Source organism: Cryphonectria parasitica, assembly GCF_011745365.1.
Source record: "Cryphonectria parasitica EP155 unplaced genomic scaffold M406scaffold_6, whole genome shotgun sequence".
NCBI classification, from domain to species: domain Eukaryota; kingdom Fungi; phylum Ascomycota; class Sordariomycetes; order Diaporthales; family Cryphonectriaceae; genus Cryphonectria; species Cryphonectria parasitica.
This window is the reverse complement of record NW_024468914.1, coordinates 3,340,992-3,872,947: the sequence shown is the minus strand read 5'-3', so window position 1 is coordinate 3,872,947 and position 531,956 is coordinate 3,340,992. Positions and strand designations below refer to the sequence as shown.

The window sequence follows — 531,956 nt, the reverse complement described above, 5'->3', positions numbered from 1 at the left end:
ATTACCTAATCGTTGATGGCTGTCCGACGTTGGGTCGTGACACCTGGTCCCTTGTTGCCGGGGTTTGTTTCGTGACCTGCATGTTGGATGAGTCATAACACCTTTCTTTAAGCTTATTGAGTTCATTGTTCATAAGAGATTCTGATAGATTGCTAAATCGTTTAACTTAGCTTAACTCTTCTGTTGCTTGAGAAGCATTCTCGATATTATTCAGATATTTGTACTAATAACTAAGAGAATACTATCTCTTATTCATATCCCTAGTTATAGTATTTAGTATAAGCAATAAGGAATAATAAAGAGTATTATTGCTAAGCTCTTCTTCTAATGCTTGAATACTCTATTCAATAATATCAAAGCAGTTCAAATCATTGCTACTTGTAGTTATACTAAGCATATACTCTCGCTCTGCTATCGCTATCTGCCTGTAGCATCTAGATTTCTGAAAGAACTATTCTGAATCTTTCTTACTCAAGAGATATATTAAGCAGTTATTATTATAGCAGAATGTTCAGCTAAAACTTTTATAATCAATAGAGTTCGATATTTGCTTTAAGAGAATGTTTTTGCTTAGTTAATTAGATTTCTATTGCTAAGCAATATTCATCTAGCATTCTTTCTAAACTGATTGCTATTTATTCTTTCGAGATTAATAGCAATTGTATGCTATATATTCCTATTTATTGCAGTTGTAGCAAGTAATACTGCTTCTTTTGCTATACTGCTTATTAGCTGCATTGAGTTCTATAGAATTAGCATATATAGTGCTGCTCTGAGCTGTATTTGTAATGAGCACTGCAGCAATCCGGAGATTCCAAAGTATACAAAGGGGATTTATGCTAACAAGAGCGGTATCAAAGTGCTAAGTCCTTGAATACGGAACCGTACAAGTCTCAGTAAGTGATGCAAGTGTTCACTGCCTTTGGAGCTATCAGAGTAGAGAGTAGTCTGATACTTAGATTGACAACTGAAGAGCTATGTACTGAATCTATCTAATGGTAATGAATGTGTTCTTATATATCCAGCTCTTCAGTGTGGACCGCAAGAGTCGGTGGTTGGTTGTTACGGTTCACTGCCTGGACCGTGAGGACCGATTGTCGACTGCTCCGGTCCCTTTCTGATTGGCCACAACCCGTAATCCTATCCCTAGGTTATGTAATCCTTGCCGGTTGTCCGTTGTTGAATCATGACACCTGGTTCTTGTTACTTGTGACCTGTTTCGTGACCTGCATGTTGGATGGGTCATAACAGTATTGCTATATTAACTGCTATTTTTGTATTAGAGTTTCTTGCTTGTATTAGCTGAAAATCTCTAAGTCTAGCTTTCTCCTTTCTTAAACTTCTCTATTCATTGTTCATACAAACAGTTATTAATGCGGATTGCTTGATTGGAGAATGTTATAAAATTCTCTAGCTAATCCTGCTTAGAGATTTCGTTCTTAATATTATTCTTGAATCCCTTATAATAATGCTTTATGAGATTCTTATCTTCCCACGAGAGTCTTGCTGATGCTTCAAGTGATTGCGCAGAGAAGGCTTATATCAGATAAGAGCATCTTTTTCAAAATGAGTTCCTGCAAGAATAACTTTCTCAGATTTCATAGTAAACTAGATTGCATAATACAAGAAGTACGCTCTGCAGTAAGTAAGAAATCCATATAGTATTTTCTGATTGCTATTATATATAGCAAGCTTATTCATCTTGTATACTTTCTCAGCATTACTAGTAACTGCAGAAGTAAACTGTGCCTGCTAAGCCTGTTGAGCTAGCTGAGTCTGTTGATTAGCGATGGTGGCGCTCTGAGCCTGCTGTTGATTGCGCAGGTTCTGGATGCGCTGGATGAGCTGGTATATCTGGTTGACCAGTTCTTTCTGAGTAGGAGCGCACGAGGACGAAGGAGTTCCTTGAGGAGCTATCGTATTCCGTATTGCTCAAGGGGATAATACTGAACCATTCTTGAACAAGAGTTGTCAAAATGTAATGAGTACTGCAGCAATCCGAAGATTCCTAAGTATACAAGGGGTTTTTTGCTAACAAGAGCAGTGCTAAGTACAAGCCTTGAATATAGAAACACAACTGTAGTAACTATGCAAGTGTTTACTGCTTTTGAAGCTATCAGAATAAGAGAGTAATCTGATATTTAGATTGATAACTGAAGAGCTATGTACTGAATCTATCTAATGGCAATGAACGAGTCCTTATATATCCATCTCTTCAGTCCTGACTATCCCGACTATGTTCCGATTCCTTATAGTCATTTTTCCAAATATGTTAACTATGTTCATAGTCAACATAGTCGCGCTAGCAATCCTAACCCGGATTACGTAATCCTGCTTGGTATTCGATGTTGGATCGTGACACCTGGTCCCTTGGTTGGTGGGGCCTATCCTGTGACCTGCATGTTGGATGGGTCATAACAATGAGTTATAACACTGAGGCTCACTGCTGCTCACTGAGGCTCGGTGAGCACTGGTGAGCTCTTCTGATTAGTTAGCCTGTATCAATCCTAATCCTAGATTACCTAATCTTGGTTGAGCGTATCCATTCTTTAAACTGTAACTGTCGATTCCTTGTTAGCGGAGCCTGTTCTGTAACCTGCATGTCGGATGGGTTATAACACTAGCGCCGAAAATTCTCTTACTTAAAAAAACTATTCTCTATCTTAAGAATACTTTAACTTTAGAATAGGATTGAAAAAGAGGTCTGAAGATGTGAATACAGTTAAGCTGGAAGGATATAGTAAAGCTGGAATATTTAATAGCCATACTTATCTCTCTAGGCGCTCTTAATCCAGCTGGTTTAAGGAGCGCACGGGCCACTGCGTGTGAGTCGGCTAAGTGGGTCGTGTGAGCCGGTGTGAGAGTCGACAGCCCGCTTTTGCTGACTACGGACGCCACAGCTGTGTGAGTACGGACTCCCCAAAGACTTTCATATGTTAAGGAGTCAGCGGCCCGCTTTTGCTGACTACGGATGCCATGGTTGTGTGAGTACGGGCTCCCTCAAGACTTTCATATGTTAAGGCCGAAACCTCGGGATTCATTAGCTCCGCAGGGAAAGCGGCGGCGGCGGCGGCGGCGGCGGCGGTTGGTCCCAGCGCTATAATTCAACCCTGGGCAGTTATGGCTGAACCCTAGGTGGAAGGATGCAACCTGATTGGATAGGTAGGCGTGGCTTGTGCGCTGACAGGGGTTGGTCACGGGAGTGGAGCTGAGTAGAGCTAGGGTATGGGCGGGGCAGGCAGGCTAGGCGAGGAATACCAAACCGATGCTTAGTGGAGGGGGCTGCGTTGGACGCGGCTGCCCGGCAGCTCAGGGCACCTAGGAGAGGAGAAAAATATATGAGACTGGTCGCTGGATGGCAGCGGGTCCGCTGGTGTCTTTTTTTTCTCCCGATTCCGGTGAGCGGCGGCGGGGAGACGGCAGGGGAGCGCCACGGCCGCCTGTTATTGCCCAGCCCTGGCCCCCCGCCTGCTAGCCCCCTGGCTGGGCCTAGCTCGAGCCCGAATGCTGGCCGAGTAAGATCTTAAAGCTAAATTTTATTCAAAGAGAATATTATTTACAGAAAGAATAGAAATAATCCGAAAGAACAAGCATAATCGCTTAGCTTAACTCTTTATTCTTCATCTTTTGATTTCCCAATTTTCTGTTTTTTAATGAATTCTACTTCTTGTTTGCAGAATAATCCGTGCTTTTTTGTATAGAGTTTCAAGGAATTCTATCATGAGTTCATTGTTGATTTAGAGATAGGAATCTCTATGAATGATATAAACGATTCGATTGGCCCGCTTCTCTTATCCGCTTGGTCAGATAATGAATTCCCTCAATCAGAAGGTTGAAATTTGAGAGACAGTCAAGAATCCCCCTGTGGTGTGTGGCTTTATCATCTCCTGTACATCTGATGCCACGTGTTGCAGATTTCCTCGCGCCAACCGGAGCCGTACTCACTCTCCCAGATCCCCGCAACCTCCCTCATGGCCTCCTCGCTCACGTCTCTCCAGCTCTCCTCCCCCTGGGTCCCCTGGGTCTCGCTGTTGTGCCTCCCAAGGGTTGTGATATCGAAGCAGTGACCCGCCCAGGCGCCCCTCGTAATCCCTCCCTTGTAGCTCATATTGGCTGATGACGATGTAGACCAGCAGATGTGCGACATGATGATCTCGCCAAAGCCCAAAACATCCATGTTGGGCCCGTGGATGTATTCCGGCTTGAGCGCAACAGCGTCCCCGCGGATGAACTCTCTTGTCGTCAAGTTTCGAAGGATCCAGTGCTCGTCCTGGGGCAGGTAGTCTGACTTTCGTATGATAAGTGCTGACCGCGTGGATGATGAAAATGCTGGATCCTTGTGGCTGTTTCGCTCTCTGCAGTCAAAGTAGATCCGTGTTGACTCGGAGTGTAGATCGACTTTCTTTTGTATGCGAGAAACGCTGGGCGATGTAAAGTGATGCAGTGTGAATGGGACGGCAGGATATGCAATCTCGTCCGGATCGTCGTCGTCCCACGGGATGTCGATGGTCTTGCTGCCGAGTTCCTCTCGCTCTTGTGCTGAGAAGAGTCCAGGAGGGAAGTCGCCTGGCATCACGTCTTCTCCTACACAGACGATATTCTCGCCTGCCCACTGCCCCAGGAAGGAAGCATAATAGTCGTGTATGTACTCTTGACTGACCGCCCAGAAGTATCGACTGGTTAGACCGAGGCACACGACATCTTCGACAGACGCAAGATGAGTAAAAATAAGGTGGTGTACCTCGGTCGGAAGAGTAGAGAATTTGATGGGTTGGCCAGTCTCCATCGTGGTGGTGGTGGTGGTGGTGGTGTTACCTTGCGTTTTTGCTCGCTTGTGTTGTTGTGGTGACCCAAAAAGCACCTCGGCCTCACATTTCCGCTTCACATGCTTGTTTGCTGCGCTGTCCTGGACCAAGTCGGTGCAAGTTGTTGTGTTGTTGCTCTGGGGCAGGGGAGTAACTGGCTTGTTGGGAATACAAGGCTTTGGTGGCCGAACAGGCACAGCAAGAAGGTCCACGAGTACGCTGGCTGACCCGTCGAAGAGCATCTCGCCGAGCTTGCCTCCCCACGACAGAGACAGCTTCGCCCGGGGCGCCACGAGATTAAATGTCTGTCCCATTTTTTCAGTCCCCTCTAGAGAGATAATCGCTTGAAGAAAGTGCTGTTGAAGACGCGCACCATTAGTGTGTGTCTGTCTGATGGAGTCAGTGTGAGTGGTTGGTTGGCCTTGGGAATTGTGGTTCATGTGTGTGGAGTTGAGAGGGGGTACAGAAAGTTGGTGGGGGGGGACAGAAACTCGGGGCGGGGTATAAAAAGTTCATAGGTAGGGGGGACAGAAAAGTAGGGTCATGTGACTGTTGGTCAGATAACTAGATAAGAGACTGATAGGATAAGCTCTGATAAGCTCAGATAAGCATATGCTGAGTGTGTGCAGTGCTGCTCATTACCCGTGGGCGCTAGGGCTAGCGCCCACGGGTAGGGCTAGCGCCCACGGGTACAATTTTCCAAAACATTCCAGTCAAGTGTCTGCATCTCAGGGTCAGACACGTCGGCATTGGTGCTAATAGACAACCGCAGTTTGCATCAATCAAACGGAGATATACAAATGAGGACAAGCCTGACCGGCGCCCATAACCGATTGGCCTCCATTTCCAGCTCTGCCGTCCTCACAGTCCCATATTCGTAACGAGAGCTTGCCTGAGCGGTTTTCAAACCTGCCGCCGCTCTCAACGAGCATGAGCAAACCTGGCTGCCCAAGAGGGCTTCCACCTCCATGTCTTCTTGATCCACCACCTCTCCACCCTACAACAAACGCACACGCACGGAGGCTGCACCAGGTGCCGGTTCAGCCGCCGTACCTCGTCCTGCAGGGCGTCCTGCCGCTCCTTGACCTCCTCCCTCCTGCGCCGTCTCGGCTCATCTTCCTCCTCCTCCTCCTCCTCAAGTGCTGCTCCTCTCCTCGCATAGTAGGCAGTGATGATGTTTCCCGCGCCGGATCTGCACCCGATCTTGTTACCACCGTCAACCTTTATGCTGTGCAGCATAGTTCTTTCTATATATTGGCTGGTTTGGTATTAGTCTATGATCTTATCATCATCTGTAGCTCTGGGTATGCAGATTAATGAAAACAGAGAACTCACAGCCAAGGCGCCCCGCGGATCGAGAGCACAAGCTTGGGGATCGCGACAAGTAATCTCGGGTGGGAAGGAGGAGGAGAGGAGGGCACTGCTGATAGGCGCCGGCGCAGGGGTGGTGGTCTCCTCCTCTCCATCCTGCGGCTGCGACATCTGATCGCCGGACGCCTGCGAGCCGGGCACGGGAGCTTGAGGAGGGTGTCCGTCGATGGCTAGGGGGATGATCTCGGCGCCTCCGACCTCCTCTGGAGCCAATAAAGCCGATGGACAGGTACTCTGCAGCCAATCCTGAAGGAAAAGGCGCTTGTCCGCGGGCTGCTGACCACGACCAGGGTTCCCAAAGACCCGCTGCTTAAGAGGCTTCGGCTCTGACCGCGACGCCCTGCCTGGCTGCTGGCGTGCCTTGGGTCGTTGAGAGCGCGGGTTGTGTTTGGGTGACGCAGGGGGGTGGGGTGACGCCCTGCTCGGCTGCGCAGTGGGCGATGGAGTCGGCAGTGGCGGTTGTGGCGGCCGTACACGATGGTGTTTGGTGGCAGGTAGGAGGGAGTCGGAGATGTCGTCTTCACGGGCCCGCTTGCGAGGCTTCGATTCTGATCGCGGTGACGCTCGGGCAGTGGGCGAAGCTGGGAGCCAAGGTTCCAGCTCTTGGCGTCTAATGGTGGCAGGTAGGAGGGATTCGTCTTGAGATGCGCTCACCAGCGGGGCTTTATCGGGGTTTGACGACTCGGCATCGCAGCCCATGACGGGTGAAAAAGTGAGGAGTAGTAGAGACATGGTATTGATTGATTGATTAATTGATAGAATAAAGCTGATGGTGAACCAGAACTAGGGCGCTGTCGCCCTCGAGAAAAGGAACGAACAGCTGCCGAAGCAATGGGCAAGGGCTCGTGCAACCCAAGCGTGCCTGTACAGATGAGGACAGCAAACTAAGGCCACACGGGCACAAGAACAGGGTGAAAACCCTGTCTTAGACCTGTCCAAGGGGTTCAAAATCGAAAAGAAGAGAAAAGGATGCTTGATTGTTGCCTATAGCTAAGGAATTCGAAAAGTGGGTGGTATACTTTATATGTATGAGGACCCTTGACCCACTGCACTCCATGTCCTACGGACTACCACTCTGGCCACCACAACAATAGTGTTATTAAAAAGTAGAATATTTATATGTAAATAGGTAGGGAAGAGGGTGCTCATAAGGGGGGGGTGCCCACAAGGGGGTGCTTTGACTTATTCTGTATTATAGCGCAATAAACTATGGACGTTTGGTTCACGCGATCTACGGTGTGTGATATATCCGAAGATCCCTAAGTAACTCAAAGGTTTATGCTAACAAGAGCGGTGCCAAGTACAGGCCTTCAGTGCGGAAACGTAACTGAAGTATTAGGTGCAAGTGTTCACTGCAGGCTCTGCGTCTTCGCCCTCGAACACATTGCCTGCGCCACCTCGTCCGCTGTGCTGAGTACCCTGGCTCTCGCAGCACGCTACAATAGCTTGAGACTCGTTTTCGGATGTCCATAGGAGAGCTGATAGAAACCTTACGCACAAATCATACACGCCTATTAGTACGAGAGACTTGGGGCTAGAACGTGCCTATCGTCCACAGCAAGTGTAGTTTCCGTAGCAGCATCCCCGGCCCGCTAGACAAGAATGAGAGAATCAAAAATCAAATAAGAACTAACTAAAGCTACAAACGGCAATTCTAAAATGAAAAAGAGAGACCAAAAAGGGTTATATCGTATCTTTTCTGTCATATTATATGTTTGTTCTTGGACAGACTTAACTATACACGATATGAGAGGCGGTGATCAGTCTTTTTCCATAATACTCTAGTTTAGTAGTAGTCCTTGGCGACGCTATCACAAGGGGCTGGGGGAGGAGGAGGGAGAGGCCAACACGGGTCCCTTCAGCCAGATAGAACTATTCCTTAATGCCCACCCCTCCCCACTAGGAAATTCCCTTTCCCAGCACACAGGCTTATCTACGACTCATCTAGATAGCTCGTAGCATCTCCGTTCTTAGATCTCCTAGGTCCCAATTCCTCGTGCTCCCCCCCCCCCCCCCAAAGTTCCTTTCTTTCCCCGGCACCGGCAGGCTTACTGTGGATGTGTTGGATGTAAGCCACTATTCAGGCCGCTCCGGCCATTCCTCGGCCAGGCCGGCCACGCCGTGCCGCCCTCCGGCCGCCTTGAGGATTGACTGATTCAGATATCCCTCAAGGCGAGTCAGGCCCTCAGGGCCTAGTTGAGGATAAAAGAGGGCATATACGACCCTCGTCAGTACATAGAATAGAAGGGACAAGCTTCAATAAACGTTCGTTATTCAACAGTTCTAGCGAGGTAAGCACAAGATAAGAGCGGGGTTAGCAACCAGCCACCGCATTCAAGTCCCCTGTACGCTATGCATTAGGAAGTACAATAGCATTAATCTTCAGGTGAGTCGTCGAGTTCCCCTTCTTTCTGATCCAGTTCTTGGACAATATGGTACAGCGCGATGGCTTCGTCGTCGTCTCATTTCGCAATGCTGACGCCAGACAACCAGCCGGCGCAGAAATGCCTTGCAGTCCTCGTCGACAAGCAGCTCCTGGAACCCGATCAGGTCATCTCCTCTGCCAGCCGTGCTGCTGCGCTCATGCATTAGCTTATCCTCTCGTTTGAGAGACTTGGTGCAACTAGAAGTAAGAGCTGGACGGTGGAAAGCTGGCGCCAGGTATCGACCTGCCTGTCTGCCCGCTCCGCTCACGCCGCCTCAAGGGGCGCATCTTGTGCGAGACCTCGATCCACCCGCAGTCCGGCGCTCTGATGCTGCAGAATCTTTCTGAAGACGAGATTATTGTTTACCTTGTCAGCGATGAGCGCTCTGATATTAAGCTGCAGTATCAGGAAATGCATGTTCTTCATATGCTTGTCAACTACTTCCGTATTGGCTCTCTGTACTTCAAGCTCGAGTTCTGCGTCAAGGATGAGAGCATGTATGAAGCTCAATGCGATAAGCATATATTGAAGTAAAATCCGGACTGGAACCCGCCGCCCTCGCTCGACCCCCTGCTGAGGTCTTCACAGACAACTCGAGAACAATCTAATCATCCACCGCGTGATTGGCCAGGGCGCTTTTGGTCAGGTCAAGGTCGCGGTGGACAGGCTAACTGGACGCGTAGTAGCCTGCAAGACAATTCAGGGCAACAAGCCCAGAGAAATCGCGCTTATGGAGAATGAGCTTGCTATTGCCCAAGGCATACCTGCCAGAGCTGCAGGCCTGATGCGCTTGCTCCGCTCGTGGTGCGATCATAACCAGTCCGTGCTATGCTTCCAAGCCGAGACGGAGCGCATGCATCTCCTCATGCCGTATACGCCCTTCACCTTTCGGACTGCACCCTGGCGCGATATGACCATAGTCACAAGGCTGGCCCTCTTCAGCCAGGTGCTCGAGGGGCTTCACAACCTGCACGCCATGAACATTATGCACCGGGACATCAGCCCGGCCAACTTGCTCATCTTCTGGCCCCGTATCTCTCCTCCTTCGGCTGTAATTTCTGACTACAGCAAGGTCAAGAGGGGTTATTCTGATGATATAAAGGAGGAAGGGACCTGTACCAACCCCTCCGAACTCACCCCCCTCTCGCTTTCCCTGTCCTCACACACCCTCCTCATTATTTGAGCCTTTCGTATCTTATCTGTATTGTTCTTTGAGCCCAGCCATCTCTTACACAACGAGGATGGCGCCTGGTTGCTAGTAGGGGGAGTTGCATGCGGTGGCATGATGGGGTGCCAGATCTCGCGCTCCGCGTCCCACAGATAATAAGGCTGCGCCCATGGTTCATCGAGTTTCCATGGGATGAGCTCCGGTGACTTCTGGACCACAGCCTGCTGAATGGCTTTCTGAACTAGCGCATCCATGCTCGCCATCGTATCCTACAAGAAGCTCTGTCGAATTAGTGTCAGGCCACGGAAGACTGAAAAGAGCAGGAAGAAAGAATCAGACGGAGATGGCGGGACGGGATTGCTATATTATGGGCCAATCGCACGCCATTTGTAACACATACCTTACACACGGGGCGGGGTATGCACATTTGGTTGGTAGCTTTGTTGCCCCTCTTGTCAATTAATGGCTGCACTGGCTTCGATTACTGTTCAGCTTTGTGTGGCTTTGTCTGCTAGGCCCGAGAGTCATGTAGATTTGAGCATTAATTCAAAAACGGAGCCCCCGGTAAAATGTCCTGCTCTCCCAACCTGGTTCTTGGAGTGTTTTCGCGGTGGGTAGCAGGCCGAGGTAGAAACTGTGCAGTGAGGAGGCTACTGCAAAAGCAAGTGGTATAAACATCGGCCCCCTCCCCCCTTCCCTACCCCGCTCAAAAACAAAGAGAAAAAGAAATTGAGAAAGATGAGGTTGGCTCAAGGTTTGCTCAAGTACATGTATTGTACCTGGTAACCCCGCCAAGCGATGCAGTCAGCAGGTATCCAACTGCTTCCAAGCTGTTCGAGCTTTATAACAGATTCGAGTTCGGTATTCCTCAAGACGCATAATTACGACGCATCATTGTTAACAGAGCAACCCAAGAATTTTTAACAGAAATAGTCATGGTTCGCACCATTTCCAGTCCCGAAGGGCATTGGTTGCAGTGTCAACCCGAATTCTCCTGATTAGTTAGTTCTAGCTTGACGAACCTCCGTATGAAGATCGGCTGTGTCGCCTCATAGAGAATTCCGATTCTCGGCCCAATCCGGGCAGCTACTAAGCCAGATTCTTACTAACCGAGCGCGGCAGACGACATGAACCATATCAATTCAAAGCTATTCTGTCTCTACCTGCTTTGGATACATATGGTCTTCATGCTCTAATGATTAAGTACTTCTGTTGAATTAACCGGAGTAACGTTGCACTAATTGGGTTGATACTCCCTCCGGTAGTTGCGCCACGTCCAGCGAACCCGGCCACTTATCGTGACAGTATCGCGACGATTTCGACCGTCTCTATATCAAGTCCAACGGACTGGCATTTGTTTTTCCTGGGTGAGTGCAGCGGGCATTACGTTATACTATTTCCTCACAAAAATAACTGATCTCTTCCCACTTCTATTTATGGAATCTAGCTGGTACTATTGAGAAGCGAGTGGCGTGTGATATAGTCGCTTGGTAGATTATGCCAACGCCTCTGCAGAGAGACTACGACCTAAACTCTCGGACTTGACATTTACATGGGTGTTCACATGGATGCCGCCTTCAAAAATTCTGTCTGTAGAATCGCCATCGCCCATATCTCCCCGTGTTGACATAATCGTGACATTGTAGTCGTGGGTTCTGCGACGGTTCCTACTCATTTCGAAGGCGTCGTTGGCGCCGTGGCCACTCACCGGTATGGAGCCAGGCTTGGAAGGTCCTTTGGACGAATGCGCGTACGAAGAAAAATCGGTTCTTCCTGTCCAGAATCGGCTGCTGAGGGCGGGGCGCACTGAATTATCCATTGGTTAGCATGAAGCGGTACCGAGACCGCATTCAGACACAGCGAAAAACTTTCCATGGTACATACATATAGGAGCTTGTCCAACGAACACGGCGATGAAGTCTTCCCTGCAAGACCAGATCGCTGCCGTAGCGCCGTTCTTTTCCTGTTAACGGAGATTTTGAGTCAGGACCATTCCATACGATAAATGCTCATCCTCAAAAAGATGTCAACTCACAACCAACACTTCTGTGACTCTCAAAATAGCCGCGACCATGACGAAAATGCCGCTAGAAAATAGTAGAACTAGCATTATTTTGCGCGGGAGCGTTGTCTTCGCCGGTAGGACAACCGGAGCGGGTATTGCCATTATACATAGATCCGATACAACGTTCATGATAAGAGTCGGTAGCATGTACAGCGTCGCTTGGGGCTCGCATAGTGCTGTTGGATGATTCCTCACATCAGTTATGCATGTCGCAAAACAATCAGGGAGTCACGAAATCAAAGAGCTGTCATGCACTCACCTCCCTCATCCTCGTAAAAAACCCACATCCGACTATATGGACGGCAGTTTCCAAACAATATGCCAATGGTGATGATGAAGGTAACTCCTACCAGACACATCACTGGAAAAATGAACTTTTCAACCCAAAGACCTGTTGAGTCTGCTTAGCTTCGCACCGATTGAGAAGGCAGAAATATATGAGCTGAGGTACAATACCCTTTACAACCCGCCGGAAGAAGAACAGCATGTTGATCTTGAGTGACCAGACAAAGACGACATATGTCGCTACACCAGCGCAAAACCATTTGGTCACCTTGATATAGGGCTCAGCCTCCTCGGCTGACATCTCCTGCCTTTGAGCAAGCGTGAGAGTGTGTAGGTCGGCATGACGATCACATACGTCGGCTGCGTAAGTCATAATAGTATAGACGACCTGTAGTAGTCAGTTAGTCGGGATCATAGAGGCTGATGGGATGCTCCAAAGCGTAGTCATACCCACGAGAAGCAGACCAAATAATCGTCCGGTTCGAAACCACGGAAGCCTACCATTCTCCATCGGCAAAGACTCCGCAGGAAGATTAGGGCCGACGAGACGCCGTACAGAGCCCAAGTTTCAACAAGAGGCTCGCTGTATGCCATGGTCGGTGTCGCGAATAGCGAAACGCGGAATCGCTCTGAGTGTCGCTAGTTGCAAAATGTGATTATCAACGAAGACTGTAGGTTTTGTGGCTTAAAATCAGGCTCTTCGTGTCGATTAAATCCCGAGCTGATGCACCTGATCGCATGAATCACTTGTTTTCTCGCCTACCTAATCAAGTTCTGCGAGTCACAGTGGAAGAGAAACCCCTGTTTGGGCATCGAAATCAGCAGGATGCCACTTAGATCCTCTGCATCCTTAGCGTAGCTGTCTGCTTATGTACTATTATGTACTGTTCAGGGGGATAGCATGGAACACAATCCTGTTCCACCATGAGAGACTACATGGGTCAGATGAAGCAATCATCCAAGTAATTCTCGAATGATGTTTAGCGTCGATAGAGACGTAGTAACCGGTGAGAAACAACCGGTGGAAGAGGCAATGATCTGATCTGATACAAATCCTTCGAAGACTAGCCTAACCATTGGCTAGCCCTCATTCACTCCCGGAGTCTCGTGTAAGCGAGTAATAATGCAGCATGTTCTGCAACCTCAAAAAGACAGGGTATGGCGTGATTGCGTCAACAGGAGTACGTTGCTGAGTCCCTTGAGCATTCTGGCCCCGAGATAATTTATAATTTGAGTTTGTGCCCAGCGTTGGGTTTCTCGGTGCCGTAATGAAAGTCCACGCCCCGAAATTACATTGATACGTCCGAGGAGTCTCCAGGCATATGTCGCATACGGGTACACATCGGCATCACCACCATATCATACGATCTTGGGAGGCATAAGCCTGAGTCTCCTCGCATCATTGATCGTGACTTCATGCGAAGGCTCAAGAAGGTACACGAGGTAATCTGTGCACGCGTACGGACTTGTAAGGCTTGTACTTGTGATATAGATTAGCTAGCTAGACCAGCGAAGATAGCCAGACGGTGGGTTAGAGTGACTATTCAGAGCTATCATAGCAATCACGAACATGCTAATCAACATGTGGTTGTTCAAGATGCTACAAATAGCACGCACAGTAATATTACTGCGACAAAGTCTGAATGCAATAAAGTAACGTGCTTCCCCGGTTTGAGTGCAATAACCATGCGGGAAGCTTCCTGGGAGATGCCCGAGGAGACCTTTGCTCGCCTCATTAGTACGCAACATGTTCTTTTTGTGGAAGTGATTGCTTACAGCAGATACTACCCCAGCTAGGACCTAATGTTGGAATCAAGCATAAGCTCGCATGTAATCTCATCCGTCCCATGTCCCCAGTGAGTGTTTCTGACACCTCTCGAATCCATCCAATAACAGATACCCAGCATAGATAGCAAATGGTTCACTTGCCTCGGATCCTTCACTTCAAACTCGGCGCTATTGACAGCCTATAATTGTTCCTTCAGCAACGTAGTAGGTCCAGATGCACGCGACTCCAACCGCATTTGGGCGAGCATCGGTTCGCTTAATAACCGAATGTAGCGCTGACAGTTGGTACCCATGTATTCCCAAAAGCGCCAACTCTCGCATATACATAGCCGGGGAGGCGCGCTGTAGCATCCATTCCAGGGACATCTCACTCATGTGTTGATATTGAAGCTGTCGCAGCAATTGTGAGATAGCTCACTGTGGCCTTTTGACATCCTCGCACATACGAGAGCACCAACGGTCCTTCCTACCCACCATGGCCTACAAGCTTGACTTCAAGGTACGTAGCTTTTTGTTTCGGGAATTTTCGCGTAGGACTCGTCATCACACCTGCATTCCTCTAACAGCTCATACCATGTTCAGGCGCCCTACCTTAACGTGATCAACAATGAGCTCACGTCTACAGCGCAAAGGCGCCACGGCGTGGACCCCTCCACAGAGGAGGCTTTGCCCGAGGTCCCTGTGTCCGGCAAGGCCGAGCTCGATCGTGCAGTAGCCGCTGCAAAGACTGCTTATCCTGCATGGCGGTCGCTTTCCTGGGATGAGCGAGGATCGTATCTGCTCAAGCTAGCAGATGCGATTGAAGCCAATCACGACGACTTTCGTGATCTCGATATTGCTGAGACTGGCAAGCCTTTCCAGCATGCTAACTTCGAGATGGTTCTGGTTCTTGCGCATTTGCGTGGTACAGAATCTCTGCGTATCCCGGACGATGTTGTGGAGGATACTCCTGAGAAGACTATGCTAGTTAGGTATAGGCCTCTGGGTGTTGGCGCTGCTATCGTACCGTGGAACTGGCCACTATTGCTAGGTCTTGGTAAGATTGGCCCGGCGGTATTGGCTGGCAATACGTGAGTCAATCCGTCCCACAGCATTATTCCTATCGCATTTTCAGCCTATCAAGAAAGGATCTATGAGATCGCTTTTGATCTAAGCTTGTTCCTTTCGAAGCATATATCTTTGCTAACAAGAAGATGTAAAGCATTATCGTAAAGCCAAGCCCATACGCTCCTTATAGTCTTCTCAGAATAGGCGAGCTTGCAGCCAAGATCTTTCCACCTGGTATTATCCAGGTATTAAGTGGTGATGAGAGTCTTGGTCCGCTGTTTACCGAACATCCAGGAATTGCTAAAGTCAGTTTCACTGGCAGTATTGCAACGGGCAGGAAGGTCGCTGAAGCATGTGGCCGTACACTGAAGAGAGTAACATTGGAATTGGGCGGAAACGATGCAGCTGTTATTTGCGAGGACGCCGACCTTGCCAGAACTGTGCCTGGAGTAGGTTCTTTGTCTTTCCCTACTGTTGCTTCGTGGCTAATAGTTTCCTACAGGTCTCCTTCCTGGCCTTTCTCTGTGCAGGCCAGATTTGCATGAACATCAAACGAGTCTACGTGCATGATAAGATTTATGATGCATTCCTGGCTGCTATGGTTACTTTCATTCGTGATAACATGCCATATGGCCCTGCTGCTGATCCGAAGACGATAATCGGACCTCTCCAGGTATGTGATTATGAGCGAGTTCATTCCTCGTTCATGAACCGAAGCCTAGGCTGCAGAGCTGAGACTCTGCTGCACAAAAGAGATTACTAACATAGACCTTGAGTAGAACTCTGTACAATATGAGAAGGTTAAGAAATTCTTTGCGGAAGCTGAAACGCAAAAGTGGACGATCGCTCTCGGAGGTCTTGAGGAAGAGGCAAAGATCAAGTCCAAGGGTCTATTACTCCCACCAACGCTCATTGATAATCCTAGCGATGATTCGCGCATCGTGGTAGAAGAGCCCTTTGGTCCTATCCTCCCTGTGATGCGCTGGACAGATGAAAAAGAAGTTATCAGCCGTGTCAATGCTGTCGAGGCAGGACTTGGTGCTTCAGTCTGGAGTAGCAATATCGAGAAAGCTACTGAGATTGCTGATGCTCTGGAGGCTGGCAGCGTCTGGATTAACAATCATTTCCAGGTGTCACCAAATATGCCTTTCGGCGGACACAAAGCCAGCGGTATTGGTATGGACTGGGGTGTCGTCGGCCTGAAGGGCTGGTGCAATCCGCAGGGATTTTGGACCTTCAAGAAATAAACAGCACAAGTGATTTTAGAAGCCACTGGTCAAGATAGATCTCAGACGGGTTTGGAAGATATAGCAGTCATTTTGATACGAAGTTGCCCAAAGTCTTTCCAACTGTCAAGATCACCTAGTGATCGTCCCACTTCCCAGACACTGGATCTACACCGTCCACTTCTTCATTGATCTCGAGGCAAGAACTTGCATGACTAGACCCAATGCTCCACCAAAGGCATCACCACCAAAATTGCCCAGTCCTGCATAGCTCATGGCAAAACTACGTACTTCATCCGGCTCTCCAGCCCGACGAAAATCCTCTGCGATTTTATAATTCGTATTGGTCACACCTCCACCAACACAGGCTCCCACCAAGAACATCCACACTACCCAAACTCCGTAATAGGTCAGAAAAGGATGCCATAGCTGCACAATGCCGACAACAGCCAAAGCCAGCTGTGTCAGAGCCCAAGCCCATATCATAGGCATAGGACGGGCTGCAGAAAGTGTGCTAAATATGAATTGAGCACTTCCGTACGAGAAGACTGTTGGTACAAGAGGATAGGTCAGAAACGCTCGGGGTTGATCAATGGGCGCCACGATGAGCTACTTACAAACGATTTCGAATTGCAGGTCTGTGTTCGGTCTCGCCCGGAACCTCTCGAGAGTCTGTAATGTTGTCGATGATCCAAAAAGATTTACGACAGCACTTGTTGTACATACGAAAAGGGGAAATACGTATTTCGGCGTTAGCTCTTTGAATAGCAGTCCCACTCGTGTCCTCTTTGGACCAAACCCGGGTCTCTGAGGCTCCGAGGCGGTATCTAGGCCGTCCTGGACGATATTCGCCGCTGGAACAGCACGTTCTGCAACAGCCTCGACATCGGACACGCGACTAGCGAGTGTGGCCTCACCTACCCCAGTCATTGGACTGCTGCTGGCCGACTCTACTTTTCCCACCGTACCCAATCTCGAGCGTTCAGCCTCGGACCGACCGCATTTGTCGAAGAGGCCCCACCACACGAACGGGATAAGTCCCCCCGTAAACAGAAACAGGAGCAATGCCTTGCGCCAATTCTGGTCGAAAGCGCTCGCAAGGCCGATGAACACGCCCGGCCCCAGGATGATAGAGAAGCTGCTCCCTACGCTGAGAGCAAGCACGGCCTCGGGCTCGAAGAAGGCGGCCACGGCCATGTACGTGTTTGACCCGAAGGCATAAACGAAGCCTGCCAGAACAGTCCCAACGACTGGGCCTGCCTTGTTGAAATGGGATGAGTCCGAGATAGGCTGCGGCAAAGTACATAAGAGGTAGGAGAGCAGCGATGCCAAGGTGCAGATGATCATGCACACGTTATAAGGTATGTAACGAGCGTACATAGGCGTAGTAAAGGAGGCTAGGGCGGCAGAGAGATCGAGGCAGATGCCATAGACTCCGGTCACGCCGGCGAACATTTGGTTGGCCGCTGTCGTGATTACCATTGTAGGCAGGCCAATCTGATATTGAGAGGCTCGCCGTCAGATTGATTCTTTTTTTTTTTTTTTAAAGGTGGACGGCGACCCGTAGAAACTTAACGGTAGTTGGTGGGGATTTCTACTCACGAGCAGTCCCATGGTGAAAAAAGCTATTGTGACTTTGTTCAAACGAAGCCTATTGAGCGTTCTTGGGCCACCGCCCTCGCCTGATGCATGGACAATCGTCTTCCTCTTGTTGCCCATGATATCTTCCATCGAGGATCCTTCAGAATTAACATGTGTTTGGATTTTATTTGTGTGCTTCATCTCCATGATTGCTCTCCGCTGACGCCTACCGTCTGTAGCTTTGCTAGCGGCGTTTTATATCAGACTCAACGCCTGCTTCCAAGTTGAGAATGAAGAGAAAAGGGATAAAAAAGAAAGGTAGGAAAAGGAACCTTTGCTCTAGCCGCATCCCTTACAAGAGGAGCTTTTGCTCTTTCTTTGCCGAGCTACAGATACGCCGGGCAACGGTCGATCTCCACAAAAGGACCCCAGTTCATACATTGACTTTGACGTGGACTAAAAATTCCTTTGTACATAGTACTTTGCAAACTGCGGTGCCCCACTCGTGAGACAAATTTTGTTGCTTCTCCTTGGGCCCCACAGAGCGTTTCCTCCAACCGCGTACAGGGGTAGCACAGCACGAACAATCGCAATAAGGCCGTTCATGCGATCATTACTCCGTGCTCATTCCGGGAACACATACGCAACCTTACAATACTTCATACTTATCGCTTCGAATAGTAGTGCACATCTTGACATGGACGAACGGATTATGTGAATACTCTGTGGCTCGTTCTATCAGGCTTTATTACCTTGTCACAGTGCGTAAGTAGTTTACAACATCTATCTCTCAGTTCCACAAGCCAGCTACAGCATGCAAGTACGCACGAACGCGACGGAGATGTCCCACGAATGGAAGCGCAGGAAGGATTGCTCGGAACAATTCACAATTGGTATTGTGCTCACATTAAACAGGGCAAAATGCTAGAAATGGACAGTTGGGTGCGCAGCGTAAGGGGTTGCAATGCAGTCTGGGGCTGGACCGAGGAATCAGACGATGGGGGCCAGAAGAGTGTTGTACTACATCGTTAGGGGTGCAACGTAACGATGACAATACAAGTAGCGGTCAGATTGCGAGAGACGAGATGATTGGAGCTAGAACTGTTACGCATTCTCGAGTTCTCATTGCATCGGAAATTGGGTGCTACAGGATTCAGATACTTTCTTGCCCCATCCAAATGACAATTCATATTAGCACTAACGATCCGCCCAAAGTATAGCATCGAAGATTGAAAAAGACTCGTGTACTGTAGTGCGAGGTTGAGAGAGCAAGAAGCTGGTAAATTTACTATTTTTTTATATTTTAATTTAGCAGCATCTTGTCATATTCAGTATTTGCATCTAGATTTAGTATCTCTTGTCGCACAAGGAATCTATTTGGGATGGCTGTTGTTAATATAAAGCTCAGACATTTGAAGAAACGTCAAAATTGCTTAGCTCGTGAGACCGCTTGTTCGTCGTCTCTGTGTGCCGCTGTCGATCAACCCCTTTCCGGGACCTTGACACGTCCGGATATGATTGAAGTACTTGTTGTCATCTTCTTGTTTGGGTTCGGACTACCCCTTTGCGACATGGGGGTAAAGAATCAAGTGATCACTCGAGAAAAACTGACCGACGACCGTACAATGAGCCTACCCGCCCCCACGGGGAACATACAGTACGCATACATTTGAATACATACTATATCCGACTGCAGTGCGGCGTCTCATCATTGGCTCCTTCAGGATAGAAACGGAAATAACAGCCGCTATGATGCAAGGAGATCGGTCTGTCAGCCGTTCCTGGGAACTGGGGCGATGATTTACTAACTACCTTCAGATACTCGGCTGATACTGATAAAAGTATCAGCCGAGCTGCATTGCTACTCAAGGACGTACTGAAATTACGTACTGTGTGGTAAAACGTTCTTCGGCCCCTAAAGCTAAGCATGTTCAGAGTTACAGGAGCGTGCATAGTAATTAGCGAGCATCGGCGACGCGCGTTCGCCTTGTTCGTGATTGAATCCTCTCCATGCGGTGCATGGACACGCAAAGCACAATGGCGCTGCTAGCGTCAGATTGAATATATACAGAATGGCATCTCTTCTGAACGAGCACCGCAGCCGAGGTTGTGTGAATAGCAGTCTATCACCTAACTCGTGATACATGCAGTCTTCTTGCCAAGCAAGCATGAACATCCGTTAGCAATTGCGTCACTCTTCCTTTCAAGAAGCAAAACTTCCACTGTGACGCCGAACCGCTGCACGAAGCTTATCCTTTGAGATGCAGTGATTTTCGTTTGCGACTGACACTCCGTCATCTTGATCCTGGCGGGAAAGGTTGCTGTCCAAATATATCTCTGATACTTGTTTAGGAAACTCAAGCCGTCGACCCTGTATGCGCAGTACAAGGTCCGGAGCCCGCGCATAGAGATACGTCAAGGGCAGTTCTATTCTGAGGACTTCGTTAAGTGTGTACATTGATCGTCTCCAGCAAGCCGCAACGGCTCAGAGCACAGTGCGAGACGTTGCCCGTACCATGCTGAAAAGTCGTGAGTGGGAAGTGTGATACTGATGTGATCCTTCGGGCATGCTTGTGCATAAGCAGTAGTTTCGAGGGAAGAATCGTGCAATGCGCAAGGCTCCTCACATGTATGGCTAACGCTTACATTGTACGAGGTAGAGGCCTGGGTTATTGTGGGAATAAAGGCTCATTGCGGAACAGGCGGCCAACCTGTCACAACATTCCTTTGCTCACCGCATTTAATATGAAGGAATCTATACTTGTATTGGAAGCGACAGTCTCTATCAAGGTTACATTTGGAAATACAAATCACGAGCTGGTGATGGATTAGGTGAATAATTCGCCTGCCGGACTTGGTATGATATGTTCGGTCACGTTGAAAGATCCTTTATCTATATGAGCAGAGACTTGTCCGGCTGCGGCCCTAACATACAGCATGCCTTGGGTCTCGGTATCTCTCCTCAGTTGCCCTGAGCTCTCTTCAACCGATACTCACTCTTGTCAAGCGCATGCATTCTTCTACTTGTTGATACCATGGCACCCTCCTTCTTCAATCTTCCCGCGGTCTTGGACGCCAATCATGCTAACGGCTCGCATGTAGAGCGAGTGCTTGGCCCCCGGCAGAATCATGTTCTTCATACACATTGGAGAACTCTGGACGATCAGAGCATGTCCTCTTCTGCTCTCATGGACGCCTTTGCCAACGATATCCCGCTTGTGAGACAGCGAGGCTTCCTCACTCCAGAGGAGTGCGAGAAGATGCTTGACATTGTCAAGACGCACAAGATTGTAGGACTACACAGTAAACCCTGATAGTACGCTCAACATTAAGAGTCCATAGGGCAATTACGATCTCGGCAACGTTTGGCCTCGCGTTGGTTATGTAGGAATAGCCCAATATGATCACACGAACAGTGGGTCTACTCTTTTACTTTGCAAGGCGACACGAGTCATCTGTCCAACCCCAACTTCCTCGCTCGTCTTGTGTTGAGGCAGGACATTCAAATATGCTGACATTGTTGATGCTATAGACAAAGATGACTATTTTAGTGGCATCAAGGAAGCGGAATCTCTCCAGGTCCGTTGGAAAGAAGAGGCTGGTATTGACATTATGCAACGAGTGGCCGATAGCCTGGGTAAAACCACCGGCATGCCAGTCCGCCGGGCGAAGGAAGGAGAAAGAGAGTATTTTGCTGGTGTTCTCCGAGCCCTGGACACCGGTATTCAAATTCATTCTGACTTCGCACCCTATGTAAGGTCTCCACCTCAAACTCTCAGCAAGAGAAAAAGAAAATCACACGTGACGCGGAAGAAGACCAGATTGACAGTTATTTTTATGGGCAGGAAGGCGCAGGTTGGGAGATTGGGCGTGTCGCAGCTCAGCTCTCGTGGAACATCCTGCTGAACAAAGTTCCAGGAGGCGATACGTTCATCTACGACAGAGAGTGGCAAGCCCCTGAGGACGACATGGCATGGCGGAAGGAGTTTCCCAAGTATGCTTATGATCCGAAGGTTGTCGAAGGCCGTGCAATCAAGGTAATGAGTGCTGTAGCTGGTGACTTGACGTTTTTCAACCCAAGGTAAATAGCCGGACATCATGGAGACCCTTCCAGAATTCTCAGGTCAACAATTACTGACAATGATGTTTCTCTTTGGTAGGAATTTTCACGAGGTCCGACCATGTGACGTGTCCAAAGAGGCTCCGACACCTATGCGATTCACCGTAAGTTCATTTGTAGGGTATCTACCTGCTTCGGGATGCGAACCCCCTACACTTGTACTCTGGTCGTGATAGACTAGTCGATGAGTTCTGGTTATCAAAGGATCATGTACACAGTTCTGGGTTGTGATGCGTGCGTGGAGACTAGCACGCTGATAATACTTCATATGTGCATAAACGAAATGTTCAAATTGTCAATTCTCTTCTATACTAGATGTTCAGCCCTTCAAGCTTTGTCTTCCCTTTGCCTGCGTCACTAACCCAGTTACACCACATACTATGCCGGGTAGTGCACATGGCGTCTCGAGACAGAGTAGAGGACGGTCAATATATGGAACACAGGGTGCAAGATCATTATGGGCGCAGTGAACCCAGCCTTCCCGGGAGATATATATCATGTGTGAGTCCGACCGTCTACGCAGCTACATAGGCCACAGTATTTGCCGTGGTATTGATCATCAGTCGCCTGCAGCCATTATGCAACCCACTGAATATTTTCTAGTCTTTCATGTTGTTAATTACCGATTAAGCTGAGCGATAGAGCGCTGCATGCATTTCATCGGCGAAAAGCTTGAGAAGGCCGCAAAACTCATGACCGGATAAGACTGGACACCTCCGGTAAAGCCACCAAACCATTCATCAAGGGCCGTCGTAATTTTGATAGGAACTTACTAAACTAATGCTTACTCACAGCATGACGGCTGGCAATGGCTGATCGAGGAATTAGATGCCAGTCTAATACTTGCTGGACGAGCTTTTCCCGGAGCAAGGAGGGCACCAGTTGCTTATCATGATGTCTAGCTGCTGACGACAAGCTACACGATATTGTATGTGCTATTGACCCAATATTCAGCTCAGATCCATCTTTAGGATACACCGAAATTCTGCGTTACAGGGCCACCAAGGCACCGTATAGAGGCACGGGCGGTGCGTAGACATTTGAGAGTATCAGCAAATTAAGGCTGCTTGACTCTGTGACTCATGGGTCCTTGAGACTTTCGCCCATGGGGCCGCTGATGCTTGCACGGACGGTAAGAAACCCCTGTTGATGGTGTTGGAGCGGGGTGGTTAGCCGTAGACAAAGCCGCTTGATCACAGACACTCTGAGTCCAAGTCATGCAACCGGACGGCATCGACCTTGAGGGGTGCGGAATCAAGGCAGACCAGAATGCAGTGCTGACAGTGCTAATGGAAGCAGTAAATAGTAAATAGTTGCATTCGCTACTTGGAAATAATTTGCTTGTTCAAGACTCGCACTTCGCGCTGCTCTTGTCAGCATCAACCCTTCGGATCACTACTGTGCTCATCACACAATATTATACCAACGAACACTTGCATGCAGACTCCAGTTTACATTTTCGTGTCCAAAGCTTATACTTAGCATTGCTCTTATTTCAGGGTAGGCTCTATCAGTAGTTTAGGATCTTCGGATTACTGAAGCGCTTATTATTCTCACTCTTACCCGCTGCGGACTCCCCGCTTATCTGAAGAACAATATATGGAATCGATTTTATGAGGAATCATGCACCAAAATATACGAATGGTACCCATACATGAGGGTTTTCCGGATAGCGCACTTTCAAAAGCATTACAGCATGTCTCAAAGCCTCAGCAACTCTCCAATCATTTCCTAAGCCTTCTCCGAACGATGCTCGTGCTTCTTCTGATTCAGTCTTTTCCTCGTCCGAGTCATCTTCTGTCCCCGTACTCAATAGCTTTGAGTAAAAAGCCTCAGCTAAAGAGACACATATATCGTCGTCCACTGTCCATAACGAACCAATTACTCCTGAAAACCCAGTCATCTGAAAAGCGCTGGCCAGGTGCAGTCCCTCATCACCGAGCCCCTGCGCTTTAACCTCTGCTGTTGAGCACGCCGACAAGAAGGCGATACGAGGGCCACCATTACCTTTCTCTCCTCTGTCAGACTGTGCCGCCACCACCTTGGCCAAGCGAGCGACTGTGAGTCGATCCACGACCGGGTTGCCTCTTGCACTACCTTGTTCATTGTTCGTTTTACCGCTTTCTGCTTCTTGTCGCTGTAATAAGAGGTGACTGCGAGACGGGTCATTCGAGTCTGAATAGCCGTGGCAGGCGAAGTGGGCCACAACAGAGCTGGCAATGTGAGCGAGCACTTTGTCGGCACTGGGCTGTGGTAATGGTAACACGCGAAGAGATGCTTGCCTCCGCGAGGACGGGTCAGCATTGCTTGCGGTAGCGCGTGCAGCGGCGGCGGTGACAACCGTCTCAATCACTTTGCCCTCACGCTCGGCCCCCTCCAGGGGCTTGCGGCCCGGGGTCGTCGCCATAGTGACCACCAGTATAGTATTGTCACGTGAGGTGTTCTTGTTACCTCTTACACCAACGCTTTCATCATCTGCCACACTCTCTCTGTGATTACTATTCCTCCTGGCCCTTTCCCGAGCGTAGCCCAAGGCTTTCACTGTCGGGGTATAGGATGATATTACACTGTCAAGGGCGCTCTCGCTGGCATTGCCTGCGGCATGGAACGGGAATCGACCGGCTATTCCAGCTCCTATCCACCAAACTCTCTTGGGGCTGTTGTCCCCTGGAAGCGAAGCAAGTCCCATGCCTACCAATCCACTCAGAACGGGTTTCACACAGTGCTCCCAGAGCCAAGTCAGCTGGTCAGATTCTGCGTCCTCGTCGTCCGAATCATCGCTTGGGATATCCCGATCCTTAAAGCCTCCCCGACGGCCGATCTTGTACCGTTGGAACTGGTTCCGTATAGAGAAAGGTGCTGTCGCTGGGGAGAGGGTAGGTAGCGGAATAGATTTTACACCATCGTGTGCGATGATGATAGCGTCCGAGCCCATATCAGTAACATTAACAATGACGATAGGTCCGTTGATGGCGTGGCTTCTTATCTCCTCGATGCTTGGGCCCCGAAGAAACCGACTATAACCCGGAACAGTGTCACGAATGTCATCGATACAAGCTTCGATCGCATAGACGGCCTCCCTTCGTTGTTTGAGAAGTCGCTCCCTTTCTGCATCATCCCAGCCGTCGAACGGCATGGAGGCCTGCGTCCTTAAGGTCCGGTACTGCTGGGCTAAGACTTTGGCGGTGCTTTCGAGGGATGATAAATCATCAAGATTGTCGATCGTATAGCCGAGGATCAGCCCCCGGCCCAGCTCCAACAGCTCAACCGCTTTTTCCACCTCTCCTGCCTTTAGAAGAATGGTACAGGCATCCGAAGCGATACCAGCCGTCTGTGTCACGGCATATTGTTGGTCTTGTCGAGAAGCGTAGCGGGTGCAAATACGCGGCATGAGCTTGACTGCTGCCTCGGCAACCATTGTAGCTTGAGCCCAGTCCTCGCGGAGGCTCAGGAGATGAATCGCCATGCGCATGGCCTCGAACCTCGTCGTCGCTAGGCCAAACGGCTGTTCGGTGGCCCGGAGATAGCACTGGAGCGCTTCACTGAGACTGGCATCTTGATCGATTGGCTCAGCACATTGTAACAGGCTGTTGGCAAGGCGAATAAGGAAGACCGCTCTATCAGGGTGATTCACGGGCGTCGAGTTGACTACCTCTCTTGCAAGCTTAATAGCCCGCTCGTTGTCGCATCCCTGCTTCTTATCTCTGTGGTATCGATGGTCGAGCAGAACCCCCAAAGTGCTAACGCAATTTACCCGACCTCGTGTGGCTTCCGGAGTGCAGCAAATCGAGTTCTCAGCTAGCCGGATAGCCTCGTCAAGGCTCTCGGAGCACTTCTCTCGACGGAAGTTCTCTTCCAGCCTGTTAATGAAGTTATTCACATATATGTTGTAGTTTTTGTCACTCCTTGGCACATTGTGTACCACACGCCTCCCAATCCTAATCGAGGTCTTGAGGTCATCCGTGTCTCCTAGCCGCAGGTATCGCCTGCCGTGCTTGCTGCCCAGGTTGTTTAATCGACTTGTGAGATTCATGTGATTTTCCGGGGTGAGATCAACAGCTTCTTGAGCAATGCGGACTGCCTCATTAATGTAATGCACCTCCCCGGTATGCTCAAATAGTCTCTGGAGCGTGTTAGCCAGATTGATGAGGCTGCTAGCACTTTCCGGGCGGTTTTGAGGCTCCAGAGCCATTGCAGCTTGTGCCTGCCGGATTGACTGTTCCAGGATATTCTGGTTGCCAGTTCGTGAGTATTCAAGTTCCAGGATGCCTGCGAGGTTGTTCAGATAGCTAGCACGGTCTGGGCTTTCTTCCGGGACGAGAGAGATCGCTTCTCGGAGGAGGCCGACCGCCTTCTCCAAGTCACTTGCATCACTTCCTGTTCGGCTCCACTTATCGACCGTCTGTCTACCTAGCCTATCGAGCAGGCTAGCACGCTGTGTGTGACTGGTAGGAATGACTTCCACCGCTTTTTGTGTGCTCTCGATTGCTTCGGAGAGGTCTTGCGGGTCCCACCGCTCTCGGTACCGGTTCGCTAGCAGGTCTCCCATCTCGCCCATGCAAATAGCCCACTCCACGCTGCCAGCTTTGTGGTGGCTGATTGCCGTCCGCCAGGCTTCGATACTTTTGTCGAGATCTTGCCTAGTGCCGGTGCTTCGGTGTTGTTGTTCGAAGCAGATGGCGAGTTGCTTCCAGGCTGTTGGAAGTTCTACATCCCCTTGTGACAAGATCCTAATCACCTCTGTTGTTTCCCGTATACCCTCCTCCAGGTCTTCAGGTGCATCGGATTTCTTGTATGACTCCAGAATTAGTCTTGAAAGAAGGATGGAGTGCCGAGCTTGCTTCTGCCCCCTAGCTGAAGCTAAACTTGACAATTCCCGAGCAGTGCTGATGGCGGTTTTCAGGTCCTCCTCGTCAGAATCTGCTTGGTAGCGAAGCTCCAGCACACTGGCTAGATGTTCCAATCGGTCTACTCGCATGACATGGCCAGGCGGTGTCGTTTGAGTACTTGTCTGAGCACTTCGTACAGCAGCGTTTAGGTCCTCTGGATCGCCAGATTTCTCGAATCGATACTTCAGACCTATACCTAGACTGTCCAGCCACCCCGGTCGATCTGCATGGTCTGTTGAGGTCAGGCTAACGGCTCTTTGAAGAGATCCGATGGCCTTTTCTAGAGCAATAGTTTCATGTGCACGCGTATAGCGCCGTAACAACAGGAGTCCTAGGTTGTTCAGCCTACCCGCGAGTTGTAGATGTGTATCCGCGGGTGTCAGTTCAACGGCCTGTTCTGCAGCCGCTACCGCTTCTTTTAAATCCTCGTCTTTGTCCGTACGCTCGATCCACATGTTGAGCTTGCTAGCGAGGTTGGTCATATACGCAGGTCGATCTGAATGATTCTCCGGGGTGATGGCGACGACCTCACGGGCTAGTCTGATAGCTTCTTCGAGATATCCGAGTCGGGTAGTGTGCTTGTAGAGAAGGGTGAGCTTATTTGATAAGCCATTGAGAGTGGCTGCTCTGGCCGTGGGTTCGTCCCCGCAGAGTCTGACCGCGTCTCGGGATGCTGTTATGGACCTCTCCAGTAGAGGCTGCTCCGTCGTTTGCATGAAATGGAGCTCCAGGGCGTTTCCCAATGTGTCAAGGAACTGCGCTCGAGCCGGGTCATCTTCAGCAGTAAGTTCGACAGCCTGCTGGGCAACTCGGACTGCCTCTTCGGCGAAAAAGACTTGGCCGGAATTGCGACAATGGCTCTGGCAGAACACGGACAGATTGCTCAACAGACCAGGTCGCAAAGGATGCCCCACTGGTATCACGTTTGCCGCAAAGCTTCCGCTGGCAAGGGCTTGATTGAGATGACCCGGATTTCCAGTGCTCTCGAACAGCTCATACTGTGTTTCGGCGTCAAAAGCTGCCGCTTCTGCAACCTGCGAGGGATCCATGCTCGGTGAGGTGTCTAGTTCGAGGAAACTGAGCCAAACGCGACTTTTGCAACCCCGGGGCCAGGTTGATCTTGACTTTCATCGAACTCTCAAAAAGTAGTTTTCAGTAGGTGAGCAAGGTGGGAAAGTGGGCAAAGCCCTATTATATGCAGTAAGCACTAAATTGAGGCTTGCTAGTGCTTATAGATGAGGTATCTAGTGGGTTGAATAGCTGTCCAAGTCCATCAAGTACGTCACTTTTATGCATTGGCTTGTTGTCTCATCGAATTGTACCAACTGCAGCTTGTAAAAGGCAGAACCCTGATGAAACCCAGAATGCTCCGATTAGGATAGCAAGGCTCTTCAAAATAGAAAGACTAAGCTGTCCACACTTTCTTTACGACTACTTATGTCTCATCTTGGTGAGTAGGTCGCAGAAGGAACTGTAGAGGGAACATGGCGTAGCGGATTGCATCGTCGTCGCTAGCCGTGGCGATGCGGCTTCCACCGCTCCATATCTGATATATCAACGTCTCAAGGCTTGACGAGCGCCCCCTTTTTACTTCCTTTGCGGGCTTGGGGCTTCTTAAGTGACTTAGATCCACCGGAGAACTGGTAAGGATGAAGAGGAGATTTTCTTGCACTGCCTGCGTTCGTGGCAGGTCTTTGGGCCACCACACCTTCTTGCCTCGAACCCTTCCTTCTCTATTTGTACCAATGCATTCAAAGCGACCAGGCGGAAGCTCAAGTCCATCTGGGCTAGAGCCAGAGAGAATTCCGATCCTTCCTGCAACGTTGACATCGAATACCCATACATACAAACATTCCACGCCGGTGTTTGCAAGGCTGATGTAGACGCGGTCGCCCTCGGTCACATAACCGTCCCCGTCATCTCCAATAATTCTTTCTGGTTCGCCTCTCTCATTTACGGTTCCAAATTCTATTTCGATCGAATGCTCAAGAGTTTCATGGGCTACTGGATCCTGCAGCGAGAGTAGATGTTGAGCTCGGGCGAGATGTCCTACGGCCTCAAGGCAGCGAGAGTCGCGCTCTGATGTCGATTGGTTGCTGTGGGGTAATATTGAGACGAGTTTGACACCTCCTTTGGCATACAAGGCGAGGACTTGGGAATCCCATCCAAATTCGGCGAGAACCGGACCTTGGTACCCAATCTCCGCGGGTCGGACGAATCTCGATTTTTTTAAAGCTGAATCCAACCATGCAAGGTCGGGAGGGATTCTGACTGGCCATCTGGGGAGGCCGCTTTGGCTGAGAACAGCTAGAGCTCCATCGTCGGGGAACTCATACACCTCACACCCTTCCAGCGGCAAAAGCTCAACGATGGCCTGGAAGGCCGAGACTTGGGTTACCGAGGCTTCTGCAACAGGGGTTTTGTGTCTTCCGCTATCCTCGAGATGTACGATTGTGTAGATGTCGTGTTCGTAAACGCGCGACACATAACCGGCTTGAATAGCCACTTCGCCCGTCTTGGTGTCTTTCTGAAGGCGAAACTCCCCGTCCCCATAAGGGCGCGTCTGCAGGGAGAAATGTAGCCGGTCACCTGGGCCCTCCACCCGTGGGTGCTGCCGCGGGAACTGTATGTTCACCGCTTCGGCGACACGCAGCATGATGGCTCCCCACGTCGTCATGATGCCGTTGCTTTCAGAGAGCACGCGTTCAAGCGCCTCCGTCATGGCGCCGCACCAGTCTCCGTGGGAATTCTGGTATTCCCAGGCTGTCTCGTTGGGCGCGGCTGCGGCGATCCGCACTAGGAATGGATTATCGTCGGTGTGGGTGTCCTGCTGCAGGTCTTGTCGCTGCCGCAGCTGTTCATGCTTCAGGATGTCGTCAAATCTGTACAAAGGGATCGCTCTAGAGACTGCTGTGTCCCCAAGAGCCGGATCGCGAGCCATTCGACCCGCATAACAGCAGTCTAGAATGATTGTCACGTTATGAGTCTTCTCGGTCAGCCTCCACAGCAGAAGTGACAGCTCGAGGCCGAGGATGCCTCCGAACTCGCCGCCTGGGGCCTCGTCAAAGTCCATAGGAACTATAAATTGGTATCGCCATGGTCTCGAAACGGCCACTTCTGCAATGCTCTTCCCATGTTTGTCTTTGACGGACTCTACCATGCCTCCATGGCCGGAATAGTAGATCACGATGGTATCTTCGGAGCTGGCGCTGTCGATGAGCACTTGCAATGCGCGCAGAATTCCCTTTCGTGTTGCATCCTCTTTTTCGCAACGAGTTACTTCGAAATCGAGACCATCGAGTAACTTCCCCATCTTTTCAATGTCGTTTGGGGGGCCTTTCAGTCGTCCGTAGGGGCTACAGATAACAAGACCCCGCTTGATAGGCATGATTTTGACTTCTAGAGGAGGTAAAGGAAGTGGCTAATGTCGGATACTTGACTGATAGATAGGATATTGGAGACAACCCTTCGGCTTTCAAGAACGATAGAGGCATGGGGCCTTTGAAATGAATTTGTAGATTCCTTGGCATGATTTCGCAAGTCGAGAACCAAAGCACGCATAAGCACCCCATGACCTTCTTATTACATAAGATTCATGCCCGCATCCTATATACTACTACCCATAATTCTTTCAGTTAGCTTCTAAGGCTTGGATCTTGTAATTGTGCCCAGAGGGGGAAACTCCAAAGTTGGAGTGATCCAAACAACCTGGTTGCGCTACACTTTGAGTGAGATGAACGCCACACTGACATCATGAGCTGACATCAACGACAGATCTTATTGGTTAAATATGACGTATCGAGCAACAGTTACCATTTACACCATTCAGAGGAGGAGGGAGGAGCGGGGAGCAGCTGAAGTCCACGCATATCAGTTAGAACACATGAGCAGAAAGGGCTACGTGGAAACGTTCACAGCGATGATATGTTTCCTCCGCCTCATCTTTCACCAGCTAATCCAACGCTCTTTATATCATTGTTTCGATACTCTGCAGCTACGAGACATTTACTTGAAAATTATTCCAGCAACTTATTGTATCAACATGGAAAATGTCAGCTCCAGTATAGCGGGACACCATGCCCTGTTAATTGGAATCAATGCATACTCAGGCCAGCCGTTGAGAGGATGTGTTGGAGACGTGAAAGACATGAGAGACCACCTTCAGGAACTCTCCTTCCCCGTCTCTATACGGATGCTCACAGCCACGCCCCCTAGCCCGCCAGACTCCCAAAGCCTCATAGAGGATAGGCGGGTCTGGCCTACATATCTCAACGTTAAAAAATGTATGCAGGACATTGAATCTATAGCGGTACCCGGCGATTTTGTCCTGATCTACTATTCCGGTCATGGTGTGCGGCTGTGGCCATCCACCCAGGTTGGTCACATGTATACTGGCGACATGGCACTTGTAGTGCTTGACGGCGACAGCGGGGACCAGGCACGCTATCTTCGAGGCCTAGAGCTGTCTTGTTGGTTAAAGAAAATGGTGGATAGGGGGTTACTGGTTACCGTCATTCTGGACTGCTGCTTCTCCGGGGCCATCTCTCGAGCTGATGACACCCCGGATACTACTATCCGGGAGTTGCCGTACGATGTATTCGTGGACGAAACCTACCCTATCGACCCAGATGCGGCCGCCTTGGCAGATACTCTTACTGGTGCATACTCTCGCGAGGCCTCGATGCTTCCCAACTGGATTATCAACCCCCGTGGATACACGTTGCTCGCTGCTTGCGGGCCACATGAGTTTGCTAGAGAAGCCCTGGTCAGCAGTGGTCTATATCGTGGAGCGCTGTCTTACTGGCTGTTGTATAGCCTCAGAAGGCCAGGTGCTTCAGACCGATCGCAGCAGGACACATACCACCACATCTGCTCTCAATTTCGAATGAATAACTCGCCACAGTCCCCCATTTTGTATGGAAATAAGGCCTTCCGATTTTTCAACTCGCCTGTGTCGAGTGCGGATCTTACAGCCCCGGTTCAGCTCCTCTACGACGCTCGCTCCCAACTTATTCTGGAAAACGGTCGCGCGCACGGCGTCTGTGAAGGCGACCTCTACCGTGCCTCCCCCCTTCATAAAGGAAAACCCCAGCTTGCTAGTGAGCCAACTCAGAGTGGGGCCACTGTACGCGTTGCCAAGGTCGGGGAGCTCACATCAGCGCTTGAAGTGGTGGATCCGGTAAGGAGCCAAACCCACGTGCGGACCGGATGGATAGCCACGCCGCTGAAGCGCCTAGGCCTTCAACGATATATAGTGCTATTATCTTATGGGCCCAAGCATTCCGAGGAGTGGAAACAAGCGCTGGCGCAACGGCCATCTCTCAACGTCCTCTGTCAAGACCCGGGCGATATTTCTTTTGCCTTCCGTGTCATTGTGAATGAGGGGCGTTTTTACGAGGTCCGCGATGGCACTGGTGCGGAGCTCACATCCGTGCCCAGCATTCCCGTGACAGGTAATCTGGCTGATATTGACGCGGTTCTTGATATGATCGAGCATCTAGCGAGTGTCAAACACATCTTGGACATAGTCAGCCTTCCTGAAGGCCTCTATCGATCTCGCTGGAAGATTCAACTCATCAGTCCTTCAAATGAAGCGATCGAACCGGACAAGTCGATCGAAGTGCGAGATGGAGATAAACTCATTCTCAAGTTTGAAAACTTGGACGCCAAATGTCTCTACCTCTATGTCTACAACGTCGGATCCAAATGGGGTGTCCAGAATATCATCAACGCAACCTGTGAGCCCATTCCGGCTGAGGATCAACGGAAAGGCTACTATGGCAAGACGAGAAGAATTATTAAAATGCAATTAAGTCCCGACGTCCGGGAAAAGAGGGGGCAAGAACTCGATATCCTGAAAGTTTTTATTACCTCTCGTCAAACATCCTTCGCGTCAATAGAATCAACACCTCTGAACGCTACGACTAAGGCGGATAGCTCGACGGGCGTTTCAGTGACCGACGCAGGCGAAAATCGCCTGGATCGTTTGGACTGGCTCGCGATGAATTTTCATATCCGAGTATGTCCCAAATAAATTCTCAAGCTCTGCTTGTGAGATTGCTGAGCCACGCGTTCTGTTAACGCCGTGAAGTATTGGATACGTATCCAAATCGAGGAGTTTTTCTTATCAAAACTTTGAATTCTTTGGTCGAGTTTTCTGTAATGATGTCGCATTAATTGGTTTGCACTTCTCTCATCCCAAATATCTCAAGAACCACCTCATGCAATGCAACCCCAAAATCAGCATAATAATTACTGCTAACGTTGTGATAGCAAGGGTGCGTAACTTCGGGACATGGAATCATTACATGTGTGTCCAGTGGTCTGCATAATAAAATATAAGGATACAACACCCTTCACTTTTCTTTTCGGGGTACGTAGCAACAATGGACATCTTCTCTTCTCTTTCCGACTTTGCGGCCTCTGAACAAGTCTATCACAGGGGTTTCATCCTGCTCTTAGAATACGACATTTTCGTGATTAGAATGTATTTATGACGGGCGCTGGCTAGCCTGCCATATAGCTTGACATGTGCAGTAATCATATGCGATAGCTAAAAGGAGTGACCACTCCCAGCTGACTGGAAATGGCTGTGGCCTATATAGCTGCGTAGAACGGTCGGACTCACACAAATCATGTCCCGACTGAGGTTCATGCAGAAGAAGCCTTCTCTGCTCATTAGTCCACAGTCCACAAGAGCATCATAGTTCTCACTCTGCCAAAGAGCCAGCAGCACAAGAATCAGTTAGGTACAGGCAAGTAAATTTAGCAAATCTTGAGTTGCCCGAGCAACCAAAAGCTGTCGCACTACTGATCGTCACCTCCATTGTCTTTTGTTGACTTCCCACTCTTACGGTGATTGCATCGACTGTTTTTATGACTACTCTTTTTACCGAGGGTTCCGCAGGAGTTGAAATGTTGCGGTAAAGCCAGAATTTCTGCGTCACAGCATTCACATTTCCACCCATAACTGCAATTTCTTAAGCCATTGCTCTTCCCTGCTCTTCTGAATGAGACCTGGGAGAAAAACCCCGCATCCTCATCTGACCTCCTCGTCACTTCCTTCTGCCAAGATAGAAGAGCTCTAAGACCCCGATGACACAATCTGCTTGCTTACTTTCTCTAGGTCAATACCCCTGTCCTCGAAATCATTCGGAACTTGCTACCTTGGTCAATTATACTGGAGGACACTCCGTTGTAGCAGGCTTTTTCGTAATATTTCGCACACGTCTGAGGTCATCCCGCTGCTGTTTTCCCTCCGCCGTCTGGAGACCTGGTATCAGCTAGTATTGAGGAAGCATGCCATACAGTGTAGACGTGCTGTTCCCGGATGATAGCCAACTGGCAGCTGTGAGCGTCAGAACATCGCTTGGCTATTATTCAACATCACTATTGAGTATTTGCGCCTGGCATATTTTCAAGAGATAAAGACACGCAATCCGAATCGTTATAAGTGGCCGAAGAAGGTAATATAGTAGCAATGGCATTGTGTCGCGTAAGTCGCTGTTTGGATAGAAGCGAGCACCGTAACTATAGATGGGTAAGAAGATGATTCTTATTAGTGTCTATAAAGCAAATGTCAAATTGTGCAGAGAGCTTTTTACGGTTCGGCTAATCCACTTTCACAAAAATGCTGATCTGCAAGTGCAACACCATGATCCAATATCGGCTCCGTGAGCAGATAATGTGCGAGGGCCGTGCACGGCCCCGCCAGCCAGCCAACAGCCAGGCCTGTTCATAGCCTCGAATAACTCGGCCTCGTGGCCTTTCTTCTTTTCTCTTTGATGCTCAGCGCACAGCAATATGAGGCTTTTGCCCTCGCATGTATACACGATTATACATACTTAGAATTCCTTTGCTAAGCAATTCCGAAGTTCTGCATTTGATAGTTCTGTTCTTTTCCTTTTCTCCCCCTCTCTTTTGAAAAAGAAAAACAGGGAAAAAAAACCACCTTTGATGGCTTGCTTTAGTTAGCTACTGAGAAATACAATCTAGCGCTCATCTAAGTGTTCATTTGATATATACTTGGATTACTTTAGGAGTAGTGAATACTTCTATTATACTCAGAGATTGTGTATTATTCAAAGCCTGTACTTACCACTGGCAATAGTATATATATGTTAGTCATACTTTGTTTTTTTTTCAAGTTACCATAGTGCTTATTATAAGACTTTACAATACATCAATAAATCTACTAAACTTATAGTCATTCTCCTCAAGATAAAGCTTAGCACACAATCGATTGGCATTTTAAGACTTCACGGCGACTTATTAAACTTGGTTCGTAGTGGGTATATTAAACGAATATCTTAATATTTACAGAGTGTTCGCCAATTTATGTACGGCACATCCTTCCGTCTTCGCTGACAGTCCAGGCCTCACTTCCAACGCCCTTGAGGATGTAGAATAGAGATTCAGGATCCCACTTGTTCTTGATGGCCAAGAGCGCATCGTAGTTGCTACCGAAGAATGTCTCCTGCCAATCTGGCTGATTGAAGTCGGCTTCGTTGACATAAGCGCCACTGTCCGGAGTCACGGCTGTCAGCTGTGGTACGAATTCATCCGTCATCTGCTTCTGTGCTGCCAGCATTGCTGGCCATGCGGCAGCCGATGAGTTCCACGGGGTTGTCAGCTGCAAATGAACCGTGGTGTTGCGCCAAGCTGGGTTTGCGGAGTTGTAGGCACCCTCGGGACCAACGTATGATGCCGAGCTACCAACAGCCAACACTCCGTTCGCAGTCAGATTCTGGAGAACCGTCTGGAGGCCGTCGTTGTTGTCCTCGATGACACTGCGGGGTATCATGCGGCTGCCGAACTGATAATCCTCAACAGCCACATTACCATATGGCAGTGGCCCCATGTATGCATTGTAATGGTCGAGGTAAGACAGTTCTGTGTAAGCGACAGATGCTGGAATGCCTAGCTCAGCCAGCTTGGCAGTAAATGGTGCCAAGACAGTGTTCTCGACATAGTCTGCAGTAGAATTGTAGACTGTAATTGGGTTGATGGCGAACACGGCATCGCTGACATAGTAGACAACCATTGCACCCTGGTCTGTCATGTTCGGTAGAAGGGCGTGGAAGGCGGACACAGCTTCGTTGAAGTTGTCCTGCGTCGTGTAGGCGGCGGCCATCTCGAGGCTGGCGCCACCAACGGTCGCTTCTGGGTATGTCCGAACGGTCATAGACAGAACAACTCCGTAAGTGCCGCCGCCGCCACCGCTCAGGGCCCAATACAAGTCACTGTTATTGGTGCGCGAGGCTGTGACAAGCTCGCCAGCAGCGGTGACCACTTCGAACTCAAGAGTCTGGTCGGCACCAAGTCCAAATGAGGTGCTGAGAGCAGAATGCCCGCCGCCCTGTGTGTAGCCTCCCGCTATTCCAACGGTAGGACATTCGCCCGTGACGACCACTTTGTCTTGGGCGTCCGCGGCCTCTAGGATTTCGTAGCCAAGCACACCAGCTCCCACCTGGACAGCAGGGCCGGTGTAGTACTCATCAGTCCAGTCCGTAAAGCTGATGGTTTTCAGATTGTGAGTCCAAATGGCTAGAGCACCGGCACCGGTGGACCGGCCAAGGAAGCTGTGAACGTCTTGTTAGTTTTGACTTCCAAGAAGAAGAAAAAAGGTCTCTGCACTTACTCATGACCGGTGTTACGGACAAGGACACGGATGTTGTTGGTCTGAGCAAAGGTCAAGGCTTCGGCGACTTGGGCTGCAGAGGACACGTTGACGGCATATGAAACATAATTGCCCAAGACACAGGGCCGGGATTGAGCAGTGAAAGGATCGCAGCTCTGGTTTGCAAAGTATGCCTGCATGACCGACGAAGTCGACGGGAAACTGCATTGTCATTACTGTCAGCAACTTCCTCTCGGGCTTGCAGTTAGGCAGAGATGGGCCTTCTTTCTTACTGGGTCTCTGGAAGTGTCCAAGCATTCTGCAGTTCCTCACAGGCGGCCGCATCATAGTTGGGATCATGGCAAGGCGAGCCAATGGGAACCGTGGCAATAAGGGCTCCACCCAGAGACGCATTGAAAGCACTCCAGGTAGAATCGGACGGCCAACAAGCATCACCAGGCAAGCATCGGCACTGTGCGGATACTGCCGCCGACGCAACGGATTGCAGCCCGAATGCCAAGATGGCGACAACCGATAGGAGCCTCATGACTGTTCCCGATAAGTTCTGGTGAGTATGTCTGGATGCCACAATGAGACTGAGCTTGAAGGAAACTTCCATCTGTCGGCCATCACTTGAATTATATTCTCTTTTTAGATGCTATGGTCAAGCACAATATCACCCTGCAGACGCCGAGCTATAGGGAGAGAAAGGGGACCAGAACGGAGATAGTCCATTACTACCGGAAATGGGTTTCTCGTCTCGGCTCGTCGTCCGTCGCGGCATGATGGTACTCGGCCTTTTCTAGCCCTTGGTATTTTGTTAGTAATCTCGTTCAGGGCAAAGATTTATGCTTGCACAGGGATAGCAGTAGTCATCCACTATCCTCGGCCTGTATAAGGAATCTGCGCCCTCACGTGCCGCACTCGCACGTGCAATTTGCCACACTGTCTATCTTGGGCTTTAAGCCTAAGGTGGTAAAGTGTCCACCGTTCGTCGCGACGCACAAACGCCAATTGTTGCATCGAATTGGATCTGATACACTTTTGGGCTTACTGTACCAGAGAACGAGTGTACACAGCGAGTACATATACGGAAGGTCGCCAACAAAGTTGAAGATAAAGTTCTGGCGCACGGCTATATCCCTCCTCTACTAACGGCGATAGTACGGGACAGAAATATGGTTCTCTCCACCTCTGATGGACAGCCGAGCGGAGGAACCTGGGGTATGGGTTTTAAAACAAAATTAAAAATGCGAACCCCCATAATTGCACGGCCTAGACGGCCACCCAATATTGACTACTATGTATAGTATGACACTAGTTTGTGAGGAGACCCGGGCCTTGCGACGCTCGTTTAAAATCTTGAACTATGAACAACCCTAGAATAGAGAACCCGACTGGTTACCATCGGATAATAGCAGACCATGATATACATACTTAAGGCTTGGGTGTTTTAGTCCACTGCTACCCAATGAAAACAGTTACCGTGGAAATGCTGTCTCGACTATCTGAGGAAGGCAACATGGCCGACTCTATCGCTTTGTTGATCCAGACAAAGATCTTGGCTCAAGTATAACTTCAGAATTTAGGCCCGCTCTTTATTTTCTTTGGGGAGTTCGTCGGCACCTCGGCTCCGGAGGTCACGGGGGAAGCGGACCGAAGAAACGTGGCTGGCTCTGGAGATAAAGGCCAAGTCCTAGGCGTCTAGCATGGCCGCATCGCTGATACCGCATCCGCATCCGACTTGCTTCACTAGGGTGTTCGTGCCACAATGCACGGGCTCGCAGTTCCTCACTACGTAATATCAGATGTGGAGACTAGGGGTTTTGCTACATAGACTATGGCAGCTGCAGGATGTCGTCTTGCATCAGAGCCATGGTCCCAACTCTGCTAAAGATGAAACGAGGTTGGCGGAAAGATCACGAGCAAGTCTGTTCGGGACCGTACTGTGATTCTCGTGAACGCTCACAGGTTGAATGGTACAAAAAGTGGCGCTTAGCCCACTCTTTTGGTCGCTTGACAGCTCCGCAGAAGCGAGGCTATCCAGGCAAATAAGACAAGCGACCACCTTGCCAGGTCCGCGACGCCAGGCCGCACAGGCACTCGTACACGGCAACATTCCAGGCACTGCTGTCCACAGAGTCTATTAGCAAGACAAACAGAGCAAGCAGTGCTGGCGATCGTCAGGCGCTCTTCACCATGAGGACTTCATTATGGATTTCGACATTAACGGTTGCAGCTGCGCTGCTTCCGAGAGCAATTGCTCAAAGCTCAGCATCATCTGCATTGGCTTTGTTGCCCTCCTGTGCAGTAGGTTCAGTCCAGAAAGTACACTCCGCAATATCCAGAGCATGGCTAAAGCAGCGTTCCACTAGGTCTCATGTCTTGTGTCGGCAATAGAACAGTCACCATGCTCTATTACCAACCAAACTTGCGTTTGCACAAATGCGCCTCTGCAGGCGGACGTAACAGTGTGCGTTACGCAGAACTGTACGGTCAAAGAATCCTTGGGTATGGTGCCCCGACTCGCCCTCAGCTGTGTCACGGCCTCTTGCTAATTGCAGGCCGGAATTTAGTCACCAAGAACGCAACGAATACAGCATGCGGTGTGCCGATACGAGACAGGTCCCAGACCTACAATATCACCTCCATCACACTAGGTGTCATATCAGGCTTCCTCATCCTCCTGCGCCTGGGCTTCAAGCTTTTGGTTACAACAACTGGCCTGACACTGGATGACTGGTTCATCCTTCTTACTATCCTCAGCGGGGTGCCCAGCTCGGTGATAGTCAGTTATGGCACGGTGCCAAATGGCCTGGGACGGGACGTCTGGACTCTAACACCGACAAAGATTACTAATTTTGGACTTTTCTTCCATACCATGGCCGTTCTATACTTCGCACAGGTCATGCTGCTCAAGTTGTCACTGCTATTCTTCTATCTTCGCATCTTTCCTGAGAGGAAGGTTCGTCACTTGCTTTTGGGCACTGCCGCCTTCAACACCCTCGTTGGAATCGTGTTCATCTTCCTCGCCATCTTCCAATGCCATCCGATCAGCTACTTTTGGACAAAATGGGACGGCGAGCATACTGGTACCTGTATGGACATCAATGCAATAGGTTGGGCCAATGCAATTATCAGCATTGCCTTGGATCTATGTATGCTAGCGATCCCGATGTGGCAAGTCAAGAACCTCCATTTGAACTGGAAGAAGAAGATCGGTGTCGGCATCATGTTCGCAACTGGAGCCTTGTAAGTTCAGATGATTTACCCCACCCCGCTCCCAGATGGTATACAACGTGCTCATTCCGTGGTACCAACCTCCATTATAGCGTTACGGTTGTGAGCGTTATCCGTTTGAGCTCTCTGGTCACGTTTGCCAAGTCAGACAACCCGACCTGGGACAATTACGATGTCTCGATTTGGTCGAGCGTCGAAATTAACGTTGGCATCATCTGTGCTTGTATGCCGACCCTACGTCTCCTCCTTGTCCGTGTCTTCCCCGTCTTCGGGTCGACAAGATCTGGAGGGGCATACTACAACTATAGTGGAAACGGCAGTAAAAGCAACCCCAAATCCAAGATGCGCAGTACCAGTCGGGTGGTCGGCGATTCCAGCGTGGTTACAGCCGACGGTAGGGGAGCTCTGTATAAAAATGAGCACGCAGATCACTTCCGCGAAGCCGATTCAAGCCAAGTCGAACTGAGAGATGTTAGCTTCAGGCCTCAGACAACGTCAGATAATGTTAGCAAAGCATCGACTTGATAGGATAGACTGCATTCTCATTCAATTTAGCCGTTCCGTAATTACCTTTTCACAAATCAAGTAGTCAGCAATAATAATTTTGTCAAGATATCCGCTAGACGTCCAAATCGTGCCTGTCAATCTACGGCAAAAGGTACCAGGTCTTCAATGCTTTTGCGGGGTAGCATACAACCTTTGGCTCGCCGACATACTTCTATTAGCCTTGCATTCACTTCTCTCTCAACATTAAGGGCACTGGAGCAACGGCTCCGATTACGTGCCAGCAGCAACGAACTGAATCCGATGTGTGATGTATACGATTGTGAATGTTCCTTGTCCATGAACTTCTACTTCTCCTCCTAGCCCGCTTCCTGTATTTGTTGTTCAAGATAGACTTGTCTCACATTTGCTTTGCCTATACAATGCTCAAAATTGCGGAAGACTCTATAATCACACTGCGATATCTATGGGAAGCTGTGGGAGTCTACTCGAAGTAACGCGTCCTTCCTTGAGCACCGCTAGTATGCCGCCGGAGCCTATGCTGTCAAGTACGCCGATGTTGTCCAGAGGGTTTGATTTCAATATAATGAGATCCGCATAATAGTCAGCTGAAATCTCCCCGACTCGGTCTTCCAAGCCCATCATCCGGGCCGGGTTAATGGTAGCGCTCCGAAGAATGCTTAGATTTGACTGAACCTGCGACCGGATCGTGAATTCGTTGTTTTGAAACGGCTGCATCGAAGCCATAAGATCGGTGCCAAAGCAAATAGTAAGTCCCGCCTTTTCGGCCACCTCAAGCGAGTTAAGGCCGGATTGCATGACCCGGATGTTTTTCTCCATCAGATCTTTGGTGATCCATTGGTCGTATGGCGATCTCATCAATGTATGGTAGGTCGCCAGAGTGGGGGTGAAGAATACCTTCAAAGTGGTCCCTCGGTTAGTAACTCGATGCTTTTGAAAATGAGCTGCTGCTATACCCAAGTCAAGGCAAAGTCTCACATCTTTGCTGGCCATGTACTCGGCCGTCTCCTGGTCGAGGAAGTTGCCGTGTTCAATACCACGAACACCATGCTCCACCGCGTGCCGCATAGCGCGGTTGGAATATGCGTGTGCTGTTACGTAGGTATCGAAGGATGCAGCAGTTCGCACTATGGCTGAAAGTTCCTCGGGCAGGAATTGGGCATGCGCCAAGTTGTTCAGCCTGCTTGAGACTCCGCCACCAGCCATGATCTTGACGAAATCTGCCCCCTTGCGGAGTTCATCGCGGACTGCAGTCATACACTCGGCAGTTCCGTCGCAGAGCCTGCTGATTCCGGACTTGTGACCGGCGCAGCACCGTGTCGTCGGGTCGTCATCCTCGTGGGCGGCTCGTTGATCTCCGTGCCCCCCAGTCTGCGACAGTGCGTGACCTGCGATGACCAGACGCGGACCAACGATGAGCCACTCAGCAATAGCGTCCTTCAGTGCGCCATCCGCGCCTCCGCAGTCCCTGACAGTGGTGAAACCCCTAGCCAGCATCTCTTTCACAACGTATGTCGTTCGGAAGTTGTTCATAGACTGCGATATGTTTTTGTATGTATTCTTAAGGCCTTGCTCACCAGGTGTCGCTGTAACATGCACATGTGCATCGATCAGTCCAGGACAGAGGAAAAGTCCTTGCAAGTCCACCACCACAACATCATTCCCGTCGTCGACATCTGTCGTGACGTTGCTCACTGAACGAATACGGCCCTTGGAGAGCACGACTGTGGCATTCTCGACGATGTTTCCCTTCACTGGGTTGACGAGATTGACATTGATGAACTTGTAATTGGTTTGTTGGGGCAAAAGCCAGGGCTTGTCGATGTTTACCGGAGACGATTCTGGCGCTCTCGCAGTTCTCATCTTGAAAGACTGGTTGTGACGTGAACAGTATGTGAGTGAAATTCTGCTCCTTGCACTCGCAGCACCATAATGAAGGTAGTTGCGACCTCCATGGAAAGAACAAGAAAGAAAAAAAATAGCTAGGAGCCTTATCGGATGAGCATCGCGCAGAGAGCAAAAGCTCGGGTACGTGCACCCGATATTCCGACAAGCCCTCAGAGCACGCCCGATAGGTGTCTTAAATCGACATTATTCAATCCTAGCCAGATAAGAGAGACTTATCACCGCGATAGCCGAGCGAAGACCCCAACAAATAAACCATTTCCATGAAGCGCTATGCATCGTAGCGAATATTTCCCAGATATTTGTTCTGTCTCATTCCTGCATCTGACCTGCAAGTCTCGCATATGATTCACAGGAGAGTCACTGCAATTGAAGACAATTTTTCCTTTGGTTTTTGCTAAGAAAACGAACATGGAGAAGGAGATCATTACGTCGAAAGATGCTTCCGCAATGGCCAACGAGAGCGAGAGCCTCAGTGATTTTGCAGTCGGACAGTCCGACTTGATCGCCGAGAAGGCGGTTCTTCGGAAGATCGACCGCGTTGTGCTCCCATTGATGTGTCTTGTATACTTCTTTCAGTATCTTGACAAGCAGGCCGTCGGCTACGCCGCGGTCTTTGACCTGGCAAAGGACCTCCAGATGAGCAGCGACGAGTATTCCTGGGCCGTGAGCATCTTCTACCTCGGACAACTGACCTCTGAGTATCTTTTTATCTACCTCATGAGCCGTTTCCCCATTTCACGAATGGTTGGATACATGATGTAAGTTTTATGTCCAGCTTTCTCTCGACATCCCTAGAGTAATGGGCTCGACAGAACGATGCTAACTGGGGACGTGTCATTAAAGCATTATATGGGGTATTGTTGCTGGTTGTCTCGCAGCGCCAAAGGATTTTGCTGGCTTCGCTGCCGTTCGCTTCATACTTGGAGCCTGCGAAGGAGCGGTTTCTCCAGCGTTCGTTATGATCACAGCGCAATGGTACAAGAAGTCGGAACACCCCATCAGAATAGCGTATGTTCTAGGATTTTGGCTCGCACTACATGTCAATCTCACGATTCAGACATTTCAAAATTAACAGATGATTCTTTGTAGGGCATGGGTAAGCTGCAACGGCGGCGCATCTATTGTTGGGGCGCTGATCATGTACGGCGTCGGACTCGCAGACAATGTCGCTATTGCCAACTGGAGGGTCATGTTTCTCATCTGCGGAGGTGCCACCGCCCTTTGTGGAATGCTCTTTGTGCTTTTCATGCCCCAGGGGCCTGAGACTGCGTGGTTTCTTACCGAAACCGAGAGGAAAATTGCCTGTCAGCGCCTTTTGGATGACGGCGGTGTTGCCACGGAGGACAAGCCCAAGTTTCAAAAGTCGCAGGTCCTGGAGGCTCTGACAGACCCATTCTGCTGGGCTGCCGTTCTCATCGGCTTCTTGGGCACATTTGCATCCCCTGTCCTCAAGTTTGCTTCTCTCGTCATCAGCGGCTTCGGATGGTCTCCTTTCAACACGATGCTTGTCGGACTACCCTCAGGTTTCCTGCAGATCCTCTTCATCTGGGTTACTGTTTTGGGAATTCGTGTCACCAAAATCCCTCGGTGCTACTGGGGAGTTGCTCTCACCGTGCTCCCCCTTATCGGCAACATAGGCATCTATCTTATTCCAGCAAGCAACAAGTGGGGAGTTGTGGCCTTCACCTGGCTCGCTACTGTCATCTCCCCAGTCTTGGTGGTTAGTCTGAGCCTGATGGCTTCCAACATAAAGGGAACCACAAAGAAGTCGGCTGTTAGCAATTCTTACTTCAGTATGTCCTTTCCTCTCCGAATTCTTCATTCCCCCTTGAGACACAACCCGAGGAGTTAGGATCCTCCTCCAAACGCAGTCCCCTGGCGTACTCTCTCATTGTTGCATCTGCTGACAAGAACCAAAATAGTCGCGTATGGCGCTGCTGCTGTCGCCGCACCCCAGCTTTGGCAAACAGCCGACGCCCCCCGATATAGGAAAGGTCTCACGGCAGATGTGATTTGTCTCTCCTGCATTATTGTTGTTTTCCTAGTCTACCGGATTCTTGTACTCAGGGAGAACAAGCGCCGTGATGAGCTGGAGGAAAGTGGTGCCAACAGTGGATCTGAGACTGATGGGACCGCAGACCAGACGGACAGGCAGGATAGAGCACTTCGGTATGTTGGGTGAGAGCAGGGAGCTTTGTGACACGTGGAGGTTGGTAGGCACCTGGGTATTTGTTGGCATTGTAAAATATTCGAACAAAGTGTTTCAACAATACGGCCTAGCCTCTCTCCTTTTGCATTTATCTGCCCACGAAGCCCCATATTTGGTTGCTTGTTTGGTTATAATCGTGTATGTCTCATATAAAGTTCTGATGTCCGTCGTCCAAACTATGGAGAAAGTGGTCGTGAGAATGTGCCGCTTTGTAACATGATGCACCTCATCCGGGTCACGACAGTCTTTCCATGCTTTCACTGAAATCCAATGTTCAGTACATACAACATATGTAGGGTCATGAATGATCTAATGAAACACTCATAGCAAATTACAGTTGCCCAATATCGGCATATCAGGTGCTGCAGTTAGATCTCTGCTAAAGATATTGAAGTCTGGGTTTTCGAGGACCCAAAACGATGGCAAATCAAACATGCCCGATGCATGGCTTCGTTCATCAACCAGAGTCGGTGGATTAGTAGCGTCTTCGTTGTTCACGCTGGGCTGAATCACCAAGACCATGTTAGCGACCTGCTCTCTGATAAAATGAATAATCTTCAGTCTCTTACCATGTCTTCAGAAGAACGAATAGAGTTGACAGTGGATTTTGCTAAGATGCCATGCGGAGATTGTGCGACCCATGCCTTCCATGCCTTCCTTCCCTTTTCGAGCCTTGCTTCTTCGCTAGTTGCCACAACCTCGCTGCCATCTTCTGAGTTACTGATATCATTCTGTAAGCTACGTAAGATGTGTGTCAAAGCGCCGGCGGCGAGTTGGCTGCCCTCGGCGAGGTCCAAAAGAACCAGTACTCCCTGCCGAATCGACTCCTTGATTATATCTAACGAGAACCAGTTGAGGTTCTTAGCAATCAATATGACGTATACAGCAGCGGTACAGTAGAGGGAGTCATGAAAAGAGAACCGACAGAGCTGGGATCTGGCCCTGAGCGAAAACATTATGCGTATCGTTGCCACAGCCGACTTGACGCAGGTCTGCGCCTGTTGCCGAACGAACCCAGAGATTGCATCATTGAGGATCCATGAATGGTTCGCCGCAGCCGCGTAATTGAGGCAAGATCTCGTCAACAGGATCGTGGCCTGCTCGTACGCTAGGGACACATGCGCTACAGAGCGAGAGATTGTATCTTCAGGGCTGGTTCTCAGACGTGGCGGTAGGTTCTTCCGAGACTGTTCCACCTCATCTTGAAGCTGTCGGAACGCCCTTGGGCTCATTATCGTGCCCTCTCCAGATGCCGGCGTGCAATAGACGATGTTGACAATCTTCCCCATCAAATGGCAGAGTTTAATCATGGCGATGAGGCCGTCATTTGTTGGTGATCTTCCGGTTAAATGTCCCCATTCAGGAATGTCCACTGGAAGAGGAGCATCGATCTCGGCATCATTGATTGCCAAAGGACGACCCATTTCCACTGAAAACATACGTTCCGCGACGTAGACAGACCACCAGAGCCTGTTTCGAAGTTCTCGAACGTGCGGGTGCAGAGATTCGGTCCCAAAGGATCGATGCATGCCCATGTTCACTGCCATCCTGAGTGCGAGCCCAAGAAGGTTGTAGCCAGCATCCCTGCTCTTGGCGCTGGGAAGAAATATGCCTTGAAGGACGCACACTTGTACACTTGTCATGGATGATGAGACAATGACGTCGGGAAGCAATTTGCGCGAGATTTCGTAGAAATGCCAGCCTGGAGACTGCGACGGCTTTGGAACGTTCAGCCGCGAGAAGTCGAGAGCTGGCATGCCGGGACTCGCCGAAGCGAACGGCGGTAACTGATCCTCAGTATCCCTTCGACCCGCGTCCGCGTTAGGTATTGCGACTTCGGCAAATTGGCTGCCAATGGCAAACACCATGAACATGAGGCAAATGAACTCGCTGGAACGCTTCGAGTCAGATGCCTTCAGCAGGTCAAACTCATTCGTGCCATCGTATAGGGCGGTCAGCTTTCGCGAGAATATCTCAGGGTGGATGTAAAATTGGTTTGCCTGGGCAGACCGAAAAAAGGTTGCCACCAGGAAGTCGACCACATCTCGGGGTGGTAAAGCAGCAAGCACCGCAGTCTTCAGGTCGGGGGAACACTGTATTGCAGGCCATTGGTGGAGTAGAGAATTCTCATGACACTCCTACTTCCGTTCAAAAGTTAGAACGGCCTATACTTAGGTGGCCACTCAGAAGTGTTTTCCTTTATTTCTTCAATCAAAGAGCGTGTAGTTGACTTGCCTCTGATTCGCCAGCTTCCATGGTTTCGGTTCCATCATTACCACCACTCTCGGTGTGGGCTTGCCCCTCTGTCACGAGTTGTCGGGCGGATTTGAAAAAGGTCCACGAAGAAAAGCGACCTTCGAAATCTAAAAACAGCATTCGCGCATTTTATGAGCATGGAAGAAAGCTAGGGACCATGTGGATGCAGACTTCTAGAGCGTCAACGTACGAGTCTTGCCCTGATTGATTACAGTGATTGTCGCCGTAGGCATCGGGGTTCTACCTAGAGCATCGTGTCGGCCAAGGTCCACCAGTCCGTCACCAACGTCGGGCTGAGAACTGGTGCTCAAGTATAGCGGTTGATGCCTCGTTTCTTCGGGAGTCACACATTCTGGATGAGCTGGACTAGTCGGGCCATAGTTCCGCAGCGCATTCAAATCATCTGTTCGTACATCGGGGTGGAGCTTGGCAAAAATACTCTCCAAGAGACGCAGCTTTTCTGCACTATGTTGCTGCGCTTGCTGGACACTGTTGATTCGATCCGATTCAGAGTTCATGTCGGGCGATATTTTGCTACTGGCATAAAGACATTGCCTCTGATTGCCTGAGCATCTGCTGCAAGGGCTTCGTCCATCACACCTGAGTTTGTCACGACGGCAAGGCTCGCAACTATCGGACCTCGGATGAGGGAATCAGCCAAGGCTGGTGCCTCCAAACAAGTGAGGGTTGAATCGCACTCACGCTTTCTTCGCTCTCTTCCGCTGATCGAGTGGCACAGTGGGTCTTTTACGGCGTCCAGATCTTGCTACCGTGTGCTTCTCATCATAAGCCGTCCCGGGCCCGGTGCTGGGCGGCTCACAAGAGTCTTCGGTACCAAGGGACGAGGCCATGTTTGGCTGCGACGGAAGACGCGTCCCAGTGATCACCTTGACGGCGTCGACAGTCGCATGAACCGTATGCGGAACGTGTATGGTAGACAAACTGAACGGATGAAACCCAAGCATGATAAGCAAGGGTTGAGACTTGGTCGGGTGCATGTACCCGACTTTTATTCATGCATATCAGAGAGGTGGGGTCCGATAACGGGATGACAAGACTAGCCTAAGATTGGACGCGTGAAGAAATCGCAGAAATGCTGATGCCGATATTACATATACGTTACCTAAATCAGAGTCGCCTTGAGTAAGGAGATAAGGCAACTTTTATGACAAGCGTCCTCGCATCCGAGCCGAGGATTTTGTGACACCGGAGGTACACACAACGGAACAATGGCACGACTATCCATCCGTCAGGCGCAATCTATAATCATTTGACATTTAAGAGACAATGTGACAACGAGGCAATCTTCCTACTAGACTCGGACCTTCTATAACTCATACAAGATATTCTCGTGCTTAATCGCGCCAATAAAGCCATCCCGAGCTTCACCATGGCGTCCTCATCTACTACCCTAAAGCCAGAGAAGACAATAATTGGGAGCTCTCTGGAGATCCCGCGGATGATCAATGGCCTCTGGCAATTAGCGGGTGGGCATGATGAAAAGGTGGACATCGCGGCTGCGGCCGACGCCATGAATCCATTGTAAGTGAAGCATATGATTCACTGGGCTGGCGCTTTGAGCATATTAAATAACGATGGAACATAGAATTGACGCTGGACTGAGTGCGTTCGATATGGCGGATCACTATGGTGATGCAGAATTAGTTATTGGCCAACATCATGCACACGGGTCCCCAGGCCAGGTCACAGCATTCACAAAATGGTGTCCTGCCGAGAATGGCATCAAGACTTTTGAGCATGCAGAGGCGGCCGTGGATCTTGCGCTGACGAGAATGGGCCAAACAAGCATAGCCCTTATGCAATATCATATCTGGGACTATACAGACGATACCTATCTTCACAATCTCGGTCATCTTCGCAGACTGCAGCACCAGGGCAAGATTGGCCACCTGGGGCTCACCAACACAGACGCGGCACATCTCGAGCTCTTGCTACACTCGGGTTACCAGATTGCCACAAATCAAGTATCATGCTCAGTCATTGACCGGCGCGTCGTCAGAGGGAGACTGTCATCAGTCTGTGCAGAGAACAATGTCGGCATTCTTGCGTACGGCACACTACTTGGCGGCTACCTCTCCGAGAAGTGGGTCGGCGCTCCAGAACCGCAAGATATGGAGGCTCTCAACTGGAGTCTACGGAAGTACCTCCGCTTCATTCACGCCGCAGGAGGCTGGCTCCCCTTCCAGCGCGTCCTCCAAAGCCTGGCCACTGTTGCCTCCAAGCACGGTGTGCCTATCGCCGCAGTCGCAACGCGCTGGGTGCTAGACATTCCCGTCGTCAGCGCCGTCATCGTAGGCTGCCGGTTGACCGCAGGTTCCGGCAAGTATACAGAGGCCAACCTAGCGGCATTTTCATTTTCCTTCGATGATGAGGATGTGGCTTTGATCTCAACGGCCCAGGAGGGCTTGTCAGACATTCCCGGCGATTGTGGAGACGAATACAGACGACCTCCATTCCTTACTGCGGCTGGGGACCTGACAGACCACATCAAAGAGACGGACACAATGCGCGCTGTCACGGAGGCTATATCACAAGGGAAGCGAGTTGAGCATTGGTCCGCGAGCAAATGGGAGCCTATCGCAGTAGGTACAGACGGAGAGCCCAGAGGAACTTGAAAACGCATGATGTTGACGTGAACACCCAACAGGGCTACTCCCGAGCCATGAGAGTAGGTGATACAATCCGGGTGTCCGGAACAACCGCCAACTTGCCTCCCACACTAGAAAACGCCGTTCCTTTAGGTGTTCTTGGAGGAAGTTGTGCGCGCTGCCAGACAGTAGCAGCACTCGATATCATTGAAAGGTCTGTCAAGAAGCTGGGTGGGAAGATGACAGATGTGGTCCGCACAAGAGTCATGGTGCGCAGAGAGGAATTGTGTGAGCCTGTCAGCCTCGCACACGGCTGGGTTTTCCAGTCCTGCCTCGGCATTCGGCCTGCCAATACGCTTGTCACAGCCGGAATAATCGGCGACGATTTCCTCGTTGAGATTGAGGCAGAGGCAGTGGTAGGTATTGGCCAAGAGAAAGGCGTCTTAGTTGTATGATGGTAAAAAAAAAATTAAAAAAAGAAGAAGACAGGAAAAGAGGCCGCCGAATTAGCGTGCAATGGAATAAGCATTGAATCAATCCAGAGAGTTCTGGAGCGTGTACAAAATTCATGTAACAACGAATTGGTTCCAGAAACCATGGTCTTCAGAAGCCCAAGATTTAACTGCTAAAGCATTGTCAGCAAATTAATATGATTAGTCTTCCACAACTCAGAGCTGCCATATTGCAGAGCATTTACTCGAAGTTTGCTGGCACGGGCGTTATCTTTACCCACAGTTTTGTATTTTATATCGTCATTGGGCTGGGGCCCGAAGATCTCAGGCCCTATGTGTTTAGGGATCGGCAACCTGACCAGCAATCACTGCGCCATGAGAACGGTCAGGGTTGAGTTTTGATAGACCGCTCCTATCCGCGTGGCTTCATACCGCCAATCTTCGTCGTTGTCAGAATCTTGAATCATGCAGAGACAGTCAATCCATACATATTTGAACCCTACTTGCCGCAGGATGTGAACAACATCCCGGAACATTATGGGCAGCGCAGAGAGGGCTATCCCCGTGCTAAGCCTTTCGTGCAAGTTATGTTGGAGCAGGCTGATCTGGCTTGTCTCTTCGCTCCAGCGATGACTCAGTGTTGCATACTGTTATGACGGCGGCACATTGTCGACTAAAGAGATTGTCTGGCTGTTGGAGTTGCCAATGGACAGGAGCCTTGTAGGGATGAATTCGGGGTCGGTAACGCCGCATACCTGCGTGTGATGAGCGAGACAGCGCTGCAGGCAGACATTTGCCAGGGCAATGGCATCCCCGTTGGTGGCCCTGCAATGGTCCCTAGCCTTGAGGGCCGGGTACCTCTGTTCGCACTCCTCTGCCATCAGCATTTGGCTGCTTTCACTTGGGGAATAAAATAGTTCGAACTTGACATGACGTTTTGCTATTTCGGGATACCTGGGAGGCTGGAAGTTTTGATGTTCCACAGCGGAAAAAGGCACGTGGAGTGATGGCTCCTGGGCATCTTGGGTATGTACGTTGATAGAATGGTATCCGTAAAAACAGCCATCACCAGTAGCCTGAGCGAGGAGTTCCAAGATCGCTGCGCAGCTAAGACAGCTCGGAGGAGATGAGGTGTCAAGATGCCAACAGCCATCTGTGAGCCTCTGAGGAAGAGTGTCACCGCCGCTCTCACCTCGCTCAAACATACAGACTTTACATCTGGGCTTGGAAGGCCGGCGCCGTAGTTTTCCCTTGTAGCGCTTCAGCGTTCGAGACAACCTGTTGTCCGGCGCAGGATCAGGTGCAGTTGGAGCCTCCGACATTATTTGCTTGGGAGAGATGTAGCGTAGTGACGACTCCCTGGGGGCAGAAGCGACAGATGACGCGTCCACTCCAGATCGAATTCAGGGTCCGGTCTGCTGGTCCAAACTGTTAGCAATAGCACTAGCGTCATGCTGGTGAGAGTGATAGCATGAGACTTGTAATCTGCTCTCCAGCCGCCGCTATTGTAAGAGGCGGTCTGCGCCTGCAAGCTCTGTGAGAGAGGCAGGAGGAATGGTTTCCATGAAGAGAGAAAAGGGAACGCAAGAATAACGAGAGGGAAAAAAAAATGCTAGGGACATCACCTGAAGATAATCCTGTCGGTATGCAACGAAGAGTCGTGGTTGAGAGGGTTGGAAGCTTGAAATTAGTCTTGTTATGGATGGTGGATGGCATGCGTTGGAGAACCCAGAATATGCTGGCAATCCTCCCTATATCTAGCGTGAGGTATATTTGTTTTATTGAAGTACGCATTAGAAGTGGATTGCGGAGTCTAGAGCCTCCAGCCAGTATTGAGCGCGAGGGCTAGTATTGCTCTCATCTAGCAGGCGGCGGCAACACTCGTTCCAACAACAGAAGACAGTTTGTGTCAACATTCCTTAATTGTGTCGAAGTCGGAGCGGGGCTTTTCAAGCTGACAGCATTGGTAGGCTACAGTATTGTAGGCCAGCTCAAAGCAGCCTATCACATTAAGCAGATGGTTGGAGAGCAGCGGGACGAGTTACCAAGCAAGAAGCTTTCTGCTAGCATGGCTGTCCTCGGGACATGCCTCGAATAAGTCATGACCTTCATATGGCTTTAAGGTTGTCATTCCTTTTCAAATTTTTTCTTCGTCTTCGGATAGACAGTAATGAGAAGATACTTTGCCCCTTCTTTGTTTTCTTTCCAGTTTACACCCTCTAGACCGATCTAGACCAGCATTTGAGGTTCAGGTTCGAGACACAGACTGGTCTATACAATTTGATACGCAGTGCTCAACAGAGTTAGTTTTCATCGGTTCCATGAAGCTAGGGCTTCTATTGTTCGGGGGCTATGTGCGCTAAAGCTATACGGCGGCAATGTGGGATGGTGTGCTCATCCACAGCCGGTCTCGTTTCTCGATATACATCTTCGGTACTGACGTGTCCAACAGCTGGCGAGTACTGTGATCGTCCGACTTGGAGGTCCAGAAAAGGCTCTTTGCCCAGAAATCAAGAAGATCTGGGACAGCAAGGCGCGGAGTTGCCCAGGTGTTGGCAACAGCCTCATAATGCTCCGCTGAGGTGCCCATGCTTACTGGAGCGAATTTGGAGTCGGCCACCTCGAGCTTCGGGGAACAGCACAGGTTGCCGGCGTCGAGAGCGTCCTCCTTCTGCAGCTCGCCGGCCTTGATCGGGGCCAGCTTGTCGGCAGAGACCTGAGGTGGCGGCGGGGTCAACACTAGGTCAGACCTAAGTTTTATTGTGTTGTTGCCCCCTTCGGTCAGCACCGTCATATTGTTCCCAGACACTGCAGGATCTTTTGATGAATCGTCTAGAAGAAAGGAAAAAAAAAAATAGGTTAGTAAACGTAGGACGGTCTCCACATTGGACCGCAGCTTACACTTATCCCAATATCCTTTGGGCATAGCCTTTGTCGTAGACACCACATTCCAGGCAACCTTTTCGTACGCAGGGTCTAGGTTGCCATCAGATCCTCGGAAGCTCTTCTTGAACACCCTGACATGAAGCTCAGACGAGATGGGGTCGGCGCGTTTCATGGGCTTCGCGAAAAGTGGCGTCTCGTTGATGACCTGCACGATCCGGCCGTCGACGAAGAGAGAGCTGATAGGAAATGAGCACCCGACGGAAAAGGTGAAGAGGCCACTGAGGACGTTCCACCGCTTCTCTCTCTGGTCTTCCTTGGGCTGCTCCTCCTTGTCGGCCGCTTCAGATATCGAGGCGGGGGCGAGCAGGCCCGAGGTCGCGTTGAAGTTGATGCTGCGCTGCGCTGCGGACCTTTGGCGCCAGAGCCCCTGTTGCCCGACCCCAAGACGAGGTCGTAGAACTGCTGCAGGGACTTGAGCTACTCGGGGATCTGGGAGGTGTTGCCAAAGGCAATGTCAAAGGCAAGGACCCAGAATTCGACGCGGGCCCTGCCGCCAAATGGCTGGCCCCCGAGGCATATCTGGGCGCCGAGCTGCGCGTTGATGTTGGTCGACACCCAAAAGGCCTCGATGGTATAGTTGACGCCGACGGTGATGCCGCCACTGACGCTGTAGCGATCCGAGTCGATGTTCAGCAGGGCCCTGAAGAGGATCTTCTTGGTCATTTCCCCCTCCAAGAGGGCCGACAAGTCGAGACTCCCAACCTGAGCCTCAAGCCATAGCATCAGTCTCGGGAGTAGGTCACCACTATTGAGGCTCATGTCAAGGGTGACGAGGTTTTTTCGTATACGCAAGACGACAGAAACAGGCACATCTCCCTGACTAGACGACGCAGGTGCAGCCGCCTCGGAGCCGGGGAGACGCAAGGAGCAGTCAAGAACGAGATCGGTCTGCACATCCCTGAGCACACTCTGGCCTCTACTGGTGACCACCCAGTGACATTCGCTCTTGGAAACCACCTTCACCCCTTTGACGCTCATCCAGGGGACGCGCGAAGCCAGAAACTTGGTCATTGTTGCCGTGCTCTCTGCGTCGCCGAGATACTGGAGTCTCTGAACGGTCCGATAGCTCCGCTCCGGGTCAAACCAGACGGCATTTCTACTGCCTGGCTGGACATCGAGCGTTAGACGGATATCTAGGAGCTGCATCAGCTCTGCGTCCTGAACATCCACAGGCAGGGTAGACAGAGACACGAGATCAGCCAACCGCACAGGACCGGTGTCGCACTTTGGATCCAGGGCGAGAACCAACACTTTCTGGGGACAGACCAAACCGCCCATCTCCTTGCTGATCGTAGAAAGGCTGCTGGAGTCAAACATGTGTCCGATGTGCTCGGTGCAGAACTCGAGTCCGTTGGAGAGCTTCAGCCCGAGGTTGGCGATCTTGTTGGTGGCGCTCGGCGCGAGCTTCAGAGACGTGGCACCGATGGAGGCGCTCAGCCAGCCGTACAGCTCGTCCGTCTTGTCAAACTCGTAGTACTTCTGCGTCTCGCGGGCCGCGACGACCACGGGCTTCTCAGCCAGGTCCAAGCGCGTGTTGTGAAGCGAGCCGACAAACACGTCGGCGTCGCCGGGACTCAGGATCGAAGGCATACCCACGACGCCGCCTTGCAGTTTGAGAAGGGTCGAGGCAATGCAGACTTCCCGCTGGACCGCGGAAAATGTGGACGTGTCGATGGACTTGGCCTCTCGCGAGGCAGCCAGCCGGTCCTACATGGACGGATCTGGGTACACCCAGCGCGGCTCGCGGGGACTGACCAGGCGGGGATTATTTTCGGCCGGGATCTCGAGGGCATCGGCAGGCGGCTCAAGGAGTGTCTCGAGGTTGTAGAAGACGTTGCTGTGGTCGAAGCGTGTCTGGGCGAGGGTGGTCTCGCGCTCCCGGCTCCAGCTCGGAAACTGGCTGAACATGGCTTGATCTGGCGGCGAGGGAGCACTCAGAGCTGACACAGAGGCCGAGTTCACGGCTAATTGGAGGGAGCGGATTGTTGCCACAGACCTGTCTCCAGCGGCGGTCTGGTAGGTCTGTACGTTGTGGCTCCCGAGGTACTTTATGCTCACAGCACCGTCCGAGGCGGCCCTGGGTGGCATCCCGAGACTCGACGCAGATGTACTCGACCATGCCCTTTGCGACCACAGGGTCAAGAGATTACCCGTAGACGGCAGCACCAGCGGCTGGGTAGGACTGTACTGTGATAGGAAGGAGATATCTCAGACCATCGGCTCTCGCACTGATGGATGATCCAGTCCCTGGACTCGTGCTCCGTGCGGGGCCTGGTCTTGTCCTCGCCCCATAGGCAGTACTCTTCGTACACGTTGAGCAGGCCCGGCTGTCCGAGGGCCTCCTGACGCTTGTTCACACGGTAATAGAACTCGTCTAGCTTTCTAAACAAGACGCTGTCCTCTCCGCCAGGGCGGACAAAAGTGTCGAATGAGAGCTGGCCCGTTCCCGAAAAGTCGACATAGCTACAAGCCCCCGTCGGACCGGCCTGCCTGATAAAGTAATAAGGATATTAAGTGGCATAAACTGGCTTGGATGTGGCAACATCTGGTCGCTGGGACATCAAGAGGGTGTGCAGGAGTAGGATGAGCTCCCAGCCTGAAAACCAGCGCCGTCAGTCAGTCTTTCAGACAGCCAGTCATTCAGCGCACTCTGCCACCAGGCCCATCTTTGCTTCTTTTTTTCTTCTTCTTTTTGGGGGGTCTACGACTCACGAGGGTTATTGTATTTGCTCCCATTGAACATGACCAGGCTCTGCAGGCCCAGGATATTCACGGTGTCTGCAACCGAGACTGGGCTCCCGCTGCGTCCGCCAATCTTCATCGACGTGACGGAGAGGACCTCAACGTCGGCGCTTGGAGGAGCAGCCGTGACCAAGTCGACTAGGCCGTTCTGTACCACATCTTCGGCATGACCACCGCCGTAGTAGGAGATGCAGGCTGGTTTGCTGTTCCACATAACCAGGAGCGCGAGAGACGGGTCCGCTTCTGGGCTTACAGAGGTCTCGGATCCCATGACAATATCGCCAGCCACGACAACGTACAGCCCCGGCATATTAGCACCTGGCGGATTCCTTGCCAGCAGGTCATAAGGAGAGGGCGCCGGACGGGCGAGAAAGTCGATCGGCAGGGTTCCGCTGGCGAGCAAGTCACGGCCAAGCAGCTCTCTCTTGTTGCAGACGAAGTTGCAGAAGCCACTGACAAATGCCGGCTGGCTTGCCCTTGGGCGCAGCATTGCGTAGGTCAGGCGGTTCCCTGGCGTCTGCAGCTTCATTTCAGGCACATGCGAAGGGGGCGCACACGGCGCGTACAGAACAGACAGCGGTTTATTCTGCTTGTCGTACTTGAGCCAGCTCACCCGAAAGCTGTCCGACTGCTGGCCCTCCTGAATCTTGGCCCCGATCTCAGCATTGAGCATTTCGAAGAGGCCACCGTAGTAGTCCGAATGCCAGACGGAGAGGACTATGGCATCAAATTGCAGGGTAGCGCAGCCATAACGAGCGGCGACGGACGCGAAGCTGCTGGCGAGAACTTGGCTGCCAAACTGTGACGCTTTCGCTGGGCCGGTGTCGACGAGGACGGCCTTGATGATGGTCTTGTTGGCCGTTGGTGCCGACTACCTCCCTGATCAAGAGGTGGACGGTGCACTCGCCGTCGCCGACGTTGAGATGGATCGAGTCTATGCCATAAGACTCGCCCATGGTTACTCTGGTCTTGGAAAGGTGAATAGACAGACAGTACAACAGAAAAAGGAAGAAGAAACTTGAATCGAGCGGCGAAAACTAAACACAACTTGCAATCAATTCCTTCCAGTTCACGGATCTCGTTGGGTTAAACCTCTCTGTTGATCCAGAAAAGGGTACGCAAACCAACCGAATACGTGAAGGCTGCCCATGCGAATCAGAAATACTACAGGGTTGCTCTTGGTCAACATTGTTCTGTTTCAAGCGGGAACAGATATCGAGGTCTCTCGAGGTGGACAATTGTGGAAAACGATAACATCCAGGTCTGGCGTATCAGCAATCCTAGACCCGATCCAGACGACTTAGCTCTGGGTGATGCTCCAAAACGGAAACACAAGGGGTACGAGATTCTCTTTGATAAACCCACACCGTGGCATGGGGTTTAGCTGCTCCACAAACTCGCCGCCCGCTAATGTGCCCAAGGCCAGCTGAACAATGATCTTCGATATACTATTTAAACGGCATCGTACGACATGTACTATAGTGGCGAACCCCTGCACTGTTGAGCTTGATTACCTATGCTATCCTGGTGACTCGTGGTCTTTTTACGTGTGGGTGTGAAAGACAGCAAAAGTGAGAGGGGAAAAAAGAAGGAAAAAAGAAAGAGAGAGAGAGACACACAGAGAGAGGGAGAGAAAAGAGGAGCTTGGCGTTCAGAGATCTATCTCCCTCGAGAGCTCAAGTTCGAAACACGGACGCCACAATCCGTTTGCTGCCGATTCGCTTTCTCCTCAAAACGCTGCCCAGTTCAAACACCACACCCAACATGTCACAAGCCCCCGTGTCGACCCTCACTCCAGGGGCGCAAGCTGGCCCCTGCCAGGCGGTCTTCCAGGCGCTGGGACAGCCAGGACTCGAGGGTTCGTCCCTCATGGGCGTTCCCGTCAGGCATCTCGCTGCCAATCAGGCTCGCCCACAGCTGAGCACAGGAGAGGAGCAGATATTCTCCTACTTTCGACCCACGCTCGAAGGTGGAGACTACATCGTGTCAACCACCCAGACCATCTCCGCCAGAGACAGCACGGCGATTCTGAAGCAAGAAGAGCAGGAGTTCACTGTGGCCACGCCACGGTTCCGCCTCCCCGACGGCGCCGTCAAGTCAGTGTTTCCGCCGCCGGGCTACACCGCGGCCGTCGAAACCCTGCCGCACATTGTGTTCAGCGATCCATACCTGCCCTGGGAGCGCCAGGCGACCGCAACGAAGCAGACGACGACGAGCAGGGTCCCATGGATGGCCGTCTTGGCTTTCACGGAGGACGAGCTTCTCCTGCCTCAGGACCAGCGGACAGGAGACACCAGCATCTTTAAGAACATATCCTCCCAAGAGTCTTGGGAGCAAGATGCAAGCCTGTCTGTAGCGATCCAACCATCAATCCTTTCCAAGGTGACCAGCTGCAGAACTCCCATCTCGAGCATAGACGGCATCGCCGATACCGACGTCGACAAGGTCAACGCCATCTTCATCCGGTCAAGACTCTTTAACGAGCTTTTCCGCAACAGCACCGCCTCGGCCGGCACGCAGAAGCACCCAGACGTGTCCCGATACGCGTTCCTCTCCCACGTGCGCCGTTTCGACACAACCGGAATGGCAGAGTCAGGGTCCTCCCGTGAAGCCTACTACAGCATCGTCTTGTCACACAGGGTCGGATCGCTGGCCAGTGACGGCACACCAGTGCCCGTACACGTCCACCTCATCTCCCTTGACGGCATCGAGTCCATGGCCTGGCCAGTGCCGGAATCCACCCGCCATGTGGCCGTCGCATCCTTGTACAGTTGGACGTACATGTGCGGTCGCGAGGGCGCCTTTGACGTGAAACAGACGATGCGTGTGCTAGCAGACAGTCTTGGGCCGCTCAGGGCGCCGCTGCCAGACTTAAGTACCCTTGTTGACACCCCAGAGAGGCAGACCATCGTGGACAGGGTCAGGGACGGCTACGTCCTCGGAAGATGCCGCGTGCAGACGGGCGAAACCACGGCGACTTTCTACCGGGGCGTGTTGACACCAAACCAAGTCCAGCACCCCATCTCACCAACATGGAGTCTTCATTCGGACAGCGGCATGGATCTGCAGATCCTGGATGGCAAGCTCGGCATGCTCGACATCACGTACTCGGCCTCGTGGCAGCTGGGGAGGAACACAGCCATCGCCGACCAGGCCTTCTGCCGGGCCATGACCAGTCTACGGCGCCAGATCCACGTCATGGCCATGAACAGGGCCAAGGCCGTCCTGATGCGCGCGCATGGCACGTGCCAGACCCGGGACGACGCGTTGAGGGCTGCCCCGGCCATCGTTCAGGAGCTTGGAAAGCTGCAGAGCACGGAGACCGACCGGCTCCCGTCGAACGGGAATCTCGATATGCTTGACTGGTGGATGTCCAAACCCAAAGAGCCTGTCAACCTGTCACTTGACAACCGTACCCTGGCCGCGCAGTACGATCAGCAGGCCCAAGCAGCGGCGGAGGAGTTCGGGCGCAGTGCCAACGAGGACGACGACGTGTACATCTACAACGAGCTGAATCAGGCGGCAAACCCCGAGTGGTCCGTCGTGCTCGGCTGGGTCCTTGACAAGATGTACCTGTCCAGCATTCCGAGCCAGTACCTGGTGACCGACCCGTCGCATCTGCCCGCCGAGAGTCTGCGCTTCTTCCACATCGACGCCAACTGGGTCGACGCCTTCCTGGATGGCGCCCTCAGCATCGGGAATCACCTCGAGAACCGCTTCGACAGCGTGCGCACTGCCATCAAGCGCCTCGTCAACAACTACCTTCGAACTCCGCTGCCGTCCACGGGCAGGCCGCCCCCAATCCCGACTTACGGGTTTCTCCTGCGCTCTAACCTCATCAGCCACTTCCCAGATCTGCGCGTCGAGGCAGAGTACGACCCTCTGAGAACAGACTCGATTGTTTCCTCGATTCTCCGACAGGCTAGCGTGGCCGATGGGGTTCTCTTGTGTCTCCTGGACGTGTCGCCGCACGGCGGCCAGCCCAGTTGTTCGCGACTGACCAGCCTCAAATTCACCCAGCCTCCTCACCAGCAATCTTTCACCGTTGGTGACCGGCTTGATGAAGATGAGCTTTGGACGTCGTATAGGAGAATATACACGACATTTGACGGATCATCAGATAAGTCGGATCTCTTGTGCAGAGATGAGGTCCTCAAGAGGAACGCGCCTCCGAACAAGGTCGAACCGCCCATCTTCGACTGGGGCCAAGACAACTCGGTGCGGTGCCTGCAATTCCCAGCCTTCTCCGACAAGCTCCTGCGCAACCTGCAGAAATACATGCCCAGAGATGAAGAGGGGACCTTTCGCGCCGACGCTGCCACCTCGGCTATGGTCGGGCTGCAGCTGACGAAGCGCATCTGTGAGCTAGAAGTCACCGCCGCCGCCACCACCGCCTTGTTCTCCTCGTCCACCTCCTCTGTCTCTGCCGGCCCCAGGGCTCTCTGGATACCGAGAAAGCCCGATTCCCTGATGTAGCCCAAGACTGTGGTCACCAACAGCGCCCAGCTGGGTGGTCCGCCCGTGGTACCCCTTGTGACCCCGGAAGAACGACAGCATACATGCGGCTCGGTCTGGTCCAGCAATTCGACACACGTCGGTGCCGCGCGCGGACCTTCGTACAACCTGAGCTCCTTCGTCGACAGCATCATCGACCCGGTTGCCACACTTGCAGAGGCTGTGTCAGACACCTTCAACTCGCCCATCCTGGCCACCGCCCCGGCACTGTCGTAGCCCGTCCGACTCCCCAAATACTCCATTCAGGTCTTCCCCGTCGGCAAGCCTTTCAACCCCGATAAGGACGCCCTTTTCATCCCCGTCGGCCGGCGCCAGGATCTCGTCTTCTCCATCACCTTAGACAATCCCTCCACGGCCACGCCTGGCACCATTGTCGACGAGATGCGCATAGTACTACCCATGGATAAGCCAGACTCGGCTGCTGGCAGGACGCACTGATGCGCGACTACCACGGGCCTGGAGCGGTCATGTTGAGCAACCTACGCTTCAATGTCATCTCAGCCGTGGCTGTTGATTACAGTTACATGCTCTTGAGGCTGATCCCCCGCACAACGGCGCAGAGGGTTGCATACGATTTGAGCAGGCCCTCGAGGCCAGCTTTGTGCTCAACCTGGGGGATGTCAATGACTACCCTGGCGTGAAGAGAGGTTGCTGGACATGACGCTGGTCGGGCGCCTTAGGGATTATGCATACAAGGAACTGCCACTGGTGCCAAGGACGTACAAAGCGCTGTTGAAACAGCCGCTTCCTGAACAGGAAATCAAGCAGTGACCTTTCCTTTCCTTTTCTTTTCTTTTTCCTTTCCTTCCTTTCCTTCCTTTCCTTCCCTTTTTTTTTTTTTTTCCTTTCTTCCTTCTCTTCTCAAGCTACCTTTAACATCGCAGTTCTGTGTATCTCTCATACTTTAGACATCTAGCAACTTACAAATCCGTTGTGTTGTATATGTGTCAAAACTAAAACTCACAAGGCATTATGTTAACACTCAGCCACCCTCTCCATACTATTGATGTAAATTGTCTCATGTCTGGAGCGTTTCTCAAATTACGTAAAATCTGTTCGATACAACCTTTCGCTCGTTAGTAGGACCGTGAATGAGCCGCACTTTCACTTCTTTTCCTAGCTTCGAATCGCGTACGCGGTCTAAGGACAGACCATCGGTGGCTAATAGACTAATCTAAATGTGTCTGATAACAGGTGTGCCGGCAATCACTCGAGTCCCTCGGATGCCCAGCTGCAGGCAACTGTTCTGCTTACGAACCATAGCTTGGCCTAGGAGGGCATGGCTGTAGTGGCTCATATCTACCATGACCAACTTCTTACATACACTGGCCACCGCATCTTTGTGAGCAATCCAATCCGAATTAATTGGGAGACAGGCATGAGTGAATGGCCGGAGCTGGACGGGGCTCGCAATGATGCCTAAATGACGACCGAATGATGAATAAAATTATTGAGCGTGAATGCAGGAACCAAAGACCTGGTACTTATTATTGAAAATTCGGCTATTCACATGATCATATAACAGAAAGGACTTAGAAGAGTAGCTGAAAATGATGTTTGAGGAGGCTTGGAATGCTATGTCTCAGATTTCTTCGAGATAATTGCCATGACCTTCATATTTGCCTCGCCGGTGTATCAATACATGGCTTGAGTAGGACTTGTAAATGATTGTTAATGAAATGAATCTAAGTACTCTTGGTGCGTTTCACTATACTGAAGTCTTGAGGTATTTTTGCATCGTTGTACATCTTGAGATCTGACTCTACTGTAGTGGCGGAATATTGCAATGGCTCCTAGGGTTATATACTCAGCAATAGCCAAAAGGCGTCGGTTGGGGATGTGGGTGGACCGCCCCGGGGGGGGGGGGGTTGCCTCCAGTAGCAAAATCACGAATTGATTGGCGGAGTTCCAGCCGGGTCGGTTCTTTATCACTTGAAAAGAACAACAGAGAATGCCTGGGCTACCTGTCGATTCGGCAGGTCGAGAATGGAGAGGCGCACGGTACTGCTGGCTTGTGATGAAACAAGGCGCTTGAAGGTGAGGTCAGGCGTTGCATTAGAGCGATATTTTTTCCAAAACATGCCGATGAATAAGGCTCATTAACTCGTGCTGTATAGACTCTTACGTTACAGAAGCAGGTAATAGTTTTCCAGAGCCACCTCCGCTATAGTAAGCTCTATTGCTTCCTCAGACGCGTTGCTAGACTCATCATGCGGCCGTATAGAATTCAGTCGCTCTCAGGGTTTGCAATGTTACCGTAGGGCACACCATGGATAATTAAAGGTTACATTACCTCCGAGATGAGAGATCTCATGAATCAACGGACCCCTATCTTATTATTCTACCTTGAGAATCTCAGTCAGTTCGACGAGCTCCCCATCCGGTCCTCTAAGATAGCAGACTCTTTGGCCTCCTCCCTCTGGTGCTTCCTGAGGAACTGTAAAGATACCACTATAAATCTGAAATCCTTCGCTCTTTACACTTTCCACGATCTGATCCAAACCCTGAATCATGAGATTGATATGGAGAGATCCTATATCCCAGCTCCTAGCGTGCGGCGTACGACTCTTCTGTTCTTCAGCAACATCGGGCGGTAGTTCGTACTCTATGAGCTCCAGAGTGGATACGCGGCCAGGGTCGCTGCCTTTCAGTTGGATCCAGACAACACGCATACTTGTGCCGAGCGGGGCTCCCGTCATCGTATGAACTGGGTCGCTGGGAGTGGTGCTCCCGGGAACATCTTGCTGCCAGATGATCTGGAAGCCGAGGATATCCTTCCAGAAGCGCAAGCTTTTGGCCACTGTGATAATTGTCAGTACATAATCTCTCAGTGGCCAGGGGAGACTATTGCAATCCGGCGAGAATGGTTAAGCCAGAGCAAAGTCCAGCTGAAGTAACGCAAGGGCGCGCGGGACGTCGCATCGCGTCTTACTGGAGCGGACCGTCATTCCCGTGTGGCCATGGCCAATGATGTGAAAGGCAGGATTGGTAGCCATAGTCTGCTCGATCATGTATTGGTCTTGCAGCAACAGTTGTATAACGAGTTAGTACGGTCTGCCAGTGGAAAATGAGAATAGTGTGGGCAGAGTAATTGTCAGAGTCTTTATACCTTAGATATTAGCAGCCGGTGAATCAAGGATCCGCAACCTGCAAGGTTCCTTTTTCACACGAGCTGCTGCGGGCCATTCGGAAGGCCGGCATCTGGATTCCAGTCCCATGCTACTGTGGTACTTATGCACCATTGCATTAGTACTCGGTACTTTATTCTTCTTCTTCTCTTCCTCCGGCCAGATTCCAATGGACTCCCAAAGCCGAGAAGGATGTGGTGCGTGCGTGTGGTCTTTTCTAAATATACTATATCAATATAAAAAGCCCTCCTGTTGTCAGTTTCCTCCTGCATACATGCGAAATAAGAGTGTTCTCGACTCAGAACATAGTCACAACGTCGAACTTTTCTTTGGACTCTTTGTAATGGCGTGCTGCATGGCCAGTGGCCACTCACCAGATTCGCAGTCGAAGGCTTCAAGCTTGGACCCAGATTGCTCCTTGAGGCGTAATCGGTGGCTCCAATTCGCAGGTCGATTGAAGAACAGCTCACCTCTTCCACCGATAGCCATATAGCTGTCATATTGACACTTCCACCGGAGTAGATATTTGTCATCCGAAATGCTTCCTGTTGCTAGTCTTGGTGATGATCTTGGATAATGCGGAGCGCGTCGAATCATACTTAGTCAATGCCGAGATAGCTAGTGGTGATGGGTTTGCTTCCTGGAGAGTCTTGGTCAGCTGCACTGGAGTATGTTGGTAAATATCATGCAGGTTCTCTTCCGTGAGGGAGAGGATTTTCTCTTTTCCAAGAAGTGGCTCTGTGTTGCTTATCGGGCGATCTAGTCATATAATTCGTCTCGAGGGCAGAACTGAACGGTTGTGTCGCTTACCGTGACCAGTCTGGTTGATACTACCCCCAAAGCTGCTATCTGGCAGTGCGCATGGTGAATATTGCAGTGATCGAACCAGGATTTGCAGAAAGAGAGAATGTCTTGGATCCTTCTATGGTTTTGCTTTCCATACGATACAACAAACAGAGCATAAGAATGATATCATTCAGCTCGGGGATAATGCACAGCATACATAATCATGTAAGCGGGAAGCACATCTTTTTCTCGGTTCTCATAGCTGCCAGAGCTTTCATTGCTTCCTGCTCTCACGCTACACATTTTACAGCTGTGAACATGAAGAGTCAAAATGACCGCACAATCTCAATTCCATGAAAGTGGAGAATTGGGCAGCCAACATCCTATTATCTTCATCTTCAAAGTGTCGGCCCCCAAGCAGATAGGAGAACCCTTGCAAAAGGAGCCTATCTTTACCGCTCAAGAAGACTGCAAACCGAGTGTAGGAATCCTCCATCTTGTAGTCATCTTTCTGTCGTATCTATCTCATAGTGTTATTCATCGCCTGGCTGACAAAATCGAACTCGCTGATGTGAGGTGACTCTCGAATAACAATCATAGGAGCGTTGAATCGGGACGCAGTGAAGATGCACTAGTCTCCATCCTTGACTGAAGCAGAGAGAATTACCGTGAAACGCTTCGTGTTGTCCAGGTGTCTCAAGGCGTTCTTACAATAATTCCGAGGCTGGACTATCTTGGCTGTGTCATACCCCTCGAAATACCAGTGTGCATTCGTAAATCTGAGTCGCAGTCCATTGATATCCTTGGTTCGTTCGTTTGACGTTGGGGCCATGTGCCGTGGTGATTCGGCTGATAGCAGATTCCTGCATTGTTCGAGTGCTTTTAACGAATCCAAGATTCTGGGGAGTTGCTGCGGCGATCCCTTGCCAACAGGTGTACAGTTCGAAAAGGTCTGCGACTTCCTCCAGCAGGGAGCTGGGGACCAGCAATTTCATTTTTTCCATTATGTCAAGCATCTCCACGGCTATCTCGAAATTGTCCTTGTTATAATCAGGCTTGATGGGTATGTGTTGCTCCTAACGGACAAGCGCTAGAATCCCGAAGCATTTGTCTCTTACGTCTCGACATTGTAGTTTAGCTGTTCTGACGTAGTCGAAGAGATCATATAAACCTGCCCTCGCTTCGCCTGACGATACACTTATGCTCAAGAGCTTTTCGTGTGTTCTCAAGTTGTTACGTGACTCTGTCGAACGTTCAATCTGACAAGACAGTCTGTCGAGCTGGACCTGTAACTTTTCGCGAAGACGTTGTGGCGTTGTGATCCAAGACTGAATCTGCTTCATTAATATTGAGTGCTTAAGCATCGCATCACATTTCGCAGCATCCTCAGCATGGACCAGGAGACGGGCTAGCTGTTTCAGTAGATGGATCGAGACGGAATCACCTCCGCAACAGATGGTAACTCGTTTCCCTAAATATAGCTCCTGGAAGATCCAGAGCCGTTGGAAATAAGGCCGGCCCATGAGGGTTATAACCGGATCACAATAGCTCCGCTCGGTCGCTACAATTTTCTGACGAATCTTTGACAAAAGGCTTGCGTGTTTCCAAGGAATTCTCCTTAAACCTCGTGACTCTGTACGTAGCGCCGCATGTCTCAATCCATCTGAAATGGAGTCGGCCCATTTCAAAATACCACCCTCACGCTATTTGAATGGGACATGCTCTTTGCTGCCGATGAAATGAGAAAGCTCCTCGCTACGTCCGGCCAGGTAACCAGCTCTATCCGGATTGGTGATGAGACCTGGCTTTCATGGGCTGTGTCCCGGGAAAACCTGAAGAGCCTAATATCCTCAACTGCATTGTCGAGAGCGGTGTTGTTGTATTGGTCGGGGGTAGATCTGCTGTGGTTGTCTTCCATATTGTTTGAAGAAACAGACATAGTCTAGTCAAACACGGCGTGTGGAGGAATTATGCATGCTGCAAGTAATCAGGTGACGACATGGAGAAATCTGAGAGAGCACGAGGTTAATGTACTAGACTCTGAGCAGACAGAGTGGATTGGACAGGCAACTTCTCAACGCAGAAGAAGAAGCTGAAAAAAGAACGCTCGGCTGGGCTACTCACAGACTCCCTCCCCGTCTTGGTAAGTCATGCTGCCACTGAGTTGCTTTTTGGACGGACAAATAGCATGCCAGTTCCTAGGTCGTACCGTGATTGCGGGGTAGCTGAGGTCATATATGCGGCTGGATACCCTGTCACGTGCCAGTGCAACTGGACACTCATGATCCTGAATTCCTTGTCAAGTCTGCCTACGCGAAGATTGCCTGAGCCTCAGTGTCCATTGATCGAGGGGGGATTGAGCGCTTTCCATTTGCCCCAGGCCCATTTATAAGCCCAGCCCGACTGTGTCACTCGGCCCTACGTCGGACGTGATAGTATGTATACTAACTGTGGGCCTGCATGCTGCGTGGTGCTTTTGTAACGACCCACACACACGCATAATGTAGCTAAATCCTACCATGTAGTACATGCCAACACCACTGCAGCTGTTGCGACCTTATAACCGCTAAAGTGTTTAACTCCCTCCCGCAGCATTTTGCAGGTTCTAGTCTGCACCGCAGATCAAAACTTCAACTCGAGGTCAAACTCTGAACGGTATTTGAAGACAGGTGCTCCCCTCGAGCTTTGAGACTGTGCAAAATAAAATCACAATTCTATTGCTCTACTTTGGCATTTTACAACTATTCGGTTGATCATACTACACACATGTCATGGCACCACAGACCTGGTTTATTACTGGCTGCTCCAGCGGGTTTGGCGCAGAGTTCGTGCATCAGCTCCGAGCGCTTGGTGATAACGTTATTGCCAGCGGACGAGATGCCAAGACGAAGCTCGCACACCTCAAAGATACCGGTGCCAGTATTCTCGACCTGGATGTAACATCTTCTGAGGATGTTATTGCCTCGAAACTGGCGGAAGCTTGGGAAATCTATCCTGGAGGTATCGATGTCGTCATCAACAATGCTGGATACATTTTGAGTGCGCCATTTGAAGAACTCACGTATGTTCTTACTTTGTTTCTATCTTTGTACTCCCTTACTGTATGGTTAGACGCTCATTTCCGTATAGGCAAAAGGACTTGGAGGTAGTCTTCAATACTAATTTCCACGGACCGCTGAATATAACCCGCGCGTTGTTACCAAAGATGCGGGCTAAAGGAAAAGGGACTCTTCTTTTCATGAGCTCTCAAGCAGGATGGCAGTAAGTTCAGTTCAAGCTAGTTCTGACTATTCTTCAGCGAATGGTATGGTTCGACATGGTCACAAGAGGCCTGAAGTCCTTGTACCTATTCGCAATACCAGACACGAGAAGATGTTCTGACGAGTGGTTAGTGCTGATCCCAGCGCAACGGGATATTGCGCAACAAAATTTGCCCTTGAAGGTTCGAATCTGCCATTCTATATACGCTCAATACTATTGATTATAGTCTGACCAAGCTTTCCACAGGAGCTGTAGAGTGTCTCTCCAAGGAACTCGCAATTTTTGCGCCGGGCCTGAAGGTACTGCTTATCGAGCCTGGCTACTTCAGAACTCGTGCCTTCAGCAACATAAGCCACATTGACCCACGCATTGATGATTATGCCGAATTCAACCTTGGTGTCAAAGCATTTGAGCAAAGTCTTGTGGGAAATGAGCCAGGCGACTCTACGAAGGCTGTCCAACGAATGATCGAAATTGTTAAGGGTACTGGCATGGCTACTGGGAAACAGATTCCTCTGAGAATTCCACTTGGAAGCGATGGTTGGTCAAGAATCAAAGCTGTGTGTGAAGAAACACTAAAGATATGTGAAGATTGGGAGGATGTAGCCAAGAGCACTGATGCTAAATAACCAGGAATGATCAGAGAGACGAATAGCTGCGTGACCGAAATGTATTCTTTTTTCCTCGATTTGTTGTCAGATGAAGCCCAATGCTGATTGCAGGGGTATGGCTGGACTACTTCACTGGTTCCCAAGTCTTGGGGACTGATGACTATGGAGCCAGATTAACCAACATATGTGCGTGATCTAGCTATGCAAGGATCGCGAAGAAAAAGGATGAATTGGAAGTATTGGCGGTGTATCAATGAATATTTGATAGCATTTGGCGTGGCGTCTAAAGCTACTTTGGTGTCAAGAACCAGACCGACCGCCGATAAAATTTCCCTCAAGGCCAATCGGCGAAACCTTCAGAACCCAGCGGCGGTACATACAAGCTTCATGCGCTATCAAGCGTTCGCTGGGTACACTCATGGTACTTTACCCGCGGCGTGTGTTAAGTATCGGATGTTCACTCCCAGGGATTGTCACAATCCACCAGCATTCCCTGCGAATCCTTCCAATGAAACGCAGCCAACTCGTGTGCTGCGCTGCTCTCTATTGGCTCCCAAATGTTGCAGACTACACTCGGAACGGGGGGCAACAATGGTTTTCAGCACGAATAGCCACCATGTGTACTATGGTACACGCCCGGTGTTCATCATATGCAGTTGGTGATCCTCGGCTCATGTATAGCAGCTCAATTTCTAAAATCAAGCAGCATTCAGCTTGGAGGTTCTCGGCATAAAGAGCGATATGTTTTGTACTGTATACGAAGCCCAGCACCAGAAACTGCCGCTTAGTCTCGATTTATCCTAGAAAGAAATATGGACTCCCCAACGGACCTATCACACGGCCCTTTCCAATCGATTTATCGTGGGTGGCTGGAGCATGTGGATGCAAGCTTAACTATACTAAAAGCTTATAATCTCCTATCCGACTCCTGCATCGCGGCAGTTATACAAGTCTAAGCTACTTTTCCAAACCCAACCAGACTTTGCTGATTTTATACTCACACTTCCTCGAGACATCTGCACGACTATAACGTTGTTTAATAATGCCGGCAGGCAGCTCGTCACGCCCGTTGGGCAATCTCGAAGTCTTTTTTCCAAAAGCTTGCTGACCTCGGAGCACCTCTTCAACTGGAGCATTGGGCTGTCCATATAGCCTTCAGCTTGCAGTTCACAGAGCACGGAACTCACGTTTCAGCCTTCGACCCCGTACCTTACCTTCAAACTGCTTGGAAAGCAGTTCGACATCAATACCCAGCTATCGGCTCGGTCATCAGAGCCCCTGATCACTTGGAAGGGGAATCCGATGCTCCTACACGAGGACTTCTGACTATTCCTGTCTGTGATATCGATGCCTGGAACAAAGAAACATTCTTCGTACATCTGAACGAGGTCGATGCAGATGCTTTGTTCTGTGGTCTTCGGCCGGCTCCAACAGCCACCTGTCATTGTCTCCCAAAGTCGTCCGAGATCCTCATTCGCTCCTCGCATTGGCGTCTTGATGGTGTTGGGATAGCTAAGCTTGGCCATGTCTTTTTGGACTTTTTAGCTGAGGCACTATCAGAGAGCTTTAAAGATGATCTTCCTGCATCTACTACGAAGTTGCCTTCCTCTATCCAGTCGCTTCCACCAAGTGTTGAGGAGATAGCCCGCATTTGGAGTGAGAAACAGAGCAAGATAAGAGGACATTCTATGGAAGAAAGCAGAGCCCAATCCCACCATCTCGAGAGTGGAGCGAACGCTCTGGTCGGCGAGTTTCTCCGTGGTGTGCCGAGTATTGGCTTGCCTACCCGAGCCGATTCCATCGACGAAGTCCCAGGTCCTAGCGCACGCGTCTCAACTCAACTGAGTGTGCCAATTACGACAAGGATTATGGAAGCCCAACCATCTAAGAACCTCAGTTTCATGGGCGCAGTTCACGCGGCTATTGTGCGAGTCACTGCAAGTTTTCCTCAGCACCCCCTCTCCAAGTCTTACGCAGCATTCTTCCCAGTGGACTTGCGGCATTCCATAACTTCTTCGGGAGCTGCTTCCGAAGATCAGCTGATGTTTGGGCTGTACTAGCGCTTGATACGACCCTAGATTCCAGCTAGCTGTCGATGAGGAACCGAGTCCTGTCGTTACACCTGTACATGGTCGTCCACCCTATGGCGCCATGGAGTTTCAATGAATGCGTCGGCGGTCACAATGGTCTTGCGGTTCAGATCGCCCTGGCTGATCTGAGCTTCCCCAATATAGATCATGCCAGTGCCTCCGAGCGGGATTGGGCGGCCTTGCGGGTCAAGGATATAGTACGAACAGTTACGGAGCGGATATTTGGTCGGCAGGCTCATGAGTCCAAGTTCCGAAATAGCGTCATACTAATCTATGGTTTCCCCGACCGACATCTCAACATCGACCGAATCGGACAGCGTCTCGGTGAGCTCTGTTACTCAAGACACAATAGACTGATCACACCAGGTGTCTTCCTGTTTGGATGCATCCGGGTTCGGTACGTCAAGCAGAGGCGATGCAGCTCTCCGGGGCCATACATATCGATCTCGTAAACTGGAGGATGGGCGGGCGAAGGGTGAGTGAGTATATATATATATATGCGCGCGCGTGTGTGTGTGTGTGTCTGTGTGTGGAAATGAAGTAATATAATAATGAGCAGTGCTTCGTCTTTCTCCCATAATCAGCCGGGCCTCAGAGTGTATCATATTATATAAAGCTATGACAGAGCCACATTTGGCGTTTGACATTCATCCAACATGGCCACGAATTTTTGTTGTTTTAAAAGCCAGAACCACTCCTCATCAAGTAAGTCCCCCCCTATTTTAGCATTCAAACTAAATGTCCTCGAGGAGTCATCGATTTCATTTGGGTTTGCAAATAGAACATCCAAAACCAGTGCTCATTGAGTGTGTCCGTCTTGCTTAGCGTTCAGGCCAAATAGCTTCAGAGATCGCTATGATGCGCCATAGTGTCGTATTCTTCAATGTATCACAAAGATCAGAGCTGCTAAGATCGCACTAGACTTTTCGTGCAGACATATATAAATCCCTTGGACTATCTTACTCTACTGCCTTATTTCTGGTCAGGGTCGCCCATTGCCTCTATCGGGAACACCTCGTTTTACAACCAATACCTCCTACTCGGCCATTTCAATTAGTCCATTCATCTAGCCCTCCAAGAACTTCCCAAACTACCTCCATCATGCGCTACTTCAAGAACCTCATTGTTATGGCCATGGTGGCTTTCGCTGAGTGAGTTTCATTACTGCACCCCTTCAAATATTGTCACTCGACTGTTATAAATGCGTGCTGCGGCAGAGTGATCGGGCCATCTCCACAAGTGCTGTCCCAACATCCCTCTATGACTTCTTGTACAATTTCAAACCCTCTTCATTACCTCTGTTGCAAGAACATAGCACTCTTTGAACAAATACATGCCTTGGGACGGGGCCACTAACGCCAGACAGATGGGGCGCTGGACATCCGACTGTCCACACTAATTTAACCGTCGTTGATTCGACACACTCCGCCGATCCGCGCGTTACTCCTATGGACGATGAAGTAGCCCGTCATCAAGCCCTCGGACAACGGCACCCGGATTGGAACATCAAGCTGATCGATGCCATAGAGAGTAAGTCTTCCCCAGACTAACCTCATTTACTGAGGCATAGAAGTCAAGTTCTTCGTGCTCTCTTCTTCCTAGTGTCTGCATCCGAACATGTCTGGGAACCCTGATGAGCAAACTAGCAGCAGGGCGTGAGATCTCTAAGTAAAGAAAGTAGGATGCTTACACTGGACCTATAGTGTTCGGCGGCTGGCCTGAGGCCAACAAGTTCTGCCATCGCAAATGGAATGGGTGGGCCGGCATCCACCTTGAATCGACAACTCTTAAGGAGTACTGCAAGACCAAACGTGTCATGATGGATTGGCTTGACAAGCACCTCATCCGCATTTGCGTGCTCAAGCAGGTACAGAAGACGCATGAGCCCAACGTCGCTCCTCGTATGAAGAAGTGGTTGCTGGAGGTGTGCGACTTGAATAACTATTAAAAGAGGTAGATGCTTATCAAGTTACATGAAGTATGCCGAGCTTATAAGCTACTTATTTTATATACTTGGCAGCCATTATTCCCTGGCGGCCGAGTGTACAAGTGCAATCCCATGTTGGAGTCCGGGATCGTCGCAGAGGACGAGACATTTGCGGGCATCAGTACTGTAATTAGTGATGATTCACAAGTGAGGTAATAAGATGTGAGATGCTCCCGAGCAATTTATTCGCAGGTTGCTAGTTCTTTCGAAAGGTGTACGAATTTGCTGCCACTTCCCCCGTTTCTCATAGTCTACTCCTCTGTTCGTCAGTATTTATGTAGTCCTCACTCTTGGGGAACATGGCAATTGTATTATCCATAGCGATTGGCCGCCCTGCGCCCCTTCCGATCCCCTGCTCCAAATTTCCATACGTTGAAGCCAAAGTCTTGACCCCGGGTGTCGACGAGGTGGACGATGCCGTTGGGGTTGCCGCTGGCGCCGGCGCCGGCGATAACCAGGCCTCGGTGCGGACCTGACAGCGTCCATTGTTGGATAAGTGGCCAGACTTTGGCAAGCCGCTTTCTCCCTCAACCTTTATCTGTTTGGAGGGAAGTCCAGAAATAATGAGGATGCTGGTCGCGAGTTCCATGATTGAAGAAAGTATTCATACTTTCTTTTGGTGCCAACCCCCTCCCCCCATTTACATGGATGACTTGAGGCCCCACCAAACAGTGTATGCTTCATTCCTTGTGGTGCGTGCAGGCCGCAAGAACGACCTGTTCAGCACTGCGTCATCAAAAATTTTATACATCCCAGAATCAGCAGAGACTCAGGTATCTGGGGCTCTAAGCGTACTTAATTGGGCACGCATGCGCGGGATGCGTGGATAAATACTCAGTGGCAAGAATGCAGACTCATTGATCCTCCGGGACCATCGATAATTTGGCTGAGGCATTCTCATCTTCTGTTAGAGGTAGTCTGAAGAGATCTCCTGGTCAGCAGCATTCCAGGTCAGATATTGTTAGCAGTCTTGATAGGGTGTGCTTAACCCATGTGTTCGGTAATTCTCCGCAAGACAAAAGGAGTCGTATGCGAGCTTGGTTCTATTTGGAATACGGTCCAGTTAGTCGAAGTAGTCTGCGCTCGGTGAAGAAAATCACTCACATTGTCTCCTGTTGTACAAGTTTCTGCACACTGCTTTTTCGCCACGAAATGAATCGAGACAGCAGAACACCGTTTGAGTCCCAGCAAGCAATGTATCTCTGCCAATTCAGCTTTCGGCCCTGAGAATCCGTGAGGACGGGTTCTGAAATTTGGCAAGCCTGTAATGGAGATAAAGCAACCAATCCTGCGAACGGCATGAAATTGCTAGCCCCGTTCGATACTATGTGTGGACTCTTCGGCGACCACGAAGCCGTGACAATGGCGTAAATACCTGAACAGAGTGATGTCAGCACCTGGTAACAAGTGGGTCGGTCAAAAACAAAAAAAAAAAAAAAAAAAAAAAAAGAAGAAGAAGAAAAGAGAGAGAAAGAGAGGGAGATCATACTGAATTGGTTACGCACCGGAAAGACGCGTGCATTCTTCAAATACATCTGGGTCGTGCTGGCACTAGACCAAACTCAGGTCTACTATAGCACGTCAGTTACTTCGCAAAGGCATGATCAAGAGGGGGGGATGGTTCAGGTGGAGCAGACACGTGTTGGGGCGAGCAACGTACCGGAAATGGTTGACATACATTTGAAGTCGTTGAGAGCAGCAATAAGACCCCAGACTTGTGCAATGACTTCTTGAGAGGTGCACAATTTGAGGCACAGGGGCTGTGCGTGCACAATTGTTCCCGGAGCAAAATCTGAGTGCTAGCGCACGGAGAAGAACCTGATACACTTGGAAGTGTAAAGATTCGCTGAAATGGTCAAGACTGGAGGTTGACGCCGAGAAAAGTTGAAGGAGCACGGCTGGAGAAGCGGGTTGGACCTCGGAGGTGAGCTCGCTTGAGGTAAACCTGTTGCACCGCGGTGATTGAGCCGTAGGGCTTGGAGCTTAACCTGACCTCAAGAGGGACTGGACTGGTTGCGACTTTGTGTTTGCACCATGAATGAGCTGGCGCAAGGACTCAAGTATACATTTACTTGAGAATGGCTGGACTGGTCGCGACTGTGCGTTTGCACCATGACTGAGTTGGCGCAAGAACTCAAGTATGCATTTACTTGAGACGGACTGGACTGGTCGTTTGGCGCTGTAGTGTGAAGTGCAAAAGCGCGAGGCATGCATGTGCTGGAGATGGGACCGGACCGAAACGAGGTTCGTGTTTGCTGTAATGTTTGTTTGTACAAACATACTGCAACAATGGAGCAAGGACGCTCATTAAAGTGAGCGTTGTTGGACTCAAGCATTGCGTGGCTGGGCTGAACTGCAGATATGAAGGTATGTCTTGATTGGAACATGCTTCGGACCTGAGCAGTTGGGAAACTCCAGACGGAGCTGAAACCTCTGGGCTGGAGTGTGTGGCCGCCATGCAGCTGCATACGCAACGGTGGAGATCGTGGCGATGATGGTGAAGGTCATTGCGACGATGGTGAGATAGTGGCTCTTGAAGGCTTCTCGCGTGGCCTAGTCGATGATGACTGTCCGTCTGGAGAAGCTGCGATCACTCCGGCAGTGATCTTCGAGAGCCACTTTGTGGACGTTATAAAGCTGAATTTGCGTGGCCAAAAATGCTTCGCAAACAACTGCGCAATCTGATGGGCCGTAAGGACCAACGGTGATGATGTGTGGCAGTGACATGGTGAAGATGATGAACTTGTGTTGGCCTCCAGGGACAAGAATTGTGTCGTAGCCAATGATGACACCAGACTTGGCCTGTCTGAAGGTTCAAGATGTGCTGGATCAAAAACCCCTGGCGATGTGCAGCAGGTGTGATGAAGACCATATGGTAGACTGATGGTTGATGAAACTGGACTGATGGATGACTTATCCGAAAGATTGGTGGACTCGAGCAATTGGTGGACTCAAGATATGCTGGCTGTACTAGCGAGCTGGCTGTACTGATGAGCTGGCTGTGCTGATGGAGGCTGCTTGCTTGAATCGGTGAGCAGAGCGGCCTCGAAAGTTGTGGTGAAGTCAGGTGTCAGCAGGATTGCTGGACTCGAGTGATTGGATGACTCGAGGTATGCTGGATGGATGTGCTGGCTGTAATGGATACAGCTTGACCCAATGTGTAGTGGACTTGACGATGTGATAGAGTCAGTTGTCCATAGACTCGAGCAGTTGGGGGACTCAAGGTGTGCTGGTTGTAAGAGCTGGCTGTGATGAGAGATGCAGCTTGCTCCAAATTGGTGTAGTGGACGTGATGACGATGGTGGAGTCAGTTGTCCATAGACTCGAGCAATTGGGAGACTCGAGGAGTGCTGGATAGATGAGCTGGCTGCGATGATAGATGTAGCTTGCTCGAACTGATGTGACAGACTGGACAGCTGTGATGAAGTCCAGCCCGACTGGCACATGGATGGTGAATCTCTTCGACATGGTGTGAGTCAAGCCGAATTGATTGGTGATTGGATATGATGGCGGTTCAACCATTCTGGATGATGGCGGTTCGACCATGTTGGATGATGGTGATTGAGCAAGGTTCAGTGATGTATCAGATGACCGTAGCTCGTTGCCATTTTGCTTCTGACTTGGCATCTGTGTGCTGTCCATGATTGACGACGGGCGGTGCCTATGCACACAGAAGTTCCCGGAAGGCACCCACGCGGAGGTGCAGAAAGCGTTGCCTTCCTCCCTTTCCGGGGCTTTGGTACATGAGCCCCAGCAGCCGTCATGTACCGCTCGCGGAAAAGGGAGAGACGTTCAAAGCCCGCCTCAGGCCGTGCGAATGCCCTTAGAGCTCCTAGCCTGTGCCAGAGGACGTAGGAGATAAGGGGAGAGGGATTTCAGGTGGGGATGCTGTGGGCTCCGGAGATGTTGGGAGAGGTGGTGGAGGGGAGGTCCAAAGAGATGCGGGCGGTGGAGCCGGCAGACGTCCAGCAGCAGTCACCGAGCTCGTCAGTTGCCCCTCTTCCTGGTGTTGGTCCAGCGGTGCAACAACAGTAGGCCGCGATCCAGCAGCACGCGACCCCGGATCGGCTCTGACCTCCTCAACCCAACGCCAAAACTCGTCGTTCATTTCGAAATCGCTGATACCACGGGAAACACCGTAACCGACGCACCTGGGCGACTGCCTCCACGGCAGTAAGCAATCCCAGCCTCCAAAGACCTGGTAGAGGTTGCGACGGACCGAGAGGTCCCAAGGATTACGGCCTTCGTGGTACCGTGCGTAAACGAATTCGTCTGTCGGAACGAGCTGAATGGCGAACCATAACCGGCCGCCTAGTCCCGCGGCGTTTTGTCGAAGTTGGTTCATCTCCGGGATCGTGCGGTTCCTCATCGCCAAGTTGTGGATTTTCATGTGCATGTTGTGCCAGCCGAGCCACAGCACGACAGCAACTGCCAGGAGCGTTGTCGGCCCATGCAATGAAAAATCCAATTGTCGTGTCATTGACCACCCAGCGACGGAACACGAGAACACGATGATTGAGTCCAGGAACAGGAAGACCATGCTGAGAAGGTACGGCTTAATAGTGTCCAGGTACACGTTCACCCGTAGCCAACCGCAGAAATGATCGTACACCGCGAGGTGCACGTCTGGTCGTCTTCGAGGATCCTTTCGGCACTTCTTTCCGAGGTGAGAACAGTGGTACACGCGGTCTGCAAGCGGACGTTCCCCATCAACGCAGCCCTCGTTGGAATGGACGTACTTGCAGAACCGTGGTCGTCCAGAGCGGTCCCTTGGATTTCCGGAAAGGTAGCCCATAGCGCAGTGAACATCCGATTGCATCGTCTGTCGCTTCCCCAGGACTCTCGTCGATGGTCGTCGGGAGCCTACGACCGCACAACACCACGAGATGAGCCATTCGAGCCGAAGGAAACCTCCAACGACCCAAAGGAACACCGCAGCGTATGCGGCCGCAGGGCGGAAAAGCCCGAGGCCAAGGTCGATCGTCCCCGTCAACCACAGAGTCTGGTCTGCAAGCAAATGTCAGTCAAGGAAAACTGGGAAAGACAGGGTGAAAAGCTCTGGACAACGGAGACGAAAGTTTGGGAATTGAGAGTAAAAGCTTTTGGACCAAACTTGAGGGAGGCAACATGTCGTCGGCACTCAGAGGACATTCTGCAAGGAACGGGGAAGAAGAAAAGGGTCTTCGTACACGCAAACTCGTAGTAGACGGAGTAGGTCGACACGAGGAGGTAGGAGAGGAGACCCAGCACGACCAGCCAATTAGAATCCATCCCTACCAAAAGACTCGTGCTTGTCGATTGAAATCCCTCAAGCTTGTCGTGTAAACAAATATTGAATAAGAATTTTCAGCGAATGATGCTTAATCGTTCGAATCGTGATACTTGTTATAAAATGACTATTCGGCACTGAAGAAAGAAAAAGAAGAAGAGGGAGAAAAGCCAAGCACGGGAGCGCAATGTTTTTATGAGGAACAACACAAGCACAGCTTGGCAAAAACACTGGAAGGAGGAAGGAGAGAACGACAACACACAGCAGGTGTAGGGAAGGTAGGTACGTCAAGTGAAGGAAAGGGCGATACACCTTGATAGAACACAAAAATAGCACGATCGCGTCAAACTGGAACTCTAGTGACGTCGCACGGGAAGAACGACTACCAAAGCAATGGGAAAGAGCACTCACGACCCAGGCGTGCCTGTGAAAACAACGGCAGAAAATTCAGGCTACAAATACACAAGAACGAGGCGAAAAGCCTCCCTTATACCTGCCCGGAGGGTTTAAGACTAAGGAAAGAAGGGAACGAGTCTTGTGGTTCGCTGTCTATCTTGAGAAAGAGGGTACCCTTATAGTTGTATGAGGACCCAGGACCAACTTCACTCTATGTCCCAACACGCCACTGGCCACAACAATAACATGCAATTTTCTCGTAGCTGCAGTGCTGATTAAAACGTTGTGCACCATTTTGAGTGCTTCTGAAAAGGCACAGGCCACTGTCACCAGTCTTAGGGAGGATAACCGTGAGCTTAGGCGCAGACATGGTCTGAACTGTGGCACGATCCCGATAACGCAGGTACTTTCAAGGCCATTGACACCTGTGCTTTCCGCCTTCGTTTTGATAAAGAGGCATCGGCGAGTGCGGCCCAGCGTCATATGCAGTTTCCCCAGAATGGCCAAGACCACCCAGTTTCCACTCGGTGCACATGTGGTAGGATAAGCTCGTCTAGCTCACAATGACTGTAAATAGCCTTTCGGCAGGTATCTCCGGGCACACGAAGCTGGACGCAATGACTGTGCATTCACTGCAGCATCACATGGTAAAACTCATCTCCTCAAAATTGGGAGAAGAAGTGACAGCCGCCGCGGTGCGTCCGGAATCAGTGGCAGGTCGTATCTGCCAGCTTAGTTGGGATATCAATTCCCGCATCATACAGCGTATCAAATAGATTCAATCTTGTGAAGTAAGTATGCTACGGGCCGTTGGATCACTGCTACATATTCGTCGAGGGCTCGGGTTCTTATCCTCTTCGAGATATACAAATTCCACCCGAACAACTGCCTTACTTGACGATGCTTGTATCGGTATGTTTTGTCCGATGTCTGAACATCTGATCGACAAGATGCAATGTCGGAAACACACCAAGGACAGACAATAGATGGCCTTGTAAGTGTGGCATTATATTTTGCTGGATTAATGGTTCCCAACTTTACATTTCTTGTCTCGAGCTACCACTTAAACATCGTGAGACTACTTGTGGAACACCAAATTAGGTGTGTATAATACAGAATAGTTCCAAAACAGTGATTCCTAACAAAATCCAAACTTGCTAATGTGCGTTGGTCACGAAGCTTGGATCTGACAACTTCATGAGGATGAGCGAGAACTCAATACCCATCTTTGGATCCTTTTACAATCGGACTAAACATGACGTAAAGACTTTATGATCTTTTCAGCCCCAAAACCCGACCAGGGTTACAATATAACAAGCACGGCTGTGCTGGTGAGAAGCTAGGTGCTCAAAAAGCAGATCCATGGAGCATGGAATCCTCCCGTTAGCCGTTTTGAGGAACGCGGGCAGTATGGTATAAGCCATACGGCATAATCCAGTGAAACTTCGAACGACCAACATCAACACAGGCATAAAGGTGTCAGTAGTGGAAATGTGCGAGGGCTGTGCACGGCCCGCCAGCCAGCCAACAGCCAGGCCTGTTGATAGCCTCGGACAGTTCAGTTTCGTGGCTTTCTTCTTCAGCGCATCACAATATGAGCTTTTTTACCTTCGTATAGGTTATGAATCCTTTCGCTTGCTCCCTAATAAATAAGCTACATCTACAGCGAGTTCCTGCTTCGGTAGGGACAACCTAGCCCCACTGAGGAACAGCTTCGTCCGAACTACCATTTGGCCCTACACAGACAAGGCAAGTCTTTAACAATGGCCACACAGACAAGGAAAAGTCTTTCACAGAAAACCACAGACAAGGAAAAGTTCGTTGCCAAAAACCTTCTCTACATCCAGTTCGGCTTCCCAAGTTCGATTCCAGAGCTTGATCATATCTAGAGTAGAGAGGAGGGGGGGGGGGGGGGGTGAGTCCGACCGTCTACACAGCTATATAGGCCATAGTCCCTTCCAGGCAGCTGGGAGTGGTCACTCGTTTTAGCTGTCGCATTATACGTCTACCGCCTAGTTGTACTGACGACTATTGTAAAGGAATAGGACCGTATGTGTACAACATCCGGTCCGGGCGGAAACCCGGTATCCCAGACAGAATGAACCGCTGATGGGATCGAAACCGATCTCGACGTGAATTCGACCTGGATTCGTAAGCTGATAAGCTGCTTCGGAGTGCTCGCCGTACCATGTGACCAAATCCGCGATCATTCTTTTCGTTCTTCATTGTAGCCCTATCATATCCTAACAACATGCCCCATTTTATTCCTTTCCTTGAGCAGATCAGACTGGCCTATCACCAGACTCGAGTGTTTGCGGTGTGGACCAGATGTGTGCGTCGCGCTGTCTACCTTTCTTCTCTACGTTCCACGCAAATAAAGCGTTGGCTGGCACAGCGAGGGCCAGTATAGCGAGGACGAGAATGATAGTCGCCGCCATGGCCAGGAGCACAATCAGGCTGAACTCCCAAGTGGCGCTCATGTAGGCGGCGCGCTGATCGTTGTCGCCCTCAGCCACACTGACGCCGACTTGCAAAGCTCCCAACGTGACAGACAGCCACGCGAACACGGCGAGAAGCCATTTGAAGTTGGTCTCGACAAGACCCAGGTAGTCGCTGTGCTCTACTTGATACCCGCGTACGGCGCTCAGACTTGACGAGGAGCGCTCCATCCCGCCACTGAATAGTACCACCAGCCGGGCGATCATGTTGACCCGGTTCAGGCGAAGCTCGCCAAAGCGCCAGCGTCGAGGCAGTTGGCCAAGCCGAGCCTCGGCGGCACAAGCCACGCGTCGTGCAAAGCGCGTCCAGGCGGCATAAGTGACGTCTTTGGGAACAAGGCCAGCTTCCTTAGCGATGTCCAGATCAATCTGGTAGACAATGAGCTTCGTATACGAGAACAAGAGGCCCAATGCTGCCATTCCATTCAGCTGCCGTTGACCATCTGTCGTTTGTTCCATCGTCTGCTGCATCCGGTGATCCTTATCCCGCAATAGCTCAGGGGCGCAGAAGTATTTCTTGAAACTATGATAGTGCAAGAGAGCTTCATGGAGTGGGGCGAGATAGATCATCCTGGGACGCCATACAAGATGCAGTCGTGCATCGACGACAGGTACTATTGACCTCTCGCGTGCTTTTTGCTGGTGCAGAGGTCGGACACCGTTCCTGAGCCCAGCCACCCAAAGATACGGCTCGAGAAAGTCAAGATCTGGCGTAAGAAGGAGATGCGCAAAGAACGCATGCGGGTCTGACTGCGGATCAACAAATTCAAACGAAGACCCTGGCCGACTGATCTGGTATCGTGCTGGCAATAAGGCAGACGTGGTTACCAACGCCTCATTCTCGTTGAATGGCGGATCCTGTAATTGATGGTTGGGATTCATTTTTTACTTTTCAATGGCGAGACTTGGAAGGGAAAAGGAAGAAAAAGAAGCGTGTTTACCGTTAGTCCACAGTTGCCGCCAGCCATTTGCGTCTCGATACTCGGCTTGGAGAAAAGGGGCTCAGTTCGGATGATTTGCTCCGTCACTCGAAAGAGGGTCTTATTAGAGGAGGACGTGGCTCGCACTCGCGCTCTCTATACTCGGAAACAAAACAAGGTCTTCAGGTCTGAGGGTTGCGGGTTGTGGGTGAAACATAAGAAAACACTACATTTGTAGTACTTGGCGAAATTGAAATCTCTCCGTGTTTATTCGGTCTCTTTTTTTTCTGACGAACATTCACGATTGGCTTGTTAGCAACTCTTAAGCGAGTTTGCAAAATGGTTTAGTCGAATCCAAGCGTCGTGCCTTATCAGCTGCTGAACTCACCGGGTCGTCGGGAGGTTGCCTGAATATTATGAGGAGGCAACAAGTAAGAGGTTACTTACGTACTTAGCTAGCGTCTCTTTTTCTTTCCCAAAAATAAATATGCGGTACCTCAGCTCGGAGCCTGCTGCTTATTTGTGGTTGGCTAGCGGTTTTTTTGGTTCGGATTCTGAACGCCTCGTCTGAGCCGAGCTGGGCAATAAGGATAAAAACTTCAACGAAGGAGCCGAGTTAAGCGCCTCCTAATTTGATGTTCCGGCAGGGGCTACAACGGTTCGCTTATTTCTTATTCAGGCTTCTATATAAGTTTAATTTTACAGCTGTTTGCCCCTGTGAGAGCTGAAGCTGTGTTGTAGAGTTCTCCAATACTACATAAAGGAAGTGCCTCAAGAATTTCTTGTCCCTCTTCAGATCATCACGTCCAAGGGATTTCGAGTCTTTTCTTTTTACTCCTTACTCCATCGTCCGTTTTCATCCGTCATGGGCATCAACATTGGCTTTGTGATAGTCCCGGTCATGATCGTCATCGGGATATTCCTCTCCATTTTCCTCCGATTTACAAGCCAGGGCAGAAATCTTCGGAAACGGCATGACGAATGGAACACTAAACTCAATCTTCGGTTCAACTATCGGTACCGCAAATTGTACAAAAAAAGAGAGCGAGCGCTCCTTGAAGAGGTGGAGAAGCGCGAAAATGAGGAGAAGGAGACGAGTAACGGTGTGCAGGTCTGGTTCTCACGGTACATTAGCCACGGTCAGCTCAAGCATTGGGTCCTGATCATCAACGGTGTGAAATATGAGCTGCGAAGAGACGACGCCGCCAATACGTACATCCACAGCGTCAACCGACATCCCAGTTGGAACTCTGTCAAAATCAAGCGCGACGCAGCCCTTGCGGAGAAGCAGATTCCGGATGTTGACGGCTTTTACATCTGCCTCATTGGCTGGACGCGCCTGTCCGATACCGAGCTGGAAAGGCAATGCCGGACGGTGATGCAGAATTTCCCACCCTACAATATGATTTGGAACAACTGCCAGGACTTTTTGAAGCAATTCGCGGATCTTATTATTAGCACCAAAGCCAGCGACTGGGTGTGGTTCCGAGAGAATACCAAGACTGCGTACCAGTCCAGCCAGGAGCTACCGAAAGCCCCTGAAGCCCTTATTCAAGCGCAATTGAACCTTCAACAACACCATGGTCACCATGCCCTGAGTCACCAAACTCAACAACAACTTATCAATCAGTTACAGATTCAAACTATGATGCAAGCAAATATTGCAACCAACTCACTGGCAGGCTCGAACGGTGGGTGGGCGCCTGGCGCCACTCCAGGAATACAATGCTAAAAGAGACAGAGGAAGAAAAGAACAACCAGAAATGTGTCAGAAATACCGAAGGAATTTGTATAGCGAGGGAAGAAAAGGGAAATCCTGCGTTCAGTAGTCTTCTTTCAATAGGACAATAAGCTGAGTGCCTTGGAAGCGGCTCACACCCTCTTACCTGACTTGTGTGCCCTTTGAGCTTTTTGACCTCGCAATTCAGTCTAGCCTCTTCTCGTAACGCTATGAAAGGCGCTCAGAAAGAACACTCCGTCGTTTTACTAAGCTGTTGGCAAAGGTAGCCATGTTTTAGTAGCATATGTAAGTCTAGATTACTAGTAGTGCCAGTCTGCGCCCGTGTATGCACATCCTTCTCAATATTGACTGATCACCCGCGACAAAGCAGTATCAACCTGTGAAGCAAAGCGAAGCGGATGTGAACTCACAAGTCAGACCATCCTAGTGCTTCCCCATAGACAGGCCAGCGTCAGCATGCAGCACAAAACAATAGCTGAACCTCAACTCCATCAAAAATCGTCACCGCCCTATCTGCGCTATTAGCTTGCACTTCGGGACTTCGCAGGACCACATGTAGATCGGACATATCATCTACCGCTTCTGGAATTGTACTGTATCACTTATTTTTCTTTCTCTTTCACTCATTTCTGTATTCAAGTACTGATATCGAGTTTCTGCACCTTGTGGCAACTTGCGTAGATTGTGCCGCCTTTACCGACTGCTACGTAGGCCCCACTCAAGCAATATGTTGTTAGATGAGTTTGAGACAAAATGGTTCAGGTGCATGTAGATCTCATCCTGTTTTCGAGGGCTCAGGAGTTTATCAGATTCACATGTAAATAGTATTATGCATATCCCCGCAGATCTTCGTCAATAATTGCTGATTGTAGCAGTGGATATAAGGGCTGGTGAGCAAGTTCGCATGTTGCAATTCATAGTTCCCAGCTGACTGTGGAGCTTTGTGAAAATATGATGAACTTTTTCGACATGCTGCATGGTTCTTTCGAAAGCTAAGAACTCGTCCTTTCCGAAGCTACCTCGTTCACTTCGATTAATCCATTTCTATAAAATTCGGGTTTCTCACTTCATGAACTCTTACTTTCTCATACCTTGCAAACTCTTAGATTATTACTTCATTGGCATTTCACGCTATCCAACTTTCTCTAAACCTAGTACTTTCTAGCCAGTTCCCACGTTTCCTGGAAATAATGTCAGATTCTTATGCTGAGGTCATGGCTCGTGATGAGAAGGAGGTAGCAAGGCATGAAAACATCTTGTATTCCCTATTACTCATCGTTTCAAACAGCATCTGATAATGGTCTGTTTTAGGCTCAATGACCAATTTGCCGCCTATACTTCGTATTTCTCTCCCAGATTACAATGGGCAACTCTACTTGCCTAAGAAACAGACGCATCAGCTGATAATATTTATAGGAACATCGGGTACCTCGTACATCCTTCTATTACTGCCACTCTTCCCTCCAAGCCACATATTGCAGACATAGCTACCGGCACCGGCCGTTTCCTACAGTGTGCCCAGGAGCTATATCCACAGGCTAATCTGGACGGCTATGACATATCTCCCGCCCTTTTCCCCAAACAGATCTCGACCACTATCTCTCTGAGACTGCTAGATGTGAAGCAGCCAATTCCCGAGGAACTTCACAACCAGTACGATCTCGTTCATCTCAGACTTCTGTTAGCGGCTATGGATGGAAGCGAATGGGGCACCGTCGTTCGCAATGTCGTTCAGATGCTCAAACCTGGAGGCTGGCTACAGTGGGACGAGGGCGATTACACCTCCTTGAAGTATTACCGAGGCCTTGAGGACTCCAAGGTTGCAACAGCAAGGAAGATCGAAGGAATGGTCAAGGGCACCCTTCTGGGGGAGCGTATGAAGCACGGTTGGAATACGCTACCGGAGCACATGACGGCAGCTGGTCTCGAGCCGGTCATCTCCGACATCGTCAGTTCGGATAGAATGCCGGAGACTCGGCATGCCATGTCAGCTGCCACAACGAAAGCACTCATAAACTTCGCACATATTACTAACGCTCGCGGGAGCCCTGGATCGTTGGCTGACGAAGAAGTCGACGAATTGGAAACGAGGGTGTTCGAGGAGTTTGAATCGGGGTGCTACGTCAGATTCGATATATATGTGGCGGCCGGTCGTAAGCCTTTGTAGAAGAGAGCTCGAGCTTCTTTACATCTTCAAGGTAGAAGGATTGTGGTCTGGTCTATTTCCTTTGTCGAGCTGTCACCTGATTATGAGTTCTCTTAGTCTTCCTTATTATAGTTGATTTAGTTTGTGCTGTGCAACTTTATGCGAATACTAAAAGGTGGCCATCCCAGCCAGTACCTACTGGAAATGATGTGATCTATGTGGATAAATAGTTAGAGAAGATTCGCACAAACTTCCTTGAAATAGAATACGGTGGCTTTGAGTAAAGAGATAGCAAATGATGTTCCATGGAGTCTAATAGTTCATATTCACAAGATAGTGTTCAAATGCTTGCGACGTCACGCATTATAGGTGCTATAGATAGGCGATCACATGGACTGTTGCACTGGCGTCTACTGGCAGGCCAATAATGGCTTGATAATCCTGTAACATTTTGTCGTGACGGAAGCGCTATCTCTGGCACTCGACGCTGAAATGTGCGCATTTCCTAAAAGGTTCCACGATATACGGGAGACTTTCCATTTGAAGGTTCCAATAACGGAACCTAAGCATGTCTGGACGCGTCGGATAAGGCGATACAAGTTCCCTGAAACTTCGAATTGTTGCAACGTGGCGAGAGATGTTGAGCTTACCTAGCCACCAGATACTGGGTCCGGGAGGCATGCATGCGCCGCTTCTGCAGTCTTTGATAGACCTTTTCCAAAATGAGGCTCATTGTGAGAGCTACGCTCTTCCTGACCAGCTCATTGCACCAGAAGTGAACGAGAGACGTAAATGAGAGACGTGAGGGCAGTAGACCTGACCGCACCGGCCAGAGCAGGGCTTTTGGTAGCCGGATTGAAAATGTGCAGAGATATCTCGGTCTTTCACTGACAAGATTCTCAATGGTGGCGTCGAATACACAGCAGCTTACATATCTTACCCCACCATCTTCTGCTAAGTGCCTAACCCATTAACATCGTTAGCGAAGTCAGTCCATCGTTGGCTCGGAATCTCAGGGCCATTGCGAAATGTCCGGATAGTTAGCCAGCCAACAGTTACAGTACAACCGGCTTGAACCGGGGTTTAGAAAGCTCCGGGCAAAGGGGTGTCAATGCGTGGCTTCAGGGGGTATTTGATCGAGAATGTTATATCCGCCATGGATGGCTCCAGGGTCATGAGATGTTGCGCGGCGCTGAAGTATTATTACAAGGAGAACCCCATGCCATATGCAAGGTTCAACAAACACGTAGACAAGGGAGAATGGTCCCTGTTCAGCGAATCCTCTCATGAACGCTTGATGATTAAGCTTGTTGGAAACGGCAAAACAGCTGCGCCGCACACCCTCGAACCACAGCATGTGTTTATACGCGAAAGTTGTACCTTTTGGTGTTAGCACGCGATCCTACCCGGCTGTCATTCACCCGAGGTTACCATACATATTATAAAAGGTTTAGTTCTGGTACCCTCCTGGCCCAAAGAATCCAATACGGGGCGTGTGGGGGAGTCCAATGTGGATCTGGGGAAAATAAATCCGGGGAAACCGGAGCCAACGTACAGAATAAAAGTGGACGGGGATCGCATCTGCTCGTGACCAAGAAGTTCGCCCTCCTTCCTGGACGGCTGTCTTCAATACACATCGACACTGTCACGCGATTTGCGCCACGAATATGGCCGATCTCAGTGTTCAGGCCGGCACAGACGGCCACAATGCCCTCGACGAGAAGCCCGAGCAAGAGGGCATCGAGCGCGCCCTCACCACAGGCGAGGATGATGCAGGCAATATGAAAGGTGACCGCCATGTCATGCGAGCCAGGGCCGATGACTTGGGCATTTGGGAGACTGTTAAACGGTATAGGCTCGTGACACTTGTCGGAATGATTGCAGCCTTCGCGGCCACCCTGGATGGATACCGTGAGTCTACTTTCGTATGGGGAGATTCAATCAAGCATCTCTCGCACTGGACTCTTGCACAGTCCCGCATAAGCGTACCTTGCGGCTGATCATGAAGCAACGAACAGAGATCAATCTGAATGCCGGCATCGTATCGAACAAAGGTTTTATCAAACAGATGGCGTCTCCAGGAACGACAATCATTGCTGGTCAATACATCTCGGCATGGGGAGGCATCCAGTCCGCCGGCCAGACCATAGGCCAAATCGTGCGTCCCCGTTCTAAGTCTTGACTCGGACACTTTTCCAGACACGGTACTAATAAATACCTGCATGGTCCACACATGAGCAGGTTCTGCAATACGCCACTGATTCTCTGGGGCGCAAAGCCGCCCTTTATATTCTCTGGGTCTTCCTGGCAGGAGTAAGTTTCCTGAGAATTAGCTGTGCCATGACTTCTCGTTTCGAACACATCCACTGACTGCAATCGTGGCCAGAGCATCTTTGCAGAGACGTTCGCGACCCAGTGGGATCATTGGCTGGTTGCGAAACTCTTTTCCGGTGCCGGCGTGGGCATGTTACAGTCCACAATGCCGCTATATTTGTGCGAGCTCGCTCCAACTCAGCTAAGAGGTTTCCTCATCAATGCCTATAGCTTGTAAGTTTATATTCAATTGTCTGAATCTGCCCCGGTAAGTGCGAGATGACACTTGCTGATCTGTTTTGTTATATAGCTGGTTCGTTATCGGCCAGCTCTCCGCATCTATTGGACTAAATGTCATGAACACACATGATCCGTACGAGTTTCGGAAGCCGATTTATACTCAGGTATGCCTTGCATGATATTCATGCGCCAGCTTCAGGGCGAGAATTAGCAGAATATCAAATCCAGACTAAACAAAGAAAACTAATCTAGTGGGCGTTTATCGGAGGCATGCTGGTCATCTTCCTTTTACTTCCTGAGTCTCCTTGGTGGCTAGTCAGCAAAGGCAAGACGGACAGGGCCTCTAAGACCCTTCTGCAATACAACGGCCACGTGCCTGGCTATGACGTGCAGGAAGTTATTGTATGGTCTTGCCTGGTTGCTACTTATGACGTGGATCAGTTCTAACTCTGTGGGATAGGGTGTCATGACGTCCACGATAGAGGAGGAGCGTCAACTTGCAAAAGTCCAAAAGGAAGATGGACCATGGGCTATCTTCCAAGGGCGCAACCTAATCCGCTTCGTCATTGCGGGTTGGCCGAAGATAACTCAACAATTTGTGGGTCTCAGTGTCTTCAACACGTATTCAACATATTTTTGTCAGTATTTTCCATGTTATTTTCCCCGTCCTATCCATTTGCAGCCACTGACTCTCGCTTTTGTTCCCACGGATTAGTCCAGGATGCCGGGAACAAGAATCCTTTCTTGGTGACCGTCATCTTGTCTTGCGTCCAATTGCTGTCCATGATCGGCACGTCTACATTGACAGACTCGTTTGGCCGCCGTCCACTGACTGTCTATCCTTACGCCCTCACTTCCGTCTCATTGCTATGCCTCGGCATCGTGGGTTGCTTTGACTACACCACCAAGGCGCTCAGCTCCCTGCTGGTGAGTAACGTTGCCCAGTCCTTGGGCTACGACATTCTTTGTGCAGTCGCAAGCTTTCCCACACTATCCTCCCCTATCTCTAGAGGCGGTCGACTCGTGTGGACCCAGACATAAAGCGAGCACCAGCTTATATTGACCGTCTCCGTTCAATAACGCAGATCTTTTTCGCATGTCTGGCCACTTTCTCCACGACCGGAGCCTCCGCGATCGGCTATGCATACGCGACCGAAATCCCTCAGCAGCGCCTTCGTGCACGAACGGCCGGCTGGTCCTTGGCCGCTTCCAATGCCATCGCCACCATGTTCAGCTTCTGCACCCCCCTCATGATCAACGGGCCCGTCACCAAGTGGGGTCCCAAGACGGGCTTCTTCTTCGCTGCGACGGGTGGCATAGCTACGGTGATCTCCTGGTTCATCCTGCCTGAGGTGGCCCGTCGAACCCCTGCCGAGATTGACGAAATGTGTGTTATTTCCACCCCCATTTTCTTCAATGCTGTTGCTCAAATCCCTCCTTCATGCTGGCGCCATTTCCTTTTGTATTAGCAGCCCCTTATTTGCGTTACCGATGATTGACAATACTTGCGCTCTCTATAGGTTCGAGAAGAGGGTTAACTTCCGGAAATTTGATCGATATGTCTGTGATGTCCAGATCTATGCAGACGAGCAGCACAGAAAGGATGAGCAGGAACACACATAAAGGGTTGTCGGAGGTCTCAAATTTTGCAGTCCCAGAATCTTGAACAAGACAACAGACCTCTTAGGCCTTGAGGATCAGGTCTTTTGAATGACTGAATTTGTTCATGTCGACCCGAGACTTCTAGACTAAATATTTGTGGCACTAGATGAACATTGAAGATCCCAACTGAAAGCAGTAATCACAGTGGTTTATTATTACATCTTTTGTTAATTATTATGTCATATACAGTATCTTTCAAAGACTACCAATTTCCATTCACGGAGCTATTGGAAACTGGTGTTGGAGATCCCATTATATCAGTGCGAGCTGCTACAACTGCAAGGTTGCTGCTTATGTAATTGGTGCAGCTGCTGGGGTTGCCAACACAACAAACAGCAAGGACAAAACCCAAACTCTCCACAAAAACACTACTCGTCTCTTCTTCTCGAACTGCCACCAGCTGTGCACGTTCCTCTCCACGTTTGATTCGCGAGCACAGCATTTCGGAAACCATGGCGCAAACTGACGCAGGTGTCGTCATCCGGGAGTTGCATCAGGACCTGGCGCGGAAATATCGACTGCACGGTCCCACGATTGAGACGCTATGGAGAGGCTTTACCAGAGCGCAGAGGACCAAAGCCATCAAAGAGGGAGCAGCGGAGGGTGTTGTGCTCAAGAATCGTATGGATCCCTCGATGGGCGAAGTCTACAAGCTGCTTCCAGAGTGGAATCTACGAGATGTCACCGAGTCGAGCGACTTCCTCCCCAATCTCCTTCGCTACCGTGCGACGACAAAGTTGATGGAGCAATATAGCGAACATCATCTTATGAATCCAGGAGGCGACCTTGGCTTTATCACGACCATGATGCAGACAAGAAATCTCCGACACGTGGACGAGCGTCGCCTGAACGATAGCTTCACCGTATTTCTCGACGACGACGATCACTATGGAAAATCTTTCACCATCTCAGAAGGGGTGGATCGCAGCCAGGCACTTGGCGGCTTTAGTCCTGCGATACAAGGGGGACTCTGCGTTCCACAGTCCACTGCGGAGCTCATCTTCATGAGACAGAGTGGCCTCCTCCAGGCGCTCAACATCATCATAGAGGACATTTTGGACATTGGATCTAAAACTAGAGCCAAGAAGAAGCAAACTTCCAAAGATGTCGATACGGCGCCGGCGCCGGCCATGAGTCAGTTGTCTATCCAGGCCCAACCAACGAAACGCTCCCTCACCGAACTTCTCGAGGTTGCCAAGGACCAGAAAGCTTTGTCTGACGAGCACCTCTACCTCCTGACTGTGGAGCCGGTTGTGCTCGCGCACGCCGTGAACATCACCTTCTTCAGCCGCCCCGAGCTCGTCGCTGATGAGAAGGGCCGGTCGCTGCCTGTTCATACGGATCGCTTTATCAGCCCTGCCTTCTTCGATGTCATCCATGGGGCCGTTCAAGATGCTGCGATCTGGAATTATCTTCATCGCCTGCTCGAGCTTCTCGAAGAAGCGGCAGCCGACAAAGTCCGCCGAGCCATCATTCTCCAGGAGATCTCCAACGCTGGCCATCTCCAATACGACCGAACGCAGTCTCTCCTCAAGCGTCAGGTTCAGACCGGCACTGGCAAGAGATACTTCAAGAGAGTCTCAAATGTATATGACAAGGGCAATGCACGAGTTGCCATGAAAATCAAACCGGAAGAGTTAACGCGAGCCGATCCCCAGCTGCACTACCTTTTGCGTCTCTGCCAAGCCGATACCACTGCTGCGACAGCCGTGGAATGGATGGAGAAGCTAGGCAGCTTGCACATGTCGCATCCAGACGAGCGCGAGAAGCTCGCGGAGCGGGAATTCAACGCCCTCTGGGACCATACTGCCATCGTCGCTTTCATGCAGGACCTGGCGCTTGCCATTTCCATGCCACCTCGCTCCCGCAAGACGGGTCAAGTCTTTGTAGCACGATACAACGACCTGGAGACCGAGCTTAACAATACGAAGAGCGAGATCGACCTCACACAGTTTGTGGTGCCAATTGACAACTTGGAAGAGCCTGGTGTGGCACCCAATGCGCTGAGAGCCCTAGAAGAGGCCATCATCGACAAGAAGGGAACCAAATTGGGCTTCATGTATCAGGATTTGATAGATGACTGCATTGCCGACCTCGAGAAGCAGTACCAGAAGATACAGACAAAAGTCGAGCAGAAGAAGGAGCACCCTCAGTACCCTGTAGAGGATCCTCAGGTGCGCACGGAGCAGCGGAGACAGAAAGAGAAAACTCGGCCCAGCCATTCATCGGTCTTCGAACTCGTGCGCCCAACAAAAAGCCAAGAGCAGAAGGACACAAACACTTTACAGCAGCGGCAGACATTTGTGGTGAAGAAAACTACGGCAGAGGTCTTCACGACGCTGTTCGACAAGTCGGAGTCCCGGAGGCCCGTCAGCTGGGTCGCGTTCGAAGCAGCCTTGGCCGATCTAGGCTTCTCCGTCGTTCCTAAGTTCGGCTCCGTCTATACCTTTGTCCCACCCGAGACTATGGCCCTGAATAAGTCTCTGACGCTGCACCGACCGCACAAGTCAAACATCGAGGGGTGGCTGGTGCCGATTTTCGCCCGTCGGCTGCACAGATTGTATGGGTGGGGAAAGGATACCTTTCAAGTCGAGTGATGCTGGTTGGCAAAGCATATATGGGGCGGTTTGGTATCGACCTGCAATCTTCTGTGTATTCAAGACCTTTTGCCCTCGAAGCCATGATATGTAAGGCGCGATGGCCGTATCTGGAGGTTTCGAAATCCCTCAGCTGACTCCGTAGATTACTAATGAGCCAGGCTAAGTTGGCTTTGCACCATGCCGCTTTGATGTGAATGAAGCAACATCAGTCTTACTACACATACGCTGGGCTAGAGACTAAGGCTGAAACACCTGTTCTTGCTGCTTTGTACGGAGATTGTATCGCTTGAGCGGGGAACAGTGCAAGTCATGTCAAGGAACATAATCACGACCCAGCAGAGAAGGTTTGCGGTCTTAAAGCGAGCCGCCATCATAGGTTCGATCACAAAGAGCTACATCTTTCTGTATATATATACATCACAATGCAAAGTATTGTCGTTGCTACCCCTTTGTTCATAGCCACTGTTGCCGCGGCTCTCAGCCCTTCCAACTTGGCCGAGAGAAACATTGTCCCTGACTACGACGCAGACATGGACGTTGCTCATCATGAGGACTGCTGGAATCTCTGAGTAGCCCAGCTACGCATCACGGACATCAGCGACAACCAAGGCGAGAGCACCTTCACCTGCTCCAACACCAGCTATTCCGACATCCTCATCTGGAAAGACAAGTAGCAAGGGTGCCTCTGGAACGACAGGCCCGTCTCCGCCGTGACGAACTCCAAGGACCAGATGTTCAGGGAGATGTCTGCCAAGTACGAGCATAGCGACTACATTGTCTGCGATGGGATACTCGCACGAGCCATTGGGTACCAGACTGATCATTAAAAACTGGTCAAGTGTGGTTTCGAATTTAGATTTGGCCGGACGTTTCATATAGGATAGACTTGTGGCATGGAAGACGATTCGAGGCATCGATATTTTCGAGGCCGGCCACGGAACTGAAGGTGATGCGATTGGATTGGCCTAATCTTACTCTCTCTTTACGGTTCATTACAATATCACTCAATGCGACTCACTTCTGTTGTCCCAACATAGTACAAGTGCAGCAGGGGATTCCAAATAAGCATAATTAATGCTTCAAATGTGTCATATAGAGTGTCCACATACGCTGGCTATGAGAGCCACCTACATGACCTGAAAGTTAGGGAACTAGGTGGGTCTACAGAGACGGACCTCGGCAGGATTACAAACTCCATTTAGATCATTTGATTCACGAAAGTGTTATGAAAAGTCCCTATCCAACACTACTGACAGAATTGTTGCTGGCCAGACAGGGGTCAGAAGCATCGGCGTGTAGCCTGGATGACAGCTGACTACATGAAGTATAAGTGGGGGACTGCTGGAGCGGGAGAGGCTGATAACAACGATATAGTTGCTTTACCCTCTAGTCCCAATCTCCTACCTGGCTCCAGCCTGGCGAGCCTGTGTTCTCACCATTTACAGATGACACAGACCCACTAGCGGTCCAAATGAAGCTCCAGTTGGGATCATAAGTAGCTGTCGTGTTGATACCCAGGGTGAGCCACGCAAACAACCCATCAGAGACGTTTGCGCCCAAGTACTCGTACTCGGCCACGCTCTGTGTGGTAGTATTCTCGCTCTCGGTGATAAAAACGCCGTCATCAACGTTCAGAGTCTTAGCTATAGTGTTGGTAACGTACGGGTACGTACTCTCGATCTCGTCAATCAGGTCTTGATCCCAGAAAATCTGGCCAACGTCTATATGTAGGGAGAAGGTCTCAAGGTTAGTTGCTTGAAAGGTTCCCGAGCCAATGTAGAGATGCATTTCTCCCAACTCACGGTCATAGGTGCCACCAGTCAAGGTGTCGTTTGCCAACAGAGTAGCATTGAAATGCACAGCCACGTGCACATGATTTGCCCGCCCTGCGTAGTGTCCAGGGAAGAGCGTTTGGAAAGTCACCACCCCGTCCTCATCTGTGGCCTGCAGACCTCTCAGGAAAGTGGAATTGGCGTTGGACGTATCGTTCCCATTTCCGTTGCCTTCTTCAACGATTCCGCTGTACACACCTGTACTATTGCAATTCCAGATGTCCAAGTACTCTCCCATGATGGGCTCACATGTTGCGACATCAATGAGCTGGATCTCGAAGTACACTGGCACCCCCGCCTCTGCCTCGAGAATATCGGACCGCACGAGCTCTCCTGGGATGTAATACGGTCCTGTCTCGCCCTCGGGGTTGAGCGCGCAGCTGTAGTTCGCAAAGACCGTGGTCTCGGGTGTGGCCGGTGTATATCCTGCATCGGACAGGTGCGACGTATCATTGACGATGTCTGGGTTCTCGCCCCACGTGATGATCTCGCGCTTAGCTTTGGCCGTGGATGGGTCAATGGATCGCTTGCGCCGCTGCTCTGCCACCGCCAAGTGGCGACGGGCAATGTTGCGCGACAAGACGCCGCGCCGTGAGAGTTTGTCGGCGCATGACCCAAGATCACGGCGGACGGAACCCTTGAAAGCGCCCAGGGCAGTGTTTGGCTGGCGCGAGTATGGCTCGCCTGGGTGAGCTGTGGCGCTACCAGCGAGGAAGACAAGAGCCGCCGTGAACAGGGGTGAGAAGTGCATTTCGTTCGCGATTGGGACCGATTTTCCTTCAATAAATGGTTTCAATGTCAGAGCTTGTGGAGCCGGCATAGAGATCAAGCAGGCTGTAAACCATGGGCCACCTGGAAGCTTTATAGAATCTGCGCTTGCTTTCTTTGCGCACGCGTAGTCAACATCTCAGGTTCACCATGCAGGTTGCCTGACTGTGATATCACTGTGCTGCTATGGACGCAGAATTGGCTTCCGACTGCCTGAATGGCGATCCCCAATCTCTTCGTACATCTGTCGTAGATCTTTCTGTAACTACTGCAACGTCGGTGAATCGTCATCATGTGCCGCGCAATCAATACAACCCTGTGATTTTGGGGGCATAAAATGATGTGAACTTCAGGTACTCCTCACGAGATGCAGAAGGCCTTCTTGCTGGGTATCATAATTTATCAGCTACTTCTATGCACTCGACCGTGGTGTGATTGGAGCGAGTAGGTGTGGGCCAGACTTCCCCTATAGGAGCCCGTGGAAGCCGAGAGCACGGCATATGAGCAACGTGTTACATCTCGGACCTTTCAATACGGCCGTGGGTAATTGCATAATGTATAAAGCATGTCTTGTGTAGAAGCAGTGACGTTCTTCAATTCTTGTACATACTGGCCCTCCGCAGAACAATGTTTGCAGATTTTGTCAGATTTCAGCTTGGTAGTCATACGAAATGATGTCTGAATAAGCACGGAATCCTGAATCTCTTTCCACCTCCTGTTACAAAGAGTGAACTGTTTACAACGCTCATCCCTCCGTCACTCTCAAGAGAAAAAGGGAGTATTTTTTATAATAATGTATGAAGCATAAGAGGGATCAAAACTTTGAATTACTTCTCGTGTCCCTCCTTCTGATTGGACACCACCAAATGTCATACAACTACCAGGCCGATAGCAGTGCTAGGTCCCGTCCTGCCGAGCGGGCAGAGGTATGCCGGAGGGCTGGAGCGGGGGTTCAAGGAGAAGGAATGGGTGGCCGACGACGAGTGGTGGGATACGAGAGGTGCCGCCACAGGAGGAGTAGCAGAGGAGCGATGGCGGGAAATAAGAATCTGACCGTCGGCCATGAGGCGCGTGCCCTCGCGGAACGGTGATGATGTTGCCGCTGTCGAGTGAGCCTTGCTAGCAACGCCGCTGGCGTCAGCTGCCAGAAGTGTTTGTGTTGCGTACAGCCCTTGTTTAAACTTTTGGATGACCTTTTCGTTTGCTTTCTTAGTCATAAAGACAAGTTTGACCTGGGTCATGTGTCGAACATATGTCAAGAAATTACAAGACTGTGCTGAGATCGAGGGGAAAGTACTTACAAGGCCAGCGGGTAATGAGCAATTGGCCAAGGCTGACAGGATATTTGTTGTGCATGGCTGTGGACATATGAGCGAAATATCACAGAGCACAAGTACCAAAAGAGACTCAAATATGTCGGGCGAGCGCCAAGCGCTTTGCATTTGTTTTGAAAGTATATGTAATGATACTTCAATGCCCGCGTTCATCCTCCAAAAAGAACAAAAAAGAAAAGAATAGGATAAAAATATAAAAACCAAAACTACTCCTCTCCGCCCCGCTCCTCCTTGGACACGACCCGGCGCCGAGGCACCGGGGCGTCCAGTTGCCGGCCAGCGCCGTGTCTGGACTCCGAGGGGGGGACGGCCTCGGAAGGAGGGGTGTAATATCGAGAGGAGGAGGAAGAGGAGGAGGAGATTATGGTGGCGGCGGCGGGGCCAGAGCCGGCGCCCGCAGGCGAGGAGGCGGCGGAGGCGGCGGCGGGGGAGGAGGCGGCCGGGGAGGCTTGGGTGCCAGTGGCAGGGCCGGAGGAGGAGGGCCCCTGGGGGCGGGAAGAGGGGATGCCCTGGGCGGGCCGGGAGAGAGAGGGAGAGGGACGGCGAGGCCGGTCCTCCAGAGGCCGGCCTGCCTCCGGGTCGTTGGCCGGGCGACTGCCACCACCATCGTCGTCGTCGCCGTCGCCGTCGTCGTCATCGTCATCTTCTTCTTCTTCTTTTTCTTCTTCTTCTTCTTCGTCGTCTTTTCTCTGTCCGTGTATATGTTAGCCTAAGATTGACTGAAGGAGAAGTTGACGCTGTGGGTATCTCACGAACTGTGTGTGTGTGTGTGCGCGTGGGTGTGTGTGAGGGGGGAGGAGGAGAGAATTAGAGAGAGATGGTATGAAGTTTTGTTCAATGTTTACTTCTGTCTGATTTCGGCGTGGCATTTTAAATAGCTCGATTACAGGTCTGCCTAGGTGACTTGCAACTTCCTTTTGCACGTTGAAGCTTTTCAGACGGCAGGTGCTCCTCGATAGGCAAGGTGTGAAGGAGCGATGAACAGCAAGTTCTGTGTGGGTGCGCAGGAGACAGTAGTTGCTGGTCGGGAGTGACGCCTTCCGTCTTGCGTTTTGATGATTTAATTTCTACTGTCAGACGGAAGGCGTGATATACACATCATCAAAGGGCAATGGCATGACGCGGAATGGGAAAATATTGTAAGGCGCTCTTTCTGACCGAGTTCCAAAGGAAGGGCAGGAAGCAGGATGGTTTGTGTTTCCATACCATTGATAGTACATGATATTTAGAATGTACCTGCAGGTTGTAAACAATAAGGACTGAATTGAGCTGCCCATCAACACATGCTGTTCTGCTTTCGAGCACTATATGGGAAACGTTTCTCGGCAGATACACCCCACGCCAAGAAAAGAAAGAAAAAAACATTGTATCAAGAGTACCAGGACGCAATACTCGCTTTTTGACTGTGGTGAAGCACCCACCACATGATCAGATGTCCTTAAACGGCTCCAAAAATTTTACTCGACCGGGTTCCAGTACTTCTTCCTCCCGCAAAACTTCCTCCTCGCATTCTATCCATTCAAGCAGAATAGAAATTCCCTGGGCAACGGCGATATCAACCACATTCTTTACCCACGCCTCAGTTTCGAGGTCTGTCGCGCGTGGGTTCTTTTCGATGAATTTCGCAGTGCCCTTGCAGGCAATAGCCCCTACGTAGCGAAGGGCTTTAAAATAGTAATGCGGCAGGACGAGTCTGGGCTCTCTGCAAGTGATTGGCCGAGCATTCGGGTTATCATATAAAGGCGGGGGATCGTTCAGGTCTTTCTGAACGGTATTGCTGATCGACGCAGAATGTGTTTGATGTTCTTGAGGCTGTACCACTTCGTGAGAAGCAGGTTTCTTGGCGATACGCTGCAGCCAAGCTCGGATATGCTGCTGCATTTTGTCAAAAGAACAGTATTGGAAGTTAACGAAGTTCGAATTAGAGGTGGGGAAAATCAGAGAGAGACAAAGAGGAGGTCAGGGAGACACACTGAAATGTCCCGGAAAGTTCTCTACTTATAGAAACGGGACAATTCGTGCAGATGTAGAAGCTCGTGTGCAAGCTAAATATACGTAGTCTTTGCCTAGTGCGCTCGATAGAAGCCACGAAGGTGGGCAAAGTAGTCACCTGTCACCTTTCACAGCGCCTATCAACAGGCATTTCATTGGCCATTTCCGACAGAGGGCACCGGAATCAATATTAGATAGTGTTATAATAGCCCTCTGATCTGCCCCCTTTTGAGTGACGGAGGAGCAAGAATTGACCCAAAAAAGACCGAGTAAGAGACGGTGCGAGACCCCCATCTCCCTTAGTGCAGATGCTCGCCCACAGCTAGCCCTTCATGGTCAATGTCGTAAAATCTATGTCGGACTATGACGAAAGAGTCGTTAGCCATAGCGAGAGAAAAAAAGTTAGTCACGTGGGAAACTTAACAATAAAGTCACCGCTCTTCTGGTGTATTCGGTACCGTGAGTCGAGAAGATCCAGTTGTCATCTGTCTCTATGTTCGGGTGGTATCTTCATAATTGTACAAGGGCCGATAGGGGCTCAATGGAGTAGACCCTAGGACTATGGTGTATTCTCTCAGCGAGGGTTGCCCATGAGAACCGGTGACAGATAGCGACCACATAATCTCAGTATATTATAAGCTCAAGTATTAAGAAAAGTCATTTTTGTACCTGACACACGTATTGAGGACACTGCGGAAGTTGTTCTTGTGGGGGCCGGAGCGAGGCCAAATACCTTCTTATATCTGCCTAAAGAACTCGGTCATAGTGGAAATATCATGGCTGTTGTCCTCAATCACATGCTGCTGCTTCAAAATTTGCGGTCTGCGCTGCTCAGGTTTTGATGACAAGTTAGCCACGGCAGTAAGTGACTTTTGGCGACAGCAACGACAAGTTCCATACAGTGCCAGCCAAAATCTCATATGATGACTAAAATCAGGTGCTCCACGGATATTACTGGTTTGAATGACAGGGAAGAAGGGATTTTTAGTATCAAGCATTGGGACAAGTCCGTGTTGCAATTGTTTGAGACAATCGTATTGGAAAGAGACTTCACTCAATTAGACTCAAGGTAATGTCCTTTTTCTTCAAATTATGTATCAACTGGCAACCCGGTTTAAACAAGAGAAAACATTCTGCAAAGTTTTACACGAGTGGCAATTCTTTAACTAAGAAGGTGAATGGGCAACCTGGCTTGAATTCGAAAGAAAAGGGTTCTAAAGCCACTGAAACATTCGCAGGCCCTAGTTCATGGTCTTGAGCTGCCGAGCACCCTGGACCGGGACACCGTAGTTTCGGCGATCCTTGGTGAAAAACTCAACCTTGATGGAAATATCCGAAGCATCGTCGTTCAGAGATCCGGCTTTGGTCAGTGTGGTGCCGGCCATAGCCTCAGGTTGGGAGTAGAGACTTGTGCCACAGTCTGGTAAAGATGATACATGTTAGCTCCAAGTTTCGCCTTCGCGGGAAGCATTGTTGTCTCTCTACTTACCACCACAAAAGAAATGAGGGTGATTCAATCCAGAACCACCCTTTCTGACAAATTTCTTGGGGACTCCCTTGGTGATCTTGAAGTCCGTAGTCGAAACGGCCACGTTAGAGCTGTAGCCACCGCCGCCCCAACGTTGGCAGTCGAGGCAATAGCACAGCGCAGTTACCGCTGGCTCAACTATAGTACGTACCACCGTTAGTACATGTCCTGGACACACTGCACCAAGGTAAAGGACAACTATTAAGTCCACGACGTACCGAAATGTTCAAAGCCAATTTTTCCGCACAGACAATCCCCAGAAGGCATATTGATTCGTGAATGAGGTACGTTTAGGGTTTGGATGTTTTGGTCTTCGGAGACTGAAGACAGCAACTAGATCCTTGGGTGTCTTTCTGTGGCCAGTTCTGTCCTGTCACTTCATGAACCTCGGCAGCTCGAAAAGAGAAACGGGCAGAGTATTAATGCAAAGAAGTCAACCCATACCTGAGGGAGGTCTCGTCTCAGGCTACGTTCATCCCTCTTTGTAGTGGTGATGACAGTAGTGACTTGGTTCGTGAATATGATCTCGCGGCAAACCTGTCCGAATGGATTGGCACCTAGCTTATAGACTGGAGACGAACCAGATCTGTATTGCTCCCCACTTTCTGCTGGACGTAAAGACCGCAATATTAGAAAACTTTACAAGCGGTGACCTTCTCCACTAGAAGCAGTGTATAGTAAATGTTTCCTTAACAGTTGTTTTTCTCTTTCCAAAACCTTATTTTTTCCCAAGTTCCAGTCATGTACTCAAGTATTTACAACTGAGCTGGCCCGCGAACCGAGTCTGTCGGAACCGAAGTCAGGTCTAACAGCTCGCGCATAATGGCAATATCCCCGTCTTGTTTCGCAGCGTCAACATCCTTACCGCGCAAGACTTCTAGGAGCTGTAGTCGAGTGAGGGACATGGACAGGTCAGCCCGGCTCCCAGAGCCCTCTCGACCCTTTGATGCCACCGAGGGGCGTATGAGACGGGGGGTCAAGACACCGTTGCTCATGATCAACCTCCACCTCTCGTCTACATCGGTGACATCGAACTCGATGTTGAACGACTTGCACGCAGCCCTCTCTCCATCTACCTGAACCGACAAGATCTCGAACCACTGCCCGACGCTGAGCTGTGGGCCCAACGTGCTCTTGCCTCCAGCCACCATGCCGGTATCTTTCCCGGTCCTGAGTACCTGGGCACCGGTCAGGTAGAAATTGCGCCAGACAGCGTTCTCTGCACCGAAGCCTAGATTCTCATAAGCCGTCGCTAGAAGAGTTCTGGATCTGAGGTTCTCGGGATATGCAGCAACGGCATGAGCAACAAATGTCGCGGCAAAGCGATTGTCTCCCCGGGCAATGAACTGTTCAGCCTTGTCGCATAGAGCGTCAACTCCTCCCATGCACTCTACATATCTCTGGCCTTCTTCGGCGGGGGGATACTGCCATAGATGTGCGGGATTCCCGTCAAACCAGGTCATGTACTTTTGATAAATTCCCTACAAAAATGTGTTAATGGGCTTTACTGGAGTGTACGAGGCCTTTCTCGTCAATGTCATGGGACCCAACTTACCTTGACATTATGGCTCACTGATCCGTAGTACCCTTGACAGTGCCAAGCAGATGAGATGGCCGGAGGCATACGTATCCGCTCGGCAATCTCAACTCCCGTCAAGCCTGATAATGCGAAACAGAGTCAGCCAAGAGATACAGTGGGAGTTATGGTAACCTAAATGAAAGGCGAACGAACCGAGATTCATCATGCGCACAGTCTGGTCATGTAGGTACCCATACATATCTCTCTGCTCAGACAGTCGAGTGATGAGTTCCTTGTTTCCCCAGGTCGGCCAGTTGTGGCTTCCAAAGACAACATCGCAGTCACCGCAGAAAAGCATGATCGCCTCGTCGAGGTAGGTAGACCATGCCTTCGCGTCTCTGACTTGTGCACCTCGAAGAGTTACCTTGACGCGCGGAACAGAAACCCTGTTAGCCGATAACATGTCGCCTAGTTACAATATAAAGGCCGGTGGGCGTATGAATACAACTTACAATGTTGTGCATGCAGTTGGTAGCTGTTTCTGGCACGCATAACGCCTTGAAGTCTGGAAAGTAGAAGTTGATTTCTGCCGGAGCTTCCGTTCCTGGGACCATCTGAAAGACAATGCGGACGCCATCTATGACATGCTCCTCCCCAGTCTTCTGGATCAAGATGTTGGGTGGTATGAGCGATGTGGAACCCGTGCTGGACCCCATCCCCAAGCCAACGCCGATCTGGCCCTTGGGGCCGCGAGGGAGAGCATTCCCGTACATGAATGCGCCACGTCGACGCATTGCTGGACCAGCAAGGACGCTCTCGCTCACGATAGCCTCCAAGAACCCTTCCGGCGCAATGATGGGCACCTTTGTATCCTCGAGAACAACGCCTCGGGCTCCCATGTAGTGGTCACCGTGGGAATGAGAGTAGATCATGCCAGTGATAGGCCTCCCCTTGCCACGATGGCTTTGGTAAAGACCCAGCGCAGCAGCAGCACACTCACACGAGATTAGAGGATCGATGATGATGATCCCTTCCTTGCCCTCAACGATGGTGATGTTGGAGAGATCTAGGGCGCGCACCTGGTAAATGCCTGGAGCAACCTCGAACAGCCCTTGCTTCGTGTTGAGTTGGGCCTGTCTCCATAGCTTGGGGTTGGCTGTTGGTGGACACTCATTCTCAACAAAGGCGTACTCATCGATATCCCACACCTTTTTACCCTCGCTGGTCGTGATCAGGCCCGGTTTCAGTGCCGCTATGAAGCCTCTGGTGGCCTCCTCGAAATCCCGCTTGTCTTCATAGGATGGTTCGTACGCCATGTTGATCTCAATGGGGTTTATCTTTGCGTCGAGCTCGTCGGACGGAGACCTGGGGACCTGACTGCACTCTAAGTGAGGCAGAGGTTTTCGAGATAGCGAGCGATTCGTATCCTTAAACTGCTTTGCCTTGATGGAAGACTTATGGGTGGGCCCAAGATGTGTGTCCACTTCTGGATAGTGCTGTTCTTTCGCTGATGGCACTTATTCGGTAGAAGGCCTCGGCACTGTGAATTACTCGACTCGTCTCGACGCAATGGATATCCAATGCTGTCAAGGGACGCGCTTGTCGAGGAATTTAACGCGGTCCAGTGATTTCAGACAAGGGCAACGATATGAATTCTGGACTGCGTCTTCTTCAGGAAGCTCTCTTCAAATTCATGCTCGGCGTCCGATCTCGTCGATTTTGCTTTAAAGAACTATGCGGCCGTTAGCAGGCTTTCGGCTGTACAGAATAAGGTAGCCGAGCCCGCGGAAGGATTGAAATATTCTGGACATATATTGTCGAAATGTGTAATGTACCTTTCAAGGTCCCATACGGTCAGGCGACCAGAGAAACAGTTAATTCTCCACAGCGGAGCAGCTATATCGACACGTTTGTTCTGGAGCAGAAAATTGATTAGCGTCCTGGCCAGAATCTTTTTTTTTTTTACCCTAACCGAGACTTTGGTCATCCGGTTACAACCTCCCAAACCGCAATCGAGCTTGAACGACGGGGTGAGGACAAACAAGATTTCACCTGATTCTGGTTTTGACATGAGAGCGGCGTGTGTATATATGTACATATATCTGTGTGAGTATGGGTTTTGCAGATGTGTTGGTCGCCTGAGCGGTATGAGATCGATAACATATAAACAATACTATAGCGATTGCGTGATGCCGATAATTATGCCGTGATGCCGGAAGCTACCCATCGCGCAATGCCGCAGCCGGGTTGTGCAATGTCAACAAATTCGATCGAAGGAGTACAGAAACAGTACACACATAGATTTAGGAGTCGATATCGATGGAGAAAAAAAAATACTTTAGAGCCATCTGAACCCAGGCCTATTGTCGCGAAGGTGTCGCGCGAGCTGTAATGGCGTCTCTTTGCTATGTTATTGTTCCCAAGCCGGTTTCTATTAATATCTACTTACAAGAATGGAAACATAGATAATGGCACAGGAAGCAAGAGAGAAAGTTAGTACCCAAATAAGGAAGTACTCAGTATCTAATGAAAAGGAAGAGATGGTGCAGAGGTTAACAGAACGAATGAAAGGTATAGTTCTAAATGATTACGGGTCTTCGGTGACCAATGAGTTGATATTGGGTGCAGCAGCGTATTACATTTCAACATGCTTTGAAATAGTTTCGTTACTGAATGATTACGATAGCTCGTAATTATGGTAGTAGTTTTACGTGCCATTCGTGATAGTCATACCTGGCGTCGCAAGAGTGAACTTCATTAAAAGCGGTGTCTTGACCATGCTATGCCCTCAAGTCTCAGAGTATTCATGTGCGATACTTGCACGATACACTTCCAGTACAATTTCGTCTTCACTAGCTCGAATCATCAAGAATTTTATCCTGAAGCGGGTGGGAGGCTCTGTTACATTTACAGGACCATCAATGTTGAAGGGTACTAATATTATCATTGATGACTACTTAAGCAAGTGAGTAGGGAGCTGACTTGTATGCTATCAACTAATATCTCAGGACTATAGCAAAGAGAAAGACCACGCACACCAGGTGTCTATTGGATCGGCTAATACTGAGACCGCCTTCCCTCACCTCGTCACGAACTTTGAGGTCCATCCGTCAGGGGAACATATCGCACAGCAAACATTTTCCTTTTCTCGACCTTGCCGCTCTCGTCCTTATCTACCCTCCAAATATGCTGTTCCCCGCCCGAGTCGTCGTCATTCACGGGGATGAACATCCTGCCCGGCGCCCTGAGCTGCTCGACCAGCTCGGGGTGCATCGTGACCGCCGAGGCACCGACATGGATGACATCCCATCCCTCACCGCGCCCCTCCTCGCCGGCGGGTTCGACCCATCCCTTGCGCCCATCGCCCACGCGGAGCTTGACCTGTCCGGCGTCAAGGAATTGGCGGCCCTCGGCGCTCTTGCGCATGTTGGCCTCGGCCAGGTCCTGCAGCTGAGGGATATGCTCCAATCCCACTACCGTGCCCTGCGGCCCGACAAGCTCGGCGAAGATGTGGGTCAGGTAGCCGCTGCCGGAGCCAATGTCCAACACGCGTGGGGCCGGGTTGCGGTCTGATGGTACGAGGTAGGGCAGCAGGTCCTCGACGGCAGTCACATGCATGTGCGGTGCGCTGATGGTGGCCCCGTGGCCGATACTCTGGGGACGATCCGCATATGGTGCTGTGGGTGCGTAGTGCCCGCGGTCAACCTGGTTTATTTGCGATCATCAGCAGCAAGGAAACAAATAGGAAGAAGAGAGAAAAAAAAAAGACAGGGACAGAAGGGTCTGTCGGGGTTGCCATGGGATGCATCTCTCTCTACCTTCCGAAAAGCATCTTTGACTCGCTCATCAGTGATGAGCCCATGGTGACACAGCTGTTGAACCATGTTCTCATTCGAGCTGCCGCTGCTTAACCACGCCATCGTGTTAATCCCTTTGGTCCCACTAGTGTTGTGTGTACGTTGGCCAAACGATGCCTGGTTCAGCGGTGTTGGGATGGAGCTGAGGAGCCGCCTCAAGTGTTGTCCCTTTATGAGTGGCGCCACGTTGGCAGATAGGAGGGGGAAGGATGAACAGGTGGGCGAGCACAGGTTGAGAGCCAGTCAAGTCGACGAGGGAGGCAAGAGAGGGGAAAGCCGTCAAGCTGATCCACCTGGATATAAGAATGGTGCCAATCTGGTGTTCAAGGCTTGGGTTTATCGTAAATATGGTGTGTATTGCAGAAGAAAAAAAGAGAGCTTCGCAAAGACTTGTTGGGCACGTCGTCAGAATCAGAGTAAGTAGTCCAAGAAGCCTCAGCATTGAAGCTGTAGCACTGATCCGATGAGGGGGAAGGGAGGGAGCTTTTGGGGTCACGACGTCAACGGCAGGGGCGGGACACGATGTGGCCCACTTTAAATCTCTACGATGCGGGATGGCCCGGTGCCACTCCATAAAGGGTCGGTCGTTGATGTCTCTTCCTCGTGCCTCTCTGCCTGCCTCTCAACCAAGGTCAATCCACAACCAAGATCATTTGCCGGTGTCATGGTCGAATTCAACCTCATGTGTCCTAGAAAGTGCTGATGACAGAAAGAACCGGTCAGGGGGTCTCGTGGGGGTCAAGGACGAGGAAGTAAAGGAAAAAGTCTCCGTGTTTGACAAGACTAGGCGTCGTTTACGAGTCAAGATACACATTTGTGGCTTCGATAGTGCGCAACGTTGATGAGGAGGAGTCGGACATAGTGATTCAATTGCTAATATAGACTCCCTGCAAGCTCGAGTGCGAGGCGTTAGATCCATGCCATGCCAGCTCGAGGCTGCAAGTTAACCCTCGTGATATACGTAATGATTCAGACCCAAGGAGAAATCGAAAGTCGCAAAGAAGGCTCCGGTGCCATGCTGGAGGACGCATATAAGCGTCATTGCCATTTCCTTCTCCCCGCTTGCTGCCTCATGCGTCTCTATCTCCGTCGCCCCATGCCTCTTCTCGAAACCTCCCCACCAGTCCTGAACATTAATTCCCATAGCGTCGACTTCCTGGCCATCTGGACGGCTCAGGGCTTAAGTTGGTGCCCTTGTGGTCGCCCCTCGGGATGCTGGGTATCATGCACCACCAGGGTTGCCCGTGTTTGAGCTTTCTTTGGACGCGTGCGCTCCAAGAAGGATAATAGAAAGTGAACAACTAGTCAAACACGCTCCTCCCTCACACAACTGTCTCGACGTTCTCGCCCTCCGCGATGATTGGTATGCCCAAGCCTCGGTCCGGGCTTTGCAACACAAGCTGCTCGTGCCGCCTGGCCTTGAGATAATCGCTGACGGACCTGATCAAGATGAACCAGCCGACAATCATCAGAATGTACGCAACCCACTCGGAACTCGCGACGTCTGACAAGCCGCCACTACCACTTCCGTCCCCGCCGTTGCCGCCTTGGACGGAGCCAGGGTCGAAATCATGGCTATTTGGATCTGCAGGCGCTGCGTATCCATCGCCACCGGGCATGCCGTCGCCCATACCGCCGCTGTCGCCGGATGAACCCTTCATGTAGAAGCCATACTGAATCAGTGTGATTCCAAGACCGGCACGGGATCCGTTCTTGGCAGCGTGGGTGGAGTGGAGCAGGTAGGTGAGCAGGAAGCCGACTAGCTGGAAGGACATGGAAATCATGCCGTTCCAGATAAAGGAAAAGACGGAGCCGACGGGCATGCCGTCGATGTAAACATCGTCTGGTCCGCCGAGGCCAGGCGCGAGGATAGTGGTCTCCCAATACGGAGGGGCTGCGTCCGCAGCGGCTTGTTCGTAGGACTATTTGACACAAAACCGTTGAGACATGTCAGCAAATAGCAATAGACTGGACAGGGGAAAGAAAGGGGAAAACAAGAACACACCGGAGGCTGTTCCTCCTTCTCACTACTGCCTCTCTCGGGTTTAGCGGTCAGATTGGAAAAGACACCATCGCTTTGGATCCCGCTGCCGAAGACCCTATTCGAATTTGCTGCTGCTGCTGCTGCTGCCGCCGCCGCCGAGGGATGAGCAGTCGAGCCCGTGAGCTGTGAGGGCGGTGTGCTCGCTCCAGAACCACCAGTGGACGACGTTTGTGGCGATCTGGTCATGCTGCCGCTGGCCAGCTGCACGGGATCGGAATTCTGCCTGACAAGTCGTTGTCTATCATCGGGCTCGTCATCCGAATCGGAATCGTCGGCATCGAATGCGTCGGCAAGGGTCGGGTCCTGGACCTGTCTGTTCCTGTTGGTCGGGGAGGAGGCTCTGGAGTGAAAGGAGGGTGGCGGCGAGTGTGTCGCTCGTGATGTTGGTTGGGCCGAGGAGACATGGTCATCCTCATCGTGGGCATTTACCTGTGTGATGGTAATCGAAATCATGTCAGTAAATGTCCCCCTTGTCTCTATACATCCTGCCTATTGATAGGTTTGATGCTGTTTATCGTTGTCGCTGTGATCGTAGGAGTGCTTTTCTTACCCTTTCGTATCGCCCCGACATCTTGCCGGTCGATTAAATGGGGCTTGGGGGGAAAGGCTGCTGTAAGAAAGAAGAGAGAATGAAGAGAGATGTCGATGTCGATGATACGGTCGGAAAACTATCACTTCGGATGTTTGTGCGTTGACGGTTTGTGTCGGGTGCTCCGCTTCTCCTGGCTTGAGTATGCGTCTGGCTTCGTGTCGCTGCAACGGTTACACAGAATCAGGGAGGCGGTGGCGCGTGCGCAAGGCAGAGGATCGAGGGAACAAAAAGAAAGAAGGATAGAAGAGGCCGAACCCGCGAGAAAAGGAGAAGAGCAATCACAACAAAGAAGGAGAAAGAAAAAAAAAAAGGAGAGAGAAGACGTAAACGGTAAAGAATGCAGGAGATGTCGTCGATCGTCGGTTAGATAACTCTCGTTTGGGGGTGAAGAAGGGGAGGGGGTGTCGGAACGCAATTGTTTGTGCTGGTAGTTGGAAGAAGAAGTAAAGTTGAGTCGTCAGCCTAGGGAACGGTAGGAATGAAGGATGGGGAAGAGGGAAAACAGAGTTCCCTTACTCCCGCCGGCTCGGCACAGGGGTCACTACGGCATGTTGGCCCTTTTCCGTGCTCAGGTTTCAAGGTCAGTTAGGCAAGTACTGTGTCACTACACACCAGGGTCAGCCTGCTTTTGCTGTCTTGGGGGGGTGACGACGCACGGTGTCAGCAGATAGATCAGGGGGCTTTGGTGCTTGCCCAGGTGGCTCTCCAGGGGCTCTTCTTAGCGCCGTGTACCGCTGTAGCAGGGCAGGCAGGGTAGTGCACTATCTATGTACAGTCATACTGCAGGGTATCATCCTCCCCCCCCCCCCCAGGCACACCAATAACCCCCCCTCTCCAAGACGCCCCCCGTTCAGGACTGGCACCGACTTGCTGACCAACCAGAGAAGGAGGCGGAAGCCGACTATTTCCACCATCTTCCATAACAGTAGTCCTGCAGCACACTGCAACGCAGCATTGCGATAGTCAAGTCAGTGAAAACAAAGACGAGAAAAAGAGTAAGACTCCTCCTTCTTGTTGGGTCCCTGGAGCAGGAGGAAATTGCGCAGGGGCCCAGCCAAATTCATGCTCGGCTGTCTGCACTGCCACATTTCCCGATCCATTACCCCTGCAAATTAGGCTTGGCTGATAAATCCTTGGCTCCATTACTGCATACAAACATAGCAGCACTATGGTAGTACGTACTGCGCAGTATTGTCCAGGACTACCTGTTAGGAGTTGAAGCACGGGCCAGTCAACGGGAACCGCCGCATCTCGACGTCACCATATTCTGCCCTGTCTATTTTTTTTCTGCCCTCAAATTTTCATTATCGGGAAAAGGACCGCAGCATCCGAGTCCAACCTCAACCTCGTACCTTATGGAGGAGATATAATATATTTCTCTTTTGCTCTCTACTGATCGCCCACCAAGAGTCACCATGGCTTCTAGAGAGGTAGGCAATTCCTGCCTGTTCCGGCCCAGTGCAAAGGGCAGAAAGATAGAATCACTATACTGACGCGACGCGCGAAAAAAAACAAAAAGGCCCTCCGCAGGACTGCCCTCACAGCCCTTGCCACCTGGCCCAAGGACCCCCTCCGACCGACTGCCCAGCTCGGCGAAGTCCTCTCCGCCCGGCTGAACGCCACCCCTCCCCAATTTCCCGGCCGTCCTTCCGCTACCGACGCGAGCTCTCATGACCAGCAGCAGGTCTATGCCATCATGTCCCTGGTCACCAACAAATACAGCAAGAAGTATGCGCTGGACCCGGACAGGAGCATGACTGGGGGGATGATGACGCCCAGGAGCAACCCCGGGTATTATGGGGAGCTGATGAAGGATCTGGAGGAGATTCCCACCAGGACATGGCTGCAGAGAGTCGGCATCCGGCTGAAGGGTATGATCAGGTTCTCGTGATCAGCTGTGACGGATGAGAACGCACAAATCAGACCGCCGCCAATAGATACCGATGACAACCGGGAACACGTCCGAACGCAACTGGCGCCGCTGCTCGAGTCACTGCATGGACTGCTACGATCCACCACATCTCGTGGTCGCAACGAACAAAACACCTTGAAAAGGCTCCCAAAAAGCCCTGAAGTAGAGTTGGGCAACCAGATATGCAGCCATCTGCTCCCTTTTCCGATTCCTCTTCTCTCAGTACAAAGAGGAAGAAGAAAGAATCAGAACAGGATAGCCTCCTGAGATCTTCTGGGGAAGATGGAAGGATTGATGTCTTGCGATAGACCCAGGTCCCTGTCTTTCTCTCTTGGTTTCTCCCCCAAGAGGCTGTCAGTCATGCCATCTTGGCTCCCGTCAAAGACGAGTGTTCCTTTGCGGATGAGGCTGCAGGGTCGAGTAGGTGTGTTCCATGAAGCAGCACTGCGGGTGGCGTGATCTCGGCAACGGAACTGGTACGGTTCGGTAGAAGACAACCCATTTTCTTGCGTGGTATGCGGTGATATTCTTCAGCTGTTACAGATGCATGCTATTACGTGTGGGGTTTGTACTGTACAATACTACCTCGGAAATGTATATCATCATGCTCGTCCGAGATCAGGCCGGTCTTCTTGGCGCATTGTGCAATCCGTGCTTTCCTTTAGGACCCGAGTACCACAGCTGCAATGTGACCACTACTCATCTTGGTCCACTTTATATCATGATGGTCCCTGCTTCATCCACCCCTGTCGGCATCAAATATATTTTCTCTCGGGATCAATCCGATCAAAACCCTCCATGCACTTCTCGTACATGGTAAACACGATTGCGCCACTCATAACCAGGCGCACCAGCCTGGGTGCGACCCCGCTCCAGAAGGTCAACACACCCTCCTCTCGGAAGATCAACCCGGCACACCTCACGCTGTTCCCGTACATCTGTCTCGCCTCGATGCTCTGCATCCGGGTCTTGATCGTGTCTAGTGGCTGCGTCACCAGGACCGTCACCAGCCCGGCCATGGCTCCTATGCCGAATGTCGCAGGAGTGGAGAGCTTCTCGCCTGGCGTCACGTAGGACTGTGCGGCCTGCTTGAAGAAGTTGTAACTGCCGAACCGTACTGCCGAGTTGGCGGCCTGGCGTGCGGTGGTGGGCACGAATCCAGCAAAGAAGCCGGCAATGCCGCGCTCGCGGTAGATTATGGGCACGGCGTGGAGGAAGCCGCGCATCCTCGGCTGGGCGCGCTTGCGGTCATCAATGCTAGGAAACAGAAGCGGGCGAGGAATAAGTACCATGCCGTAAATGTTGACACTCTGCAGTGTATGAAGCAAGAACCTACAGTTGTGTCTTGATGGATTCCGTGGGAGTCACTGCGAGCAGAGATTCTGTCACGCCGGCTGCGAATCCTGCAAGTGCGGCGCGGGGGCCGGTGACTTTCCCCTCGGCGTCGGCGAGAAGACTCTTATACTGGTCGAAAGCAACAAATCCTGTCAAGGAAAAGCACAATAGTCAGTGTCTGGAGATTTCCAAGGAAAAGGAAAAAGCCAGGACATGCAGGGCCAGGGCGGGAGAGAAGAATAGGCCATACGTATGCCAGCCTTAGCCGAGTTGCCAATGATCAGCGTCGTACATCCTGCATACCACTGCTTTCCGAATGGCGGCCATGGGAGCTTCTGGCCGTCCGGTAGCCGGCGGTTCAGCTGTGTTCTTGTTTTCGCAACTACCCAAGAAAACCCCCTTTCTTAGTCTCAATCCATCTGACTGCCGTACGTTTCTCTGACACGCCCCACTATCGCGTCGTAGTGGAGGCAATCATGCCAGCACGACGAGTTGATCACATGTCCACTCCATGCTGCCTTTGTGGGGATGTGAAACGGAGAGGTAAAAGGCCAGGAGGGAAGGGGAGTCGGGAGAACGGGGAGCAGCCAATAGTTTAGACGTACATTCGGCAGGATACGTGATTGCTAGAATTCGTCGTCAGCAGACCTAATCAAACAATACCCAGGGTAGGCAATGAGAGCTAGACTTACCAATCTCAATACCGCCCGCCAAGCTCCCCGCCAGGACCGACCGCAAAGGACTCGGGGGCGACAGCTTGTTCTCTTGCGCCGGCGTCACTGCAGCTGCAGGCGACGTGGTGGTAGCCATTGCTGGCGCCTAAAATCCACAATCTGCGGTCGGGATGAAGAGGAAATTGACCGGAGGATGTTGCAGCGCGAGGCGCGTCGAGCTGTCGTCGAGTTTGCGGTGCTGCTTTGTCTGGAATGAAGAAGAAGAAGGCGGACAGGAAAGGGAAAAAAGTTGCGTCGAGAGTTTGAACCCTGCGTCATCTGTGCAACCGATCGCGGGGCCCCCTGGCCAATCCTCAACCTTGCGACGCTACAGCCGAAGTCGGTGCCGAGGTCGTTTATTGTATTTACCTGCATCATTCGAGAGACGTCGCATCAGCAGACAAAATGGTACGAGGTCGAAAATATCTTGATCCACATATATTCTCTTCGATCAATCCTATCTTATGTATCCCTATTGTCGATAATATATTAATCGCCATGCGAGAACAGGTGCCGTGATGGTCTCCCAGGCATGCCCGCCGCCAAATCACGATGACCACCCAGAAGAAGACAAATGTTTCCAAGCCCTACAAAGACTTCCCAATCCACCCAAACCAAACCAAACTCCATATGCTAAGTCAAAAGAAATTTCAAACACACGCCTATTTTGCCGTGTCCGTATCTATGTGCTGTGGGAGACGTTGGCTGATATGATCGTCTTTCGTAGAGGCCACCATGGGCGAGAAAAGGGGGGAGGGGAGCGTTTATCCGAGAAAAGAACCAAAACGCCTGACCGGCCGGCCTTCCTTGGTGTGTCAAATGACATCTTTTGTTATTTTCCTCTCTTTCTCTCTCTTTCTCTCTCTCTCTCTCTCTCTCTCTCTCTTTTTTACCCCCATGCCTTTTCTGTGTCCAAACTTTTCCCACCCGAGATGCTGAGGCCTCAGCAAATAATGGTAATCCGAACGACGCGAGATCGATAAGAAGTTGAGTGGGTTAGAAAAGCGAATTATACAACTATCTGGCCCACCCATTCTATCAGAGACCCACGTCATTTTGCATTCTGCAGAAATGCCATGTGAATGCCCTTGATTGTGCCAAGAAGAAGCGTCTTGTGAGGACCAGGCAGCAGGCCACAAAATGGCCGAGAATAGCCAATAGGTCAGCCATGTCGCAGATATCCGACCATCATTGGAAAGTCAAGCCGCGCCGTCATGTTCGTCAGGTTCGTCAGACAGCTCTTCTGCTGAGTCGGTGAAGGCGTTGACAAAGACAGACTGGCGATGTATACACAAGGGCAAAGTAGACCAACGGAGGGTCTCTGATCGGATCACTGTCGGTCAGCGGGTTTCCACAGCAGCAGATCCCTTGCTGCCGGATGAGGCCTTGCCAGTAACATTGGTGTAGCTCCAGTTAGAGCCAACGCCAAAGCCTCCTGACTGTCGAAGTCTGCTTTTCTCCCGCTGTGCCGCCTCATCGTCGTCTTCCATGCTGAACACGAAGCTTGGATCTTCCTCGTCGATTGGAGTCGTGAACCGTCCGTTGGCGTTGGACCCGATCGAACCGCTGCTGATATGTCGCTCCAGGGCGCGGTTCCTCTCGGTCTCTTTAGAACCGATCGCTCCCAGGCCTGAGGCCATCATACCTGCCGACCTGGTATTGGCGGCACTCGGGTGTAAGTGCGGACTCGTGCCCAGACTGCTGTCGTCATTCAGCCTTATCCGCTGAATCTGCTGCGTCAGCGCGGAGAGTGATTCTGTGCCACTGCCAGTCCTGCTCCCGGCCAGGCTGGGCCTGCTGCTCGAACCATTCTGTCCAACGAGGTCGATCCCTGAGGCCAGACTCGAGTTGCGCAGCGGGCTGCCCACGTGTCCGAATGCGCTCGTGCCCTTTAGGCTCCTGCCCAGCGCACCCGGACCAGACGACTGCTCCTCCTTCTGCCGCTCGAATAGCGTGTTCCACCGACTAGGGCTGCCGGCGCCGAAAGGACTGCCGTACTTGGTGCTACTCTCGCCCGATGCGCTCTGCTCATTTCCGTCCGGCACCCGCACGCTACCCCTTCTCGCCTTCTCCGCCGGCGTGAGCAGGTCGTTGGCCAGTTCGCCCGGGACATAGTCCTCCTCGAGGAACAGGAAGTTGTCGTCCCAGTCCCTGTCCACCTTGGGCGCGCTGGAGCTCAGCAGCCTCGGCTTGGCGTACCTGCTGCTGCTGCTGTGCATCACGCGCCGGGTGTAGACCTCCTCGCCGATGGGCTGTTGGGGCGGACTACTGCCCATGTTCTCGGCATCACCTCCCAGCTGTGACGGAGACAGGTGTTCATTGGAGCCAAAGGCTGAGGTGTGCAGCATCTTGAGGGTCTCGGAGGTCCTCGAGTCCTTGGCATTGCTCAGCGACGGGGACGGGGATTCGATGCCGAACTTATTAGGGACGGAGGCGGGCCAAGGTCCGTACCGGGCTGCATGGGAGATGCCGTTGGAGTCGAAGGAGGCCGGAAGGGGTGCATCGAGCACGGACAGTCCCTTGACGGCTGAGACGGGCGACAGGCCGAAGCCACCACGGTTTGTCTCTTCCGCGCCGCCATGGGGTGAGCCATAGGGCGAGGTCGGGCCGCTGTACTGCGTGTCGATGGTGGGCAGGCCGCCGTCCATGCTTGGCTGCCTGCCCAGCCCGTGGTTATATCGGTCATCGGTTGCATTCGCGTAGGACGTGTACGGCGGAACAGCCTCGGCGCGCATGAAAGAGTTGGTCAGGGCAGAATTAGAGGAGTGTCCATACGCAAGGGGGTTCAGTCGGTTCCCGAAGTTGATGGGCGTGACGGTCACGCCATTCTTGCCATAGTTGATGCGTCGGCCGTCGGGCAGGACGTGAATGTTGGCGCACTTGGGACCGAATTTGCAGTTGCCCTATATAGAGGTGGTCCGTCAGTGCCTGATTGTGAAGCTGTTCATATAGACTAGATGTAGACGCCGTGCCGCTGTTGTGCAAGGCAACACACGAAACGCCTCTTCAAGGTCGTGAGGGGTGGGGGATGTGGGGGGTTGGGGGTTTTCTTTGTGCGGGTTACAGCCACAACCGCTCTCCGTCAGCCAGCCAAGCGGTTGTGGTATCACCGGAAGAGCGAGAGGCCAAGGTAAGCAAGCGGTAGCATGTGGTACCTACCTTTGCAAAGTATTTGCAGACGGTCTCGGCTGCCGCCCCGATATCGTGACTAAAAGGACAGGCTGACCCGGCCTGACATGCGCCCTGACGGAAGAATTTGCAGGGTACATGTGCGGTGTCTGTACAAAGTCGTGCGAGTCAGCGCTAGGCCTTGTAAACCATAGAGGTTGAAACGACATGCTGCGTCAGAGAAGGGAGGAAAAGGAGTAGAAGCTGGGAGGAAACAGGTCCTGCAGGTCAAGGCAAGACACAAAACAGGTGGGTTGGCAGGATCATCAGGTGAATTAAAGGGTGCATGGGCTGGTTGGTGGGAATGTGAGAGGAGGATACGCCAGCAAGGCGGGGTATCTGCCGAGCCAGTACTCGATGACATCCATATCTCGGTGTACTGGAGGGGCGAAGACGCAAGATGTCAAGGCGGCAGAGAGATACAGAGAACGGGTGACATTCTCGTTCGAGGGCAGGGCAGTTGATGCGAATATATTTCGAGGTGGTTGGGTGGATCGACACTCACTCGGAGGGCTTCTTGGGCCGTCGAACCTGGCGCCAGGGGGCGCAGGTGCAGTATTTCCAGGCGCAGACCCAGCTGCGACCGCATTGGACGAGGCCATTGCTGTGTTCGTGATCGACCCTTTTGAGCCTCCTCCTCCGTTACCGTTGGCGTTGCTGATGCTGTTCCCGCTGAGTGTAGTGTTGTTGCCGTAGCCTACCGCGCGCGGGCTGTTGTTGGAGACGACGCTGGCACCGTTCGTCTTGGTACGGCTCAATGGTTGCTGCTGCTGCTGCTGTTGTTGCTGGTGGTGTTGCTGGCGGTACTCGGAGAGGTTTTGCGCCGCCGGGCACCCGCCTTAGCTTGTGGGGAGGGAGGGGAGGGTGGGGGAGGGATTGCGAGTACGAACTCGAGCTGGCGAGCGAGTTCAGGCTGGGGTTCGAATGGTTCGTATGTGTGTAGGAGGACGGTGTGCTGTAGCCGTGGTGGGTATTGATGGCCTGCACAGCGTTGAGGTGAAGAGACCGCGGGGCGTTGTCGGCGGAAGAAAGAGGTGAAGGTTTTAATTGCTGCGGGTGCTGGTGTTGGTGCTGGTGCTGGTGCGGGTGAACGGTCAGAGGCGAGGGGTGCCCCGCGCTGGACAGCATGGTTGGGGGTCCTATCCTCGCTCACTCACTCACTCTCCCCTTAGGCCTTTTGGAGGGGCCTATGGGGGGAGGGAGGGGGGAAGGGGGGGTGGTCTGCTAATGATTTCCCCTCTGCAGGGCCCTAAGTCGGTGGGAGGCGGCAGGGCTCTAGGGCCTGGGGTGTGCTAGGCGGTGAGGCGGATCGGATTGCAGGAGCGCCAAAATGAGGGGTCGATAGGCTGCTGATAAGGCCTGTAACTTGCTGTAGGAAGGGGTATCCTCCCCCCAATCTCTTTTGAATGCGATAGCCGCCGTTGACGACGGGATTTCTCGAAAGGTGCTGAAACAAGGTAGGAATGAAAATGAAGTTACAACCCCAGCAAGAAGGAAAGCAACAACAAGAAGAAGAAAATGAATGAGGATGAAGAGGAGGAAGAGGAGGAGAAGTAGGCAAAGGCAACCAAGAGAGAAAATATTCTCGATTCTCAGCAGAATGTAAGATCCGACGATAACCTCGCCTTCAAATTAAGCCCGAAAGTCGACGACGCAATGCAAGCACCGCTCCGAGGGTTTTCGTTATCGGTGGGTGGGGTTGAGTATTTCCGTCGTTTATTTCCTCAATGTTTTCTGTCCCTCGTTCCCTTCCCTTTCGTCTTTATTATTCTTCCTTTGTTTTGTTTTTTTTCTTTGGTTTTTGTTCAGTTACCACTTCCGTCTCTTTTCTTTTGTCAAATGAGTTGGTGTGCTGATCTTGCTGCTGCGGCAGAAGGAGGAGGAGGAGGACTCGAGTCAAGCAGTGATCAATCTCAAGCGTTCTCCAGAATGGTATCCGTGTGTCTGCCTTGTTCTTCTCTTCCTTGCTGAGCAAATGATGCTGTTGTGTCTTGTCCGGTAGATTGGATCCACACGATTGGTTGTTTTGGGGGTTCCTTCAATTTCTCTTCGCTCCCTACTTCGGAGAGACTTTGAGAGACCTGCGACTGCCTCTCGTCTCAACAACGTCAAGCCAATCTAGATCTCTTTCTCTTCTCTCCACCTTCAGGATGATGCCCACTGCTTTGTGTGCTCGGACCACGCAACAGGAAGTTGCCGACAGGCTGGATCGGCCCCGGTGGATACTAAGGAATCCGGCAGGGGTGGGGTGAGTGTCCGTGTGTCTAGGATGTGTGATAAAGTAGGATGGATTTGGGTCCAGAACGGTTCAGGGAGAGGTATGTGTGCTGGAGGATGCACAGCTGCCGCCGAGAACCTGCCAATGAGGCCCCTTCTTGTGTATGCGTGACGGGACGAGGCGAGACTTGCTTGAGTCTGAGATCCGACTACCGATCAGGTCAGGTTCGAGAGGGCAAAGAAACATGAGGAGTGTGAGAGTGTCTAAGCCGCTGCACAAGGAGGCAGAGGAGCAGCAGAAAGAGGAGAGGGAGGGAAGCGGTGAATGGAGAAGATATCAAAAAAGAAGTGTAAGTGGAATATAGATATAAATGTGGTGGGCAAGCAGGCGAGTAGGCAACCAGTCAGTCTTATTATTGCTACTATGGCACGTGCGGTAAAACGCGGATACTTCGTAGACCAGACCAGGGAGCGCAGTTCCCATCTCTGACCAATCGAAGAAGGAAGAGAAACAGAGAGAGTGAAAGAGTGAGAGAAGAGTGAGAGATGGGAGGCTTTAGAGGGGGGCCCAATCACGCATGTATGTATTTAGGTACCGCATTGGTATGGGATGGCATTAACAAGAGGAGGGACAGAAGGGGGGGGGGGGGCAATAGAGAAAGGGGACCTTGGAACTCGATGTTACTCGATGTTACTCAAGCAGGAGGGGGAGGACGCTGGGCAGCAATTAATCACATTGTCCATGTACCTAAAGTACCAGACATGTCCTCTCTTCTTTTTCCTTAGTTCTTCCCTTTTTTTTCTCTTTTTCTTCCATCCTCTCCAGCCGACTCATCGCCTGTTTTACCTTTTGCCTTGTTTCCACAGGGGAGAGGCTGAGGACGAGTCTGCCTTGAGCATAGCAGCATGCAATGTATTGCTGCCCAGCTCCAACTCGTGCGCCTGGAGAGACGTGGGGCGACGAGAAGGGGGGCCAGGGGTGGAGGGGGCCGTTGCTGTTCCTCCATTCATCATCCTACATCTCATTCCCTCTTCTTTCAACAAGCCACACGATCGCGGCAGGCATAATTAAGCTCAGCACACAACAGTAACGAGGCAGTGTTGCCAAAATATTACACTCGGGCAGACGACATGCGCTTGACTCGACGGCGTGACAGCCCCCGGCGATACTTACTTATACATGTTACTTGTGTAAGAAACACGAAACCTGGGGGTTCCTGGCTGTCAGTGTGAGATGAGGTACATCAAAAGCACACATAGATACATGGGGACCAATCTAACATGGGGGACAACCTAGCATGGGGACGCATGTGGGGGTCTCGGATGGCAAGTGTCTCGTGGCTTGTCGATGGTGTCTCTCCCGGGCGGCTGATGACTCTGGCCTGCGGTCACAACGTGTGGCCTGTCGAGTACAGAAGTACAGTACAGTACAATACAGTGAGAAGACACCGCAGATATGGTCGTCAGGTCTGAAGAAGAGGAAAAGGAAAGGTGTGGGTCGTGATCGTAAACTCTCTCGTACCTGGGGAGGGTGTCGAGACATGCCCGCTGGACGCTTGGAAGTTGTGGCAGTGATTGTAGGCAGAAAGTTGGATGGCTGGTTTAATTGGAACCATTATCTTCTTTCCTTTTTTTTTCCCTCTTCTCTTCTTTTCTTTCTTTTTTTCTCGGTTCGTACCAAGTGACCTCGGGAGTCCTACACAGCCTCTTCGAACCCATTGTCAATTTGTGAGGAATAATAAAGACAAAAAAAAAAACAATATTGACGCGTGGCCATTCGTCACATCCGTAGGACTTACACAACATGCCTTCGAATAACAAATCACAAGCTACCTGCACGCGCATTCCCCTTAGCAAGCCTTGTGAAGGCTCGACGAGGCGGCGACATCTGAGCAGTCAGCTACCCAGCCAACCAGCCAGAAACTAACAGTTGCCAAATGGACCCCTCGTCTCCACGAGGCCAAGCCCCCGTTGGGCGTGGTGGACCTGGATGGGGTCGGGCCCGCCTGCAATGGCTCAACGTGAGGGCTTACGCCTCAGTGACCCTGAACCCAGTCCATTCCTCAATCTCAAAGACCCGCTAGATTAAGTATAGCAGGTTGATGATGCCATTATCGACGGTACCCCGCGCAAGCGGTGAACGATTTCGTGTGAATCTGCCAGAAGCACGAGAGACATGCTTGTGCTGTTCATAAAATTTTACACTTCAACCAGAACCAAATGCAGGATCATCGGTTGTCAGAGTGCGTGTGTGTTTTTTTTTCCATGGCCAGCAAGCCCTGAGCTGTATTTGCTCAGGTGTAGGGCGCCCTTGATGAATCACCAGCCGAGACTGGTGCAGTATTTAGAACATGTATTGGAGAGAAATCCGTCCTGGGTCCCTCCACCACGACGGGGAAACAAGAGCTGCATCTTCGACCCAGCTGCACAGGCCCGGTCCCTCTAGGGGCCACTCCCGAGGTTCGGCCGGTTGTTCTACCGGCGGGTGTGGAGGAGGGGTTCTTGATATGAGCTTGGACATTTGCTCTCCAGCTAAGTGCTGCGATCTTCATCACGACCATTGCCCTATCAGGAGCGCTGCATGGTCTATCACTGTATTACATGGTCCTGGTTCTGCAATCCAGGTCAACGACCATAAATTTGGGGGAGGGGGTGGGGAAGCAATAGCTGCCTTCGGAACCAGAGATGCCATGCAGGTTCAATCTATGGCCTGATCGAAACGAAGATGAGACGCGACCAGGCAGAATAGAATTTGTTTTTCGCCCCAGCCAGTTACACGTCCCGTTTTCACGCAAGTGGTCTTGATGCAGGACTCGACCGGGGGCACATCGTTCTCTCGGCATATGTCCTCGGACAAAAAGAGCCCGTACTTAGGATCGACCTCTCGGCGCAGGTTAAAAACCTCGGGTTGCCCCCAAGGGCAGTGAGACCGCAGGCTGCATGCTGCCCTCCAACTCAACAGGGTGCTTACCGTTGCATTGTCAAGTCGGCGCATGCTCGCAAAACCAACCGCAGCCCCGAGACACACAGGGTCGGTACCGTACCCACTCGGCTGGACACACCCGCCATACATAGTACCCTTCTAGGCAAGATTGTTCGGTTCTCTGGCTGCTGCTATGTACCATGTATGTCATGCGGGAATGCGTCGTTGTGGGTGCAGACGATCAGATGCAGAAATGGGGTCTTCGAGGTCATACGTACTATGCTACCTTGGGAGACAGACAGAACGCACAAGCTGTCTTCGCTTACAAGCACACACACACACAGAAAGAGAGACACACACACAGAAACGTGGCGGCCTCAAATCCGGATCCGAGATGGTTTCCGGTCCGGAACCTTACTTCCTCCAAGGAACTACAAGGTAAAATGTATGGGTCATTCCCACACGCAGACACACCATTCACACGCGCCACATACACACTCACACATACTCTCACACACTCACACACCCACACACGCACTCACTCCCACACCCATAACTGCTTACCTAGCTACCTACCTACCTACCTACATACATACATGCATGCATACATACATACACACCACCTGCTCAGGGAGAAGTAGGGCACGCTCCAGGGTCACTGGACCAGTGAGCGTCGAGGAACAGTCCAGTGTGAAGAAGACTTCAGGCAGTGCTTTTCGCTAATCACCGCAACCCTCCCCCCCCCCCCCTTCTCCTTATTCTGGCTGCCCTCCACTACCGGTATTTGCCTCATACCGGCTCGAAGAGGAAAAGGGGGACTTGCTGTGGCAGAGCAAAAGGGGCCCGCGGGGGGTCATGAGCTACAGTCACGGGAAGGATGATCCGAGATGGTGTGGTGGCTGCTGAGTCTGGTGTCGATATCTGGAATGTCGATGCCGTCCTGTGTATCCGTGTGTGTAGCAAAAGCAGCACGCCATGACCGTGATGGGGCCTTGTCTTACACGAGCTGTAAAGGTGGCTGGGCCGCGCGCTCCTCCTCCCTCTCTCGTCTTTGTGGGCGATGGCCCACAATCCAGCCTGACCAGACCGAGAAACTGATTGTCTCGTCACACGATTTGCCCCGATCTGGGCATTGCAGAGTCCCATGCTCGCTGACAATCGGATCTCTTACAAGAAAAGAAAGAAAAGAAGAAGACATAGAAGGAATCGTCCCATGGCTCTTGTTTCTTCCCTTGATAGGCTATAGGAGGTGCCATAAGCAACTTGGCTTGTCAGCCACAGTGTAAGCCGTGTCATCAAGTCTGGACCCGCCACAGGGTCTCTCTCTATCTATTCACGGCCGTCTCGAGACATACTACTCCTTGCCCAGGTGATCTCTGTACCACGCTACCTTTTCCGCTACCGATCCCACTAACTATTACGCCTATCGCGGCGGCACTCCCGTCTCTGCAGCACTCGAAGTGGCCGCCGTTCCAGCCGTTCTCCTGCACAACCTCGGGAATCTATGGCTCATGTTGCAAGCGGGTGCAATAAATATTCCGAATCGGATCCCAGAGTGTGAGACCTCGCTTGTTGGCCTTGATCGTTATCATCCCGCCCTCGTCCTCGCGAATCTTGCGGGCAGCAAGACATGCATAACTACCCATGGTTGCATAGGTTTACATAGTACTATGCAGAAAGAACTTGGTCAGCAGCGCGGTACTACTACATATTACTGTAGCAGCAATGGAACTGGGATGGGGGGAAGGAGGGCAAAAAAAGAAAAAAGAAAGAGAGAAGAAGAAAAGAAGGGATAGGAAACGGCTCGTGGCGCTGGAGGTGCTGTTCCGGGGTGGGCTGCCACGCTTACAGTGACTAAGGGGTACTCCTATGTACCATGGCAGGGACTTGATGGTACTACAGAGATCCGCTGCCAACTTTAAAGCCAGTGCAGTCGATGCGAGCCGTCCGTGCGACGACATCACTCTCTCTCTCTAGCCTCAAGCCTGAGGCCCCATGAGGCCTTATATTAGTCGCGGCTTGCGCGTTTGTACAAAACTACAGTCCCACGCTGGAATGCTGACGGTATTTCTGTACCACCGCCCCTCTTCCCGTGCTGCTCAAGGTTGGTTTTCTGGGGTGGGATGTCTTCCTTTTTTCCTTCCATTTATCTACTTTTGAGATCATGGATCTTTTCTTTTTCGGCAATGACACATTCAAGACAAAAGGGGCCTCCTGACTGGACACTGAAGCGCCTCTACCCGCAGCCCACAGAGCAACATCGCTCCGCATTCCGGGGGCCCTGTTGGAGCGGAGATCATCACAACTTATACCCTGCACACACTTCTCGCAGAGGAGAGAGAGACCGTTGGGGTTACATCGACAAATGGGGGGTGATGTCAAGGGGCTAATTTGTCCTTAGAGCGTGCGCATGGCGGAGACTTATACTCTACCGTACCGGAGTACTTCCGTGCATGCTGCACACCCATCAAGATAACGGGCCGGCCTGATTGGTATCCGCCCTTCTTGCAGCCTCTCCCGTCCGTCGTCAGTTGGGTTGAGAACTTCAACCTTTTGGACTTTATACATATTATCATGCCCATAGTAACAATAATCCACAGAAAGAGAGAGAGAGGGGGGGAGGGAGGGAGGGAGAGAGAGCGAGAGTATGAAGATGGAGAGGGCTGTTAGGCCCCAAGACTAATGTTGCTTCGCTAAAGCATGTATTTCTCAGCGCCGTACCGTTGTTGGCTCACGTTTTTTTGGGCCCGGATATTTCATGCACCTCCTTTCGGCATCGACAAGATCACTGTGCTGATCACCAGATCATCCCCGCTATACCCTGTGTGGCCGATCAGGTCATGACCGCTTGAGTCTGGAACCCTGGATGCAGACAAGGTGTGGGTGGGTGGAGGTGGGATGTCCAGAGGCGAGCTGGATCGCTCGGGGTTGTGTTTTGTCAGGTCAGCCTCCAAGCACACCCCTATGCACTCTCCCTCATGCACACCACCTATCCAAGACAAGAATGCCACACACCCCATCTGGCGGCCACTCGTCGCTAGCAGGAAAAGAAGAACAAAAGTCAAGGAAAGTAAACAAGCTGAGCACACCCCTCCATTGAACATTCTGGACCCTCATCCTCCCGTCTGCCACCCTGTCATTATTCCTTGTAGATGATCGTCGTCCTCTTCTCCTTCTGGTCCACTCAGGTCACACAATCCATCCTTCCACCCAAAAAGAGAATCCACTCTCTCATTCACACCACCTTCTCCAGACTCGAACTGCCTTTGTACCTTCAGGTAGCCCTGGTCTTCTTTTCTCTCTCTCTCTCTCTCTCTCTTTCGGATGAGGAAAACCCGTCTTCATATGATTGTGGTTATCATCTAGTCGCTTTCCTCATGGTGTACTAATTATGTAGAGAGGGAGCCAGGGGCTCATCGTCGTCACTTTGTCGCCACCTGTGCGGACCAGGTGTCTTCCGTATCACCCTGCACACTCTCTGGTGGCATCAGAGCGTTGTGGCACGTCGAAAGCAGCTCAACCTCCTTGTATGCTCAGATGGAACGGTGCCATCCCTTCGTCACCTTCATCTCTAACGTACTATACACATAGCAGGATAGTGACGGTGGCGGCTTTCTGCACTTCTTGTTGGCCCGTGGCTAAGCCAGGCTTCCGTTCTGAGTATAAGCCGTCACTGCGCCCTCGTATGGGTCTCCCCTGTCACTTGCAGCACGTCTGTCTGCGCACTGATTCGATCATACTTGCGACATGTAGTAGATGCCTCTGCCCGACCCGCGCCTCGTCAACTTATTGTACAATCAAGTCCAGGTCAGGCTATGGGTTGTTTTCACGCCACCTCGCTAATCGCGTCTCCGAGCCTATCATCCGCTACGATCGGCGTCAACAAAGCCACAAACTCCCCCTTCTAGACCATGTACATCGCGTCGTAGACTTATCAGACCGGTTATGTGCCCCACTTTTTCTTCCTTTGAATCTTCATACGTAACCAGCTGCCATACTTGTATATTTCTACTTGACCGAGGACTTGAGGCAAAGTGGTGACCTCTCTAGGCCTCACGTTCACGAGCATGCCCCGTCTCTTTGCCTCCCACTTTTTTTCCCCTGGACATTGTTCATAGTCTCTCCCAACTGCGACGAGTGAGAACTCACCATTCCAACCATATTGGGGAAAGGATCTAGTGAAGAGGATATCTCGTGTCATCGACGTCAACACTACAGCCTCATGACCAGGTTGCTTGGATCACCATACTAGCCCACCTTATTCCTCATAAGGCGAGCTGAGCCTGAACCCGCGGGGAAGAGAGGTATTGATGTACTACTATACATATAGTATGTACCCCTCTGAATGGTTCCAAGCCCAGCCAAGGGTTGCACCTGTGGGTGTCGACCGCTCAGGTGGTGGACGCCTCTCTTGAAGCCTCCAGACCCGACCTTGCCATCACCACCGCCCAGAGTTCACCCCACAGGTTATCCGTCATGATCGGCATGACATCTATCTATGTTCCCTTCCAAGCCGCTGATCCATGGCGGCTACGACCCGCTCATGCTGTTCAAGGATCTCCGGAGCGAGTGAACAGCCATGTCTCGGTTGAGCACCACTCAGCATAATTTCAAGGTATGACTGATGCGGGCGACAGATTTGCATAAACCTCTCAAGCGCTCTTCTCTTTGTTGATATCCAGCCAAGTCTCGTTCAGTGCAGTGAATATTGTCAGAAGCAAGCAAAGATAAGAAGATGAGTGCAAAGCAACGTTCACAATAGACGAACTTCAAGTGGTTATCTCTGAGTGAGGGAGCGCTCAGACGATGTACCTTCCTCTAGCCTTCCTGACTGCCCATCCCCTACCGTCGTTCATAGGTCTCATGACCTTTTCCCCTGCAGTCTGACGCGCAGTATGCATCCGATACCGCCTGGTATCCAGGTGACTATCATGATGTAACCTTGATTCCATGAACAGGCACACATCCCCGAGTCTCTTTTTAAAATACACGGTGTCCAAACTTCACAGCCCGGACGCCCATCATTTTGAAGCTTGACCGCGTCTGATCCATGCTGTGCGACTCTCTGATGGCCAAGTCGTTTCGAAACCTAGTGCGCCTCGCGACTCTCGCCTATTCGTCCAAGATTATCCCGTGCGGAAGCAAGCCTGTTTATGCAAGCACCCGTAGACCTCGTCTGGCACTTCAAGTATATACGGCTCAGTACGTGTATCACGACAAATCTCCTTCATATATACTCTGTTTTGCTCTCCTCTTATTTGGTCGTATACGAAACGCCAGCCAGAAATGAAGTTCTCGTCTACTCCCCTTGTGTGTTCGTTCTCCTTTATTGTTTTAAAAAGACCTATTTTTGGTTTAGTTTCCGGTGATCATGATTCGATTGCTCCAGCTTTTATGTGGACGACTTGCCTGAGAAGAACCCTGACGATCCTGATCAGCATTATCAATAGACGTACTGTGTGCCGAGCTGGTCACTCAGCTTCTTCTGCACACCCTCAAGTCACCAACGGACCCACACGACCTTGGCAGATAGATGACCACGGGGTCGCCACAGTGCCCCATTACCAGTCCCAGTATACGAATGATGACTCGTCATTTTTGCTGGACTCGGGTAACGATGAACGACACGAGCAGTACTGCAACGATCTTGAAATCACGTGGATTTAAAGTGGTATATCGTGAGGCGCTGGAGCCGGAATTCCGGTGTTCATCAGGTTTTCGGTGTAAGACATCCAGAATGAGAACGGTCCAGCGGTGGTCACTGGTTCAAGTTGAAGGCGTTGGGCAAGTTTTGTTCGGACCGAAAAGCAATCTACTAGACGATGACAGAGAGCCTTGCATACTCGAATACAAAGTGCTTCATCGACGGGGCAACAGCATCTCAACATGGCGTTGTTGATTGTCAGGAGTTTTGTCATTTACACATATATTTAGGGGCGTTACATTAATAAGCATGGGCATCTAAAGTACGAGTGGCCGTGGATCTTGCCCGAATAGAACTCGAAATGAGTCTCTCAGCCGATGTCACAGGTCACTCAACATCTAGAAATACATCGCAAAGTTCAAGGTGAAGAGAGGATCATTGTAGAAATTGCAGTGCTCAACAGAATCAAGAGGGCACGACTCTGTGGAATTCAAAGCACTGTTGACGAGATCGTTTTTGAAGACTCTGCTGTCCGGTGAGTGGACCAAAGACTAATTTGAAGCCTGCAATGGCAGAAACCCCTGCTGATCGTCGACTGTTTGCTTTAGATTCTGAAGTGATACAGGCATGATTATTGCGGCTGATCTCTTTATAAATGAAGTGCTCGATGAAGGATAAGAGCTTATATACAGCTTGCACGACTGACACAGTATCTACCTTAACTATATAAATGTCCTAGACCCGGACAGAACCATTCACAATAGATTGTAACGCTTTACTGGATGGGAATAAGGAGTGCTTTAGTCTCATAGCAACAGACTTGTTGAATGATGACTGTGATCCTATGCACAACCACCGCCGTATGATTTCACCTCATCCCGACTGAGGACAGTCCGTGGCTGAGTGCTCGCCGCCGATGTCGAAAGACTCATGATGCATAAGCAAACGCATTATTGCTTAAAGGGATTAATAAACTCGGTTTGAATAGGTAAAAACCCAGACTCGAAACTTATGGCTTGCAAGGGCTGATTTGTGCCATCCCAACAGCAGAAAAGCTACGAATTAAATAATTGCCTCAGTACACGCCACACTCTCTCGGTCTTCTCTTCTTATTTGTTCTCTTTTGCTTGTAAGAGATTTCCAAGGTATAAAGGTTTAAACTCTCAAAGCTTTACATGCCAATACTCCTTAGACTCATGCGCAGTGCCTAATAATCATGGGACCGAGACATATGCTAGGGCTCCAGGGCATGAAGGAAATTTGCAACTAGCAAAACAAGCTTAAATGAGCGTAAATAAGCGCAAATGGATCTCAAAGCAAGCCAGTGGGGCGAGCTAGGCTCTGGCGGTTAAGTCAACGACTTTGCTGGGCCCCTCAGGGGGTCGTCCACTAACGCCAGAGACGTTTGAGCCCCTGAAGCCTTGCTCGCTTCATGCAACACGGAGAATCTCACAATACTTGCTTGGCGCGACAAAGAGATTAACAAGACCTCTACAGACTGCTGCATGAGTAAAAGGCTTCAACTTCGCCGCTGAAAAGAAACATTGTTGCGATCATCAGAAACCAGATGATTGACAGATCTGCCAATTGGTTCAATCATCAGGTTACCGGCTCAACCCGCAGGTTCTTGGGATGAACGCGTATTGCTTCCTTGTTTCTCGTACAAGGAGAGCCTTTCGGCAGGTGAAACGCCTGCGCAGACGACATTGGAGCAATATTCAATAGCCCTAGGTTTGATCGTCAACATCCTTGGGCAAGGTGCATGCTCTGACTTAGCCTCGCCTCCATGACGAGATGCCAAATGGACTGTTAGGAGGTGCTTTTGAAGTATTGTCGAGACGTGAGTAAATAGTATTTATATGGGAGTGGCGCCTACAATTCCCCTTCGGATAGGAACATTTGGCTACAGAGAAACATATCGCATCTCATCACATTCCTTTCTTCAAAGTTACTTCTCATTCGTTTTGCGCAGGTCGTATTCCGTTTTCTTTTAATATTTATATACATCACCGAATTCGGGCTCTTTTTTTATAATCCACAAACGCAGCACGTTGCAAATCTGGCAATATGAAGCTCACGGCGATCCTCTTTCTTGTTGCCAGCGTGTCAGCCATGACCTTAGATAGCAGGAAAAACCACGGCGGTGGCCACAAGGCAGCTGCCGCTGCCGCCAGCACCACCGCCGCCGCCGCCGCCGCCTCGGCGAGTACAACAGCCGATGCAGCAGTCCAGGCAGGCTCAACTACCACGGTCTTCAAGGAGGTCAATGGCGTTCCTGGTAACGAGTGTCTGACCTTCCGGAACAATGGTGAGCAGCAGCAACTTCAACGACTTTGAATGGGGCCGAGAGTTAATAAAAGTGATTTCACAGGGGAGATTGTTGATGCCGCCTGCGTGGACGACTCTGCCGATCGACAGATGACTCCATCCACTTTGAATGGACAGAATGTCCTGCTTGTCCAGAGGACGTTCACTGCAGACTTCCGCCCTGACCTGGTCGACAAGCAGGCTTGCGTGGGCTTCAACGGCACCACGTTCCTGGCTGAGGATTGCGCCTCGACCGACATTCCATTTGTCAGCTTTCAGAACGACCAGATGGTCTCTAGTGATGGTGCTTGCCAAAGTGGGCACGATGATCTTGCGCAGATCACTGTTGACCCGACTGGGGCAAACTGTGCGACGTTCACAACGACTAATGTAACGCCAGCGACGTCTTGAACGGGGTTGATGATTATCTTCTGAGATGAAAGCTTGCTAGAGAATTAATTCTGAGGATGAAAGTCATCTTTGAAATAGTCCAAACCCTCCCCTCTGTGTGCAACATATGTCTGCCAGATGTGCATGAACTTTTGAGTATGTGATACGAAATTAGCTAGGATAATTCCAATGCTTCGAAAGAGTACTCAACGATGGCTCTTGATATTTCGAGAAGTCCGGCAATTGATAGAGGCCCGGATAGCAAAAAGAACATGCATAGTAACACGTGCTCCTCGATTAGAGCAAAAATCAAATGTACACAAAAATCCAACACTATAGACATTCCAAAGCGCGTAGAAAGCCCAGGAAACTTCCTCGAAGGATGATCGGAGAGTGAATAGGTCACAGCTTAGACTGAGACGAGGTGTGTGCCGCCCAGCTCTCCATCACGCTGTTCTTGCTACTGGCTAGCCTCTCTTTTGTTACCTGGAATATCCTTGGGATGCCCGTGCTCTTGAAATCTGTGTTCTCGACCGCCATTTTCGCAATGCCTTTGGCTGACAAGAACACCTGTGGCATGCCATGGCCTGTAAAGCCGGCAACGACAAACTGATTGGACCGACCGGGCAGCTCACCAATGAAAGGGCAGCCATCTGACGAGTATCCCATGACTGGTAGAGTGTCAGCTTTAGTAAATCTCAAACGCAGTGTAATCAAGTCAAAATGCAGAAGATACTCACTTCCTGTCCAGACGCTCTCGGTGTATGCGCCCGAGTTCTCCCATCCCCTGAAGTGCTTCTGCATATACCCATCAAAGTAGTGGTGTGCATTGCCGTTAGTGATCAGCTTGTCGTCCTGAACGTTGTTGTACCAACTATCCAGATCCTTGTAGTACTTGGACCTTGCACCGCCGACGATGATGCTCCCATCCAGCCTGGGAATCATGTATTCGTACTCTGTGGATGACCAGCGCATCATGTAACTGTGAGGGAGCAAGGGTGCTGGCTTTTTGTCTTCTGGGACCACGATGCGGCTGCAGATTCCCCTGGACGGTACGATCTTGTCGTCGAACTCGGGCAGAATGGATGATGTATATCCGTTGGTGGCGTATATAATCTTCCTGGCCCTGATGCATCCTCTCTCCTTTGTATTCAAGGAGTAATATCCCTCACTATCAGCAGCGTCTGAAACACTAATGACAGGAGTGTGCGTCTGCAGGTTCACGCCAGCGTCCACAGCCTTTTGGAGGAGCGCCATGATGAGCTTGTAGGGCCACAAGTGACCTGCCGAATAGCTCAGACAAGCTTTTGCCCCCTTCACATCGGAAAGCTGTTCCGCCTTGGCGGGGTCGCCCTCGTAGAAGACGTCCCTCATGACATCGACGCCCGCTTTCCGGAGCAGCTCCACGCCGGCCTTCATCTGCTGGTGGATAGCGTCATTCATGAGGGTGTCAACCGCTCGGGTGAGCACAAAGTCGCACTCAATCTGCTCCTCCTCGATGGCCGTCTTGACCGCCTTCAGCGTCTCGGCCTCGAAAGCGGCACACTCGGCCGCGATCTCGACGCCATGACTCACGGCCAGGGACGACGGCCTGTTGTACGGATCAGGTTTTAGGTGGCCACCTGTATTGTAACCATCAGTCGGCGGGTTTTGTTTTTCATCATTGGAACATGTCACATATTGACGGCGGCTTCACATACCATTTCGACCTGTGGCTCCAGAGCAGGCCTCTCGCGCCTCCAAAATCACAATGGACGGCGGCGAGGTGCCCTGCTCTTTGCAGTGTCGCAAGATGTGATAGACAACTGAAGCACCGGCGTAACCTGCTCCCACGATAGCGATGTCGGTCGTGGGCGGAAGCTCAGGGGTGCTCCTGTGGTTATCGAGCGGATGGAGCTCGGTCCTCCAGAAGGGCAGGGTCGAGTTCGGTACCGGAAGCGCAGAGGGTGCCATGTTGCAGATCGCGGGGGCTGGTGGTGTCTTAGCTAAGCGTGTTCAGGTACTTCATAGGTAATGACAGGTGCCTTGGACGGTGTGGATGTCTCTTATTTCGAAGAGTGGAAGGTCTAGAGGCATAATCAGTCTGAAGGGGGAAAACGAAGTGGTGGATCCCTCGACCCTGCGCCCGATGCCGGGGCTTATCAGAAATGGGCAGATTTCGTTATTAGAAAAGAGGCAGACATAATTATCCGGTCTAAGTGCACAAGCTCCAAATTGCCGGACCGGTTAGAATTGTAGCTAATGTTGTTCAGGAAATATCTCAAACATTGATGGCATGTGAGAAGACTGAAGGTTGAGAACTGCGAGGGTAAAGTCGGGTATAACCCAATCCTTGGCCACGAGTCATCGTATTATTTGAACTGATTATCCAGTCAATTACCACCTAACAGCCGGCATTGAAAGGGTCACTTCTTCGTTCTTCACAATTTTAGACACGAGCACTAGAACGCCTATGGAAGAATGCTGCGAATTGCCCGTCAACGAGACTAGGAGGATTCGAGTAATATTTATAGCTGTAAATATATACTCCTGCATAATAGGTGTAGATCGACTACTGAGTGGCAGCTATAATCCCATCTGCCATTTCAGGTAGAGTCGAGGCAACCACGTCCATCTCTCCATACACTTCAGGCAGAGGTTCGGCCTCCAAAATTGTGGAATAAGCGCCGTGAAACCTGGTAGGAAAGGATTAGCTGTGATGAGTCCTTGTTCACAAACTCCGTCTGCCCTTCTCATCGACTCCTAGGTTCAAACGAAGAAGAGGAAAAGACATACCCAATGGTCTTGGCTGTCGAGACGTCCCACATGTGCGCAGCAGCAAACCATGGCGTCTTGCCGTCCTTGGTCAGCCTCTCCAACAACGGCTTGTACGCACTCGGCACCGGCTTCGCGACGCCCTCGGTGTCGCAGCTCAGCAGGTTCTCAGCCGGCATGTCGACGCCCGCCAGCTTGAAGTATCCCCCCACGCGCGCGATGTCGCCGGCCGTGAAGCACCACACCGTGAACCCCGCATCACGCAGCTTCTGCACACATTCCTTGGCCCCCGGCCGGAGGTAGAGCTTCTTCCACTCTGCCACGAGCCACGCCACGTCTTCGTCTGTGGCGAGCTCTCTTGGTTTTGCCACACCTGCGTACAGGAGCATGCGGTAGAACAGCGCGCCGAACAGCTCAAAGAAGGGCTTATACCGACCAGACAGAGATAGGTATGTGTATTCTCTCTCTGTGGCCTCGATCCAGCACATGCCCAACAGGTTAGACTTGATTCCGTTGGCCTTGAGCTTGTCGCCCAGCCTTTCGTCGAGGGCCTCGAAGAGCCGGTCATAGGCCACCAGTGTGCCCACGACATCAAAGACGACGTCCTTGGTAGCCGGAATGCTCATGATGAACCTCCTGGGAAAGGGTGTGGGGGCGAGGATGATGATGGTAATAATCAAACTGTGTGAGTAAAGATTTGAATAGGTCGCGGCCAAAAGCTGGTTTGTCCTTCACCTTTGCAAATTGGACCTTGCTTGCTGCATGGGATTGTTTAAAAGAGTGACGATCTCCTACCAGCTCTTTGGCGTATCCTGGACCACAGCACGGCCATCGGAAGCGGACCGATCAATCCCACTGTAGAGGCTCATGGCCCGGCACTCAGCGACCCTGGAGCCGGGGAAGAACCCAGCGGGCCACTTTTTAACCCCGGATATGAATGTACCAAAGTATGTATAGTAGAGTACCATGGTATGGCAGTAACTCAGGCTTGACTCAGGACGGCACACCGGCTAGTTCTCTTCCCTAAAGAGAGTATGCACCGAGCCGGTTCCACATTCGCACTTGATAGTGAGTCAAGCAGATGATTGATGATAAGGCATCCCCCCGTCGCCTTGCGAGGCGAGGGCTTGGCTGCTATCAAACCACACATACCGGCCCGAGGTGTCTCCATCAAACTCAGTCTTGGGTTGGGCTATGGTTTTGATCTCAAGGCTGGCATATCTCCATTGTAGTTATCAGGGAGGATGATCGCAGAGACAGGCGGAGATCAAGTATACGAAGCAACATGAGCTTCAATCTATCCTGATTACCACCTCAGTGATTACTTGTGGCTTATCTCGCTCTGTCTCTCTCTCACCCTCGACACGCAGCATTGCCTTGTGCGTTGGGCTTGGCTGGCTCTGTCTTGACGAGCCCGAAGCAGAGATAAAGTTCGTCGTTGCCATGGCACATGTATAATGTTCAATCCTCCCCGGATTGCTGCTATTCTGCCAAGGAAACATTCCCATCACCAGCCAAATTCCTGGTTTTCGGCCCCGACCCGGATGGTGACCTTTGCCATCCCTTTCACCTCTTCTTTTTGGTTGTTCATCAAAGGAACACGGTTTGAACATGGCATCTGAGAAGACCTCCTCCCACGAGGACAAGCTCGGAAATGTCACAGACATCGAGCTCGGCAACACCTCCAGCCGCGAGGGCGCCACGACGGTGGTCGACGTGCCCGCTAGCAATGGCGTCGACACGGCCGGGTACGCGCGCAAGCTCACCAAGCGACAGATTATGTTCATGACGTTTGGGGCTGGCATTGGCACTGGTCTCTGGGTCGGCACGGGTACAGCTCTGGCGGCTGCTGGCCCAGGAGGAATTGCGGTCGCCTACACGTTCCAGGCATTCATCGTATGGGTCCTGTACATGTCCATCGGCGAGATGGCGACCTATCGGCCCGTCCATGGTGGCTTCATCCGCATGGCCAGCGAATACGTCGACCCTGCCCTGGGCTTCGCAGAGGGCGTTAACTTCTGGTTCCAGTGGGTGATGATCATCCCGGCCGAGCTGACTGCCGCCGTCAGCGTTCTCAAGTACTGGGACGGCTGGCAAAAGATTCCCCTGGCCGGCTACATCACGATCTTTCTCGCCATCACTGCTATTCCCAACGTCTTCCCCGTTCGGATGTATGGACATATTGAGTATGGCATGAGCTGGTTCAAGATCCTCGCCATCTTTGTCGTCATCGCATACATGTTCATTATGACGTCCGGCGGCGTCGCTGCCACCAACGGACCCATTGAGTTCAGTTACTGGAAGAACCCTGGCGCCTTCACCAACATGAAAGGTCTGTCCAAGGCCTTTGTCCAGGCAGGGTTCAGCTTCGGCTCTGCACAGCACATCGCTATCATCGCCGGAGAGGCTATCAAGCCGCGCAAGACCATCAAGTCGGTCGTCATGCCCATCTTCTGGCGCATCTTCCTCTTCTTCATTCTGAACATATGGCTGGTGGGCATGTGTGTCCCTTATGACAACAGCGACCTTGTCAACGGCTCGGGCACGATCGGGAGCCCCTTTGTCATTGCTTTGAAGCTGGGAAAGCAGTACTGGCTGGCGGATACTATCAACGGCTTCATCTTCCTCACTGTCATCAGCTGCTGTATCACAAGCTTTTACATCTCTAGCCGGTCGCTGACGGCTCTGGCGGATATCTCACTGATCCATCCCATCTTTGGGAAGAAAGATAGCTGGGGCCGCCCGTGGCTGTCTCTCATCATCAGCGGTGGTCTAGGCGGAGGACTTGCGTATCTGAACGTGAACTCGACCGCCATTGTCGTATATGACTGGTTCTCGTCTCTTGTGAGCATTGATTCAGGATGAACTCGACAACAAACACACTCTGACCTGGCGGACTGTGAGCTAATAACGATCTTTCTCTGCAGGTCTCGATTGCCACTTTCATGGGCTGGTTATGCATGCTTACCACCCACATTGGATTCCGCCGCGCTCTTAAAGCCCAGGATATTGATCCCAAGACACTGCCATTCCAAGCCCCGTTGGCTCCTTACCTGCAATACGTCGCAATCTTGTGCGTACTCTTCATCATGGGCTGCGAGTTCTACCTCGCGCTGTTTGCAGATGGGACACCCACCGCCAAGGGCTTCTTCTCCGTCTACTTGGCGTGCCCACTCTTCCTTTTCGACTTTTTAGTGTACAAGGTAAGCTGCCTCCTTCTCGATACCAGAATACAATGACATGAGCAACGTGCTGATACGAAAAATGAACAGCTCTGGTATAAAACCAAGTTCGTCAAGCCAGCAGAAGTTGACTTCACTGAGGCGTACGCATTCGATGCGGAGGACAGGGCAGAGGCGGAGGCGGAAGCCAGTGCTGCCAGTGGTAAGAGCGAAAAGCCAAAGCGGAAGTGCGATCCTGTTCAAATCGTCAAGAATATTGTCCTAGGCTGAGTCTTCACACGTGGGTTTGACGAGAGAAGCATAGGTGTAGAAATTTCCAATGCATTAAACTCGATGTGGACAATAATGGTAACGAGGTCCATGACGTCCATGTTCGTTGAATCCAGAAACACGACTAAGAAAAGCCTCCCCAGCCTTTTAAACGCCACTTGAAGCAAACTGGAAGCTCTGTCGTCAAGTGAGGCTAGGCCAGCCATCTAATGCTTCAAGCTCAGGAAACCCGCCAAAAAATCCAAGTTCGTCCAGCTGCTCCACCTCCATACCCATTCCGGTGGGATCGACCATGTTCAGCCACCTTGCGGATTCAGGACTATGCTCTGCCATACCGGCTATTGGAGGCTGCCATGCCGAGCGCTCTACTGCTCCCCCTCCAAAGGCCGTGTGCGCCGTGTAGTGAGACATCAACCTGGGATCGGAGAAGGACAGCGATGGGTTGGGCATCCTTTGAGACCCTTCTTCTCGGGGGTCTTCGCCTGGAGCGGGCCAAAGGGAAGCCCATTCCCGAAAACGCTCGTAGCCACTCTTGCTCGCAGGAGTCTCCTCGATGACCTCGTTTGTCTCTACTGGGGGCTCCTGTTGTTCTTCGCTCTCGGTGACATCCTGCGCCTGTTGCATCTCGTGCAGTCTCCTGACGGCGATTTCCAATGCCTCGATGACACTGGTCTCGGACTGCGTGGAGACATTTCCGGCTGCCATGCCTCGGATCAGTGACATGCCGGTCTCTATAGCCTCCTTCAGTGCAGGGGTCTGGGGCCCGTTAACGCTTTGTGCAAGCATGACAAGTAGTGCGGCACGACAAGAGCTGAACTCGGTATAGCTCGACCTAGCCAGGCCTGTGGTCTCATGCAGGGTGCGGAGCAGGTTGATGACATTTATGGCAGCTTCGACGGCCCGTGCGACGAGCGCTGCCCGGTTCCGAGGCCGCTCGGTTTCGGGTGCTTTGTCAAACGACGTGGAGTCCCTCGTATCTGGTCGTCGAGTGTTGCCCGGTGAAGACACGGAAACTGGAGAGGTACCGCTTGTGTGTGCAAAGATAAACGGTCGACCGACAAAGATGTCATTGAGATGGAGGCAAAGTCGTAAGTGCACGTTGGAACGATAGAGGGGAGATGAGGGAGATGAGTCCCGAACCTCTGCCGGGAGGCTTGCCCACCAGGCTCGAAGGCTTTGACATATGTCGACGATGCGTTCAAAGTATGTTGGCTGCAAGTTCTTGGGACACCTTCGCAGGAGGGTTCTTTATTTTAACCTCGTTAGTCACGGTCGAGCATCTGATGCAACGTTGATACGACTTACATTGCGTTCGCGGCGTCGCCCAGCCGTAGTGTCATGTCTATGAGAGCAGACATGTTTCTGAAATTTGAGACTTCGTCATGTTGCCTGAACCCGGTCAAATCCTTGGGCAGCTCAGCGTCCACTTCTGTCGGTGCAATAGAGACAGGCCGGCCGTGAAGCACGCTCACTCGCCTGTGAGATTTGTCAATATCTCTCATTGGGAGTCCAGAGAGAGAGAAAGAAATTTTCTCACCTTTCGACGGTATATGCCGTCCACCAGAGACGATTCCTCATTTCGACGGTCCATGCATCCAGGTCTGTCCCAGCATACCTCCTGTGCATGCCATTCTGGATCGCCATCTTGATGCTCAGCCCCAGATAGGTATAAGCCAGCCCGTGGGTGTCGAGAGGAAGGGCGTAATGCGCCAGCAACAGGAATGCTTGCACACTTTCCATGGAAGCGATGGTGATGATGTCGGGGATCAGCTTCGATGCCATGTGGTAGAAGGTCACGCCGACATCTGAGTCCGCACCGCTGGGAAGGGTTGGTGTATTCGTCTTGGTGGTGGCACTGCCCGCATCGTTCAAAGGACTTGCTGCCATGTGTGCGAATTGGGTGCCAATGGCAAGCACCATGAGTACCGAGCAAACCCATGCTGAGTCCTCGCTGGTGACATGACCTGGCGCCTCATAGACAAACTCTAATTTCTTCTGCACCCACGATTCCTCGGCGTAGAAGCAATTGACCTGTGCGAACTGGAAATAAATCTGCACGAGAAAACTGGAGACTGCACGGGGGGGCAGGCAGCCCAGCACGCTCTGGACCAGCGTCTTTGGCGACTGGAGCTGTGTGGCTCTCCAGTACTCGAGAATCCTCATGTTCGCTCTACCTCGGGGCGGCATCATTCGGCCAGGAGGTGGTGCCATGGATCCTGGGGTACTCCGTAGTTCTTTCTTGGTGGTCGGAACGGCGACGTCCGAGTCCATACATTGACTGAGCCTACGCCTCAATCTTTGTGAGAAATTCCAGTGCGAAAATTCTCCCGAGTAATCTATTGATCGCTTAGTCAATCTCTCCTCATCTGCACTATCAGGAAGTGCAGGTGTGTGTGTGCGGTGTGGTTTGCTTACGGGCCGTGCTCTGGGACAGCGTCTTGACAGTGAAGTTCTCATCTTCCAGGGTCAAGTCGTCAAGGTCCTCCACACCGCCTCTGGCACTGCTCACATCGCTTCCCGTGCCTGACCTCTGGCTGGCTTTCTCTGCCATGCGGCGGAGGTTGTTCAGATCCATGGGTATATCCCCGAGCAGATGCTGAACGAGACGCTCCAGACACTTGATCCTCTCTTCTGATCGGGCTTCTGACCTGGCACTGCCTACGGTGACCAGGGCAGCACCATCACGATCGACGTTGCCCAACGTCCCTGGCTGGGCTGACGGGCGCCCCTTTGTCGAGGATGCAGTGGACTTGGCGACGCTGCTCTGCCCAGAGCCACCAGTGGGGGCGAAACAGCAATCTCGCCCCGAACGCTGACATCGCGCACAGGGTTGGAGCCCATCGCACTTCTCCTTCAATCGTCGACATCGTTGGCACGCCTTTGCTGAGCGGACCCTCGCATCGTCAGCAACTCGGCGCCGCTTCGGTTGCGGGGCTACAGCGGCTATCCCATCCGAGGCGTCATGTCGCTGTCGCTGTCGCTGTTCTCCTCCTTCTTCTTCCGCCGCTGGTGACAGCCGCTTGGCGTCAGAGACCGTGATGGAAGCCATTTGCCCAGTTGAGAGACGGTGACTGCTCGAGGCGTCGTCGTGGTAGGGGCGGAGGATCTCCCTCGTCGTGCCGAGTTGGTCAACATTACTCCATCCACTGTGCTACTACCCTACCTTACTCGGAGCTTATCACCCAACAAACCCACACGGCCCACGGCCCAGGGCGCAGATAAGCAGACACCAGCCTCTGTGGATCTAACAGTTGAGTTTCGGGGTCCCCCCTCGTGGCTAGTGGATCGGCAGTAAGGGCGTAGTAGAGGTGGGCCTGCCTCGAAACCCCGGAAGCCAAAATCCAACGCCTGTGAACGAGTCTTGGCTTGAAAAGCATTAGCGATGTGCGATGAGGTATTGGGAATGCCAACGTCTCTGGGTGAGCTTGCACTGCAGCTGACAAGATGAGGCTGAATTTGAGGACGTGTTTCTGAAGACAGATGTTACGTTGTACCAATGCAGGAACCTCGATGCTACTTTCTATCTGGTAATTCACTCATAATTGCAGCAAATATTGAGGTACGTACCTCGGTAGGCCAAGTTGGGATAAGCCGATATCGGATACGATCGATTGGTTGCTATTCTTACGTCATCCCTGCACCCGTTCTCTAACCTCACATAAAGGAAAGTGCCATCATGAATGGTAAGGCTATCTAGGTTTATGTGCCATCGTACTGCAAAGTGTTACGGAGAACATTCAAATAGGTTGTTTACATGCCACCAACGTCCACCAAGCTTTGACTCGAGGAGGAACAATTCAATCTTTTGATTCGATATGGCATCAAATACATATACACTGGCCAGCCGCGTCAAGGTGAATTTTCGCCCAACACGTCACAATCATGGAAGGAGACTTGATTGCCCTGTTTTCATCTGAACCCGCACACTGACGCCCGTACCCAAACCCAGCTGGCCACCGGTCAGACCATGCCACAGATCCAACTTGGACTATACATGATGAGTGGCAGAGAAGCCACGCAATCTGTTCGATGGGCGCTGGCTGCTGGATACAGGGGCTTTGATTGCGCGCAAATGTATCACAACGAGCGAGAGGCGGGGAAAGCCATTCTTGACTTCCTCGCCAGCGACGAGAACACACACGGCCTGACGCGCGAGGACATCCACTACACCACGAAGCTTGCCAGCTGTAGCACTAGCTACGATGCCGTTAGGCGGAGCATCAAGAAGTCTGTGGATGTGTGCGGGCTGGGCTATGTTGACTTGATGTTGCTACACAGCCCATACGGAGGCAATGAGGCGCGGCTGACGAGTTGGAAGGCCCTGGAGGATGCTGTTGAGGCCGGCGAGGTCAAGATGGCTGGCGTCAGCAACTTTGGAAGCAGACATGTGAGTGCCTGGACAATGTCAGATGCTAGAAGGGAAGCAAGCGATCTACCTTGTTCGTGTGACACTGACAGCATGACATACTTGCATAGATTGAAGAATTAATGGCTGCCCACCCCACGGTTCATCCTGTGGTGAACCAAATCGAGGTCCATCCATTCAATACCCAGACTCGTATCCGAGAGACCTGCTCGAAACACAACATCGTCATTGAGGCTTATGCACCATTGGCTAGAGCGATGCGCATGAGGCACCCCAAAATCCTCGAGCTGGCCAAGCAGTACACATGTACTCCAGCTCAGCTTTTCGTTCGGTAAGCAAAATCTTTTGAGTATGCCATCGCTGGTGCGCCAAGCTGACCTGCAAAGGTGGTCTCTACAACACGACATGATCACGCTTCCTAAGAGCTCCAAGAAAGCCCGTCTCATCGAGAATGTGAAGGTCAATGAATTCGAGATCTCGGAGGCAGACATGTCACTAATGGACAGTCTGGATGAGGGTCTCGTCACTGATTGGTGAGTTGCATTGCATCTGCCCTTTTGTGGTTTCCCTTCACTAATTAACATATTCCCATGCTTAGGGATCCAACGGATGCTCCTTGATTGGCTGGATGAAAAGCGAGTAATATGGGATGACGATTTGAACAAGAGACTTCATCCTCGAACGCTCTTGCCACTGCCTTCGTCTATTAAGATTGACTTGGTACGCAGCCTAAGATGTGGTCTTCTTCCCTTTGAAGAACACGTTCAGCGCCCCCATCAGCCCTTGCATCCCTTTTCCTTCACTTCCCTGTGCCATGCCGCCTCGGATCCAACCAGGCAACTTGCCACGAATCCTCTCTGTACTGAAACGCCGGTCCACCAACACAATAGCTGCGTAGTCCCCCTTGTGCCGAATTGCCCGACCGATACTCTGGTTCACAGCACGCATGCAGGAATTCTCATAAAAGTCTCTCGAGACCTGCTTCGCCTGCGCCATGGCCTGCTGCTTTTTGATGTCTGGGTTCTGGCTTGTAAGTCGTCTGACGGTATCGGACTCCAGGTACTCAATGCGTGCCTTCCATTCTGGCGAGTTGATGTTCGGGTACGGGAGGCCAACGATCACCACGCAACGGCCGAGTCGATCGGAGAAGTTGATGCCTTCACTCATCTTACCCCCCACAACACTCAGAAGGAGAGCCCCGCGCGTGGTGGACTTCGTGTCTGTCCGGTCATCGCCGCTGCCGAGGATGGCGCGGCTGTAGGCCTCGAGGACCTCATTGCTTGAAGCACCCTTGCTGTCCCGAAAGACGGCTTTTCGAGTCTGAAGGCGATCCCAGATACTGTTCCCACTCCTGGCAGAATCGGCAACCTGCCAGGTCGCAATGACTTCATCGAGATAGCCATAGCTGGGGAAGAAGACCACAACGCCGTCCGGCACGATGGAGCACATGTTCAACAAGGCCTGGCCTAGTTTCGCGATCATGGCCTTATCGCTTCTTTTCTGGAAGCTGAACTCGAATAGATCACTCGCGTCGGTTGTGTTTGGTTTCATGGAGGCAAGCGTCCAGACGCACAGGTTCGAAGGCGGAATGACGTGACCACAGCTGAGAGTTGTGATTGATTCTGGTGATAGGTATGGGAAGAGATGGGTCTTGTAGTCCTCGAAAGGCGACATAGTTCCACCCGCCAAGATGACGGCCCGTGCGGACTTCGCAATGGAAGAGAAGGCGTGGACGGGCGAGAGTAGAAGGTAAGAGAGCTTGACATCGTTTGAGATTGATGCGGTGGCCGCGACTTTCTCAAAGAATATTCTGCCCTCGTCTGAAGGGTTTGTAAGGGCGATAATGAAGGCGACCAGACTGTGTAGTACAGGGCTTGATGGCGACGCCTTCCCTTCTCCAGTATCGGTATTCGATTCTTCCACGTGGCTCGCATAGCTCTCGACCTTGAATGCAAGTTTCGATTCCTGGATGTATTTGATCAACTTATACATGTTAATTTGATCGACACCTTTGCCCTTCATCAGCGCGTTGGATTCAACAATTCCGTGCTCAGTCTGCAGATAGTTAGCATGTTTGCGAAAAATTGAAAGGGTGGTGGTTCGCAGGGTTCGTACGCTTGCGCTCAGACATGCCGTCAACCACTCGGCCAGACCATCGATGACCTTCACGACCTGTGCCACCATGATTCTATTTTCTCCCTTCAATTTCTTGCCGAATCTCTTGTAGTAGACACCCAGCATCTGTCTGGCCCTCTTCAGATCGTTCAGCCGTATTTCAGCAGCATGCACGCTGGCCACCGCATCCATGATATTATGAGCCTCGTCCACAATCACAATATTGCCCTCCAGCTTGATTCCCAATGCTTCGCGTGCGCTATCCTGCAAGAGTAAAGGGTACGGAAGAGTGACTATTTCGGCTGCGGGAATTGCCGTGCGTGATGCATAGTATGGGCAGACCTGGTGTTTCTTGCCCAGCTGGCACAGGTCCTCGATGTCAGGAAGGGTTGCTAATGCTTCGTCACGAAATTGGTGAAACTCGGCAAGGTTGTCTGCACTTGGGCCAAACGGACATCTGGTCTCGGATTTGGGTTTTTGGAGCTCACTGCATCTGTCGTTGATGGCTGAGAGTGAGGCCAGCTTGGACACAGCTGGGTTGATACAAAGCTTCTGACGCGATGATAATGGAATCTGCTTGACGGGCTCCTGGCCGGCCGGGCCACTGTTAGAATTCTTGTCGCCGAGTTCCTCACTTATAGAAGGCTGGAAATGTGGACGTCGCAGCTCCGCAATGAACTGGGTCAGTTGTGAATGCGTTCTTGAGGCGTAGTAGATCTTGTCTTCCTGTCAGCCATCACTTCTCATCGTCCGCTATGTCACGGCTGACTCACTTTGATTTCATCGTCTGGCGGCTCCTCCTCGTTTGCATCCGCGCTGATGCTACCCACTCCCACCTTCTGGAGTATAGCCCTCGTCTCTTTGCTAAGGCTCGAGAGTGGATCTTGGTCATCCAGGCCACCATCCTGCGCGTTCGCTTCCCAGTCGTCAAGGAGAAATTCAGCCTCCTCCTCTTCCTCTGCTGGTCTTGCCTTTGAACTGGAGCCTTGAAGGCGGCGTCTCTTGCTACTCCTCTCTTCCATTTGCTTCTCCCTCTGACGTATCATTTCAAGTCGTTCCTCGCGCTCCTCCCATTTTCTCATTAGCTCGTCCTTCTTCCGCTTCAGCATTTGTTCAATGATCCAATCAGGCTCGCCTTCTGCCTCTTTAGCGTCGATCTGCAACGACGCAGCAAATTGTCTTTGCTTGAAATTCCGTAGCCACGTCATTGATGCACAGATGAGGGACAGCGATTTGCCTGTGCCTGTTGGGCTTTCGAGGATGCCTACTTGGCCAGAACCTCGTTCAAGAGTTTCATATGCTGCTTTCATGAACTCGAGCTGGACGTCGTAGGGAGAGAAAGGATGATGGAAATCAATGTCATAGTGACTCAAAGTTTGATCGTCCAAGGGGCCCATGTTTGCTGTTGGTCGACATTGGCACGCCTGCTGTTGGTTGATGAGAGACCTGCTTGATATCAAATGAAAGGAATGGTGGTGTCTGGTTTGGGCGTAGATGGTACTGACACGAAGGAGCTCTGACTGACGTTGGTCTCGAGTTTGGTTGGAGTCCCCTGCCGCTGCACCAGCCAATCCCGAGTTTTGCGTTTAAGAACCCTAACCCCGACAACATCACCTATCACTTAGACAACCAGTGCTTAGGAATTGATGCCCTTTTCACTTGCATATCAACAGAATTGATGATATTTTCATTACTTGTATATGCTTGCATTAGCTAATTTATCATTTTAATCTCTAAGCTGAAATTATATGAACCTACAGAAGCTGAATAGAGGGAAACTGGTAGATTATCAAACAGCCCTGAAAATGATGTCATAAATAACCAAGTCTCTCGCTGATATTTTTTCATCATCCCCAGGTGTTTTCATGCCTGTGCCCCTTTCCTCTCACAAAATGCTCAGACCTGAAATGCCACATGCTGCTTGCCTAAGTAGGTATTAGGCTGATATGCTCTCTTTGTCTCTGGCACTGAGGTTTCATAGCTTAAGAAATACACCTTGCGCACCTCGTCATTGGACAACATGTTCCCCGCTACAGTGTTATAAAAGTTTCACATAATGCATTTTGTGTCCTGCATATATTTCTTTCAATAGCACTCCATCATGCTTTATATCAGCTATGCAGCTATGCAGCACGCAGTATCAGCCAGGAGATCAATAGAGAGGAATGGAATCCAGAGTGCTGGATACCTAGAAGGCTTCTGTTCTGTCTGAGTCTGCTCACGCTCCGTGTCACATCCACCAAATCCTTCTTCTTTCTAAATACAAACATAGATATTGTTAGGTAATTCCCATGAATTTATATTGTTTGGAAATCTGCTGTGTTCTGTCCATTTCCAGTGATCAATGCTATGGGTTTCTTGGCCATTGTCTATTGTGTCTTCCAATTCACACAATTCACATGCATTCCAAACTACATAACAGAAACTTATCTGTTGAAAATTATCCTTCCTACACGTCCAACTCCAACCAAACAGACCTGAGAACCTCGTCAAAATTCGCGCTGCGGACCTCATCAACATTTCGTTCTCCAAATCACCTAATCGCTGATATCCCAAGTGGGTACATCTCGTACTATCAACCTTGATACATATAATACTAATCAATATGTAGCGACGACATCACGAGTCACCAAATGATGAAAATGGACCTAAGGTACGCTTGTAACCGTCGTCGTCGATATTTTGCCATCCAGTTTCCACGCGTAGCTAATACAAGTGATTTTAGTAATAGGAGCATAGCCAAGACTCACCATCTCCATGAGATCTCTCCTGAAGGCTGGGCATACCTTGTCCAACGCGGTCAGGTTGACAACCGCTACACACCCATCAGCCAGGGATATCGTGTCATAGACGAGGTGGCGGATATGCCCGTTGGCAATATACCCACCCGCTGGGCTATTTCCACCAGCGAGGTCGCCAGGAACGATATTTCCTCTAGCGAGGATGAGGCGCGTCCCCAGGGTAAGGTCAAGGGCAAGACAAAGGAGTCTCCTAAGCGCAGAGCTCCGAGACCTGCATTGCCGATGGCCTCATCCTCAAATGCTCGAGAGGTTCGCAAAATTTGGACCGCAGAAGAGGAGCGTCTTCTTGTGCGGCTTCGCTGCGAGGGTCTTCCCTACCATGTCATCGCCCAGGTCAGTTCTTCCATGGCACTCTACATAACACATAACATAATGTCTGGACTAAAATGCCATTGATAGAAGCACCTCAAGCGGAAGCTCAAGGCCTGCCAGCTCAAGTTCGCGAAGCTGAAGACTGTTTCGCCCCACAAGCAATTGTGGGAGCAGGCCAAAGCGAAGCGGTTTGAGTTTGGGAATCAAATCGACGGCGAGTACGAGGACGAGGACGACCAAGAGGAGTGCGAGTACGACTCTGGTTACGGCAACGGAGAGGATAGCGACGATGGCGGCGTTGGTGGCTGCTCGTCGCACAGCGGACAAGGCCGGGATGGCCAGGATGGTGCACAGGCTGCCTTGGTCCGTTGAAGCAGAGAAGTGCGAGCGGGATGCTGTCCTCGCTCGTGACTATAGCAAATGAGGCAGCCATTTCTGTATCTATACTGGCGGTCTGCGTCGAAGGATAGAAGAGACGACGCACGGCAGGCTGACCTTTGCAAGATACTGTGAGGTTCCTCTGCAGTGGGTGGAGGCGGGTTTCTTTCCCCCTAGGCAGCCTCAAGCTTTTGGGGAGAATATTTAGAACTTTAAATAATGTTCTCATTTAGGTGCATCTACTGCTGAGTATCTTCTCCAGCTAATATTAGGGCAGTGGAATCGAAGCGATGGACCCCCGGCGAGCAGTGACGGAAAGAGAACGGCAGAGTTGAAGTTCATGTTGAAAGTTTTCATGTGGTATATGTGGTATCATCTAAGCAGGTGCAAAATCTTTTTTTCCATCCGTCTTAACAAACGCTTGAGACAAAACAAAATATGGGAGGAGCTATGAAAGCAAATCCACAAATGCAAAAAGACAAAAAGACACATCTCGGCTCTTTCAAGACAATAAATCACCATAAACCGTCATCGAAGAAGGTAACGCTCCTCCCTATTCCTGTCCCCATCCCTACCAATGCCCCCATCTCGCCTCCCAGTGATCGGCTTCTGCTCGTGCTCGTGCTCGTGCTTCCCTATCCAGACGCCTTCTCTCTTCCCTCGCCTCCCGTTCCCGTTCGAGTTCACGTTCTTGCTCGAGCTCGAGAAACTCTGCGGCTCGGAGTTGCTCCGCCCTGCGCCGGGCTTCTTGTTCGTGCAACAACCTCGCAGCTTCTTCCCTGATCTGCCGCTGACGCTCAGCCTGTTGTTCCTCTCTCGCCCGGCGCTCCCTTGCTTGTAGCTCTCGGGCCACACGGTTCGCCTCTCGTCTTTCAAACTCCCTCAGTTCATGCTCCAACTCGGCCTCACGAACGCCAGCCGCATGTTCGACCCTGTCCGCAGCATGCCTTTGCACAAGCTCAGTATAGTGTTCGAGGCACTGCCGGATGCGATCCCGTCCGCCCAGGCGAGAGTTCTTGCACCTGATCTCACAGCATCCGTGGTTGCGGCAGAAGGCATTCTTGTGCATTGCTTCGTGCCTGCATCCCTCAGTGCGACAGCAGTGCTGGGTACAATAGCTCGTGCCCTCTTGCCTGATGTCGTTGCAGGAGCCATGTGTACAACCGTGGTCCTCGCAGTATCCGCCAGCTGTCTTGGCTGCAGCAGTGCATCTAGAAACGGCGCATTCATGGATCAAGCAGAACTGGGCCGCGCGGTTGTCGATGTCGCCAATGACTTGCCGGCAGCCCGACTGGATACACGTGTGGTTCCGGCAGTAGTAGGAGTGCGCATCCTTTTCGCGGGTGCACCTCTCGAGGCTGCACTTGTGGTCAAGGCAGAAGTTGTATCCACGTTGGGCCAAGTTGTTACACCCGTGATTCCTCCGTGCGCAAGGTATATGCATCTGGCAGTATGCTTTGCCTCGCATGACTGGGTGAGGACAGTTGGCCACGATGGTGCAGGAGTGAATTTGACAGAGGAGGCCTGGGCGTCGCAGGTTGGGATAGTTGGGACATCCTGGAAATCGACATGTGAGATGGGCCTGGCACATGTCGGTGTTGGCAAAGCGTGGGTTTGTGCATCGGACACAGCGGTGGAGGCGGCAAAGCCAAGGGAAAGGTTGTTTTTCCTGCCGTGGGGCTAGCTGTGTGCATCCGTGGGCTCTGCACTTCCCGTGGAAGGCACAGTATCTGTTGTGTGGGTTTCGATGGTTGATACAGAAGGGATGGTGTTGGTTCCTCGGGGCCATGCAGGTGTGGTTCTGGCAATACATGGAGTATATCTTCTTGTCGGAGACTGTTTCGTGCACGCTCTTCTCCCCACAGTCTGGAGCCTTGCAGCGCCTGCTGCCCCTGTCGGCAGCCATTGTCTTGGTACGCTCTGGTAGCCTGGTAATAATTGTGTGGGAAACTGTGTATGTTGACCTGGCCCACTGCGAAGCGGTGATAGGTTTCGTCAAGTTAGGGGCTATGATGAATGGTTGTAAAGCCTGGGGAGGGTTGGGGTAGTAATGAGATGATAGGCGGAGACGTGCTTTCTGTCACTCTATGCTTGAGGCTTGTGTTGATTCTTGGAGATGTCTTGCAGGATAACAAGGTAGAGTGATTCGTGGAAGGAGAGAGGATGAGAGAAACAGTGTGTTGTAACAGTGGGGGGGTGCAGTAAATGCGGGTCTTCTTGGACTTATATTGCGTCGAAAGATGCATATTTATCTGAACAACTGTCTACTCTTCTGCCTAGAACTAGTAGGACAATATGAGAGAGAGCGCACTGTCGTCACGAGAGGGTGTGTTACAGCTTGGGAGGGAGCCCTCCATGCTAAGTGCTCATACTACTGCAAGGGGACGGGGACGCAAGGTACGGACGGTACCATCGTAGGCTGGGGGCTGCGGTGGAAACCGTTGGGTTACCAATTTGCCCACACACACATATACACACACTCACACACACTGCAAGTAAGTTGAAAAAGTCGCCTATGGGACTACCATAGGACTCTCAGCCGTAGTGCTTACAGCGGCGCTTAGCCACAGTCCTGCAGCCTGTATTGGCCCACTTTTGGGTGCGCTTGGCCTCGGACGGGCTGTGTCGCGTTTAATCTGTACCATACTGTAGGAAACATTGCCCATAGATTGAGGTCTATAGAAAGTGGCTGTGTGTTACAGTATTGCTTTCTATAGAAGATGATGATGAGTCTGCTGGCCGGCCAAGCATCAGGAGGACCACCACCCCCAAAGGACAAACACTCACGCCAAGCACTTGCTCCGGTTTTTCCCAGTCGGAGGGCGGAAAAGCATGGAGATAAGACTCCTAGACACGAGTTTAGGACGTTAAAGTGCAAAAAAAGATGACAGGTCTGGCTTGCATATACATCATCGCCATGAAACGCCGACGGTGTGGCTGTGATTTCCACCCGTCGTTAACCTTTGTGGTTGTGTCCATGCCGGATGACGGGGAGTTGAGGACTGGCCAGACCACCCAGCAGCGCCTTTTCTCAACTTTGGACTTGTGTAGTCATCTAGGGTGGCCTGACCAGGGGACCTGCATGACTGGATCAAAAAGTGTAAGGGTGTGGTAATCGTGCTGAAGATGACTCTTTCTGAAGATAAGTAAATGTACTGAATAGTGTCTGCCATTGCTGCACGTGCCTCAGTGGTCCACTCAAGCACAAGGCAGCACTTGGCACTGGGCACTATTGGTTCTTGCATGAGGTGGAGTTACACAACAGTCAGTGACCGGGGGGGCCAGAAGAGGGTATGTAATGGTCGCTCAATCGGACGCGCAACAGCGCAAGAAAAGGCTGGCGCGGCTTTGTGTGTCTCAAGAGGCCCTCGTGAATGATTTTTACAGAACGCAATCGAAAGCAGCAATCTAAGAGTCGTCTACCATGACGACCTGAATCTAAGACAATGGAGGCATCCTGCGTGTGGGGGCTGAGGAATAACGATGACAGCTCACCGGGCTGCTGGGACCCTGATCAGCTGGATAAGTGTCATCGTCGATAAGAAGTGCTATAGTTTGAATGAGAAGCCCGTTCTGTTGTGTGTATTCTTGGGGAAGGGTGGGAGGGGGTGGAAAGAGGGTTGGAAGGCGGTCGGGGAAGGACGAGGGAGAGGCTGAGCTTCTCAAGGTCAGGTCTATTGAGGGGGGGCAGCTTGCTCGGTCAGCGAGTCCTGGCCGCCTGTATTCTGAGGCTCTTAGCTAACAGTCTATATCAATCCCTCGCCTAGACAGAAAGATGATGCCACTTCACACGACGAATTCTAATCTGGGAGATCTCAGTCATTGAGTGAATATTCGTCCATGTAGAACTCATCTTCTGGCGCCGAGTTCACCCGTCTAGTTGCGCTGAGGGACCGTCAAGAAGGCATCCAATTATCATGATAAGGCTTGGTTGTTAGCAAGTGTTGCATTTCATTGTCGCGGCCTGCAGCGAATCCTACGCGATATTCACAGCCCGCCCCACACCCCCCCTTCCCGAGGCCTAAAGGGTTTTATGCCCCAGGCCCAAACTTCCGCTCACCTCACTAGGCGCTGCCACCCATCGCGTGAGCCACTCTACTCCAAGCTTTCCTACATTTGTTGCTGCACGATATCGTCATGATTGGAATCTCTGTCACTATGTAGTCCGTCTCGTGGCACTTCACATTGAGCAAACAAGACCGAAAGCCGAAGCTGGTCAGCTGGCGTGTTCCAGCACTCCGTACTAAGGTCGCCAAGTGTGACCATCCTCTCCATTCATGTTCGCAACGCACAAGCGCAACGCCACAATAACACTGGTTTTTTTGGTTTTTTTTGTTGAGACGACTTCGTGTCACTCCTTCTGCGAACAACGGTCGGGCTTCGAATCTGACACACGTGCACCGACTGGATCCAGTTTGCCGAGTAATATGCCGCGAGGCACATCATGTGTTCAAGTTCATGGACGTTTATTATGTGCAAGGCAGATTCTGTACAGTCGGGAACAGTCGAAAATGAGGACGAACTAGAACAATTCCTAATCAATGGAGTATCGAAAGACGCGTGTTCTTACGTTCCCATTGCGGTGACAGCATATACGAGCAATACTCTGACCACCACCCCCTTCCCCCACACCAAGACAACGCCAACGGGGTCCTGTTATGACTCTCCCCCCATATCCAATCTTCTTTTTGGGCGGCCTCACATTATGGCCTGCAGCAGATGCGATTTGAGCAACTGTTAGATTGATTATTGTCTCTCATAGTCACCGCTGCGTCGGCGTTCAGTCAAGTTTTCATGGACTACAGCCCATGGAGCCTTGTTGCGTAAATCGGATTTCTAATATATTCGGGGCCCCGGCTCCCTCCATGAAGGAATATCGAGCGCCCTTGCAGAATTTTTCAGTCATAGGTAAGCAAAACTCTGCTTAGCCAGGTCAACACAAGGCTGGACACCATTAGCCAGTCTTTACCCTGTAATACAACTGCAGTCGGGAGCTCAATCTTAGGCATTCTAGCGCGCATCCTCGTCTGAGAACTTCTGAAAATGTCCACCCAAGGGGCAATAGTAACACTCCAAAACAATGATAGAGACAATTTGGTGCCAAGGAGCCATGGTCATTCATCCGCACCACCGAATCCATGGACTGTGGACGTTTGCATGTGCTCCAGCTGAGATAGGGCGAATCGTGGACAGGCCGTTCAGCGTGGCGTTTCGACTGGTGATAAGCATGCGAAATCTTTCGTTCATCTGAAAGCAATTTGACCATCTGTGGCCGAAGTTATTTGGAAATGCTCAAGTAAAGATAATGGCCTTGCATCTCTTCTCCAGGTGATACTGGGCCGGTTCAATGTTAGGCATGTCAAAAGGGCTGGTAGAGATCAAAGAACGAGCAACAGTACCGGTGCCGATACGCAACAACAATATTAAGCACAATACTATGCGATATCTCCGAAGTACAGTTATTGGACGGAATGCCTTCCTTCGACTTCACCAAAGTCCAAAATCAACTCAAATAATACAGCATCATGGTCATGTCGCTGAGTTCTGTAGCAAGCATCATAGATATAAATATTCAGGTCGTTCCCCATTTGGTATTCTGTCTGTCCTCCTCATCAGCATCACAAACCTCACAAACACTCTACAGAAACATCTTCTTAAGCTTCACGCTTCAAACCAACCATCAAAATGCCTTCCAACACTCAGACCTCCAACTCCTCCATGGGAGTCAACGGCTACTCCTACTGCGTTGTCATGTAAAGGGGCTCCCAACGGATGCCTCTTTGCAGTTGCAAGCGGAAGAGTTCTACAATACACCACATGGTTGGTAGTCCGACGATACCAGCCATCGCTAGCCACTTCGCCACGTAACAACACGCAAGAGCCTACCGAACTTGCCTCGAAGAAACCCCAGGCTTGCCTTGTGACAGCCGCGCAACCACCTCTCATCGAGCAGCAAGATCACCAATAATGACTTCGATTCTTTCATTTACCTGCCGCCTTTCTCATTAACCCTGCGGTGACGACCGGATGCGAACGGACTGCGGCGGATTTGCGATGTTGTAATCTATTGGCCATGTTTTCGGAATTCACACATGAGTGTGAAGAACGAGAGCAACGTTGATGGGAATTTTAAAGGAGGGAACGGTTTCATTAGACATTATCTGCTAGACCTTGCCTAAAATGTGATTCAGTCATCCTCCAGCTCTGATACGCCTCAAATTCTCGTTCCTTTGGGCATGTATCTGTGGGGAAATATATAGGTACAGCCAGTTCTGAGAGACTGGCGATCGCTTTTTTCCCCGACAGTATCTTCCCAATATGCATGTGGTGTTTTAACAGCTTGTCGCCACCTGAACTATTCTTTACTGTTTTAATTCAGTTTCCATGATCAGGTTTCATGCGTGAGAGTCTATTACATGTCTCTGAAGGTATTTCTTCAGAAGATGGTGCCTTAGTGAGTGCTGTTATGCAACTCTTTTCCTGTAAATATTTCTGTTAATGAACCCATAGACTGGTTCATATCTGCTATCCAAGTTGTTTTTGCTTCCTGCCTAGAATGCACTCATATGCAAATGGGATTTGCCAGACCATGACCAGCATTTATTCTACTACCTCCCAGCTCTGGTATTGTCTCGGTTGCTGCCCTCTTCCGAGTTGCTGTCACTGTCATTGTCGCCGTGATTTTCGCCATCAAAGAAAAACGTGACTCGGGGTCTTGACCCATTGGTCGCCGTCTGGCTTCGCCCTCGGAATGAGTTGGAGGAATGGGAAGATGAGTGGTCATGGAAGCCGAGGGTGGGCGAGTCTTCTCTGGGTGTCCCTTCTCTATTATTCTCTTCATACAAATCCGAGTCTGGCTCTGGCGTCTCGGCATGCGTCCCTCGGGTCCTGTGATTATAAGTGTCAATGATTCAGACTCACGGGTCACTGGGGGCTGATTTCAGCGTTCCACACAAGTCAAGCGGAATCAAGCGGCTTGACAAGCGAAGTTGACGGTTTGGCGATGGTCTTCAAGACAAGTAAGCGGCCTTTTTGACCAAGCGGCTTGCAAGCGAACAAGCGAATTGCCTCAGTCCTATTGTGGGTCCTTATAGGCTCAGTTGAAGCTATCGCGGCCTACTCTGGATGCAACCTTGCTGGGGTTTTTGGTGTTTTGGCCTAGGCTTTTGCCCTGGCCCTTGGCTATTCAGCCTATATATCCGTATTAAGTCTTTTCCTCCGCTGGCAAGCAAGCTCTTCTGTATCTCTTCTACCCTTGTACTTAGCATCCTTGCATTTACTTTCTTACGTCTCGCATCTGGGTGTCCTCGCGTTTATCTATCATCGCTTTCCTTTCACTATCATAGCTAATAGCAATGCTTTCAACCAGCTTAGCTACGCGAGATATACCTCTATCCAGAAGCAGATCGATGCTCACAATGCCACAGCATAGTTCTCTCTTAGTACCCTCAAAGATCTCCCACGCATTAAGGTTCCAGAACGATCCCATGCCTTTGTCCCAGCTCGCTGGATGCCAACATCATCAGCCAAGAGGAAGCGCTACGGATCTGATATCTAGCATTTCAGCGAGAAGCTCTTCGAGATCATCGTACAGGCTAACAGCACATGCAAAGTTGCAGCAGATTGGTGGTTCTGTTGCTTCTACAATCAAAATAATCGACAGACCTTATATACCACGCGTAACAGTATCTCGACAAGCACATCAGCAGCTCTAAAGCATCTCGAAGGTCGCGATAACGAGGGCTATAACCTTAGCAAGCTGAAAGAGCTTGTTGCAGAGGCAGAGAAAGAAGAGGTTAGCCCAGAGAAGCTTGGCTAGCAAAAGCAGCGAAGAATAAACCATTGTAGCCTTTTCAACAACAGCAGTCTATATACAGCGCCTAATGCCTTAAAAGATACTGCTAATGCTCCAACTCGTACAGTTGTTAGTCTTGCGAAGAAGACTATAACAGAGCTGATTGCTTATTGCGATATACCTCTTTCAACTCTCGAGGCGCCTCAGTTCCGCCAGCTATTGATGGTCTGGAATAGCACCCTGACGGAGCACTTTTTCTCTCGAAGTGATAGCACAGTAATAAGATGGCTGTTTGAGGCATTTCACGAGAACCTAGCTAGTCTTCAGCTCCAGCTCCAGCGCAAGGCTATCTCGAAGATTCATCTATCTGCTGATCTCTGAACCTTGCCTAATCACAAAGGCATTCTAGCAGTGGTTGCACATTTTGTTGATAGCAATGCAAAGCTGCGAAATCGCCTTATAGCAGTGAGGATGATCAACAGCCAGCATACTAGCGAGAATCTCCAGTAGCATCTCCATCAGGTTATTATGGCTTTTCAGCTTGAGGAGCAGCTTGGCTGGCTTACTTTTGATAACAACAGCACGAATGACAAGGCAACAAGGCTTCTTTTTTGCAAGATGTACAGCTTCAATCATCGTGAAGCTGAGAAGCTGCGGATTGAACAGCGATGCTGCTGCTGGGGCCATATTATTAACCTTATTATCAAAAGCTTCCTCTCTGATAACGCTAAACAGATACTCGAGGCTGAAGACAGCGATGCTGATGAGGTAAGTCGAGCTGTTTTGTATCTTTCTGGCTTATTGCTAATATTTAAGCAGGAACTCGAGCAACAGAGGAATCAGTAGGATCAGTAGCAGCGAGAAGGACCTATACGCTGCACTCATCTTATTGTAGTCTTCCTCAAGGCAAGTATACAGCGGGTCCAGAACTTCGAGAAGATTATTCAGAACTCTTTGTTTTCTCCAGAGAACCAAGATCTCGAGAATACTATAGCCTTTTTAGCAGAGGCCCTTCCTCAGCTAACAGCACAAGACCTCACAATGCCACCACTACTGCTTCCTACAGACTCTACAGATGAGCAAACTGGCAATATATCTACCTTGCAGCCAGTAGTAGCTCAGAAGATGCGATGGAACTTAACAGAGGCTGAGATATTGCGGCTGCTGAGACTGAAAAGATCTATTGATTTCTGGGTTAAAGAGCAAGTTTGAAGCGGTGCTAAAATACAACCTTTGAGTGAGCAGGACTGGCGAGTGCTTGAGGCAACTCGAGATCTTTTGCAGCCATTCCTATGGCATACAAAACATCACGAGGGGAACGCTGTAGCTGTTCATAATGTTCTCAGTTCTTTGTGGGATCTCGAGAAGCATTTGCAGTCCTTTCAGGAGAGATTTGGAGGCAGAAAAACGTATACTGAAGAAGAAATCCTTGAGGAGATTATTGTCTCGCTAAATGCAGAGAAACCAGCCCTTCAGCAGCCCTCATCGCGATATCAGGCCTCTTCAAGACCTTCCTCTCGGCCCTCGCCTCGACCCTCCCCTCGACCCTCCTCTCGACTTTACTCTCGGCCCTCCTCTCAGCGTTCCTCTTGGCCCTCCCCTCGATCCTCCCCTCGATCCTCCCCTCGCCGTCGAGCTTTACAGTCTTCAGATATATTTCCTAGCATTCCAGTACGGGAATGGCCAGATGTTGGTTCTCAATAAGAGGCTGAGATATACTCTGAGGAATGTGGGCTTGAAGGTGCTGAGTTTCTGAGAGAATCAGTAGCCTATGCATTAGCAATTCTCAAGCAATATAAGAGCAAGCTTTGCGAATACTCTATATATTTTGCTGCTGCTGTTTTGCATCCGAAATATCGCCTGGTTGGTATTCGTACAGCAGCGCCAGCTATTGCTGATAATGTTGAACAAGAGTTTAAGGCTTTTTATGAGAAATATTGGGCATATAAAGATCCAGCCTTATCATTAGCATCAATACCCAGCTTGCAGAAAGATCAAGAACATAACAAGCCAAAGAAGCAGTGAAGGACCGCCTTCAGAGCACAACCAAGGCCAAAGCATCAACAGCTACAGTCAGAGCTGGAGAAATATCTTCAGCTAGAAGAGGACGACGAGGACGATGATGGTTTTGAGCCCCTCATCTGGTGGGCAGCGCATAAGGCCGAGTTTCCAGCCCTCTCACAGATGGCCTTCGACATCCTATCTATCCCTGCAATGTCGTCCGAATGCGAGAGAGTCTTCAGCCAAGGGAAGCTTATGATGTCCTCGCAGAGGAGGAGAATGAAGAGCAGCACTCTCGAGCTCCTTTTGTGCCTCAAGGACTAGCTGAAAAATGGAACGCTGGCAGGACTAGCAGCAGAGATGAGGAGGAAAGGCATTGCCTAGCAGCTTTTTGCCAAAAAAAGGCATTCGAGGGGGTCAGAAATGTTTCTTTCAGCACTTGAGCGAGGGACCTCGCGCGGATCAGAGCGTAACAAGGAAAACTATCATCATATGCCTCTGTACCGGTTGAACTACGTGCGTAGCTCATTTGTTACTCTCACCACCTTTCGTTTCGTATATCTATCGTACATTCCTAATCCGGTATAGTGACCAAGTTACCAAGCGAATCAAGCGGCCAGGTACTAGAAGACAAGCAAGCGGCCAAAATAGTTAGCAAGTCAAGTGGAGGGCTACCGCTTGCCTTGACTTGACTTGTGTGGAACGCTGGCTGATTTAGCCCATTATCCTTTTTCTTCTTCTTCTCTTACCAGGCTTCAATATCCTCTGTCCTCTGATCAAACTCTTCAGGAACCGTGCGCGTAGGCTCGACGCCAGTCGTTTGTGGCTCGTGGCCCCTGAACCCGGGTATATTGCCCGTGCCACCATTGGTGTTGCCATTGGTATGGTGGTTGTTCGCTGCTCCATCACGGGTGCCACCATACGCAATACTTGCGGTGCTCATCCACGGGTTTGAGCCGAATGGACGCATACCATCGGCACTGTAGGGCGCAAAAGAAACCGTAGCGTCCTGACGCCGGAGTGGTGGCATTTGGTACGGCTCTTGACGAGTATGTCTTCGACGTCCTTGGTCCACGCCTTCAGGGACCTCCTCCGGTGGAACGTTGTTGGGAATCCTGGGCAATGCCGCAGTTCGGGGGTCGAATGCGGTGTGCGATTCTGTATGCACTGCCTCCTCCGTTTGTTCCTCCTCGTTAGAGTCGTCGCTCCTACTGATGTATTCCACACTGTCTGAGCTTGAAGAGTTGCTCGAAGAGGTGCCCAGTCGACGACTCGGATCTTCACCAGGGCCTTCACCATCCATTGCAGAGTTCGCTTTCAGTTCTCGGGTGTACGAGACGCAAACTCCGAGAAATGGCGTATTGTGGTGATACTTTTGATATTGCCACTGGTTTCAAAGCTGGTAGGTTCCGCCAGGATGCTCACAAATTCCGAACTGACCGTTGTGATGCGGTTGGTTTTTGATGTTTGATGTGAATTTGCTTACCATGATACTGACCTGGGCTAAAGAGTAGGAAACAGCAAGGCAACTAAGCAGGCACAGTGGCTGCCAATATATATAGATGTGGGCTACGTGTGTGACTTCCAACACGTCCCGGGAACACATTGTCACCTAATCGGTGTTCCTCGTGAGCCCTTTGTGTTTACCTAAATAATCGAGCAAGTACAACCTCTTCAGACAGAGGAGGGAGACAGAAAAATGTACATTTCGGTGACGGACGATGAATGAGAGATCAGTGTCCATTCAAAGTCCCTCTGAGATGACCAGTTGAAGAGACGTCGCGCACGCGGTAATGAATTTAGCACATGCCAGGCCCGGGCTATCACAAAATTTAATGACAGACGCGCATGTTGAGATAAATATTTGCATGCCATTATGATCGATCCTAGGATGGGAGTATGGCTAGAGTCCTGTGGCCAACACTATAGTGCACATAGGTATAATTTTCGTCATGATATCGTTCTTCTGGTAGGGTGAGAGTCGAGAAGTATCGCGCTGACCGTACCAACAAAAAACCACTTCACCGCCACAAAAACCGTTTCATACATACTGTACAAGTCGTAATACAGATGATATCCCTGAATCGAAGGTGTAAAACCAATTAACCCAATGATAGTCCCCACGGAGAACTTCAGCAGATATCTCTCACGGCTGGAGAATGTCCATATCATCCTCTTCGCTGCCCACGTCTCTGTCCATACCCAATGAGAGGAACTCGTGTTCTAAAGCCTCGTCCGCACTGATCCTCCGACTGGGATCCAGCTCCATACACCGATTCAGAAAGTCAATGGCGATCCTTTCGTCATTGGAAAGAGGCGTCTCTTCGCGGACGGTGCTCCACATGATGATCTTGCCCAGGTCAAAACCACTCTGGCCAATGGTGGGAATGTTGGTTTCAAACATGGCGCCGTGCAGCTGAGCAGCGATCCTCATGCGCTTGGAGCCAAAGATGGTTGCTATCTCGATCATGGCATCGACATCATCTGCGCTGTTGAAGAAGGGGAAGCGCCGCGACAGGATGGTGAGCAGGATCACACCTGCGGACCAGATATCCAGCTTTGGAGTCTGCTCTGTGCACTTGAAGAGGACCTCGGGGGCACGGAAGCCTCGCGTACCGGCACGGTTGGCACGGCGCGAGGGACGTGTGTCGTTCTTGGGATATCCGTGATGTGGACCTCCATTGGCCATGTATGCGGACTTGAGGCGCTGCCTACGCGCACTAGAGTCCTCATGACAGGCGCATGGTTTCGTGTCCGTGCCTTCGCGTTCTGCCAGACCAAAATCTACCAAGACGCCTCGTCGGGCTGTATGGTCGTAGAGAAAGTTGGTCGGCTTGATGTCACGGTGTATGATGCCATGACGGTGCACATAAGACAAGGCTGTGAAGAGGGAGCGGAGGTAGATCGCCGAGTCCGAAGGGGTCATGCTACGGAAGTAATCTCTGAAATCCTGGTGGCGGAAGTAGGGCAGGATGGCGACAACCTGATCGGTGCTGCGGAAGGCGGTGATGAGTGGACAGATGGTGGGGCAGTCGCGCAGGTCGTGCAGGAGCTCGAGCTCGTTGAGGATACGCGCAGGCGAAGAGGTGACATAGATCTTCTTGATCGCGACGAACTTGGGGCGCCGCCTAGCTCGTGAAGTGTGACAGGTTGGGGAGACCGCGTCGTGTCCAGAGGCCGCTGAGGGAATACGGTTGACATGCTTCCTCAGAGGAGGTGGTGTCCACTTCTCGTTCTCCTTGTCGAGATCCCACTTGTTTTCGTATCGCTCGTATTGTATGTCCTGTGCCTTATAGACTGTCGAAAAGGTGCCTGTACGAAGCAACCGTCAGTGACGCTGGGCGAGAACAAGAGGTTAAGCATACGTACCCTCGCCGATTCTCTTGATCAGACGATACTTGTGCCTGAAGCCCGGAAAGGCATCTTGGAGCTTCTTCATGTCTTCGTCCAGCACCTCATCGTCCTCTGACATCTCGTCTCCGTGATCTGCAGCATTTGGCTCCTGTTCTTCCTCTTGTTGCTCATCTGGATCTGCGACGTCCTCTTCCGCCTCAATTTTCCCACCGGCGACGACATCGGTGTTCATGTCTGCATCTTCGGTGGATGGTCCATCTTCGTGGATCTCAAAGTCCTGTAGGCGAGGCCGACGGGCTGCAGTGGCCATGACTGGTCCACAAAAAAGCCCACTCGCTAGTGAGAGACTCGAATTCTTCTTCAACAGAGCAGGCAGGTTGGTAGATGAGGAGTGATGTGCGAACGGCGGCTCTTGTGGACGCACATTGGCGTTTTGAAGGTGTTGAGATGGCGGAAGAGCAAGGATGTGCCGGTGCAGGACGTGGATATGAGGTTGTGGTCCAAAATGAATCGAGATTGGTTGCAATTTTTGGTCATGAAAGGTTATTTGGTTTGAGGCTTCAGTCGCATCCCACCTGCTGCACAAGAATTGTTGTATTTAGAAACCGAGGCTGGGCCTGACGCGCAGGGGCGCCCAGGTTAGCGGGGCAAAGCGCGTATTAGCCCGGGCAGCGTGTTGGCCACTGCAGAATGTAGCATACTCTAAACAACAACAAAACTCGTTGCTAGGCAGATTGAGGGGCCTGGCAGGCAGTTGGCGCCCCTGCTAAGGTGGACGGATCCCACCCCTGTAACCATCCCTCACCCCTGTAGGTCCCAGCACCCCTCGCAACGCATCGCATCGTACTATGGTAGTGCAACGTACTATGAGTAAACAACCAATCTTGGCAATCTTCGACCTCGCGCCGCAAAGCTTCAAACTTCCTTCTTGCATGTCATATCGTACGCATCACACGTCGTCACCGCAGCCGCCGCCAAACCTCCTATTCTGTACACCATTGTCGCAGGTTGTGTCATGATCATCGACATCACCAACATCGTGACTTGATCTTTTTCTTCCATTTGTCTTGTCGTCTTCTGTTCCTCTTTCGCGATACCCCCACTCGGTTCCCTTCCTCCTCCCTTCCTCAAGCACAGTCAGAGCTCTCAACAAAATGGACAATATCAATTTTGACATCAACGAGGCTCTCAAGCTCTACATGAGCGACCCTGCCACCATACCAACACCCGAAGCAGATGCCTCCTTCTTCGACTGCGAGAACGACCCCGAGTCTCTCACCAACGCCGTCATAAATCCCATCCTCAACCCTATTATTGACGCTGTGGCCGGAAATCCAGACGCCATAACGCGCAGCGCACACTTCGATTCTCTACAATTCTTGCTAAAGTATGTCTCCATCTTCTTTTGCCCGCCTCGTGCTGTTGCTTTGTCTTTGTCCTCCAGTGTAGCGCGCTTCTCCAGGACGCCGGACCATGATTCTGTGCCGGTCTCTTCTGTCCCAGGTGCCCTTCCAGCAGTCGCAACAGTCCTAAATAGTGATTCTAAAACCCTCGAACAATCTAGGTACACTCCATTCCTTCCCACACACGCCCTCTCCAAGGTCTTTGACCTGATCACCTCCGGGCTATCGACCGAGGCAGACCTCATACATAATGATCTCGAGTCAGACGAACAGGATCTGCTCTCCCACCATAAACATCTCCTTGAAATATATGGGTTTCTGTTACAATGGACCATATCCTGTGTCGAGACCAAGGCTGCCGACAAGACCTCGACTGCACCCGTGGCGCGTGGCAGGAAATCCAAGAGCAAGAAGGCCAGCTCCGGCGACAAGGATGGCCACTGGGACAGCGCAGCGCAGCTTCAGATTGCTCTTGATACCATGTGCAAGGTGTTGCGCCTGAAACTAGGCAAAATCTTTTTGACGACTTCGGAGCGTGACACATTCATCGGTCTCCTGACCCGCCCCGTCTACCTCATACTCGAAAGCGAGCAGCGGGTCAAGAGCACAACCATTCGCATGCACGCGTTCAAAGTTCTTTGCATTGCTATCAAGCACCACGGCCACGGATATGGTACGTCTATTCCTCAATGGAACGGCTAGCTTCTGGCTTTTACTGACCCCTTCACAGCTGCCCAGATCTCCATTGTACAAAACCTGACCTATTTTGAACATCTCTCGGAACCCATGGCGGAGTTTCTGCACATCCTCGCAGAGCAATACGACTATCCGCAACTTGGCGAGGAGATCTTGCGCGAGCTCAGTAACAAGGAGTTCAACAGTAACGACACCAGGGGGCCCAAGTCCGTCTCTACCTTCATGGTCAAGCTGTCCGAGCTGGCGCCGAGGCTCGTGATTAAGCAGATGACGATGCTGGCCAAGCAACTTGATAGCGAGGTATGCAATATGCCGTGTGACCCTTTATCCCCCACTGTCTAGCTAACAGACAAATATAGTCCTATACGCTGCGGTGCGCCCTCATCGAAGTCTGCGGAAACATGCTCATCTATCTCAGCAAGCAAGAGGAGAGAGGCGAGAATTACAAATCCCAGCTGAATGCATTCTTTGACGTCTTGGAGGAACGCTTTCTCGACATCAACCCGTACTGCCGGTGCAGGGCTATCCAGGTCTACGTTAAGCTTTGCGACCTGCAACAAAAGTTTCCCAAGCGGAGGCAGAAGGCTGCGGAACTGGCGTGCCGGAGCCTGGAAGACAAGAGCAGCAACGTCCGCCGGAACGCCATTAAGCTACTGGGCTGCCTCATCAAGACACATCCGTTCACTGTCATGCATGGAGCCCAGCTGGCCCGCAAGGACTGGCAAGAGCGCCTCGACAAGGTGGACCAAGAGCTTGACGCCCTCAAGCCCCCGGCAGGCGCACCCGAGATGGATAGCCAGGGCAAGGCCGATATCACTGTGGACGAGCAGCTCTTGGACGAGGTAACGCAGATCGAGTCGCCCCAGAAGAAGGCACCTGCGGAAATGACGGACGAAGAGAAAGCTGTGGCTATCCAGAAGGCACAGGAGGAGGCAGCGACCTCGGAAGCGATCGAGAAGCTCACACTGACGAGGCGCTATTATACCGAAGCACTGAAGTTCATCGATGTCCTTCATGACTCCACAGGCACGATCTGCCAGCTGCTTGGCGCCAGGAACAAGAGCGAGGTCATCGAGGCCATAGACTACTTCGAGGTCGGCGACGCTTACAACATCGAGCAGAACAAGGTCGGTATCCGCCGAATGCTGCGCTTGATCTGGACCAAGGGCAACAGCGACGAGGGCAAGGGTGTGCAGACCCATCTTATCGAATGCTACAAGCGGCTCTTCTTCGAGGCGCCCGACTCGTTCAGCGCCAACGATGCAGCCAACTACATCGCACGAAATATGATCAGTCTGACTTTCGGGGCCACTCCTGCGGAATTGACCTCCCTCGAACAGCTTCTAAGCACGATGATGAAACAAGGCATGATCCCGGACATTGTCATTGCAAAGCTGTGGCAGGTCTATGGTGTGCAGAAGCGCGAGATCTCGAGGACACAGAGGCGGGGTGCCATCATTGTCCTAGGCATGTTGGCGACCGCAAGTCCGGAAATTGTCGTTAGCGACATGGAGACTATGCTTCGAACCGGTCTCGGGCCTCAAGGCCGCAACGACCTACAATTGGCCAAGTACACCTGCATCGCCCTGCGCCGCTTGAATCCTACTGGCCGGCAGGCTAAGGAGTCAGCGGTCAAGTTCTCGCGGTTGCCCAACGAGCATGCGGTGCTGCAGAAACTAGCTGCTATCACGGAGGTTCCTTTCGAGAGCGAAGAGTGGTATGGGGTTGCTGAGCAGGCTATCAACGCCATCTACTCCATCTCCAAGCACCCGGATGTGCTGTGCTCCGAGATTATCCGTCACAAGACGAAAGCTGTCTTTGGCCCTCAGAGACCACGGTCTAGTTCTGACCAGCGCCCTGGATCTCGAGATTCTCAGAAGACAGCACAAAGCGTGCAAGGTTCAAAGGAAGAACAGACATCTCCTGAAGAGCTAGCAGTGCAGGCTGACGAAGCCGGCGGCGAGGTTGCTCCTCCTGCCACACCGGCAACGCCTCAGAAGACATCACCACCACAAAAATCCAGCCCTCAGAAGCAGCAAAAGGGAAAAAGGGATAACGCCATTGCCCTGTCGCAGCTCCTTTTCATTGCTGGCCATGTCGCCATCAAGCAGATTGTTCATCTCGAGCTCTGCGAGCTTGACTTCAAGCGACGGAAGCAAGAGAAGGAGAAGGTCGTTGCTGCGGAGAAGGCGGCCGAGGCCGAATCACGGCGGACCAGCAAAAACGGCGACAAGGACAAGGAAGACCCTGAGGACGAGCTTGACCTAATTGGCGGCACGACAGAGGACGACTTCACGGAAGCTATGCAGCACATTCGAGAGCGTGAGCTCCTTTATGGGCCAGAAAGCCTGCTCGCGATGTTCGGTCCCATGGTCAGCGAGATCTGTGCTAACAACACCAAGTACAAGGACAAGGGCTTGCAGGCTGCTGCTACTCTCTGCTTGGCAAAGCTGATGTGTGTGTCGGCTGAGTACTGTGAGACCAACTTGCCTCTGCTCATCACGATCATGGAGCGCTCCCCTGATGCAACGGTCCGGTCGAATGCCGTCATTGCCCTCGGGGACATGGCCGTGTGCTTCAACCACCTCATTGATGAGAACACGGACTTCTTGTACCGTCGCCTGGCAGACTCAGACGCCTCCGTCAAGAGGACCTGCCTCATGACCCTGACTTTCCTGATTCTTGCTGGTCAGGTCAAGGTCAAGGGCCAACTGGGCGAGATGGCCAAGTGTCTCGAGGATGAAGACAAGCGCATCGCTGATTTGGCACGGATGTTCTTCACGGAGCTGTCGACCAAGGACAATGCTGTGTACAACCACTTTGTGGATATGTTCTCCCTGCTGTCTGCAGAGAAGGGCCTGGCGGAGGAGAGCTTCAGGAGGATCGTGCGGTTCCTGCTCGGATTTGTGGAGAAGGTGAGTTCCCCGAGACAGACTGGCCCCCACGTCTATCCTGAAAAACCGGCGAGTACTAAACATAATAACAGGATAAACATGCCAAACAGCTTGCAGACAAGCTGGCTGCCCGCCTCCCCCGCTGCGAGACGGAACGGCAGTGGAACGATGTCGCATTTGCCTTGGGCCTGCTGCAGCATAAGAACGAAGATATCACAAAGCTGGTCTCGGAGGGCTTCAAGATTGTCCAGGCAGCGGCTTAGAGGGCTGACCTGCCCCAGCGGTGAAGTCTGGAAATGCCGTCGCCTGCATGACAATAAGCGGACAGGTAGTCGATCTGGAATGTGTGATGGATGGTCTGACGAATCTAGGGCGTTCCAGCTGGGTTGGTGGTTGCACTGTTCATAGGCGTCGGCTGGATAGATTATGTTTGTGATGATACAATGAGACGCACAGAATTGCTCCATCCTTGTTAATCCTCCGGCTCTTCCTAGGAAGCCACCGAAGTGTTCTAAGTCCAACCTGTCGAAGCTTGCACGTTCCGCTTGTCGAGCACTTTGAATTTGATTTCGTTCATGTTTGTCTTTTATATAGCCTGTCTGCGCCTATACCTGTGCCATCGTAGGACGTGGCCTCCAAGGTTGGAACCTGGGCCATTGGAATACCTGCCGGCCTCTTGAATTCCCTAGCCTGCCCTCGTTCATGGCCCTCTCACACGTAATCCTTCCTCCCCGATCCGTTGTCTCTTTGTCGGATACCCTTCCACCACAACCCGGCCAGACGGTATCTCTAAGTCTACCGCGTTGCTCTCCCGTTGCCATCTCATCCCTTTTCTTTTCCTTGGCCTCAACACTTCAAGCGTCCCCACCCCCCCCCCCTCTTCCGAAGCAGAATCCCTCAACCCTTATTTCGTCTTCTCGGGCGTAATGGCAAAGGTAGGCTTCACAAAGCGGTCGCTATGGTAAGGCTTGAAGTTGTCGCCCATAAGCTCCTTCTCGCGGGCCTGGTCGGCCAGATACCGACGAACCTGGTCGCGGTCCTCCTCGGCCTGCAGGACGGGGATCAGGTGGATGCGGGACCACATTTTCTCGCGGGCGAGTTCTCTGTTAAGGGCCGCGCGGGAGCAGGTGTTAGTTCAGGAAAGGAGGAAGGAAGAGGTAAAGGGGAAAGGGTAAAGTCGCCCCCCAAAGCCCTATACATCAACAGGAAGAAGAAGAAGGGGTGTGAGCGTACCGTTGTTCTCTGGCACCCTTGCCGTATTTGTACCATCCGTAGAGCATCACGCTGCCGCCGATGGCAAGGAGTGTCGCGGGCTTGAAACCCCGGGCTGGGAGATTACGCTGCGGAGGACGAGAAAGAAAGGATGGTCAGCACTTCCGTGAGCTCCTGTATTCACACCAATGTATATCCTTCTCCTTCCGACTCCCTTTTCCTGCCTCGTCCATCCTTCCCAAAGAGCTCTCAAGGGCTCTCCGTCTGCCCCTCATCGCCAGGCCATTGTTGCCCGGGCCAGAGTTGCGTCCTGGCCAGAGACGGAACCCCGCCGCAGCGCGCCACCCTCTTTCTTTCAGCCTTGCAGTCGAATTCATCAAAACTCACCTTGTACTGGACGGGGTCATACCCGCCCACAGGTGGCATGTCCTGAGGCATGGTGGGCGAATGTGTGCACGATCGCTATCTGTCGGCTCCGATGCCGACGCAGGTTCGTTCGTTCTCCCTACGTAGTTGTCTTGCCGCCTCCGCTGTGTCTCAATCCTTCTTGCTTTTCTTTGCACAACAGGAGAGCTGCGGCCTGTATCGCTTTCGTCAATTGGGTCTCTCGTGGGTTGGGCTTGGCAAGTGGGCTGGTTGTCGTGGTCGGCGATTGAAGCGGAGGGTGCGCATCGGCTCGTCCGTCGTACCTTGCTTGGTTATTCGAGCTTGGAGGTTGGACGAGCTGGGTGATTATGTAATATTATCATTGCAGGGATGGTGGCCTGCGCAGGGCCTGCTCCCAAATTTTGGGTGGGGAATTTTGGTGGAGAATTTGGGTGGGAGGGGGAGGAGTCGGACGTACTTTAGACAACAAAAGGGAAAAAAAGGGAAGGGCAAAAGGGTTTTACGAAATGTATCAGAGAGATAGACAATAGAAGGAGGAAAAAGTAGAAAGGAGGAAAAATAACTTTGTGAGAGAGGCATGGACTTAGATAAATCAATAGAAAAGAAAGACATGAAGTCGTGCAAGACAGGCAACGGTCTCCTGGGAGTGCCTGATGGAATGACGGTTGTACTACCTACTTATCTCTCCACGCCTTGGGCATGACCAGATCGTACGCACTTTTTAGTAGTATCGCAATCCTGTGCTCTTGATTTCAATCACGTTCGCTAAGTAACCCGCTACCCGTTAACCACGCCATTGCCCCTCTAAACGCCGTGCCACCCTCACGATGCAAAGATAGAACAAAAGGCAGACAGACATACAGACATACAGACATACAGACATACAGACATGCATACATGCATGCCTACATATGCAGTACATATCCAGATACTGCTTGCCATGAGACCATTACGGCCCAGGAAGTAGCATGGCTAGCCCTTGTCCGCGAGGGCCGCCTCCTCAGCCTCCTCCCGGTCCAGCTCTGCCATCAGGTCTGCCTCGAGATTATCGCCGTCCGGATCAAAGTCATCGTTGGCCTCTTCGCTCTGGAGCAGGACTACCTCCTCCTCGCCGTCGTCGGCGCCGTTCGGAAGCTCTGCGTCTGGCTGGTCGGTGGTGTTCTCCGGGTCTGTCTTCGTGGAATTCCGCAGGCCCGAGCCGCCACGTGATTTCGAAATCCTCAGCCGTTTTGACAGCGCTGACGTACCGGCTTCTGGCAACTCGTTATCTGGCTCGTCGTCCGCCTGGTCGTGTGTTCTTTTCGAGCCAGGCGATATTCCGTTTAGGCGTTTTTTGCTGCTGCTGCTGGTGGTTGCTTCTGACTTGCTGCTCTCATTGTCTGACTCGCCACCAGCCGTGTTGGTCTCGCCGTCCGCCTCGCTTTCATCCTCCGAGTCCTCGGCTAGAAATTCGGCGAGCTCCTGGTCCACCTCTTCAAAGTCGAAGCCCTTGAGGTCCTCCTCGATAGGACTGCGCAGGTCGTCGGGGACATTGTTCTCTTGCTCGTCCGCGCTGTCGTCAACGTCATCATCATCGGTCTCAAGGGTCTTGGCGTCCTGGTCGACCACGCTCTGCGCAGGCGGCCTGCCGGGTATCTGGAGGTGAGTTGGCGCGTGGCGGTCTGCCGGATGTATATCCACCATGTACGCGGTCTCGTCCAGCTCTTCCCACTGGCTGATGGAGTCCTGCAGCCAGTCCTGGTTCACGATCTTGATGGTCGGTATCCTGGCAGCCTGGCGGACCTTGTGCGTCCTGGGCAGGCTGCTGTTGATGACCAGGTGGGTAATGTCGGGGTCGATCTTCGTGCGCAGGTCTGCCCCAAAACTCAGGACCTGCATGCCAACATCAGACCGGTACACGTCGAGGTCAAGCGGCACAAGACCGCTCAGCACAATCTTGGTGCCGCGCAGGACCTCGGCCTTGAGCTCGTCCAGCACCTCGCCCACGTCAGGTATTTCGTCCTCGCCAGTGTGTGCATCGTATGCCTCGTAGTATTTGGCGTGCAGCGTCGTCAGGTGGTGCTCGAGGTACCTGAGCTCGGCATCCTGGTCCAAGAGCACCCGGTGTCGGTGTCGCGGTGGTGTCGGCTCCTGGCTGGCCTTCTCCGCGTCCTCGTCTTCCTTATCCAATTGCTCTTGCATGTGCAGCAGCGGCCGGTCCTGCAGCTGCTTCTCGAGCGTGCGCTCCTGCTCCTCCTGTTGCAGCCTCAGCAGTGCGGCGTCGTCCCCGCTGCTCATCCCCGCGAGCCCCTCGAGGGCCGACAGCTTGGCGGACTCGTCAGATGCTCCTCCAGCACCTGCGGGGGCAGCAGGTGCGTTGCCGTTCGGGGCTGGCTTGCTCCGGCTGGAGAGCTGGTCCTCGCGCTTCGGCAAGAAACTGGAGTTGATATCACCCACACCCTTGAAGAAGTCGTAGGGCACAACCTTGATCAGGTTCGGACGGTTCTTGGGCCACACGTCGGCGCGGTCGTCTATGATGACCACCATGTTGGTTGAGACGGGGAACAGACGCTGTAGGCTCTTGGCGGTAATGCTGCCGTTCTCGTCGCGACTGATGACCCGGTTGCCGAACAGCTTCTGGTCTGGGTCGACGATCTTGGCAACGTTCATCGCGTAGGCCCTCGTGCCCATCGTGTAGACATGCAGCTCGTAGATCTGAGAGACGCGCTCCAGGAACTCGCGCAGGCCGGGGCGCATCTTGATGTAATAGAAACAGGCGCTCGCGGCCCGGCGTGGACCCTCGTCTTTGAGCTGAAAGCTCTGTACGTCCTTGACGGCCTCGTAGTTGGGGTTGGTCGGGTCCTTCTGCCACTCGCCAACGGTCGGGTCTATGCAGGCATGTATAATGGTCTGGTCGAGGTCGACCACCAGGCTCAGCTTTCTCTGCTCCAGAAGCCGGCGCTGCAGCTCCGTCTCGGCCTTGAGAGCCTGCTGTCGGCTGACGGTCAAGCCTGTCTGGTCGTGCGTCATGTTGATGGGGGCGCGCTCCGTCTCTGCGCGCTCGGTACTCCAGTCGATCTCGGTCATGTCCTTGCCACAGATCGCGCAGAGGCCCGAGATCTGGATCGGGTGCTGGCAGGCCTCCTCGACGACGACGCAGGGCTGGTCGCCGTTAATAACGTCGCCAACGCGGATCTTCCACTCCCTCAGCTTTCCCTCAACGGGCGAACCCCAGGAAGAAATGGTGGTCTGTTCTTCCTCCCAGGTATCGCCCGTGATGGAGTCGCCCACCTCCTTGATCCACTTGAAGGAGTATTCCATGGCGGTGGAGCCCTTCTTGAGTTCATCCCCAGGCTGGGCGACAAGCCTGGAGATGGTGATAGGATACCGGAGGTGGGCACCCAAGGAGATGGGTTCGCTCATGTTGGGGGGTCGTAGGAGGAAAACGGATGGTTATTTGTGGTTTTGATTTAGGATATCTGTAGTTCAAGGCGAGGGAGTTAGTGCAGCCACAGTGTGTGGGTAGCAACGCTACAGAAAGACGAGATGGATTGAATGGTTCGAAGAGGGGGACCTCTCGATGCTTAAGGGGAGATCGGTAGCTAGGATGCATGGAGGAAGAATAGAGAGGTATTCGTGTAAGATAGAAAGGGAGAGGGAAGGTGAGCTCACGAGAACGACAACGCGAAGCTATTCCAGGCTCAGGTGGTGTTGACTTGGTCGCAAGACTGATTTGGTGGCGATTGGTCTTCCCATTGCCGCGGATGGAGGTGCTGAGGTACGGTCTTGGATCCTCTGAGACAATATGCACATGAGGATCCGACTTGAGTAGAAAGGCCACAGGGTTCTTGGTGCGTAGTAGCTGCGTGTGGTGAGGATGAAGTGTAGTGGTGATGATGGAGAGAAGAGCGTGTGGGAGCTCAGACCGAGGTCGCGCAACAGCTATTTGCTATGTAGAAGAAACCCAAGAATGGAGGAGCTTGGGCCAGGTGCGCGCCCTTGCAGGGGGGGTCGATGCTAGCGCGGTAGGCCCTGGGTTGAAAGACCCAATGACGTGTGACGGCGAGACCGTTGAGGTGGGGCAACCTTTCTGTGCCGTTTGGCGATAGGCGTGAACTGGCGATGGGGGGTGAAAACAAGAGCACCTTGCTTTGTTTTATAGATTTAGAAAGGCGGCCCGCCAGGTTTTATATGCTCTGTAGGAAACATTTTCATGTTAGTAGTAGTCATTTTTATTTGAATAAAGAAAACCCAGGTGGAGGGGACAATAAGTGCGACCATGTGTTGTTCGAGTCACGGCCAGGCGAGAAGTGAGTAAGTCGTCTAGTTGTGAGGAAACAAGGTAACCTGTCTGGATTGGCAGGATTCCTCGATGAATCAAAGAAACTACTACCGCCATGACACGGTAAACAAAATAACCAACTAAAGTCTACTTACTTTTTGGTTCCCCAGGATGATCAGGCTTGACGAAGAGAAGAGGAGAAAGAAATAGAGCTGATGGAATTATGGTGTTTGACTTGTGTCAAGAGACCTGGCGCCGTCACCCTTGAACGCCTGGATAATTCATTGAAAATGTGTAACAGTCAATGACATGCAGTAAACTCAATCCATGTCTAACACGATCTGGACCGAGCACGGGGCGGTGCAAGCTGGTGGTATAAGGCTGTGTGCTATGTGAGGGTGTGGCCCAAGAAACGGGACATGCGCAAAGGGGGGGAATCAGCTGGCCTTTTGTACCCGACCCTTTTGGTGAATCACTCCTCGAATGGTTGGTTGGCTGTGGTGTGGTGACCACCGTTACCGCATAGCACCTGGGGGGCTGCGCATGTACCACCGTAGCACCCTATGGAGGGGCTTTACTTCACTGCGAGCCTCCACAAAGGTGCATGACGAACGGCAAGCCACATTTCCCACCTTTCCATTTGCGGGGAAGATGGGGCTCAACCCTCTAGCGCGGTCGTGGCTTGCCGTCCTTGCCTCTGCATTCTTCAAAATGTCAGGCAAGGCCTTGCTCATCGCATCTCTCTTTTGTTCACCTCGACTCCAAGATAAATGTCAGAGAAAATTTTCCACATTGGAAATATGCCATTCTTATTTAGCTGACAGTACATGGCTTCCATCGTGAGAGCCAGGTCTACGGAAGCCATATTGGGGGAAGAAGGACTGTGCGCAGGGTGGCCTGACCACCAAGTGACCGTTCTTCCTTCTTTGTCCTCGTGCAAAAAAAAGAGGCGAGGAAAGAACATCTCCTGATCATCTAATCTCACGCTCTGACTTCCGCACCTATCATTGCTTTCAAAGGACCCAATCTTGGTCATTTACTCACTCAATTTCACTCTCCCAATTCCACGCGATCTTTTCCATCCTCTGTCCCCAAACGCTAAACCCCGCCTGAACAATCCAACCACTCGTTCTATGGATACCATCCGCTTCTCTGTTAACTTGAAAGAGCCAATGCTACTTCAAAACTTCATTTGAACTTACACTTCTCCTGTTTCGCAATATACACTTCTCCACTAAATTAAACTAGACCTTACCTGAAAAGTTCTCGCCTCACCGCAAGGTGATCATTCTGAGCAGCTAAAGACTCAGTGCTCCGGCTGCCGTATTTCCAAGTAAGAGCCCAGTGTAGTGATGACATTGGCCGTATCAATCTTGCATGTCTTTCAAACATCGTCAGCTATTAGCCGTTGTGCGTTGACTCTCATACTGTGACATCGCATTATCCGGATGTATTCAGCATGGATGGAAGGTCTTACGATTCATCCAGCCACCTTTGAAAAGCACTGGAAAACTCATGACATTTTGTGCTCATTCTAGTCGTTGGGTATGTAAGAATTGAGTACGTTTCTAAGGTGCTCCAACTCGCATAAGCTTCCAAGGTTGGGTCACCAGATGAGATGAGCGCCGTCAAGAAAAGCAAGTACTCAAGTACCTATGTACTTACTAATTAAGTACTGAAGTAGTTTGAGTAATATCACGCCACATACCTACCAGTCCTGCACTCTGTTCAGCCACCCCCTCTGCCCCCCTTAACCACCCCCGAAAAAAACTTGAATATTTTGATACTTTTCTTGGCCAGTGACCTGAAAACAAGAGTAGTGCTACGGGAATAACGATATGAACAACCTTTGGCGGACATTGGCTCCTCCGTCTAGAGGTGATCAATTCAACTTGGCCCGCATCACGCGAGCTTCGTTGTCAGCCTGCCACAGGTATTTATCCAGCCCGGCATAAGTGTTGTTGGCAGAATTGATGAGATCAGTCATTAGTGATGGGGTAGTCTGTCCGCTTATGAAGAAGATCTCTTGAATAGCTTCCTTGGTAGTTTCACTTGTGATAGAGATCCGCTGACAGGATGATGACAGCGACCAAAGAAGAACCGGTTGACAACATTTACGGAATCTTTACATCGGCACATCTGTATCATGACTTTTCTTTCCATTTTTGTTTGTCCGAACAATAATGATCATTCAGCGTACTACAATATGGCCACCAAGAGTCCAGGGTTGTCGTGTCTAAGTCTGTATCCAGGTCTATGAATCATATGAAATCATCCAATTTTAATTATTGACGTGATTGAAATGTCTTTTTCTTTTGTTGTTGTGCAGTCAAATTTCCCTCAAGTTTCACAAGGACGTGCCATGTGTTTCCCAATGATGGATGACCTGTCCTCTCGCAAAGGCAGATACGTACAGCCAGCCACCGTGAAGAGGAAGCAACAGATTCTGGCTGGAATTATCAAAATCTTGGTTGGAATTATCTTAGTTGAAACTAACGGATTCCTTCAATAGTTAAAGTAGATGATCGACCTGATTGATATGAAATCAATCAAGTACCCCCTCGCCTCGGCACTACGATGTTCAATCTGGATGACATGTTATTCGTGATCTCCAGCCATGTAAGATCTGACAGCCCTGAATACCACATAATTCACTAAAAACTTCACTCCGTCCTGCATGTAGACATTGTACAAATGGTGCAATACCGTTGTTCACCCGGGAAGGTGAGCACAACAAAACGGCATGTAAACCAAAGGTATGCGAAGTATTGTCGACGATGGCCTTCGCCGTATGCGAGGACCACCCTTCGGGAAGGTAAACATTCATCTCGAGGAATGCTTACTCGTCGCCACTGTCATCACATGTAGCCCTGTAACTTGCGATATTACCCAAATAATGAGCATGCGTGATGATTACTCACAATGTCCAAGGATGTCTAGAGAACGATACAGATAACAGTAGTCACTGGTCCATGCTCAAGCCAGTGAAGAAGGCAACTTCTTCTCGCCTGGTGCATCGTGGGCAAGTCATGTCAGAGACCTTATGTGGCTTCTCATGATATACACATAGCCTCTAGTTCCCTTCAGCATGCTGGATTCAAAGCCTGTCATCATCTTCAGCGAGGCCTTGACTTTAAGGTCGAAGATAAATGGACGTCTGGAAACGGGAAATGTATGCAAAATGAATCAGCCCCGTATAATTGCAACACATCTTGGCGAGTGGCCCGTCGTTTGGTGCCGGCTCCCATCCGCTCAACCCTACACATCTGGAAGGAAGACTGAGGTCCGCCAATGCACTGTCGAAATCATAGCGTGTCGTGATTCCGTACACTCAGCGCCGTTCACCAGCCACATCCCCTAGGCGGGAAGTTCAGACCATGGGCATTATCCCCTATTTACCGAGACAGTAATCTTTGCCCTCCAACCCAGGAATTGTACCCAGCGGCATTTTGCCATCTGCAGTCCATTTTGCATTCTCAGGAATCTCGGGCAGGTCTGGTGGTGCTTCCTTCTGCAACACGCCGTCTGGCTTTTCCAAGGCCGCCCAGAGCTCCACATGGCGAGGGTCCCTATGGGCCTCGTTCCACTCTAGAAGATAGTTGAAGTCCACGCAAGTCTTGCGGATGCCAAAGTCGGCATACGGCTTCTCCTGACCCTCGCGCCACATGAAAGTGAAGGCCTCAAGGTCGGCGTGGCACATGAGATGCTGCCGGAGGATGTCCAAGCAATGATTCAGGTGGCGCGAGAAGGTGATGGGAGGGTCGAAGCCATACGTGGATCCCCAGTAGTAGTCATAGTTGGTGATCAAAGCCTTCCGCAGCGCATTGAGACAGTGAAGCTGGTGGAATGCCTCTATGCCCATCATATTGTCCTTCTCCGGCGGGAAACCATATGACGGCGGCGCTTTCACCGTGTAGGCAGGATCCTTTCCCATACGGACAACATCGTCCGAGGACAGTGGAAATATGCCGTCGGCTGCGGCGAGACGTGACCAAGCTGCATCCACCTCAGGCCCAGGTGGTAGCCGGTAGATATGCGTTGGATCTGAAGCATTTGGCGCTGGCGAGTTGTCGGCGTACTTGGTCACGAGGGGAACGTCCATAATATTATATAATGGCGCTGGGAGGGTTAGTACTTGGGATAAAAAAAAAATAACAAATCAGTTGAGATTGCTCACAGAATGCTGGCCGATATCTTGGAGCGTTGCTTCCCCGTCTCTCGTACCAGATGGTACATTGAATCGTGGCGGGCACTATCAGGGCCACACAGAGCCATGCAGATATGAAACCGGCGATATTGCAGTGTGGTCGTAATCTTGAAGGCGATTTGAGTTTGCGTGGGTTCTCCAATAAGCTCTCGCCGCTGTCTGCCTCAGACCAGACAGTGTCGTCCTCGTCGACAGCAGTGTATTCCTTGTTGTGGCGAGGCATCGTGGTCTTGATGAGAACGAGAGATATGACTAGAGTATGAAGTTTTGCTCCCCGCGCTGTACCGTCCCCCGTCAGCTTCTGAGACGGACTGAATTTGTCGGGAGGGAGGATCGTGGGACTTGACCTTTGCCGGGAGCTTAGGAAATCAGCATATAGAGGTGGCGAGGATATGGAAGCAAGACTCCGACAAGACTGAGTCTGACATGCTTTTGTGACCTGCCGAATGACTTACCAACAGGTCCCCTGCAATTACTACTCAAATTGACACTCAAACGAGTTTAGACTGCGGAGGTGGCACAGCATACGTGAAGGCCTGCATAAACGTAAGCTCGAGATAGTTTGATCCATCAAAATGTCAGGTTCACTTACTCCTTAGGCTAAGAAACCGGTCTGAATTCTCACCACCCATCCATGAGGATACATTACTTGTTTGACGTGTTCAATGAGTATAATTTCGGGGTTCAGATCGTGACGAGAGCTGCAATAGTATATCCTTCCGCATTTAAAGGTATTGTCGTGTTGTTCAACACAATGCCTCACGTCGCCCGGAAGTCGGTGACGGCTTGCTGACCTGCATATCGGCATGTTCGGATGCTGTAAGACGTAGTACGACGTTGAAACTTAGTGCCCGGAATCTGTGTATAGATAGAGGCAAGATCGCTCTGCCAGTCGTTCACGTGAGGTTTTTGACGCGGTCCTTCTGGAGGTCTAATGCACAGACTACCCAAACCGACCATTCAAAGACAATCATGTCCTCGTTGCTTTACAGCGCCAAGCCTGTGGGAGCAGATTCCTAGTTTCTCTCTACCGTGAAGTTGCTGACTGCAGTCATCTTTCACGTCGACTAATATTCAACACATCACCCTCGACAATACATTAGTGGCGACCAGTATACTCCAACTTTCAGTTGTGCAAAAGTTCTAGGCTCCAAAGAAGTCACACAGTTGCGGGGTGCTGAATGGTCACGTTTGTCTAGACTTTTCAGTGAATCCTTCCGGGGAAAGCGGCACGAGCCCATGATGCGGTAAATCCAGATAGTGCCCAATTCAAGTTTATAAACTCAAGAATCCCTCATCTCGGGGACTGGATGTGTTCCTCGCATTCATCACCTCCCAAGACATCCAACAATCAATACATCATAAAGTTCCCCTCTGATATCAGCCACCATATCCCCAAGACAAAATGTACTTCAAGTCTATCCTTGCGCTCTTGGCTATGTCTCTTGTGGCCGTTTCGGCTGCTCCTAGCGTGCCCGTGGAAGGTAAGTGCTCCATACATAACGAAAACAACCAATGGAAGACGTCATGCTCACAGAATTGGGAACTCAGGCCGTGATGTCCAGGAGTGGGACGCCGAGTGCTGTGATGTTGGCAACGCTGGAAAGTAAATTCGTGGTATAGCGAAAGCAGCTTGGTCGAAATATGGAGGCGACAGTTTGAAATAGAAGGGGGTTTGTGGTTGAGTAGTTGAGGCATTTGATTCGGTCATTCATTCATACTCAAGCAGTCGGTCAACTCATACTGTGAACATCATGCCTTGCAGGTATTGTCCAGCACTGGCAAACAGTTTTATCCTTGGGGTGTCTAGCTGATGCAGTTTACCATTAGCATGGGAAAAGGCCTTCAGCTATTTTTTCTCCGGTTTCGTGCAGACTTGGCCTCCTGTGAACATAAGTTTAGTACGCCTGACGATGCCGTCTTAGGTGTTTGCGAATTATTCATGTGGAATGAACAAAACCGGCGTGGAGTCTTAATCATCTGCTTCTATGACAATTGAGCACGAAGTAGGTGAGAATACACAGCGACTTCATAATAAGATCAGTTTTGAAAAAGCGATTTGTAGGCTTTCATTATTGTACACGCATCGACTCCTTCTCCAGATTCCGCACCCGAAATCCGGCGCACTCCTTGGACCAGATCTAGAAACAACGGCCGCTGCTTTGCGGTGGGGACTGCGTTCTTCTTGGTCAGCATCACCTCCCCTCCCCAGCACGGCCAGCTGCTTGTAGAACGGATGGTATATTCAGCACATTATAGAGGCCGTTACGTTGATCGCTGTTCTTGGGGTATACAAGCCGGAGATCAGCAGTCAGCAAATGGTCTGATGCAGGGGCGGCCCATTCGATCCTCCAAGGCGTGCGTGTCGAGATAAGCGAATTGCGCCCGGTAGATGGTTCTGTGGAGCGAGTTCCGTTAATCCACTTCACGTGAGAGATTGCATGGAGTGATTGAGTTTTGGGTGTCGATTAATAGAGAGAGCCAGAGCTGTGTCTGGTGCGACGCTCTGGCTGGCCCCAATCAGACTATGGCTTTGCATTTGAGCTGACGTAAACAGTCTGCTGCTTGTATATATCTAAAGATTTCACCATTCTCATAGACTTACCCCGAGGACCGAAAATCGCTTCATTTCTTCTCAATAGAATTCATCTATTTTGTTAAATTGTTCACATCTGGTTGGTTTATCATAAACAATTATGATCCGATTGTCATATCATAGGTTGCTGGCGAGAATCAGGTGCTGGGCCATTAATTAAGCAAAACATGATTGTGGCAGTCATTATGGTTTAGATATTTTATCCGTCTTTTTACGCGCTAAAAGTAGAAAAATATATTAAGACATTGATGGCTTCCTTCTTGACCTATCATTTTCTGCAAAGGATAAATCTGGGGCAAGAAGAGACGTGGTTATCGTGACCTTCCTTCCAAGCAGAGTCACGCCGCACAGGTGACGAGAGTATAAATGGTCACACACCTCTGAGGATCGGTCCACCGCTCCTTGCATCATGTCTCAAAGTGGAAGGAGTCCACTAGCTACGGCTCCGCCCCCTTCAGCTGAGCTGCTGTCACGACGAAAGCTCCAATCCCTCATACGAGGATGGGGTGCCCAACTAGTGTGGGGGAGTGTTCAGACCCGGGACACTGGTAAATTTGATCCTTAATGGTGTTATACCCTGACAAGTCACACACATAGCCCGGGAGGATTGGTTCCCATGGTTCGCAAACTCCTGCATTGATCGGCTTTTCCGGACTTGACAGCTGAAGCTATCCCCACATCAAACCCAGGATTCAAGAGGGGGGGGGGGGGGGACAGTGCTTCCGGCCGAAAGGCAGGAGATGAGCGGTCCGAACAAGAAGCGAGCAAGACGGGCCCGTGGATTATGTGATTAACTTGAAGGATGAGACGCTGAGCCGCACAGTCTGCCTAGACGGTAGTTCGTGGGCCAGGTATGTAAGCCAAAAGGACCTCCACTTAAAATTTCGGTAGATGCGGAAGCATACCGCCGTGGCCGTAAGCACGGCATTAAGTTACACCTGCTGTATCAAAGGTGACTGAAAGGCATAGAATGACGTTATTGGACGCGCATGTTGGACAGCCACCAGAGATCCGCGCCAAAGACGAAAGAAGGGAGCTCGGATTCTGTCGTCGCAATCGAAATGGTGTGGGGTAGAAAAGGATCCAGTGTGCGAGCGCCATTGGATGCGTCGCCAATGCAGATTGCATGGGGGTTTGTATTTATGTCAGCGAATCAGCCGCAGATATTAAGCTTAAAACCCATGAGATTATGGTATATCTTAAAGGGCCAGGACGATTTCTCGCTGCGCGGAATGGATGTTTCCCAGGCCCGTTCTGGATTCTGATGATCCATTCATGCCCATGAATCACGTCGATCCCCTGAGCACACGGTACGCATAGTTGCCACTGTCGATTATGGTCCAATCATGATTGTTCACTTGGGAAATTATACGAGGCTAAATAGCAAACTGGTCTTCGGTCTCTAGGGTTCGATTAGTGACTCAATTGGACGTTGGCTAAAGAATGGCCAAAGGATGCAGAAGGTTTGTTGCTCGGTCGACAAGGACAACATCGCGGTTAGTGCCGCTTAGAGGTTAGACGCCGATCAGACTCAGATCGGATGACAAATTCAGTCTCTTGGTGTATGGATTGAATACACGCCCTTTTCAAGATTCACAATCACGTTTGTTTTGCTCTTTTTTCCTTGCTGGCTCTGTGGGCGTCTACTGCATGCATCTGTGAAGCGAGGAACGTATGCGGTAAGCTGACTGGTAACCTGGCGACACAATATCGAAGCATTCTGGAAAACATCTGAATCAGGTAAATTGATGTAGGATTATTCCCTCCCAAAAAATCCCAAGGGGCTGCTGCTCTGAGAACGGGCGAGGTCAGCTGACTCAGCAAAGAACAAGATAAATTCTGACTAATTTATCACCCAGACATTGCAGCAACCTCTTCTCAGGAGGTCGATGAAGAGCTGGTGTGGCAGCCATGATGAACTTCTTTCTCCCCTACCAATCACCCCGAAGGACTGTGGTACTGCGGTACCGTACAGTTATCGGGATGCCATGAGAAGGGGGGAATGGTCGTCGCTATTGATAGTCGATGAAGAGCATGCGTGACTGGCCAGATCATATGACTGTGCTGTGGTCCCAATCAAGGACCCATGGATATCCGCGATACCGGTGCGCTACCTGTTTAACCCCAGGCCATAACGGTTTTATGACGCACGAAGACAATCCCGAAATCTGTATGCTATGTTATAAGGCCCACCAGGTGTGATGCAGAATTCTGGATGTAAGTTTAGATCGATATGATTGGTGAAAAGACGATACAGAAATCCTGCGCAAATCCATGGTTCGAGTGGGGGCGGACTGTCGCCGTAAGCACATAGGCGTTATTAATCCGTCAAGAATGCACGTCTCCTGAAGGGGAAAGACTAATCATAGTATGACTACGCCATGGCAGCCAAAGCAGATGCAAAAAAAGAAAGGGAGAAAAGGAGAAGGGCAAAGACAGGGTCAATCTGATACACACTCCCACGGCGGTATCTCGTTCTGTATTGGTTGAGGTAACTGCTGGCTCAGGATCGGAACAAGACTCGCCGTTGGTGAGCAGAGTCTCGAGGCATTACAGTGTTGTTGCATACTCGATCGACCGTTCAGGGCATTTTACTACCGTCATAGTGGTAGGATTACACAGCCCAGTAGTCAGTGGACCAGACCCACCATGTCGGGCTTGGTCGCCTGATGATTCCCCAGGGGGTGATCCTGGCGCTGTTCTGTCAATAAGGGGCCCAGTTCAGCTCAGCTCCCTTGGTTTTCTGCAGTTGCACGGACTCGCAGACACGCTTGCAACGACATGATTTGGCTTATATGATATAAAAGGCCTAGGTTGTACGACACTGAGACCAGGATGAGCAAGACTCGTCACAGGCAGGCTCGTCCGATCAGTGCAACCAGTCGATTGGTGCAATGGAATCGGAAGACACTGACTATCCTCTCCATGACCGCTTCTTGCTTCCAAATCAAGCAAGCGGAGCCGCCGGCCGAGGGGAAGCCAATACACCTTCTGCACCCTCTGATTATATGGCCGTCACCCTATCCAGCCCAGAAAACTCTCTCTCGTCCAACGTAAGCTCATATGGTCAATTCAGCAGCGACAGAAGGTCAGAACCCGACACGACCTCGTCAAGGGGCTCACCAGCAGAGGGATCCAGCCGGGGGTCTAATAATTATTCCGAAGAACAATGGAATCGTCATCGGGAGGTGATCACCCGCCTCTACTGGGAAGAGAATCTTCCAATGCCGACAGTCCGAGAGTATATGAGCAGAGAGTATGGCTTCGATGCAACGTACGTATGCAAAAGTCTCTTGCGTAAAACTGCAAACGTTCGATATGAATCAGTGCTGACAAACATGTATATGCAAGACCGAGAGCCTATAAGTTTCGTTTCAAGAAGTGGGGGCTGCGGAAAAACATCAAAGAGCACGAGGCTCGGGAGCTCATATCCGGAAACAAAAACCCAGAAGACTTTTGGGCAGGCACGAAAAGACTCAACTTTGAGCGGCGCATCGCAAGACACCTCGAGAAGTCTAAAGAAGGCAGTCCTTCTCTGCAAGAAGGACGTCGAGCCACTCCGACACCCACCGAGGTAGCGACACGGGCATTTGGCAGCCGAGAGATACCACGGCGGATGAAGGCGCCTGGCTTACATGAATCCGTGGAGGCTGCCAAACACTACTGGGAGCTCTGGCTCAGCCATGACATGGAAATCGGCGGCATCTGGTTAAAGGGCCAGCCTGGCACAGAGCACCGATGTCCTTCTGGGTTGGTCACAGAAGACGATGTCGACTTCTTCCCGCTATTTCAAAGGGGACTGCAAACACTCTCCGACGACAACAGGACGCGACAAGCTTTTGCGGATATTAACAAGTCGTTCAACTACTTGAAAGGCCTGATATACTTGCACCACCCGTTCATATATAAAAAGATTATGGACATCGCCGCTTCCTACAGACGTTATCCGGCATCTGAGGCATGTTTTAGGGTCTGTTGCGTTCTCGTGAAGCACTCGTTGGATCTCTTCAGGGAGTTGTACGGCCCGGAACACCCCCTCAACAATATGTGGTCGATCTACTTCGAAATACTGGAATCTCAAGACGTCCCGGAGTTCTCTGAGCATTTTCTCAACACCATTTCAGCGACATGCCCAACAGTATGGAGGAAGACACGAGGCTTTAACGACATCGGATCGCTCCGCATAGAGGCTTACGTACCAAGCTCGGTGCGTGGTCAGAATGAGGAGGTCCTGCGCCGCAATCTGATTCTATCAAAGGATGATCCAAGCTTGGTCCCAAGCGCTCAGGAGAATAGACTCGCATTAGCCGAAGCCCTGATTAGCCATCAGAAGCTGGATGAGGCGCAAGGACTTCTGATGGAGGCGGGCAATTCTAGTCTGGTCGACTTTATCAATCCGGAAGACAAGGCCTTCTGGATGGCCGAGCTCGAATGGAGGCTGGGACACGTTGGCCCGTCGCTAAAGTTGCTGGAACAAGTTCTGACCAGGATTGACTCACGGCCCGCAACAAGCAGCTTGGTTTCCTCAAATCTATCTTTGCTACAGGTTCTGGGGGTATTGTACCACCGCCATACCATCGTCTTGTCAGCGGCCAAGGCAAATGCGTTAAGAGATCGTATCCTGGAGCTGATTACGACTAGGACCAACACACTGGAGTCGGTGACCCTTCATTTGTGGAGCTGCGACTATGAACTACAGCTTCGGCCTCAATACGGCAATCATATTCAGTGGCGACCTTCACCAGGAGCGGAAACTTATTCAACACGATGAGAAACGACATTCAAGGCAAAGTGCTCTAGAATTTTGTATAAATCTTTGTATATATCAGATGATCACGAATTTCCTTTGTCTCCTCTTATTGTTCCTCTCGAAGACGACGTATATGACCCGGTGTTTCGAGAGCTTAGTTTTCGAAGGAGGTAGAGCAGATACACAGCATTGCAAATAGTACCAAGGTATCATGTGGAGGATTTACTGTAATCAGTGATTATACAGCCTCGTCTTTCAAGCTTGAGCGAGGGTGACAGACAGGATAAAGAAGACTTGAGCGGAAGTTGCAAAGGTTACGAGTCACAAAAATTAACGCGCTTATGTATCCTGTAACGTTCATTGGAAAACTAACAACGGTCGTTTGAAGATAATACAAACACTATATTAGGGAGAGAGGCGGTGTGAGGGCTGAAGTAATGGAGAAGAGCTGAAAGAGTTTGGTCTGTCAAGCCTCACACGTCATCATAGATGGAAACGGGCAATGAATAACAGAACTGGGAACGAAGCCGGTGGGAATCTCCGTATTAGGTCATCTATAGAACTTTTGTGTGAGGGCCAGCGAGTCACTGGCCCCCACTGTTGCAAGGCACCCTCTCGTCTGCCTAGATAGTTTCACGTAGCCGGCTGTCCCCCCCTCTCTCCCTCAAGGTTCCTCCGTTTTTCTTTCCCTTTTTTTCTAGCAAGGCATCCATGCTCTCATTCATAATAACTTTCGATAGGTCAGTTGTGTAACAAAAGGAAGGTTGATGGATTACTGTGGAGGCCCGAGATTAAAGGTTAGAAAATAAAATTACCAGCGGAATTTCACAAGCCCATATTGAATGTAAATATTTTGTTCCTTTTACTTTCTACGTTTCTAGGCAAGTACCTTAGCTAATCCACCAACCGTCACTGTGATCTTACATAGACGTTAGGTACTTCTCGCAACTCGTACCCCAACGCCGAGTTGCCTGCATGGCTATCAATACCGCCCTGATGAACACTAAGTCGATCATAATTAACCATGATCTCCTCGGTCTTCAGAATGCCCCCATGCTCTACATCCCTGTCCGCGCCCTTCTCAGACGTAATGACTAGGCTGGACACGCTCTCGCCGCTCTCACTGATCCCGACGAGATTTCCATCGCCGCCTTTACGGGTATAAGTCCCGTCGCCCATCCTCCTGTAGCTCTGGCCCCTGCTCACGGTGCTGCAGGCATAGGTGCCCGTCCTGAACGTGTTGGCGAACTGTGACTCGCCGCGGTCGCGCCGGGTTGAGCTCACGACCTTGCTTAGGAGGACGCGCAGCACAGGGATTGATGTAGCGATGATGGTGGTTGCCATTTCAGCGGCGGTCCAGACAAAGAGTGTAGACTCGTCCCATGAATAGTCGTTCGAGTAGAGGGCAGGTATGTGATAAGCACGGAAGATGGATGTGATAGCGGCGCTATACATACGTTTTTGTCAGCGCAAGGGACTAAATCTGATGTAATAGAGGAAGAGGAGGCTTACATTACACCGAGGCTCATGCAGACGGCCACACCCAACTTTTCCTTCGTATGCATCTTCAGACGCATAATGACAGCCCACGGTACAGCGGCGAGCAGAATATCCATACCAGCCGAATAAGCTGCTGCAGTGATGCTGTAGTAGACAATAACATTCTGACTCCAACACGTGCCACCATGGCCGCTGTTCCAGGCCACCGACGCTGGCTGACACCATAGAAATTGCAGGATAGCGTTGAAGGTCAGGACCAGGTTCATAGACACAATAATGAACCAGACGATGTAGTGTATGGTGCCCGTCGTGATCCGGAGGAGAGTGATGGCGAAGGACGTCTTGGACCAGGACGCGCCCAGCACGGAGAAGACAGTGGCGACAACAACAACGAGCTGCAGCTCGTTAGTTTGGGAGGTTTTTCCAGTCGTGGCATGATGCCTGCCGATGCCCGCTTTCACTCCGTACGACGTCGTCGTCGAGAATGCTACCAGCATGAGGAACGAGGCCACCAGTAGCCAGTCGTCCCACCACAGTCGCTTATGCGTCGTCAACTTGACAAACACCCGCGCCCCGAGGAACACCGCTGCACCAGCCGTCATAGCCCAGCACACAGCGAGAATCATGGGCCCGAGGTTGCCGCTCTGTATACCCATCGCATCGACGGTGCTATTGGCCGACCCCACGTCCATATTTCCAGTCGTCGTCATCCTCGCGGCACGGTATGTCGGTGGTCGATTTCAGTGCACGCGGAGTCGAGGATGATGATGCATTGAATGTAGGTCCTCACGGATGTACACCGTCATGATTACTGGAAAAAAAGAAAAAGAAAAAGAGAGAAGGGGAAAAAAACTCAAGTGAAAGCAGAGAGGGAACCGCTGGGCAAACCCCCGGTTGAAAAAGGGGGCGATGCTGTGCCTGCGTGGCCTGCAAACAAGAAGTCAACCCTTTGAGCCCCAGAACTTCTGGACGGACACAAGTCTGGTGTGGCGATAATGCAACATGCAGCATGCTTGAAGGCTTAACCCATCCGCCTCGCCAACCCCTCCGGGACAAGCCCTCCTCCACACCACTGCCGCGGGTCCTCGGCATCGGAGGAGGGCCCCTGAAAGAGGCATGGTAGCCGCCGGAAGAAAGCACTCTTATTGAGAAGCGTCCCACAGCATCTGGCGTATGGCGTTTTAAGAGGCCATGACGGGACGGAACTGGGGCATCACAAGGGAAGGTCGTCTTCTATCTAGTGTGTTTGACATACAGTACATTGGCTCCACCCTGAATGTGGAGGGCAGACAAACATGCCATTCTCGATGCTTGACTGGCGAGAGACTGGCGTGCCTGGCTCGGCCGAGCACCCTTTTGATCCTGGTCGGCCATGCGTTTCAGCAGTAGAATGCGGGCGACGACATGGCGTGGCGGGGGCAGGTGAAGACGTTGACGATGGGCCCACACCCAGGCGACGACAAGTCGCAGCCACAGCAGGAATTTTGCCTTGTCCCTTGTTCTTTGCTACCACACGAGTCAAGAGCCCATGTGTATGGTCTCGTTTATGTACTATTCTTGTATTGTGGCGATCGTGTTTTTACTTTCCGAGCGACTCGAGATCTACGATGATCGAAATTGTGTCCGATACGCGAACTTGTACGTGCTCAGCTTCTGATGTAGAGCACGGTGTTGAGCCATCTTCACTTCTTGTGTTGAGGTCTTCTAGAACACAAAAGCCTTTCTCTCCCCTGACAAGAAACTGGGTTGACCCAGGCCCACGTTGCGGGATTCCGTGCCTTTGGGTGTCCACTGATGTTCATGCCCCCCGTCATTCCATTTTCCATAAAAAGTGGTAGTGGTGCATTATGAGTGGGACTGCGCCCAAGTGTCGGACGCAGACACAAAAGCCGAACCTCAAATCGTGGTTACATGCCTCAGCGGCGCATAATTCGCAATGCCAGAAAGGGTCTGCCGCACTCACCATTGTGCCGAACCAAGGTCGAATCGCGACAGCGGCACTATCGGCTTGTGATCTGCAGCTGCACTGCCTGCAGTGGCTGCGGACCTAGTCGCCTAAGGACAAGCATCCGGTCCGGCAGTTCTTCAGCGCACCCAGCCTTGCACCTGCAAGACAGGCACTCGAGAGAAGATTACGGTCCCTGCCATCCAGGCTAGCCAGTCGACCATTCTGGAGATGTGGAGAACAACAAGCCGTCCGTGCAGTAGCCAAGTTATGAGGCATCTGCATGGCGACAGCATTAATTGTTTACTGCTTCAGGTGTCTCATGTGGCATCCACTGATCCGCCTAGACCGAGAAGACCTGCCCGGAACCTTTTCTCCATAATTCATCTCCAGAATATTCTCCACCCCAAGAGATCGATTCCACGGGCAAGCTAGGTCTAGAATTGTTTCCGGAGACAGGTCGATAGAACAACCTGCCCACCACGCATGCAACAGTGAAGGACATACCGTAGTAATAGTAACGGTCCGCTGCGCTGTAACTTGGCGAGAGCGGTGTCATGTGCCTAGGTGGACTCGGTGAGTGAGTTGATGACGAGTTCGCCCGTACCTCATGCAATCACTCATGTCCCTTCATAAGATGAGGAAAAGGGTGGGAGAGCTCGCTACCAGTGAGCTCATATTGTTTGAACCAGATTCCACGAGACTACGAGAGCAAGCAGGTGATTCTGTCATAATGGCAAGCCAAGATTGGAGGGTTTTGAAACAACTCTATATTTATACTCGGCAAATTCCACCGAGACGAGGATCACTGGAGCAAAGCTAGGCTAGCTTCTACAACGTTTAGTGGAGCACACTGGAGCCGTCAAAGAGCCGTTAACGGCACGGGCGAAGTGGGTTGGTGCTAAATCACTGTCGCCCGTGCTCGGCCGTCACTGGCTCTTTGGCCTTGAAGTGGACGTGAAGACCAGCCCTCACGACGCATGCATCATTCTCAGAGGTCACACCATGTCTTGAATATCTGCAAAGTTGTTGTTGGCTTCTCATAGAGCTTCTCATTGCCTCGCTTTACTCATGGTCCAAGACGAGAACCTCACAGCACAACACACAGCCGAGGTCGCCCGCCTGGGTGGTTCTCGACAACATATGCCTCATGCACCCATAGGAGACGCCGATGCGACAGCCGACCTCAGTGACGGTCATCACCTCCTGCACCAAGTTGAGCATGGCGAGGAAGAGTTCGATCTAACAGGTGTCGGCGCCGGCGTGCCCAGATCAGTCGCCTTTAGATTGTATACCTCACACTTCCTCTCCACCTGGAACTCGCGCCTTTTCGAGTTTGGCGCAGCTCTTTTCCTGACGTCCGTCTTTCCTGGAACCCTGCTCCCGGTCTCGATATATTCCCTTGTGCGTAATGCAGGGTATATTGCTCTCTCGCAGCCCTTGGGGACTTGGATCAACAAGGGCAACCGGCTCATCGTCATCCGGACGTCCATTGTTGGACAGAGAATTCCGGTTGCTGTATCTTGCGCCCTGCTGCTGATCCTGGAGAGAGGGAAAGACGGGGCGGGCTATCAGAAGCATGCCGGTCTCTTTGGGGCCATTGTGCTCCTGGCGGTGGTGGAAAAGCTGTGCTCTACGATGAACACGATATCGGTTGAACGGGACTGGGTTGTCGTCATCACTGAGGGCAACGAAGCTGCTCGACGATGTGAGTAAATCTCGAGTCCAAATCCCTGTTTTAAACATTATGCAGCGCGTCACTTATCACATCGTATAGCTATGAATGCCCGAATGCGCCGCATTGATCTGTTCTGCAAGCTTGTGGGGCCTCTCACGATTTCTCTGGTGGCCATCGCCTCGACTGAGATTGCCATTTATACGACACTGGGCATGAACGTTGCATCCGTGCTCGTAGAAACTATCTTCATTGAACAGGTAAGGCACTTCGTATCTGTTGAGGACAAGTCTTCCTATTCTTACTGTCTGAATGGGCCTGTAGGTTTACAAACGAGTTCGTGGCCTTGAACGAACAAGGGGGCCTACTGCTCCCACAAGCGAAGTCGAAGGAGGCTCGAATCATGGGCCGAGGCTTGCACCCACAAGGACGGTCCTGTACAAGGTCATCAACAGCGTGCTCCCTATCGAATCACTACCATTCTACTTCAGACACCCTGCGTTCCTACCATCGTTTGCTCTATCACTCCTCTACTTCACTGTCCTGTCCTTTTCCGGCCAGATGATCACCTACCTTGTCTCCATTGGCTACACCTCGTGGAACGTCGGCGTGGCCCGCGTCGGCAGCAGCATCTTCGAGATCAGTGCTACCTGGGCCGCCCCCTTGTTGATGAGGAAGATCGGGGTCGTCCGCGCCGGCATATGGAGCCTGGCCTGGCAGATGACGTGTCTCGCTGGCGCCCTAGGCTGGTACTTCTCAGACTCTAATGAGGGGGCGGGCACGAGCAGTCTATCCTCTGCCACTGGCCTCGCAGTGGGTGTGGCCTTGAGTCGAGTCGGCTTATGGGGGTATGACCTGTCTGCCCAGAATATCATACAAGATGTGAGCCTTGAACCTTCTTGCTGTGTCTTCGTGATGATCCAACATGGACTGACACTGTCTGATGTGTAGGAAGTCGAGGATGACCACCGGGGCACATTCGCCGCCGTCGAGGCTTCGTTCCAGAACCTGTTCGAGATGCTCTCCTATGCCACGACCGTCGTATTTTCTCGTCCAGATCAGTTTAGGTACCCTGTTGTCATATCAGCCGTGGCCGTCTACATCGCAGGAGGGTTGTATGCTTACTTCCTGAGGAAGCGTCGTGGGCATTTGTTCCATGCACCACCTTGCATCTGCTTAAAGGAGTAATCCCACAGCTGTCCCTTCTGCCCGGTGATAAGAATGTGGGACTAAGTTTCCAGTAAAGAAAGCTTGGAAATTATGGTCCCCAAAATACCTTCTCCTGGCACGACTAAACTACTCGCGGTCTTGTCGACGCCAATGTCACCATGAGTAGTTCATGCGATCCCTTGTCCAGGTTTCCTCCAGCTACCACTACTCAGGCGCCGTGTGAAGGTCCACGGGAGCGAATATGCGGTCATCACTGCTGGCCACACCGCTCGGCCTCTTCTGCTGACAGCTAAGAGCCTGTCGGATGTTGGGTCCCAAGATGTTGATGGGGGCATCTGAAGTCACGATGCCGTTTGCTGACTCCCACTCGCCAATGACGATCAGGGCACCGTAGATGATCTGGTCCACTGAATCCCTGGTTGAAGAATTGGTCCCGAGAATCTGTCGGGCCTTACTCTGAAAGAAAGCAACCAGGGAGGCGATTTCATCGGGCCGACGCTCATCCATGAATGGCGAATATGGCTTCATCTCGACGCGGTTTGGGAAGATAATGTCCCAGATCATGTTCCACTGCGCCACACCGTCATTTCGGTCCTTCGGATAGCGGCTCATGCTTTCTCTCTGGCTCTCGCTAATCCCCTCAGGCTCGCTGCCCATCCTCGCTCGGCAGGGCTTAACGCTTCCCAAGTGGGCTTTCCGCTCAGCGTCGGACTTGAACTTCTTTTTGCACAGGCCGCAGAAGAGAGGCTTCATATGACGTCGCCGCAGGTGTTGTTTCAGGTCTCCGATGCGTGTAAAGCCGCGCTTCAGACAGCCACGGTACTTCATAGCATCGTGGTACACGAAGGGACAGCGGAATCGGCGCTCTCTGGGGGTCTTCTGTCGCCCCGACACATCATTCTCAGTCGAAGAAGAGTCGCTGTCTGATGTGTGCATGCCCTGGATCTGCCCAGGCTGAGGTGTGAAGGAGAAGTTGGGCGAGTGCTCTTTGGACTGTTGAAGAGCCGTGATGTGACGGTCTGCGACAGCACCGTAAGAAGTAGGCTGGCCAATAGTTGAGAGAGCAGCACTTGCGGGCCCATTGATATACGCGGCTTCGTTGAATATTGGGACCGAAGTGCTCTGCAAGTTGTATGAGTCACTAGCAGCAGCAATATGTGGAAAATGAAGCGGTGGGCTGGCCAGAAGGTGGCCGGGCTGAGCAGCGAGAGCGAGACTATCGGAAGGCCATGAAAGTGTGTCATTTGTGAGGCTCTGCGGCGCGACGCCTGCACTAATATCGAGGGAGGAGGCGTGGAATGATGCAAATGGGACATCCATCGGCATTTCCAGGGGTGGAAAGGCTGCTAGGTCCTGGTGCGGCTCCATTGCTGGGGGTGCTGGAGCCTCTCTCGGCAGAGCCGCATTCTGGCCCTGACTGTTGATATAAGACCCCCAAAACCCTGGCTGGCCCAGCGGGTCGGTAGTTATGTCTCCTTGCACGACCCTTCTTGTTTCAGCGGTGCAGTATACACAAAATACATGCTCGCACCCGCGGTTGATACACTTTGGTGTTATCGTGAACGTGTTCTGCACGGCCTCACTACATCGACACTGTACACCCAAGTCAGCTCTGAGACCAGCCTGTGACATATACTGTTTGCTGGATCAATAGGTCTTGGATCTGGCCGGCGACTTACGCAAATCCACAGAATATCGTCCATTTCACCCGTGATTCGCAATGTCCTGCGAGAGTGTGGGAAAAAGACGCCTGACTCTATCCCGACACTGGCTGTACTTTATATCGCCCCACAAGGAAACCTCTTGGCGCCGTGTTTCTCTGAAGTAATTTACTAGATTTCGGGGCCCATTCTGGCGAGCATTGAGTGTATGGTCGTGAGTAAAATCAAGTTGGTTAGCAGACAAGTCCCACCGGGCATCCTGAAAAAAATAGAAAGGGAACAGAGTTCCCCCTGCCTGAAGACAGATTTTGTTCATTCTATCATGGGTTCTGTTCTACTGTTGTCTGCTGCAGCTGATGACAAGTTACAGCGTTACAGCGACACAGCAACCACTTTCTCACGCCTGGGCGAACACCGCAATGGTGGCCTTCGCGACGACAGAGCCCTAGCCAATTATCCCACAGAATTGAGGTGAAGCGAGGCGCATCTATCCTTCAGACCATGGCAATTGGTCACTTGGACGCCACAGATATTTCCTGCCAGGCATGGGAGAGCTAGCGATACATTAAGCTGCGCTCGGTCGCAGAAGGGCGAACATCACGACTGTGTCTTTGAAATCACCTGGGTAGGCCCGGAGCCGGTGTTGCATAAAGCTACGCTGTTTCCAGGCTAGTCCATGCCGCAACTGTGTTGTTCGCCTGCATGTCAGCAGGTAGTCAATTTAGTGAACGCCGCGGTCGTGTTGTTCATGCAGGCCTGTATTGTGAGCCCTGTGCCGAGGCCTCCCAAAGGGTCTGGGCCGAGCTAGGTTGTCATGTAGAATGTCTGTAGCACGAGCAAAAGACAGTTTACTTATTTTTGACAGAAATGAAATATCCTTAGGCCGGGCTGTGTAATGATGTGACTCATTTTGAAGAAATACCGACTACTTGCTGTCGCTCGGAGGGATAAGTCAGGCGAAGGAGAGACGGCTTGCTGAATTGATTGCCACGGGGGGAGAATCGTGGCCCAGGCCATCTACGCATAAGTCATATGTATCATTACTTCACAGAGAGTACCGGACAGTACAACAAGAAGAGACCTTGCGTCTTTGATGTCTATTACTGTAGTTGAATACTGTGAGATCGTTCAAAGCTTCGTAGCCCGATGAGCGCCTTGGTAAGACCTGGAAGAAATCATTTTGTGATATCTAATCATAGAGGTTTTTTCATGGGTTTGTAAGTCGAATCAAGTAGCTGAATGCGAAGTAAGTGTGTCTTGAACAGTACGCAATCCTACCAAACAAAGTGTCTATCATATCGAAACATCCATCATGCTATCATCATAATTCGCCTGATTGACACCAATTTGCCAGAAGTCCTCTTGATTCATAGGAGCTTGACCGTTCCCAATGTCCCAGGAGAAGGGGCCGTTTGATATAGAAAGTTCATCCATGTTGCAGGCAAGTCCGCCAGTTTCCGATGGGTGTGGAAAGGATTCTCCGGTTCCCTGGCCAAGACTCAACGTATCTCCTGCTTCCAAGACATCAATGGGGTCATCCATCGTAGGATGCCCTTCCTCGTACCATTCCTCCAGTTCTGGGTATGATTGGTCAGGTCTCAAAATAGCAATTGCTTCTGAGATAATGATATCATGATCTCCCGTCAAATAATTAGTCTCGCCCCATTCCTCAGGTCCTGGGTTTGGCTGGTCAAGGCTCAAGGCAGCTCCTGCTTCCAAGATATCGATTTGGTTATTTGTCGTGGAAAGTTCGTCTTCGGATTCTTCCTCAGATCCTGTGTTTGACTGTTCCTCGGAAGAGACAATGGAGTCGTCGCATGTATTGCAATCAACTGACCAGTCGCCGATTGGCAGTTCCCCGATCCAATCATGGATATCCAACTGGCTGTTGTTGTCTGTAAAACGTGTCATCCACTCTTGATGGCGTAGAATGTATACCCTCCACTCCAAGAAACGCCGATCTTGCTTCTCGAGTTCAGATGGCTTTTCAGTCATCTCATCCACGAATACGTCTCGGTCGATGTCCGTATTATTCTGGAGGGTGTCTTCGTCCTCATTCGTCCATTGAATATGTCCTTTCAACATCCGGACGACTTCAAAGTGGCCATGCTTGCAGGCAAACTTGGTTGCTCGGACGAATTGGTGTCTTGAAGAGGCTGTCCCCAAAAGGTCTTCGTCTTGCAGAAGTAACAATTTCAGCACGTCGATCCTCCCATCTTCAGAAGCAGCCTCAATAGCTGTTCTCCCGTAAATCAAAGACCTTTTCCCGTTGACCTTTGCTCCATGGCGTAGTGCAAACTGTACCATACCAATGTTACCCATTCCGGCGGCCAGTTAGAGGCAGGTACGTCCTTCGTAGTAGCCTGGCGGAGCATCCACGTCGGCACCGTAATCCATGAGAAGCTTTGCCTCCTCGATGCACCGGTATTTGAACGCAAACTGCAAGGCTTTCGATAACCGATCCTTATGAAAACCGCCAGATTCCGGTTGCGTGTTTGCCGCCTCCAGAAGGGTCCTCATGACGGCCAGGGATCTTTTGCCATGTATTATAATGTGTTCTAGTGGCGTGTTTTCGTGGATCTCTACCTCGGACGTCCACACGGAGACATCGTGGCTGATCAACATCTGAACGAGCCGCGCATCGCCGGTCTCGCTGTCAAGAAGCCCAAAGTGCTCTAGGATGTGCTGTGGTCCCAATTTGTATCGCTCGTCCCGGAGATACCGAATTGAATCAACCAAGCTGGAGATGATGACTAAGCCGAGTGACCCAAGGGCCATCGCCTAAGACTTTCATCAGAGTCTCGAGCAATTCCAAATCGCGATTGCTGGCGGCACACCATACAGCGAGGACCTCCCAGTCATCATTCGGCCCGGTCTTCCTTTGACTGAGAAGATAATTGACAATCGTGAAGTCTTTGGTTTGTGAACACCGGATGACCGCCTGGCACAATATCCGAGACCTATAATTGGCCATCGTGAGGACATTGCTGGCTAGTTGCTGATCACCCAGGAGTATCGCAGCCTCCAATAGGGTCTCCGGGCGCAGCTGAGCCCTACTGTTCTCTGTTGCCCAGAAGAGATATTGGCTGATACTGTCGGTATTGTAGTCCTCGATGGCTCTGTCGAGCAGTTGGTTCAGATCAAGGTCGAACCCGGCTTCGTAAAGAAACTTGGCAACTGACGGTTCCCCAATGTGCCCCCTCGTGACGTCGACTAGTGCATTCGAGTCAAATTGGGCACCCACGTTCAAGAGCATCGTGATCAGCTCAACATCGTTACATTCGACGGCCAATGCCACTTCATTCCCCCAAAGCTTCAGATCCGGTTTCAGTGTCAAAATCCTCTTCGCAATCTTGGTCTGTCTGCATGTCAGGGCCATTTGTAATGGTGAGCATCGATGGTCGTGGATTGAACTCTCATAATGGTCATGACAGAGTCTCAGTCCTTTGGTCCTCCGATCACTGCCGTAACAGTAATCAATATCGGCACCTGCCTCCAGCAGAAGTTCGACTGCTTCTTCGTTGCCACTTCTAATGGCATATTGGAGCGCAGAGGGTTGACTACCCCAACATGCATTAGATTTTGATCTTTCTGGCAGAGCTCCATGGTCGAGTAGCAGCTTGACCGAGGTAGCCGTATGCAATGATTCGTGCGGCCCCGTCTGTCCCAGAAGTAGTGCTTCTAATGGCCGAATAGTACATTGTTCGTTATAGCATGAGCCGTTTGCATGCGCACCGAGTTTCAATAGAGTATCCACCTTGAGGTCCCAGGCTTCTTGGTCGAGACGGTGAAAGGTTGTGCTGGCCCGCACCAGGCTGCCCCTGAGGAGTGCATCTCTGGTAAGAGCCAACGTGTGCGGACTCGAAGAAGTGAGCTTTGAGGTGATCATGTCGTAGACTAGTAAGACTGTGTGGTGGTCCGCATATCCCACTGCAGTTCTGAAGTGATTATGGTTGATTACTGCATGTGGTCCGCCCTCCTGAACCAGCATTGTGATCAAGCATGTATTCGACCTCTTTATTGCCAGCGATAGAGCGTCGTATCTGTCTTGGATCTCTGAAGCTGGTCGTACTTTCGCACCCTTGTCGAGCAAAAGCCTCGCCACTTCTATAGCGGACCTATGTCGTCGGATCGAGGCTGCGCACTCCAAAGGCGATGGATCGGACTCGTTGGTGGTTCCATAGACGTCTGCACCGGCATCCAGTAGTTGTTCAATTGCCCGCAGATTTATCGACAAGAATGCAGCTTGCAACAGAGGCTGTACGAATTCCGGATAAAATCCCCGGTCAAAAGCTTTGTGAATATCAAGAAGATGAAGTTGTGGTTTTGTGAGGCAATTAGGACCAGAACGAGGGTTCTCAATAAACCAGGCCAGGACATCACAACTCTTGTCATCGGTAATGACATAACCCAGCAGAGCATCCAGAAATGCACGACCTGTTGACCCCGACTGCTGAAACCGATCCAGACTGGCGGTCGACAGCAGGCCAAGGGATCGAAGGATATCAAGAATGGTGCTGTTATCTTCGAGGTAGATGCCAGAACCTAGAACATGGTTCAAATCGCCCAGACGTTTGTTGGACATCAGGTACACAACCAAACGAATGAATTCCACGGTGACAGACTCTGGAGTGCCATTGTGGAAAATGTCCGCAGTTGACGCATGGTCACCTTCATGGACTTGCGGACGGATGATCTCAAGGACCGCTCTGATCTTCTTGTCATCGTTGAAAGATCGGGAGGACGAATATTGTCGCAATAGCTCCACGACTGAGGGTTCACGACGCATGACTCTGGTCGACATCATCGTGCATTTATAGGACGTAAGTCTGACATATTCTATATCGCAGATTTAATTAGAGGCTGTGGGGCTTCTTTAGGAGAATGAATAGTATTTTACCTTGGAATGCACGGTCCCACTGTAGCCACGGCAAGGTCTCAGGCCATTTAGCAGTATCGAGCAGTGGAGATGGACTCTGCACACGCACTAGAAAGTCTGATGGTGGTGGTGAAGGAGAGCGAGCTATTACCGATCAGCATTCCGGACTGAGGACATCTGGAAGATTGAGAATTGCAGTCATTACCCAGTGAGTTTCGTGGTAGATGTCGTGCCGCTCGGCTGCGGACCTTGTCCATTGGCCAGGGGATCCCAGAGACAAAGACCTGGCTTGGCCTTCCCTGCCTTTTGGATATTTGGGCATCAATCCACCTCCAGGTCTTCTGAGGAAGGTTCTGGTGGTATTTCCATTTCGCTAGGCGATACTCGTAGTCTTTTGGCCTTCCGAACATACAGCTTGTGAGTTGAATGTGATATGAAACAAAGTCGGATCCATCTCACTCACCGTTTGTGAAGTCCATGACGCTCCATGTATTGAGCAACATAAGCGACGGAATGATTCTCCACTACATAGAGACGGTAGATATCTCTCCTGTGTAGTTCCCACTCATCGATCCGCCGCTGAGCTTTGGATTTAGGCATTGGATCTGACCTGAGCCTTGTTGTCCCAAGCAAGATGCCACAGATATGAACCGAAGAATGTAAGGATTCTCACAGGTAATTAGCAAAGGGCCGTATTTTGATGTATTCTGAGAGTGAGAACTGCTTGCTCGAGAGACTCAGCTGTGCAGGAAAAGAGACAGTTCCTAGACAGAGGTCTATGCTGACGGGGAGAAGGCACACCTTGGAGCGGGGTACAGGCGCCCTGATATATATATTGGAATGCACCACGAGGCTCGCATCTACGAGCGGCATTGTGCAGTTATCCAGCAGGGGTCTTCAAGCCATCGCAATGCAAATACCGAATCTATGAGTTGCACGCCATGCCTGTCTTGGTAAAATTGACACATGATTCAATTAACAGAACCCAAATATTTATCTTTGAAAAAATCACATGCTTTCGGATGCAGCTTATCCAATTAACAAAACCCAAAAATTCATCTTACGAGAAGTATATTCTTATATGCAGCCTTGACGTGGCGCTGACACGGGACAGACGCTCTGCACAGTGATTCGTTTTTCCCAGTGTGGCTGAACGCTAGGATGATGTTACCTCGATGCAAAACCCAAAAACAGGGGACATGTCTGCTCTGTGCCCAAGATGCCGGGCAAGAGGCAGGGTTACATAGCCTATCGACCTGCATAAGCTCAACGTGTAAGCTGGAAGCAATTGGCCAGCTACAAAACCCAAAAACAAGGGTCTTGACTTTGGAGGGATTTTCGTATAGAGCTACAGCCACTACACCGTTGAAAGCAAAACCCAAAAACAGGGTCTACTCATAAGGCTCCTGCTGAAAATATGACGTCCAGTTTCAGACTTTCCGACATTGATCGCATACTACAAAACCCGAAAACAGGGGTATGGAAGAGCGCCATTAGGGCTTGGAAAGAGTGCACTTGGCTGATAATGGATGCTCTCCACGAAAGCCTGGTAATATAAAGAGATGGGTTCGTCTCGCTATGATCATGTCACATCTTGAATTCTGAAGAGAGTGTCATCATAATTTTGAGTTTCCCACCACCCTACATATTGTGTCTCAACCAGACCGGATTGTGGTCCTCTTTTACTTAAGACATGGCCCTGCCTACCCAGATAGTCATCATGGTCACAGCACTGTCACTTACGACTGTTGCTACCTCTGTTGCCATTTTCGACTGCATTCGCCACCACTGGCAAACAGAAGCAGCTGACGGTATTTCTCCCTTATACATTGCCATCAGGGTCAGACCTAACACAATGCAAGCTACCAACAACACCAATACAGTGACTGGAGATGTTGCTCTGTCTGGATACTCTCAGAATGTCTAGGTGAGTCTGGTGGTTCTGATATCCATTAGGTAGTAGTCTAACGCTTTGGCCAGGCTTGCCGTATCGATCAGACATGTCGGCGACGTGTATTATAGACTTCTAGTTGATACAGAGTAGAACCAATGAGAATTTGAACAAGGGATGATTTTGATTCTTGGGTGGACAACACTTAATATTGGGTTACTTAGAATCATGTTGGTGGACAGGTCATCTCTTGCAGCTTCAAAGAGTCTCAATACAATAAAGGAACACAGCCAACGAGTGCTGTTGAATACAGTTGTGGTTTTGAGAAACATCTACATACCTTTTTCTCTATTCCGTGCAGTGTTTGGCAACATACTTTAGTAGGGCCTTGCAATTTGGACTTTGGAATAGCCCCTTAGTCATTGCTAGCGTGGCAGGTGGTGACAGCCAGGGGCCGTTTCAAGCTGTGGTCCATGACTTCTCCATGCAGCAGCCTGCTTCGGTGCCAGGGCTCACCATTTCCACATCATTACTCGGATGCTTGTCGAAAGCCTGACTGGCTTCGTTAGTTTAGCTAACTAGATATTCAAACAATTGCTCAGATGTAAAACGCTGAGTAAGTGTGCAAATTTACGAAAAAGATGGCGAGGATATAAAGTACATTTGCGCCTTGCTAGCGGACATGCGGTTCAGTGCCTAGAGGGAGAGTTTGTCTTGTAGGAAGTTTAGAGACGGCATGAGAGCCTTTTCGAGTGGTTGTGTTCACAGAATCCATTTGGTAGGAAGACAATTGCTGGGCTTGCACGTTATGCTAACAAACACAAAGCTCTCGCCTCAACCTGCCGCTGAATGTGCTCTTTACAAGTATTGCAACTGCCCAATCAAGTCAATACTCATTTCCTGAGTCAATAGATAGTTCATGGAATATTCCTGAAGTATCTGAACCAGGGTGATGTTCTCCCAAACAACTGCTCCTGATATCGCGCTGTCAGGAAACATCCATGATTTCTCTCGAAAATACCAGGCACCTTAGTCTAGAAGCTGTCTGGTAAAGGCTCCTCTCGGATCCCACTTCTTCTTTAATCCCCGCGATTTATCCATCTTACCCTCTCCCCTGAACCGAAGCTCAATCGGGTCCTTTCAAGTGGCGTTCTGAAAATCGGCATAGTCAGATTGGTCTGGACCCCTCGAGATCACAATACACTCGGCATTCAGTTCGGCTACCCTCTTGTGACTTGCCACATCCGTGTACCATATGATGTTGTTCCTAAGAGATACGGGTCAGCTGGACTTGTAGTGAATTGTGGCCTCATAGGACATACTGCCAGTATCTGATGTCGTGTAGAGAATTCACAGATTCAAATTCGGGCTGTCTCGGGGGCCGCGAATCCCATTGGAAAATATAGGTTGTGTTGATAGCATCCGGACATTCAGTCACAAGGCGCTTCCACACGTCTAGAGTGTTCAGGAATCTGTCAATATCGAAACGCCGCAGACCGACAGTGCCAAACGTCTTGAAGCCACCCTTCGCTTCTAGCGCCTGGCGTCCGTCGCTGATATTCTGAATCGGAACAGGCCCGCCATCAGCCTCTAAAGGGCCCAAGGCATGAAGAGCGCCGAAGGCAACGTGGGCATTGTTTGGATTGCCAATGTATCTTCCCGCAATGACCAGGACAGGCTATTGGGAGGGAGGCGGGAAGACGGTCATGACAAGACCAGCAGTAGACTCTTTACCGTTGTCCATAATTCCCTTCATTTCTTCGGCAACTTCTCGTGCTCTTTCCAGAGGGAAGATAAAACGTCCACTCCACATTGCCAAGCTCAGACAAGGGCCAAATCTTGATGGTCAGCTCGGCAATCAGGCCAAAGAACTGGCCTGCTCCACGGATTGCGTAAAGGATGTCTGGCTCTTTCTCTTGCGTCATCTCGACAAGATTGCCCCGTGAATCGATCATATGAGCGGCCAAAATCTGGTCGGACCCGTAGCCGGTGAGCGAAGCGGTAATGGAGGTTCCACCGTTGAGAAAATAGGGAATGGTCCCGACCTAAGTGCCGTTACCGAGAGCTGGACGACCAAATCAGAAGATGGAAGGCAATATAAAGGCCCCGACCCAGGAGACATACCGGTAAAGCAGCCAGCATTAGCCAAGTGCACGGCACCCGACTTGGACAGAATACTGCCTCTGAGCTTCGCGGTCGGCCCCTGTGTCTCGATCTCGATTCCTGAATACTTGCTCAGATCGATGACGAATCCATCATCCCCGACCGTCGACCGATTGCTGTGGCCATCCAACTTGGTGACAAACGGCACTGAGTTCTGCACAGCCCAACGAACCTACAACAAACTGTGTCAACGGTTGGAGGAAGATATTCGAGTCGGCCGACTGCAGGGTAACTTGCTGTCTTCTGTATCTGCTCTTCCGATTCAGGAAGCACAATAGCCGCTGGAATTTGGCGGTCAATATCAGAACATTCTGAGAAAACTCCTGGAAGCGAGAATCGGTCTGGTCAGTCAGGACCTCGAGATCTGAGCCAGCGTAGTGTTGAAGGTCGCCAAAGAGATGTGGCGAGAGCTTGACTGTTACGGCGGTGTTGGTACAAGTACCCCACAGAAGGAGGCTTAGGAAATTATCCGAGACGCCTTTCAAGTCCCTAAGGCACCGTAAGTAGTAGATCCATCGGTAGGAAAGAGGGAGAATATGTTTCAGCTTATATATACTGGACGTGTAGATGCATATGGCCACCAAGTCTAGTACTAAGGGAGTAATCTCATTATGAAGCCGGATTGCCGCGCCACCCGACTTACAGGTACCCTTGACTAGACCAACGGTCCATATGAGAGAATGTTGTTCAGTTTTTATTGGGCTTCCATTACTCCAATCGGCTTTTTACTCTGCTTTTGGAAAGGGTCGAAATACTACGCCTTCCGGAGCTGTCAGCCACGAGCATTCGAATAAAGGAGAGTCCCTCATATGTAATCAAGAGATCGACACAATCCGGGAAAATTGACCTTTTGTGGTCCAGCCATCAAGTACCGCGCAGGATGGTTTGATCTTGAGCAAAACGGTGTTGGGGGAGGGGCAGAGGGGTCAGAGGGGTAATGTATTGGTCAAATGGCGGTACATGATGTTGCCTTGCAATCAACCGTAGCTTGTTGCATCCGAACCATGGTAGCTCAGCTCAATGAAGTGTTATTACTGTATTCCAAGGGCAAATCAAGTGCCTGTGTCACACGCCATAACATCGCGCTATGCACCTGCAGCCAGCTTGTCCGCAACCGAATCGTGCAAGGCCACGAGGTATTTCGCCCTAGGTCAAACTCCAAGGACCTCTGGCTGGGAGATATATATCTGCTGTCTTTCAACCCAATATTATTATCCATTATTGCACTCTCACGAGCCCAACGTTATGATGAGCCTTGGCAGCCAAGCGTCATAAGTCAAGGATGACCTGGCTAAAGAATATGTTTTATAATCCTACAGTTTCTGGTGATGTCAATCACCAAGAAACCCATGATAGAGCCCGAACTCATCTTGTTACGGCAGACATGAAAGGATGGACTGCAACTTCTCCAAAACAACAGCCTGGTCGGCCGCACTCGCGTCACTCTTGTCCGTGGCGTTCCCAACACTGATGCTCGCATAGCAACCGGGAAAATCGACGACCAAGGTCTCCACTGGCAGCCGGCGCGACCCGCATGTCTCGACGTCAGCAGGTGCGAGCAGCGTCGCGGCGTTGATTCGCGATAAGACGAAGCTGATATCCTCTGCAGAGGAGCACTGAAGGGCGTTGGAAGAGGGATAGTTCACGTTGAGCCAAATGTCGTCTGGGAGGTAGGGCTTTCCGGAAGCGATGAGGGTCTGCGTGACGTTGGTGGACAGCGCGGCATAAACGGACTGGTACGTCTGGGTGGCCGTCGTCCATGCGACTTGGCTTCCTGTAGAGCCACTGAATGCTATAGCAGGAATGCCCTCGAGGGAGGCTTCAGTCGCGGCGCCGACAGTGCCAGAGATCAGAACACTCAGCCCAGTGTTATCTATAGTATTGATTACAGCGTCAGTTCATGTAATGTCCGAAATCTCAATGCGTAGGTACCAACCTCCTACGTTGAATCCCGCCACAGCGAGGTCGGGCGGTCCACCAAAGAACTCTAGCGAAGAGTTTTGGATGCCATAGAGCATTGCCGTGGCCGGATATGAGTTTACGTAGTTGAACCGAGGCATCGAGCTGTTGGAGCCGACAGCAGGACTTCCAGGAGGACAGCTGTCGAACTCGCAGCCATCCGTCACTTCCGTCGGCGGCGCGTTGTCTGAGCCTGAGCCTGACTCATCTTCGGCAGGTGCAGAGATCACCACGCTCTCTCCGGCGGTTGTGAGCGTGTCATATAAGACACGAATATTCTTCTCGGCCCAGCCATCATCGTTGGAGAGTATGATGTTTGCGGCATGTGCCGTGAGTGCGAAGGTAGCCCAAAAGAGCGCACGAGGATGCATGGTCAATGAGAGTCAAGAATAAACTTTCTATGACCATTTAGGAGTAGAGGTACCCGACTCAGTAGCAAGGCGAATGGAAATGAAGTTAGGAGGACGGCATTTGCGGAAAATCTAAGGTATTGTAGCATTTTCAAATAGATTTTGAAGCACCCAAGGACGGACTCATAATTCACCATATCGACAACCAGATACGACGCCAGTCACCTTGACTAATGCGTCGCCACACTCGCCACGTGCGTGAGTTCCCATCACAAGCCTCACTTGCATGATACACGTGCTCGGATGAGTGCTTTGCGAGGTTGCATTGCCGCCCCTCACCTGCAGCCAGGACAAGAACGCTCTTTTCGGTACCTGACCAGCTGACCACCGCTAATCTCCCCGGAACCAGGCACTACAGACCCGTTTTCGAGTCGGCGATCGGCATCCCTTGACCGTGGTTGTGTGAATGATGCAATGAGTTTCACGATTTCTTTCTGTATGAGCAGAGGGGCCAGAGGAAACAAGCTGGGCGAGGATATCACGTCTTTCTTAGATGAAAATATATGAAGGATGATTTTCATTGTACCAGGGCAACGTGCAATGACCCAGTGACTGATGGCATGTGCTGTTGCACAACAGCATTTAGCAAATTAAATGGCCATAAAATGTTCAGATGCTGAATCATGCGGGATTCGACTCATGTGTAGATCGGTGATGGCTGTTATTTAGTAATTTTACAATCTTACATGTCTCGACGGTCATGACTGTGTACTATTTTTGTTTACCCTGTTCACGAAGGCAGAATAATTCAATGGTCAAGTCTACTATCAGCGCCGCATTACCTGATGATTACGATTGGGCGATGTCTGAGGCGGACCGTGTCTGATCATGCCTCTTGTGCTGAGACATCATACAGCCGGTTGGAAAAAGTCACCATTTGCACTCTGCTAGACGCTGACTTGACCGCATGAAGATTTCATTCCATACAATGCGACTTCAGAGAGGGGCTAATTCATAGCAAGATCAATTCGCGATAGATTGTCCCAAACCCCGCGCCTGCTGGAGGATCCATTCTTTGGCAGTGATCTCCTCCTCCACCTCATCAGGTCCCACTTTCGGGATGCCCGCCGCCTCCAGCCTCTTCAGGACCGCCTTATTTTCCGGTCTTACAAAATACACAATGCTATACCGCTCAAACTTGCCCTGCTCGCCTGGCGCAGGCACCACCCTGTGCCTCCCGGAGCAGAGAACGCCGCCCGTCCATTTGACTGTCGCATCCCCGAGGTTGACGATGGCATGGTTCGGCGGCGGCGGTTCCACCCACAGCCACCTCGGCTTCTCAGCTGACCCGGCCGAGCTGGTGGCGGCGGTGCTGTCCGGGTCAACAATGTTCTCGAAGCTGCCGCGCGACGGGTCCGACCAGACCTGCAGCCCGCCCAGCCAGTTGAACAGAATTGTGATGGTGCCGAAGTCAGTATGACCCGGTGTCTGGATCTCAGGTAATTCAGCCGTCCTCCTGGGCGGACCGTGGGTCAGGCGGACGTGGTCGCCTGATTCCTCGGTTATGCGGTGGTATCTCTCCAGCGCGTCAGGCGGGAGGCCGAGCCTGGCGACGAGGATGGTCATGATTTTCAGTCCGGTGCCGTGGGCGTTGCGCATGTATCTGGCGATCATGGGCTTCTCATCGAGGACGAGCTGGGGCAGCGGCCAGCGGTCCGTGTTCTCGAGTATGGCGTCCTTGGAGATGTTAAAAAACCCTGCCGTATCTGGTGTGCCTTGAGCATCTGTCTTGGTAGCACCGATCGGCTTGAAGCTGGGAGACAGCGTGTCAATGACTTGATGTGCTCTTGAACTTATTCAACAGATTGGCTTGGAAGTCATTACCCAAAGATGGAGTCTCTCATAGGATACTTCTCCTTCTCTTCCTGTGGAAGCCTGTGCACCTTTTCTGCAAGCTTGACCAGGTCGTCAGCATCCTGTTGCATCGAGCTCACGGAGCTGCCACTGAGATCGAGATAGAAGAAGCCTCTTTCCCTGCATGTCTGGAAAAGGCGGTCCTCGAGAGCCTTGTCTCCTGCCTCAAGCCGGGCAAGGGAAAAGGTCTCTAGCTTCACACTGGGCACGTCCTTCGGAAAGGGCGGGTATGTAGTGTGATTGAGGTGAGCGCCATTTGGCACGCTGGAAGACATTGTTCGTGGGATAAGAAAGGGGCCTCGTCTACGAATCCAGATGGGCAAGTGATAAGCGTGCGTTGAAGCACAACTTTGGGTAGCCACGAAGTACTAGAGATGATGGATTTGACCGAAGATTTATGAAACCTTTCATAAAGCATTCCACATATTTCGAAAAGGTGATTAACAAATCCAAATCTGAGGCAAACTTGAAGGATGTGAGATGTTGAGCAAAGAAATGAGTGACAGACGTCTGATACACTCATTTATCTGATGCCATGTCACTAGCCTCTAGCGATGGACGCGGCCCTCGAATGCGGGGGAGGTAGCACATGATGTAAAGCCGGCCTACTTGCTTCAGCCCACGGTAAAACATCTTCGGCTTGGGGAGTGAGGAGGCGGCAAAGATGCGGAGAAGATGGAGAACTTGATTCCAAACATTGTGTCCTCGCGTGCGTCGATTGACATGTCTGCCTGGTGATTGAGACTGTCTGGGCTCATTATGGTTTTTGATAGTAACCCATCGTGGCGTTTCACTATCAGCTAAACATCAATCAGAGTTTTGCCAATACGGCCAAAGATATTTATATGACTTCAGTATAAGTTAGAGATAATTAGTATATGATTTCACGGCCGTCGACTAGTTGAACGGAGTCTGGTGCTTCTATTTTTATGGAGCCTACAACGCCCGGCTTGGACATTGCGGATATTGCGGATAGTGACTATGAGTAATGGTACTTTATGTGACGACTACGCCCTTCAAAGCCGTTTTTTAGTCAAAATTGAACTGGCAACATCCACTACGCACGACCGCGCGGAAAGTGACCGGTGATAAGAAGTGCGGTGAGCAACGCCAGAATTCCTTGAAAAGAGGAGACTAAGCACAGAACTAGAGACATCATAGCGGGTCAGCGTGCCATCCGCTGCCATCCGATGTCGTCGATAGAAGATTTTTCCCACTGTAGTGTTCATTAGTAATTGCAACGTTTTCCCAGGGCGCAAAGTGCATCGCCTAAGGTGGCGATCACTAACTCACCTTCTTGTTTCCATCATTAATTCATTATTCTCGTCCACCCGCCCAACTCTGCTGGGCAGAGTGCAAGCCAAGAGCGTGAAACAACACTGCAGCACACAAGACAACGATTTTGCTTTTTCACGATTTTACCTCTGCCGGCACGACTTCCAAGTTACTCTCTTTCTGCCCCTGCAACTCATCCAAGTTGCTTTTTGGAGGGGAATTCGCCCGCAACGTGTACCGCCATGCAGTCCATACGACAGTCGAGACATATCCTGCGTGCGGTGAAAGCCCAAATCGAGCGTGATGCAGAGACAGCCAAACGGAGGACGCGTGTCGTCCAGGATGGCGACCATGCTGCTGGCGCTATAGAATCGCAACATCAAGTTGACGTGGAGAAGGCCGAGGGAGAAGCCCAGCGACGACACTCATCAGAAGACATTGGCAGCGTCACGTCAAGGCCGAGAAGCAGCAGCAGCAGCAGCAACACCACCATTAGCAGCACCACAAGTAACGAGGATTCAGAGCCAACTTCGACCACTGCACACAGAACCCCAACGGCAACAACCCAGTACTCAGCTCGTGCAGCCCTGGGCCACTCACTAACGGGCGTCCATGCCAGAGATCGGAGAACGCACGAGGGAAAAGGCGAGAAAGTCTTCGTGGTCGGCTGGGAGGGCCCCGACGACCCTCTCAACCCACGCAACTGGCCACTCAGCCGCCGCATCAGCTGCACGCTGCAAATCTCGCTCATCGCCGCGGGGGTGGGCGCTGCCTCGGGAATCGACGCCACCGTCCTACCCCAAGCTGCGGCGTCCCTGGGCGTGAGTGAGGTGGCCGAGTCGCTGGACACAGGCATGTACCTCATAGGAATGGGCCTTGGCTCACTGGTCGCCGGCCCTTTCTCGGAAACGTTTGGTCGGAATGCCGTGTACATCGGGTCCATGGCTGTCTTTATGGTCTGGATCATGGCTTCTGGCCTTGCGCCCAACTTTGGCGCGCAGGTTGCATTCCGCCTCTTGGCTGGGTGCTCGGCCTCGACACCCCTCGTCTGCTCTGGCGGCTCTGTCGCAGACATGTTCGACAGCGTCGAGAAGTCCTGGGCATTCCCCATGTACGCTATTGCGGCCTTTGGTGGGCCCATGCTTGGTGCTGTTATGGGTGCGTACATTGGGCCCTCGACGGCCGTCAGCTGGCGGTGGACAGAGTGGACGATTCTGATGCTATCTGGGGTCATTGTGCTGCTGGTCTTCCTGCTGATGCCCGAGACGTACTCGCCGCTGCTCCTGCGGTGGAAGGCGAAGCACCTGCGGCGTGTCACGGGAGATGATCGCTTCCGCTCTGAGCACGAGATCATCAAGTCGACACTCTTCAGCCGGCTGAAGGTGAGCATGACAAGGCCCTTTCTCATGTTCACCGAGCCCATCATCCTCTTCATGTGTCTTTACCTGTCTGTGGTGTATATTGTCCTCTTCACATTCCTCGTGGGGTGGCCGTACATCTTTCAGGATACGTATCAAATTTCCCAGGGGCTCAGCAACATCTTGTTCCTGGCCATGTTCATAGGCGTGTGGTTCAACCTTTTGCTTGTACCTGTTGTGTACCGCATGACGACAAAGCAGATCAAGCTATCTGAGAGCCGGGGCGAGGGTCAGCACTTTAATCCAGAGATTCGCCTCTGGTACGCCATGCTCGGCCCGGCTGTGGCGATCCCCATCTCACTATTCTGGATGGGCTGGACAGCATCACCGAGCATCAGCATCTGGTCGCCCATCCTCGCCGCAGGCCTCTTTGGTTTTGGCGTCACTGGCGTCTTCATCTGTGCATACATGTACGTCATTGACAGCTACGAGATCTACAGCGCATCGGCCCTGACCTTCACCGCGCTGGTGAGGTACATCATTGCTGGCGGGATGACGGTCGTTGGAATTCCCTTTTACGAGAATATGGGCGTTCACTATACGCTCACGATACTGGCTTGTATCTCGTGTGTTCTCGTTCTGGTGCCGTACTCGCTTTATAGATGGGGTCACCTGCTGAGGAAGCGGAGCAAGTATGCCGTGTCTCGTGAAATCTGAAGGAGAGAAGCAGCAAGAGAGAGGGATGAACCCCGATGCACGAAATTCAAAGTTATGACTTTTGTTTGAGGATTTCGATTTAATAATCACTTGAGATCATAGACCATAATAATTAGATCACAGACCATAGAATGCGAAACAAAATGATACCCCCTTCCTTCTCTACCCAAGCGTTTTCCAGCGCTTTCTGCCAATCGTATTAATACCCATGAATCATTCCATGCCCTGAACGCCATCTCCAGGTCTAGCCTTGTGAATAACTCTTTGGTGCCACAGACACCGGGTATGATGTATCAAACACAAACTCCTACAGCGTCCAGGCAACGGCCCCAACGGCGATGAGCAGAGTCTCCGTCCACCCAAGGTTCGCGAGCGAGATTATGCGCCGAGCACCGCTGCTCGAAGAAGAAGACTGTGTAGAGTTACCAGTATTAGCTGCTGCTGTCCCATCCTCACTAGTGGAGGTCACGCTGCTGGAAGATGTGCTCACAGAGCTGCTGCCGCTGCTGCTACTACCGCCAGTGCTGCTGACAGCCCGCGAAGGCGTGACAATCTTAGCCTGGCCCGAGAAGTCGCAGGCAGTGCTGGCCTTGTTCTGGTTCGTGTAGTATTGGTTCATGGCGTTGGTCAGCTGCTGCGTCGTGTTGCACATGACAAAGGCACCATATGTCCCGCTCGTGGCGTTGGACGTGATGCCCGTGCATGCGCTTGCGTCTAGCCCGCAAATCGTGCCGAACAGCGAGGCCAGCTTGTCCGGGTCGCTGGCCACCTCCTCGGTCGGGACACATGATGACTCGGCTACCATGTCTTCGCAGGCGGTTACATTGGGCGTCGGAGGGAGAGCCTCAGCGGAGAGCCAAAGGTCTGCCTGGACAGGTGGGCAGGCGCGTGGCACGTTGGAAGGGGAGTAGGAAGCCATTTCGATCCCTGTGCTTGTCGCGTTGGCATCGACCTCTTGGATTGCCGTGGCCAGCGTGCTGAAGTCCTTCAGAGGGGTGACGGTGCTGCCAGACAGTGAGACGAGACCTAGACGGCGGTATCAGCATGGTGTTACAACATAATTTCTTAAGCAGAATAAGGCGCCTCAAAAAACATACCAAAGTCATTCTGTTCCTCAAAGTACTCATACACAATCCCACCGCTCCAGACTGTGTTCATTAACGAGCTGTACAGGACGCCCGTCTCCTCCCAGACCCGCCCTGCAGCCCCATCCGGGACATTGCATCCGTACTCGGAGAAGAAGGCAGGGACAGAGTAGTTGGAAAACGCCTCCGTGCGCTCCTGATACCCGCTGGCTTGGAACGTGCTCTGGCCGCACCACTCGTAGATGTTGTACCCCCAGAAGTCGACAGCGGCTGACTGGTCCGAGCCACAGTTGAAGTAGCTGGCGAGGTTGTCGCGGGTCTCTGCATCGTCGTTGGTGGCATAGCCCACGCCGATCCACCGGCCTAGGTTCTTGGACTGGATGTAAGCCTTGCTGTCGCGGACGGCGGCCTTGACGAACGCTGAGGAGGCGCTGTTGGTCTTGTTGTTGGTGACCTCGTTGCCCGCGAAGAAGCCGAGGGTGTTTTGGTACTGGGATAGGTTGTCGATCACACCCTGGTACCGTGCAAAGAGGTCCGTTGTCCAGGCAGGGGTGTCTCTGTTGATGGACTGGCCGGGAACGCTCAGGTCGGCAATCACGTGGATACCTGCGGCATCGAGGGCGTTCATGCACGTTGAGTGGTCCTGTGTAGGGTCAACTGCGTAGACACGGATTGTGTTGGTGCCCAGCTGCTGGAGCATGGGAATATCTCTTTGGCAGCTTGCACCATCTGCGAGTGAGTCGATAAAGGTTGCATCTGTGGTCTCTGCCGCTCCTCCTGGAGCGATGCCTTGTTGGTAGGCAACACCCTTGATGAAGAATTGTGTGCCATTTGAGGAGTAAAATAGGTATTGTCCCTGAAAGACGTATTAAATGAACGTCAGCTTCTGGATTCTTATGCATGGCTCATTGATTGCCATATGATATTCAGTGTCCTGCAACTTGCCTTGGCAGTGATAGGGTCTACCGCTGCGGCCTGCCTCGCCAGCAATGCTGTGGCGAGCACCGTAGATATTCTCTGAAGGGCCATATTATTGTTGTGTAAAAGAGAGAAGGTCGATTCACCGGCCGACTGGTGGTTGGAGATGGTCTCGAATATTGGTCGCCTGGACGAGATACAAGAAGATGAATGAGGTACGCCGGCGGACACTGAAAGAAAGAATGGCAGCCCGCAGCCAGAGATACAATTAATTCAAACACAGGAATGAATGACGAAAGAATACACGACTCTCCGTGGTTGTGTGACAATCCAATTTAGATGCACGGTATCGAATGAACAAATGCAAGAAGGGAAAAGAAACAGAGCTACAAAACAAGATCAAGAAAATGTCATCTTGGCACCTAAATTCATTCACAAGTCCTGATCTACATGGCACATCATCGAAATCGTTCCTGATCGAACTCCAGCATGAGGCACTGCGCCTCCTTGAGACTGTGGCAGACCGGGAATACAAGACAAGACCTGATACACGATGCTTGAGTACGCTGGGGAGAGGCTGAAACACGTAGCTAGGTAGCGCTTCCGGATATCCGCACATCCAGCAGGTAACCTTAAACCTTAGATGGAGATCAGCATGGGTCTGTACTCGTGCAGCAGTTTCAGGGGGTCTAGACAGGTTCAACAAGATGCTCGTCATGGCTCCGCAGCTGTCACAGGCTTGGTATTGAAATCTCTATTGTGGATGAGATTCTCAGACACTCCCCTTCTCCCATAGCATAGCCACAGAGTCTGAGTTTTGTGGGGGTGCGGGTTGAAGTCGGACGCCCTCTGCCAGGCGAGGTGGCGTTCAGGGGCCTGTCACCCCAAGAATTGTGGCGCTCGGCATGGTCTGAAGCGTGTGTACTCATCTATAAATCAACATTCACCTCGTTACCAATTGAATTGCTTGAGTGTGCCCCAGTTTTTACCTTGCGAACTCCTTGGTCATTATTTTCGAGATGCAATCGTCCGTACTTCAGGGCTCTGCAGCCAGTGGGTCTTGAGCGAGACCAGATGTTCTTCCGATAACATGCCGTGGCGCTTTCCTTGTCCTCAATAAAACATCAATGTCCGAGAATGCTGTGGAATGCCAACAAATCAGAGCTAGAAAGCGATTTTGAGATTCTTCAAGGAACGGTTCGCTGAATGAAGCAATATGTATTGTAGGATATGAAACGGCCAGCTTCAAGCGCAAATTCTCAGGTCCTAAGTATTGCTGGATTTTACCCACCGTTTCCAGTCCAGTGCACACTTTGAGGGAACGCAGAGTTCACAGGTCCCGGCTGGCAGTGAGCTTACAACAAGACGCCCGACCCGCTCTCATCTCCATCGGCTCTTCACCCGAGATCAAGAGCCGAGTTATCCGTTACTATCTGTGGACTAGAAATGATGATAGATCACATCCTGCACCAAGTGACGGCGTCTGCGTGCCGTCTACGTGGCGTTTACGCGGATTCTCGATGTTCAGACGTTTTTAGTGAGTGGCGCCATTTACCATAGTAATTTGAGCTTCCTGCGTGTCTTCTTCCACTTTTGCGCCATGAATCAGTGTCTCGCATGGTAAAAGCTCCACCCTTCCGTCCTCTTTTCGATGGTGCGCCCCTCAGTCGGAACTCGGCCAGTTGCTTGAATGGGAAGGTGGATGCATCTTGGACGACGGCCTGCAGTTCTGTTCCACCACTCCTAACTGGCTCAGAACTTCATGGGCGACGCCCTGGAAATCTATCAATGTTGATTACAGTCGTGAAGATCCAATATACAACATTAGAAAGGGTTATCAACCTCACAAGCCTCTCCACGGTTTAAACCAAGGCACATAGCTCCAAGAATGGTCCTCAAGCCAGCTCAAGCCGGGCAGAACTCTTCTCCCCCCCAGAGACTTGCAACCACACCATCAGCTCATCCAGCCAACACCGCCGCCATGGCCTCCTCTTCCAAAAGGCCCAACATCATCTTCATCATGGCCGATGACCATGCGTCCAAGGCTATTAGCTGTTACGGTGCTGGCATCAACCACACCCCCAACATCGACCGTCTAGCCCACGAAGGGATGAAGTTCAACCATTGCTACGTAACAAACTCGATCTGCACGCCATCGCGCGCGGCCATCCTGACGGGGACACACAACCATGTCAACGGCGTCATGACGCTATCGTCCAAGATTAACAAGCTGATGCCCAACGTGGCTAAGCAGCTGCGCTCGGGAGGATACCAGACGGCCATGATTGGCAAGTGGCACCTAGGCGAAGGGGTTGAGCATGAGCCGAGCGGGTTCGACTACTGGAGCGTGGTACCAGGCCAGGGCGCGTACTGGGACCCGACATTCCTAGAGCCAGAGGGCAAGGAAGTGGAAGTGGAAGGTTACGTGACGGACATTATCACGGACAAGACACTCAATTTCATCCGTGAGCGCGACCAAGACAAGCCCTTCTTTGTGATGTGCCACCACAAGGCGCCTCATCGGTCGTGGGAGTGTCATGACAGGCACAAGCACCTGTACACAGACAGGATCAAGGTGCCTGAGACGTACACGGACGACTACAAGAACAGGGCGCGCGCGGCCAAGGCGGCCAAGATGCGCGTCGCTGAGGACATGACCTACTTCGACCTGGGACTGGCCCAACCTGACGGCGGCAAAGTCGTGGGTGAGCCAATTTTCTCTGCCATGGGCTTCTCCCAGCGCAAGATACCTGCGCCCTCAGACGACGAGTTGAAAAACTTTAAGCTCGTCGATGTGGAGGAGGGGACCGTGTTCAGGTTCAAGACGTCAGCCGAGCTGGCCGACTTCAAGTTCCAGCGCTATATGCAGAGATATCTTCGGACGATCCAGTCAATCGACGACAGCGTGGGGACGACCTTGGATTTCCTAAAGAAGGAGGGTCTTGACGAGAACACCATCGTCATCTACACATCCGACCAGGGCTTCTTCCTAGGCGAGCACGGCTGGTTCGACAAGCGATTCATGTACGAGGAGTCCTTCCAGATGCCTTTCCTGATCCGCTACCCGCCCGAGATCAAGGCCGGGACAGAGTGCAACGACATCATCTGCAACGTCGACTTCGCCCCTCTGTTCCTCGATTTCGCCAGCCTGAAAGTGCCCACCTACATGCAGGGCGTCTCGTTCCGGAGCCTTCTCCACGAGAAAACACCCGAGGACTGGCAACAGGTAGCGTACCACCGCTACTGGATGAACAACGATTGGACCCACCACGCGAGGGCACACTACGGCGTGCGAGACCAGAGGTACAAGCTGATCTACTGGTACAACCAGGCGCTGGGGGTGCCTGGGGCCGAAGATCCATACGAGGACGATGCGGATAGGGAGTGGGAGCTGTTTGACTGCAAGGAGGATCCGCTGGAGTTATTTAATGTGTACAATGAGCCAAAGTACCAGGACACGGTCAAGCGTATGTTGGTTATGCTGGAGACGAAGATGGCCGAGATTGGGGATGAGCCTGTTCATGACAGTGCCACAGTGCAAGCCTCATTCAGTCTCACCAAGTAGACTTTACTTATAGTGTCTCCAAGCATTGACTCTACCCAAGTTATGCTGGTGGCTACTACACTGTATTTACACCAAGTAGTCTTGTGACATTACTGAAGTCAACGCCCACTTAGAATGATATACAGTATGTACATAAGGTGGTTCAAACATGCTTTGTGATACATTACCAACGTTGTAATTGAGAAGCAGATGGAAGAGTAGTTAATGTCGTGATATATCGCATTTCCGCACAATTCCCATATCCCCTCTCATCCCTCCCATCTTTCTCACCTGGTCGTTCCAGTTCCACCTATCTCGGACATTGTCAGGTCCTCCCTCGGTCCCAATGCCGGCCGCCAGATTGAGATAGAGACCGACATCCGGGGCTGCATATATCCGAAGTGGGGGTCATTTGGCCGAGAAGTTTGCATATCGTCAGTGGCCCACCTCATGACGAAGGTGGGTCCCGAGAGCGTGTGAATGGTCACTGGGTACGTCAAGAGGGGAGAGGAACGGCAAGCCGAAAGTCTGTCTAACAATACGTACTACCGTACATAGCGTGCTTTGCGAGATAGAGACCGAGAGGGAGATAGAGTGCAGGAAAAAGGGGGGGAAGACTGATGGAGTTTAGCTGCTTATCATGGGGCCAACGCGCCAGGGTTCGAGACGTGATGTGCTTTTAGGAGGCATGACACAAGCTGGGCCAACGGTCATCACGATACAGCCAAGTTGTCATTTGTCGGTCTTTTTATTTTATTTTTTTACTATCTCTCTTTTACGCTTGAGAGAAGTCTTGGTCGGTAGTCATTATGGGTATTGTCCTATCGGTGTATGTATATTCGCTCCCTTCAATACACGCATGCAAGTTATGCACAAAAGGAATGCAACAGTAAGACAATGTCCGCCGGTCCCATTTCCAAACCCAAACCAAACAAGAAACTCCGGTCACGTAATCTCCCCTCCAAGTGTCGAAGTGCCCTCCCACCTCTGGAGCCATGGGAACGAGAAGGACGGCGTCCTGGGTAGCCCCCCTCCTCCAATGCCACCAGCAGAAGCCGGGGCCCGCCTCAGATCAGCGTCCCACCCATCGTCCAGGTCACCATTGCACGGCCAGCGAAACTGCCACAGGTCGCCCTCGTACGGCGTCTGCCCCTGCTCGGAATTGGTGGTCGTTCTCTGGGTATCACTGCTGGCATAACCTGACGTGCTGTGAGGACCAGACGGACTGGACGCGCCAGGCGACACAGCCCACTGGTTGGCATCGCTTGCCCTGCGCTCTTCTTCCCCTCCTCCACCACCACCTTCATCCTCATCTGTAAAATCTGCCTGTCGTAAAAGGCTGTGGATCGCCAACCTCTGCCTCACTCTTGCCGCAGCAGAGAGCCCCGCGGCAGGATCCTTTGCGCCTTTAGTAGGTGTCGGTGGCCCAGGCGAAGCAAGTCTGCTGGGTGTTGCAGTGACGCTCTTGTTGGAGAAGACCGTGATAGATCTCCTCATCTCCTCCAGGATGGGCTTGACCAGCTTCGAAGTGGGGAAGAACCGCCGCAGACTAGCCATGCACAGCTCGGCGCGGCTGATCACCCACTCCTCGCTCGGCCTCGTGGTCAGTCGGCTGAACTGGGAGATGAAGAGAAGGACGCGCACGGCGTGGTATCCACAAATAGCTGTGTCGAACTCCAAGAGCTGTGCGCGCTGGCTTTGCTGATTGAGAGTGGCGAGGATGTCGACGATAGCCGTTGCATGTTGTAGACAGAGCCGTTCTGCCTTGGCGAGGAGGTTTTGGTCCATGGCGTCGAGGACCACGGCGGGTGCGGCCTCGCGATAGCCTCTTAGTAGAATGCGATAGAGATCGCAGTAACATTGGTGAAACGATAGGTGAACGAGGATGCGTCTTGCAAGCCATGGTGTACCGACGAGTTGCGAGATGTGGTCTGCGGTGAGCGCCGGGCCACCTGGAAGATCGCTGCCGACACGCTCGAGGTGCTGTTCGAAGTCGCGCATCACCGAAGCCATCTGGGGGAAACTCGCATCGTAAACGGAGAGCGACCTGGTCAGCTTCACAACGTCCCGTCGCAACATCTCGATCTTGACGCATAAATGATATGCTCCGTAGTCAGACGAGCGCAAGTCCCTCTCGATTGCCCCAGCACCAAGCCCAGCTCCTGTGTCTCCAAGGTGAGTAATGCTGCTGAACTGCTCCTCGGGGCATGGCAGTTCCAAGTAAATGCTGTCCACGGGACACAACTCAAACTCTGGCAAACCCATGCAGAAATACCGCTCGACCAATTTCAAACTCCACATCAAGCGCCGCCTAGTCTCCTGAGAGATCCTACCCTCGTTGTCCTGTGGCGCTGCTGCTCGTTCGCAGTTCAGCCTCATGGCTGCCGCCGCCCTGGCTGCGATCGAGGAGAGCATAAAGGCGCGCTGATAAGCGCCCGTCTCCACACGGTAGAGGACGACGAGGAGCAGGGCCTGCAGGCGGGCGAGGCTGGGCGACTCGAGGTGTTTCCATATCGAGTCCTCGGTGCGCTGGATCCAGTCCAGCTCGAGATCGCTGCGGGCTTGTGGCGGGCCCGTGTGGTGGCTGGCGACAGCCGAAATGGCGTACGCGAGACATGTGTCTAGATTGCCCTCGCTGCAGAGCCTGATCGTTGTCGAGGGGTGTAGGAAGGCGTAGGAGGGGAGGGGATATATATTGTTGAAGTAAAACTCCACGAGTACTTGGATGTCGGGTGGTAAAAGGTGAATGCCGCCTGCACCACCACCATTGATACTACCACCAGTCTCGGTGTGGAGGGAGAGAACTGGCTCTGAGTTCGTGGTCGCTGGCGATGTCGGTGAGGTTGCTGAGGTGTCGTCCGCGCCTGAAGTCTCGCCAGTTTGGCTCGAGAACGTCGACTCTGTCGGTGTGCCCGCAGCGCTGCCCGTGACAGCTCGGCTGGTCCGTCTCCCGTCGGCGCCATACACACAAGGGAGGCATCTCTTCCTGCAAGCTAGACATGGCGCGCCTCCAGAGCAGCGCACCTTTTGCTGTCTGCAGTTGGAGCACGCCTTGCTGTTCCTCCTCCGCTCCACAATCCTCCCTGCCTCGAGTGCTGGGCTTGGCAGGGAGGTGCTGCTGTCTGCAAATCCATAGACTGTCGTCGGCGTGGTTGGCTCGCCCACGACAAATGAGCAGGCGAACTTTAACCTTTCGCAGTCTCCACAACCTTTGTCGCCATGTCGCCCGTCGCAACGAACCTTGCGAAATCTACACTGCTTGCACGTTTCCTTTGCTGGTCGACCAGAGGCGCTGAAAGTTGACACGAACTGCTCCATCGTAAGAAGAGGTCGCACGGCGATTCCATATCCAGATGCGGATATCGGCGTGTTCGATTTGCGGTCTCTGCTCTTTGTCTTTTGCAATAATCAAACCAAACTGGTGCGTTACAATAGCAAAAAGCAGCACGAAACAAAGAACAATCACGCGACAACGAACCCAAAACCGGGCGAAATAGGGATTTGGGAATATGAGGCTGAAAGGGCCTCGCGACCCGCTCAAGAAGGTCCAAAAATGAACGAGGGTCCAAATAGAGTTACTGAAGGGACCACCGCTATTGTGCATATCTCCGCCAGCTCAAGTGTGTCTTGTTTCCTCTTCCCCTATTGAGGCTGGCGGAACAGGTGGGCCCCGCAGTTGGCGCATGATACCATCGCAAGCGACAATTGCGTATTTAACGCCTGCGATCCTACTAATGAGACACGTCCCAATATAGAGAAGATTAGACCCCCTTCCCCCCCCCCCAAAGTCCATCGTTGCGAGTCTGGTGATGGTGTGCCTTCTGCTTCGTCCTCATGACACGCAGTCAAGCCTTGATTATATTCTGAGGATGTGTTTCTCTCCAGTTTTGACAAATAAAAATGGACCGATCCATTCTTTCGACTTGCTACTTACTACAAGTACCCACTAGAGAAACTACAAGCTGCACCCTTCAGTGTTCAGGTCCGGAAGAACCACTCCCGAGCGGACAAACCGTTGTACTACCATTCACTCACTATAATGCCAAGATTAGATCCGCCACTGGCCACTGACGTGCGTGGCGTGCTATGCTCCTGTTGCAATCAAAAGGGGGAAAAAAATCATAAAAAAACAGGGCCACCGCAATATCCCAGATAGGCGGGAGAAAGGACCACCAATCAAGCCACTCACATCAGCTGTTGTGACAATGATGTGCTGTGACGATGTCTTTTACCTAGGCACGGGATCACCCGGTTGTTATGCATTTCTAAGATCATTTTATTACTTTATAGAGGTTACCCCCTTTTCTTGGTTCCTCCCCCTTCCTTTTGTGTACATTATTACATGTGTGATAATTATTGCTTCCTCCAAGTTCGGCCGGTAATCACTCTCCAATGCACACCCACGGGACTAGGCATGGCTCTCAAACGTTGGTTCGCGTGGGGGTGGGGACATTTTATATTTGTTTGCCAGGCCGGCCATGGGACACCTGCTCAGGTGGCAGGCTGTCATAGATCTGTCTAGCGGTGTTGAACGGCAGGCCAGCCAGCTTAAGACGCCATCTGTCTTGGAGAAAGCTTAGGACTGTAACGAAGACGGCTTTGAGAAGATACAAGTAGGGCAGGCTACACAAAGAGGTCGCCGTTGAATGCACTACCTGGGCATCAGATTCAGTACTAGACTGTACAAAGTACTCATCACTTTCGCATGTGATCGCGTCAACCGACAATCGGGGTTCTAGCATCAGCGCTGCCTATTGTCACATCAGTCCTTATCCCCCCCCCCCCCCTTCTCTCCTCTTGGTGTAAATCTCCTAATACAACTTATCTTTTCATATGTTTCTTGGGGTTTTTATTTCTTATCACCCCTTTTTCAGGTGATGTATTGTCCCCCCTGATCCCTTCCTGCAATGCGATCATCAACGCATTTCATATTAGGGACGACTTAAATAATCACAATAAACAGTGACAGCATCTTTCATCACTCTCATTTTCTGATTGAGGCCATTCAAAACAACAAAGGTCAAATTTATCTAGGCACTGGGCCAGACATGCTGCACTACGCTGCTCGGCTGACAAGACCCAGACTCACTTTTCAACCCCTCGCACGCCTAGTTCATCGTCTTGAACCTTTTGACTAGGCATAGATTCAACAATTGTTCCTGCCTTCCTCAACTCTCTTTGTGTGTCTCTTCTACCATATTATTTCTTTCGAGCCATCCATTTGGTAAGCCTGCCCGTCACAGAAACCCCTGGCCATATGGAATGAGTCAGCAATAACACAGTCCGTTTGGTGACATGGTCCATGCCAAAAAAGAAAAAGGGAGGAAAAGGAAGAGAAGACAGAGAACAGAAAAATAGATAAAAGTAAAATAACAGCAGGCAAAGAACAGATTGTAACACTATTGAGGCGTCCGAAGATATTTCTAGTATGGCTTTGCGCAAAATGATCTTGTGAACCAGCCGATCGCGCATGTTGCTGCCTTCGTGCAGCGGCGCCCCACCAGGACTCCCTGATTCTTGTTATCGAGTCTGATGTAATCAACGTAAAAGTTTTCAGTGTCAAGCTGTGCCAACACGGAACGTCGCCAAAACTGATACCCACAACCCAAACTGGAGGCATATCGACAATTGTACCCTTTGCCATATGCAACAGATCTTGCAGTTCTTATCAGAATCATCAAGGATCATCCGACTTGACGTAGCCGCATCGATGATTTGGTATCACCATGCCCCCGAGTTTCGATGAGCAGCAATACTGGCACGAGCGATTCAAGACCGAGACCTCCTTTGAATGGCTAATCTCATCCGAAGCCTTTTTATCCATCCTGGAACCTCATCTCGAGAGGCTGCACAAATCATCCAGAATCTTGCAGGTTGGCTTCGGCACAAGTGATTTGCAAAACCACCTCCGCGCTCGCGGGTTCAACGATATCCTCAACATTGACTACGAGCCCCTAGCCATTGAGCACGGACTCAAAGCGGAACAAGAAGCATTCGGTGATGTGCGCATGAGATACGCAGTAGCAGACGCCACCCAGCTCGAGTCCTTCCCGGAACAATATGACCTTGTGATTGACAAGAGCACTGTCGATGCGATCTCGTGTGGTGGCCAGGAGGCTTTCTCGCGCATGTTCCATGGCGTGAAGAATTGCCTGGCCCGAGGGGGTTTCTGGCTATCGCTCAGTTACTCCTCGTCAAGATTTGCTGTTGATGACTTGCCCTTTGATGTCGAGGTAATTGAGAGAATTCCTACATCCAAGGCCAAGACCACGGACCCAGACATCTTCTACTACTGCTACCTCCTTCGACCGAAACATGGAAGACCATGACAAAATCTTGTGCGAGCAAGGTCGAACCTTGGATGTGTCATCGGTTCAAGTCTGACGGGCTCTTATGTGATGGGGACGGGCTTGATACTCATGCGGCTTATCTCATCATTTCCTGGATGGATGCTTTTCCATGCAGGTTTTCCATTCTACAACACTTTCGAGAAATGAGGACCATTCGAGAGGACAAAAGAAATGAGGAACAACAAAAGTATCCATAATGGACATAATGGAGCAGATTGCTGGGTTCAATTCTTGATGCAACCAGTCTTCCATGCATTTCTATCTTCTTCAATATCCGATCTGAATGAGTTTCGCGGGGGCCGTTGGGGCGGCTTCTGCGCAGGGTTAGGGTTTTAGTAACTGGCAATAGATACTTAAGTACGTAAACAATTATTCATTTTCCGACGATCGTGTCAAAAAGTCAAGACCTGCAGCAGCCGACGACCCCAAGCACTAGAGCAGCCCAGAAGGCTGCAGTATGCTTTTGAGACGTCTCAGCATGATGGCGCTCCCTCGACCACAAAGGAACCTCCTCCATCCGATTGGCAGAGAATCGCCCACAGCATCTGTTGCAGGGGAGGCACAGCCCTCAGCCCGGCCACTTATACGGCCTCAGCCTGTTGTCGCGACCAACAACAACAACACAGCACAGAGAGAAAAGGGACACAAGTTTCTTTCTTTTACCCCATGTCCTCTGCAAGCCAAAATCCTGTCTTGCTGACTACAATTCATCCAGTACTAGAAAGCACTGGGGGCAACACAACACTGGCACCTAAGTCCGTGGCCGCGTGGTGTCGGCCCCCGCATGAGAGCTGAGCTTAGCACCAAATATGACGCTGCATTTCCGTACATGGTTCAGACTAGGCACAGCTGAGTGCTGAACATGGGGGTAGGAACATTTGTCACCGTGTCAGACCGCCAGGCTACCCAGCTGGCCCATGGTCTTGACCACCACAGGCAGTCGGTGGCGTAGTGATGCCTGGCTTGACGTCTATACTCTGGTTTCCCCGTCCTGCCATATAATACTCCATGGCTGCTTCGAATTCCTTGGCATCAATCAGGGTGGGAACACACTCACACACCATCGGGTCAGGTGACAGACAAAGAGAAAAAAGACAGCTGTGCTGCGAATATTGGTGCCGTGCATCGATATAATCACTCTTTTACATCGCCTCTTCGTCGCTAATCTGCTGGACAGAAACCACCTTGATCTCGACGTCTGTGACGGCAAGTATTAATTTTCAATAAACTTAGTGTCTAATTATTTTCATTTTCCTTCTTCATTGTTCCCCTCCCCTCCACTTTTTATCTTTTCTTCTTCTCTTTTTTTCTTCCTTTCTTTCATCATGCGGTATACACACCTCTTCCAGAGCCCACCGTCGCCTTCTGATGCAGGTCTCATCAAGGCAAAGGCTGGGCCGTTGGCCGTGAAGAAGCCTCGGCTTCCAAACTCCCGTCATCATCACATCCGCAAGACATCCATTTCTACCGGAGCAAGCTCCATATCATCTGTTGAGCAGGCACCAGCAGCAGCCGAGAAGAAGAATGTGATCAACAAGGCCATGCCCTTGATGAAGGAGGAGACCATTGCCGAGACGGACGCTGAGGCCGACGACAGTGGCATCGACGTCAAGGAGGCCACGGCTGTTGAGAAGAAGCCTGCATTGCCTCGTCTCAAGGCGTGGGAGTCGTATCTGCACTGGCTCTGCCTCACCGAGGAGCCCGGCACGTTGTGGACTTCTGCCCTGTGCGCGGCCTTCCAGGAGTGTCTGGCGGTCGACACATCGTACCCAGTCAAGGCGTCCGAGTGTGCTTCTCGTATTGACGACATTTACTGGAGCTTTTACCTACCTCTCGACCCCTTGCTGTCCCACATGGAGGATCGGATCCTTTCTGGGTATCTCCTCCACGTGTGGACCATGTTCATTGAGCTGGGCAAGAGGATCCCTTACAATGATGAAGGGCAGGATAGGCTGGTCGAGCTGCTCAAGGAGCTTGTTCACCTCCCGCCAATGGAGGTCAGGACCTGGGAGGTAAGTGGCTATCCATTCTATACCGTCTCACGCAGAATAGCGATTTCGCCAAGGGACCAAGGCTGACTTGACCACAGGGTAATGATGCGCCGTGGTCTGACCTCCCAACACTCGACGATGCTCTTGTAGGAGCCTGGGATGATCTCTGTAAGTCTGCAGAAAAAAGTAAGAAAGACTCGATTGTATCGTTCTTAGACTAACCAATGATCAATAGATGACCCAGAGAACCAGAGTTCAAACCCTGAGGGCTCTTGGGTAAACTACTTCGCCTTTCTCGGTCGTTTGGTGGCAGCCGAAGTGACTCCAGACTGGTGGGAAATTCCAGCGACCACGCTCAAGGAAGTCCTCTCCGAGGAGAGCAGCCCGACACCTCTGACCAGGTTCAAGACAATGGCTGTGGCCGAGTTTATGAACCAGGCGGGAGACTCGTTCTTCGAGTGGTGCATCGACTCGGGGGCTCTGGATGTCAACAAAAACATGAACGTTATCGTCCCCCTGACTAAGAACCCCGTCAAGCTTGACTGGTTCGACCGCCGCAGGTCTAATGCGAAGGAGACCAAGGCACTAGGCTTGTAGACGTGGTGGACATAATCCTGAGACTTACATGCTGGAACTGACTTGGGGTTGATCCCTGAGATGGGAGAGCAATGCGTCGCGCTGGGCCGCCACTGTCTCTCGCTTGTAAATACAACATAATGAAAGTAGATCTATGCATATAATCATAAAGTTAAACGAATCAGATCATACGAGGGGCTAAATTTGAAATACACTAGCTTATTAAAAACTCAAGCTCTTTGCATCCTGGTATTCTATTACAAAACTAGCCGAATCTCATCACCACTTTCCGAGGGGCGACCAAGCTTGACCAGCGCCTCTCTCTTTGTAAGATCCATAACGATGCTAAACAGCGTTTCAAAAGTGCTTACATCCAACTGTCTTCTATTAATTGAGCAAGGACAGTTCTCTTCGTCCTTGAGCATCCCAAGAATCTCTTGGATTCCTGCCCCAGGAAAGAGGGTGGCGTCCGCCAGCGTCTTGATACGGGCGAGACGCTTGAGCGAATCGTCCAGCCACGGCGGCTCATCCACACCAGCATGCTCGAGGACCAGGTGATTTGTGTGGAAAACTCGCCCCTGTAGGTCCATGGGGATCTCTCTGGTTCCAAACGGTGTACACTCCAGCCCGACAGCGCCAGACTCGTCACCGAGTAAAATATGCGCACTGCCCGCAATCCCAGAGGCCTCGAGCCTGCCAACCGCTTCCTCCCTCGAGGCAGACTCCAGGATAGTTCTCAGGGCGAAGTGCACAGGCAGTTTCGTGCGGTCGACACCACGTGCGCGGATGGCGTTGAGACAACATCCGACCCCACGCGTGTTCAGGCCGATCTTGCCAATGATGCCGGCCTCCGTCACCATGGCAAGGTTAGGGATGCCGGATCCAGGCTTTGGGTTGATATGGCACACAATCAGGTTACGGCCTTGACCCTTTTGCCAGTCCCAGTTCTGCGCGAGGAACGACGTCCCCGAGCCATCGACCCAGCTGAGGCTCGTGCAGCCATCACTGGGCACGTCAGCGTGCTGGGGAGTCTGCGGGTCGGTGAAGAGGCCGAACATGATCTCGGTGCGCACATTCAGGGCCAGGATGTCAAGGAAGCTGACGGGGCTGCCCACGCCCTCGGCGAGACCTCGAATCTCTTCGATGTACCGGCTGCATGTCTTCTCCAGCGGCTCGACGTATTTGTTGGCCTCGGCCGTCACCTGCTCCCAGCCCATGGAGCACTTTACTTGGAATAAATCCTTGTAAAAGGCTATGGAACCACGCACTTGGTCCCTCGCTGCATGGCCATGGGTAAAGCCAATCTTCATTCATTTGGTGGTCAGCTTCGTCGTGCTCGGGTGACCTGGCCGATGTTATAGGAGGTTTGGCGGTACAAGTACTCACTTCGAAAGGGCTGCCAGAGCACTGTATTTCCAACATGTTGGTTAATATTCTTCACAAAGCCTTGCTCGGATCTCCTAATGATGACAAAGTAGAGACTGAACGGCATGCTAAAGAGCGAGTTCAGAAGACGCACTTGTGATGCGGGGCCCGGATGACGTTTGTGACGACCGCAGGTTTGCCGGAGGCTGCATTCTTATCGCCATACTGTGCCTCCCTCATTCATACATGGATGGCAGTTTGTTTAAAGCACATGAATTGATGCGGTTTTTTGCCAAAGTTCGACGAAGCAATACTAAGGAGTGAATCTTCCGTGTTCTTGATAAGTGCACTCATTTCAGACCATTTGGGCGCTTTCAGGATTTCTACGACATGTTTTCCTTGCTGGGATCCATTGTGTAATACCACATGCTAATTCCTGTATGCCATGGTTCACGTCCTACTCGACCTGTCTGCACCTGATATGAATGCCTTTATGCCTAGCTTCACTGACGCCGATCAGTCCTTCCGTTCTAAAGCTGTCAGACTCGGCGATCTACTGCATGATTATGTTGCATCTTTTCGGAAGTTAAAGAATACCGAGGACCGTTGGCGACATCATGATCACAAAACACCGAACAACTCGGCAATAGTAAGCTGGTCGTCCGGGCATCAAACTGTGAACTCCAAAAAAAAAAAAAAAAAAAAAAGACCTCGAAGCTTATCTTGAGCAGGCTGAATTTGTCGATCACATTCGGAGTTCTACAGGTCGCTCGCGCACAGAATTGAGTCCTGAAGTACTATGCGGGCTTACAACCTGGCGTCACGCCTCGCGCCTCGCAAAACGTTCCGAATTAGTCCAGCGAATGCGAGCAGGATTCAGCGCTAGGCATATCAAAAGGCCGTACAAATACCCCGGTCTTTCAGGGCGTGAACAACTAGTATAAACGTCTGACTATATCGACGACTGTTGCTCCAAAACTGATCCTGTTCTCAACATTCTTCCGTTTTCTGAAATATTATAATAATATCATCAAAGCTGTGAAACCTCATCTAGATAGTCTTAACTGTCAAGAAGGAAAGAAGAAGGGAAAAGAAAATACGAAGCAAGATAATCTTACGACCTCACACGCACACACTCCTCTCACAATGCCTCCCACCAACTCTAAATCCGACGCCCCCTACGCCAACGTCACTCTCGTGAGGCGCAGCGAGCCAGCCGCCAATGAAACCTTCCAGCTTGGCGGCATCCGTCTGGACATCCTCGAGGACGGCCGCAACACAGACCGTCGGCTCTCGGCAGTGCGCATCTTCGTACCGCCACGCACACCAGGCCCGGCGCAGCACTGGCACCAGATGCACGATGAGACCTTCTTGGTGGAGAAGGGGACGGCGACATTCACTTCGCGGGAGGACAAGATCACGGCGCGGGAGGGCGATTACGTCGTGGTCCCGACGTGCTCGCCCCACACGTTCGCCAACGACAGCGACGAAGAGCTGGTCATGTACAACACCTTCACGCCGGCTTTCTATATCGACTATTTCCGGCTGATGGCTAAGATGGTGGAGGAGTCGGACGATGGCAAGCTGTCGCCCAAGATTGCCAAGGACGCCATGGATCGATATGCTACCTTGGTGACTGGGGCGACTAGCGAGTGGTGATGGTGGTGTAGTTGTTTGTTGAACAGTCTCTACTCAGTTGAAAGGAGGTCGGCATTCTGAGGAATACAAGAGCACGGGTATGATATAGGAATACAGCTCTTTTCAAGTTCACAACTCGCCTCTGTAAGTCTGAAGCCTGGCGCGGTGACAGAGCAGTCATGTAGGGAGAATTAAATACCTTGATAGGCCACATAAGAAGAAGAAAAATTGATCAAACTCCCCAATATTGTAGACTACATATGTACAGCCGGGTATCGTGTGAATGATTTCACCACGAAGTAATCGTAGCTGGATGCAAACCTGGATATATAAAAGACCTCAAACATATGTATGGTATGTATGGTATCTGAGATAATTATCTCAAATTGTCTCATTTTCATTCGCACTATAAAACGAGCGATCGTTATTGCACGTAGTAATTCCCTCCAGTAGCACCCCAGCACACTATGCAGCCTTGAAATTGTACTTCTTAGCCGCTATCCGTTCCACAAACGACGGCCAGACATAGTACAAATGATGACCTAGCATATTAGGAAACCATGGCAAGACGATACTCCCAGTCTCACGCCGGTCCACGGCACCAATGCACCGCGCGGCCACATACTCGGTCTTCAGACCATACTTGTTGGGATCAGCTTCCCGAACGGGGCCAGAATCCACAGCCGAGGCGCGGAAATTGCCCTCGATGGTGGACGGGAGCACGAAGGTGAAGGCCACACGGGGGTGCTCGATGGCAAGGGCCTGGTAGAGAAGGAGGGATGAGGCCTTCGTGGCAGCGTAGAGGGCGCGGGTAGGGGCGGGGACGAGTGCTGCCAGCGAGGAGACCAGGAGGATGGAGGGCGAGGACGAGGTGCGTTCCAGCATTGGTATCTACAAGTGGTGTTAGCACGAATAGGGAGTATAAGCTTTGTTTGTAGCGGTGAAGGGTCCTTTTCCCCTCTCTTCTTTCTCTTTCTTTTCTTACAAAAGTGAGGGCGGCGACGAGAGGCCCGTTGAAGTTGCCCTGCACAGCGCGACCGGCGATATCGACTGCCGCCTGAATGCCCTCGGCACCCGCATCCTCTCCAACAGAGCTCGACCCAGCAAGTGACAGGATTGGCTGGAGCGCAGACACGCCAGCACAGACATGAATGGTGTCCAGGCCCCCCCACGCAGCGCTGATGGCGTCCCTCACACGGACCATGTCCTCCACCACTGTCATGTCGGCGACCTGGCCCAGACATTCCTTGCCGCACTCTGCCTCCAGGGCCTTAATCTTATCGGCCCTGCGCGCGACGACGCAGACCTTGGCGCCGCGCTGGGCATACTTTTTGGCAATGGTGTGGCCTACGCCGCTCGACGCGCCGAGGATGAGGACACGCTCCTCCTTAGGTAGGTGTCGTTGGCCTCTGGACCGGTTGAAAAAGTAAACAGCTGGTATGGTCACGGCGAGGGCGGCACCTGCTAGGCGATATGTCGTCGAGGAGTCCATCTTGAGTGATGTTGGCGGTGCGAGCTCATGCGACAGTACCTTCGTTGCTGAGGCTCACGTTGGATCTTGGGAAGGTTTCAAAATCACATGCGAGCGAACAAGTCCAGACCTTACCCCTGACGAGGCTAGTGAGTCATGAACAATTACTAAACTACAGCATCGCGGCACAAACTAAGCCCAATACAATGAATCAGAGTACGAAGAATTGATTGGATGGAAGATCTATAAGGACACACTTGCTCGTTATGGGGCAGCATGGTTCAAAAGCACCTCGTTGATTACATGAGCATTATTCATAATTTAGGACAGCATCGAAGACATGGTTTCATACATTGCATTGTGGGTATCTCGTGCTATCAGTCCTATGGACGAAGTAAACAAAATCCAAAAGAACGTGAGAGGGTATATTTTAGAGTAAAGACAAGGGCTGAAAGGAAAAACGAAGGGGAGAAAAAGTAAAGAAAAACGACAACAGAGAATGGTATGCTGTGGCAAGCGATTGCACAGCTGAGGCATGAATCGCTGTAGACAAGAGCCTGAGCCAAAGAGTGTGACGTCTTCCTCCTTGGGCGTCCATGTACTGCAGCCACAGGACTCAGGAGGTGAGCAGATGAAGCTATTTGAGAATCACCAGACCAGTCAGCCGTGCAAGAGGGCAGCACCCTTTCTGCTTCTACTTCGCCACGTCATAGCCCTGTCTTTCAAAACGCAGCATGACTTTTCCTCCCCTCCCTCAGCATGATGGCATACTCGCTCCGCTTGCGAATCAGAAACGCCAGACCCAGCATATAATCCGTCGTGTACTTGCCCGCAGGCAGATGCATAAGCGGATTGAGCAGTCTCGAAGCCAGCCTCTCGGCCGTCATATCGTTCAACTCCGCAGCATCCGCCACGTCGCCCCACAGGTTCAGCAGCAGCTTGAACAAACTCCTCGCAGGGCCCCTGATCCCGAGCAGAGCTTCATCCCAGAAGTCGATGCACGAGTCGAGGCGCATGCCCATAGACCCAGGCAGGGTGGCCTGCTTGGACATGACAATCCACCGCTTGGCAACGGTTTCTGTGATGAGAGGCTTGCGCAGCTGCTGCAGGAACAGGATGATCAGCTCGGCAGCATCGTACACATCATGTGCGCTCCAGTCGATATTGCCCTCGCCATAATACGGCGCCGTGCTGAACGCCTCCTTCAGCGCGGCCACGCGCACGATGCTGTCGCTGCCGCACCCGATCGAGTAGTCCCCGCCAAAGATATTCGGCACGCGCACGCCGCCGTTCTCCTTGACGAAGGTGACGCACATGAAGACGCAGCGCGGGAACTCGCGCCGCGAGGAGGCCTTGGACCCGTCGTGGTGGGTGCGCACGCTGGCCGAGGCCATCTGCATTGACTTCTTGAGCGACACGCCAAAGATATCGTCGGGCTCGGCATCTTCTTCGAGAACGGCGGTCGCGGCCATGGTGTTCACCTCGTTGCGTGGGCGGCGGAAGCTGCTGAGGCGATGGAACACAGAGGAGAGGCGGGAGCTGGTGCTGCGGACGCTGCCTGCCTTGGAAGATGCTGCCGTGGGCGGGCGGAGTTGGCTGCTGCTGCTGCTGCCGCCTTGTGTTGTCGTGGTGTTGATCGTGTCCATCGAGGTTTTGTTGTTGGCTGTTGCTGTTGCCGTCGAGGTTGAGACTATTCCCATGACTGAGTTCTCTTCGTGGGTCTTCAGAGCAGGCGACATGAGGGCTGCGCTCGACTGAGGTCTGGTGGATCGAGCGGGCACGCTAAAGGAATTCTTGCGCCCAAACAATCGACTATTACTCCTCCCGATCCTGCTCTCCTGGATGGACGACGGTACTGCACCGCTGAGGCTGCTGTTACTTCTGGTATGGCTGCTGTTGATATCCCCCAGGCTGCTGTTACTTCGTGCCGCTGCACCTCCAACAATGGTCGTGGTAATGACGGCCCTGTCATCCAAGCCATCATACCCAGCATCGCTCAAGGGAGGCCGGATGACCAACAGATCGCCCAGCGTGGAGACGGCATCGCCATCAGACTCGGCTCGGCGGAGGAGAGAGCTCATGCGCCTGGGCACGATAGGGTTGCCCTCGGAGTCGTGTACCACAGCGCTGTATTCGCTCACACTGCGCGCCACTGAAGACGGTCGTGCAATGCCAGGGAGGGTGCCGTCCGAGAAACAAGAAGACAAGGCCGTGCCGGGTTCGTACTGTTGGTCTGTCGGCGAGGGTGAGTGGCTGCGTCGCTTGGCCCTTGGAGGAGGCGTCGGTGGGCGGTTTGCGTTGTTGTTCTCGCCATCAAGCTCGTCAAGAAACTCGTCAATCTCAGAAATGGGGAGCGGTTGTTTGTCTCTGTCCTGTGTGGCTGAGTGAGATGGCGCAGAGGTAGACCGTAGGCTGGGCTCTTTCTCTCTGGTCGGCGATCTCGGGCTTGGGAATGGAGGGCCGTCGTTCATGTCGATAGCACTGTCCGGCTCATCACCCAGGGAGGAGGAGTTGGATCCTGCAGAAGCGTGTCGATGATCCTCGCGCCCAGCCGCCCTGCGCGGAATACGCGGGAGAGCGCCCTCCTCTGCGTTGTCGAGCCTCTCTGCTTCCATCCGGTAGTTCAGGTTGGTGGCGTGCAGCTGCATGGCATCCAAGTAGCTCTCGAGGTCCGACACGGCGTAGTTGGAGCGGAAGTCGCCCTGAAGACGGCCGCGCAGGCTGCCCATATCTGCCATGATGTGGGTCAGATCGTTCTTGATGTCGTCGTTCGCGGCTGCTTGATTCTCCACGGCCTCGAGGTAACGGGACGAGTCGCTGGAAACGGAAAGCCCGTCGTTATCCCTTCTAGATTTGGTTCTGTGTGAATGGACATGGAAGAAATACAAGTCAGCGTCTCTGCTGCCAGCAGTGTGTGCAACGAGGAAACATTGGTAAGGAGGGAAGGAAGGAGAAGGAGAAGATAAACACACAGGCCGACCAGGTCCGTCACGACAGCCAAGATGGACTTGTATCCCTCCAGAGTAAACCTCAGCTTCACCATGTCACCCTTGATGGCAAGCCACCTAAACTTCTTCTCCCTCGCCGTCAGACCCAGGCCATTGCAGACGTGCATATATCCCTCGATCTGGTTGATAATAGCCGTGCAGTGCTCGAGCAGCGCCGGCGTGCGCCTTGCCAGGTCCGGCGGAAATGAGGTAGCATCATCCTTGAGGATGTCTAGGACGCCGTCTAGTGACTGTATCTCGGCCAGGGTGGCATCGAGCTCAACCCGTGCCTCTCGCACGCCTCGGATGAAGAGGCGCAGGGCAGGCGATGTTTTGGAGATGGCGTTGCTCGCCGCAAAGCAGCCGGTGGTTATGGATCTATAAGGTTCGACAATAATGTGTTAACAACAATGATTCCTTGAACCAAGGTACGACCTTCCACTACAATACATTGACGCGCAACAATGGTATGTGTTTGTGGTGACAACCAGTAATGGGAGTGCGCCAAAGCACAGACTCGCTGGCGGGTTGTTGAGTATTGTGGGGGGGGGGGGCAGGGAACGGTGCCTACATTAAATCCATATCGCTGTGCATTACCAGCTACGGCCTGCTGGCTCTTATTCTCTGTTTACCAGTAAATACTGGAGCTAGGTATTTGTCAAAATTGTCGTATCCTGCCACTCTTTTTCTTTTGAGAGGAGGATGGCAGCCAGGATTGGAAAAAGGGAAGACGAAAGGAAAAAGGATCCAGAGGTGTGGGTAGAACTTTCTAGGTACGACTTATCAGCACGTCTAGAGGGGGGCATCACAGCCTTTTTACTCTACTGCTACATCAGCAGGGCACGATGGTTTGACTAGGCTGAGCTGGATGCAGGGTCACATTGACAAACCCCATCTGTCCTCCACACAAGGGTACCAGAGTAGGTACGGAGTCGACGATCCAGTATCCGTTCTGGGATGGGGATATCTGGATCGGCCATAGCATTATAGCACATGGAGAGCAAAAAGCGGCAGCTCGACGGTGCTGCAGTGCAGCGTCAGGGTGTCGAACCAGCGAACCAGGCCCGCTCTCTTCTAGCGTGACGTCGAAGGCAAGCAAGGCCCAGGAACCAGGGTCCTTACGAAAAGGTAAACCATCGACGAACGGGGGCCTCGGCGCACAAAGTGGCGAGCGTGCCAAGGGAAGGAGAGAGAGAGAACGGGGGCCAGAGGGGGCCGAAAGAGTGAGGAGGAGGATGAGGAGGACAGACAAGGGCCCCCTCGCCCCAAGGAACAGGGGATTTGATCGGCATATTGCCCCGCTCTAGAAAAAGCTGTCTTAATTCTCCGCAAACCATCTCTTCCTCTCTGTGCCTTTAACTCTTCTCACTTCATATTACGATAGCATGACATTACTGCCAGCGTTCTCAGGTACTGATTTCGATAGTCGCTTTTAAGTGCCATCTTACAAAATGAAAGCATTACTCGCATGAACAAGTCTTTTCACATCCTCTCGCTCCATGTTTCTGCGTGTATTAAAAGAAAATCAGCAAGGGGGAAAGGGTTCCATTGAGCCCCTCCAAAACTGCAGAGGACCATAATGCGGACAATCCCATCGACCTTGGAATACCGCCTACTATCTTGGATCTACCTCGACCTGTCGTAATGGTGGACATGGCGCGTCCACCCCTTCCTCTGCCCCGGCCCCGGCTGGTGAGTGTCGATGTAGGTGGAACCAGTGAGAGACGGGGCTACACAGCCGAGGAATCACATTCACCTCTTGTTTTTTTCTCTCCTCTGTCGCTTTCTTTCTCCTCATGTGATCGTCGGTCCTCCCCACTTACCGCTACCATAGCACTTACTATAGTACTAAGGTACTACTGCTACTACCATAGTACCTGAGCGCGCATGCGTACCCTCATTACCTCAGTACGGTGAGATCTTTTGCGGGGCAACATAACCTTTTCGGCTACCGATGGGGGCGCCCAACCCATCCAATCGCAGTTTCATAAAATCGGGATCTCGTACGTGCTTCCTGATAAGGCTGGTGGTAGTGAATTCTGGACATGTGTGTTTATGAGTCGTCCTTCTCCTTTCCTTCCATCGCGAGTGGCCGCCACCGTGCACTGCATACATAGTACCAGGTGGTCAGCTTCCTCTTGACTATTGGTGCGGCGGCGAAGGCGACTGACTACTGTATATGCAGCCCTTCGTCTTAGTGTGTGTGGCCCTGCTTTGCAGACCACTCCAGACTCCTACCTGCAGCGGACAGGTTGATGGGGGGTTGCCCTGGGATGGACGGTCCGGAATGTGCACGTGGGCCAGGTTCTAGATTCCGGCCTGCCTGCGCTGCCGCGACAGAACGATAGGTACTTTGGTACCACGATTTCTGCCTGTGGCACAATATACTTTTTACTATTCAGTCGTTTGTTTATCTGTGTAGCGTACCACGCTGTCGGACTAAAACTAACGGTAGCTACCGAGATCCATTTCTCTTTCGCAATTTGTCCTATCAGTCAAGCCTTTTTTTCTCTCCACTAATGATAGCTACGCCCTTTCGGTTCCTTCTTACTGCTCCTCAGCCCACCTGTGTTGTGAGACAGTGGAACGGGCCATGCTGACTTGTCATCGGAGATAGGAAAGAGGCCCTTTGTGCAGGCTACGGAGTTTCTGCACGCCGATGATAGTGCGTCAGGGTCGAACTTATGGGCGACCAGCAAACGTTGGAGTCAGGTCAATCCTGTCAGCGGTTCTGACTCTCCGCGCCCAGCCCTCTTGGCGGACTGGACTCTAGAATGGTCGTCCTATGCCTCCTCGTTCAAGATGTCAAACTTCATCACAGTTGGGATCCTCGACCCAATTTTCAGATTCTTATTGCCGGTCGCGTCCGAGCAAGTCTTGGCCTTAAAGAGAGGCCTCAATAGAGAAGCGATGGCTTGGGCTCGGCGTACCCACTCCCCACCACACCATGGCGTGACCACGACAGGCTGATGAGATTTGACAAGCTGCTAGGACGACAAAGCTGAAGAAGCTACTGACGCGTGGCCCAGGCACGATCCTGGAGCTCCAGTGGGGAGAACAGCGCACCCGGAGGCCCGGCGCTGCTGTGCCGACCCGTCGAGGCAGCGCCACAGAATTTCCCGGATCGGATCTCCGCCGATAAACAATTGTAGCGAGTTGCCTATGTGTTGTACCATCAGTAGTAGTACGCCATGGCAAGGTTGCGGTCTGGATTTTCGTTGTCTACGTTTCCAAAGTGAAGACATTCAACATTAAAAATCTTGAATGCAACGCGCTTAGGTTCATTGCTGATCGTCCAACTCTGCAGCTTGAGGATACGTCCAAAACCTGCCATCAATTCTTCATTCAATGGTCGTTTTGGTAGCGCCAAAGTACTAACATAATAGTCTGTACTCGTCCACCATTGTCTACGATCTTCAGTGGGGATTTCCGTGGTCCGTCTCATCCGAAGCACGACTTTCAGCTCATGATCATCGCAATCATAAAATTGCAGAGCCATCCGCCCACATGTTTCTGACTCTTTGAGTGTCAATTGATAAGGGGGTGCTTGCTGCGGGTCTGCAGGACGATCAACAGACTAAAACAGACCCTCGCCTCCGTGACGTCGACCTTTGTTTCCCCAATTTTTGGCACACAGGCTGGTATTATAACTCACTACACCATAGTACTGTGCTATATAGCACGTGTTAGCGGTGTAGACATCCCAATTTGGTTGGGGAAAGTAAAGCACAGCAGTCCCGTCAAGGAACCTGTAATTACCACGTGCGTGCACTCTCCTGCCTCCTCAATGTCGACGTCAGGGCTTCATTCACATGGCAATCTAGGTGCAGCCGACTACTGTAGAAATGCAAGATCGACCGTACGGAACCGAGGGATCGTCCGCGGGGGTGGCATCCATTTCCAGGCTTCCCCGCCGGCAGGATGAACGCGGGGAAGAGAAGCAAAAAGAAGCGCCAGCAGCTATGGTCGCGTGAAGTAGTTTCAGAAGTCGCCTTGCTCAATCTGGATTCGTTACCGAGGGTTGCTCATGCTCATGATTATGACATCGAGCCGTTGAGTGTGTGTGAGTGTGTGGTATATCTTAAACCCTTTTTAAGTTCTTGGAGGGGGAAAAGTTGGCAGATCTGCTTGGAGCTCACGTGATGACTAGAAGGCAAGGAAATGTTGATTCCCCCCCCCCTGCCCCCCATCCGTATCCTTTGATTGCCCCTCATTTGTCAATTCACGGTGCAGTATCGTACTATAGTCCAGCCGCGCAGATCAACCCAAAGGTTCAATTTTTGAGCTGGTACTGATCGCCTGCTTGACTCGTAAGTACTGACTGTAAATATGCTTCCAACTGTACCAACAATGAGTTGGCCGGATAGAATGGCCTTGGGTCCGCCACGAGAGAATCAGGACTCTCCAAAAGTATCTGACGGGTACGTCTGAGACATACTTCCTCGGGGGCCATGGATCCGATACTTGCTTCTCCTTCCCGGAGAAGGCCAGGATCCTGTTATTTGCAGCCTCGTCGTCTCCAACTCAGCGACCCAATCTCTTAAGGCCATATCATAGGTCTAGAGCACGCCAGATCAAACCGAATCAATCATTTGTGACGGGAACCATCTGTTTATCACCGTTAGCCTACGAAATTCCCTTCGTCACGCTCGCAAGCCTGCCAGAGCGCGTGCTCTTTGGTAGGACTCTATCTGTATAAATCAAAAAGACTACGTAGAGAAGGCAGAACAAGTACATCCCTGGACCGGTGGCAGAAATTTGAAAATTAGTTTTCATGCCGGGCTAAAGAAGCTGGGTAGTTTCTTGAGACAGTTAGGTGATGCTGAGAGTATGAGGGCTGGATAACTTGGACTTTGGGTGATGAGGAAGATATACTTTTCTGCTGAAACCTAGAACTTGAGTACCAGAAAAGCATACCTTACACTGTCACCTCCATTCTCATTTTGTTTCTTCATTCCTCCATACACGAAGCGCGCACTTGATCAATATGACAGCAGTGATGAATACTAATTCGAGCTTCACACTTAGTCAATAATTAGTAACTAGAGCAGAACCTAAGCCATTGATGCGCCGTGATTCTATGGAACGGTACGCCCACCCTGAACATAGACTGGCAATCGACCGCCAGACTATGGCAGCAACAATAATGAACGACGTAATTTCCAATTAGCATCTAACCCCCTTGCTACTGACGGGGGCCATACGTCGGGTGTTTCGCCCTGTACTGCGGAGGTCGTCTCACGGCCGAACTTCAGGCCCCGTCAGCAACCACCTGCACTTTGCTCGGGCCGCTTGTCAGCAACCGTCTGTTCCGTATCAGACCGCGACCGAAAACCATCAAGGATTTTTGCTATGGCCAAATGAAGAGGTCTATAGGACTGGTCCCGCCCATCGTTCTGTCTACTCTTTCTTGACCGTGTTTTCTACACAAGACCCAGGCCATGCTGACTCCAGACCGCAAACACGTTCGAGGACAGTCTCGGAGATGAAACAACGAGACAGAGTCTTTCTTTCGTTGAATGAACTGAGGGGCCACAAAGAAATCTAAAGACTGTAAAAGTGGAAGTCTTCCACTCAAAAAATTGCGATGCTGTTCGAGAGTACTTGTCAATTGACTCCCAGCAATCGCCGTCCACTTGGACGCGCTGAAAACCGAACTTTCACATGCAGATATCATTGGACGCCTACGACGCTTCCATCCCTTTACACAACCAGATACTTTGAAAAATAAGTCATTGGAAAACTCTCGTCCTGCACGATGTCCCGAGGTGTACCTGTCACCGCCTTGGTGCTCGGGTTGTTAACCACCCCTTCGCTATGCCTACCCAAACCAGAACTGCAACAAAACGAACGACAACATGACATTCGCGACTCCAGTGGAGGCATATCCACTGCCTCGGGTCTGTCCAATTGGGAGATCGTAGTCATCTCCCTCAGTATCATGGTCGGTGTCCTGGTGCTCTGCTGCCTCGGCGGTGCATGCGAGGCCTTGCTGTGCAACAAGCGGAGCCGCGTGCACGCATCAGCAGACGCGACACCTAACGAGCTGGACTTTGGCTGCCGAGGCAGCGCCGATTCGACGCCCACGCTCCGAGGCGATGATGACAAGGACGAGGAGAAGTGTCTTGACTTCAACGCGTGGAAGGGCCACGCTGACAAGACCAATGCCATCGCCGACCAGGACCGGTTTTCTTGGCAGGACGAACAGGGGATCACCACCGAGGTGTTCCAGGACGGCTCTCTCCCTGGTGCAGGTCAACCAAGGCGGGGCCAGCATATGGCAAACGTAAACGGGTACCAGTCCAGCGCAAATATGGCCATGCGCGGCCAAATGTCTGGACAGGAACACCACCTTGAGGCACGATCGCCTGGTGCAAGAGGGCCTGGCCTGCTGAACTCGCCACAGTTCCTCATAGGTGACGAGCAGGATGAGGAGGACTACGAGCGAGAGGTAGCTGGTCGTCACATGCACGAGGTCGCCATCAGCCCTGTAAGCTCCAGCTCGCCTACCGCGGTATGGACGGATGAGTCCGGGCACTCGACACCCACCAAGGCGCCGCGGATGCCCTGGGCCGACGATAATGAGCAGTCGCATGAGGAGGAGAAGACGGCCAAGTACTCGGCTGATACGAAAGAAGAGGAGCGTTTCTCTCTTCATGGGGGCATCCATCATGAGCAGGAGCTGGCGGAGCAGCACAATGAGAGGCGTGACCTACTTCCGAATGGTCGGAGGATTACACACGTATTCCCATGGATGCCAGCGGAAGATGACTAGCCGTTGTCATAGCAGAATTTGGAGAAGGCACGGCTTTGATGCATTGCCCTATACATGTTTTAAGTAGGCAGTAGGAGTGGAGTTCGGAGTATGGGCGTCTTGCTTACCAAACACCATGATAGCATGGTGCAGTTGTTTTGATAATACCCAGGACTATTTTGATGTTTGATTTAGTCAATGCCTCGCTATACATGCCTGAAAATTGTCTTAGGACGAATTTCCAATCCAGCTGTGAGGAAACGATATTGCATTCAAGACATCCTTCTCCTCGGCCGAATTGCCTGAGGTTCCCATGGTAGTTGTAATCTCCTCGGCTAGCCAGTCTTGCACTTTGGGATGTATAGCAGATGTATAGCCAAGAGGTATAGAGCGAATCCCAGAGCGTTGGTAATTGTATCATAACCGGCAAAGTTGAGTATGAGAATATTGTTCAAGATTTCATCAAATGATAGCCCTTTCTTGCCATTTTTACTGGCCCTAATTTCCGGTGACGTTGCGGTTTCTCGGGCATGAATGTTAGGGGCGCGAATGAAGGAACTCATCATGCCACCAGACCTGGCTCTGATTTCGCATAAAGCATTCATCTTTTTAGCATAACCTTCATATGGCTTTTAAAAACCTTGCAGCATCGCCGATCTTGACTAGCTTGTCTAGGATGAGTGGGCCCTTGAGATACCTGTAGGGAATGAGCATAATGAGAATTGCGTTATCGAGGGCAGTCTGGAGCGTATTACGGTAGCTGCTGTTGTCGTCCTGGATGTTGGAAGATCCACGAAAATCATATGACTTCTTGAAAGCCATCGCGGCAAGGACGTCGATTGCAAGGGTCTTGAGATCGTGTCGCGCACTTGGAGTGTTGATCTCGAAGGTATCACAATATGTCAACATACCCTCGGCTTGGTGAAGTAATTCATTCCAGGCGACATTCATGGTACTCTCTTTAGATTATGCTACGAGAACCTTGCGGTGATGTGCCCAGTCATCTGAACCCGCTGTTGAAAGATATGGTCCATACTCTTCGAGGAGTTTTATCATGGTATCAGTTCTCGTCCTACAAGTTAAGGGAGTACAGGAGACTTGCTTTATTCCTGAGTCGGGCGGACGAGCCTCGCCGGTCGTTTAAACTTCTCACGAGTAGCCTCAGAGTCTGTAATTTGAAGGTAGACGGTGACTGGAATAACACGCGCCCAGCTCGTCCTAAGCACACGGCCGGCTGGGCTGTCTCCCTGAACTGCCAGTCTCGACAAGAAAACTGAACGAAATCGGCGTTGACCGGTCAACATTCTGGTAGAGTCACCGCTCCAATCCCGGATATATACATGTTGTGAGAGCTGAAATTGCTCCCGTCTCAAGGGCCAATGCGTATAATGCGTTGCATAGATAGTTTCGTATGTGGTGTTTCTGCTGTTGGCCGAAGTACGATGCAGACAAAGATGACCCAAGCGTGAAAAAGAGGTGTATTTGTCAATAACAGTTGACATCGTGGTTTGAGCTGCAGATGCGTGAGTTGTTGAACTGAGGGATATCACCAGCCCGGTAAGAAAGGATCTAATTAGACAGGGAGATTCTGCGCACTGGTTCAATCCGAACGCTAGCATCCATACAAGCAATTCATCAAGTGCTATTGCTTTGTTCAGTCACTCAATGGGAGTTTAATGTGAAGAAATTGATTGAATCTAAGACGTATTGGCCCCAATGAACAAAGAATCTATCTCTTCTGGGTGAATGGCTTGCACAATGACATTGGGTCGCTACAAGTAACAATAGCATTATCCTATCACAATGCTGTTAAACCACTACGCACGCAATATCCATCGAAAGATATATAAACGAGGCAGTCCTCGAAGTCTTTCACTACATACCAGCCTCTAAGGTCAGTTTACAACAATCAACAGCCTTGGAGATCTACTTACACCCCCTAACTCCTTCGGCTACCTCGGGCAGGTCCTGTCTCATCTCCATCTTCTCTCAGTGTCGCTAGGTTATCCTGCCACAACGATCTCAAGGATGGGTAACTCGGCATCTATTGAGAAGACCCGCCGTAACTCGGCCTTGCATCGCGGGTCCTTGAAGGCGAGACAAGGCAGTTGCACCAATGATGAACACCAAAACCTAAATACCAACTGTGCACAAAGCACTGAGCCCTGGGCCCAGACCCAGACCCAGCGCAAAGGCAGCGTCACTACAACGCCATTGTCTCTTGAGGCACAGCTCCGCCGCCTGAGAGCAAAGCTCGAGACTGCCAAGGGCGCCCTAGATGATCTGGACACCCTGGCAGTACAGTATAGCCGACCCGGGGGAATCACAACAAGCGTTAATGACGCCTATCTTTCTGATCCCTCCATCTCCCTAGCTGTCGACCGCCATCTAACCGACCTCGACCACACCGCCTCGGCACTTTGCAAGATTGTAACCACAATTCCTGCTCCTGTTCCGAGCGATGAACACAGCTGCAGCTCATTCTCATGGTCCTTGGACTCTGGGTTCGACAGTGTTGCAGATGCTTCTCGCCACTGTGATCAGTCACCCATTGTCTCAGCCTTTGAACGTGCAACTCCTGTAGACTATCAAGGCTATGATGACTTTGACTTGCCCCCGGCAGCACTGTGCGCCCGGCAGTGCGAGACTACCCACTCATACGGGCCTAGCATCGAGTGGCCAGCCAGGCGTCCGATCTGTGAGAAGACTTCTTCGACTTTCCCCCCGGCCGCTTACCATAACAGACCTACACGCAAGGCATATACTCGTCGAGACTCCCCAATAATCAAGCCCTTCTACGTGGCACCGCTGAGACTGCCCTCAAGTAGCCCGCCATCCGTGGAAATCCCAAGAAGGCGGGCCTTGAGCGGCGACTGTGGTATACCAGCAGCACCCTTTGAGAGAGAGATTCGTGCCTTGACTACTCAAATTAATGAATCCCCCCTGGGAAGAATGGGTCGAGCAGAGATGACAGCTCGTCATATTCCACAGTCTCAAATGAGTGCCGATTCCCACGCAGATGAACTTCCAAGCACGCCTTGCCAGGAGGAGCGACTACGGCGGCGACCCGTCTCGCTCCCCGACTCCAACTACGCAAGCATTCCCACGCGGCAGTTCAGCACGGAACAGAAGACCCGACGTCTTCGGAGCATGAGAGCGACATCCTCGGATGATGGCTACTACTGCGGCAATGCTTCTGATATGGATGTGAGGAGAGGCCAGGATGGTTCCGAAACACTCAATATGGACGAGCTTCTGACGTTCTTGAGGGACGGAAACAGCATGCGTGATCTATGAATAAGCGCACACCGTGGATATAATTATCTGGTTGCTAAGTGTTTATGCTTACACTGGTTGTCACCACACTTTTCTTTTGTATAAATTTTATCTTGGGTTCTGGTCTGACGGCTGAGCCCCTTCGTTTGGCAGATATTTACATAGAATCCTACATTCTAAAGAGAGAATACCAAAAGTTACTTCATTCTGCTAAGTACTTTGCATGTACGCTGTTGAAGAACAAATGCCTAGTGACTCGCATTATCATATAATGTATGTTCCAAAAGTAAAGATAATTGAATGCCTTCATTTTCCAGCTTTAATGTAAATACTAAATACCAAATACAATGACTTAAGAGCCGCCGTCAAGATAGTAGCTCAGACTGTAATTCAGAAACGAGCACTGACGAGTCTCGGGAAAATCAATCGTCAGCGATGGATAGTCCAGATTCTTCGCGGGCCCAGTATTACCCGAGACAGGATCCCAAGTACCTGTCTGGCGTACAGCCTCGAGCGTGCTCGTATAGCCACGTACGTTCAGGTACGCCTCATCAGGATTCGGCGAGCCCGTCTTTGCGAACGCGGCGTAGTATCCGCTGATGAGCTGGCTGGCCTGGAGGTCACGCTCGTCGCGGAGCGGATCTTGGTTGCCGTAGGTGAAGCCGAGGTCGCTACCGTGAAGCCTGAAGTAGTTTCCTTCAGGATCAGTTCCACCGTTCAAACTCGGACCTAGGCCGAGCGGGTCATATCCCTCGTATGTTCGATCTATGTTGTAGTAGTAGGCAACGGGGACTGCCCCTGAGGTAGCGGCAGCGAAGACAGTAGCCTCGTCGATGCAGCGGAACTGCAGGTCGGTTGAGACGCGCTGCGAGACGTTGAAGGTGTCGAGAGTAAGGTTACCCGAATCGTAGTATGGGAAGAGCCCACTGTCAATCACGCGCTGGGCCTGATCCTGAGAGATATCTAACGAGTATGCGATGCCCTCAGCTTCGCTTGTTGTTGTGTTTAGTGGGAAATTACAAAACGAGGCACCATCGTTGTTGGTCGTGCCAAAGATGATCGGGACGAAGGCTTGACTGCCGTTTTTCTCCGTGACAATGAGCTGCTCCGTGTTGACGTAGGTGCCATCTTGCACGACATATCTCGCAACCGTGGAGAGATTGACGATGGTGGTCGCGTTCACGGCTTTCAGGCACGCGATCTGGTCTTCGATGTCCGTCTCGTTGCATCCCACAGCTTCAATGATCTGCTGCCCGGCTATTTCGTACGATTGCTCAATGGTGTAGTAAGAGCTGTAAGTCGTGGCATAGTCTCCATCCAGCCCGAGAGCCTTACCACCTCCAAGGTTGGACTGAGAAACACCACCAGAGATGAGAGTGTTTTCGATCACAGGCGGAGATCCGAGCAATGTGCGCACGGAGCCTGCGCCAGCGGACTCTCCGATGATTGTGACCTTATTGGGGTTACCTCCGAAAGAAGCAATGTTTTGTTTCACCCACTGTAAGACAAGCATGCATCAGTGTCTTGTTGATTTCGCGGCATTAGACTTCAAAGAGAGTAAGGGGCTTATACTCACTTCTAATGCTGTCACCTGATCCCCAATGCCAAAGTTGCCCTTGACATCTGTTCCAGGAATAGCTAAAAAGCCAAGAGTCGATAGGCGATAGTTGAGTTCCACTGAGACGATATCCTCTCTGGATGCTAGATTTCCTCCATCTAATCCGGAACTGGCACCGCCATTGCCACTAGTGAAGCCGCCGCCATGGATGCTGAACAGGACCGGCCTCAGGTTGTCGGTGGAGCCAGCCTGCGGGATGTAAGGTGTCTGGATGTTCAGGAACAGACAATCCTCCTGTGAGCCAGTAGAGCCAGCCTGCGCGCAGTCCGCACCGTATTCCGTGGCGTTGATCGTCTGACCAGTAGCATTGTACACTGTTGAGTATGCAAAGCGCTCGAACGGGTTGGCGTAGGGAATCCCGAGGAAGCGGAAAGACTTTTGGTTGCGGAAGCCCACATAAGTATTTCCAGCAGACGAGATTCTCAGTTCATTGGAAACGGTGGCCACAGCGGTCGTCGGCTCATTTTGAGAACTTGATTGAGTGCAGAGAATGGGCAGCGGCCGAGTTTCATTGTCGGCTTTTTTGGTCGAGAATCCAGGGCTGCCTCCTGACGAGTAAGTCACAGACAACACCCCGTCCTGTACGTAGTATTTCTGGCTGTCATCTACCAGCCCGGCGTATGCGAGATACGACAAGGCGTGCTCAAAGTCGTCGGTATGAGTATCGAGGGTAGAGATTGCCAAAAGAGATTCCCCAAGAGCAGCACATCGTGCAGCACCGACGTCTTGCGATGCAGGGTCTAACAGGATGGCACCGACATGGTTGACATCGTCCGAGGCATTCAGATTGTTCTGGTACACAAATGTCAGGGACGTATCGGCGTTGGAATACGATGAATTTGGATACGGTGCAGCCTGGACAAGCCCCGCAAAAGTCATTGCAAGCGCGGACAGAGCCATGCGGCCACTGTCGATGAGAGGAGTCATGCCGAGTTCACGAAAGTCGACAGTCCAGTTGCTCTTCGAACTCGCCATCTGACGGGAGGCAGCGACCAGGCTCTCATATAGTAATAACAATAGTACACTGCAACAAAAGAAGAGTACGAGCGTCATAGTTTTTCTAGCTTGCCATGATTATGCATTGCTAGCTAATTCGCTTTTGCCCCATCTATGCGGGCTCTGGCGAACCGGCTGTACGGAATAACCTGAAGGAAACCCCAGATTTCCCCAGGATAAATTAGCACAGTCTTGGTATTCTGAGCATTAGCGGCTCAAGTGTTCAGGGCCCTTGCTGATGCTTTGTATGGAAGTACACAGAACAAACACAGGGTACAACTGCCAGCTGCGCTGCGAGTGGTCAGTCGTATTTAACCGTCTCCGGTTGTTTTCCCTCCAACTTAGCCTGCAGACAAACACTTCTGATGCCTGTGGGCACGCGCAGCTTGCAAGATTTCACCCGAGAGGTGGAAAATCACTTTTCTGCACATTTAGAATCGTCTGAGTAACCAGAACCCATTTATGCCGGCAGCCGAGATTACAAGATGGCGCTGGTCCACAACTGCAGCATATACCGAGCCTATAGAATAGATACACAAGAATATGCTGACCGCATACCTATAAACACCTGCCGGACCTATCCCAGGATGAGTTTGGAGTTGAAAAGGAAGCAGAAGTTGCTATTTGAGAAGGCCAAATGGTGTTCAAGCTTGGACATTTCATCGCCACCAGTTTGTTCTCGGTACAATTTGTATCATATGCGGATGATGAGGGGATACGAATAGAGTCGAAGCGCAACCCATCACAAAGTACCCATTATTGAGTTGAGTTCTAATCCAGTAGATGAGCCAATGAAGCTACATCTTGGAAAATAATCAAGAGGCTTTTTCAGACTCTTTCAACATTTTCATAAGACCCAAGAGGAGAATGTCTGCATTGAATGCCGCACAAAGGCACTAAGGTACAAATCTTGAATACATGAAACTTGAAGTTTTTACAGTCGCCTACTCCGATACGATGCTTCGACGAGCCCACATCTCGATCATCATATCCATCTCACCCTCAAACCCATCGTCACGCTTATCACCATGAACCACACGCCGCCCCACCCCTCGAGACATCTTCAAGTCGCCCACCAGAGCCCGCAGCTGGTCGCCCATAGCAAGCCGCTCCCGCTCGTTCCCAGGGACTCTATTGTGGCGCACGTATCGATAGGCATATTCCGCCCCAAGCTCGATCCCGTACGCCTCAAGCACAGGACCGTGTCGGAACCTGGTCCTGGCGGTGCGCCGCGTATCCCACCCAGCAGGGACGGTGTCCATGTAACAGTGCAGCATCTTGACCCTCTCCGTGAATGAGCTCACGTGGCGGACGGTGTCCACCTTGCGTTTCTGGACCTGTCATCTTGTTGAGCACAATGTTTCTCTTGTTTTGTTTTTGACCACAGGCCAGCAGCGAGAGAAAGAAAAGAAAAAAAGAAAGAGAAAAAGAAAAGTGGAACGGAATCCCCTCATTTATAAGCTCACCTTCTTCTGAGCAGCCGCAAAGGCTTTAAAATAGGCCTTCCGCTCGCCCGCCACAAAGTCCTCCAAATCAGCCGGCAGGTTCCGACGGCTGCTGTTGTCCAAGAAGTCGGCGCACATTTTGTGGAAGCAGTGAAAGACGTCACTGCTCTCGAGGACGTGCTTCCAGTTCTCGTGGCGGGGGACCTGGCTGATATGAATATGGTGTTCTGTCCAGGGACCTGCGGTGGGACCGCGGGGCCACTGGACAGAACAGTCTATCCGCTGGGGAACGCTAATCAGGACCATTGTCGAGTCCGTTCGTACTTGACATAGTGCGTTGGGAAACGAAGAGAGAGACAAAGAAGAGAATTCAAGAATACGAGGTCACCTGGCTTTCTTGCCTGACGATTTATACGCCTTGCTCATCATCAGGCCGTCCAGAGGGCTATGCCTCAGGCGCATTGGGATACCGAACCAGGGTAAGATGGATACTTGATAGATGGGGGCTGCATCTCTGGATTGAGCGTCCAGGACCATACGTTGTGTTTTGAAACAAGAGTTCCAAGCACCGCTGCGGGCCGGACCAGGCAGTTCGACCGCGGGGGCCGTTCAGAGGATAGACGAGCAGCGTTGTGGGCCGCGGAGGAGCTGGCCTCGTTCGCAAGGCCGCAGCATGTATCATGCCCAGTTATCCAGGCAAAAGAAAGAGAATGACCAATGGTAAACCATCGCGATCGAATTCAATTTATGAGAATTGGGAATCTGTGTGGGGGCCGAAACCTGAACGTCCGGCGACGGAGCAGCCAGGGCCTGTGATGAGGACCCGTGCCAATCGAGACTCCCACGAACCCAAATTCAATTAAGGCGATTACACACAAAGCAATTAACAAGCTGACTCTCTGTCTTTGACTGTCTGTCTGGCTGTCAGCCAGCAGGCGTGGTTGGAATCCTTTGAGTTATCTTGGGCTTGGTAAGTAGTTCGAGAAAGGTAAGTCACAAGAGAGAAATATGATTTAGGTGCAAGTCATGTTTGTTCAAAGGTCCATCAAAGTTTCATTACTCAAAGAGAGAAGTCTACAGTCTATTGTGCAGGGGATCGAAGATGTCCTTCACCCCCTTCTTTTAAAGAGCGGTCAAATTGCCAGGCCTGCTGGTTTTGAGAGAGCGATCAATCCCACGCTTACGAGGTGCCGTCTGAGTGTAATGCCTTGTCTCTTCCACAGATGAGCACTCACTGTTGAGTAGGAGTGGAGCAGAAAGGGCAGCGCTCGTTGCGCGAGTAGGCAGCAAAGCAGACAGCACCGACCAGGTGGCCGCAGAGGAGCTTGCGCATGGGCTCATGGTCGGGAAAGTCAGCAGCATTGACCCCATCAGCCAGGAACTGCGAGGTGCAGAACACGCACTCGTTGTCAAAGTCAAAAGCTGACCCACCGTCGTTGCCGTCATCGACCTGTGCAGTTGCTGCAGAGGTGGAGGGGGACCGGCCTTGGAAGCCTGGGAACGGCTCGTCGTCCATGCCCACGTTACCAAATTCTTCGAAGCCGATGGCATCGGTAGCGGTGAGTCCAGCTTGCATTGCATGATCCCGGATGTCCTGGAAAATGAAGTCGGCGATAGTGCCCGTGGGGCTCGGTGGGTCGATGTCGTTGTTGCGATACAGTTCAATAGCCTCTCGCCATAGTCGTGCATATACAGCCTCGATTCTGCGAACGTCAACGTCAAGTTCAGCTTCATCGTCGATAGACATGGTGCCAGAGTCAGATGCAGAGTTATCAGGCATGTCCTCGTCCTCGCCGTCAGGGGAGACGCGATCATCAGCATCCGGAAGGCTCTCATCATCATATCCCTCCGTGCCCGCGAACCTGTGCCAGGCTTCGCGATCGCTTGGGTCATCGCTTCGGACGATCTCCGCAAAGACGTGAAAGCCAGCTTCATCCATGACCGAGCTCAGACGGTCAGGGTCAGCGAGGACCACAGCCTCTGCTTCATCCACGAGGCTTTCCGGAGGCGAGAAGAGGTCCAATCGCCGGATTTTGTTCCAAAGGGTTGCAACGTGCCTTCTGACTCTGGGGTGCCGGAGAAAGCGCATCTCCGGATTGATCATCTCCCGAGCCACTTGGCGTAGAGCCTCCTGTCTGCCCAGGATTTCAAACCCCCAGACATTGCAGTCCGGGCTGGGCGCTGAGACAGAGGTCATGAGATCGACCATGGTGGAGAGGAAGGTGGGCGTGAAGTGTGCGTTCGTGAGTTCTCCTGGAAGCGGTGTCCTGAGGCCCTGGGTGGGTTGCCGCAGCAGGACGCGGTAGCTGGGATCGTTGACCAGGCCGAGCGTGACCAGGTGGACATAGATGAAGTGGTGGATGTCAATGGCGTCCTCGGACCATTCCTCCGCAGTGACGAATCGAGGATCATCCCACTCATAAGGGGGAATTGGGGACTCAAGGCGAGTCTTGATCCTGCAAAAGTCGATGAAGGATCTGGGCTGGCGCAGAATGAAGTTGTAGCCAGGACAGTGGGAGGTGAAATAAGGTAGGCCCAGCACCAGAGCTGCGACAGCTTGTACACCCGGGTCCCCGGCCTCGATGTGGGCATCGAGGCGTCTGCGTAGGTCGCTGATCAAGTTAGCCGCAGTGGTCTCACTCCCCTGGCTAGGGTTGGGTACTGGGGCTGCAGATTGTTGTTGTTGAGACATGGTCGAAAACTGTTGGTCAGTTCGAAGACTGTGGATGGTCGGCCGGTGTCGACAGCATGTATCGTAGTGTGTGTGTGTGGTATGCGTAGCGAAGGATGAATGACACACGGGAAAAGTTCCTTGGTGAGGCATGAATTTCGTGTAGATATATATACATATTCGATCCTGAGTTTCTAGTCTGGACTGTTGCAAAACAATGTCGTCAAACTTGAACATTCTGAAGCTGTCGGCAGCACCCATTCACGACTGTCATCAGGCTGTCCGAATGGCAAGAGTGGGTTAACACAGGTGCTGTTCTGCAACAAATCGACTGCTATGGACGAGGTGACAATGAGATTGTGCCAGAGGTAACAATACTGAACTGGCTTTCGTGGCTAGAGTCTGAAGTGAGAAACAGAGCCATTGTTTTTCTCCCGAGGACAAGAGCAGAAGGTATCGCGCAGTCAATGACGGATCAGAATACGATAGATGGTCTACGATACCGCTAGGATCTCCTGTCGTGGCTTCAACAGATGTTGACACCTGGCCGTGGCCACAGTCATGTTTTATGAATTGGGTCCAACAATCCATGAACACCTCTCTGTGTTGACCTTGTGCTGCCCTGCGGTGACGTTTTCAACAAGCATATAGAGGTCTGAGGAAGAGTCATTACGTCTGTCTCACTGGCGACGCTCTCGGTTCCCTTTGGATACGAGGAGGCGTGAACGTGGCTGCTGACACTGAGATTCGCAAGGTGCGCAAGAATCAATTAATTAGAAAAAGAAGAGAGTAAGAAAAATGAAACAGAGAACAGAAGAAGAAGCGTATTATTAGCTGGCCAAAAGTGATGCTGTACGCACGTGGAAGCCATCCTGTCGTAAATGCGACGTGTCACCGCCCCAGAGTCCCATCAGCGACGAGGAAGTGGGTGGGCTGGCTTTGACATCCACTGCTGAGCCTAGAAGAATGTTTCAGGGTTTGGTAGAGAAGCTGAGATGCATGATTTTGGCTGCACGCGATGTCAGTTTCGTCCCTCGGCATGTTCACTTTAGAAGTATGTGATTAGTTGTGGACGGTTGACGACCTTACAAAAGGTACGCTGGCCCCATGCCTATGAATCGATCAATGAATAGGTCGAGGAACACGAGTGAGTCTCTTGTGGTCGTCACTTGTGGTCTTCGATGGGATTTGGCAGGTGAGACTGACGTCTGATAACTGAGATGAGTGATGTAATGCACAAGGTTTCAGGATCCGCCCTCGTGGCATGCCCGTGCCGGCCGTATAAAGGAGTCCGTGTAACTAACAGATGGTCAGTTCGGGATTCTCGGATCCTAAGGTTGTTGAGATCGTCAGCCAACGGAGGAGGCTAGGTAGATGGGATATTGCTTGGCTGCTGTGGAATTAATAAAGTTGAAGTGAGAAGCAAGTTTATGACGGCTTTGCTTATTTCACAGCCCCCCTTTTTCGCGGTTCTTCCGCTGTGCTTGCCCAAAGCCTGCGTGCCTGGGTAGATTTGTCGTCAGATGACGAGGCCTTTTTGCCGCCCGGGCTGCGGCTTGGAATTTGACCACGTTGGACACGTTGGACGCGAAATCTCGTACACCTTTCGGTAGTCTGCATATTGCTGCGCCACCTTGTGCTGCTTGCTTTTCTTCGTCCCGTCTCGTTTGTCGTTGTTGCACGGTTCGACGATGGAAGAAGTGAAGAAAAAGGAAGGGGGAAAACAAACGACGACACCGACAATCGAAAGACAAGCAGGGCAGGACACCAGTCCACTATAGGCACACTAAAAGTTCAAACACAGTTGAGGGAGCCTGAATGGGGGTCCCCTACGCATTTCCCTATCCCTGAGCCTGCAGTGAGCCAGCACCCCAGCACGTGTCCAGTACTGCCACGGGTGCCCCTCTACCGGCATGCTTAGTGGGGTGGACCACCCGTCGTCAGCGCCTCCAAAAGGCCCTACCCGCCCCTAAAAAAAAAGTAAAGAAAAGCAGGGGACCCCCACCAGGACCCAGACGCTTGGACTGAGGCGTCGACTTGGCACTTTTGCAGGCCCCAACCACCTGCTAGTGGCAGTGAGCTGCCAGACTGAGCTTAATTATTTGCTGCAGCCCAAACTCAACCTAAACCCAAACGCAAAGCTCAAGCTTGACAACCCAACATACGAGACACCTTGAGAAGGAATTCTTCCGACTGCCAGGGCCGAGTGACAGACCACTGGCCTCGTTCATTGAAAAAGCCTCCCCATTCTTACTCAACATCGACCACCTCCCTCATCTGCGCTCTCAGCAAAGTGCGGTCGTCGTGGTTATTCTTCGTCATGGCGGCTCCGACCCAAATCGAGGCCAAGTCGCTTTCTGCCATCAACCAGCTGGCTGCACATCCTCCACAGTACCCTATCAACCCAGTTGGAAGGCATGAAACTCTCTGTCTATATATATCACGAGTGCCTGGATCACGCGGTGAGCACTCATCCCGCTCATAAGATCAGAAGAGGAGGGGGGAAAGGGGTTCAGTCAACTAACATCTCAACGTCAACTGTCAGACGTCATCTTGTCAACTTTCAAGCCACAGAGGAAGAATGTGACGGGGGAGGATGTGGCCAACTCACTTTATTACATCCATCTGGATAATCTGGGAGACGAACTGCTGGCCCCAAGGTCTCACAAACATGAAGATGCACCAAGGGCAAGCATGGACTCGACCAGGAGTCAGGAGCGCAGGATCATCAGGAAGCCTGTGCCGACATCCGCCGGTGTGGCCCAGCAACCGGTATTGGAGACGCCTACGATGGACAGCATAAATACCGATGACCTGAAAAGAGTCGTACCGCTCGATCAACCATCGCTCCAGGCCACCAAGGAGAATGTTCCCATTGGGGGAGGGGGAGGAGTGGGAGGAGGAGACCCGACGCGGACCCTCGCGCAGCCAGCCGACTTGTCCGCAGCATCATCACCACCACGTCCTGTCAAGGTGCCTGTTCCGTCTGCACCGATAGCCAGGAAGCCTCTTGGACCACGGCAGATGGCTGACCCGCCATCGCTGGTCGGAAACCTGCCTCCTCCACCTTCAGAAGCTGTCAGACCAGTAACGCCTCCAACACCTGAGGAGGTGAGACCGGTCATCCCACCAAGGCCAACAGCCCCGCCACTGCGCCTCGACGCCATGCTTCCACCGCGAAGCTTCGACGAGATACGCGCCACCCACAGCCCTGCGCTGCAGAGCCCAGTGACCCCAAGCCGCTCTCCGTCACCATGGAGTAAACAGCAGAAACCGTTCACGCCCTTTTCGCTGACCATTATTCGCCGCAACCCAGGGACAGGACACCAATGGAACATTGGAAAGGTCTCCTCATACCAGTCGACGATTGTTTACCACGATCCGAATCATCCAGACGCACTACCCATTGTACAGTACCCACGTGGGTATCCGGCTATCAATATCCACATCGAGACGAGTGGGTACGCGCGATTTCGCGATTTCACCACAACTCTTCCCAAGGTTAACTTTGATGCCGCACGCCCAGGCTCTGCGGGGGGGAATTTGGCGCAGAACATGAAGGAGCTGGCGGCCAAGATGCAGGCGCAGCAGCAGGAGGAGGACGCAGCTGCCGGCGGGAACCACGAGGAGAGCGAGGGCGGGTTCAGAAGGCAGGTGGTCATGACGTACGGCAAGACGTGGACGCATAACTTGAAGGAGGTGTTTGCCTCGCGGAAGCGCGACCGGAGCGGAACCGGTACCAGTGATACAGATCACCTCGGCGAGCCGCTCCACCCGCCGCCCAAGGTGTCATCCCACCAACGGCAGGACAGCGGTGCCTCGACTGCATCAGCCGATTCCTCTTACTTCCCTACCATGACCCACCCTCACCACGGACAGAACGAGGGGCATGTCGATGCGACACACAAGGCGGCAGCGGCGGACGATCAACCTGCCCTCCAGACCCCTGGTCCAGGCCTCAGACCCAAGGGCTACACGTTTACCTCTCCCTGGGATGGGCAGTGCGACTTTCGCACAGCCTCCAACGGTCGCTCCCTCAAGTGCCGACACACACGCAATACTACGTCGCAGGGTTTTAACCCCCTCGTCGCGGCCCAGGCTCTCCGCGACGCCGCCTCGTCTACCGCCGCCGACAGCGGCCGCAAGCGCGGCAGGTCGAGGGGCATGAGTGCAAGCCTTGCAGGGTCAATGAGCGATAAAGTCGATGTGAGCGAGCTGCGCTTCAGCCTGCCGAGTACAGACCTCTTCGGGTCCAAGGAAGACCGCGAGCGCGCGGCCAAGGAGGTGGTGGAGGGCCTTGGCAGGATGCTGGTGAAGAGTCCGGGCGGGAGGGAGAAGGTAGCCGCGGACGGGCAAGAGGCGGATGAGGATGAGGACGACGAGCCGGTGTTTGACTTTAGCGGGCTGGGGAGAGAGAGGGCGGGTGGAGGAAACAGGGGGACCCGTGCCAAGTTGGGCAAGCTGCTCGTGCACGATGAAGGGCTGAAGATGCTGGACCTGGTAGTGGCAGCCAACATGGGAATTTGGTGGCAGGCGTGGGAGAGGAGCTTCTGATTCGCTTACGGCAAGACGATGTGATGCTTATTGTCCAAGTTTGTTTACTATACATATTAGAGACGCGAGGATACCCGTTGCAGCATTTGTGTTTGGCGACTTCTGGATCAAGCGTTGGATTTTCTTTCTTTCTTTTCTTCTTCTCCTCTTCTTCTTCGTATAGAGCACAAAGCAGGATAGCATAGAGCGACCACTAGCGGACCGAGGATTCATGTTGTCGTGAACCCAGAATCGAGATTCTCAAGTAGTCTATAATTGTATATTGTCTACCAAAACCTCCCTTCCCAAAACTTTCCTCCCGAAGCTTAAACGTTACCTCCCAAGGTTCTCCAGAAGTGTGAAAGAATTCTGGAGAGATGTACATCGGAGTACCGACGGGTGTTGTTGCTAGATTTTGGTCAAAGGTCTTGCCCGTCAATGTCAATTGCTCATGCCGCGGTCTGCCATCTGGACATGGTGTGGGTCTTGTTTGTGACTGGTCATGCTCGACGTCCAAGCCATTTGATACTCACCGTCGACAAATAGGACACGATGTGACTTTGCCCTACCAGCGACGATCTTCCTCGCTCGAACACTCCTCGACCTTAGGGTTTTTGGCTACCGGGGTCCGCTTTGTAACGACAGTGTATTGCAAGACAGGCGGAGATCTGAAGGAGGCTTTAGAGATGGGTAATAGCATCTGACTACTTGAGTATGAATTGGGAGAACTTGCAAAGTTGTTTGGGAAGATCTAGACCGATTTCGGTTTGGATGAGGGCGATGGAGGCAGCGAAGACAACAAGCCCAGCTGGGTACGAGATCAGAGGAGTCTGGCCTGGCCCAAATACATGAAAATAAGCCAACCTCTGCTCTGGACGAATAGAAGAAACGAGAAAGAGAAATAAATTATCACACTGAACAAGCAGAGGAAACATGAGGTAGAACATTCAACAAATGACAGTGTGGGGATGTAAGGTTGCAGCTGATGCGAACGTGTGATAATTGATCACCTGTGTGACAGAAAGTACTCCAATATCCTTGTCCATGAAATCTAATCTACTGCCCAATACAGACGATCATTTCCTGCTCAATTTTGTGACATGAGCAACTCGGTATCCTATTATGGATGTAGCGGAGGAGATGGGCCTCGCAGGGCTCGCAGGTAATCAACAGAGCACCGAGGTTGGTATTTTCTGCTATTAGTCAGTCAGCCCGTGCAAGTTATGTGAATTTTGCAAACCTTTGACTCTGTAATTTGAAAGTCTGAATAGTTTGAACAGATTAATCCAATTCCAACAAACAGCTATCTGTAAGGTTCCGAAAGGCCAGCTTTGCGATTTAGCCAGTCCACCGAGGTTATTATTTACGCCTCTGGCCATCTCTTGACTTTGCTGATAGTGTGGGACGAAACAAATAGACTTAGCCTATTTTTTCCCTCCCAGCCGCGCACGGATCGTTGTCAGCTCTGTGCGGCAACCCGCATCACAGCCATTGCAGCTCCGACCAATCAATTGACGCCCTTTGTAATGCCCGCCAAAAACAGCTCAGGCCCGAGACTGCCCATTCGTCGACGTCGCCAGGGCAAGCTCAACTTCCGCCACCGACCGACCACCGCCGCCTGCCGCTAGAAGGGAGGACTCGAAACTTCATCTCTCGGCCAGAAACCCCCTCGACTCCAAGTTTGATCTTCTCCGACAACGTATCTTGGGTCAATTGGTTCACTGTCGCCTCTGGGACTCTCTGGCCGCGACTTCATTCTTTGGTCCAGGAGGAGTTGCCAGCTGCTCGGAAAAGAAGCTTCTCCTCACAGGCCAGCCCAACCCTTTTCGAGATCATTCCGCCTACCCATCGACGACAGCAACCATCCAACTCCAACCCCCATCGCGACAACATTCACCACACTCACGATGCTCTCCTCCACAACAGCCCGCCAGCTGGCCCGGGCTACCCTCACCTCGCCCTCCACCGCCTCGTCCCTCTCCGCGTCCTCCCGACTCGTCGCACCTGCTGCCGCACAACATATGTTGGTGATAAGGCGAGGCTATGCGACGCCCATGGGTCCCCCGCCCAAGGGCTTTCGGCAATCACCGCCCAAGAAGTGGGACGAGGAGGAGGAGCGTACGTTTGACAAGTTAGGCAAGTACTTCTTGATGACGGAGATGGCGCGGGGCATGTATGTGCTGTTGGAGCAGTTCTTCCGGCCACCGTAAGTATTCCAACTCTACGCATCCCCTACAGTCTAAAGAAAGAGCAGGAACAACGACTTGGGATGGTCTTGGGTCAAGGCTGGTGTGGATGGCCGGCATTGCCAACTACCAGCCTTCCGAATAACCTCGCTGACATTCACCCCTTCCTTACCCTCTCCCAGTTACACAATCTACTACCCTTTCGAGAAGGGTCCCATCTCGCCCCGTTTCCGCGGTGAGCACGCCCTCCGGCGCTACCCCTCGGGTGAGGAGCGCTGCATCGCCTGCAAGCTCTGCGAGGCTATTTGCCCCGCGCAGGCCATCACAATCGAGGCCGAGGAGCGTGCCGACGGGTCTCGCAGGACCACACGCTATGATATCGACATGACCAAGTGCATCTACTGCGGGTTCTGCCAGGAGAGCTGTCCTGTCGATGCCATCGTGGAGTCGCCAAATGCCGAGTATTCGACCGAGACAAGAGAGGAGCTTCTTTACAACAAGGGTAGGTTATTCCGAGTGCGGGCAACCGCAATACTGTCATCGTATCTATGCCTCTCCTATCCGGCAGCATTTCGCAGCTGGATGAGGGACCAACACTGCTGCGGCCTTGAGAAATATGATCGGGATGCTAACGTCTTCTACAGAGAAGCTGCTAGCCAACGGAGACAAGTGGGAGCCCGAGCTGGCGGCTGCGATCCGGGCAGACTCTCCCTACCGGTAAGAGAGAGTGTAGGGACAGCAGGAACTGGCTGTGAGGGGGGCTATCTGTGGTAATGCCGCGTGGGAGATGGCTGCAGAGCCAGGCGGGCGAGAGAGCGTGTAGGGCGAGGATGGATATGTAGACTCAAAACACTGTACATAAATGAGAGACACAGACGAATCTGAAGCTGTTATTCATTTGCTCCACATCGTCTCTTCTAGGTGGATCACCCAGATCGAGGGAGTGTGCATGTTTCATTCAATTGAACTGTATATGGACTTTGACAAAGTACTTTGTACCTATGGCAAAACACTCACTAACCATCGTCAAGGTGGTCCAAGCTTTCCCTGTGTAGGTGGTCCGTGCGCACCCCCCCCCGGAGCCCAGGCCAGCCGGCAAACAAGCAAAGCTCGGGGCGAGAAATTTCTCGTCATCATTCCAAGACCTCGCCCCAAAGCTCCATCCCATCCCAATCATCCAACCTCCAACGCCTCCGCGACTACTGATCCAATTGATCCTCGCCAATTACTACAGCTCTCCCCCACCACCTTCCCCTCAACAAAGGCCCCAGTCCTCTCCTGCTTCGTCCTGCAGCCCTCTCTTTTTTCCTTTCCGTCCCCGCCTCTACCTTTCACAAATCAGCAAAGATGTTCCGCACCGCCGCCCTCCGCACCAGCGCCGCCGCCGCGAGACGAGTCGCACCCTCTGCCGCCCGGAACTTTGGTAGCATCGTCTCGAGACCTGCTCTGCGGCAGTCGATGGTCGTGAAGAAGGTTGTCGCGTCGCCGGCGGCCTGGAAGCTGGGTGCCGTCAGGACGTATTCGGCTGGGGGCTCGCTGAGCAAGGAGGATGTTGAGGGGCGGATCATGAGCCTCTTGGCTGGGTTTGACAAGGTGAGTTGTTCTGTTACTGCGCTGGTACTGTGGGCTGGGGATGAAGAGAAGGGAATGAGAACTGTTGATCAGGCGGAGGGGTTTTTTTGGCTGTCGGGCTAGCGGAGAGGAGACAAGGGAGCAGCACCTGCTGCCTATCAGCCCGGGCGCGGAGGGGGGGGGGGGGGGCGCCTTGAATGTTGAGAGATGTCTTGGGTCGAATCTTGGGTGGTTCGTTCATATCGTCGATCCGAGATGCTAATCTTTTGTTATCTTACAGGTCAACGACCCAAGCAACGTACGCAAATACCCCTGCGAAGAGAACTACCGCTTGTTTCCCCTGCCGGTGTTTACGGACGGTACAAGCTAACATATTCTCGCCGAACTTAGATCAAGCCTACTGCGCACTTCATGAACGACCTCGGCCTGGACAGCCTGGATACTGTTGAGGTCGTGATGGCCATCGAGGAGGTATGGCGATAAGGCGACCCACCAAGTCACATGCAGAAAAGATAATTGAGCTGACATGTTTCGCTTGCAGGAGTTCAGCATCGAGATTCCCGACAAGGACGCGGATGGCATCCACTCTGGTGAGTTTAGATCCCCTATTATTTGCCATCCCCAAAGCGGTTTTACAGTCGGGCCTATCAATGCGCATTGTTGCTAACGATCCATGCCCTGGGGAACTAGTCGACACTGCTGTCTCGTACATCGTCGCCCAACCCGACGCGCACTAGATGCTCTCTATTCCGTCGTGGAACCAGTCCCGATCGAACCGAGGTGGAAGAGATTGGGGGAAAATATGTACTATACCACCTTTGACAAGGAAAGAGACAATACAAGACGCCGCAAGACAAACCCACCACCGATGACTTTCGGGCAAACAAGAGAGAGAAAGAGAAACTGGTATGCCTGATTGCGTGCCTTGTGAAAACACCACTCTGAACGAGGATGGACTTGAGGAAGAACAAGAGGGAGCGGAGTTCTCAGACAAGGGGTATGCCTGGGTTTATTCGGCGTAGTGCTTGAGCTAGGTGCAGACATGCACTGCGAGGAGATGGAATGAGAGTGGGTGGAACAAGAACCTGTGAATGGAAAGGCGTGGCCTGTTTCTATTTGCCATTTTCAATAAACACCGTGAGTGTGTGCAAGTCTACTGATCTGCATGTCTCTATGAATCTCAGCCCAGAGGGCCAGCTGTTTCCTCCATGCCAGAGCCCAGCATTCTACCACTAAACTGTCAGGCTATCGAGTATAGCACCTGTCCAGAAGCCAGCGGTTCGAAGCGCATCCCATTCGCTGCCCTCCCCTCGCCTGTGCTTCTCCAATGTCAAGTCTTGGTTATCACATGATTGTGGTCATGTTACCGACTACACCACTGTCTTTATGACTGCCTTTTGGCCCGTCGTGTCTTCTGGTTTGAAAGGATATGCTAGAGGTGGTCCAGCTGTGTCTTTAGCACCTGAAATCGTTTAAAACCTGAAATCGTTTAATTCGCTCGATAACCCCATTCCCCCACCCGGGGGAATGGGCTCCCGGGTTCTTTCTTTCCCCTACACAATGTGGTCCGCGCTGCCACCCAGAACTGTACAGTAACACGTCGAACTGAGTGACAACACCATCTGTGGCTGAACAATGATAATGTGTGTCATGTGGATGCAGCTGGTAGACACAATCTGCGCCGTCCATATCTCGATCCTCCTAGCCCCCTGCCTGTGAAAGCCAAAGCAAAGCATACAAACCATGTTGTCACAGCAACAAAATATGCTCCAGACCTACATTGATTGAGCTTCATGACCCTAGCATGAAGGCCAGACCCCAAGACGTACGGATGTTTGCTTCTACGGGTGCACTTACCGCAACGAATCGATTCTATCGTAGTCCGTCCTGGACGTCACATATTAGTATAATAAGTGATAATAGGCTAGACGCGCTTAGACGGCTCTGTGTTCCTCGCGTGCTGAGAATAGTGTCAAGTAAGTCATCTCTAATGACTATCTAGACATAAGATGTGCTCAGAACACTTGTACCAGTGCTCATATGAACATACACACGCACGTAGCTAGGGATCATTACCCCAGAAATAGGCTAGGAAAATAGCAACTGAAGACATGAGGTAGTTCGGCACATGGTACGCAAAAGGTGACAGCATTGGGTCGTTGAGATGATTCATTCTGATCAATTCTCTCCCTACGAATACACATAAAAGCCCATCCGCCCTCCCTCCCCAGCGACTTGAAAGGAAATTCTTCAATCTTAGCCATTATCAACATCCACCTTCTGATCAGACCACTCTATCTACGATGGAACAAGTCGTGCTCGGCATCAAGACACTGGCCATGACAGGAACCCAACTGGTCCATCCTGTCCAGCACATCGAACCAGAGCATGGCACTGCTCATCTTCTTCTACTTCCCCTGGCTTAGTGGAAGTGCCCACGTGCTCGGGCGGCTGTAGGGTCAAGGTCCCCAGCCAGTCATCCTTCGCTGCCGAACAAACACCTTGCTCGGGTCATGGGAGATCTCTCAATGGGTGTCAGTGATCGGCGACTCGTAATGATTACGAGCAGCAGCAGCAGCACCAGCAACGACAGCCCTCTCAATCCAGACAGAGTCTCAGTCAACTTCGACAATGCTGTGCTTCTCGAGAAGCTGAGGACGGAGCAGGTTCGTGGGCTGGGCGGTCCTGCCGTAGACAGTGTTTGGTGGAAGCTGCATCGGGAGAAGACGTCACAAGCTTTGAAGGAACGCGATTCACAGGTAGTCTTCCAAGATTGCAACCCTGTCTTGGGGGATGGGACAGCCGACGCGTGTGCCAGAGATCACCCTGCAAAATGGGGACGTTATTGACCAGAGCGATTTACCACAAGTCGACTTTGCCGCCAGCGGAGCAGGTCTTCACCACCAATCTGACGGCTGCTAGCCATGTGGACCGCTGTGATCGGACCGGTCTGCGATTTTATCGAGAGACCCATTGCCTACGAAAAGAGCGGTCACCAGAAGGAAGAAACAAGCGCCATACCCTCATGTCGGAATTAGGTTGAGTATGAAGAGCGATCAGCAGACGGAGGACGCTGGTCTCGGAATTAGCATTTGTGGCCCTATGCACGAATCGTTACTGGCCTCGAGACGCTGGCCCAGTCACTGCAATGTGTTAATTCGGAATTTTCTTTCTGAGATAACATATCAATCAGAGTCTGTAATCAAACCTTTCTCATCTAGTTTCCATTCTTGTCTTTCCGTGGGGAGTGATCCTGCCTCACAAAATTGATCCTAAGCCCCCTAAGCTGCTAAGGCTTTCTCGCCTGGTCCTAGGCCTGGGAAGCTTTTACGCAGTCAGGCCCTGAGTGGCTACTTTCCAAATGACCACCGAAGACTTGGAAACGAAGATTGGATTCTACACATAAATCTTCCTGAATATAGAGCATGAGGTGATGGACGGTTCGACGTATGTACTCAAGCCTTGGGGATTCCCAGGAGAGAGGAGAAGCTGAAGTACCCATGCGTCGGCATATACGTACTGCGGGATCACATTTTGTACGAGGCTGGATCTCGTGTCAGCCTTGCATCGCATGAGGATGGTTACTCAAGATTATTGAGTAAACTTATTGTCGGCTAAGAGCAGGCGAGTGGCATTACCTCGTTATCCACGAATTACTATCGTGTGAAGAAGAAAGAATCAAAAGCAGAAAACGAGGTAGGACTCAACGAAAAGAACCGAGCATATTGCGGTTCACTGATTGAAGAGCATTCATTTAGAGTAGGGACGGACTTTGTTATTTCTATATACAGCACCAGGTTCCTTAGCCAAGTCACCCAGTAATTATGTCCTTGCGGGTAGGTAGTGCATGGCAACTTTTATGAGAGATTTTGCAGGTAAAGTGGATCAGTGTGAGCGTTTTTGCAGGTCTCCCTGTCTTGTTGATCAAACAATCCTGGCCTTGAGAGTTTCCAGTGCACCCTTGAAACCAATCAGCTTGTCCTTCACCCCCAGTTCCTCGAGGCTAATGACACTCTGGGGATCGATCTGCTCCCAGTTCGGGACCTTCTCGCTCCAGCGGAGCTGTGCCGCATACTCAGCGCCATAGACTCCATACAGCTTAATCGCGGCCTCGTCGGAAATCTCAGCATATGCTGCACGCTTGCCGGTGACTTCCTCGAAGACGCGGACGACATCGGTGAACGGCAGGTATTCCGTAATAACCACAGCAATTTTCTCATAGGCCTTCTTGCCGGCTTTGAGAAGGCCCTCAACTACAATGCCGAAGTTGTGGTCGATATCGCCAACGATGGGAAGAAGAGAAGACGGCTTGCTCGGCTGTGTGAACAAATAACCGCCGTAGGAGCCGGGCTGGCAATAGTACAACTCGTTAGCTGGAACCTGATCGTCAATGGAATATATGAAGATCATAGAAGGCGCAGGGCTTGGACTCACAATTTCCAGGAATCGGACCATGGGGAGAGTCGCCAGGTTGGTGGGATACCAACCGGGCCAGATCTGGGACGTCTTGCTGTATAGCTCCGGGAGGGCCTCCTTGATCCAGTCCACTGCCTTCGCCTTGTAGTCGAGATGGGGTACCGGGAACTGGCCTCCGGATGACTTCTCAGCTGGAGGTAGGCTGCTCACGATGAAATGAGACAGGGTTGGGGTCTTTTGCGCTGCGTTGGCGACATTCTTGAGCTGCTGCAGTTCTTCCTCGCCGGCACCATCGCGGCCGAGGCTCAGGACGGACTCCCAGTAAGTAGTGACCGCGAAGATGGCATCAATACCCTATCGAGGTAGTTGGAGGTTAGTGCTGGAAGGGAACAACGCATTAATTTGGACGCCCAGCGTGATCTACTTACCTTGAAAGCATTGACGAGGCTGGCTTCATCGTTGACATCAGCGGCGACAACCTCGATACCCTATGAGCAATCAGTATACAACTCATGAAAATATGGGATTAGGAGACGGCACGCACTTGAGAATTGAGGGCTTTTGCTTTGTCGCTGTTAGCATTTCGCGTGAGGATGCGAATCTTCCAGGTCGACGACTTCTGCAGCTGTCTAACGACGGAGCCACCTTGGGCTCCAGTTCCTCCGAGAACAGCGATAGTAGGCATGGCTCATTAAGCAAATTGGATGATGAGATGATGCTCATTTAGTAAAGGCAAGGAAATGTGATTGAATAGCAGATACTTTCTTCTAGATTCGACTAAATCTCTAAAGTGAACTCCCAACCCTTATGTATATATATATATATATTTATTATTTTTCACCTTGATGTACTCCACAAAGTTCGCCTTCTAAGACCTGAAGCCCACATCATTGACTCCGACAGCTATTTTCTAGTTCAGATCTTCAGCTACATTAGTCAACCTGAAAGATTTGTCACTGACTTATTGTCCATCATGGATGAATGATAAATCTTAAAATTTGCTCCGTCGAAATAAAGTCCGAAACAGACACTTATGCAAATCCGTAAATCCGCTCCAGCATGGGCCAGAACCACAGTATTTTCCAGTCACGATTCGGATACGTTTTGCCAGTTTGACCCCGTGATTCCTCATCAACTTTCTCTCCATATTTATCACTCTGCCCCTGATTGCGCACTGCCCAGGTAGCGGAGGACTGTCGTCACATACATGGCTGGCTCTCCCGGGCGGACTTACACGCTGCTATCCCAGAAACCTGATGCGAGAGCTGCGAAATGAGGACAACAGCGTGACAGTGGGTTCATCTGTAATGTTTGGCTTGGTATGACTGCACGCAAAGTCTACTTGTCTCGCCCCAGCCTCGTCTCGGAGCCCTCATGTGCCCAGGTTCAACTTCTCATACATTTGCCACTGGTCCATAATCTCGACAAACAAGATGCACAAAAGTCTCTTCTACTCATTAGTGAGTTTTGATATTTATTATTTACATTATCCTTGTTCTTACTTTTGGGTATCAGTTCTTGTTGTGAGCGGGGTGAATAGGATTTGCGATTTGAATCTCGAAGATGTGTACCGTATCTCATGTACAGCATAACGAGATGTAATCTCATGAATTAATCTGGCCCTCTGCAGAGATGATTTCATTTTTCCTTGCGGAGCGGAGAGAGTTAAGGGTTCGTGTAGTCCTGTTTCGACCACAGAACGCCACGACCAACACTGGCAGTAAGATTCACCGCCGAGTCCAAATCTGTTGGTTATGAAACCATCACAAGGTCCAATCAGGCACTTGGAAAACAGATTCGTCATAGGTGAGGTCTCCGAGCTCACCAACGCCAGGATCAACGCTCGCCGCAGTAAAGATGTCGGTCATGGGTATGTCGGATGACATGCTGAGGAATTCCATAAAGGCGTCGCTTGTATAGTCTGCCCCGAACAATTCTTGCTGGAAATCAGGGTCAGCTGCCATCGACGTACCAGGGCCTGCTGCAGAGGCACCATCAGGTCCAGACGCGTCCCCCCATGCGGCAGAAGGAGGCGAGCTCCTGTAGGTGGCCGCAGAGGGAGTCGACTCGGCCTTGAGCCAATCCATCTGTACAAATGGGCGATACTGTGCGCTCAAGTCACCGACGCCAGCGGTAGAAGCTGTACTCCTGGCACCAACTGTACCCACTCTCGCCACCTGAGCCTGCAGTTGGCGTACATGCTTCGCCTTCACCAACAGCCTCCGCACAGACTTCCGCATAAGCCCCTGCGACGCAGAGTTATGCATGTTCCATGCATCATACATTTTGGTCACGCAGGCCCAGGCTCGCTCGCACTGCTCTGATGGAGGCCGCCTGCAGATCTCGGCGAGCACAAAAGCCACGACGTGCCACTGGACGTGGCTCTTGGCATACCAGACCCATTTCCTGGTTCCGGGGAGACTGAGGATCTGGCCAGAGAGCTCGAGGATCCCTATGGCGGACTCGAAGAGCTGGTCACGGCTCATGACATCTGGCAAGTCGGTTTCTGGGCGTGATGATGATACAGCGTGATCAGGGTTCGCCTCGCTGTTTACGGCATTCCCCGTGGCGTGTGCTGCTGGTGTTAGAGATGATATGGTTGATGATGATGATGATGATGCTTCTTGGTCAGCAGCCTTTTTGGAGTCCTTCTTTTTAGCCGCTGCAAGCTGCAGAGGGTAGTATACGACAAGGTGGAAGTGCACAAAGATGAGCTTGGCCAGAAGAGACGCAAGAAGCAGTATGGGCGACGAGGTGTCGCAGAGGGGCAAATAATGATCCTTCAGCCTTTTCTGCAGCTCTTGCAGCAGCTGCACGCGTTCCCTTGCCGACACCTCAGGTTTTCCGCCCATCGATCCTTGCCAGCTGGGCATGTCAGGAGAGAGCAGCCTGGCCTTGACAGCCGTGCGCATAGCCTCGCAGCGAATGAGAGAGAAGGTCATGTCTGTCGCCTCGTCCCGTTCCCTGGGCGGTTCTGTCATGCCTGGCCAGAGGTCTGTGTCGTTGACATTCAGCGGGATGCGCGTGTCAAAGGTAGACTGGTACATGATGGGCCCAAACCCGTGGTATTCTGACGAACGGCTGTCCAGGACGCAGATGTGCCACCATAGACGTCTCCTGATCTCGGTGTCAAAAGGATTCAAGCCGAAGATGGTACCGTCGCGGTGGAGGCCCATGGCCTGTGCTAGGTGGAAGATGAGCGTGTTCAGGGACCATGAGGCGCGGCTGTCAGTCTGACAGCGCAGGGCAGAGAGGAATAGCGCCACCGCCTGGAGGAGGACGATGCTCTGTGTGTTGAGCAGGTCGGCGCGGGCGATAGCCTGTTCTGTGGCGAAGCGGTAGCGCTCCAGAGCGGCGGGCTGGGATAGGCCCAAGAGGTTCATGCACTGGTCTGGTGGCATGCTCATGATGCCGGAGTAGTAGATAGCGAAGATGAGGGCTTCGGTATTTCTCTCCAGAGGGGTGGTAGATGAGATCGACTCTCGATACAACTCAGCCAGGGTCGGCATGTGGAAGAATCTCAGGAGTGGCGCGACGTTCTCGGCAAAGGCTGAGTAGATGTCGAGCGCCTGGGGAAGCAGTGGGTGGTAGGGCTTAAGAGAATATGCAGTAGATCTGTACCCGAAAAGGGCGGCGTTCATGCTGTCGTTGACTGGTGGAACCTCTGTCCAGGCTGGGACAGTATCCTCTTCAACCTCTTCCTCCGGCTGGGTGATGATCTCACGTAGTTCATCGATCTATTTGCTCATTGTCAGATCAACAGGAGCCCACAGCGGGGTGGTCTATAATACTTTTGCAGAAGAGCAATGTAAAACGAACCTCACTAGCCAGACTGGCCCATAATGGATTGCTGACATAGTAACTTTTCTTTGGGTCTATCACCAGACGATTAAGTTGGCCCTCGATGGAGGAGAGACCAGGACTGCTGCTCCGGTCCAAGGAGGAGGCAGCTGGAAGAGAGGTATACAGCGGGTTCGTTGGGGGAGGGAGAGGAGGAGATTCCGGGACACTATTGCTGCCGGCGTCATCAGCTGGACGAGAAGGTCCTGGCGTTGGTGGTGAGTCCGTCTGCCGTGCCGAGAGGGCATTCGCCTGAGATGCATTCTCGGACGCCAGCCGCTTGATGATGGTCTCGAGCCTCGAAAGTTTCTCAGCGAGCTGTTCCTCGACGTCACGCCTGGGCCTCTTGGGGGCCCTGCCTCGGCCTGAGGGGTAGACGCAGTCATTTCCAGACCGGGTGCAGTGCGAGCACGGCTGCTGTCGGTCACATTTCACCTTTCTCTGGCGACAGAGCACACAGCTGCGCAGGTGAATGGGATGGGACTGCTGTTGTTGCTGCTGAACTGTTCCTGGCAGCGTTGCCATCTCTGGTGTGTGAGGGGGGGCAGGTGTTTCTGCCATGGCTGCTGACAGCCGAGCCTGACTGTGCGAGCGACCTTGATAAGCTGTCCTACCCTTGACCGAGAATCTCCGTGTCGGATATCGTCTCTAGGTGTGTGGACTCTCTTTTTGCCTTCCACAATGGCCTGCCGTGGTCCTTGCATGGAGCATGGAGGGTTGGTTGACTTTCTTGAGCCTCTTTGTCTGTGGATGGTGGGCCTAAAGCTGCTACTACTGGACGGGCCCTTGGGTGCATAGGAAGTGGGCCCTTCTAGGTGAGACCGTTCAGGTGAGGCGACAACCAAAGGGTGACGACGGCTACGGCTAGCCACAAGCCACATATGCTGGTAACAGGCAGCAGACCCACTACATGCCTTAGCTGGGAACGATGGCCACGTTTCAGTGGGCTGAATCCGAATGCTCGCCTCCGAGAGCCGAGATCGTCCGTCGCAAGAAGCGAGTCTTCAGTTTACTTATGAACACTTTTACTACCAACGCGGAGTCCGATAATGATAGAATTTAGATATATATTCCTATCATGATGTGGAAAGTATTGAAAAGATCTGGCACAATGTGATCTTGTTGTAGAGCTGAAGAACTTTGCAAAAAATGATGTCCCTGATCTATGGACAAGTTAGGCAGTGTTCAGAGCCGTGGAAGAGCCACTGTTGCGAACCGTTATTGAAACTCCTGTAGCTCACACAGGTTACCATCGCCTACTCAAGTACTTAGTGTTGAGTCGATTGACACTTACATAGTAAACGAGGAATATATTTTTCTCGGGCCGAAGCGCATGAATTGGGTGTTTCCGATGTCTTGACGCCTTGGCTGCGGGCCTAGCACCTGTAGAGGGCTGAGATGGGGTTTTGGACCACTTTGCCTCTCCGGCACTGCCAAAGCACTTCTGGCCTCCTACTTCTTCAAGTCTCAAGTCTCAATTCTCCTCTCTCAAGTCGACTTTAGTCGGTCTTCTCTCGAGGAATTCTTGTTTCACTCGCTGAGCAGTTTCTCAACTTACTCGGATCATCGGATATCGGCTACTGAACAATGTACAAAAGAGTAAATCCCACACCACAAGCCTGTGAAAGCACCATGCCTGAGATCACGTCAACCCCGGGGCCAAAGCACGTCAGCGCAACTAACGACGCAGAGTCAGGGGATCATCCCGCATGGGACCCAAAGCGTTGGGAACAGCCTCTATGCCAACCGCTAGATAATGGCACTTCGAGCCGTCTCATTCGTCACGTCTTTGAAAAATAAAAATAACTAAATTCGTTGCACCATGGCGTGAGAAGGATCTTGCTCATGTGGAGAGACCTTCAGCAAGCACATTGACAATTTTGTTCCCATGTGGCTTTTTTACGACCGGCGATATTCCCGACGTCTGAAAAGAATACGTACTTGGGTAGGGTTCGAGGATGTAATTATCCTTTTATAGGATGGGATGTTTCTTGCGCCGCACTCACAGATACAAATCACTTTTCAGGGGCCATCCGTCCCCAAGAGTTTGTTCCTTGCTCCCCACCGCCTTTTTGATGATCATCTTCATCGATCCCACATGTACTGTTCATCGCACATTCGTGTCTTTGTCTCATCTTGAATCATCTTAAAGTTGCGATTATTGGTGGTGGTGCTTCATCATTCTCCTCCTCTCCATCCCAAGAGGCCCGGAAACAAAGAAGACGCCAAAGATGGTGTCCCAAGAGGCATATGATGTGAAGCCTGACAGAGGCGGCTCTGACGATGAGGAAATAGCCGCGGTCAATGTGGACGAGACGACAGCGGCAGACTGGAGCGAGGACGAGGAGCGCAAGATCAAGGTCAAGCTCGATCTCATCCTCCTCCCCATCCTAGGACTGGCCTTCTTCGCTCTGCAGATGGACAGAGGCAACATCTCCAACGCCCTGACGAGCACCATCACGACCGACCTGGGCGTCGACACGAACCAGATCAACGTCGGCACCGCCCTCCTCTCCCTGGGCATTGTGCTCCTCGAGATCCCTTCCAACGTCCTCCTGCAAAAGATTGGCCCCAAGCACTGGCTCTCGGGCCAGATCATCGCTTGGGGCCTCGTCGCCCTTTTCCAGAACTTTATCACCAACTACGCGGGCTACCTCGTCACGCGCATCCTGCTAGGCCTCTGCGAAGCCGGCTTCATCCCTGGTGCCCTGTATACCATGTCCACCTGGTATAAGCGAGACGAGACCAGCCTGCGCGTGTCCATCTTTTTCCTTGGCAATCTGCTTGCCGTCGCCCTCACCTCGCTCATCGGCGCCGGAATCCTCACCATGGGCGACCGATACGGCGTCGCCGGCTGGCGCTGGCTGTTCATTGTCGAGGGCTGCATCACTATCGGCGTGGGCATCATCTTCTTCCTCTTCCTTCCGCCGCGCGTTGGCGACGGCCGTCCCTTTATCAGCTTCGGCCGCTGGTCCTATTTTGACCAGCGAGAGAGTTATATCCTGGTACGCCGCGTGCTCCTCGACGACCCGGCCAAGACCACCAATCACCTGCACATCTCGGCCCATGACATTACCACCACCCTGCGAAAGCCGCGTATCCTTATGCACATGCTCATCACCTTGACCGCCACCATCCCCGTCAACGCCATCAACACGTATGGACCCTCCGTCATCAAGAGTCTCGGGTATACCACCGTCCATGCCAACGCCCTCGCCAGCGTGGGACCCTTTATCGCCGTCGTTATGGTTATTGTGCTGGGCTGGTTGTGCGACAAGACGGGTAGAAAAGGCCCCTTTGTTCTCTTCGCGGCTGTGTGGTCCACCATTGCCTTTTCTTGTCTGCGCGAGGGTACAGCCGAGGACTGGTCGACGGGGATGAAGTACGCGGCTGTGGTTTTCTCGATGGCGACCAACTCGGTTGTGCATATCCAGAATGTCGGCTGGCTGTCGGCAAACTGTCAGAGTCCTCAGGAGAGGAGTGTTGCTATGGCGTAAGCATCATTATCACCCAACTGCACCCGTGTTTATTTTGTCTATTGTTGAAGAGAGTACTGACCGTTATTGTCTTGCTTCAACTACAGTATGATTATTATGGCTGCCAACGCAGCAGGTATCGCTGGATCCCAGGTCTTCCGTACCGAAGACGCACCACTCTACCTTCACGCCTTCACAGCATGTCTAGCGCTGACAGGCCTAAGCATTGTCGAGATTGTCTTGCAGAGCCTGTGGTACTTCTTTAGCAACAAGAAGCTGGCCAGGGAGGACCGTGAGGCACATGTGATCCGTTCGACCACGGATACCACCGCAGATGGACATAGAGAGGAGCTGGTAACAGCGTGGTGGTGGACTTGGTAATTACATAAGGATTGTGTAATAAGGAATAAGTTCTTCACAATTTTTTTTATTTTTTTATTTTTTATTTTTGGAAAGTTATCAGGATAGAAAGCAAGTCAAGCTGCATGTCAAAGCTATACTTGTGCAAGCATCTGCTGGTGGATTTCTTTTATGCACACCAGTAGAGAGGAGTGATTTCCTCAGTACACAATGTGCAGTCACAGCCATATTACCTAGTTCTTGGCGACAAGGGCCAACGATGAGACCTGAATTGTTCTTTGCTGCCACGACCACTGGCCCATTAGTAATTAGCATACATTTATTAGGCTAGATTCCATTATGAGTGGTTTGTTTACATACAACGATTTAGGAGTCTAATTAACCGACTCCTTATGTTTTCCTGTAAACGGTATAGGGCGGCAAGGCTGCCAAGAGACGTTCTAGACCTAAGACTCAATGGGTAGCAGTGCACAATACCGCGGCATTTGTGAGAACAGCACCACCCCTAACAACTAACAGAGGCTGAGGAGTGAATTTGGCAGGAATTTCCATCACCTCGAGAATATCATCCCATCTGATCACCATGTTGGCATTCGCGAGATCTTCCTTGTCCCACCCCCCTTTTTTTTTTTAATAAGAAAAACAACCAGAAACGTTATTCCCAGGCATAATAGTTATTAAATTTTAAGACCGGCGCAAATTATGTTGAACCGAGGCGAGGCATGTCATCCAGGACGAGGTCGCAGCCCTGGTCCTCCCGGGAAATTCTTCGTCGGTGGTCTAACCATGCTTCAGGCTTGCACCTTCCTCCTCCTGCTCAGAACACCATTGACATGAAGAAGGCGCATTCTGAACATGGTACCAGAAATTTCAGTCCGAATTCTCTCTACCATCAGCACCATCTCGCCCTCACTGACTTCTTTTGAAATCTTTACCTACACCAACATCGCCCTGCATCCGGCAGCTGATTGCTCAGCGGGAACAATACTGTCAGTTGACGAAACCCACAAGACGAAAGGTCAGCATAGTAATACTCCTTCAACTTCTCCGCTGCGACTTTTTGCATCGTGCACCGAGCCGAGATGGACGACTTCATACAAGCCAAGGTTCGTGGACTACCAAATGCTCTTCGAATGAATCTAGTATTCCTACTTAACTCCAGGTGCTCTCGTGGAATAGGAAGCTCAGACGCACGCAACCATACCACTACCTGCCGAGTTGCGCAACTGCGTCTACAGTCTTGTCCTCGTCGACGAAGATGCTCGGCCAAAGACAACCCTCGTACAGCCGCCCTTAACGTGCGTCAGCCGCTGGACCCGCATCGAGGCCCTACCCATCTACTACGGCGAGAACGAGTTTTCGCTCACAATTCCTTCACCCAGTAGTTTCGGGGCCGTGGACAATTGGTATCGTTTCGTCAGGATGATGCGCGTCTTCGCCGCGGGTGGGCCAGGAGGCAAACATATGACATGGCTGCGCTTCATCAAGAACATATCTGCGAAATGCTGCGCTCAAATTGATTATGTGGAGGAGGAGTACTACCACGAGCCGGAAATCTTCCAGTTTGGATTCCAATGTATGCACCGCCGAAAGGGGGGCAAGGAGGTTAACAGGATCGGTAAAAATAAGCTCGACTGGACAGATATGGATACTGTCGACAAGGCTTTTGACAAGGCAGTCTTACGTCTGGAACACCGCGGAGAAGTATCCGAAGATAGTCTGGCCCATCATATTCCCATGAAGCGGGTCGTTAACGCACTGTACATGGTCGCAAACATGTGCCCTGAGGCCACACAATGGGTCGAGATTTTCTTCTAAGAAGATCTGGAATTTTGAGGGTGGACTCATAAATCATCCTTTAGCTGAAAGTTTACTTTCTTTGCTCAATGGGACGAGATGCACTCGGGGCATATCACCCAGCCTTTTCGTATGACCACAAGGTGATCATGTTGCTTCTATCCGTGTTCGAGGATTGAGATCGAGGTGGCTAGTCTTTACACGCACGCTGCAGGAATACGAAGTACTTTCTATATTTTGTAAGACCATGGACATTGCTCGGCAACATGGCCAGATACTGTATCTGTGGTGGTTAGACGGAGAATCCCGCGGTGAGCTTTTGAAATGCAGAGATGGGCTCGACAGTGTCATCTGGGCAACATGGTTCCTGAAGCTTTGAGTGCCCATGTAACACACGTCTGGTAGACGTGGCTTACATTTGTGCTCAGGGACGAAGATAGTCATGTTTGGCCTCAAGAGTTTGCTTGACTCAGCAATCGAACTTCTCTTTAATCAAATACACCTTCCGCTATCTTCAAGCTTTCCCTCATCCCCACACCCAATATAGATTCTCTCGAACAGACTGCTCGCATTGATTTGCCGTCGCTCCGAGCACCACCAGCCCACCCACCCGCTGACTGTCCTGTTGGCACAAAACGTGACACAGCAGTCGGTCCCGTTTGGTATCCACACGTACGAGGAACAATTGAAGGCAAAGTCCGTAAACAGCTCATCACGCACGATGGGGCTTGCGTTGCCGCTGAAGTTATCGCCTGAATATCCCTGGAAGGCGAAACCGCCTGTGATTGTGGATATGTTGGGGCCCGGCTGCGCTGTTGCTGCTGCAGAACCGGGGCTGGAACTTGAAGATGTGGTGGACGTTATTGTAACTATTTGCGAGTAACTTGCTGCGCTTGTCCAATTATTAGTATGACTCCTCCTCCAAGCAGCTTGGACTCATACTAACCTGCTCATTGCAGCCGATGGTCTGGACTCACTTCCACTACGACTCCTGGAAGACAGGATCGCACCAGCCACGCCTCCAGCGATGCCTGCAGCTACCACTATAGATATAACTACAAGGAGGGGCAGAATAAGTCCTCGCGGTACGCAGTGTGTATTCTTAGCACCAGTCTTTGGAGCGTCATCCGTTGGAGGCGACTCTTGGGTAAAGGCCGTGCTATCGCTGTCAGGCACCACTAGCTGCGCTGCACCTTGTGACACACACGAGAGCTTCGGTGTATGATCACAGCGAACCAAGTATTTGGGATCTCGTTCGGTGAACTTGTGAGCTAGATTTTCTGCCTCAGCGCGTGATAAGGCTTCGGGGCCTCCCCCATCTTGGGCTTCTCTTCGTCCTTGTTGCGACGTTCTAGTGTTAACATCTGGGAGGAAGGGGGCCCTTGAGTTGAGGTGGGCTGCTGCTTCTGGAACGAGCTCGGGGAAGCAGTCGTATTCAGATGGTCGTTTCGAGTCCATGAAGACGGAGTCGGCGAGAGTTGTGTAATGGTAGAGCAGCACACACCACGTACTTACAACCAAGACGGAATGGGCAAGTCATTCTTCGAGGGCCGGTGTCGTAAATGAGCAGACATTCTCACCTTATAACTGCTCATGGTTAAGGAGGTACTACACACTGCAGGCCTTCCTGCAGGAACCATGATATTACCTGTCTTGGCTTCAGCCCGAAATCCAGATGCTAGCAACATAATGGTAACTCCGACGATGTGCATCTTCTGCAGGGCTATAGTCAACCGCTCTTGTACAGCAAGTGCATCTTTGAAACACACGATCAAGAGGAAACACAAGCCACCAATTTGAGATAATTGTTTGGGGGCCGCGAGGGGCTGAGATGAAAGGTTCCCTGAATATTTCGGCATGTGTCAAGTTTTCAGCTGAACGCAGCTAAGTGCTTGGCATATGGACTCTGTCTCGAAGAGCGTCAAGATGTGTGTGTTATCAACAGGCCTTATACAAGACCCTTTTAGAAATCGGTTCTGCACATTCTACTTATCCAGAGGGGTGAACTGTGCAATGCGCTCATATGCTTTTTCTGAGACATTTAGGTTTTTACAATATCTCGTCTTAACTACGCCTTTACGGTGACAGGCTCATTTACCCATCATTGATCAGTTCGTCATTTTGTCTCGGTAAGAATGTTGCAGCATTCTTACCTCGTCGATCGACTTCTGTTGCTGATACATCCTCCTCCTTCCGAAAGCCGCTATCCTTGTTGGTTGTCTGGTTGCTGTTCGTCTTCCGGATCATCCCTATCGCCAAGGGCTTTCAGCCATTTCCAGGCATCAGGTGAGATCTTATGCATCTGACTCATTGCCTGAGTCCACTGGAATCATGTTTACTGACGAATTTGTTCTGTTTCGAGGACCTCCCCGGCCAGTATCAGATAATGACTATGGTAGGAGACGGTGAATAGGAGCCGGTGGAACATTGACAAGCCGGTGAATACCGCACCCAACGCTCTCCGGAGGCTCGCCGTCCCAGAAAGGATGGTCGGACCTAAGTAAGGGGTGATCTCCCTTCCAGAACGGGTGGTCGAGCCGTCCTAACGGGTCGTCGTAGCTTGGGAACGGCGGCGCACCCGAAGGTGGGCCTCCATTTATGGGCAATTCTGCGAGGGGCTCGGGCGAGCCGGATGGCGCTGCAGGACGCCTAGCTCTGCGAGCACCGAGGTTTGTTGGCTTGTTGCGCGCGTCTTGGTCCGTAGAGAGCTCAGCATCGACTGAGATGAAAGCAGCCGCAGCTTCAGATACGTCCACGATGTACTCCTTTACGCTCAGAGCGGCGCTGATGAGGGATTTCGAAGTCTTTCGAAGTAGCCGCAGCATTGTAATAGCCAGGGGTATCGAGCAAACTAGATGTATGGGGATGTGTGCTCGAGATTCAAAACCGTCAATTGTTGCTATCGATATAGTTAAGTTCATCAATTTGTGTAGAGAGGGCTCGTTCATTCTATATGCGTACCGGACGGTTCGGTCCTGCTGTCTTGTGATTTTTGTTGACGTGATAGAACTGTCATTTCCCATGTGATGGCACTATACATGAATTATGTCTATTTCTTTTCTAGCTTTCGTCTGTAAACGGCCAGCTAAGACTTAGGTCGACCTTGAAGCTCGCAATAGTACATTAACTATTCTTCCTAGCTCTTTTAGCGCCAAGCATGTCCCTCTAAGGAAGACTCAAAAACAGCTCAAGCATCTTAGGATAGTTGGGTGTTCCCAGTCCAGTGACGGGGTCCCACCCAGTAGCAGCCTCGAACCCATCGGTGCCACATCCTGGGTTCGTACCGTTGGTGATATCGTTCAGCACCTGCGGGTTCGTGTATAGAGTGGGGTTGATGAAGCCCAGAGGACCCTTGCCGACCGCGAGGCGCTCCTCCACGATCCTATTGACCAATGAGGCAAAGATGGGACTCGAGGCCGAGGTGCCTCCCTCGAGCCCGAACTCACCACCCACGTAGAGGGCGATGTTGAGGCCATTTGCAGCCACATCTGGGATGCCTCGTCCGTTGCGGTTGTACAGCCCGCCGTTGGTGGCATTGAGGTAGTTACCGTCGTAGTAATACGGGTAGGGCGGGTTGTGGTCGGCAAAGTAGGTGGCGACGGCATCTGCCTGGTAGCTGGGGATGCCAAAGATGTTGGAAAAGCCCTTAATTATTTGACATGAGTCAGCTGGGGTGGGAACACATCAAATCAAATCGTTATCAATGACATGACCCCCTTGATCAATACTTACACCGCTGCTGCTGTAGTTGAAGGAGGCCGACAGATCCAAGACGGCGCTCTCGGGCTCATCGACAGTCTTTCCAGGGAACACCTCGGTAGCGCCAACGTTTGTCAGCCAGGGACAGCTGTTGGGCTGCGTCGGTGCAAAGACGTCGTCGTCTCGGAGGCAGCCGTAGTAAGGCCCATCGCCATACGTGCCGTCAGGATAACCGCCCACACCAGTGTCACCACTGGCCACGAAGATGGACACGCCCTGAAGGCCAAGCTTGAGGAACTCGTTGCACTGGCGCTCCTGGTAGTAGTATGGCAGATCATTCTCGTATACACCGTAGGAGATGGTGATGACGTTAGTGGGCTGGTAGACTCCGCACATCAGGTCGCCCTTGTAGCCACCAGGGTGAGGATCTGGGTAGACTGGGTCGAGCGTTGGGTCGTCGCCCGTCTCGCCGTAGGCAGAGTAGTTGCAATAGCTGCCATCAAGCGCATCAAGGAAGGTGTTGAAAATGCCGTAGGAACCACCTTCAGCATAGTAGAGATCGTCCGTCTGGTATAATGTTGTTGTCTGGGGGTAAATGCTAATGAAACGCACAGAATTAGTATTTTCTGGGTAGAAGTCGTAACGAGAGCCAAAGCAAAGACCCACATGGGATACGCCAGCTCAAAGTCGAGGTCGCTTTCACCGCCAGCAAGAGCTTGAACCTTGATAGGGGCCACAGCACCATCGATAAAGTTCGGAATCGGGTGTGTGCCGTTCGGTATATACGGCGTGAATGTCGTGAAAAACTCGTCGAAGTCATCCTGGTTGTAGAAGTCACCCTCCTCGAAGATACCCAGCGAGTTGTTGGACGAAACTGTCGCGTTGGGGTTGGGCGCTGAGAAGTTGTACAGGGCTCGAATGCACTCAGGAGTAATATACTCGTCGCAAGTAGCCAAAGTGAAATTCTCAGCCAGAGCACGAGACACAGTTCTGAACTTTTCGTCCTGTGGCATGAGCTTGCTGCCCTGATGAGTGTCCGAGCTCCTCTTTCGCTGCGCATTCCGCTTCCACTGGCTCGTAGGGTGCAGGTCCATCATGGTTCCCTTCACACCTGGCGTCACATAGTCCACGTGCTCCTGAATGTGCTTAGGCAGATGGTACTCATTGCATCCAACCATAGAGCCACGGTCCTCCTCAATACCGTCGTGGAAGTACTCGGTATGCAGCAGCTTCTCGGCCTCCTCCACCGTCGCCTCGAAAGCAAACCACGCTTTGTTGTCGCTGTGCGTGATCCTCTCCTTTCCAATTCCAGACTCAGCAAGCCAAGCGGCGACAGTGTCTACCGTCTCGCTCGAGGGGCTGAAAGCCTCAATCACCTCGTCCGAAGTCCAGTGCTGTCCGTACTTGGGCGAGGCCGGGTGCGAGACCTCCATCAGCCACTCCTCGGCAGACTGGAGGGCGGCAGAATTGGCCTTGAGCCCGACGCGCATGGGCAGGACCGCGTCAGACGACATGCGCTTGTTGATGCGCGGATGAGGCAGACGGCGGCGCTCATGCACGGCGTGGGTGTGAGGCACAGCCAGCCCGACGGCTGTGCCCGCCAGGGCGGCAACGATACTCAGCGCGGAGACGTGCATCTTGCGGAAGAGGATTCTGCAGATGAATAGAGTTGAACGAACGACACGTCAAGAACCTCAAGTCTGGTAATCCGCCTGGGGGACGCGTCCCCCTGGTGCCCTTTTCAATGTTGTGCTCTCTCTCACATCTCACTGATTTCGCCATTCCCAGCGCAATGATGTGGATCATTTAATTTGATCTGTGGACTAATCCGGTAATGGAAGTCCGCAGCGTAACCGGAACCTTGCACAGTTCGTGCTATTCTGTAAGAGGAATGTCGTATGCACGAGGTGTATCTCGTTGTAACCTTGACAACGTCCAGCATCTGATGAGTTTCCTGGTTCAGTCTTGCGAAAAGGAGAGGAGAAAGCTGCTGGAGAAGGTAATGTTTGGTGAAACAGACCTGTCAGTCCTCATGGCGAAGGTGGTAAAGAACGTACGGGGCCTATCACTTCCGGAGTCGCATTGATTTATTCACAATGTTGCCAAAAGCCAAGAACAACATCCTTGATGCAGATCATGCCTATATTGTGATAAGCTTTCTGTTCCTTGTCTCTCAAAACGGTGGGGAGATAAAGGAAGAAGAGAACGGAATGACAAAGACAGACTAATATTGTCGTATGCCAACTTGGAAACCACCGCATGTGTTTGGGAATATGTCGACAACCAAACTTGATAAACAGCCCGCACGCGCCTGTCTGGTCTCTGAGGAGGGGGAACTTGATGTATGAGGGCCACCTGCCATTGGCACGTAAAGTCGTCTTAGTGCAAAGTAACAAGAGACACCTCGAGTGCAAGGTAAACAATTGTGTCACATTGTACCAGTCCTTTGGGATTCACAGGTGGAAGCCTCGAGGTAATTGGCTGTGGCAGTTCAAGATGCCAGCAGGGAACGGTCCGACCCGGCCATACGTGACGCATGACACAAGGAAATGCGCAAAAGCTGCTCTCCAATCAAGAATACACAATCCAATTCTCTGTGGCGCTATTGAAATGGGGCCTATACTGAGTACTGCAGTGCTTAAAAGGGGTGGCACGGTTGTACAGGATAAAGACCAATCATCGATATTTTGGCCATTTAGCAGAGAGCGCTTGACATATGGTTAGAATCATGGCACCATACTTCAGTGCCTGAAACTATGAATAACATACTATTTATGTATTTCCCAAGCCAGGAAGACGGAACCATTTATCGCGACGTAAGTCCAATCCTTCATCTAGACTTGCTGAATTCCAACTCAGCGTTCTCAAACCCAGCCCTCCTCTTCAACGAAACCTCCACGTCCCTATCCGGCTTGATAATGGACAGGAACATGACTCCCTTGGCGTTCTTAAACGGAGGAGGAACATACCTTCCCGTCCCCGGCTCGCTTTCCATATCATACGCGGCGATAAATAGCGCCGCCCCTGCAAGAATCGAGGTCTGCGCAAAATACCGACCAGGACACAAGTGCACGCCTCCACCAAACGGCCGAAACGAGCCGCTATACATTTTGCCATTAGCATCTCTAAAAGGCGCGGCAGGGTCCATGGGCTTCCCCTGCAGACCAGAGCCGGTCTGCGCCCGGTGAACGACAGGAAGAAATCGTCCGGCGTTGAAGGAGTCGGGGTTCTCGCCCCAGACTGAGGCGCGGCTATGCAGGACGGTCGAGGCGTGCTGCACCAGATTGCCCTTCCGGAGGAGGAAGCTCTCTTGCGTCGAGTTGTTGGTCACGACAGTGTCCTCACGGATGAAACGGTAGGTGTTGAGGGGAGCAGTAGTCCGGAGGGTTTCCAGGAATGCGCTCGCAAAAAGGGGACATTGGGTTTGCAGCCTTGTAATGTTGAGGACGTGCTTGTTGTCTTCTCCCTTCTCGAGGCACTGGTCAATCTCGGCGCGACACTTGGCGAGAAGCTCAGGATCCTCAAAGACGCGGCTGATCAACCAGAAAGTAGCTGGGACGGTGTTGGACAGTAGGCCAGGGGCAAAGTTGCTCTCCAGCTGGCCGTATTGATCGACTGCCATTCCAGTAGCCAGAGCTTCTCTGGCGCGGACCTGGATCAGATTGGACGCCTGCTTGTAGCCACCCCTTACGGCATAGTCGACGAACCCATTGATGAACCTCCATCGGGCGAGATGGCCCTTTCTCGCAAATACTGCGGGCCACGGAGCCATCAGCGCTGCAGCACTGGCATCGAACTGCCAAAAGTCCTCGACTAGCGATGGCTGCCTGGATACTGGGTTGTCCTCTCCGTATGCCGCCGCCATTGACACTTCAGAGATTTGTTGACGGGCCCAGGCCCAGAACATCATTTTCTCCGACTTCGTGCCTCGGGCGAGATTACTGATGAGAGGGGACAGGCCATCCAGGAGCTTGTCATTCAGCTCGTCTAGGTCTCTGCCTGGCGCCAGTGACTTGAGCATCACATCCTTTAGCGTGAAGATGATATTGCCTGCTGTCTGCTTCCTGTCGCCGTGGAGGTTGTGGTTGACAATTTCCATCGACTCCTTGTTCAGGCCCATTAGCTGACTCAAGGCCCGAGAGCTTAGAGTGTAGAGGTCGATGGTGGAAGAGTGCTTATTCACGGCTGTGGACCATTCAGCCGAGCCAGCCACATACAGCCGATTCGTGAAGACAGGGAGGGTGTATAAGCCGAGGTGGTGTTCCTGGTCCAGTGTGGTGAAGTACCTGGCTCCATATCTGTAGAGGCCGATAAGGTGCCTCACATGGCCCACAAGGGGAATTCTCGAATCGAGGTAAGGGGGTTCGCGAGAGTCTTTGGATCCGACCAAGTGAAGAAGGATAGCTACGACCACCGCCCCGACGGCCAGCCAGACCGTGGGACCCGCATCTCGTAGCTTGGCTTGCACAGCGTCCATTGTTAGGCTTTGGAGGTAGATAATGTTTGCTCCTCTTTCTCGATGCTGAAACTGGCAGTACAATTTCTCTCCCTCTCTTGCAAGAGAGTGATAACTGGTGACCGTGTCGATGGCCTTCCTAGTCCGGGAATTTGAGGTCGACGAGGCACTCCACAGGTGAGTCAAGCTGTCTACTTCTTGCTCTTCTCATAGCGAATTTTATTTTCTTACACCTCCTGGCCTCCCTTTCGTTCCTCCTCAGACAGACGCACCTTGTTGGTGGGCTCAAATGGTCCGGGTCAACCTCTCGTCCGACATCAGTTGTTAAACACACACCCTGAGCGAAATACTTGTGTGATCCTGGTGTGAAGGAATTGTAGTGTGGGAGTGGAGTTGATCAGAGGGATATCACTAGTCTGGAGGAATACGCTTCGCCTCAGCTCGGTCGTTTGTTTTTTGCACTATGTTGCAAACACCGACGTAATGTTCCGTCTCTGGAAGTTTACTGGCTGCTGCTATGCACGAACGCCAAGTCCTACGGCTTGATGGTGCCGAAATGAGATAGAACGAAGGCGTAGAAAGGTGCTAGGATGTAGACTGCAGGCCAAGAAGGAGGATGGACCCGCGTCCACCGTAGCGTGTGGAATCGGGATGTCGAAACATGTCAACAAATCTGGTTTAGTCAACAAGTGATGCACAGAATGTTTAGGTACTTTCCAGAGTGGATCACACAGTGAGACAAGACACCGCTATGTGCACATCGTACTATCGGGTTCCCCGCATTAATCACGGAGGCTTGGCTCTAGAGTTTAATGATCCCCGGATCTTCGTCAGCGACAAGCGTCGACAAGCGCCTACAAGTCTGATGACTGTTGAAACAAGACAAAATGCCATGTCCAGAGCGGCCAGGCGAGCAAATCTAATGCTGACGTTGGATTGACTTGCATATTAGCCTTTGTAGCCTCAGCGCCTTATGCACAGTGCTTGAGACGGGTTATCCGGTCGGCATCAGGAAGAGACAGATAGTCTCGGGGGCAAATTTTCTTACACTGCCGTAATTCTGACGTGATTGGAACCTACATAAACAACGTACTGCAGTAATTGTACAACATAAGCTGATTGAATACACTAAAGCCTGCCCGTTCTTGGTGCGTGGCATGGGGAAATCAACATGCATATCAATATTGTGACTGAAATTGGTAATGAGGTACAAACAATGAGACAGAAAAACAAGATGAACATGGCGTCTTGATGATTGACCAATCATACGTGGTGTTTCTGTTGCACAACTATTAATGATAATCATATATTATGCCAACTTTTTCTCTCAACCCTCCTCAGCGGATGACTATCAAAGTTCATAGTGCTATGACTGTACAACTCTTGCTTACAGACAAACTGTTGCAGGTGTTTGTAACCACTACTCGCCACTTTGAAGCCTTATACTTTGGCTTACACTCCTAGCTACGAGCCTTTCCCCCCTCCGGACACGTAGTCAATAGAATTTCTTGGCACATGCTTCCTAAGAGCTCCTAGCATGTGTTCAAAGGAAACGATCTGACTGGCTCACTAGTCGAGAAGCTGTGGCTGAAACAAACCCTGGCAATAGCAGCAATAGTAGCATGGAATCAAGGCGCAGAAGGAGACGAAACATGCGTCAAGAAACTCATGTGTTAAGCTGCATAGTCAAAAACACACCTTAGTCCATATTGCATCGAGTATATATGTATCTAGTACTTTGTAGAGGATCAGAAGGATCGCATGGTGTTGCACCACCAAAGGCACACGCTGTCGTGCCGACTACCCGCGCTTCTTACAGAGCTGATCGTAACGGAGCACGGCATTGAGCATGGTTTGTGCTCCACGGCCACTAGGTAGTATTCCCACACTGTGTTAGTAGGAAACGACCTCCACTGTTAAGTGGCTTCTTGATTTGGGGGTTTTTCACATACCAATGCTCCATTGAAGTGAATTCTAATGGGCTGTGACTGATACCCGCTTGACTCGGAACGAAGATCATGGCCGTAGGAACTCGGAGCGCCGTCATGGCGCTGTCGTGACCAGCAAGAGAAACCATATCTCGTACCTGAGCCTGGCCGTACTCGGCCGCCGCCGCGAACGAAATACAGTCCGCCAGGTCAGGATCAAAGAGCAGGGCCGGGCTATGCCACACTCGCTTCTTGGAGAAACTCCAGGCTCTGTTCGTACCAGAGAGGCCCTCAAGGTAGTTGTAGATCTGTTTCTCTAGGTCGTCCAGTGTAGACTCCTCCATATGACGAGCATCAATGGTCAGATCAACACACGAAGGGATCGTGTTCGGCGTCGGAGCTGCTACCTTGAGCACACCAACCGTCGCACAGGCATCGCGCGCCCTGGCCAGCTCCTCGACCTTCAACACAATCTTTGATGCTGCGACGAGCGCGTCAGCACGGTCCCCCATAGCCGTCGTCCCAGCATGCTCCTGTCTGCCATAGCAGGTGATGGCATAGCGCCGGATTCCCTGGATGCGGCGGACAACACCGATGCTCTGCTGGTTGGCCTCAAGGATCTTGCCTTGCTCGATGTGCAGCTCAAAATGGGCTTGCAGCGGTGTGGTAAGACTGGAAGCGGCGACGGTACCCTTGGCCTCGATCTCGTCCAGCGCGGCGCCGAGCGTCTGGCCCGTCACGCAGTGCTCCTGTGCATAGGCGTCTGTGACGGGCACCCAGCCGGCCCAGACTGAGGAGCCAGAACAGCCAGGGAAGAATGCCGCCCCTTCTTCGTTGGTCCAGACGACGGCTGCGAGGGGGCACCAAGGCTTGATTCCGGCTTCATGGACGGCGCGGATGACCTCCAGCGCCGCAAGCACACCTAGGATTCCGTCGTATTTGCCACCGGCGGGTTGGGTATCCAGGTGGCTGCCCATGGCGATAGGAGGCATATCTGGTGACTCGCCTGGGTATACAGCAAATAGATTTCCCATGGCGTCTGTTGCTGTTGTGCAGCCGAGGGTCTTGGCCTCCTGGAGGAACCACTGACGCACCGCCTTGTCGTCTTCGTTCAGGGCCAAGCGGTTCATGCCTTCTGAGCCCTCAATTACGCCCCATTGCGCTGTGTAATGGATCTGGTCCCATAGTCGCTGATGGTTAATCCGAGGGCTAGCCAGAAGCTCTTGATGAGATAATTTGGTGCTGGTATTGTTGCCATTGACGTTGTTCCCGATTTTTGCGTCCAGAGCATGAAAATTGAGCTCGTGAACTGATGATAGCTCTGAGGACTTCAGGACGTTCATTGTGGAGAGCAAGCACGAAAGTAGGCAGGACTAGGTGAAGTGCGCCTACAGCCGTGTGAGTAATAGAAGCCTTGGTGAACTTGAAGCTTTACAGATAGGATAATATTTGAAAATCACTAAACACTGTGCCTGTACCGCCTGGTAACACCATTACAATGCCCCAATCACGTCAATTAAATGCGCTCCTGTCAAGCAACGGATCATTGATGGTCTGTCTGACTTCAGCCGACTGAGAGCCTTACCGCGCGCCGACCTCCACCCCACGTGTGTACCGATTGTAGAAGACAGGGTATGTCGTGGCATGGGTGGTGCCATGGTCTCCCAATCCTTGGAAGCCATCGTCGACCAAGAAGTACATGCACGACGCACGTGGATTGACCCACCCTCCCCCCTGCGCCCCGATACAGAGATATTTACGAGTTTCGGCATGTTCGGAGGGACAGTACATGCTCACCCAGGAGGGCCTCTCTAAGTAGTGCTTATACTGATCTACGCCCCGAAAGTAATCGGGCACGGAACCTTCCAAGGTTGGAGTTTACACAGCCTGGCGACAGGGGCGGGTGTGGGTACATGTACAATGGCTCCTGGGCATCAATGGGCTTGAAAGCGCATATCATAGGAGGGTGCTTTTGTTTCTTTTCAAGTGTTGCCTGATTACATCCTCAAGGATTGCTATGAGTAAGAACATGCATTGGCAAGTACCCAGAGGTCTTTGTAAATTACCCTGAACAGTAGATCCTGGACCTTGTTCGCACACCCCCCCCCCCCCTTCTCTCTTCAGATGCCTCTACTCCCTGGGGTGGCTGTCAAGATATTTCGAGTTAAACAACGAGAAGGAAAACGTCCCTGACCTTTTGCTTGCTAGCAGTGGCTAGGGTCGGCAGATATATATCATTGTAGCAGTGGTGAATCAATCAGGGGAATAATCGTAGCAGAGCCTGCTTGTGAATATCTGTTTTGGAATAACATTATCATCTTTCGGTCTCGCTCTTTCACAATCTTCCGTAGACTTTGGAAAATATTCTCGGACAGGACTTTATTGATTTCGGGCAAGACGTATCCAAACCAATTCACCATGACTGTTGATACAGACCGGCCAGCCGTATACAATGGCAACGGCAGTCAAAACGTTCCCAATGGCGTCCACACGAACGGGGAACACCAGTCATCCCAGACTAATGGAGTCAATGGGGTCAATAGGCACAGTGGTCATCCTCAAGACGACATAAACGGCACAAAAGTCAACGGCCATACCAACGGGACAACAACACCACAAGAGGCCGAGTATGAGCCCATCGCCATCATTGGCTGTGCCATGCGTCTGCCCGGCGGTGTGCAGACAGCCGAGTCCCTATGGGATCTTCTAGATAACCGTCGAGAAGGCAGGTGCAAGGTGCCAGATACCCGCTACAACGTTGAGGCTTTTTACGGCCCTGGACGGGCTGGTCATGTCGGCAGTGAGTACGGGCATTTCTTGCAAGATGTGGACCTCGCCGAGGTGGACACGTCGTTCTGGTCCATGACACGACAGGAGATCGAAGAGATGGATCCCCAGCAGCGGCTTGCGCTGGAGGTTGTATATGAGTGTTTTCAGAGCTCTGGCACGACCAAGTGGCGGGGCAAAAACATTGGTGCCTATTTTGGTATCTTTGGTGAGGTAAGTGAGATGTCTCGAAGATATCTTATCCTGTATCCTATGATTCATTTTCTTCCGGTGACTGACCGAGGTTGGTGACCACAGGACTGGGCAGAATTGGCAGCCAAAGAGACGCAACAGACAGGAGTTTATAGGCTTCTAGGTGAGTGTACTTGACATGTGAAAAACGAATCTTAGTCCTTTGAGATTTTGATACTAACCTACGCCTCTCTCTCTCTTCCTCTAGGCACTGGCGACTATGTGGTTGCAAATCGTGTCTCGTATGAATTCAACCTCCGCGGACCTTCGTGAGTGAAGCATCCTCCTCCTTCGGTAGGCAGAGAGAAACATGCGTCTAACCTGATCTTCTCACCCACAGAGTCATCATACGCACAGCATGTTCCTCGTCACTGACTGGCCTTCATGAGGCTTGTATGGGAATCCAGCGCGGCGAGTGTGAGTCGGCCATCGTGGGCGGCACCAACCTCATTATGAGCCCTAGCATGACCATCGGCATGTCAGAGCAGGGCGTGATAGCCCCCGATGGGCGCAGTAAGTCGTTCGACGCAAAGGCCAACGGCTATGCGCGTGCCGAGGGTGTCGTGGCTATTCATGTTAAGAAACTGTCGGACGCGATTCGGGACAACGACCCTATCCGCGCTGTCATCCGGTCTTCGTGTCTCAACTCGGATGGCAAGACGGCAGGGCTGACACAACCCAGCTCGGATGCCCATCACAGGCTAATCCTGCGCAGTCATCAGCTTGCGGGTGTTGATATCACCAAGACAGCGATGGTGGAGTGTCACGGCACCGGTACGCCCATCGGCGACCCCTTGGAAACAGGTGCAGTCGCCCGTGCCTTTGGCACGACTGGTGTCTATATAGGTTCCTTGAAACCAAATATTGGGCACTCTGAGGGCGCTAGTGGTCTCAGCAGTACCCTCAAGGCCATGCTCGCGCTGGAACGACGGCTGATTCCTCCAAATATCAACTTTACGGAGGGCAATCCAAGAAGTGAGTGGTCACCTTTCCTTTTTCCATGTCTTTCGTCCCAATTTCCTTCTTCATAGTTACTTTCCGACTAAAGTTGAGACACGATTAACATAACTCTTCGCAATGAACAGTCCCTTTCAAGGAGAACAAATTGACAGTTCCCCTCAAGACAACGCCATGGCCTGCAGGCAAGGCTGAGCGTATTGGGATCAACAGGTAAGTGCTGCAATTTCTTTTATCAATCCATATCCCTTACTCCACTGCTGCCTTCTAACATAATCCTTTTACTTTCAGCTTTGGTATTGGCGGTGCCAATGCGCACATGCTCCTCGAGTCAGCAGCCCAGAACGGCGTCCAGCGCTCATCAACGCCAACGCCCATCACCAATTCGCACTATCTACTCACTTTCTCCGCAAGCCATCCAGACTCACTACGCCGCACAGTTCAGTCCCACCAGAAATATTTGCAAGACCACCCTGACAGGCTGGCCGATCTCAGCTACACGCTCAACCAGAGACGAGAAGCGCTACAGCAGCGAGCTTACAGCGTGGTGGATGCCAACGAGCTCGACCAGCCCTTCCACGTATCCTCCTTTGGACGTGCTGGTGCCGGTAACCCACAGGTGGCTTTTGTCTTCACAGGACAGGGCGCCCAGTGGCCCCAAATGGGCGCGGATCTCCTCCAAACCAACACCGTCTTCCGCGAGAGCATCGCTGCCATGGATGACTCGCTCAGCCGGTGCGCCCAGCCTCCTTTGTGGACACTCCGAGAGGAGCTTCTGAAGGCAGGCAAGACGAGCCGCATCATGGGCACTGAGTTCTCGCAGCCGTGCTGTACCGCCGTGCAGGTCGCTCTAGTCGACGTGCTCTCGTCGTGGGGCATCAGCCCGTCAAGCGTTGTGGGCCACTCGAGTGGTGAGATCGCCGCCGCATATGCCGCTGGTGCTCTGTCCAAGGAGTCAGCCATTTTAACGGCGTATTATCGCGGCATCGTGACAGAAGAGGTGACCACAACGGGTGGCATGGCAGCAGTAGGCCTGGGCCGCACCACAGTCGAGCCTTTCCTCAAGCCAGGCGTCGTCATCGCGTGCGAGAACAGTCCCAGTTCTGTTACCCTCAGTGGCGATTCAGGTGTCCTCGATGAGGTCGTCAGTATCGTGCGTCAAGAGTTTCCCGATGCTGCAGTGCGGGCGCTGCGGGTCGATTGCGCTTACCACTCACACCACATGAGGCCTGCGGCGGAGCGATACCTTGAGCTGATGCCTGACCTGGGTGCTATCAAGCCTCAAATCCCTTGGTTCTCTTCTGTTCGTGGGAACGAGTTCGAAGGAAAGCCTGATGCTTCGTACTGGGGCAATAATCTGGTTCAGCCTGTTCTTTTTTCGCCTGCTGTTGCGGCTATGTTGAAGTACCTGTCATCTTCTTCAACATCTTCCTCCTCTGTGCTTCTCGAAGTTGGTCCTCATTCTGCCCTTGCAGGACCCGTTAGACAAATCCTGCAGGCTGCCGGCACGAGCAAGGTCGAATACGCCAACACCCTGACCCGAGGCCAGCCTGGAGAACAATCCCTCTTGACATCTGCTGGACGCCTCTGGCAGCTCGGAGTAGACCTGGACCTCGATCCAAACAAGACAGAGCGCGAGACAGCAACCTCCTCCTCTTCCTCGCCTCCAGGCCGTCCACTCACAGACCTTCCCCTGTACCCATGGCGTCGAGAGGGCCCCTTCTGGAGTGAGAGCCGTCTCTCCAAGTTCTGGCGCTTCCGAAAATTCCCCAAACACGATCTTCTTGGCGAGCGCGTGGCAGCCGCCTCCGATTCCTGCCCAACCTGGCGCAACTTGCTTCGGCTCAGCGAGGTGCCTTACCTGCGTGACCATAAAGTCTCCGGCGACGTTGTATTTCCTGCTGCCGGCTTCATGGCCATTGCAGGTGAGGCCGTGCGCCAGCTGGGAGACTCGGAGGACTGGAGTTACAGCCTGCGTGAGGTGCACATCAGCACGGCGCTCGTTCTCCAGGAAGGGTTTGCCGGCGAGCTGATCACGCACCTGCGGCCTGTGAAGCTGACAAATTCTCTTGACTCGGTCTGGTACGAATTTGACATCTCCGCTGTGCACGGCGACAGATGGACCAAGCATGCTATGGGCCAGGTGCGGCAGGGCTCCGAAGTGAGCCCGCCTCCAGCCAAGAACATCGTTGCCAGGCAGAGGACAGTCGATCCGCCGTACTGGTACAAGGTCATGGACAAGTTTGGGCTCGAGTACGGACCCAATTTCCAAGGACTGCGAGAGATGACAGCCGATGTGCTGCGTCACGAAGCCGTCGCCACCATCTCTGGGCCCGAGATCCCCCAACATACCTCTGCCTATGCCGTACACCCTACCACGCTGGACTTTGTCCTGCAGATGTACAGCGTGGCCTCGTCCATGGGGCAGGCTCGCCGATTCAGGCAGCTGGCAGTGCCTTCATACATCGGCTCTGCGTATATTCGCCCTGCGGCGAGTGAGACGAGCGATATTCGTCTCGAGGTGGCTGCTGAGCTGACACCCAGGGGTGCCATTGTTGGCGATGCCGTTGGTATTTGTGGAGAGTCTACGGTGCTGAGCTTCCAGAACCTTCGGATGTCGCCTCTTGCTGATGCGGCGGATGCTCGTGGAGAGGATCCTCATGCGGCTGGGCAGATGATCTGGAAACCTTGTGTCAGGCTGCTCGACAATGCCTCGGCACTGTTGCACACAGCAAAGAAAGACCAGGGCCTGCCGTCAGATGTTGCCGCGCAGGTAGATCATATGGCTCTTGCCTGTGCAATTGAGGCGAGTATCAGTCTTTCTGGCAAATATGTCGAAGGTGGGAATGCTGCGAGCAGTGCCAGTCCCCATCTCGCCAAATACCGCGCCTGGCTCGATGATGTGAAGGCACAAGCCGAAAACAACTCGAAAGAGATCGTTGACTTGTCCTCGTCTGACCGTCTTGCGCTGATCGAAAAGATATTTGGTGAGATCTCGTCGTTCGGTGAGAGTGCTCGTGTTCAGGCCACGGCTGTGCACCGTGTCTTCACTGCTCTCCACACAATCTTCAACGAGAGCAGCGATCAAGAAACTCAACTGGAAGTCGACTTTCAAGCTCGTATCTACGAAGAGCTTGATTCCGTCGATGCTACTGAGTTCTATAAGTTGTTGGCGCATTACAAGCCCAATCTCCGCATCCTCGAAATCGGTGCTGGCACAGGTGGCACGGCCAAAACTATCCTCGACACGCTGTCTTCGATCCAGCCACATCATGGCCGTCACTATGACTCGTACACTTTTACAGATGTCACGTCCGACCTGTTTGATCAGGTCAAAGAGCGTCTTGCTGGCAAGGAGGCTGTCACGTACAAGGCCTTCGATGTTTCCCAAGACCCAGTTCAGCAGGGTTTCGAAGAGGAAGGGTTTGACCTCATCATTGCCTCGCAGGCAATTCATGCTACATCGGATCCCTCTGCCTCCCTTCGGCATGTTCGCAGGTTGCTGTCCCCTACCGGGCATTTGTTCCTCCAGGAACTTGCCCCGTCTACTTCCAAGTGGCTCAACTTTGTCATGGGCGCGTTCCCCAGCTGGTGGGCTGGTGAGCGAGGACGCCAAACAGCAAGCCAGTGGGAATCACTTCTTCAGTCAACTGGGTTCGATCATATTGCAGCTTCGCACCATGACAACCAACACCTGAGCACGTCTATCATCGCTCGTCCAGCCACTCCAGCAGTTCCAAAGAGGATCACCATCCTGACCCCAGAGGCCGGTGACAAACAATCAACCCACATCCAAGAAGTCACCACTCTCCTCAAGAACAAAGGATACAGCATAGATACGTGCAATTGGGGCCAACAAGTGCCTGCCAACCAAGACGTGCTCGCTCTCATGGATTTTGATACTCCTTTCCTCCAAGACATGCAGTCCCCGAAATACACCCAAGTTCAATCTTTCGTCCGCAGCCTTAGCGGCACAGGTGTGCTCTGGGTGACAGGCCCAGCCCAGATCAACTGTACCAACCCATCGTACGGCCTGATGATCGGCCTGGCTCGCACCATGCGTACAGAGCAGACCCTCGACTTTGGTACTCTCGAACTGGAGAGCTTTGATCCCGCTGGCTGGAACGCCATCGCCGCTGTGCTGCCCGAGTTCCAGAGCCGCCTTGCCCCAGACGCAGACACGAACCCCGTCATGGAGTGGGCGCTGGCCGATGGACGGGTCCAGATCAGCCGGTTTCACTGGGTGTCACTTAGCGAGGAACTGGCTGTCTCGCAGGAGGGCGAATCAGCGCGGAAACTGGATGTCGAGAAGCGTGGGTTCTTGAATACCTTGTACTGGAAGGAGTATGCGCCCGCCAAGCCCGAGGGAAACCACCTGCGCGTGAGGAACCGCAGCTGTGGCCTGAACTTTAAGGATGTCCTGATCGCCATGGGAATCGTGGACGGCGTGATCAACGAAGGATATGGTCTTGGTCTCGAGGCTGCAGGCATCGTGGAGGAGGTCGGTCCTGATGTGCAGAACCTCAAGGCCGGCGACAGGTGCATTGCCATTCCCAGCGGTGCCATGTCGACTCATCTCACCACAACGGAGCATCTTTGTGTCAAGATCCCAGACGAGCTGTCGTTTGAGGAGGCTGCCACTATGGCCACCGTGTATTGTACTGCCATTTACTCACTGGTGGACAGAGCCAGGGTCGAGGCTGGGCAGACAGTCCTGATTCACAGTGCTGCTGGAGGTGTTGGTATTGCCGCTATTCAGATATGGTAAGTTTTGTTGAGTATTTCGCGAGTACATCGGCAACGAAAGAGAGATAGGACCGAGCTAACCATATTATCCTTTTTCCCAGTCGCTGGCTCGGCGCCGAAATCTACTGCACAGTCGGTAGCGAAGACAAAGTTCGCTGGCTTACAGAGACTTTTAACATTCCTCGCGAGAGAATCTTTCACTCTCGCGATCTCACTTTCCGGAGAGACATCCTCAAGGCCACGCAAGGACGTGGTGTGGACGCCGTGCTGAACTCGCTCTCGGGCGAGCTCCTCCACGCCAGCTGGGACTGCGTCGCCGAGTATGGCACCATGCTCGAGATTGGAAAACGTGATCTCATTGGAAAAGGTGCTCTTGCTCTGGAACATTTCGAGCAGAACCGGTCGTATGTTGGTATTGACCTGGGTCGCCTTTGTGCGCAGAGGCCGCTTACTATGCAACGGTGAGTCGAAAACGAACGGACGGCCAAATCATTAAGGACATTGATTTGTATAACGTTGCTAATGCTGGCCTAGACTACTGAGACAAATCGTGGACCTGTACAAGAGTGGAGACATCAAGCCCATCTCGCCCATGACCTGCTTTGAGGCCACCAGAGTGGAAGAAGCCATGCGTTTCATGCAAAAAGGTTCGCATCTGGGCAAGGTCGTCATCAACATGCCCGAGACGGCCGATGAGCTGAAATCTCGGGCACCTAAACGTGGGCTGGTCCTCGATCCCAGTGCATCTTATGTGCTGGCTGGAGGGCTGGGTGGCCTTGGACAAGCTGTCGCTGTATGGATGGCCGAGTCTGGAGCAACTGAGAGTGAGTCCCTATTCCGTCTTTGATTCTGTCATCTTGTGAGAAACGAAATGATCTAACATTACAATGATAGTCGTATTCTTGTCACGCTCTGCAGGTGACCAGGACAGATACGCAGGCTTCATCGAGGAACTACGCTCCCTTGGGTGCAAGGCCATCCTCGTCGCAGGCAATGTGACCAACCTTTCCGACGTAGAACGAGCCGTGCAAAGCGCCACGAAGCCCGTCCGTGGCGCCATGCAGGCAACCATGGTCCTCCAGGACGACAACTTCCTCGACATGACCTTTGAGAAGTGGAGCACATGCCTTAGCACCAAAGTCCAGGGTACTTGGAACTTGCACAACGCGCTCCTCGGGCACGAGCTCGATTTCTTCCTCCTGTTCAGTAGCTGGAGCGGCATCGTCGGATATACGGGACAGGCCAACTATGCCGCCGCCAATGCCTTCCTCGACTCCTTTGTGCAGTATCGCCACGCACAGGGCTTGACGGCAGTTGTGGTCGACATGGCTGGTGTCGAGGACATTGGCTATGTTAGCCGCACCTCGTCTGTCATGGAGCACTTCCGCGCCACGTCGACGTTTGTCTCACAAGAGGCAGATGTCCTCGATTCGCTGCAGGTCATGATCAACCGGTCCAAGCCCTCGCTGTTACAGCCTTGGTCATCTGAGAACGCCTCTTCTCCAGGCAAGTACCAGTTTATGACCCCGGCGCAGATCTGCATCGGTTTGCGGACCACCCAGCCCCTCCTCGCACCCACCAACCGTGTCGTCTGGAAGCGCGACCCCCGCATGGGTCTCTACAAGAACATGGACGTCGAGGGCGGCCAGCTCGCAACAGGCGGAGGAAACGAGGCCCTCAAGCAGTTCCTCACCGAAGTGAGCCAAAACCGATCTCGCCTCGACAGCGACGAGGCCCCGCGCTTCCTTGCGACAGAGTTCGGCAAGGCCGTCTTTGGCTTCCTCATGCGTGATCTCGAGCTATTGGATTTGGATGAGTCGCTTGAGGCCCTGGGCGTGGACTCGCTGGTTTCGATCGAGCTACGCAACTGGTTCCGGCAGCGCGTGGGACTAGAGTTTACTACACTGGAGATCTTAGGCTCTCAGAGTCTTCTTGCGCTTGGTAAGTTGGCTGTGCAGAGGCTTAAGATCAAATTGTCTGTCACGGATGATCCGTCAAATCGTGCGACAGCCGAGGACAACTCAAGGTATCTGGTTTCTAAGGCTCCGTGATTAGGGTCCGAATGCGTGTATGTATTTAGAATAGCATTTCACATCTAGAGATTTATCTGCACAGAAGAGAAGAAAGATTAGGAAGAAAAACGTGGTTATAGAAATTGCTGTTTCAATGTTAACCGGTTGAACTTTCAACCCCGTTGGTAGCTGTTTTTTCCTCCTTCTCATGCTTCTCTCCACGTCTGGGTAATGGAATTTCCAAGTCAATTTGGATTTCTTCATTTTTCGCACAATATCAAGAACCTACTACGGACATGATGCCAAGTACGAGTTTCGCTAGTCTAACCTCGCCTGAAATTCCTGGATCCTCATCGTATGAACCTTTCATCCACTGAGTTGACCAGCTCCCATGTTTCGTGAACGTCACCAGCATCTCGCACTATATTCCACTGTTTGGAAGGATTGTGGCGATTAGTAAAGACAACATAAGCAGGTAAAACCCCGTAGCTCTTACACACTAGCGCCCCTCTATTGCAATACTCATATATGATGCATCTTATCTCTGTAGCGGGGAACAGAAGAAACGCCCCTTGGTCGAACGAAGGATGACTTCTATCCACCCAGTATACCAAGCTCCTTGTTCTGGGCATATCTGAGCCAGACGATGGCACTTAGTACTTCCTGTGCAGCCCATGCAAGCCATCCTGCAGTCCAAGCGGCATCAACCCCCACTAATTGTGAGACCCCCATCCATGATTACTGAGATTTTCTCACACAGTTTGATGTGATTGACCCATCAGAGGAGACCAGAATCCAGGCAGCAGTAAGAGGAACCCTGTTGTTCATGATTCGTTACGTACTGTACGCCTGCATCTCCACGTGTGTTAAACGAGTACTAGTGTTCTAGTCCCGTATTCTATAGACCTCAGGCTTCCAGACACTCTCTGTTCGATTACTCAACAGGTGTCAGATATCACGCCTAGCATTTTTGGGAAGGATGTATAGGTCTACAAACTCTAGGTACTCCTATGTACTCTACTTTGTCAATCAACGATGAGGCTTTTTAGAAACCAATGCTGTACGTCATTTTTTCACTCTGGGCTCAGCTGAAGAATGAGCCTCGCCTCCCTCAGTCGCCCATGTATCCCAAATCTAGTATCTCAACTTGGGCCACCGGCGAAATACTCGGCATAACCTCACTCCTACCTCGATAGCTGATCTTGCTAGTGGTGGATGTGAGATTCCGCTGTTCCACGCCGTGCTGCCAGAGTAAAAACGTTCAGCAGGGGAGCGGTGAAACGGTGAGCCACGACATCCAGAACATCGCTTCCAGCGCATCCCTGGCAAACGACAATCATTTCTGCCCGACGACGATGGTTGAACTTGGCAGACCACTGCTGGCCTTATTCATCGGTCCCTCCTGGCCTGCAGTGCCTCCGTGTTGAGCTCGTTTGTCAGCTGCCAGCAAGATGGTGCCTCTCCTTCATCTGGTTACGTGGCAGGCCGTCACAGTATGCGTCGTTGGCTACTGCATCTGCATTACGCTATACCGCTTGACATTCCATCCCCTTTCCAGATTCCCTGGTCCTAAACTGGCCGCCATCACGAGATGGTACGAAGCCTACTTCGATATCGTACAGAACGGCCAGTACACGTGGAAAATCGAGCAGTTACATAAGCAATATGGTGAGTTTACCCTGCATGAAGGCCCAAGGCTGGTAATGAGTTCTGCTTTCTCCCAACCCAGCTTACTGAACGATGTACTTGGGCGGTGGACATTCATTGTTAGGCCCCATCATCCGCATCAGTCCTTACGAGTTGCATATCAATGATCCTTCTTTCTTTGAACAGCTGTACCGTCACGACGGCCGCTGGGACAAGTATGAATTCACCGTAAATGGCTGGGCCGCCCCTGGGGCGACCATCTTCACAGCCGATCACTATGTCCACAAGGGGCGCCGCCAGGCTTTAAACCCGTACTTCTCCAAGACGCAGGTCGTCAACCACCAAAACCACATCCGCAAGCAGGTGATCAAGCTCTGCGAACGGCTGTCGAGCTTCGCTAAGTCGGGGGAGATAGCTTACCTAGGCGCAGCCATCACTGCCATCACGCGGGATATTGCAAACTACTTTGTCTTTGGCAAGCACTACAATGGGCTTGACTATGACGACTTTGACGTTGCCACGGTCACGGCTGGCCAGAACACGGGATTTTCGTGGCGTTTGAGCAAGCATGTGACGTGGTTCATGCCTTTATTGAAATCAATACCATTGAATTGGATCAGGAGAATTGCCGATGAGACAGCCAAGAAGTTCATTGACAACTTTCAGGTATGTAGGCTGATGATTTGAGTAAACACTGCACATGACTGCTCACATTATGAGATCTCTCCAATAGGAAGCCATGGATCATACCAAAGACCTCATGGAGGAAATCAACTCACCCAATCCTGACCCCAACATGCCACGCACAGTCATCAAGGATATTCTTGAATCCAAGCTTCCGCCTCAAGAGAAGACCTTCAAGCGGGTGTTTGAAGACGTGTCCTCAATAGCCGGCGCTGGCTTCGAGACGACAGCGGGCGCGCTCCGTCTGATCCTATTCCACGTCTTTACCAATCCTGAAACGCTGGGAAAGCTCCGAGGAGAGCTCACCGGCGCTGGAGTATGTTCGCCGAGCGATTTTGATCTCAAGTCACTCGAGAAGCTTCCCTACCTTACCTCGACGATCATGGAGGGAATTCGACTGAGTCCGGCTATCGCATCACGGATGGGCCGTGTAGCTCCTGATAGAGATATATTTTACGAACAATGGCGAATTCCTGCACGCACGCCTGTTGGTATGACCCTGATCTTGATGCACACGGACGAGAGGCTGTATCCGTATCCGAAGCGGTTCCATCCGGAAAGGTGGATGGATGCTGAGCTTCGGGGAAAAGCCGAGAAAGCATTTGCTCCTTTCTCGAGGGGTACGAGACTCTGTCTCGGTATGCAGTAAGAACTTTCCCTTCCTACCGTCTCAAGATCCCCATTCATTCTTTTCCGCCTTTTTTGAGTCGTATACTGTGGCTGATGACCATGTGATTGCGAGTAGCCTTGCTTGGGCGGACATGTATATGATTGTTGCAGCACTTGTTCAACAATTCGATTTTGAATTCAAGGATGCTACGGCTGAGGATTTTGAATGCTCCAGTGATGAGTTTGCAATAGGCACAAGGGGGAAAGGAAGATTGAACGCCGTTGTATCACTACGCAGCACGGGTTGAAGCAGAATGGGAGCAATTGTTGATAGTATTCCAGTTTGGAGATGTTCAAAAACATTATTGCATAACCTTGTTCTTTGTTATGTTTTCGATTCAGCCAAGTTAGGTGACAGAGATATCGCAGAACAAGATGAAATGCTTCATCGCTGGCTCAGTATACGCGTTCCGTTCTTTGATGAGAGAATGTCTGCACAAGTAATCTTTCATTGTCTATCAGTCTCTTACAATGAGATCCAATCTTGGCCATGATAGTCAATATGTACCTACAGCCAGAAGTGAGGTGGGCAGAAAATGTCATGTTTATCTCTACTTGAATCTTTCCAAACCTGTACACAGTCGATCCATCACTTCTTTGACAAAGATGCTCTCGTCACTTACACCCAACATGCCCGGCCACCACGTAGCAGTGATGCCCATGGAGTCGCTCTTCGTACTCAACAATTGGAAATTCAATGGCGCCCCCGTCTTGTTTCCTGATTGAGATACCACGGCTGATTCACCGCGCCAGCAGGTCTGAGTCATTTCTCCCCCGTCATTCTTGGTCGGAACCACTCCATCGAAAACACCGAGGTTGCTGAGCCCGAAGGACACGTTGGCCGGCTGCACTGCTTGACTCTCCAACCATCCCTTCAAATCTGAGATGTATTTGAGAAGGGCGACAGGCTGATCAGCGAGCCTATTGGAGGCATTTGCCAAGTTGATTGTGTTTTGACGAATTGCATTCCAAACCTCGTCGGAGAGGCGGTCGTCGTCGCCCTCCCCAACGTCTTCAGGAACGGTGATATCCTCGGATACGAAAGACACGTAGTTGGCCAGTTCGCCATGTCCTTTGCCAAGGGCCTTTCGCAGATCGATGGCATTGGCCGCCCTGATCTTGTGGAAGAGCTGTCCGCGGGCGCCCAGGCTCCTGCACACAGCCCGGGCAGCGAGGAAATTTAGCAGGGCAGTGAGACGAGCGCCATGCATGCGACAGACCTGTACAGCGCGCTGCACTGTCGCGTCGGGCATGAGGGAGACCTCGAAAGCGGTCGGTGGGTCCTTCGGGACTTGCAGCGTCAGTGGCGGGCGAGGCGTCTTGGGACCGGTCCAGACATCTGTCAGGTCCTCTTTTGGACATCCAAGAGCCGAGGCGAGCCAAGCTGGTAGGAGTTCCCGAATTACGATCGGGATCAGGAAAGACCAAGAGATGGTCAGTCTTCCAGCAGTCTCTATTGGCGGTGGTGGTTGTTTGGCTTTGTGCCCTAGCGTTGACGCTCCCTCTGCCGTGCCGTTGAGAGCTCGCAAGAAGGTGTCGTGGAGGGTGATGGTACCGAGGCCATCCCAGAGGCAGTGGGAGTGCATGAAAGCGAGAAAGAAAGACGACGATCTTTCACCTACTGCTGGCTCGATCTCGCTCACGTACACACACCATTGTGGATGCTCGCCTGCCCGAGGAAGACGAACGCCATGGAGGTATTCGAGAAAGCTCCTGATTTTTTGCTGGTCGTTTTCACCTTTGAGCTGATTTCTCACGTGAACTACATGTTGGCTGAGATCGATGTTGTCGACCATTGCGAGCAGAGGCCGTTTCCCGTCAGGATCAACAATGGTGATCTTGAGGCCTGGATGCTCTTTAATGCAAAACTTCAGAGCATTTGATATCAAATTTTCCGTGTTTTGCCACTGTCTGTTGCCAGGCAGACTAGTAGAGGAGTACTTGGTCACCAGTACGATGCAATGGGACATGCCTAGCCCATCACTGATGATGAACCGCCGCTCATTGATAGCTAACAGCCGAACGAAGGTCAGTGACTGAAAGCTAACACAAAACCCTACAGCAGCTATGCACAGGAGGATGGGCCAATCTTGTTGGGTGGAGGGCGGGGGGTTCCACGTACTCGCTGGTCGAAGAATATCCATGTTCATTGTTTGGGTAGTCATCACGGTAGCAGAAACGTCGTCGTGGCTCTCTCGCGCATGTCAACACATTGGGACAAATGGAAGCATTGCTCCAGTCTATGAGTTCTGGCTACAGTAAGCACACATTGGTGTGACGAGGTCGCGAAGCATACCATCTTAGGTAACGGTCATTGTCGAATATTGTTATAGCCGAGATGGATGACTATCCTTGATTGAAGAATAGCCCTGAGCCGGACTCCTCCCGCTAGGTACAGTACTTTTGGACATACTAAGAGGCTCTAAAAATTCTACGGAACCTATGCAAGGATGGAATTGAACTCATCATGGACGGATTCGTAATTACCATGCAGTCCAGCCACGTGTCAGCCCTAACATGCCGTTCAGTGACTCTGGGCCATGTATACGTTCACGCCCTCCCCCTTTCATCCACTACAAAAGCCGCCTTTCGGCCCTGAAGGAGGCGGCAGGATGCATAGGTGCCGGCGACTTTTACACTGTGGGGAAATGCTGTAATATCAGCCGCCAACATCCGAACTTGCGAGAACGACGACCACCGGAATTCCCGGCAGCCTCGCCGCATCTCGCCCATTCGTGGTTGCCCCCCCCCCTTCCCCTTCCCTCCTCTGGGCCTTTTCGAACACTGGTAAATCCGAGTCGCGTCTGGTATGTAGAGAACTGACAGGGACTGGTCTGCTGCGACCTTGAGGGCTACGGACCATCGCTCAACAGCAGCAGCCTACCGCGATGTGCACCATAGGCGACGTGGACGACTGGGGTCCCTTCATTCAAGATGCCGCTCGCTGCGAGCACCTAAGTTTCACCCTTCTTTTCGAGGAGGCTCTGATGGGCTTGCTGCCCTCGACTTGTGCGTTCTTGTTGGCCGTGTATAGACTTATGGTTCTGGCCAAGGAGGACATAAAGGCACAGCGAACATGGATGCGCACTGCAAAGCTGGTACGCAAGCAATTTCCTGCCAAAACAGACAATGTGGGATGGCTAGACTGTAATCTAATTCGTCTTGTTCTTTCATATACTATAGGGAGTGAATGGTGTTTTTGCCATTCTGGCCTTGACACAGCTTTGCTTGTATGCTGTGCCTGGCACGCCCAAGACCAGATTGTCGCTTGCCTCGTCTGTGATCCTGTTCTTGGCAGCTCTTGCCTTCATACCCCTTTCTGCCTTGGAGCATACCCGATCCGTGAGGCCATCCACTCTCTTGGAGGCCTACTACGCTCTCACGTTCTTCCTGGGTATCATCCATTGCCACACATTATGGCTCATACGTGGCTCCAATGCTATTGCTGGTGTTGTTACGACAACACTTGTCGTCCGTTTCCTGGCTCTGATGGCTGAAACCCAAAGCAAGCGCCGAATTCTCTTGAATCCATATCAAGATGTCTCACCAGACGGCACAGGCGGTCTCATCAGTATGCTCACGCTTTCTTGGTTGCTTCCGCTGCTTAGGACAGGGTTTTCGTCGTCACTATCAATACGAAATCTGTATCATCTTCATCCGGACATGAGGGCAGAGACTTTGTTATTCAAGATCCTCCGCCAGTGGAATAAAGGTGAGACCTCAACAAATCCAGATCTCACCGCTGTAGTTGTCCCTGTATTGAACGTCTTGCAGATACTCCACGGAATGCGCCTGGCTTGCTGTTTCTTCTCATGAGACAGCAAAAGGCCACGATCCTGGCCGGGGGTTTCTTTCGGCTATGTTTAGTCGCTTTCCGCTTTGCACAGCCCTTCCTAGTGCAGGCCGAGCTTCAATTCTCGGCAGACTCTCACAGCGAATCGTCAACCGCGAGAGGGACATGGTTGGTGGTTGGCTATGCCGCCGTCTATCTTGGCATTGCCGTACGTAGCACTGGATCTGTAGCATCCTGTCGCGTCACTTTTCTCAATGAAATCTCACTGACTCTTACATTCCCCAGATATGCCAAGCAGGTTTTCAATATCACAGCAGGAGGTTTGTGGTGCAGCTGAGAGGCAGCCTCATTCCAATGCTTTACAGCCATGTGTTAAGAACCGACATAAGAAAAGCAACAGAGCACGCCCCAATCTCCCTGGTCAGTGTTGACATGGAAAAGATGGCTCTTGGAATGATGACATTTCATGAGACTTGGGCATCCGCCATTGAGATTGGGCTTTTCATCTGGCTGATTGAAAGGCAAATTCATGTTGCCGCTGCAGCTTCGAGCCTCGCATCGTTGGGTAAGAAGATACGCTGTGCAATCGCCTACTCATTCCAAGACACTGACAAATACGTTACCTCGCTTCAGCATGTCTCGTTGCAGGCTTCTTTATCTCGACTAGGGCAATGGGAGATCTCACTGCGTGGCTTGAAGCCATTCAACGACGAATCGACATCACAGAAAGTGTGCTCAGCCAATTCAAACCGGTCGCATTGGCTGGCTTCATGGACTCTGTCACCTCCCGCATCTCGTCACTCCGGGAGTCTGAGATCCATATCTCAAAAAGATATCGGGCGATGGTTGTGGGCGTGCTCACAATGGGTAATTACTTCCATAACCAGGATACACGAGGAGTGAAGTATCACAACGCTAACCTCACCTTTTTCACTTGTGATAGCATACTCATCCGTCGTCATAGCGCCAGTCATCGGTTTTGGTCTTTTTGTGTTTGTGCCAAGTATCCGGGGCGCAAAAGTGTTCACCGTCGAAGTAGCTTTCTCCTCTTTGACTGCCTTCACATTGTTCACTTCTTCCATCACATCACTTGTGCAAGCAACATTTGAGATGATATCTGCCCTCAGCGGGTTCGCGAGATATGCTCAAGCCTTACACGAGCCGCCATTTGTTGACCCGCGGGTGCACATTGCCAGCTCGCCTTCTCGGCCGCCAGGATGGACATCGCCCCTCCGTGACAGTACAATCATGGAAGACCCGCTCGATGACGGCGACGAGGATGGTGGTTTTCCAATGCGAACATTTTCTTTGACTCGCCGTCGGATCAATCGACTGTCATTGCTCCTTGAAGAGCAGAGGTGCATAGTCGCACGAGACGCTGACATCGGGTGGCCCAGCAACACAGCAGTAATCAAGGGGGCGTCTTTCTCGATAGGCAAGAATAGGATTACTGCTTTCACAGGGGGACCTGGGTCAGGTAAAACAACGCTTCTGGAGGCGTTCTTGGGCCAGGCCACAATTTCGAACGGAACGCTTTCCACGGCGCTCGTTCGTGCTGCCTATTGCAGCCAAAAGCCGTGGATCTTCGAGGGAACTATCATGGACAACATTGTCAACTGCTGTACGTTCAGCAAATCTCGTTACGAGGCAGTGGTCACGGCTTGTGGACTTGGTCAGGAGATCAGTCGCATGCCCTTGGGAGACAGGACGCCCACTGGTAGTGGAGGGTCTCGTTTGAGCGGCGGGCAGCGGAAACGAGTGGTAAAGCTCTCCTTCCCATTTAAGCATGTGCTGTAATTCTTTCCCTCCTTTCCTTAACCGCTTAAGAAGTACACAGACAATGTAGAGCTGAGAGAACTGACATTCGAAACACCAACAGGCGTTGGCCAGAGCAGTATACTGCGGGCTGGACTTGCTCATCCTGGACGATGTCTTGAGCGGGCTCGATCCAGAGACGTCTAAGACGGTATGGAAGAGTTTATCCGGTGTTAATGGCCTTTTTCGTCGAGAAGGAAGGACAGTAATATTCTCCTCCGTCCATGGTAAGCATATACGTTATGAGAAACAGACAAGCAGTTAGTCATATAAGGGATAAGAAGCTTACGATACAACAACCCTAAAGATGCCGGGCTAAGCCTTGCCGACGACATATTTGACGTCGACAACGGCATCATATCGAAGCGGCTGCCACGGGACTCTCTAAACACACTTCGATCCTCTCTTGACCTCTCACCCGTGGCAACTGTGGATAGCAGAAATGTTCCGGCAGACATAGCCTTTGCTCTTGGTCTACCTGGCATGCCGATGGACACCTGGGCTATGCCAATGCAACGTGCAGAAAATGACGGCCCCGGTACTAAAAAAGAACAATCTGGCGACAACACAGACAAGCAAAAGGCCAGTGGTGACTGGCAGGCATACAGCTACTACGTGCTTTCGATCGGTCGACGTAGCACTTTAATTCTAGTGGTGTTTACCTTTTTGATGGTGATAGGTCTTCAACTCCCTCGTATGTATATTTCACTCTGACGTCTGCCAATAGAATATAAAAGGCTTCCAGGCTGATGAAACACCGATAACAGAGATCTGGATTGCGTTGTGGGCTCAGGCAAATGTGAACCACGATGGACTAAGCTCTGCCACCTACTACGGTATATACGTGCTCATGGGAGGGCTTGCCTTACTTTTCCTCGTTTCAGGTGGATCGTAAGTTTTGCTTTTAATTCTCAGATCAGCAATGTACACTCGAGATATCACTGACTCGAGATGGTGCAGATACTTCTTACTCAAAATGGTTCCTCAATCAGCTCGCATTCTCCATCAAGCTCTCTTAGTGACCACACTCAGGTAAGTGAAAATGGACCGATCGAAAAGTGTGCGATGGAAATTATGATGGCTTCCATATTAACTGTCTCATAGAGCTTCCATTGTATTCATCAACGACCAAAGCATTGGCAGCATTCTAAACAGGTTTGTGAATTAACCCTCCCCTGACGACGCTAGGCAATGAAACAAACTGACAAGTATTTTCAGATTCAGCCAGGATCTAACCATTGTAGATACCGATGTTCCAATATCCGGCTTCAACACAACCTTCTACATGCTCTCCATCATAGTCCAAGCTGTGATCATATCTATATCATCTAAATACATGGCTGCTGTCATGGTTGTTTTCCTACTTTTCTGTTATCTGGTACAGGCCTTCTATCTACGAACCTCTCGGCAACTTCGCATTCTAGATATCGAGGCCAAAGCACCGTTGATCTCACACGTCTCGGATACAATGGCCGGGCTCAAGACGATCCAGAGCGCTGGTTGGACGACACACTTCGAGACCATGGCGCTCAACATCCTCGACAGCTCGCAGCGGCCTTTCTACCTAATGTACTGCGTCCAGGTCTGGCTGGGCTTCGTCCTTGACCTCATGGTGGCCATTGTTGCCATCTTACTGGTCAGCATCACCAATCGCCTACAAGGGAGCGCCACAGGCGGGTTTCTCGGTGTCGCACTGACGAGCATTGTCAGTTTTGGCGTCAACCTGAATACCTTGCTTGTCTCGTGGACGCAGATAGAGACAGCTTTACAGGCTGTTCTCAGGATTCGAGACTATTCAAAAAACACCCCAATGGAAGGGGATGATAGCGACAAGGCGCTCCTTACGACGTCACAGTGGCCAGAGGTGGGCAGAATCGAGTTTCGTGACGTCTGTGCTTCGTACGGGTATGTCGTGGCTGAGCATTCACAATGATATGGCGACCGAGTTCATTGTCTTGCTAATCAATCATGTGCAACAGCAAAACCGCCGGCCGAGTGTTAGATACACTAAGCTTTGTGGTCGAGCCCGGCACCACTGTGGGAATCTGTGGTCGAAGCGGAAGGTTAGATATGACCCTGCCAACTTCGTTATCCCATCTCTCTGTCAAGGATATCTGAGAACGAGGATTTTCGGCTGATAATTCACGGCATGTAGTGGGAAAAGCTCTCTGTTAGCAACTCTGTACCGTTTCCTTGATCCCGAAAGCGGCACTATTTTGATCGACGGAGTCGACACTCAGCAAGTTCCGGTCCGGCGTGTTCGAGACAGTCTGGTCAATGTACCGCAAGACGCTTTCTTACTCCCTGGTAGTCTGCGGTATAATTTGGACCCGTCCAACACAAAATCTGATGAAGAGTTGATCGCCGCGCTTCAGGCTGCTCATCTGTGGAGCAGCTCCATGTACGACAACGGTCTGGACACCCTTGTCGACGAGTATACCTTCTCTAGCGGTCAACGACAGGGTCTGAGTTTGGCGCGTGCTCTGCTCCGCGAAGGCAATATCGTTACTGTGGACGAGCTCACGAGCGCGTAAGTACATTACTGAAGATTTTGCCACGTCTCCGATAATCTTCAAATTCTCTCCGCGTCTACGATCAAACTATTTACTCACACTGGGGCACACAGATTGGATGCGGAAGACGCAGATATCATGAGGGAGACATTTGTGAATCATTTCAATTCTCGTACGGTCCTCATGATCTCACACAGGCTTGACGATCTGCTGGCCTGTGACCGGGTACTCGTAATAGAGGATGGCCGATTTGTCGAGTATGATGATACAGAAATACTTTGGGAGGATGACAATTCCAGGTTCCGCAGAATGTTTGACTCATTTTAAGGAACACATATTGCTACCCCTTATCTAAAAATGGAGATGCCGAACCTGACTGCTCTACAATTTGAATTCAGAGATATGAGTCTGCCGATGGAGAATTATGCACCAAAGCGATTGCCTGTGTCCCGATGCTGCATGTACCTTATATCTTGCTACAAAATAGACCGAGAACTGATCTAATGATAGATATTGGTACCGAATGATATAATAAATAAATACCATGATCCACAAACAATCTCGCCCTTCCTTTCGTCCCATCTGAAAACCATAGTGATGGCGACTTCATACTTCAGTGAAACCGAGCTCACATAATAGGATTTCATGTTCATGAAAGTAGCATTCTGATCAATCTATCTCAGGTTGAACGATGACTGAGCCACCCAGTCATTGGCAAGCAATTGATTGTAGCTATGCATACTGTGCACTCTTCATCCTGGGACTGTCTCATCAACGCAAATCTCCTTACAACCCCTTCAACTTGTACTTGAGGACTTTCCCTGCTTGATTCCTAGGGAAGTCGGTCACGAACTCGACACGACGATGAAGCCAATGCGGCTCAGTCAGGTTATCCTGAACATGCTTAGCAATATCTTTCTTGAGTGCCTCTTCTTCCTTGTCAACCGTCGCCGGCGATCGAATAATGAACGCCTTGGCTCGTTCGCCATCTCTGTCGTGTGGCACGCCTATGACGGCCGCATCTGCAACGTCTGGATGCAGCCGAAGACAAGTCTCGATATCCGATGATGCCACTTGCAATCCCTATAGCAGATATTCCATATTCGTCAGTCTACTCGTTTAACGACGATAACAGCACACACATAAAGGAGTCACCATCAAGGAAAGAGGGTAAACATACCTTGACTTTGACCATGTCCTTGAGCCTATCCACAATAAACAGGTGTTCCGTTCCATCAGGTGCAGTGCGGAACATCGCAACGTCACCGGTCTTGAGCCAGCCAGGAGATTCAAAAGCCGCCTTGGTGGCCTCCTCATCGCCTACGTAGCCTTTGAAGATGGTGGGCGATTCGAGGAGCAGCTCTCCCGGCTCACCATATCCTTCCACCTCTCTGCCCTCGGCATCAATAAGACGCGCTCGGTATCGCGGGAAGAGGATTCCCGACGAACCAACGAAGATGGAGCGGGTGCTCGTGAAGGAAGCCATGACGGCAGTCTCAGTCAAGCCGTAGGCTGGCAGCATCTTCCAATTAGGACGGAGCTTCCCGATCTTCTCGCTAAGCTCCTTCGTGAGGCCACCCGCGCCTGTGACGATGGAATCAACAGACGACAGGTCGACCATGTCGAGGAGGAAGGGGTTGTTGGCCAAAGCAGCAAGGATTGGTGGAATCTAGTGAATCTCATGTTAGTGGACATTAAAGGGAGAGATTTCCAGCGCCCTTGGGTTTTCCTCTGCTATTTATTACGCTGTAATCTTGTGACGTATGAAGATATACTCACAATATACAGCCGGTTGATCTTGAATTGCATGATCGACTTCAGCGTGGACTGCATCTCAAACCGCGGATGCAAGACCAGTGTGTCTCCACGCCACAACATGGCCTGTTGAGTGATGAGTCCATAGCTGTGGGTGAGCGGGAGAATACCAAGAGCGATATCCTTCTGGTCAGATCGCCCAGAGGCAGCCTCGTGAATGCGAGCTTGCATCAGATTGGCGATGACTCCACGATGCGTAACAATGGCCAGTTTCTATGAATCCGAAGACTTAGCATAAAAGCCACGGTGAAGAGGCCGAACATCGTTTGATATCAGCGCATACCTGCATGCCAGACGTGCCACTGGTCGGGCAAAGGAAAGCCACGCGCTCTTCATCAGCATCCCAAGTGACTGGATCGATGGAACTCATGGATTGGCCCTCAGAGATCATCTTCTCCACAGAGTGCAGAGGCAATTCTCCGCAGAGGCTTTCATTTCTGGGCGCGTCACCTGGAAAATCCAGAATATACACCTTTTCTCCCGGTACGAGCCCCGAGGACTTGGTGGCTTCGAGGCAGGTTTTGAGCAATGCATGGTTCGTGAATATAGCGGAAGGCTTGCTTGCTTTGAGATGAGTCTCAACCTCTGTGGCCGAACTAGTGGGGTGAAGCAGCAGACAGATGCCCCCAACACGATGGATTGCCCAACACAGAGTGAGAAAATCAATCTACAGTCCAATTTCAAGACATTGTCAGAGAGTAGATAACACCAGGTTACTTGACCAGGATCTTACGCACCGCATTCAGACTGAACACTCCAACCACCTTGTCCCACGGCGAACCTTGTTTTGGCTGCCAGCCGAGTTCATGGCAGAGGCTGCGGGCAAGAGCTTCAACCCGCGTGTGAATCTCTTTTATGGTCACTGTAGAGCCCGTTGCCGCGCACACCAGCTGTCCTGGTGAAGCCTTTCCCTGTCCAGGCCAGTCCTGGCCAAATACGAAATCTCCAACAAGGGTTTGCGAAGGGGGCTCGAAGGGGAAGTCTCCCAGCCATTCTGCCGGCTTGAAGATCATAATGCAACTTTATTTTTCTTGGACGTGAGTGACTTGGATGAATTGATGGCAGCCTTGGGTAAAGATGAGGAAGATGACAGAGGAGATGCTCAGCACAGTACACAAGCTACACCTACTTGTAGCGTCTACACTAAGGAAAAGAAGAACTTAGCAGCATTCTTCGGTTTCCTAGATCCAGGCCTTTGGTACGCCAAAATCACAAAACGCCCAGCCTGAGACCTCAACTCAACTTGATCCTCCTATACCGTAATTACGATGTCATGGGTAAGCAAGTCGAGCATGGACCCGCAACGATTTGATCCTTCCGCTCGAGGTCTCTGTACTTGAGGAATATTGTGGGGCTAGACTTTATGCATTTATCCAGTAATACATCTCACGCTGATCTGACATGGGTCAATCCGGACAGGGTGCTTGGCCAAGTATTCAAATGTCAGTACGACTACTCGATACACCCCCCCTCACCTTAGAAGGTGGTGGTAAGATATGAGCTGACGAGTCGGTACGGCTCGTTGAACTCACATTGCGCCATCCCGCGCTTGGGTCGAGGAAGGAATTTCGCTTGTCATGCAAAGGGCGCATTTGGGCGATGCAGATTGAGGAGCGAAACACTGAAATGAAAATTATGCTCGGTAAATTCATAATTGCTCATGCAAAAATTCCCAGATCAATGAACTCTAGAAATTGGAATCACATATGCCAGTGAATTTCTATTCTTATTTTCACACTTTTGTATTAATATTGTAACCTCTCAAACATGCGGATTCTGCTCGTAATGCGAGTCTTTGATAGATTCAGTTTCGTATTCAGGTTTCTCTCTCTTTCTGTCTCCGAACTTTGAGTATATGATAAATAATACCAGGCACCTAAGCCTATAATCTACTGTTCACTTTCTTTAGTAATTCTTCGGTGCTTTGAGATCAAGACTACCTTACACGGCCTAACGAGTTGATGGTTGCCTAGCCGTTTCGTCACTGAGAGGAGCGAAAGGACCGATAGGCATAAGTGCACGGTGTGCAAGTTGGTGGGGAGGAAGGGGGGGGGGGGTGCGCGTACAAAAGGTGAAACATATCATCGACAGTGCATACCTGAGCCGCCACCACACCCCCTCTCGTGCCCTAGATTTTCTCTTTCTCTATTTGCGCATCCTCCGCCAAGTTCGGTCCCTCCATGACTCCGTAACATGTCATCCTCAGCTCGACAGACTAAGATGTGGACGGTGACATCGATCCTTGGTGCAGATGGGCTTGGGAATTGTTGCTTACTGTACACCGGGTCTGACTTAGTAATACCCCGGTTTAACGAAGGACACTGGATACTTGCCACCGTAGAATATCGTTGGCTTGTACTGTGCTGAGTATAGGGACTTGACTATGTTTCTGGTAGGATGAGAAATGACGACTGGGCAGCAGAAGGAATAGCTCCATGGCTGGGATCCGTGAGTCTGCAGCAAGTCTGTATTGGGGAAGGGGGAAGGCAATCATTGAGATGACTTAGTATCCTGCTACACCTTGCCGACGAGGAGCGGACAGGCTTCACACCCAGGACTTGTGAGGTGGCCAGAAACCAAAGCTTCATGTCTGTCTTTGATATTCTCAACGTGGTTCTGTCTTTCGATAACGGCCCATGAAGTCCTTCATCGCCATCACCACAATCTCAACTTTCATAAGGACGACAAGCTTTTAGACCCTAGCCGATACCAACCAAAATGCTCTCGCTGTCACAGACCGGCTCGATGGAGGTTTGGCTCCACAACCTGGCGGCCGATATTCTAGATGTTGACCCAGAAGATCTGGACGCGGATAAGTCCTTCCTGGCTCTAGGGGGCGACTCGCTGTCGGCCATCGAGTTCATGGGAAAATGCTATGCTGAGGGAGTCCAAATTAAGATTCCCGAGATGATGGGGGATATCAGCATGTCACAGTTGATTCAACACATTGCTCAGTCGCAACCTGGTAAAGAGTCAGATACCGACCAGAGCAGAGACTCATCAGAGGAGGGGAATTCCCGCGGGACAACGAGGTCGTCTCAGGTGCTGGCCTTGAGGATCAACAGTCATGTACCCGTGTTGAGTGTTCGACTTGCGCTGGAAACTGTCGTTCAGCGGCACAAGGTTCTGCAAGCGCAATCTCACCTGGCGGACTATTCAGTCTCCTCTGCGCAGCCCGTCTCGAACGGGACTTCTTCTTCGTGGCTCTTCAAGGAGATCCGTGCTGGAAATGAGGGAGTTTGCGCAGCAGCTGTAGAGGAAGTATGCAAGACTCTCGGACACGGGGATGGGCCTGTGTTCGGAGGGGTTTTCTGTGAACCATCGAAAGTCTTGGTCTTTGCAGCCAGCAGCGATGTCGTCGACCAGACTTCGTGGCGCATTCTCATCCGCGATTTCATCACTGCTCTTGAAGACGCTCTTGGATCTGAGGCTGCAACGACTTCTGATTTTGGCTTCTCAAATCTTGTCGCAACAGACACTCTGTCATTCCTGCTACCTTCTACTAGACAGGATTCAGATGAAGATAGCATGATGACGGAATCTGAAGGTTTTACTACCTTGGGAGAGAGCTGGGAACGAAAAGATACGACGATCTCGTTGAATGAAACCACAAGTAAGGCGATTCTTGGTGGCAGCTGTCACAAAGCGCTCCGCACCAGCGCAGTCGATATCATCAATGCTGCTCTTCTTCTTACTGCTCTCGAATTCGAGCTATCAGAAGGTCCTGCATATTTATGGCACGTGTTCAACAAAAGACATGGGCATCCAGACATGTTGGAAACCGTGGGGTCCTTCGACGGGACGGTATTATTTGAAATAGCACCGTCTACCAACCCTTCTACAGATCTGAAGATTACTCCTATGGAGATGGTGCGAAGCGTTAAGGATGCCTCCATATTGTCAACAGTACCCCCAAGACCTAGCTTCCGGCGTGTACTGGAGGACACAATTGATTCGACAATGCGAAACGGGAGATTCAAGGACAACAACCCATTCGTTATAGAAGTCTCCAGTACTGATACTCTGCCAATCGACGCCCATCCCAAGGCTTCTGAGCTGGAAAGACTTGTGTATGCCCAGTGGGGGAACACTTCGACCTCTACAGCTGAAATCGATCGCAACAACGGTTCAATTCAGGTCTTTCTACACGTTTGGGACGAGCAATTGAAGTTGACCATCCGTGGCGGCAACAGTCCAGAAGAGGAAGCTAAAGTCCAAGACTTCGCTGCTGCGACGAAACAGAATTTGACAAATCTCGTTGAAGAACTCAACAATACCCCAATCACACCAACGCTTAGCGATTTCCCGCAACTACATGCCACTTATCCCGCCCTCGACAGCCTCTTCACCAGGCTACAATCCGTCACTCCTGATCCACTGACAGCCTTGCAGGCCATCGGACCCTGCTCACCAATGCAAGACAACTTTCTCGTCAGCCAGAGGAAGACTCCTGACGCATATCAATGCCGCTTTGTAGTGCGTATCGACGCCCTTGTGCCAGGGTCAAAACTCGATCCCGAAGCCGTCAAGGCCCATTGGGCTCAGATCATAGCTCGGCATCCCATACTTCGCACAACATTTGTTGAGAGCGACACACGTCTTGGCAGATTCGATCAGGTGGTTTGGAAGAGCATCGCTCCCTGGGTGCTCACGTATCCAGACGCCACTGCTATCTTCAACGACACAGACTTTCCTACGTATGCGGCTCACCAGCCACAACACCGCCTGTCAATTGCGCCAGCACCAAAAGGAGGAGCCTTCGTCAAACTGGACATCTCGCATGCTCTCTTCGATGGCCAGTCGACTGAAGTTCTCATGAGAGACTTCTGTTTCTCTTATCTCGACGCGCTTGAGACAGACGATGCTCTTCCATACTTGGACTTCACGGCGGGCGAGCTCCAAGCAGACACAGCGCCTACTTCGGCCTACTGGGCACGTTACATGGACAACGCGCAGGGTTCATACCTCCCCGTGCGTCACAGTTTGGAAACATCTGGGCTTCAGAGTATACAAGCTCAGACTGTCCTATCGCCAGGTGCTCTCAGCTCGTTCTGCGGGCAGTATGGGGTTACACCTGCGAATATCTGTCAAGTCGCATGGGGCCTCGTCCTCAGAAGCTTCGCCAACTCGGACGATGTATGCTTCGCATATGTCACCGCGCGCCGGCAGACACCCCTTGCAGGCATCCAAGACGCTGTCGGCCCATTCCTCGACGTTCTTTTCTGTCGTCTGAACATGGAGGGCAGCGCAGGTGTGAGTGAGCTTCTCTCACTCGCAAACCAAGACTTCCTTGCAAGCCTTGAACACCAAAACACCACCATTGCCATGAAGAATGATGCCCACGGAACATCTGTGAGAGAATGGGGAAATACCATCTTGTCATTCACCCGCGCGGTCCCAGCACGCGAATACGCGCGCGCCGGCCTTGCATTCGAGCTCCTCCAGAGAGCCACACCTACAGATTACGACGTCTCTGTGAACATCGATATTGGTGCTGACAATCTCGACTTCAACTTGGACTTCTGGGAATCCAAGATGGACCGTCCACTCGCTCAGAGTATCCTAGGCGTATTCCAGGAAGCCATCAGTTTTGTGCTGCGGTCAGGTTCTCAGGAGACAATCCACAAATTCTCGCCCCTGACAGAGGCACACAAGGCAGAGCTGGGCAGATCACTCGGGCCGTCTGGCGAGAACACCTTTTTTGCGTGCAGTGAGGTTTGCATTCATGATCTTGTCCAGGAAATAGCAGCTCGGCAGCCTCGCTCTCCCGCCGTCTGCGCCTGGGATGGCACTTGGACGTTTGAGCAGCTGGTTGATTCAGCCAGTGCTCTAAGTCGAGTGCTTATCCTCGAGCAAAGTGTCAAACCAGACAATACTACGGTGGGAATCTGCATGGAGAAGTCCAAATGGACTGTCGTGGCGATGCTGGCTGTGCTTATGAGTGGTGCGGCTATTGTCCCCGTTGGCGCCGATGATCCACGTGCAGAAGAACTTCTGAGGAGTGCAAATGCTTCATTTGTGCTCGCCAGTCACAACACCTGCGACAGAGTTCGTGCCATGAGTTTCCCAGTCATCGTTGTCGGCGACATTAACAGCTTGAAATCGACCACTGCTCAAGAAAATGGAGATGTCAGGCCGCTCGTCGCGCCTGATAGCCCTGCATGGATCCTATTCACATCAGGATCAAGCGGGAAGCCCAAGGGTGTCGTGCTGGAACACAGAGCCTTGAGTACCTCTCTCTTGGCCCAGGGCAAGGCTTTCGAGATCGGACCAGGAGTACGGACACTGCAGTTTGCAGCATATACCTTTGCGGACAGTATCCCCGATATCTTTGGTACTCTTGTCATGGGCGGATGCGTCTGTGCGCCTTCGGAGGAGGAGAGGACAACCGACCTAGCCAGAGCAATGCACAAATTGCTTGTCAACCAGGCGACGCTGACCTCCACGGTGGCTGGCCTCCTTCTCGATCCCAAAGAAGCTCCCGCACTGAGACGCCTGATTCTTAGTGGGGAGATGCCGAGCACAGCCGTTGTGAAGAAATGGCTGCCGTATACCCAAGTGGTGAATGGGTATGGCCAGTCCGAAGCTTCTGTGTTCGCTTGTTGTGGCCAAATTACAGATCCTGAGGACGCAGCCAATATTGGTCTACCCATCGCCGGCCGATGTTGGGTCGTGCAACCAGATGACTACAACCGCTTATGTCCCATCGGAGGGCCAGGCGAGCTGCTTATTGAGAGTCCAGCTCTGGCTCGAGGATACCTAAACGACACAGATCGAACAGCCAGTGTCTTTGTGGACAACCCTACATTTCTTGAGGAACTTGCCCCCTCTTCCTCTTCTTCTACCAGCACTCCGTACCCTCGACGAATGTACCGTACCGGAGATCTAGTCCGGCAGAATAGCCTGAACGGTACACTCACATTCCTCGGTCGACAGGATACGCAGATCAAAATCCGAGGGCAGCGCGTCGAGCTTGGCGAGATCGAGAGTACGATTGCACCTTTACTGCCAGCAGACACCTTTAGCAGCGTTGTCGTGAGCCTAGTGAAACTCAGCAGCCCAGTTCAGAGCGAGCCAAAACTTGTTGCGGCTCTCGAGGTATCATCCTCTCTTATCACATCTGATGAGGATACCATCCGACCCTTGAACCCCACGGAACTTTCATTGGTGCTAAAGACAAGTATGGAGATGCTTCAGGATACTCTCCTTGTCAAGCTTCCCGTGTACATGGTACCAGGCCTGTTCGTTCCCATGACCAAGCTGCCGGTCAATGCATCCAAGAAGGTGGACCGGAGAGCCTTACAGACCATCCTCGAGGCAATGGACGATGCACAAATCAAGGCGCTCATGCTGGTCGATGAATCTCAGCAGCAACCGCGCACAGAGACTGAACTTCAATTGCAGGATCTCTGGGCCGTTGCCTTCAGCAGACCTGCAGAGTCCATCAGCATCAAAGAACACTTCTTCCAGGCAGGAGGTGACTCTGTCACCGCTGTGCGCATGGTTGCTGCGGGTCGCAATGTTGGCATCGCACTTACTGTCGCTGATATCTTCAAGTACCCGCGTATCGAGGACTTGGCTAGAGTATTGGAGGATGTGGATGATGCCGCAACTGCTCAGGCTGCTCCAGGGAATGACCCTCAGCCATTTCAACTCTGGGAGGATCACAGTGACGATGATTTGCTCACACTTGCCGCGCAGTGCAATGTCAAAGTTGGCCAGATTGAGGATGTGTATCCGTGTACTCCTCTACAAGAAGGCCTGGTCGCCATCACAGCACAGCGTGCCCGCGCGGATGCATACATGGTGCAGCGATGCTATCGAATTGCCGAGGATGTGCCATTGGAAGGGTTCCAAGCAGCATGGGAACGTCTCGTTGAACTTATTACAATCCTGCGGACCCGCATTGCCATGTCAAGTCGAGGTGTTGCAGTTCAGGTTGTGGTTGACGAGGTTGTGAATTGGCAACAGAACCATCGTGGCCGATCTCTGTTTGAATATTTACAGGAAGACAGCCAGGTGCCTTTTGATTATGGACAACCTCTTACCAGGGTCGCTCTCATCAATGGCGGCGAGCCTGAAGATGACCATCGTTACTTCGTTTGGTCAATCCATCACTCCTTGTTCGATGGCTGGAGCACCGTACAGACTCTCAATCTGCTCGCCCGGCTGTGGACCGGTCAACAACTCACCTCACCACCTGTGCCAATGTCCAGATTCATTCAATATTTGGCTCATCAAGACAAGGAGGCCTCTCGACAGTTCTGGAAACGCCACCTTCACAATGTGACCAGCAGCCGATTCCCAGTCCTGCCTCATGTCGAATACCAGCCATCGCCCATACAGAAACTCACACGGCAAGTGACCTTGGATGCGGATCGAAAGAGCACAGTAACGACGTCCACATTGCTTCGTGCTACCTGGGCTATTCTCCTGGCTTCATATACCGGAACACAAGAGGCAGTGATGCTGCTTACACTTTCAGGGAGAAATGCCCCTGTGCCTGGCATTCTCAACATTCTGGCACCGACATTGACGAGCGTGCCTTTCCGAGTGTCCATTCTACCGAGGCAGTCCCTTTACGATTTCCTGCAAGAAGTCCAGTCCAGGACCACTGAGATGATTCCATTCGAGCACACTGGTTTGCAGAACATTCGGCGCCTGGTTCCAGATCTGGGAGGCGATTTCGACCCTGGTCATGTCTTTACAGTTCAAGCGTCGCCGCCTCCAGAGGAAGGAAATAGCCAGGCAGCTCTTACAGACAGGCTTGAGCGTCTGGGAAGTGACAGGGACGGATTACAGAGCTACGCTCTGACTCTGGACTGCATTATTGATCAGGAGGACAGTTCTGTCACTCTCGAGGCGCGGTTCGACGCCGATGTTCTCCCATCAGCGCATGCCGAGTCTATTCTGGCACATTTCGACTACGTACTGCGTGAACTCTCTTCGAATGGAGGCAGATACTCTGGAAAGCTCATTGAAGATCTCGATACTGCTGGGCAGGAAAATCTACAATCCATAAGGGCACAGCACCACCATCAAGAAGCCTTGCCATCTTCAACCACCATAACGAGCAATCTTGAGAATGGTGAAAATGAAAAAGAGACCAACGGTAATTATCCAGCGACTGCATTAGAGCAGAAACTGCGGCAAATATGGAGCGAAGCACTCAGCCTACCCTTACGCGATATTCCGTACGAAGGACGCCGATTTGTTGCCCTCGGAGGCGATTCAATCGCCGCGATCCGAGTTGTGACCTTGTGCCGGGGCCAGAGCATCAGCGTCTCTTTACGAGATGTAATCCAATGCCAAAGTATCTCTGATCTGGCAAGGCACGCCACATCGTTGGAGCCGGTGGTCAAGACACCTCCCAACCATCAGCTACGAGACTCCTTCTTCACAAGAGGGACTCGCTCCCTTTCAGATTTCCCGATTGCCAATCTCACGCCTCGAGACCTCGAAACCCTGGCTGCTCCAGGTACTGGTTTCAGCCTGGCAGACGTCGAAGACATATTGCCTTGCTCCCCTATCCAACAAGGGATCCTTTTGAGTCAGATCAAGTCGCCCCAGTCGTACAGCATCTTTCAAACGTTCCGCCTCCGCCCAGTCGGCAACCAGCAAAAAGTCAATGTCCAGTCGCTGGAACAGGCCTGGCGGCAACTCCAGACTCGACATTCTATCATGCGCACAGTATTTGTGGATTGGCTGCCAGACCAGGATGAGTTCCACCAAGTTGTCCTGAGATCGCCTGAGGCAGACATCCTGCTCAAGACTTGTCCCGATGACCACGACCCTGTAGAGTACCTCGAGACCATGGCTCCCTTCAAGGAAATTCGCGGACAGCCTCCCCACCGCCTGACTATCCTTCAGGCCGCAGACGGGTTAGTCTACGGACGCATTGAGACAACCCATGCGCTCATCGACGCAGCATCCTTCGAAATCCTGACCCGCGAACTCCTGAGAGGCTATGAGTCTCTGCCTTTCACAACGCCAGGTACCAACTACGGCTCGTACGTATCGTATCTTAGACAGCGTCCTGCGGAACAAGACTTGCAGTTCTGGACAGACTTACTGTCTGACGTGTCTCCTTGTCTACTACCAGCGGCCCCTCCTGAGAATACGGAAGGCCAGAACGGTAATCGCCCGCGACCCATAGAAGTTCCATACATTTCAGTCGTGCTGGATAATCTGTCGACCCTCCAATCCATGCAAAAGTCCGAAGGCGTTACCTTGGCGTCCATCTTCGAGCTGGCGTGGGCCATCATTCTCGCCACCTACACCGGCACCAACGACGTCTCCTGGGGCGGTCTTTTCAATGGGAGAGACATTCCTGTCAAGGATGCAGACCTCATGGTTGGACCAATGATAAACCAGACCATCCACTTCATCCCTCTAGACTGGGAGTCAACAGTGGGAGACGCTGTCCGTGACGTCCAGCGGCGTTTTCTTGACGCTTTCGAACATCAGAGATCATCGTTGGCAGCTATTCAGCACGCCTTGAAGCACATGGATGGAGTCTTTTTCAATACATTGATGTCCTACCGCCGCCAGCACAATCAAAGCGCTGGGAACGTTGCTGATTCCACGCACAATCACTCTCTGCTTTTGGAACCCATCACAACTTCTGATCCTACCGAGTATGATATCACCCTGCACGTGCTCACAGACGACCATGAGATCCAAGTGGCCGTGCAATATTCCCCGGAGTTCATGAGCCGGCCCGCTGCGCAAGGGTTACTTGGTCACTTTGTTGAAGTCATACAGTCACTTGCAGAAGATCCGAGTCGACGCATCAAGGATTTTGCCAGGCCTTCGATGAAAGATCTGGCCAAAATTCAGGCCTGGAATCACTGCAATGAAACTCAGACGGAGCCTCAAGATACTGCACATGAGCTTGTCCAGCAGAGATTGTTGATGCATCCAGACCGTGTGGCCGTCGACGCATGGGATGGCACCTTGACGGGCCGAGAGTTGGACGAGGCTTCAAATAGCTTGGCTGGTTATCTCATCAGCGAAGCTCAGGTGACCGCCGATACCCTTGTTGGCTTCTGTATGAACAAATCCAAATGGGCCATCGTGGCAATGCTGGGTATCCTCAAGTCCGGGGGTGCCGTGGTGCCTTTCAGCGTCCAGGAACCCCTTTCGCGCATTGAGATGACTGCACGCAGCAGCGGTACAAAGATTATGGTGGGAGACAAGGAGCATGTTGCTCGTCTAGAAGCCTTCAAATCCCAAGGCATGCGTGTCATCGCGGTGCAAGACGTGCTCCGTGAAGTGCCAACCCACACAGCAGCACCACCGACAGCATCTGTGTCATCAGACAACATTGCCTTTGTAATGCACACATCCGGAAGCACAGGCACACCCAAAGGCGTCGTCGTCAGCCACGCCTCTCTCTGTGCCAGCATGAAGGCCTGGACCAAGAATCCCGATGTCGGGTTCGGACCTCAAGCACGCATCCTGCAGTTCACCGCCTTCACCTTTGATCCTGCCAACCACGAAATCCTCAGCGGTCTCTACAGTGGCGGCTGCGTCTGTGTCCCATCAGAGTACGACCGTTTCAATAACATGGACAAGTTCATCCAGGATTTCCAAATCACAACGGCCACTTTGACTCCATCGGTCGCCCGTACCATCACTCCCGAGGCGCTTCCCTCACTGCAGACTCTCGTCCTCATGGGCGAAGCCGTGAAGCCCTCTGACGTCGAGGCCTGGCTAGATCGTGGGTCTTCCAAACTTGTCAATGCTTATGGGCCTACAGAGTGCACCATCATCGTCTCCGTCAGTCGTCCGCTGAGCGTAAACCATCAGGCGCCGATTATCGGCTACCCGCTCGAGAATGTCAAGATGTGGGTTACGCAGCCGGACGACTTCAATTCCTTGTGCCCAGTGGGTGCGCCAGGTGAATTATTGGTCGAGGGCCCGCTCGTGGCGAATGGGTACCTCCACGACGCGAAGCAGACAGCAGCGACTTTTGTCACCGACCCAGCGTTTGTGAAGCAGCTCAGCTATGATGGCGAGCAGCAATACACGAATCGCCGCATGTACCGAACCGGAGACATTGTTCGACAAAATCAGGACGGATCTTTGACATATATTGGCCGTCGTGATAACCAAATCAAGATCAATGGGCAGAGGGTGGAAACCAGTGAGATCGAGAATGCTATTCTTCGAGCGGCGAGCCCTGATCTGGTACAGATGGCCTGCGTCGCTTTGGTTGCTCCTTTGGGCAAAACAAATACTGCTGAGGAACCGAGACTTCTTGCTGCGGTTCAGATTGGCACCGCTTACATTGCGTCTGTTAGCGATGAAGTCAGCGATGGGATCGAAACAGAGTTTGGCTTGTGCAAAGCATCGACAAGTCTACTGCTTGAACTTGACGAACTTCGCCGCTCCTTGCTCGACATCCTGCCTTCTTACATGGTTCCGAGCGTGATGGTACCGTTTAACAAGATCCCACTCACCTCTGCAGGCAAGGTTGATCGGCCGACTGTTCGTCACGCCTTGAGCACATTGAGCGAGGCACAACTGAACACCATATTGCCTATCACTTCTGCAACATCCATGAGCAAGAGATCTCCTTCGTCTTCGACCGAGCGCAAGCTACAAAGCCTATGGGCCAGCGTACTTCAAAAGGCACCCGAGTTCATCAGCAACGACGATGACTTTTTCCAAGTAGGAGGAGACTCTATCAGCGCCATGAAGCTTGTTGCAGCAGCCCGGCGAGCTCAGCCTCCTGTTATCCTTACGGTTGCAACCATCTTCCAACACCCTCGCCTTTCCGACCTCGCAGCTGCTATGGATAAAGAAACACATTCAACAAATGGGTTCTCTAGTTCTCCAGAAACTCAAAAGGCTGACTCGGCTCCTTTTGCGCTTCTAGGTCGTGCGTCTCCAAACCTCTTAGACCATCAGATTGGTTCTCTGTCAGAGCAATGCGGAGTGTCGCCTGAGGATATTGAAGACGTGTATCCGTGTGCTCCCTTGCAAGAAGGTCTCATCGCTATCACGACAAAGAGACCAGACAAGTACGTGCTACGCCGAGTTTTCCGCATACATGGAGATGTTCATGTCTTCAAGAAGGCCTGGGAAAAGCTCTGGGAGTCACTGGCCATCATGCGGACACGCATTGTTCCAGGAAAAGCAGGAGCTCTCCAGGTCGTCGTCCGAGAGCCCGTCCACTGGCAATACGCATCGTCTCTTGCGGGCTATATGGAGCAGGACCGCAGTGACCACATGACGTATGGTAGCAGACTCTGCCGCATAGCCATCATCAACGACACCTCTGCGAGTGGGCACAAGCATGTCGTGTGGACTATGCACCACAGTATCTACGACGGTTGGAGCATGCTGAGGACCATGGACATGCTGACCCGACTGGTGCGCAACGAGCCTGTCCCGCAGCCGGTTCCCATGTCACGCTTCATCCGTTACCTCCAGGATCAAAACGAGGAGTCAACAAGATTGTTCTGGCGGAAACATCTGGGGAGTGCCAACGTAATCAAGTTCCCTGAGCTGCCCATCGACCCGTCTTTTCTGCCTCAGTCGACGCAGCATGCAAGACGCCACATCTCACGGCGCAGCAGAGAAGCCCTCGGCTCAGTGACGACGTCTAACCTCCTTCGCGCCGCGTGGGCCGTCTTGCTCGCTGCTTATGCGGGTACAGATACAGACGAGGTGATCATCATGGCGGCCCTGTCAGGACGACAAGCTCCTGTGGATGGCATCCTGAACATGGTTGGCCCTACCGTTGCTACAGTCCCGGTGCGGGTACAGATTCCCCAGCAGGACTCGCTTCCAACGTTCCTATCACGAGTACAACAGGACGCCGTGGATATGATTCCACATGAACACACAGGTCTGCAGAATATTAAACGATATGTGCCTGAGCTCGATGAGGGTCTGTTCACGCCAGCCCATTTGTTCACGGTACAGGCCGTCATCGAGGGGGATGACGAGGTGTTGCAACCCTCGTCGTCGACATCAGAAATGGCTACAGCAGTAAATGGATCTGCCAAGATACTGACTTCTGTCGAGAAGGATGATAGAAGTGATGATGCCATCCAGGGTTATGCATTCAACATGGAATGCACAATCATCACAGACAAGGAGATTGATGTTGACATCTGGTTCGACCAGACCACCATCAGCGCGTCTCAGGTGCATCGCATCTTGGAACAGTATGAGAATATTGTCCAACAGCTCTTCAGATACAGCAATGACGAGAGCCGACTCGTGTGCCAACTCAGCCTCATCAGCCCTGAAGACCACTCACAGATCTCGACATGGAACAAGACAGTTCCAGAACGGACGACCCAATGTATACACGAGATTCTGCAAGAAATTGCTGCTCGTCAGCCAGACGCACCGGCCATTTGCTCCTGGGACGGCGACTTGACATATCGCGAACTGGTCGAGACTGGTTCCAGGCTGGCACATTACCTCCACAATCTCCACAAAGGCGTTGGTCCCGAAGCACTGTTGGGACTTTGCATGTCCAAGTCCAAGTGGGCACTAGTTGCCGCCGTAGCCATCCTACAAGCTGGCGCTGGCGTGGTGCCTTTGGGCATTGGGCATCCTGTGGTCCGCATCCAAACGATTGTGGAAAACACCGGAACACAACTCATCCTCACCGACAAAGAGCAGGCAGAGAGGCTCAGTTCGTTGAACGGTGCGACAACCATCATCATTGACGACGCTCTAATGAACAGTCTGCCGCCGTATACTCCAACACCAGCTTGTTCAACTGTCACTGCAGACAACGTCTCCTATGTCGTCTTCACTTCTGGCAGCACAGGCACCCCCAAGGGTTCCGTATTGGAACATGGCGCCCTCGCTGCCAGTCTGCTCAAACACAGTCGCATGCTCCACCTCGAACAAAACTCAAGGGCCCTGCAATTCGCCGCCTTCACATTCGACAACAGCATCTCTGACATCTTTGCCACGCTATTCCAAGGCGGTTGTGTCTGCGAACCTTCCGAGGACGACCGCGTGAGCAACCTCGCCAAAGCTGTGTGGGATCTGCGCGTCAACTTCCTCAGCCTTACACCCACGGTAGCGGCCATGCTTCGACCACAGGACGTGCCACCTATCGAAGTCCTCGTCGTAGGAGGCGAGCCCCTTGACCCAAATGTCATTGACATCTGGGGCAAGTCATCTGCCATTATTAATTCTTATGGACCTTCCGAGTGCTCTATCCTCGTGGCATGCAGTCGTCCCCTCACTGAGCGCCGTGACGCACCCAATGTAGGCCTTCCAGTGGCCTGCTGCTTCTGGGTCGTCTCCCCCAACGACTACAACCGGCTCTCTCCCATCGGCGCACCAGGCGAGCTTCTTCTCCAGGGCGCTCAGCTAGGCCGTGGCTACATCAATGAGCCCGAGAAGACAGCCAAGGCCTTCGTCGTGAACCCAACATGGGTACAAGACTTCCCCATAGCCCGCAACCAGCGTCTCTACCGCTCTGGAGACCTCGTCCGCCAGAATCCGGACCAATCACTCACGATGCTGGGCCGGCGCGACACACAAGTCAAGATCCACGGCCAGCGCGTCGAGATTGGCGAGATCGAGAGCTGGATCGTGAGGCTGATGCCTGAGGTCCGAAAAGCGGCTGTGGATTATATTGCGCTCGCGCATGGGCGGGGAGATCGCGTGCTGGTTGCGGCGCTGGAGATGGAGACGACTTCTACGACGAAGAGTGCACCTGTTGCCGTGGCGCAAACTTCTCCTGTACTGCGAAGGAGGCTTGAACAGCTTCGAACGGAGCTGCGTGCCGTTATTCCGTCGTACATGATCCCGAACAATTTCCTTCCAGTCACACGGCTGCCGTTGAACCCATCGAGCAAGCTGGACCGACTTGCCCTCCGCAATTTCTTCGCCACCTTGAGTGCCAGCGACTGGAACCATTACTTGTTCAGCAATGCATCTGACAAGTCTGTGGCGACGGAGACGGAGGCACTCCTGCGCCAGCTGTGGGCCACTGTCTTGTCATTTGACGAGAATCTCATCGGGCGAGAGGACAAATTGTTCGACCTGGGCGGTGACTCGGTTGTGGCCATGCGGCTGGCTGGCCTGGCAAGAGAGGCTGGCCTGCAGCTGACGGTGGCCGATATTCTTGGGACGCAGGTTCTTGAGAAAATGGCGTCTGCAGCCCGCGAAATCTCGCCCAACTCTCTTGCTGCTCTCAGACCGGATCAGTACCGGCGTTTCTCCCTGGTGCCTGACCAACAACACAAGACTGCAATCGTGGAGAGAACACAACGCTACGACTGGTTTCATACTTCTGGAGCCGAGGTGGTGGATGTGGCTCCTGTCACTGATTTCCAAGCCGTCAGTGTTGAGGGCATGTTGTCCAAGTCACGAATGGACCTGAATTACATAGGCGTCGATGGCACTGGTCCCTTCGATATTGATCGGCTCAAGACTGCCTGTCTAGCGCTCATCGAACAGATTGAGACACTCCGGACTGCTTTCGTCGAGGATGCAAACCATCAGTTCTGGCAAGTCATTCTCAATGCATACAAGCCTAACATTCGAGAGTATCTCACGGATGAAAGCATCGCCAGTTTCACGGAGACATTCATCAAGCAAGACATGTTCGGCATGCCAGTGCAGGGGAGACCGCCTGTCGACATTGCCATAATTACCAACACAGACGGGAGCAACCAGCACCGAATACTGTTCCGCATTTCACATGCTCTGTACGACGCTCACTCTTTGCCCTTGGTCTGGGAGACTCTTATGGCTGTGTACAAAGGGACCGCAGTTCACCCTCACGCCTCCTTTGTCAGCTACCTTTCAGACATCCACAGTCGCATCGACGAATCGTCCTCGTTGTCGTACTGGCGTCAATTTTTGGCTGGGTCAGTAATGCCTCAACTGGGCCAGGAATCACATCAAAACGAGGTCACCACAACTTCAACAAAACACCTCAAGGCATCTTTCCTACCAAAGGAAACCCTGCACATCCCAACATCCGTGTCGTCCGGCATGATGCCCGCCGTCATAGTGAAGGCTGCCTGGGGCCTCGTCCTCATAGAACACACGGGGCTCTCAGACCTTATCTTTGCCGAGGCGAGCACAGGCCGCAACGCAGTGAGCCCCGCGGTTGCCGACGCACACGGCTGCTGTGTCACGGCTCTCCCGTTCCGCTTCGTCATGCCAGCCAAGGAGGACGCTGGTGGCGTCAGGACCATTTCTGAGTTACTAGATGCCGTCCTGGACCAGCAGACCAAGAGCATTCAGCACGAGACCATCGGGACTCAGCGCATTATCAATGATTGTGCGCCTTCATCGTCTTGGAACCGGTTAACGTCGCTCATCAACCATCAGAGGGCTCCCGAGGCGTCTGGCTTTGTGCTGGGAGAGACTGAGTACATTCCTTCGTTCCTCGACAGTGCAGAGGACGGTGGATTCTACATGTTGCCAGACATTTCCATTTCAGCAACACAGGGGCCAGGATCATTGGAGATAAGGCTTGGCCATGCCGTGGACGTTGTCGATGCTGGTGTTGCAGCTCGTCTTCTGCGTGGACTTTGTGCTGCAATCAAGGCGATCAGTGCTCGGCCGGAGGAATCTGTCTCATCTGTACGTGAGCTTGTTAAGAAGGCGTACAAGACTATGTAAAATGGGAGAGATTGTAATATCATAGACACACACACACACACACACACACAAAAAAAAAAATTCTCTCTCCCTCTTTCACCCTCTCTTTCTTCTCCTCCTCCTCCTTCTCCTTCTTCTTCTTCTTCTTCTTGGTTTCAACATTAAATTTGCTTAATAGCCTTGCATGTAATTAGCTACGTTAAGTGGACCTTGAAAAAATTGGTTCTATTCGAGTCTGATGGACTCATTTCATTAGTTAGAGGGTTCTTCCAAATAGTGTGTCATTGGCCATCAATATTCAGTCATAACTTTTCGTTGCCCGTACTTACAAAGTAGAGCAGCCCTCGAGTAGCGCCGCATGACCACGGTCTCAGTACAGAGGAACCGATTTGCAACAGGAGGCAAGAGAAGGTTACAATAATAGAAATATTAGTAGGCTCATATCAGGGACAGATAAAAAAGGCTCGCGGAAAGCAATGTTTAGCGCCAGAATGAAGAACTTGCACGACAATGACATGGTGACGATGATATTCATTTTAAATAGAAAATTGACTGAAAGATTCGCAACGTAGGAGCCTCAGATATTCTCTAGGTAGCCCTAGACCGAGCTTATCCCCTACTGTTTATACCGAATCTTTCCCCATACTTTCCTCTGCATACCGTGCAGTATCGTCATTCGTAATGAGTGCCGAGGTATTCTTTTCTCAGTCCTCCCCTTCATATGCACCCCCTGACCTCTTCTTCCCCACCGAATCAGACTCTGGCGTTTATCAAGAAACACCATGATAGAGTCCAACCAACAGTCGCTTCCGCGGTAGCGCCTCTGGACAGCTTAGCCGCGCACCTTTGACTGGTCTCCAGCAGCCTTGCCCTGCCCAGCCTTGGAACCCGCCGCAGCATCGCGCTTTGAAGGCTCACGCTTGGGCAGATCGGCAATACAGCCGTGCAGTGTGGGACCGTGCACCAAGGGGCAGCTCTCACCGTTCCTGCACTTTCGCTGGTGATGGAACGCGCACTCCAGTGGCTCCATAGGGAGACCCTGGATCTTGCGGTGGACGAATAGACCGTGGTCACCATTGTGGCCGCAGCCAAGCCTGGTCCAGCCGAGAAGCGGCGCGCTGACCCAGTATGGGCAGATCAATACCTGATTATTGCTGTGGTCCTTGGGCTTGATAGTTCTGGGAGCGATTGGCTTGGTATCGTTGGTCTTCTCGGCATTGGCTGGCTTAGGGGGCGGGCTCGGCGCAGTCTGGGAGCTTGCACCGCTCGAGAGACTCATTGTTCGCTTGATTAAGGATGAGAAGTCATCAACCTCTTCCGCTGTGGGCGACGGAGGACCGATGTCCCAGATATCCACCGCATCAACGTGCTCATCATCTGAGCGGCTAGTTGCTAGCGGCTCTAGGGTCACGAACGAGATTTTGTCCATGCTAGCGAGATCGGCCTCTGTGGCATCAAGAAGATGCATGTCCACAGTGCTGTGAGGCTTCGCGTCACAACGTGTGAAGCGCCCCCCGCTCGCATTCAAGCTGTTGATGGTGGTCTTGGCGGTGCTGACGCACTTGCGCTCGGACGCTTGAGAGTTGTCGATCTTGGGCACTCGACAGCCCTCGTTCTTGGCCGGTTGGTAGTTGACACGTGTTGGAGCCGGCACCACGCGCTTGGTCACATCTCTGAGATAGCTCTGGAAGAGGTTCGCGTATGACTGTTTGACCGCATTTAGAGCGACCAGTTTGCGCAGAGACTCGGAGATATTCTTAACCTCACGGTTAACCTGATCGTGTCTGGTAGCCATCTTGTTGTTGTTGAAGGGAATAGGAGAGAAATTCTCAAAAGTTGACAGTGGCAGGTGTGATTAGGCGAACTGATAGAGGAATTGTGACAATATGGGCCTTGATGACTATTCCAGCATCGAAGGTCTGTCAGAGTATCTTTGGTGTTGATGTTGGTAGGTTGTAGAAATTGTTGGGTTGGCTGTTTGCTAACTGAGGCAAGATTATATAGCAATTACCATGGCTGTTCACACATGCAGTGAGTTGGCCCAGAAGGTGAAAGAATAGACCCAATTGCAAGGAATTAATCCATTCACTGAGACTGGCTATTGTGTTGATTGACAATATTAAAACAACAATACAATGTATTGCATAACTCGCGTCTTTCAAGGTACAGTGCCTGAGTCACAACAATCACTTTTAATGTAAGGTTGGTGAAGTATTTCCATTGAATTCTAGTAGAGTATGGTTGGTTCCAGAAAACATGTTTTGGTGAATACTGACAATGGATAAGCCGAATGAATTGAACAATGACAATCACAATAACACGAATGTTATAATGAATTGAAGTATTCGAAAACATTGAACTGTTCCAGCTTCCTCTGCCTGCATCTATTGATTGTTTGCACCCACTCCCCATTGTTTCATTAGTTCAGCCCACACCCACATTTCCTTCTTTATCAAACAATTAGAGTCCTTGACTTCAGTGATTCAGTGGCATTCAAGTGAATCAGCTGAAATAGGAGTCGAAGGTCTCAATGGCACTCTGACTCTGATCATAGACCACGTAGAAATTGGACTCCTTGTTGTACCTGAGTAATCGATGTCAGTATCTGTTTAGAAATGAGGACAACTTCTGTCCAATAAATCTGGTGACCTTGCAAAGGGATGGAAAGCGACTTACTCAAACCACATCGCTCCCTGGTAGAGGGGGTAGCTGCTGAAGTCACTGTCGGTAACGGCCTTGACCCAATCGTCTTTAGTGCTGCCACCATACGCCGTCTCACCCAGCATAAAAGGCTTGCCATAAGGCTTGACAGCAGTATTGTAGAAGTCGTCGTATGCACTGCTGAAGCCGGCGCTGACGTCGGAATCGCTGGATGGATAATGATCCACAGCGACAATATCGACATAATCTGCACCAGGCCACCAGTTGCTCAGGGATGACACGTCCTGCAGATTGGGCGACCACATCATGTAGCAACCTGTGATCCCTTTACAGACATTGGCGACATTAATCCAGGCCTTCTTGAATCCAGCGTAGTCCTCGCCTCCTGGGTACGCCGGCGTCGCGCACCCGGGTTTGGCGTAACAGTTCATCTCGTGAGCGAAACGAAGGTACACGACCAGACCGCCCTTTGTGAAAGCCTCAACGACAGTGCCAATCTGTTTGGCCAGAGTCGTCGTCACTTGATCCCAGGTGACGCCCACCGGCATGATGGAGGGGACCATGATCGCGCCTTCGGCATCAGCAGCTTTGTACGTGATGTCGGACCCGTCGTAGGAAGCGTCATTGATCTTGGAGTAGTCGCCGAAGAAGCAGGCCTTTTTTCCGGTCGCCGAGTTGAGTGAGGAGATGCTCACGGCGCTGTTTTCGTCGTCAGGGAGCCAGCCCCATGCGATATTCTTGGAGGAGATCATGCAGCCCGAGGGAAGACCGGGCAGGGAGTTGCTTGTGCTCGTGTTCGAAGCTATACTGCTGGTGGCCTCACTGTCTCGAATGAAACTCCGGTCTTCATAATAAGCTGGCGAGGCTGTGGCACCAAGAGCCAAGAGAGCACTGAGGAGCATATAGAAGGCAAGCTTGATTGTCATTGTGACAGTCTAATTGTTGTAGCAGTTGAGAATGGTGGAACAAATTTGAAGAATAGTTGGAGTCGGTATTTCTCGATGGCAATGACGAGGTTATCTACCAAAATAAGAGTTGGAGAGGAATGGGATGAGAACATTCAACCATTAAATACACACACATGCTGGTCTCTATCGCTGTCGTTGCCCGAAAGTGGCGATTTTGCTGTGCTGGCCTATTTTAAGATGACAGCGCGACCGGGCCACGCATGACTAGAGGCTGTGGCTTCTAGGAGCTGAGGATGCAGGTCGAAGTGATAGTGGCTAGAAGCACTTCACTAAATGAGAAATACAGCATGGGAGTCTCGAGGAGCAAGGGACGTTGGTGGAATGTGTGCTGCGACAGTAAAGTTTAATTGCGTCGTGCTCCTGCTTACTGAGCCACTTGTTTCAAAACTTATGCCTTCAAGGCAGACCTCAGCTGACCCCCAAGATCGACCGGATGCTCCGACTCAGAACAAAACAGTTGATTAGCTCATAACATCAGCGGATGACCCTAGCCAGGAACCCCCTCACATAACGAACAACAAGCGGATTCGGTATTGCAATTTTCGCTTATTATCTGAAGTGGTCAATTCAGCAGTTGAACATTGAAAGCGAAGCCAAGGTTGCCCTAATACCCGTTCTATGAAATCTAACAATAGACCAAAGTGTATACGGAATTTTCTTCGACAGATCGTGAAACCAAACCGGGAATTGTAGTCATCTGGAATGGGCTTGGGAGACAATGAGCTTCAATCTCGATTCCCAATCATTGACCGACCTGAATGTCAACCACATGTCTCTTTCATCGACATCAGATGGCCAATTGACTCGACTTCCTCGTTGACTTTGCCCATGGTCTTCGTCATCATGCCCATCATGCTACACCACACCAATCTCCTCGCATTGCCGCTTTTGATTGTCTCTCATCCGATGACTGCTAAGTGAGTCACGCACTTCTCTCACTCGTGGCAGCCATATCTCGTTCCAGAAGGATACGTTGCGGCGAACGATCTCTGATTCTTGCCCAAGGTTGAGCCTTGTTTCGAACTCTTCCATCAATTCCTCGAGGATACTCAGCACGAAAACATCCTCCTCCAGTATCTCATCGATCTCCTCTTCATCCATCCCTTGAAAATATTCCCCTTCTCCGCCGTGATTGCAAGTATGTCTTAGCTCCAATGCTTCAAAAGTCCAATATCGAACTGCAGACTTGAGTTGGTCCCCAGTCCAAAAGGGATTGCCCTTGGCGAGGATCAAGTCGATGGTTTCGGCGAGTGATTCGGGAACTCTGGTTTGGTACGCGCACCATTTCGTGAGCATGTGCGAGAACCCCCGCAGCAACCAAATGATAGGTGGGCATCCCCCAGGCGAGCATCTGCAGCGATAATGATCACGCGGGTTGGAGAGAGCTAGATGCCGGGTAGTGTCGTAGAAGAGTGTGCTGAACTTGTCAAAAAAGATTTCAATATGGCCAAGCAAGTCCTTGATTGAACCTCCAACATCCTTGGACATACCCCACACCTCTGGCACCAGTGACATGTATATATAATGGGCAACCGTCGCGTCTGTCAATGGCAATCGGGTCCATGGATCAGCACCATGTTCCATCAGCCATAGGTACTTTCGGAATATATTTAACATCCTATCATACGAGAAATAGCAAGACATCAGTACCCTGCCATAGATAGACAAACCGTACAAAGGTGTGCGGCCCTCGATATCAGGCTCGTCTAAGTCGCGGAAGCCGATAGAAAAAGCAAAAGCGTAGTCTTCGTCCTCGAAACGATCATAGTCATCTAGAGCATGGAAGACAGACTGCGACCAGTATTCGTAATCGTATCCGGGCCCATTTTGTTCCGCGGGAGCGATGGACAAGGGTTCCGGAATGCACACACCCTCACGACGAAGCATCGTCACGACGAGATGTGCTTTAGAGTCAAGTACATTGTTTGATTCGAGACCAAGGTCGCAACTTGCAAATGAGGTTAGGTTCACCCGTGCAAATTCTTGTAGGCGTTGGCGGCGGTTCTTGACATGTTGGAGTAGTTCGTAAAATCAAGTCCGACACAGTCTCCGAAAGAGGTCGGAATATCTCTGGGGTATCATGCAATCCGCCTGTAGTATCGTCTTCAGACAATCTGTGCACTGGCCGTTGGGAAGACGGAGACAATTTCTCTGGGTAGCATATTCCAGAGCCGTCTGGCCGCTGAGATCGACAGCATTGATCAATGCAATTGCTTTGGGATACCGCATCAAGGCCCTTAAGCATGAAACATGATCAGATGCTAGATGTATTGGCGTTTGGCGGAGGCTATTGACTTCGGATAGCGTAGATGGGAATCTGGCGCACAGTTCTTCCACCGTTGAAATGTCGCCGGCAATGACAGCAAGGCTTAAGGGTCCACACCCAAAATCTTCCCAGGCGAGGTAATTAATTGTCAGTCAATGTCTTTTCTTTCAAGTTTCTCTTGATCTATATGTGCAGAAGCATATCCTCAGAGACTTACATGCTGCAGTAGCCTTTGAGCGACAAAACACGTCGAGGCACTCCGAGTTAAGAGGACGATACCTCACTTGTTGGCTTATATCCATGGTTAGGCAGCCATCAGGATTCTCGGAGCAAAGCCTTTGACCGATGAGAGATCGCGAATCACAGCCCCAGAAAATGTCGAGATTTATAAGGAGAACCGGTGTACTGAGATAATCGACGATGATTAGACAAGCTTCTCACCCCATTCAGTTAAATACAGGACTCACGACCCATAAACGTCGCATTCCATTGCCGGCACTCCATAATTGGTGAAGAAATTGATAGTTGAGAGGATGGTTGGTAATAATGCATCTCCACTCATCAATTTGAAAGGGTTATCAGTCATCCACAAGAGCTATGCCTGTCAGTATCAAAGCAAGAAGGAATAAAATACGGATATTGAAAGCTCACCTCAGGTTCTACATCGAGAAAGTAGTGCATGAGCGATCTTCCAGCGACATCAACACTTTTAGGTGAGCTCTTTCCCTCTTTAAACAACTTGACAATCTCAGTGACGCACAGTTTCATGAAGTCGACCCCGGCAGATTCCGAAAATTGGAGATCATTTCCTAGGCACCAGAAAGTATGGATCATGCGCACTATACGAAAAACAGGATCTGTTCGGTGGTCGACGCAGGGGTAGCACATGAGTGATGTCGGACTGAGACCCCAGCGGCCAGCGCCCGAGGTGTAAGAAAAGGAGACCCTGAACGCACGCCGCATGAGATGTTTCAATCCGGTGTACTCTATCACCCATGACTGAGTTGATTCGTCGTTGAGATGTGCATAGTATGGACATTCCGGAAGGTGTTGCTGAGTGCCGCGGGTCTCGTTGTAGGCTTGCCATGATCCCGTCCGGCGGTACGTTCGACGCAGGAACCGACGTTTGGCACAGTAACATGCAAGTCGAGGTGTTTGTAGATGCCAAAGGCCATGTCGATCCCGGCCAGTGACCTGGGCATGTACAGGCTCTCCATCTGCCTTATCATCGCTATTGATGCAGTCAATCGCGCCAATAACTGGTCTCGAATGACTTTGATTTTCCAGCAATCGATCGATGCGCTGTCTATCCTCGGAAAGAATCCTTCTGAGCATGGTCTCGATATCCTCATATTGTTTTCTTGTATCGTTTCTTGCATCATGCTGTGCATTTGTCAAATCACCAAGCTTGCTGTTGAAGTTTTCGCGCAGCAGTGTGAATTCGTCTTCAATGGTCCTGGAGACGCGAGCCGAGGTGGCAGAAATTGAAGTCTCGACAGAAACCTCGATCGAATTCTGGAGCTGGTCGATGCCTTGCTGGACTTGTGGTAGTGCAGTCAGATTAAAGTTGATGGTGGATATTGCCGTCTCGACAGCCGACATCACATCTCTACGGTACGGGAAGAAATTGCTAGTTTTGCCACTCATACTATCTATCAAAATGTGATGATACCCACATTCCCGCAATCTGCAGCGCTGTCTGTAATGTCCCATTGACATGGGACAGCCGGGTCTGCAATTGATGGATGCTGCCCCGATGGAAGGCATACGTGAGCCTTCGTGCCTGCCATTTGGCTCTATCCGCTTTGCCCTGGTCTGCAGATGATGGAGAGCCACTGGCTAACTTGGTGACAAGATTTTCTAGGGCCTGAATTTGAGGTTCACATGCGTCGACAATTATCTGGCCGAAAGAGGTGGATTGTCCATGGCCTTGGCCCGTTCGATTGAGCGCGGCTTTACTAAGCGCGAGGAGACTCTTCATATGCTGTGCTTGACGCCTGGCGCTCTCGAGATCGTTCTCACGCTCTTTGATCGCATCGAGATATTGGCTTACCCCATTGCAGACTTGAAGCCCGAATCCGATCACGCCTGCAACAGAAGCCGTGACTGATAATGGGTCGGCCATCTTTCAAGTAAGAAACGGTAGGCTTGACTGATCCAGGTTGGCCACAAGGGGTGAAGAGATGGGAGCTCGTGTACGGATTGCAGAGCGGGGGGAGAGGGGGCTCCTCACGACCCTATGTTATGTTTTGCGTTCATTGATGGGAACCGACAATCCCTGCAGCACTAGATGCGTGGCTTGGAGCCTGATAATGATGCGCTGTCACCACACATGCAGGCACAGCCAATGTTGCTGAGAGAACTCTTTACAAACTATCTGGTTCTGTCAATGACTTCTCACCCGCAGGGCCAGTACGAAGAGAGAGAAAGAGAGATACGTAGCCGGGCGTGATAGCTTGCTCAGCCATGATCTGCAGCTATTTCTACAGCCGTCTCACTTGAAGGCAAGCACCTCTCGCTCTCAGTCGTCAGTCGTCGTCCTCCAGAGACTGCCTTGAAGAGGCAGTCTTGTTTGAGTCAGTCTCAAGCAGACTCTTCCTTTTCTCAAAAAGAGGCGTCAGCTAAGAAGATCTAGCACGGTGAGCAAATTAATTGCAGCTGGCAGGCTCAAAAGAAGTAGAAAGTAGAGGATTTGCAAGTGTCGAAACAAGGCTGCGCAGGACTACCATGTTGTGGTCGTATTCACTAACTGCTGCATGCATGCGCCCCACGCAGGCACCCAGCGGCCAATCTGCATCAAAAGCGCCCCTCCACGAAATGTGATAGCCCAGAAAGCATCTCACATGGCACTACATCTGCAGTGCCCCGCTGAGTTTTTCCACTTTAGACATGCTGAGGAGGATCGAGAAATCAAAGCTGAGGCGCAGGCTGTGAGAACCCCACCTGAGACCTGGAACAATTTGGCGGATAACTACTTACTTAACTATCTGTGAGGTTACATGAGCGAGTTGCTATCATGAAATCATTGACATCCAACTCACCATGACTGCAGCAACACCGTCTCGCTGGCATAAGCCATCATGCATCAGCCCAACAGTGGTTATGGAGAACAATAATACGCCTCGTTGCACAGCATGTCACGCTGCGCCTGACCTAGAGAAGATCTGCGCTGTCTCAGAGCAGCACACACCATCCAGGCGCGACGCCGATGCAAATTCAGGAAAAGAAAACGTCCAAGAGGCGACTACAGACCTAAACCTGCGATGGCCTTCAAGCGTCCGGTTCGTCAGGCCACAATCTTTGTCGTCGCCGTCAACCGCCAGTCCGCAACCAAGTAGTACACAGCCGTCCACCAATGAGAAAAAGAAGGCCACGGACGGTCCCTCAAACGAAGATAGTTCAGATGGACTACCGCCGTCTATCCATTCGCTCATATATGGCCAGAGACTCGCGCCAAATCAATTTCGCCTAGCCTGCCTGACGCCAACCACTAACCCCTCCCACCCAGTCCATCTCAACCTAGAAACCTACGAAGACGACAACTGCCCAGAGTACGAGACGGCTTCGTACACCTGGGCCGGTGAGGATGGAGACTCGACAGCCTGCTGCCCGGTGTTCTTCGGTCCGTACTGGGATGTCTCGCTGCACACCAAGAACTGCTGGGAACTGCTCCGGTTCGCCAGGCCCACAAGAGGCATACGGCTGATCTGGATCGATGCTCTCTGCATTAACCAGGCAGACATCCCCGAGCGCAACGAACAAGTGCAAAAAATGGGCAGTATATTCAGCAACTGCACAAGAGTCGTAGTGTACCTAGGCCCAGACATCGTGGAGAACCAAGCAGAAGGGGGTCGATTTCCTACCCGCCACAGGCTGCACGAGCTCCCCTGGCACGCAGATCAGCTCAGCTCATCGCCCCTCCAGCCCCCAGCCAGGAAGAGCATGCAAGAGGTCCTGTCGCTGCGGTACTTCACGAGAATCTGGATCATCCAGGAGCTCGTCTTGTCACCACAGGCGGTGATCCGGATCGGCCACGCAGACTTCGTGGCCGACTCGCGTACCCCAGCGATATCCATGAAGAAGATTCGGCCTGTCCTCGACGGAGAGAGGGCAGTGATGCCGTGGCTCCACATGGTTTCACAGCAGTCGTTAAGAGTCACAGACACCCTTGAAGCGCTATCCATTGTGCGGTATTCTCAAGCAACAGATCCCAGAGACAGGTTATTTGGTATCCTCGGCTTGATCCGACATGACCAGCCCGAGGGGCGACTCCAGTTTGACTATTCTTTATCCGACGAGCAGCTCTGGATCGGCTTCTTCGCGCATGTGCTGCTGGTTGAGAAGATTTTCTGGTTCCTGGAATTTGCGCGTGGTCACGGCGATTCTATCGGGAAACCGTCGTGGGTTCCACGATGGGAATCACTCGAGGCGTGGTCTGAGTTTGTACAGCCGGCCGTGGATGATGTCAAAGAAAGCTTCCTGTCTGTGTGCAAGGAGATAGCTAACGAACACGATGAACCCACTTCATTCTTCAACCTCAGCTCTGATATCAGGACCTCAAGCCCAATGTGGGACAATGGGGCTTCGGTGTGCGCTTCGACCGGGGCACTCAAAGCACTTCGGGTTCAGCGCGCCTTCTCGTTTCGCAAAGCACCCACGCTGTACTCTCAGTCCAAGGACGCCAATTTCTTCAGACTTGAAGGCACCGAGATCGAGGTTTGCCTAGCATCCCGGACACGCCTCGACGAGGTCATCAAACCTGAGCAAGATCATCTCTTTATCCTTCACGCGGACTATCAGGAAGCCATCTTTCTAGTACTACGAACTGAATGTGGCCGGTGGGATGGTATACTGAGGACCTTAGGTCTGAGCCCCAAACAACCATCTTCCACTGAAAGCGAGCCGCCCCAGCTGCGCACCAGCCTGGTAGCAATATGTCGATTTGTGAGCATCAATTGCAGAGACATCCAAACATGGGGATGGATCCAGCAATCCGGTATGCTGAAAGCACTATTCATGAAACCTTTCGCGCAACACAGATCGGCATCGGAGTCTCCGGATTTTGCACTTATGGAGCTTGACGACGTCTCGTGTTTCGGCCCACAGGCTAGCATTGTCCGATGGGTTCGAAAGATACGAGACATGCTCGACTGCGATCTGGAGGAGTCTCATCGGTACTGGTTGCTAGCCGACCGAGACTGCTCGCTCCTCTCTGCTGCAACGAACGAGTATTTGTCAAAGCGTGGCCTGCATGGTCCTAGATACTGGCACATACTCCCAATCATCTGGTCCCTGGCTACATGTAGAGATATCATGCCGTGGATGATCTCGCAATGTTTTGACCAAGGGCTCCTGCAAGATCTTCATGGCGAGGTTGTGGACGATCACAATGGTGTACCACCTATCCGGCTCAACGTCCCATCGAGCTTTTGGGATGGTAACGGGTCGATGTTGCTGAGTCGTAAGAAATCGTGGCCCTCCAACTCCAAACACGAACAAGTATGGCGTTACAAGTCGGCTGGTCCTGGACTGAAGAACGAACCTGCTGAATGGAATAATTTGGAAGAGGTGGCCCCTTGGTCCAAGACGTGGACAGACTCGCACGGACTGACGATTATGCCAGTGGTGTTTGAGATGAAGGCCAGCTTCATCCACGGCTTGATATGCATGCAATTCGTGCTCCACGACGAGACGATCCAATTAATGAGACACTTAGAGCGGTTGTATTGGGCTCTAGGCGTCCAAGACTACACTCAGTTAGAAGATTTGTTGAAGTATGAGAAGGAGATTTCTGAAGTTGTACCGGAATTCTCGAGGACACGGAATTATTATGGCGCATTCATGATGGATGGCCAGGAATACTTGGTCGATATATGTTAATGGTGAATGGGTGCTGAAGGAAAGAAAATGGGGTATCATTACTGCGACATCGTTAAGCAAGTCATCCAGTCAAGCCTTCGCTCGGCCTGTATTTGAAAGCAATGTCTGCTGTCTTCCCTAGCTAGAACCCCCCTCTCCCTGCTGCGGCGGCTTTTTCGCGTCTTCTTCAGGCGTCATGGTCTTGAGCTGCAGCGCGTGTATGCCGCCCTCGCGCGCGAGGTCCTCTTTCAGCAGCTCGTTCACCATGCGATGCCTCCTGATCTGGGGTTTTCCGCGGAACTCGCCCGACGTGATAACAAGTCGAAAGTGCGTCTCTGCGGAGGTGCTGTCTGCCATGGCCTTGTGATGCTTGTGGAGGTGGGAGTCGTTGTAAATCTCGAGGCGTGATGGTGCAAAGTGGCTCGTGATCTGGGAAGTCCAAGCGTTGGTTAACGGACTGGCCTTTTGGTGGGCAAGGGAGGGGAAAGGGAGTCTCATCGCACCTTTTCTCGAATCACATGCTCGACGGGACCTCCAGAGCCTTGACTTAGGCTGCCAGGCTCTGCCATCGTCGCGAATGTTCGTTTATTTAGCAGAGATGTTGTCGTCTTCGTAGCAAAGCGCAGGGCCTGAAAGGACTGACGAATCGACATTGGAAGTGCGCTCTTGCAGTATAGGGAGACACAGACAATGCTGAGCAGGAAAGTTGGCGATCTGCAGGCAGTCTGGCAAGGCAAAGGGTGAACTCAGGAGATTGGTTGCTATATGCTGCCTCAGGAGTCGGAAAGTTGCTGGGCGTATGACGAGATGAGTCTTGATGCATGTCCCAAGTCTGCGAAAGCAGGAGCTGTTTGTAAGTAAGTACTTACGTACTTAAGTAAGCACTCCGGCTGCTACCGAGGATAATACTAGCCTGTTTCGGCAACGCGACACTGTGTACAGAGTTCAGTTTCTCTCGCTTCGCCGTACCGTTTCTCCCTAATTAAGAAACTCCCCCCTTGACAAAGTGTTTAAATGCCGTACAGTATTTTTTTTTTTTTTTAGCGTTATTCATCTTCTCAGTTGTCGATGATGGTCAACTGTATTCTCGTGGCAATCAAGAAAAGAATCGAATCGATCAGGCAGGGTTCGGTGCTTGTTCAGGGTTAGCGTAAAGAGGGCATGAGAGGCTGTCTAGAGCGGTGACAGGGGGTTCAGGGTCCCAGACACGTTTCTCAGGGACAAGAGGGGCGCTGGTTCACCAGCAGTAGCTCATATCCCTTTTCCCTCCTTTGGCACCCCTCCGTCTTCTCCTCAATTGCCGTCCAATATATGACGATCAACCCCCTATGTCCATGACTACGGTCTAGATCTTACAAAACCCAATCGATTGATCCTGCCTACCAATTCCCCTTCCCGCCTCTGATTATTGCGCCCCGGCTGCCAGCATGTCCAACGTTGGATCCCCCGAAGTACGAGCCATCGAGGAGGCCTACGAGGCCGTCCGCAACGACAAGGACGAGACAACCTGGATGATCGTGACAGCAGCCAAGGGCAACAAGCTCAGCCTGACCAAGACAGGCACGGACAAGTGCTTCGTCGACGACCGGGACGACACGGAGCAGGAAGAAGGCGGCGCGCCCAAGAACGCCATCGTGGCGGCGCGAGCAGAGCTGGACGACGCCGAGATCCAGTACGCCTACGTGCGCGTCGAGTACGCCAACGATTCGGAGAGCACGCGCACCAAGTTCCTGCTGGTGACGTGGATGGGGCCCTCCGCAGGCATGATGCGGCGGGCGCGTGTCACCACCGAGGCGGGCGAGGTGCAGTCCAAGATCCTGCGGCACTACAGCAAGGAGATCCGCACCGACGACAAGAAGGAGCTGAGGCACGCCGATATCGTCACCGTGCTGAGGAAAGCCGGCGGCGCGGACTACAACGGTGGCAGGGGCTAGCTTGGGGAAAAAATAAAGCAAGAATAAAAGTACAACGAAACAAAGATTGGGTTAAGGGGGGAGGTGGGAGATGGGAGAAAGGGGCGCATTACAGTCTGGCCAAGACGCGTGGGCGCATGTGGTGTGCGGCATTGTATTTGGAGTCTTGTGGCACCTGGGAGGCAGTGTGCAGTGTCCTTTCAAGGAGGTATTGAGAAAGCGTTTGGCGTTCTAGAAGTTCAGCTGGGATAGAATTTCTGCTGTATTTGACGCGCAATCTAAAACCGTCGTGTGACGGCCTGTTGGGCATGCTCAAGGGTACATTGCGGGCCAGACCAGCCCGAGATGTGTCACCTGCTGTGACATGAAGACGGTGCTCGGGGTGCCATGCCATTCCATGATCTTGTCTGTCAAGATGCCGATTTTGCGTAGACATCGCCACAGTTCATTGCAAACTTAAACAAAGCTACAATCGACGATATGCCCTCCAATCTATGTGGTTCCCTTAATTCTTCCTCATTGGCCGGGAGAGGAGTGAGACAAGGTGCATTTGCGCCCCCACCGTCATCAGCGAATGAGTGCGTCACACAACAACATCTGGAAGCTCGAGTTATAGAATAAGGGGCGTAAATGGCCCTGCCAAGATAGTTCGCTTATCAAATATGCACTGTCATCGAAATGCCCATAATGAAACGTCCTCAGCAACCCTTGCGTCTTCTCTCCCTCAATTCCTTCCTCTTTTTTTCTTTTTTTCTGTGGTTTTTATTTTCTTCTTTGCCTCTTTACTTTCCTCCCACAATATTGGCATTCGTCTTGAACATCTCGGCATCAGGCTTGTACTTCTTGGAGACCAGGCGCACGTTGTACTCGCAGTCGAGGGTGCACTTGGGATTATCCTTGACGGGCACAAAATCCAGCAGCAGGTCATCCTTGACAGCGCAGGCGACATCGGTCTCGAGCCAGGGGTCGTCTCTTGGGTACAGCTGGGCTGTGACGCCGACGTACTCTGGGTGTGTGACCTGCGAGAGAAAAGAGGGATAAATGTCAGCGACAGGAAAACAAAACAATTTTTGATGGCGACACGATTAACAACAACAAAACTCACCATAATGTGGATATGCGCAGGTCGGTTGGGGTGGCGGCCCATGAGCTTCAGCAGATCGGCCGAAGGCCCCGAGGTGTCGATAGCATACTCAGTAGGCTTCAGGCAGTAGAAAGCAAAGCGCCCCTCAGAGTCAGTGCGGAACTTGCCGCGCAGGTTGTGGCGGGTCTGGTTCTCCGGGTCAAAGACATCATATTTGCCGTTGGTGCTGGCCTGCCACATGTCGAACACAGCGTCGGGAATGCCCTTGCCGGTGTCCACATCGCGGACCACGCCGTGGAAGTAGGTGGCCTGGCCGTCAGAGGGCATGTTGAGGATGACGCTGTCCTCCTTCTCGCGGAAGGGGGTCTCGGGGGACCAAAAGGGGCCGAGAATGGTGGAGGAGGTGGGCTCGAGGCCCTTGTCTGTGACGATCTTGTGGTTGATCTCATCGACGAGTCTTTGTTTGGGGGGCGGAGAAAATGTCAGAATTTGAAGTCCGAAAAAAGGATGAGGAGGCATATTTCTACTACTCACGACTCAATGCCCAGAATGTCGCACACCCGCCACGCCTCGTTCCGGTTCTTCTGGTAGGCACCGCCAATGGCATTGACGTAGTTGACGCCGATGATCCACTCCTCCTGGGTGAGCTCAACCTCCCTGCAGAAATCGTGCATGTGGCGGATGAGGGAGCCGAGGATCTGCTTGTGTCTGGGCTTGGTCTCGGGGCTCATGAGATTGACGACATGTTGAGTGAAGTTGGGGTCGAATCTGCTGCTCTGTTGCTCGCTGTGGACGCCATTGGTACCGTTTGTGCCGTTTGTGCCGTTTGTGCCGCCGTTGGTCCCGTTGCTGGTGGTGGTAGTCGCCATTTTTGTTGTCGTCGTCGTCGTCTATCTCTCTCTCTCTCTCTCTCTCTCTCTCTCTCTCTCTCTGTGTGTGTGTGTGTGTGTGTCTTTCTGCGTCTTCTCTAACTCACTTTCTCGTCGCTACTCAGATGCTTAATGAATTCGTCTAGTATTTGGTCTCACTCTGGTCGGCGTAAACTGGTTGAGTGAGTGGTTTGAGTACTGAGTGAATAAGAGGAAGAGGGGCGGGCAGAGAATATTAGAAAGGAGAAGGACAAGACTAAAGAGTCACGATTGATTCCAGAACAAAGGCCGCGAGCCAAGAGACATGATAATGTATTTAAACTATACAACCCCTCCCACTTAGAGACCCCTCCATCCCCCCCGACAGCCCGTCATGGCGGCTGCGGATTAACTGTGCCATCGACACGGAAAGACAGTCGGCAGATCGAACAGGGATCAAGCAGCCTCTAAACCATCAGGCGGAGGAACAATCTCTCCCCCATCGCACGCACTAAATAGAGCAAAGGGCTCCCCCCAAGCCCATTGCCCGCGACCCGAGGCGCGATGCCAGACTGTGGGGAAAATGGGCTTGAAGATGGGCTGATGCTTGTGAAATGGCGAGAGTTTGACTGGCCGTCTCTGGTTTCTTTTTTCCACCCTCTTTCTTTGTTTTCCCCAGAAAATGGAGAAGCGTCGAATCCGGGGCAGTGGAATAAGCAGCTGGCCCATAGTAGTGGTGCTTTAGTAGTGGGTTAGCATAACACTATGGCGCTTAGGCGGCTCGTCTGTTCTGTCCAGAACAGGCCCGGGTAAAAGCCTATCCAGGGCCTGTGACTGCGCGTAAGTCTTCATCAGAGAGGGTTGATGTTTGCAATTACCCAGTGAATACTCAAAACCTCTTCTATCAGGATTTACAGTGATGTTGTGCGATGAAACAAACATCATATCCATCACATGACGGTCTGGGGAAAGATGCATAGTAGAGATCCAGATCATTGCAGCAGCACTGAATTAGGGCGGCTGCATGTGCTCTACCGCAGTCCGGCTTTTCCGACCAAAAGGGGCGAGAAGAGAATCGCCATGGTACTACAATGCTCCTTTCGAAACCGTCGTACGATCCGCACTCGCGACTTCGCGTCAAACGAACGATGTGTGGTAATTCTCTCGGATAGCCAAAGCATAATAAACAGTTTTCTGTACTCTCAATTTCCTGGTTCGGCGCAAGCATAACTCAAATTATTGCTTGATGGAACAGATCGCGATAACTTTGACCCTCCTCCAGCTGGGCCGAATGTGGGGTCCGGGAAAGCTTTGAAGCGGGTGCCATCTGGTCCTGGTGCCATGTACTACTGCACCATATAAGCTCAGTACCACTGTACCTCGTGGCGGGTGCGTGTCACTGGGTGGATGGATGGGATGGTTAACATTTAAATGACGTCGGGTGTTCTAGGAAGCACGTGAATGGCCAAAACGCGACGCTGGCTTTCAGCGGCATCGACGGCTAAACAGCTCGTTTGAGTTCATCTCATGTTCCTTTGCTTGATCTACCTTAACGTAGGGGGGGGGGGGGGGGAATATGTATGTAGCCTTCCCGATGAACGTTCCTTGTCATTGCCAATGTAACATTCACTGCTGTTCAGTTGTAAATAAATGGTTGTGAATCTCTTCAACGTCCTCAGCCTCCCCTTTAGCCTACCTCCACAGTAATCATAGACTACGAGTTCTCTGAGCAGGAAGGAAAACGTTGGTTCTGCTCCTCTGATGACCACCCATGAGCCTTGTGTACTGTAGGCGTAGATGGTAGAATGTCATCTGCACGGCAGGCCAGTAACTCACTAGCCCGTGCGTGCTAGACAGCACCTACCTTGCCTAACCTGAGAAGGCTGCAGCCAGCCTGACATGGCTTCTTTCCTTCTTCATTCTTGCCTTCGTTCCTTCTGTAGCGCAGTCCCTAATGTAGCCTCTTCCCGCAAGGCCCCAGCATAATAGGGTAAGAGCCCTGGTCCCTTTGTACCTGCTTACTCAATTGTCTGACAAAACTCCAGACCCGAGCTTCTTCATCCTCCAGATATGATGGTGAGACTTGCTCTTGCTCCATCCACGAGCCTGAACGGCCCAAAAAGCGCTTCAGGGGTCGCCGGCTTGAATCGCATGATGAACACATCGACAGCTCACCAAGGACGAGATGAGTGTGATATGGTCCTGGTATCGACGACGGAGGGAGGGCATCTTACGCGTGCCAGCCTCTACCCTCGTCTTCTCCTCCTCCTCCTACACTCCACCTTGACTAACACTTTCACTTCTTTCTCAAGCTCCAAACGCCAAACTCAAGACATTCTCCCAGTCCAAACCCACCATCCTGCAGCCAGTCCTTCCGCGCCTTCCCTATCCAATCTTCCCATGCCACCTGCGACAGCTCACCCCCAGCCCGAAGCAGCGGTTCAAATGCCTCTACCATGCCAACAAACCCTTCCAACGCCGTGCGCCGCACAACCTCCTGCTCGGCAGTCAGGATACGCGGACCTCCCATGTTCTGCTGCTGCTCCCAGCTGACACCGCCCTCGGCACCACCAAACGGTACGGCTACCCGCTCGACGCGCATCATGTCCAGGTCTTCGGAGCCTTCGACCAGGTGGCCGCTGAACATGGTCTCGATGTAGCTGCACGGCATGGTGGGGAGGTGTAGATCGGCCAGGGCGGTTTTGATCCAGGCGTTGTACTCGGCCACGCAGGCGTTGCTGGCTGGACCGAAGTCCCTGCTTTCGGAAATGGGGTACAGTCCCAACTTGTCGAGTTTGCTTTGATCCCCTCCACCAGCGTGGTTCTGCTGCTGCTGCCGCTGTTGAATGCTGGGTCGCATCGACCGGATGTTGTAGTCGTGCTCCCACAGCTCGAGTGTGCCGCCAGGTCGCAGCACACGCACGTATTCCTGCACAAGCTGCGAGTACTTACTCGAGTCCAAAGCAAGCGCGACATTGCGAATCATGACCAGATCAAACGAGTTATCGGGAAGTGGCCACGGCGTATCGTTGACATCATGTTGCACATACTCCCACGTCATGCCCATCCCTTCATAGCACGTCTCAGCGTCAGGCGGGGGCGGCTTGATGTCCAGGCCCACAAATTCCGTTGCCTGGTGGTGATCGTCGTGATGGTCGTCGTCGTCTACTGGCCTGTCTCTCTCCTGCAGCTGCTGGTGCAGTGCGGCGCTCCACCAGCCTGTGTCGCAGCACACCTCGAGCACACGGCGGGGCGGAGGATTGTCTTCGCCGAGGATGAGATCCTCTGTCAGAATGAGGGAGCCGAAGATGGTTGTGTTGAGCTGTGACAACATGATCTCCCTGTGGGTCTCGGCTAGGTCGATGGGAAATGGGTAGGCCACAACGGCACCTGTGGTGTCTAGGTATATCCTGCCGGCCTTTTTGGTGATGGGCGGGAGACTGTGACTGCTCCGTGTGCTCCGGCTACTGGAGGTGCCGGAGGTGCCGGATGTGCCTGTCGACGTCGACATGGTGAGAGGAAGGATTGTGAGTGGGGTTGGAAGAGAGAGAAGATCTCAACAGGGAGTCAGGGACCACATAAATGCAATCTGGTGATATACAGCATACATGTACATATATCTGTGTGTACAGTATATGTGAGCATATGTATGTGAGTATATCTATATCAACCGAGAGAATGTATGAGTTGACTATGAGAGAGCGCGCGCGAGTGTGTGTGTGTGTTTGTGTGTGCGTGCGTGTGTGTGTATGTGTTTGTGTATTTCGGTTGTACTTGGTTCAGGCCCCTCTCCGTCGTCCTCCAGAATGAGTTCAGTGCGTGTCGGGTGTAACTGTAAGTGTGTGTCTACCTCACAAAGAGAGAGCGCTGCTCCTTTTTTTTTCCCTTTTCAGACAAGACACAAGCTTGCAGTATGATAAGAAGAAGGAAGCAGGAAGCAGATCATGGTGGGAAAGAGTTGGCGTGACCAAGTTTGCATGGAGAGAGTTGGCGCGACTAAGGGCTGTGTGTGCCTTGAGAGCGTGCATGCATGGCTCACAAAATCTCGACTGCCCCCCCAGCCCGCACCACCTCTGCGAGGTTTAAGGAATACACAACCATGTTGAGGATGTGGATCCCGGACGCAGCGGTAACGTCCTCCATTAACAGCTTTCAAACGCCGAGCAAGTCCACATGGGGCCGTCCTGTCTCTCCTAGTACGATTGCGGCCACAAATGTGCAGCGGGAAGAGGAACCGTCAACTCCCCGGAAGTGGGCTGGTTTAATTGGAGACCAACACCAACAACACAAGTCAGCCACCACACCTCAGGGTTAGCTGGAACAATGCCCAGTCGCAGGGCTACTTCGGCCGAGTGTTGCTCAGGTGGGCTTGATTTGCGATAATGTCTCACTCCCACACGTCCACACTGGATACTTTTTATCTGTGTCTCTTCCTTCTGATTCACAACATCACTATAGTATGGTACCATTCCCAGGGCAGCTGGGCAGGCAGCTGCTATCATGTACTATGTAGATCGATCTCTGGGCGGGCTTAAGCCCTGTCGATCTCGGTGGGTTTGTTCCCTGCTTTTTTTCTTTCATTCTTCCCTTCGTTTTCCTTCTTTTCTTCTTCTTTTCTTCTTCCTCCCCCCCCCCTTGCTCGGGTCTCGCAGGAAATCACTCACTCACGTGCTATGTACAACTTTAACATGTTTTTCTTAACATATTGATAACAGTACGCCACGCGTCATTTCTCGCCCTGCTACCCCCTCTCGTAATCAGTGGGCTGTTGTGGTGGCTGCAGATCCGGCCGTTTCCTTTGATCATCAACCCAGAAACTCAAAAACTCTGGTGCTGCTTGCTGCAAGACAGCCGCCCCCCCCCCCCCCACAACCGAGATGGTTCCACCTCAGTGCCCCGTGGGAATCGGAGGGTTTTTTTTTTGCTGTCTCTTTCTTCTCATTTGCATATCTATCTTGGATGCACGCAGCTCGCTACCAAGGATTCACAAAATCTTACTGCTGCAGGCCCCTGTTCGGTAAGGTGGTACTACTGTATGTGTAGATAGTATGGCATTTTTTATCTAGCCCAGTTATTTTACTTGGCCTCGTCTTTTCCCCCATGAAATCGATTTTGAGCCTCCTCCTCCTCCTCCTCCTCCTCCTCCTGCGACGATGGTTTTCAGAGCCCAAGACACTCTTATGTGAGCGGTCTATTGCAATGACTGCTTCATCCACCGACGGATCTTCCGAACTGTTTTACGTGAGTCTAGACAAAAGAAAGTAAAGTCCTGCGGGAAGACCCATCCCACAGTCTGGCATCCCCCGATTTTGCGCCCATACCTGTGTCCACAGCTGTACCCACTGAGGATCGTCCCGGGTGCGCGTGCCGTTCAGCCCATGACCCAATTCATACACTGTCCATGCCCCAACAAGAGAAGTCAGCTTGTCGAAGTGATGAGTGGAGCTATTGATGAAACTAGTAATCTTCAGAAATCCTCAGAGACTAACAGTTCTTCACCGACTGACAGACTCCAATCGGTCTCGTCTTGATTACTCACAGACCGCAGAAAGTATCTCGCAGAGGTTTGCGCAGCGTGTCCTTCTACAAACTTATCGTCAAGGGCCTTGTCAGACGCATCGCGTCTCTCTCTGAGGACATAGGAAATGAGTCTGCGTTGGGATGTCCCATAAAGAGGAGTGGCCATGGGCCAGAGAGATGTCCACCCACCTCATGCAGGAGTATATCCATGTTACACATGATTTCATTGGCTGTTTGTTTGGTAGAAACTCAGCACGTCGGTCAGTATTGACGAGACAGTAGGAAAGTGGTGAGTACAGTTACAGAAGTCCAGGGGCGCCGTCCTCGCTCCAAGAGATGACAACGATTGACTTTGGTATGATGCATTATCAAAAGAAGTCTTGTTCGTCGTCCAATAATCAGAAATCCTCTGTCTTGGAGTCGTTCAAAAGTAACAACAACCTGTTCCACCGCCCCATCGCTAACCTCTTTGTCCTTCACCCCTCTGAATCCTCCTCTTCTGACACCTCGATGATATGGTCAGACACATCTTCGTCGGTGGAATACTTTGTAATATCCCCATTGGCCCAAAGTTTCTCGGCCCAGTACTTGCCCGCGCTATAATTGAACCACCGTGCCTAATATGCAGAAAAAGAAGTCAGCCGCAGTAGCCAAGGTGTCACCACCACCATCATTATCATCTTCTTCTTCACCACAATATGAATAATTCCACTTACCATCCTGTCAGCGACGGTACGGCCACAGACGCCCACCCGCCCGGGCCGGGGGGCCAGAAGAAATAAGAAAACCGATCCAGTCCGACAAAATGAATCTTGCGCACCAATCACTTACTTTAGCCACCAACGCTACTTACTCTTCACTAAGCACTTTGGCCTATATGCTTGAGCCATTAGTCCGGGCGATCCAGCCTCTTGATCAGCCGAGCTTCAAGATCAGCTAATGCTGGGTCAAGTCTTGATGTGTACTACCTGTCATTGGAAGTTCTTAGTTGGTGTTGGAGGGAGGAGTGATGACATGCAACCAGATACCACCACAAAATTATTCAAGCATGGCCTCAGACTGGCTTTTAAGATAGTCATGATATTATCTAATTGATACAATGCTACACTAAATCACTCTGGTGAGACACAGTAGTTACTATATCTGAGTTGATAGTGTTCATAGTCTTCTCACTGTGCTCGACTGAAGATCTTTCACACGTGCTCATGAGCCAATAAAATACCACAACATAACAAGAACAGTTTATAAATCCATCCGACCAAATATGTATAGTCCATCTCTACCTGTCCCGCCAAACATTATCAGCTCTAGCATTCCCCTACAGATGGACCTCACGATACCCCTCCTTCGCCCAGAACCTACGCCCGTTCGAGAACGCACGTTCAAGGTTCTCCTTTGCCCTCGCCGCCATGACTCTCTCAAAAGCCATCAAACTCCTCCCCTGCTCCTCCCCCTCCTCCTCATCCCGTCCCCTCGCAATAGCCCTAGCAAGATCCACCGCATCCCGAATCGCCAGATCTCCTCCCGCCTGCCCCATAGGACTCATAGCATGTGCCGCATCCCCAATAATCGTAACCAACACCCTCCCCCTCCTCCTCTCCCCATTCCCCTCCACGGGCAGCTCAATATCCGGTTTACTCGACACAACAGGAATACAAGTCGCAACCCCATAATCCGCCCCGTCCAGCACCTTCTTCAGCCGCGGATGCCAACCCTCTGTAATCCGCGCCACAAATGCCCTCGTCTCCTCCGCAGTCTGCGGCAACCCATGTTCTCCTGATGCTGGCGCCGTAGCAATAGCCCAGTAGGAGTAGTCCCCCAGCAGCGAGGGCGACAACCCAGCATCTGCCGCGGCCTGCCTGGCCTCATCGTCCCATGTGATGGCCTCCACGACGCACTGCGCACCAGCCTCCTTGTCGACCGCCATAAGCCACGACGACATGTCAGTATCATTGTCTCCGCCGCTCTTATGTGCACCAGCCACCAGAGGCGTGCGGCCCCAGACAATCCACCTGTTGAGATCCAAAAGGCGCCTCGCAGGCTGCAACTGCCGTCGGACAAGACTCCGCACACCATCCGCGCCCACAAGCAGGCTGGCATCCAAGAACGACCCATCTGTAAACCAAACCCTGACAAAACAGCGACCATCCTCGCCCTCGTCCTCCTTCTCCTCATACCGCAGGAACTCCCTCCCATACTCCACAGCATCCCCAAGCCCCTCCTCCAGCACAGCCCGCACCCACCCGCGATCGATAGGCACAGAATGCACATGTGCCGTCGTCCTAGCCAGCAACCGCTCATCCATCTCAAAAGTCTTCGCATCCGGAAACCGAGGCGGTCGCTGCGCAACCCCCTCCTTGCGCCGACAGGGCGCCGTCCGTACCAGCAGATCCCGCAGCTCCCTGTCGTCAGCAAGCGCATCATCGCGCAGCGCGGCAAAGGCCTCCTCGGAGACGCGAAAGCGGTGGCCTTGGCGGCGGTGGCCGTGCGGGTGGCGCTCCAGGAGGCGGAAGGGGATGTTGTGGCGGCGGCAGGCTTGGGCGAGGGTTAAGCCTGCTATGCCGGCGCCTATGATGGCGATGGGGAGGTGTTCGTTTGGGGGCTTGGGCGCCATTGTGATGATGATGGGAGGGGTGGGGGAGGTGAGAAGGAGAGGAGCTGAGCAGAGAGAGAGAGAGAGAGAGAGAGGGAGAGAGAGGGTGTTGGAACAGACTGAATGGTTGGAGTTTCTTGATGGGTCAGTTTGGCTCCCGGGGTTACTCAAATGATGACCTGTAAAGTGACTGCGACAATTTAAGATGTGAACAAACACACAAAGCAAACATGACACTCTCCCCCACACATATAAATACACACATACATGTATATCGATATAGATTTCTCAAATGTATATCGTGTGTTATCAGTCAGTCCACTTTGACAGTAAAATATTCCCTGTATTCTCATCTCCCTCTCGAACCAATCTCTCCCAGTATTCAATTTGCTACTAAGAAAAGGCTTACTGCCGTTTTTATTCCCTCGGTTCGGCCTTATCGGTGCCGAAAACAAGCAGGCGGTCAGCAGAACAAGGAGCTAAGTATAAGCCCCTGGTATAATACGACAACAATGGCAGACACGGGTGTTATGACTTGCTGCCATGTTCTGACATACGAAGTAAACCAGCAAACCTCCAGCAAGGAGGAAAGCACGAGGGAAACACACACACACACATACAGAGAGACACACAGACTGTATGATTCTATCTATCCTGCCACATGTCTATAGCATCGAAGCTCCTCAGTCTGTACTCGCCAACTGTCTCGTCATGCAGATCAATTGGGATACCCTCCAGTCTTCTCTCTGTCCTGGCGGGAATGCTTCTTAGGAACTCAACTCGGAATCTTGTGGGCACCCTATCAACGCTGATGACCATCTAGGCGCGCGCGTACAGATACACACATTCACATATCCTAATTGAAGCCCAGGTATTCAAGCCTCCCTGCCCTATTGTTCCCATGAGCAAGCGCCGTGTACGTACCGTCCGACCGACCATCCGATGCGATGCATTCATTCCGTCTCTCCCCCATGTCTCTTGCCTGCCTGCCTTTAGAAACTCCAACCAGTCTATGTCCCAATTGTCTTGTCTATCCATGTCTCTGTCTGTCTCTCACATATACTCTTGCCCTCTTCACTCCGTCGGCACGTGCCCCTCGACGGCGCTCAGAGCTGCCAGGTTCACCTCGCCGATGTGCAACGCGGTCCCACCTGCCGTGCCCGTCCCATTAGCTCCGACATCAGCCAGCAGCGCCACCGAGTCGACGACGTCGTTGGGCTCCAGCAGGTGCCATCTCGCAAGCGTGACCTTGGTGCTGGCACCCACCGTCACCGTGAACACATGCTCCGGCTGTACCTTGGCCTCCTCGCCCTGGTCCGGCGTGGCGCTCACCCCGTTCAGGGCCCGGAACATGTCCTCATCTGTCGTGTCGTCTCCGAGGCACAACACAAAACCCAGCTTGCCGTTCTTGTCAGCGTCAGCAGCCGAGGGCTCGCATGCCGATCCGGGGAGGTTGCTCATGTCGCTGTTGTAGCTGTTGACGAGGCGCTTAGCAATCTCGCCCTTGTTCACAAAGGTCGTGCGGACCTCCACGTTCGCCTTGCCCGCCATCACGTCCACATCCCAATTGGGGACCACCGTTGCCTCGAGTTCCTTCTGGCACTCCTCGGCCATGTGTGGTCCCTGTTCCGGGTCGGCAAGACGGTAGTGCCAGGTCAGAGCGCATCGCTTGCGCTCGATAAAGGAACCTGTATAAAGCAGAGACCAGTCAGCATAATGAACCAGGGCGCGGGGAAGAAGTCAGTAGGGAAGTGGTTTGTTGAGCACGCACCGGGACACTTGTCAGTATAGGACTGGAACACGTCCATCACCTCGGGCTGCCAGCCCATGTCAAAGGTCTCGGCGAGGTTTTCCCACTCGTCGGAGCCCGGGTGCTTCATGAAGCTTCCGTGCTCTGCCGAGAAGCCGAGCTCCTTGATGCCGCCCAGGTGTTGTGTCAGGAAGGCCTGATCCCGACCCGAGATGATCCAGACGGCATTGCGGTGGTCCGATGCCAGCGTGGTGAGCGTATTGATGAGGCGCTGGCTGGGGATTGCGGCAGACGGCTCCTTAACGATGGGCGTCAGCGTGCCATCGTAATCGAACATGAACAGCCTCTTCTTGGCGTTCAGGTAGGTCTGCAGCATGATGGCGCGATCCAGCAGCGGGGTGGAGACGACGTTCTTGGAGCTGCCGAGCACGTGGACCAGCCGGTTGAGGAGCGAGTCGATCCAGTGCTGCACATTCTTGGAGGTGACGTGATCGTGCAGAGACTTCTGCATCGCCAGCCGGGCCTCGTCTTCCATCACCAGGGCATTGTTGATCTCGTCGGCGACGCCCGAGAGATCCCAGGGGTTGATATGGATGGCATCCCTGAGACTGCCCGCCGTGCCGCTGAACTCGGACAGGATCAGGGGCCCGTTGTTGTCGCGCTGGCAGACGATGTACTCGAGACTTGTCGTGTTCATGCCGTCTCGGACTGAAGTTATCAAACCGATGTCTGCAGCCCGCAACAGCGCAAAATACTCGTCCTGGCTGAGGTACTGCGGGAAATGCTGGACGGGGTCGTAGCCGAGATGGCCATAGGTGCCGTGAATGCGGCCGATCCACTCATTAACACGGCTGGCAATCTTGTTCTCCGGGTCGTCCTTCTCCTCGTCGCCGGCCGAGGCGGTCGGGCTCGTGACCTGGATCAGCACCACCCTCTCCCGCCAGCCGGGGTACAGCTCGAGGAAGCGGTCAAAGGCCATGAGCTTCTGGGCTACGCCGCGCACGCTGTCGAGCCGGTCCCGCCCCACTATGAGCTTCTTACCCGCATACAGCTTGCGGAGGGCCTTGACCTTTTCGTCCACGGCCGGACAGAAGGCCATGGACTCGACCTTCTTGGCGTCGATGCCGATGGGGAAGACGCCAACCTCGACCCTGGCGCCGAAGGTCTCGACGCCGCCCGCATCGGATGGGTACGAGCAGATGCGTGTGCAGCAGGAGCTGAAGTGGCGGCTGTAGCTGTAGCTCTGAAACCCGATCAGGTTGGACCCAAGCACGCCCTCCAGGACCTCCTTGCGGCGGGGGAGGCAGCGCAAGAACTCGCTCGAGGGGAACGGGCAGTGCAGGAAGAAGCTGATGTACATGTGGGGCACGCGCTGCCGCAGCATGCTGGGCACGAGCATCAGGTAGTAGTCATGGACCACCACGATATCGCCCGGCTTGTATAGCTCAAGGATCTTGTTGGCGAATTTCTGATTCATGCGGTAGTAGTCGGCCCATTGCGTGCGCTCCTTGCGCCCATCCGAGGGGACCGGGGTCTTGTAGTGAAAGAGCGTATAGAGGTCGTGGTCGGCGTAGCGCCTCCACCGTGCCTGGTCTTTGAGCAGGATGCCGTCCTCCTGCCCATCAGCATCGTCTGCCAGCCATACGGGAACCGTCTTGATCTTCTTGTCGTGGCCCAGCTGCTGCTCAAGCCGCTGCATGTCCTCCTTTGGTATCCACAGGCCATCGCGGGTTGGCGGTGCTGGCTTGGTGGGTTCCTCCTTGTCCACTGGAACAGGGGCGGAGAGCTTGTTCAGGCCGGGAAGGTGGGCGGTCGTCAGAGGAGGGGTCTCTGGTGGCGAGGGGAAATCCGATGGTGCATCGATCTCTCCCGTCCACGCGACAGTCGTGTGATTCCAGGCCGTCTGGTCGGACGAGAGGTGGGCCAGGCCGTCGAAGAGGGCAGACTGGCCACGGCGGGCTTTTAATTCCTGCATACGCAAGGACTTTCGTTAGCAGAGAAACAATAAACAAAATAAGACAATCCCCTTTCGACTAGCCATAACACAAATTGCTTTCTTCTCTCTCTTCATTCTCTTCTCTCTCTCTCTCTCTCTCTCTCTCTCTCTCTCTCTCTCTCTCTCTTCTTCCTTTCTCTGCTCTTTTTCTATGATCCTACCAAAGTCTCCATCTTATCGTCATCATCGCCATGGTACAACTCACCCAGTCAGCGCCCTTACGATACCTCAACGAGTGTGGCATGTTGAAAGTTGCGGATATGACGTTACCGCTCAGGGCGAGCGAAGGGTATGCAGAGCGGATATCGCTGATCGAGACCTGTCTGTCGCGGCTCGACCTGCTCATGCGGCGCAGGATGTCATGACCAGACAGAGGCGCCGCCACATTGGCTCCCTGTTGGGAATCGCCAGCCATATTGGTGTCGGTGGTGGTGGTGGTGGTGACAGTGACGTCGTGGTCGTGGTGGTCGTGGAGGGGTCGTGGGGATGCGACCTCGGCGGCAGGCCTTGACTGGAAATAGCTTGGGCTCTCGGAGCCGTCTTCTATGCTGTCTCTGCTGGACTCTGGCGAGTAGGTCCTGGCGGCGATACCTGGGGTGACGGGGACGTCGATGATGGCCTCTCTCAGGTGAGCTGGGAGAGAGGAGTCGGTGACTTTCCGCTCCAGGGGAGGCGGTCTCTGGTAGGCAGAGGGGGTTTTCTTCGAGTCAAGCGCGGTCGAGTGGGCGGCGGGAGTGGAGAACTTGATGTGTCCCGATCCGGCTGGGGCGACTTCTCCCTTGACTGTGCCCGAATTTGTGTCTAGACCTAGACCTGGACCTAGGCTTGGACCGGGACCTGAACCCGAGCCTGGTTGATCTGCCATCGTGACCTCGTGTTTTACTGGGTAACCAATCTCGATAACCCAAGACGAGCTGGTGGACTTCTTTGAACACCCGACGAGGACAGATGCGAGGTATGTGCGTTCTTGCGGACTACGTTTGCCGTAGAGCTGAAAGACTATCAAGCTGAAGGAGGAGCTCGATGTAGAGCTGAACGTTGGTTGTCACTAGGAAGTAGAGTAGCTAGGCGGAGGAGGAGGATGGTGTGTTCGCTGTCCTCCTCGTCTTCGTCGTCCTTGTTTGAGCTGAGGGCCAGGGATAACGGGTGCGTTCCAGGGGTCAACGGCGAGGCTTTCTATAGTCTTCCGTCTTGTGATTGATGGGCGAATGGACGCCAAGGGGTGGTATCAGCAAAGCTGCAATAAGGAGACCTGGAGTGGGTATGGCCGTGGGGGAGAGGCAGGCGGAGCCGAGATGTGTATGAATTTCTAGTGGGTCATAGGGTAGCAATCGAGAGAGAATCGAAGCCTTTGGAATGTTTTCCTGCCCCTGTTGCTGGTGGAGGAACCCCTGGTTGCCCTGGGCCGACCTCGTAGAGAGTGACAGAGAGCCACAGAGCTGTTCCCCTTTGTCAAGGACTGTTCTAGGTCGTGGTGGTGGGGCGGGAAAGCTGCACGAGATGATGTGACATGCGGCAGCGTGGGGTTGTCCTGTTGTGTGTGCGTATATGTGTACCAGCCCACAGTACTGATCAGAGATGCTCTGCTTCTCCTCTATGATGACCTGATGGTTGCAGTCGGGGGCTAGATTCCTGCTGTGGGTGGTGCAGGATAGCCCTGAACAGTTGGTAATGACAAGTTGTTGAAGCAGCCAGGCGGTGAAGAGGAGGACTGCGTGCAGGGCCAGGTGGTGGGTGAGCTGGTGGGGCCTATCAGGGGGGGAACAGAGCCTGTCCTATACCGTCGCATCCATCCAGGGAGGGGGCCGGGATCTGATGGTGGGGGATGACGATTGGCGGTAGCTGTAGAAGAAAGATAACAATTACTTTGTAGCTAAGAGATGCAGGCTGTAATGCAGTAGTAGAAGTAGTAGAGTTGCTATAGGGCCCTTTGATGTTTGTGGTATAAATCTCAAGAGAAGGAAAAGAGAAGAGAGAAAAAGGAATACAGCGAGCAAAGCAACGAAACGAAACCAAATGAAAGACCATTGTTAGCATGGAAAGAAGGTTAAGGTAGCCATGACGAGCCAGTGGGCTCAATGGCGGGGCATGTTTCTCTAGAAGGGAGTAGGATTGGGGATTCCGGGGTGGTGGTAAGCCCTCTTTGGAAGAAACCTTGATTGATGGAGGAAGAAGAGGGGGGATTTCAAAAATCAGAAGCAAGGAGGAGGAGAGATCAACATTGCAAGGACAAGGTTAAGGTCACATCACATACCCGCCGACACAAGACGGAAAGAGGGACACACGATGGGAGGAAGCCGCGATGGTATGGTACGAAGCCACCGGCAGCCCACATGGTACTACTACTACCAGCCTGTGTGGAAGGCAGCGTACCACTTGCCCTGAAATGACGTATCCAGGATGATATGTTCAGGGTATCCTAGCTGCAGAAGCCGCAATAGTATCGTGTTCATATCACGTGCTGCTGTATCGCAGGTAGTTATGGCAAGGCGTCCGTCAACTGAAAGAAAAGCCCTGCTGGAAGCCAATTGGAGAGATTGTGACGAAAATAAGCCACTGAACATACTTAAACTCCAAAACTCAAGTTCGTTTAGTTTCTGAATTTGCTCTTAAGGTGAAAATTTGAAAAGGAGTAGTGTGTACAAAGAACTGAGCAGCTTGAGGTACGTACCACTTCTTCGGGAAGAAGAAGTACAGGGGTTACCATAGTACCCACTGTACTTCCTACGTAATACATCGCTGACGTAACTTGCTGGCTTGCCATCTTCTCAAGCGTTGATTATACTTGCCATGGGTGGTGGATGATGATTTTGTGCGGATCGCGTTCGTGATGCCTGCAACGCCCACTCTCCAGACTGCTATCGTCTACAAACCTCATCCGCCTTTCCGTTCCTGTTGGAATTTCCGGACAGGCAGAGCAGACTACTACTAGATATTCTTGGTGATGCCAGGCTAGACCTGCTCCAGCCCAGCTCCCACAGCAGCTCCCTCCAGACCCGCTTCTGCATCTCGATGCCCTCGGGGCTGTTCACAAAGGGCGGCAGCCTACACGAACATACACTCTTAGGAACACACATAATGAACAATTCCTCCCTCGGACTAAGGGGCTCCGAAGTACCTCCCGACCTTGCAGTCATTGAGATACTGACCATGCGTCTCCCTCCCGCCAGTCGCGGCACGCACGAGCGCCCTGATTTCCTCGATCGTCGAGCGGCCCACCGTCTTTTGATACGCTCTCCATGCTGCACCATGAATGTCCCGACCTTCATGATTGCGGGTATTTCCTAGAGCTGTGAGACGATGCCGGGATTCAGGACCGAGGCGACCACGTGGCCTGCCTTGTCAGGCTTTGCTAAGAGCGGCCACGAGTTCGCGCATGGCCAGGAGGAGAGCAGCATCCCGGAGATATTGTACCTACGATGATCTAAGCGGGTCAATTTTTGCACAAACACCTGCAGAGCATGCTGATGCAGCTGGGAAGAGGAAGTTGGTCGGGTTAGGGTATCCTACCTATCCATCATTTTCGCCTTGGCTTCGCTGAGCGCCTCCAGTATATTGCGGGCATTTCTTTCTTCGAACTTCACGGGCTAGATGTTCGGGCTCCCAGTAAACGTGATCACGATATCCAGTACCTCTAGAACCGCATACTTGTCTCGCGGAGCTTGGAAAGCAACAACAGCGCCAACAGGAGCTGGCTTGTGAGGTTGGCCGTGATCATCGACTCGTTACTCTCCACCAGGGTCGATCTAGAGGAGCTGCAGAATGATGTCTCGGGCTGCCAGCAGGAGGGGATGCTGGCAAGCAAGCACGAAGTTGTGGTGTGGAATACGCCGTGGGAGCCGGGATGATGGGAGCTGTCAGAGCGGCTGATGCGTAAGTAGGATTTTTTGCTGAAGGGATGCTGGTCCCTGCTGGAGTCGACAAAAATCGATGGAGGCATGTCAAGGGAGAGGATCCGCTGATCGTCAAGTTGTGACGTCGAATAGCCAGGAAAGGTGCCAACCGCCACTTGTCACATGTGGTTAGAAAGAAAGGAATGAGTAGTTGAAAGCCAGCATAGGCCCTCGCGTTAGTACTAGAAAGGCTGATCTGCCGAGGACGGACACGATCATCAAATCAGTGCTGTTGGGCTATTGACAAGTAGGGAGGATAACGGAGTTGAGAGGGAATTGCATATGTGAAGGTTTTCTGTGATCTAGAGACTCTCAATGATGCACTCGTGTATCAAGTGGTCAGATTTATTACCAAGGACCAGGATCCCACCTCTTTGTAAACGAAAGTCTTATCTGTTGCGTATACTCTTGCAGTTCAATGTTGGCAAAAGAGGGTATCGTTGGCATTTAAAAGAATATTTGGCCGAGACAGTGGAGGGCACCGAGATATGGTTGCAGTGCTCCTGGAGAAAAGCGGGTGAGCCCTGCGGAATTAGGTAGGTTGCTCTCGGACATGGCAACACACAAAGCCGCAAGTGGGGACGAGTCATTAAAAACGAGGCGGGGAAACCAATCACAGGATTCAAGGAGGTCCTGGTGGTTTGTAGACGTTCAGAGTTGATACTTTATTAAACCTTAATTGCTATATGAGTTCGTTAGACTTGGTGCAGAGGGAACAAGTACCAACGAAACGGTTGCTACTTCTACTGCCGGAAGGATGAAAAGGGGAAAAAAAAGAAGAAATAATAAGAAAAAGCAGGGTGGTTCGAGCATTACTAAATGCAGGGTGGGGCAGCAGTGCAAGTATAAAAGAATAAGATCGTATCATTTGCTCAACGCGAGGCACGTCTGATGTGCGCAACGAGTTACAATCCTGCCAGCGGTCAGCCTTTAGCCCGTGAGCATCAACGAGCTACGCCCTACCTGCTACAATGACTCTTCGATATCGCCTTTTCGCTCTGGTCGCTCACTGCGTGGCGGTATCGTACGTGGCGGCGGCTCCAACCGTTACGGTAAAGAATGGCACGTATGTCGGTTTCAACGACCCGGTGCTCAACACGGATAACTTCTATGGTGTTGCATACGCCCAACCACCCCTAGGGGATCTAAGATTCAGACAACCGCAGGGTCTCAATACTACTTGGGAGGGCGAGAGGGTGGTTACAAGCTATCCCAAGCAGTGCATTACGACAGGTGCGTGATCACGTCCCATCATTTGTTTACATGCAATACTTGAGTATACTCGGAAGATCAAGACCACTGATTTACACAACCTTATGAATTTAGGAGGTGGCAGCTCCATTGAGGAGACTCAGAATGCAAGCTGAGAAACCCCAGCAATCGTTCTCCAACCAGCGTTTCATTGCCTGACGATCTCTACTTCATAGATGTCCGAGGACTGTTTATACCTAGCTGTCATACGTCCGTCTAATGTCACTCTTGAAAACCTGCCTGTACTGGTAAGGTCTTCTTTCCCCATGAGCTGCAGCTCGTTCTCCCACAAGCAATGCTGTCCTCTGCTAATTATAAGCACAAAAGGTCTTCTTCACCCAAGGCGGCTTTTCCAATGGCGGAATCGGATGGCTGCCCGACTTCAATCAAACGGGGATTGTCCAGCGTTCTGCCTATCTCGGCTCTCCTATCATCGGAGTTGAGGTGAACTCGAGGTTTGTATCCTGACTAAACCTCCTTCCTTCCTGCAGGCAAACCATCTTTGCGCTCTTCGTTGCGGCTGTTGACAAGAAATGCATGCTACTAGGCTTGGTCCTTGGGGCTTCATGTACAGCCAGGAGATCCAGGACTCTCTCAACACCAATCTGGGTCTACGCGATATGCGGCTTGCGCTTGCGTGGATCCAGGAGAATATCGCTGCCTTTGGCGGTGATCCCTCCCGAGTCACGATCCAGGGCCAGAGCACTGGTGCCCAGTCTGTTGGCCTCCAACTCCTGGCGTACGGAGGTGACCACGGGAATCTCTTCAGCGGGGCCATTTCCGAGAGTGGTGCACCGGTCTGGTATGCTCCGACAGCCAACACGGCCCTTTGGCAGCCAACCTACGACGGCTTCGTCAAGGCCGCCGGCTGTAGTAACGCTACGGACAGCCTCCAGTGTCTACGTGAAGTCTCCAACGCCACGCTCGCTGATATTTTCGACAACAGCACTCTCAATCCGTTCGGATCTAACGCTCCACGCGAGTACATGTTTGCGGTGGACGGAGACTTCATTCCTGAGCCTAACAGCGTTCTCCTGCAGTCAGGAAAGTTTGCTAGAGTGCCTTATCTGATTGGTACCAATTTTGACGAGGGAACGACCGTCGGCCCTAAGGGTGTTAACACAACTACGGATCTGAACGAGTATCTGGTCGACGAGATGTTGACTATTGACAATACAAGCTTGTCCATGATTGGCTGGCTGTATCCCGATATCCCAGAGATCGGAGTTCCATCCACGTATGCTGGCCGACCGCCGGCAAGCGTCGGGTATCAGTGTGAGCTTTGAGATTTTATTCGTTGAGCAAACTTGATCGAGTCCTGTGGTATGAAAAGCACATAGAGAACTGACATGACCTGTGTACAGACAAGCGAGGATGCGCTGTGGGCTCCGACATTATCATGGACGCGCCCACTCGCTTGACCACCCTGGCCATGGCATCGTTCAATTCCAGCGTATACCGGTATCACTTTAATGTGGTCCCTAACGGGTACACCGACCTTCAAGGGGCCACACATGGCTCAGAGGTGGCCTTGACGTTTTATGACCTCGATGGAAGTGGCTACACCGTTCCGCCCATCGGTGGCCCGAATTACGAAAAACTCCTCGATATGGCCAACACCATGACAGCCATGTGGATTGGCTTTGTCAACAGCGGCGATCCAAACTCCCTCATCAAGGATATCAGCCCGTCGACGCCGACCTGGCCTCGGTACACGCTCCCTAACCCGCAAAACTATGTGTTTACCATCAACGAGACGCTTTATGTGGAGCCAGACACGTACAGGGCCGAGGGCATTAACTGGCTGATGGACATGATGATTGCTTCCAAGAATCAGAACTGTACTAGCATCGAAGCTTGTGGTGGAGGTTATGACATTACAAATGGCGAGACGGGCGGGGTGTACGGTTATTAATAAGTGTATGAAACAGAACCTTATTACGGCTTTACCCACACATCAAAGACATGTTCAAGCTTGGCTTCCATCACGTAGCCCGTCTCACTGCTAAACATAGCCCTCCTTCACTTCAACACGAAACTAGCTCAAAGATAATCCTTGATTTGCTTCTCATTCCATTCCCAAAACGCCTGCGCATTCCCGTTCCCTCCCTGTTCACGCGGCAGGACTGCCTCGACAAGATCAGGACGTACTCGGACAATGCGGCCCCAGGGCACGACTATAAACACACACAGGGAGAGAGGAAAAAGTCAGCCTCGTTGGTGACGCCTCAAAGAATATTATGGGACAATATTGAAGATACCAAGGGAAGAAGATACTACTCACTCCAGTCTCTCGTCCAGTCCACCTGAGCATTCACATCCGGCGAGAAGGCTGCAAACAGCTGGGTGTACACGCCATTCATGGGAGGATACGTGATCAGCCCAGCGAGCGTCCTGAACGCAAGGCCCTGATCCCTCGCCAGCCCTGTCTGGAGATTACCTGGGTTGATGGCCACACTGACGATCCCGTCTCCCGCGTGGCGCCGACCATACTCGACACCCAGCAGCCAGTCCCCTGCCTTGCTGATCCCATACCGGTCGATCCCACCCCTGGTCTCGCGCTCGTAGTCGATATTGTCCATATCCACCCCTTTCCCCCTCGGTGCGAAGTGTTCCAGCCCAAACGACGACAACCACACCACCCGTACGGAGCCCACTGTGGAAGCCTCCCGTGCCGCCGTCGCCAGTGCCGGCGTAAGTAGCCGCGTCAACAGGAAAGTTCCCACACAGTTCACCCCAAGAGCGAGCTCAATCCCCTGTGCCGTCCGCGCCGGGGCCTCTTCCTTGCCGCCACTCGCCATCACCCCAGCATTATTCCACAGCATGTGCAGCCGCCCTTCCCGGGCGAGGAACGTCTGTGCCGCCTCCCGCACGCTGTTGAGGTCCGCCAGGTCCAGCACCAGGGGCACCAGCTCGCCGCCATTAGCCTGCGATCTGGCCTCGGCCTTCTTGATTTCTGCAATGGCTTGTGTGGCTCTCTCTGTGGTGCGGCACGTGGCGTAGACTTTGGCGCCCCGCGCGTAGAGCACGCCTGCGAGGGTGTTGCCCATGCCGCTGTTGGCACCGGTGACGATGTAGACTTTGCCGGCGAGGGAGGAGGGGATCGAGGCGTCGGTGAAGGTTGGTTTGGGCGGGAAGTACTGGCCCCAGTCGAAACTCTTGCGAGGGTCTTCGGAGCGAGGCATTGTAGAATGGTTCTTTCGGGCGACGGCAATGTTGCTGATTAAGATGTGGAGGGTGTTAACCATAAGGGAATGTGAGAATGAAAATGTCACGGGTGAGCAGACAGAAAGGATCAATTATATTCTCATCAGAACTGGAGATAAAGGAGGTAGAGAAGTCCAGGAGCTCTCTACCTATTATTGCGAACAGCATAGAGAGTAAACCCAACAGGGAAAAGATACAAATCAAGATCATTCTCATGTCAGCTTCTCGGGGTCAAATGTTATGGTTGACAGGGATTTAGTAGCTCAGATATCCCAATGCGGTATGTATAAAGTCGTACGTGATTGGCTGGGTGCCATCTCGACGCTATTAAGCACACATCATCATACACAAAGCCTCACAGCCTAATATGTATTTGTAGACGGGAAGTGAGCTGACCCGATGCACTTGTGAGGGTCACTGTCGGTGGAGCTAACAAATCCTTTCATGAGGGTTTCCTATACTATATCATCAGCGTCTTCAGTCTGTATCCAAGAAAAGGTGTAGGAAGATGGGAGTACGGAATGGGAAGCACACCGATACAGCCGACTCTCCCGCGTGATGTAACAGTCAGAAAAGGAACCGAAAGCGTGTTTCCCAAAAGGCCAAAGGCTTGAAATGTTGGGAGGGCCACTATAAAGCAGGCTGCGTTCCACTCACTGTGGTAGGCGGAAGATGATATACGCCCTCCATAACCTCGGGGTGGACACTCCCAATTCATCAATCAACGTTCAAAGTAAAGTCAGCATGACGATACCCGCTTGGGTTCTAGGAGTGATGGATTGAAGTGTGATTGTATGATCTATGGGCCAAGATACTCCTGCACTACACGCCCACTAGAAACGAGTAATGTCTCAATCACCTTTTTCTTGCTTGTCATGCACAACCTTTCTTTATCCTCTCGATGACGACGCCACCGAAGCCTCAATTTCATTGCCATCCGGCTGAATAGGACGATGCCCAAAGACAATACCAAGGTCGAACTTGACTTTACCTGTGGGGTCAAATTCAAATCGCACGACGGCAATCTCCCCACCTTCCTGCTCACGAATGGCGTCCAACATGTAAGTAGCAATCTTTCCAAGCTTGGACTTCTCAACCATCTCGAACGCATCCTGCTCGCGTGGGTCCTGGGACCAGTTGTTGACGTGTAGCGGATGCTTGACACTGCCGCCATTCATCATGTGATACACGGGCTTTCGAATCTCCCTGGCGCTTGGCTCGGTCACCTCCGCGAATCGCAGCCTCCTGAGGCGGTCGCCACGCAGGTAGAGCGTGTCGTTCCAAAAGGCCAGCAGCAACTGGCTGGCGTAGGGTCTCGTACCAGGCGGCCGCGGGTCTTGTCTGAGGTTAATGTATTCCACAACTAGCTCTGTGCTTTTCTTGAGGACCCTGAGCCTGGTGACTATAGAGTGCCTGTATAAAACTTCGTAGAATGAACCGCTTGATCCAGGCGCACCGTAGGGGTTTCGCGGAGGAGGCTGGACCATGTAGTCCCACTGGTTGAGCGATGTGGCCAATGCCGAACGATCTCCGTTCTGCCGGAGCTGCGCTTGGCTGCTCAAGGGTTGCAATTCTACGTCTGGAGGAGTTGGGCTGCGGTGTAGAGAAGGGCGACGGTCTCGTCGATGAGACCGGCGGGGGTTTTGGCGCGCCAGTCTGGGAGGGTCGCCAGAGTCGCTGTTATCAGGATCATCTTTGAGAAAGCACATTGCTTCTAGGCAGATTTTGATGCTGCAAGGCTTCAGATACTGAAAAACATTGATGAAAATTGTGCCGAGTTGTTTTCGTTTTCCTCTGAGGTGTTGAAATTTGAGTGTACGTGTTGTGTCGTGTACACCTTACTGTTCACTAACTGAGTAAATTGATGCGGTACGGAGGGGCCTTTTCGTCATAATGTGACCAATTCCACAATGTTTTTGGTCGCATCAATAGCTGAATTTATACTTCCCCTTACACAATCGTCATCTTTGTGCTAGTGTGCGTTGCCTAAGTATCCTGTGACTTGCTACACTTGAGTGACTTGACTGTGTTGCCTTGGCTAGTCGTTCTTTATGTCAACATTGCATCACTTTGTGACGGGCAGTGGATCGGTGTGAGAACGGCATCCATCACCAACCTTGTGAAACCTCTCTTTAATGTCCATTGTTTCTAGTGGTGTAGGGTGCTTTACTCTTCGTCTATACCGGATATTCAGTAAAGTTTCTACTATGGGGTGGAGAGCCATTGATTAGCATTGGTTCTATTCTATTAATGAGAGCCACATACTATCGTTGCACCAATTGTGTGCGAGTAACTCTCACGTTTCTTGAGGAGACTTATGTGTAGTGTTACGCCAATGCTTGATATTCTAATCTCTACATCGAATACTCATTATCCGCTTCGTTGCATGTTTTCTCTCATGTCTCCTGTCCGTATTTCTAATTTTTCCTCGAGAGACAGTGTTGGAAGACGGAAAGGATGTGAAACTTCAAGCTACTCTAGCTAGCCGAGTAGAATCACGTGCTATGGAAGGGCCTCTTTCAACCGTATTTCTAAGTCGTACTGCCGGGTATTATCGTCAAACATGTCTCTCGGAATATAATCAAAGGCCTCGACCTGGCGTCGAATTCCAGCAGTCTGCTCATATTTACCACAGGCCTTCAGCAGACTCTGAGCTCTCTTACCGTTCGCCGAGGACAAAAGGTCACCGAATGCCCTCCTCTCTCCTGGGCTCCGTTCGGGGCTCCTGATCCTCATTTGCTCATGCAATTGCCCGTGCATCTGAGTGTACACGGATCGAGTGAGATCGTTGGCCAAGTTAAACGAGACGACAGAGGTGGTGATGCTCCAGAGAAGATATGGATCTAGCCTTAAAGTGTGAATCCAGAAACTGAGCATGACCTCACCTGCAGATGGCCGTTTCGACCTCTTGTCACCGTCCAGGTTGAACTGACGAATGTACATTTTCCCATATTCCCCCGACGCCGAGAGCTCGCCCCTCATGCTGGCGATGACCCGAGATCCAAGCTTGACATCCCAGTACTCGAGCCGGGAACGGCGATCGATAGGGTCCAAGACTTCGTATCCCCAGCTTTCGAGGGTGGGAACACGGTCACGTCGAGACCGGCGAAAATGCCCAGTTCGATGAGGCCGGGCCGGGGTGGCGCCATGGCTATGATTGCCATCCGTGAAACACATTATCGTTTTGGTGGCGTCGGCGGATTAGTTCTTAGGCTGTAGATCACTTTTTAGAAGGGTTATTGCATTTATTCTGGGTGAGCGATAGTAATGATCTCTGGATTGCTCAAGTCCAGAGACATCAAACATCATGTATTGCTGTTTTAAGTAGTAATTCGGTCCTCCACAAATGTGATCTCAAAGGGTGACTGGTGTGTTTGAATGAGCAACAGTCTCTCTGCGATGTCATACAGAAGCGGCATGGTCACATTTTGACTGACGGAGTGGCACCCTATGGGGAGCGAATCTACTGTTTTCTTCTAGAACTTGGACTGACTGGTAACCACGCATTGTCAGGAATTGTTCAAGAAGAATGCCACGACATGAACAGTTTTTATTTTGGCATGTCTTTCACTTTGAGATCGAGTATCGCCTGCGCTCCCATGGATTCTCTGGTCTAGGGAAGTGCAAATGTCCTCACTTCACAGGGTCTCAGCGTGAGCGAACGATCTCGAAAGTCTCATGACTGAGAGGCGAGGACGTCTTGTTCACAAGCTGCCATTGGTGCTGTTTGTGCTAAACCGCACGATAAATAAGGCAAATGTAACAATACGATCATGTCTCGACCAGTGCTTCGGAGCAACAGCCCTGCTAACAATTCCTCCCAATCTGGGGAACCCCGTCTGTCCATATCGTGATTACATTGGCCTCGTCGCCCACGATCTCTCATATCTCCTGTTCAACATTGTTGCGATAGGACTCATGCCCATTTCATAGTGACTACGGTAATTCGCGATATGCATACTTGGAGACCGGATCGTTGTCGCGTATCTTGGCCCTGCCTAGGGTTCGCCACGCGTTTTCATCAAGGGTTGTTGATTGGATTCCAGTTGCTATCTTGATAGATACCAAGTATTGGAAGAAATAGGCCCGTTTACACGTAACATACATCTTGAAACTTTATCTGGTTTGAAAGACAATATCTACCACTTCAGGTGGTGTTCCTCACCGAATACCCGTTATCAGACCAGACCGGGTAGTGTTATGCGCTGCTTGCCGGTCCAGTAAGGCTGATTGATATACTTTGTCGTGCAGTGTGTCACGCGCATCCCGCCCCCCCTGCACTGGCCATAGCAGCACCCTTGACCGTCTAGGATAAACTCAGTGGCACTTTAGGCACTACGTCCTTGTAGCAGCTACTATGGTACAGATGGTGGAGCACTCTGCCTATCTCTTTGCTCAATGAAACATAAACGAGAGGCCCAGTGCAACGGAGCACCAATCAGGAGTTATTGGTTGTCATGAACCCCGAAAGTTCTTGGCCCACGCACGGGGCGATGGATGTGTGTTTATGCAGTTGGGGGTCACCCTCGATTTTCATATGAATGGACCCGAAATCCCACTTTGCAATTCCTACATACTACAGAGTTTCCTCATCTGCTGTTGCTGCAAGCCAACCTGCCTTCAGACACAGATCAACTGCCCAGCACCAGCCCAGTATGGACTCCCAGGACAAGGTCGCTGTCGCTGACAGCGACAAGGGAGGCGAGCAGCCGACCATCTCGAGGGTGGACTCCAACATGGCCACCGAGGTTATCGACGTCGACGTCGCCTACTTGTCCAGTAGCAAGTTCACCAAGTTCTTCCGTGGCGTGTTATTTCAGATGATCTTGTACGTGTCACTATTTCAAACATCTCGTGGTGAGGCTGTCACCTCAGCCCCCCTCCCCTCTATGAATGCAGCCTCCGATTGGGCGCATTGACTAGCTGGAGAGAGCAAGAGAGAGAGCAGCTCATACGAATATAAGCAGCAGGGCGTTCTTTATTTAACGGGACCAAAGCTTACAAATGGTTTACAATGAATAGGTTCGGTGCGATCTCGTTTGTTGGTCCTGCGATGTCTGATGCGATCTCGAACTTGGGCGGTGGAGGTCTTTCTTCTCGTAAGTGTTCTGAATTGTCATATGTATATGTCATGATGAAGCTCCTGCTAACTCACAACAAACAAAAGCCTACCTCAGTAACTTGGCCAACGCTCTCAACTACGCCTCCGGGTGCCTCGTCACTCTCATCGGCGGTCCTCTCATCAACAAGCTCGGCATCAAATGGAGCTGCTTTATTGCCGCAGTAACGTTCCCATTGACAGGATCTTCCTACTACGTCAGCGCCAAATACTCGGTCAACTGGTATCTGCTGTTCTCGACCATCCTGGGCGGTTTCACCAGCGGTTTCCTCTACGTGGGCGAGACAACGGCCATGCTGTCGTACCCTCACCAGGACGACCGAGGGCTCTATCTCGGAATCTGGTCCGCGATGCGCAGCTCAGGCAGTGTCATTGGCGGCGCCATCAATTTCGCGACCAACTACTCGTCCTCTTCGGCCGGCGGCATCGCGTGGGCAACATACATCATCTTCGTGGTCTTTGAGTGCACGGGCGTCTTTTGGGCCTTTTTGCTCTCGCCCACGAGGAAAGTCCGTCGTAGAGATGGAACTCCCGTGCCCTCCACGGGGACTGTGACCTGGGGAGAGGAGTTCAGAGCTCTCTGGATGCACGCTAAGCGGACAAAGACGTGGCTCGTCTTCATCCCGGCTTTCTACTCGTTCTTTTACGGAGGTACGATGGGAACATATCTGTCCCTCCACTTCTCCGTTCGCGCCCGCGCCCTCTCGACTCTCATCGTCCCCATCGTCACGATCATCATGGTCATGATCTACGGAAAACTCCTCGACACCAAGCGCTGGTCTCAGACCAACCGGGCGTGGATGGCCTTTATCTTGTGGCTTGTGCCCCAAGTCGCCTGCTTCATCTGGATCGGCATCGAGTACAGCAAGTTCGGCACCGCCGAGACAGCTCTTGACTACGTGCTGGATGGGAAGAGGTGGGCAGAGGCCTACGTTCCCTACCTCATTATCTTCACCACGGGCTACTGGACGCAGTTGTCTCTCTACTGGATTCTGGGCACCTTCTCGACGGACGTCAAGTCCAGCGCCAGAACGGGTGGTCTGTTCCGAGCCTTTGAGACCGCCGGCCAGGCAGTCTCGTACTCTATCAACTCCATGACCGGCAGCGATCCTCGGCATCCATTTTACGTCAACTGCGCTGTGCTGGCTCTGGCTATTCCTTGCATGGTGATGCTTATCAGGCTGGTGCCGGAAGCGCCCGCTGAGATTGATGTCGATGCGATTGAGGACCCGGTCAAGGGCGAGAACAAGGCGGTTGAATAAGGCGTGAGAGAAGACAAGGTTTATTTGTTGATTAATTACTGCAAGAACAATGCTGAGATAACAGTTCCCAACCAATGATTGTTCCCAAGTCTTGACTGCGTGGGCATGAATATGCTAGCATGCTTATACAACATATCTTGACCAAACACATCTATCTTTTGTGTTAGTCACTGTGATGTGAGCTCGTTATCGATAGGTGTTCCATGGCCCTTATTGATCTTAGCACATAACTACGGCAGTATAGTATTAAGCACTGCTTGTCTTGCCCCAACTTCGGTAGTCCTCAAACCCCGACAAAGATCATCCACCTGTGAGGAAACCGGGCCGGTACGTCTTATCTGGCCGTTGTGGGCCTGCGCTGACGTGCAGACTTGCAGGCTGACGGGCAAGCCCGGCATTTGAATGGGCAAGCACCGGGTAGACTGGTCTCATTTGACTGTTGGTTAGCGGGCCGGCTTGTTTGTATCCTTCCGGGCAGCGGAGGGCCCAAGACCATTGCCGCTTGTGGCTGCAGAGCTTATGGCTCTCCACAAATGAGGCCATCGTCGTTCCACGCCACATTCATTCATGGCTGCATAAGGGCAACGTAAAGTATGTCCAGAAGTCTACTGCTTACTTTGACTACATACGTACCGTGCGACCACTGATTTCAATTAAAAAAAAACAAAAAAAACGGTGAACTCCGCGACCCGAACACTTCATGATTGATTAAAGTTTGGGTGTCTTGCGATTTGACCCCAACTGGATTTGCCGGCCTGTCCTTCACCCAATTCATTGATTAATACGCATTTTCCACTCAGGAGAGACGGCTTGACAGCATCATCGAGGAAGCGCTTCAGAAGCTAGTTTGAATTTCACCCTACACCGAAGTGAACAGCAACAGTAACAGCAACATGGTTCTTCCCACAACAAATCCTTCCAAGTCCTACTGGATCGAGGCCGCCGACTCGACCCTTAGAGACTTCAGGTCCACTCCGGAGCTTCCCAAGGAGACCGACATTGTCATTGTCGGCAGTGGCTATACCGGAGCCTCAGCTGCATACTGGCTTCATAAGGTGGGCATTCTCTGACCTGAACAAGAACAAAGTCGTGATTTAGCCAAGCAAAAATAGAAGTACTGACAAGCACGCTACAGCACACTGCTAGAGATGGCACAACTCCCCAGATGCTGATGCTAGAGGCGCGGGATATCTGTGGTGGTGCTACGGGTAGAAATGGTGAGGAACCTCATATGAGTGCTATGAGCACGAGCCAAGGCCACCCTTTTTAAAGAACAGCCATTGACGGACTTTTTTCTTCTTCTTTTTCTTTCAGGCGGCCAGCTCAGACCTCATGCCTACTCACGATACATCGCCTGGTCAGAGCGATTTGGAGCAGATGGCGCCCTGGCGCTCATCAAGCACGAGATGGCACATCTGGATGCGTTCAGGGCAGCCATGGAAGAGGAAGGACTTTCTGAAGAGGTCTGCCTGAAGTTTGGAGAAACCTTTGACGCGGCTATGACGGAGGGTGAATGGACGCGCCTGAAGGCGAACTATGAAGCCTTTGTCAAGGACCACGGGAAGGATGGTGAGATCATTCGGGAGTGCAGACTCATCGAGGACCCGAAGGAGGCCGAGGACTTTACCCAGATGAAGGGCTGTCTTGGAGCCGTTGTTCATCCTACTGGTCAAGTGTATGTGCTTCAAACTCTTTCAGCATCGCACGTGGGTGCGTGCGCAGCTGTGTGGCTTCCGTGTACTGACTCTGGCACAGCTGGCCATACAAATTTGTACATGCTTTTCTTCGACTCGGGCTGGCTACCGGCAAACTGAACTTGCAAGCCAACACACCAGCATTGGAGGTATCAAAGAGAGACGAGGATGGCTGGATCACCGTGGTGACACCGAGAGGGAGCACCAAGACCAAGGCCATCATCCACGCCACGGTAAGTTTTCGTCAACTCCAACGCGAACAGCCTCTTCCCTTTGTCCCATACGATCATCGCCATTGCTAATCCATGATACTGTCTACCAAAAACAGAACGCCTGGGCCTCGCACCTTCTCCCAGAATACTCCAACATCATTTCCCCCTCCGTCAGCACAGTCGGAGCCATCAAGGCTCCCGAGGGTTTCATCAAGAACACAGGAGCCCAACATTTCGACGACGAGATCTGGAACTACCACCTTCAGCTCCCTCCTCCCTTTAATGCCCTCATCCTCGGCGGTGCCAAGCCTGTCATCGCCCAGTATCCCCGCGAGTGGTTCAAGCGCGGCGAGGACGACAAGCACCTACCCGGCGTGCCTGCGTACATGAAGGCCTGGCCTAAAGAAGAGGTTGTGGGCTGGCCTTCCTCCGATGAGTGCGAGCTTGCTCTGCCGGCTAAGGAAGGCGGAGTATGGACGGGTGTCGTCTCCGTGACGGCCGACGCTTTTCCGTTTATTGGGCCTGCGCCTGACCGTGCTGGACACTTCATCGCCGCAGGGTTTGGAGGTCACGGCATGCCGCGCATCTTCTTGGCTACGGCATATCTGACGCCCCTTGTGTTGGACAGTCTGGGTGTCAAATGGACTGCTCCGTCGCTGGTTGCGCCGTACCCGCCTCTTCCCAAGCCATTTGTGATCACGGCGGAGAGAGTTCAAGCACTGAAAGGATATGACATGATGGGAGACTACGAGGAAACCATCAAATCGCATGAGAAGTCTGCCGAAAAGCCATTCGGAATCAGGGGACGATTATTCATCAAGTAAGGAATCAAATGGCATGACGCGAGAGAGAAGAGGGGAGGAGGAGGGGATGAAGTCAAAATTTAGCATTCAAAGCATACATTGGCGTACAAGGTATTGAAAATATTAATCACGGCGCCTCTACACATTATCCCTTGTCTGTGTGGAAGCGTTCCCTTTGTGATATATCACAAAGGGTCAGCAACCGAGGTTGTGATAACTGCATTAGCATCCCGTCATTAGACCCAACAGTGAGTTGTAGCTATGAAAAGCTATCGCTAGAATTGTAACGGTACATATTACTAATCGAGGGATAATGAGGCTGAAGAGCGCATGTAATCTTTTACTGATGTGACACTCCGAGAGTGAATTATATCAGACTTGATCCCCGGAGGACTCAAGATTCAAGGATAAACACGACACCCGTTTCTGCATTGCTGCTCTCTCGAGTGATTCACACAAAAGAGTCGTGGGTGACACATTTGCAACATTTCATAAAGATCCCTGACATTTACACAGCGCAGTATTCAACATGGGAATAGTTTTTTGTTTCGAGTCATTCCAGAGCCTTATTGTAACCTCTTTACCATGGTCTTGAATGGGATCGTAAGGTACCTCGTCCCACCCCCCACCCCCCATATGCCAATAGCAAGGTTGCATTCCTTCTACGCCACGTCATGGATGAGGAATCCATTCCTTCGTTTTCCTTCGTTTTCCTGCAATTCGCTCAGTGCATGCCGGACGTTGCTACATTTCTAGCTCGGTCACCACTACACACCATGGCAGGGGGTAATAGAAGTCTCTGACGAGGAGACGTTCAGCTTGACCCACCCATTTATGTACAAAAGTAATCTTCCATTGGTTTGAAATGAGGGGCGAATGGCAGCCCTCCATTGCCTGCGCCCCATAAGCGCAGCTCAAGCCTGCATCACAAGCGCTAATGCAAGTGCTGATGATTCCCTCAGGCCATACGATGGGTGTCTGCATTGCTTAGCTGGATGTTAGACAGTCTCACGAATGGCAGGATACAATCATGTGAAGGCTGTCGGCAGGTATCAGATATAGATTCGCCACTTTCAGCCGCAATCAAGACAAATCTCGTCCGCCTATCTCTCCTCCTTCGGAATGTGAAGTGGCATAACATTATATTAATTACCTCCACTTTCTATCCTTTTACGACATCAGCAACGACGGCTAATAAGTAATAATTATTGCTATCGCGAACCATCCCTCACACATTCCGCAAGATGTCCACTTCCTCCAAGCCCTTCAAAGGGCCCCAGGCAGACATCAACCAATTCTGGGCCAAATTCTTCACTAAAAAGCCCAGCAAAGTAACCTCCATCTTCCCACGCCTCCTTTACGCCAGTCTCCTGCCAGAGCAGCCGGACCCGCGAGGCGCATCCTCTGCCCGTAACGCTGCCGAGAGTTATGAGACTGCCGCTCGGGGCTGCCGCGACAAGGTGGCCAAGATCGTGCGCGAGTGCCACCGCACCAACGAGAAGTTCACCGACGCCGACTTCGACATCGAGGCGGACTTTGACGGCGAGAAGAACTGTCTGAACGGGCTCGAGTACGTCGAGGAGGAGAATGTGTCACCGCCGCAGCAGCCCGATGTGAACCAATCTGGTAGAGACGAGTCGCGGTCACGGTCGAGGAGCCCTCGTGGCTGGGCCCAGGAGAGGAGCAGGGGAAGAAGGGGCGGTGTGCAGAGGGGCGAATTTTACATGCCTGGCTCTATTCATCGGCTGGACTGGATTTTTCAGGAGCCCAGCTTCACCATCGACGGATTCTCCTCGTCGGATATCCAGCAGGGCGGAAACGGGGACTGCTGGTGGCTGGCAGCCGTTGCGACCATTGCCCACCGAAAAGACCTGATGAACAAGGTCTGCGTGGCCCGTGACGAAGAGTGCGGCGTGTATGGCTTCGTTTTCCACCGTGACGGGGAATGGATCTCTGTGGTGATCGATGACAACTTGTACCTCAATGCATGCGATTTTGGCCAGTGGACCGACACGTACGACCCAACAGGAAGCAAAGCGCGCAAGTACCGACGACAGGAACAAACCGGATCAGAGGCGCTGTATTTCAGCCACTGCTCCGACCCGAACGAGACCTGGCTGCCGCTGATGGAGAAGGCCTATGCCAAGGCGCATGGTGATTACAATGCCATCGCGGGAGGATGGAGCGGTGAGGCTGTCGAGGATATGACGGGTGGGGTCACTACGACCTTGGCGAACAAGCGAGTGCTTAGCAAAGATAGGCTGTGGAAGGAGTTGGCTTATGGCGATGGGGACTTTGTATTTGCACTGTCGGCCTTGGGCTATGCGTCGTCGGCCTCTGGGGTGGTCTTGGGTCATGCGTACTCAATTCTTCGGGCAACCGAGGAGGTTGATGAGGACGGCGGCAAAGTGAGACTGGTTCAGATCAGGTATGGGAAATGTTGTGGACTTGTTTGCGATGAACGGCACCGTTAACCAACTCTCATAGGAACCCTTGGGGACATCGAAGTCCAAGTGATGGTCTTGGTGAATGGAATGGAAGATGGTCTGATGGGTCGAGCGAGTGGACGCCCTACGTGAGTGCTACCGTTTTCTTCCTTTTTTTCTGGATCGTACATTGATATGGCCAACAAAATGACTGTCTGCTGACTGAAATATCAAAGTGGATGAAAAAATTGGACTATAAATTCGGCGACGACGGTGTGTTCTGGATGCTCTATGAGGACATGCTGGAGACCTTCAAATACCTTCACAGGACACGTCTTTTTGACGAAAAGTGGACTGTCATTCAGCAGTGGACGAGCTGCGACGTGTCCTGGATAACAGGTTACTCGCGAAGCTCATTCATCATAGAGGCGAAGAGACCTGGAATAGTGGTTATTGTGCTATCACAGGTGCGTATCCATCAACCTTCCCCCTTCCTCTTTTTCCCGCGGCGGAAAAGATGTAAGACAAAAAATGTGAGCTTTTCAAAGATCATTAATTAACATGACAACACATTGCAGCTGGATGACCGATACTTCACGGGCCTAGCAGGACAGTACAAATTTGGTCTTCACTTCCTCCTCCGGCGCGAGAACGAAGCCCAAGGCGAATACATCTGCCGTGTTCGTCCCGTGCACGACTGGGAAAACCGTTCCGTCAGCTGCGAGGTGAACCTCGAGCCCGGTCGGTACGAGGTTGTTCCCAAGATCACCGCCAAGAGGGACAAGGACGAGCCGCTTATCCAAAAGCTAGTCAAGCAAGCTGCCGAGTCGAACCCGCAGAAGCTCAGACAGGTGGGCATGCAGTACGATCTGGCTCACGCCAAGGGCGGGATCCCGGACGAGGATCTCAGGATCGAGGCACAGAAGGCTGCGGAGAAGCAAAAGGAGCGGGAGCGCAAGAAGAAAGAGAAGGCAGCCAATATCAAGATTGAGGTTGAGGTGGACATCCCGAAGCCCGATGCAAAACAAGAAGTGGATGTGAAGATCACCAAAGATGGTGATGAGAAAAAGCCCGAACAAGATGGGGAGAACGAGCAGTTTGAGGATGCACAGGAGGGTCTCGCTAAGGAAGACCCTCCCAAGGCCGACGACGGAGTCAAGGGTGGCCCTACGAAGGAGGTTGCCCTGCATGTCAAAAACAGCACTGGAGAACACAAGGGTGACCAGGGCGATGAGAAGACTGATGATGCTTCCAAAAAGGATGAACATAAGAAAAAGAGGGAGGATGAGAAGAAAGATGGGAAGGGTGAGGGGAAAGAGGAGAAGAAAGAAGATAAAGACGAGAAGGACCACGATGACTCCGACTCCGAATCTTCTGATTCCGAGGCCGATGATCAGGAGAGGTGGAACGCCGTCTGTGTAGTCTGTCTGCGGGTCTACTCTCAAGACCCCGAGTTGACGATATCTTTGGTCAAGCCAGGCGATGCCGAACCGTCGTCTAACCTAGTACAGGGCAAGGAACCAGCAGGCGCCACGATGTGAGGATCCAATTCTTCTGCTCGAGAAGATCAAGAAGGAAAGAAAAGAGGGAGACACAAACGAAGAAGGAGAACCGAGATATAGCGGTCCATCTTTAAAAGTTTTTTCAGAATATATACGTCAAGAAAGTGAATATATACAAGCCAACTCTTTTCAAATTACACTGAAGCAATTCTTTCCGCCGTAAGAGAACACGCAATTCCTTAAGATGGAACATACTCCTCAAGAAGAGAGTCATAGTAGACATAACCCTCTCCAGATGGAGGTTCGAAGGCATAGAAAGTGTCACCCCACCACGGACCACCAGCCCACCAGAGTGCGCCCAGCCACACGTCGCTGTTCTCCTGGAGATAGTCCAGCATGCCCTCGACAGCCTCATAGCACACATCATTAGGCCCGCCTGCAAACTCGCCCAGGATACCCACCTTGCCGTTCTCTTGCAGCCACTGGGTCGCCGAGGTGACGCGATCCACGCCGATGGTCGAGTTGACGCACTCGTCGCTGGTGCCGGAGCTGTCGCTGTCCAGATACTGATGCATCTCGTATAGGATCTTGTTCTCCGAGTCGGTCAGGCTGGCGAGGTCTGTGTTGTATTCGGTCCAGGACCAGGCGCCGGTATAGGCGTTGCCCTCGACAGCAATGTACTGCGATGTGGCGCCGGCAGCGCGGATTCCGTCGATCGCGGCCTGGTTCATGTCAAAGACAAGAGACTGGTCCTCATCGTGATACCTGTTTTCCAGACGAGTGTGAGCCTTTTCGCCAAGATTGAGATTGATGGAAGAAGAGGCCCGAAGTTGATTTGTCCATGTGGGCGCAGGCATGGCATGCAGACTCACTCGTTGTTTGTGTCAAAGATGACATAGGAGTTATCCTTGAATTGACCTGCCAGATTCTCCCAGAAGGTCTGGAAAGCTGACGTGTCGTCGATGACTACGCCATAGAAACGACCATAGTTGTGCGGGTCAATGATGGCCCAGCCTCCGTTCTCTGTGATGTAGTTGATTGTGCCCGTGTAGTTTGCGAGATACGCCGGCGCAAGAGCACTGGTCAGGTCCTCCTCGGAGAGCATACGCTCCATGGCGAACGGCACACGGAAGATGTTGAATCCTTGGTCCAGAAGTGTCTATGTTCTCTTGTCATTAATGGGGATAATTAAAAAGGAAAAGAAAGAAAAGAGTGTCCTCGCCTGGACCACATTGAGATAGACAGGGAAAGCCGAGAGGAAAAGCAGGAACAAAAAGACACGAATCAATGAAGATGCCTTACCTGAAGGCTAGAGTTATCAGGGAAGATGAAATCGATTCCCCATGTACCTGGATAATCGTCACTCCCAAACTCGGCGCAGGACTCATCAACACCAAACCACTTGAAGCTTCCCGAGGCCGACGAGGTCGAGGTGGCAGCTGGTGCTGTTGTCGATGTGGTGGCCGCCGCCGTCGTACTCGTGACAATGGTTGTGGCCGTCGTGGTCGCCGTGCCAGGTAGGCACTGAGAATAGTAATCATTCTCATAGGTACAGACGTAGCCAGACACGCAGGTCGTGGCGCCTGTCCATCCTGTGCCTCCACATTGAGCATAGGCAGCGCCCTGCGCAAGGGCGCCTGTGACGGACGCAAGAGCGAGAATAACCGACTTCATCTTTTTGGAGCGAGGTTAGAAACAAGGAGGGACGAGGTAGATCCAACGAGCCTGGTCAGCCGAGACACATTTCCTTTTCCTGTCTCTTGCCCCGCGTCTTTATATATCTGCATAGTATACACACACATATACATATATATATATCACACATATAGAAGCCGACTCCTATCGTTGTGTGACCAGAATTATGAGCTGTCGTCATCCGTTTCCCACGCTGAACGTAAGGTTCAAGGAGGATTTCCACCGATCCAATCGATCTGGCTGCTTCTGCGGTGGATCCCGGAGCTCAGGCCCGACTTCTTTTTGGGAGCCATCGTCGACCACACATGCAAACATGTCTTCATCGGGAAGCTGAGTGCACTGTCGAGGTCAGCGGTCGGAACTATCTGCCGCCACAGAGACATCCTTCAGTGCCCGTCGCTGTCTCAAAACCATCGGCATTCTGTGGTTTATTCTGGTCGGCAGCCCTTGTGACCGCCTGTCACGATGGGCCAAGTCCACACACGTAAAAGATTTTCGGATGGCGCACGCGTAGTCATCAGCTGTCAAGACTCTTGAAGGTGGAGGAACGCGACCCGTAAAGGCCTATTTGGAACTGAATTGATACCTTGCTGACGAGTCTGCGGATGCAGTGGCTCCGGCTTCAAACTTGGGCTAAAAATTCTCGGCTGAGACAAGCCCAACATTTCCTCCAATCGCTATAGCAATTCTGATATGATTGATTGCATCTTATGTAATCTAGTGGAACATCGATGTCTCAGGGAAACGAAGAAGAGTTCTACTGAAGCAGAAGAAGAAAAGAAGAAGAAGAAAAAGGAAAGAAAACCAAAAGGGTGTCCAAGAATGTGGTTGAGCCCGACCATGCCACGTGCATGCGTAAGGGCAGACCGTCGGTGGCGGTTTAGGCGGTCGAAGGCTGTCAATAAAGCAATCCGACTCAGGCAACGCGGCCTCGGCATTGGATGACCGGCTGCACACTGCTCTCTTTTGAGTTTTAGCGTCCATTTCAGCAGCAATGGGGGTCACGAGGACTGGTCTGAGGTTTGAATATGAAGAAAAAGCAATCCTTGACAAGAGGGGAAAAAATCTGTGTATTCAGATGAAGCTAGAATGGGCAGTACGTGACAAATTCTGTTGTGAGAGAAGCCTGTGAATATGGGGGCATTCTTATTTCGCTTCAATGTTGTTAGATGGGCCTCTTTGCTTGGCCAGTACGTAATGTAGAATCAAGACCGTGATGATTGTCCAGCATCTTCCAAACCATAAATCAAATGCCAAGTGGGATTAAATCCGAGTATCGTTAGACCAGAGCTCTGTTTTAAAATAAAATAAAAAGTACCCAGAGATCACCAAATATAATCCCTATGTCTAATCTGTGCAGATGCGGTCATAGAAGTATAACGGCGAATGGTAGAAAAGCTGGAGCTCGGTGGCTGCGGCTAGAGGTCTACTTATAAACGCATCAGCAAGATGCTGCTGTAAACTTCTCATGCGGAAAAAGTCAAGTGATTGCTGGCAAAGGCGGTGTCTCCTAGGTCAATCCTACATCTTGGCAGCGCTGCATACAGCATCTTCTTTCAAATGTAGGTGCCATGGCTGCAGCTGTTGGGCAATCAATACCTTCGCCGAGGCAAGCAAGTCACCTTTCCCATATGCACTGTCGTCTCCAGCCCGGCAGACTCGCCAAGATTGCCGCGGTGGATGGACCGGGTAAAGCGAGTGGGCAGGTGGGTACTCAAGAGCAATTGCAGGTACTATAGTAGAATGAGCGTAATCTCTTTTGAGTTCAAGTCACAAAGCATCAGGACTTGAAGATTTTTTCCTATTATTTTCTTTGGCTCCTCAGCACTGGACATCATCTCATTCTCACGGTTACACCGACTTTACCAAATGGCTCCATCCTCACTCTCCCTTGGCTGGCAGTTTCCAGGCGCAAGGCCCATCATCACACCTCGAAACCCGTTGCACGAACAGACCATACTAGCAATGCGTTGGTCCCCACCGCGCAAGCATTCCACGGAGATTGTGTCATGATGCAGCCAACCCTCAACGGTCTCGCCTTGGCCCACCACTGCTCATTGCCGGCGCTTGCCCCTTTTCTAGACAGGATCAACGGAAGCTTAATACTATGTATCAATCTTTTAATCGACGATCTCCCGCCCAGCCGGGGGTCCATAGGACCAGACTCGGTGTGCTATGGACACAGAGAAGTCTGCTCTTCTCTTCTCAATCTACTTGCAGAACATACTGTATCACACCTTTATACCATCGTAGTTCATGTACTCGCCTAAACCACCCGATCCCGCGAGATCTACACAGAATCGAGATAGCCCGTCTGCAAGTGACGAAACATTTACCGTGTGCGTGACCTGACCAAGGTGAGACAGCCAAGCGGGAGTCTGGGGTAAAAGCACTATTACGCACCTGGGAAAGAATATTCCGGGGAAAAGAGAAAAGTAGCGTTCGTCCTACATTGATGAGAGGTGCGTCCTTCTGAAGGGTAGACCCTGTTTGCTACAATAATAACACCCCTGGTCACATACAATACCCCTGAAAAGCATGCCGCTGACCAGCCCTGCAGCCCATCGCACAAGCACGTAACTACTATACAAGCATATTTCTGAAACGCCCCAAGGCGCTGGGGAAATGAGCACCGATGAGAAAAATCAATTTCAATATAGTGTCAAGTCCGCTTTTCATGGAAAACTCACGTCAGCATGTTATTTGCCCCGATGCCCGTTGAGATTATCCTCTCCACACTAAACACTAACAAGTCTCTTTACTTTTTTTCCCCCCCTCCTCCTCGAGGCGTTCAGTCCGATGATGTTGCCACCCTCGGATCGAGAGCAGCCACATCCTTCCACAAGCCACCAGGATGATGTCGATGATGCTGGGACTCTCTCACAACAGGCGAGGAGCTGTTCACGCCGTTGTATGTGCTGATGCTTGTCTGTGCAGGACGGGCACGTCAAACTTGTCGTGGGCCCGCTCCTCCTTGCTTCCCAGTGGTGGCCTGCCTGGGCCTGTGACCGGGCCAAGGACGGTGGCGTCCGCCCATCACAAATGAGCTGGATGGGGCCAGAACATTACAGGCTTATCAGCACAGGTGCGGCTTCATCTGCTTGAAACCAACACATCTCCGATGGATCTGGGGAGGAGTCCATCACAGGCTTCTGTGCCGCTCTCGGGGCCGGGGGGGCGGGGGGGAGGGTTAGTCTTTTCAGCCCCGCTCCATGAGGCAGCAATTGCAGCAGCATTTGCGTAGGGCTCATGACGTGACATGGAATGAATGGGTTTGATGCCTCCTCTTGTAAAGTATGTATGACTAGTAACCGACCACACCAACCCTGGCGGCTCGGGAAGTCTAGATCAGATATAAACTTATATCTGAGCCGCATCCTTCTACGCTGCTGTTATTCTCTCCTGCCTCCTCCTCCTCCTCCTTCTCTCACCCTCTCTGTTCACCATCGAGCAAGACTCGTCCTCGTCACTCCTTTGAACATCAACGCCGCAGGCCAGTCCCGAGCCCAGTCACTCATTCAATCCTTTCTCAAGGTTTATTCCCATCGCGGCAGGATCCAGGCCAAAAAGAACAACAAGAACACAACGAAGTACACCAACTACAAACGATCATTTCCCGTCCCTACACACCTAACCAAACCAATAACGAAATCGCGTTCAACATGTACTTCTCAACCCGCCCAGCCCTCGCGGCCCTCCTCGTGGCCGGCGGTGCCGTCGTCCAGGCGTGCCCACCCAAGCATCACCAAAGCAGCAGTGCGGCAGCAGTATCCTCTTCCACAGTCTCGATTGCGGCCAAGTACTCGGCAACCTGGACATCCGTCCTCGTGGCTCCAACGACCACCAGCGCCGTTGTCGTCCCCACCACCACTTCGAGCAGCAGCAGCATCGTCGTCGTGACCACCAGCGCCACGCCCTCCACCACCAGCAGCGCTGCCGCCGCCTCCTCGACCGCCAGCTCCGGCCTCACATCGGACCAGTCAGCCGCCCTCGACACACAGAACGGCGCTCGCTCGGACGTGGGCGAGACGGCGCTGACGTGGAGCACGACGCTGGCCAGCGATGCCCAGAGCTGGGCCGAGCACCTCGCGTCGCTGGGCTCGCCAGGCGACCTGGTGCACTCGAGCGGCACGGGCCAGGGCGAGAACCTGTACTGGCAGAGCGATGCCAGCGACCCTTATGCCAACGCGGCGACCGCATGGGTTGATGAGAAGAGCTCGTATAGCGGGGAGGCCATTGAGGACGACAGCGCGTTTGAGAACTATGGGCACTACAGTAAGTTTTTTTTGCCGAATGATGCAAGAGTTTGTTGGTCTGATGCTGATCTTTTCCTCCTTCTTTTCTGCAATAGCCCAGATCATCTGGTCCAGCACCACCGAGGTCGGGATGGGTATCGCTTCGGACGGCGCGGGTGGCTACTATGTCGTCGCTCGATACACTCCCGAAGGCAATGTGTAAGTGGCCAACGCCAACAACAACGACAGCCTAACTCCTTTCCCATCCCACACTCACATGATGAACACGAACCACCCGCTAACCCGTTACCAACACATAGCATCGGCGAGACACCCACAACCTCTTGATCGTGGGTGGCGACGATGGCTGCCATCTCGTGACTAGGAGGCACGCCACCTTCAGTCACGAGATGCTCGGACGGTAGCAGAAATGTCTCCTTTAGCAATTGTGGCTGTAGACGATTTTCCGGTTGGCTTCTTCCTTGGTCACAATTAGACGTTATGAGACCATCTTGCTTCTTCTTCTTTTCTTTTCTTTTCGGTTTCGGCAGACCAAGGAACGCCTCCTTCCAGTGGTTGGATGGCATGGTTTCGGGGCTGTTGGAGCGGACGGAGGGCCAGTTTGGCCAGCCCGCCCGTTTTGATCCTCTCATTCTCTTGTAAATATCCATTACATTACCAACAATGAATTATGCGCCGCCTTGGCGATGTGCGATGCCCACGCAATGACACTTGTCTCGAGAAAGGCTTGCATGCACTCATCTTTGCTGGCTTGGGCTTCTTTGTCCAGCTGATTCGAGCACGTGAGCAAGTATTCCAAGGATGCATGGACATAACCACTCATGACGTTCTTGGGATACGTTGCAGGTAAATTCAACTTTACTAAACAAGGTTTCGTCGTAACGTTAGCGATTTGGCAGAGGTCGTCGTCAACTGTTGGCAGGTTTGACTTACTTAATACTAGACATGTTCATCGAACATCTCGCGTGGAAATCAAGTCTTCAGCACAACAAGTAACATTTGTGTCGTCTCCGGATAAATTTGCAGAAAACCTTGGATGGTCACGTAATTAGGTCATCACCACGATCTCACCTTCGTAGTCGGTACCGTATAACCAGACCTAAAGTCTGTTCTTCTGAGCATTACTCATGAGTCAGCGCAAAAGCAGGAATAACCGTGTAATTTATAATTGAGACCCTGAGTAAGACCTGGAGCCCATCTTGACAGTTCATCTGCTGACAAGTTCGTATTCAAGACACCTTTGAACACGAGCGCGTCCCAAAACGGTAACATCAACCGTTGACCTTGTTAAACCATCGTTGCGACAACAAGTCAATAGTTTCTGGGCAAAAGGGTTACGAGAAGAGAGAGGGAGGGGGGGGGGGGAGGAGCAAATGTCACAATGCATGGCCCATTCAAGACAAGCCAGGTTTCTTTTCTGTACTATGTATCCAATGTCGCAGCGCGCCCACTCATCACTCACTCACTCACTCACAGCAGGCGCTCCACTTTTGTTGAATCCACTGTAACGGGCTACCTCCGACATGCACGTGGAGAAAGAACGGCCCTTTCTCATCGCGATCTTCAACTGATCGTCCAGCTCTTTTGCAGCCATTCTATAGTAGTACTATATAGTATGTAGTACACAGAATTGTGATTGTCTCATGAGATCTACCATAGTACAAGTATGGACTAGCTCTACGGGGTGTCTTTGGTGGCAGAAAACCGGGCCGCCCAAACCCGCCAGTTCCAGTTCCAATATTATGTTTTCCTCTTGCTATTCTGCGAAATGAGGGCGGGGCCCTGGGCGCTGATGGTTCCTTGGGGCAATGTAGCCCAAAAGCCTTTGTCACACCTCCCTGTCGCCTTGTAGGATCCTCCTCCTCCAGGGCTGCCCCCCCACCTTCCTTTCTCCAACAAGGACCAAGCGGCAACGTTGCATTATGCATGTACCTTAAGGCTGACAGCGGGCCCCAACACGGCGAGAGGGGTGGGTGTGTGTGTGTGTTGATGATCCCACCGAGGATGGCTGAGTGAGGTTTTCATTTTACTTGATGAGGTTGTAGAACCTCGGAAAAGAAGGGACCTTTTTTGAGAGGAGAAGAGGAGGAGGGGGGGTAACCCTATTTCTGGTCACTAAGCGAATGATTGCTCATGGGGCTGAGAACCCCTGAAATGTCTGGGAAGAATATCTCCGAGCAAGGCCGCAAAATTATGTTCAATACCACTATTGCCTTCTAGAAGCTTAACAATGTTCAAAAGAAACCTTTTGATTTCAATATTGGGCCAGCGGAATGACCCAATATTTTGCCTAGCGAGAACGAAGGCGGACACGAAGGAGAGAATAACAACATAGAAAAATCCCAGTGATCATCATGGCCCGAGTGCTGCGCGCAGAGACACCTAGGAATGCAGATCTGTCGAATCGATAAACAACAGGATAACCTTATTGAAGGTCGCATCGGCCCTGTCAACTGGCCAACGCGGGAACGCATTGACAGATCCGAGGGCCCGGGAAAGGGGAAGTAGAAAAGACGGCTTGCACAAAAGTTGGAATAAGATTTACATAGTAGTGGAGCTCCTTTCATCCACATTTACTTTGGCAACCTGGCAAACCCAACGCTTGCGCCTTAAAACAGCCAGCCTTAGCCAGCAGAATCCCTCCTCCTCCTCCCCCCCCCCCCTTCCAAAAGCCCATAAACTCTACGACGTAGCATTTAACCCATGCTACTTGGGCTGGTCGACAGCTGCTGGCCGGAAATTACAAGCACAGCGTGTCAGAGGGTCCAATTGGTCATAATTTGCCCCTGCCATCACGGCGGCGCCTTGGCGGAACCTGTGGGATTGGGGGACAACATTTGGTTACCCAGTAGACGAGTCAGCACTATGCGTATGAGGTCAGAGGGCGACAAGCGAGTAAGAGACAGACACACCCTCTTCCCTCCCCCCCTGAACAGGCTGGGCAACCTGGCGCGCGCCCCCTCAGCAAGGTACCTAGGAATTCAGGAACCCAGGGACCCAGGGGCCGAAGGGGAGCACGGGTCTCTCCGAACGAGGCATACGATAGTTTAGCTCTTTGGGACACCAGTCTAAGGTCTAAAATAAAACTGCTCAGCCCCCAGACTTTGCCATCTTTCCAGCTCGTGACCCTTCTTTTCCTCTTCACCTCGTCGTCCTCACCGCAAAAGCAGAAAAGTAGAAGTTCTTCAAAAACTCTCTTGAACGCTTTGCCAGTCACTCATTTCAAACAATTTCTTCATTCTTTTTCATCACTCCTCACGCTCGTTAATTTCTATCGCTTGCTTGTTGTTGGTCATTACTCAACCCTCACGACAACTAATTACCATCTTCACATCTTAATATAATATAACAAAAAGAAAAACCTCCCAAACTCCAACAAAAATGGCCTTCAAGATCTCTGCCGCTGCCTTCCTGGCTCTCGTCTCTGCCGTTGCGGCCCAGACGCCCGGCTTCGATGCCATCACCACGCCTCTCACCAACGAGGCTGTCCCGGCCTGCTCGAACTACGTGATCAACTGGGACTACACTGCTGCGTACGACAAGACCATCACCATCCAGCTTCTCCAGGGCGCCACCCCTGGCACTCTGCAGCTCGGCCCCGTCATTGCCAGTGAGTCTCATCTTTTCCCGTGAGCACATGAATTGTAGTGCACCGGTGTAACTAACACTTTCATTTCCTCAGGCGGCATCCAGAACAGCGACGCCAAGTACACCTGGGCTGTCGACTGCTCTCTCGGCGCGGACGCCACCTATGGCCTGAAGATTACCTGGGACGAAGACGCCACTGGCGCCACCTTCCAGTACTCCAACCCCTTCCAGATCACCGCCGCTGCCGCCTCTAGCTCCAGCTCCGTGGTCGCCTCCACCTCCTCTGCGGCCGTCACCACCTCGTCCGTCCCCACCAACGAGGATGTCGGCTCTTCCACCGTCTTCTCCACCGAGTACGTGACCATCACCAGCTGCGCCGCCACCGTCACCGACTGCCCTGCCCGCAGCACTGTGACCTCCTCCTACATCTCTGCTGTGACCAGCAGCGCCGGTGCCGTCTCCGCCCCCGGCTCCTCCTCCTCCTCCTCCTCCTCCGCCGCTGGCTCTGCCTCGGGCGCCGCCTCTTCTCCTGCCTCTCCCTCGTCTGTGTCTGCCGCAGGACCCGGCTCGTCTGCCTTCTCGAGCTCCATCCCCGTCGTCACCGGCAAGCCTTACCCTACTGGCAACGGCACCATCCCCACCGGTGGCCTGGGCACTGTCACCATCGCCAGGTCGACCACTGGCGCCGGCAGCTCTCCCTCCTCTGTCGCCTCTGGCTCGTCTCCTGCGTCTGCCTCTTCGTCTGTTGTTGCTACTGCCGGTGCTGGCAAGGTCGCTGCTGGCTCGCTGGTGGCTGTTGCTGGACTGGCGGCTGCTCTCTTTGCTCTGTAAGGAGGAAGAAAGTTGCACGTGGACTCGTTACGAGGTGGAGCGAGATGATGGGAAGGATGGGAATGGTTTGAGCTATAATTTGTATTAGGATACCCAACCTGGTAGGATAATGGCACTTTTGAAAATTCAAAAATTGGAAATATTCTTAAACTTGAGGTTGCCTCAGAACCGTGCTCGTGATGTCGACTGTCAATTTGATCACAATGTGTAGGTTGTTTCCGGGGCAATCGTTGCTTACTAGAATTTTTGCTGGTGCCTACCTAAGTCGACAATACTTTTTCAAAATCCCGACTTCATTGCGAGGTATGAAAGGTTGCTGACATGTATACGTCTTCATTGCTCCCAGTGGCCAGGTGTAGTGAAATGCAAGTAGTTGATCGAACCTATACATCCCTCGTAGACGAATCAGTGAAGAATTTCAACAGGAACTTTCTACCTTTCACAAAGTCAGACTCGTTTGTTGCTACCACTCTGCAAGTGTGGCATGATTTCTTAAACCCATTCCGAGATTATGTACGCGCTTGTCCATCAACCTTGAAGCAAACAAGTATCTATGGTTTCTCTCGCCACCTTGCAGGTTTGGCATAAGCCTCCCTAACATGCATTTGCTTGACACGTCCCGGAGTTTGGCAAGTATTATTTGCTATGATATGTCCAATTACCAGGCCACAACCCGGACCACGTTCAGCGGTAGGAAGGAGATGCCAAACATCAGGATTCAGCAACAGATCGAGTGACGCTTACGGAAACTGGCATTAGGTTTATAAGACAGCTAATCAGGAGAGTATACGTTTGATAAACTGTTATGAAATCATGCGTACTATTTTTGCTTCAAATAAATATCCAACTCATGTGCGAGGGTGAGTGAGTCACTGGCCCAGAGCCGTGCACGGCCCCTCCAGCCAGCCAACAGCCAGACCTGTTGATAGCCTCAGATAGCTGGCCTCGTGGCGTTCTTCTTCCTTCCCTTTTCTTCTTCGGCGCTCAGCAATGCAATCTTTTTTTGCCCTCACACAACTCAGCTATCTGGTTAGAAAGGCGAAGTGCACGGTCATGTTTTTTCAACTCAGTACTTTATTTAAGCATAAAGACACACTGCTGCGAAAATATAGCTTCCAATCCCAAATATTCCTGTTAAACTCGTAACAATTGCAATCTGCTTTTTAAGTTAGCTGTATGTTCTCGAGGCAATGAATTGAGATGTTCCCACCTTCATAGTATCTCCCGAATATTCATGACTAGCAGCTTGGCTCCAGATGATAATAGACAGGCCGATCAGGAATATCAAAATACTGGCATTGAGCAGCATGACAGGTAGTTGCCACAAATAAAGCTGAGAGTAGCTTGCTGAGTGTTTGTTGACATTCAGCGTTTGAGTTGCCTGTTTAACTACCTTTCCCCGCAACTTTTTCTGGAGGTTGCCCAGCCCGACTCGATGGCCCCCTAAACGAGATAATGCAATGCTCTGCTGCGCCCCAATCGTCACTGCGGTGAGGGACATGATGAGAGATGCATAGAATAATGCAAGTACTGTCCATGCAGCTGAGTCAATGGCCTGCCATGATAGCGCTGCGCTGGCTACAGCTGCAACTAGAGCTGCCTAAGTTTTTGTTCAGTTGCATTCTGAATAAAGATGATAATTGAAGTCTACAAAACATGTGAGACTTTGTATGAGTTTAGTCCTTACCGTGACATTGACTGTACTCAGCTCTGTAATTTTATTATCTCTCCAACTTCCTACTAAGGGATCATCCAGGCTCATATCGATGAAAGCTTGCATCGAGTCAGATGAAGTAGACCAGGGAGAAAATATCGAAATCATCTTGCTTGAGTCTACTTTCAGAAGTTTAGGTGAGTGAGAATGCGGCGCGCACAATTGATAGTAAGGCTTTGCACTGATTGTACAAAGTTCGCCCTTGAACTCTGATTCTCTTTGGAGGGGAAGAGGTAATATGTAGAAAAAAGCTTTTATGAGGCCAATACAAGTAGTAGACAGAATAGATGAAAAAAATACTATAACAGAGATCATTAAGTCAATGCTGAATTGAATGAGTGGAAAGCACTGGTAGGAGTGGCGGCTAGCAATGCTGACTCCAGCCCACGAGGATGAGTCTTGCATTTGTAACCATAGCTTATAATGTTCCTGAGCAGAGCTGCGATGTTGGTTAAGGGGCTGGCTGTCCTCGTGAGGTACATAGTACGAAAAGTATTTTTGATAGCAAGTACGAAGCAAACTGGATAAGCATGGCGAATATATTGGTAGCGTCTCGGAAACACCGGTAGTAACTTATCAAAAGCTACCAACCAGCGCAAACTGCATGGATAGCGCAGAAAAATGAAGGCTGAGCTGGGCGCCAGCATAGGTTTGACGAATCAGCTGCAGAGGCCTCCTGCCGCCGCAGCATCATGAGAACCTGTGAAGTTGAATTACAATCCAGTCGTCTGTGTCTAATCGATGCTCAGCAAGCTTCTCGTGTTTCATCAAAATGCGACGGAAACATTCTCGATTCGTTGAGATGAGGCAGCTGTAGAATTCTGTACAGCTGGCTGAGTCTAGGATCAACCCCATGCTTGGAAGCTAGTGCACATTCTTCACCATGCATCTATGATCTTCAACCCTGACCGAGAAGTTGGTGGGCATGCAGTTTTGTTGGGAAGCAAAGTGGCTGTGCAGCATGCTGTCACTCCACAGCACGTGTTTTTGTGTTCAATAATTCTCGCTCTCTCTTTCCCTCTTTCTTCCTCTCTCTCTTATCCAAACTACATAACGCGAAAAGGACAAAAAGGGTGGGAACGAAGATTGGCTGTTCAACATGCTTCGCCCTCCCAGACGGTTAGCCCGACCTCAGCAAATCCGCAACATCAGTCAACAGTAAGCGTTGATAAACCCTTCTAACTCCGCGAAATATGTAGCTAATAAGGAACTAGTATGAACACTATCGAACAGAATGTAAACCTCTTACACAAATACGGAGCAGCCTCTTCGGGAACATTTGAAAGGGCATACACGTAAGTATACTCTTGTCACGTGCGTGGTTTTAACATATAATTCGTAGCTAATCAGAATTTACGGAACCAGTGCTGTATACAGAATCTCGCTAATGCATGAGCCCGGTACTGGCAGACGTGTAGCTATCTTGATGTTTAAGAAGCTTATCGCTATCATTATTACTCACTGTGAGAGCCTTGTGAAAGGCGCGCCAGTGTCAGATGAAGCTAAGTTTCTAACATACATAGACCGAAAGGCTCACCAGTTCAAATTAGCAGCTGACAAGGTCAGTGCTATGTTCGGATATACAGATCGAGTACCGGGTATTCAAGAAGACCTCGACGCAGTCACAACTCACTATGGCATAGGGTTGGAAGGCTCTAACTCTAAAATCTTTGAGATACATGAAAAAACGCTGGATTTGGTCTTCTTCCCGAAAGTCGAGAAAAAGTGCAGACGCAGTGCTCTCAGACTGATTCTCAATCCGGGACCACACGACGTCTTGCACATCCCACTAATACGTGACCTGGTCATCAGTCGGACTCTACAATCTTCAACACTACTAGAAGTGACCCAGAGAAGACCTATATACTTGGTCCCAAGGTCATTGGATCAAGTAGCATTGGTCAAAGGCAGCACAGCAGCTTCCCTTGCCTATGTTCAGTCTTTTCTGGGTTCTCTTCCATGGAATTTGTTCGCCACTTACAAGCAAGCTCCGCAGTGGGTTATGATTAGCCACTGGGCTCTCATAATCGACTCGCCAATCTGCGCTGATGGACAGACAAAAAGTCGACAATCACTTGGATGTGACCTGCGAGTAGCCGCAGCACCAACCGCAGGATCTTCAAGATATTTGCTAGAACTCAAGGTTGTTCCAAGACGTGGCCATAAGAGCATCTCTCTCAGCACCGTCAATATCGAGGGAAACACTTTCGAAAACAGTTCGACTGAGTCACGCCAGAAGTGGGAACCGCTACAGGCAGCAGTGCTTCTTGGCTATACTTCATATTTTAATGAAGAGATACATCGCAAAGGTAAGCCATTACTGCTCCACCTCCCCCGCAATATTTGCAATTTTCTGCAGACTCATACCTAATGACTACTGGATGTAAATTAGCGGAAAGAGTGATTGATAGCATGGCATCGGACTATAATGCTGTCAGCAACAATTGTCAGACTTTCTGCACTCGTCTGTTTACATGTATTGGCATTCCGAATACCGAGGACGAGATCCTCTCCGAGATCTGGACTGTTCCTACTTCTCTGCAAGCCGAGGTTGAGCTTCGCCGTTGCATCGACTACTTGGTAACGAGGTTGCTAGACCTATACGCCAACCATGCTCGCATGGCCCCTTCCACTATACCGATGGCTATAAACAGCCTGATCAAGACGGCTCTCATTATCATGACGATATTGGCTCTGTTCTTGTCTTTTCTACTGGACACACGGCTTTATTACTTTCTGTCCTTGCTGAGTTTGGCTTGGGGCTTCTACGGTCGTTTTAACACCATGCTCATCGGATCACAGCATATCCCGCGGCCTGCCTGGACAGATGAGCTTTTGGAAACGACCGCTTCTATGCTATTTCCCTCGGAAATCGAAACGGATGCACAGCTACATGGAATTGGCACTCGGGATGTCTGGTAAAAACTGTATTCAGAAGATAGTTCTAAGCGGGTAAATTTCATAGCCCTTCCAACATGCTGATCACAGAACATGGCTACGCAAAAAAGCGGGACACGAACTTCGGACTACTACAATGTCTACTTTATGTTATCAATCACATAGTGTAGTCAAGTTTAAGAAACAATCACATGCGGGACGGCCGCTTGGAAAACGTGTTGCTGAAACGGAGATCAACCCGGTCCATTCAGTTTCTATATTACTTCAAGTGATGCGATAAACACGATGAACCAAGTAGCCTTTGCTATTAAATTCGGGAGAGTGAACGCTACAGTATTAGCCCCTCTCACGCAAGATAGAGAAGTCAACCGATAGCAACACCGATGGTAACATTCAGAAAGCCTCGACTGAACGCTGTCACACCGACGAAAAACAAGATGAAGATTGACAGGGTCGCCTAGCAATTTGATCTGATTTAACTCTGGGTATGAAGAAATCTGACGAGTCATACAAAGACCTTGGCTTCATATTCAGATGCTTCAGCATACCAGACGTGATTACTCGTCCCCTCCACATACATCCGACATCGAGGTACCCCTAACCCTGCAGCTCTTATCTCGTGCCTCCATAAGCTCTATGAGTGACGACACATGATCATGTTGGATGGGTCACACCACACCTCTGCTTCCTTTCTCCAAAGCTGATTCTTTACAATTCTTAAATCCTTCGCAAGCAAAGCCAAACTCTGCCTCAAGTCATACAATTACTGCGCATTATCTAGCTTGTATGACCAATTTTATCACATGGACTATCCGGCGGTTTAAGTAGCTTTGCACTCAAGTCAAGCAAACATGGCAAGCGAGCAGAGCGGGTCTTCTGGAAGCCTAGGCCTGGCCTGGCCCAAATCTGTCCATTACCATGATGCCGACAACACTGGCCCTGAGAGTCAAGGTCGTGTTTCGCCTTCAGCAAAGACGGAAATCAAGACATACAATGGAATGGAGATCGATGTCTTGAGAGACGCGCGAGAGCTGCGCGACGATGAGATCAGACTCTTGACTCTACACAAGGGCATCCCGGGGTCCATCTTGGAGGGGTCACTACGCAAGGTCCGCCTCTCAGACGGCGTCGAGTATCAACCGGTGTCATACACTTGGGCAAACTACGACGACGAAGATAACGGAATCTTCAAATGCTTATACCTCAGTGATCGCGACTGTCTCATGGAAATCAAGGACAACTGTGCAATGGCTCTCTCGCGCCTGCGAGACCCCACCACTGACCGGACAATCTGGGTTGATGCGATCTGCGTCAATCAGGAGGACCCAGATGAGCGGTCGCGACAGGTCAAACTGATGCATCGAATCTACGCCCGAGCCTTCACAGTGCTTGTGTACCTCGGCGAAGAGTCTGAAGAAAACTGCAGCAATATGGCCATGGATCTGCTCAGCAAAGTTTCCCAACAAGGCACGACGACACTCGACGACAGACAAAAATGGAGCATCTCGCACTTATTTAAGCGTCCATACTTCCAACGAATGTGGATCATACAAGAGGTCGCTCTCGCTCAGACCCTCGAGCTATACTGTGGCTCCAGGCGTGTCCACATCTCAGCATTCGCGAATAGGTCATTGGAACCGATCATGGACTTAGTCGTTCCGCATGCTCCCTGGCTCGGGCACTCGAAAATCCGGTTTGCAAAGCAGCAGTCATCCCAGGACGAAGATCAGGCTAAGCGCCTACTGATCCTGATACTAGATACTGTTTCGTGCAAGTGTGCAGACGACCGCGACAGGATCTTCGCCCTCTTGAGCCTCCTGAATTCTAACCTGCAAGATGACCTCGTGGCGGATTACAACTTGTGTACGAGGCAGGTGTACGCTGGAATCGCAGCTTACCTTATCACCAAGGGCTTGGTAGCGTCTGTACTGGAGCTCGCCACACAACAAGTCTCTTCAAATTATCTTCTACCCACCTGGGCCCCAGATTGGGCTCGAATTGACTGCGCCAGCCAAATTTGGATCCGATGCCAAGTAACGGAGGCAGAGAGATTACGTCCGCGATCTTTCCTGGATTATAACGGTATGGATCGGCAGAAAACACGAACCATTCAGCAACGTTGGAGATCTCCAACCCGACAGGTCCCCGAGCCGAATGCCATCCCCTCTCCGAGATTCTTCAGCGCAGGTCTCATGGCTATTCAAGGGGTACTTTTGGGCAGAGTCAACCTGCTAGGAGCATTCGAGTGGCCCTTAGGGTCGAAACGCTTCCGCAATGAGCCCCGGTTCTGGTGTCTCTCTAACGCGTCGAAAAGTTCGGAATGGCGACACCAGGGCCGAGGTGTTGGGCCCCGGTGCGACTTTGTCTTTCCAACAGCTTGTGTGCGACCGATTCACAGACAGCATCTATTATTTTTACTGCCCAACCATGACACTTTATTGATTCTGGGGTGTGGCGGTGCAATTGACGACGGTGCTGATGACAACCTCGGAAACGAATTTGACTACCAGGGTGGCGATGGGGTTGTCAATAGTTCTCCAGATGAATATTCACTTGTTCAGAGCGGTCAGCCTTATATCCATGTAAGTGATGGGGAGATCTTGCACATTAAACATCGTCTCTCTCTGTCTTCATTTTTTGCTTCAGAGAGTATTTGTTACCAAGTGATCTTATCGCTACGGGCGGCTTCTGAGGAGACCAATGTGGCAGTCGATGCAGCTGAGCTGTTATGTGATGAGACTGGATCGTCAGCACACATTCTTCTCGCGGATACCGATATTGAGGATGTGTTGCTCCTGCTTCGGCACTTTGAAAGCCTGCACTCTTTATGGCAGAAGTGGCAGCTATATGCAAGCAGAGGTTTCCGGATACTGAACAGCAAGGGGCTATTGCAACTCACCATTGACGAGCTTGCTGCTACAGGCCGACTGGAAGGTACAACCTGGAAACAGCTTGTCGAAGACTCAAGTCAGTCGCATTTTCATCTAGGTTCCGGAAGCCTCTGTGGCGACTTGTTGAGTCTGTTCATACTGCACGATCGGGACGAGAGGTTGGGAAAACAGACCCCCAAGCAGGATGTGCCGGAATATCGGCACACTTTGGGTCAACCCATGCACACTGTCTTGAAACATCTCACACACTGGGCGAAGATCACCTTCGACCTATTTGAGAAGCTTCGCGCCGAGTCTGATATGACAAGGGCCAATTCTATCTTCCCAATGCCTAGCCGGTTCAGAACCACATGGGACATTCTCGAGGACGCGAAATACACCATCTTTCGTCATGTGGGAGTTGAAAGAGCCTCCTTCCAGGCGCGACACGAAGGCGATCAAGATGAGACGACCTTCTTAATCAATTCTATGCTGAAGAAGATCATGGATCAGCGTTTCGGGGCAGGCAACCCCGTGCAACTTGAGCCAGAAATACAAAGTCGATCCACAAACGAGAAGTATTGGGATTGGGAGAAATTCACGCAGGGCATGGAAGAGAGAATGTCGGCAATTGCCAAGATCTTACCATTATTGCGGACTTTTAAAGAAAGTTCAAGAAGCATTGATTTGGACCACTTTGCCCAAAAGGTTTTCACACGGGAGCTTTTGGCGGAGCATGGAGTTGATCTAGATTCACTTAAGCCGACTGAGGTTTATGTCAAATAACAACCAGAAGTCGATGGTGTTTATTAATTTATTTCCAATGTCCCGTGTTCAAGATTTTAAGAAAATCGTGTGAAGATAAAAATTCAAGACTGCAGACTGGTACTTGACGTCATCAGCATATTCAGTTTGTTCTCTCCTCTTAGCCTGAACACCAATGACCCTTTTTGTCACACTCCCTTCATCCTGCAACAATCTTCCACCAGCTATCGTTAATTTAAAATGCAATGAACATGTCATCTACACACTCAACCGTTCCCCCTCCAGCCTCAGGAAGTCAGGCCTCAACACCTCCTCAACCCTTAGATTCCATGGATGACGAGGCATGGAAACGAGAGCACCCATACCGGAAGCCGGAGGGCGAGGATGACTTCAAGGCAGAATGGGAAGGCTCTTGTCACTGTGGGAAGGTACACTATCTGTTGGGACGGGCAAAACCACTTGCTTCAAAGTACTGTCACTGTAAAGACTGTCAGACCATGCATGCGGTAAGTCATCCGCCATTGCGGTAGTCATTGGTATTTCATCTTTCACTCTGGGTTCAATCTCTTTCTCTGTCTCTGCCTCTGCATCTCGACCCACAACTCCTCTACCTCCCATTAACCCCCACCAGGCCGCCTTCCAATGGGCCACCATCTTCCACAAGTCCGACCTCCGCTTCACCAACGGCACCGAAGGACTGGCTTACTATTCGTCCACCCTCCGTCAGCCCGTCCACTCCACACCCTGCAAGGTCTATTGTGGCACCTGCCACACGCCGATCATGGACGAAGGGCGGAACATGATCATGTTGTTCCCAGAGCTCCTCAAGGGGCTGAGGGGTACAGAAGAGGGGCGGGAGGGGTTCCGGGTGCGCGAGCACATCTGCTGGCCTGGTCGGGTGGTGGATGAGGGAGTTTTTGAGGGGGATGGAGTGAGGAAATGGGCTGGGGTTGATGGGCGGAGTGAGCTTTTGGATGACGGGAATGGAAAGGCATAGAAAGGAATCGAGGTCTTACTGTGGAAACAACAGGTCTACAAGTTGGATGGATGGGAATGAGGCCTTGGGTTTCTTCATTTCTATACAGCTACCCCTACAGGAAGAGCAACGACCTGTTCGTTGGTCAAATATCCACAAGCCTCTACAAAAGCTACGGAATCATCACTGCCATCCTCGCTCTGATCCTCCGTTAAACAAAGACCCGAACCGGCATTGATTAGGTTCCCCGAGATGAAATGATCCCATTGATTCGCGCTCCCAACGTCACATCCAGCCCCGTCAGAGACAACAGACCCATTATTCCCACCGGTGAGACAGGCATCTGGCTGAAGGAGGCTGTTGACATGTCCATCCGGCCGAACCCTCCACACCTGCGCGTCAGCAGCGGTGCAGTTCGTCCAGCGCACGGTGCCAGACGTCGAGTCTGTCAGACAGTTCAGAGAGTATGTGTTGAAGATCATGCCAGTGGGGTACGTGCGGATTGCATCACCAGGCGAGGGATTCGACAGGCGGTAGACACCAGTGCCGTGCGAGGGAACACTGCTCGCAGTGATTCCCGTCTCATCATTCACGCTCACAGTGGAGTTCTCGCCCGTCCAGAGGTCCTTTACGATCACGCTCTCCGGCGTGGCCAGGTCCTCTGGGAAGATGCCGATCCTGGCCCATGAGACAGTCAGGTCCGCCGAGCTATTGCCCCGATTCAGCACCGTGACCAGCCTGTCTCCGTTATACAAGCTTTTCGTCAGCACATCCCAGGTCCCGTCCTGGCTCACCAGCGTGGCCTGCTGCACGAGCGGGTCCTGGTCCACAGCGATGAGGTCGCGGTTCGTAAGATAATCCAGCTCGACCTCGGTCATGTTGAGCACATCCGTGCTCAGGATCAAGGGCGCGCTCAGGCTGCACCACAGGGCAAAGTGGCTGCGCCGCTCGTCATCCGTGTAATCGAAATGGTCCACGTTCAGGAAATCCGGGTCGTTGACATAGCCCGGCCGCTGGAACCGCGCAAGACGCACCTCCTGGCCGTAGTTGAACAGCACCGAGTCCCAGCCCGTGATGTTGGGCCAGTAGCTGGTGCTGTTCCAGACCAGCGTGTCGCGCGAGTGCCGTGCGAGCTGGCCAAACTGCGGCACCCAGGTCATGACGGTGTACCAGTCTGTGAGGTTGGCGGCCTCGGCGAAATAGGCCGGCGCTGACTGCGAGAAGACCATCTGGTTGGGCCACATGGCAGACAGCACATCGTGCCACAGCCCATACACCGCACGATACCCTTCCTCAGTGGCGTCGGGCATGTTGCACCCGTCCAGCTTGAGGTACTCGAACCCCCAGCCCACGAACGTTGCCGCGTCGAGGGCCTCGTGACCGTATGCGCCCGGATACCCTCCACAGGAAAGATTGCCCGCGTCGGTATAGATGCCAGGGAGGAAGCCTCGCTCGCGCAGGAAGGCCGTCAGCCAGGGCAGGCCGTGAGGGAACTTGACTGGGTCCCACTGCATGCTGCCGTTGGCGGCACGGGTCATGAGAGACCACTCGTCGTCGAGGTTGATGCGGTTGTAGCCGGCGGCGAGAAGGCCGTTGGAAGCCATCGCCTCGGCTGTCTGCACAAAGAGGGATTCATTGAGGGCACCCATGTAGCGGGACCAGTCGTTGAAGCCCATGGGGGGTAAGGGAGAGAGGATGCCGGGTGGGTCGAAGCCTGCCTGAGCCTGGGAGGCGAGGAGGAGTTGGCTGAAGGCAGCCATGGTGAGGAGGATGAGGAGCATTGTTGGTGTGGTCCTGTGGTGTCAATCTAGAAATGATAGGTAAATAAAGAATGGATCTTTTAATAGGGTTTAGACTGTGATAATTATGGAGCAGATTCCAACCAAGGTTCAGTTTAGTGAGCGGGGAGAGGACATGCAGTGTTAGGAATGCGGTGATATGAGTGAAACCTCAATTGACTATTCATGTCTCAACTTGAACTGTTCTGCAACGAAGTGGTTATAAATCAAAAGAGTCGGGATTCGGTACCGCTTATGAGATGGGTGAGAAATATACAACCCGACTCGTCGAGATGAGGAGGCATGGGAGCACAGAGACCTGGACAGAGGCGACAAGATGACAGAGCCAGGCAGCATTGGATTCCGGCAGCGCAGGCGTTCCTAGTCAACGTTGCAGGCAGCGTGCAGCATCGTGACGCGCTACCTATGCGCGCTGTCGTACCATGGGCAGCATGGCTAGAGGTATTGCAACGCTGCTTGGAGAAATCGACAAATCCAGAGCCTAGAAATCGGGACCTGAACCGGGTTGAGGAAGGGTGTAACGCATTATACGAGCTGAAAATGGAAGCGGGGTCGATGCCGGGAAAATGCATGCAGTCGGAACAGTTCAAGCCACAAGGGCCTGTTTATCTTGAGCCTGGGTTATGCCGTCTGTTCCGTTTTTGGCTGCTATCGTTGTTGAGAAGTGTGCTGCTAAACCTAGCCTCTATTTGCAATGATACAGTGATCATAAGAAAAGAAGTCAATATGAGAATGAAATAGAGTAATCATCATTATCTCAGCGGTAACCACTCCACACGTAAAAGAAGAGAGAGACACAGACGAAGAAATCATGATGGAAGTACGCGCTAAGAACGCAAGCAAATAAATCCTACGTAACCAGACAAGCAAGTAAGCAAATAGCCTCATGTGGTTCTCCAAAAGTATGACTTCCGTACACACATGAGGAGAGATCACTCTTTGTAATAGTTGTACACAGCGGCACGGCTCAGTAAACGTTGCAACGTTCCATGAACTGAGGATAAGGTGATGAATGGTTTCTACAGTATCCGCACAGTCTTGGTGCACATTACTTTCGATGCAAAGAACACACACAAAGACAGTGCGAGACATGCAATCACAGAGTTCCATCACCAGTAAAGTATTCACCATTAGCCAGGGCTCCAACTTTAAACCAACGTCCCTTCAGCCAAAGACATTACATAGTATACACATATTAAAACAGCCTCAGTCCACGCCCTTCTTCATCAAGACAAAGTAATTCATCCTCTGTTCACAACAAAGTACTTTCTTCCTTCATCTTCGCCTCTCTTTCACCCAACATTCTAGACTTGACTTTTACCTTGGCACACAAACACAACTTTTCCCACAATGACAGCAACATCCCTCCTCGACCGCCTCAACCGCGACGGCTTCGTCGTCATCCCCTCCGCCATCACCGACCCCCAGCTCACCGAGCTCCGCTCCGCCGCCGAGCAAGCCACCTCCCTCGCCCGCGCCGGCAAGTGGCCCAGCGTGCGCACCCTCCCCAAGCAGTTCCCGCCCTGGCCCCGCAACACGCCCGAGATCGCCCGCGACGAGGGCATCTGGGGCGTCCAGGGCATAATGCACCCCGACATGCCAGGCTCGTCCACCTTCGTGGCCATGTACTTTAGCGACGCCGTCGTGGCGCCCACCCGGGAGCTGCTGCAGTGCACCGACGACGACCTGGTCATGGAGCTGTTCAACCTGCTGGTGCGCCCGGACCGCGACTTCGAGCTGCGCTGGCACCGCGACGACATCCCTGCCTCGGCCACGCCCGACGAGGAGCTGGAGAGGCTGAGGCAGCCCGCGTATTCTGCGCAGTGGAACCTCGCCCTGTATGACGATGCGAGCCTCATCGTCGTGCCGGGCAGCCACGCACGCGCGAGGACGGACGTCGAGAGGGCTGCTGATCCCTTTGAGAAGGAGATCCCGGGCCAGCTTGTCGTCAAGCTCAAGGCGGGCGATGTGGTCTTCTATAACAACAATATCCTGCATCGGGGTGCCTACAATTCCAAGGTGGACAGGCTGACGCTGCACGGGAGCGCAGGACATGTGGACGGGTCGACGCTGCGGGCGAGGAATGTGCTGCAGCATGGCCTGCGGGACTGGATTGATCGGGTGGACTTTAGTGGGCTTGACGAGCACACAAGGGTGAGGGCGGACAAGATGAAGTCGGCTTTGGTCAAGTTGGGTCAGGAGGCGGGCGAGGTTGGGTACTCGCTTGATGGGTGAGCTGCAGATTATCTCTTCTGGAGAGTTGCATCTGCAATGTCGAAGCTGTTGAATTATGTCCCTTCAATTGTTTCTCAACAACACTTTTTCTCTTAGGCCGTTGTAATTGTCTCGAGGGTCTCTTTCTCCTGCTGTGGTCATCAACAATCCACCCTTGCTCTACGATCATTCTATATCCATTACAACATACTGTTGTAGTCTGAGAAGAAGGCACTCTTCATTTCTGTCAGAACGTAACGTGCTCATCATGTTGATCTCCCTTCATTTTACTCAACAAAACTGGCTAGCGCTTCATCTGTGGATTTTTGGCCAGACACTAAAAGTATGAGTGAGCACGTTTTTTGGAGTTGGAGATTGCCTCCACGACATCCTCGTATGGTTGTATGATTTGAGAGTATTTCATTGCCTCGCTATTACCAATTCATTTCCATTCATTCTTACACGAGGCACCATTTGAGCACCTCAACCTTCAACTTGACGCTTTCGTATATTTCAGACGCAGTTTATTCACCTATCCGGAACTTGTTAATTGATTTTTGGCTATTCGCAAGTAGTCATACCTGTTTTAGACTCCTCAGCGTGACTTTATCTTCGTCAGCGTGGGGGTTTCCATCGTGCCATCGCCATACTGAATTAGTATCTTCATGTAGTATCGAATGCGGGGGTGGAGCACCTCAATTCGAATGTATACTAGTCGCCGGAGACAAGTCGCGAGGTTATTCCGGCTCTGTGGTCATGACAGTCAACGTTTATTGTGTCTATACTAAACTTGAGAGAGTGTTGGACTCGAGGCAGCATCAGTGTATATCTGATGATCATATATTGTGCCACCAGGTAAATGTTGCAAAGCTGGGTAAAAAGTGAGCCTCTCTTGATCACTTGGAGAACCGTCGGAAATAAGTTGATACTGTTGGAGAGAAACAGCACACGACTCGTACGCTGCGCAAGTATATGTCCTTGACCACCTCGGTAATCACCAACCCGGAAAGCCGTAGTGGCCAGCGTGATCGGCGGGCCTCCTCCTACTCCTCCTCATCCGCCGCCTCAACCATGCTTGATACGTTGATCATGCGACTCAATAGTGGACAAATGACAGGAGAGCATGAAGCAGAAGATGAAAGAAAGGATATACTCATATACAGGATTTGAATCCAGTTTGCTGCTGTCTTAATTGATATTATATTTTTATTCTGGCTAGAAGCAGAAATTCGACAACCACAATCTTCTTACTTACATATCGTCTATACAAAATCATCACCATGGCTTCCACTGCTGCTGTCGTCCCCAAATCTTCACCTCTACTCACCAATCCATCCCACTCAGATCAAGAGTCAGCCACAGCAGAACACGTCGAGATGGACGACTCCGCGCTACAGACTGTTGACGCCCTCCTCCGCTCAAGAGCAACAACCTATCCCAACCTCCCCATCGTATCCTATCCCAAGAGTGGAGTGGACTACGTCGACTACACCTACCAGCAGCTCGACGTGTTCGCCTACAGGGTCGCAAGACATCTCGAGTCCAGCATCCCTACAAGGACCACCTCCGCCCAGAAGCGCACCACAGTCGCCCTACTGGGCCCATCGAATCTAGAGTACCTCGTCACATTACTGGCGCTTTTTAAAGCCGGGCATACGGTGCTGTTCTTGTCGATCCGGATCCCGCCACCTGCGATTGAGGCCCTGATCGAGGCGACGGGGACGTCGTTCCTGATTGCGGATCCGCGTTATGTCGAGACAGCTTTGGCGGTAGAGAAGGTGAAGCCTGGGCTTCGGGTCTTGGATATGCCTACGCGGGATGTGTTTGAATTTCCGGTTTCTGTGCATGTGGACACGCAGCTGGATGCGGCACTGGATGTGAAGGTTGAGACGAATGAGATTGTCTACATTATTCACTCGAGTGGTAAGCAAGGACGAACCAGTGCTTCCTCATTATCCTGTGATTATTGTGTGATAATTATTATCGACAAGATAATGAGACAAACTGTTAACACTCCACTGCCACAGGATCGACGGGTGTGCCCAAGGCCATCTACCAGAAACAAAGCGCAGCCCTGTCCAACTTCTCTGTCCACCCTGACATGAAAGCCTTTATCACCCTTCCTCTCTACCATAACCATGGCATCTGCAACTTTTTCCGCGCTGTGTGGTCTCGCAAGCAGATCCACCTCTTCAACGCCGACCTGCCGCTCACGAGTGACGCCCTGGTCAGCGTCATGCGTAGCTACAGCTTTGAGATTTTCTACGGCGTGCCCTACGCGCTCAAGCTTCTCGCTGAGAGCGACGAGGGAATGAAGATCTTGGCAGCGCTTAAAGTCGTCATGTACGGTGGATCGGCTTGTCCTGATGACTTGGGAAATTTACTTGTGGACAACGGTGTGAATCTCGTCAGCCACTATGGAGCGTGCGTTCTAATAATGAATTCTTTCCTTGCTGGTAGTTCAATGTCACTGACAACGCTTCATTTCTCTTTAGCACCGAGGTTGGCCAGCTCATGACTTCTTTTCGACCAGCAGGCGACAAGGCCTGGAACTACGTCCGCGAGAACGACAAGCTGGCTCCTTTTCTCTTCTGGCTCCCTCAGGGCCCAGGCCTCTTCGAATGCTGCGTCAAACAAGGCTGGCCAGCCAAGACAGCCACCAACATGGACGACGGCTCATACCGCACAAAAGACTTGTTCGAGCCGCACCCGACCATACCGCGCGCATGGAAGTACATTGCGCGCCAGGACGACACCATCGTTCTTGTCAATGGCGAGAAGTTCAATCCGGTAGTGACGGAGGGCAAAATAAGGTCCTCGAGGCTTGTGACGGAGGCAGTTGTGTTTGGCGCGCAGCAGCCTTATTTAGGCCTGCTCGTCATCCCGTCTCCCGCAACAGCTGGCTGGAGTCCAGAACAGATAATTGATGAGATCTGGGCCGTGGTGGACGCGACACAGGCAGAGAACGACGCGTTCGCTCAGCTGTCCAAAGAAATGTGTGTGATTCTGCCGCACGATGTGGCGTATCCGACAACAGACAAGGGGAGCATCATCCGCCAGGCTTTTTACAAGAAGTTTGCCAGGGAGATGGAGACGGCCTACACCAACTCCAACGCCTCGAACGAACATGCACAGGTCATGTCTGAGGAGCAGCTCCGAGAGTTCCTGCGTGGTCTCCTCTCCAAAGCCTCGGCTGGCGCTCAAGGAAGCGTGGAGTTCGACGATGACACTAATTTCTTCGCCTTGGGTGTTGACTCGCTGCGCGCGATCCAGATCAGGGCTGAGCTGCTCAAGTCGGTCAAGACTGCCAGAAAGCTCACACAAAATGTCGTCTTTGAGCACCCATCTGTCCGTGAGCTGTCTGCGTACCTGCTTGGCGCGGGTGACGTAGAGACAGAGGATATCGAGGCTGAGATGCGAGAACTTGTCAAGAAGTACAGCAACTTCAAATCTGAGGTTCAAGATGCGCCAAAGAATCTGGGTCAGAATGATGGCGGTTTTGTCCTTGTAACAGGGTCGACTGGCTCGCTAGGTGCCCACCTCGTCGCCAAACTCGTTCGAGACAACTCCATCGAACGGGTCTACTGTCTGGTGCGCGCCAGCGACAGTGACATCGCAGCAAAGCGTACCACAGAGTCCATGACCCAGCGCAAAGTGTATGACGGTCTGTCCCCTGAAGAGCGCAAGAAGATAATCTCCCTCCCCTGCGACTTGTCCAGGGCAGATTTGGGGCTTGAGAAACTCATATACCAAGAGGTGTGCTCCGGTCTCCGCGCAGTCATCCACTCCGCCTGGCCAGTCAACTTCAACATCAAGCTCTCCACATTTGAGGACAGCCTAGCAGGCGTCAAAAACCTCATAAACTTATGCCAGCAAGCCTCCTCCTCCTCCAACACCACCCCGTCCTTCAACTTCTGTTCCTCCGTCAGCGCTGTAGTCCGCCATCCCGATGCTGAAGGCCCCGTGCCCGAAGCCGAGCCCAGACCCGAGTGGGCCCAAGGTATGGGCTACGCCCAGTCCAAGTCCGTGGCAGAGGCGATCTGCGCGCGGGCAGGCGAGACATCAGGGGTCCCCGTGCGCGTGCTACGGATTGGACAGATCGTGGCAGACACGGAACACGGGGTGTGGAACGCAACTGAGGGTGTCGTCATGTGCATGCAGACGGCTCTGACGGTGGGCGCTCTGCCCAAGCTGCAGGAGGAGCCATCGTGGCTACCTGTTGATGTCGTGGCGCAGGGCGTGTCGGAGATTTCTCTATCAGGAGCTGGTAGTCTCTTTGCGAACGTCGCGAATCATCGTTTGTTTAGCTGGACGAATGATCTGCTGCCGGCTCTTCGTGGTGCTGGGCTAAAGTTTGAGGAGGTTGAGCCCAAGGAGTGGATTCGTAGGCTGAGGGAATCGAATCCGGACCCGGTTGCGAACCCTCCTATTCGGCTTGTGGACTTTTTTGCCACCAAGTATGACAAGGAGAGTTTTGCGCCGTCGAAACGATATGTTACCGAGAATGCCAGGAGCCTCTCTCAGGCTCTGGCTGACCCTCCTCTTCTAGATCAAGAATTTGTCAACAAGTTCGTTGGTCAATTCCTCTCGGGCCCTTGGAAGACATAAGGATAGTTGGGTCTCCCTAGATGAAGAACTCGTGAGGATTGAGTCATTGGACTAAGGGATGGCAGGGCAACACATAAGACGTTTTGAGTACCATGGGCTGGAAAACGTTCGATGAGCATTCAAATTTCACGCTGTTTAAAACGTTCTTGTAAAATGCACTTTCTTTCGCACGCTTCGTACTTCTGGAATCCTGCAGGCCATTACTCGATTCTGGCAGTAATTCTATCATTTGCCGGAACATATTGAGCTCGAGAGACATAGTAGGGAGAGTTACTTGATGCAGGTCTGCAACCTCACATTCTCTCACGATCAGCGATTGGTGACAAACTATCTGATTCTTCATCGGACCGATTTTCACACAATAGAATTTCATACGCTTTCACACACCCAGGGAGTATTCTCACGTCTTTGCTGCCATGTCCCGACCAGGAATTGCATGTGTGACGAATGACCTAAAACAATGAGGCTGTCCTGCAGACAAGAATTATCCCTGGACATTATCATTACACCAGACTCAACCAGTTGAGAATGTGGCCATGACGCCTAAAACTATGGATTAAGAGGAAGCCCACATTTGACGCTGGCGGCATCAGAAGTCATCAGTTTTATTCCTGTCGCGATCGGGCGTAAAAAGGGTCGGCCTACACTGAGTTGTTGGTTAGGATTTCCCTTCCTTCTCTTTTCTTCCTTGTTCTCTTTTCCGTATCTCTGGTTTAGCAGGGACAGAATTTACTTGAGATGGTTGCGACAGAGGATGAGGAGGCAGTCGAAGGAGAATGACGAGGGCTTCAAGTTTTAGGGTGGTGGCAAGGAAGGGTGGATGAGGCAGGTTCAATAAATAGACAGTGGAATTGATCTTATCCCGGAGAGATCAACTGATTGTATCTACATAATGTACATATTCAAAATTATGATGTTGCCAGGTGCTCTGCACATGATGAACGTGCATGAGAAACGAAGGTCGTACGGATTGAAAATGGGGGACAACCACTGACTAACACCAGGGGACCCCGGTCATATTTCCAGGGCGCTAGACTTACTTTTTCGGGGGTTGCCGAGTGCCTGACAGCCTAGCCTACAGTAGCGAAACCTAGATCAACTGTAAGGCATGGCCAATCAGCGCTGAAATTTCAGCACTTTGTGGGTTCGTTTTCTGCAGCGTCAACTCAACTTTGCCTCACGTCGTCTGCTCATCCCGACACAGAACAGAGGCAGCTGGCCTGTGGTTGATGACAGTCCGCATGGTCTGTACAGGAAGACCCAGACCCTGCCCTGCAGGTGCAGAGTAGTGACGATGTCCCAACCAAGGTGCGAATTAAGGTCGACGACACCAATCTCCGAGTCGCTGACGGTCATCCTCACCACATCGCCTACACCCTCAGCGCCTTCCACTGAGCTTGTGGACACTATCCTGGATTCTTTCTGCGAATACTGTCCAGTTCTGCTTGCGTGTAGAGTGGTGGTTATTCTGGACACGTACGAGAAAGTAGGACCAGCGAACCGCCTCAAGAAAGGCCACGTGACTGCCGAGCGTGCTGCAACGTACCCATTGTACAAGGAGAACGTCAAAAAAGTCGTTCTGCGACGGTTTGGCGCCAAGGTTGGGGAATCACCTGATAGCATCATGCCTATGACGGCGGAGAAAGGACAGGCAGAGTTTGGTTCTTGGGGAACGCCTGAACACCCGAACACCACTGCCTTCACGGCCTGGAGAACCAATGACAGGCGGGTCACGTTCATCGAGCCTACAGAGCGCCTTGGCTTTGGGCTGGCAGTGAGGTCGGCACTGAGGCTCGTCGAGACGCCTTATGTGTGGATCCAGCAACACGATTGGAGCCTGGCCGCCAGCATCCCCGTGGAGTCGATCGTGGAGGTCATGCGGGCATCAGAGGAAAGTGCAGAGAAAGAGAAGGAGAAGGAGGAGCTAGCATTGGTCAGATACGTCTGCCTGCCGTCTATCAGGATGCTCGACTACGCGACCTCGGACCACGTCCAACCTTACCCGGCTCTGCGGCGCCTTACCGCCGCCCTGAAGCGAGATTTCCAACCGCCATTGTTGTCCTCGTCTTCTTCTGGGTCCGAGGCAGCCGTCATCCCCCTGACGCCTCTATTCTTCTGGCACGACAAGACACACATCGCCTCGACCGCACATTACTTGAACCGCATCTTCCCGTCGCGGCTGGCCATGCCGCGCGGCGCGTTCATCGAGGACCATATCGGGCAACGGGCGCGCAACCAGATGAAAGATGGGGTGTGGAAGAAGTGGGCGTGCTGGTTGTATTATCCTGGAGAGGGGAAACAGGTCTGTCTGAAGCACCTTCATGGTCGGACGTGGCGGGGGACGGAAGGGGAGAGGAGGAGAATCGAGGAGATTAGGTTGGGTAATGGAACTTTGAGTCTTTGAGGCACTCTCTACGTTCTTCTACCTATCTGCGCATGTGTTTGTGAAGTTGCGCAGAAACAACATATGGGGGCTTCCAACAGCTATAGAGCAGATCCCATGCCCAAACTACTTCATCACCATAGATCTCATGCTTGCGTTCCACTTAAATCAGAAGAAAGTAGCTCAGATTACTGCCTGCTGATCATCATCAAAGAATCCCAAAAGATTCTGCTTGAATTGTCCCTAACGCCGTCTTCGAAAGGCCGAGACACGGGCAGGTACGATTCCAGACCAACTCTGGCAATCAGAATGGGGTTTTCTAAGAAAAGTTAGGCTGAATTGCGTTCCCAATCTCTCTTACGGATTTATGGGCATATTGCATTTCAAAATGCGTAGTAAGCACATGAAGACGAGAGTGCTGTACACGACAGGCAATACATATGTATCGGCTGATATTAGACGGTCAGCCACAATGTGACGACGCTCCTGGAATATGCGACAGTACTGTTCTCCATTCCTTTACCGTTTTGTTGATACCATACGATGTTCTATAGAGACCACATATTTTGAGCTTGGATGAGGAAGCTCATCCTTGTAACGGCAGCACAGGATCGAACTCTGTACTTTTGCTCGTGGCATACGAGATCGTGGAAGCCCACAATGCTGCAGCCCGAGTCAGCGGTGACACTCGTGGCCGACCTTGTTGCAACCCGCGGCTTGAATGCTTACGACAACGCCCTTGAGTATGACTTAGATTGGGTGGTACATCGTGATATAATCCGACCGAAAAGGACGAGCAATTGAAAACGGGATTCAAACAGTTGTCAAGTCTCGATTATCTACGTTTACTGTCTGCATCCTCCCTGGGTCTACATAGTGACGTCCTCCTTAAAAGCCACATATTATGATGACTTGGTGACTAGCTGATCTTAAAGTCCTTTTTTTTTTTTTTTTTTTTTTTTTTTTTGGAACACAACCGAAAGAAGAAAAGAAAATTCAAGGAGAAGGATAATCTGGTAAAAGTGATGTGGTCGAGACGGAGGCAGGGTATTGGAAATGGCAGCAGATAACTTTCGATTCGGCAGCAGTTCCAGTAAGAAAGCAGCACATAAAGCTCGCTTTTTTGGAATTCAGTCTTGGAACTTTGAGATTCGAGAGGCTTCTAGCAGAGAACCCAAAGTTTCGAGAAATGTAAATACAAATTCAAGCTCCAGATGCGTTAGTCAGCTGAATTGTTTTCCCAAACGCGTCCTCCCTCTTTCGCATTTCCTGTTTTTTCTTCCCCCTCAATACCCTCTCCGTCTTGACATCTGGTTTCTCTGAAGATCAACTAGACCTTCTTTTCCTGTGTTTTCCTCGTGCTCCATGTATCACATCTCATCGTCCATTCTCACACCTATGTTCACATACGTCAACCAACTCGAGGTCCTTCCATTCGTAAGGTTGCCAAGTCGACTTCGTCCCCGTTCCTGAGCAACACACTGTCAACGGTATTCCCTCGTCTTGTTGAGGCTGTAACAAAGATGTCTTTTCGCCGTGAGATCGTTGACCTGGTAGGTGCACCATACACCCAATCTATCCCGCCTGAGCACAAATATTAACGAAACCCCAAAGACCGCCCCAGATCCTGCCCATCGTCCGGGCGGCAGGGACAGCCTAGGTGCTTTTGAGCGTGACTACAGCAGGGAAAGCAGCGCCACCCTGGAGCTGCAGGCTGAAGACATCACCTTCCCGAGCAGCATTGTCAACGACCAAGCTTTGCAAAGCGACCAGGACGATGGCCGCACCCAGCCGCCACCCAGGAAGATGCGCATCCGCGGCGCATGTCTGGCCAGCCTGGGCATGCTCTACCCTGGCGCCAAGATGGCTCTTCATCGTATAGGAAACCCCTTAGGCCCAGATTTCGAGATCACTGGCAGCACCCTGTTTTCTATACGAGCTCTCGTCGACCAGCGTACCACCTTCCGCATGACCATGGTTCGCCCCGACGAGCCTACTGAAACCTATATCGGTTGGTCTGCTGCTGCGTTCGGACAGGAGCGTACGGCGGACGACTTTTGCGGGATTCTGCAGCTTGGGAAAAGCGGAATTGGCAGGCTGATGATGTTCACTGTTCATACTGACGAGCAACGTGGATGGTGAGTGTACACATTATGTTTACTATGGGGTCATGCTCTGGCAAAGAACTGTTCATGGACTAACTCTTGTTCTCTTCTCCGAAGGGTTGTTGCTCGCCAAGTGCCAGGCCGGGACTACGACCTGCAGGCGTGCTTGGAAATCATGAATGTTCCAAGTGATTTCCGCCCCATGATCACAGGCTTCGGCCCTGAAAGGTGGACCAATGGGGAGGCCATTCCGCAGTTCTATGTCGGCAAGGATCTCGGCCTCAACAATGTGACGGGTAAGATTCGAGACATTATGAGGGACGGTTAGTCGAGGGACCTCAGGAGTAATGGTTGATGTCGGCACAAGTTGCCCACTGAAGTGATGATGTTGTATGATGGACGACAAAGATGAAAAAATGATGGAATATCCGAGGGGAGATGGGCATGAATGGGGACGCATCTGGCAACGACTTATGGGAATTGATGCATCACCAGAGTTCTTGGTTCATCCTGTTAATAGTTTGCTTATGTGGATGAAGAACCAAGTGTTTGGTCATGCGGTCAATGTCATACATGAACCACTCTTGTCTTTCACATCAGCAGGCCTATTTCGACAAGTCATGAGCGGTATACTGTGAGGCACGCAAGGCAATGAGAGGAATAGAAATTGTGTCTTTTCTTTCATCCGTCCAGAGATAGCTCACGTTGGCGCGAATCCATGATCAAGTCAGAATCCATGATCAAGTCAGAATCCCAGCCCTAGCCTCCTCTCCTTGATACTCCGGTCGATGTGGCTCACCCAATGACTCAGCCTGCCAGCCAGAATCGGTTCGAACTCGGGCATGTCCATCAGCTTTGCAGCAAAGAAATCCTTGGCTCCCTCGTCGGCGGATTTGTACACCATCTCGATACGGTGGACAACCGACTTGGATTCCTCGTCAAAATATAGGCCCGCGTGCCTCATCTCCTCAAGCAGGTTTAACACGCCCTGGGCGTCGCCATAGCGGTTCCACAGCTGTTTCATCAGGCGGTTGTAAAACGACGTGCTCACACCGAGGACGTACGATACCAGACCGAGTTCTTTGACGCGCGGGAGGAGGTGTGCGACGTAGGGAGATGGACGGGCGAACTTGGTATCGAGCATCTCGAGACCCTCCAGCAGGAGCTGTGGGTAGATGGGCCCATAGACCTCCATGTCCAAGGGGGCGTGAGTCGCACCCTGCTGCACGTCCTCTTGTTGGGCTTCTGGCTGGACCTCAGGTTCCTCCTCGACCAATTCTTTCTTCCTAGAGCGCCTGACCTTCCTTGGCTTGAAGGCGGGGTTTGGCGGGGAGTCTTTAATGCCCAGGCGATGGACAAGAGGGAAGACTTCATGCTCCAGAGCGTCCCAGAGTTCAAAGTCATCCTTTGCAGCATCCATCCGCGTCTTGATCCGCAGTCGCTCCTCGCCGCGCCTTGCTTCGATTTCCAATGTCTTGGCAAGTTGATCACCGGTTGATCTGACCCCGCTTCCAGCCCCAACTGTCTCGACCGGGTCCAACTCTGTCGACGAGCCAAGCTTTTGCATTCTGCCACCTTCCAGCTGGACTGTAGGCATAGTTTCCACCGTTTCGAACATGCCGAAGGCCATCCTCGCAGCCTGTCGTAGCGTGGGCGGAAACCGCAGCAGGGCCTTCTCTCGCTCGGCTGCCGAGTACGTCGCATCCAGTGGGGATAGCGGGTGAAGCCCTCGGATGGACGGCTGGGCCTTGCTGTACCTCGAGGCGGCATCCTCCATTATGGAGTTGACATTGAAGGTTGTCTGATCCCTGCTATCCTCATCCTGACCTACCGATTGTAGAGCCGTGAGGATGCTCGGGATTTCTTCTTGGTCACTCTTGGTCGGGGTGGATTTAGGCAGCTTGGGCTTCCTGCCCTTCTGTGCGATCTCTTTAAAAATATTCTCGAAGGTAAGTCGCTCAGTCGGCGTGATTGTATCTTGTCGACGACCCTGTCTCTTTGTGGGATTCTCGAGATCTGGTGGCAGCTCAAAGGGGATAATATCGTCCTCATATTTACGCCGCCGGGAGGTCGTGTGGAAGCTGGATCGCAAGACTGCCGCCCTGGCGCACCTTGAGAGGGTACCCGTCTGATAAAGAAATGGAGTAAGCGTAGTGGGCATCTCGGCAATAATTCAATCTCTCACCAAGAGCGCTGTTGGTTAACTCGTGATGGGAGGAAGAAAATACAGCAGGCAAAATTACGGCTTGGATTGGAAAGTTGAGGTTGCAGAACGGACTAAAAAATTTACAGGGGTCGTCCCACCCGATAAGACGGAGCCATGCTTATCGCCATTCTACCCACCACGGACCCCTGTGAATTGGTGCCCTGCCATGCCTATTCGGGCCCCTGGAAAGGAGCGTGCTAGCGCGTGCTACTCGCGAAAGGGCGTCACTGTGTCAATGGCTGCCGGCCATCGCGCCAAAGTTGACGCGTCTCTTCTTTTAAAGTGCCTTTTTTCTTCTCTAGTCTGAGAATCTGATGACGCCGTGAGCTTCACAGCCCACTCCATTTTCCTTACATCCAGTCTGCTCTTGTCAAGTTCAAAGTGACTGCCCTTCGTACTTTCCAATCCTGAAGATCTTTGCTACTGATATCTATTTTTGAAGAAAAATCATGCCTCCCAAGAAGGAGGGCGTGTCCCTCTTCGAGCAGCGTAGACTGCAGAACATCGCCGCCAACCAAGCCATTCTCAAAGACATCTCAAAGTCCGCCGTTAAAATTGCAAAGCCTCCTCCTGCACCCAAGCCAGTGCGACGCAAGAGATCTCCTGTCGGTAGGAGTGAGAGACCGAAGCGCGAACCTACCGTTGCGACAAGGGCGAGTTCACGACTCAAGGGTCAGGATCCCGTCAAGAGAGAACGCGACGACAATGTCCCGGCCGCCCTGCTTCCTCCGGAAAGGCCGGCCAAAAAGGCTAGGGTTTCGGACGACCTGAGCTTGGACAGTATTATGGTCGAAGGCAGGAAATTTAATGACAATATTAATTCATTGGGACTTCTGCTGCCCAAGATGGGGGCTGATCCTGGCGTGCGGACGTTTGACGAGGACGATATAAAGAAGACTACGGATAAGGATTTGAAGAAGCTGAGAGAAAGCATGAACAAACTGGAGATGTATGATAAGTGGGCTGTTAATGGTAAGTCGATCACAACACTATCGCAGGTACGGAAGCCACCAAGACTATTTTGCTAATCTCTATTCTCGCCAGATATCAAAATTGTTCCGCAGCGAATTTACTCAATGGGATTCCACCCTACACAAGCGAAGCCTTTGATTTTTGCCGGAGATAAGGAGGGTGCTATGGGCATTTTTGACGCCTCACAGGAGGTAACCGAGGTCAATGACGAGGACGAGGACGAAGTTTCCGTCGAGCCACCCGTGATATCAGCTTTCAAGACGCACACGAGGACTATATCGTCCTTCCACTTCCCCTCCACAGATTTCAACGCAGTCTACACGGCCTCCTACGACTCGACTATCCGAAAACTCGACCTTGGTGCGGGGACACCGGTCTCGGTCCAAGTGTTCGGGCCGGACGACGAGCAAGACCTCCCCATCAGTTCCATCGATATGGCCTCGAGCGATCCCCACACAATCATTTTCTCCACCCTCTCGGGCTCCGTTGGCCGGTACGACCTCCGTACGAAGGACGACGCCGAGATCTGGGAGCTCAGCGACGCCAAGATTGGTGGCTTCTCGCTGCACCCTCAGGCTCCGCACCTCCTGGCCACAGCCTCTCTGGACCGCACCATGAAGATCTGGGATCTGCGCAAGATCACCGGCAAGGCATCTCCACATCCACACCCCGTCGGCGAGCACGTCTCCCGGCTCTCTGTCTCCCATGCATCATGGAGCCCGACAGGCCACGTGGCCACGAGCTCGTACGACGACACGATCAAGATCTATGACTTCTCGGAGGCGGCGTCGAGATGGAAGGCTGGGTACACGGCGGGCGATGACGAGATGAAGCCCACGCACGTGGTCAAGCACAATAACCAGACGGGCCGGTGGGTGACGATCCTGAAGCCCCAGTGGCAGCGGCACCCGGCAGACGGAATCGCGAAGCTTGCGATCGGGAACATGAACCGCTTTGTCGACGTCTACGGCGCCGACGGTGAGCAGCTGGCGCAGCTGGACGGCGAGGGCATCACGGCCGTGCCGGCTGTGGCGCATCTGCATCCGACGCAGAACTGGGTTGTGGGCGGGACGGCATCGGGGAAGGTATGTCTTTGGATGTGAGAATTGGATGATTGTAAGGTTTCGTATTCCTTTCTCTTGGTTTTCGCGGTCCCTTCAGTCGGCCAAAAGCTCGGAGTTGGGTATATGGATAGGCGTCTTGAGACGCTTTCTTGTCAGAGCCTACTACCACGTTTTCTTCTGAGAGGCGCTTTATTCGCATTATCATGTTCGCAATCGCCTTTGTCTTAGCATGTGCCCTGCCTCGCTCTCGCTTTTTACCCTTCCGGTTCGCCCATGTTGCGTCTCCGCTTCGCATGAAACTAAACGCCCCTCGTGTTCGTAATCACCTAGTCCTGCCGGAATTTTGAGAAGCAAGCTGGGATGAAAAAGAGAGGGGGCAAAAAATGCAAGCAAGAAAAAGTTGTGTGTACATTGTCGGTAAAGGGACTGAATGATGGCTCTTCATGTTGACATGTGACGGGTCTTTCTGTCACAGGAGCTGCTCGCCCCTGGGGACTGTGACCTTGATGGGCCTGTGGATAGGACCCGATGGACCCGACCTGCCGACCTCAGCCCGTCGTCCCTCGCGGGCCTCTAGCTCGATGACGGCACTAAACAGGTCCCCGTAAGGCACCGCTGAAACCCACTATTATCGATAAGAATTGCCGCTAGACATACCCTGCGGCCCCGCTGACCCTGAGCTTGAGCACTATCTTGACCAATCATATCCCCGTTGAATTGTGCCAGGGGGGCCCGCTGTCACCTGTCTCTATCATCCTGGCTTGCTGAACTGGGCGTACTGACCTGGATGGTTTCGTCACAAGCTGAAATGGTGCAAAAGTTAGCGGGAAAGAACTACTTGCAGCTCAAGATCGTACACAGGCAAGTTCGTGACCCGTCCAAGAGGATCTCTTTCTTCGCTCCCGGTCCCGGATGAGCACACAAATATTACAGAGAAAGACAAAGGTCTAAATATTCATCCATAGTGATGTTGCATTCCCTGTTATCCTTCCTAATATTTACTAGCCCATGAGCCTCCACTAGACAGAGCCTCTCCTCTCTTTCTTTTCCTCTCTGTTGCACCCCTCGCAAAGCTTTCTTTCGAACATCAACGCTGGGATCGAAGTCTCTGCAATTCAAGAGGTTTGTTGTCTCAGCTGTCCCCGATCGATCCTCTACCACCATCGTCAATTATCATCTTCATCGCCAGCCATCATCACCTGCTACCAAGACATCGGTCATCGCTTGTTGGGTGAGTCAGCCTGGCATGTGACTGCATCTGCTAGCCGCGCGATACATCCATCACAGCGCATATTATGGTAGCAACTCAGTTAGCAAAAGAAGGAAAAACCCCCAAGGCTGGTGGAGCGACGATGCATGTTCTAGCAAAACACGGACTGGTCACTTATTCCTTCATCTGCAGGCTGGCGCCCTCTGCATATCCTGCTGCATCTGAACCCCGGTCAACTGAGTGGCCATCTTTTTCCTTTTGTTCGACGGCTAATCATCTCTTCTCCTGTCAGACCCGAGAAACCTTTATTCTCTTGTCATTGATCTTTTGGTCCGTCTGGCCAAGCGCAGCATAGCACTCTAGGCTGCGATTCCTCCAATCCCCTACAAGTCACACATCCAGGGTACGATGCGCATCCGATAGTGCAACTTCTCCAACCGCCGCCCATCAACTGTCATCCGAGTATCCTCCAATTTTGTCTGCCCAACCAGAGCCGCATACCTGCCTGTGCACCTTCGTCATACGGTACCCACCGACCACTTGCACACCCCCAGCAGCTGCAGGCTACCCTGCAGGCATCCGTTCCTTTTGGGGTGGGCTGCCGCCTGTCTAGGCCCATGCAGACACGATGGAGCCTCAACAACAGCCTCAGTCTCCTACCTCTGCTCCTCCTCAGCCCTCTGCCTCCTCGCAACCAGAACCTCGGAGGAGCACACATCGTCAGCAACGAGGCCCTGTTTTATCCATCTCTTCACAGCCCTCGTTGCCGCAATCACCTACAATCACCTTGTCTCCGATCAGCCCGTCACCTAGCGATCCCCGACGTCGAACCCTCCACCGCAAACTACAGAAGCGACATCCTCCCCATTCTCACACGATGGACTTCCCAGACCAGCTGAGGCGGAAAGAGGAGGATGACGAGCAGGAGGAGGATGTGTTACCAGTTGGACTCGGGGGCAACCGCCCGTTCGTCAACTTGAATCAAAGCATATTTGGTCTCATCGCTGCTGCCGGGCCCAAGGTCGACTTCCACAACCGCTTCGAGGGCCACAGCAGCGAAGAGGAGGATGCAGACGATTCCCGTGACGACGAATCAGGTCGTGAGGAGCACACCAGGCATGATGCGCTGGCAAATCCAATGTCACAGACCACCGTTCTGACGAAACCGGGATCCAAGAGTCGAAGGAGCCACAGGAGGAGGTTCAGCGGAGACAAACTTATGAGGTCAGTCCCGTTATTATCGAGGCTGTCGTCCAAGAGCCGGTCCAAAAAAGACGAGAAGAAGCCGGTTACACAGATACAGGAAGAGTCAGAGCCAGAATCTGCCGTGGACGAGGCTCTAGTATTATCAAGCACACATGATGGGAATCGCCTTGCGCCAGTGATGAGCCGCATGCTGGAAGCCCGCGCAGAAGTAGCAGCACGGCCGAGTTCGGATCTCGAGCGAGGATCGATGGATGTGAGGCCCGCGACCCCCGATTTGACAGGGACAGGACCCACGGAGCTCTCGAAACGGCTGCAGGGCATCTTTGAGCTTGACGAACCCGAGGAGCTTATAGCAGGTCAGAACCCCCGTCTCATCGACAGCAAGGAATGGGCATTGGTACTGACAGCATATCATACAACAGAGTATCCTTGCTGGCTGCTTCAGGGCGTGCTCCTCCAGGGCTACATCTACATCACATCCAAGCACATCTGCTTCTACGCTTACCTTCCCAAGAAGGCGGTTAGTCCCCCCGGGTTGGTCGCCGAGACGACGTCGCTTACAGTATACCAGCATGAAGTCACCAAGTCTGGCCACCTCTCCAAGTCGGGCAAGCGGAATCCAAAATACAACCGATATTGGTTCCGACTCAAAGGCGATGTCTTCTCCTACTACCGCGACTCGTCTAACCTCTACTTCCCCCACGGCCAAATCGATCTTCGCTATGGCATCTCCGCCTCCGTGACGGACAAGGACAAGGATGGCGTCAACTTTACCTTGGAAACAGACCACCGCACATATTACTTCCGGGCCGACAGTGCGCAGAGCGCCAAGGAATGGGTCAAGTGTCTACAGCGCGTCATTTTCCGGAGTCATAATGACGGCGATAGCGTCAAGATCAGCCTGCCGATTCAAAACGTGATTGACATCGAGGAGACACAGATGCTTGAGTTTGCCGAAACCTGCAAGATACGCGTCATTGACAATGACGAGACGTATGCTATCGACGAAGTGAGAATAATCGCCTTTGTCCTTCCAAGCCTTGTTGTTTCCTCGTCGCTAATGTCAAGTAGTACTTCTTCTCGTTCTTCAGCTTAGGGCAGGAAGCCATCGGCGTCCTCAAGATTCTCATCGAGGATGCCGTACAGCAACGCCGTGAAAGTGAGGCCAAGAAGGCAGACCAGGCAGTAACTCCCAGTGACTCCAAAGGAGACTCCAAACGCAGCTCTTATATCGGCAACAGACCCGGGCTTTCCGCCCCCGCCGAGATACGCACTGGCAAATTACGTGACAATGTGAGGGCCACACTCTCACCACACAGCCCCCGGTCACCCACAGGTCCATCTCCTCGTGGGAGCGGAGAATACCCCAGGAGCAGCTTCGACGCGATACGGCAATTCACACGCAGGAGTACAGATATCCCCCGTGGCGATGCCTCGCCTCGGCGCAGCTTCAGCCGAGATCGAGAACGCTCCCTGAGCCGACAACGTCGTAGCGGTAAGCGTCTAGAGTCAGCAGACTCGTATGCTGAGTCCACGGAAGACCCCAGTATCGTGAGCTTCTCAGCCATGACGACTTCTGGCGAACTGGATCAGTCCGCCAGCCAGATACTCCGAGGTAGTGATGTTTTCCATAGCCCCACCGTACAGAGGTCCAGTTCAGCGAAAGGACGGGAACACCAGCCGCGAAGCCCAAAACATCACCTCTCTGCTGGCAACCTGGATCAGTTCCAACCGCACCATGCGGCGACGACGGGACACGTCCCTGACCCAGCATCAGGGGAGAAGTTTGAGGGCCCAGCCGCAACACTGGAGACCATCACGAAGATTGGAACGTATCCCCTGCAGCGAGTAGGTGCTTTCGCGGAGTACCTGACCCGCCACTCCAAGAAGATGAGCGGTATGCTTGCCACAGAATCGATGGGCTACGCCGGCAAGGTGTCGGGCATGTGGAAAGGCGGCCAGAAGCACTACGATGAGCATGCAGCTCTCAAGACTGGTGAAGAGCCCGATGATGAGGAGCAAGACAGGATCGCAGAGGATCGCTTCCAGATACACTTCGCCCTGCCCAGGAGCGAGAGGCTGCGGGCCACCTACTTCGGATACTTCATGCGCGTCCTTCCCCTTTACGGCAAGGTCTACCTCAGCGACCGGACACTGTGTTTTCGAAGCCTCATGCCCGGCACGCGCACAAAGCTTATTCTACCGATCCGAGATATCGAGAACGTGACCAAATCCAGTGGTTTCCGACTGGGCTATGCTGGTCTGGTAGTTGTGATCCGCGGGCACGAGGAGTTATTCTTCGAGTTTGGCGACTCAGCCCTTCGCGACGACCTGACTGCCTTCCTACACAAAGGCATAGAAGCTTCGAAATTCCTGCGCGACTCTGGCGAGCTGGATGTGGAGGCGAGAGAGGAGGCGGAGAAGGCCGTAGCCGAGCAGAAAGCTCTCGAGGAGGCCCGACACGACGAGTTTCCGGAACATGAACTGACACTTCCACGACACGCCTCCACCGGATCTGATGGACCTACTATCATCTTCGATGACCCCAAGGCGTCCTTTGTCAACTTCAAGCCAGAAAAGGCCCTTCGAGTCACCTGTCTGACTATTGGTTCGCGTGGTGACGTGCAGCCTTACATTGCACTTTGCAAGGGGCTGCTTGCCGAAGGTCACAAGCCAAAAATTGCCACCCATCTTGAATTCAAGGGCTGGATTGAGAAGCACGGCATTGAGTTTGCACCTGTCGAGGGGGATCCCGGCGAGCTGATGCGGCTCTGCATCGAGAATGGCACCTTCACAGTCTCGTTTCTGCAAAAGGCAAACTCAACTATGCGAAGTTGGCTCGACGGCCTTCTCAGCAGCAGCTGGCTGGCGTGTAGAGGGTCTGACGTGCTCATCGAGAGCCCCTCTGCGATGGGAGGCATCCATATCGCGGAGAAGCTCTGCATTCCCTACTTCCGTGCCTTTGGCATGCCATGGACAAGGACCAGAGCCTATCCGCACGCCTTCATGATGCCAGAACGCAAAATGGGCGGCGCGTACAATCTCATCACGTACGTCCTTTTTGATGCTGTATTCTGGAAGGCGACGGCCCACCAGATCAATAAATGGCGAAATAAGACCCTCGGCCTGCCAAGCACCAGTCTTGAGAAGCTGCAGCCAAACAAGGTGCCTTTTATCTACAACTTCTCTCCACAGGTTGTCCCTCCTCCGATGGACTACAGTGACTGGATCCGCGTCACTGGGTACTGGTTCCTCGACGAAGGCGGCAAGGACTGGACGCCGCCTGCAGATCTTGTCGCCTTCATCGACAAGGCTCGCAAGGATGGCAAGAAGCTGGTGTATATTGGCTTCGGCAGTATTATCCTCGACAACCCAGCCAAATTCACGCGCGAGATCATCGATGCTGTTGTTAAGGCCGATGTAAGGTGTATCCTCAGCAAGGGCTGGAGTGACCGGCTGGATCCCAAGGCGGAGGGAGCTGCCTCCGGAGAGCAGTCTGGCCACACGACTAGCGATGGCAACCCCACCGCCCACGGCACGACAGAGATCCCTCTCCCGCCTGAGATCCTCGCCATCAAGTCAGCTCCCCATGACTGGCTGTTCAACCAAATTGACGCCGCAGCGCACCATGGTGGATCAGGTACGACGGGCGCCAGCTTGCGTGCCGGCATACCCACCATCATTCGACCTTTCTTTGGCGATCAGTTCTTCTTTGGAGGACGTGTCGAGGATCTTGGTGTGGGCATTCTGCTGAAGAAGTGGGGCGTCAACTCATTTGCACGGGCACTGTGGGAAGCGACTCATTCCGAGAGGATGATCGTCAAGGCGAGGGTGTTGGGGGAGAATATCCGCAAGGTAAGTGTCATGATCTTCGATGAGATTTCGTCCCTCAATATCTACATCATCTTGCTAAATGTGGTATCCAGGAGAATGGCGTCGACACGGCAATCCAATGCATCTACCGCGACATGGAATACGCCAAATCTCTCATCGAAAAGAAGGCAGGAAAGAACGCCGCCGCCGCAGGGCATACGAGCAACTATGGCTCCGATACTGTGGATGATGACGCCGAGGAGGAAAGCTGGACGTTTGTAGGGGAAGACGGTCCGGACGAGGACGAGGACGTGGACATCGACATCGCGCTCCAACGGAGCTCTTTCTTCACATCAGGCAGCGAGGCCGCCAGTCCTCCCAGCGCACATCAGAGGGCGGCCGTGCCCAGCAACAGCGTGCTCTGGACGACTGCAGGTACGACTGCGCCGGCTGGACAGCGAAGCCCGCTGCGGCAGGCGAGCAGCAGCGGCTCTGGTTCTAGACGGCGCAAGGATAAAGTCTCGCCGAAAGATACTCGCGATCATGCGGAGAAGCGGGGCCGGTAGGTGGTGGCTCCGCTGGCAATGTGTGTCGCACGAATCGAGGACGAATCTTTTGGGGCGTTTCTTCGAGGGGTAGGGTGATAATTATTGGAATGGATGTTTCGTCACGCGGAGTCAAGTGAGACTTGTGTGTTGAGGCGAGGATACACAATACCTACCAAGCATGAGGAATGTCTCGGTGTTACTGTGGAAGTGTTCTGTCTTTGGGTATCTGAATGGGTATATGGGTACTGAAGAGTTCTTCGTCTGCAAGACAAGCTTGCCCAATATCCGAGGCGCTGCATGGGACTTGTTTGTTTTCCTTTTGGGCATTTCCTACGAAGAGAAAGATTGACCTGCTTGTCTATTCTCAGAAGACAAGCATTACAGAATGACAGGATACAATACAAGATAGCCTGGAGTTTGGAGACGGGACGGACTGGATACTTAATCAATAGACATGTCATGATACAGGTCAAGGGTCACAGTATAGGAGGGAAAGAGAACGAGAACAGAGATGCAATGACAAACAACCTGCGCATTATCTAATGGTTTCCTATGAGGGCTTCAAGAGAAACATCTGAGACTTTTGAGAGCTATGAATTATCGGTTATGTGATGGGGCAGTCCGCGTGATGTCTCTTCCTCTGGCTTTTCCCCCTGTAATATCTGCCAGTTCAACTTTCGTTTTTGACGCTCAGAATTGAAATATGAAAGTGTATCAGTCTCTCAATCATCATTTATTACTCTACCATCCTCCAGTCTTTGCCTGGACCTACAGTCCCGTAGTTTAACCAACAATCTTTCGATCCCCCAACCGTTCCATCTCCAAGCTAGCCAATACAAACGCCGCCTCCCCCAACGGCGCATTGAGAATCACAGGCTGGCTCACGTAGTACTCGTAGCTAGCCGTCGAGTTCAGGCTGCACACGGTGACAGTCCCGTTGTAGCCCAGAGTGCCGTTGCCGTAGTCGATGACGAAGTTGTGGGTGGCGTATGTGTAGGCGCGTAGGGCTATCTGCTTCAGAGTTGTTGTGGTTGTCACCGGAGGAGAAGGTGGTGGAGGTGGGGAGGTGGTGCCGTTGCTGTCGTTCATACGCTTTGGAGAAGAGAATATGAAGGGGGAAGAAGAGGAGGGCTTGGTGGTAGTTTTATTGCTACCATCTTTCCACCCAGCAGATGAAGAAGAAGAAGAAGCAGTCGTTGGCACCTCTTCATCCCCCACAAGCCCCAGCCGAATCCCCTTGAGGATAGCAAACGAGAAGAGCGCCGTCGAGCTGGACTCGAGGTGGTTCCCCGGCCGGCCAGGCAAGGTAGGCAGCTGCCAAAAGGCCCCCGTGTCGCGGTCGGCGTAGCGTGCGAGGTTGACGACGAGGGTGGTGAATTGAGTTTGTATGGTGGCTACCAAGTCGGCACAGTCAGGTTGGCCGCGGCAGTGATCTGCAACCACACGCCTTGTTCCTCCCCTGCCTTTCCCGTCGTTGCTGCTCGGTGGGACTTGCCCGTGCTCATCCACAGTGGTTGTCAAGACCTCCCATGCGTTGACGAGGCCTGTCAGATACCAACCCAGACTTCGACCCCAAACATAAGGAGAGCCGCCCGTGGAATTGTTTGCCCAAACGGCGGTGCGGGAGGCGTCGTAGCCGTGGACGAGGAGGCCGGAGCGAGGGGTTGTGGGGTTGGTCAGGTCCTGGCAGTGGGCGTAGAGGAGCTGGATCTGGAGGAGGGCGTCGGTGGGGGACCAGTGTGTTGGGGTGGCGGACATGAAGGGGAGGAAGGAGACGGTGCCGTCTAGGTAGGACCAGGAGGGGTAGACGTAATACCTTTTGATGTGATTAGTATATGAGAAGATTATCCTTATATGCTTGGGAAAAGTGGAGGGTTTCTCTTGAATTGAAGATTTGAGGATGGGTAGATAAATGACTTACCAGAATCCACCATACTGATTCCTCTCTTGGATAGCCAGACTCAAGTTCAACACATCCAAAGCCAACGACTCTTGCAACGTCACCTGGTACGTTGGTGCTGGATCAGTCCGATTATTATTGCTGCCACTATTGTCACTGTTCTCCGGCCCTTTCTGGTGACTCTGTGAGGGAACTACATGTCCTGAGGTTGAAGAGGCGCTGTCTGTATCCTTCAGGCTCTGGATTGCCTGAGCGACAGTCAACCTGTCCAGTGGCAGACTTTCCGAGTCCGTGACGTTGGTAAACCCGTCCGTGGCAGTGATGCCATCCAGAATAGCACCGACGTAGTCGCGAAAAGCAATAGCTTTCTCGGCGGTGGAGGCGGTGGCGTCTCGCAGGGTTTTGGTTCTGTTGCTGTTGGTGGTAAGGGGCGACGGCCAGGAAGAGGACGACGGGGCATAAAGGTCCAGCCAGGCCTGGATGGCCAGGGAGATCATGCCCGACTCGAGGGTGGAAGTGGACTGGCCGCTGGAGACGAGACCCTGCTGGCGGGTGATGATGGAATTGATCATGCGGGTTGAGTAGACGGTGGAGAGGCTATCTGCGGTGTCATGGTGATCCTTGGTACGACTGATAGTGGAGGAAGAGGAGGGGAGTTGAGCAGATGGGAGGAGAAGGCGAGGGTGAGTGGCAGGGACGAGAGGCGCCAGAAGAAGCAGCAGCAGCACCGTCGTGACGTGCCTAAGAATGTTGAGGGTTTGCATCTCGAAATGCTGAAAGTGAGCGAAGACCTGCTCACGAGGTTGGCAGTTGGTATGCTTATGCTGCTGTTGTTGTTGTTGTTGTTGTTGTGGAAGGGTTTCCTCTGAGATGAACGAAGTGACAAGGAGATGAAAGGGAAAAGAAGGCCGAAGCTGAGAGTGACGAACAAAAGGACTGAATAGATTGTGAGTAATCGGCATTCAGATATGGGTTTGAAGGAGGAAAGGGAGAAGGAAATAGGGATATTGGCAAAATGTCACTCGCCAACAAAATGGCAGTATATATTGGACGGGGGAAAGTAAAACTTTCAGCCCCAAAAATTGTTCAAACTCTGACAGTAATGTCTCGTATGAGGTGAACTGGTTTTCAGATTTCACTCACTCTCAACGTCAAGCGAAGGCGAGGCTGGAAGCGTACCGTAGCACAGAAAAATAAACTCCATGAGTTCACCCATCGTTTAAGGTCCGACGGGATCCTGCATCAGGTACTACTCCTTCCAAGGTGGGCAAACGGGCTGCAATATGATTTGCATTATAACTGCTGATATAGCCATTCATTGATGAGTAACCAAAGTTCAGTAGTGACACGGACTGCCATAGCCGACGTTGGTGCAATGCTACCATTGCATGCCTTGTTGCTCTGCGTCACCAGGGCTGTGCGGGTAATATTGGATGATTATCAGCAGATATATAGATAAGGCGAAATTTCTGCTTCTTCCTTTTATGATTCAATAAAACACTACATCGAATGATATGCTGTTGCGAGGTAATATGATACATAAGACTGAGGGCAGAGTGATAGAACGCCCAACAACACCAAGAGTAACGATACGTCCTCGACCCTCAGATGCCGAGTCTTTCTTTCACTCCCAGTCAGCCACAAGCAAGCAGGGTTTGGCAAGCCATGTCGCGTCCAGCAGTAAGACCTGGCAACACACCGGCAAATTGGGTCTGTACACTTAGCCACCCAGACGCTGACCACTCAAGTCGCACCCGCCTCGGGAAATGGTGGAGGGTGGATGGAACAAGACATTGCACACGTGGTTCGCCTCGCTGCTGAGACTGTCGCAAGGGTACCTGTGCGAGGGCAGGTCAGCCCACAGCCGGGCTTTGCTCAAAATGTATTCGTGCCGTGAGAGTCACCGGTGCTTTACAAGGAGGGAAAGGAAAGAAGAGTGAGCACTTTTCGGAGGGCCAAGTGATCAGAGTCATTTCCTATAACTATTCCCAATTTTACTGAGACAAAAGGGAGAAGAAAATGTTGTGCACCAGATCAGTCTCCCTCGTGCGGATTTGTGGGACTCGGAGCAGGTGAGAGCAACTGCAATCATCTACGGCAGGGATTCAGGAGACAGCTCTGAAGAATAGGGTAGCATCATGTAATAAGTAGATTGAATATCACCATATACAATCTAGGTATGGCAACTTGTTTGTCTGTGTCTGGATTATTCCCTGCTTTTGCGTATTCGCAATCTCAGCAGCCTCCTTTCTTTCTTCCTTCGTCCCCTGTTAGAAAAGTTGTTATGTATAAGAATCAAATTCTCAGTTGTGATGATACTGCAAGGCATGCAAGGCAGTGGTGAGCCTGCATGAAGAACCACCCTGCGCTCCCCTTGTGAAGTCACTCCAAGATAGGACCTCCCTGTCCTAGTTCGGCAGTACTCAGATAAGCATAGCGACACAGTCACTTAAGAGGACCAAGGGTTGTGAAGTCATTCTTCAGTGTTGAGGAATTAACATTATCAAAAAGAATCAAGATCGCTATAGTGTGTATCATCTCTATACTAGTATATATCCCATCCCCAAATCCTTTGTTCTGAAACACTCTCTTTCTAATGTAGTGTATAGAATGTAATGTATGTATAATTCCCAAGCAGCAAACAAAGCAAAAAAAGAACACCATAAAAAGCAAACCGTATCAAGGTTTACTAACCTGCTCCTTGCGGAAGAACTTGAAATACCCAAAGCAAATGCCCAAATTCAGACCGAGCACCACCCAAAACCAAGCACTCCCCACCACCGCACCCGCTCCCTTGGAGAGATCCGGGAACACAGGCCCAGGCCCTAGCTTATCAGGCGCACTCGCCCGCGCCGCAATGGTCGCAATGGACCCCAGAACCTGCGCCCCGACGATGGCAGCGGCGACGTGGACACGTGTGAGTGTCAACATGAGAATCATGCCAATGCCCGCGCCCTGGATGCCATCCAACAAGCCGAGCCACAGCCAGAGCAGACGAGACACAACTGCGGAGGCGAGGGCGGACCCGGCCCAGGGCAGCCAGAGACCGATGCGGGAGATGCCCCAGAAGGTTTGTGCCCAGCGAGGCGCACCAAGGCCGACGGCGAACATGGGAAACAGCCAAGGGTGGCCACGGCTCAGGCGAGCGAGTATGAAGAGGAGGATGGCCCACATGAAGACAAAGAAACCCAGGGCAAGCAGGACGGCGCCCCAGATAGGCAGCGCGGAAGAGGAGAAGAGGAAGAACCAGTTGCGGCCATACACAGCGCTGAGGAAGTAGTTTTGTATGACGACGGCCAGAAGATACCAGGCGATGGTCTTGCGGCGGAGCAGCGTCTTCCACAGCTGAGGGACGGGACCTGGCGTCTCGCGGTAGAAATCTGGGAGGCCAAGGTAGAGGATCGTACCAATCGCCCAGAGAAGGAAGGCAATGGGGAGGCAGACAGCGAGGAGGACAGGGCTGTTGGCGATGGACTCGGAGTCTCCGTCGGCTGCGGCCGTAGAGACGGCGGAGCCCCAGGCCCAGAGGCCGATGGTATAAAGCTGGCTGACGCCCTGGATGAGAGCAAGGCGCATAATCCAAGAGGAGATGGTAGACCCTCCATCGGTGCCGAAATTAAAGGCAAAGGTGATGCCGCCGGAGGACGAAGCGAAGGCGTACAGGCCCGTGGCGACGTTCTGGACCCAGCCCTGCGTAGTGGAATCGGTGGCCAAGGGAGAGAAGCCGAGGACGAAAAAGGCCGCGCCATAGAAGATGAAGGGGATGGCGAGAGGGTACAGCAGGGGAACCGTGCGCGAGAGGACATACCACACGATGGTGGAGGCGAGATAGATGCTGGCCACGGTGTACAGTTTCGAGGCAGGCTGGCCCACAGAGCCCGTGAGAAGAGTGACCTGGTACGAGTTGGAGGCAATGACCTGCGAGGCGGCGAGGAGGATGGCGTAGACGGGCCACTCGCCCAGCTGGTACTGAAGGTATTTCTTCAGACCCGTCGGGGGGATGTAGTCCTTGGGGATCTCAAAGGCGTCGTAGCCAGAGTCTCTTCCCACAACGGTGCTGCTGCTGCTCTCCTCCAAGGAACCATCAGGAGAGGTGACGTCAACGGATCGTCTCGAGGGCGACGAGGCATTGCGCAGCTGGGATGAGCGGTTGCTTGTAGTGGTGCCGCCAGCGCCCACCATGGACAGACCCAGCGTCGCCCTCTGACGAGACCTTGATCTTTCGTACCGGCTTGTGGACCGCCCTCTGGAGCGATCCCTCCCTGCTGGCGACGAGGACCGTCCACGACCACGACCGAGCCTCACGTCGCGGTACTCGTTGAACCACTCCTTCTCGGAGCGCATCAAGAAGTCCTCGATGCACAGCTCAGACGCCGAGTTGGAGGCATCGAGCGAGGCCAGCTTGCGCTCAAAGGCGGCATAAAAGCTACCATCCTTGTCAGTGAAGAAGGGGTCGACCTTCTGCAGCTTGTAGTCCTGACGCTCGCCGACAACCTCGTCCAGGCTGAGCATGGACGCGCGGCTGGCATTGTTATGCTGCATGACAAAAGGTGAGTTGGGCAGCGGGAGAGGCAGGCTCGCCATGGTCGCTATGCTCTGGACAGACTCGATTCTCGCGTGGCCGCCAAAAGGCCGCGAGAAGGATAAGGACTGCATGGACGGCGAGTCTGGACGGGATCCCCAGTCTTCAAAACCAGGTGTTCCAGGCCTCGAGGCTGCCGGTGAGTTGAACGCTGTACTGATACGGGAGGGGTCGTGAATCGTCGAATTATCGCCCAGGTCGGTGATGGACAGCATCCACGCAGGCCTCTGGTCGCGCAGCTGGAGCTCGGTGGCAGTGTCCAGATTCTCTTTGCTCGGGCTGGGGCTGAGGCTGAGCAGGTTCTTGGTGCTGGCCATGAACCCGGCGCCTTTCCTGGCGGCCTTCTGGGCCGTCTTGTCGTGGACTTTGATGACCGAGTTTTGGAGAGTCTCGAGCTTGTCAAGCCACTGTGCCACGGGGAATCTCTGTTTTGCAGAGTAGGCACGCATCATAGCTCTGGTCTCGGTATCGGTCTTGAGGGCGGCCACGATGGCGTTTTTGAACTGATGGAGAAGGTGAGAGGCCTGGAAAAGTTGATTGTCAGTATGAGCTTTCATGAGGAGTTTCATGCAAACAAGTGCTCCGCATAAGTATATGAACATACCTTGGTACTCTCCACGGTATACCACCAGCCTGGCATCTGGCCCAGACCACCCACCCGCGCGCCAACACCCAGAGCACCCTTGCGGCCAAACTCAACAGCCACCAGGCCAAAGGGCTCATCTCGAGATGGGATCAGGGCAAACTCAGCACCACTGAAGATGTAAGGCGGGAGGGCAGTGAACTCGGGCTTGCTGAAGACGCGGCCGGGATATTTATCCATCAGCTTGGCCAGTTTCAGGGCGGCAAATCGACCATAGAGATCGATGACAGGGCCGATGCACTGATGGTCTGGTTAGCTTTCCATGTCTTTTACTACAAATCAAAAGAAGAAGAGACAGAAACAACGAGAGAGAATAACTCACAATCACTTGGGTCTGAGGATACTGCTCCAGCACCCAGGGAAAGATATCCGCAATCAAGTCGACACCCTTCTGCAGACTCCATCGGCCCACAAAGACAAACAACTCGGCCCTGGGGTTTTGCTCCAGACCAGCCCACTCCTGGGCCTGGCGCTTGAGCTCAATTCGGCCGGCCTCGAAGTCCTGGTCGATGGTGGGCTTCTCGGTAACTAGGGCGTCGGCACTCCACTCGCCAGTGTCCTATAATTTGGGGGATTATTGTAATTAGTATGAAGTTTTGATATATAAAAAAAAAAGAAAGGAATAAAGAATCATTGAAATGAGAGGGGAGTAGCTTGAAGCGTGGTTTCGCAACTTACCGTGGGATCAGGATTGGGCAGTTGTCCGACCTTGGACAATCCCCAGAAGATGGGGTACCGCGCAAAAGATCGATCACCGTATTTCCTGGAGACACCGACCGCTCCAAAGCCCTGCTGGTGGATGCGCAGGTAGCTTGCACCAGCATGAAGAAGGTTGAAAACTATATTCCAATAATTAGAGAGAGACTGTCTTAGGATTCCACAAAAATAGTTAGTAGTCAAGTTCAGCTTACCGGAACCAAACTGAACATAGTCTTTCACAACCTGCTCGGGAAGGTTATACACCTCGCACACCTCCTTGCATTCCTCAGGTGTTCTCATAGGCCACATGCCCTGGAACTCTGCGTTGTGAAGAGATAGTGCACAAGGGATGGTCTTGGGGAGGAGGTATAACGGAGCGCAGGCACCGTGGTAATCGTTGATGTGATACAAATCGACAGGGAAACGCTTCATCGTCTCTGCAATACACTGGTTCCTGTTCCAAACTGTCAGCAAAGAACCATATGACCTACTTCGCATCTCTTTAAGAGACAGAGAGCGAGACAAGTTACTCACCATGCAGAGTAATACACAGCACTCTCCATATCGTCCATTCGAGGAGGATACGGCTCTGCCTTGGTCTGCTTCCGGAACACGGGCGCATCCAGCAGCACAAAGGTAATATTCTCCAGCTTGTGATACTGCACCTGCACCTCATAGAACTGGCCCATAATCTTCACAAACATGGGCTCAGCAGGCGTGTCGACAGGATACTCGATCCCGCCCACACAAGGCACCACCCAGACCAGGTCCTGGTGCCGCAGCGCCGTGCCCATGAGCTGCGCCATAACGCCCAGCCCGCCGATCTTGATCTTGATGTTCCAGTCGTCAATGTTGTACTCCATGGTCGCGATGAGCACTTTTCTGCGCGTGCTTGCCCCTGCACCTGCTGCGACAACACGACCAGCAGCTCCTGGGACGACGAGGGTCTTCGAGGCGGCGGAAATGCTCTGGTATTTCTCACCGCCCAGGTGAAGCGCGCTCTTGGCCTTCTGGGCGAGCAGGGCAACGGTTGAGCCCTGGCCCACGCCCACCTCGTTGAACTTGATCTTGTAGAACGACTTCCTGAAGGCGTGCACGACTACCATTGCCGAGAGAACTGGCACAATCCACAGCAGCACGTACAGGATCAGCTGGAGCCACATGTTCCCCACAGGGACGATGCCATACTTCAGCGTCGAGTCCTGGATCACCAGCCGATATGCCAAGTGCGGTTTGGGCGGGTACGCCGTGATATTGATATCCGTCTCGGTCAGCGACGAGGGAGGCATGCGGTCCAGCACACCATCGTAATCCACGTCACCAAAGATAAAGCTCTGATCGGGCTGGCTGTCCGGGTTCATCCCCCACACGCTGACCTGGAAATACGCAGGCCACTCGTCCATGTAGTGCCACTCCCAGAGCGACTCGGCCGTGTGCTCGATGGTGTTGTCGAGACCCGCGTCGTAGCCGTACTGGTTGAAGGGGCCCGACGCCCACAGGTGAGGGAACCGTCTCTCCTTGCCATTGTAGTCGAGGTCGGCGTGCACCACGTAGCTGCTGCTGCCCAGGAGCTGGCTCCAGTACTGGACGATGACATGGGTGCCCTTCCAGGCCTGGGCTGAAGTGCCGTTCCATGCCAACTCGCTGATGGTGCTCTTGTCCTCGTAGCGCATCCAGCTGCTGTAGGTCGAGCCCCAGTTGGTCGTGTAGCGGAACCAGCTGGCGCCAGGGGCGCTGTGGGTCAAGGTCAAGTCGTTGCTGCCGTCTGTTGTGCGGTTGAGGAGGGTGCTGGAGTAGTTTGCCGTGGTGGGGAAAACAAGAGGGTTGGCTGTGTCCCCCACGCGCAGGAGAAAGCGGTCGACGGCGTTTGTGTACGAGCCTCCGTCTGCGGTGGTTGCGTTGCTCACGGCGATCTGGTGGATTCCAGGCGCGAGGTTGGTCACATTGGCAGACCATGCCCATGCCGAGGCGATGATGCCTGTATAATCTGGTTGCGAGTCCGTCACGGCACCACACGACACAGTAGAGTTATCGATGGAGGGGGTCAGCCCAAACTGCGTGTTGGAGGTGAAGTTGATGGCCTGCGTCAGGGCATCGCACTCCATATCCGTGTTGAAGTGCAGGCTGATGGCCACCGTGGTGCTCTCTTCTGTAGAATAGATCCTCGTGTCGTGGCCAGGCTCAAACTTGGTGATCATAGGCGGCGGAGGCACCCAGTCTTCCAGGGGCACATAAGCACGGAACTCGAATCGGTCCAGGGTGAGGCTGTCGTAACAACCGTTGTACTCTGTCGACCCGTTGATGCCCAGCTTCACGTTGGATGCCGTCAGGTTCAGCTCCTCGTGCGGAAAGAAGAGATTCTTGACCGTTGTCCCTTCGTCATAGGGACTGATGAGCGCCGTGTCGTTATCACTGCAGTTGAAGCTGTAGGTGTATGACTCGTTGCGGTTGTGGTACACGAGCCAGACGGGGGCGGTATCATCCCCAAGATCCTGGATCCCCAGAAACTGATTTCGCATCGTCGACCACAGGCCCGTCTCGGTGCCCACGCCTGAGGAACCAGGCAGATAGATCTCCTCGGTAGACTTGGACAGCTCGCGCAGGTAGAAGCCGTCCTGCAGGACGGGATAATTCTCGCGCATGTGGTACATGTGCTTGATAACGTTACGGATTGGGTGGCTGGGGTCACGATGGTCGTACGAGACGGTGTCATCTCTGCAGCCATAGAGAGAGGCGTTGAGAGGCATGTCGAAGTAGAGAGTGGCGGGGAGGAGGGAATAGCACCCGTGGGCCTGCCAGGCTGGGCCCGAGGCGATGGGCTGACGGCCGAACATGTAGTTGGCAGCTGTGTTGTCGAGCACGTAGAAGGCCTGCTCTTCTCCCCAGAGAAGGAGAGGGATTCCAGGCATGTGAAGGGTGGTGATGTACTAATAGGAACTGGTTAGCAAGAAGTAAAAAGAAAAAAAAGTGGTCATCTCAAGTCTGTCTGTAAATGTTTGTGATGAGATTACTTACCAGACCAAGGAGGTTACGTTCCACACCATACGAGATGGAAGGCCACCGGAACACGTCCTGGTTCGACGCCCCAAACATGTGTCGAGGATCAAACTCGCCCGTCTCGGCGTTCAACATGTCGTTGGTGAGCATGATCGTGTTCCAGGCCTCGACGAAGTCAATGTCAAGATCATAGGCGGCCGTCATGTCACCGTCCATGCCCAGAAACCGGAGAAGGTTGCGATAGATGGAGTAGTGGAACGCTGCAGCGTCCAGAGCATTCTGTCCTTCATCCCGGATGAAGATGTCCTGGCCTGAGGCGGTGGCGTTGGTCATGTTGGCTGCTGTCTCGATGCTGTCAAGGTATTGAGCTGGCTGACGACCACGGCCTGTGAAGAGGGAACAGAGGAATCAGCGAATGGAAGACCAACAAAAAGGAGATTCTCGACCCTTGAAACAAAAGTATGTATCAAAACACATTGACTTACCAACATAGACGGCCCCAAAAGTATTACCACCAGTAATCTCTCCAGGAATAAAGAAATTCGTCTTGTTGACCTCGCGCGCGCACTCACGCATCTTGGACGAGAAATCGCCCTCGGCATCCACCGTGACCTGCGTCGCCTTGTCATACCGGAACCCATCGATATCCAGCATCTGGATCGTCAGACAAGAGAAGCGCTCCAGCCTCTCCCTCACATCGGGCACCCACTCGCGCAGCCTGTCCTGCACGGATGCGAACTTGGTCAGCTGTCGTCTGTAGTCGGCATACACACCAAAGGCCTCGGTGTCGCCGAACTGGTCAAAGTCGCCGTCGTAGCAGCCTCCGAAGGTCTCGTACACGGACTCCTGCACGTCGGAGCCGTTGTCCCAGAAGAGGCGCGGGAAGTCCACGCAGGTGGAGTTGAAGGTGGTGCCGAAGTCGAAGTCGTGGTAACGTCGGCCGTTGGAAGCCTTCCACAGGGCCTCGTGCTCGTGCTCGGGGACAAAGGGTGCGGATTTGTTGAGGTAGCCCTTGAAGCCGACCAGATCGCCCATGGTGGCCACAGTATTGTCAAGAATGATATACCTAGATGATGAAGTGATAGGTAATGGATTAGCATCATGTGAAGCTTTCATCTCGGTTGCCTAGAAGAGTAGTAATAACATCTCTCTCCAAAGAATGAATACTTACATGCCACGCTTATGGATCTCGTCGATAGCAGCCCGCCACGCGGTGATATTTCCAAAGTGCAAGTCAAGAAGCGTATGGTCTAGAGGCGAGTACGCATCCGACCCCCAAGGCTGATTGATAAACGGCGACCCAGCAACATAGAGGCCTTTGATACCAAAGCCCTGGATATAATCCAGGCTGTCCGCCAGGCCCTGAATGTCACCGCCGAACCGAAGCTGCGTGCCCATTACCTCCTGCTCAAAGACCGTGTCGTTGGCATTGTCGTTGGTTGGGTCGCCGTTGACGAACCGGTCCAGGAAGAGGGTGTAGAAGGGGAACCGCCAGTTATCTGGAGACGCGTGGAACGTGTGGTCCTCCCATTTTCCAGAGTACTCGAGGGGGTTGGTGGTGTTCTCGTTCTGGTTGAGGTTGTAGTCGACAAACTCTGGGTAGTACCTCAGAGCCCAGCATGGGAGGGAAAACCTGCTGAGGACAAGAAGCAGGAGGGTGAACCTCTGGGGGACGAACATCTTGCTTGTCCCTGAGGCTTGTCGATTACCTCATCAGGTATTATCTTTTTTTTTTTACCAGACAGTGTCCTTTCTTGAACAATAATAGTATAAAGAATTATCAAAAAAAGAAAAATCGAGGAGGGGGAAAAATTAGAGAAAATGATTTAATGTGTCTGGGTAGCGAGTGTCTGGGGAAAGATGGAGCGAATGTCTGGGAAACACGAACGAACGAGTGGCAACTATGATGAGAACGACAGACAGACAGACAAGAAGAAACTCAGCCCTACCAGATGGGGAGAAACATGATGAGCAAAGAAAGAAGAAGGAGGGGAGGGGCGGATGGTAATCCAGTTTTGTTGTCAAGCCATCTTCTACAAAAACAGAACATACAAACTCGAAGCTTGCATGGATGGATCAAGAGGGATACCCTCTCAAGAACACACATTGACCCACCTCAGGAGGGTAAGATACGAGGTCAGCTCGCCGACAAATCTGTGTAGAGAGAGAGTGAGAAAGTGTGTGTGAGAGTACGTAGTAAGTGACGGAGTATTTCCATGTACATCGACGGCACACTCACAGCGGGTAGTCATCCCATGTACACTGAAAAGCCACACCTGCCAGCCTATAGCACGCACTCCTGTCCCAAAATACTATGGGTACATTGACCATGAAGACCTACCCACCGCAACGAATAGAGCAAGTATCCTAGACGCCGACACACACCGTGGGTCTCCCAGGGCTGTGGGACCAGTGCTGTGGATCCTTCGAAGCGAAGAATGCGGTTCGAGGAGACAGGAAAGGAAAGGGGAGCACCCCTCGAGATGTGGACACACAAAGAGGGCTGTGAGCGTTTGCGCCCCGTGTTCTGATGTCACTGTCACTTGTTTTCCAAGAGTCATCGCCCGCATAGTTCTCCAGAGTAGTACGTACATGACTAGTCTCTCATTATCTCCTGCTTGGGAAGCAGCTTGTCTTTGAAAGGCCCAAGGAAGTTCCCATCACGAGCCACACCACCTTGTGAGCGAGCTAGAGATGTATGTGGGAAGAGGATGGATTAGAGTTACTGGCCTACACACCATCTATTCCATTTAGCCTTATCTTCAAACTTTGTCATCATTCTTCACACCATTATTGTCGCGATTGTTGTTGTCGTCGTCGTCGTCGTCGTCGTCGTTGTGGTGTCGGTGTTGTCAAGACCGTTGTAGCCAACGGCGACCCCATATCACGATTTAAAGTATGCGCCATCGTCAGTGGCGGCGATGAGGGTCTGTTAGTCTGTTAGTCAGGAAAAAGGAGGCGTTTTTTCGGTCGGCAACGGGATCCGGCCGAGAAATGGCACGGCACACAGGTTAAGCGTTCAAGCGATGGCACTATTCGTCTTGGCCGCTAGTGGTAGTACATAGAACACCAAGACAGAAAAGACGAGGCGAGACGAGAGGAAGGAAAGAGAAAAAAAGAAGAAAAGAAAAGAAAAAAAAAGATATGGGTCCTTGAAAGTGGAGCCAGATTTGCGGGCCGTCAGCATCGTGAAGATGGGTCCCAGCAAGACACACGCCTCAGAACCCTCTCTTTCCGGGATCATCCTAACGGGGCGAGTGGTGGCCAAGAGCCAAGAGCCTCAACCTTATTCAGGAGGTCGTATCGAGGCGTGGCCATTGATCCCTGTGGTTATAACCCTAGCATTGTTGCTGATAAACCAGGGAGGGAAGGGGAGGGCCGTGTGTCTTTGTTAGTTTAGTAATCTTGCGAGAGTTCAGAAAGAAAAGTACCTATTTGGAATAACCGCACGTATTTGTAGATGAGATGACTTGTTGCTGACCAAGAACCAAAAATGGTTTGTGTGTGTGTGTGATACAGAGGAGGAAAAAGAAATAAAAAATAGAAGGCGGAATACTCTCCGCTCAGCCACCTCGGACCACCTTGAGCGATACGCGAGGGCATAGTCGTCAGCCCACCATCTCCGATGATAGGAATGGCCAGGTAACGCGCCAGAGAACCAGAGAAGCGAGGAAAATTACAGGGGGGGGCCATTGTGAGTACCATAGTATGTAAAGAGTGGAGCCCAGGCAGAAGAAAGAGGCTGGCTGACCTATCACGAAGCCGAGATACCAACGAGTCTCTCTAAAAGTACGATGCACGACAAGTATTGCGCAAGACGTGCTGTTCGTCACGGTCACAGGAGCGTCAGTGGGCACAACGGAGGCGGTGGATCCTTTGTCCCTCTCCTCTCTCTCTCTCTCTCTCTCTCTCTCTCTCTCTCTCCTCTTAGTGGAGGAGAGTCCCACAGAATCAAGGTTAGAGATCGCTGGTAGGGATGTTGAGGCAGGCCAGGTTTCTTCTTTTTTTTTTTTTTTTTCGCCCCCTCCTCTTCCCTTTACTTTTCTTTTTCCTTTTTCTTTTTAGTCGGCTCCTTCGGCTAGAATACGACGGCTGTTTTGGCAACCCTGCGTCAAAGGACTCGGTGATTTGGGGTCCAACTCAATCTGGGTCCATTCTGGGTAAGTTTCCTGACTGTGGACGAGCATGACGGTCATGCCGGCTGTGGGTTGCTCTTTTTTTCCTGTCTCCTTTTTTCAGGGTGTGGCTGAAGCTTGTTGTTGTTTATGCTTCCACCTTTCGTGTTCAAGATTGGAATCATGACTCTCATTATTCCTTAGGGTTTTCCACATGCCAAGCCCAGTGGGTGAGTGATTCAAAAGCCGGTTATTAATGGTGCGCTTGTGCGGCTCTGCATGTGCTAAGAGATTGTCTCGGCACGGGAATGGGAGCAGAACAAAGACCCGAGACAATGGGAAACAAACTAGAGGATATCGTGGCAGTACCATGGTATCAGGTTTATTGTTCAAATCACCACGTGCTTGACATCAAGCCGAGGAGATGGAAAGGCCCTGACTACTATGGTAGGCTGGCTGCTTAGCTGGCCTGACTGTGGAACCCGCGACTCACCATGTGAGGGTTGTAACACGGCATAGAGACGTTGGGGGGGGATCATCGCTGTGATGCGCCAAGATCTGAGCAGGGGGGGACGACAAGGTGCTTGATTACCACCGTAAGGGAGTACAGACTACCGCATGTAGAACTAGATTACTACCATGGTATCTACCACAGTTACATCTCTTTCCGCAACAAATCCACAGTACAACGTTGTTTCTCCTTGCCGCATGGGTACTATAAGTAGTAAATATGGAGCCCACGTGGGGGTACCGAGTACCTAAACTTAGTAACTCTGTGCCGGTGGTTCCGCGGCCCGTTTAGAAATTTTGAAGCCAAGCGTTTCTTTGGCTTCGTAGCTAACATATAGTAGTGCTACTATGGACTGATGAACTGGTTTCCCTATGCACTAACTACTGCTCAGTACGTAGTAGCATTACTTATAGTACGGGAGCATCTCTCTGCCCAGACACGCGAAGAGAAGACCTCGGCATGCACGTAAGATTATCGGGCATCGTAGCTCAAGACCTCTTCCTTGAAGAAGGACGAGGAAGCTCCCCGTGCGTGGCTAGAGAGATACTAGAGATTGTTGATCAATTCCCTCAGCACTATCTGTCTCTGGGGATTGCGCTGCCAACACGTGCGCATCTACCTGCACGTTTTTGGCCAGGATTCCATATCAGTATCATTCGCAAGTGTGGTTTCCTTCGCCTACGCGAGCCCTCGTCCAGATCAGTCGAAGTTCCAGACCCGACAAGTCGGTCTATCCATCCCGATCCATGTAGTGTACCGAATAAAAGAAAAGAAAGGAAGAAGAAACATTGCGAGGGAATACTACGGTAGCAGTAGGCCACCTCCACCTCTCCCAAGAATGGATGTGTGAAACACAGAAAGGTCTCCCGGAACGGGGGAAATACCCGCAGCGAGTCCTCCATCATGTCCTGTTTAATTTGTTTCAGGGCATGCATACGCAAAAAGGGAACGACGAGACAAACCCATCAACCCCCTGGTATTCCGGAAAGATAACCGCATGTGTGCCAATTCCCACGCTGTTATCGCTGCACTGGGCGGAGGCAAATCTCCTGGTACCGTTCCCGACTTGGACGACAAAGGATTCGAACGGACCCTAACGAATTCTCCTATCCTCCCTGTCGACAAAGAAAAGATTAGCGACAAGGAAAAAGAGATCCACATCTCCCTGCCCTTCGCTTACCGGATTGTTTCTTCTTCCCTTTCCTTTTTCCGTGGTAAACACGACATGCGATCTCTCAAGATCCTGATGATACATTTTCGTTTTTTTTCCTTTCTTTTTTTTTCTTTCTTCTTCCTTGTGGATAGGTTCAAATCCACATGGTGAGGTCACGATGAGGTGGCTTCTCGGGAATGAGCCTCGGCACTAAAGGAGGATGGTGGGGAGGAGGACACGCAACGGGCCGGAGATACGGCACAGTAGAAAAGTCGTCGTCATACCGCACCACGCTCATGTAGGATGAGTTGGTTGGTTGTTGTTTCTTTTCTTTGCTTTCGTTTCTCTTGTTGAGCTTTCCTCTACCCTGCGCAGGAGGGATCTAGAATCCTTATTGCCAGATTACGTTATCATCTTTTTCGCCTTGCTACAGCCACATAGGATGTTGGGGTCTAGAATGGGGGCGGGGTCAGCGCCAGGATGAGTTGGTGTTGCGCGTCTGCAGACGAGGCGTCGTCATCAGGCAAAAAAGTGACGAGTTGGGTCTAAATACAGCAAAATCTGTATAACCAGGTCCTGAAGACCAAGTTAGATAGACGGATAAGTTGGTCGGGACCGACAGACAACCGGACAACCTCAAACACGTGCAGAAGAAATCCTATTCATCAGACGGATGTAGACCATAACATCAATATCAATATCCAGTTCACGATGGGATCAAAGACTACTAACTAAGTATTATGGTAAGTAATATGCAGAGACAGGTTAACATTCTGTCTGCCTTCATCTCCCAAGTCTCAACACCAACCCAACCCAAGAGAAACTGTTACTCCACCTCCCACACAAGAGGATCATCCCCTCTCTCCCTCCGGTACCGATTCGTCGCCCCCAAAATATCCTCACACCCCTTCAGCAAGTACCCATACTTGCGCACAAACCCCTCCGTGACTTCCCACCCACCCGCCTCCCACGGGTTCGTCCACACGATCAGCCTCGCTTCCGGCCCCTCCTCTTCTTCCCCTTGCCGTAGCCGCCGCTGCTCTTCCTCCTCCACATCCTCCTCCTCGAGAGGTTGCAGCCGCTTCCCCGTCTTCTTGACACCTCCACACATCCCTCTCAGCACGTCCGCACAGATCCCGTCCTCGACAAGCCTGCCCTCGCGCACAGCGGCGATGGCGTTGTCGCGCATGCGAGGAGAGGGGAGGATGTCGATCCAGAGCTCGTGCGGTGTGGTGCGCTGCAGCTCTGTAGGGAGGAGGGAATCCGGGACGTTTCTGATGTTGTCGTTGTTGTTGCTTCTCGTGCTGACGCCTGCAGCAGCAGCATTTTGGTTGTCATTATTGTTGTTGTCTTCGTGAACAGGGAAGAGTGGAGGCGCAGGCTGGAGGATGGCCATGCAGCTCGGGTTGCGCAGCAGGCTGAAGAGGGAGAGGATGTAGATGTTGGTCAGGCTGGCGCGATAGACGTTGTACTCAATCAGAGGGATGAGGTGGTCGCGCGACAGGGGAAAGGGGCTGGTCAGGCGGTGCTGTTGGGGGGGGGAGGAGGAGGAGGAGCAGAGAGAGGAGGGGAGAAAGTTCTGGTAGGCCTGTGGTGGGGGAAAGGGGTGAATATGGTCTGTGAAGATGGGGTGGTGGAAGCAACACTGGGACGACGAGGAGGAGCGTTGGAGGCAATATTGTGTCGAGGCTGGTGTGAGTGGTGTTGGTCCTGGTCCTGGTCTGGCTGCGAGGTGACCAGCAACACTGGCGACAGGATCGGATGCTCTGCATGCCGCCACCATGTCATTGCCCTGATGGACTTGATCGTGCTGCTGTTGTCCAGTGACGGCAGCCTTGCGTCGTCCTGCGTAGAGGTGAGTTTACTAGGTTTCAAACTATATGTTCCTCGCCAGGTTCATGACCCAAAAAAAAAAAAAAAAAAAAAAAAAAAAGGAAAAGGATCATGGGCACTGACTGTGAGCTCTCACATTGAGCCGAGTCTGCAGCCTCCTCCTCTCTGCCCTGTCTCTCAACCCCGTCCAGTTGTCCTCGGGTCCTTTTGCGTGCTGCAGCGACTGCATCGGCGCCATGGCCACGGTAAACCCGACTGTGTCCTCCTGTGGTCCCGTGTGCCAGACTGTATTGCCGTTGATGTAAGTTGATTGCCAATCGCGATGACCCACGAGGCAAGTCAAGTATACGCAAACAAATACGCGCTTTAATTGCTGGAGAAATGTAAAAAAGGATACTCAAGAAGTGTACTATGTGTGCAACCGGCTTACAAACCCCTCACACAATCACATCCAGGTCTTCTTCAGTCTGGTAGTCTCTTTTATATTTTTATTAGACGAGCCCCCCACCCGCTCAAGCCGCACCTTACTTCAGACCTGTATTCATCCTTCGACTAGCGCTTCTGCAGACGGCTTACAACGCTAAACTCAGGATGGCTTGGCCGGAGGAGGACGGGCCCCCCTTTCACGATGGATTCTAACAATGTTTGGCCCCGCCCAATCATCGCGAGGAGTGGCGCTGGGGCACAGACATGAGCTTCCTTTTACGACAGGGGGTGGGTTGTGCATTGAAGTTGATCAGAGTAGAGTCTTGAGGGTATGTGTATATATATATATACATATATGAAATAACATGTACCGATGCTGAGGTATCAATAGCGACAGTATAATACTGAGGACTATTCACAAGCAAATGGATGGACTTGTCAGATCGTCGGCGAATTACTTTCAATGGTGATAAACTTCGACAGTGATTTTCACAACATGTGCTCTACTATGCTCGAAATGACTGCCAAAAGAACGTTGTCTAAACACATATACACATGTACTTGGACGGGTCCTTATATAGTTGTATTCTCTCCAAGGCATATTTACATGCGAGAAATAGAGTCGGCTACCATGTTGTGCTGATTACACTCAACTATCCTATTTCACCTCCAGCCTCAGCGCATCGTACTGCACATAGATACTCTTGGGCAGCACGGCACTCTCATAATCCGTCGCATTATACGGCAGGCTCAGGATAATCTCGTTGGTGGCATTGTCGCCGCCGACAAGGTAGCTCGTAGGGAACTTCCACTTGTTGGCCAGGTGGTAGCAAGTCACGGCGCTGCGCACGCCACAGGATGACGATTGGTAGTAGCTATGGCTTCAGGTCAACAAGGGCTGAGTCACGGAGGCACTCTAATAGGAGGAAGAGGAGGAGGAGGAGGAGGAGAAACAAAAATAAAAGAAAAGGAAAATACTCACGGTATCACCCACGTCTCCAGCGGCTGCCCATTCACAACCACATTATACGGAATATCAATAAACGGCTGACTTGCATTATACACATCCGTATTCCCACTCGCCGCCTTGGCCGCGGCGAGTTGGACCGTAAAGGTAGCCTCGCTCGTGCCGGCCAGCTGGCCCGCGTCGACGTCAAAGGTCACAGTCCAGTTGTTGATGTTGCCGTCGCCCTCGACCTGCACGGGCCGCAGGGCGTTGGCGTACCCGCCAAAGACGGACCAGTGGATGTAGTTGAAGTCCTTTGCAATGTCCGAGGTGCCAACGTGGAAGTTGACGCCGTCGGGGAAGTCGTCTAGGTAGTCGTAGGCGGCCCAGTAGATGCGGTATTCGGGTGGGTGGAGGGGGTGGTCTGGATCTGGATGGTCGCCGTGAAGCCACTCGCCTCCAGATTTGTCTCTATAAGTAGAGCAAAAAGAAAAGGAAGCAAAGTGTGAGTTTAGCATGTCCCATCAACAGTTATACTCTCTCTCTCTCTCTCTCTCTCTCTCTCTTTCGAGAATAATGTAATACTCACGGGGTTCCCATCCGCCACAGTTCAGTCCCAGCAGACTCAGCCGTCCAAGTCACGGTGCCGCTATCCGTCGTCTCCTGCGCGGCCACCACAATGTCGTCCTGCACATAGTCCCCAAACACACCATCCGCAAACACAGTAAGCCTGTACGTACCCGCCTTGACGCGGTCGATCTGCACCTCGCCCGTCCCGGCGTCGATGTCCGCCCAGTACTGGTACGCCTCCGTGTCCTGGCTATTGTCCTGAAAATCAAGCCCGTTCGCCGACAGCACGGCAATCGCCCTCTTTCCTCCCTCGGGAACCTCCACCACGGCCCGCCACGAGCCTCGACCCGAGGAGGGCACATAGTTCGGCACAAGGTGCGCGATGTCATCATAAAACGCCGCGTCCCAGCTAGGATCCGCAAACACTTTGGCCTCGCTCCTCATCTGGGCCCACGAGGCGTGTCCCTGCTCGCTGCGGCTGAAGTGGTAGTACGAAGGGCCAAACGTACGGTCAAACCCGCTGGTCATGTTGGGGGCCTGGTCGCCGTGGTGGTTGGAGATGATGTAGTTGTACACGATCCCGTCGACGACCAGGTCGGACCAGGTGGGCCCGCCAAAGTACGTGTCTTTGGTGTTCATGACCATCCAGGCGCCCAAGGTGGCATTGTCGGGCGTCAGAGAGCCGTCTGCGTACATGCCGTGCACCGTCTGGTCGCGGTAGACGGCCGAGAAGGTGTACTTTGTGAAGTAGTCCGAGAAGGCCTCGACATACGGGTCGGCAGTGCGGTTGCCAATGTACCAGGTGGCGTCCTGCACGGTGTAGGCATCTGTGAGGTCGCCTGCAGCCGGGTCGGGCGTGGGCAGGGGCGCATAGAGGTCGGCGTCGGTGATGAGATGCGTCCAGATGGAGTTGTCCGTGTCTGGGCGGAACAAGGTGCGGAATTCCTGGAAGACACCTGCGGACGGCGTCGTCTCGTTGTAGTAATACAGCCGGCTGAAGGTGTGCAGGCCCGTCTCGCCCTCGCGCAGGAACCAGTACTGCTGCAGCACGATGCCTGTGGGGACGTAGACCTGGCTCATGGAGATGCCGCCGTACGAGAGGTTGGACGAGTCGACGCCCTGGTACAGCGTGTACGTGGCATTGTCGGCGCCTGGGGTGTAGGAGCCCTCGGGCGTGCAGTAGCAGTCGAGGTAAGGCCCAACACCGCTGACTCCATCGCCTGTCGAGCCGCCTGGCGTCACGACGCTCGTCGCCTCGGTGCCCAACAGGTTCTGGCCGTCGAGAGTGAGGAACGATATGGCGCCAGAGGACTTGTTGACGGCAGCTGTGAGCCTGTCGTTGGCGATCAGGAGGTAAGAGTCACTCTGGTTCGCGATGAGGGTGGCTTGAACGGCAACGGCAGTCCAGAGGGGTGGTAGGAGGAGGAGGAGTAGTGACACCAGAGCCAGAGCTCTCTCGAGAAGGTGAAGACGCATCATCCTGAGGACGTATGCCACAATCCCTCAGTTCCAGCAGGTGGAAGAGAGAGAGAGACAGAGAGAGCAGAAGTGAGAAGATGGCATGAGGCCTTTACGTCCTCGAGATCGTTATTTCAGCTCCCATCTCTGTAGTCATGTTGGGACTGGTTCGGTGGGTCTACCACCACCCCAGGTCAAGGTGAAGATCATTTTGGGGTCATCGTGTGTCTCTCTCCCGACTTGCCGAGCAGCAAGTTTCTTTGCTAGAGTTTTCAGAGGTGAGGGGTGAAAGCAGAACAAGGTGGATATGTTATTTCCGAGGCCTGTCCCAGTCGAGATTGGGGTGTTCGCGGGGAATGCTATTTGGGTTCATAAATGGAGGAGGAGAAAACCTGGGGAAGGCATGTCAGGATTTCAGGTCCTAACCAGGGTCCAGGGGATTCATTGCCAGATTCGGTCAATGATTGCCCCGGCTATGTATGACACTGCACTGTAGATGATCGATCAGTGGTAGTGTGTGCTACTTATAATCGGTGTGGTCCGTCCATATATATTATGGTATCGATGTAATTATCGAATGAACTACAGCTACAAGTTACAACGGTCTATCGCATAGTAAGTATAAAATACTGATTGGCCAGAAGTTCAGTACAAGCCCCTTCCATTCGAGAAAATAGAGAGCAGGGAGGAGACTGACCTCTCAATGAATATACAGTAGAATCGAAAATGCAAAGTTTTGTGCCCCCACGCGGATAAAGTAGAAGGCAATCAGGGACAATAGCCGAGTTCCAAGTTATTTTAACCGCACGACTCATTCTCCACTACGTACCAAGTAAACTACTGTACCCCAACAGAGCACATGCAATCAGAGGTTACAAGAGAAAACGGGACCAGTCCCACTACCGTCATAGTGTTGCGAGCCTCCTCATACATTAAATCCACTCACTGCAAAACATGGACACACACACACAGTCAAGACTTAGATGAATATAAAAAAAATGAAAAGCCCACACATAAGCCCGCCAGGCTATGCAAATCGACGTCATTTGGAATGTAAGAAAGAGCGTTTGTCGCGGCAGAAGTAAAACACACACGAGAAACCAAAAAAGACCCGTTATGATCTCCTCTTTCAAGTCCCATGGGCATAACCTGGGCAGCCCATGCAGACGAACCTGTGTACCAGCCGTAATCGGCGACATGCATTTGCCCAGCTTGATCTTCATCTGCTTTCCACTTCTCTCACGCCCTGTGCTTTCTCTCACATTCTTTTGCTTCCTCACTCTCTCTCTGACACACACACACTCTCTCTCACTCAACCTACACAAGCCAACAACAAGCCTTCATAACAGACACTCCATTTCTTCATCTTTGTACTCTTTCCTCTTCCTCCTCCTCCAACCAAGCCATGCCTCTCTTCAAGCCCGAGAACGTCAACACCCCCGTCCTCACCCAATTCTCCCTCGCCGGCAAGATCGCCGCTGTGACGGGCGGCGCCAAGGGCATCGGCCTCGAGATTGTCCGCGGCCTAGCCGAAGCCGGCGCCGACGTAGCCCTCCTCTACGGCACCTCGCGCGCCGCCGCCGACGAAGCAGCCGCCACCATCTCCGCCGCGACCGGTGTGCGCATCGCGACCTTCTCGTGCGACGTCGGCAACCGCGCCAACGTCGCCGAGGTGCTGGAGAAGCAGGTCGCGCAGGGGTTCGGCGGCGGCCGGCTCGACATTGTGGTGGCCAACGCGGGCGTGAACGAGCACATCCCCGCCCTCGAGTACACGGAGGAGCAGTGGGCGCGCAACAACGCCGTGAACCTGGACGGGGTCATGTGGACGGCGCAGGCGGCGGGGCGGGTGTTTGAGAAGCAGGGGAAGGGCAACCTCATCATCACGGCCAGCGTCAGCGCGACGCTTGTGAATGTGCCGCAGAGGCAGGCCGCGTATAATGCGAGCAAGGCGGCTGCCGTGCACCTGGGCAAGAGCCTGGCTGTCGAGTGGGCCGACTTTGCGCGCGTCAACTGTATCAGCCCTGGCTTTGTCATGACGGAGATGTTGACCCAGCAGCCCAAGGAGAGGTTTGATGCTTGGATGAGCATGGTTCCTGGGAAGAGGATCTGTGATGCTGCGGAGCTGAAGAGTGTAAGTTTTAATGATGCTTGATGAGTACCAGCCCTCCTGTTTCTGCTTTACCGAGGAAACCCCAGATGTGAAATGTATCGATACTGACAGGTGATTATCATCTTTTGCAAGGCATATGTCTTTCTCGCCTCGGACGCCTGCAGCTACATGACTGGTGCGGATCTTGTGATAGATGGTGGCTATACGTTGCCCTAGACGCCTGCAGGACACTCTTGGATGCGATATCAGAAGAAATCGGGCAAGCGGAACAAACGTTCGCACCGTTTAAGTGGGGTGAGGGAGAGGGGGCACAAATGGCATGTCCAACATAACCTCTCGTTTGCCCAGCCTATGTATTCGGGTTTAGATAGAATTATACATAGACTTGCGCCTCATAGTTCGGTGTTATGCCTTTCCTGGATTCTTGGCTGGCAAGAACAAGAAAGACAGGCAGATAGGATGGACAAAACCACGAACCAAATAGAAAGATTACTTCGACATGCTCACTTGCCGTGCACCCGCCTCGCGACAAACGTACCTAATTTTTAGAATGAAGCCAGAGCCAAATCAAATAAACATACTTCAAACAAGCGTATCTAGATGTAATAGGTCATCGAATGAATCAAATATACACACTGCAATGACCAAAACAGGAATTCGACGTCTTCAACTCCAAACCTCAGTACTCACGTTCTCAACTTGGTGAAAAACTGAGATGCTATCAGCATGACAACAGTCAACTTGATATGTGCACGAAATCATATATACACCTTGGCCCGTTTCCGACTATGCTCATTGGGCTCAGTCACTGTATCCTTCAAATCCAAGAATGAAAGGAAGAGAAACTCTGAAAGGAGGCAGAATGGAAGCTCGACTAACCAGTTCTATTCACCGCATCATTCCAAGGTGCGATTCCCATAGTAGCCCGGCTACAAGATGGATCCTCGACTGGACGAGCAAGGCAGATAAACAGAGCAAGATATTGGCGTCCCAGCCATACGTACAAGTCTACAATCTTACAACCACCCACCACGAACTCGAAGAATTATATGAAACGCTCAACCGCAGCAGTGTCGGCCTCGGCTGTACTCAAAACTTTTTCACAGAACCAACAATGATGATGTTATAACGTCAATAACTTGATTATTGCTTCTTCGTTACCTCATACTCCCATGATCTGACCAACGCCCTTATTGACAGTCCATACCTCCCTAAAAACCAATGTGCGCGTGCCCATCTCCATGCCTCCTCTCCCACCTTTCTTCCCCTGATGGAAGAGTCTGGCGCACGGCGAGAATGAAAGAGCCAGTGGGAGGTAATGACCAGTCAGACCAACCCTACAGCGTCTGTTAACGCCTTGGAAATATAAAAAGAAAGAAAAATCATCGGCTGGCCCTCCGTATGCATCATGAAAGGCAGTCAAAGGCAAAGAGAGAGGAAAAACTCGCAATGCTGTAGCTGGCTGCTGTGCTGTCCTCAACGGCTGCGGCCACGAATATGGGCGTGGCCGCAGATGTGATAGATCCTGCCCAGAAGTGTCACCCCGAGCAGCTCATATCTTCCTCGTGTTTCGGATATTGTATTCCACATGAACCTCCTCCAAGGTATCACCATTCTCGAGATGGGTAAGGTCCGTGTTATCGTTGGCGCCCAGGTATGTTCTGGACGTCTGGTGGCTGCAGAGAAATTCCCCTTGGAATATGGTGGTAGCAGGTCGACACCGAGGTCGTACGCCCGCGGCCGCCTGTCCTATGCCGCCGTGGTGCCTAGATACCTCGTGGACGACTTCTCAACACGCCAAGACCTGTCCCAAGCATCCAGTGCCCCTCGGAGCGCTTTGTTCACACCCTACGCTTTTACGTGAGCGTCTCCGGGATACCGCGGCGGGGAGCCCTTGCTCTCGACACGGTCCGAATCGGCCAGCTCGGCGCCGGTGCCGAAGGGGTTTTGTGCCTCCATCAGCTGTTGTGCCGACAGGCGGTGTTGCTGCAAGTCGGGTGCGCTCAGACCGTCTCCCCTCTTGCCGCCCTTCTTAGTGACAGGTGCATCGTCGAGACCGTAGTCGGAAAGCTCGTGGGGATCGTTGGCGAACTCGTTTGCATCACGCTTCTTACCGCGGCGGTGGAGCCAGTACAGGATGGCCAGGACAAGGAAGAAACCGACAATTCTGTAAGCAGAGAAGGTCAGGATACTTTCTTTTCACCTTGGTTGGCTGCAGATGATAGTGGGGGACAAGGGAACTGGTGAGGTGGGGAAAACGTTGGAGTGGTGACCTGATCGGTACCGACGTTCAAGGCGCAGTGGCATCATCGTGGCAAACATACCCAGACGCAATAATTATTCCCAGAACCGTGCCCGACGATGCAGCAGGCTTCTCACAGGTGTTGAGACTCTCTGTCTGGACACATCGCGTGGTAAGGAGGGATCGAGCTATCCTCACACCGCGCGTGAGGAGACTGTGTGTAGAACGTGATGATGCTGCAGTGGTGTGCATAGCGGCTGCGGCGTCCCGTGTCTTTTTGATTGCTGCGCGAACTGCCATTGACTGCATGTCTCGTGGGTGTGTTCTCTCCATCTTGGCCAGCTGTTCCTATCTGGTTCGACCCTTTGTATGTGCTTTTGCTCTTGAATAAACGAACGGTATCGAGGTGCGTATGCGTCGATGATGCTCGCGGTGATTCAGCTTCGTGTCGAGTCACGTCGTCGATCGCCGCTGCCCTGACACTTTTATTGTCCCTGCTGGTGGTCCGTCCACAGCCTGCCTCGGTTTGCTATCTACCCCAGGGCTTTCGAAGAGCGGGCCGAACGCTCCAAAAACGATTGAAGTGAAGTAGGGGAAAGAACCCAGCGAGTGAGGGTTCAGAAAGGGATGCTGTAAATGGTGTCACGATGGAAGAAACGTCGAAACTTCTTGATGGAGGACGTTGTCGACGTGAGGGTGGAAGTTGTTGGATGGTTGATACTCAGATGGGAAGACCGACTTCGTATCGTATCGTATCGTATCGTATCGTGCCAGTGATGATGCAATTGATGCGTGCAGCGCTGCAGCTCAGCTGTCAAGGGCCCTGATTTTGGTCCGTCTGCAGCACAACACAGAGTAACGTGACGAGAAAGGTCAAAAGATACGAAGAAAAAGGTGGGCACTGTCAGGATCAAGTAAAGTGAGTGGGTAGAAGGTTAACCTTGTGGTCCACAGGCCTCACCGCTGTCAATTGATGGAAAAGGAAAACGAGAGGGAGGAAGACGATGCAATGCAGCAATGCAAGGCAAGGCCAACATCAACAAGGGGGAAAGAAAGGTAAAACACGGTTTGGAGTTGGGGTGGATTAGTTGTGGCTGATGACGGGGAAAGCGGCAGAAAATCAAGGAGTTGTCTGAGAAATGTCGTCAGGGGAATGACTCTGCCAGCAGGGCCTACCAGGGCAAGGCGCCGGGGGGTGGGCACGCTGGGGGGGTGGAACAGGGGGGGCTGGGGGCTGTGTGTGTTTGGCCTGCTCCTACTGAAGCGTTGCAGATTCGGGCTCAGAACGGCAAGGGCTTTTCATCATAGCAAAAGCTAAATTGCCCCTGGGGTGAGGTTTTTTTTCCCTTCTTCTGGAGGGGCGCCTATTTTTGCTTTTCTCTTTTTTAATTGCCGTAGCGGGAGAGTTGCAGTGCATTAGGCTTAACGCAGGCCATCGAGATACCACTAAGGCGGTGCCACTGCCCACTGGCTCACAAACTTTTCAGGGCCGCCAATTATGCACGCATGCACGCTGCACGCCAAGCCGGCAACGGCGGCAGCGTTGGACCCTGCCCGCCCCGGACAGCCACCTAAAAATGCAGGGACCCATTTTATAACAGGCACAAACTCGCTGCGATTGGTCAGCCGGGAGATCAGACAAACGTCTTGGGATGGAGGCGCCAAGAATGAAAGGAGCAACCACGCCTTATGCTGACATGGTGGCCTGGCCTTGACATCGACCTCTCTCGGTTCCTCTCTCACCACTGTCAAGTAAAGCAAAGCCAAAGGCCAAATCGGAAAACATTTAAATAGTATCAATGGCTGCTGATTGATCTGACATGACCTTGCTTTTTCCCTTTTCATGTTTCTTTTCTTTCTTTTTCCCACTCATTTCTTCTTCCCGGGAAATGGATCTCTCTCGCCCCTTTACAACAACTCAATACTGTGCAGACAACGTCTCGGCGCACAATCACGTCTCTTGTTACATGCAGATCAACACAACGTAGCACTGGGTGTTTGCTATAATCTCCCAGTGCTACTATGCTACTGAATGCACGGCCGTAAACGGTCGCAGGGCAAACCGATCTTCGTGCCCCGGGACTCGCATCACCAGAGCAGGTCACGTCGCACAGATCAGACCTCAATCAGTCTAGGATAGATTGCAAGCCTGGAGGTTCCAAACTGTTCTATTCTTCGATCATCCCATGTCGTCAAGACCAGGATCTACGAATGCATAGGCCATAGTGGGATCCAACCACAAGATACCTAGAAAGATCTGCACTGATGAGATCGACAGCGCAGGAAAAAGACACCCTGAAAACTTATTCAAATATAGCAGGGAAACATCTTGGGAAGTTCCATCTACGATACCAGATGAAATTGTCAATGCATTAACGTAGATCACATGGTAAAAGACGAGACCCACGTAGTTTCGCATTGAATCAGCACAGGAATGACTATTGATGAGCTCTGGAATGGTCAGTATTCAAAATGTGGGGACGGCGCGAACACATTCAAATTGCAATGGCCAGAATTGCCATCCACTTATCTCTACTTAAGTACCTACTCCAATATTGAGATCCGGTCTTGTTCAGTACCGAGCAAACGATTTCAATACAAGGGAAAAGAGAAGGCTAAATGGGGCTGATCCATGTCCCATGTCTGTCACGACGGATAACGTCGCACTGAATCAGTTCCATTTACGCATACCATGAATAAAGAACAACCTAAGTTATGCTATGTATGTGCTGCTTATACTCTTCATCCTATCGTCTATCAATATAATAACAGACAAAAAAGACTCTCTTCGCACATCAACCATCTCGGTTGATAGTAACGAACCATCAAGGATTTACTATACAATGCACGGTCTGCTTAGTACGACACGCAGAAAACCTCGAGAACTCACCTATATAACAAGACATGTGGATGCTCAACATGGCCACATGGCCTCGTCCATAGTGTGGTCGAGCCAAGGTTTATACGTCTCAGCACCATCCACTAAACGGATATAGCATCCGACGAGTCTCCGCTCAAGACGATAATGTCAGGCGACAACGGCCACTGCATGGCATCCTCACCAAAGCCTTCAGGCCAAGGATCACTCTCGCAGTCGCTATCCTCAAACTCGGAGTAGTAAGAAGGGATGTGTCGTAAAGAAACCTGCCAAAATTGCGGCGAGTCCCAGTCGGTGGGAGAAGTATACTGCCTCTCCGACACCGGCATCAGCTGCCGTGGGACGTTGAACTTGTCCTCGACGACGTAGACGTGCGCGGTAAAGTACTCGTGGGGCCTCGCGGTGTTCCTGAAGCTGCACGTGATGTGGGCATCTGCAGGCGACAGCCGCCCGCACATCTTGCCCGTGCTCCAGTCCCGGTCGAGGATCTTGTGACCCTCTGCGTCCCGCTCAAACTGGGTGTTGTGGTTCCAGTGTACAATCTCGGCGTGCGTAAACCCCATGGAGAGGGCCACATTCTCAACCATTCGGTAATTGTACTCCTTTCGGCCTGTATGAGCACTGTTATACAACGAGACAGGCATGGTCACCAGGACCTTTGGGGATTCGAGCGTTCCTGCGCCCCTAATCACCCAGTGCTTCTTTGATCCAGCCCATTTAGCCATGGTGTAAAATGTCAGTAAAATGTCAGTACAAGGTCTCTGCTTCTAATGAGCCAAGATAAAGGTCGACTAAACAGGAGGTCACAGGGAACACTTCGACTAGATCCCTTGGAACTGAAGTTTCTCTTAGAAGCTTCGACTTTGCATGACGGGTGGTTGTTGCACCTTCATTTCCCGGGGGGGAACGTGGTGCTGAGACTTCACATTTATATCATGAGCTAGAGAATAGCCATAATTTTGACAATCGTATTGTTCTTCATACAAGGCCCCAATTTCTCCTTGCGGATGCAACTCCCGGTGCACAAGATCTTTGAAGAGCTGTTCAAATGGGTAAGAACTACCATGGACAAAGTCTTTGCCAAAAATGTCTCCAGGTATCCAGCTGCTTTCTGAATTCTTTGAACAAAAGCCAGGTTTAACAACATGTGGCAGCTGTATGTCTTTTGACACTGTCTTTGTCCTCTGACCAAATCGGGACTTTGCACTATTCTTCGCTTCCCCAACATGTCAGACTAGCCCGTGTAACCTCCCTATGCGAGGAAATCATTATTGCTTCAAGCAGCAGGACCTAGCATGCAAGCTTCCTGGCACAGGCGTATTCTGGGGGCAAGGGATCTACCAACCTCATGTTTTGGACATCACAGATTCTATAGTGGCTGAGCTCACAATAAGGACAAACCAGAATCCAGTAATCATTTGAAGTAAACCCAGTGTGGCATATCTGCTGAGGAGCAATGTCAATCATTTGCTGTGAAGGATCTTAGACATGATTAGCCAGTATACAGGCAATACTCAGTCAAATCTGTTCGGAAGTGTTTGAAATTTTTTGAATTCAAACAATCAAGCTCTCAGGCTGCCGCGCATAGTACGCTATTGACAAGAGTCGGCCGAGCTACGGTGGACAATCCGATCTGGACCCCTGGTCCTAACACGGTATCGGCGGCGCACAGCACCGACGCGGAGGAAGAATCAGGCCGGCTCTATATGCTTGGATCAGCCAACGGACCTCTTTCACGGCCAGATTGCTGAGAGTGATATATTGATGCCTCGTAACTGTGATGCTGGAAATGTGTATAAATACGAGGTCTCTACTTGGTTCAGAGGGGGGATAAACCAGTTATTGCAGGCATTCATATCAAGGACCATTTGTCCGAGCACTGCAACGTCCATAAAGCTTTTCAAATATCACAAACCACATTAATACTCTGATACAGTCTTGGACTCATTAAGTTCCTACTATGGCCACTCCTAAAGTCTATCTCATCACTGGGTGCTCCTCAGGCCTCGGTTACGAAATAGCCATCACGGCCCTCAAAGCAGGACACAAAGTCATCGCCACCTCTCGCAACCCGTCCAAAACCCCCGACAAAGTCCAACAAATCACCAACCTCGGTGGCCAGTGGGCAGCTCTCAACGTCTCCTCTCCCACTCTCGAAGCCCAGTTCCACAACACCATCCTCCCTCTCCTCCCCAACGGCCGTCTCGACACCCTCATCAACAACGCCGGCATCGCAGTCGGTTCCGTCGTCGAGGACATCCATATGGACGCCGCCCGGGACATCCTCGAGACCAACTTCTGGGGCACGATGCGCCTCTCGCGCCTCGCCGTGCCTATTATGAGGGCCAAAGGCGGCGGTGGCAATATCGTCAACATCTCCAGCTCAAACGCGCTCCTTCCCCTGCCGATGCTGTCTATCTACGCAGCCTCCAAGAGTGCGATCGACAGCTTCTCGCTGTCGCTGGCAGGCGAGGTCGCGCAGTTCGGGATTCGTGTGATGGTGGTGAGCCCAGCGGGTATGCGGACGTCATTTGTCCAGAACGGCGAGGACCAGAGCCAGGCGGGGAAGGACCTGCGAGAGGAGTACAAGGGGACGAGCGTGGAAGCTGTCATGCATGCTATTACGGATCTCGGGAATTTCAAGGTTGATCCAGTGAGGGCGGCAGCGGTGATTGTGGCTGCTATCGATGGGACAGGTGTGTTTGAGGGGGTGCCAAAGGACTTCTTCAGACTGCCCATTGGGGCTCAGAGTATAGATGCGCTAGAGATGAGAATTGGGGAGCTGAAGGGGTGTCTTGAAGGACTGTCTGCTGTGGCTAACAGTGTTGACTTTGAGGAGTGATTCATCAGCGCAGTGTCTCTTGATGAATTAATCTGAAGCTAAGCACAGACTGTCCTGGCTCTATTAGTCGTGACTTGTATTCCAATGACATTATCAAGCGATCTTCAGACCGATCCCTCTTTCTGTCGGCGAGACACTCTGCAAATCAGCCCCTTCTGAGCGACAAACCAATAGTCATAGAGTTCCCACTCCCTTTCAGGATAAGAGAGTTCAAAGTCAAACTGCCGAAGGAGCTGCGGCACCAACTTGGAAATCTCCAGCAGAGACACATTCTTGCCCAGGCAAGTCCTGCTTCCACCGCCAAACTGAATGAACAACTATTAGCCGTGGAAGACCCAAAGATGTAAGGCATGGGCCACAGCCAGAGGCTCACACCGTGGGAAAGGAAAGAAAAACAGGGACTGAGGAAATTACTGACGGCCAAGAAGTTCCGCTCCATCAGCTTCAACTCCTTCTCCCCAGCCTCAAGCCACCTCTCAGGCCGGAAGGTGTCCGCATCCTCCCCGTACACAGCTTTCTCTCGAGTGGCGACCCACGGGTTAATACCTACCACGGTACCCTCTTCGAGCCAGACATCGCCCAGCTGTGTTCCTCCTGGAGGAACGATCCGCTCAAGGAGAAGCCCGACTGCTGGGTGTATACCTGGAAACGAGGGACATGCTCAGCCTTAATTATAAAGTCCAGAGCCGTATACAATACCTGCTCTCGTGAATTTAGGGGTGAATAAGGTAGGCTTACGGAGAGCTTCCTTGATGATGGCTTGAAGATATTCAAGCTCCAGAGCCTCGGCGAACGTGACCGGGTCTGATAGTCTACCTGCGGTTTCTGCCTCGTCGATCTCTGCCAAGAGTTTTCGTTTGGAATCGGGGTTCCGACAGAGATAGTAGAACAGAGCCCGCAGGGAGATGGCCGTGGTATCGCTGCCAGCAAAGCTATAAATGGATCGAGTAAGTAGCATATATTACGTCAGTTCTCAAGCCAAATCGTTCACGAAGGAAAGATAATCAAAGCCTTCCACTCACACGCTGCCAGAAGCATGCATGAGCAACTCCGCGTCGCTCATAACCTGCTCCCCATCCCTGAACCGCTTGAACCGCGAAAGAAGATCCTTCGCCTCGACCGTATTGCTCTCCTTGTCCTGATACCGCCGCAACTGTTCCCTCGTAAAATCCACAATGTAGCTCGACGAGTTCAGAACCGCAAGCCGCGGCACAAACCCAGCAAGCCAGCTGAACAAGGCGTTTCCAAAAAGCAGACCGTGCAGATACGGAACCTGCCCGATCACGCTGTTATACACCAGCCGCCCCTGGATGGCGCGGTTGATGCCGTGGATGTCCGTCTCCCGGTCCAGGAACCCGAGCCGGTGCGAGAAGGTGATGGAGGAGATGACATCCCAGGCGTACCAGTGCACCCAGTCGCCGAGGTCTGTGTCCCGGCCGACCAAGCCCTCGAGCTTCCGAGTCAGGATGGCGGAGCAGACGTCGTTCAGGGGCTCGAGCTCCTTCATCGTGCTCATCGAGAAGGCGGCGCCGACGGGTCTCTTCAAGGCGCGGTGGCGCAGCTCGTCGCGCTCAGAGAAGGTCGTTGTCGTCATCGTCGAGCCCTTGCTCGCTGCTGCTCTGGTGCGAATATCAAACATCTTGTAGAAATCACTTTTCGCAAACTTGCTGCCGAACCCATAGAGCTGGGGGATCAGGCTACCGTCTGAGAAGGAGACGTGGTTTGGTCCCACACGCACTACAGGGCCGTACTTGTCGTGGAGCCGGCGGTGGTAGTTCATCTGTTCCCCGCGTGCGCAGCTCCATACCCGGTCAAGGTCGGCGATTCTTGCGAGAAAGGGTCCCGGGATCCTGCGCAGGGAGGGACGGAAGCGATTGCGGATGGCTTGAATGAGACATGAGACGGTCAGGAAGAGGATCAGGGTCAAGGTCCAGGACGTGGTGGACCAGGACACGGTGGTGTTCAGCTCAGCGTTGGCATATCTGCTCTGGCCTGTACCCATGTCGACGACAGATGGAGGGTCATATAATAATAGACAAGCCAGGAGTGACTTCACTAAAGTTTAAAGGAGGAGTGGGCGACTTATTGCAGCCCCGACAGCCTTCCAAAGAGAAGGACACATGGATGACAATCATGTAAGCACAGTACAAAATCCCATCGTTGAAGCCGTCTTGGACCATGATACTAGCAGCCCACACCTTACAATGAGGTGCTGATTATAGGCAGGGTTCCTCCGCATGCATTCGATCTGCCATCTACGCACCACTGCGTCTACCCCGTTGGGGTTCTCCTCCAATAAGCAGCATGAAGATCATCCCCCTCTTTTGTCATGCCACCGGCTTGTCAGGTTCAAGGAAATGCCGAAGCGTCGGTAGATGATGAAATAGATCCAGCATTTCGTAAATAAGATGCATTGCAAAGCCCGAATGCTGATAGACATCCGATAAATCAAGCACAGCAATTCATCAATCAGGCAGTTGTAGCTTCTTGGGAGGGTAAATTGAAGTTTTTGCAACAGGAAAAGCCATGTCTCAGCGTCTTGTCTGGGTAATACCAAAAGAAGTCCAATGAAGAACGTTTCATGACTGTAACAAGGTGACTTGTACGCAGTGCATGTTCCCAAAAAGGTTGATATACAAACGAATCATTGTAAAAGTGGCTTATATTACACAATTACCCTATCTCCTAGTTGAACCCTTGTTAGCACTAGAAGATTAAGATACCTATAAGTACTGATTGTGCTATTCCCAACCGCCCTCCCGACGTAACGCGGGGAACAAAGACAGACAATTAGTGCTGGTGAGTAGTCACTTGCATTGATCTGCCCTTTAAATCACCAGTACCGTGATCGTATTCGTATCCGCGATGGCGACCTAGGCCTTTCTTGATGGAGCTCGAAAGAAATGCGGCGGTCCCACCTTGGCCGTCGCAGGTTGCGCGTTCATCTCTTCAACTCGCGACTACAGCCCAAATGACCGCAGAGCGCTAGATCTGCCAACCCCCCCTTTCCCTAGTCTCTGTGTGTGTATGTGTGTCTGAGAGAAAAGGCTCAAGTAAAAAAAACAAAAGCGTCTCGTGTGCCCATTATCTTGACATCATCCATCTTCTCTTGTATTCATTTCTATCTTTACCTTATTTTCGCCCTTTCTTCCAGTACTGTTCTTATTCTTTTTTCATTATGGAGGAGTTTCGCAACATGATGCGCGTGACCATCTTCGGGTCCAAGAGTGAGCACAACCCTGCCTCCTTCGAGCCGGCCCGCGACATCCCGTCCTTGGCCGACAGGGTCGTTTTGATCACTGGAGCCGCAGGGGATCTGGGTCGCGTGACAGCGACGCAGCTGGCAAAGTACGGCCGCCCCGCTCGGATCTATGTGGCAGACCTGCCCCCGCGGGACGAGGGCGGTAGAGAGGCGGTTGTAGCTCGGATCACGAAGGACGCCTATGGGGACGAGGGGAAAGAGGGGGTGGGCGCTGCGAAGGAGGGTGGAAACAAGACCGAGATACGGTTCTTGGATCTCGACCTGGGCTCATTCGAGAGCGTGCAGCAGTGCGCGGCCAACTTCACGAGCAAGGAGGACAGGCTGGACCTCATGATCCTGAATGCAGGCATCATCCGCGTCAAGCCAGGCGTCACGAAGGAAGGGTACGAGAGCCATTTTGGGATCAACTACGTTGGCCATGCACTCTTGACCAGGTTGTTGATGCCGGTGATGCTACGCACGGCCAAGCAGCAGCAGCAGCAGCAGGGTGAAGGCGATACCACCACCAGGCGGGGCCGGCTCGTGATCGTAAGCAGCGAAGGATGGGCTATGGCACCCAAGGGAGGGATACTCTTCGACAAGGTGAAGAGCGACTGCGCAGATATGGTAGGTCCTCATCTCGAGAGCCGGAAATGATGACGTGGTGTTGCGTGCCTGAGACCCAGAATACTGACACTTCTGAAGGGTTACCTGAGGAGGTACGGTCAGAGCAAGCTGGCGCTCATCCATCTCACCAAGCACCTCGCCAAGCTTCACCCGGAGATCGATATCGTCGCACTTCACCCTGGGAGGGTCAACACCGGGATGGGAACCGAATTGGGCAAAGAAAGCCTTCTTGTCCGGTTGACTGCACCCCTCGCTCCGTTCCTCAGTGTGGACCCGGACGAGGGTGCCCGAAATCATTTGTGGACGGCGACGAGCCCCAATGTAGTCAGTGGGAAATATTATGAGCCTGTCGGTGTGCCCGACAAGGAGGGCGCGACTGCCAGAGATGATGAGATGAAAGAAGCCTTGATGCAGTGGACGGATAACGAACTGAAGGGAGTGGCGGCACCGCCATCGGAGTGAAACCCCTCAGACGGTTTCTCCACCTCGCCAGGCAAACCCAGATGCGAAGCAGAGGTGCAGAAGGCTCGCACGAATCCGATGGTTTATCCGTATACCCGCGTTTCTCAAGTGGATAGCGCATGGCACTTGGCTTGCTCAATCCCCTTAGGCTTCCGACAAGGCGTTGGCCACCGCCAAAGAAGAAGGGACAGGGATCCAGAGATCACATTGGTCTTTCGGTATTCCACAGTACACGTTAAAAGACCGTCATTAAATCCCATAGCCAAACGTTAGCTAGTATAATGGGCCGGGGTTGCTAGGAGCAGTCAGTAGTGGGAGAGCCTTGTGAAGCCCACATCACAAGAATCAGGTGCTGGATAGGGGCATAAGGAGACCAACTCTGAATATACAGCCTCGCATACATGCGAGATCCAGGTGCTTTGTCAATTAAAGTTTCCGTATCTGCCTCGACGCGACGCTCATGGCAAACTTGGCCATCAACTTTGGACTTGACCCTCGTGGCACCGCTTGCGTTACCTTTGTGACATTGATCTCATCCACCTTGGGAGGCGACCACCTCGGTAGTACCGCCTGCTGACCTAGACAGGTCGAGCAGGTACCACATCGATCGTGGGCCGCGCGAGGTTGTAGACCTAGGTTCTCATGGCTACTCAATATCGATGATCAGCAAGGTCACAGCTAGATAATCATCCTCCAAGACTGGTGCACCAGGATGATATGACAGGTGACTTGAAGAGAAGAAGAAAAAGAAGGTGGGGGCGATGAGGAAGCCGAGTTGATTCACATGGAACCATGAATACAACAGTTTGCAGTGAGGGTATCAGTGACACGGGCATAGTTCGACAACTTCTCTTGCTGCTTCCGTACAAGTTCTGTGCGAGTGATTCTACCAAGGCGTACTAAATTTTCGTCTCGAGGGATCTTCATGAGCCGATAGACGGAAACAGAAGGGTGGCGCCCGGCTTGCATATCCAACAATCGTTGCTCATGCAGACTCTCCATCAATCTGCATACATCTTCGAAGGGAGACTCCAGAGTTCTCGAGGGACCAAATAAGTCAACAGCCTCCCTGCCGTCGCTTCTCGGACGAGTGTGCTGCGCAATCGCACCCAAAAGGTTTGGCTGGGGCAAGGAGGGAAGCGGTGACATAAGCACATAGGAAGACGGTAATGCAGATGCACGCAGAGCCTTGATAAAACCTTCCTGCTTCTCAAAGACTCCGAAAGTCAGATTCGATAGCTGGTCTGCCAATAGATCGTGGCGGAGAGACGACCGTCTCTCGTCCACGGCGAGGAAGCCTCCGACAAGAATCACGCCGTTCTGGCCGTTGAAGAAATCTGTGACAAGGTCGTGACTCTCTCTAGCCGATAGTTGCACCACACAAGAGTCCTGTTGTGTTGCGGCGATCTCCTCAGAGCACGGAATTATGGTATGTTGACTGAGCTCGGGGCCCAGACATCCCAAGCCCAAAGTACTCGCCATAGAATCCAGTGACTGCGGTAATGAGTACGAAATTACGTGTCGGACATCAATTGTTTCGACAAGATGTAAAGCGTTTCTGGTCGAGATGATGACATTATGGCTGGAGGCGTGCGCTGGTGGAGAAGGCGGAACTCGAAATGGATCTCAAGCCGAAGAAATGGTTCCCGCGAGAATGCAATGCGGAACAGGCTTGCCGCATAACTATATGAAAGACAAAGAAGTTGGCGATGGAAGCAATGTGATGTGTAGAGAAGTAAAAGCTCCAAGTCAGAAGCTGGGCTTGAGAGAGCAGAGGAAGCTGCGAGATTATGTAATCCCCCAGGTATATATTTGATCTGATTATGTAACCATGGAACGTGAACCATGTTCATCGTATGTTACTCTCCAGGTCAGAACGCACCTTCTCAATCTGAGTACCGTAGCTCATCCAAGCCTATTTCGGCACTTGGAAGGTGCGAGGATGGCGCTCTCCTGCGATGGGGACCTGAATTCATCCTCCCTCACGCGATGTCTGCCTGCCAAGGTTATCACATCACCACACAGAAGTATAGCGCGCCTTTACGTTGAAATGACATCTTTCTGTCAAGGCAAGAAAAGACGGCTTTTAGACACCAGCATCAACAAGTCGACAACGACGACGACGACGACGACGACGAACACAAATATGGTCTGCCATGGAGGTCCTCGGGGCGTAGGTAGCTGTTACCAGCCAATCAGCTCAACATGATGGATCAGATAAGATCAACCCGCAACGCCGAGCGGACCCCTTCGGTCTCGGAGGTATCAGGCACGTTGAAATGCCACCTTACAGACAGATGGTACCCTCAAACGGCCCATACAACACAGGACTCATCCTGCATCCACTCATGAGATCGACCTGCCTCTGTCCCTTTTCCGTCCCTAACCTGCGCAATGAAGGGGCACAGAGTTTGTCTGGCGCTGTTGATCAGCATTCAAGCTGTCTTGGGCTTCGATGGCCATCGCGAGGGTCTAGCGAACAGCCATATTTTCAATGCAATTTACTCTGCGCTGAGGAAATGGGATTCTTCCGTCAACGCCGGTGGCAATGGCATGTCTGCATTTCTGGCGAACATCCCCAAAGGCACGCTGCTGTATCATGGCAATCCTGGACCAGAAATCGTCAACGGCACCGAGTTTCTGGCCCTCGATCCCGAGTTCTCACTTGTATTCGCTCGGAAACGCCGTGGTAGTCGACGGTTGGGAGAAGGTGGCCATGAACCTGGACGCCGACGTAATAGCATCGACGGCGAAGAGTACCAGAAAGTCATACAACCAGGCCCTGCTCCCGCCGGCATGACCGACCAAGACGACGGAGGCGACGGTCTAGCTGGCTGGCTCCACACGTACAACACGATCAAAGACCTCAACTTGCTCTACATTGATGGACACTCCGCTTCCAAGGGCCAGGATGGTACCCTTGACTTTGGCGACCGCATCGTTCTGAACGACACGACCTCTGGTGGCGTCGAGGCCGAGTATCAGCGTGCGCAGACATTCTGCAAGTTTGCGAGTGACCAGTGGCGGGGACGGGTCGACGGGCTGATGCGGCTAGGTGGCGACTTTGAGGTTATCCTGTGCAGCTTCGAGGAGGGGCTCGAGTTTGTGAGGAGAGTGCGAACGAATGCCACTGTTGGTGGTCACAGACGAGGCCAAGGCCCGCCGGGCTCAGGAATCTCTAGGTCTGGCGGCATCGGAGTTCGCAGTGCAACGGCAAACTTCGATTATTTTGTCTCTGCGTATGCATATGGACTGGACTTGTTTGATCACGGGGGCCGTGGACTACTTGAGAAAGAGGGTAGGGGGGAGTGCAGGTCCCACAGATCCGACCCGCGATAGCTAACAGGGCCTCGTCAGGAACACACCATGTCCCCCGCCTGATCCACATCGCCAGCCAGAAACTCGACCCAGTCCGCTACGACATCGAGAGACTCATCCTCGGCCAGAAGCCCAGTGCTGCTACGCACGACTGGCAGAGAGTTGTCGACCAAACCGTGGCCAGGTACGCCGACAAGGTCGCCTTTTTGGCCAGATCGGGCGACAAGCCTGTCGAAGCGTCTCGTGAGGTCGCTCAGCGTCTGCTAACACCCTTTGTCGACTGGGAGAAGCGCGACGATGAGGCTGAAGTCGAGCGTTGCGCGAAAGAGTATCTTCCGACTACCGCGACGGGTGACAGCCCGGCGTATGACGCTGTGTATGGGGTGACCCGGCGCATCTGCTCGACGCTCGCCGAAGCAGTCAAAAGAAAGGACCAGACAGCCGAGATGTTTGCTGACCATTTCCAGCGCCTTGTCAGGTATCTCAACTGGCCTGTCTGGAGGCAACCCGAGTAGCGGCGTCAGCATCCGCGCTTGCGGGACTCGGAAGCTCGGCTTTGGCGGAAGGGTTCCGCACGTCTTAGCCAACTCCGCTTCCGTGGCCCCGGCCCGCTGGCAGTGGGTCGCACGACGGAAGCTGATCAGGACATTTTGTCGATGAAATCAGCTGTTGGTGGAAAGGAGAGGGAAACCAAGGCCAGGCAGGCAAAGACTCGAGGACTTTTGGAGGACAGCAACTCAACAACCCAAGGCCAACGACCTCGACTTTCACCTACCACTGCAGCGTATTATAACCAGACAACCTTGCGAAAGCCCATCAGCGATGAAGTATCTTGTCGAAACATCGGACATTCCAATACTCCTACTTACAACAGTCAGGTCGTGCTTATGCACTCTGCAAGGACAAATACTGACCCATGACGGTGGACTGGAAACCCTAACCCTTCGATTGATGACCCGCCCCGTCCCTGGCCCAAGCCGAACACTCTGATTGACCGCCCGTCATGCAGAGTGGGACAGATTATGGAGCGTGGATGGAACATGGCATCGTGGGCTGCAGGTTTGGCCTCATCCAATGGGGTGTAATGCATCCAGTCCTTCTCAAAGAATCCTTCGAAGTTTTCTATGTGGCCGAGGTCGGCGCCCAAGGCGACTTCTGACGCCCCCATCACGATGCGATGACATGACACTTGGATCGCTGGGGCGTGCGGCGAACGGGGTCCCACTCAAAGAAAATTGTTTGCCGCTGATATCCGCAGTCAATGCTAGACAATAAAAACACTATTCCAACGTTCCCGAGACAGCACCCCGAGATCATCCCGGTGAGCAAAGAAATTGACACACACGTGCACGCACACACCGAGAGAACCCAGCCACCTGCAAAGAGTACCTTGCTTCCACACCGAACAGAACCTGAGATGGGATCCGTCAGCCACAACTCCTACTTCGACGCCGCCGAGTCTGTCGAGCCCGACGGCATCTTTGAAGTGCTCCGGCGCTACAACGCCGACGACTCCCCAGACAAGATCAACGTCTGTGTGGGTGCCTACCGCGATGAGAATGGCAGGCCCTGGGTCTTGCCGTCCGTTCAGATGGCCAAGAAGAAGATCGCCGGCGCCGATCACGAGTACCTCCCCATGATGGGCCACAGGGCCTTTCGCGACGCATCGGTTGAGCTGCTCTTCCACGGCTCGCGGGCATTAGCAGAGCGCAGAGTGAGTGATCTTTTTTCTTTGTTGTCTCGAGCTGAGAGGAGAGAATCTAAGACGGACAAACCCCCCCAACCAGATAGCAGGTGTTCAGTCGCTTTCAGGCACAGGCGCCCTCCTTCTCGCCGGCATGACCCTTAAGAAAGCCAACACCAATATCCACAACATTTACATCACCTCGCCTACCTGGCCCAACCACGAGCTTCTCTTCGACACCATGGGCTTCCGCGTGCACTGGGCGCCTTACTACAACAACGAGACCCGCGCTTACGACCACGAGGCCTTCCTGGCCGCCCTCAGCGCCGCAGAGCCCAATTCCGCCGTTGTCCTCCATGCCTGCGCCCATAACCCCACGGGCTGCGACCCCACGCGCGAGCAGTGGCGTGAGATCGCCGACGTCGTGCGCGCCCGGGCCATCTTCCCTATCTTTGACGCTGCCTACCTCGGTTTCAACTCGGGCTCTGTCGACGAGGATGCCTGGGCTGTGCGCCACTTCATCGATGACCTCGGCCTCGAGGCTGCCATCTGCCTCTCATTTGCCAAGTCAATGGGCCTCTATGGCGAACGCGTCGGCGCTGTGCTTTTTGTCGCCGCTGCCGACAGCCTGGCCGCCACCATTCAGAGTATTCTCGAGAACGCCCAGCGCGCCACCATCAGTACCCCGCCTCTGTATGGCGCAAGCATTGCTCAGGCCGTGCTGGGTTCGTCCGACATCAGGAAGCAGTGGGCCCAGGACCTGATCACCATGAGTGGGCGCATCCTGAAGATGCGAGGGCGTCTGTTTCAGGAGCTGACCAGGCTGGGCACGCCCGGCAGCTGGGAGCATGTCGTGAAGCAGACTGGCATGTTTGGCTACCTGGGCATTGAGCCCGCCCAAGTCGTACATCTCGAGAGTAAGTTGGGAAGATCAATTACTGCCACTTCCCACTCCAAACTTGATGGTTGTTGACAGGTTTGAACTACAGAGATTCATCATGTCTACATGGCAAGCACGTCGCGGATATCGATCGCTGGCCTGAACGACAATAATGTCGAGTACTTTGCCAAGGCGCTGGACGCCACTGTGCGCAAATTTGGCAGCAGCTAATGTGTCTTTTCTGTTTCTGTCTCTGCCGCAAGATGCAGGACAAACAGTGGACAGCAGGGACGGGGAGTGAAAGAAGAGAGAGAGAAAAAAAAAAAGGGGGGGGGGGGGGTACGCGTAAATAAGCATAGATCCGCGATCTTGTATATAGTCTAAGTAAACAACTAGAATGTAATTTGTATTCAATGTTCATTGCAATGAAGTTGTGACATCACTACTACTTGTTATTATAACACATTGTCGTAACAGCTTGGTTCTGATGATGCTGCTCATAGGTTGGTGGACCATGATCAGACGAAATGGGTTAATAAGTATCATACTTAGGCCAAAGGTTGAAACCCTCAGTTGATTCTCCTAGCGAATACGTGTGTGTATTGAAAACAATGCTTGTCTAACGCGAGAGATCCTTTAATTAATGTAGAAGTTTGGAAGACGATAATCAGTCACTATCAACCAATGCACTGTATGAGAAGGGCATAAACATGAATGCCAATCATAGTAATAACTGAGATGGTGTGGTCTGTATGGTGGTCTTCATAAACTGGTTCAAACTCTTGCACATGTTGTCTTTTGACTCTTCTCTGATTTTTCGTTCTATTGTAGATCTGCCTCGCGTCATTGCTACAAGCCGACGGCTATGGGACGATGAATAATTTCTTTGTTTCTCAAAGTCATCTTCCAGAACATTCTCTGCTCGACTTGCAATAGGAGTAAACACTATGAACCATTGTGGTCAAATACGACGTCCTGAACCGCTCCAATTGCGCTCGAGCAGCCCTGGCGGTCACTTGAAGTTGTACCTCCGAAAGAAAACAACACAATTCGGGAAAAGGAAGAGAAGGATCAGGATATATAGATGTATATTCATACCCAGTAACCGGCAACATCAGATCCTTGGGCTATGTCCACTACTTCTCTCTCGCCCTCGTCTTGCATCGAATTGGAGGCGGGAGCAATTGGCCGATACTCGCGAACCAATCAGGATAAGGCTTTCGTGCTCATATTTACAGTTGGACACTCCCCCATGTGACAAGATGCTTAAGGTTTGTCACATCACGTACGCGGTAGAGATTTGCCAAGAATTGCTTACAATTGAGCAGGAAACCAGCTCATAATCAACCTTGATATCCACACACAGAAAGATCGACAGATCCAAAACACGCCATTGCGTAGCCGTTTAGCAACAAGCAGCAATATGCTGTTCAGAGCATGATGAAAGGACTATGCTTCGGTTGGTGTTTCGCTCCATGTTGGGCAGAATGCGTACGAAAGTTGGGGGACGGCCTTATGGGTAGACCCCGAAGCACACGAGCCTCAGATGCAGATAAGTGACAGGGAAGCAACTCGACGTCCAACGAAAGTTGACCATATAAAGCTGACTCCTCTTGAACTGCTGGGTCTACTCCACAGCTAAATCCAGCAGGTCGGTTACGTTCTTCTGCCCCGAAAGGACAGACAGCCGGCTAGCGAAGGCGGCGAAGACATTCTGGGCCTTCATGATTGTTCCCACCAGCCCGTGCTATACAATACCCACGCCGAGCGCTAACTAAAGCCGCCCTGGAAATGGTTTGCCTTGGCCCTCGACAGGGCACTAGGTTGGGGCGTGGACTGGCACTTACCAAGTATGTAGTCTGCAATAGAGCACGTGGCGCCTGCTAGGATGACAGAGGCGGACATATGTATGCATTTGTCCGAGTTAAGGTTAAAAAAAGAAAAGAATAAAAAAAAGTCGACGAAAACTTCTGTTGAGTCTTTGTCGTTTTTTATTTTTCAATTTCTCCTCACTGTCCCGTTCACGTAAAAGAGTAGTACTACCCAGGTTTACTGTGGTGAATTAGCAGAAGATCAGCAGCTGGAATCAGGTTTTTGTCAGGTTTTATGGAGCGACAAGGCAGAAGTGTAAGCTCTGTGTGTTCCTGACTCTGAGCTCTCTCTCCTCTCATCTTATCAGTTCTGTCTCTGCTTTCTGCACACACGAATCCCCTTTCTGGCTATAGATAGTAAGCTCGTCAATCTGCTGCGGTCATCCTTGATCGTCTATGAACATCACCCAGGGACCGAGCGTTAAGCTCGAGGGTGTCCTCTTGACAAATTTGATATGTGCCATGGTAATTCAGCATGGTAATATAGCGGTCCATTTTCGCCGGATGCCAATATCATCAAAAAGTCGATGCCCCGTGCCCTGCTGGCGTGGTGCTCGATAACGACATGACGCATCCATCGTAAGCACGGAACAAAAGCGAGATAATTCTCTGATGATACCAGAGGAATTAATTTAACGGCGCACTATACATCGTAGTAGTACGTTCTGGAAAGGGTGGGAAGAATAGCTCGCGTGGAACCTCGGCTGGAATCCCACGACAAGGCGCACTGACTCGCGGAGGTGAAGGGTCGTAATCTCAAGGGAGGAACCTCCAAGCGAGCCATCACTTTCTCCAGAGGGGGCTGTCAGACCCTCCTTTGCCAAGCTTGCTTATCCCACAATGGTGGATCCAGTCCTGCGCTGGAGGGAGGATTGGTGATTCTCTTTCTCATTGTCCCACTATAATATTCAGACCCAAAGGGGTTCCTTTGTGTGTGTGTTGTGTAATCACGAACGGACCACCTCTCTCGCTCAGTTTTGCTCCGCGCCCTCGGAGTGTGGCTTTCGTGCGAACCATAGTTTTGCCGTTGAAACTTGGTGCCAGGGAATCCCTAGCGAGTCCTCATCCACTGGGCACAAAAGCCTGTGGTGAGAAGCCCATAGTCCAGCCAAGTGCACGGGGCCTCCGCGGCCCGCCTTCCTTAGCCTGGAGGTCTCGATTCTTTTTATCAGGTGATGTTGAGCAGCCACGAGGAAGTCATGAGAAACAGAGGAAGGGCGGGTTGGTGGTGGGGTTCTTTTAATTCCAGACGAGTCCAGCGGCCTTTGTGGAAATTTGCTAGAATGGATTATTCTGATTTTATGGTCCTTTGGAGGGCGCAAGTCGAGGAGGGCGCGCGCGGGCTTCTAGGAGAATCTTGGGAGTTGCAATGTGTGCGATATTAACCGCAATACTTACAACATGCCATAGTAATTAACATGCAATCCTCGCATGAGGTGTGCCTCTTTGATTCGTGCAGTCAAAGACCCTTGCTGGAACGCTAAGACACTGCGTGGGCCTTGCTCGACCTGGGGTGCGATGCAAAGATGGATTGATAATGACTTAGAAGAAGAAAAACCCCTGAACATTATGAGATTGGGCACGAAGAGTAAGTGTGAAGGTGTGTGTGTGAGAGAGTGAGCGAAAATAATGAGAGACAAATTGAGAGAAGAGGCTCGAGGCCCAAATCCCTGTCGGCGAACCCTCCAGTCCCTGAACTCAATAGTCCCAAGTTCTCAAGTCAGGTCAGTTCAGGGCCAGGCCGGGTCAGGCTGGCTTCCAACGAGACAGGGAAGACGTAGTAGACAGCGTTAGGGTCGGGGAGAGGAGGGGGGAAGAACTGGGAGCTGGAGCCGGCCTGTGGACTATGTCAAAACAGTACCAGCGCTCACGCCTCGTATGCCCCTGTTTTGGGCTAGAGGGTGATAGCCAGTCCCTGTGTACTACTGTATAAACCCCCCTCCTTAATTGGGCCCTGTCACTTTTTTCCTGACACTGCAGGAGGCACAGCCCTACAGTAATTCTTCCTTTCTTCTTCTGATTCATTGTCTCACCTGCATGTCTTTGACCGCTACCCCCCCCCCAATAAGTTACGTCAAGGAACAACAACAAAAAGGAGAGAAGCAGTGACAGTGGAAAAGACAACAAAAAAAAAAAAAAACCAGAGCAAACCGAAAAGACGGAAAGAAGAAGAAGAAGAAGACAGAAACTCAGCCATCATGCCTTTTACAGAGATCAACGGCAAGACGCTATTCTACAGCTGGAAGCCCGCCAGCAGGGCAGGCCTTACGCTGTACTTCATCCACGGTCTCGGAAGTGCTCACAGCTTTTGGTCGCCCGTCATTCCTGACCTCGTCGATGCTGGCTTCTCGTGTCTGGCCATTGATGTTCCAGGTAGGTTCAGTCCGAGATGAGAACATATCATCACCTCTCAGAGGAGAGAGCACCAACCCCTCCTTCGACTTTGCCCCTCCTTCCTCCGGGAACCGCGAAAGACTGACTGAGCACGACCTCTCCCCCCCACCCTCACTATAGGATTCGGCCAGTCACCATACCACGGCAAGCCTCACACTCTCGAAGAGATCGCAGACGACTGCATCACGCTGCTCGAGAGTCTCGGAAAGTCCCTGGACCGGACTATCATCATCGGCTCTTCCATGGCCGGCATCGTCTGCTGCGAGATTGCCGTCAAGCACCAGGTTGCCGGCGTTGTTTCCGTCGGCCCTATCTGCCCGGGCCCTGAGACCAAGGAGGCCTTTGAGCACAGAGTCGCTGTCATTGAGCAGGGTCAGTCCAAGCCCTTCATATTTCTCGCCCGTTCCATTCAATTTCGGTACTATGAAAGCTGACAGGAGCCGTTTTGGTGTGTATATATATAGATGGACTGGAGGGCATCGTCAACTCGGTAGACATACCCACGCGGGCAACAGGATCCAAGGCCACCAGGACCGCCGAGGCCTTTGTCCGATCACTCATCCAGTCATCCAATGCCGACGCCTACAAGTCGCTCTCCCAGGCCATCGCCGATGCGCCCGTTCCCCAGTACAACAAGATCACCTGTCCTCTTCTGTGCGTCGCTGGACAGGAGGACCAGGTCGCCCGTCTGGAGGATTTGGCCTTGATAGGAGATGAGCATGTTTCCCCCATCTCTTTTTTGTCCCCCTCCCCCTCCCCCATTCTCTTTTCTCTTTCCAGAAAAAGGAAAGAAAGAGAGTTTTCATGCGCTACCAAGGATCCATTCCTTCCCCCCCCCCCCCCCCCGAGAAACTTACCCTCCCTCTACAACCAAATCCCACCCCACAAGACTCCACACCACACACACGGGAGGGGCTGTCTGCATATGCGACGTTCTTTTTGCTAACGAGTGCCCTGCATGACAACAGGTGGGGAGCCCCGTCCAAGACGGAGCTCGAGGTCCTCTTCGGCGTAGGACACTGGCACTGCATAGAGGATGCAGAGGGTATGGAGGGATGCCTGAGGCGGTTCGCGAAAAAGGTAGAATCAAAGCTGCGAGCCTACTAGGAAATGGGCCGCGCGACTCCTCTTCTTTTCATTCTTTGTCTTTTATAATTATTCGCTGTTTTGATATCCTTTCTTTTACACTTTCTCTCTCTGAATTACGGAGTTTTGAAGCGGTGTTTTTTGTTATTGTTGTCGTTCTGGGGTGTTTCATACCATCAAAAGAAGCAAAGAAAAGCCATAAAAGTTTAAATTGGTGCTTGGAATATTAACGACGTGATAGGTCACGGCCATAGTAGGGTCCGACAGCGTGGCCTGAACGAACGCAGCGACCGAATCGAGCAAGGGGACACGTCGACGGAAGCCCACCGGGGGCAGCACGGCACTACAGCACGACGGCGACGGGGACATTTCTCACGCCTCATTTTTCTCGAGGCGGCGACCCCGCACCGATTTACGAAGGCCCCCACGGATGAGCCTTTCTACGACGCCCCAAACTACGTACACGCCGACGTGAGAGGCTCGCTCACGCACGACAGTCGAATTTGTGCCGAATACTGAGGGGGCGGGGGAGTTGGGCGGATTTGAAATTGGTTTATGGGTGGGTAGGTATCTGGAGGAAAGGGGAGGGGGTTTAGAGGGCCATGTTGTACCATATGAATTAATGCCTCTGAAGGCGCCATGTCTAAATGTTCAATGCTTGCCGGAAACGTGTGACTTGAGTGTGTTTCGAGTGGAAGGGAACGACAACATGATGGCCGTTTGGCGGCTTGCCCTGAAGGCGAGTCGACATTTGACCCCTAAAAAATGGGAACGCCAGATTTCAGCAAAAGTGAACAGAGTAAAGAGAAAATAAAAGAGAGAAAGGAGGGAAACTTGATAAGTTGGAGGACGAGGGACCGGCGAGTGTTGGTCTTATAGTCTTTGTCCGCTACAAGGATGCTTGCATGCACCCCGGGGACCCGAGTAAGTCTCGACAAAATCGTACGATAATCAGATGATGGCGCGAACAAATCGTTCGATACTCAAGGCGGAAGAACCAGTAAAAAAATCAACACTCCATAAAAGCTCGATTAAGGTTGGGGAAAGGAAGAGAGGGAAAATACACCCTGTTCTAGATTGGCCTCCTTGCGCTGTCTTTGCTATAGTCGCACTGCATACGACCTCACTACTACATGGTACTAAGCCGTTCTTCCACGGAGGTGGATGGGTGAGGGCGGCGTGGCCATCCGCCCGGGATGACCAAGACTCGGCGCTATTACTGTTCTATTTCTAGCATATACGTACGGTCACGTGGAAGAACCATGTGGCCTTATTTTCTTTTTAGGACATCACCTTCACTGCCTATATGCATACGACGATGAGAGAATCACACTGATTGATCTGAGAGTTGACCTTCACACCAACCTTCCTCTTGTTGGTTTCTATTTTCATTATTGTAGCTATGCTGCAATCTTCGGCTGATGAGTTGTTAAGCCCCGAAATTCCAGCCAGGGCATCTCAAGGTACGGAATATTTACCCATCCAGTCTATACAGCCAGAGCCATTTGCACCAAACCTCTGCCTAAGGAGGCGATGGTACGCTGCGATGGGTGTCGGCCCACTTTCTCAACGGCCAAATCGGCACGACTTATAGCTGTCAACTTCGGACGAAGCAAGGAACAATATGAGCACGAGACTGTGAAGTCCGAAAGTCAACGGACTCTCATCTAGCCTGTGACCAGCTATACCATGTAAGTGGAGCGATTGTTACCATGATAAAAGGACGCCTTTAAGTATTGAAGTCTGCTGTGCGTCTGTAGCTATCCAGGTGCCGTGTACCATTGACCATAATGGACCAATCGCTAGAATTCCCAGTTGTACCACCACCCAATATGCCATGGGTCATATAAATGCCAGCCACAAAATGCCAACATTACCCATCTCGGTATATGAAGAGGCAAATATAGTGCAGCTAACTGAAGGAGGAATCGTGGGTGTGTTAAGCCTCGATTACCTGTCAAGTTTATGACACGGATCATTGCGAGGGGTGTTCATGAAAAGTGCAGAGATGCCACATATGCGCAATGCGACGTTTCACTACCTCACTCGCTACTGCACCAAGCCGAAGTGCCGTGGACGTATACTATAGTAGTCACATCGTGTGGAGAGATAAGCGCATAGCCGTTGCAGCTACATTGGTGATCACTCTTGCGACATGTGCGGCTGGCACGCTGGCACTATGATGCAGATCAGTCAGAAAGCGCAAGTCCCTGACCTCAACTAAGGGAAAATGCTCCAACTGGGATTCTGATATATCAGAAACAGGCTCGAATTTCAGTACAAGAGGCTGGTATCAAAATGATTAGTACATCATCCCATAGCATCTAGAGGCGGTGTGAAAAAGCACGCGTACAGGGCAAGATTAAAAGGTGTCTTGTGGCTTGTCTTTCTCCAGTCGAAATAAAGCGCATACTATGATTACATAAGTAGTTGCCATGCACTGTTGCGCCGTTGAAGAGGCTGTTTTGGATCCTCGCCACCGTAAAGGCCGGTGATGAGACCTGGGGTCAGTGAGCCGGGGTCGGTATGCCGGACTCCCGGGGCTGCCCGTGCTCTGTGTCGGGTCCCTTACACGTGCCTTAATCATGGTCGTTACCGCGTTGTCCTTGAACTCTAAACTCTGTGACGTTGGAAGACAAATTTCCCCATCATACCATACGTGCCATAGTAGGGTTCATGACTATTCAAAAGGCTTGGTACCTTGAGAGGGCTGTTTTGGTCACCATCTCCAACTTGAAGTTCGACCGTGGAGGATCGGCTCGGGTGGGCGTACACGGGTACGTTGTCTTAAGTGACCTATTGTAGACACAAAATGTCATCAGGTTCGCCACAGTCAGTCGATCTTCAGGCCTTGAGTTCTTTGAGAGCAAGATCCTTGATCAGTCGTTTTGCAACCTCACCTCATGTTTGCCTGCACGATGATTTCTCCTCACCCTGTCCATCCTTCTCTACTCTACGTTCAATCGGCACTGGAGTTCATACTTCAATGATCTCTACTTGATGCTCTTTGGGTGGAACAAAACAAATAGAATGTCGTCAAGGATGGATGGGTTCAGGCCGACTTCATCTGTCAGCCTTCTTCTTGTTCATGATGTACGGTGGAGTTGCCTTGAGAGAGAAAAGAAGCAACAGATTGATGACTTGTCTGCTGTGGATGACTCGGTGAATTCTTCTACGCAGCCAGCTGTTGGTATCTCTTCAGCGCGCAATGCCCCCCCCTCAGGATGGAATTGCGCGTCCACTCTGGTGTGTTTCAAGCCCCTGACCCATCCCCGCTGTGGAGCCACCGACTTGCATCGACCCTCCTTCCTGAACCTGGGCACGCAATCCGGAGATGATGGTCTGGGTAAAAGGCCACGCTGAGATACGTGCTTCCGTTTAAGGTGCTTCATAGCTCTCTGTTCATGGTATCTTTGGAACATGTCCTTCCGCAAAAGCCGTTGACAGGGCAAGGTGATATATTTTGGAGTGGGACGCGGGCGATTCTGGGCTCAGGGCAATTTACCGCCTTTCACCCTTATTATGCCCAGCAATTGGCTGGTCTGCAAAAGCGGGGACTACTACCCATTTATCAGGGCGATTTGGGGCACAAGCAGTTTATTCTGACTGGTCAGTTCGCTGCGATTGAGTGGTACAAGGGTTTCGAAGCGTCAGCCAGGCCTCCAGTCGGGCGCATGCAATTCTCTCGACGTGGGTTGGCACAGCAGGCAGGGGGAGCTTCGGCTAGCACCATGACGGCCCCCTGAAGGACGGAGATTCTCGCTCACCACTTTTACACTGCGGCATCATGGCAATGCCCAGAGGTCTTGGTCATTGGAGAGAGAGAGAGAGAGAGAGAGAGAGAGAGAGAGAGAGAGAGAGAGAGAGAGCATTGTCGAGGTACCATGGTATTGGCCATGATATCGACTTCAGCCCTCTTCACACCTCGGATGACAAGAGCTTGGCAAAAGCGATCACAGCACTTGTTTCGAGACATGTCATCTTCTCCTTCTACCAAAGCAACTGCGAAGTACGTTAGTGTGTTGCTACGTTAGTAAACAGTTCTGCCCACCCAACCATTTGACCATTCATGCAAGATCCCGGGATACCGCGTGGCCCCTTTGAGCCAAACCAGCCCACAGACCCTGTCCGACAAGCCCGTGGGGACCCGTTGAAAGATGATCGACCAACCCACTGAGAGCGCAGCGCTCAGCAGGAGAGGTCTCCCGGCAATGCAGGGCTATGCCGTCTTTGTTTCCTTCTGTTTGGCTGGTTTCTCTAGTCGAATGGCTTGGTGGTGGGTCCCGCTCATGCGAGATTTGAGTGTTGCCAGACGACTCCTCCATCCAAGGGGCTTCGCTGTGCGCGCGCTTGAGCGGCTATGTGACCTGGGTTTGTAAAAGCCCCCTGGCAGCCAACGCCTTTGTTTTGTTTTCTTTTGGCCCTTAGGCTTTTGCTGGTTTGATGTTTTGTTTTCTCCGTCTCTCTATGTCTCTCTCTAGTTGTTTTCTCGTCGCATGAGGTTGCGAGCATAGTTTTTTTGTTCCTCAGTCCCAGTTGGGCGTATCAGTCGTCGACGACAGTCCACTTTCATTCTTTTTTTCTTCTTCCAACCCAACTTACCAGTCCCTCCTTAAAGATTTTTTTTTTCTCTATATTTTCTCTTATTTTTTTGTCTTTCGTTTCGAACAGGAGCCATCGAGATAATGGCTCCATCCTTGGTGAAGAAGATTGGCGCAGCTGTCGCCTGCGCCGGTGCAGTGAGGGCCGCGACAGAAACATACCAGCTCTCGGAAGAATACACGGCCGACAATTTCTTTGACAAGTTCGACTTCTTCGTCAGCACATACACGAGCGATGACTCGTGGGACCTGACGCATGGGTTTGTCGAGTACCTCAGCCAGACCGATGCTCAGTCCCTGGGCCTGATCTCGACGACATCGGACGGGCAGATGTACATTGGCCCCGACATCAACAGCACGTATGATGCAGACGGCAAGGGCCGTTCGAGCGTGCGCATGACGAGCAAGGCCACATACAACCAGGGCCTCATGATCGCCAAGTTCTCGCACATGCCGGTGCAGGCGTGTGGTGCCTGGCCTGCTTTCTGGTCGTACGGGAGTCCCTGGCTGACTATGGGCGAGATTGATTACTTTGAGGGGTGGGATCTCATGGGCTACAACAGAATGGCCATGCACACCAACGAGACCCTCGCTGGGAGCTGTCTCCTGTCCGAGTCGGGCATCTCGGGCACCGTCCTGACCCAGCAGTGCAACAACAACGACACGGGAACGGGCTGCGGTGTGCAGGACGACTCTGGCGTCTGGGGTTCCGTGACGGGCGCCACCTTCGCCATGGAGTGGACCGACTCGGCCATCAAGATCTGGAGCTGGATCCCTACCTCCGTCCCCGCGGACGTGACGGCCGGCACGCCGGACCCGAGCTCCAGCGCCTGGGGCAACCCGACTCTCCTCGTCGAGCAGGACAACTGTGACCTGAGCAAGTCGTTTGCCAACCAGCAGCTCGTCTTCGACATTGACTTTTGTGGCGATACTGCGGGCTCCTCGACCATCTGGGACGCCACGTGCTCTGCCTTTGGGGACTCTTGTTCTGCCTATGTTGCTGAAAACCCTCTGGCTTTTGCCGAGACTTATTTCATGGTGGAGGGGATTCAGTTCTACGAGCTGGGTGCTGCGGCAGCTTCTTCCACTGTCTCTATCGCCTCTTCTACTTCTGTGGTCTCTGTCGCCTCTTCGACCAGCATCGCAACTTCTGCATCATCTTCAGTCATTGTCGCCATCTCTTCTGCTTCTTCCACTGCCGTGGCGCCCACCACCACAAGCACGAGCGAGGCTGGAGGACTCCTGGCAGGTACAGGATCTGTCCTCCTTTCCACGCTCGGCTCTACACCCACCGGTGACGCCGCTGCAGTCATCACCAGCACACACTCGCACTCCACTGGTTATATCTATGCCACCTCTGTCTCCACCGATGAGACTGGCTCCGAGACAACCATCGTCCTGACCGTTGATACAACCATCTGTCCCATCACAGCCGCTGAGGCCTCCTCATCTGCTGCTGCAGCCGCCAGCAGCAGCGCTGCTGTCGTTGAGGCCCAGACAACTCCTTCAGTTCTTCCTCCTTCCTCCTCTGATGTGCCCTCTTCCTCCTCCTCGGCTGTCACCGTCCCTACCACCACGGCCAGCCAGCCTGGCGCCGCCGTCACCTCGCACATCACCCAATATCTCACGTCCACGCTGAGCGCAACACACTACTCAACCAGCACCATTTTCTCCACATCATCGTCCACCATCACCTCGTGCGCCTCTGATGCCACCACAGCCTGCAGCGTCGGCGATGTGACCACAGTCGTGATTGCAGTCTCGACCACCATCTGCCCCGTCACGGCTACTGAGACGTCAGGGAGCTCGCCGGTCGACGAGACCGGGGCTGCGTCGAGGTCCACGACGTACTACCTGACCCTGCACTCTACCTTTACCCAGTCCTCCTCTTCCGCCGTCACAGAGAGCACAGCCGAGGCCGCCAGCACATCCAAGACCGTCACCGCGTCCAAAGCCCTGACCACGGCGTCCTCCAAGGCGCCCAGCACATTCTCCTCCGCCACCGCCACCACCAAGAAGACAACCGTCCAGTCCTCCGCCACCACCGAGGTGATCTCCGCCACCGACATGGGCGGCGCCCTCGAGACCGCCACTGCCGCGCCCACCAGCATCTCCCTGGACTGGCTGACCGAGACCGCCGCCGCGGCCGCGGGCACAGGCTTCTACAGTGCCTCCAACGCCACCGTGACGAGTGGTGCGAGCACGACGGGGGGCGCGGCGGCTGCGTCCAAGACGAGCTCTTGTGCTGGGCTGGACTGTATCGTTGTGAGCAGCTCTGGGGTGAGCGTCCATGGCGGTCTGCAGGCGGGTGGAATTGCGCTGGTCGCTATCGCTGCTGGTGTTGCGTTGTTGGTGTAGAGAGGATTAAATAATATTCTCCAACTTGAAGATGTTACCACAAAGAAAGAAAAAAAGAAGAGACAGGGGAAGCTTGTTGGGTAGTGATGATGTTTGAGATACGTCGTTGTTGATACCATTTTTTGGAATATTTCTTGTTATTTCTTGGTTCTGGACCATAGACTATAGCGCTTGATACCACACCTCGATACACACTTCTTTGTATATATGTTTAGTTCACGTAATACTAAAGATTCTCTGGCCTGAAAAAAATATAAAGATTCATGAGATTGTATAAGTGCGTTGGAAATTGTATATCATTATAAGACGTTCGCAAGTCAATTAAATCATAAAGTAGACGTGTCTGATAGAAGAAAGAAGGAAAGAGGGGCATTGCATTGATACTAATTCATGAAATCATACTAAAGGAAAAAGAATAAGAGAGTGAAGCCGCCTGAGTAGGGACTCAGTTCAAGGAAACCATCGTCAACAAGCCCTTGCAATCTTGCTCACAAGTGTACCCACCAACCTTCATGGACAATGTGCAGGCTTCATTACAGGCGAAGTGGTAGCTTCAATTCGCCGGGCGCGTTGTACTCGGGCACCTTCATGTCAAGGGCAGAGCCAGAATAGCCCAAGTCCTCGCCGGTGAGGACGGCACATTTCTCGCCAATGAGGAGGGCCGTCGAGTAGGTGTTGCCTGGGGGGTAGATTGAGTTAGTCGTCGTCATCATCACGATAGAGACAGTGGAGAAAGAAGAAGAGAAAAACCATCAATCACACTTACAGCCAACATTATCAGGACAGATGGAAAGATCAGCAACCTTCAACCCCTTCACCCCGTGGACATTGAGACGCTCGTCCAACACTCCGTGCTTGACAATACTGTTCCCCTCCCGTGGAGCCATCGAGCACGTGCCCAGGCTGTGCCAGGTGCTCTCAACATGCCGTTTGACCCACTCCTCGACGGCAGCGATGTCGCGCGCGCTGTAGGAAAGCTCCTGGCGGACCTCCTTAGCGTTGGAGTTGATGATACCTGGCTCAGCCTTGGTCTCGGCCGGGCCCAGAGGCATCGACCAGCTTCCGTGGCCGATGCCTGCAGAGAGATTGCCTGGGAGAGCCCAGGCCTTGGTGGTCTCTAGGTCCATGTCACGGGCACGGGCCTTGGAATCAGCGTCGAAGAAGGGATGCTTTTTTTTTTGCTAAATGTCAGTTTCGAACAGAGTGTGTAGAGAGAACAACCAGAAAAAGAAGAAGAAAAGAGACAAGCGACAACATACCATGGCCTCAACCTCACCAGCATAAGCATCCATACGACGAGCCGTCTCGCGGGACTTGATATACCCCCACACCATAGGAACCATATCCCGCTCGTCATTCATGAAGCCAGTATCAAAGTCCGGCGCCGCATAAGGGTCAGGGCTCTTGATGTGCGTAAAGCCACGAGAGAAGGGGTACTCGAGGAAGTGGAACATGGTGAAGAAGTTGCCCGCGGGCATGAGCATGTGGTCACCAAACCAGCCACTGATGATGCTGTAGTGCATGACGGGCTTGTCGGGCTTGTTCTCAAAGTACGACTTCCAGCCGTCCTTGAAGTGCGGGGTCGGCCAGGACTCGAACTCCTTGAGCTCCTGGGCCGTGGGGCGGATCTTGACGCCGGCCTCGATGCCGTTGGTGGCGAGGGGGCCGGTGCCTCTGAGGTTCCATTCCTCGTACACGCCTAAGCAGATAAGTGTAAAAGATTAATACATGTATAGATACAAGAAGGGAAGAAAGGGATAGGTATATATAGAATGTGAGTGAGTCAGGATGGCTTACGTCTCTGGGTTTCTGGGTCTCCACGGACAAAGTCGTCAAAGCTCTCCGTGCCAGGCTTTGCACGATAGGTAGAGAAGGTCAGATAGTGGTCCTGGAAGTTGAGACCAACACCAGGAAGGTCAACGATAGGCTCGACGCCCACAGCACGCAGCTTCTCTGGGTCACCAATACCAGACCGCTGGAGGATCAGAGGCGACGACAAGGTCCCGCCAGAAACAATAATCTGCTTCCTCGACTTGAAGATGCGGCCCTGCGGCTTGCCCCCCGCCGGCTTGGTAGGCACAGTGCGAACCCCGACAGCACGCCCGTTCTCGATGATGACCTTGTCAACCTTGGTGTTGCAGGCCAGGTACAGATTCGAGTGGACAGCCCTGGTGGCGTGGACGTACCCATGGGCACTGTCGCTTCGGCGGCCCGTGTCTCGGTTGATCCACTTGAGCCAGTGCTCTGCGCCGTGGCCCGTGACGAGGTCCTGCAGGTCGTCAACGACGGGGATGTCCTGGGTCTCGACGGCCCGGAGGAAGTCCTCCTTGATGGGGTACGTGTAGTTGCCGAACGAGACCTTGATGGGCCCTTCGTAGCCGTGGATATTCCTGTTGTGAGACGGCCTTTGGTATGTCTCGTGCTTCTTCATCAGCGGGAGAAGTTCCTTGGTGGTCCAGCCTTTGGCCTGGAAGTCGTCATAGTCCGATGCCGAGGCGCGCGTGTACATCATGAAGTTGATGGACGAGCCGCCGCCTAGGATGTGAGCGCAGGGCACGACGGCCTTCCTGCCAGCCAGCCAATTGGAGGGCCGAGACTCGTAGAAAGAGGCCGTCTTGGAGTCCAGTTTCATGTTACGAGGGTAGATGCCGGGACGGTAGACCCATGGGTTGTTGAGGTTGTTCTCACCGGCCTCGATGAGGAGAACCTTGAGATTATGGTCCAGGTTGGCCAGCCTGTGGGAAGTGTCAAGCGTTGTTCAGCATACAGAAAAGCAATTACTTGATTGATATCATAATACAACTTACCGGCCAGCTACCACACATCCGCAGCTACCCCCGCCACAGACAATGATGTCAAACTCCTCAGGGAGCGTGCTCAAGGGCGGATTCATAATGAACTCGCCCATCTTTGCTGGCTGGTCTTGCTTGAATGATTACTAGTTTGTGAAGGTATGGGATCATAGATATATGGTTACAAAATATGTGGCTGATATTGACCACCACCAATGCCCGCAGAGACAAGAGACAGGGAGAAGAAGAGGAGACATGAACATTCCAAGAGGGGACTCGTAAGCCTCTTTAAGAAGTAAAAAAGACTCTGGACGATCTCATTGACGGGAACCCGGTTCTACTGTCTAGCTGCCACTTCGTGGGTGATCCCAATGCAGCATCAAACCTACATGAAGCCATAAGCATCTACCCCTCCATCTCCAAATATTCCCAAGCCACGATCCCGAGAAACACCCGTTTGTACAATAATGTAACTCTCCGCTCGTTCGTCTCCTCCTTTCTTGCCAAGGGGGAGAGGGGGAACTTTGTACAGTAAGGATACATACATACACACTGAATGCAGTAGCGAGGTGTTGGTGTGTGCCTAAACAAACTTGGGGTTCGCTGCATTTCCCCTCTTCACAACCCCTTCTGCGGGCACCAATGATGCTCGGATGTTGTCGAGATCATCTGCAATCTGAGCCACCTTCGGGGAGAGGGAACAAACAATACGACTGATAATATTTTGGGAGGAATCAATTAGACTTTTCTGAACGAGACCTACCCTGCCCCGGCGTATTGGGCACGCATGGTATTGGCTGATCTTTGTGACAAGGCATGCTGCGAATGCCCCGATGAGAAGAACTAGATAGGTTGACTTGGGACAAACTTATTTCCTCTCGGAGAGAATAAGGCTTCTGAATCTAGGTGCGAGAAATCGTGGAGAGAGATAGTAGTGTGTGTATGTAGAAGAGTGGGCGAGAGCGAGGAACACAACAATCTGTATCTGATACGGGTCGTCGGCAACAGGATGGGTCAGTATGCTCTGCTGCTGGCATACAAACTGCACATATTAGCCTGGCAAATCGGACTTCCTCCTCACTCTTCCTCCTTCTCCCTCCTTACTGGCGCATCCTATATGCAGGCAAACGCAAGCGAATGGTCCAAGAAGGGGTCTCTCCACAGTGAGATGTGACGACGGCACAGGAAAACGTCCTCCTCAAAACAGTTCTTCCTGCATTGCCCAATCAGCTTACACGACCGTCTCACATTCACAGTGAGAGAGTGTGAGCGAGAGAAACCGACTGCAGGGATTGTTCTTGACGGTTGAGGGTTGCAATCACGCATTGGCACCTCATCGTCAGCTCGCTTGGCCCAACAGAGCGATGGACGGAATATGAGGGGAAACACACCTTCGATCGGTGTGAATTCTGGTTCTTCTTTTGCGGGGGCTGACAGCTGAGCCTCGTAATTGGTGGTAATCTTTGGATGATCAGGCTGCGACATGAGGGATACTCCAACAACTGCCGACGGAATTTATATTCGCCTCTATCAAAGCACTCTGGAAGGGACAATGGTTCCCTCTGGTGTCGCACTCAACGTGTCTCAGATCGAAAAGGAGAAGCGTCAGCGGCGTGCTGCAATACGACCCTCTGAAAGCCCTTCGAAACGAACATGCATTGATACATGAATAAAGAACAGGCTGTGTGGTATATTGCATAGTAATAACTGCACGTATCCCAAATATTACGACATCTGCCGAACTGTCCAAGAAGAGGAGACGTTGAACAGAGCAGCGAGAGGAGAAGATCTGGACAGGGAATCAGCTCCAAGACAGCATTCGATACCAAGATTACCCTCCCGATCCATCCTGTTTTAGGATTCAGATGATCTGCACCCCGGATTTCCCCAGAATCTTGGCTGCAGTAACGTATTGAGAAGGATTACGGGCGGGGTCTCCACACACTGCCATCCATCGGATGAGGAGAAATATGCCAATGCTAATGCAGAAATATCCACACATCCTGCATACTTACCACTTATTCATTCATTGTTAAACCCGGTTGATCCGGTTAGAAGGAGGGGGGAAGTCAGAAGTGGACTGCTGCAGACGCAGACCCAATGCCAAGGTGACCCCCTCACGTCGAGAACGCTGGCCAAGTCAAATATTCAAGAAGAAATCATACTTTTGGAATCGAAGGAAAGGCGTCGAGGAGCTGGACGGGCAAGACGAGCCGACACTCCCGGGCGCGCGCTCGATCCTGTGCACAAACTGGCCGTCTCTCCCGCCACGTCAAGCTTGCGTGGGAGCACACGCCATGTTGGAACTCTATAGCGAACCAACCCAATGTGAACAAAAGAGAATGGACAAAAATTCCACCCTCCTAAATCCAGTCCTGCTGTCTTCTTGCCCTCCCAGCAGCTGAACTCCGATAACCTCCCCCCTTAGCCGTGCCCAAGTTCTCCCTGACCAGCCCAACAAGAAAGTGCACACCCACCGCAACCCCATCAACAACCATGACCTCCCTCTCCTTCCCCACCGCTGCCTGGCAGACCTCCAGCATCTCCGTCATCCCCGCACAGCCCAGACAGATACAATCCGCCCCCTTGTCCTCCACCAGCCCCTTGGCAGCCCCCACCAGACTCGCGTAGACCTCGTCCCTGGGCTTCGACTCCAGCTCCAGCACGTTGATGTTGGAGGCCACACAGCCCGCCGAGAAGTTGCCCAGGCCGTATGTCGTGTTGATCGTGTCTGCGTGTAGGACTTTGCTCCTCTGGCTCGTGGTGATTACGCCCAGTCTCTCTCCGCACATCCGGCTTGCGTACAGGGCCGCCTCCATGATGCCTATGGTGGGCTGGGGATATTCCTCGCGCAGCATGGGGATGAGCGGGTGTGCGGAGAAGCACGCCACCAGGAAGGCGTCGAAGCGAGGCTGAGATGGAGAGGTCGATGGGTTGGTGGGAGTGGTAGGGGATAGTAAAGGGTGGAGGGCCCGGAAGCAGTCTGCAGCCGAGAGGACGGCGTCGGTCCTCCCCTCGATGGCAGACGGGGCTGTGGATGGAGCTGTGAAGCCGTGAACTGTGACGTGTGGTGGGAGGGTGAGGGAGATGCTGCGCAGGCAGGCTTCGGTCATGGAGGGGGTGGAGTTGGGATTGATGAGGAGGATGGAGATGGGGCGGGTGTTGTTGCCAGTGACGGAGGGGAGGAGGAGGGCGGTGGAAGAGTGGGACGACATGGTTTGTTACTGCTTGCTGGTGGTTTGATTCAACCTGTCTGTTCATTGGTACCCAGGGGTACATGATGTTGATTTCTTGGAGGTCAAATGGTTGAAGATGCATGCTGATAGTAAGCTGTTGATAAGGACCGGTCCGAGCGGATCCTCAACCCGGCACAACGGGGCCGATCCGGATGGATTCCTCCGGAGCTGAACCGGTCCAAGCCCGGAAACCACTGAGCAGCCGTCATAGAATGCTAAATACAGCTTCAAATGTTCTTCTGAGAGAAAGAGGCACGTTCACACTTCGTCAAAATCAATTCCTTTCTGATATTACCCCTACTACAGGACCTAATTAACCCTCCACGTCTAAAATTGCAAGCATTGTTCTCCCTGACAAATATGGGTTCATCACACCCTAGCCTTTCAGTCCCTCTCATGATGATGATGGTGATGATGCTCAGGATACTGATACTGCTCCTGATGTTGCTGTTGCTGGTGGTGATGATGATGGTCTGCAGAAGACGACTCTTGCTTGTGGTCGTGCGATTGTCCAAGTGGATTGCCAGGTGTGAATTTATAATATGCCCCTCCAATCTTCTCCAGAACAACGTCGCACACGCCGAAAAAGGTGTCCCAGATCGATCCGGCCATGGGGACCGTGAGTCAAGGTTGCGACACAAAAGTTGATGAGATTTCAAAGATTTTTTTCTTTCGTTTTTTCTTTCTTTGTATTTTGTAGGCGGTGTTTTTTTTTGGGGGGGGGGGTGGTCTGTGTCTTCTGTTTCCTCCCTCTTCGATTGGGTCTGTGAGAACGTCAAGCACACGGATGTTGATGTGGTTGCCGGGTGGAGTTTTTCTGTTGCCTCGACAAAGGTTCCGATAGCATTATAACTATAATGTGGAATGATGTTCTCGTATAATGTGCAGGGCAGTCTCGTGCTCTAGAAGAATCAGCTTATCAATGTTGGGGGCGAAAACCTTCGTAAAGTATGCCGCGAGACCCGTCCAAGTCCGCGTGATCATCGCTCACATGACGTAAAACCTTAGTAGAAAGTCAGAATGTTTGCCCTCGACAGGCAGCAGATCCGTGCCGCATCTAGGACTGCCTGTCTTGAAAGGTGCGCATGCAAGCCAAGATCTTGATTTTTGCCCTGAGATTTTGCGCAAAAGTCCTGCCTTGTCACATCGAATCATCGCAGTGACATCACTAAGGACTGCTTTCACGACAGCCAGTTGCCACCCTCTCAATTCAGCACGCAAAACTCCAAAGGAGGGTAGTTGATTTGACGGTTTATCGCACAGTATCATCTGAAGAATAGTATATTTGATTGACTCTGTGATCTATGCGTCACTGGTCTTATCAGAATGAGCAGGTGGGGGTTGCGCTCATGGCCCATTTCATTTTGTATTGGCCTCGAAATCATTCCAATTACTGGGTTAGAGATAATTAAATCATACGGCAAATGAAAACCATTAAGGCATGAAGAATTGTCCTTGAGAAATGAGACGTTTCTCCTTACGGGAGTAAGAAACTCAAAAAAAAAAGTATACGCAAACACCAACGTCAGAGTGTTCTCATGCTCATGAATCAGCCTATCTACTTAAGTACCTAGGTGCAGAAGAGAAAGTCGTTTTCATAAAAAGCATCTTATCATAATTGACATGAGTTTATATCCAATACTTCCACTCGCCGTCCATCATACCAGTAGCTCGTCTTCCCATCTGTCCCGTCAAGATGCTGGATTTAGCCCTCTTCAAAAATTGTCCCTCCGACTTGGAACCAACGAGTCCGGCACCATCTCTATCCCAGACAAGTTTGCCCCTGAGAAAGACCAGGCGAGGCCAGTTGCGGACCTCGATGCCTTCGAACGGCGTATAGTCAATCCTGTGGTGAAGAACCTCGTTCGTGATCCGAAACCTCACCGCCTCCCTCTTCTCGCCATCCTGCAGGACGACGTGTGGGAATGATAATTCCGTCGATGAGCCAACCGAGGTGTTTGTCTCCTCAGGGTACCAGATGACCAAGTCGGCGTCAAACCCAGGCATCAAGCTGCCCTTGCGATCACCAAGCCCATACAGCTTGGCAGGATTCGTTGCTGTCAGCTCGACAAACCGCGGCAGGGAGATGCGGATCTTGTCGTCGAAAAAGCCCTGCCCATGAGCAGACGCAGAGGGATCAAAGGTCCTATCAAACAGCAGCGGCAGCCTCGTCTCGATCCCAGGCAGGCCGTTGGGAACCTTTCTAAAGTCAGCATGAATCACTCCATGCGCATCCACCGTCGCCGTCTCCATCGCCCGCCCTTTCTTGCCGCACTCGTGGTCAAACGTGGCCGGCGCGTGGTCGGAACTGATCACCGTGAAGGTCCCGTTGGCCACGCCCCGCCAGATCTCCTCGAGGTCCTTCTCGTCGTGCCGCAGGGGCGGCGCACAGATGTTCTTGGACCCCTCGACGTCCCTCTCGCCCGAGCGGAGGCTCTCGCTGACGAGGTACAGGTAGTGCGGGCACGTCTCGGCGTGGATGGGCAGCAGGCGGGCCTGGGCGTCGGCGACGTGCTGGACCGCCCTCGGGGCCGACATGTGCACGAGCAGGACGGGTGCGTCCGTCACCTCGGCCAGGGAGATGGCGCGGTAGGTCGCCTCCGTCTCGGCAATCTGCGGGCGGGCGACGGCGTGGAAGAAGGTGCCTGTGTTGCCCGCTGCGGCGAGTCTCTCGGTGATGGCGGCGATCATGTCGCTGTTCTCGGCGTGGATCATGGTCGTGATGCCCAGGGACCGCGCGCACATCATGACGTTGAACAGGTCGGCGTCGCCTAGCCTCATGGGCTCGTAGGTCATGTACAGCTTGACCGAGGTGATGCCCTCGCGGCCGACGAGCAAGGGCAGCTCCTCCTCGAGCACGGTCCGCGTCGGGTTGGTGAGGATGACGTGGAAGCCATAGTCACAGTAGGCATTTCCCGTAGCTTTCCTGTGGTAGGCTTCGAGGGCAGGGTAGAGGGAGTCCTCGTGGCGCTTCTGGCTGGCAAAGGCAATGATGGTGGTGTTGCCTCCTGCAAGGGCGCTGCGAGAGCCTGTCTCCCATGTGTCGCCTGTGGGAGAGTTGTCTTGTTCTATATGGACATGAGAGTCGACGCCGCTGTTCTTGGGGTCAATATATACTCAATACAATTTCTGAACAGGATGGTGTTATCACAATCATGAAGGAGACTGACCCTGGAGTAATGTAGGCGCCTTCAGCATCGACGATCTGAGTGTTTTGACCTGCTTGTAGCGTCCGACCAATGCAATCTATCGTGCCGTCTTTGATACCTATTTCGAGGCCCAGTGGTAGCACTTCGGTTGCTGTGACCTATTTGAAGATTAACTAGGCTCATGTTCATGCCCAAGACTCCTCCGTTGTTTACTCTCTTATCCAATGGTCATGATAACAAGGACTCATTACTGTATATGTGGAATTTTCACCTACAATGCGGCCATTCTTTATAATCGTGTCAAACATATTGAACCTCTTGACTCATGTTATATGATTAAATTGAGTTCTCTTTCTCTTTCTTTCGAAACTACTAGTGAACCGTGAGCTGTGAATAGTAAATAAAAACACTGTGCCGAGTCTCCTCCTCTGGCATTCAGTCGAAAAGCGGCAACAAGACTTATCGCCCGAGCGACATTCACCGTACCCTGTGACAATCCAGCCAACGTCCCATACTTGGGATAGCTCATCATTATGCATAGGCAAGATAAGCCTTGCCCAATCGGTATCAGAACACCGTATGCTGTTAAAATCCGGTATGAGTGGGGAAAATATTCATTGACTACTGAAATACTTGACTTAGTCGCAACGGGCCGGGAAAAGTCATCATCGTGCATTTGTGTGCCGGCATCACTCCGAGGCTCGGCATCGCCAGCCGGTCTCTTTTGTTTGCTGTTTCTGATAAGGGTTCGCTTCTTTGCTGAGACATGAAGAGAGGATCAAATAGTGATGAGCTCTCATTGTTCAGACAGCCTTTTGTCGTTTTCTTTTGACTGAAAAGTAGAATTACTACATATACTTTACACAATCAGTATACTACATGAAGACAAAATCAAGAAAATAAGTACAGTAACTCATATACAAACAAAAAGGAGGTCTCAAGATTAAACACATTGAAACACAACTACTCTCACAATGACCATCCCACCCCGCCTCGTCACCGTCGCCGCCGCCCAGATGGGCCCCAACCAGCTCGCCGACACCCGCGAGTCCATCCTCACCCGCATGCTCACCCTGCTCAACTCGGCCGCAGACCAGGGCGCCCGCCTCGTCGTTTTCCCCGAGCTGGCCCTGACCACCTTCTTCCCGCGCCACCAGATCGACGACCCCATCAAAAAGGCCGAGTTCTTCGAGCCCGAGTCCCACGCCTCGCCGCACGCCGTCGTCGACTCCCCACGAGTGAGGGCTCTGTTTGAGCGGGCGCGGGAGCGCAAGGTGGACGTGCATCTTGGGTATGCAGAACGGTGGACGGATGAGAAGGGGGAGACCAGAGATTACAACAGTGCGCTGTACTACTCCGGTGTGGAGGGGCGGGTCGTGGGCAAGTATCGAAAGGTGCATCTGCCGGGCACGGTGGACCCCATCCCCGACAAGACGGGCCGTGGCGTCGACCAGCAGCTGGAGAAGAGGTACTTCACCCCTGGAGACCTCGGGTTTCAAGCCTTCCGCGCCCCAGGGCTTGTGGAGGGTGCGCTGCGGGCCGGTGGGGCCTCGTCGTCGTCGACCGACAGCAGCAGCGCACAGGACGACCAGGCACAGCAGCAGGGCAGAGGCGATCCCATCGTGGGCATGATCATCTGCAACGACCGGCGCTGGGCCGAGGCATGGCGGTGTTACGGCCTGCAGGGTGTCGAGATTGTGCTGGACGGGTACAACACGACGGCGTATGCGAGGCAGTACGACGGGACGCCCGAGGAGCAGGAGGCTGAGGCGCTGTTTCACCACCGCCTGAGCTGTCAGAGCGGCAGCTACACGAACGCGTGCTTTAGTATCAACGTGGGCAAGTGTGGTGTGGAAGATGGAGGGGCGTTGATCGCTGGGAGCATCATCTATGACCCGGACGGACATGTTGTGGCCGAGAGCACGAGCAAAGGGGACGAGCTGGTGGTGGCGACCATCGATCTGGCCAAGTGTAGGAAGGGCAAGGAGAGGGTGTTTGCGTTTGATAGGCATCGCAGGACGGAGCATTACAAGAGGCTCGTGGAGCAGACTGGGGTGGTCGAGCCGCCATTGTTGAGTGCATGAGGAGAGAAAAGAGAGAAACAATTTAGAACGAAATGGGATCTATCTGCTGAGCCTAAGTAGCTTTTCCTTTGGTGGATTTACTGCTCTCTAATCCTCGGTTCACCCAACGCCAGCGCTATGAAATGCAAATTAAAAGTAAGAATAGACACTGCACATGTTGGTCATGGTCGGAGGAAGTTGTCGTTTCTATGACACCCGACCACCCATGCCGCTCTTGAAACCTCCCAGGACGGCCCCCCACTGGCTGCCCAGGCTCTTGTCGTTCATTGACTCAGCATGCCGGCCCGTCACCACCCGTCGCATGAGCACCGTGTCCTTTGCGTTGTTCAGCCTGCGACCGTTGCCCGTTGTAAGGTAGTCCTGGAACCACTGCTCCTCGGCGCCGTCGAGCGGCAGGCTCACCAGCTCGGTGGCTCTCGCGGCGATGCCAGACCTCGCACCGCCCAGTACAGACGCAATAAGCTGCTCAAACAGCAGATGTCTTGTCGGCTCTGGCTTTGTACGAGAAAAGTAGAACGCCTCCGTCAGGCTCGTCCTCGCCATGGCCTCGAAAAGATGTGACAGGGCCGTGGAGCTGGTCAGGACAGGCTGGACGGCGTGGTAGTACGAGAGGGCAAGGCTGTAGTCGTCATCCTTGGCTTTTTGCACAAAGACCGTGATGATGTCGTCTGCGAACTCGGGGACCAGGGAAGGATGTGCGAGGTACTCAAGGGCCACCTGTAGTAGACGAGGACGTGTCAGCGGCAGCGCCATCACAGGGTCGACTTGCAGTCAAGCGGATATGGGAGAGAGAGGGAGATCGCACCTGAAACTCCCCACGGTCCAACAGCCAGAGGCCCTTCATGAACAGCTTGTACTTTTCTGGTACGCCGAACTGGTATGCAAAATTCTCGGCATGGCTGGCGCGGCTCTGTGAGCTGTCGAGGTCGAGCAGGAGATAGTAGAAGACGGAGAGCTTCTGGTGGACCACGGATCTGCTGTCGCAAATCTGCTGGTGCAGTTCATACATGCCCTTTTCGTTTCTGGGCGGATAAGCTTTGGCTGTACAAATACAAGATGAGAGGCCCTCAGTTAGATGCTTAAGCCCACACAGCCAAGAACAATAGCAACAGGATGCAACATTGGTGGTAGCGAGGACGTACACCTGGTGATGCCCAGAGCCCGCAAGACGCGGTCGATGAAGAGGACGCCATTGAAGCTCTTCCTGACGGTCTCAATGTCGCGCGCCAGGTCTGCATCTGCGTAGGGTGATCCCCACTCTGGTCGAAAGACCTTGTGGAAGTGGGTATAGTCTTCCATCTGAATTGTGTTGGGATTGTGTATTGGTCCTTGGACGAGGTCGGCGTCTCTTTGCCTGGGGAACACTAGGAAGAGTGCTATCACGAAATTGATTTGGCTGAAGGAAAGTTGGGACAGCCCTCGTCAAGTCCGCGATCGCGATAGCTTATCGTACATATTAGTGCAGTGGGTGGTTTATATGCCCTTATACTAACAGATAAGAGTGTGTGCAGGAATCAGTCCAGACACGCGCACGTTTGCATGGTGGAGCTCTCACCCCTCGTCTAGCGCGTGTTTTTGTTTACTACAGTGAAACCCAGTTTTCGACAGGACCACAGAGCAACCACGCTGCGCAACCACCAACCCAACCCACCCACAGTTTGCGGAGGAACAACATCTCTGCAGCCCCCTCTTCAAAACTCCCTTCACTCTTTCTCTCAGCTTTGCATATCTTCATTCCAACACGGTCGCTTTGTCCGCTTGTCATCCATCCTAACCCACACAAAGTGCGCGCCCATCATGTCGACGCGACCGACCCGACGAGCTGCGGCAAAGCGAAAACAAATCATCGAGGAGGACTCCGACGACGATATCAATGCCTCCCCTTCGCCGTCTGCTGCAGAAGAGAGCGAAGATGACTTCACACCTGTGCCGGCTAAGAGCGCGCCACGCAAGTCTGTCGGTAGAGCATCTGTGGCCAGGTCAAGACGATCCACCACACAGCAGCCTGCGCAGATTGAGACACCACCATCCGGCTCTTCGACTGGCCGCAGGGCAGGTCGCGCAAGAAAGAGCGTCGCAAGAGACACTGCCGCTGCCGCTGCCGCTGCCGACTCCAGCGCTCACGTAACCCAGCTTGATCCGGATCAGACGACAGTGGCGCCTGCTCCTGCCCCGACGGCACGCAAGCGTGGCAGGCCGCGAAGAAATGTGGTCAAGGAAGAAAGTGTCGAGCCACAGGCCATCAGTGCGCCTGCTGTGGAGCCCAGTGTCCAGCCGAGCATCGAAGAACAGGAGGATGAGCTCCAGGGACAGGATGAGAACGCCAAGCCAGACGATACAGCCATGGACATCGACGAGGCGCCGCCTGTGAAGAAAGCACCCGGTCGGAAGCGCAAGAGCGTTCCGCCGCCTGCTCCCCCTCCGGCTGAATCGCCCACACCCACACCCACGCATGCCGCGCCTGCTTCTGTAAGGGCTACGCCTGCGAGGGCCACGCCTGCACCTGAACTGCAGCCTCCATCATCGGCGAAACCGATAGTGACGCCAAGGCCTTCCGCAACGCCAGACCCTGATCGCTTCCAGACACCGCTGGCCGACATCACGGACGCCGTTGGCAATGATCAGCGTCGCGCCATCGAGGACACACTGCTCAACACCGTCAAGCCCATCAAGCCGCTGGATGCGGTCATGGACAAGCCGATGGACATTGTGCTCAAGTCGCGCACGATGGTCATACCCCAAGTGGAGGACACGACTCCAAAGCCACGTCTCGTCATCACATATTTGATCCTCACCAACTTCAAGAGCTACGCTGGACGCCAGGAGGTCGGGCCGTTCCATGCGTCCTTTTCGTCTGTCGTTGGCCCCAATGGCTCTGGCAAGTCCAATGTCATCGACTCTCTCCTGTTCGTCTTTGGCTTCCGCGCCAGCAAGATGCGGCAGGGCAAGCTCTCGGCCTTGATTCACAACTCCGCGCAGTACCCAAATCTCGATCACTGCGAGGTTGCTGTGCACTTCCACGAGGTTCTAGACCATGTATGTTTTTCCCAAGCCGCCGAAGCTTCGTTGACTAGTCCGCTGACATACTTTTCCTCTCTCCCTTTCGCTAGCCCGGCGGCGGACACGAAGTCATACCCAACTCTGAGCTCTATATCTCGCGCAAGGCTTTCAAGAACAATTCGAGCAGCTACTATATCAACGGCAAGACATCCAATTTTACAACCGTAACGACCCTGTTGAGGGACCGCGGCGTCGACCTCGACCACAAGCGGTTCCTGATTCTCCAGGGTGAGGTCGAGTCGATTGCCCAGATGAAACCCAAGGCAGCCAATGAGCATGATGATGGCCTACTCGAGTATCTCGAGGATATCATCGGCACGTCTAAATACAAGGCACCAATCGAGGAATCCGCTACCGAGGTCGAGACGCTCAACGAGATATGCATGGAGAAGAGTGGCCGTGTCCAGCATGTCGAGAAGGAGAGGAACAGTCTCGAAGACAAGAAGGAGAAGGCACTGGCCTACATTCGCGACGAGAACGAGTTGGTGACGAAGCAATCTGCTCTCTACCAGCTCTGCATCAGCGAGTGCAACGACAACGTGGTCGTCACGGAGGAGGCCGTCGCGCAGCTGCAGTCGCAGTTGGACGAAGAACTCGAGAAACACCATGGCAGCGAGGCCATCATCAAGGAGCTGCAGAAGAAGTTCTCCAAAGGCAACAAGGAATACGAGGTACAAGACAAGGAGACACAGGCTCTGCTGAAGGAGATGGCCAAGTTCGAGCAGGAACGCGTCAAATTCGATGAGAAGCGCAAGTTCTTGATGGACAAGCGCAAGAAGCTAGAAAAGACCATCACCAATGCCGAAAAGACAAGCGTCGATGCCGATGAGACCATCGAGCAGTGCACCGAAGATATTCAGAGCCGCGCCGAGGAGATTGTTACTCTTGAGCAGCAGATCCGGGAAGAGGAGGCTGAGCTCGCCAACATCCGTGAAGCCCTAAAGGGAAAGACACAGGCCTTCTCGGACCAGATCGCAGCTAAGCAAAAGTCTCTTGAGCCTTGGCAGGACAAGATCAACCAGAAGCAGTCCTCCATTGCCGTTGCGGAGAGTGAGCTGAACATCCTCAAGGAGAAGGCAAATGCTGGCGCTGTTGCCCTCGAAGAGATGGAAAGCAAGATCGCCTCCATCGAGACACGCCGGACGGAGAAGGAGCAGGAGCTCAAGGCCTGCCAGCAAGAGAAGGTCGAGCTGGAAAAAGAAGCCAAGGAGGTCGAGTCCGAAATCCAGGAGCTCGTCGGGCAAGAGCCCAGGATCCGCTCCAAGGTCTCCAATGCTCGGCAAAAGGCGGATGAGGCTCGGTCCAGTCTGTCGGCCACCCAGACGCAAGGCAATGTCCTCACAGCACTGATGCGAATGAAGGAGTCTGGCCGTATCGACGGCTTCCACGGGCGCCTCGGAAATCTGGGCGCTATCGACCAGAAGTATGACGTGGCTATCTCGACCGCCTGTGGTGCTCTGGACAACTTTGTCACCGACACTGTGGAGGCAGGTCAGCAGTGCATCGAGTACCTGCGCAAGACGAACATGGGCCGTGGAAACTTTATGTGTCTGGATAAACTGAGGTCTCGGGATCTCTCCGAGATCCAGACACCAGAGAATGCTCCGCGGCTCTTCGACCTGGTCAAGCCGAAGGAGGACAGATTCCGGCCGGCCTTCTATCATGCTCTGCAGGACACCCTGGTCGCCACAGACCTTGCCCAAGCCAACCGCATTGCCTATGGCGCCAAGAGATGGCGGGTGGTTACGCTGAATGGGGAGCTCATCGACAAGTCCGGTACGATGTCCGGTGGTGGCAATACGGTCAAGAAGGGCTTGATGTCCTCGAAGCTCGTTGCCGACACCACCAAGGAGCAGGTGCAGAAGCTGGAGGGCGACCGTGACTCCCTCGAACAGAAGTTCCAAGAATTTCTTGACTACCAACGCGAGTGCGAGACACGTCTGCGTGACCTCAGGAACCGTATCCCCCAGCTGGAGACCAAGATGCAGAAGATTTCTCTGGAGATCGAGAGCTCTACGAAGAACCTGGCCGATGCCCAGCGACGCATCAAAGAACTCGGCAAGGAGCACCAGCCGTCTAAGGCTGACGACAGCCGGATCGCCGCCCTTGAGAAGGAGATCAAGAGTCTCAATAAGGAGGTCGGAAAGCTGCATGGCGAGACGGCCACCGTCGAGGAAGAAATCAAGGCGCTCCAGGACAAGATCATGCAAGTTGGTGGTGAAAAGCTTCGTGCCCAGAGGACCAAGGTCGATGGTCTGAAGGCGGAGATCGCATCGCACAACGAGGAGACTTCTAATGCCGAGGTCAAGAAGGCCAAGGCAGAGAAGCAAAAGGTCAAGCTCGCCAAAGACCATGCCAAGGCCACAAAGGAACACGAAGCGGCACTGCGTGATCTCGAGAAGCTCGAGGAGGAGATCCAGAACTCTGGCGACAAGGCCGAGGACTTCAAGACACGCGTTGAGGAGGCTCAGGAGGGTCTTGCTGTCAAGAAGCAAGAGATTGCCGAGCTCAAATCTGAGCTGGACGAGAAGACGGCTGAGCTCAATGCCACACGCGCCATGGAAATCGAGATGCGCAACAAGCTCGAGGAAAACCAGAAGGTGCTTGCTGAGAACCAGAAGAGGGTTCGCGACTGGGAGGAGAAGCTGTCTAAACTCCGACTCCAGGATATTGAGGACCTAGAGTCTGCCGGCGCGCCCAAGCCTACAACAAACGGCGAAGCAGAGGCTGCCGCCCCTGAAGACGGACAAGCTGAGGCCGACGGCGGAGCTGAGGACTCGGACGAGGAAATGACGGATGCCGATGCTGCGGAGGAGGCAGAGGAGGAGCAGCAGCAGCAGCAGGAGCCTGACAATACTATCATCCGAGACCGCAGAACGAAGAAGACGCTGCCCAGATACAGTAAGGATGAGCTCGAGGACATGAGCAAGGAGAAACTAAAGGGCGAGATCCTCGTCCTGAAGGAAAAGACTCAGAACGTCAACGTCGACCTTGGCGTTCTTGCCGAGTACCGTCGCCGTGTCGAGGAACATGCAGCTCGTTCATCGGACCTGCAGTCAGCTGTTACTCAGCGTGATGCCGCCAAGAAGCGGTGTGATGAACTCCGGCGACTACGCCTCGAAGGTTTCATGGAAGGTTTCAGCATGATCTCCCTTCGATTGAAGGAGATGTATCAGATGATCACCATGGGTGGCAACGCAGAGCTTGAGCTTGTCGACTCCCTGGACCCTTTCTCCGAAGGTATCCTCTTCAGCGTCATGCCGCCCAAAAAGTCTTGGAAGAATATCAGCAACCTATCTGGTGGCGAGAAGACCCTCAGCAGTCTGGCGTTGGTCTTTGCATTACATCACTACAAGCCGACACCGCTGTACGTGATGGACGAGATCGATGCTGCTCTGGATTTCAGAAACGTAAGTACCTCCCTTGCTACATGACGCCAAAAGCTTTGGAAGAGATTCCTTTCATATATTGCATGGAGACTAACATCACATGGCAGGTCTCGATTGTCGCCAATTACATCAAGGAGCGCACCAAGAACGCTCAGTTCATCGTCATCTCGCTCCGCAATAACATGTTCGAGCTGGCCGCCCGCCTGGTCGGCGTGTACAAGGTCAGCCATATGACCAAGTCCGTCACGATCGAGAACCAGGATTATGTCATCGGCAGAAGGCCGCAGCCACAACAGCACCAACAGTTGGGCATCGGGGCAACACAGACTGTCAACTTCACGCTTAGTCAGCCTTGGAGATAAAAGACGATACTGGATGATTGTCTGGGAGGCTGACTGATGGTGTTTGCGGTACGGTTGATGATCTAATGTATTGGTAAACGTGGTTGTCTGGGCAATAGGGGTTTGGATGGGCTTGGGCTGGTGTTATTGATAATGAATGACTTTATGTAATGAGATTCTCTTTTCTGTACTACCAATGCATATCAAAAGCTCGATAAGCCATTGCCTACCCTCTGTGACTATTGACGGCCAAGATTCCAAATTGACGTCCTGCCTACTTAGTAACCTTTAGATTTGACAGCACCATGGCAGGCTATCTGGAGAGCTCAAATCTAGAGTCTAATTCACTTGGCAATGAGAAGCCAGATCACCTATGTATCGAACTCGAGCACGTGTCAACAGCACCGGCACCTCGGGTCGGCTAGGTCAAAACTCCATAAGATGCCACCCCATGAATAGGCGCTGCCACCTTCACGACGGTTGTCGCCTGTAAAACGTGGCACATGACAATCTAAGTATCACGCTGCGAGATACTAGGCAAACCATCTTGCTATTTTCATGACATGTGGCTGCTGTATTTTCGCTGTGGCTGCGGGGGCTGACTAGAGTGCTGTGGGATTACTACTGGCTTTGCCGAGGTCGTCTCTCCGTTGAGAGGTAAGTTGGATGCGTATACTGGGGGTTTCACTCAATTGTGGTACATTTTGAGTTACTTGGAACCTCAAAGAAGGGACCAAAGTTTGCTAGGAGATGGTAGAACGACCGTGCAGCACTGAATAAGGTTGGATTGTGTGGTAGCAATTAAATTGAACTCGTGTTTATCAAGGGCATCCAGGCTCATCGAAATCAATAGCCACATGCATCGAGCGATGCTAGATCTCACCCATGAAAAGCAAGAAGAAAAGAAAGAGAACCAAAAAAGCAAAACCATCTATCTCAAAGTAACCATGTTTATCATCGTATCATAGTAACTGTAACATAACATCCGTGTGCCGGTGGCACATTTCCACCGGAACGGTCATCATATCAAAATTTCCTTTCTTTCCACAAAAAAAAGTGCTGACCCGCAATGATAAAAAGGCCAACGTCTTTACAATTTATTACGTATATACAGTACTACTCTTGAGAAGCAGACCCTCCGATCTGCAAGTTACCGAACCTGATCTCCGCAGAAACACCTTTTTTCTTGGCCAGATCCAAAGAAACATACCATAGAGGACTGTCAACTTGCTGATCGATTGTGGATATGAATACAATTGTAGAGCAATACCCTTGTCTTTGAAGTGGAATCTGCTGCTGTTTGCAAAGTCACTGTCGTGCTTGGCGTGGCGAAAAAGTGCACAATAATGAGGCATATTGATTTTAAACTGCTTGGCAAAGCCGTTATACCAAAGTATGGCGCAATCGGCCCACATAGTGCCATAATATACGCCTTGCCTCTCAGAGAGGCCTGACCATGACAAGTTCTCGGATGCCGGGTGGCCAGGGATGGTGATATGCATGTGGTTGATCACTCAAAATGGAAAAGGAGAGCGGTAAGTCCTGCGGACAAATAAATATAAAATTCTGTCGCCACTCAGAGCATGACACAAGATCGACTTTGTCGTAGGTGCCCTCACAGTCATCACAGCCCAAGCCTATTTTAAGTACTTAGCCGTCCTTCACTATGCATCTGTCATTTGTTCCTCTCGCTGCTGCACTGGCAGCGTCCATCGTGCAGGCGAAACAGCCGAATATCCTGTTCGTGCTGACAGATGATCAGGATATCGAGCTGGGGTCACTGGACTATATCGATGCCGTGAGTAGTCGTATTTTTGATCAAGGTAAGTTATCTATTGAGAAGGTGTATTGTATTTCTGGAGATCAAAGGCCGTAGAAAGTCGTCTAAACAATACATCCTCTCAAGGCTTCACATTCAATAATCACTATACAACCGTGGCACTATGCTGTCCGTCACGGGTGGCCCTCCTTCGTGGCCAGCAGGCTCACAACACCAACAACACATACGTGTCACTGCCTGGAGGAAGCTTTCAAAAGTTTCAGTTATCAGGAGAGAACGACTACTACCTCCCTCACTACCTCAAGCGCGCTGGCTACAGGTCTGAGTTCATCGGCAAGATCATGAACGGGTATGCCATCTACAACTGGGACACGCCCCCAGCCGGATGGGATCGGTTTGATGGCATGCTCGACCCGTGGATGTACACTTATAACACGCCCGTCTTCTCTGTAGACGGCGCCACGCCACGGTACTACAACGGGTCGTATCTGCAGGACGTTGTTCACGCCAAGGCTGTCGACCGAGTCCAAAAGTTGATTTCGAACGAGACAGCTACTGGGCAGCCATGGTTCCTCATGGTCGCCCCTACTGCTCCTCATGCTACCTTCAACACAACAGGAGACTGGGCGCCCGTGCCAGCAGCTCGTCATATGGACTTGTTCCCCAATGTGACTGCGCCTCGCACGCCAAACTTCAACCCAGCCGTCCAGAACAAGCCCTCGTGGGTCGGCCAGCTGCCTCTGATGAACGACGCCGTGATCAAGGTTGTCGACGAGTACGCGCGTGCCCGAGCCCAAGCGTTGAAATCCGTAGACGAGATGGTGGACCACCTGATGGACATCCTCGAGCAGAGCGGCGAGCTGAACAACACCGTGATCATCTTCAGCGCCGACCATGGCTATCATCTCGGGAACCACCGCGTACCCTGCGGCAAGACCCTGCCATACAAGGAAGATACGCATGTTCCCTTTGCGATCCGTGGCCCTGGCGTGCCGCAAGGCTTGGACACGGACCTGCCCTCCAACCACATCGACATCGTCCCCACGCTGCTCGATTTTGCCGGGCTAGATGAGTCCGAATGGCCCAGCTTCCTGGACGGCCGCAGCCTGCGCCCGTACTTGACCGCAGCCGACACTTCTTCCACCAACAGCTCCGGCACCGATGTTTCGTACGTGGAGACGGTCAACATCGAATACTGGGGCCAAGGCATCATCGAGGCCACAAACCTCGGCTACGCCAACACCTTTTTAGGCAACAACACCTACAAGACCGCCAGGGTCATCTCCAAGGACTACACCTACATGTACGCAGTCTGGTGCACGGGCGAGACGGAGCTGTACGACCTCGTGGCCGACCCGTACGAGCTCAGCCCGCTGCAGACCAACAGCACGGCCGACGCGGCGCGGCTGCACACGAGGATGAACGGGCTCATGCTGCTGCTCAAGGCCTGCATCGGCCAAGGGTGCCGCGCCCCCTGGACGGTGCTCCATCCCGACGGCGCCGTCAAGTCGCTCGCCGACGCGCTGGACCCCAAGTACGACCTCTTCTACGCCTCGCTGCCCAGCGTGCACTTTGACGTGTGTGCGATGCAGTACAACCTCGCCAACGAGGAGCCCTTTTTCTCGTCCAACTACTCGGTGGCTCTGGAGGAGCTGACCACCCCGCACCAGGACCTGGCTGACTACGGTGTCGGGACGACGCCTGCTAGTGCGGACACGATTGGCTGGAACGGGACGTATTTCGGCGCCGTGTATGAGGATCTGGCTGTGATGGAGGCGCGGGCGCGGGATCTTACTGCCGCTGAGCTGGATACTGATGTGAGCACGAAGAAGGCCAGGCGGTACACAGACACAACGTAATGAGATAATGTAATCAAGATAGTAATGTGAAATCTTCAAAAGGAGTTCAGACCAAGGCATAATATTAAATCACGTGCTAAGCTAAAGTTATGCATAAGCGATGCGTAGAAAAGCTCCGTAATCTTCGCTCTGGTTGCTTCGGAAGCACCCCGCACTTAGCAGGGTCTCGAGTGCTCCTAAAAGTCATATCAAAGTCGCAGCAAGTAAGGAAGTGTTCCAGATCCAACGGATACCTGATACGATGGCTTCAATTATGCATCCAGCAGGCATATGGAGTGTTTCGGAGGATAAGAGTACGAGCTATAACCATACAAAAGACGCTACAAGACATGCTTCTTTAAACACAAGTCTTTCAAGCCCGGCAGGGCCTCATGAAGTTCCGTCTGCACTTAGCACTATCAACGAGTCTCACCCCAGCGCAACTCTCGAACTCGTCCACGTCCAGAGCCACGCAAATCGTGGTCCCTCTCCCGCCGGCCTGGCTCAAGAACATGGCAGTCCTCGCCTCCCCATGGCCCAAGGCGCCCCTCCTGAGCTCCCGAACCTGGTCGCAGAAGTGGTCTTCGTCCTTACCTGCACAGCCGGCCAGCTCGTCTTCGCCCTCCTCATTGGCCATGTCACAGTAACACAAGCTGTTTTCGGCGCCGCGCTGGGCATTCCGCCATCCCAGATCCCGTGGCTCATCGGTGCTTTTATGCTCGCAGCCGGCTTGTCCGTCGTGATTTCTGGTTCGCTGGCTGACCTGGCGCCGCCGAAACCGCTCATGGTGGGAGCGTTCCTCTGGGAGGCAGTGTGGAGCGTGGTGGCGGCTGTGGCGATCAGCCCGCGGCTCAAGATCCTCTTCTTCGTCTCGAGAGCGATGCAGGGCCTTGCCGTCGGCGTGCTCGTGTCGGCATCCATGAGCATCCTCGGCCGCGTGTACAGCCCCGGCATCCGCAAGACAAAAGTCTTCAGCCTGATGGCGGCGGGCTCGCCGTTCGGGTATCTTCTGGGCTGTCTGCAGGCTGGGGCCTTGAGCTCGCACCTCCCGTGGATCTTTGGCAGCACGGCGGTCTTCCTTGCAGTCTGCGCACTCGCGGCTCAGCTCACAATCCCTTTCCTGCGGCCAGCCAGGGATAGTCTCCATACTGAAGCGCCATCATTACGCCAGTTCGACTACGCCGGCGCCGCCCTGGCGTCTGTGGGGTGTAGCTTGGTGGTCTTTGGCCTCACGCAGGGTTCCTCGGCGCACTGGAATCCATACACGTACTCCTCGATTATCCTCGGAGTTCTTATGCTTGTGGGCTTTTATTTCTTGGAACAGCGGGTCGCTCGCCCGCTGATTCCCAATAAACTCTGGCAGACACCCGGGTTTACTGCCCTTCTCGTTTCGTATTTTCTGGGCCTTGGAGCGTACTGTGAGTTTTTTTCTTCTTTTTCTTTCTTTTTCTTCTTTTCTTTCAATGCCCCCCTCGAAGAGGATTTCAAATATCATACTTATAATACGTTGAACATAGCTGGCGCATGGCAATTCTATGCCATCCAGTTCTGGCAGCGCTACCAAAACGCCACGCCGCTGACCGCTGCCCTGTACCTCCTCCCCAACGGCATCGTCGGCGTCTTCGCCGCCTACATCGTCTCCAAGACTCTGCACGTCGTGCCCACTCATGTGATTCTCACCGCCAGCATGATCGCCTTTGGCCTCGGCCCCGTCTTCTTCCTCTCGCAAACCCCAACGTCCAAGTACTGGGCGCTATCCATGCCAGGCGTGGCCCTTGCGACGTTCGGCCCTGACATGAGTTTTGCGGCCGCGGCGATTTTCATTACGAGTAGTGTGCCGAGGAGCTATCAGGGCGCGGCGGGAAGCCTGCTGGTCACGGTGCAGAATCTCACCATGGCGGTCATGACCAGTGTCAGCGGGGCAATCGGCACGAGGGTTGAGACGCTGCCGACGGGGGAGATTGGGCTGAGTGGTATCAGGGCAATCTGGTGGTTTGGGCTGGCGGCGGCGCTGGTAGGGGCGCTGATTACGGCGACAATGGTCCGAATCCCGAGGGCAGAGGAGAAGGAACATGTGCAGTGATGGGGGTATGTATTAGAGGCATAGCATTCTTGAGGCTTGAGAGAATACTTGAATGCTCTTCCTTACCTGAATCTTCAGTAGCCTGTTCAGTAAGTTCTTCTTCAACATATTGACAGCATCTGACTTCAGTTCGGAAGATAAAACATGGCTGGGCCCCCCTTTGTGAGTAGCACTGGCGACAGCAGCAAGCCTCGCTAATGTATTTCCATGAGCCCTCATAATGCTATTGCCGCCAGGAAGATTAATCATCTCTTCCCAGCAGTCGATGAAGGTCTAAAGGAGCTGCAGATTACTGCCGTGATTGCATGAAGACTCTAAAGGCAGCCGGTCAGGTTTGAGAAAGGTGAAGGTGTTGTTACAGAGACCCTGCCGACATCAGTCACCTTGGAGTTCATTTGAGGGTCTAAAGGCCGCGTTGGGATTAGGTTTTTTGAAGTCGAGAGACACATGTGCGATTGTAAAAGGGCTTGGGCAGGCGCTTATACTACGTATTATAAGGAAGGGCGGCCAGAATTATAAGTTGGTTGGACGCAGTAGTTCAGGGATTATCAAACCCCAAAAGTTTTATACAAGAGAAATGTCGGAAGTCTTGACCATAGAATGTATTACTCTGGTGAGCAGAGTAACAGACTTAGTGCACAATATTTGAGTAGGTTTTGAAGATGCTTTGCAGATGCGAAATAGCCAGGAAAGGTAGAGAGTACTTAGCTGGCAGGATCACTCGTATGGGCAGGGCAAAGTGGCTTACCTAGCCTACCATGACGATGCTTTGTTTACTTCTTACCAAAACTTCACGAAGGTGTCGCTCACTCCTTGCTAAAGTTCCATGACTGCGTCCGCTGGATAAGGATGTTTTTCCAATCCCCGAGTACCCGGAAATGTTTCTTTCTCTCTCCTCTCTTCACACCAACTACAATATTTCTCTTCCTATGATTTTTTTTTGGGGAGGGGATACAACAGCGATAATGGAGCGAACCACCATTATCCAACATCTTAGATATATAATTACCGGACCCGCTATCCTTGTGAGTTCCTATCTAAGCTTCGAATTCCCTCTGCTTCCCTCAGCGTCTCCCCGCCTCATTCGCATCTCCTCATTGCACTCTGCCCAGAGTGTATTGCTAACGTGTGTCTCCAGGTCGTTGTTGGTGCGGCTGGAGGTACTTCCTGGGATGCATGGCGAAACGGTTGGACTAACCGGCGGTTTTTGAAGGAACTCCTTCAGAGACTGCTGGCGGCTGCAAGCAGAGGTGTTCTACATCTCTTGGAGGATAAGATAACCGTTTCTACATGTGTTCCGAGCACGTCCATGCGACGTTTCCGAGTTGTTTGGGGGAAGCAGTTGTTCGGGCTGTCCTCAGATCGAACCAGCCTAACGATGGCCCTGCGTGAGCGGGTGTGCCATCAGGCGCGATTGGATGTGGCCGGCGGCTGCTGATCCCATCAGCGAGGAAGCTTAGCTGAGGCTCTGGCGGTGACTTTTGACAATCCCAGGTACCCGGGCTGGCGGAGCAACTGGGGCCCAAGTTGGGCTGTCATTTCATGGGTGCTGAACGGCGGCGTCAATCAATTGGGGTCACGTCAAGGCAGTGAGGGTCCAGGACTCTGGTGAGCAACAAACCATGTTGAGGGGGGGGGGGGTTGGCATATTATCCCTTGGTATATTTTGAAGACTTGGAGGCTATATCTATGGGGAATATAATGGCTTTAGTGAGTATTGAAAGAATGGATTGGATTGCTTTCTAAAACGATGAACAAAAGAAGACGCTTAAAAGGAGTGTTTATATATGTGTAAGTGGTCAGGGTTTGGGGTTCTTCCCCACAGTATCGACTGATACGGAGTCTTCAGAGGCGTGACAATCCTCACGAGAAAACATGTGTCAGTCCGACCGTCAGACTGCTACATGAACCTTAGCCACTCCCAGCCAGCTGAGAGTAGTCACCCGTTCCGTGTCTCATAGAGAACTTACTCACCTTTAGTAGCTCTCATCTGTGATGTACGCCGCGTACTAAGACAACACTTGTAGTCCTCTGTGCCTTCGCAACACGACCAAAATGCTCAGCAACCTGCCATCGTGACGTCCGCATCTCGCTCTACCTTCATTTCCAGGCCTGTATCCATAGCCATATCCTCATCCTGGTCCGTACTGTTCAGGTCCATATCCCGGTCCACATCCATGTCGCCTTCGACGTCCACTTTGAGGTGCATGTCCACATTTGTGTGGCGGTCCATGTCAACATCACCATCAATGTCCATCTTCAAGTCTATACTAGAGCAAGGAGACGGGATATAGTGAGAGCAAGCAGGATTGTCGCAAGGGAGGACTGCGATGGCATGCCCACTTAGAGCGAAATTGGCATCGAGTTGGCCCCTGCAGCCTGCGCATTCGAGAAGAAAAGACATGATGTGTGAGGAAGCAAGAGCGACTGTGGTTTTCGACAAGAAACTTATGCTGGCTGCTGGTGCGCTTGGAAATGAGAAGGGGTTCTTACCTGAAGAACACTTACCTGGCAGTCGTGCAGTGAGCAGCTTAGTTGATGAGAAGGGTGAGGACATAGGTCTAGTCAGTCTGAAGCAATGCAGTATTTATACATCTTGAATTGTTCAAGCTAATATGGCTACCCAAGTAGCCACAGCTGCGTATGCTCTGTCTGCTTTCAGGATAGCTGTCTAGAGGACAATGCCTTTCTTGTCGCTCTTTTAGCAACCTGGTTGGAATGACAAAGCAGTTTGGACCACCCATTGTTACGACACTCGCAATACAGACAGGTGTTGTGGAACAATGTCATCATATTCTTATTCAAGATACCCAAATTGTTCTTAGCACAAGGCTCTGTATACCACCTTTGTTGAACTTATCCATTCACGGCACCTCCCTCATTATCCATGTAATAGTCATCATATCTTGCCAAGAGGAGTCTCAATGACACCACGAAAGACATCGTAACGGCAGTTCCCACTGTGTATCAAGTCGGCACAATGCCAGGGAACCCCCTCAGAACGTCCCTTGATTTGAATGTATTTGGATTTGCTAAGATTCCCAGAACTTGAACATGTGGCTGCTCCATGAAAAATACAGTGGGTCATATTATACGCTGGTCTCAACATATTCCCGCTTCACGGATGCATCGTCCTCCCGTCTTACTTTGTAAGACAGCCACATGACGTGGCCAACTTTTAACTGATGCTTCTTACTTTACGCTTCTCGCTGAGAATGACTATTTGTTCTGGCGTCTTATCAAACTCGAGCCGCGCCAATAAGAGGAATTGTGATGAATCGCATTCTAATCAATCAACACGGATAACAAGGCTTTGGCCCCCTCCTCAAAACATCATCTTGCATTCCTCTACATCATCCGCGAGCGCATTTTCAATATGTCCACGAACACTGAATCCCCTGCAACCTTGACGGCGCCCGTACCAGTTCAAAGCCAGTCTGCTAGAAATGAGGCAGCACCACCCCAGACAGGATGGCCGACGGAAAACCTCCAAATCGACGACGTTGAGGATGACAGGCTGACTTCTGGGATGGTTACAGCAGAAGACGAAACCAAATACCCAAGCGGAGTCCGGTTCTGGCTTATTCTCCTCTGCAACGCGCTCGTCCTCTTGTTTCAAGGCTTGGACACGTCCATCGTTTCGACAGCCGTGCCGTCCATCACGGACGAATTTCACACTATACGTGACGTGGGCTGGTATTCAAGTGCATTCAGACTGTGCGCTTGCAGCTTTTCCTTCATGTTCGGCAAGATTTATAGCCTCTTCCCACTGCGTCCGGTCTTTCTCAGCAGCGTGGCTATTTTCATGTGCGGCTCGTTGCTCAGCGCCACGGCTCACTCCTCTGTGGCCTTTGTCGTTAGCCGCGCCATCTGCGGTCTCGGTGGCACGGGAGCCATACAGGGTTGCTTCTACATGCTCACGCATGTTGTCCCATTGAGGAAGAGACCTTTTGTGGCTGGAGCTTTGGGAGGCGTTGAGGGCGTCGCTGACATTGCTGCTCCTTCGTAAGTGATTGTTTCTCAGCCTATACGATCTTTTCGTTTTGGTATGGCAAACCTATGGGCTGGGCCGTGTAACAGGACTCTGACGATAAGTAGTATCGGCGGTTTCATCATAGGCAAATTGTCGTGGAGGTGGTGTTTCTGGATCAACATCCCGACCGGAGCCATCAGTTTCATCATCATCGCCTTCACATTGCAGATCGACCAGAGCCACCAGCCAAAGTTGCCGTTCTGGCAGAAGATCATCGAGCTCGATCTACTGGGCAACGCACTCTTCGTCCCCTCCCTCACGTGTCTCTTCCTCGCTCTGTCCTGGGCCGGCACGACCTACGCCTGGAACAGCGGAATAGTTGTGAGCCTCTTTGTAGTCTTCGCCGTCCTGCTCGTTCTTTTCGGCTACGACCAGTACCGCCGCGGTGACAAGGCCACACTACCGCCTCGTATCTTGTCCAACCGATCTGTGCTCGCCGGATTCATCTTCTCGTCCTGCACGAATGCCACCATCAGCGTTATACTATACTATCTCCCAACGTACTATCAAACAGTAAGGGAGTACACGGCTACCAAATCTGGCTACATGATGGTCCCCTGTCTGGTCGGCATGCTGGTGGCAATGGTATTGCATGGGGCCGCCGTCAGCTCTGTGGGCTACTACACACCGTTTATGCTCTTTGCGTCAACGATGATGCCGATCTTCGCAGGTCTCTTGACTACATTCACCACGACGACGAGCACCGGAAAGATGCTTGGGTACACAGCTTGTATGGGTTTTGCGTCCGGCATCGGGTTTCAGGCACCTCAGAGTGCAGTGCAGACGGTCCTGCCAGCAAAGGATGCCTCCTTGGGACTGTCCGTGATCATTTTCGCCCAGCAGTTTGGGCCCGCAGTCTTCACTGCCGCGGCGCAGTCTGTGTTTCTAAACCGCCTCAGCACCAACTTGAGGGTATTGGTACCTGGCCTCAGCCCTGAGGCTGTGAATAACATGGGACTCACTGACATAAAGAACCTGGTCGGCAAGGCGAACTTGGAGAGGGCGCTGGGGATCTTTGACACAAGTTTGATGCAGACGTGGTACCTGGCCGTGGGCTTGGCAAGTGCATCGATGTTGGGCAGTATTGCGATGGAGTGGAGATCAGTGAAAGACAAGAAGAGGGATTGATTCTGTGACAAATGTTCTCTGTCCAATTGTGAATTGTTCAGAATAATGCAGTCTGTTGATCCTTGATTCTATGTTTCTATGATAAATGACAAAACTTTTCGCCCTCTGTACGCTACTGTCGCTTATAGCTTGGCCATCACAGTCGAGTCGAATTGGGCGTCATGAGAGGCACTGCTCTTCGTCTGAACAGGAAGCACCTCATCTATAACGCCCTCAAGCCGCAGCACAGCCTCATCGCAAATTTGGTGATGGAACATGACCCTCTTCCCATCCAGAAGAATGCCATGCCGTTTCCCAAGTGCATTCCACTCGGGTTCCTTCACTCCAAGTGCTTTGAGATCCACCCACACAATATTAGTCTCGACCGGCCGGAGCAGGCGGCCGCCCCTCTGTGTCCAGATGTCCCCAATCAGCTTAGCGATATCGTGGCTTCTGGCCAGGGCTCCGACTGTATCGAATTCTCCTAGGCCAAAGTTCTCCACGACCGCCTGTCGCGCCGCAGCGACTAGGACGCCAGCCTGCCGCATGCCGCCGCCCAGGCCCTTGCGAGTTCGCTTCAGTTTCCGGATATCCTCCCTCGATCCAAGGACCATAGCACCCATAGGTGCACCGAGGTTCTTGCTAAAGTCAAGCGTGACGAGGTCAGCACATTGCGCAAACTCGCGCAGCGAGCCTCCGCCCGCGGCGACGGCCTCGAACAGGCGCGCCCCGTCCATGTGCACTCCTATTTGGTTCTTCTCGGCCCCTGTTATGGTCACATTTAACGACTAGATCATATAGAAGGAATGTCTTCTCCTAGAGCCGGGGAATCATCAGGATTTAGGGAATGAGGGAAACACTAACAGGCCTTAAGACGCCGGAGCTCTTCGAGTGGGATGACTGTGCCCGCCGTTGTATTCTCAAGGCTCACCACGCGTGTGGGTGTCTTGTGTACGTCGTAAGCGAGCACTGCGTGCTTCTTCGCGTCTTCGACCGTCAGGTGTCTGCCATTGAGAGGGCGTATGGGCTGGATCATGGCACCGTTGATGAAGGCCGCACCACCGGCCTCCCAGTGAATGATGTCTGCAAGGTGTCTCGATAGTCAGAACTGTAATCACTCATCAAGGCCAATTTCTCTTTGGCGAATTGTGCACCCGAGACAGATGTGTTCAAGGACAGAAACTCACGAGACTGAGCGTCTGTCAGGATGGAATATGGCGGTGCTTCTTTCAACAACGTACGAAGCGAAAGCTGGTTCGCCATAGTACCGCTGATCACAAAAGCACCAGCTTCCTTGCCGCAGATGGTGGCCATCTCCTCCTCAAAGGCTGACGTAGTTCGGTCTTCGCCGTAGACGTCGTCGTTGAGGGTGGCTCGTCTGATGGCGTCAAACATGCCGAGGGAGGGTGTGGTTATCACATCGCCTTTTATACAAGTTAGTTCAAGGCTTCAAGGTAATTTGTGTTCTGCAATATGTTCCGCGCAATCTCCTGTCTCGATACTCAAACATTCTACTCTTTCCACCCACTTCTTCCTCTTTTCTGTTCTCGCTGTCTACAGAGAAAAAGCTATGAAGGATAACAGTAGATGTTATGGACTTACTTCGGAAATCGAATGCAGCACCTGTGAGTTCAGGTTGGCCCCAGTACTCAGTCGAAGCGTCGTTATGCGTAGCCATTTTGAGGACGAGAATAACTGCTAGGTGAGGGAAGATAATTAGATGGTATCTTGTGAATAAGGGAATCTATAAAGATAATGAGCCCGATGACTTTACTTCACCAAGATCATACGGCGAAGACATTGCCTAGCTATTTAAATCTGGTTGGGAGTTTTATATTGGCTTTCTGCCTGCGGAAACACCTGCCGAAACCCGTCAAGAAGCCTCACTCGCCACTTGACGTTTAGTCACAGTCGTGCAGGATTGATTTGTGAGTACTTGGATCCTGCATGGTAGCAAAACACACTCACACATTCCTCTAATCAATACTCCGCTATGCATGGCAGGGATAGAGACGGTATACCATGCGACTTGTAAAATTTCTTTCCAAGGCAGTGACAAGGTATGCCAACTTGGTCCATGGAGCAAAGCCCGGGTGACGAATCAGATCTTGCCAAGACAACATCCGTGATGAGGAAGGATTTGAGTCTACATGGGTTCAGAGTTTCGAGCTACTAATGGTTTGTTCTCGTGGCTGCAAGGCTGAGTAAGGCGGCCGGCTTTTCCTCTAAGTCCTGTTCGTCGTACAAGCCGGTAGTATGTCTTATGGCCCGGACCTTGTTGAGCAGCACAGTCCGCTAGTTGTGGCTCCTTCACAGCGGGGTAAGGGAGGAGGGTGAGCACTACCCTGGTCAGACACATATGATCACTTGCGTCTTGTCACGTCTTTTTTAGGTATTTTGTTTCGTTGCACAAGTCCGTGCGGGTCAAGGAGGTAGCAAAATTCATAGGCACCGGTGGAGGTGTTGCGCAAGAAGGGAACTCATGAGCACCATTGTACAGCCGACGGTAAGTAACGTCGGATGAGTGGTGTGATTCGTATGCAGGTCCTATTTTTTTTCCTATTCTGTTTTGTAATGTAATGCAAGCAGTGCTACGCCTTCTTCTCCTAAAAAAGAAGCTATTGCCCATGCATGCATACTTCTTACGCGGGTTCTATTGCAAGATTTACGGGGCCCCCTGACCAATTGTCCTAGCAGAGCCAAGACACGTCTAAAGGATGACTTAAAGACATGTCCAGACCCACAAAACCGTCTAGTACTTGTGACATCCAACTTGTGTGGGCTGTCCAGACTTCATTCAGGAATTCTTCCGTGCACGTTTTTGATCTCAACACTCTCGATGGATCCGGGGAACGACGGAGTGGCAAATTCACAGGCTAGGGACTTGGTTCTCGTTTTGAATTTTTACGCTTTCGTCAGACTCACCGACATGTCGCCATCTAGAGGATCTGATGTTCTGGTCTAGGCCCAGTAACCCTCAGGGACCTTTTGCCGTTGCCTCACGAGCTGCCCTGTTTGGGCAGTTCATTGCGATCCTTCTATGGAGCATACGAGGAATCACACTGACTCAAACTCGGTACGTTTGTAATAGGCGAGAAGTTACAATTTCGTAATATTAGCTGACAAGATCAGGTCTGCCGTATGCCGGTTGGGAAGAGTTTTCCTGATCATAGGATGGGGATGACTCGATCTACAGTCTGGACGGTGGTACTTCCAAACGATGACCAGGCAGTATAACTACCTTGATGAAATTGGATGATGGGTTGGAATACAATAAGGGCTTTGGTTGTTGTCTTGCAGATCTTGAAGCCCTGGAATCCCGCACCAATTTCACTTCCTCATCAGATTCATCATGGATCAAAGAAAGCCTCTCGACAAGAGTCTGCCGACTGTGGTGACCCTTCTTACTGAGCTGGGTTCAAGTTCTGAAGATGATGTCTCTGAGAAACGCGAAACAACACCTCGGGATGAGGCAGATGTTCTTGCTTCCTATGGCCTCGAAAGAGAGTCTAATGGAGTGATCAGCTGGGCTCGAGGAAGCAAACATCATCCTCGAAACTGGCCGACTAAGCGCAAAATCTACGACACAGCTTTGATAATTCTACTGGAACTGTACACGTAAGTGTCGTACGAACCACACTTCAATTTTCTACTGACTCTGATAATCCTTCAGGACTGTTATAAGCACTACAGGAGTAAGTTTTGCTCGTCTTCACACTCTCTAGTAGCTATTGAATCTCGTATTAATCTCAATCTAGGCAGCGGTTGCTGATATTGCTGGGCCCGAGTATGGAATGAGCAAGCTCACTGCACTGTTTGCCTTCACGTTCATGTGAGTTGTAGCTTCACATATTCATTTGTACGAGAATGAGACACTCTAATCTTTTTGTTTTCCTGTAACAGGTATCAACTGGGTCAAGCAATAGGAGGCTATCTTATACCTCCTTTCTCGGAACTGGCAGGGAGGCGATACCCATATCTCGTATCTTCAGCTGCCTTCACAATATTCTGCGCTGTAATATCACTTGGAGGGTCGTCCTCGCCGGCCACCATCTTTGTCGGTCGTTTCATCACGGGTTTCGCATCAGCTGTACCCTCGGTTGTTATCGCCGGCAGCGTTGAGGACCTCTTTGACACTCGAGCTCGGGTGTGGGTGGTCGTGCTCTGGAACGCGGCAACGACAATTGCGCTCTGCCTGGGGCCCATCTATGCCTCGTACATCATTGCCGCGCCTCATGCAGGCTGGCGATGGGTATACTACAGCGCTTCTATAGTCACAGGCGCGCTCACCATGGGCCTCCTAGCAGTCAAGGAGAGCCGCCCCAGCGTCCTGCTCGGGCGAAGAGTGGCGCTGCTCGCCAAGGAGCGGATCGGAGTTGTGAAGGATCTGAGGTGGAACAATGCGGACTCGGCTGCAGGAGGGTGGAGAACGTTTGCGCAGTTGGTGGTTGTGAGGCCGGCGCACATTCTCTTTACAGAGCCGCTCGTGATCATGATCGCCTTTATTTCCGGCATTTCATGGGGAATCATCTACCTGTTCACGGAATCGACCAGCGGCATCTACCAGTCCATGGGGTTCACCAAGACTACGGCCTCGCTGCCGTTTCTGGCCCTTGCTTGTGGGGTGTTTTTGACATTTCTCCCGCGCTTCTGGGATATGAAAGTTGTGCGGCGTCGTCACCAGGCGAAAGAGCCCGTGGAACCGTAAGTTTGAAATCAATTGGTCGCACAGACGATGCCCTGCGAATATCGAGAAGCTGACAAACACAACTTACACCTCCACAGTGAAGATAAAATCATGGGTTTTGCCTTTGCAGCCCCAGCCCTTGCCATCGGGCTCTTCTGGTTCGCATGGACAGTTCCCCCAGCAGCACCAAGCCTCCCATGGATCGTCCCTACGCTGGCACTGGTCCCCATCGGGTTTGCCGTCAACGAGATAGCCTACACACTCAGCGGCCTCTTGGCAGACTCTTACCTGCTCTATAGTGCCTCTGCCTTCTCCGGGCTGGCCTTTGTCAGAGCCATCATTTCCGGGCTGATGACGCTTGTGGCACAGCCCATGTACAAGAACTTGAGCGCCAACGATGCCGGATCCATCCTGGCTGGGGTCTCGGTACTTTTCTGCTTGGCACCCTGGGTATTCCTCCGGTATAGCAAGAGGCTGAGACAAGCCAGTCCTTTTGCCAAGTACAGCGTGGAGATGGATCGTGCTACGTGGGCTCAGGGGGAGGCGTGAACCGCGAACGCGCAATGTTGCATAACATGATTTCTGCTAAAGAATTAGAATTTAGTATAGTCGTCATAGATACTTACTGTGTACTACTCTCGTGGTACAAGATAGATGCATCTTGAGGGGAGGTGGAAAGGTGGATTACTACGCACAAAGATCCCCTGGATTTAGGCAACAAAAAAGGTGGATACAAGGGTGGTAGATAAAAGTACAGATCTGAATTCTCATGAATGAACTCGCTTTGGTTTCCCAATGAGGATTAGGTCCTGCAAATAGTCACTTGGTTAAGTCGACGTTGAATGCATTCTAAGCGCCGTTTTATGGATAACAAGACAAGAAAAGCCAAAGTACAACGGTATTACGCCTGTAGCAAGCACTCCCGCATGGCAACGTGCACTGCCTCTTTTGCTTATTCTTTACTTGTTTTTGGCTAGTTATGTGGATCTTGAGGTCAGCAAACAGGAGAATGAGACAATTTCCCTGGCATATTGTACCAGGCTGTCTTGATTTCTTGCTTGCCAGGAGGGCGAGCGCAATCCCGGTGAGGTTACGTAAAAAAGCACTGCGGCTTCTGGGGGGCGGGAGAGGATTCGGTTCAAGGGTCCTTCAAAGGAACCGTTGTGCAGTAGAGCCATGCAAGTCTTGCAAAAGACTAACTGTTTTGGAACAAAACGGTCATCCAAACCCTTGCTGCAGCTGCATGGAAAAAGAATGAGACCCTTGATCGTCGTGTTTCCGTCTTACCGCACAGATAACCAATGAAGACGCATCGGCTCCAATTTATAAGACCGCCGCTATCCTTTGTCTTCGTTCGACAGTAATGCACAACAATATCCTACTATGACATCTTCCTGCGGATTCTCCTCCGAGGACCAAGCATACCACCTCGACGGTGAACTGCGCCATATGAGTACTTACTAACTAGTCCCGATTCATTATTAGCCAGGCCAACTCCTTCCAGGCTCTCTCGCAACATCCAACCCACCCTGGGATTCCAGCCATGGGTGATCCCGACGAGATCCACCTCGGTGAGAGAGGAGGAGGAGGAGGAGGAGGAGAAGAAGAGGGCGGCAAAGGCGACAACGACGTGCATGACGAGATCGAATACAGGTATCTTACCTTCTCGACCGACTTGTCACCGGCAGAGCCAAGAATCCTGTCCCAGAATGACAACAACCAACCGCCTGTGCCACCACGCCCCCCTCATTTATCCCAATTTTCCGACCCGCAAGGCTGGTCCCGCACCCGAAAATCCTTTGTGACTTGGCTGTCCTGCCTCTCCACCTTCTTCACGACATGGACGCCAGGCGCTTACACGGCAGGATCTCCTCAATACCAGACCGAGTGGGGCGTCAGCAACCTCGCCGTCTACTGTGGAATTACCGTGTTCACGCTCTGTTTTGCAGTGGCGCCCATGGTACTCGCCTCGCTGTCCGAGATCACCGGTCGACGGCCGCTCTTTGTCACTGCAGGCGTGGTCTTTGCTGTCAGCCAGCTGGGATCGGCTGTGACACAGTCATTTGCCGGCATGCTGGTGACCAGGGCCCTCGCAGGCATGTCGTGCTCCGTCTTCAGTGCCGTAGTCGGCGGCGTGATTAGTGACATCTATGTCGCAAAGGATCGCAACACCGCCATGGCCATCTTCACCGGTGCTGCACTGGCCGGCACTGGCGTTGGGCCCCTGGTGTCTAGCGTGATCGAGCAGCACCTGAGCTGGCGGTGGATCTTCTACCTCCAGACCATCACCTGCTCCCTCATGGTTGCCGCGCTATGCCTGTTCTTCCCTGAGACAAGAGGCAATGTGCTGCTCAGCCGGAAGGCGAGCGTGCTCAACGCCTGGTATGACGCCGTGCAGCATTCACAATCAGCCCCGCCTCCTCCTTCTTTTCCTTCTTCTCCTTCTGCGTCTGCGTCTGAGTCATGGACCATCTGCCGAGCCAGCGACCAAGACAAGCCGGTCGACAGCAGCCTGACGAGGAGCAGGAGGGTGGTGCAGATCCGGTGGAGGGTCAAGGCCGACGAGGATCGAGCGTCCGTCCCACAGCTCGTCAAAACATCCCTGCTGCGGCCCATCCAGCTTCTGGTAACCGAGAGCGTCGTGTTCTGGTTCTCCATCTGGATGAGTTTTGCCTGGTCGATCCTGTACATGACGTTCGAGATCATCCCGCTGGTCTTTGAGCGGGTGTACGGCTTCTCAGCACAAGCGGCTGGCCTCTGCTTCACCCCCGTCATCGTTGCATCCCTGCTCGGCACCGTTGCCGCAGTATGGCAGGATGGTCTCCTCCTGGTCGATCCTACGTCGTCGGGAGGCCACACCCTCGGCTGGATCCGCGTGCTACTGCGCGCAGGCGGGGCACAGGGTGGGCCCGACGTGGCAGCCCTGACCACGACGCCACCGCCAGAGATCCGGCTGGTGTTTGCCTGTTTCCAGGCCCTGCTCCTCCCCGCCGGCCTTTTCTGGCTCGGCGCCACGAGCCGTCCCTCGATCCCGTGGGTGGTCCCTGTGCTCTCCATTGGCAGCACCACGCTTGGCATTTTTACCGTCTACCTTGCTGTCTTCAATTACCTGGCCGACACCTACCACACCTACGCCAGCTCTGCCATCGCTGCCCAGAGTTTCACCCGCAATGTCTTTGCTGCCTGTCTGCCCCTGGCCGTTGAGCCCATGTTTAATACTCTTGGCCCCACGGGTTCTGGTTGTCTACTTGGCTCCATCGGCCTGGCCTTGGGCGTCGTCCCCTGGGTTTTAGTCTTGTGGGGACCGCGCATCCGCGCTCGAAGCCCGATCCTATCCGCCTTGGCTATTACTTGAAAGAATCTGAGACAGAGAGAGAGAGAGATAGATTTAGAGTAAGAAAGCAGGAATGTATGACAGGTCTGGGCTTTTCTTTCTCCTTCGGCGCTGACTTGGTGTGTGTGGATACTTGATGTGGTCAGAGGGGCGGGGAAGAACAAGTCGAAACCGGTTCGTGGAGTGTCAAGGTTACAGTAGATTGGCGTCAGAGATGAAGGATGCCGTGTTTTCCCCGGACCTGATAGTTTGTTTTCGCTGCAATTCAGATGCATGATACACTACTTAGACACCCTGTAACTTTGTATAGCACATTAAAGAACTTAGATGAGATCGCCAATCAAAGTAGTGATGAGTCGACTCCACAAAACAAAAAGTCCCCTGTCCGCTGAGATTTTACCACTATTCAGGGAAATGCAACCCACAGCAACCCGAACTGTGCCCCATTTTTGCAGAGCCGCATTCCAGCTTTTTCTTGACGTTGGAGATTCTGTAAACCGAGACAATACATTATCGTATTGTGCATATGCAAAGTGGTCATATCTCGTGAACACGCTCTTTAACCAGTTTTGTTGGCAGACTGGATCTGCCTGCTGCACAGAACGCTGGTCTCGCACAACGCTGGTCTCACAAACCCCTGGGGCTCAGCACTAAAGAGTCACCATGGTCCCTTTTGTGAGCTACCAGACCGGTTTGCGCCATACCTCAAACGACTCGCCTTGCATATTGCCTCGGGAAACTTTACTATCCAGTCTTGCTTCTTTTTAGTGCTAACTTTCAAGGCAAGGGTATGAGAACCATGATGATTACCTTCCTCCTTTTTTCTTGGTTTCGAATGATGATTGATGTGATTGGTGGACTTGTACCTCCGTGGCTCTTTTCTAACCTAAAAATAACCCACGTGTCTTCATCATCACATAGGGATCATGGTACACGGTGAATCCAGACATAGGATTAGTCCGTGTCATACTTTTAGTCTGTTAAGAAGAGAGGGAGAGGGAAGATGAGGAAGAAGAAGAAGAGAACTGTAGAGCACGTTGTCTCATGAATGTGTTTGCATAGCCACAGATCATATTCATGGTGCTAAGAGGACTATTCCCAAATGAATGACTAATTACATGTAGCAACTATTGAGGCCATGAAACGAATGTCCTGGTAGTAGACAAACGTCCTCAGCCGGTCCAAAGATCGAGGTATGTCCTGAATCACTTGGTCTCCTCAGCGCCGTCAACGTAGCTCTTGACAAAGTTGGACCAGGCGGCCGCATTCCAGTTCTCATCACGCTTAGCGTCCTCGGCACCATCGACATAACTCTTCACAAAGTTGGACCAAGCTGCAGCGTTCCAATTCTCATCACGCTTAACATCCTCAGCACCGTCGACATAGCTCTTGACGAAGTTGGACCAAGCAGCGGCGTTCCAGTTCTCGTCACGCTTGGCCTCTTCGGCACCATCGACGTAGCTCTTCACAAAGTTAGACCAGGCGGCCGCGTTCCAGTCCTCATCACGCTTGGCCTCCTCGGCTCCGTCAACGTAGCTCTTGACGAAGTTGGACCAAGCGGCCGCGTTCCAATTCTCATCACGCTTGGCAGCCTCAGAACCCTCGAAATACGTCTTGATGAAGTTGGACCACGCCGCGGCGTTCCAGTCCTCGTCACGCTTGGCAGCTTCTATATTTCTCCATCAGCCACTGGCTCATTGATATTTCTTGTAGTGAGCCGTAGTGCTTGGGTTCCTGTGGCTAAGGACTTACCAGGGATGGCGGCCGCGGAGACGGCGAACGCCTGAGCAAGCACAGCAATGACCGTGGAGAACTTCATGATGTCGACAGTTTGCGTGTTGAGGATATACGAATGATGCTGACTAGGTATGGAGTGATGAGAAGATTTCGAGGTAGCTGTTCTTCTCAGCAGTAATGGGTCTATGCAGAATCAGGCCACCTCTGGTTCTTTATATTATTCTTTTCATTTCATGCGGCACATAATTGTATACAATCAGTGAAGAGAAGATAGGCACGAGTCTACCAGAAGACCAAGTGCCAAGATTCTCTAAGAGTCAATACTATCACTAGATCTGCAATAAGACTTGCTGATGGTCACACTATTACTCATGAACAGGGCCTGGAAGCGATCTGCTGCCGATGCTTGCCAACACAACTCGCATTCTCCTGCCTATATGAGATCTTACCTGCATAAGTCGATCCAGTTCTCATGCTCTTTTTCTCCTCTTATCCCGCCACCGTTGAGCTCATGCTGCAGCGTCTAGGACGAGACACATGAGGTGATCACCAAACATAACGAATCACACTCGCACAAATTGAGCCGACGTACCTCCTATCTTGCATTTAAACTTGCTCCCTCAGCTGCAACTACCAGGGTAAACTTGATCCCATGATGCTGTCCAGTCTAGGACTGTTGGTGATCGACGTACTCACATTCTAGTCTCATGCCTCGAGGCCAAGGTCCCACTATCCGTCAGCATTGAGATAATAGAAGCGGAGTAAATTACGTGATGAGATTCATCCAACAGGTGTTTCTTGAGTAATATCTTCTGATACCCCTCGTATCTTATTTGTGCAGCTTCGTTCCCTGCCGTTCTGTTCTGCTTCTCTATGACCTGCCCCCTTCACAGCACTTCCCCCTTTAGCATTGTCATTGAGACACTCTCCCATTCATCATGGCCCTCCCAAAGTTCTCCCAGATCGCCAATGGTCTTCTGTCTCCCAAGGAGAAGATGACCTCTCCCTCATACATGCCCGTCAGCGATGATGGTGGCAAGGAGCAGAGCAGTCAGGACGCCAGCCGCGACGGCTCCAGCGAGCAAGAGTCTTTCCTTCATGATGAGGAATGGAAGCCACCAGTGAAAAGGTCGTTGCTCAGGAGATACTGGCGCCTCGGGCTCGAGGTCATACTCCTTGGCGTCTCGTGTGTGCTTTTCACTTTGACGGTCTATCATAAGCCCTCGCTTCATCAACGGCAGTTGGAGTGCGGCAGGTTGCTAGGCCAGTGGCGTGAGTCTTTTTCAATTACATGTATATATATATATATATATATACGCACAAAAAGAGAGGATCGTGTTGTATTCTGAATCAGAGGGGACCTGCTGACGCTGAACTCTCGTTTAAATTTAGTACCTGACGCGGAACAAGGTGTGGAGTATGAAGTGCAACGATTCAAGGGAACATTTGGCTGGGAGAACGAGTACACGGGAATCGGCCCAGAGACTGACGCAGCCTGGGATAAGATTACAGACGGTAAGTGTTTTTCTTTTCACAAGCTTCAGGGAGAAAACACCCATGAAAGACTAAGATCCTTTCTTTCCTTCTTTATAATGGTCAGGATGACATTGACTGAGTCCTAGGTCCCGCAGGCGGTGCCATCGGCATCACCAAAGAGCAGTGGGAGGCGGTGAATCAATTTCACGATTACCCAGTCCTGCTCGAGAAGGACCACGGCACCGGCCAGTACCTCGCCTCCTTGGACGTCTTCCACCAGCTTCACTGCGTCGACCTCCTCCGCAAGGCTACCCACAGGGAGTATTACGACAAGCACGAGGGCTCGTTCGCTGGGGCGCCCGAATCTATTGTTCAGGGACACCTGAGCCACTGCGTCGAGATGCTGCGGCAGACGCTCATGTGTCATGGGGACATTAGCTTGTTGACCTACAATTGGGTCGAGGGCAGGTCAAGTATGCGCCTTTCCCTCCCCTTCAGCCGAACTCTTCCTGCTTGCTGCTCGATCTGGTCCAGATAGCTAACAAGTTCGCTCTTGGTAGTGCCGCATCCCAACTTCAATACGATCCACACTTGCAAGAAGTGGGATACGCTTACCAAGTGGAACGAGGGGCGGGATATCACTGTCGAATGGGAGGACGGTGTAGGTAAGAAGATGCTTAGCCCACCGTTGAAGCCAGCGGGTGTGAAGGGGATGAAGACGCCTCCTTGAATGGGAATCTGAGAAAGAATGACGAATGAGTACTTGGGCCCAGTAACGGACCTACATATTTCGACGACTTGCAATGTACGTGCAGTTGTGGATCTGCTCCTATTTGTCTTGCAAAATGGAACAAAACGAACAGAAACAGTCAGAGACGACATGAGTTGTGGAGATGTCATATTTCTGTATCAGTGAAAGGAAAACATGATTCGGCCTTTGTATGCTATCTTTTCCAACCTTCTCTGAATCAATATAATTAGGTTCATAATCAACTCAAATCCAACACTGTGAATCGGTCACTAGTCATCGTGAGTAGCCTGTCTTATGAAAGCCTTATGCTTGCCCATACCCATGGCGTTCGTAATACTCAAGTGCCGTCCTTCGGTGCGCATCATCCATGTGGAGCACGGGAACGCGCAGCGGTTTCTGTGCGGAGAAACGAAACACCCTAGACCGTTTCCCTAGACTGTTTTCTCTGCCTTTATACTTATAATTCACATTTGAATGCCTCTCAGCAACCCCTGGACTTGGGAGCCATTATCAAAAGCATCCCAATGCAATATAATCCTCCATGTCCAACCCACGCAAGGTCCGTCAAACCGAAGTCCTCATATGCGGCTCCGGCTCAGCCGGGCTAATGGCGGCCCTGTGGCTGGCCAAATACAACATCCCGTTCCTAATTCTCGAAGCGCGCGACGGCCCCCTCGTGGTGGGCAAGGCCGACGGCGTGCAGTGCCGCACTGTTGAGATTTTTGAGAGTTTTGGCATCTCAGAGGAGCTGCTGCGGGAGTCGTATCATGTCTTGGAGATAGCGTTCTGGGGGCCTGATGGCAACACTGGCCTTGATGCGGATGGGAAGGATGGGGAAGGCGGCGGCGGCGGCATCAAAAGGTCTCATTTTGCGCCTGACAAGGAGCCTGGTTTGAGTCACCAGCCACATGTTATCCTCAGTCAGACGCGCATCAATGAGCTCATCACGAATGAGATGCTGCGGTGTGGCGGGACGAATGTTGAGTATGGGCATGAGGTGATAAATGTCAAGGTTGATTCTGAGGAGGCGGATGACCCGGATGCATATCCTGTTACTGTGGCTGCGAGAAAGGATGGCATGGAAGTCTTGTTCCGTGCCAAGTACGCCTTGGTCAGTTGATGTGCCTCTAAACCTTGCTGGAACAGCAGAGAGAGAAACTGTCGAGGAGAAGGGCTGCTAACACTGCTTGCTCCTGACAGGGCTGTGATGGTGCACACTCAGCAGTCCGGAAGTCTCTGGGCTTCAGCATGCTCGGCGATTCGACCAATGCCATCTGGGGCGTTGCTGATATTTTCCCACGCACCACCTTCCCTGACATCCGCAAGAAGAGTGTTCTTCAGTCCACCTCGGGCACTCTTATGATCATCCCTCGCGAGGGTGATGAAATCTCAAGGTTCTACATCGAATTCCCCCCCGGTACCATTGCCAGCGAGATCACCGAAAAAGATATTCACGACCGCGCACGGCTCATCTTCAGACCGTACGAGCTGGAGATCGCCGAGACGAGGTGGTGGTCCGCATACGCCATAGGACAGCGACTGGCTAATCACTTTCACGAGCGATTCCGCGTCTTCCTGACTGGTGATGCATGCCACACGCACTCCCCAAAGGCTGGACAGGGCATGAATCTCAGTCTGCAGGATGGGTACAATATCGGCTGGAAGCTCGGTGCGTATCTCTCAGGCCAAGCCAGCGAGGATCTGGTGAGGACGTACGTCAGCGAGAGACAGAAGACGGCCACGGAGCTCATCGACTTCGACCGAAAGTGGACCCAGATCTTCAAGTCAAGCGGTCGTGGAGACGCGGCTGGGCATGATTCGAATTTGGTGAGAGACGCGTTTGTCAAGGCGGGACGATACACAGCCGGCCAGGCGTACAGATATGACAAGAACATCATTGTCTGGCCTTCTCAGGGCCACGACACGCAGATGGCTGTGGCAAAGACAAGTCCAGTCAGCAATGCTGAGACGGGACCGCAATTAGTGGTCGGGATGAGGCTGCCCAGCGCACAGGTCGTCAGGTACAGCGACGCAAGGGTTTTCCAGCTGCTCAGCGTGATCAAATCAGACTGTCGATGGAGGATTCTTGTGTTTGACGGGGATGTTCAGCAAAAGACTATACAGAGCCGTCTCGAAGACGTTGGCAGAAAGCTTGAGATGCTCATCCAAGAGTTTACACCCGATGGAGCTGATCCAGACAGTCTGATCGAGCCCCTGCTGGTCCTCAAAGCAGAGCGCACGAACATTGAGCTGGTACAGATACCTGAAGTGTTTAAGCCCGTGACTGGGAAATATAGAATTCGAAGTGAGCGTTTCTGGTTCTCATCTGTTCACAATTTGACACTGACTTTGCATTCAAGGTCTGCACAAAGTCTTCGTCGACGACATGAGTTACAATTCCGGCCATGGCCATGCGTTTGATACGCTTGGTGTTGGCACAAGTGAGACTACAATTGTTGTAGTCCGCCCTGATCAATGCGAGTATTCAACAATGACAATCAAGGTCAATTGCATAACTAACTTCATTATAATACAGTCATATCAATGGTTATCCCAGGAGCAGAAGTTGACGCACTTGGCTCATTCTTCCGAGGGTTCATGATCAAGCGAGCCTCCTCGATATCATCTCAGGTAAAGCCACAATAGGTCAGTCTTCGAACGTGAAGTCGTTTTTACGCTGAAGAGGCTGAAGTAGGGAATGAAAATGACAAGATAATTACACGAACCTCCGATCACCACACAATGCTCAAGGATAAACTGGGAGGAGGGGAGAACTCATTTACAAGGCGTAAATTAAGCTCAAGCCGAGTATAGACTATCTTATACTACTTTTCCTTGTTCTCTTGAGGTAGATTTTGAAATCAATTCATGTTAGAATATTTCGACCTCTATATTCGTGATTTGAAACATAATTCAAGTACTTAGTCAGTACTTTGGTAGGCCCTGAAACAGGATGTGAGAGAGCCTAGCATTCCCAGTCCTGCACTGACCCCTTCCCCGCAATCAGTAATCAGCAATCCCATATCCTTGTCTCCTAGCGGGGGTAGCTCTGTAACAACTGACCTGATGGGGCGTCTTGGCCCTGTACGTCATCCTCTGTCACCTGCTACAATAGTACAGCATCTCCAACTCTTCAGCAACTCTAGGCCTAGGGATCCCAGAGCTCAACCCGCCTGATCGTCAACTGTTGATACCTTTGACAGCTCATGACCCAATCTCCCGAGGTCCACTACCTCGCTACCACCAACACCGTCCTTCCAAGATGTAGGCTCCCTCTCCATCTCTCTAACCTGCAGACCTCAAATCTGGAAGAAGCCTCAAGATTTGGCCTGTGACTAATCTGGAGAGTCCATCCCATCCAGGATTGACGCTCCCCTCCGCCTGCGACGGGCGATCCACGCAAACGACGCGCTCCTCGTGAAGCGCATCATCAAATCCCATCCAAAGCTCCTCCACAACCCAGACACATCACCCGAGGGCCTGTCCAACTCGAACCTGCACCTCGCCGCCTCATTGGGCCACCTGCCTATCGTCAAGCTCCTCATCTCCCTCGGCCACGAGGCCGACCTGCCCGCCCTCAACGATGACTTCCAAACTGCGCTGATGCTCGCCTCCTCCGCGGGCCACACCGAGATCGTCCACTTCCTGAGCCAACACGACCCCGACTCGATCCTGCGACGCGACATTAGGGGTCGAGATGCCATCATGGAGGCGAGCCGCGGCGGGCACGACACGGTGCTGCAGATCCTCCTGACTTACGTGCCGTGCGGGCCCGAGCAGGCGGTCCGGAATAGCGATCTGGAGGGCAATACGGCGCTGCATTTTGCCAGCAGTAATGGCAACCTGCTCGTGCTGCGGACCTTACTGGCGGCGGGTGCTGATGCCGAGAGAAGAAACGTGTGGAGCTGGACTGCCGTTGCGTACAGCGCTACCGTCGAGGCCGAGGTCTACCTGAAGCGGCTTGTTGCTGAGGCTGAAGCTAAGAGGAAGCTCAAGCAGCAAGCCGAAGAGCTCAGGAGAAACGAGGTCCTAAAGGGCGGGCTGCGCATCGTGGCAGAGACTAATGATTGAGACAGTAAACTAACTACGAGGAAAGCGACGGCATCGGCTGCCAACAAAGAAAACCCTCGACATGGTGTGCAACATGCGTATCGGCTCTTCACGATGTTCGTGGGGCCCAGCAACCTCGCCTCTCTAATCGTTGGCTTCGACTGTTTCAACAAACAGCTTGAACTCTCCTTAACTGATGCCCCATGTCATTTGGCATCTCAACGCAGCAGCGCTTTTGGTTCGAATCTGCCAACTTTCCCTCCAGCAGAGCGGAAGGGGAAGAACAAGCAGGGATTGCCAAAGGTCGCACACACACAAAAGTCGCATAACGCCAATCAGCCCTGTTTTCTCCAATAACACCGACCGCCGATCGCAGCCGCAACCGACATTTCTAACCGATAGTCCTGTCCTGGTGTGGCCGACTGACTGCGAGAGAAAAGTCCCCCCACACCAAGCATACACCCACCCATCAGCATACACAACCAAGCACAAATTGGGAGGGGGGGGGGGGAGTGGTTTATGGGCTTGCCCATCACTTGCCCAACGCCGCGTAGGCAATGTCATGCTAGTAACGCAGTCCTCATGCAACGTGAGAAGCGGATGCTCCGATTCTTGTTCTGTCCAAACCCAACACGGCCTAGCACACGGTGAGAGCCGGCCAGATGGTGCACCTTTTCCCTCTTCTCTTAGCCCTCGCGGGTTTAGGGGAGACGGCAGGACTAAGATGTTGGATGGTGGACGGTTAGCGAGTGAGAAATATGCTGGCCTAGAGAGAGGAGACTGAGCTTGATGGATGGTTTCCCCTGTCGCAGATCGACCCCCCCTTGTGTCCCACTCACTTGTGGGCGCATTGGGAAAGATAAGGGGAAGCGAAGGGCAGGGCACGTAAGAAGATAAAGACCTATATTCGCGGCCCACCTTTAAACACATTTTGCCCCGTGAAAAATTTCCTCCTTTCTTTGGATCTTCACCGCTGACATCTGCAGTTTTTGTTTTACTGTTTCGACGTCGTCTTCTCCTGTTCCTCTTCTTCTTGGTATAAACTTGCAACATACCCTACGATGTGCTGAGGCCTTACCGGTGCGGGAAGCATCGTCATTTATACTGTTTTTTTTTTATTACTGAAGGGAAAAGAAGAAGAAAAATTCTCTCACCTCACCCAAACGGCGCTCGAGATAGATCAGCCGCGAATCTCGCGCAACTATCCCCCACCCCGATGGCAGATGCTGGAGCTTCTCCTGCAATTCTCCAGCAACCACTATCCGACAATGGTTTGAACGAGTACCAGCCTGGGCTCCAGCCCACGCTCACTCAAGATGATCCAGAGGACCTTCCTGGCACGCGCCGCCTGTTCGACAGCGAGGGGCATATGCTCCTCGTGCCCGGCGGCGACGCAACCTCTCTCAAGAAGCACGGCGACATCGTGCTCATCCCGCAGCCTACCGACTCGCCCAACGACCCCTTGCAGTGGTCTCTTGCCCGCAAGATCTGGCACACCGCCCTCGTGTGCTTCATCACTGCACTGACCGCAGCGACGTCTAACGATGCCGGGTCCGCAAGCGACGGCTTCAATGAGGAGCTCGGCATCGACTACTCGTACTTCAACACGGGTGCCGGTGTCTTGTTCATTGGTATTGGCTACTGGACGCTCCTGTCCTCTCCGGCAGTCCATCTCTACGGACGCCGGCTGCTGTACCTCTTCGCCATGGTCCTGGGCCTTGCAGGGAATCTCTGGTTTGGTCTGGCCCAGACTGCCAGCGACACCATCTGGAGCCAGCTTTTCGTTGGCGCCAGCGAGTCCGTCGCCGAGGCGCTTGTCCAGCTCAGTCTCATGGACCTGTGGTTTGAGCATCAAGCTGGTGCCGCCATCGGCATCTACGTGCTGGCCACCAGCATCGGTACCTACATGGGCTCGCTGATTGCAAGCTACATCGCGCAGAGCTACCTCGGCTACCGCTGGGTCGGCTACATGGGCACCGTCTTCTCTGGCGGCACCTTGATCCTGCTGTATTTCGGCCTCGAGGAGACAGCATTCGACCGCGCTCGGTACACCACAATGCACGGCCTGGGCCTCTCAGACCGTGCTACTGCCAGCGCACTTCCCGACTCCAGTCTCGCCGAGAAGAAAGAGATCACAACTACTGGCCAAGGCGCAGCCACGCCCACGGCCGTCGATGTTGAGCGCAGCGGCGGCTTCGCCTCCCCCGAGAAGGCCAAGACGTACTGGCAGCGGATCGCCATCATCACGCCTGCAGGAAACCTGCGTGGTTATGGCTTCAAGCAATACGCCCGCCGCCTCCTGCACACCCTCAAGGTGTTCACCTTCCCAGCCGTCTGGTACGCCGGCATCCAGTGGGGTGCGCAGAACGCCTGGCTCACCTTCTACCTCACCGTGGAGCAGGACAACTGGTATGGCCCGCCTTGGAACTACACCGACGGCGAGGTGGGCAACATGAACATCCCTACGGTCATCGGCTCTGTCATCGGCTGTTTCCTTGCCGGCTGGGGCAGCGACTGGTTCACGCTGTGGATCACGCGCCGCAAGGGCGGCATCATGGAGGCCGAGAGCAGGCTGTGGCTGATGATCCTGCCTACCATCTTCTTCCCGACCGGCATGTTCCTGTTCGGTATCGGATCCGGCGAGGGCTGGGCCTGGCCCGCGCCCTATGTCGGCCTTGGCTTCATCGGATTTGGCTACGGCTGCGCCGGCGATCTGTCCATGGCATACCTCGTCGACGCCTACCCTGAGATGGTCCTCGAGGGCATGGTGGGCGTCGCCGTCATCAACAACACCATCGGCATGATCTTCAGCTTTGTCACGAGCCCGTGGATGGATGCCGACGGTGTTCTGTACACGTTTGTGGCTGCTGGCGTGCTGGCCTTCGCCGCGCTGTCTCTGAGTCTTCCCATGGCATGGTGGGGCAAGACGGCGAGGCGTTGGACGAGGGAGAACTACAGGCAGTTTGTCGCGGACCGGGACGGTATGGAGTTGTAGTAGTAATGGTGAAGATTGAGAAGGAAGAGACAGGCTTGTGTGGCAGGCAGTGAAGTGAGGTGGGCTTTGGCGTGATGGTGTATTAAGTTGCACACTCTTAAAGACCTAAAGATGAAGTTTGGCATATAATACCCAGAGGAAAAGCGAGTAGTACCATCGAAGGATACAATTCTTTGTCTTCCTTTTTTTTTTTCCTCTTCATGTTCCCATCAAGTTTACCTTCATTTCTCCTACATACTTACAAAATGAGTTCACGAGCAGACTACGCTATGTAATCTTTTCAAGCCAAAATTGAGTTCTTGGGCGAGCCAGGCAAATTTGTCCTGCTGCGCGTTTCTACTTTGAGAGCCAACAACGATGGACTCGCCACCTCCACCTTTACTTTGTTTCTAAAACTGCGACCTCCTTCTCCTTCGGAGCTATTGCGGCTCGGTCTGCGGGTCACTGCGACCCCGCTTGAGATACTACATATTAATTACTTCTTCATGCAATGGAGGAGTATCTTGTTTGCGCCACGCGTCTGATCGGGGTCCAATACATGTTTAGAAAGACCTGTTGACATCTTGAAAGGCGGCCGATTCTCTCGTGAATGTCTTGTGTGTTTCTTGTTGCAGTGTCGAATGCGCAAATTTGCCAGGTTCTGTTTATTTTCCTGAAGGAGGCAGGCGTGTGCACGAATATGTGCAATGTGTAGCAGGGATATCACTGCTGAAAAGAGGGGGGAGGGGGGCATACTGATGAAATTGGTGTCGCCCACAAGTGGACATTCACATTTTACAGGGACCACAATGTTTTTAGTCTTAACTGGCTTGTGATAAGCGGGTGATGCATCTAGGCTGGCTGGGCTATTCTTGGGCTTCTCAATTTCTTTTGTTGGCGCCTGTCAACAGTTCTGGCTGGCTGCGAGTCACAGTGGTTCTTCAGACTGAGAGCGAACTGCGCCTAAGAGAGACTTGGTTTGGTCTATGCCAAAGGGGACAGATGGTAATTGTACCAGGTAATAGTCTGTCTGTCCTTGTCTGTTGTCTTTTCCGAGTCACAGTTCTAATGTGCTGAGGCGGATTGCACACCCAGTGACCGTGACATTTCTGAGGCAATGTCCAAAGATGAAATACTTCATCGTAAGTAATGGTGTGAAGCTTGGTGCAGATGACAATGACCACACTGATGTGAATGGGGCCTCAAATTCGAGTGGTAGATAGTGAGTATAGCCAAGAGAGATCCAATTCGTAAATCTGGTCTTTTCAAAGGGTGAATTCGGGTCAGCTGCAAGTGGTTCTTGGTGTTCAGGTCAATACTAAGAAGTAGCAATTGCATAAGGTCCAGCTCTATCTACTTACTATTTCCAGGCATCATTATGGTGTATAGCAGAGCCACGGACTGCTCCCAGTGATGATCACTCAGCACTGCGTCTTCAAGAGATAGCTGTCATCCCTCGACAGCTTGATCATCAATGACAGCTTGTGAATACACAGACCGGTTCTCCTAGGAGCTCATCAAAGAACGCCCCCACGCAATATGGCTTGCGTGTGACATCAAATAGGCATTTGAGTCATTACTGAAACGGGACAGCTACAGTCAAGGATGCTTTACATATCCTTATCAGAGTATTAATAACTGACTGTTATTGACTAGTGACGGTTGATGTGTATTCACTCAAAATCTTCCAGAGATATTTAACCTATTAAGGCACCTCTGAAGCTTGAGACTGATGCACTTGAGGATATTTGTTAAATAGTGACTCTCATTTCTCATCATGATCACCTCCACCCAAAAGTCATGATTGTGACAAAGAGAATTCATGACTGACCAACTATCATATGATGACAGAAGATGGGTGATGTTAGAGTTTCACCTTGAAAGCCACTCAAGAATAATGAACCGATAGTCTTGACTTCTCCCTGCCTATATTCTGCTCCCTTCTTCATAAAGACTGTTTCGGCGTAGCATATGAAGACTGTGCACGATTCATAAACACAGTGTTGTCACTCAGTCGTTGGAGACAATTTCCTCTGGTGGAAAAACCATTTGGATGATGAGTACTCAAACAAGTATTTAATGGCAGCCCTTGTGCTTGACAGAATTACAAATGTTCTTTGAACATATACTTGAGTTCAATCACACCACTTAACAACACAGCAGTCTTCGCTCCTATCGCTAAGGACATATTAAATGAGCATCTCATCTCCGAATCTCAGAGAAAGCAACGACAAATTCCGGCTTGCCATCCTCCCATGTCTTTTCCACAAATCAATAGAGGGTTTGCTCATTATATCTTGTCAGGCCCCTATCCTGGAGGGGCTGTCAAGCTCATCATCGGTCTCTACCTAGAGGTCAATCCCCCGGATAACAGCTGGTCTTGCTTCATAGTTGCAAGCTTCTACGACCTTTCTAATCGAGTTGTCTGGCACAAGGAGGTTTGCCTCCTACTCAGAACCAACTTTGGTCCCAGAGGCTGGAGTCCGGTACATGGTTTCGATCCCGGCCCACCCCCTCCTCGCGACCCAATCACTGGTAAGTGTGTGGCTATAGTCATTAGCACTGATGAACACGATTTTGAAGTTGGGAGTCACTCAGGGCCATACCATGAGTTGTTCTCCTGAATGACACCACAATCCAATGACAACCAATGTCTCACCCTTCAGTCTTCTATCTGCTTTTTGATTGTTATATAAACCAGCTTGTCTTCCTAGACTCCCATTCTCCTCGCTTACCACTACTTGGACAGAGACACTCTTTAGCATTGACCAAGATCTCCGCAACTTGAGCCTTCAAGAACAGCCTCAAGACTACACCATCACTGTAGAAGATCCTCGACCTCCCCCAGTCACACCAAGTTTAGCACCGAGGCCTACTTCATACTGGCATCTGCATCAACAATTACAGTCAAACAACTGGAATCATCAACCAGTCCAGGCCCTCCCTCCGCCTCCCGGGCTCCCACTTGTCGGCCAATACGGTCCTTGGGCTCCATATTATCCCAATACCTTCACAGCTGGTTTGTGAGACCACAAAACACTCCCTGGGCCTTCGTGCATAATCATTGACACTGTTTGCGCATTAGCCACATTTATGATGGCGCATCCCCGCGGCGGTCACAATCCAGCTTGGGGTCGTGATACTGGCCCTCCTCCTCCGACCAGCCGACAGGCCTACGGCGGTTACTCGTTTCCCTATCCTAACGGTGCTGCACAGTACTATCCTCCAGTGCAATATCCCTACTGGGGCTACGGTAACCAGCCCTGGACTTACCCGATGATGAATGCTGCCCAGCAGCCTCTGGCACCGGCCAGTGTACAGCAACCACCTGCCTTTGCCAACACGGCTCGCATGGCTACGGGGCAGCCCGTCATCGACGCCTCTCTACCAGCGGCAAACATGACTAACTCGACCGGTGGTGTGGGCTGTGAGCCCGGATACAACTACTTTTTCCCTTCAGAGCACACAAAGATCCACGTCTTCCGCACCGGAGACACGCCCCCTTGGAACCTACCCCCACACTTCGTCTGGCCGTTTCATACAGTGCATGTACCGACCAACACCACCCTCGCCTCGCTGCTCAAGGGCTTCGGCGCGGTGAACCCCGACCCTAGGAAGAACAGGGTAACAGAGTGTCACCAGGGAGGGAATGGGCGGTGGTACAAAGGTATGAGCTTCGGTGCAGATGAGGAGGACAACATGAATAAACAGATCAAGGAGGTAGGGTGGGACAAGACTCGGACTGGATTGCCGGGCGGAAAGCCGGTGGTTCATTTGTACGTCACCAAAGGGTGATCATTTGCATCCGAGAGGAGGGATATCGGTGATCCGGATTGCTGAGGTGACTGGCGTCCATGCAGCCCGCGAGGAAATGTATGAGTTCATCTTTCTCAGTGACTTTAACAGACTCCGCTATGAATTCCATGTTGGCAAGGGCATGGTCGAAGGTAGCTAAGGAGTGAGACGGGGTCTTTGCTAGCTGTTTTCGTCATGCGGCCAGTATCCATAGGAGTGGTTAACGGCTTGTTTTTTTGGTAGTCATATGGCAGATGTTGCGTATTGCACATGTTTATCATAAAGTGGCCTCCTGTAGCTCACTACAAACTAGACTGCATCATGATAGTGAATGATTTGGGTTATGACCTTCTGTGTCTCAACTTTTATGGTGGAGGACAGCAACTGCAGTCAAGATGACTATCATCAGTAGAAGAAGGATATGGTCATTGGACTTCTTTGCCCCTGTCGAATATAGGCCGACTAGACCTTGGGAGGGAAACGTATGGCTCATTTCTGACGGCTCACTCGCTGGCTAAGCTGGTGACGATAGACAATTGCTACTTCGTATCCCGAAGACCCTGCCAAACCATGACATAAAGGCTATCATTATCTAGCAGGGCAAAAGGGGTTTTTGGTACATTTCTGTTAGTGAATTATTACGCCAACTTCTAATAAAGGCGGAGCGCCGTTGATCGTGACCGGTCGTATGGCATAAATGATTTCTCGATGGCGGTGAATGTTCTTTGGTACAGATCGCTGTGCACTTCAGTCCCGTAATGCCTTATCACAACGATTGTCCAACCACTTAAATCTGTAATCAAGGATTTATCGATCGAGAGGAGAAGGTGTCATGGGATGATAGGACCAAGGTGACTGCTATCTGATGCCTAGTGACAATGAACTTTGAGGTATGTTACTTTCACGAATTGTGAATGGTTCATAGTACATGTAAAATATGCGACACAACACAAACACTTGCTCAACCGCCCACAGAACCAACAGGGAAACAGCAGAATTCAAAAGCTGGAGCAAAGCGTGGAGCCTAGGGCAATCGGCGTATTCAGACAAAAGCACCGCGTGGTCGCAAAAACGACGATGATCTGCGTCCTCTCAGCCTGCGACCCATATCTGGGGAAGAAGAGTCTCGACCAAAGATGATCATGAAGATCACGCGAGGTCTGGACCAGGCATGAATAAGTTAGCATGCCAATACGCGATAATGCCCCTTGACGTGTTCGATGGGATGCTATTATCGTGACCAACAGTTCTTGGCAACACTGGATCTGACGACAATCGGAGTCCAAAGATTGTCCGCCAACATCAAACGTGATCACGAAGCAATACCACCTTCAGTTTCTGATGCCAAGAAGCCGATGATAATTTGAAAGTCAAAAGCCTGAATCTGATTCGTTACGCCTGACTACCCAATGTCCAATCGGCAGATCTTATAGCCTACGTCCATTTGCGGCTTGGAATCATCCAGAGTGATGAAAGCACGGCCTGGTCTAGAATGGCAACCCCTTGCAAATGGCTTGGAGTTGATAAGGCCCCACGCCACCTCTGATTGAAAGCAACGACTTCGGTTGGGAGGGTCGCCTTCATGGCTACCCACCCTTTTGCTGGTGGCCGCCAGACGAACCTTGGAAGGCAGCCAAGCTTCTAGAAAGTCTCTAGCCAAAGGAGCCACGAGACGAACAGGTGGTTCTTTGGGGTGCAATAGCCTCGTGGCCAGGACTATATGGTCTGTACGTCATACCACCTACCACTCAAGAGGCTCATGCATTCTCAAGTACCCATACGGCCTTTTCTCCTTCCCGAACAAGTTGTTCATGGCCGCCATGTCCGAGCTCCTCCCACGTACCGTCGGTATCACGTCATTGGGCACTATAGAATCGACCCACGTACGTTGCTTTCGTTGCTGATTCTCTGAGATAGAGCTGGCATGTGAGAACCAACTGACTGAGAAGTGATCAACCCACGTTGATATTGTGGATTGAACTGGAACAGGTAATCAGTCTGCGTTGCACGCAACCGGAGCAGGCAGGCCGGACCAGTCCACTCTTACTGACCGTTTATAACCGCTGTGAGCTGATTAAAAATTCCGCCTCCATAATACAATGATGCCATAGAAGCACCCCATAAAAATGAAACATTACCTATATGATATGTAACAATTATATGTGGACTGCGCGTTTATAGACCCCCAGAGACTTTGTTCGCCTTGGGCATATCAGCCGCAAAGCACTGTAAAGGAGCTACCGCAGCAGCACCCCAATGCAGGTCCTAGGCCGAGAGCCAACAGACAAACGGCAATAAGCCTCGCCCAACAGCCGGCGGGAGGTGGGAGTTGGCGTTGACCATCTCCGCATGGTCGGTGGATCGGATCACTCTTGCGTGGCTGACTACGCAGCGGCGGGACCCACTGGGAGTGCCACTCGGATGCACGTCAACTTTAAAAGGAAGCTGGGTCGAACAGCAGATGGATTCTCAGAGGTTCCATCGGCTCTTTTCCCAATTGCCGCCGACAGGTCGATGGTAACACTGTCTGCCAAAATAGAAAAGATTCGCACACTAGCGATGTATGCATATATTCTTTTGTACAGGAAGGTAGTACGATGTAGCCACCGACATACGTATGTGCACATGGCTGTATAATACCGAAGGGTTATTAAACTCAAAGTCTATGATTGAACCAGGAAACTCAATACCGATTAAGATGTTTCCAGTTGTCAGCCGTTGAACAAGACGTTGATTACTCAGAAGTAAACTCCAGAGAGAAACAGAGATGATATCCCCAGAGATGATCCACACAAATCATGCTGTGTACGTAGTAACTGGGGGCCCGGGAAACAAAACAACCCTACTCGCATCCTCGGGCTTCCAAAATCCAAGGGTCCATCCTAGATGCGCGGAAACGCCCTTGTGCAGATCGTACTGCTTATGGAAGGTCAGCGACTTCCAGGACTCGGATCACAGAGCAACCTGTGAATACTGTAGGAAGCCCTGCAGGTCCCAGGTGCTGTGGTGGCTCCTCTGTGCCCACATGTACCTCCACCATCCACATAGTTGATCGGAATCATACATCCGAGATATTTCACTTGGCAAAGGGCTTGCCGTTGATGCATTATTAATAGTGTGTGTACCATTATGTCTGTGTGAGCCTCTAAGAATTCGGGGGATGTAAGATGCGGTATAAAAAGAATGGCGAGCAGAGAATGAATTGTGTCACAGAGCATCGCCAAAGGGAATTATCCTTCACAGAACACCCTGGACGCAACTAAATACTAGTCTACAATCAATCCAAAGACTGACGAATGGGATTACGAGGGAGCAGCAGGATAGAGGCGTACGAGGCTATCGGGGCTAGAAATGGATTCTGCACGTGTCCGACCAATGCAAGTCCACAGCGCCCCATGCAGTAAATGCCGTGCACCTCTATTCTTGCATGCATATCCCTCTGAGGATGCAACTCTACGCTGTGCCCTATAGGAAACTGGATGCTACAGGTGTATCAGGAAGGTGGTCTTTCCATTATCGTGGTTCCACAGTTGTCATGTCGTCGCCTCGCGTGGCTCGAAGATGGCCGACGGGCCAACGGTCTCTTGGGAAATTCGTTCCTCCATCCATCGCATCTTGCCCTTGATCGCCTCGAGACCTTCTGAGTATAAATCTGGCCAAGACCTCGCCCTCCTGTCTCTCCATTTCTCTCGGCTCCTCATCCCAGCAGCTCTCGTCTCATCAGCTCCTTCGATCTCAAGTCTCAAGTCTTCTCTCTCGTCGACCTCTCGTCAAGTCAACATGAAGTTCTCCACCATTGCCCTCCTGGCCACCGCCGAGGTCGCCCTCGGTGCCCGCCTGACTGAGCACCGCCGTGCCCGCCACGCCGAGAAGGCCGCCAAGCGTGCCTCGCAGCGCAACTCGCAGCCCAGGATCCAGGCCAGCGATGTCACCTACAACGAGACCAGCCACGTCTCCTACTCGACCAACTGGGCTGGCTCTGTCTACACCAGCACCGGCATTGACTACGTCACCGGCACCATTGTCGTCCCCACCCCCTCTGCTGGTGATGGCAGCGGCCTGAAGGCTGCCCTCGAGGGCTACTGCGCCTCCGCCTGGGTCGGCATTGACGGTGACACTTGCGACACCGCCATCCTCCAGACCGGCGTTGACTTCTGCTACGATGCTGGCGATGTCAGCTTCGACGCCTGGTATGAGTGGTACCCTGGTACGTTTTTTTCCTTTTGCTCCGTCCCTGCTCCCCATCCCCTGACCTGTGTATGTTTGCTTTGTTAGCAAACACGCACGAGTCTACAGAAAACAATTTGCTTACAAGGATGTAAATCACAGACTACGCCTACGACTTCGATATCACCATCGATGCCGGTGACACAGTCACCATGACCGTCACTGCCACCAGCACCTCCAAGGGAACTGCCGTCATTGAGAACGTCACCACCGGCAAGTCTGTGACCTACAGCTTCACCAACACCGAGGGCGACCTGTGCGAGTACGACGCCGAGTGGATCGTTGAGGACTTCGAGGAGGGTCTCAGCCTCGTCCCCTTCGCCGACTTCGACAGCGTCGAGTTCACTGATGCCTACGCCACCTCTGGCTCCTCCACCATCGAGGCCGGCTCCGGCTCCATCATTGACATCCGCCAGTCCGGCACCGTCTACACCTCGTGCAGCGCCAGCGGCGAGACCGTCACCTGCGACTACGTCGGTTAAGTCAATGTTTTGGTCCAATCTCGTGTTGTATCAATACCTGACCAGACCCTTCCTGGGACATGTTCTAATGAGCTTGATGATGGCGGGAAAAGCTTGTCGAAGGTGAAGCTGTTGGGGTTGTTCTCTTCTTTCTCTTGTGCAAATCATTTTTTCAAAGACGGGGGCTTGGATGTGTTCACCGGGCGCAAGTGTACGTGTATATATAAAAAGTGACAACAGTCCAGAAATGTCAAAACTCACTGCTGTCAATCTTGTTGCCTTCCGTCTCCATGATGCCGTGTTCCATACCACAAATCTAAATGACGTCTGTCTAAAAGCACGCACGTCTATTTTTGTTTCTTGTGCCGTAGCCATTAGAGGGCACTGTCTTGATTCTCATCCTTCATCATCAATGAATGGTAATTATATGTGTGATGTGATATCAATTCAATTGAAACATAATTAAGCGACGTCAGGCTTCTGTGGCATCTGAGTTCATTGTGAGATGAGAATTGAGACCGAATTCACAATCTTACAGTACAACATCGTTAAAGCACATAAAAGGGGACGTGTGCCTTCCCAAACAGAATTCCTGCCAAGTCTTAATGCAACCGTCATCTTCAAACAAGGACTTGAGTACTTAAGAGTGAGTAGTTGCGCCATGGTCTACATAATTCCTATGCATTGTATCAAGGTAGTAAGAGCACTACGGGAAAATAAGCACAGAGAATAATGATGCGGTGTTCCCCTACAATGATGTTTTGAGTAAAAGGATAATATGTCTTATGTAGTAATTAATATACCTCTCAACTTGAGTGGGTGGACACGACTATCACTTCAGTGTTCGGGAGGAGATCGCCGCCAGCTGCCAGCTCAGCCCAAGCAGCTGTGGGCACTACTTTGACACCTGGCAGGCTCCCATCGCAGTTTAGGCCGTGCGAAAACTTCCGACCTGATCTCATCAAACTCCCTCTCTCTCTCATACAACACATGATTCTTTCTTCACCTTTATTTCTCTCTCATCACAGGCAGATGGTGACTCAGCCCACGTTTCTTTTCATTCATTATGTAACACATATTTATATTTTCGCGCTTTTTGCCCCCTGAATCCTTTCTGTTCCCATCAATTCTCCTTGGCCTGAGAGGCGACCGACCCTCCCCTATCTTTCGTCTCACCCTCTCCAGGGCGCCTCTCACACCTCAAGGCCATGGCTCAGCCTTTCCATGCGGGAGGCGCAATACCTACTGTCCGACTCTCAGGCCACATACCTCATGGGTTTGCATCGATCTTCTCGGCAGCAACATCTTACTGGCCCTCGCTTTCCCGCCTTGACATAACTCACCTCGGCTCCATCATCGCCATTGCAGGTGTGGTTCCTGCGGGATGGCGACTGTTGCATCGTGCCTGGCACGAGACCTACACCTGGATTCGGCATTTCTTCATCGCATCCGTCGTTATACCCGGGAGGGACTCTCTGAATAGAAATGTTGTGTCTTGGGTCCTGGCTAATGTTGTCCGGCCCCGAAACAACACCCGCTTCTTCACGGCTCGCACCGAAACGAGGCTCGGGCGTGGTGATGGCTCGGAGTCTGGGTCCCTGAAGAAGACCCAACGGGCCGTGCAGTATCTGCCCCACTTCGAGACGCTATGGTTCTGGCACTGCGGGAGACCCTTCATCCTGAACCGCTCGATGGAGAGCTTCAATGCCTCCATGTGTGATCCTGGGTACGACGGGATCGGCGGCGAAGAGCTCACCATCAGCTGTCTCGGGAGATCTGCCGAGCCTATCCAGTCCTTCATCAGGGCCTGTCGGGAGTACGCAGACCAGCAGACTCAGTACTTTGTCACTGTCTACTCAAGGGATCGCTATGGGATTTCATGGCAGCCCAAGTCGCGCAAGCCAATCCGACTGCTGGAGACGGTGCACTTTGACGAGGACGTGAAGCAGCGCCTGTTGTCCGACATTCGCAAGTACCTTGATCCTGAGACCCAGAGGCGGTATCGGAGCCGGAGCATGCCGTATCGCAGAGGTAAGCAATCCTACCACTCTCACGCATGCCATATCACCAGCGTCCAAGGCGAAGAGAGAAATAGGAGAAAAGAAGCTGACGACTGTCTGTCTATTCAGGATATCTATTCTATGGTCCTCCGGGGACGGGCAAATCCTCATTGTCATCAGCCCTTGCCGGTGAGTTCGGCCTTGATCTCTACGAGGTGAAGATACCCAGTGTAGCCTCCGATGCGGATCTGGAGCAAATGTTCCAGGAGATCCCTCCTCAGTGCATTGTGCTCCTAGAGGACATCGACGCCGTCTGGGCGGACCGTGATGCGCCGCACGAAAGGGACGATCGGACCGCCGGGTCTGGGAGCCGCAGTCCCACCTCCAACTGCACCCTCTCGGGCCTGCTCAATGTCCTGGACGGCGTGGGGTCCCAGGAGGGGCGCATCGTGATCATGACCACAAACAAGCCGGACCGCCTCGACGGCGCCCTCGTACGCCCGGGACGGGTCGACATGAGGGTTCATCTCGGCAACATCAGCCAGAAGTCAGCCGGGGAGATGTTCCTGAGGATGTTTCGTGTGGATGCAGCAGATGCTGCCAATGCTGCGGCTACTGGTGGGAGCCCCGAGGAGTATGACCTTGCCCTGCGCCGCCTGGCGTCTGAATTCGCAAGGCACATCCCAGAAAATACCTTGGCCCCTTCCCAGCTTCAAGGCTTCTTCCAATTGCATCTAGAAGACGCTGCCGAGGCTGCAGCCAGTATTGCCGCATGGGTAGCCAACGAAGAGTCGAGGACAGCTCTTGACGACGACATCGAGCTGGTAAGCCGCGCAAAAATTTGATATTTCAAATGTATAAAGGTCTGTATTATATATCTGTATTATATGGCATGGTGTAGTTTGGGTAGGTGTAGGACCACGCCGACACACATGCTTCAGGGGGAAAAAAAGAACCGAGACATATTGGATTTTACCTTGGGCTAATCGGAGCGCATCACTCGATGTATCAACTGTACGAATAGTGTCCACCAAGAAAGAGTTGTATATAGAATTATATTAAGATTCATAGAGAAACTATGAGTCGCTAGAATGTATATACATATGCATGCATATTTGTCTTTACATATATCGTTTGAACAGACAGGGTACCGTCAACACACCGTCAACTTCAACATCGACCACTCCGCGCTTCCAAGGTTCGCATCAATGGTCAGTGACAACGAACTTAGCAGTGAGCAATGGAACAGGGAGCACAGCCTTGATGAAGGCGAGGATAGGTGTAAATTCAGATCCACGGGTATTAATAGACTCCTACTTGTTACTTTGCAAAATTCCAGTCTTTAGCCAACTAAGTCTCAGTACAATGTCCTGCAAGGGCTCATGAACATCACTTTCTCCACTCCAAACAGAGCGGACATAGATGACCTCTTCTCAAACACGTCGATAACAATACTTTGAGGCGCGCATACCCTCTCGTTTATGGTACCCCTACTTCCTCAGGCTGCTGTACTCGGGATAACTTGCCTTGTAGCTAGATCATAAACAAAACATAACCGCGGTCAGTCAACGCCATCTACCCAACAACAAAGACGAGAGCGCAACAACTCACCCAAGCAGACCAGCCCCGACCCAGTACGCAAGAACATGGTGCAGAGACACCAAGAACCAGAGAGGCAACCAGAACGGAGGCGTGAGGACGATGTCGGCATCGTACAGGAACAACAGGATCTGGAACAGGGAGGGCGCCAGCTTGTCCCGCTCGCAGTCCCGCAGGTACCCGCTGAAGTTGCGCATGAAGCTCTCGTCGAAGCCGTGGTCCAAGTCTTGAGGCTCAACCCAGACCTTGAAGACCACGTCCTCCTGCGACGTGGCATGTGTCCAGAATGTGTGCCTACAATTTTCGTTCCATCCACATTTGTGAGATGATTGTTTCTTTCGTGGCTTTCCTCTTCACTTTTTTTTTCTTCCGCGAAACCCTGGGGCTTACCTGACACCAGGCGTGACCGAGACCGGGCCATCTTCCTTGCGGATGGCATATTCCACACCGTTCTTCACGATACCTAGCACGCCCTGCTCCACCTCAAAGGTCTCCTTCTGCCGCAGGTGGATATGACTTTTGCCCTCAGCCATCGTCGTCAGCATTGGACTCATTTTCATCCCAGCCGCGTTTACTGTTTCAACACTCAGACTTACAGCGGAGGGCCCGATTTCCCATCTCTGACGGTCTTGTTGCTGAGGTAGTGGGTCTCGCGCACGGCTCTCAGGCCATTGTGGACGGGAAACTCGTAGAGGATGGCATCTCCGGCGGAGGGCACAGTGGCGTTCTGAACGGACTTGGTCCGCTGCGTGGGCCGGGCCGAGAGCCAGAGCTGCCAGTTGTAGGCCATAGTGGACCGTCAAGGTAGGTAAATGTGCAAAGTAACGATGAGTTGAGAATAGAGGCGAGGTGTACAGAAATCCAGTGAGCGGTACGGGCGAGCTGTGTCACGGTATATAAATGAACCCATCGAGACTGCGTCGCGTGCTGAGAGGGTCCAGTGCGAGGTTCACCTTACATCAGCGCTACTGAAGTACCTATAATTACTGGGTCCACAGGCGCCACTGCAGCTTTTAGTGCACCCGTAGCGACGGCCGGCAGCCAGTGAATCTTTGCGCCCAAGGCTTCCAGGCATCCGCGGCAACTCTGCTTGTGAGAAGCGCCTCATCGCGTCAGCTTTAAAAGAGAGCACGACTCCTTTGATACGTGCTCTGCCCGATATTATGGAGGAGAAAATCAATAGAAATCGTACATGAGAAGCTTCTCCATAGTGAGCTGACGGGATTCTAATGTAATTTGACGGAATGAGTATCGACCGACTTGGGTGTATTCTTATCTTAACTATGATGGAGTATGCCCTAGCGCTGCTGCCTGTAGCCTTAATAGCATGAATGAGGAATTTATAAAAACCTTCTATAAGTAGTGTCAATCCTTCGTCCTTAGTCATCCTAATAAATTGAGAACTCTCGCCTGACCAAGATAACACGTCTGATAACTAGAATGCCATCTATGGCGCCTAGGAGACCGTGGAGGATAGCCGAGATTGACTCACTACACACTGAACTGGATGGAGGAACTCGTTTCGAAAGTCAGGATGAACAAGGAAAAATATCAATTGTCTAGGCTCCGAAGAAAAATTGATGAGACACACAGGCTTCAGTCGTCTCCAAGGGACATATCCACCTCCTCGCCGTCCGTGGACACGAATTTGACATCAACCTGGGCATCGACGGTAATGGTCGAAGGCTCCAGGGAGGGCCCTTCGACCGATGTACCAGCAGCTTGGGTCTGAGCAGCTTGGGCCTGAGCAGCTTGAGCCTGAGCAGCTTGAGCCTGAGCAGCTTGAGCCTGAGCAGCTTGAGCCTGAGCAGCTTGAGCCTGAGCAAGTCTTTGCTGCATCTGTTGTAGTTGCATCTGCATCTGCCGTGGTTGCGTCTGCATCTGCTGTGGTTGCATCTGCCTCTGCTGCTGCATCGGAGCCATGCGCACGCCTCCAAACCCACCGGAGCGGAACGGACTTGCAAAAGTCACATTGGAGGGACCATCATCGATGCTCACAGCCACCATGTTCCGTCCGACGACGGAGGCATAGTCTCGTGCCTTCTCCACAGCATTCTCCATGGCCTTGACCCTAGCCTCGCGGGTGATAAGCTTCCTAGTAGCGTCGGTGAGCCTCCATTCGGTTCGGTCGATGCCCACGTTGGGCATGGCCGTCATGTCGCTGGCCAGCCTCGCGAGCAAGCTCAAGTCGCGGAAGACGACCTCTGCGTTGGTGATGACAGTGTACTGCCTGGCGGCAGGCCTATGCTCATCGCCGACCCATTCCATAGGTACGTAGGAGTGCGTGGTGGGAGCGGATACAGCAAAGGTGGTGATGCCTGCGCCAGGGTGAGGGTACAGGCCGTCCTCGGTCTTAAGCGCGTACTGCCTGAACGTAGTGACAAGTCTCTCGGTTGTCGAGGTGACGGTGGAGGAGACGCTGACCTTGTCTGTGCCTGTACATGCAATCTCAATGTACAGGACACCACGCTCGGCGGTGCGAAAGACAGAGCCGGAGCCCTGAACGTGGATTTTGAGCTGGGGCGGCATGTCTGGAGAGGCAGGCAAGAAGAAGTCAAGGGGATACAGAGGAGGTACCAAGATGGGCAGGAGACCGAGATGAGAGGACAGAAGAGAAGAGGTATCGGGTAAGGCAATGTTAGACCAGGACCATCGCGTCAAGATGCACTGCTAAAGAGCTGGAATTTCCTCGAGGACGGATGAGAGTGAGGGTGGGAGCCCTCTTTTATACTTTTTTGCCCCTCCTCGCTGTAAGGCAGTGAGGATACTACTTGGAAATCCATATCTATTAAAAGATAGGTAGAGGTAGAGAGGGAAGGGGAGTGCGAGGTGAGTGAATGAGGGTGGATCCCGTGTCTGCCTGATCCAGTTCCAGTTCGGGCGAAGCGGTGCTCTGTGGGACTCACTTGTTAGGTAAGTCGCACCTCTCCGCCCAGGCCCAGAGTATGAAAGCCATCTAAACGATCATGTAGCCATTCTGAAGAAAAGAATACTAAAGAGAGAAGAAAGAAATAGAAAGACACGTCCCCGTCCTGCATTGATCTTCAAATAAAAGCTTGCAGGTGATGAATTGCCATCTGCATTGAAAGGATGACGAGCAGGTGAAAACATTTGGGAGGAAGGATCGGAGACGGTTCAGGCTACTACTACTGGAGAGACGAGAATCGGCACCGTCATCGGCGAACCCGTTATCAGCTAATCTTATCGGACACAGGCGATAAGACGTCAATTCTCGAAGGCGCTTGGGGGCGTCCCTCTATAGAAAGTCTCTGTTCCTGGCACCAGTGCGGCAGCCCCTTTCGCCTTTTTTTTCTTCTTTCCCTTCTCATTGTTCCTCTCCTGTCATCTTTTTTCACTCTCGGCCCTCTCACTTCTGGGTTGTTCTCTCCTTCATTTATCTCGTTCCTCATGTCGCAAGTTCTCCGTCGATTTGCGCTTCTTCGTCACGTCAGACCTGTATATTGTCAGCAGCCGCGCGTGCCTTGTGGAATTGAGTGCAACACTTTGCAGTCTCCTTCATCTCGACGCCTTCATTCCACCCTCTTCTTGACCATGAACGGCTCAAATGGTCAGTCCACCGCCGGTGGTTCGAGGAATAATTCCTCTCGAAAGCGACAGTATCCTTTCGGCAACCGCAATCGCAACCGACGCGGCCCTCCTAACCCGAATACAAACCAGCAGCAGAATCCATCATTGTCTGCCCCCTTCTCCTCTGATTCCTCGCCCTCTCCCTCCCTCGCAACGACGGCCAACGCGACTGCGATACCGACACAAGCCTCACCCGACAATGTCTCGGGCAAAGATCGGTTCGAAGAGCTTGCCCAGTTCAACATCAACCCAGAGCTTCTCAAAACGATCACCCAGGACCTCAAGTTGACGACGATGACCACCGTGCAGGCCCAGACCCTTCCATATACCATGACTGGCGGCGACATGCTTGCCCAGGCAAAGACTGGCACCGGCAAGACGTTTGCATTCCTCATTCCTGCCATTCAGAAGCTCATCACCAACCCTGGCCGCACCTCGCAAGCAGCCTCCGCCACGTCTCGCCCCGTCTCTCTCCTCGTCATCTCTCCCACGCGAGAGCTGGCCATCCAGATCGCAGAAGACGCCAAGCGCCTGCTATCCCGCTTTCCTGGGTACAAGGTCCAGATCGCCGTGGGAGGAACCAACCCAAAGACTGGCTTCAGAAACATCATGGCGGGCTGCGATATCCTGGTCGCCACGCCTGGTCGCATCTTGGACTACCTCGGTGATGAGGGCGGGCAGCTGCAGGCTAAAATGCAGGGCCTACAGACATTCGTCCTGGACGAGGCCGATCGCCTCATGGACATGGGCTTCCTCCCTGATATCCAGAAGATTGTGAGATACCTGCCAGACAAGGCCTCGACCAACCGTCAGGGCATGCTCTTCTCCGCCACCATCAACCAGCGCGTCGAGCAGTTCGCTAGCATCGCACTGTCAAACGGCTACAAGTTCATCTCCACCATCCCCAAGGGCGAGGCCCAGACCCACGAGCACGTGCCCCAGCGCCTCGTCACCGTGCAGGACTTCTCAGACCTCGCCACTGCTGTCCTCGGGGCCCTGCGCCACGAGATGGCCACTGTCGGAAGCAATGGGCTCAAGGCCATCATCTTCGCCCCCACGGCAGCACAAGTCGAGTTCTACAGCCATGTCTTGGCACTGTTTCCCGACCTTCCCCCCGTCTCTGAGGTCCACTCCCGCATGACGCAGAGTAAGCGCACCAAGAACACAGACACATACCGGAAAGCCAAAAGCGGAATTCTGGTGGCCACAGATGTCATCGCTCGTGGTCTGGACTTTCCCGGCGTGACCAACGTCTTCCAGGTTGGTCTTCCGTCTGAAAAGGAGGCCTACATCCACCGCCTCGGCCGAACCGCCCGTGCTGGCGCAGAAGGTCGGGGCACCTTGGTGGTCACCTCACACGAGGCTCAGTTCCCGAGGAAGACCATGTCCATGATCAAGTTCGTAGACACGCCTGCCGGACTGGATGGTCACGCCTCAGTCATGAGGATCGTGAGGGACATGGACCCCGAGAAGCAAGCCAAGGTGTATCGGGCTTGGCTTGGCTATTACAAGTCGCACCTGAAGACTCTGAACTGGACCCCTGCAGAGCTTGTCCGCCAGGGCAACACGTTTGCTCTCGAGGGCTTGGGTGCGACGTCGGTTCCGCCTGTCGAGAAGAGGCTTGTCGGAAAGATGGGTCTGAAAGGCGTGCCTGGACTCAACATTGTCGCGACGCCCAGACCCGCCTGATCTCGCCCTGCTATGATTCCGAATCCCAAGAAGCATGACGGCTCTTGCAATCAACAGGCCATCATCAGCTGGGGCAGCAGAGAGGTTCCTCTCCGGCCGCCCCTCCTACAAAATTGCCTCAGATAAAGGCTGACATGCTCCACCGTCCGAGCATTCGATAGCTGGTAGCTGCAGCTTAAAAGCTAGAGACATACAAAATGGATACCCAGATAGAGAATCGAAAGAAGGAAGCAAAATAGAAAAGACTTTTTTTTAAAAAAAAAAGATTTCTTGTCCCCAACGACCTTTCCTCAATGCGACCTGTAAATAAAACAACAAAAAGAGGCCCAAGGCCGTCCAAGAGAAGTGAAGATTTGGGAAAATACACAAAATCATAAATGAGAGAAATCAAGTGCTAACGCCAGTGTTTCCGCCAGGTTTGAACCCTTCAGTGCCAGCCCCCTTCTACTACCGCCTTCTTCTCCGCCCTGGCCCCCTATCGTCCTGTCGTCTAGTAGAACGTCACATCAAGCTGGTTGTTGGAGCTCGTGGTCACATCTGTTCCAGAGGTGGTGGTGATGTACGCCATGGTGTTGCCCTGCGGCACTGTGCTCAGCAGATAGTCGGCCGCGGCCTGGTTGGTCACCTGGCCCTCCGAGTAAGGCGCAGAGATGACCTTGACACCATCGGCCCTGGTCTCGGTGGCCCCGTCCGGCGCACCACTGACGATATCAGCAGGCGTCGAGAACCCCACCACCTGCGCCGAGCCGCCGCCGGACGCAGGCCCAACCTGCGCAGGGCCGTCACAGCCAATCTCCAGGCTGACGTCGCCCCACGCCGTGCCGCCGCTCTGGAACTGCACCTCGACCCACGTGGCCGGGGTGTCGGTGCTGCGGGCGATGCGGCCGCTAAAGGTCGTTGCGAGGGCGACGGTGGTCGAGGCGCTCGGGGCCACGGCCACGGAGGTCACGAGGTTCGAGCAGCCTGAGGTGCCCGAGGTGAAGCCTGGGTCGGCGGTGCCGTCGCCGTTGGCGGCGTTGTTGCAGAAGTAGAAGGTTTGCTGGGCGGAGCCCATGTTGTAGATGTTGACGCCTGGGGAGGAGTCCCGCGGGGGAAGAACGCTGGCTGTTGCTACGCCGGTCAGGGCGGCGAGAAAGAGGGATTGGGTGTACATGATGGTTGTGTTTGTGTGTGATCAACCACACTGAACCTTTCGTAAGATGGGAAAGAATGGCTATAACAAATGAGCGTGTATATGAAAGGCAAGTAATACCAAGGCCGCCAGGGCACAGAAAAGGATCGTCAGCTCTGAGAGAATGGCTGGTTGTTGGAGGACCGCAAAAGGGAGAAGATGTCTACATTACAAAAGCAAAGGGGGGGGGAGGGGGGAACGAGGCATTCTTTTTATGCGCTGCCATCTCTCCTCCCCTCGTCTTGCTTGTTCAAAACTCATAACTCGATGATACTGAGGATCAAATTTAGCAGTTGACTGGTTGGCCAAGGGCCCAGGGGTGGGCTGCTTAATCGGGTGAGGAGTGGTCAGCCTCGCGTGTCGTCCTATCCACGCGGCCTTCCAACGCCCTCCTGGTTGCGTACATGGCCGCGGCCCCTCACCAACCTGAAATACCAACCTGTCCAAACCAATTTTTGGCAAGAAAGTTATTCGAATCTCTTGATGGCTTCCTTTCTCTTTGAAGATTTACCTGGTTGTCATGCTGTTTCCCGTCGTCATCTCTTCTCTGTCTGCTCGAATGCGGGACGAGACTCGATGCGGCGTGCGCCGGTGCTCTATCTTGGTGGATTGGGTTAAATGCACAAATTGATGCAGAGGATTGCGCCTGGATGGAATGCAATGAATTCCTTACATGCTTTTTGTATGCATCCTATGTGCCTGAGCGTCTCAGCATCGAGCGCATACGCGTCCTTGATGAGGTTTGCAGATAATTGCCATCCTGCCTCCTGCTTCCTGCGCAATCTACTGCGATAGCATATATGTAATTATGGATTGGCGTTATCGCACTCGAATACCAGACTCAACGCCAGGCAAAATGAAATTTCCAACGATTTCGGATAGGAAAACAGGAACAGAAGAAGAAGAAAAAGTCTTAATCAATACATCAAAATACCCTGCATGGCATGGCTTTTCGAGAAAACTGTAATGTAGCAATGAATTCAAGGGCGATACATCTCAAAATAATGTCATTATCGCACTCTCCTCGTGTGCTTTCGAAAAACGTCCGATATGTAGATGTGCGTTTCGACGTTCATTCCATCTCCCATCCTACTTCCTTTCTGTCCCATTTCGGATGTTGCCCATGTGCCATCGCTTCTGCTTTAGGACAGCAGCCCCCCAACTCGTCCTGCTGCAGCTGAGCACGACGTAAGCCCGTTTATAGCGTACCGCAGTATGCACACGTTGTCCCATAATCAAGCCTAGGCCGGATAAGGGGGACCCTCGGCTATAAACGTCAGAATCTTACTGCGTTGTTGGATTGCAGGCCTTCGTCTCAGCTGCCCTTTGAAACATCACGGATGCCGGTGTGTGATTGAACCACAGTCTCGAGAAGGGGGGCGGGGTGAGATTGGGGGTGAGATTGTTGTCAGACATCCAAAAAAGCAGGCTCGGCGACTCGCCTTTTCTATGGGCTTTGGGCCTTAATTCCGGCCACCTGTGTCTTTTGTGAAGCAATGTCTATCGGCACGTTTGCTGACAGATCCGGTGGTCTCGAGAACGGACAGGCCAGCAGACCACGAAACGTTGCTCTTTGGGGTAAGGATGGGGCCGGCGACATCCCAAATCGATTGAGTCGATTGAATTCAAAAGAATACTAGACGCTTTATAAGGTATAATAGTTTGAGTATAGAAATTACCCAGGCTGTCTCGATTTGCACAGATTCATGTATGCTGAATACAATTCAAAAGCCGCATATGGAATGTTGTTTAACACTAAACTCTGACTTGATCAGGTCTAAAATTCGCCGTGCAAGACATGAGATGTCTTGCTAAAACGCCTTTTCCACACTTTGCACTTCTTAGCATTCGATCTGCCTCTCGGTACATTTGCTTCATACTTGTTAAGAAAGGCGTGGAATAAATGAAAAGGTTCTGTTTGGATAGCATACTTTCTACTCTCCAGCTCTGATCAATTACGACACGCGCCTGGATGTCACAATTGGTATGTCACTCTTTTTCTGCTGTCCTTTGGTACTATTGCGAACCGGCACTTCAATTGAAGACTTGAGTCGATTTATTAAAAGTACTACAGTCATAGTCTCTTCAACCTAGCCACGCTTAATCTGCTACGTCCCTGCTGGGACGGTAACAGTCAGATATTGAGTTGTAACCATCAAGAACATTAAATTGCAGGAGATTTTCCGCAGTGCTGCCGACGGCTCACGAAGTCTGTGCACATACCACGACTGCCCAGTAGCGGCCTTGCTTTTCTTTTGCTTCTCATCAACCCGCTCTGGGCGGTTGACACTAAATGTAGGCCAAGAAGCACAGTGCTATTCTGTCGGAGACGTGTCTAGCCCCTGACTTTCGCATCCCATGTACCATCCTCCCTTGACTTGAACCTCGTTCAGGTGCAGATTACCAAATGCAGTCGGCAACCGAGACCCGGCACCCATATTGCCTCACTACATGGAAACTGTGTAGCAACGACATGTTAGTCTATCCTAGACAATGATGCCATTTGTAAGGTCCGTTGATCGAAACAGACCCGAAGCTTGAGGCGACACACACTAAAACCTGTGGCGCTCGGCCAACCTCCTGAATTACGCAAGGGCTGGCAAAGGTTGGGGGCATAATTATCCTA

The 531,956-nt window shown here is 52.0% G+C and overlaps 169 protein-coding genes across 169 annotated transcripts; 79 read left to right on the top strand and 90 right to left on the bottom strand.

Moving 5' to 3' along the window:
- Positions 1–3,880: 3,880 nt before the first annotated feature.
- M406DRAFT_260898 (uncharacterized protein) lies at positions 3,881–5,047 on the bottom strand (the record flags this gene model as incomplete). The annotated part of the gene is made up of 1 exon (XM_040917398.1): positions 3,881–5,047. One exon carries the CDS (start codon positions 5,045–5,047, stop codon positions 3,881–3,883), a length of 1,167 nt encoding a protein of 388 aa, XP_040774996.1.
- A 3,574-nt stretch (positions 5,048–8,621) lies between these two features.
- M406DRAFT_332467 (kinase-like protein) lies at positions 8,622–9,976 on the top strand (the record flags this gene model as incomplete). The annotated part of the gene is made up of 5 exons (XM_040920744.1): positions 8,622–8,726; positions 8,769–8,805; positions 8,838–9,099; positions 9,191–9,684; positions 9,900–9,976. 5 exons carry the CDS (start codon positions 8,622–8,624, stop codon positions 9,974–9,976), a joined length of 975 nt encoding a protein of 324 aa, XP_040774995.1.
- Positions 9,977–11,592: 1,616 nt separating this feature from the next.
- M406DRAFT_261273 (uncharacterized protein) lies at positions 11,593–12,714 on the bottom strand (the record flags this gene model as incomplete). Its single annotated transcript, XM_040917428.1, has 5 exons — positions 11,593–11,733; positions 11,809–12,011; positions 12,095–12,226; positions 12,292–12,508; positions 12,571–12,714. The coding sequence occupies 5 exons, from the start codon at positions 12,712–12,714 to the stop codon at positions 11,593–11,595; spliced, it is 837 nt and encodes a 278-aa protein (XP_040774994.1).
- Positions 12,715–14,383: 1,669 nt separating this feature from the next.
- Positions 14,384–16,202, top strand: M406DRAFT_347355 (aldehyde dehydrogenase; the record flags this gene model as incomplete). Its single annotated transcript, XM_040922282.1, has 5 exons — positions 14,384–14,407; positions 14,491–14,978; positions 15,110–15,404; positions 15,458–15,628; positions 15,735–16,202. 5 exons carry the CDS (start codon positions 14,384–14,386, stop codon positions 16,200–16,202), a joined length of 1,446 nt encoding a protein of 481 aa, XP_040774993.1.
- Positions 16,203–16,349: 147 nt separating this feature from the next.
- On the bottom strand, positions 16,350–17,969 carry M406DRAFT_75254 (uncharacterized protein; the record flags this gene model as incomplete). Its single annotated transcript, XM_040925825.1, has 4 exons — positions 16,350–16,729; positions 16,799–16,853; positions 16,908–17,678; positions 17,784–17,969. The coding sequence occupies 4 exons, from the start codon at positions 17,967–17,969 to the stop codon at positions 16,350–16,352; spliced, it is 1,392 nt and encodes a 463-aa protein (XP_040774992.1).
- A 2,825-nt stretch (positions 17,970–20,794) lies between these two features.
- On the top strand, positions 20,795–22,163 carry M406DRAFT_280107 (uncharacterized protein; the record flags this gene model as incomplete). The annotated part of the gene is made up of 4 exons (XM_040918403.1): positions 20,795–21,065; positions 21,301–21,515; positions 21,608–21,843; positions 21,923–22,163. The coding sequence occupies 4 exons, from the start codon at positions 20,798–20,800 to the stop codon at positions 22,053–22,055; spliced, it is 852 nt and encodes a 283-aa protein (XP_040774991.1). The 3' UTR covers positions 22,056–22,163.
- A 1,505-nt stretch (positions 22,164–23,668) lies between these two features.
- M406DRAFT_225614 (uncharacterized protein) lies at positions 23,669–27,760 on the bottom strand (the record flags this gene model as incomplete). Its single annotated transcript, XM_040915732.1, has 5 exons — positions 23,669–23,898; positions 23,980–24,226; positions 24,341–24,662; positions 24,720–24,986; positions 25,047–27,760. Coding segments are annotated over 5 exons (3,780 nt in total), but the record flags the coding sequence as incomplete, so codon positions are not given.
- Positions 27,761–28,206: 446 nt separating this feature from the next.
- M406DRAFT_262986 (uncharacterized protein) lies at positions 28,207–30,159 on the bottom strand (the record flags this gene model as incomplete). Its single annotated transcript, XM_040917554.1, has 1 exon — positions 28,207–30,159. The coding sequence occupies one exon, from the start codon at positions 30,157–30,159 to the stop codon at positions 28,207–28,209; it is 1,953 nt and encodes a 650-aa protein (XP_040774989.1).
- Positions 30,160–30,813: 654 nt separating this feature from the next.
- On the top strand, positions 30,814–32,805 carry M406DRAFT_260952 (uncharacterized protein; the record flags this gene model as incomplete). Its single annotated transcript, XM_040917406.1, has 2 exons — positions 30,814–32,202; positions 32,557–32,805. 2 exons carry the CDS (start codon positions 30,814–30,816, stop codon positions 32,803–32,805), a joined length of 1,638 nt encoding a protein of 545 aa, XP_040774988.1.
- Positions 32,806–35,106: 2,301 nt separating this feature from the next.
- Positions 35,107–36,937, bottom strand: M406DRAFT_262722 (FAD binding domain protein; the record flags this gene model as incomplete). The annotated part of the gene is made up of 3 exons (XM_040917531.1): positions 35,107–36,352; positions 36,412–36,612; positions 36,684–36,937. The coding sequence occupies 3 exons, from the start codon at positions 36,935–36,937 to the stop codon at positions 35,107–35,109; spliced, it is 1,701 nt and encodes a 566-aa protein (XP_040774987.1).
- A 1,834-nt stretch (positions 36,938–38,771) lies between these two features.
- Positions 38,772–40,155, top strand: M406DRAFT_51480 (uncharacterized protein; the record flags this gene model as incomplete). Its single annotated transcript, XM_040924444.1, has 3 exons — positions 38,772–38,901; positions 38,967–39,642; positions 39,723–40,155. Coding segments are annotated over 3 exons (1,239 nt in total), but the record flags the coding sequence as incomplete, so codon positions are not given.
- A 429-nt stretch (positions 40,156–40,584) lies between these two features.
- M406DRAFT_65270 (uncharacterized protein) lies at positions 40,585–42,018 on the bottom strand (the record flags this gene model as incomplete). The annotated part of the gene is made up of 3 exons (XM_040924924.1): positions 40,585–41,052; positions 41,134–41,789; positions 41,856–42,018. The coding sequence occupies 3 exons, from the start codon at positions 42,016–42,018 to the stop codon at positions 40,585–40,587; spliced, it is 1,287 nt and encodes a 428-aa protein (XP_040774985.1).
- Positions 42,019–42,510: 492 nt separating this feature from the next.
- Positions 42,511–44,245, top strand: M406DRAFT_261102 (membrane transporter; the record flags this gene model as incomplete). Its single annotated transcript, XM_040917415.1, has 4 exons — positions 42,511–42,821; positions 42,907–43,071; positions 43,153–43,856; positions 43,986–44,245. 4 exons carry the CDS (start codon positions 42,511–42,513, stop codon positions 44,243–44,245), a joined length of 1,440 nt encoding a protein of 479 aa, XP_040774984.1.
- Positions 44,246–45,537: 1,292 nt separating this feature from the next.
- On the bottom strand, positions 45,538–46,329 carry M406DRAFT_51388 (uncharacterized protein; the record flags this gene model as incomplete). Its single annotated transcript, XM_040924437.1, has 1 exon — positions 45,538–46,329. A coding segment is annotated over one exon (792 nt), but the record flags the coding sequence as incomplete, so codon positions are not given.
- A 251-nt stretch (positions 46,330–46,580) lies between these two features.
- Positions 46,581–47,476, bottom strand: M406DRAFT_357322 (uncharacterized protein; the record flags this gene model as incomplete). Its single annotated transcript, XM_040923648.1, has 3 exons — positions 47,231–47,476; positions 46,719–47,158; positions 46,581–46,635 (listed from the first exon to the last, which is right to left on the bottom strand). Coding segments are annotated over exons 1-3 (642 nt in total), but the record flags the coding sequence as incomplete, so codon positions are not given.
- A 442-nt stretch (positions 47,477–47,918) lies between these two features.
- On the top strand, positions 47,919–49,647 carry M406DRAFT_341366 (Aldo/keto reductase; the record flags this gene model as incomplete). Its single annotated transcript, XM_040921655.1, has 4 exons — positions 47,919–48,070; positions 48,135–49,131; positions 49,197–49,553; positions 49,627–49,647. 4 exons carry the CDS (start codon positions 47,919–47,921, stop codon positions 49,645–49,647), a joined length of 1,527 nt encoding a protein of 508 aa, XP_040774981.1.
- A 307-nt stretch (positions 49,648–49,954) lies between these two features.
- M406DRAFT_332453 (HET-domain-containing protein) lies at positions 49,955–50,911 on the bottom strand (the record flags this gene model as incomplete). Its single annotated transcript, XM_040920743.1, has 3 exons — positions 49,955–50,236; positions 50,345–50,529; positions 50,797–50,911. The coding sequence occupies 3 exons, from the start codon at positions 50,909–50,911 to the stop codon at positions 49,955–49,957; spliced, it is 582 nt and encodes a 193-aa protein (XP_040774980.1).
- A 1,043-nt stretch (positions 50,912–51,954) lies between these two features.
- On the bottom strand, positions 51,955–56,233 carry M406DRAFT_75242 (uncharacterized protein; the record flags this gene model as incomplete). The annotated part of the gene is made up of 8 exons (XM_040925824.1): positions 51,955–52,421; positions 52,491–52,885; positions 52,957–54,242; positions 54,291–54,717; positions 54,765–55,021; positions 55,061–55,131; positions 55,248–56,127; positions 56,174–56,233. 8 exons carry the CDS (start codon positions 56,231–56,233, stop codon positions 51,955–51,957), a joined length of 3,843 nt encoding a protein of 1,280 aa, XP_040774979.1.
- Positions 56,234–57,146: 913 nt separating this feature from the next.
- On the top strand, positions 57,147–59,753 carry M406DRAFT_261691 (uncharacterized protein; the record flags this gene model as incomplete). The annotated part of the gene is made up of 2 exons (XM_040917461.1): positions 57,147–58,675; positions 58,751–59,753. The coding sequence occupies 2 exons, from the start codon at positions 57,147–57,149 to the stop codon at positions 59,751–59,753; spliced, it is 2,532 nt and encodes an 843-aa protein (XP_040774978.1).
- A 2,386-nt stretch (positions 59,754–62,139) lies between these two features.
- Positions 62,140–62,813, bottom strand: M406DRAFT_323413 (uncharacterized protein; the record flags this gene model as incomplete). The annotated part of the gene is made up of 2 exons (XM_040919765.1): positions 62,725–62,813; positions 62,140–62,592 (listed from the first exon to the last, which is right to left on the bottom strand). Coding segments are annotated over exons 1-2 (413 nt in total), but the record flags the coding sequence as incomplete, so codon positions are not given.
- A 405-nt stretch (positions 62,814–63,218) lies between these two features.
- Positions 63,219–64,710, bottom strand: M406DRAFT_75239 (uncharacterized protein; the record flags this gene model as incomplete). Its single annotated transcript, XM_040925823.1, has 7 exons — positions 63,219–63,271; positions 63,391–63,488; positions 63,520–63,583; positions 63,731–63,765; positions 63,924–64,016; positions 64,048–64,226; positions 64,456–64,710. The coding sequence occupies 7 exons, from the start codon at positions 64,708–64,710 to the stop codon at positions 63,219–63,221; spliced, it is 777 nt and encodes a 258-aa protein (XP_040774976.1).
- A 430-nt stretch (positions 64,711–65,140) lies between these two features.
- Positions 65,141–65,703, bottom strand: M406DRAFT_357321 (uncharacterized protein). Its single transcript, XM_040923647.1, has one exon. It carries the CDS (start codon positions 65,643–65,645, stop codon positions 65,391–65,393), a length of 255 nt encoding a protein of 84 aa, XP_040774975.1. The 5' UTR covers positions 65,646–65,703; the 3' UTR covers positions 65,141–65,390.
- Positions 65,704–66,347: 644 nt separating this feature from the next.
- M406DRAFT_357320 (NAD(P)-binding protein) lies at positions 66,348–67,629 on the top strand. Its single transcript, XM_040923646.1, has 4 exons — positions 66,348–66,767; positions 66,836–66,967; positions 67,099–67,148; positions 67,214–67,629. Exons 1-4 carry the CDS (start codon positions 66,478–66,480, stop codon positions 67,594–67,596), a joined length of 855 nt encoding a protein of 284 aa, XP_040774974.1. The 5' UTR covers positions 66,348–66,477; the 3' UTR covers positions 67,597–67,629.
- A 761-nt stretch (positions 67,630–68,390) lies between these two features.
- On the top strand, positions 68,391–69,638 carry M406DRAFT_75237 (uncharacterized protein; the record flags this gene model as incomplete). Its single annotated transcript, XM_040925822.1, has 2 exons — positions 68,391–68,439; positions 68,635–69,638. The coding sequence occupies 2 exons, from the start codon at positions 68,391–68,393 to the stop codon at positions 69,636–69,638; spliced, it is 1,053 nt and encodes a 350-aa protein (XP_040774973.1).
- A 686-nt stretch (positions 69,639–70,324) lies between these two features.
- On the top strand, positions 70,325–72,131 carry M406DRAFT_332448 (uncharacterized protein; the record flags this gene model as incomplete). Its single annotated transcript, XM_040920742.1, has 6 exons — positions 70,325–70,373; positions 70,726–70,819; positions 71,035–71,198; positions 71,372–71,592; positions 71,689–71,776; positions 71,977–72,131. The coding sequence occupies 6 exons, from the start codon at positions 70,325–70,327 to the stop codon at positions 72,129–72,131; spliced, it is 771 nt and encodes a 256-aa protein (XP_040774972.1).
- A 3,356-nt stretch (positions 72,132–75,487) lies between these two features.
- M406DRAFT_75235 (uncharacterized protein) lies at positions 75,488–76,926 on the bottom strand (the record flags this gene model as incomplete). Its single annotated transcript, XM_040925821.1, has 2 exons — positions 75,488–76,662; positions 76,845–76,926. 2 exons carry the CDS (start codon positions 76,924–76,926, stop codon positions 75,488–75,490), a joined length of 1,257 nt encoding a protein of 418 aa, XP_040774971.1.
- Positions 76,927–79,722: 2,796 nt separating this feature from the next.
- On the bottom strand, positions 79,723–80,670 carry M406DRAFT_221441 (uncharacterized protein; the record flags this gene model as incomplete). Its single annotated transcript, XM_040915594.1, has 1 exon — positions 79,723–80,670. A coding segment is annotated over one exon (948 nt), but the record flags the coding sequence as incomplete, so codon positions are not given.
- Positions 80,671–81,603: 933 nt separating this feature from the next.
- On the top strand, positions 81,604–82,470 carry M406DRAFT_332445 (uncharacterized protein; the record flags this gene model as incomplete). Its single annotated transcript, XM_040920741.1, has 1 exon — positions 81,604–82,470. One exon carries the CDS (start codon positions 81,604–81,606, stop codon positions 82,468–82,470), a length of 867 nt encoding a protein of 288 aa, XP_040774969.1.
- Positions 82,471–83,669: 1,199 nt separating this feature from the next.
- M406DRAFT_75232 (uncharacterized protein) lies at positions 83,670–84,742 on the top strand (the record flags this gene model as incomplete). Its single annotated transcript, XM_040925820.1, has 3 exons — positions 83,670–83,737; positions 83,896–84,632; positions 84,678–84,742. The coding sequence occupies 3 exons, from the start codon at positions 83,670–83,672 to the stop codon at positions 84,740–84,742; spliced, it is 870 nt and encodes a 289-aa protein (XP_040774968.1).
- A 1,550-nt stretch (positions 84,743–86,292) lies between these two features.
- M406DRAFT_261457 (general substrate transporter) lies at positions 86,293–88,801 on the top strand (the record flags this gene model as incomplete). The annotated part of the gene is made up of 10 exons (XM_040917442.1): positions 86,293–86,536; positions 86,644–86,783; positions 86,867–86,938; positions 87,012–87,172; positions 87,249–87,342; positions 87,431–87,580; positions 87,639–87,816; positions 87,894–88,105; positions 88,264–88,565; positions 88,699–88,801. 10 exons carry the CDS (start codon positions 86,293–86,295, stop codon positions 88,799–88,801), a joined length of 1,656 nt encoding a protein of 551 aa, XP_040774967.1.
- A 491-nt stretch (positions 88,802–89,292) lies between these two features.
- Positions 89,293–91,437, top strand: M406DRAFT_341360 (uncharacterized protein; the record flags this gene model as incomplete). The annotated part of the gene is made up of 1 exon (XM_040921654.1): positions 89,293–91,437. The coding sequence occupies one exon, from the start codon at positions 89,293–89,295 to the stop codon at positions 91,435–91,437; it is 2,145 nt and encodes a 714-aa protein (XP_040774966.1).
- Positions 91,438–92,826: 1,389 nt separating this feature from the next.
- On the bottom strand, positions 92,827–94,023 carry M406DRAFT_261696 (aromatic compound dioxygenase; the record flags this gene model as incomplete). Its single annotated transcript, XM_040917462.1, has 2 exons — positions 92,827–93,161; positions 93,243–94,023. The coding sequence occupies 2 exons, from the start codon at positions 94,021–94,023 to the stop codon at positions 92,827–92,829; spliced, it is 1,116 nt and encodes a 371-aa protein (XP_040774965.1).
- Positions 94,024–94,909: 886 nt separating this feature from the next.
- M406DRAFT_75228 (uncharacterized protein) lies at positions 94,910–97,255 on the bottom strand (the record flags this gene model as incomplete). The annotated part of the gene is made up of 4 exons (XM_040925819.1): positions 94,910–95,272; positions 95,342–95,474; positions 95,585–96,063; positions 96,836–97,255. The coding sequence occupies 4 exons, from the start codon at positions 97,253–97,255 to the stop codon at positions 94,910–94,912; spliced, it is 1,395 nt and encodes a 464-aa protein (XP_040774964.1).
- Positions 97,256–98,607: 1,352 nt separating this feature from the next.
- M406DRAFT_75227 (uncharacterized protein) lies at positions 98,608–99,161 on the bottom strand (the record flags this gene model as incomplete). Its single annotated transcript, XM_040925818.1, has 3 exons — positions 98,608–98,786; positions 98,856–99,032; positions 99,113–99,161. 3 exons carry the CDS (start codon positions 99,159–99,161, stop codon positions 98,608–98,610), a joined length of 405 nt encoding a protein of 134 aa, XP_040774963.1.
- A 488-nt stretch (positions 99,162–99,649) lies between these two features.
- On the bottom strand, positions 99,650–101,729 carry M406DRAFT_261211 (Metallo-hydrolase/oxidoreductase; the record flags this gene model as incomplete). Its single annotated transcript, XM_040917422.1, has 4 exons — positions 99,650–100,375; positions 100,450–100,553; positions 100,627–100,837; positions 100,926–101,729. The coding sequence occupies 4 exons, from the start codon at positions 101,727–101,729 to the stop codon at positions 99,650–99,652; spliced, it is 1,845 nt and encodes a 614-aa protein (XP_040774962.1).
- Positions 101,730–103,339: 1,610 nt separating this feature from the next.
- On the bottom strand, positions 103,340–104,654 carry M406DRAFT_357318 (protein-L-isoaspartate O-methyltransferase). Its single transcript, XM_040923645.1, has 2 exons — positions 104,232–104,654; positions 103,340–104,118 (listed from the first exon to the last, which is right to left on the bottom strand). Exons 1-2 carry the CDS (start codon positions 104,331–104,333, stop codon positions 103,501–103,503), a joined length of 720 nt encoding a protein of 239 aa, XP_040774961.1. The 5' UTR covers positions 104,334–104,654; the 3' UTR covers positions 103,340–103,500.
- A 459-nt stretch (positions 104,655–105,113) lies between these two features.
- On the bottom strand, positions 105,114–107,312 carry M406DRAFT_357317 (uncharacterized protein). Its single transcript, XM_040923644.1, has 3 exons — positions 106,865–107,312; positions 106,276–106,743; positions 105,114–106,192 (listed from the first exon to the last, which is right to left on the bottom strand). Exons 1-3 carry the CDS (start codon positions 106,883–106,885, stop codon positions 105,593–105,595), a joined length of 1,089 nt encoding a protein of 362 aa, XP_040774960.1. The 5' UTR covers positions 106,886–107,312; the 3' UTR covers positions 105,114–105,592.
- A 1,458-nt stretch (positions 107,313–108,770) lies between these two features.
- M406DRAFT_293686 (uncharacterized protein) lies at positions 108,771–110,963 on the bottom strand (the record flags this gene model as incomplete). The annotated part of the gene is made up of 5 exons (XM_040919093.1): positions 108,771–110,075; positions 110,155–110,302; positions 110,404–110,535; positions 110,759–110,779; positions 110,846–110,963. 5 exons carry the CDS (start codon positions 110,961–110,963, stop codon positions 109,574–109,576), a joined length of 921 nt encoding a protein of 306 aa, XP_040774959.1. The 3' UTR covers positions 108,771–109,573.
- Positions 110,964–111,290: 327 nt separating this feature from the next.
- On the top strand, positions 111,291–111,981 carry M406DRAFT_104526 (uncharacterized protein). The gene has a single exon (XM_040915103.1). It carries the CDS (start codon positions 111,385–111,387, stop codon positions 111,847–111,849), a length of 465 nt encoding a protein of 154 aa, XP_040774958.1. The 5' UTR covers positions 111,291–111,384; the 3' UTR covers positions 111,850–111,981.
- Positions 111,982–112,236: 255 nt separating this feature from the next.
- Positions 112,237–114,582, bottom strand: M406DRAFT_227591 (uncharacterized protein; the record flags this gene model as incomplete). The annotated part of the gene is made up of 3 exons (XM_040915776.1): positions 112,237–113,769; positions 114,026–114,144; positions 114,540–114,582. Coding segments are annotated over 3 exons (1,695 nt in total), but the record flags the coding sequence as incomplete, so codon positions are not given.
- A 12,480-nt stretch (positions 114,583–127,062) lies between these two features.
- On the top strand, positions 127,063–127,524 carry M406DRAFT_223381 (uncharacterized protein; the record flags this gene model as incomplete). Its single annotated transcript, XM_040915649.1, has 2 exons — positions 127,063–127,126; positions 127,190–127,524. Coding segments are annotated over 2 exons (399 nt in total), but the record flags the coding sequence as incomplete, so codon positions are not given.
- A 393-nt stretch (positions 127,525–127,917) lies between these two features.
- Positions 127,918–130,895, bottom strand: M406DRAFT_341353 (DAO-domain-containing protein; the record flags this gene model as incomplete). Its single annotated transcript, XM_040921653.1, has 5 exons — positions 127,918–128,186; positions 128,256–129,137; positions 129,216–129,411; positions 129,817–129,846; positions 130,287–130,895. 5 exons carry the CDS (start codon positions 130,893–130,895, stop codon positions 127,918–127,920), a joined length of 1,986 nt encoding a protein of 661 aa, XP_040774955.1.
- A 241-nt stretch (positions 130,896–131,136) lies between these two features.
- M406DRAFT_341352 (uncharacterized protein) lies at positions 131,137–133,721 on the top strand (the record flags this gene model as incomplete). Its single annotated transcript, XM_040921652.1, has 4 exons — positions 131,137–131,216; positions 131,997–133,113; positions 133,197–133,472; positions 133,542–133,721. The coding sequence occupies 4 exons, from the start codon at positions 131,137–131,139 to the stop codon at positions 133,719–133,721; spliced, it is 1,653 nt and encodes a 550-aa protein (XP_040774954.1).
- A 36-nt stretch (positions 133,722–133,757) lies between these two features.
- On the bottom strand, positions 133,758–137,162 carry M406DRAFT_95506 (uncharacterized protein). Its single transcript, XM_040926301.1, has 8 exons — positions 136,500–137,162; positions 136,137–136,436; positions 135,947–136,057; positions 135,259–135,889; positions 135,027–135,197; positions 134,728–134,967; positions 134,328–134,691; positions 133,758–134,279 (listed from the first exon to the last, which is right to left on the bottom strand). Exons 1-8 carry the CDS (start codon positions 136,768–136,770, stop codon positions 133,905–133,907), a joined length of 2,463 nt encoding a protein of 820 aa, XP_040774953.1. The 5' UTR covers positions 136,771–137,162; the 3' UTR covers positions 133,758–133,904.
- A 526-nt stretch (positions 137,163–137,688) lies between these two features.
- On the top strand, positions 137,689–138,707 carry M406DRAFT_341350 (Aldo/keto reductase; the record flags this gene model as incomplete). The annotated part of the gene is made up of 4 exons (XM_040921651.1): positions 137,689–138,108; positions 138,198–138,418; positions 138,474–138,620; positions 138,686–138,707. 4 exons carry the CDS (start codon positions 137,689–137,691, stop codon positions 138,705–138,707), a joined length of 810 nt encoding a protein of 269 aa, XP_040774952.1.
- Positions 138,708–138,816: 109 nt separating this feature from the next.
- On the bottom strand, positions 138,817–141,599 carry M406DRAFT_261749 (DNA repair helicase; the record flags this gene model as incomplete). The annotated part of the gene is made up of 3 exons (XM_040917464.1): positions 138,817–140,142; positions 140,203–140,924; positions 141,029–141,599. 3 exons carry the CDS (start codon positions 141,597–141,599, stop codon positions 138,817–138,819), a joined length of 2,619 nt encoding a protein of 872 aa, XP_040774951.1.
- A 1,245-nt stretch (positions 141,600–142,844) lies between these two features.
- Positions 142,845–143,687, top strand: M406DRAFT_332426 (uncharacterized protein; the record flags this gene model as incomplete). The annotated part of the gene is made up of 3 exons (XM_040920740.1): positions 142,845–142,855; positions 142,934–143,336; positions 143,403–143,687. The coding sequence occupies 3 exons, from the start codon at positions 142,845–142,847 to the stop codon at positions 143,685–143,687; spliced, it is 699 nt and encodes a 232-aa protein (XP_040774950.1).
- A 1,675-nt stretch (positions 143,688–145,362) lies between these two features.
- Positions 145,363–145,789, bottom strand: M406DRAFT_357309 (uncharacterized protein; the record flags this gene model as incomplete). Its single annotated transcript, XM_040923643.1, has 1 exon — positions 145,363–145,789. A coding segment is annotated over exon 1 (237 nt), but the record flags the coding sequence as incomplete, so codon positions are not given.
- An 8,445-nt stretch (positions 145,790–154,234) lies between these two features.
- M406DRAFT_75213 (uncharacterized protein) lies at positions 154,235–154,978 on the bottom strand (the record flags this gene model as incomplete). Its single annotated transcript, XM_040925817.1, has 2 exons — positions 154,235–154,876; positions 154,976–154,978. The coding sequence occupies 2 exons, from the start codon at positions 154,976–154,978 to the stop codon at positions 154,235–154,237; spliced, it is 645 nt and encodes a 214-aa protein (XP_040774948.1).
- A 657-nt stretch (positions 154,979–155,635) lies between these two features.
- On the bottom strand, positions 155,636–157,153 carry M406DRAFT_347344 (kinase-like protein; the record flags this gene model as incomplete). The annotated part of the gene is made up of 2 exons (XM_040922281.1): positions 155,636–156,801; positions 156,859–157,153. The coding sequence occupies 2 exons, from the start codon at positions 157,151–157,153 to the stop codon at positions 155,636–155,638; spliced, it is 1,461 nt and encodes a 486-aa protein (XP_040774947.1).
- Positions 157,154–157,997: 844 nt separating this feature from the next.
- M406DRAFT_352575 (uncharacterized protein) lies at positions 157,998–162,301 on the top strand (the record flags this gene model as incomplete). Its single annotated transcript, XM_040922700.1, has 5 exons — positions 157,998–158,230; positions 158,408–158,919; positions 158,977–159,242; positions 159,302–161,857; positions 161,929–162,301. 5 exons carry the CDS (start codon positions 157,998–158,000, stop codon positions 162,097–162,099), a joined length of 3,738 nt encoding a protein of 1,245 aa, XP_040774946.1. The 3' UTR covers positions 162,100–162,301.
- Positions 162,302–162,383: 82 nt separating this feature from the next.
- On the bottom strand, positions 162,384–163,689 carry M406DRAFT_357306 (uncharacterized protein). Its single transcript, XM_040923642.1, has 3 exons — positions 163,436–163,689; positions 163,070–163,176; positions 162,384–162,939 (listed from the first exon to the last, which is right to left on the bottom strand). Exons 1-3 carry the CDS (start codon positions 163,484–163,486, stop codon positions 162,741–162,743), a joined length of 357 nt encoding a protein of 118 aa, XP_040774945.1. The 5' UTR covers positions 163,487–163,689; the 3' UTR covers positions 162,384–162,740.
- A 1,420-nt stretch (positions 163,690–165,109) lies between these two features.
- Positions 165,110–166,837, bottom strand: M406DRAFT_21768 (uncharacterized protein; the record flags this gene model as incomplete). Its single annotated transcript, XM_040915508.1, has 1 exon — positions 165,110–166,837. A coding segment is annotated over one exon (1,728 nt), but the record flags the coding sequence as incomplete, so codon positions are not given.
- A 4,442-nt stretch (positions 166,838–171,279) lies between these two features.
- On the bottom strand, positions 171,280–171,729 carry M406DRAFT_223901 (uncharacterized protein; the record flags this gene model as incomplete). The annotated part of the gene is made up of 1 exon (XM_040915664.1): positions 171,280–171,729. A coding segment is annotated over one exon (450 nt), but the record flags the coding sequence as incomplete, so codon positions are not given.
- Positions 171,730–177,393: 5,664 nt separating this feature from the next.
- M406DRAFT_75207 (uncharacterized protein) lies at positions 177,394–179,270 on the top strand (the record flags this gene model as incomplete). The annotated part of the gene is made up of 2 exons (XM_040925816.1): positions 177,394–177,773; positions 177,851–179,270. The coding sequence occupies 2 exons, from the start codon at positions 177,394–177,396 to the stop codon at positions 179,268–179,270; spliced, it is 1,800 nt and encodes a 599-aa protein (XP_040774942.1).
- Positions 179,271–180,542: 1,272 nt separating this feature from the next.
- M406DRAFT_240457 (uncharacterized protein) lies at positions 180,543–181,381 on the bottom strand (the record flags this gene model as incomplete). Its single annotated transcript, XM_040916127.1, has 2 exons — positions 180,543–180,696; positions 180,762–181,381. Coding segments are annotated over 2 exons (774 nt in total), but the record flags the coding sequence as incomplete, so codon positions are not given.
- Positions 181,382–183,765: 2,384 nt separating this feature from the next.
- Positions 183,766–185,557, top strand: M406DRAFT_341343 (putative iron-regulated transporter; the record flags this gene model as incomplete). Its single annotated transcript, XM_040921650.1, has 5 exons — positions 183,766–183,889; positions 183,944–184,402; positions 184,472–184,629; positions 184,694–185,251; positions 185,321–185,557. The coding sequence occupies 5 exons, from the start codon at positions 183,766–183,768 to the stop codon at positions 185,555–185,557; spliced, it is 1,536 nt and encodes a 511-aa protein (XP_040774940.1).
- A 4,203-nt stretch (positions 185,558–189,760) lies between these two features.
- M406DRAFT_357303 (uncharacterized protein) lies at positions 189,761–190,523 on the bottom strand. Its single transcript, XM_040923641.1, has one exon. It carries the CDS (start codon positions 190,454–190,456, stop codon positions 189,932–189,934), a length of 525 nt encoding a protein of 174 aa, XP_040774939.1. The 5' UTR covers positions 190,457–190,523; the 3' UTR covers positions 189,761–189,931.
- Positions 190,524–194,999: 4,476 nt separating this feature from the next.
- M406DRAFT_65241 (uncharacterized protein) lies at positions 195,000–196,649 on the bottom strand (the record flags this gene model as incomplete). Its single annotated transcript, XM_040924923.1, has 8 exons — positions 195,000–195,107; positions 195,168–195,237; positions 195,293–195,648; positions 195,770–195,940; positions 195,988–196,035; positions 196,126–196,305; positions 196,367–196,489; positions 196,632–196,649. 8 exons carry the CDS (start codon positions 196,647–196,649, stop codon positions 195,000–195,002), a joined length of 1,074 nt encoding a protein of 357 aa, XP_040774938.1.
- Positions 196,650–197,506: 857 nt separating this feature from the next.
- M406DRAFT_341341 (5'/3'-nucleotidase sure family protein) lies at positions 197,507–198,463 on the bottom strand (the record flags this gene model as incomplete). The annotated part of the gene is made up of 2 exons (XM_040921649.1): positions 197,507–198,006; positions 198,070–198,463. 2 exons carry the CDS (start codon positions 198,461–198,463, stop codon positions 197,507–197,509), a joined length of 894 nt encoding a protein of 297 aa, XP_040774937.1.
- A 940-nt stretch (positions 198,464–199,403) lies between these two features.
- M406DRAFT_280072 (Clavaminate synthase-like protein) lies at positions 199,404–200,801 on the bottom strand. The gene is made up of 3 exons (XM_040918402.1): positions 200,327–200,801; positions 199,863–200,255; positions 199,404–199,799 (listed from the first exon to the last, which is right to left on the bottom strand). Exons 1-3 carry the CDS (start codon positions 200,629–200,631, stop codon positions 199,466–199,468), a joined length of 1,032 nt encoding a protein of 343 aa, XP_040774936.1. The 5' UTR covers positions 200,632–200,801; the 3' UTR covers positions 199,404–199,465.
- Positions 200,802–201,873: 1,072 nt separating this feature from the next.
- Positions 201,874–203,699, top strand: M406DRAFT_65239 (uncharacterized protein; the record flags this gene model as incomplete). Its single annotated transcript, XM_040924922.1, has 3 exons — positions 201,874–201,961; positions 202,016–203,547; positions 203,652–203,699. 3 exons carry the CDS (start codon positions 201,874–201,876, stop codon positions 203,697–203,699), a joined length of 1,668 nt encoding a protein of 555 aa, XP_040774935.1.
- Positions 203,700–204,260: 561 nt separating this feature from the next.
- M406DRAFT_24319 (glycoside hydrolase family 72 /Carbohydrate-binding module family 43) lies at positions 204,261–205,656 on the bottom strand (the record flags this gene model as incomplete). Its single annotated transcript, XM_040916201.1, has 2 exons — positions 204,261–204,732; positions 204,804–205,656. Coding segments are annotated over 2 exons (1,325 nt in total), but the record flags the coding sequence as incomplete, so codon positions are not given.
- A 2,034-nt stretch (positions 205,657–207,690) lies between these two features.
- M406DRAFT_262706 (alkaline phosphatase-like protein) lies at positions 207,691–209,274 on the top strand (the record flags this gene model as incomplete). Its single annotated transcript, XM_040917529.1, has 1 exon — positions 207,691–209,274. The coding sequence occupies one exon, from the start codon at positions 207,691–207,693 to the stop codon at positions 209,272–209,274; it is 1,584 nt and encodes a 527-aa protein (XP_040774933.1).
- A 1,476-nt stretch (positions 209,275–210,750) lies between these two features.
- M406DRAFT_51556 (uncharacterized protein) lies at positions 210,751–212,571 on the bottom strand (the record flags this gene model as incomplete). Its single annotated transcript, XM_040924448.1, has 2 exons — positions 210,751–211,973; positions 212,034–212,571. Coding segments are annotated over 2 exons (1,761 nt in total), but the record flags the coding sequence as incomplete, so codon positions are not given.
- A 2,408-nt stretch (positions 212,572–214,979) lies between these two features.
- M406DRAFT_332407 (uncharacterized protein) lies at positions 214,980–215,582 on the top strand (the record flags this gene model as incomplete). The annotated part of the gene is made up of 1 exon (XM_040920738.1): positions 214,980–215,582. One exon carries the CDS (start codon positions 214,980–214,982, stop codon positions 215,580–215,582), a length of 603 nt encoding a protein of 200 aa, XP_040774931.1.
- Positions 215,583–216,928: 1,346 nt separating this feature from the next.
- Positions 216,929–218,349, top strand: M406DRAFT_109108 (uncharacterized protein; the record flags this gene model as incomplete). The annotated part of the gene is made up of 3 exons (XM_040915336.1): positions 216,929–217,615; positions 217,693–217,762; positions 217,830–218,349. 3 exons carry the CDS (start codon positions 216,929–216,931, stop codon positions 218,189–218,191), a joined length of 1,119 nt encoding a protein of 372 aa, XP_040774930.1. The 3' UTR covers positions 218,192–218,349.
- Positions 218,350–218,427: 78 nt separating this feature from the next.
- On the bottom strand, positions 218,428–219,592 carry M406DRAFT_262498 (AAT-domain-containing protein; the record flags this gene model as incomplete). The annotated part of the gene is made up of 2 exons (XM_040917517.1): positions 218,428–219,474; positions 219,557–219,592. 2 exons carry the CDS (start codon positions 219,590–219,592, stop codon positions 218,428–218,430), a joined length of 1,083 nt encoding a protein of 360 aa, XP_040774929.1.
- Positions 219,593–220,545: 953 nt separating this feature from the next.
- Positions 220,546–221,407, top strand: M406DRAFT_357300 (RmlC-like cupin). The gene has a single exon (XM_040923640.1). It carries the CDS (start codon positions 220,682–220,684, stop codon positions 221,192–221,194), a length of 513 nt encoding a protein of 170 aa, XP_040774928.1. The 5' UTR covers positions 220,546–220,681; the 3' UTR covers positions 221,195–221,407.
- Positions 221,408–221,638: 231 nt separating this feature from the next.
- On the bottom strand, positions 221,639–222,922 carry M406DRAFT_347337 (NAD(P)-binding protein; the record flags this gene model as incomplete). Its single annotated transcript, XM_040922280.1, has 3 exons — positions 221,639–222,064; positions 222,159–222,560; positions 222,902–222,922. The coding sequence occupies 3 exons, from the start codon at positions 222,920–222,922 to the stop codon at positions 221,639–221,641; spliced, it is 849 nt and encodes a 282-aa protein (XP_040774927.1).
- A 444-nt stretch (positions 222,923–223,366) lies between these two features.
- Positions 223,367–226,005, bottom strand: M406DRAFT_262831 (uncharacterized protein; the record flags this gene model as incomplete). The annotated part of the gene is made up of 3 exons (XM_040917540.1): positions 223,367–224,252; positions 225,051–225,503; positions 225,617–226,005. Coding segments are annotated over 3 exons (1,728 nt in total), but the record flags the coding sequence as incomplete, so codon positions are not given.
- A 1,531-nt stretch (positions 226,006–227,536) lies between these two features.
- M406DRAFT_75189 (uncharacterized protein) lies at positions 227,537–228,226 on the bottom strand (the record flags this gene model as incomplete). The annotated part of the gene is made up of 3 exons (XM_040925815.1): positions 227,537–227,736; positions 227,870–228,003; positions 228,183–228,226. The coding sequence occupies 3 exons, from the start codon at positions 228,224–228,226 to the stop codon at positions 227,537–227,539; spliced, it is 378 nt and encodes a 125-aa protein (XP_040774925.1).
- A 3,163-nt stretch (positions 228,227–231,389) lies between these two features.
- M406DRAFT_332401 (uncharacterized protein) lies at positions 231,390–232,406 on the top strand (the record flags this gene model as incomplete). The annotated part of the gene is made up of 1 exon (XM_040920737.1): positions 231,390–232,406. One exon carries the CDS (start codon positions 231,390–231,392, stop codon positions 232,404–232,406), a length of 1,017 nt encoding a protein of 338 aa, XP_040774924.1.
- Positions 232,407–232,720: 314 nt separating this feature from the next.
- On the bottom strand, positions 232,721–233,336 carry M406DRAFT_75187 (uncharacterized protein; the record flags this gene model as incomplete). Its single annotated transcript, XM_040925814.1, has 2 exons — positions 232,721–232,961; positions 233,026–233,336. The coding sequence occupies 2 exons, from the start codon at positions 233,334–233,336 to the stop codon at positions 232,721–232,723; spliced, it is 552 nt and encodes a 183-aa protein (XP_040774923.1).
- Positions 233,337–234,413: 1,077 nt separating this feature from the next.
- On the top strand, positions 234,414–235,682 carry M406DRAFT_75186 (uncharacterized protein; the record flags this gene model as incomplete). The annotated part of the gene is made up of 1 exon (XM_040925813.1): positions 234,414–235,682. One exon carries the CDS (start codon positions 234,414–234,416, stop codon positions 235,680–235,682), a length of 1,269 nt encoding a protein of 422 aa, XP_040774922.1.
- Positions 235,683–236,013: 331 nt separating this feature from the next.
- On the bottom strand, positions 236,014–238,158 carry M406DRAFT_261106 (acetylcholinesterase precursor; the record flags this gene model as incomplete). The annotated part of the gene is made up of 2 exons (XM_040917416.1): positions 236,014–237,159; positions 237,238–238,158. The coding sequence occupies 2 exons, from the start codon at positions 238,156–238,158 to the stop codon at positions 236,014–236,016; spliced, it is 2,067 nt and encodes a 688-aa protein (XP_040774921.1).
- A 1,061-nt stretch (positions 238,159–239,219) lies between these two features.
- On the bottom strand, positions 239,220–240,026 carry M406DRAFT_75184 (uncharacterized protein; the record flags this gene model as incomplete). The annotated part of the gene is made up of 2 exons (XM_040925812.1): positions 239,220–239,612; positions 239,742–240,026. 2 exons carry the CDS (start codon positions 240,024–240,026, stop codon positions 239,220–239,222), a joined length of 678 nt encoding a protein of 225 aa, XP_040774920.1.
- A 925-nt stretch (positions 240,027–240,951) lies between these two features.
- M406DRAFT_332397 (uncharacterized protein) lies at positions 240,952–242,412 on the bottom strand (the record flags this gene model as incomplete). The annotated part of the gene is made up of 1 exon (XM_040920736.1): positions 240,952–242,412. One exon carries the CDS (start codon positions 242,410–242,412, stop codon positions 240,952–240,954), a length of 1,461 nt encoding a protein of 486 aa, XP_040774919.1.
- A 2,174-nt stretch (positions 242,413–244,586) lies between these two features.
- On the top strand, positions 244,587–246,945 carry M406DRAFT_109105 (uncharacterized protein; the record flags this gene model as incomplete). The annotated part of the gene is made up of 2 exons (XM_040915335.1): positions 244,587–244,853; positions 244,937–246,945. The coding sequence occupies exons 1-2, from the start codon at positions 244,712–244,714 to the stop codon at positions 246,943–246,945; spliced, it is 2,151 nt and encodes a 716-aa protein (XP_040774918.1). The 5' UTR covers positions 244,587–244,711.
- A 1,498-nt stretch (positions 246,946–248,443) lies between these two features.
- On the top strand, positions 248,444–250,015 carry M406DRAFT_357298 (NADH-ubiquinone oxidoreductase 23 kDa subunit). The gene is made up of 3 exons (XM_040923639.1): positions 248,444–249,130; positions 249,293–249,612; positions 249,755–250,015. The coding sequence occupies exons 1-3, from the start codon at positions 248,832–248,834 to the stop codon at positions 249,829–249,831; spliced, it is 696 nt and encodes a 231-aa protein (XP_040774917.1). The 5' UTR covers positions 248,444–248,831; the 3' UTR covers positions 249,832–250,015.
- A 265-nt stretch (positions 250,016–250,280) lies between these two features.
- On the top strand, positions 250,281–251,831 carry M406DRAFT_357297 (ACP-like protein). Its single transcript, XM_040923638.1, has 5 exons — positions 250,281–250,703; positions 250,963–250,980; positions 251,073–251,153; positions 251,224–251,272; positions 251,373–251,831. The coding sequence occupies exons 1-5, from the start codon at positions 250,458–250,460 to the stop codon at positions 251,417–251,419; spliced, it is 441 nt and encodes a 146-aa protein (XP_040774916.1). The 5' UTR covers positions 250,281–250,457; the 3' UTR covers positions 251,420–251,831.
- A 2,775-nt stretch (positions 251,832–254,606) lies between these two features.
- Positions 254,607–255,783, bottom strand: M406DRAFT_261555 (NAD(P)-binding protein; the record flags this gene model as incomplete). The annotated part of the gene is made up of 4 exons (XM_040917448.1): positions 254,607–255,032; positions 255,117–255,452; positions 255,527–255,586; positions 255,643–255,783. The coding sequence occupies 4 exons, from the start codon at positions 255,781–255,783 to the stop codon at positions 254,607–254,609; spliced, it is 963 nt and encodes a 320-aa protein (XP_040774915.1).
- Positions 255,784–257,281: 1,498 nt separating this feature from the next.
- M406DRAFT_227231 (uncharacterized protein) lies at positions 257,282–259,430 on the bottom strand (the record flags this gene model as incomplete). Its single annotated transcript, XM_040915764.1, has 4 exons — positions 257,282–257,641; positions 257,786–258,835; positions 258,918–259,048; positions 259,109–259,430. Coding segments are annotated over 4 exons (1,863 nt in total), but the record flags the coding sequence as incomplete, so codon positions are not given.
- A 1,739-nt stretch (positions 259,431–261,169) lies between these two features.
- M406DRAFT_341325 (MFS general substrate transporter) lies at positions 261,170–263,483 on the top strand (the record flags this gene model as incomplete). Its single annotated transcript, XM_040921647.1, has 3 exons — positions 261,170–262,431; positions 262,522–262,706; positions 263,464–263,483. The coding sequence occupies 3 exons, from the start codon at positions 261,170–261,172 to the stop codon at positions 263,481–263,483; spliced, it is 1,467 nt and encodes a 488-aa protein (XP_040774913.1).
- Positions 263,484–263,856: 373 nt separating this feature from the next.
- Positions 263,857–264,592, top strand: M406DRAFT_75177 (uncharacterized protein; the record flags this gene model as incomplete). The annotated part of the gene is made up of 2 exons (XM_040925811.1): positions 263,857–263,880; positions 263,954–264,592. The coding sequence occupies 2 exons, from the start codon at positions 263,857–263,859 to the stop codon at positions 264,590–264,592; spliced, it is 663 nt and encodes a 220-aa protein (XP_040774912.1).
- A 471-nt stretch (positions 264,593–265,063) lies between these two features.
- M406DRAFT_261592 (uncharacterized protein) lies at positions 265,064–265,348 on the bottom strand (the record flags this gene model as incomplete). Its single annotated transcript, XM_040917454.1, has 1 exon — positions 265,064–265,348. A coding segment is annotated over one exon (285 nt), but the record flags the coding sequence as incomplete, so codon positions are not given.
- Positions 265,349–266,556: 1,208 nt separating this feature from the next.
- On the bottom strand, positions 266,557–267,396 carry M406DRAFT_75175 (uncharacterized protein; the record flags this gene model as incomplete). The annotated part of the gene is made up of 3 exons (XM_040925810.1): positions 266,557–266,603; positions 266,725–266,820; positions 267,018–267,396. 3 exons carry the CDS (start codon positions 267,394–267,396, stop codon positions 266,557–266,559), a joined length of 522 nt encoding a protein of 173 aa, XP_040774910.1.
- A 340-nt stretch (positions 267,397–267,736) lies between these two features.
- On the bottom strand, positions 267,737–269,907 carry M406DRAFT_51026 (uncharacterized protein; the record flags this gene model as incomplete). The annotated part of the gene is made up of 3 exons (XM_040924427.1): positions 267,737–268,216; positions 268,304–268,868; positions 268,937–269,907. 3 exons carry the CDS (start codon positions 269,905–269,907, stop codon positions 267,737–267,739), a joined length of 2,016 nt encoding a protein of 671 aa, XP_040775005.1.
- A 1,193-nt stretch (positions 269,908–271,100) lies between these two features.
- M406DRAFT_261162 (cytochrome P450) lies at positions 271,101–272,747 on the bottom strand (the record flags this gene model as incomplete). Its single annotated transcript, XM_040917419.1, has 2 exons — positions 271,101–271,421; positions 271,464–272,747. 2 exons carry the CDS (start codon positions 272,745–272,747, stop codon positions 271,101–271,103), a joined length of 1,605 nt encoding a protein of 534 aa, XP_040774909.1.
- A 1,690-nt stretch (positions 272,748–274,437) lies between these two features.
- M406DRAFT_347334 (amidase) lies at positions 274,438–275,997 on the bottom strand (the record flags this gene model as incomplete). Its single annotated transcript, XM_040922279.1, has 3 exons — positions 274,438–274,596; positions 274,679–275,874; positions 275,917–275,997. 3 exons carry the CDS (start codon positions 275,995–275,997, stop codon positions 274,527–274,529), a joined length of 1,347 nt encoding a protein of 448 aa, XP_040774908.1. The 3' UTR covers positions 274,438–274,526.
- A 1,228-nt stretch (positions 275,998–277,225) lies between these two features.
- On the top strand, positions 277,226–285,561 carry M406DRAFT_85351 (uncharacterized protein). The gene is made up of 9 exons (XM_040926059.1): positions 277,226–277,654; positions 277,739–277,796; positions 277,881–277,941; positions 278,013–278,647; positions 278,758–278,842; positions 278,921–283,393; positions 283,477–283,836; positions 283,910–284,199; positions 284,270–285,561. Exons 1-9 carry the CDS (start codon positions 277,313–277,315, stop codon positions 285,424–285,426), a joined length of 7,461 nt encoding a protein of 2,486 aa, XP_040774907.1. The 5' UTR covers positions 277,226–277,312; the 3' UTR covers positions 285,427–285,561.
- Positions 285,562–286,838: 1,277 nt separating this feature from the next.
- Positions 286,839–288,635, top strand: M406DRAFT_262538 (cytochrome P450; the record flags this gene model as incomplete). The annotated part of the gene is made up of 4 exons (XM_040917518.1): positions 286,839–287,059; positions 287,178–287,700; positions 287,768–288,363; positions 288,464–288,635. The coding sequence occupies 4 exons, from the start codon at positions 286,839–286,841 to the stop codon at positions 288,633–288,635; spliced, it is 1,512 nt and encodes a 503-aa protein (XP_040774906.1).
- Positions 288,636–288,938: 303 nt separating this feature from the next.
- Positions 288,939–290,531, bottom strand: M406DRAFT_51078 (uncharacterized protein; the record flags this gene model as incomplete). The annotated part of the gene is made up of 1 exon (XM_040924429.1): positions 288,939–290,531. One exon carries the CDS (start codon positions 290,529–290,531, stop codon positions 288,939–288,941), a length of 1,593 nt encoding a protein of 530 aa, XP_040774905.1.
- Positions 290,532–291,231: 700 nt separating this feature from the next.
- On the top strand, positions 291,232–296,893 carry M406DRAFT_347332 (putative ATP-binding cassette transporter). Its single transcript, XM_040922278.1, has 15 exons — positions 291,232–291,485; positions 291,571–292,099; positions 292,162–292,388; positions 292,466–292,745; positions 292,814–293,047; positions 293,124–293,941; positions 294,060–294,255; positions 294,456–294,689; positions 294,763–294,886; positions 294,956–295,027; positions 295,100–295,150; positions 295,214–295,900; positions 295,975–296,058; positions 296,151–296,525; positions 296,622–296,893. Exons 1-15 carry the CDS (start codon positions 291,276–291,278, stop codon positions 296,833–296,835), a joined length of 4,335 nt encoding a protein of 1,444 aa, XP_040774904.1. The 5' UTR covers positions 291,232–291,275; the 3' UTR covers positions 296,836–296,893.
- Positions 296,894–297,294: 401 nt separating this feature from the next.
- Positions 297,295–299,336, bottom strand: M406DRAFT_51177 (uncharacterized protein; the record flags this gene model as incomplete). The annotated part of the gene is made up of 5 exons (XM_040924433.1): positions 297,295–297,591; positions 297,689–298,177; positions 298,288–298,536; positions 298,607–298,990; positions 299,061–299,336. 5 exons carry the CDS (start codon positions 299,334–299,336, stop codon positions 297,295–297,297), a joined length of 1,695 nt encoding a protein of 564 aa, XP_040774903.1.
- A 3,247-nt stretch (positions 299,337–302,583) lies between these two features.
- M406DRAFT_10611 (uncharacterized protein) lies at positions 302,584–315,876 on the top strand (the record flags this gene model as incomplete). Its single annotated transcript, XM_040915180.1, has 2 exons — positions 302,584–307,258; positions 309,080–315,876. Coding segments are annotated over 2 exons (11,472 nt in total), but the record flags the coding sequence as incomplete, so codon positions are not given.
- An 880-nt stretch (positions 315,877–316,756) lies between these two features.
- M406DRAFT_75165 (uncharacterized protein) lies at positions 316,757–317,719 on the bottom strand (the record flags this gene model as incomplete). Its single annotated transcript, XM_040925809.1, has 1 exon — positions 316,757–317,719. One exon carries the CDS (start codon positions 317,717–317,719, stop codon positions 316,757–316,759), a length of 963 nt encoding a protein of 320 aa, XP_040774901.1.
- A 707-nt stretch (positions 317,720–318,426) lies between these two features.
- Positions 318,427–319,511, bottom strand: M406DRAFT_75164 (family 26 glycoside hydrolase; the record flags this gene model as incomplete). Its single annotated transcript, XM_040925808.1, has 2 exons — positions 318,427–318,508; positions 318,601–319,511. The coding sequence occupies 2 exons, from the start codon at positions 319,509–319,511 to the stop codon at positions 318,427–318,429; spliced, it is 993 nt and encodes a 330-aa protein (XP_040774900.1).
- Positions 319,512–320,408: 897 nt separating this feature from the next.
- M406DRAFT_75163 (uncharacterized protein) lies at positions 320,409–322,121 on the bottom strand (the record flags this gene model as incomplete). Its single annotated transcript, XM_040925807.1, has 2 exons — positions 320,409–321,457; positions 322,037–322,121. 2 exons carry the CDS (start codon positions 322,119–322,121, stop codon positions 320,409–320,411), a joined length of 1,134 nt encoding a protein of 377 aa, XP_040774899.1.
- A 1,493-nt stretch (positions 322,122–323,614) lies between these two features.
- Positions 323,615–324,011, bottom strand: M406DRAFT_243576 (uncharacterized protein; the record flags this gene model as incomplete). Its single annotated transcript, XM_040916221.1, is given in 2 exon segments — positions 323,615–323,944; positions 323,961–324,011. Coding segments are annotated over 2 exon segments (381 nt in total), but the record flags the coding sequence as incomplete, so codon positions are not given.
- Positions 324,012–324,861: 850 nt separating this feature from the next.
- Positions 324,862–326,259, top strand: M406DRAFT_263101 (HET-domain-containing protein; the record flags this gene model as incomplete). The annotated part of the gene is made up of 2 exons (XM_040917565.1): positions 324,862–325,166; positions 325,218–326,259. Coding segments are annotated over 2 exons (1,347 nt in total), but the record flags the coding sequence as incomplete, so codon positions are not given.
- An 824-nt stretch (positions 326,260–327,083) lies between these two features.
- M406DRAFT_323387 (uncharacterized protein) lies at positions 327,084–327,779 on the top strand. The gene has a single exon (XM_040919764.1). The coding sequence runs from the start codon at positions 327,133–327,135 to the stop codon at positions 327,697–327,699; it is 567 nt and encodes a 188-aa protein (XP_040774896.1). The 5' UTR covers positions 327,084–327,132; the 3' UTR covers positions 327,700–327,779.
- Positions 327,780–327,816: 37 nt separating this feature from the next.
- Positions 327,817–328,247, bottom strand: M406DRAFT_332376 (bola-like protein; the record flags this gene model as incomplete). Its single annotated transcript, XM_040920734.1, has 2 exons — positions 327,817–328,107; positions 328,182–328,247. 2 exons carry the CDS (start codon positions 328,245–328,247, stop codon positions 327,817–327,819), a joined length of 357 nt encoding a protein of 118 aa, XP_040774895.1.
- Positions 328,248–328,972: 725 nt separating this feature from the next.
- On the top strand, positions 328,973–329,905 carry M406DRAFT_323386 (actin depolymerizing protein). Its single transcript, XM_040919763.1, has one exon. It carries the CDS (start codon positions 329,106–329,108, stop codon positions 329,610–329,612), a length of 507 nt encoding a protein of 168 aa, XP_040774894.1. The 5' UTR covers positions 328,973–329,105; the 3' UTR covers positions 329,613–329,905.
- A 285-nt stretch (positions 329,906–330,190) lies between these two features.
- M406DRAFT_357294 (aromatic compound dioxygenase) lies at positions 330,191–331,719 on the bottom strand. The gene is made up of 3 exons (XM_040923637.1): positions 331,210–331,719; positions 330,697–331,132; positions 330,191–330,610 (listed from the first exon to the last, which is right to left on the bottom strand). The coding sequence occupies exons 1-3, from the start codon at positions 331,542–331,544 to the stop codon at positions 330,374–330,376; spliced, it is 1,008 nt and encodes a 335-aa protein (XP_040774893.1). The 5' UTR covers positions 331,545–331,719; the 3' UTR covers positions 330,191–330,373.
- Positions 331,720–333,819: 2,100 nt separating this feature from the next.
- On the bottom strand, positions 333,820–335,034 carry M406DRAFT_341314 (S-adenosyl-L-methionine-dependent methyltransferase; the record flags this gene model as incomplete). Its single annotated transcript, XM_040921646.1, has 2 exons — positions 333,820–334,656; positions 334,693–335,034. The coding sequence occupies 2 exons, from the start codon at positions 335,032–335,034 to the stop codon at positions 333,820–333,822; spliced, it is 1,179 nt and encodes a 392-aa protein (XP_040774892.1).
- Positions 335,035–338,361: 3,327 nt separating this feature from the next.
- M406DRAFT_332372 (FAD/NAD(P)-binding domain-containing protein) lies at positions 338,362–339,657 on the bottom strand (the record flags this gene model as incomplete). Its single annotated transcript, XM_040920733.1, has 1 exon — positions 338,362–339,657. The coding sequence occupies one exon, from the start codon at positions 339,655–339,657 to the stop codon at positions 338,362–338,364; it is 1,296 nt and encodes a 431-aa protein (XP_040774891.1).
- Positions 339,658–340,402: 745 nt separating this feature from the next.
- Positions 340,403–343,728, bottom strand: M406DRAFT_95466 (family 20 glycosyltransferase; the record flags this gene model as incomplete). Its single annotated transcript, XM_040926300.1, has 3 exons — positions 340,403–341,324; positions 341,408–343,355; positions 343,588–343,728. The coding sequence occupies 3 exons, from the start codon at positions 343,726–343,728 to the stop codon at positions 340,711–340,713; spliced, it is 2,703 nt and encodes a 900-aa protein (XP_040774890.1). The 3' UTR covers positions 340,403–340,710.
- Positions 343,729–348,246: 4,518 nt separating this feature from the next.
- On the top strand, positions 348,247–350,480 carry M406DRAFT_293623 (putative extracellular lipase; the record flags this gene model as incomplete). The annotated part of the gene is made up of 6 exons (XM_040919092.1): positions 348,247–348,512; positions 348,653–348,671; positions 348,703–348,774; positions 348,854–348,981; positions 349,074–349,801; positions 349,891–350,480. 6 exons carry the CDS (start codon positions 348,247–348,249, stop codon positions 350,439–350,441), a joined length of 1,764 nt encoding a protein of 587 aa, XP_040774889.1. The 3' UTR covers positions 350,442–350,480.
- Positions 350,481–350,569: 89 nt separating this feature from the next.
- Positions 350,570–351,711, bottom strand: M406DRAFT_260799 (NAD(P)-binding protein; the record flags this gene model as incomplete). Its single annotated transcript, XM_040917394.1, has 2 exons — positions 350,570–350,703; positions 350,811–351,711. The coding sequence occupies 2 exons, from the start codon at positions 351,709–351,711 to the stop codon at positions 350,570–350,572; spliced, it is 1,035 nt and encodes a 344-aa protein (XP_040774888.1).
- Positions 351,712–352,623: 912 nt separating this feature from the next.
- Positions 352,624–353,442, bottom strand: M406DRAFT_332368 (uncharacterized protein; the record flags this gene model as incomplete). The annotated part of the gene is made up of 1 exon (XM_040920732.1): positions 352,624–353,442. The coding sequence occupies one exon, from the start codon at positions 353,440–353,442 to the stop codon at positions 352,624–352,626; it is 819 nt and encodes a 272-aa protein (XP_040774887.1).
- A 3,027-nt stretch (positions 353,443–356,469) lies between these two features.
- On the top strand, positions 356,470–358,114 carry M406DRAFT_341310 (MFS general substrate transporter; the record flags this gene model as incomplete). The annotated part of the gene is made up of 3 exons (XM_040921645.1): positions 356,470–356,561; positions 356,756–356,832; positions 356,901–358,114. The coding sequence occupies 3 exons, from the start codon at positions 356,470–356,472 to the stop codon at positions 358,112–358,114; spliced, it is 1,383 nt and encodes a 460-aa protein (XP_040774886.1).
- Positions 358,115–359,007: 893 nt separating this feature from the next.
- Positions 359,008–360,844, top strand: M406DRAFT_341309 (DAO-domain-containing protein; the record flags this gene model as incomplete). Its single annotated transcript, XM_040921644.1, has 5 exons — positions 359,008–359,169; positions 359,250–359,331; positions 359,429–359,789; positions 359,870–360,041; positions 360,137–360,844. 5 exons carry the CDS (start codon positions 359,008–359,010, stop codon positions 360,842–360,844), a joined length of 1,485 nt encoding a protein of 494 aa, XP_040774885.1.
- Positions 360,845–362,067: 1,223 nt separating this feature from the next.
- On the top strand, positions 362,068–364,790 carry M406DRAFT_95460 (uncharacterized protein; the record flags this gene model as incomplete). Its single annotated transcript, XM_040926299.1, has 5 exons — positions 362,068–363,251; positions 363,311–363,398; positions 363,486–363,716; positions 363,828–364,247; positions 364,425–364,790. The coding sequence occupies 5 exons, from the start codon at positions 362,068–362,070 to the stop codon at positions 364,788–364,790; spliced, it is 2,289 nt and encodes a 762-aa protein (XP_040774884.1).
- A 200-nt stretch (positions 364,791–364,990) lies between these two features.
- Positions 364,991–366,425, bottom strand: M406DRAFT_51565 (glycoside hydrolase family 5 /Carbohydrate-binding module family 1; the record flags this gene model as incomplete). Its single annotated transcript, XM_040924449.1, has 3 exons — positions 364,991–365,516; positions 365,624–365,910; positions 366,054–366,425. The coding sequence occupies 3 exons, from the start codon at positions 366,423–366,425 to the stop codon at positions 364,991–364,993; spliced, it is 1,185 nt and encodes a 394-aa protein (XP_040774883.1).
- A 3,683-nt stretch (positions 366,426–370,108) lies between these two features.
- On the top strand, positions 370,109–371,029 carry M406DRAFT_75150 (uncharacterized protein; the record flags this gene model as incomplete). Its single annotated transcript, XM_040925806.1, has 3 exons — positions 370,109–370,721; positions 370,798–370,900; positions 371,002–371,029. 3 exons carry the CDS (start codon positions 370,109–370,111, stop codon positions 371,027–371,029), a joined length of 744 nt encoding a protein of 247 aa, XP_040774882.1.
- A 4,897-nt stretch (positions 371,030–375,926) lies between these two features.
- M406DRAFT_58174 (uncharacterized protein) lies at positions 375,927–377,160 on the bottom strand. The gene is made up of 3 exons (XM_040924597.1): positions 376,809–377,160; positions 376,332–376,721; positions 375,927–376,277 (listed from the first exon to the last, which is right to left on the bottom strand). The coding sequence occupies exons 1-3, from the start codon at positions 376,941–376,943 to the stop codon at positions 376,200–376,202; spliced, it is 603 nt and encodes a 200-aa protein (XP_040774881.1). The 5' UTR covers positions 376,944–377,160; the 3' UTR covers positions 375,927–376,199.
- A 734-nt stretch (positions 377,161–377,894) lies between these two features.
- Positions 377,895–378,685, top strand: M406DRAFT_104501 (uncharacterized protein; the record flags this gene model as incomplete). The annotated part of the gene is made up of 3 exons (XM_040915102.1): positions 377,895–377,993; positions 378,050–378,130; positions 378,201–378,685. Coding segments are annotated over exons 1-3 (624 nt in total), but the record flags the coding sequence as incomplete, so codon positions are not given.
- Positions 378,685–379,965, top strand: M406DRAFT_357291 (uncharacterized protein). The gene is made up of 2 exons (XM_040923636.1): positions 378,685–379,144; positions 379,228–379,965. The coding sequence occupies exons 1-2, from the start codon at positions 378,838–378,840 to the stop codon at positions 379,755–379,757; spliced, it is 837 nt and encodes a 278-aa protein (XP_040774879.1). The 5' UTR covers positions 378,685–378,837; the 3' UTR covers positions 379,758–379,965.
- Positions 379,966–380,731: 766 nt separating this feature from the next.
- M406DRAFT_262937 (uncharacterized protein) lies at positions 380,732–381,307 on the top strand (the record flags this gene model as incomplete). Its single annotated transcript, XM_040917548.1, has 1 exon — positions 380,732–381,307. A coding segment is annotated over one exon (576 nt), but the record flags the coding sequence as incomplete, so codon positions are not given.
- Positions 381,308–383,697: 2,390 nt separating this feature from the next.
- Positions 383,698–384,365, top strand: M406DRAFT_262673 (uncharacterized protein; the record flags this gene model as incomplete). Its single annotated transcript, XM_040917526.1, has 2 exons — positions 383,698–383,874; positions 384,000–384,365. 2 exons carry the CDS (start codon positions 383,698–383,700, stop codon positions 384,363–384,365), a joined length of 543 nt encoding a protein of 180 aa, XP_040774877.1.
- Positions 384,366–384,445: 80 nt separating this feature from the next.
- M406DRAFT_65208 (carbohydrate-binding module family 13) lies at positions 384,446–386,020 on the bottom strand (the record flags this gene model as incomplete). Its single annotated transcript, XM_040924921.1, has 1 exon — positions 384,446–386,020. One exon carries the CDS (start codon positions 386,018–386,020, stop codon positions 384,446–384,448), a length of 1,575 nt encoding a protein of 524 aa, XP_040774876.1.
- A 1,378-nt stretch (positions 386,021–387,398) lies between these two features.
- On the top strand, positions 387,399–388,788 carry M406DRAFT_357289 (uncharacterized protein). Its single transcript, XM_040923635.1, has one exon. It carries the CDS (start codon positions 387,494–387,496, stop codon positions 388,376–388,378), a length of 885 nt encoding a protein of 294 aa, XP_040774875.1. The 5' UTR covers positions 387,399–387,493; the 3' UTR covers positions 388,379–388,788.
- An 849-nt stretch (positions 388,789–389,637) lies between these two features.
- On the top strand, positions 389,638–392,965 carry M406DRAFT_332357 (uncharacterized protein; the record flags this gene model as incomplete). The annotated part of the gene is made up of 3 exons (XM_040920731.1): positions 389,638–390,280; positions 390,385–390,781; positions 390,853–392,965. 3 exons carry the CDS (start codon positions 389,638–389,640, stop codon positions 392,963–392,965), a joined length of 3,153 nt encoding a protein of 1,050 aa, XP_040774874.1.
- Positions 392,966–394,298: 1,333 nt separating this feature from the next.
- Positions 394,299–395,315, top strand: M406DRAFT_17398 (uncharacterized protein; the record flags this gene model as incomplete). The annotated part of the gene is made up of 1 exon (XM_040915418.1): positions 394,299–395,315. A coding segment is annotated over one exon (1,017 nt), but the record flags the coding sequence as incomplete, so codon positions are not given.
- Positions 395,316–396,871: 1,556 nt separating this feature from the next.
- Positions 396,872–397,781, top strand: M406DRAFT_75142 (uncharacterized protein; the record flags this gene model as incomplete). The annotated part of the gene is made up of 3 exons (XM_040925805.1): positions 396,872–396,901; positions 396,963–397,486; positions 397,571–397,781. 3 exons carry the CDS (start codon positions 396,872–396,874, stop codon positions 397,779–397,781), a joined length of 765 nt encoding a protein of 254 aa, XP_040774872.1.
- Positions 397,782–398,198: 417 nt separating this feature from the next.
- M406DRAFT_261262 (uncharacterized protein) lies at positions 398,199–399,614 on the bottom strand (the record flags this gene model as incomplete). Its single annotated transcript, XM_040917426.1, has 3 exons — positions 398,199–398,675; positions 398,727–399,280; positions 399,329–399,614. The coding sequence occupies 3 exons, from the start codon at positions 399,612–399,614 to the stop codon at positions 398,199–398,201; spliced, it is 1,317 nt and encodes a 438-aa protein (XP_040774871.1).
- Positions 399,615–400,108: 494 nt separating this feature from the next.
- M406DRAFT_262824 (WD repeat-containing protein) lies at positions 400,109–401,734 on the top strand (the record flags this gene model as incomplete). Its single annotated transcript, XM_040917539.1, has 2 exons — positions 400,109–400,631; positions 400,704–401,734. 2 exons carry the CDS (start codon positions 400,109–400,111, stop codon positions 401,732–401,734), a joined length of 1,554 nt encoding a protein of 517 aa, XP_040774870.1.
- A 1,799-nt stretch (positions 401,735–403,533) lies between these two features.
- Positions 403,534–408,993, top strand: M406DRAFT_293610 (family 1 glycosyltransferase; the record flags this gene model as incomplete). Its single annotated transcript, XM_040919091.1, has 6 exons — positions 403,534–404,467; positions 404,534–404,631; positions 404,683–405,120; positions 405,183–405,251; positions 405,294–407,966; positions 408,038–408,993. 6 exons carry the CDS (start codon positions 403,534–403,536, stop codon positions 408,488–408,490), a joined length of 4,665 nt encoding a protein of 1,554 aa, XP_040775009.1. The 3' UTR covers positions 408,491–408,993.
- A 262-nt stretch (positions 408,994–409,255) lies between these two features.
- M406DRAFT_75138 (family 105 glycoside hydrolase) lies at positions 409,256–411,540 on the bottom strand (the record flags this gene model as incomplete). Its single annotated transcript, XM_040925804.1, has 3 exons — positions 409,256–410,288; positions 410,394–411,237; positions 411,516–411,540. Coding segments are annotated over 3 exons (1,902 nt in total), but the record flags the coding sequence as incomplete, so codon positions are not given.
- Positions 411,541–412,853: 1,313 nt separating this feature from the next.
- On the bottom strand, positions 412,854–420,973 carry M406DRAFT_293608 (family 5 glycosyltransferase; the record flags this gene model as incomplete). Its single annotated transcript, XM_040919090.1, has 10 exons — positions 412,854–414,432; positions 414,559–415,478; positions 415,559–415,837; positions 415,920–416,156; positions 416,276–416,436; positions 416,509–416,750; positions 416,831–419,223; positions 419,312–419,679; positions 419,779–420,359; positions 420,465–420,973. 10 exons carry the CDS (start codon positions 420,971–420,973, stop codon positions 413,052–413,054), a joined length of 7,071 nt encoding a protein of 2,356 aa, XP_040774868.1. The 3' UTR covers positions 412,854–413,051.
- A 4,788-nt stretch (positions 420,974–425,761) lies between these two features.
- Positions 425,762–427,143, bottom strand: M406DRAFT_352548 (uncharacterized protein; the record flags this gene model as incomplete). The annotated part of the gene is made up of 3 exons (XM_040922699.1): positions 425,762–426,600; positions 426,810–426,917; positions 427,042–427,143. The coding sequence occupies 3 exons, from the start codon at positions 427,141–427,143 to the stop codon at positions 425,899–425,901; spliced, it is 912 nt and encodes a 303-aa protein (XP_040774867.1). The 3' UTR covers positions 425,762–425,898.
- A 754-nt stretch (positions 427,144–427,897) lies between these two features.
- On the bottom strand, positions 427,898–430,326 carry M406DRAFT_109087 (family 4 polysaccharide lyase; the record flags this gene model as incomplete). Its single annotated transcript, XM_040915334.1, has 3 exons — positions 427,898–428,206; positions 428,314–428,748; positions 428,867–430,326. The coding sequence occupies 3 exons, from the start codon at positions 430,324–430,326 to the stop codon at positions 427,990–427,992; spliced, it is 2,112 nt and encodes a 703-aa protein (XP_040774866.1). The 3' UTR covers positions 427,898–427,989.
- Positions 430,327–431,710: 1,384 nt separating this feature from the next.
- Positions 431,711–432,631, top strand: M406DRAFT_332347 (NAD(P)-binding protein; the record flags this gene model as incomplete). Its single annotated transcript, XM_040920730.1, has 2 exons — positions 431,711–432,436; positions 432,548–432,631. 2 exons carry the CDS (start codon positions 431,711–431,713, stop codon positions 432,629–432,631), a joined length of 810 nt encoding a protein of 269 aa, XP_040774865.1.
- A 1,529-nt stretch (positions 432,632–434,160) lies between these two features.
- Positions 434,161–435,614, bottom strand: M406DRAFT_357287 (uncharacterized protein). Its single transcript, XM_040923634.1, has 2 exons — positions 434,740–435,614; positions 434,161–434,582 (listed from the first exon to the last, which is right to left on the bottom strand). Exons 1-2 carry the CDS (start codon positions 434,988–434,990, stop codon positions 434,264–434,266), a joined length of 570 nt encoding a protein of 189 aa, XP_040774864.1. The 5' UTR covers positions 434,991–435,614; the 3' UTR covers positions 434,161–434,263.
- A 2,025-nt stretch (positions 435,615–437,639) lies between these two features.
- M406DRAFT_75132 (uncharacterized protein) lies at positions 437,640–438,260 on the bottom strand (the record flags this gene model as incomplete). Its single annotated transcript, XM_040925803.1, has 1 exon — positions 437,640–438,260. The coding sequence occupies one exon, from the start codon at positions 438,258–438,260 to the stop codon at positions 437,640–437,642; it is 621 nt and encodes a 206-aa protein (XP_040774863.1).
- Positions 438,261–439,507: 1,247 nt separating this feature from the next.
- M406DRAFT_232525 (NAD(P)-binding protein) lies at positions 439,508–440,365 on the top strand (the record flags this gene model as incomplete). The annotated part of the gene is made up of 1 exon (XM_040915908.1): positions 439,508–440,365. A coding segment is annotated over one exon (858 nt), but the record flags the coding sequence as incomplete, so codon positions are not given.
- A 116-nt stretch (positions 440,366–440,481) lies between these two features.
- M406DRAFT_51514 (uncharacterized protein) lies at positions 440,482–442,379 on the bottom strand (the record flags this gene model as incomplete). Its single annotated transcript, XM_040924446.1, has 4 exons — positions 440,482–440,694; positions 440,796–441,019; positions 441,116–441,309; positions 441,400–442,379. The coding sequence occupies 4 exons, from the start codon at positions 442,377–442,379 to the stop codon at positions 440,482–440,484; spliced, it is 1,611 nt and encodes a 536-aa protein (XP_040774861.1).
- A 1,197-nt stretch (positions 442,380–443,576) lies between these two features.
- On the top strand, positions 443,577–444,707 carry M406DRAFT_51240 (uncharacterized protein; the record flags this gene model as incomplete). The annotated part of the gene is made up of 3 exons (XM_040924435.1): positions 443,577–443,795; positions 443,859–444,245; positions 444,324–444,707. The coding sequence occupies 3 exons, from the start codon at positions 443,577–443,579 to the stop codon at positions 444,705–444,707; spliced, it is 990 nt and encodes a 329-aa protein (XP_040774860.1).
- Positions 444,708–447,101: 2,394 nt separating this feature from the next.
- Positions 447,102–448,540, top strand: M406DRAFT_51461 (uncharacterized protein; the record flags this gene model as incomplete). The annotated part of the gene is made up of 3 exons (XM_040924441.1): positions 447,102–447,396; positions 447,487–447,967; positions 448,054–448,540. The coding sequence occupies 3 exons, from the start codon at positions 447,102–447,104 to the stop codon at positions 448,538–448,540; spliced, it is 1,263 nt and encodes a 420-aa protein (XP_040774859.1).
- Positions 448,541–448,973: 433 nt separating this feature from the next.
- M406DRAFT_323377 (uncharacterized protein) lies at positions 448,974–449,312 on the bottom strand (the record flags this gene model as incomplete). Its single annotated transcript, XM_040919762.1, has 1 exon — positions 448,974–449,312. A coding segment is annotated over exon 1 (220 nt), but the record flags the coding sequence as incomplete, so codon positions are not given.
- An 81-nt stretch (positions 449,313–449,393) lies between these two features.
- Positions 449,394–450,997, top strand: M406DRAFT_109085 (uncharacterized protein). Its single transcript, XM_040915333.1, has 3 exons — positions 449,394–449,739; positions 449,813–450,626; positions 450,699–450,997. The coding sequence occupies exons 1-3, from the start codon at positions 449,443–449,445 to the stop codon at positions 450,818–450,820; spliced, it is 1,233 nt and encodes a 410-aa protein (XP_040774857.1). The 5' UTR covers positions 449,394–449,442; the 3' UTR covers positions 450,821–450,997.
- Positions 450,998–454,658: 3,661 nt separating this feature from the next.
- On the top strand, positions 454,659–455,961 carry M406DRAFT_260800 (putative alpha/beta hydrolase; the record flags this gene model as incomplete). Its single annotated transcript, XM_040917395.1, has 4 exons — positions 454,659–454,833; positions 454,975–455,226; positions 455,319–455,575; positions 455,848–455,961. The coding sequence occupies 4 exons, from the start codon at positions 454,659–454,661 to the stop codon at positions 455,959–455,961; spliced, it is 798 nt and encodes a 265-aa protein (XP_040774856.1).
- A 4,664-nt stretch (positions 455,962–460,625) lies between these two features.
- On the top strand, positions 460,626–461,606 carry M406DRAFT_51225 (family 16 glycoside hydrolase; the record flags this gene model as incomplete). The annotated part of the gene is made up of 1 exon (XM_040924434.1): positions 460,626–461,606. A coding segment is annotated over one exon (981 nt), but the record flags the coding sequence as incomplete, so codon positions are not given.
- A 1,417-nt stretch (positions 461,607–463,023) lies between these two features.
- M406DRAFT_293595 (alcohol oxidase) lies at positions 463,024–465,899 on the bottom strand. Its single transcript, XM_040919089.1, has 5 exons — positions 465,707–465,899; positions 464,697–465,634; positions 464,159–464,598; positions 463,666–464,068; positions 463,024–463,578 (listed from the first exon to the last, which is right to left on the bottom strand). The coding sequence occupies exons 1-5, from the start codon at positions 465,805–465,807 to the stop codon at positions 463,433–463,435; spliced, it is 2,028 nt and encodes a 675-aa protein (XP_040774854.1). The 5' UTR covers positions 465,808–465,899; the 3' UTR covers positions 463,024–463,432.
- A 2,155-nt stretch (positions 465,900–468,054) lies between these two features.
- On the bottom strand, positions 468,055–468,906 carry M406DRAFT_51047 (uncharacterized protein; the record flags this gene model as incomplete). Its single annotated transcript, XM_040924428.1, has 1 exon — positions 468,055–468,906. The coding sequence occupies one exon, from the start codon at positions 468,904–468,906 to the stop codon at positions 468,055–468,057; it is 852 nt and encodes a 283-aa protein (XP_040774853.1).
- A 1,650-nt stretch (positions 468,907–470,556) lies between these two features.
- On the bottom strand, positions 470,557–472,384 carry M406DRAFT_75122 (uncharacterized protein; the record flags this gene model as incomplete). Its single annotated transcript, XM_040925802.1, has 3 exons — positions 470,557–472,021; positions 472,098–472,234; positions 472,352–472,384. 3 exons carry the CDS (start codon positions 472,382–472,384, stop codon positions 470,557–470,559), a joined length of 1,635 nt encoding a protein of 544 aa, XP_040774852.1.
- Positions 472,385–473,050: 666 nt separating this feature from the next.
- On the top strand, positions 473,051–474,160 carry M406DRAFT_261829 (carbon-nitrogen hydrolase; the record flags this gene model as incomplete). Its single annotated transcript, XM_040917470.1, has 2 exons — positions 473,051–473,596; positions 473,669–474,160. 2 exons carry the CDS (start codon positions 473,051–473,053, stop codon positions 474,158–474,160), a joined length of 1,038 nt encoding a protein of 345 aa, XP_040774851.1.
- A 186-nt stretch (positions 474,161–474,346) lies between these two features.
- Positions 474,347–475,459, bottom strand: M406DRAFT_75120 (uncharacterized protein; the record flags this gene model as incomplete). Its single annotated transcript, XM_040925801.1, has 3 exons — positions 474,347–474,877; positions 474,966–475,201; positions 475,303–475,459. The coding sequence occupies 3 exons, from the start codon at positions 475,457–475,459 to the stop codon at positions 474,347–474,349; spliced, it is 924 nt and encodes a 307-aa protein (XP_040774850.1).
- A 4,872-nt stretch (positions 475,460–480,331) lies between these two features.
- M406DRAFT_357284 (P-loop containing nucleoside triphosphate hydrolase protein) lies at positions 480,332–481,165 on the top strand. Its single transcript, XM_040923633.1, has 2 exons — positions 480,332–480,630; positions 480,717–481,165. Exons 1-2 carry the CDS (start codon positions 480,349–480,351, stop codon positions 480,969–480,971), a joined length of 537 nt encoding a protein of 178 aa, XP_040774849.1. The 5' UTR covers positions 480,332–480,348; the 3' UTR covers positions 480,972–481,165.
- A 1,451-nt stretch (positions 481,166–482,616) lies between these two features.
- On the top strand, positions 482,617–484,632 carry M406DRAFT_347313 (alkaline phosphatase-like protein; the record flags this gene model as incomplete). Its single annotated transcript, XM_040922277.1, has 3 exons — positions 482,617–482,773; positions 482,857–484,367; positions 484,401–484,632. The coding sequence occupies 3 exons, from the start codon at positions 482,617–482,619 to the stop codon at positions 484,587–484,589; spliced, it is 1,857 nt and encodes a 618-aa protein (XP_040774848.1). The 3' UTR covers positions 484,590–484,632.
- Positions 484,633–485,100: 468 nt separating this feature from the next.
- M406DRAFT_75117 (uncharacterized protein) lies at positions 485,101–486,651 on the top strand (the record flags this gene model as incomplete). The annotated part of the gene is made up of 2 exons (XM_040925800.1): positions 485,101–485,986; positions 486,086–486,651. 2 exons carry the CDS (start codon positions 485,101–485,103, stop codon positions 486,649–486,651), a joined length of 1,452 nt encoding a protein of 483 aa, XP_040774847.1.
- Positions 486,652–490,180: 3,529 nt separating this feature from the next.
- Positions 490,181–491,812, top strand: M406DRAFT_262994 (MFS general substrate transporter; the record flags this gene model as incomplete). Its single annotated transcript, XM_040917556.1, has 2 exons — positions 490,181–490,656; positions 490,750–491,812. 2 exons carry the CDS (start codon positions 490,181–490,183, stop codon positions 491,810–491,812), a joined length of 1,539 nt encoding a protein of 512 aa, XP_040774846.1.
- Positions 491,813–492,195: 383 nt separating this feature from the next.
- On the bottom strand, positions 492,196–493,569 carry M406DRAFT_357279 (aromatic amino acid beta-eliminating lyase/threonine aldolase; the record flags this gene model as incomplete). The annotated part of the gene is made up of 4 exons (XM_040923632.1): positions 493,394–493,569; positions 492,979–493,215; positions 492,656–492,874; positions 492,196–492,557 (listed from the first exon to the last, which is right to left on the bottom strand). Coding segments are annotated over exons 1-4 (894 nt in total), but the record flags the coding sequence as incomplete, so codon positions are not given.
- A 1,008-nt stretch (positions 493,570–494,577) lies between these two features.
- M406DRAFT_293581 (uncharacterized protein) lies at positions 494,578–497,272 on the top strand. The gene is made up of 6 exons (XM_040919088.1): positions 494,578–494,867; positions 494,924–495,409; positions 495,465–495,486; positions 495,550–495,623; positions 495,695–496,495; positions 496,577–497,272. Exons 2-6 carry the CDS (start codon positions 495,144–495,146, stop codon positions 497,025–497,027), a joined length of 1,614 nt encoding a protein of 537 aa, XP_040774844.1. The 5' UTR covers positions 494,578–494,867; positions 494,924–495,143; the 3' UTR covers positions 497,028–497,272.
- Positions 497,273–497,863: 591 nt separating this feature from the next.
- Positions 497,864–500,154, top strand: M406DRAFT_279997 (putative MFS multidrug transporter). The gene is made up of 3 exons (XM_040918401.1): positions 497,864–498,926; positions 499,008–499,308; positions 499,381–500,154. The coding sequence occupies exons 1-3, from the start codon at positions 498,022–498,024 to the stop codon at positions 499,831–499,833; spliced, it is 1,659 nt and encodes a 552-aa protein (XP_040774843.1). The 5' UTR covers positions 497,864–498,021; the 3' UTR covers positions 499,834–500,154.
- Positions 500,155–500,846: 692 nt separating this feature from the next.
- Positions 500,847–501,682, bottom strand: M406DRAFT_352537 (uncharacterized protein). The gene is made up of 2 exons (XM_040922698.1): positions 501,565–501,682; positions 500,847–501,481 (listed from the first exon to the last, which is right to left on the bottom strand). Exons 1-2 carry the CDS (start codon positions 501,629–501,631, stop codon positions 501,018–501,020), a joined length of 531 nt encoding a protein of 176 aa, XP_040774842.1. The 5' UTR covers positions 501,632–501,682; the 3' UTR covers positions 500,847–501,017.
- Positions 501,683–502,416: 734 nt separating this feature from the next.
- Positions 502,417–504,051, top strand: M406DRAFT_357276 (uncharacterized protein). Its single transcript, XM_040923631.1, has 4 exons — positions 502,417–502,821; positions 502,942–503,064; positions 503,172–503,498; positions 503,586–504,051. The coding sequence occupies exons 1-4, from the start codon at positions 502,488–502,490 to the stop codon at positions 503,753–503,755; spliced, it is 954 nt and encodes a 317-aa protein (XP_040774841.1). The 5' UTR covers positions 502,417–502,487; the 3' UTR covers positions 503,756–504,051.
- Positions 504,052–504,317: 266 nt separating this feature from the next.
- Positions 504,318–506,422, top strand: M406DRAFT_341274 (uncharacterized protein; the record flags this gene model as incomplete). Its single annotated transcript, XM_040921643.1, has 4 exons — positions 504,318–504,887; positions 504,977–506,081; positions 506,137–506,253; positions 506,313–506,422. 4 exons carry the CDS (start codon positions 504,318–504,320, stop codon positions 506,420–506,422), a joined length of 1,902 nt encoding a protein of 633 aa, XP_040774840.1.
- A 560-nt stretch (positions 506,423–506,982) lies between these two features.
- On the top strand, positions 506,983–507,847 carry M406DRAFT_341273 (ankyrin; the record flags this gene model as incomplete). The annotated part of the gene is made up of 2 exons (XM_040921642.1): positions 506,983–507,107; positions 507,139–507,847. The coding sequence occupies 2 exons, from the start codon at positions 506,983–506,985 to the stop codon at positions 507,845–507,847; spliced, it is 834 nt and encodes a 277-aa protein (XP_040774839.1).
- A 947-nt stretch (positions 507,848–508,794) lies between these two features.
- M406DRAFT_352535 (MFS general substrate transporter) lies at positions 508,795–511,167 on the top strand. Its single transcript, XM_040922697.1, has one exon. The coding sequence runs from the start codon at positions 509,043–509,045 to the stop codon at positions 510,819–510,821; it is 1,779 nt and encodes a 592-aa protein (XP_040774838.1). The 5' UTR covers positions 508,795–509,042; the 3' UTR covers positions 510,822–511,167.
- Positions 511,168–511,267: 100 nt separating this feature from the next.
- On the bottom strand, positions 511,268–511,893 carry M406DRAFT_104476 (uncharacterized protein). The gene has a single exon (XM_040915101.1). It carries the CDS (start codon positions 511,552–511,554, stop codon positions 511,297–511,299), a length of 258 nt encoding a protein of 85 aa, XP_040774837.1. The 5' UTR covers positions 511,555–511,893; the 3' UTR covers positions 511,268–511,296.
- Positions 511,894–513,896: 2,003 nt separating this feature from the next.
- Positions 513,897–514,595, top strand: M406DRAFT_262928 (uncharacterized protein; the record flags this gene model as incomplete). The annotated part of the gene is made up of 1 exon (XM_040917547.1): positions 513,897–514,595. One exon carries the CDS (start codon positions 513,897–513,899, stop codon positions 514,593–514,595), a length of 699 nt encoding a protein of 232 aa, XP_040774836.1.
- A 3,867-nt stretch (positions 514,596–518,462) lies between these two features.
- M406DRAFT_242078 (proteinase aspergillopepsin II) lies at positions 518,463–519,298 on the top strand (the record flags this gene model as incomplete). Its single annotated transcript, XM_040916162.1, has 2 exons — positions 518,463–518,802; positions 518,925–519,298. Coding segments are annotated over 2 exons (714 nt in total), but the record flags the coding sequence as incomplete, so codon positions are not given.
- Positions 519,299–520,572: 1,274 nt separating this feature from the next.
- M406DRAFT_217667 (P-loop containing nucleoside triphosphate hydrolase protein) lies at positions 520,573–522,071 on the top strand (the record flags this gene model as incomplete). The annotated part of the gene is made up of 2 exons (XM_040915507.1): positions 520,573–521,314; positions 521,413–522,071. Coding segments are annotated over 2 exons (1,401 nt in total), but the record flags the coding sequence as incomplete, so codon positions are not given.
- A 479-nt stretch (positions 522,072–522,550) lies between these two features.
- Positions 522,551–523,762, bottom strand: M406DRAFT_323355 (uncharacterized protein). Its single transcript, XM_040919761.1, has 4 exons — positions 523,479–523,762; positions 523,273–523,398; positions 522,895–523,176; positions 522,551–522,816 (listed from the first exon to the last, which is right to left on the bottom strand). The coding sequence occupies exons 1-4, from the start codon at positions 523,670–523,672 to the stop codon at positions 522,774–522,776; spliced, it is 645 nt and encodes a 214-aa protein (XP_040774833.1). The 5' UTR covers positions 523,673–523,762; the 3' UTR covers positions 522,551–522,773.
- Positions 523,763–524,418: 656 nt separating this feature from the next.
- On the bottom strand, positions 524,419–525,543 carry M406DRAFT_357263 (uncharacterized protein). Its single transcript, XM_040923630.1, has one exon. The coding sequence runs from the start codon at positions 525,409–525,411 to the stop codon at positions 524,479–524,481; it is 933 nt and encodes a 310-aa protein (XP_040774832.1). The 5' UTR covers positions 525,412–525,543; the 3' UTR covers positions 524,419–524,478.
- A 1,221-nt stretch (positions 525,544–526,764) lies between these two features.
- M406DRAFT_341265 (DEAD-domain-containing protein) lies at positions 526,765–528,159 on the top strand (the record flags this gene model as incomplete). The annotated part of the gene is made up of 1 exon (XM_040921641.1): positions 526,765–528,159. The coding sequence occupies one exon, from the start codon at positions 526,765–526,767 to the stop codon at positions 528,157–528,159; it is 1,395 nt and encodes a 464-aa protein (XP_040774831.1).
- Positions 528,160–528,649: 490 nt separating this feature from the next.
- M406DRAFT_75102 (uncharacterized protein) lies at positions 528,650–529,312 on the bottom strand (the record flags this gene model as incomplete). The annotated part of the gene is made up of 1 exon (XM_040925799.1): positions 528,650–529,312. One exon carries the CDS (start codon positions 529,310–529,312, stop codon positions 528,650–528,652), a length of 663 nt encoding a protein of 220 aa, XP_040774830.1.
- Between the last annotated feature and the right edge of the window lie 2,644 nt (positions 529,313–531,956).

Coding starts and splice junctions, on each gene's coding strand:
- M406DRAFT_104476 (XM_040915101.1), bottom strand. CDS start 511,554: ATGCCCCCCTCCCCCCTCTTTTCAGCAGTGATATCCCTGCTACACATT.
- M406DRAFT_357317 (XM_040923644.1), bottom strand. CDS start 106,885: ATGTCGGGGCGATACGAAAGG. Junction 106,744..106,864: donor TGTCGGGGCGATACGAAAGG/GTAAGAAAAGCA, acceptor ACCATCACACAG/GTAAATGCCCACGATGAGGA. Junction 106,193..106,275: donor AGAAGGAGGAACAGCCTCCG/GTGTGTTCTTGT, acceptor TGTGTCAAATAG/TCCTACGAACAAGCCGCTGC.
- M406DRAFT_95506 (XM_040926301.1), bottom strand. CDS start 136,770: ATGGCTTCCATCACGGTCTCTGACGCCAAGCGGCTGTCACCAGCGGCG. Junction 135,890..135,946: donor CACCAAGAAAGAACTACGGA/GTACCCCAGGAT, acceptor CCCGAGGTAGAG/CGAACATGAGGATTCTCGAG. Junction 134,692..134,727: donor GGTACCTCTCCAGTTTCCGT/GTCTTCACCGGG, acceptor ACCAGATACGAG/GGACTCCACGTCGTTTGACA.
- M406DRAFT_357287 (XM_040923634.1), bottom strand. CDS start 434,990: ATGGAGAGAACACACCCACGAGACATGCAGTCAATGGCAGTTCGCGCA. Junction 434,583..434,739: donor GGAATAATTATTGCGTCTGG/GTATGTTTGCCA, acceptor CTCTGCTTACAG/AATTGTCGGTTTCTTCCTTG.
- M406DRAFT_347332 (XM_040922278.1), top strand. CDS start 291,276: ATGTGCACCATAGGCGACGTGGACGACTGGGGTCCCTTCATTCAAGAT. Junction 295,151..295,213: donor ATTGGCAGCATTCTAAACAG/GTTTGTGAATTA, acceptor AAGTATTTTCAG/ATTCAGCCAGGATCTAACCA. Junction 296,526..296,621: donor GTGGACGAGCTCACGAGCGC/GTAAGTACATTA, acceptor TGGGGCACACAG/ATTGGATGCGGAAGACGCAG.
- M406DRAFT_357291 (XM_040923636.1), top strand. CDS start 378,838: ATGATTAGCCACTGGGCTCTCATAATCGACTCGCCAATCTGCGCTGAT. Junction 379,145..379,227: donor TGAAGAGATACATCGCAAAG/GTAAGCCATTAC, acceptor GATGTAAATTAG/CGGAAAGAGTGATTGATAGC.
- M406DRAFT_323355 (XM_040919761.1), bottom strand. CDS start 523,672: ATGGCCTACAACTGGCAGCTCTGGCTCTCGGCCCGGCCCACGCAGCGG. Junction 523,399..523,478: donor GGGAAATCGGGCCCTCCGCT/GTAAGTCTGAGT, acceptor TGAGGGCAAAAG/TCATATCCACCTGCGGCAGA. Junction 523,177..523,272: donor TCGGTCACGCCTGGTGTCAG/GTAAGCCCCAGG, acceptor CGAAAATTGTAG/GCACACATTCTGGACACATG.
- M406DRAFT_280072 (XM_040918402.1), bottom strand. CDS start 200,631: ATGTCTTCCAGCGTGCCAAATGGCGCTCACCTCAATCACACTACATAC. Junction 200,256..200,326: donor ATGAGAGACTCCATCTTTGG/GTAATGACTTCC, acceptor GCTGTCTCCCAG/CTTCAAGCCGATCGGTGCTA. Junction 199,800..199,862: donor CTGGGCGGGCTGCAGGTCTG/GTCGGACCCGTC, acceptor CGCCGCCACCAG/CTCGGCCGGGTCAGCTGAGA.
- M406DRAFT_293581 (XM_040919088.1), top strand. CDS start 495,144: ATGGATCAAAGAAAGCCTCTCGACAAGAGTCTGCCGACTGTGGTGACC. Junction 495,487..495,549: donor CTGTTATAAGCACTACAGGA/GTAAGTTTTGCT, acceptor ATCTCAATCTAG/GCAGCGGTTGCTGATATTGC. Junction 496,496..496,576: donor GCGAAAGAGCCCGTGGAACC/GTAAGTTTGAAA, acceptor ACACCTCCACAG/TGAAGATAAAATCATGGGTT.
- M406DRAFT_352535 (XM_040922697.1), top strand. CDS start 509,043: ATGGCAGATGCTGGAGCTTCTCCTGCAATTCTCCAGCAACCACTATCC.
- M406DRAFT_357297 (XM_040923638.1), top strand. CDS start 250,458: ATGTTCCGCACCGCCGCCCTCCGCACCAGCGCCGCCGCCGCGAGACGA. Junction 251,154..251,223: donor TCGTGATGGCCATCGAGGAG/GTATGGCGATAA, acceptor TTTCGCTTGCAG/GAGTTCAGCATCGAGATTCC. Junction 251,273..251,372: donor CGCGGATGGCATCCACTCTG/GTGAGTTTAGAT, acceptor CTGGGGAACTAG/TCGACACTGCTGTCTCGTAC.
- M406DRAFT_357306 (XM_040923642.1), bottom strand. CDS start 163,486: ATGCCTCAGGACATGCCACCTGTGGGCGGGTATGACCCCGTCCAGTAC. Junction 163,177..163,435: donor ATGACCCCGTCCAGTACAAG/GTGAGTTTTGAT, acceptor CGTCCTCCGCAG/CGTAATCTCCCAGCCCGGGG. Junction 162,940..163,069: donor AAGGGTGCCAGAGAACAACG/GTACGCTCACAC, acceptor GGCCCTTAACAG/AGAACTCGCCCGCGAGAAAA.
- M406DRAFT_109085 (XM_040915333.1), top strand. CDS start 449,443: ATGGGATCCGTCAGCCACAACTCCTACTTCGACGCCGCCGAGTCTGTC. Junction 449,740..449,812: donor GGGCATTAGCAGAGCGCAGA/GTGAGTGATCTT, acceptor CCCCCCAACCAG/ATAGCAGGTGTTCAGTCGCT. Junction 450,627..450,698: donor CCAAGTCGTACATCTCGAGA/GTAAGTTGGGAA, acceptor TTTGAACTACAG/AGATTCATCATGTCTACATG.
- M406DRAFT_357276 (XM_040923631.1), top strand. CDS start 502,488: ATGGCCCTCCCAAAGTTCTCCCAGATCGCCAATGGTCTTCTGTCTCCC. Junction 502,822..502,941: donor CAGGTTGCTAGGCCAGTGGC/GTGAGTCTTTTT, acceptor GTTTAAATTTAG/TACCTGACGCGGAACAAGGT. Junction 503,065..503,171: donor CTGGGATAAGATTACAGACG/GTAAGTGTTTTT, acceptor ACTGAGTCCTAG/GTCCCGCAGGCGGTGCCATC.
- M406DRAFT_85351 (XM_040926059.1), top strand. CDS start 277,313: ATGCGTCTGCCCGGCGGTGTGCAGACAGCCGAGTCCCTATGGGATCTT. Junction 283,394..283,476: donor ATTGCCGCTATTCAGATATG/GTAAGTTTTGTT, acceptor CCTTTTTCCCAG/TCGCTGGCTCGGCGCCGAAA. Junction 283,837..283,909: donor AGGCCGCTTACTATGCAACG/GTGAGTCGAAAA, acceptor ATGCTGGCCTAG/ACTACTGAGACAAATCGTGG.
- M406DRAFT_58174 (XM_040924597.1), bottom strand. CDS start 376,943: ATGATTTCGATATTTTCTCCCTGGTCTACTTCATCTGACTCGATGCAA. Junction 376,722..376,808: donor TGAGTACAGTCAATGTCACG/GTAAGGACTAAA, acceptor ACAAAAACTTAG/GCAGCTCTAGTTGCAGCTGT. Junction 376,278..376,331: donor ATTCGGGAGATACTATGAAG/GTGGGAACATCT, acceptor CTTAAAAAGCAG/ATTGCAATTGTTACGAGTTT.
- M406DRAFT_293595 (XM_040919089.1), bottom strand. CDS start 465,807: ATGGGCGAGTTCATTATGAATCCGCCCTTGAGCACGCTCCCTGAGGAG. Junction 464,069..464,158: donor CTGGTGAGGTTGAGGCCATG/GTATGTTGTCGC, acceptor CAAAAAAAAAAG/CATCCCTTCTTCGACGCTGA. Junction 463,579..463,665: donor CTGTCCTGATAATGTTGGCT/GTAAGTGTGATT, acceptor TCTACCCCCCAG/GCAACACCTACTCGACGGCC.
- M406DRAFT_357303 (XM_040923641.1), bottom strand. CDS start 190,456: ATGCTCTTGAACGTGGGTGCCCAATTTGACTCGAATGCACTAGTCGAC.
- M406DRAFT_357263 (XM_040923630.1), bottom strand. CDS start 525,411: ATGCCGCCCCAGCTCAAAATCCACGTTCAGGGCTCCGGCTCTGTCTTT.
- M406DRAFT_352537 (XM_040922698.1), bottom strand. CDS start 501,631: ATGAAGTTCTCCACGGTCATTGCTGTGCTTGCTCAGGCGTTCGCCGTC. Junction 501,482..501,564: donor CTCCGCGGCCGCCATCCCTG/GTAAGTCCTTAG, acceptor GGAGAAATATAG/AAGCTGCCAAGCGTGACGAG.
- M406DRAFT_357289 (XM_040923635.1), top strand. CDS start 387,494: ATGACAGCAACATCCCTCCTCGACCGCCTCAACCGCGACGGCTTCGTC.
- M406DRAFT_357298 (XM_040923639.1), top strand. CDS start 248,832: ATGCTCTCCTCCACAACAGCCCGCCAGCTGGCCCGGGCTACCCTCACC. Junction 249,131..249,292: donor GAGCAGTTCTTCCGGCCACC/GTAAGTATTCCA, acceptor ACCCTCTCCCAG/TTACACAATCTACTACCCTT. Junction 249,613..249,754: donor GGAGCTTCTTTACAACAAGG/GTAGGTTATTCC, acceptor CGTCTTCTACAG/AGAAGCTGCTAGCCAACGGA.
- M406DRAFT_357284 (XM_040923633.1), top strand. CDS start 480,349: ATGGAAGGTTTCAGCATGATCTCCCTTCGATTGAAGGAGATGTATCAG. Junction 480,631..480,716: donor CTGCTCTGGATTTCAGAAAC/GTAAGTACCTCC, acceptor ATCACATGGCAG/GTCTCGATTGTCGCCAATTA.
- M406DRAFT_357294 (XM_040923637.1), bottom strand. CDS start 331,544: ATGGCGACTACCACCACCAGCAACGGGACCAACGGCGGCACAAACGGC. Junction 331,133..331,209: donor GACATTCTGGGCATTGAGTC/GTGAGTAGTAGA, acceptor CCCCAAACAAAG/ACTCGTCGATGAGATCAACC. Junction 330,611..330,696: donor CTGCGCATATCCACATTATG/GTGAGTTTTGTT, acceptor TTTCTCTCGCAG/GTCACACACCCAGAGTACGT.
- M406DRAFT_357320 (XM_040923646.1), top strand. CDS start 66,478: ATGGCACCACAGACCTGGTTTATTACTGGCTGCTCCAGCGGGTTTGGC. Junction 66,968..67,098: donor AGCTCTCAAGCAGGATGGCA/GTAAGTTCAGTT, acceptor ACGAGTGGTTAG/TGCTGATCCCAGCGCAACGG. Junction 67,149..67,213: donor AACAAAATTTGCCCTTGAAG/GTTCGAATCTGC, acceptor AGCTTTCCACAG/GAGCTGTAGAGTGTCTCTCC.
- M406DRAFT_357300 (XM_040923640.1), top strand. CDS start 220,682: ATGCCTCCCACCAACTCTAAATCCGACGCCCCCTACGCCAACGTCACT.
- M406DRAFT_357318 (XM_040923645.1), bottom strand. CDS start 104,333: ATGGCGTGGTTAAGCAGCGGCAGCTCGAATGAGAACATGGTTCAACAG. Junction 104,119..104,231: donor TCAAAGATGCTTTTCGGAAG/GTAGAGAGAGAT, acceptor CAAATAAACCAG/GTTGACCGCGGGCACTACGC.
- M406DRAFT_323387 (XM_040919764.1), top strand. CDS start 327,133: ATGCCGTGGATGATCTCGCAATGTTTTGACCAAGGGCTCCTGCAAGAT.
- M406DRAFT_323386 (XM_040919763.1), top strand. CDS start 329,106: ATGTCCAACGTTGGATCCCCCGAAGTACGAGCCATCGAGGAGGCCTAC.
- M406DRAFT_357321 (XM_040923647.1), bottom strand. CDS start 65,645: ATGTCTGTTTCTTCAAACAATATGGAAGACAACCACAGCAGATCTACC.
- M406DRAFT_279997 (XM_040918401.1), top strand. CDS start 498,022: ATGGGTGATCCCGACGAGATCCACCTCGGTGAGAGAGGAGGAGGAGGA. Junction 498,927..499,007: donor TTTCCTTCTTCTCCTTCTGC/GTCTGCGTCTGA, acceptor GAGGAGCAGGAG/GGTGGTGCAGATCCGGTGGA. Junction 499,309..499,380: donor GGCAGGATGGTCTCCTCCTG/GTCGATCCTACG, acceptor GGCGGGGCACAG/GGTGGGCCCGACGTGGCAGC.
- M406DRAFT_104526 (XM_040915103.1), top strand. CDS start 111,385: ATGGTCTCCCAGGCATGCCCGCCGCCAAATCACGATGACCACCCAGAA.